Source organism: Dermacentor variabilis, chromosome 1, assembly GCF_050947875.1.
Source record: "Dermacentor variabilis isolate Ectoservices chromosome 1, ASM5094787v1, whole genome shotgun sequence".
Lineage (NCBI taxonomy): Eukaryota > Metazoa > Arthropoda > Arachnida > Ixodida > Ixodidae > Dermacentor > Dermacentor variabilis.
The window spans coordinates 29,975,453-30,552,168 of NC_134568.1; the positions used below are offsets into that span (position 1 = coordinate 29,975,453).

Here is a 576,716-nt window from a genome sequence, read left to right on the forward strand (position 1 = left end):
TATCACAATGACTTACCAAACTTACTTATAAGAAACCCCAAGCAATTCTGGCAAGTTTTAAACCCATCACATCCTCCCGATATTAAACTAACGAATTATTCAAATGAAGCGATGACTGACCATGAATGCGCAGAAATATTTAACCATGCATTCACATCTGTGTTCACTACCGAACTCGACGCACCTTCACAATTACCACCCTTTAACTTAGAAACCCCCATGCCGGCAGTCACGTTCGTCGAAGAAGGCATTTCATCCATAATTCACAATATGAAACTTTCATCATCAGCTGGTATGGACCTGATTAATTCAAAACTATTGAAAAATGTGGAATCAATTTGTGCATCATATTTATGTCTCATTTTCTCACAGTCACTCTCCTCAGGAATTTTGCCTCTTGATTGGAAAACGGGGAAGGTCGTTCCAGTCTACAAATCAGGTAACAGAGACTCGCCCTTGAATTACCGCCCCATTTCATTGACTAGTGTGCCTTGTAAAATCATGGAACATGTCATCTACTCACAAATCGTAAACTTCTTGGACCAAAACCATTTTTTTCACCCTTCACAACATGGGTTTCGTAAGGGCCTCTCTTGCGAAACCCAACTAGCGCTTTTCCTTCACGACTTGCACACTAATCTAGACCGTAATATGCAGACCGACGCCATCTTTCTTGATTTCGCTAAAGCTTTTGACAAGGTTCCCCACCGCCGGCTATTACTAAAACTCTCAAAGCTGAACTTACCCCCTAATATTCTCAAATGGATTGAAGAATTCCTAACTAACCGTTCTCAGTCAGTCTATCTTAACGGCCATCTGTCTACATCTCTCCCGGTTACTTCAGGCGTCCCACAAGGTTCTGTCCTGGGTCCCCTCCTATTCTTAATATATATTAACGACTTGCCCCTGCATGTTTCCTGTAATATTCGAATTTTCGCAGATGATTGTGTTATTTACCGCACCATTAATAACTGTCACGATCAATACACTCTTCAGACAGAGCTTAACAACGTACTAAATTGGTGTAATAACTGGCTAATGTCCCTCAATCCTAGTAAATGTAAACTCATGTCCTTCACTCGTCGTCACAATCCATATCTCTTTCATTATTTAATTTCTAACACACAGATTGAGCAAGTACAATCATAAATATCTAGGAGTCACCCTCTCTTCTAATCTATCATGGCAGGTTCATATCGGTAACATCATTTCAGCATCAAACAAAACACTCGGTTTTCTAAAACGTCACCTTCGTCTTGCCCCACCACGTGTTAAATTGCTCGCGTATAAATCACTTATAAGACCCAAATTAGAATATGCATCCCCCATCTGGAGCCCACATCAAGCATATCTAATCACCGCGTTGGAAGCTGTACAGAATCGTGCTGCCCGATTCATTCATTCCTCATACTCATATGACGTCAGTGTTTCATCCTTGAAAGCTACATCCGGACTGTCACCCCTCTCTTTTCGTCGTCGCATTGCTAGCCTCACCCTTTATCACAAATTCTTTTATTCTCCTCTCAATCAAGCACCGTATATCACCGCCGCATCACGCATATCTCACCGCACCAGTCGTCCCCTTCAAGTTGCCCGCCCACTATCACGTACTACTACGTTTTCAGCTTCGTTATTTCTTCGAGCAGCCACGGACTGGAACGGCCTACCCCATGACATCGTCGCCATCGCTTCAACACCTGCTTTTCAAGAACGCGTAACAGATCACCTTCAATGTTAAATCACCATCGCTGTTTTGTTTTCCTCACTACAAATGTAATCCCACCCCTTATGTAACACCCCCTGAAATGGGGGCCTTTAAGGAATAAAACTGAACTGAACTGAACTGAAGAAATGCGCATGGGCCGGACATGTAATGAGGAGGGAAGATAACCGATGGTCATTAAGGGTTGCGGACTGGATTCTAAGGGAAGGGAAGCGTAGCAGGGGGCGGCAGAAAGTTAGGTGGGCGGATGACATTAAGACGTTTGCAGGGACAACATGGCCACAATTAGTACATGACCGGGGTAGTTAAAGAAGTGTGGGAGAGGCCTTTGCCCTGCAGTGGGCGTAACCATGCTGATGTTGATGAGCTAAATATAAGTACACCGGTGTTTTCGCATTTCGCCCCCATCGAAATGCGGCCGCTGTGGCCGGAATTCCATCCCGCCAACTCGTGCTCAGCAGCCCAACACCATAGCTACTGAGCAACCACGGCGGATTGGGAAAATATCAAAGGAGCACGGCAGGAACACGACAAAGGGAGGACAAGGAAAATTGGTGTTACACTCCCGTGATTGTGGGTGTGCTCCGTCTTTTGACAACACTGCAGTCTTGTTCAGAGAAAAAGATGGTTGCACGCGCGTGAATGTTGAAGCTACGGTAATGAATAATGAGGATTAGTAGTGCGTCAGCTCATCGCTTCTTTTGTTATTTGCGAAATAAACCTTTATTGAAGGCAGCTGGTAACAAGCGCTTAGTAATGCACACGCGTTGGTATGATCAATTTATTCGTTATGTTCTTTTCTTTTTTGTATATTTTTCAGTATATATTCAGAACATCTGGCATTAAGCGTTAGTTGGAAGTTAGTGCCTTGTCGTAAACGCGCGGGGGCCCTCAGCCGCAAAGGCTTCCACGGTGATGCTTCACCGCTAGACTCCAAACACCGCTTCCTGAGAAGGTGCTTCGCCGCCGAGCTGCGGCCATGTCGGAACGCGCAGTGCTCTCTCCCTTGATGGCACCCTTCTTGGACACACTGCACGCGCCCGGTAGTGCAGAGCTGCAACCTCCTCCTCCGGTGTACATAAAAGGCCGGCGCCTCTGGCGTTCCGTGCCTTTTCGTCATCGTACTTCGTCCTCGTTAAGAAGTAAACGCATTATTCCTTGACCTACCTCTTGCCTCGTCACTGTCAGCATCTCCTTCTGCCCATACCTTTGACCTTCGTGTCATGCTGCCCATGGGAGCTTGGTGCATCTCATAACAGCCTGTTTCGTTCGTGTCTCTGTCTGCTGCTTTGCAAGTTCTGCGCTAGAACACCAAGAAGTATCTTTGTATGTTTGTATCTAACGGTTTTCTCGCACACCTGGGTCACTGTGTAATCCATGGCCGAATGATTAGAGCATCGGGCTGATATGCTTAGGGAACTGGTTTCCAAACCAACTGTCTGACAAACTTGACTCAATGAGCATGTGGGAATCTTGTATATATGTATGCGCCGCTCTTCAATGAACCGCTTTACAGCCGACATGGGTCACTGTAGATGCGGGACTGGGTATGAACTGCTTTTCAATGAAACTCTTTGGCGCCAACATAGAGCACTAGGTATGTGCCAGTAAGTGCGTGCCGCTCATCAATGAACGGTATTTGAAGCCAACTTGTGTAAGCTTGGTATGCGCCACTCGTTACGACGGTGGCAATATGTTGTTTTGCTGTATTGATTCAATGCTGAAACCATTACCGTCAATAGTCATCGCGAGGTGGGTTCTGCGGTTTTAAATGCGGTTAGCATTATTAAGATATTTCACGCATTTTGCCGGGGATATCTGTCGGTCTGTACATCTGGCTGCCTGTGTGACTGCGTATCTAACCGTTTTCCCGCCATATTGGGTCACTGGGTAGTTCATGGTCTACTGGTTAGAGCATCGCGCCGTTGTGGTGAGGGAACCGCGTTCGAAAGCAATAGGCGGGCCAACTTGGGTCATGGGTATGTGAGATTTTATATCTGCCGCTCATGAGTTAGCCCGCTTCAGCCAATTTGTGTTATTGCGGATGTGCTACTACTTAAGTGCAGCTCTTCAATGAACCTTGTTCACCTCAACTTGGATTACAGGGGTCGTGAAACTAGCCATGTGCCCCACATCAGTGAACATCATTCATGGCAATTTGGGTAATTGGGTGTGTGCAAGTGGGTACATGCCGCTGTTCAATGAACCTCTTAACCGCAAACTTGGTAATTGGGTGCATATCACTGAATGCGCCAAAAGGTATGTGTCGCTATTCAATAACCGTTTTTCACGGCCAACTTGGGTTACTGAGTACGCTCCGCTCTTCAATGAACGTATTTTACGCCGACTTGGGTCACTAGCTATGTGTAACTGGGTATATGCCGACCTTCAATGAACTTCTGTGACGCCAACATGATTCACTGAGTATTTGCCATGCCACTGCGTATATACGCTGTCATTCAACGACAAAAGTCACAAATTTGACTTTTGGGTGGAGTCAAACTCGTGTCTAGTATTTAGAACATATTGTCTCAATTTTAATGCACACGTGCGTCACACGAGAAATTCGTTGTGGTGGCGCTAGATGGAGCAGTGTGTCCAGAGCGAAGCGCGAGAGAGGAGCCAGGCTGCATACATGCTTCAGACATGACGCATCTCTGCGGTGTCTATACGGTGTATTGCTACACTGCTTCATTGCCAATCGCATTAACGTCGACACTCATCGTGACATGTGTTCTGCGACAATAACTCTAGCCTACACCGCCGGTGCGTCTCAAAAATGAGCAGCTGGCCCACGCTACCGGGGCATATAGTTGGCGTGGTGACCAATGGTACTATTTTCTCAGTGATCAAAGAGTACCGTTAATGTGCAGTAATCTATGCAGTGCACCGCTGCCGTGTCGTGGCCTGCTCCTTACAAAAATGAGGTTGCACTGTCTATAGAAAGTCTATATACTTTTTATAGACGACCTTGCCTTTCTATAGATTTGATCTTTTGTTGATACAAAGTTCATAGACGAAAGTCCATAAGGTTACTATTTCTTTTTGTCTATGTCTCCTCTATAGACTGTCTATAGACGAAAGTCAATAAATTCTGCTTAATTTTGTACATTATTTGCCTATAGACTGTCTATAGGCGAAAGTCGATGAGATTTCTATTTATTTTTGTCTGCGGGCATTCTATAGACCGTCTATAGAAAAAAAGTCGCTAAGACGTTTGTTTCTTTTTATCTATGTCCGCTCTATAGGGTGGCTGTAGACGAAACTCAATACAGCTTCTATTTACTTTTGTCCATTCTATACCTATAGACCATCTATAGATGAGAGTCGATAAAGTTTCTATTCCTTTTTGCGTACTCGAATTCTATAGACTGTCTGTAGATAGAAGTCGATAAGATATTTGTTTCATTTTGTCTACTTTCGCCCTATAGATTACCTGTAGACAAAATTCGATGCAGTCTTCATTTATCCTTATTGCTTCTTTGTCTATAGACTGTCTATAGACTGCCTATAGACGAGAGTCGGTAAGGCATTGATTACTGTTGTCTACTACCGGTTTATAGATTGTCTGTAGACAAAAGTTGATAAGGATAAGGTTTTTTTTTCTATGATGGTGAGCTTGAAATTCGCATCCTCCAGTACACAGCATTTGCATGCTTGGAGTGACGCCAGTCACCGGCAAAAGATGCTGAAAGCGAGTGGGGCTAAACTAATCCAGGTACAACCAAATTAGGAAGGCCCACTAAGCTTCAACACGACACTCCCTCACCAGAACAGGAATTGGCCTCCCTGGTGCAGCATTCGGCGACCCTTTCCAACATGGCTCAGTCAATTACCTAATGACCTTCAGTACCCAGCAGTTGCGGAGCTCTTGACCAAGACGACGGTCAGGCCTGTAACGCAGCAGAGTGTGCTAAGAATCTCTGGGTCCGGACAGGCCGCCAACGGAAACTGACCCTTGCAACGTTTAACACCCGAACCCTCTCGAGTGAGGGTAACTTAGCGGGACTCTTTGAGGAACTATCAGACATTGTTCGGGATATCATCGGTCTTAGTGAGATTCGGAGAACTGGTGAAGCTTATACATTGCTGAATAACGGACATGTCCTCTGTATAGACGTCTCCTAGATAAGAAGCAAGAATCCATAAGGACATAGCGGGCAACATTCACAACTTCTACAGCATTAATGAGAGGGTAGCTGCAATAAGAGGTGTAGATTAAAGGTGGTACAAGCCTACGCTCCAACATCCAGTCTCGATGATCGGGAAGTAGATCAGTTTTATGACGATGTTGAATGAGCGATGAGAAAAGTGCAAACTCAGTATAATGTAGTAATGGGCGACTTCAATCCAAAAGTGGGGGAAAAGCAGGCTGGTGAACAAGCAATTGGCAACTACGGCGTTGATTCTAGGAACGCTAGAGGAGCGATGCTGGTAGAATTCGCAGAAATGAATAAGCTTCGAATAATGAACCTCCTTTTCAGGAAGCGTAGCAACAGAAAGTGGACTTCATTGACTTCATACTTTCTGCTGATCCCAGCATAGTGCAGGATTTATAAGTGATAGGTAGGGTAAAGTGAAGTGATCATAGGTAAGTGAGGGCTAGGATTCACCTCAATTTGAAGACAGAAAGGACAAAATTGGTCAACAAGAAACAGGTCAACCTAGAGGCAGTGAGGGTAAAAGCATACAAGTTCAGCCTGGTACTTGCAAACAAATATGCAGCCTTAGAAAAGAGAGATGATGATATAGAGCTAATGAATGAAACCGTAACTAGGTTGGCTTCAGAGGCAGCCGTTGAAGTGGGAGGCAAGGCATCAAGGCAACCAGTAGGAAAACTCTCCCAAGTAACAAAGGACCTAATAAAGGAACGACGAAAAGTGAGAGTGTTCAACTAAAGAGATAAGATGGAATTCGCGGAACTGCCAAAACTGATCAACAATGCGAAAATAAGCGATACTGGAAACTATAACGTGAGAAAGGCTGAAGAAGCCGTAAAAAATGGACGCAGCCCGAAATAAGTGAGAAAGAAACTTGGCATAGGATAAACCAAGATGTATGCACTAAAAGATAAGCAGGGTAGTAGGAAAGGGATAACATTAATAAAGTGCCGGCAAACGACGGTTTAACGCGTCGTGACGCTAGACAAGCGTCGACCAGGGATTATGCCCTACTCTGCACTACCCCACTTGGGCCCGTTTGTAGTGGGTCTTGGGGCTTGTGCTTTTCGAGCGCACCCTGGACCTTCTGGACGGCCCATAGTTGTCTGTCCTTGTCTGCAGACTGCAGTGCACCTTGCAGTTCGGGCGGGAAAGTCCTGGAGGTAGCTGCTGTCGGGAACCTGGCACAGTTCTACATGATGTGCCATTGGTCCACCGGACCCGCTGCACCAACACCGTACAGCCCACTCGGATAGAGCTCTGGGTGAAGCACGTGCAGCATTGCGGGGGCGAGAAGTGAACGCGGTCTGTTTTTGCCTTAGGATTACGGCCTCCTCCCGACTGAGTGCCAGGTGGGGAGGCGGCATTGCAGGGCAATATCATCAGCAATCTCTAAGATATAGTAAAAGCAGCGGAAGATATCTATACTGGCCTGTGCAGTACCCAGAGCAGTCGGGAACCTCAATTAGAAACAGTAATGAACAGGATGCAGAAATTCCTCCTATACCTAGCGATGAGGTCGGAAGGGCCTTGCAAGACATGAAACGAGGAAGATCGGCTGGAGAAGGTGGAATAACGGTCGATTTATTCAAAGATGGATGGGACATTATACTTGGAAAACTGGCGGCTCTTTATAAGAAGTGTCTATCGACTGCAAGGGTCCCAGAAAACTGGAAGAAAGCAATCATTATACTAATTCACAAAAAGGGAGACGTTAAAGAATTGAAAAATTATAGGCGCATAAGCTTACTACCAGTATTGTATAAAATATTTACCAAAATAATCTCCAATAGAATAAGGCCAACCCTGGACTTTAGTCAACCAAGGGAACAGGCTAGCTTCAGGAAGGGATACTCTACAATGAATCACATCCATGTCATTAATCAGGTAATGGAGAAATCCGCTGAGTACAATCAGCCTCTCGATTGGGGGCGAGCTCCACCACTGGAAAAGCAGGCGCCACCGTCAGCGTGACATGCATGAGGGATCAAGTGGAAACAGCGACCGCGTCGGCTGCTTCGGAAGCGCCGAAGCGAGCTGAAAACGAAAGTTTAAAGTCGCACCTGCGCTGCGATTCTGATTAAGCGTTGAGGCTTTCACGCCTTGGGTGTCTCCTTGACAACATTTGAAATCACTATAATAGGTAGTGGCTGCCTTTGGAAGCGTGCAGCATGGTAGGCTACTGCTCGGTGCCACAGGGCCGGACGTGCGCAATGGAGCCCCGGTGACTGCCTTATTCACACGTAGCCGCAGAACAAGATGCTGCGTGAAGCTTGGCTCGCGAAACTAAGGACCGGCAAACAGCCATCAGCTACAACTCGGGTATGCAGCAAGCACAGTAGCAGAAAACGCGCACTGAGACGTTCGCCCGCGCTCGCTGGCCGACTAATGTCACGACGGTTTGGCCTATGAACTTGTTGATGCTAGACACTGGGAACTTTACGGAAATGGAAAGGGAGTGGTAAGAAACACATTAAACAAAGGCATGGCATATGGTCATGTTTGTTTTATGAATTAACGCACTGGATTACGAAGCAGCAGCGCGAAATTGCCCGCTGAGTGCCTACAGTGGGACGCAACTTTAGAAATAATATTGAAACGTCCAAGAAATTAGAAGAAAAATAATACTGAATCGTCGCGACGGTACATCACAAGTGCCGTAGGCGTCGAAGTATCTTGTTAAAACGAAATTCTTTTTGAACAGCTCTGATAACGTCCACGCAACATTGGTTACTTCTGGACTGTCAAGTGCTCATATTCTGCGGGCTAAATCTCCCGGCAATGTGCGAAAACGCGCTCACAGCGAAAGCAAAACATTGTGCGTGGACGTGCATGCAGATGCGCAGCCGGTCGCTGCGAACACGTGCGATCGCTGCATGCATTGAGGCTTCGTTCTGTTATGCGCCATTTGGTTATACGGACAACCCTCTGTGAGAACATATTTCACATAGTTTGCGCTCAGCGACTGCCGACCTTTCACGCAAGCCGGTTCGGGAGACTCCATCGCGGCGACCGCGCGCAGTTGTTTTCATTGTACGTATTCGGTAAAGAGATGGCGTCTATAAATAATGCTGCGCTTTCAGTTTGCCCAAGACTATTATATCGACAGCAATTTATATTATCAGGTTCCCTCGTTTTGAGAGTACTTCCAGAAATGTGCAGGAGGGCTGCCGCGTAGTGTTTTTATTAAGCACCGTAAGCCAAACCTATGAGGAGCGCGAAGCGTGATCCCTCATACTACGCAAGGGCGGCGCTTCGGACAGATGGCGACTCCGTAAGTCCTACCCTTAAATATGGCTTTCATGGATTACGAAAAGGCATTTGATTTGGCAGAGATACAAACAGTCATAGCGGCATTATGTAATGAAGGAGTAAAAAATGCTTACGTAAATACCTTGGAAAATATCTACAGAAGTTCTACGGGTACCTTAATTCTACACAAGAAAATCAGGAAGATACCCATAAAGAAAGGGGTCAGACAGGGAGACACAATCTCTCCAATGCTATTCACTGCGTGCTTAGAAGAAGCATTCAAGCTATTAAACTGGGAAGGCAGGCTTAGGAGTAAAGATCGACGGCGAATATCTCAGCAACCTTCAGTTTGCCGATGACATTGTTCTATTCAGCAACAATGCAGACGAGTTACAACAAATTTATAACAACAACAACAAATTTACAACAAAGTTACAACAACAGAGAGAGTGTAAGAGTATGATTGCAATATTAATATGCAGAAGATAAAGATAATGATAAATAGCCGGGCAAAGGAACAAGAGTTCAGGATCGCCAGTCGGCCTCTGGAGTTTGTGAAGGATTACGTTCACCTAGGTCAATTAATCACAGGGAACCCTTATCATGAGAAGGAAATTCACAGAAGAATAAAAACGGGTTGGATCGCATACTGCAGACATTGCCAGCTCCCGACTGGAAGCTCACTATTATCATTGAAAAGGAAAGTCCACAATCAGGGCATTTTACCAGTACTGACATATGGGGCAGAGACTTGGGGACTCACAAAGAAGCTTGAGAACAAGGACAGCGCGAAGAGCGATGGAACGAAGATTGCTAGGCATAACGTTAAGAGACAGAAAGAGAGCGGTTTGGATCCGAGAGCAAACAGGTATAGACGATATTCTAATTGACATCAAGAGAAAGAAATGAAGCTAGGCAGGTCATGAAATGCGTAGGTTAGATAACCGTTGGGCCATTAGGGTTACAGAATGGGTACCAAGGGAAAAGAAACGCAATCGAGGACGACAGAAGACTAGGTGGAGCGATGAAATAAGGAAATTCGCGGGTGCTAGTTGGAATCGGTTGGTGCAGGACATGGTTAATTCGAGATCGCAGGGAAAGGCCTTCGTCGTGCACAGGACATAAAACAGGCTGCTGCTGCTGCTGCTGATGATGATGTGTACATTTCTTTTTGTCTATTCCCAGCCTACATAGTTCTACACACACACGCACACACGCACACACACACACACACACACACGCACACACATACACACACACACAGACACACACAGACACACACGCACGCACACGCACACGCACGCGCACGCGCACACGCGCACACACACACACACACACACACACACACACACACACACGCACGCACACACGCACACACGCACGCACACGCACACACACACACACACACACACACACACACGCCGCTCGAGGCACATTGCCTGTAATCGCGGGCGTCTTCATGTTCGGGAAAAACACTTCTATGGAGCACGTCTTGAGCAACAGAAAGCTGTATCGGGAGTTTCTCATGTTGCTCTACAATTTTCCCATTGAGAATTTTATCTAATTATAGTAACTGAGAAATTATAATAACACTAACTATCTAATCAGGGGGAATGTAAAAAAATATCCAAGCGACGACAAACAACATTATCTTGGTTCTCTCCAGCTACGTAGCATTTCCATATTGCAAAGTCCGGCTCAACTTAAGTGAAAATCCCCGTATACTTCTTTACAATTCGAATTATTCTCCACGGTTTTATATATCACCGCCGATGAAGGCCATGGGGTGCGATGTCACCAAAGGTCATGTTAACTTGAGCGAACTGCCCGTATACCGATTGTGGTAAGGTGTCAGATGAAGTAGAAAACAGCATGAAGCCTGCGATAAGCTCAGTCACTCGCTGATCCGTAACTTAGCCGAAAGAATTAGAGAACAATAAATTAGTTGCTCGGGGAAGCACCTTTACACGTTTCAAACTGAAGGCATCGCGTTTGACGATAGTTGGAAGATTTCATTTTTTTTGTCTCTTTTATGGGCAGTTTAGCAGCAGAAGTTATTTTTCGGGTTATTTGAAAAGCGTTAAGCGCCTTTCCATGCTTCGGCGTTGTGCAGTTTACGTGCTGTTAATCACTAGGCAGCTGCTGACGCAGAGTCGCATTTCGACAATCGTGCATGGAATGAAGCCCTTGTCGTGCGTAATAAGTGTTCCTGTTTTCATTAATGTTGCGTTCAGTGCCGTCTTCTACAGACTGCATACTACATGAGCTGTAGAAAAGAAAAAAAAAACAAGCCAGATTATCCATTTGGTGGACTTTTCTTAGTAGATAAGGCACATATTGTTAAAAAAATTTAGCGTACATTGTACTTGTTCTATCCTTATCAACAGACCTAAGAGACCGCAACTTGTTTTAGCAGATAAGTAACCTTATCAATACCCCCCCCCCCCCCCCATTCATGAGCATTCTACTGAAAGTGTGGCAAATGTATTCACCTCGGAGTGTGAGAAAAGAGCCCATGCAGACTGTTCTACGCGGAAATAAATTGGAATTCATAACGTGATTGTTCAAAACTGCAGTCACTATGCTGAGCATGTTCGTTCGGCACGGGCATATTGCATTAACTCCAGAAAAATGTGCACAGTTCAGCCGGGTATCTTTGTTTCAGCAATTATTATTATAGGAATTGTTTGGGATTCTCGCACTTGTTTATTATTTTGATAAATACGCCATGTGTCACATGAACCTGCCTTGAAACGAAACGTACCGTTCATACTGTAACATAAATAATAAAGGGAAAATCCGACATCCACCCGTTCGTAGCAATTGCTGCAAACGAAACCCATACGGTTTCCTCGCAGTTGAAGAAAAATTCGTCGCGGACCAGGGCAAATTTTTTTGTTTATGCAACATATGAGGGTGCGGCTGGTTCAGGAGATTTATTAAGCTATCGATATTAATGCATAAGTACAGATGAGAAGCAACACGTCCACATACATACTACATTATTCAAATTTTTTTTGTGGCGCGATATGTAAACGAAAATGTTAACTAACTTGTAGATAACAGATAGCTAACAGATATCGTTCGATTAAGCGGTTGCATTGGATGCAACCGCTTAATCTCGCACACAAATACGCATGCAGTCTTCCAAAGAGATTCAGGCTACATGCCTTTGATATTTTTCGTCCGCTTCCATCCGCATGCATGATTTTCTATGTACAGTTCCCTGGGTATGTTCCCATATGCATGCTGGATGCAGTACATATTTAGAGACATTTCCAATTAACTGCTTATTAGCAACCCCAGCAGCGAGTGTTTGTACATAATCGAAACATAGTTGGCAAAATGTATGATTTATATAACTAGTATATAGGTTGTAGATCCCGGCTATTTTACCCAATCTGGGAAATGAAAATAAAAGATTTCAAGGAACCCGGTGCAAGGTATACTATAATAAAAAGACCTACAAGCCTTATCTCTGACGGCTGCACACCATAAGCCCTAAATTCGGATCTCACTGCACTGTCTTTTTTTGGGTTATTCTTCGTTGAACAGCTTCACTGAATTTATGTTAGCTCGGACACCCTGTATCGACAACAATCGACAAATAAAGTAAGGCTAAAGTCTATGGATTAGCTATAGACCGATCCGCAGGAATTTTCTACAGACAGTCTATGAACTTATGACCTTACCCTTTTGTAGGCTTGTCTAAAGAATGTGTGAGTCTATAGACACTCTATAAACTGTCTATAGATTAATGAAAATTCATGTTCGTAGACAAATGTCTGCACAATGTCTATAGAGAAAGGTGTATAGGAATATACAGCTCTACTTTTGCAGAATATTATGCTAAGTCTATAGAATGCCTACTGACAAATGTCTATATATAGCCTATAGACAATTGCTTATAGACATCTTACAGACTTCAGTCTGCAAAAGTAAAACTGTATATAGCTCCATTTTTGTAGACTGGAGTTTGTGTAATGTCTATAGACAGATGTCTATAGATAGTATAAAGACATTTGCTTATAGACATTTTATAGATTTGAGTCTACAAAAGTAGAACTGCTGTATAGAATTCTATTTTTTTCTATAATTTCTGTTTTATAATTGTTTAGCTTTTGTTTGGAGAAACCTAGAGAGTGTCTAAGCCTTTGCTTTGTCTCTTGGCTTTCTTTATATGGGGGCGGTGTTTCGGAAGAGATGACCAAATAAATGACAGGCTTGCAGCCTGTCATACGGCCAACTATAACGAATTTTACATGTCTTGGAGTCATTTGTATTAAAATTGCAACACCGGAACATATTTTTCAATCACGTCATTTATTTGCGATTTCAGCCCACACGGCTAAGAATACTGCTGAAACAGCCCTGGTTAAGAGCAGTGTACATATGTTAAAGGGATTGCCGGCAACAACGCACTGCAAGGACAACAGGCCCCATAGCGTGTTTGTTCTCACGGGAAAAATAGTGCGTGACATTACTTGTAACGTTGTGAACAGCTCAAAAATATGTGTTAGTTAATAGGTCCGCAAGAGGGACGGGGTAGGGGGAAAGGTGGCGCAAGTAGTAAGGAATTGTACAGATAGCGTTTTATTTACTGTAATTGGAGAATTGGAATAGATTAGTTCAACCACTCGAGAAGTGAGAATGGTCCACCTGTCAGAATTCCGGCGAGTTAAAAGGAGGGGAACCACATAAACCACAACTCTGCGGAGTGGAGTAGGAATAGAATCGAGCGCCCCCACTCTCTGCACCATGCCATTACATCCAGTCCTTGGACCAATTCGAGCACAGCTCTGCAACCACAAAGACGACCGCGCCACCTGGGCGAAACGCGTCGAAGGCCCGTCAGCTGCCGCACGATCACGCGCCGCCAACCAGCAATCCTGCACAACCTAAATATATAAGCAGTGCGCAGACTGGTACCCTAGGTAGGGGCTAGAGCTCGCGGAAACTATAGTGTTTTCCCCAACTGGGCGGAGTACCAGGCGACCAAACTCCTTGCCCTGAGCACGTTGCCGTACTACGCCGGCTGGCGTCTACCTTCATGAGAACCCGATACAAACAGTGGTGCCACGCTGCTATTTTCAAAGGCCCCCACATGGTGAAGCGACAGGGCCCGCCCAGGTCAGGGGACATCGGCTTGGTCCGATACAAATGACAGTAAACTGAGCGTGTCCAATTAGCAGCAATCAGGTTCCCTAGCTAGTACTAATGACTAAGCACTATATGGTTACTTCCCCGGGAAAGACGTCCGTCCGTCTGTCTGAACGCATGACACGATGCCCTCCATGAGTATACGTGAAATCCTAAGGGAGTATATATTTATTATTTATATAAACATACCTTGCAGGCCTCAAAGTAAGGCATTCAGTAAGGGGGGCAGCACATAGACAATACATAGAATATATGACATGTATAGAACCGTAGCAGTTTACATACTACAACCGTAAGTGCAACCGAGGTAAAAAAGAATTACTTAGTTCACAATTCACTAATAAAAAACGTAATATAATGATCGATACTATCGCCTCGGTGATAGTATTGCCGTAAGGTATGCGCTGATTGGCTGGTTGAGCAAAATCGCATTCGGCAGCTGATACGTTTTTGCCAGAACAATCAATCAGTGCGCGCAGATGGTGAAGGCGTGGCCGAGCCGATAGTATCGCCGAAGTGGATCGTTTCAGGATACGGCCCCAGTTAGCCTCACCTCGTGGGTAGCCTCCAAAGGCAGCTGCTGCTTGGCGTAGCCATCCCGGCCATGTCGCTGTTGCACTCGGCCTTGCAGGAGTTCAGCGTCGACAACCGAAGCGGCAGCGTGTCGCGCAGGTGCGTGTGTGGTTTGCAGCCCAAGACCTCGAACCTGTAATCGGGCCAAGCAACTGCGCTCCAATCCTTGTCGTGGTGATTCCCACTCAGGGCAGCTTCCACTCCACGCGTAATCGGCTTCTCCGAACTGCGTTGACAACACAGGCCGTAACTGAACACAGCGTTTGAAACGCACTTGCCAAGACTGCAGCTGTTTCAATAAAACGTTTCCTTTTTTGTATAGTTGGTGCCTCTCATAACAGCCTGTTTCGTTCGACCTGTGCTGTGCTGTGATGAGCTATGCTGCCAGTGCTTACCCAAGGCTACCAGAGCACTGAAAGACCAATAGCTACTGTTCGCCCTGGTCCGTTACTCCTGCTCCGTGTGAATGCCGCCAGTTTACTGGACAGTTTCTTCATGAGGCATAGGACGCGAAATTTGCTTTTTCGCAAGGAAAAGAAAAGGACATTCTTTCTGCTGCGGCCTTTCTTCCAAGATTCAGTGGAGAAGAGCTGAGCTGTTCATTTTTCGCCGAGCTGTGTTTAGAATTCATGAGGCGGCATCTGCAGGAATTCTCTCTCGCTATGCAAAGATACGAGTGGAGTCGTCATTATCGCACATGCTTTTTCGTTTGTTAAAATGTTAAGCGCGCCTCGATCATTGAAGGAGCCTGAATGGAATCTCTTTCCACCACAACAATATCCCGTCTTCGCTTCTAGAGCATTCTCTTGTAACACCGCGCCGATGAAGTTTTGTGCAACCCTCTTTTGGCAGTTGAAGGGTGCATTCATATTTGTCTGCTAAGTAAATGCCAAGTAAAGAGTGAATGACGAAAGTACGCAATACTCGCTGTGTTCGCGTAAACCGAACGACGACTTCTTTCTAGGTACCAAACTCGAGGGCGGATAAATCGTGCTCGACAGGCGCGTGATTCCCTTGACCCGTGGTTGTTCTTTCTACGAAATTTCGCGTGCATATATAGCGCAGGTCGTGGCGCTCTCCACGAGAAACGAGCGTGCATTACCACTGTTGTGGGTGCCTCCATCGTGCTTCCGCGCAGACAAGGTGGATCGCCAGAATCGGTGATTAGCGGCGGGCACGTCGTCGGCGGTAACCAAGACGCGACATGTCATCTCACTAGTGCGTCCGATGAGCGCTACTTGCATTGTGAGCGAACTGCAGCCCTGTCCTTCTATGTAGACTTCTTGCAGTGCTACATGCACACACCTTGCGTTTCTACCACTCGATCGATTGTATTGACTTCAATGCTCCGTTTTTTTGTAGCTTCCGTAAAATGAAATTTCATTACACGATACAGTCTGATTTGTTGCGCGTCTATTTATGGAAAATACTACAGTCAGTTGTGAAGAAGTTTTACTGCCATGAGCGATTGACCGTATGTGTAAATATATAAATAAAATAACAGTGGGCTTCTGAAGCCTTTGTCAAACCCAGTTCTGGAGATGTATTCTCGGGCGATCACTTTCGGCGGCGGTATAGTGGGCAGGTCAAACGCGAGAAAGGATCCCTCGTTGGCGCGCATGGACTGAGTCTCACGAAATCTCGCGAAAGTGACACTATCCCTGATAGTGGTCGCACGAGAATATCTCCTCCGATTATGACTACCGAAAGGTTTGTGCCTTCAGGTCATCGCCCATGTACATCTCTTAAAGTGCAAAGCCCGCAATATAGCGCCGACGTCCCGGGTGCATTTGGCGCATAAGACCGGTGCAGGAGATTGACCGCGAAAGTGCAAAACTAGCGAAGCAAGTGGCACTACTTGCAAGATGAAAGAAACAGAAGAAACACGAGTGGTTGTCCTCTGACTTCTCTGAAAAAAGTATACATTTCTCGCGAACCGTATTTGCATCCGCAAAGAAAATGACGTCGTGCGCAAGGCTTAAGGAAGGCCGTGCGGTACCGTAATTTGAGCTCGGCGACAAAAAAGGAGGGTTTAGCTCAGTACCAACTCCTATTTCTCTAAACGCAGAAATGTTGGGATTAGACAACAGAGCTCGACCGATTTGCATGAGAGTTGATTCTTTTATGTGCGCCTAAATCCCGATAGGCGCAAGCAGAATTTCGGTTTAGGGCGTATGAGCGTTTACTAGTTTTGCAGAAATTGGTACGTTAAAAATATATATAAGCACTAACCATGAACATTCTTAACTCTGCAACAAAAAAAAGTACCGTTGTTCTGTAAACCTGTGAGAGCATCTCTTACGGGCAAATGTGACACGCGAGTTCAAAGGTTACATGAAATTTATGCAATATTTGCAAGGGTTGTTTAAGCTTCTTACTCACACATTAGTGGTATATTTAGCGCAGTGTTTAATTGATCACTTTTAGTCTTGTTATATGTTTCGAAATGTGCAGTTTACACCATTGCGATGTTACGCCTTTGTGAGGCAGCGTGAGGCTGCGTGAGGCAGCGTGAGGCAGCTGTACATTCTCCGGAAGGTGGTTGAAGACTTCATCTGCCTTCACCGCCTAACGTGAAGCGACCAACGGAAAAGTGTCGACGCCCAAGCGCACATCAAGGTCAGAGCATGGTAAAAGCAGCAACATGGATGCGCCAGCTAATCATGCGTGCGACTGTTTAAAGGGGCATATCAAGAAGGAACCTAACTACCACGCAGGTGTCTCAAGATCACGCTGTGCTAAAATGTGAACGAAACGGTGCATTGTGTACGGTCGGCGAGGGCATTTAGAGCTTTCTTTTTGTTTCACTTCTGTGACTACATTATCATCGCTCTGCGACAACACCCTACTTATTGCAACACGAAATAGTGTTGCTGGCTTAGCGCAATGTGAGGTATATCAGCACGGCAATAAATCGCATTACTATACGCAAATCAATATGTTTTATGCACCCTGGCTGATGCACCTTACTACAGCTATACTTTCCTTATAGGGCACAGTAATAAATAACCTCAATTACGTTTTGTTAGCAGGACCTAGCAAACAGTAAATGTCATTTCACAAACTGAGGATATTCGCAACGGCCCTTAGATATGGCGCACAAAAGACCCAATTATCTTTACCTGTATATCATTCGGTGCACGGTGCCCTGCGATACGTCCTCCACCTGGAGTCCAGCTCCTTGCACGGTGCACGGTGCTTGCACGGAGTTGTACTCAGGCAGGTTGTCCTTGACGTCCGCCTCAACGAACCGGTCGCACTCGGCCCTCGGAACCAGTCTCCGCCGATGTGCGGCGCTGCTGCTGCAAGCCTTTTCCTCAGCCATGTTCACAGTCTTGACCGCAGGGTCGCAGTTCCTCGGGAGGACGTCCTCCATGGCCAAGTAGCCGAACGTGTAGGACGCGTCGGCCTTGGCTTTGTCTGGAAGTAGGTCGTGCAATATGGACGGAGGCATCTTCTGGGGTGACGGCGCTTCTGAGAAGGCGGATGCGCCGCCGTGGAGGAGACGATAAGTTCGGATGCCGCTGGGTACATCGATTCCCATGGCTGACGCTAAGCCAGGCCCGTTCTTCGGAGAGATGCTCGTATACTCGTCCACCACGGCCCCCGGCGCGTTCGAAAGTGCGAGCAGGCTTTTCCTGTGCCACACGAGCCTCTCGCGCCAGCGCACGAGGGCACGACCTCGGTGTCGTTCTTCTTCTTTCTTTACTCCATCTTGAGGTTTGTGTTTCGACTGGTCTCCAATATCTCATCGGTCCTGACTTTTAAACACTTCGACGATGGCAATGACTCTGGAAAATAAAATATCCCATGGATAGAGAGATAGAGACAACAAACACTTTTATTTACCGTGTAGTTCGTTGTATTTCGGCTCCGATTCGGACCAAATGTGGGATAATGGGATTTCCAGGCAGATCAGACAGTTAGCAGGAATTCAGGATAATCTTACCTTGCTAAATTTTGTTTTCTTAATTATCTCTCTATAAATTTTTGTATTCATTTTTTTTAATTCCATTTTTCACAGCATGACATTTTTTGCCGTAAGTGTCAACTTCCAAATCGCCTTTATCCTTTTTTTCTCTTTACCCTTAACTTTTCTTTATTCATTTCACATAAGCTCTCAATTAGTGGACAATCGCCCACTGCACGAATGCGTGACGTTCCTCCGTACAAAAAAGAAGAAAAAAGAAAACAAGAACCAGGCGTGAATTGCCAACAAACCGCTAACGTCAATGTGATTACGGTAATTGTGACATCAGAATAATTATTTCCTTTGGACTTGCTGTAGAAAATTAAGGATTATCACCATCTACTCGCTGTTTTTGATCTGGTATATGGGGTGTCCTGGGTTACGTTAGCCAAGTTTAAGAAAAATCAATCAATCAATCAATTTATCTAACTATAAAATCTTACCAAGGTATTCAGGCACGGAGAAAGCTGGCATACAGTGGCAGCAAGTTGATAAGCGTACAGAGAGAACTTTGGGTAACAAATAACCTCCCGCATTAGTGTAAATAATTATGTAACATATACACAACTAGGCACATCTTATAAACACATCTAATTATACAAGTATGAAATTCGCTCTTCGCAACATATCAATAAGGAAAATAAAGGGTCAATGTGCTGCAGAAGTACTGTGAGGTCGGGACATATGAGGAATACAAATTACTAGGAACAGAACTGTTGATAAAGCTTATACTCAGTTACTGGCAATATTTGTTTAATACCGCGGCTGCTGGGAGGTACATTCTATGTTTATGTCACTCGTTTAACAAGACTGGAATTCTAAACGTATCACTTGTTTTAACGTAATCAGTACGACATTCGTTGAGTTTCTTTTGTTCTAGATTACGTGTGGTAGACCGGTGGAATTGATCTTTAATTGAGCATTTAACTCGTTTAAAATGCGCACAATTATTTGACCTTAGAGTGTCCGATCATAGGTCCTCTACCAGCAGCAATTATTCTGGGATAAATATTCGGCTAAAGAGAATAGATAACTTAAACAAGTTTTTACCTTTTCAATTCTGTGCCTGGCTTCACACCTGAAACCTTGTGGGGTCTTAGGGTTTCACAGGAGTACTGACCCCCGCAGGTTCGAGCTTAGCGAGCCACAGGGCCGCGTCAGTCGTCGCCTCGACCGCCGCTGCCCGACTGCTCAGGCCGCAAGGGCTACCGGGCGACGCACGCAAGAGCACAGTATTGCCCTGAGTTAACTGATACAGTTTATTGTAACCGGCGCCACCCGACACTGCACAAACGCCCGGTCTCAAGGCGGCGGGGAACCAAAGGGGTCCCCCACCAAGGGCGGAAAATGTAGTCAGGGACGCCGATAGCACGTCGCTGCGAGAGCACAGGCTGAAGCTGGGACACGGCACTAGGAAAAGTCCCGGCGGCTATGCTACTTGCTCTCGCGACAACCAATTGGCCAATTCGCGAGAACTCAGGCAATCTCCTTCGAGTTGGGCCTCCGATGAGTGGGGCTCGGTGTGCTACGACCTCGCGCGAGCACTAGGCACCCGTTCTTTGGCTTAGCGTCCGGACAGGATCAACACGAGGTACGCGCTCCCCGCACGGGCAAAGGCACCGTGCGTGAGCTCAGACCTAGTCAGAAAGGTGTCGGCGGACGAGAGGAAGCATGTACGTACCCGGCGCAGCCCCGCGGGAGAACAGGAACGCTAACGCCACGAGAGTAGCCTCTAGGGGCCGTTTCGTGACGTCGAAGCTCCGCCCCATGCTCCGCCCTCACCGCGAACCATCGCTAGTGGAGCGCCACCGCTGACAACTGGTTCGGAGCGAGTGAAGAAGTGAGGCATGTGGATTGCAGAACAGGTGAAATGCCCCTGCGCAATGGTGCGTCGAATTCCCCAAATCCCCACAACCTAAAACAACACATTCAGTCGCTTTCATTGAGCTATGTCCTGCGTCAATAACTTTTTTTTTTACAATAAAGTGTTATATGCCGGGGTGCACCATCAGCTTCCTCTAAGGCACGTGACGTCGGCGCGAACGCGCAAAGTATGTTCTCTTTTAACAGGGATGGCGCCGCCATCCAGGAGTGGTGAAGCGAAGTACGGCATCATGACACTAATGAGCGCCGACAGTAAGCGCTTCGGTCGTCTCTCAGCGCAGTGGAGGCTCCAACGCGGTGTAGCATGGTGTAGGTGGCGTATAGGCTTTCTGCTGAGGTGACGACGCAATTTCCGTACATTAGTTGTCTTTCGCGCCCGATTAGCCAGTGGCACCTCGTCGCCTACGGAGTGTAGCTTCAAGATGCATCAGCAGTGCTTACACGCCGCCTACTGCTTCGCTTGCGATGGCACCGACTAAGAAAAGCGCTCCGCTAAGCGGCGTAGAAAGACAACGACGTCGACGGGCCAAGAGAAATGCCAGCGTGAAGCAGAGCGTCTTCGCACGGCGCACGCTACGAGCTCTGCCACTCGCATTCCTGAAGCAGAGCGTGTCGCAACTCACCTGGCTGCCCAAGGCACTACGGAGCCGAACCAAAATGTTCGTACCTTCACCGAAGCGGTAGCACGATGCTGCTCGCCAACGCTAAGCAAACGCCGCTCGCTAAGCAAACCTGTAACACGGTCGCCAACCCGCAAATCGTGAGCCTTTCGCGGTCGCGAACCGTGAGTTCACGAAGCAAACATGCAGCGCCTTCGGTTAAGACATGTGTCACTTGCGTTTCGTACCGATTCCCATGAAGGATGGATCAACCGCATCTTATTTTTTTTTTATTGAGCGCTGTATGCGTAACGCGCGAAACACAAAAAAGTGTCACGTGATTGCATACCTACGCACCGCGAGACCAGTGGTCCCTAAAGTGTCTTGAAGAAACTGACGCCACTCATTGGTGGCCTACGAGATCGCAATGACGCACCGTTGCCCGTGAGCTCACAGGCGCTGTGACTCACTGCCTGAATCACTGAATCCGCAACCACCTGGTCACTGTTATATATGGGGTATAGGGTAGGATTCTCGCGCGGAACTCGCATTTCGCGATTAGCAGAAGTCAACATCACACGCGCAAGCGCGCAGTGCGCAATATTTATTATTATTTTTTTGTGCGTGCCTTCTTTTTTAATTTTAATTCATTGATATTTCTTTCACTTTTACTACATTTATTTTTTTACATATTGCGCGACCGTTCTGTAGAAGGCGGGAACTAGAGGCCGGTAAATGTGTAACGTTGTGTAAACAACTTCAGTGGATATTTCTGGGCACATTATACAACTTTTACATTTGTGGCGTGTGCCCGTCCGTAGGCGCATCGTCAGCAGCAAATATACGACGACGAAGATTTTGTAGCGTTCAGCGTTTGCCGTTCGCCCTATCTCCATGTTTTGCAGTGAAAGTACACGATGTGCGAATAACAGGAGTGTTTGTGAACGCATTTGGAATAAATTTCTATCCCTGTCTCGTCACCCAGTGCATAGCTCCATTTGCTACACATTCATACTTCTGCCCTAAAACGAACATTTAGGAGAGCGAAAGAGAGAGCGAGAAGAGAGGAAAGGCAGCGAAGTTAACTAGATGCGAGTGTCCGGTTCGGTATCCTGCACTGGGGTGGGAAAAATAGCGGTTGGAAAAAGGGCAAAGAGAGAGAGAGAGAGAGGAAAAAAAAAGAAAGAGCAAGAATGAACATTTACGAATCTTCAAAAGTGGACAGAAATAATTAACGAGCTAATTGCACATAAAAAATACTCTAACTGATGGTGATTACGAAGAATACGTCGTCGGTCTCACTCTCTAAATCGCATAACATGCACTGCTAATTTTTTAAAGATCATTTATTTTACGTGAATAATCCTCCGTGTCGTCATCGTCGTTAACGTGTCGCCGTCGTCAACAATGTCGTTGTCGTCGTCGTCGACATTGCGGACGTGGCTAGCGTCGTGACCGTCGAAGTCGTCGTCGTGTCTTTCATTATAATTAAACCACAAGCAATAGCAAAAATGCAACTATTCAGCTGATGTTCGGCCCCGTAAGTTGTCTTCCCACATGCGCTTGATGAAATGCGGTGCAGCGGAGTGCTGTTCGCAGCAAATGACAACACGCGTGCGAAAGTCGATTGTTCTTTCGAGTCCTGGTCAGTAGCCGCGTTTACATGAATGAGGCAGTGTCGCATCGCATCGCATTTCTAGTGCATCGCATTCATGTAAACAGCGGTAATGCGCTAGGACGGCGCATCGTATTAATGCGCCATGCGAGGGCAGATTTACGGGCGCGAGTCGACTCTCGCGGAGCATGTAAACTCAGGATCGTCGCATTAGAAATTATGGGAAGGAATTAGCTGCGGGACTGCCGCGCTGGTGAGGCTACGAGACAGCAACCCCCGAAGCAGAAGCGAAATGGCGTCCCCCACGGCAACTTCGCTCGTCGAAGTATGCTCTACGCGAAACTATTTCTCGGCACTCAGCCACCAACGTGCACTCGGGCCACTACCGGAAAACAATTACACCGGAAGTCGGATGGATGGATGGATGGATGGATGGAAAACTTTATTTGGTCCTGCAAGTAGTGATAATTAACCACTAAGTGGGCCGCTCCCACGTCGGGACCGGAAGGCCAAGCCTCACGGCCACTCCGTGAGCCTGCTGGACAGTCCAGAATTGTTCATCCAGGTCCGGGCTGCGAAGTGCAGCCTCCCACCTGGACGCATCCTTGATCGCCGAGTCTTCAATTCTTTCGCAAGACCAGAGCATGTGTTCGAGCGTGGCTAAAGCACCACAATCTTGGCAATAAGGCTCTGCATACGTCTCAGGATAAAACATGTTCAGTCTCCGTGGGCAAGGATAAGTACCAGTCTGTAGTAAGCGTAATGTAAGTGCCTGAGCCCTTTTATTTTAGGACGCGGCAAACTGTAAACCCTGCGATTAAGAAGGTAATACTTCGTGATTTCATTGTATGTGGAAGGGGAGTCTCTGTTCTCGGGAAGTACCGGCACGCCGTAGCGCGGGGCAGAGCGGAGGGTAAGATCTCGCGCGGCCTCACGAGCGGACTCATTGAGATTCGGAGGGGCTCCCTCAATCATCCCAGGCTGAGCAGGGAACCAACATAAGTAGTGTTGAGAGATCTCACATGTCTGAATAAATTTAAAAGCAACCTTAGCCACCGAGCCCCTCTGAAAGGCCCTAACGGCCGACTTTGAATCGCTATATACAAAAGGCCTGCGCCTGTCAACCAGGGCGAGCGCAATAGCCGCTTGCTCCGGGACCTCTGGCCTATCAGTCCCAACGGTAGCAGCGTTAACGACACGGCCCTCATTGTCCACAACAACTATGGTAAACACCTTCCTCTCCTCGTTAAAAGAAGCATCGACGAAGCCAACCTTCTGATTCTCATCAGGAATGAGTCTCAGCAGGCAAGCCCCCCTGGCCTTTCTTCTACCCACATTTTGCTATGGATGCATGTTCCTGGGAACAGGCTTGACGTGATACCGATTACGGACCTTCAAGGGAATACCGACATGAAGTTGCGAAATCTTCTCCTGAGGAACACCTAACTCTATCAGAATCTGCCGACCCGTGCTAGTCGTAGAGAGACGCACCATCTGCGTCCTCTCCTGAGCCTCAGCTATCTCATCCACGGTATTATGAATTCCCAGCTGGAGAAGTCGGTCGGTGCTGGTGCACATTGACACTCCCAACACTTTTTTCGTGATCTTCCTAAACTTCGTGTCAAGCTTCTCCTTCTCCGATGGTTTCCATTTGTGCATGGCCGCCACATAAGTAAAGTGACACAATACAAATGCGTGCATAAGTCTAATCAAACTATCCTCCTGGAACCCCGTCTGCCTGTTGGCCACCCTCTTCATTAGGCGAACCACATTTACTGTCCTGGCAATTATCTTCTGGATCGTTAGCGTGTTGGCGCCGTTCGACTCAATCATCATCCCCAGAACCCTGATCTTATCTACCCTAGGTATGAGATTGTCATTTCTTGTACGAAGCTGAATGCTCAGCTGGTCCACGGGGATCCATCCCCTTGGCTTGGGTCCCTTTCTAGTGTGACTGTACAGCAACAGCTCCGGCTTGGAGGGGGAGCAACCCCGTCGGGTCCAAATAATTCTCAATTACATCTACTACCTCCTGCAGAACACTTTCGATATAGCCCTCACTACCACTGGGACACCATATGGTCACGTCATCTGCATACATGGTATGCTTAATCCCCTCAATCTCCAAGAGCTTCTTGGTCAATCCGACCATGGTCAGTTCGAACAATGAGGGCGAGATGACGGCGTCCTGAGGAGTGCCCCTGTCTCCAAAATTTAACGTCTTTGACTCCAGCTCCGCAAGCCTCAAGGTAGCCTTCCTGCCTTGACAGGAAGGACCTGACATAATCATGAAAGCGCGCGCCGAGGCTAAGATCCGAAATGGACTTAAGAATATGAGACCGCCGAACGTTGTCAAAAGCCTTCTCCAGGTCCAGCCCTAGGATGGCCTTAACGGCCCTTCCATCTCCATCAATGACTTGGTGCTTGATGAGCTTCATTGTGTCTTGAGTCGACAGCTCGGCCCGAAAACCAATCAAAGTGTGGAAGTCGGCTGCACTTCCCTTTTACGATATCATGTGGCGCTACGTTCTCGCGAGAGTTAATGCGCTACATGTAAACGGCGTCGCATCGCCTTTCCCAAATGCGCTTGGAAATGCGATGCACCACTGTCGCATTCATGCAAACTGGGCTAGTGAAGAGTAAAGAAAGGCAATGGTTAGGTCCGACAGCTTATACGTACCCGTGAGCAGTTGTTATTTGTCGTTTATCAAAGCGTGATTGTTGTATGCAGTGCGAGGCTCGGCCATGTAAAAACAATGACGCGTAGCGCCCACCTCCGCTCGGATATCAGGTGGCGCTCACATGTGCGAGCCAAACAAAAAGAGGGCAAATTAGGAGCACAGGGCGCGTGCTCAGTGATGTTCTTGTTCTTGTTGCCTCAAACCATGGCTCAGCGATCAGTGCTGCTGTCTATACGTGTGGGCTATTCTTTTCTTTCGCGCTCTAAAATATTATTTAGCTTTAGGGTGTTGCAATCCGCGTAGGTGTTCAATTCGTGCTTTTCATTTGATTTCTGTAAATCCGGTAAATGAATTCGCTTTCAAGATGGTCACGTGTTGGTTTCAATAGAATTCAGCGTCTATCGTGTGTATTTCTCTGTCCTGTGTCGGCTCTATTTGTTGCGCTGTTTTCAGCACGAAGATCAACCAAATCGCCCTGTTTTACACTCTATTGCATTTCAATGGCAAAGGGCAGGCAAGATGACGCTTTATATGCCCATTTCTTATTGCGGCCGTGCACACAGCGCCGACTGTGAGCAGCGCGCAATATTGGGAGGCTATTCACCACGTGCTGTGTGTGCGCCGTCGTACTCGCATTAGAGACACTTGAGTGCACGTATGTTCATAAGGCCATTTTCTGAATTTAGCGTTCTAGCTCCAGTGGAGCCGAAATTCTCTACGCGTCAGTGGACGAAGGTCGTTGTGGAATTTTTGAGAGGGAAAGCTACCCCCGTGAGCAGATATGAGCGTTCCCGCTTTTCTTAGCCAGGAGTTAAGGAAATTTCGTTTAGTTTTCTTTTTTAGTCCACACATGGCGTACCGAGCTTAAAGAATTCGACATTCTCGCTATGAGGTATACCATGACGCACCAACTAAAGAAAACATAAAAAAAGAAGCACGTACCCCGAGACCGTCGATTTACGTCGGTACTTGGAAACGAGTGCGCGCATGTGTCAGTGTTATCTCGAAGACGATCAGCTTTCTTGCTCTGCTGGCAATCAATTCGAGATTTTGCTAGACGCCTGGCCAGATGTCTGGCCGTTATAACGGCTCCCGCGAAGCTTCCGCTGTATATTTTTTTTTCTTGGGCATTTTTTTTTATTTGTGCACCACTCTGGCCACGGGCTTGCGTACACGCTAAAGTTCTGTTTCATGGGTTTCCTTCAGAACCTGCGGGATGCATTGTAGCAGTGGAAGCATTAGCTTGGGCCTATCCGTTGCCGGCTGCTCAAATACATGTAAAATGCAGGAATGCTTTCTTGAGAAAACCGCTGAACCAATTTGAATAAAATTTGTTGCATTTAAAATAGATAGTTAAATTACAATAACTGTAGTAAATAGAATTTTCATTTAGACCGTGAAATTTTTACTAGTATTACGGGAAACTGGTAAATCTGAAAAAAAGAATACAAGCATGAAGTTTACGAATGTGCAACTTAGCCGTCAAAAACAAATATCGCATTTCTATACGCTGCATCCGTTGGAAGATCAAAAGCGAAAAAAATTATTATGCATGAATTTACAACTGATGTAAATTTTTTAGAATGTTTATAGGGGTTTTGAAAATGAAACATTCACAAATAAGTGGTATACTTCAGGGTGGCTTATGTGATATATCTTTGCTGCCGGCTATAGATTTATTATTAGGTGCAGTTCACAGAATAGCGATACCGTTTTTAGTTGCTGAGGTAGAGTTCTATACGTCGTCTTGTTTTTTTTAAATTTTGCAATTCTTTTTAATTTACGTAAAAAAGTAGACAGCCTAAATATAATATCGCTTTCTGCAATCACCGCATTTTAACTTTTTCTTCTAAATTCAACGTAACTCATCAGATTTGGCGCAGTGGTCGCTCTGAAAAACGATTGCCGACTTCCCATGTATTAAGATAGGCTCTCCCAGCTAAAGCTTCACCTTAAGTTTGAGTTAGAATAATATATTTGTTGACGGGATATACAGGGTGTCTTTTTTTTGTGCGTCACATTTCTCAAATTCCTATGGCGGATAGCACCCTTCTAACCCTTGATCTAAATTACTCGATGAGGCGACCATTACTTCCGCCAGAAATGAAAAAGTTTGGATACATGACAACAGATTCCACAAAACACTGCTTCAATTCATACAAAACACAGGCCTCACAGCACACATATAATACGCACATACGCACCAAGAATTATGCCTTAAGGGCAAGTCTTTATCACAATAAAAAAAATTGAATAATTACCGTAATTACGCGGATGGACTTTTTTAATTAATTTCTTTACGCCGCATACTTCAATCTAAGAATTATAGCCGCTGAGTTCGCCCGGCGTGTCCGCTTGGCACGAATTCTCTGGACAGCGCGAGTTCCGAGATGTTAATTTTCAAATCGTCCGTCGAAATGCACTGGTGTTTCCGTTACTTTTGTGCTTCAATGCATGAAACAATGGTTCCTTAAAAACGTAACTGGAACGCCAATTCATTTCGTCGGACACTTCGAAAGTCTCTCGCTTTGAAAGTGTTTAAGTATCTCGGAACTGGTGCTATCCAGAGAGTGCGTTCCTAGTGGTTACGCCGAGTGAACTCAGCGGCTATAATTCGTGGATTGAAATATGTGGCGCAAAGTAATTAATTAAAAAGTCAATTAGCGTAATTATGTTATTTATTCGATTGAACATTTTCATTTCTGGCAGAATTAATGGCCGCCACACCGAGTAATTTTGATCAAGGGTTAGAATTGGGCTGGCTGTCATAGGCTAACTTTAAAAAAATTTGCTGCAGTTAAAGAAAAAAAACACACACCCTGTGTTTGTAAAGCTGCTTGGGAAGGAAGATGAGAAAAGAAAAGAGAAGGCAGTGATGTAATTAAGAAGAGCGCCCGGTAGGCTGAAATGGGTAAATGCCTCGTTCAGTAGTTGTATTGGTTAGATTAAATAATTCAGAAGATGGCTACGTCAGTATGCACAGCAAAAATGCTAAATTGCATGTTTCTATTAGCGTTACAGAGGTTCTGTTCTTTGCTAATTAATCTTAATATACGGATGGAATATTATGAAGGTATACCTTTACAATAGAAGAAACGTACAGCCTCCGTTCACCCTAATAAAATCCAGCCAAATTTCCAACGAAGCTGTTTCTGCCAAGCAGTTGCAGCGGGAATTTTAATTGCGAGTATTGAAAGTAGCTATCAGAGTATTTTAAGTATCTGTCAACAATCTTAGCCGCTTATTTTGTCTGTGCTTGAAAGTCTCCCCCATTTATTACTGAAATGACAAACTAATCAACGGGCTCTTGAAACTTATCGCAATTGCCGGCTTAGCTCTGCAAATAAATTGCATATGTATTTTGCACTCACGCGTTAAAAAAAGCAGAACGAAAAAAATCGCCGCCCAAGCACTCCGTACAGATGGGGCGCTATAACGTAAAACTATTCCAAACTTTTCTATTCCAATTCTCCTATCAGCCCTCCACGATTGGTCAAAAACTTTTTTCGACCACCCCCCCTTCACCTGCCTGCCACGCGACGTCACGAAAACCGCGATTCTTCTCCATCTGATATGACATGTACACACTGATTATGCATGATTTGACAGAAAAAAGAAAAACCGTTATTTCTGATTCGACCCCTTTTCGCCATTAGCCCTCGGCTATTGGTTAAAAGTTTTCAGGCTGCACCCACTTCACCTGCCTGTCACGCGGCGTCACAAAACCGCACAACCTCACCGCGTCAAAGTGACGTGCACGCGATAAAGATGCATTAATATGCCGAACAAAACTGGATTTTCTTCTGAATAGCCGCAGGCTGCCCCGTTCCGAAAGGAATAAAAGATAGATGCCGCCGTTCGCTCACGCACTGGCTACTCGCTCCTGTCGGTGAGCATGGGTTTATTTGCGGGTAATAAGACTTTTTGCGTGGCCGTGCAACGTTTTCGAGCACTTTCGGCACGTTTACGACCTCATTCTGCCAACTCTTTTTTGCTGAGGATCCGTTTTAGCGTCATTCTTAAGTTTCCGTTGCATGCCGCCGCGATTTCCAACCAGCCACCACAAGCTAAGTAAGGGAAAGCCGACCAATCGCAGACGCCGGCACCACCCTCTTTATCCGGTTATCGATTTTCAGTGCACTGGCTATACCCCAGCGACTCCCTCTCCACTTGAGCGTTCTCCTCGCCTCTTGTCAGCCAATTAGATACGACAAGCCGCTCAGTGTAGGCAATGTTATTCGTTTTTCAAGCAAACAAAAGTGACCTCCTATGAACGAGGAGAGCGTTTGATTGGTCTGTTCAGACAACCCTGCGAGTGACCGCCCGGTGCTTGCGTCGGTGGTTACGCAAATTTGACGTCAGGAGATTGGAATAGAAATATATTGGAATAGTTTTACGTTATAGGGCCCATGGTTAACCAGCGAAGCTGCAATGTGCGGCCCCGGTGTTTATCACTGAGTTAATCCAGACGGTTCACTAAACGACGGTTTGGTAGGCTGCCCGATCCTCGGTACGCAGCTGCTGCTTGCGCTCGGCTGCACGAGCCTGTTCTTGTGCTCCTGCTGCAGCATCGGCACGGCGTAGACGGGCGCGTTCCCGGTTCTGCTCGAGGCGTTGCTGATCGAAAGCTGCATGCTCCTCGGGAGTGCGTATGATGCGTGGCCTACCCACTTCGGAACCGGGCAGAAACTGCTGCGCGTGCAGTCGGTTGCACCGGAGAGCAATGACGTCACTATTAGCGCAGCCAATCGCGCGCCTCTCTTTCTATATATTTTTTCGCGCATGCGCATGGGGCTGCACCGGAGGAGTTTCCGGCGCACAAGTGACATACGGACGGATGGACGGATGGATCGGCTAGCCATATGCAGCTTCGCCGCAAAACACACGACGTCGCCGGCGCAAGCGTTCACTATGACCGAGACGCGTACACTACTATGACCGACGTGAGAAGTCAAGGAAAACGGGAACAGCGCGTTTCCGCGGTCATCGAAGGAGATGTGTTATGTTTGCTTGTGCACGCGTGACACCATGCTTGTTCATTTAGTTGTTATGCCTATGTTAACAAGTTTATATGACCAATAAAACTGCTATCCTTACTTCGTATAGCAGTCCTCTAATTTTCTATCGCAATCGATGCTTCGCCTATCTGGCGAAAATTCGGTTTTTCTCAATTTGCCGGAAAAAATACGCAATCTCTACGTTTCTGTAAACATCTAATTTTAACGTCTCTTACGATTCTCTAGAACCGCTTAATTGACATCTTCATAATTAGAGCAAGAATTAAAGACTGATTATTACTTTCAATATAAAATATTAGGTGACCAGGATAAAATTTAGTTGCGGTTTCTCAACAAGACTGAAAGCAACATGCACGTGGTCTTATTTGCGATAAATGATGCGTGTTTCTTTAAAACTCGGTGCATGATACTTGGCGCACTTTGTAAACGCTCGATTCCTGGAGCTTTCATTTGGTCCGCATATAAATTCCTATACATACCGCATGGAAACGTGCAAGGGCGGCACTTTTTTCACAATTTCAACGAGATGCAGCCCTTACGCGGGATCTAAATTTTGGATCAAAATGGTGCGGCGACTTGTCCAAACCCTTGATGTACCATTGCACCAAAGGTCAACGCGCAGCTCTCGCCATCTAGTAGCGCCAGGCAGAAGTACGGCGAACGTGAAAGTTCACCGATGCACGTTCGGTGCCGGCACCGAACATGATTGCTTCTCGGTTGGGATTTCTTTCACAAATTTTGGACTGCCAAGTTGGATGTGCGGCCCTTACACGGGTGCGGCCCTTACTCGAATCTATGCGGTAAGTCCACAAATATATCCGTCAAGATACCGGCCGACACTGCAGCAGACAGTTGCCGCCAAACCAAACCCGGGAGGGTCGGCAAACAAATCCTCGCCTTAAAATTTGTTGCTGCAGAATGCTTCCTAGACGGCATTTAGGAACTTTAATGCATAATCAAATTGCCAACACCTCCACGTGAACAGTCCTTTAAGCTAAAGCTTGTCGTGTTAAGCTTATAGGATAATATAGCAGCGTTTCCAAATAGTCATTTTTGTCAGCAACCCGATAGTGACCGTGCTTTCAATGTCCCGGAGGAATGCCGGGGCCCTCAGTCGACGACGTTCGAGTCAGATGTCACGACATCGGGTGACGCTTTATGCTCCCCCAGTCGTTGCGCGCTGTTATTATGCTAGTTATATTTTTAGCTTTGGAAATTTTGCTGCGCGCCCGTGTTCAATGTCGACGGCGGCTGCTGCTGCTGCTGTGCGCCAGTGTGGGAACATCTTGAAAGCTAAACAGTATTTTGCTTTCCAAATATCTGTCATAAACAACTAGTTAGCTCAAACTTATAACGTGTTAACCACTCACGCCTCTGGTGTATAGGTACTCTCAAAAACAATACTGAAGCATGACGACGTGAAATGTGTGTTTCAGGTTGATGCCCTGGCAGTCCTCTTCGACGACGTTTTATTGGAGCCACCAGACAGCGTTCAAGGTGCATAAGCTTCAAGCCAAGTGCTGTCTCCGAAAGAGTGCATACTGGACTACCCCGCAGGATATGTGACGAAAAAGCTCCTGACCATGAGCTGCTGCCTTAGCTGTGTTGAAAGTCTGAATGGCTCGTCTCGGCAAGCAAACGCCCTAATACTTGCCAAGTCAAGAGGTTTCCTGCAGGTGCCTTCATGCCGACTGCTCAGTCTCCTGCAGATTGTGGAGAGCTACGTCGAAGAACTCACTGTTAATGGAGTGGCTTATGCGGACATCAACATGAACATTGTAGAGAGAGTTCTGTTTGATAACCGCACTTCAGCCGCTGCTGTAGGTTGTGGCTCCCACTACGTAGGCACCACGGCAGAAATTGTGCGTTTTTTTTCTCAGGTGCCGTCTGCACTTCTTCACAAGAGAAAAGAACAAACTTGCACGGGCAAGTAAGCGCGCAGCATACCGAACTGGTGGGGGCAAGAAAGTGATGTGCTGAATTGCTTCCGTAACGGCTTCAGCCATGCAGACAAGCAGCAGTTTTTTTTTTCACTACTTTTTCTCAACGCGATAGATAATTGTAAAAAAAATGCTTTTTCCTCTTTTCATTCACTGATATGTCGATCATGTTCATTTTTCTATTTTTAAACTACTTCATTAGAGCTGCTTCGTAGCTTGCTGTTTTTTGAGGTGCTTTCCATCATATTATGTATTTAGCATTATTGCCTTGTTCATTGCAAATTTTGTTGCGCTACAGTGTCATGTTCACAAACATATGTTTTCAAATGTACCATTATACTGAAGCTTGTGACGCAATGGGCATTAGTGTCTCCTCAGCTTGGCACGTTTTGGGGCATGTTGAACTTGAACTTTATTTTGTATCTATACAACGTACAGATGACAGGGGCACAGACAGAAAGCCATAAAATTGGCTTGACGAGGTCTGTGTCCCTTACTGGTTTCTTTGGAAACACGTAGCAATGCGTTCATAAATACAACATGAAAACATGTATTGTAAAAACAATATAAATATAAACAACGTGTGCATAAACGGGACTACTTATACAAAGTTACTTTCGCACAGCGGCGAAAAATTGACATGAATGCAGGAATTGTAAGTGTCACACAAGTTACGAAGAACAGGAAAACAACAAAATGCGGACAACATAAATCACTTTTCATTTACGGGTAACATTCACAGAAATACAAAACTAAATAAGTCACTGTGCAATTTCAGCGTAGAATGCGTGTTCATCAGAACAAAACACAAAGAAAAGCGCTAAGCATACACGTGAATGACAGTATGAGTGGCAAGATTGAGCACCTAATTGAAATAATAATAAGTATGCCCATTAATGAAGAGAGTTAAGTAGAGATGGCAGTGCATGGCGCAGCATTTGATTCCCGTAGTTAGTTGCTGAGTGCGGAATATGCCAAGTTTCTCTGTAACGTGTACTGAACCTGCTTGTATTTAATGTTAGCCTTGACAAGTGCTCGGTAAAATTAGTGCTACCTGTTCTTTCTGTGAAAAAGCGTTTTAGCAAAATTGTATTGTAGACCGCTTTTATTGGCGCTATACTTAAATGACAAAAAGGAGGATCAGTATGCGCATCGAATGAAGAGTTTGAAATTGCACGCACGGCTTTCTTTTGCAATAAGTGTAGAATGTTGATGTTATTGCTAGTCGTGTGGCACCATACGAGGCGACAATAGTTAACATGAGATAAAAAAAGAGAATTATAAAGTAGGAGCTTCACTCGTAATGGTAAAAGGAAGCGTAATCTTATTAGCATTCCAAGAACTCGTGCAAGTTTGTTAGCAATAATGTTAACATGGTCATTCCATAGCATATTCGCTTGGAATATGACACCTAAGCTTTTAACCCATGGTACTCTGTCTATGAAAGAAGTACCTATTCTTAGATATCTGTCAATGCTATGTTTTTTTTTTGCTGAAAAAGCACGCCTTTTGTTTTGGTAGTATTAATAGTTAACGAGTGTATTATTAGCAACAGATAGCAATTCTTTCACGTCCTTTGAAGTCATAAATAAACTAGTGTCATCGGCATAGATAACAAATTGTGCGCCGCTATTGATATTAGTTATGTCATTTATATACAGGTTAAACAATAGTGGTCCTAGTATGCTTCCTTGATGAACTCCAGTGAATATAGGCAAATTTTTTGAACAGTTGTTACCTACGACAACAGTCTCATACCTGTACTGCAAATAACTTCTAATTAAGTTCAGGAATGTTTCCCTAAAGCCATAAATGTCAAGTTTTATTAGTAGAGTGTTGTGAATAATGGTGTCAAAAGCCTTCGAAAAATCAATAAAGACGCCGAGAGTAACTAAATTGCCTTCAACGCCTCACAAAAATATATCTTTTTGCAGCAGTAAAGCTATTTCTGTTGAACGACTTTTTCTAAACCCATACTGGTAATCTGTAAATACATTGTGCTTTTTTATAAAAAGAGGTTACTCTTGTAATAATAAATTTCTCGAGACATTTAGAAAAAATAGGCAGGATCCATATTGGCCTAAAATTTGCGAGCTCGTTTCTGTCGCCAGATTTGAAAAGTGCTGTTAACTTCGTTATTTGCATGCGCCGAGGAAATATACCATTCGCCAACGAAAGATTGTACACGTCCTCTAAGACAAGGCAGATTAGGTCTAGAATATGCTCAGCTGGGCGAATCTGCAAATCATCAATATCGCAACTTTTGCTATTTCGAAGGCTAAGAAACGTGCTGTAGATTTCATGAGTGTTAGTGGGGCTTAGGAATGCACTTTCTACGACTTTCGATTTTACGTATTCTGTGCAACGAGGATCTTAGGAACTATTCACCAGCGATACAAAATGATCGTTAAAAGCGTCAGCCAATGACGTGCCTGATGTCGGCTGATTATTTATTTCTAACTCTACTGCATTCTCTGGCTGATTGTTTACACGAAGTAATCTGTTTAGTTTTTTCCAGGTGATATGGGTTTGCATTATCGTTTCTTTATTAAATAATTTCCCGAAATATTGAGCTTTTGCTACCCTTAGAGTACCATTAACTTTCTTCCGGAATTTTTTAAACTCTGCTAAATCTGTTGCGTCCCTTGTGCCTGGGAATTGCTTGAAAAGGGCATCTTTTTGTTTGATCAACTTCAACGTACTGTCAGTAATCGAAGGTTTCCTTCTTTTTTGGCTTTTTTGTTTTGCGTTTAAATGACTTTCTGTAAGCGCTCTGAAAAAAGGATAAAAAATTGCCGACGATTACGTTACTTCCTAATGCGAAATTTGAGCGCAGCAAATAAGCTGTTTCACCTTTTCGATAGATTGAGGCAAAGAAATCGAGCAACACATGTATGCGCTATCACAGAATTTTTTTTTTATATTTCCCGTACTCCTGGATCATCTCGACGGCGGCAACGGTAAGCTTCTGTTTCGGCGGCACGCACCTCTGGATTCTGACGGCGACGGCGCTGGGCCTCTGCTCTGGCAGCTCGTTTAGCAGCAGCAGCAGCAGCAGCAGACGGAGGACTTCCATCGGTCGTCTCGCTCATGGCTCAGAAAGAACTGGCAGATAATTTCGCAGTGGCGAACGGCAGCGGCAATTTCGGCTCGGGCGGTGCACATATACAGATCCGCCGCCACCGATCTGGCTCTCTGATTGCCACCGCACAGGGCGAACGGCAGCGGCAATTTCGGCTCGGGCGGTGCACATATGCAGATCCGCCGCCACCGATCTGGCTCTCTGATTGCCACCGCACAGGGGTTGCATTGGAGGAGGAGCGAAGAAAGGAATTAAGTTCGAGCCGGCGCTTTGACAACCGGAGACTCGCAGGAAGAGGGGGGAGGGGGGCGGCGTGTACACCCAGCGGCAAACGATGGGGTAGAAGCGCGCGCAGCAAGCGGACAACACGATAAAGGGAGGAGGGAAGAGATAGCAGCGACTGACTGATGCCGCTGACGCCGATAGTGAGTCAACCCCAGCTGCGGAGTTGGTTTCAGGGACAACGCCGCCGATGCCGACACAAACAATATGATACCCTCGCTTCCGCAGCGCTAAGAACCAGGTCTAGCCGTGGGAAGGTGGTCACGTATTCGTCGACGTGCCGGGGCCTACGTGAAATAACCGGCGCGTCGGCAACTGAAGAGCACCCTATCCGCCACACAAGAACAGGGGGGGGGGGACCCTTTCCTCCTCTTTCTGCATGGCGGCGACGGTGTTCTATGCAGTCGCGTTATCTTGACTCTCTAGCGGCGTCAGCGGCATCCAGCGGTATCAGTCGGTCGCTGCTAGCGCTGGGGGGATGAAAGGGGGGCGGAGCTGGTTACGAGGCCGACGACAACGCCGACGACGACGCGAAACCCAGGAACGGACGCCAAAGAGCTGCGCTCTAAAACAACTCCTACGCTTTGTCACAGTCTTTTTCGTTATACAGGTATTTCCGATTTATGCGCAATATTTCGTTGCGAAATTTCTCAAGTGTGAATGGGTTAATATTCTGACATGTGAAGTGTTGATCTTTAGAAAGACGCGAGGGCAACACAGGTGAATTAATAAATAGAAAAATAGGCAAGTGGTCACTGACGTGAGCAGTGATGACGCCTGATTCAAGGTTTTGTGTGTCACAATTCGTAATGAAAACAACGGGTAAATTTTCGCAGTTACCTTGAATACGAGTAGGAGCAGTAACTGTATTAATGCAAGCATTTGATTCAAGTACCCGCAATGTGTCTCTGTGGAGTGGGCTATCGTGCAACATGTTAATAATAATATCGCCACCCAAAACTAAACTGTAGTCGTTATCGTTAACCCAGGTGTCGATGTATTTAAGAAAATTAACCACATTCCCTCCCGGTGGGCGATATACCACAGAAAAAATGTTGCGACCATGAAGAACAGTGAAAATTTCTAAGCCAGCAGTAATTTGAGTAAAGTCTTTCAACAATTCGCAATGAAAGTTAGTCCTAGTAAGCAAAAAAACACCGCCGCCTTTTTTATTGCACAGATTCAAATAATGAGGGTCTCTTATTTGCAATACTTTTTCGTTGCGATACCATGTTTCGCACAACGTGACAATGTCAAATAAAAAACCAAAAGAAGACAGCAATGCGTTGAGATCATCGTGCTTATTGCGTTTTGCTCACGTTTAACGTTTTGCTCCACGTTATGTCATTCACCTTCTGAATAAATCTGCATGCTCGTGAACACGTGTGCTTATTTTTGTTTACATTAGTGACATGAAACACGCCTTCGTTTCAGTTAATCAAGTCTCCCCAGTGGTGTCTTCATTACGGAATCTCACGGCACGCAAATGTAGTCCGTCCGAGTAACACACACGCTGTCAATGAAGCATGCCAAATTGGAGTGGAGGTGACAGTGAGACTGGTCCCAGAAGGCGAGACATTTGTGAAAGCGCAACCAACGCGAGCGTTGCAGCTGCACGGGCGCCTTTGCGTAGCTGCGCAACGTAAAGTGAGACCCCCTTTCATTCGTACAATGCCTACGTAACTTATCTTGTCAAGGTTACACGTTGGAAATGAAGAAACGGCAGTTGAAAACTCGGGAGTGAGGCTAGGCTAGACATCAGCGTGTATTCACGCGCGACACATGGACGTTGCCTTGCGAAAGCTTCGTCGTTCCCGCTTTGAAATGCTGCCGGCGCTCTGCGATAGCTTGCAGCAGAATGAAGTTAGCTTTTGGAAACTGTAAACACGGGAAATCAAGAGATTTTTTTCTGTTTTGTAATGCAGCAGCGGCAAGCTCCCGCGGCGTAGACGGTCTCATTGCAAATAGCTAGCGCGATCGGCGATGACTCAAGTCTCGCAGCGAGGCTTAAATTGGCGAGTAAGCGAGTTTCTGGGCTTGCACGGTGTCACAAGCCCAAGCAAAACGACCTATTCGTAAATAAATAATCTCATGCTCCCCTGTCTGAGATAAGGAACTGCGTTGTAAGGACACATACAGGCACGTACCCAAGGAGGGCCCGGGGGGGCCCGGGCGCCCCCCCCCCCCTATCCGCCCCCGCCACCACTCCTCACACACATTCATAAAGAGCCGAAAAATCAATCTAGTTGGCGGTCAACATTCTGCTGCCTTGTAAAGCGAAAGCAGTGTATGACTAACTTCCGTAGTTTTTTTCGGCGTCCGTTAACAGAAAAAATCATTATGTGGGCCAATCCTGGTGATTGTGCAAAAGGAGTGTAAGATCAATGGCACATACGCCTGCGGACTCGGTAACCTATAACGCACGCTTCGGAATCTTCGGGATGGGCCACGTAAGAGTAGTTCTTAATGCCTGCTTCACCTCCGCCGCGGGTTGGCCCGATATTACACTATCTTCAGGCCGACCCGCAACAGATGTGAAACACTTTGCTTTTCGTTTGAGAGCTTTGACTGTCGTCAGCTTTCGATGCCATTCCGTATTCACAGAGTCGAATGGTTGTCAAGTTTTTCACACCTTTTGGATGGTGGTAGTTATCGGCATCTCCTGGGGTGTGGAGGCCAGTTTTCTCATCGATTCGGTGCCCGCACGATTAACTTAAGATGAATTCAGCTTTCACCATCTATTGCAGCAGGCAGGGTAAGTTTATTGCTTTAATTATAATAACTTATTTTATTTATAATGCCCAACACAATTTTATGTCACCATGTATTAAACAATCACGCGCATCGCTGTTGCTTCGTTAGTCCAACCTTCTTCGTTTAGACTGATCCAGGGGCCAGGAAGAAACTCGGTTCATACTGAGCTGGTGTGTATGCTCATGGAACGAGTTGCGGCCGGAGAAAACACCAGTTGCATTTAACTTTTCCTTTCGCTTCATTATTTCCTCGACTAATGGCGCTCCGCGACGCTGGCAGATCCTCGGAACCATATATCCGCGATATGGGTTAGATAAGGTGGAAAATAGTATATTGCGAAACAGCGTCCATTATCACACCCTGGAATAAACGTTCAACCCATAAGCAATATGACTGTCACCCCTTACCTCGTTTTGTTTTCCCTAATTGTACAGCACTTTTCGTGCAAAATTGGCAACTGGAAACAAGAGTCGCAAGGAGATGAGAAATTAAGCGATCTACTAAGGGAGAAAGCCAATGCAACAGCTAAACAGGGAGGAAAAGCGAAAATTGTTTGTGAAAATATTTATGGATCAACATCTTTTTATTTAAAAAGGAAGTAGAGAAAACGCTGCCGGAAGTGGAGAATAATTTCGTGTGTTTTGAATGGCTCTTCTACAGTTATCATTCGAGCCGCCTGACGTAGCCCCATCCCTGCTGTGTTAATGGGGGTGTTTTTCTAACCTTCCGTGGTGGGCGCAATACGTCTAGAACCGCAGCGTCCTGCGCTCTACGCGGTTGTACGGGACTCGTGACCACGCATCGTTACGCAACTTCCCAAATAACAACACGAGTCGGTTTTGGCATTTGGTAGAGCAGTAAAGGAGGGATCCAAAAGAATTGTGGTTGTTCCGCAAATATACATTTCGCTATAATTCTTCCAGAGATCATTCACAGAACGCTACCACAAATCTTTATTTTGCACTTTTTCTGGTTAACTTGTACTTGGAAAGGTTCTTCCTGCGCATCCTTCATGCGCGAGTCCATTTGATGTGGTTCTTTGTTTGCCAAGTAAAGAAGAGGTGTATCTTACAGGCGCACCTGTGAGATACACTTTATTTCTATTCTTTTTTGGGGGTTTACGCGTCTTTATGGCGAATGGTGGGCATTATTCACATTTGTACTAGTAAAAGTACCCTCTCCCTCATTTGCATAGAAAAGTTACCTTGGGTTGCTCCCCCCCTCCCCCGAAAAAAAAAATCCTGCGTACGTGCCTGGACACATACATTCAATATCGCGGAGTCGGCACGACTGCCTCCATCGTAGACTTGTTACCTTGCAAAGGTAAGCGAAAGGAACATTTTCACACGCAGGTGCAATTACTACATTGTATGTAAGGCGAAATATGAGTGATAGCTAAATATTATCTGTTTGATGAAAGATGAACGGTTGCCTCGAACCGGTACAGCAGTTTCAGCCGAGTGCGGCGTCCGCGGACATGAAATGCCCCCACGCTAACAGCAGCAACCCTAGTGGCAGCTTCCGTCCCTGTATAAAACTGCAGGCGGAGTTTCGTGACCAGAAAAGCATTGAAGGACTCTGGCTTGGCGAACAGTTTCTGACCCTCGTAAAACCGGTATATATAGGCTGGATAAATTAATAAGGATAATAAAAACTGTTTATATGTGCTGGAAATATTGCGCAGATTCGTAGGGAAATAATCCAATTAGAGCCGCGACGATTACGAGACAGATACGGCGCCATCGCCTGAACGACCGCCCGATATCTCAACGACCACCCGATATCTCGCTCAGCGATCGCCTTTCGAAGCAAGCGCGCAGCATGTTCACGAAGCGGCTCGCCAACCTGAAGCGCTTAAGCTTGGCGAACAGTTTGTGACCCTCGTAAGACAGGTATATATAGGTTGGATAACCTAATAAGGAAGATAAAAACTGTTTACCTGTGCTCGAAATATTGCGCAAATTCGTAGGGAAATAATCGAATTAGAGCCACGACGATGACGAGCCAGATACGGCGCCGTCGCCTGAACGACCACCCGATATCTTGCTCAGTGAGTGCCTTTCGAAGCACGCGCTCAACATGTTCACGAAGTTTTTTGTCTATACATATCGCTCTGTATCTAGTAAGCATAATTTCGTCCGCTATGGTTTCCTGCAGCATAATTAAGTTTTGCCTGGCTTCAGATGACCTGATCACCTGTCGCAGTGTTGCTGTCTTGTGTTGGAACCCGTGACAATTCCATCGCCTGGTATCAGCTCCCACAAACATTCAAGACATCTCAGAATGGGTTCAGCAACTACACTCAGACGCTCAGACGTACACGTCTCTCAGACGCTCTGCCTCCCGAAACCGCTCTCACTACGGTTGATTCCAAGCTTCTACACTTGTGGAAAGTCAAACAATCTCTTCTCAAACAGTGGAAGAGGCGACGGCACAACCGAAGACTAAGACTCAGAATTGCCAAATTAGACCTCCAGATCCAGGAGTATGCCACACAACTTGCCTGCCAGCAGTGGGGCCAGGTATGTGAAAGCATGCATGACAACCTTGATAACAAGCGCGCATGGCAACTCTTGCGACACTTATTAGACCCTACCACATCGCGCACACACCACAACCACAGCATAAACAAACTGCTACATGCACACAAAAACAATCTCAACGGACTCTTCGACGACCTCCGCTATTAACATCTGCCTCCCGCTCAGAAGTATGACATGCCAAAGTACAATGGCGAACCCAGTGAGCTATTAAGCGCCGCTATCACGGAAGCAGAGGTTCGCCATGTCCTCGCCACCCTGCGCACAATGTCAGCACCAGTCCCCGACCTTATTAACAACAAAATACTCCGCAATCTAGATGTCAACTCCGTCACAGCCATCACAGCGTACTTCAATCACTGCTTTCACACTGGCACCCTCCCTAGTTCGTGGAAAGATGCCAGGGTAATTTTTATCCCTAAGCCAAACAAACCACTCAACACTTCTAATCTCAGGCCTATATCACTAACCTCTTGTCTAGGTAAAACTCTCGAACACGTCATCCTCAACCGACTTAGTAAATACATGGAAGACAACAATCTTTATCCATCAGAAATGCTTCGAATGAAGCATGACATCATTACACTCAATAGCAGTCTAGATACGCATGCGATTCTCAGTCTGGACCTCCACGGAGCCTGCAATGACGGGGTTGGCCCAAAGACATATGACTACATACGTACCTTCTTAGCCAACCGTACCACAACCATACACATAGGCACAGAGCAATCCCCTTCGTACTCTTTAGATAGCTACGTAACGTCCCAAGGCTCAGTGATGTCCCTTTTCTTTTTAATCTTTCTATGATGCCGATGGCGCGAGCATTGGGAGCTATTCTTGATCTCAGGTTTTCACTCTACGCCGACGACATCACTCTTTGGACGACTGGCGGCTCCGATGGAGAGATTCAAGACACTCTACAGGTCGCAGCAGACGCCGTCGTGGCTCATGCCGGGGCTATGAATCTCACATGCTCCCCTCAAAAATGGGAGATACTTCTTCTGCCATCCCACCAAGGGGCCGAAAAACACATGTCTAGTATACAGGTCATCTTAAACCACATCCCTGTTACTAGAGTGAACAGGCGCCGGCTGCTCGCTTTACACATTCAAAGCAACTGGCTCAACACATATACCCTACATACAATCCACACCACAGTCGATCACAGGCTTCTAGGGCGAGTCTCCAATAAACATGGCGGACTATAGGAGGCCGAATTTCTGCGCTTGATCCAGGCCTTCGTTATCAGTCAGATTACATTTGCAACACCATATCTACATTTCCCTAAATCAGAATCAGATAAGATCGACACTCTTTTACGCAAAATATATAAATTTGCTCTGGGGGTCCCCATATGTACCTCCACTGAGAGGCTAATACTTACTGGCACCTTCAATACAGTTACTGAACTCACAGAAGCCCACCTCACATCCCAATATAGCAGACTTTCTAACACCACAACAGGTCGACACATTCTACGAACTCTTTCTATCACTCTGGCATCCATCATCAAGACTAAATACACCATTGCACATCACATACACGAGAACCTCTGCATCCCCCCACTTCCTAAAAACATGCACCCTGTGCACCACAAACAGCGCAGGAGGCAGTGAGCAAAGGCTCTCCAAAAACAATTATCCACCTCAAAAGATGGGCTCTATGTTGATGACGCTGAATATGGGAACAGAAATCATTATGCAATATCAGTCATTAACTCTCACGGCCAGGTTGCTGCGGCCGCCTCCATTCCTGGCTCGTCCTCGGAGGAGGCGGAGGAGGCGGCCATAGCCATGGCCCCCACAATCCCAAATTCATCAGTTATCGTTAGCGACTCAAAAAGCAGCCATATAAAATTTCGGAGTGGGCAGTGTCTCTAATCCAGCCCTTTCCCTCCTCTTGGCCCATCCTTCCCGTCAAACTGTGGCATTAATCTGGACTCCAGCGCATGCGGACCTTCCGGAAACGAGGCGGCTCATGCCAGTGCCCGAGGATTTACAGTCCGGGCTCAGGCATCAGATGTGTCGGACCTCGCCACGGAGGTGGCGCCGTTTACATCGCGGGATCGGCTTATTACCTACCACGCCATCTGCACACACTACCGATTAGACCGTTTAACCTTTCCGCCACTCATGGGCGAATCCCCGCGCAGGTGGGAAGTTATGTGGCGACAGCTGCAGACTTGCACCTTTCCCTCTCCTTACCTCCTCCACCGCATTCATCCCTCCATTTACCTTTCTTCCTCTTGTAACTTCTGTGTCTCTCCCAAAGCAGACTTCAACCACATCATGTGGGGATGCCCTAAGCACCCCCTTCCCCCTTTCCTCAAGCAATTAATACCTGGTGAGGAGCAGTGGGAGGCTGCTTTGCGCAGCTCGAGGCCCGACCCGCCCGACCTTCAGGTGGCCATACTAGAGTGGGCTGAGATGATAGAGGAGGCCTACTTCACGTAGTTCCTCCTCCAACCCTCTATTCCATTGCCCCCTTCCCTTTAATGAGGGATAAATAAAGTGTTTCATCAAGATCATCATCACTGCCACACATTAAATCCAGGATTACGGTCCATTGTTATTAGGTGAGGCTGCCTTTTTATTACCCGCTATTTTCATCTTTATGATGGCCCCGGGAAATCCAGGAATGGACTTTGTACTATCCGCCTTCAATGGCAGATAGTCATCGTCGTCATCCCCACTTGCGTCAATCTTCTTAAGTATTTCCTCCGCCGTTAGCCTCCATTTCCACAATTTGGCCACATCAAAGTTAGTCGTTTCCACTGTCTCTGTTATCGCTTTAATTGCCTATTTTATTTCACTGAGGGCTGAGAGGACTGAATCATCCTCAGCGCTCACCGCCTAGAAGTGTTCCATTTATAAGACTGGAAAAGGTTAGGAGTGAAGGCCCATGAAGAATATGTCAGCAAACTGCGGTTCGCACATGGCACTGTCCTGTTTAGCAACGCTAGGGATGAATTTCAATAAATGATTGAGGACGTTAGCTGAGAAAGTGTAAGAGTAGGTTTGATTATTGATATGTAGAATAGAAAGACAATATTCATTCGCATGGCAATAGAACAAGCATTCCTGATCGCAAGTCAGCCTGTAGAATTTCTGCAACAGTACAATTATCTAGGTCCTTTACTCACAAGAGACCCTGATCATGAGAAGGAAATCTATCGAAGAATAAAAGTCGCAGCTTACAGCAAGCCTTTAAGAGTGTACAATCATGTTATCAATCAAATGTTCTAATTACACAACTACTGAATAGATTTGAAGGACATTTCTTGTGTTTAAAGAGAAAGCGAAAATTTTACAAAATATACTACGCAGAATTGTTTAATATAGAGCCTTATAGTTTAAGTCGAGAGCATGGCGGAAGCCCGTCTGGGCGGGATCATGCATACTTAAAGGAAACAGGTCCGGAACAAGTGGCAGCGCTTGCGCCTGCTCTGCCGCTTGTTTCATTGTGAACAAGGCTCCCGTGGGGGAGCCGAAACGTAAATATATATTTTAAACCATTTTTGTCGGTATCCGGACCTCTTCCTTTTAAGTAGCCTCACAGTTTCTATTGAAAACTGCTTAGGTTGATTTTAAAAGCTCACGCACAATGATTAAATATTGATAACTTTGCACCAAAGACCGACATCGCAGTTCTGTAAACTGCGCACTTTAGGCGGTCTGATGTAATGTACGATTTTACAATTTAAGGACTTAAAATTGGTACAATGTTTAAAAGGGCGGTGCAAAAGGTCCAACTAGCAAACTGATAATGGAATAATTGAAAGCGGTATCTAATACCTTCTTCTTGTATAACTAAAAGCAGTGTATAATACCTTCTTTTTGTGTATTTCAAAGCAGTGTATAATACTTTGTTTTTGTATAATTCAAAGCAGCGTACAACACTTTCTTTTTGTCCGTTTTTAGATGTCTCAATACGCTCAGTTTACAGAATTCTGATTTATTTTATTATCGCCGACTTACAGAGGCGTATACTTCATGCGTTAGTTTTCTTGAACTTTGCAAAATTCAATAATTTTTTGTGAAAAAAATTGATGGCCTAAATTAATATTGCTCCCTACATTCCCTACAATTTAACCTTTTCTTTTATATACAACCATCCTTATCTAATTTTCGCAATGGAAGCCGAGATATATACCGAGGAGCTCCTTAGGTAAAGCTTCCAAACAGCCCGAGGGACTAGCAGAACTTCCATCAGATCAAGCAAGTACGCAGCGTAATCAGTGATATTTGTATGCTGTGGTTATAATCGGTACAAGGCAAAGAATATACGCAACCCCCAGTTGTCTCTCAACGTTTTGCCTGACATTATTCATGTTCCATGGATTGTAGCCCGGTCTTTAACTTCTTCTGAAGCTACTTCGTTTACCTTGTTACCAAATTTCTGGTCTATATGTTGGCACCGATATAATCAGAATTTTGTTAAATTGTAGAAAAAAATGTTACGTCATAATAGACAAATCGAAAGGAATGCGATCTCTTGGCAGGGTTACGAAATTTGAAAGCCAACGATTGCGATGCGGTGGCTCGTATAGAATGGAGTTATAATGAGTAATTACGTAATGTATCGATGTATCGATGTATATGTATATGTATCGATGTAATGTATCGATTACGATACAAATGGCGAGTATCGTATCAGATACAATCATTCCTGAAGTATCTTTAATCTGTATCTCGATACAAGGGATGTTTTCCCATCCCTGACATGTTGTTATACTACCTGGACGCAGACAAATCACTGCCAGCCAATGTTAAAAGACAAGAGCCATTTCTAAGAGTTTGTACGTGTTAGACGGATGGCGCCATGTAGAGAAAAAATTGCAGGCGGCAACTCCAACAAAATGTTATGTTTCTCTATAAAAGCCGCGTTCGGTGGGCCGATGACGACGCTGCCTCAGTGGAGTGTCTCCCTGAATAAGTGCGGCTCTCCATTTTCTTGTAAGAAAATTTTTTGTTGTTATTGTGGCCATGATGACATAATTTGATACTTCTGGGCCCAGCTCATGGACGAACCCATTGGTACCGAATAGAACCTGTGAAGACTATCGCTGTGAAGTAAAATGAAAGGAAAGTGACGACGAGACTATTGTGTAATAAAAGACGGCCACAGACGACAGTTAAGAGCATTCATTCCGCTGCAATACAGCCAACAAATCACGGATGGATGTACCCAACACCAAGCGCACACGCTTGCAAGGTATACCAACAGAATATACAACTGCATGTACTAGAAAGAACGAGAGAAAGCATGCCGCGGTTTTCCTGCTTTACGGCGTCGCTATCCGACGGATCTGCCCCTAAGCGCTCCTAAAATATGTAGTCCCACGTTCCCAAACAGTGACGGGCTGGGGCACGTGCTATGGATATTTCAACGTTGTTCGACACCAAAACGTGCACCTCGGTCCCGCGTCCTTCGCTTAAGTGGCACAACATAATAGCGACCCCACATAAACGGTGAGGCCCTGCGCGACACGGTATAGCGTATAGAGGACCGCGTAATAGGATATAGCGTCCAGGAGGAAACAAAGGCCAAAGGCGGTGACTGTGCGGTCATTGAATCATTCATGCCGCAATAAGCCGAGATGCCGCTGCGCTGCTTCTTCGTGATGCGGAGTGTGGAGGAAATTATTTGGCCTTCGGTGAGTGATGGCTTCGCGATCGGTGGGCTTCCTTCCCCGCCGGATGAAAAAAAAAAGCAATTACGAGAGCAGCGACACTTTTCCGTTCCTATGCTTCTTTGCCACGGCGGCGCGGAACAACTTCCGGTAGCGACGACACCGTTTCATTTATTAGCGCGCCAAATACGGATGCCGGCGAGGAGCGCTTGTTTCTGAGTCGATGATGAGGCCATGCGGAGAAAGGAGGAGGCGGGGGCGATGGCGCAGAAGAAAAGAGTTCAAAGAAGCGCCCGCTTCTGGAGTTCCGAGCGCTCCACTCCTGCAGCCATCCGCGAACGCGATGACAGACACCCCGGACAGAAAAAAAGAAAAAAAAGAAGAAAACGGGGAAAGAAATAAAATAAAATAAGAAGCTTAAGGAAGAAGCGCATATGGTTGAGAAGGGTTCTGCGCGCGCTCCCTCATTCTCGCCACGCGTATACGCGCGGCCGATGGAGGAACCGCATTCCCGAGTTTGTCGAACCGGGCATCAAAATAGGGCCGACCCAGTTCTGGCGGCGGCGCAGGGCTGGGCTGGGCTGAACGGTGCTCGAAGGCAGAAGCCGACGCCGAAAGGACAGTCGTCGACGAACGCGCTCTCCGCACCCTCCGACGACCTGGTCGGCGGCGACCCGTGCGCCTTTCTTGGCGCTTTTACGATCTCTTCTTTGCGCAGCACACGCGCGAGAGAGCGACGCCGGGCCCCTCGCGGCGCGTACGCGGCGCGCGTTTGTAGGCCACGCCGGAGGAGAAGCGCGCGCGCGCGCCGGACAAACACGTCTTCTTTTTTTTCCAGACACCGACTTACGCGCGGAGGCCGCTAAGCTCGTTCTCGGCAAGACCACCGCGGAGACCTCCGGCAGTTGCAGCCTCCGCGTGCACGTGGTGAGTACACGACGTGTACGCGTTGTCTCAGAGCAGGCCCCCAGGTGAGGCAGGTCGGGTGCGGGCCCACCTGAGTTTCTCGTATTTGAACGGTCGTTCGAAAGGCTCAACAGGCTGACGAACACAATGCAGTTCGCTGTGAAAGGGAACACTTACATGGGGAGCTCTCGTTTTGTTGGCGCTATAGCTGCGAGTGTCGGATTGAGACATCTCAATGAACGAGACAGGTTTGTGGAAAAGCGCGAAAGTTCTAGCGCCACCAACCACAAGTCATTTGCTGCAAAGCCAGGCGACTATACAATTGCCAGAGGCGAAAAAATAGCAACGTGTTTGATAAGTTCATGTGTGCCCATTTAACAGTGAAACGTACTATGGATTGTTGTGAAGCACTTTACTATGCGAATCTGAGACATAGCGCGCGCGTAAGGGCAACACAATCGCAGAATGACACGCCTAAAGCTAAATACGCAGCGCATAATGTAACGATGACGGCATTTCGTCGGCGTCCCCTTCTCTGTGCTATGTCGCGGTCCTTACGCACCGTGTTCCGGCAAATGCGAAACGAACTTTCCAGAGTATCCATTTCAAGAAAATATTGAACAACCACTTTTGTTTTCGTATCGTCGTGGAAAACTCAAAAGGTGTGCTAATCTTAATTACCACGCCTCTTGAACTATGTTTTAAAGACGCCTACATGTTTCGCAAGTGATAGCGCACATTGTACGCGAGCAACCTGATGAGTCGATGTAGGCCATCTCAGCGCATCTTGCCCCTAGTAGGCTCGTTTTGCTCTAGGTATGTCCTACAGGTTTTCAAACCACTGTATTCTGCACAGCTGACATACTAACATTGGAACAGAAGAGTATTATTTGATATCTACTTCTTCCTATACGTATATGGTGACCTAACGGCATCCGTTCGACCAGTTCTGCAGCATATGCTGAATTGTGTTCTATAGTGTCGGCATCTTTCTTTATTTATTTATTTATTTATTTCCTTAAAGACCCCACACGGGGATATTACATAAGGGGTGGGATTACAACAATGGTTAAAACAATATTAGTTAGGGTGAGAGAATCGATGGCACTTCCTCCGTGAATGCAGATGAACTGCTGATGGCAGCGATGTCGTAAGGAAGGCCGTTCCAGTCTACGATTACACGAGGATGAAAAGAAGACCAAAAAGTGAGAGTGCGCATTTTGGGGCGAGCGACACTTAAGGAAGGACCAGTGCGACATGATGTTCGTGTCGGCGGTGAAATGTATGGTGCGATGGCGAGCAGATTGTAAAAAAAAATTTGCAATAATGATAAGCTGGCAATGCGACGGCGATACGAAAGTGTTGGTTAAGTGGAGTCTGCTTTTAAGGATGATGCGCTGGTGTCCTAAGAATGTGCTAAGTGAATGAACCTAGCAGCTCGATTCTGTACGGCTTCAAGGGTGTTAATCAGGTAAATTTCATGCAGGCACCAAATAGGAGAGGCGTACTCAAGTTTAGGTCGGATGAACGATTTGTATGCTAGGAGTTTTGCGTGGGGAGGAGCTTTTCGTAAGTGGCGCTTAAAAAAACCGAGCTTTTTGTTAGCAGATGTTATAACGTTATTCATATGTGAACACCAGTCAAGGTCGTGAGAAATAGTGATGCCTAATTGTTGGAAAATTTTGACTATTTCCATAGGCTTGTTTTCTATTACATAAGAGAATACGAGAGGATTTCGACGGCAGGTTACTGACATTGCTTTGCATTTAGAAGGACTTAGTAGCATTAGCCAGTCATCACACCAATTCTGAATATTGTTTAGGTCGTTCTGAAGCAATACTTGGTCATTGATATTAGTTATGGTGTGGTAGAAAACACAGTCAACACAATGTTCTGAAGAGAATAGGAAGTTATAACGCTCTTTTTTTCCTTTTTCATCATGACAGTATTTGATAAAGGAAAGCGAGACTTCAGATATTGAAGACGCCACCTGGCTAAATTATATCCCTAAGGTTACGCAACTCGCTTACGCATTATGCTCGCTTTTTGAAGCCTCCTGTTCTTGGAAAACAAAAATGCGTGAGCTTCGCGAAACAAGTTGTTGGTGCTCACCCTGTTAGCTGTTAGACGCCCATGGCAGTTAATGTGAAGTTATGCATATATTTGCTATGGCACCTAACGGCATTTTTCTGCGCTAAGTAGTTGTGAGCTATAGATATCGAGATATCCCGGCAGCATCACGCTCGAAGCCTCAGAAACGAAAAAATTCGAGGACAGCTAAGCACTTCTTACGAGTTGTCAATGCGAAAGCATTAATTTCCAATTGAACGCCGCTGGGCGATCCTTAGAGTTAGGAAGCGAATGCAAGCGAATGCGTAAGAACACTTGGCCAACGCCTCCTAGATAGCACAAGACGGTGCACTTCGATCCGTGACGTCATGCTACCTTGCTAGAATGCCACATAATCTAGTGGGCACGCTCCCGTCCCGAGTCAGCTGCAGAACTCACCGCCCTTCGTGTGCTGCTCTAGAGTTCGCAATTGAAGAACCCGTCACAGACATGGTTAATCTTCTCCGACTCCAAGGCCGCTTTCAGTGCATTATGTCGCTATTTCGTCATGAACGGAATGAACAATTAATCGCTGACATAAGACTTCTTCACCACTACGCAATAGAGAAAAAAAAACACAACATCGTTTATGAGTAGATAATGGGCCATTGCGGTATCTGCAGAAACGACTGTGCAGATGACGCCGCCCGATCTTCTCATGATGGTCCCCACTGTGTATACCTATAGCTATACCGTTATCCGGAGCAGGCGCAGCTACAGGGCTTCGTTCGCTCGCACGTGAATTACACTTGCACAGGGGAACTTGACAAAATTTACCAATGCTCGTCTCCACAACTTGGATGCGTAGCTACGGCTCTGCCTTCCGTCAGGGCTACCTAGAGCTGAGGAGACGCTTTTGTGCCGCTTGTGGCTTGGTGTGGTCTTCACAAATGTGTACTCATTTCTGATCGGAATGGCCAACAGCCCTACATGCGATAACTGTAGCTGCGAGGAAACAATCGCCCACCTTCCCTGTGAGTGTCCCCGCTTCAGTTCGCCCAGGAAAGAACTTTCAAGAATGTTAGATAGTCTTGACAAGCGCACTTTGTCGGAGGAAAGGATCCTGGGACACTGACCCCGACCGTCCTCAGCTCAGAAGCCTTTGAAAGCGTTGTTGAGCTTCTTGCGGATGACTGGTCTTAGAGACAGACCTTAACCAGTGCCGTATTCTCCTTTTCTTTTTCTCTTTTAATTTTGGTCTTCTTTACTTCTTTTTTTTTGTAACATCTCTTTTCTATGACCTTTAATTCCCCCTACTCTCTTTCCCAAGCACAAGGTAGCCAGCTGGTCTGAGAACTGCGAACCTCCCTGTCTTTCCGTCTATTTCTGCTCCTCCTCCTGTCCCGAGTAAGCCGTGGTAATTTTGACGTCACCACTTTCGTCACGCAATGGAAATTTGTCCAAGTAGCATGATGATATAAAGTAGAGCACACAGGCTTGCTATCCAGAAGGCGCTGGCTTAGCCCAAGGAGTAAGACACTCGGCTTCTGAACGTGGGGTCGTTGGTTTGAAAGTAACTACAGCTAACGCTTCTCCTGTCTAATTTAGTGTGTGTTTTTTATAGTTAAATTTCTTTATAGCGATTACCGAGGCGAAATTAGAATGCAGGCGGGAGTTTGAACGGACAAGGAACGCGCGGATAACACAGGCTTGCGTTAGCGACGTGGCGTCTCGGCGATGCCCCTTCCTCTCATGCCACACCTGGCGCGCCAGCGGGGCAGCAGTTGTTCCCATCCGCCCGCTCTGCTCCGTCGACGAGGGCACGTGACTTGGCGTCGCAGCCAATGTTAATTTAGGTGCCGTTTCGCTGCTACAGACGCCGGCTTTTTCGCTCAACGGGCCATTTGATGGTTTCGCATCAAATTAAAGCTTAGAATGAATTCGCCGGCTTCCAGTGCCGCAAAGCGACAACTGCGCGCAATGGTGCTCAAGACCAACCTTAAGCAGTGCTGATGCAAACATTCGTTCGCTTGTACGACTGGGGCCGCTGGGTCATATGAAAGTGTGCATTGAGATGGAGCTGCCTAGCGTATTGAGCTGCCGAGCCATTGAATGGGGCCCCCTGAGTCTATATATTTTGTGCATGGAAGTCTATCTGCTTGCGTGGATCGTTAGTCATGTGTACATAAGCACTAGGATAACTGCACGGTACTGATGATGCATTCGAACAAAGTATAGTCTTGGCGGCGAGTATATATAGCGGTAACCGTCGCAGTGAGATTTAAATAAAAAGGAACTGTGCCGCGTTCGAAATGCATCGGCCTGCTGTGTTATTTTCGGTAAACAGATACGTGACTTCCTGCTTCCGCTCCTGGTAATCAGGGGATATATCTGATATCGCAGTATCTTTTTTCTGCAAACATAACATACAAAAATACTGAACAAAGCACTGCGTGTCTACAGCAATCTTTTCCTGCGCTTTGAGGTCGCAGCCTCGTAAGAAACGGTGGTACTGGGTTTGCTCGGCACGACTTCAAGTTGTCTGGATGGTGAGTAGAGGGGGGCGAGCGAAGAAGAAGAGGATAAGAGCACCATTTTGGTAGGGTCCTAAACGCGTGCTGTTTGGAAAAAAGGTAATTGTTCTACTGACGATGAGGTGCATGATCTAGCCTGTTGGGTAATCAGCAAACGTACTAAAAACAGCGACGAAACACTGTTACGTCAGTCTTGTCCTTTAAGGTCGTCTTTATGTCTTCCGTCCATTGTGTTGCGTCACAATGCCCTCTGTTACGTCACACAGGAAAAAAAAAGAAAGATCATTGGCCGGTTTCCTTGTGTGGGAAAATGGGGCACCTCGTAACAGACCATCAGCGAAAAATAAAGATAGCCGGGAAAGGCGCAGGGTGGTTACGCACGACTTGCCGAGCGTTGCGAGGGCGATGCGCGCGTTGCACAAAGTTCGCGTCTTTGCAATACCCCAAAAACTTGCAGTAACAAATAAATGTTGGAGGGCGAGAGAGAAAGAATGGGTTTGTGTAGGTGTTAAAAAGAGAACTGGATAGCTCCGGGCGCGAACACACTTCGATAAAGCCTCTTTCAGTAAAACTATTGCTAGCGTGGCTTGTTGGCAGGGCTTCTTTCAGTGAATCACGCAGCACATTTTCGCCTTATTTTCGGCGCGTCCTGACCGAGCCGCAGCAGCACTTACTTCGGCGTTCGAGCGTCGTGGCTGGTTGTTTCAAAGGGGGAAGTCTATTGCATCTATCATCTTTAAAACCCGCATACTCTTAATTCTTTCCGACGTTTCATCGCTGTTATACAAAATAACACAATCATATACAGCATTGCTGTTCTTCATGAAGGCCCCCACGCATGATGCATTGGGAGACCACGGCGTCTGATTTCACCGGCGCAACTAAATAAACTCCTGTATGACCTCCAACGGGGAGCCAGCATAACCAACACCACCTTGATAGCACAAGGCTTGTTCATTCGGATCCATGACGTCGTGCTGCCTGGTCCCACTGCCATAGAATCTAATGGAGATGCTCCCGAGTAAGCCATGGTGATTTTGACGTCACCGCTTTCATCACGCCAGCATTCGCAATGGAATTTTCGGCCTAGGTAGCATGCGTCCTGGATCGGAGTGAACAGGCATTGTGCTATCTAGGTGGTGTTGGCCTAATGCGAAGTGAGACAAAAACATTACGGATTACTGAGTTGCATTTACATTTGATATCGACCACGCCGTCACACGCATCGCCGTACGAAAATCATGGCGGAATTCCCTTTAACAGCTTCGCTTAGAAGAAAGAAGAAGAAAAGTAAGAAAAAACAACTTTCCCCAGCTTCTAGCTTTCTTTATGAATATATGTTTTTGTAGGTGTCTCATCGAAGATGGTTCGGTCACTGCTTTTCTAAGGTTATCTGAACCACGAATTTCTCTGTTAGATTCGACTGAGCGTCTATGACCTCCAATGTTTCGGGCTCCTGCAATGAAGTGCGGCATGAAAATTGAGGTCCTCGAATTTTCCGCCTAAGTTGTACGATGTTGCGGAAGCAGGCAAAGAGCAAACTAGGGAATTGATAATAACAAAAATTATTCCTCCTAACTGGTACCGCCAAATTAGATGTGCTGTATCCAAGAAGGAAAGGATGACACGAACAAGCTTAAGGGCACAGGGTAGGTCCTATTCTAGCCATGCATTTTAGGCTATGTTCGTGACCTTTTTTCTCGTGATCTGCTGGGGTTAGAACATTAATCTTGGTGGCACTGTAATCAGCAATGTTAGGTAGTGTTACTGAAGCAGGATTATTTCTTTTTAGAGATTATATTTTTTGTTTTCATTTTTTTACTGGACCCACCAAATTTTAGAGCCAAAATCTGCAGTAAATAGCCTGTAAACAACAATCCCCTACAAGAATATTTAAAATCCTGGTTCAGTAGACTTTCTGTAATGTTTGCTCAATATCTGGAAAATGTTATCGCCCTAGCGCTTGTAGTTTCTGAAAAAAAAGGGTCAAATGCAGCAAAATTTGGTGTTTTAAGATAATTGGCTTTGAAGTGGAAGAAAGAGCTTTATTGCAATATAGGACGATAGAAACAAATTCTGGCGCATTTTTTCAATAGCCACCAGCCTGGTAGTCCCCTCCATCGTCAACACTTCTTTTCTGTGCTAGCTGCCTTGTTTTCCGGGCCTCCTTAGTTACCAGTCGTGTAGCCCTCTCTGCAAAGTACAGTCGCCGCCGGTCAACTTCGCGCAACCACTGGACTAGGAACCGTCCTGGAGAAACTCCGAATGACCCTCAAAATGTCGGCTCGAGCAATTCTGCGGTCATTAAAAGTTAGCACAGCATCCATTGTCGCTATTTTCAGCGTCTTGAGGCCAAGAAAGACATTCTACGGAGCGCGCTCCCATACAACCTTGTTGAACGCCTCATTCGCGTTCTGAGTTTTTCCATGGAGACATTTCTGGAGAAGCTCAGGCTTTGAGAGCTTCTGAAACACCGGCGTTCTGCTTCGAGCGTTCCGCCGAGCGCGAAAGCTTCGATGCAGACGCTCGCGTGGTGGCCGCGGCGCCCACTCCTGGATTGTGTTGCGGAGAATTGGCGTCATTGGAGGTCGACTTATGCCGGTTTCCGTGGAAGAGACGTTTTTTAAAGCACTTCTTTGGCTTCGTCATTGCATTACCGCTAAATAACCAGCACCAAAGTATAAATAAATTCGATTGTCCGCGAAAACACGCCAAAGCACGAGCAAAGCGCCCCGCGTTGCGAGTAATCCAGCTGCGTCTTAGGATTCGTTTTCCTAAGTGAAATATGCTAGCTAGGTTTTCATTCTTGCCAGATGAGTGACAGCCATTCCGCTAAACGTGACAAAAAATAGGCGGTGAAAAAAAAATTTTTTTTTCAGTTTAGGAGAGGCAAGGATCCCGAGCATGTGTCAAAGGGGGCGTGGATGAATGCGGCCTAGGTTCCGAAAAATGTTGATGTTGAGGTAAATATTTCGCGTACGCGCAAATGAAACCCTGGGCCATGTTAAGGAAAGAATAGAGATTTTAAATTACACAAAAACAAAAAATCGATTTTTGTTCGGAAAATTTGCCTACCCTGTTCCCTTAAGAGCTGCAGCATCGAGTGAACATAAGAAGGTACAGGCAGCGAATGTTCATGAAATTGCCCACATATTGAACAAATCAGGACCGTTACAATGAAACGATTGCTGTGAAGAGCTCGAGCTGCCGAGGCAGGTGTGGACATCAGCGGGACATGGGGGGGGCGAATCGGGTGATTATCATTGCTATTTCTGAGATCTTTCACGCCCGTGTGAAATAATATTGTGAGCTATATATGCATAGTCAGGAGCGGGTGTGTTGTGAGGTTTAAAAGCAGTGTGGGAAGTGGGCGGATTTTTTTTCTTGTTACTGTGTTAGGATTTATAGGGACATTCCAGGCGAATATATATATATAATAATTATAATACAAGTGTATAATAATAAAGTATAAAGTACAAGTGCGCTATAGGATTCCATCGTGGCCCGAGCTATGTATGCTGCGTGAGCGAGGGGAAGCGTGTGAGGGTGAGCCGACAAGGACGCTTGCTTGATGTTTGATGCACTCTTCCCACGGGCCCAATGTTGGAGGTTACGCGATCATAGCGCGCTAGGGTGACGGGGCTGGGTGGAGGGGATCGCGCAATAACGTGATCAAGCGCAGCCAGGGGAACGCCGGTGAACTTGCTTCTCCTCATCTATAGCCCGGCCGTGGCTGCGCATAGCTGTCCGCACGGCTGAGCGCATACGAGGCCCCCTACATTGGACGTAATCCACGGCAGGTTCCAATCTGAGGCGAGCCGAGATGGCTGGTAGTTTCGTGCGTACTGTGTTTCCGCGCGCCTAGTGTTGGATATTGTGTACTTTCAAGCTTCCGAGACGCGGTGAAGCGAGAGGCAGCACGAAGCGTACGAGACCCCCTGTGACAGAGGGTGTTCGCTTTTACCGAGGGAGAGCTGTTCATGTTTGTCTATGCAAGCGTAACATCATACTTATTAATTTAATTAGTAAACGAATGTTTACTGCACTTTCTACTTTCTACGGCTGATAAACTACGAGTATCACTTTGTCTAGTTGTATAATACTTTGCTATCGCCGTTAAGGCAATGCCTTCCGGACCAAAGTTGCAATTTTTTTGTAACAGATCATGTGTACCGAGTGTAGCATTGAGACATGCTCAGCTATTCCATTTTACTGATGCAGTAACTCAACGATGAGAGTATTACGATCTGCTACAACGGGACTACGAAGTCGTACTAATCTAATCGTGCTTGTAAACAAACGACGGCAGTAGTTATGCCGATATGACTTCTTGTGCATGTCCCACCAAACCCCAGTGATTATGCGGATGTCGGGCTCGCTTGTTGATTTTTCAAATATCTAGCTCTTATATTTTCGGTCGCATGCTTTTTCAGCATTCATCGTACCTGTTCATTGCAGCTTTTCTCTGTATGAGGCACGGATCCATATATTCACATTACTAAATCGCTGTACCCACATTGCTTCCAGATACACTGCTGCCATGGCTAAGTTTAGCAACCTACTCAAGTTCTGCCTAGTAGCTGCCACTGCGATTGTTGGATCTTGGGCGGGTAAGTGCTCTCACGTTCATCACTTTCAGCTGTCATAATCTTATTCTTTCTCTCGCTCCTTCACTCATATGCAGAGAATTCCCGCAAAGAAGATAAACATTCCCACAAGTACAACATTCGCCTTGCCAACGGGACCAGCTTTGAGATTACCACACATGGTTTCGAAGAGTTTTCAAAGGTACGGAAACTGAATTTGAGGTTAATGCACTATGTGGCATCAAGGATATGCACCTAATAAGTTACCTGCAGATCAGATAACCATCCAGCCTAACGGCCGCACCCATTTCACGCACGACTTACCCAACAATAAGGAGGTCGTGGCCCTTGCGCCACAAAACACTATATTCATCATCATTAGGAGATCATTTTGTTTCTTTGTCGCAACTCTGCTACAGGGACTGCTTCAACCTTTATTTCATTCTACGCGACGTGATCTTCCTAAAGATATTGGTCGCAGTTTATAGTTTATGCGATCGCTTGCTTCTTGAGGAGTGACTCGAATTGTTCATAAAGGGAACGGAACCGTAGACAGCAATGCCAGTTGGAGGTGTTAGCTACTGCGAATCATGAGCTACTAAATTTAGAAATGGCTGCATTGTCTTTACCTCTCTTTCGCTTCTTCCAATTTACAACATGTCAATAATACTTCTTTGAGAAATGCGTCGTGCCTTTCGGGCTGTAATCACTGCTACAGCAATGTTTGTGTGTCTCTTGTCTGACGATCCAAAATTCTGATTACTGCGTCCTGTTTCTTTTTTCTTCTACATTCACAGTGCCTACAGCGTCAAGCAACAAAGGTGAGTCAGGAGGTTTCCATTCACCTGTTTATAATTTAACCATCGCAGGTGCAGGGGTCATGATATTTCAATCAACTTCTTTTTTGCAGGGGAACAACTCCGTCGATATTATCAAGTTTAACAAGGTAAGCTCTTCTAGAAGAATGCCTTCTGCTGATTTCGGCGTTGAAACTGCGAGCAAATTCTCTTAACTGGTGCCTTCTATATCATTTTTGAAACTCTGCTTTCGCAAGTTAAAGTCGGCTGCAGAATAATTCAGTGGAACGTGCTGCATTAACTGTGAAACCTCTCAAGAGTCATTCAGCACATGATTGGCTGGCACTGAACACATCTGCGCTCCTTATTGCAGACATAGACCTCCAGTTCACACTGATAGCAGTCTTTTAAATCTTTCGATGTTTAGAGCTGTGAGTGCATACTAGCATACCCATGCAGCAAGCTGAAACAAGTGGCTCGTAATGATCCAAACAACACAGGCAATGACGAACGAATATACAGAAGCCTACTTTAATACGGTCGCCTGCGAAGTAATTACGCCACCATTATTAGACGATTTCAGTTGACCACTATTTTCTTAGTTTTTTGCACAAAGATGTAATTTTGGGGTGTAATCAATGTAATGCGATTACTTGCATCAGTTTATTGGTCCATCGAGTAGAAATTTCAATATTCAAATTAGCGCCGTAATTGAAAAATTTGCTAATGAAACATCATCAGTTAAGCCATTATTACGTATCTCATACAGCGCGAATAAAGCACAATGTAATCATGTCAGACAGCCTAGCGTTTTAGCATATCCTTATGGAGTTCGGCCAGTGATCGGGCGTCAGCATGGGCCTCCAAAGATCTGCCTGCTCAGAATTAACCAGAGCCCTCTATTAGAGAGACCCTTATACCTACTTTTTTTCATTTCTTTTTCTTTTTTTATCATTTTCTCTCTCACCTATCGCATCCCTTTGCCCTTCCCTCAGTACAGGGTAGCCAACGGGAGCTGATCTCTGGTCTGTCTTTCCTCTTCCTGTCTCTCTCTCTCTCTCTTTTTCTCTCTCTCTCTCTCTCTCTCTCTATATATATATATATATATATATATATATATATATATATATATATATATATATATATATATATATAGCAAAACAAGTAGGCGGGACAAAGAAACTGCCTAGGATGTAGCAAGGAAAGGGAAGCTTTCCGGACGAGTACCTTAACATTAAAACGCCAAGCAAATATCTGTCGAGATTTTTGCACAGATAAAATGGTCAGCGTAAAAAAGTAACGTTGAACCGCGTTGACAAGAAAAGGCTATCGGGTACTACATGTATTGCTTGATTTTCAATATGTTGAACTGAGCATAAGTGAATACCGTAAGTGTTGCCTCATGATGAAATGCAATAGATTATGTGACAATAAAGGAAGCCGTAATGGAGGCACAAACGGGTTTGAAAACTGAAATAAGGAAGAGCTTTTAACAAAATTCCAACACCGTATGCCACTTTGCGTGTAAGCGAGGCTATATGGTTACTGAATTTATTCTCTTTTTCGGGCTCAACTCCTAGGAAGATAGCACCAGCACACGCATAGGTAGAAATTATTCGTTATTGTTAGGCGTAAAATAATGAAAAAAGAAAGCCTCTACCCGCGCCACAAAAATATAGCAGGCGTTGTCAATTCAAATAAATGAACAGGGCATTATCAATAAAATGTTTTTGAGAGCGAGGAATAAATTGATGAGCAAATGAGGAAATAACACATTTCGATTTACTGGCATTGTTAATAGTCACTTCTACCTGCCGTGGTGGCGTAGTGGCTAAGGCGTTGCGCTGCTAAGCCCAACGGTGCGGGATCGAATCTCGGCCGCGCCGGCCGCAATTCGATGGGGGTGAAATGCAAAAAACGCCCATGGTATCTTGCATTGGGTGCACGTCAAAGATCCATAGGTGGTCAAAAATAATCCGGAGTCCCTTACCGCGGCGTGCCTAATAGTCAAATCGTGGTTTTGGCTGGTAAAACCCAGACCTCAATGTTAATGTAATAGTCGCTTCTGGGACAAGTCACTAATCAATCTATATTCGTATACTGGAAGAACCACATAACTGCCCATCCAAATGTTTCAAAATAATGCATACAAAAAATACAACCTTCATGAGAAAATTTAACACTGTCAAAGCAAGTCATAAAGTCGAGACACTTTCTTTTTCTGTTGCATTGTCAAATTCGCAGGTCCCAGCATTCAGATCATCCCCCTGTTCCTTCAGGCCACACCTCACTTGCACTTAACAAAAGATGTTCTAGAGTAGGGCAAGTGTGGAAAGTGCACGCAGCCTTGGTTTCGTGGCCGAATGCTAGTCCCTTAACCACAGGAATGGTGGAATTGTGAAAAGCTACAATAATGTTCATAATACCGTAGCTGTGAATGTTGGTGCAACAGGGCAACGGAAATGATTTCGTCTTAATTCGATCGTGTATTCAATATATGCAAGCGCCGTTGGAATGTAAAATCATGTTTCTAAGCATACGTATCACGGACTGCTTAAGTTTTGTATATATCGGTTGTACGAGTTGCCAAATTGTTTTTTTTTTTTCAAACGCGTTGAAAAAAATCCTACGGCACCTAAGCAATTCTTATGAGTTGTGGATGCGAAAGCATCAATGTCCTAATGAACGCCGCTGAGTGGTCCTTCGAGTCATGAACTAGTCGCGAGCAAGCAAGCGCGTTGAGACGCTAGGCCAACGCCTCCTAGATAGCATAAGTCCGGCGCACAAGTCCGGCGCACTTCGATCCGTAACGTCATGCTACCTTGCCTGACTGCCATAGAATCCAATGAGGACGCTCCCGTCACGAGTAAGCCGCGGTGATTTTGACGTCACCGCTTTCGTCATGCCAGGCTTGGCAATGGAAATTTCAGTCCAATTAGCATTGATGTCGTAAATCAGAGTGCGCAGGCATTCGATCTAGGAGGCGACGGGTCAAGCCGGTGGCTAGGGCGCTTGGCTTTAGAGTGTGGAGCCGTGGGTTCGATGCCCATTACCGCCAACTTGTTTCTTTTCGAATTTTTTTTTTCATGCATTGATTTTTTTCATAGTGGTTGCCAAGCCCCGGAAGGCAGGCGAGAGCTTGCACGGACAAGGAACGCGCGGATAACACATGCTTCCTAAAGCGAGGGTGACGTGGCGTCGGGGCGACGCCCTCTCCCCTGGAGCGCCAGCGCGGGAGCAGGTGTTCCCTCTCGCCCGCTCTTCTCCGTTAAGGCACGCGTGTTAAGTGACGACGCAGCCAATGTGGCATTTAGGTGCCATTTCGCTGCTACAGACCCCGGCTTCTTCGCTCAATGGGCCATTAGATCAAAAAGGAGGAAAAAAAAACCCCGTGAACTATGATGGCAGTTCTTTATCCTGCTGAAAACGGAGCAAACATTGTTTCGTATAGCAAATAAATAAATAAATAAATAAAACGCGCGCGGTCATTTGAGCTACGTAAATCGCAAAAGTGCATAAAGGCGCTACAGCAATTTTGTTTTTTTTTTATTTCTTGTGTATTGGGCGGTAAGAACGAGTGCTGATACCCTTATCATGGGGCAAGCCTCCGTTAACTGTTTGTCACTGTATCTGTCATAACCATCACCCAACATTTGGAGTAACATGCCAGGCGAACGGCCAGGTTAACATCTCCAGCATATCATTAAAGTGTATCTCTCTCTCTCTCTCTCAGTCAAAGTGGCGAGTCCTGTCAAAACCTACATGCATATATTCCACGGCAAGAGCAGAACAGTGGTGAGCATTAACATAACCAGTGGCGTCACTGAGTATCCCGGCACCTAGGGCGGCTGCTTGGTAGGAGTTCAAAAATTAGGAGTTTCAACGCCTGTTCCATAATTGCCAAGATTTGTTGAGCTTATTGTAGAAACAACTAATAAATTATATTCGGTTGGGGATCACGTAGACGTCATTAATTATGGTGAAAACCTTCATTTATACATTAGCATACATTAAATGGCCCGCCGTTCATGCCGGTGGAAGTAGAGTAGCTATTTTCTAGCGTTTTAGTAAAGAACACAACCTCCGAACTTTTTGGCCTTCTAGTCATTTCTGCACACGAAAGCGCAACGTTGAGCATGTATGTGCACATTTTAGCGACAGAATGAGCAAATAAAGAGAGGCGATATATTTGACGGCCAACTTTCCTTTATTCCGAAAGGGGAACATTGTCGAGCATTGGATTTGTAATCTCAATCCCCCCCCCCCCCCTGTTCCCGGATGCTTTTATCAGAAGGAGTCCAACGAAGTGTTTTAAAACGATCACAACATAAAGAACATAAACCTTAATCCACTTGTGCACGTCGCTTATCATATGAGCTGCTGGTGCAAATATGTCTTACGCCACGTATACAAGTGCTTGAAAGTTTACACCAAGCACACTGTAGCGTCAGCTTTTTTCTGCTTCAGCCCATTCTCTTCATAGACCCATTCAGTTGCCCCAAGCGCAGACGTTTACCACATACGGTTACGAGTATCGAATAATATACAAAGGCTCGAGTGGCGACCACAGGCCCTTGTGTTGCATCCGTTCAGAGTGCTGCACCCAGGGCAGTCCTAGTGACGACACTGTGATAACTAAAATGCAATTTCGCACGTTTCCTGCCTTAGGGCAAACTTTAAAATTAATAAGTAAAAAGGAGCCTAACATAACGTGTACGCTATATGCAGTAGCCATTCTGCGCAAGCTATTTAGTTTCCAAGTCGGACCCGCATTGTAAGGATCATTCATGGCTTCGCATGCTAATGTCTCGAACGCAGTGCGCTCGGGACCTCTACGACCGTGTCCAGTCTAATATCACAGATCACCTACGCATCAGGGACGTCGGTGAACTGGGGCCTGCGTTGCGAAACCTGTCCTCCCTTCACCGGCTCAACGGCAACATCGTAAAGAACCTGGAAGCATTGCAGAACAGCTTCCAGAGGCTGTCCCTGCCACCATCCGCTGGCGCACCAGGCATCGAACCGTTGCAGCGAACACTGCAGTCAGCAAGCGAAGCCTTCCGCAACATGTCAAAGTCTGTGACCTCAGGCGCCGCCCTCCAGACGGTGGTGCACAACTTCAACCGCACGCTGCACACATTCAACAGCATCGCAACGGCAGGCGTGAATGCCATGACACCCACGGCCAATCAGCTCATGCACCGCTTCCAGGTTGGCGAATACGAGTGTTGTCTTGTTGATCACAAAGTTCACAAAGGTTTGTGGCCACACGCAAAAAACAATGATTTTGGGTAAGGTGCATCATTATTATCATCATCATGGTCATCGAACTTCTTTCTATACTTTTTTGTGTTGGGGCGAACACTATACATATGCCGTTAGAAGGATCTGCTTGTTCCCGATAAAGCCACTGGTGATGTATAGGGTGCGACATGGCCTTCCATGGAAATGGAACATTTGGTGAACACGTTTTAAGGCACTTTGTTCCGATCTAGTCATCTGCTGCTACATTTATAGTAAGGACCATCTTTGCGTTTACCACTAATCAGCGGTATCACTGCTGTGCAAGCCATTTGGGCATTCATGTGCTTGCTCACGTTTAAGTTGTATTAGCCTACGCAAGCAATAAGAGCTTTGCGTGCTTGCCTACGCACGTGAAGTTTACTGTCTTTAAGACATTTTTATGGCTTTAACATATGTTGCTACAAGCAGCAGCGCACATTAGAGTTGCCAACAACTCTTAAGTGTTCATATAAATATAAAATGTGCGCTATAACGAACGCGAATACCTGCCCATTTGAAGTTCTGCGCGTGGGCTTTTGCCTTTCAAGCGTTTTTCCACGAACAGGACATATATCAACATTTTGTTTGCATCCGAAAGAAACGGAGAGAACTGCCACAGTGACTACGGTTAGAAACATAATGCTACTTTCGAGTTTCTGGCACTGGCGTGACGTGAAACTCATAGACGCTTTGTCGTAAGGGTTAAGGAGGTTAAATAAACAAGGCGGTATCTAAGCATAATGCTCCCATAATCCAGGGACAAGCGAAGTGGCTCCGGAGTCGAAATGCAGTTGAGATCGACTAGCCGGTTCACAGATGCAGCTGGGACTAATGCCGGCAAAGAATCGAGGTTATTGCCTTATAACTTTTATACTGAGGGAGCACTAATTGTATTTCATTTACATTAGCGGAAGAGAGGCTTCTAATATTTTTCATTTTGCAGCTATATATGTACAATACAGCCCCATGCTTGGGTCTCTCTTTCACTCAAACTATTTAATAGAAGGCATGTGGCATTCAGTCTCCTGTTCCTGTCGTACAAGGCATGTTCCTGCAGACAACGTTTCGAAGGCACATGTCTTCGTCAGCGCAGATGACTGCTTTCCTTAGCAGCGGCTATGTACGCGTAGACTACTCTACCCCTCCCTCAATGGGGGGGGGGGGGGGGGGAGGAGGATTAGAATGCGTTGATGCGTACAGCATACGCTGAGCGAAGTCGAAGTGCTAAAAGAAATTAAGGTAAATAAAGAAGTGGCGCACATAAACGCTGCGATGGAAAGCAGTTGCTACACTGACGAAGACAAGTTCGGTTGTCTCTAAGTTTGCTCCAGTGACAAACCTTGTTCTACCACTGTCGATCGCTTCAAGCCTCCATCTTCCTTCGAAGTTCTCTGTTGCTCGGATTCCTGTCGTAAAGTTGATCGAAACAAATGAACGCACGACTTGCCTGTTCACATGCAGGAAGACTTGAAGAACATCCAGAACGTGACCCGGTCTTTGCCCAGGACAGATGTAGCGCGGCTCACGGAGCAGACGAGGGGCAACCTGACCCTGCTGGTGCGCAACCTGACCGGAGCTCTGCCTGTGCTTATGCGAAGGGTCGCCACGCAGGGAGCCGAGAGCACGCGGCCACTGAGGGAGTTTGTGACCGTGCTCTCGCACAATCTCAGGAACGCCTCGGTCGCGCTCTCAAGTAGCGGCCACGCTAGCGGCAACTCGACTGGCAACGCGCTTCCCTCGGCGGGGCACGACCTGCTGCAGGCGTACGACGGTTTCCAGTTGGCAGTGAACAACGGAATGCTCGCGATGTCCGATTTGGTGCGCGGATCGCTGAAACTCGTGAACCCGGCCAACTGGCACGTTGGCCGGGTCGCGCACGGCGCCGGAGAAGGACAAACGCCACAAGCTGGCATCAACAAGTTCATCGGGCAGCTCTTTAGGAGGAGAGGTTAAGCGTGTAGGCGTAGTTGCACACGTGTACATGAGTTTTTCACAAAGCGTTGGTGGGGACCACGAATAGCGAGGTCGAAGCCAGCTGCCATCTCCGGCCTCATCAAGCTCATTGGTCAGCTTTTCTAAACAGAAGCCGAGTGTGTGTTCACAAAGGTATCCATGTAGCCATTTCATCGGAAAGACAGTCGAATACGGATCGCTATACAGGGAAATGTAAAACTTCAACGGTTCGAGCATCCAAGAACTGCTGTTTTCTAGAGCTTGTGTGAATGACTTCTTTGTGGTGCTTTTATGATGGGGCATACAGTGCTCATTCAAGCAGCTTTTAGGACGGAGAGGCAATACGTTGGACTCGCTTGACGGCGCACTTTTCGCAGTTTTGATATCCTAATACGCAATTTTATAAGTGATAGACTGGAAGGATAAAGTTAAACTCATGGGCATGGAAGAAAGCCAGAGTTATTTTTCGACCATCGTAACTTGTCTGCAGGTTGTGACAAGACTATTGAACATGTATTAACAGGTGAGAAAGCCATAATATCGCACAATTATTTGAAGGAAGCGGACTTGTTACCACGGATAACATAATTATATGGGTTGCATTTATTTAGTCGTATGCAATCACTTAATTCCCATCGTTAAAACGTGTTGCCTTCGCGAAAACTCTGTCTAATTTTGAGATTCAAGGGCCCCAAAAATAACTATATAAAAACGTATGTGCACTTCTTACATGTGGCTCACTCGCATACATTTTATCTTGAGAATGTCTGTAAAGACATACTGAAGCAGGTCTTATTTTAAGGCTTATCTTCACGTATGCGTAATTTTTGTACGGGGTAAGTATATTCCTTCGGTGCTTAGTTTACCCTACGGATGAAATCTGGATGTATACCCCTAAACGTGCCGACACGCGTTCCACAAATCGTGGCCACCATAGGGCTTCGTATTCGTAGGATCTTGCAAAAAAAAAAAACAACGAAAAACGGTGCCATGCTGGCATCGCGAAATTGTCTTCACAAAACAATGGCGTTGAACTACATAATATCACTCAATAATTGTGTCGTGAACGCATGTTTAAACCTTAAAGCAGACAGATTGTGTTAAAACCTTCCACGTTGACCTAATGCGGCACGTCGACACTTAGTACCTTGTGAAGGACAAATGCAATCTTTCTAGCCTACCGCAGTGTTTCGAGATATAAAAGAAATACAGGAGAACAGATCTTACGATTACTGTCGACGTTAATGCGATTAGCATGAGAGCAATGTAGCGACACTTCGTATTGCTAAAGACACCTTAATTTAGAATCAGTTGTGGTCATTCTCAGATTTCTATTGCCTTCAGCGATCTGCGACACACACTTTCTCCGGGATCGGGTAACTTAGCTATGACGCTCGCTCGCCAGTGTCGGCCATGAACATGACGACGACTGTATGACGACGACGCAATAATGACGATGGAGCGACGAAGAAGGAAGGACTTTGGTGGAGAGACTAGACCGGTAGGACATTACGTCATGACGACAGTGGTATGACGATTCTGAAATGGTGACGTTAGTAAAACGGCCACGGCATAAGGACAATGGGATGGAAATGAGGGTATGACGACTGTGGCGTGACGATGACTCCATGACGTCGACAGTATGACGAGAATCGGACGATGAAGCTGGAATGTCAATAAACAGAACGGCCATGATGGCTTCACGACAAACGTATGACTATAATTCCATGACGATGACAGTACGACGACGACGCATTGATGACAATGGCATAACAATGGTGGCATAATCACGGTTGAACGCATACAGCATAATTACGATAGAATGACGAAGAAAGATTGACTTCGATGGAACGATGAAGGCGGTATGACGATGACGACACGTCTGCAATGCGATGAATTGCTAACGTAATGACAATGATAAAACGACAGCATTACGACGACGGCATGCCGACAATGGGATGACAGCGAGTGCATGATGATGGCGTGACAACAGCGGCACGATGGGAGTCGAATGACGAAGCTAAAATTACGACGATGGAATGACCACGAAAGCAACACGACCACATACCTACCTGATGATCCAAGCTGGTAATGAACTTGGGTCACTCAGTCGGCTTAAGTGCTCTTCACAGTCAGCTTAAGAGGCTGGACAGTGAGACTCAAAGTACCTGAAGTAGGCAAATAATGCTAATCGCATTAAAAGCTTTTTATACCTAGCCGCATACATGCACACATTAGTACTTTAGGGCTTGGTCTACGTGACCGGTCATTGCCATGGGTCTTCCAGTTTTTAAGATCGAGCAACGTTCTCATGCTTTCCGTCTGAAGAGCTGACTAATTGTCGTGGGGTCCTCGGTGAGCTGAACAAGGCAGCTACATCATACAGAGTGTTTCACGCAACTTGGACCCAGGAATAAAAAAAAGTGGTTAACCGCAACTGAATGAAACCAATGACATATGGTTTGTCGTCCTCGAGTGCTCTTTAGGGTATATTTATAATGCGTTTAATTAGTTACTTACCTAGGGTCAATTATACATTTCTTTAAATATTCACTTGAGGGCCAAGTGCATTTCGTTACGTTGTAGAGGGTATTCGAAAACGACCGACCCAATTTTTTGTGGCGGCGTAGACGCTTCGTGGCGACTTTTTCCTACGTTTAAAAAAAACACCGGAAAATATGAAATAAAATCATGTGACTGCGCTCATGCGCTACCGTATTGCAGCGCTCTCAACAGCGCGTCGCGCGAAAGAATCAACCGTGCGCGCGGACCGTAGGGAAGTGCGCGGCCGCGGTTCTGAGCATCGACTTCACACTGCGTGAGCCATAGAGTTTCTAAATAAATACCCTAGAGGGTAATGTGGCGCTTGTGTCTACGGGGCTCTCCTGAGCATATTAGAGCACCGTACCGACCGATCATCGGCTCAGAAGGCAGTGAAGGCACTTTGTGTTTTCTCACAACTTCTGGTTTGCTCGAGCGACTTTAACTGCAGTGCTGTCCGTACTCGTCTCTACACCGTCCCTCTCCCTTCTTTCTCTTCCCCTTCTCCCTTCCCCCAGTGTAGGGTAGCCAACCAGACTATTGACTGGTTAACATCCCTGCCTTCCTGTATTCTTCTCTCTCTCTCTCTCTCTCTCTCTCTCCTGAGCGTGGCCTCAACCTATATAGGAATTATGGGAAGTACAGGCTTCGGATTGACTTCCATCTTTAGACTAGTGGCGTTTGCTTGCGGCGCACTAAACGAAGCTGTGCTCAAATATTATCGCGTAAAATCTAATTTTATTTCTGCAGTATCTTATATAATGCCCAACACATAATGTAAACTTTGTATGACTTTGAGACTTAAGCACGGTTTACCAGCAGGGCACATCAGCGTATGCATTCTTCTGCAATTCTGTTCCCAATTTAGCGCCAGAGAATAATGATTTATGTTTACAACAGCAATAGTGACCGTGCATGTACTTATGTAAAAATACTCATTAAGTATTTATGGAAATAAAAATTTTGTAGTGGGAGAATGTTTTGCGCCTTTGAGAGGAATGCTACGAGTGTCGTCTGGTTCGACGCCTGCTCGCTGTGAACGCGAGGCTTTTCTTGCAAACGTACCGCTTATGAAGCGTGCGCCAGCAACTGTTATTTCATGGCTTTTAACTTACGCTATTTGTGATAGCAGAATACAGGCAGGAAGCAGCAACCTTTCCTACTACAAGTAAGTTTGTGTTCCGAAATGCGCTGCAACACGCATTTCAATGAGCACATAAACGAGCAATGGGTAATGAAGCCCTCAATCAAATTTGACTGTCAAGCAACTAGAAGTTCAACTGTCGCATGTCTTGTATGAGTAGTTCATCTTTTTGCTCTTCTGAAGATTCATAAAGTACATAACGCTACAGCGCCAAGCTAACACGCTTAGCAAACCAAGGTCAAACCTGTCAAAAGAAGTTCTTTCAACGTTTACGATGCCGTCGCTTTCTCGTCAGGGCTTCGACACCACACCGCGACACAAACATCGGCCCAGCCGCTGGCCCAGCGTGCTATCGCCACTTCGAGCAACCGAACAAAGGCAGAGAGCTTTGCGTCGCACTGTCCCACTGCGGGTTATAGCACTTGCGCTTGGAGCAAAACCAAAAGTGCCAAAAAATACCTGTAGACTAGTTCGCCAGTCAACAGAATACCAATCCATAGCATATGCTTCCCATTATTCCCATGATCGTTGAAAAATCACAGGGCCAGATTTCCCTCTAGTTATAGTAATATGAAACTCTATGGCGTCAGCATCATTGGCGGTGGCACACAAAGGAAACGCCGTCGTCCCAGCTAAGCGATAGGCTCGACGCACGGTTGAGCGCGCTGCAATACGATAGCGCACAAGAGCAGTCACGTGGTTTTATTTAATATTTTGCGGGCTTTCTTAAAGCGCCGGAAAAATACGCCACGCAACATGTACGTTGTCGCAAAAAATTGGATCGGTCGTTTTCGAATGCCCTCTACAACGCAACGTACTTGGCCCTAAAGTGTATATTTAAAAAATGCATAACTGATCTTAGGTAATTAACTAATTAACTAAAATTAACTACTTACTACTTACCTACTAGCTACCTAGTTAACTAATAACTAGATTAATTAGTTAATCTTAGTTAACTAATTAGTGCAGCGGTGGCGTAGAGGTAGAACACCCGCCTCACGTGCAAGAGGTCCGTGGTTCGAATCCCGGTGCCGCGCAATTTTCCACCGGATTAAAAAAAAATCCGCATGTTGATAAAATTGCATAAACAGGCCTGGACTGTGGCCTGATCCCGGTGACCAGAACCGATAACGCACTCCCTCACCAGAGCAGGATTGACCACCCTGGTTTAGTACTTGGCCACAACCTCCTTTATGAACACAACAATCAAACCCCGGCCCTCAGTCCCCAGCAGCTGCGAAGAAACTGACCACGGCGACGGTCAGACCTGCGACGCAGCAGAGGGTGCTAAGAATTCCTGGCTCCGGACAGGCCGCCATTGGGATATGAACCTGGCAACGTGTACCGCTAGAACGTTATCTAGTGAGGCGAGTCTAGCAGTGCTAATGGAGGAATTAGAGGGCAGTGTTGCGTTTCGCCTGCGACACGTGGTTTTGCCGGCGCGACTGCGGCGGGGCGGCAGACATTTTGGCCCGATCGTCGTCGCCGCAACACTCATCGCCAGGTGTTTCCAGGCGCGTCTGCGGCGATGCGACCGCCTAGGGATCCTCCTCGCATTCCAGTCATTGTGCCCGAAACAGGCGATGCCAAAGCAGGGATCTCATTCCAGTTATTGGGCCCGAAACAGGCGATGCCAAAGCAGGGATCTCGTTCCAGTCATTGTGCCCGAAACAGGCGATGCCAAAGCAGGGACCATCCTCTCGTTTCAGTCATTGTGTCCGACCGGCAGCGCCACGACAGGGTGCTACGAGATCGTGCGCAGCGCCACGACAGGGTGCTACGAGATCGTGCGCAGCGCCACGACGGGGTGCTACGAGATCGTGCTCGACATGGTGCTACGGCATCGCTACGACAGTGTGCGTCACCATTAGCCCATTGTACATTCACGTGCTCGTCTTTTGAGGGGTTCCTTCTTGCCCTCAACTGCGAGAGTATAAAAACAGCTGCCCCCGGACGCCAAGAGGAGGGCTCCGATTTCTTCTGTTGAGTGAAGTGCTCTCCCGTCTCTCTACTTCGGTCAAACCTGACCGCCAACTCTTTGCGATGTTAAAATAAACAAGTTGTTTCGTTGTTACCTGTCGACTCATGCTTTGCCGGGACCTTCGGATGCTTGCAGCTGTACCCCAGGCCGCCAGGCCAACGCTACCCTTGGGGCTTGCGACCCAGGTACAACCACGGGCGTCAGCGCCGAGTTCCCAACAGATCGTACCAGCAGTCGGATCCAAACATCTGGTTGCCAGCGGTGAGATCGCCTACGACTTCAAACAACTGTCTGCCAGCGGCGAGATCGCGACAACGGAGGCCAGCAGCAAAGAGATGCAGTTGACAGTATGCTGAGCAGCTCAACGACGATCCGGGAGCAGTGCAACGAGCCCTGTGTGACGACTGGTTGCCTGCAGCGGAACGACTGCGCGGAATTCCTGCCTGCGAGGTTTGGTGAGTGCGGGACTTTCTTCTTCTGAGCGTTGCCAGGCTTTTTGTTAGTGTCAGAAACAGAGCTGGTAATTGTGGTTGTCGTTGCTGCCGGGTTAGTTTGCGGCAAGACAATAGTAAGCAGTAGAGAAAGCAGCATTCAGAGCAGCCATGGATTTGAAGTCGTTGCGCAAACCGAAATTGTTGGAGCTTGCAAGAGAGTTGGGTCTGGATGTCTCAGACAAACTCAGAAAACCAGAACTGATAAAGGCTATTCTTGAGTTAGAGGCTGAGGATGACGAGCTGTCGGAATGCCTTGAGACTATTGAAGAGAGGGAGACTGCAAAAAGAGAAGAGCGCGAACGTAAAGAACAGAAAGAGCGAGAGCAACAAGAGAAAAAAGAAGAGCGTGACCGTCAACACGCTTTGGAAATGAAGCGTCTCGAGATAGAGATGGCACGCGCTCGTAATGGAAGTCAGGCACACGGTGCAGGAGAACGCGTATTGTTCAAAATGACTGACCTGATGCGGCCGTTTAAGCTTGGAGAGGACATTGGTTTGTTCCTGGTTAACTTTGAGCGAACGTGCGAGAAGCAGGGGTTCTCTCGGGAAACGTGGCCACAGCGCTTGCTCACTTTGTTACCCGGCGAGGCGGCCGACGTAGTCGCTCGCTTGGATAGAGAGGAAGCAGAGGATTTCGACAAAGTAAAATCGAGTCTGCTAAAAAAGTACCGGCTGTCTGCGGAAGCGTTCCGTCGGAAGTTTCGGGAAAATGAGAAAGGCAAAAGTGAGTCATATACAGAGTTTGCGTATAGGCTTATGTCGAACATGCAGGAGTGGCTCAAAGAAGAGAAAGCGTTTGGTGACCACGATAAAGTTCTGCAGTGTTTCGGGCTAGAACAGTTTTATAGTCGGTTACCGGAGAACGTGCGATACTGGGTCTTGGATAGGCCAGACGTGAGTACGGTGGCTAGAGCCGCTGAGCTAGCCGAGGAGTTTGTGACGCGTCGAGCTCGCGGAGCTAAGGACGGTCAAAAGGGTGAATTTGGCTCGAAGTTTGAGAGGCCAAAGTTCACACCCATGAGATTAAAGGGGGACACGCGTAGTGCGGATGCGAGCGAAAGCAGTCCGACCAAACGTAAAGAGACGGCGGCAGCCAAACGCAGAAAGCGGTTCGAGATGAGGCGAGCGCGCTTGTGTTATACGTGCCAGAAGCCGGGTCACTTTTCGGCGCAGTGTCCGGAAACAACACCAAAAGTTGTGTTTTTTTCAATAGGCAGCACGGACGAGAACATGAAGCTTCTCGAGCCTTACATGCGAGACCTCCTCGTGAACGGGAAAGAGTGCCGAGTGCTTCGCGATTCCGCAGCTACGATGGATGTAGTTCACCCATCTTACGTAGAACCCCATATGTTCACGGGCGAGTGCGCGTGGATCAAGCAAGCCGTGGAAGCTCATAGCGTGTGTCTGCCGGTAGCAAAAGTGCTTATTGAAGGACCTTTCGGAGCGCTTGAGACGGAGGCGGCAGTGTCATCTAGGCTGCCACCCCAGTACCCGTACCTATTTTCAAACAGGTCCGATCACCTCCTGCGCGAGAAGGGGCTTTTGTTTGGTGAAGCTAGTGTTCAGGCCTTAACCAGATCGAAGGTTCGGGAGCTCGCTGCAAAGGCGGTAGTTGCGGGGCCGACGTTATCAAACAACGAAAAAGGGTCAGAGGCGCAGCAAGCTGATATTCAGAGCACGCCCGAACAGAATAAAATTGAGTCTGTAGCGTTGAAGGCGCCAGATACTGGAGAGGAAAATCCCGACGCGGGAAAGTTAGAAGAGCTATCTACTGATTTGCTCATCGCGCCTACGTCAGACGGACTTGATAGGTTGCTAAAAGTCAGCCGGACGGCTTTGATAGCCGAGCAAAAAAAGGATGGCAGCCTGGAAAACGTGCGCTGCAATGTCAAAGAAGGTATCGCCAGGAAAACTGCGCGTTTTGTGGAAAGAGGTGGAGTCCTGTACCGGAAGTATCTAGACCGCCGAGGAGTGGAGTTCGATCAGCTGGTCGTGCCTCAATGCTATCGTCAGGATCTGTTGCGCTTGTCACATGGGGGTTCGTGGTCCGGACACCTAGGAGTTAAGAAAACTAAGGACCGTCTCTTGCAAGAGTACTATTGGCCAGGGTGTTTTCGGGACGCAGACCATTTCGTGAGGACATGTGACACTTGTCAGCGGGTGGGCAAACCAGGGGACAAATCGAGGGCGCCGTTGAAATTGGTACCTATCATTACGGAGCCTTTTAGACGGCTCGTTATTGATACTGTGGGACCTCTGCCGGTAACAGCCACGGGGTACAGACACATTTTGACTGTGATCTGCCCAGCGACAAAGTTCCCTGAAGCAGTGCCGCTTAAAGAACTCAGCTCAGTTGAGATAGTTAATGCACTACTGTCCATATTTGCGCGAGTTGGTTTTCCTGCAGAAATTCAATCAGATCAGGGCACAGTGTTTACTAGCGCTTTGACGACAACTTTTCTCGAAAGGTGTGGGGTAAAGCTGCTACACAGCTCAGTGTACCACCCACAGTCGAATTCCGTTGAGAAGCTCCACTCCGTCATGAAGCGCGTGTTGAGAGCCTTGTGTTTTGAACATCAAACTGACTGGGAGCTGTGTCTGCCTGGGGTGATGTTTGCTTTAAGGACCGCGCCGCATGCGGCTACGGGGTTTTCGCCAGCTGAACTGGTGTACGGTCGCTCGCTTCGATCTCCGCTTCGCATGCTTCGAGAATCATGGGAAGGTAGGGGCGACGACCCAGTCGTGGTGGAGTACGTGCTTAAGCTCCTCGAACGCTTAAGAAGGGCACAGGAGTTGTCAGGTGAAGCAATGACAAAGGCCCAGCAGAGGGCCAAGGTTTATTATGATCGGACAGCCAGGGCCCGTCGTTTTGAGGTTGGCGATGAGGTCATGATATTGCGCACATCGCTAAACAACAAACTAGACGTGCAGTGGGAGGGCCCAGCACGAATTGTTCAGAAACTGTCGGACGTTAACTACGTGGTAAGTCTGCCAGGAAAGCGGAAAGCACAGCAAGTTTACCACTGTAATCTGCTCAAACCTTATAGACAAAGGGAAGCAGTGGTGTGCATGATGGTAAACGTTCCTGAAGAGCTTCCGATCGAGCTTCCGGGACTAGGCTCAGTGACGAACAGGGAAGACACCGGTCAAGTCATTAGTGACCTTATCAGTAAAGCACCGCTGTCGCCCGAGCAGAAAACCGAACTACACCAGCTATTACAAGAGTTTCAAGGTCTGTTCTCTGAAAGGCCTGGTAGGACTTCTGTACTTACTCATGATATAGAACTTACCTCCACAGAGCCAGTACGATCCAAGGCGTATCGGGTGTCACCCCGCCAGAGCGATATTATGGAGGCTGAGGTAAAGAAAATGCTACAGCTCGGTGTTATTGAGGCAGGTGAGAGTGATTATACCTCCCCTTTGATTTTAGTTGAGGTACCGGGCAAGGAACCTCGTCCTTGCGTCGACTACCGCAGGCTTAATTCCATCACTAAGGATCAAATTTATCCGATCCCTAACATCGAGGAGCGCCTTGAGAAAGTTAGTAGCGCTCAGTTTATTTCCACCCTAGATCTTGTCAGGGGTTATTGGCAGGTTCCACTTACTGAAGAGGCTAGTAGGTATGCGGCGTTCATTTCACCAATGGGAACATTCCGTCCTAAAGTGTTGAGTTTTGGTTTGAAGAACGCGCCATACTGTTTTTCAAGTCTCATGGATAAAGTGTTGCGGGGACAGCAAGAATTCGCTTTACCGTATCTAGACGACGTAGCGATATTCTCCGCATCCTGGTCTGAGCATATGGCACACTTGCGGGCAGTGCTAACCCGCCTGCGCGAAGCGGGCTTGACAGTCAAGGCTCCTAAGTGCCAGTTAGCACAGGCCGAGGTTGTCTACCTCGGTCACATGATTGGTCAGGGTCGTCGCCGCCCCTCTGAAATAAAAGTGGCCGCTGTGCGAGACTTTCCGCAACCGCGCACAAAGACCGATATTCGGTCGTTCTTAGGTGTCGCCGGCTACTATCAGAGGTACATCCCTAGGTACTCTGATATCGCGGCTCCCCTGACGGATGTTCTAAGAAAAACAGAGCCTCAAACAGTCGTCTGGGACGAGACAAAGGAAAGAGCTTTTAGCGCCCTAAAGAGTGCCCTAACAAGCCAGCCTGTGCTACGATCGCCAGACTATACAAAAGGGTTCATTGTTCAGTGCGATGCTAGTGAGCGAGGCATGGGCGTTGTACTGTGCCAACGGGAAAATGGAGAAGTAGAACACCCCGTCCTGTATGCTAGTCGTAAGCTGACCAGTCGTGAGCAGGCGTATAGCGCCACCGAGAAAGAGTGTGCGTGTCTCGTGTGGGCCGTTCAGAAATTGTCATGCTATCTAGCCGGCTCGAGGTTTATCATTGAGACGGATCACTGCCCTCTCCAATGGCTGCAGACCATCTCTCCCAAAAATGGCCGCCTCCTGCGCTGGAGCCTCGCTTTACAACAATATTCCTTTGAGGTGCGTTACAAAAAGGGGAGTCTCAACGGTAACGCCGATGGCTTAAGTCGAAGCCCCTAACGTAGGAATCAGCCTCAAAATTGTTTGTTACTGATGTTTTTCTTCCTGAGGCAGGATTTTTTTTAACATATTGCTTTTGTTTAGTGTTTCAAAGTGATGATATGCTTTCTAGTGCAATTTTTCAATTTGTGGACGCGTTCTGAGTGATGCTAGACTACTGTAAGGAACTAGGCAGTGGTATAAAAAGGGGAAAGAGCCTGGCAGGGCTTAGTGAGGGTTGTGCCGTGCTTGCTGACTGAGCGGTTGAGTTTTCAGCGTAGTTCTAACGCTTGCCGGGAACGAGAACAAAAATGTGAACTCTCCCGAAGTCACTTTGCAGTGTCCCGTGCGAACCTGAACGAGAGAACGAGGCCTTCTCTGTGCGCTGCGCTCAAGAAACGTCAAGGGACGCCCGACTTCGGTTATGAGCATCATCGAGCGACATCCCTCCGGACAGCGGATGCAGTCCCCTGTCCATCGGGATCTCCTTCCCCCGGCGGGGCGGTCTGTTGCGTTTCGCCTGCGACACGTGGTTTTGCCGGCGCGACTGCGGCGGGGCGGCAGACATTTTGGCCCGATCGTCGTCGCCGCAACACTCATCGCCAGGTGTTTCCAGGCGCGTCTGCGGCGATGCGACCGCCTAGGGATCCTCCTCGCATTCCAGTCATTGTGCCCGAAACAGGCGATGCCAAAGCAGGGATCTCATTCCAGTTATTGGGCCCGAAACAGGCGATGCCAAAGCAGGGATCTCGTTCCAGTCATTGTGCCCGAAACAGGCGATGCCAAAGCAGGGATCTCATTCCAGTTATTGGGCCCGAAACAGGCGATGCCAAAGCAGGGATCTCGTTCCAGTCATTGTGCCCGAAACAGGCGATGCCAAAGCAGGGACCATCCTCTCGTTTCAGTCATTGTGTCCGACCGGCAGCGCCACGACAGGGTGCTACGAGATCGTGCGCAGCGCCACGACAGGGTGCTACGAGATCGTGCGCAGCGCCACGACGGGGTGCTACGAGATCGTGCTCGACATGGTGCTACGGCATCGCTACGACAGTGTGCGTCACCATTAGCCCATTGTACATTCACGTGCTCGTCTTTTGAGGGGTTCCTTCTTGCCCTCAACTGCGAGAGTATAAAAACAGCTGCCCCCGGACGCCAAGAGGAGGGCTCCGATTTCTTCTGTTGAGTGAAGTGCTCTCCCGTCTCTCTACTTCGGTCAAACCTGACCGCCAACTCTTTGCGATGTTAAAATAAACAAGTTGTTTCGTTGTTACCTGTCGACTCATGCTTTGCCGGGACCTTCGGATGCTTGCAGCTGTACCCCAGGCCGCCAGGCCAACGCTACCCTTGGGGCTTGCGACCCAGGTACAACCACGGGCGTCAGCGCCGAGTTCCCAACAGATCGTACCAGCAGTCGGATCCAAACAGCAGTAAGTGGGATATAATAGGGCTCAGTGAAGTTAAGAGGCCAAAAGAAGCATATACAGTGCTAAAAAGCGGGCACGTTTTGCGCTACCGGGGCTTAGTGGAGGGACGAGAACTAGGAGTCGGATTCCTAATTAATAAGAATATAGCTGGTAACACACAAGAATTCTATAGCATTAACGAGAGGGTGGCAGGTCTTGTTGTGAAACTTAATAAGAGGTACAAAATGAAGGTTGTACAGGTCTACGCCCCTACATCCAGTCATGATGACCAGGAAGTCGAAAGCTTCTGTGAAGACGTGGAATCGGCGATGGGTAGAGTGAAAACAAAATACACTATACTGATGGGCGACTTCAATGACAAGGTAGTCAAGAAGCAGGCTGGAGACAACGCAGTGGGGGAATATGGCATAGGCACTAGGAATAGCTGGGGAGAGTTATATATAGAGGTTGCGGAGCAGAATAATATGCGGATAATGAATACCTTCTTCCGCAAACGGGATAGCCGACAGTGGGCGTGCAGGAGCCCGAACGGCGAGACTAGAAATGAAATAGACTTCATACTCTGCGCTAACCCTGGCATCATACAAGATGTGGACGTACTTAACAAGGTGCGCTGCAGTGACCATAGGATGGTAAGAACTCGAATTAGCCTAGACCTGAGGAGGGAACGGAAGAAACTGGTACATAAAAAGCCGATCAATGAGTTAGCGGTAAGAGGAAAAATAGAGGAATTCCAGATCAAGCTACAGAACAGGTATTCGTCTTTAACTCAGGAAGAGGACCTTAGTATTCAAGCAATGAACGACAATCTTGTGGGCGTCATTAAGGAGTGTGCAATAGAAGTCGGTGGTAACTCCGTTATACAGGATACCAGTAAGCTATCGCAGGAGACGAAAGATCTGATCAAGAAACGCCAATGTATGAAAGCCTCTAACCATACAACCAGAATAGAACTGGCAGAACGTTCGAAGTTAAACAACAAGCGTAAGAGAGCTGACATAAGGAAGTATAATGTGGATAGAATTGAACATGCTCTCAGGAACGGAGGAAGCCTAAAAGCAGTGAAGAAGAAACTAGGAATAGGCAAGAATCAGATGTATGCGTTAAGAGACAAAGCCGGCAATATCATTACTAATATAGATGAGATAGTTCAAGTGGCTGAGGAGTTCTATAGAGATTTACACAGTACCAGTGGCACCGAAGGCGATAATGGAAGAGAGAACAGTCTAGAGGAATTCGAAATCCCCCAGGTAACGCCGGAAGAAGTAAAGAAAGCCTTGGGAGCTATGCAAAGGGGGAAGGCAGCTGGGGAAGATCAGGTAACAGCAGATTTGTTGCAGGATGGTGGGCAGATTGTTCTAGAGAAACTGGCCACCCTGTATACGCAATGCCTGATGACCTCGAGCGTACCAGTATCTTGGAAGAACGCTAACATAATCCTAATCCATAAAAAAGCCCAGGTAGCACACAAAGTCTTGAAAACGTCGTATTAAGGGATTCAACGTCTGAAACGGATTTTTGACCAAAATCGACGCATCAAAGACGTTCCAAACAAGATAGCTTAAAAACGAGGGGTGAATACGTTTTGATAACGTTGGAAGCCAGACAGCTTAAAAACGAGGGGTGAATACGTTTTGCAAACGACTCAAAACGCCACCGCCACGCCACGGCGCGTCAGCCTCTTTAGCCGCTTCTACAATATTCAACAACCCATCAACGCGATCCAACCTTGCGCAAGGTGGCGATACCGTCGTCAAATCATGTGACCAAGGTGGCCACGTGATTCGTGATGCCGGGCAGCCGGGCGAGCCGGGACATAGTCGCGTCGTCATGGCGTCGTCGCGTCACCGCACTCGCATTGCGCTGTGGTGTGTTTGCGGCTGTTCTGAACGTGCTGCCGCTGCCCTGTGCTATGTAAGTGTTGCAGTGTTTTGCTGTCAAGAAAACGATATTCTGTGATCAGTTTGGGTTGTGCGATATGTTTGTGTGGTTTTAATTTGGAAATCAGTAGTGTTTTCAATTGTTATGTGATCAAGGCGGCCACGTTATTCGTGAAGCCGGGCATAGTTACGTTATCGCACTCGCATGGCACTATGGTTTGTTTTGTTTGCGACTGTTCTGAATGTGCTGCCGCTGCCCTTTGTCATGTAAGTGTTGCAGTGCTTTGCTGTCAAGAAAACGACATTCTGTGTTTAGTTTGGGTTGTGCGATCTGTTTGAGCCGGGCATAATAACGTTATCGCACTTGCATTGCGCTGTGGTATGATAGCGGCTGTTCTGAATGTGCTGCCGCTGCCCTTTGTCATGTAAGTGTTGCAGGGTTTTGCCGTCAAGAAAACGACGTTCTGTGATTAGTTTGGGTTGTGCGATCTGTTTGTGTAGTTTAATTTGGAAATCAGTAGTGTTTTCAATTGGAGGGCGCGGAGTGGAGGGCACTAATCAGCTCTTCAAGTTCATTGTCATGTTATGTGAGGCGCCTTTTCACTGACGCTGTAATTAAGGCGTTAAGGGCAGTATAAGGACGAAAGTTAGAGGGACGAAATCGTGCCTGTGTGTCCCTAGCGTCGGGGTCGGCCGCTATGCGTGATCCTAACAAGAAAGCATTTTGCAGAATGCGAAGAAAGGCGGCAAAATTTCTGTCTGTGCGCACCTTGCCGATCTCCGCAATAGAGCCATCATCGTGGTATTTTAGTCTCCAGTTTAGCAAGAGTGTTGCAGACGAGGGAACTGGTTCAAACAGGCTTTTTTTTAATGATTCACTACTAGTGCGGTATCCCAAAAGGTGAGGTCAAGTGCTCGCCCTATTTTCTTCCCTCGCGCTACAGCGCACTGACAGAATTTTGCGTGCACCATACCGTGCTTTTATCGTTTGCGCTTCAGGTTCTCGATTGTGTTTTCGCCCCCTTTACCCACGTGATGGGTATTTCATGGTATTACCGGGTACCACATGTGTCCATATATTCTGTCCAATATATGAAACGGCCAAATTCGATTTTATTTGACGCCTCAAATGGTAGTAATGTATTCAGTCCCTTGTAGCTTTGTGCTTGTTATCAATTTTACTATTTGGCGAATGGATACAGCATGTACGCTGCATAACTCGCTTGTGCATACTGCATACGTGAGTCGAGTATGCCCTTGGTATAAAATAACTTGTATGCTTTAGGTAGTACGATTGTTTGCAGTTTGGGACATGTGTCGGAATGTACGCTGTGCGCCCTTCGCGCTTTACGGCGGCCTGCCGAGTTCGTGCGGGTGCCATGTGTGCGCATGGAGTTCGCGAAGCGCTCTCGCAGTTTTTTTTTATATATATATATACATGTGTTCTGTTCGCGCGCTTCGCACTACAGGGCATGTCGCAGTTCTTTGTCCTTGTGCAACACATTTTCCTAGCGTACGTTTGTGCATTATTTGATACGGGTTTCACACGGGGCTCTTTTAGCCGCTATCCAGTCCGTTACAAATCGAATTTCTCGGTCGTGATGGCTCCTTGCGCAAGCTACGAGAGTGAGCCAGTCGCATCGATAATTTCGATCCGGATCGGGCTTGATCGCGATCGAGAGTGGTCGTGTGACACCGGTTTTACACATGGCTCCCACATAGGGAACACCTTAAGTTCAATGCTACTGAGTGAAGAGCAAGTGCATATATATGCCATTGGTGGTATGTGGGCAAGTCTCTCTGGGGAAGCCAATACTTGTGCATTCAAAACATTTCAATTACCAGCGTAGTGCATCAATGTGTCTACTTCGACAAAATGGAGCACCAGTGCAGACATCTGAACATAGCTGTCCAGGGCAGCAAGTGTGTCTAGGTTGAAACCACTACCAGCATGTGCGGCAGTTCTATTTCCAGCAGCGGGACTGCACAATAATCAGTAGGGTGCTCTCAAGCTGTTTATCGATGAAGCTCTGCCTGGACTGTGTGCCAAATATTTTTGGACGGGAAAGTGGGGGTGAATTGGTAAACATCAGTGGAACTGTGCCTGGACTTTGTGGCAAATGTTTTTGGATGTGAAAGTGTGAGTGAACTGGCAAAGAATTTGCTCTGGGCTACATGTGTTAAACGTTTTTCTCATTCAGAGTGCTTTTTTTACTTTAGGAGACTGGAGATGTGCGCAAAGTGTGACATGTCAGTGTGCTAATTAATGTATTTGCTGGTTTGCAAATTATTCGTTGCAACTTTATTTTTGCCAGAGAGGTACAACTTTGCCTCTTGTAAAGGGCTTTTTAGATAAAACACTTACTATTTATTATGGCCATTGCTTCCTTTGTTACACAAATGCAGCTTCCAGTGCATTCCATTTTATTTCCATGTTTATGTAAGTTTCTAATATGAGGCTTGCATATTCATTTCTCACGTTCTGGAGTGGCAAGATGCAGCATTACTGTCTCATCGTTCGCTGTACTACAGTAGTGTTCACTTGTTACACTGAATCCCCCGTTTAAGTATTCTGTACTAATTTCACTTTATTGCTTTTTTGTTGTATGGTTATTTTTCTCGCCATTACCTTCTGTGATATATCCTAAAGGCAATATTTCCAATTTTACATTGTTCCCATTTTTTTATTTCTGTCACAGGATTGTTTTATGATGGTATGCGGTGGTATTTCTTTTTGTGCTCTTTTCAAGCTTCTAGATGATTGGTAACATTGCTTGGAGGCAGTTACCATCCAATTCATACTCTTGCATTTTTCAGTCTACTTCTTCCATTCGCTCCGATGTCACTTCTGCGTAACTCTAGTCCATCTAATAGCACGCGCACTTTACTATGATAAATTAGACACTTTAGTACACTCCAGGTTTTTCTGTTCATTTTTGTATGTGTACTTGGAATTTTGTTTATGTGCTAGTGAATGTTCACTTTCGAGTTCATTACGAATCCTTTCTGCGACTTTTGTCATTGTTGATGTACTTTTATTTCTATTTGCATTTCTCACACAGTTTGTTCGAACCTTGCATAAGCATTACATTTTAATAAAGTGTTCTTGCTTTGTCACAATGTTCTCATTTCATGCACTCTTGGCATGAAGGGCTTGGTCTGGCCACCTGCCAAGACGTGGCCATTTGTTCTTTGCAGGATGTCATTCCCATTGTGGTTGTAAGCATCGTAGCTTACTAAAGGCGGTATTAAGGATTTATTATTCCTAACAGGCTCATTTTCGTGCGACTTGGTAGACGATGCGCCGGCCATGCGGGGAACAGTGCTTGGCACTGCGCCATGGCTCTTACAGTCAACACCGACGCTTCTACTCATCTGGGGCGCGATTGGAGATCGTTGTTCGAAACGCCCGATCAGTTTCACCTCACGCGATTGGCCTAGGCCGTGCCAACGGGTGCGGCTGACGACGTCTGCGCGGCATAGGCCAGTCGCGTGAGGCGAAACTAAACGCGTGTTTTGAACAACGATGTCTGATCGCGCCCGTCACCCGCGAAAATTAGCTTCAGATGATCGTAAACCTTTCAAGACCGCTTCTAGACCAGCTTTTTGATAACGTCCTAAAACCGTTTAGAAATTGGTTACGAATAGTTTTGGCAAAGGGATTACTTGTGTCTTTCCCAATCCTATTTCTAGACCAGCTTTTCGAATACGTCTTGCAGACCTGTTCTAGATCGTCTCAAGAAAGTAATTAAGCCGGACATTAGCAGAGATATCCGACGTTTTCCCGCCGAAGTTCTCTCATTCGTGTCTTCTTTAACCCGTTTTTATCGTCTTGGATAAACGCTACGAAAACGTTACGTATCTCTTTTGTGCTACCTGGGAGGGGACGCCAAAGACTTGAAAAATTATAGACCGATCAGCTTACTGTCAGTTGCCTACAAACTATTCACTAAGGTAATGGCAAATAGAATCAGGAACACCTTAGACTTCTGTCAAGCAAAGGACCAGGCAGGATTCCGTAAAGGCTACTCAACAATAGACCATATTCACACTATCAATCAGGTGATAGAGAAATGTGCGGAATATAACCAACCCTTATATATATATAGCTTTCATTGATTACGAGAAAGCGTTTGATTCTGTCGAAACCTCAGCAGTCATGGAGGCATTACGGAATCAGGGTGTAGACGAGCCGTATGTATAAATACTGAAAGAAATCTATAGCGGCTCCACAGCCACCGTAGTCCTCGATAAAGAAAGCAACAAAATCCCATTAAAGAAAGGCGTCAGGCAGGGAGATACGATCTCTTCAATGTTATTCACAGCGTGTTTACAGGAGATATTCAGAGACCTGGATTGGGAAGAACTAGGGATAAAAGTTAGTGGAGAATACCTTAGTAACTTGCGATTTGCTGATGATATTGCCTTGCTTAGTAACTCAGGGGACCAATTGCAATGCATGCTCACCGACCTGGAGAGGCAAAGCAGAAGAGTGGGTCTAAAAATTAATCTGCAGAAACCTAAAGTAATGTTTAACAGTCTCGGAAGAGAACAGCAATTTACAATAGGTAGCGAGACACTGGAAGTGGTAAGGGAATACATCTACTTAGGGCAGGTAGTGACGGCGGATCCAGATCATGAGACGGAAATAATCAGAAGAATAAGAATGGGCTGGGGTGCGTTTGGCAGGCATTCTCAGATCATGAACAGCAGGTTGCCATTATGCCTCAAGAGAAAAGTGTATTATAGCCGTGTCTTACCAGTACTCACCTACGGAGCAGAAACCTGGAGGCTTACGAAAAGGGTTCTACTTAAATTGAGGACGACGCAACGAGCTATGGAAAGAAGAATGGTAGGTGTAACGTTGAGGGATAAGAAAAGAGCAGATTGGGTGAGGGAACATACACGAGCTAATGACATCTTAGTTGAAATCAAGAAAAAGAAAGGGGGGGGGCACGGGCAGGACATGTAATGAGGAGCGAAGATAACCGATGGTGATTAAGGGTTACGGACTGGATTCCAAGGGAAGGGAAGCGTAGCAGGGGGCGGCAGAAAGTTTTGTGGGCGGATGAGATTAAGAAGTTTGCAGGGACGACATGGCCACAATTATTACATGACCGGGGTTCTTGGAGATGTAAGGGAGAGGCCTTTGCCCTGCAGTGGGCGTTGTTGGAGTTGAGGAGCACGTCGGGATGAAACACTTGGAGGTTTATTTACAATATTTACAGTGAGAGACAATTAACAGTCTTAAAGTCATTACGGGCCGGCAGCAACTCGTACGCTGCGGCCCGCGGCAAGAAGCTCGAAAGAGAAGAATCAAGGAATGCTATAGGAATGCTCTCTTGCTGCTCCCTGTCTGTGTCTTTTAAGCCCTTCGGTGCCTCGGAGACACGTCACGTTCGGCCAATGGGAGATCCCGCTCAAGTGACGCCATTTTTGGCCAATCGGCGAGCGCGCTCGGGTGTAGTCATTTTCAGCCAATGGTAGGCGCCCGTGCGATGGTGTCACACCCGGCGAAGAGAGTCGCTACTTGGTCCCACATTGTCCGAGGGTTTACTTTTCCCTGCGGTCTTGCCTTGCTGACTTGCAATGCGCCGTCACAATAGCCAGGTGGGGGCGACGCCGCCAAGTTTTCACGGCGCATTACAGCCGTCTTGCTTCGGGACTCACGTTACCTGGAACAGCGCCAGGCTCTCGCTTCACTTTCGGGAAGAGTCAAGCAGTGAATAGCTCCACCTCCGGCACACGAAGTGGGGGCTGCCAACTTGTTTGCGCCTGCGCACCCCAAGAATGTGGTATCCCTGCTTCTGCGCTCCTTAATTAGCTGTGGTGCGATTCGATGTGGTCTGGTGAACTCGAAGTAGGCTCAGGAAACGGCCCCGTATCTAACAGCGTAAACAGGCTGATCATCATCATCATCATCATCATGATGAACATCATGATGATGATGATGATGATGATGATGATGATGATGATGAATTAACTAATTAGGCGCAATATAAAAAATACCCTAAGGAGCGCCACATGACTGCAAACTATATGTCCTTGGTTTCATTCAGTGGCGGTTAACCACTTTTCTTAAATCCTTGGTTCAAGGAGGAGGAGGAGACAAAGGAGAAAAAAGACAGGGAGGTTAGCCAGTGTAAGTACCGGCTGGCTACCCTGTGCTGGGGAAAGGGGCAAAGGGAATAAAGTTACCTGAAACACCTTGTATATATCGAAATGATGGGCTCGTTATGTCAGATGTGCGTGCAAAGTTTAATTTGTTTCGGTCGATGCGGTGTTATGCAAGTGTTATGTACACATGTTTACCCCGTGTCCTCGAAAAAGGAAAGTGATATTCGAGTTTGTAGGGAATGGCACCTATGTCATGAATTGTATGAGGGCAAAATTTTGAAGTATCTTGTTCATTTACAGGCACTTAAAATTAATAATGCAACTCCTCAATAGAAGCGCCCACCGTGGTATCTACTGGGCTCCAGGTCACGCGTTCGATCCCGTTCGAGGCGGCCGCATTTCGACGAGGACGAAATGCAAAAACGCCCCTCTGCCGTACACCGGGGTGCATGTTAAAGAGCTTCAGGTTGTCAAAATTATACCGGAGTCCCTCACTACGGCGTGCTCATAATTATATCGTGGTTTTGGCACATCAAACCTCTGAATTAAATTTTTTTGCTCGATAGAAGCATATTCGCTGGTAATTTGGCTTATATTTTGTAAGGTTGCACGATGGTTGTTACGTTTCTGAAATTGAGAGGCTATATCCTGACACATAATTTAGGCCATATAAGGAGAATAAGTAGAGAACCGACGTCTGCATTGCACCATGTGAGAGCATTATTGCCATTCCCGTAGCGCTTTGAAATTTTCTGCTACTCACGCCTGTCGTTTAATTGCTCATCAGTGAGATAATCTGTAAATGAAGCAAGCACCTTCGCGATTTTTCACAAGAAGCTTTACAAACGTATCCTACAAATAATACCTTGTTCTAAACCAAACTTTCAAGAATGCATCACAACGGCTCGATAGGAAAGTCATGAAACAGAACGTTGGCGTATACGCAAGCACTCAGCCACTGCAGTGTTCATATAAGAAAGTAAAGAACTCAAGAAGAAATAATTCACCAACGATTACGATACTATTTAATGCGAAATTTGAGCACAGCTCTATACGTGTGTTCATTTCGCGTGTCATTATTTTGCATTATGATTATATAGGTAAATGGATTATGTTTGGAATAGAACGCTCGTGCGGCGCATTGCGAACGGAGCGAAGTGCGGCGCGACCGCCTCGCCAATCGGGAGGTCGCGAGAGGCAGCGCATAGGTGTCATATAGTGGCGCAATTCAGAGCAGCCGCCATTCAGCTCACGCAGCGCTTTGTTTCTATACAGACGACGCGCGCTACTCTGACGCCATATCGTAGCCATCGTCGTCGCGCAGCCCTTCTTGCACGGCACTACGCTTTTCTTCGCATGGTTCCACCAACGCCGAGAGCGGCCCTTCGTCGCGGCGAATTCAGGCCGCCAGTGTCAGCGCCGACAACACCCAAGGGAGCGTCACATGAAGCCTTACTCGTAGCCGCAGGAGCAGTGATTCCCGTCACACACGCCGTTACCCTGAACCACCGTGCCCTGAACTTACCTCAGCGGCTGACGTCGCGGGCGAGCATAGCCCTCCCCACATCACGCCACCCTGCTCCCTTTCCCTCGAAAGCGCAGATGAGATCGCCCACGCGGCTGCAGTTGCTGTGCTGGCCACTAAGCGCACGCGCAGGCCCCCATCTCTCCTCCGCTTCTCCTCCACTTTCCTCCTTGCGTGCTCTTCTTTCATCTAACGCTGCGCTCCGCGTTCACTCGGTGACGAGTTATAACGCCGCCGACGCTCAACGCAGGAACGGGGCGGAGCTGCGCTTTAAAAGTATTAAACGGAAGCTCCATAGGAGCCACTACCTCACCCAAACATCTAGACCAGAATACCAGTGAGCTGGCAGTCTTCGAGACAACGCCGACGCATAAGCGCTTTTCTCCGCGTACCGAGGTGAAGCGACAATCTGAGCGTGTGCTTTCTTTATTCAAGTTTGTTTCGTTGTATGTCACTACATACACCATGACGGGAATTTCGAATCTTTAAGACAGACACACCTCGGTATGGCAGAAAAAGGAAACTGAACTAAATGTTCCTAATTATTTGGCATAAATACGTCAAGCGGCATGCCCTTACAAACTAGTTTGTGTGTCGCGAAGAGATTTATAGAAAACATGGTAGCCAAGCAACGCTTTTGACGCCGGTCTATTTTCAATAAAACGTTAGTTTTGCTTGTCATTACAGTTCATTGCTAATAACTATACAAATTCACAGTCGAGACAAACTTCATGTTGGGAATAATATCAAGGAAGAGCGATGGATCTTCTACTTTATATTTCCGATATGAAAACTAGCACACAAACTGAAGCTAGCAAACACACGCAAATAATGAAGACTGAACACTACCGTCACATATATTCGACCTTCATTATTGTGGGCAAGTGTTTTTGCGTACGGGCCGTGTCTGTCCAGTGGCTTTCATCACGTATCACGCTCTCAGTGTAAAGGACACATCTTCTGTTTAATGGATTTGCCACAGTGAAAAGCCAACACCAAGTTTTTGGATGATGAAAAGTATGTGGCCGACATAGTGCGCATTCCACACAGAGTTGAAAACGTAGGCAACTAAATTCGCCACAGCATTTTACCGGCGTCATTGTTCTGCAGACTTCGCTGCAACAACGACGCAGATCTGCGTTGAGCGGGAGATGCAAATTTCGTTCAGTGCCCGTGGTGCCGTAACTATTGTCAACATCCACCCGCTATGAGCAAGGTTTCTGGCCTACAATCACCCTGTCATCCATATGACAATTTCTTTCCTCCTGAACTATGCGTGTGTTTGCGAGAGGTTGGGGAGAGGGGGCAGGCAGTTAGGAGGGAGGTGCAGGGTCTAAAAGTCAGGAACAACTGAGAATAGTCTAGCCACTTCAGTATTTAGCGAAACTTGGCAATGTGCTAGTCGATAAATGGAGCTTGCGCTAAAATAGTGCCATTTTGTACCACACTGCGCTTGCAGGATGCCGCTACACAATGCAGTCCCCAAAGCAAAGGTAGAAATACGCAGGCGCACTTTGTATATGCCGACTGCCTACGGCTTTCAGCAGCTTTAAAACGAATGGATAAGTAATTCCATCACTTTTCCTGTACGATTCAAGTGGATAAAGATAACTGAAGAATGAGATGAATAGTCTTGCCTGAACTACGACTTTTGCTCTCCTCCTGCTAGAAAATAATAAATGTGCGCAAAAGAAAGAAAGAAAGACAGACAGAAAGAAAGAAAGAAAGTGGACTAGGAAAACAATAATCCAACAAAGCAAGCTATTAAGGTAGTCGATCGCCACTGGTTTCAGCGGTGCCCTGCCACGTTACCAGAATAATTTTCATAACCGGCGTCATGAACGACAACGACAGGAAAGGGTAGCAAGGAGCAAAGCTAACTTTGGGTGATGTGTGGTGAAAACTTTCCTGGCGTGTCATTTTTTTTTTTTCATGGTCATGGCATTCGCTAGGAATTTGTTAGTAAGCCAAACTAACATTAAAAAGCCACGTACGAACCAAATAGAGACCGTAATTTAAATCAAAAAGTTGTTAACTGTCCAGTATGTGGTGTCGTTACTCGGAAACACTGATCCTGGTATGGCTTATTGGGCGGCTAGGGGCACTCATCTTCGTAAACATTATGTACTCGGCATCTGTACGCAGTAGTGCACGCTTACAATTGCGCGCCGCACTCGCACTTAACATACAATTGCAGTACGGTCGCTAGCTGGGCAAGTCGGTACAAGGGCATATTTGCTTACAGCGCGAACGAACCAACAAGGACAAAGAAGAAAGACGTAACACGAGCTCTGCAACAAGGCACACTTCTTTTAATTGCTCACCGTCGCTTCTTCAATGCACGATCCCTGTGTCATTAGAATGCGCTTCTCAGAGATAAGAAAGTTCGCTAACATACTTCTTGAAACAGAAGCTACTAATCGAATTGTCTCGCGATGCTCTCTTGCTTTGTTCCACATCAATTAGCATCAGCAGGCCGGCGTCGTAGACTCTATATGGTCAACATGCCGGTATGATCGGCAATTACTTGCTGGTTCCTACCAAACCAGAATGCGAGCGTCTCCCGTCTATCTTGATACAGCCGCTGTGCTTGTCATCTAAAGTTCTGTACAGTTTTGTATCACTTTACAGGCAACACTTAAAGCTTAGCCGAAGCACCTATTGCAGATGTTGTGCAAGTGCGTGTAAACTAATTGATCTTTATTAATTACCTTCACACGTATCCTTATTATATCAGCCTTCTTTCTTGCTTTTGCTTTTCGTATAATACAAGAAATGATGACATTAGATTGCCTCTAACAGTAATAAAATATTCCCTTTATGGGGGGGGGGGGGTGAATCGCATACTGTACTTTTGTCCGCTCTTCTACAAGTGCAAGACCACGGTCCCTTCGAAATTTTCACGTTTGGTGAGAGCTGCATACGTCATCGCAGCTAAGTCAACGTCATAGCGCTACCATTTTTCGATAGGTTCCAAGCCCACCGCGTGTGCATCGCCACTACTGCTGCTGCTCGACCGTATACTTATGGGACGCTCGCTATTTATCTTGCGTGGAACGAACTGACGTGTTGCGCGGCGAAAGAAGGAATTCTCCTCATCTTCGGAAGGCCCTGAATGCTGGTTGTACAATGTTCTACGCTATTCGACGACATGAGCAAGAGACAGTCACAAGGGCACGGTTCCTAGCGGGAAACATTGGAAATATACAGTGTGTGCGAGCTACGGTACTTTCAAAATTCTGGTACTGGGTACTGAACTTTCTAGCGATAAAACCTTCCTCTTCCGATGCCATGGAATCGCCCCTTCAGCAATGATTTATGACTGTCAATGAAAGTGTCAAAGTTACGTACTTCATTCCGAGACGCCGTTGACTCCGTTGAAAGAAAGCCACGGTGGTAGGATAATACTTCGCGCACTTCCAATTGAACGTCGTAATCAGTGTTTGATTAAATGTCGATTTAGTGCCAGGTAATTAACGTCGGCTTCTTTTTTTTTCGCATAAAAAACAATTAAACTATGGCATCAAAGAAGATGCGCAAAGTAATTGTTGGTTGCGGGAATTACTAGGCATGAAAAACTATTCCGTCGCGACTGATGACGAAACGCGGCGCGTCAAACATGCCCTAAAGAAGTGCCTTCAGTAAAGGGGCTGTGTGCAACAATACTCTGCAAAATGAAGCAAAATGAAGCAACGTTCGGTAAGTCGAGCGTTCTATTGACCCTATGATAAATATTCGGTTTTTTTTTCCTTGTTGCCACATGACACAATTGCCGAAAACAAGTCGGCGCACTAATGTTTGCGCTGGGACGAGAGGTCACAGCGAATCGGGAAGAAACAACAGAAAAACTACACATATATTGCGCCGAGATGATCTTGCAATATATGATATGGGAAGAACTTCCCTAACAAGAGGCCCAAAGAGCGAGCGCAGTTTTCTTGCTTCCTTACAATTTATAGCTCGCTCCTAATAAATTCATATATCGAATATCAATTGAGCATACTTAGTGTTGCAGACATAGTAGGCTTAGTAACCCATGCCTGACGCCGGGCCACCCTTTAGTTTTCCTTTTCCGTTTATTTTAAGGGATTACCAGGCTTGGGCAACAAACCCGAGCGTAGATCATATGGTTACGATCGCGTATAAAAAATATTGCACCTATATGTACGCCGCGATAGCAGCTGAAAATTTAAACGAAAGCCCAAGCGATCCAGCAGTCAGCCTTTCGACAGAAAAGAGGACACTACAGGTCTCACCTACGACATTACCAGGTGCCGCGTGCATAAACCATCACCGGAAGTGCGCCGCGCAGCAAGAAAGTGAGAGAGAGGCAGATGAGACAAGTTCCCTCCCCTCCAACACCGGAGAAGACAGGGTAAGAATATCACTTGAGACCCGCCGTGGTTGCTCAGTGGCTATGGTGTTGGGCTGCTGAGCACAAGGTCGCGGGATCGAATCCCGGCCACGGCGGCCGCATTTCGATGGGGGCGAAATGCGAAAACACCCGTGTGCCTAGATTTAGGTGCACGTTAAAGAACCCCAGGTGGTCAAAATTTCCGGAGTCCTCCACTACGGCGTGCCTCATAATCAGAAAGTGGTTTTGGCACGTAAAACCCCAAATATTATTATTATTATATCACTTGAGGGCACTCTTTGAGACAGTGCAGCGACAAATCTAGGTCTTAGGTATAGCAAAGAGAAATCGGAAATTATGATATTTAAGGAAACGAGTAAGGACGTGGTTTCGATTCAAAATCAAGCCCCATGCCCATAGGGAAGCAATGTAATTCACCTGTGCGTATGTGTAAACGAAGGAAACACCAACTCAAGTGTCTGCCAAAATAATCTAAAAATGAAAGGGAAGCGGAATACAGCAATAATGAAACATAGATCACTTTGGAGAGACAGTAAACATGGACTGGTGGGAGGAATCTAGCAAAGGACGCAGGGGTAATGGTGCCAATGCTAACTTTTGCAAACGCCACTCTGTGCTTAAAATCGGACATATTGTCTGGGTTGGAAGGTAACCAAAGATCCATTGTTAACCAATAAGGCAGTGCAGAGCGACATGGGTGGCGGCTCTTTTGAAGACAGACAATCGCAGCGGAAAATTAGGTTTGGAGAATCAGCAGCATTGATGAAAATAAATGGGTGACAAAAGTGCGCAAATATCTGTACCTCAAAAGCGTGGACGTAGAATTGAGGAAGATGCCAAGAAAGTTGGCAATCAAGTACAGGGTAACTGACAGTGTAAACAGACAACCATGAATCATCAACAAAAATATGAGAGCAATAGAGGCAGCACATTGAATTAAAGGATGGAAACAAAAAAGATAATCGAGATTTACAAGAATGGCCAGAAAGAAAGTACAAGAAAAAACCTGTACGATCGCACCGTGGTAATGCCTTGCTATTTAGGCACGATGTGGTTGCGTAAGGACATTACATTATGAGGTTTTACGTGCCAAAACCCTAATCTGTTTATGAAGCACGCCGTAGTGGGCAAGTCCGGAAACTTGGACCGTCTGGTGTTCTTTAACGTGCACCTAAATGTAAGTACACGAGTCCTTTTGCATTTCGCCGCCATTTAAATGCGGCCGTCGGGGCCTGGATTCGATCCTACGACCTGGTGCATAGCAGTCCAACACCATAGCCACTGAGAAAGCACGGTGGGTACAAAAACGTACTAGAGGAAATGTTTGCAACAGGATGAGACGTGTGTCTGCGGCAGCAAAACACCGGATACAACTCAGCACATCCTAATCGATTGCGAATGAGCATCCACACAGCATGACCCGCAGGAAACGTTTACATTCCACAAGCGAGGTATTGAAAACGGATGGAAGCATGAACTGGTCAGGATCAAGATAAGCAAGAAACGTACGTTTAGAGTATATTTGGGGAAAAAAGCAGCGAAGCGGTTGATAAGACCAGATCCGTTACAGGCAGGCGCAAGCTAGGTATAGATTTTGAGGTTTTTAGCACACGAAAAATGAACGAGAGACAGAGGTATGACGCGGACACAGCGCTGTGTCCGCGTCGTACCTCTGTCTCTCGTCCTTTTTTCGTGCGCTAAATACCTAAACGTTATGGAATACCAACATGCCCAAACCTACGCTCTTTCTAGGTACAGATGTTTTAAGGAAGGCAGGAAATATTAAGGAGACGCAGAAAAAATGCTAGACTGATAAATGTGTACAGATCACCTGATTAGCTGAAGCAGGCTAGGTGACTACTTGTCACAGCCCCGTTCCGAAAGGGTCGCCAATAAATCATCATCATCATTCGAGAAAGAATATCCATCGGGAGTGTATAGCTTGCCTCCTTGCATCATCACCTCGAACGTTTTATTTGCTGCGGTATCCGCTATTACGAAATTATTTTGAAAAGCACTTACAATAAAATGCCACCCACCTTTCACCCTCCTCCTCACTTGCACAGACTAAGCAATTTCCAGCATATAACAAGAAGATTGCGACGAGACGTAGTGAGGAACGCTTAAAGTGAAAATGGTAAGGATACAAAATATTTACGGCCGAAAAAAAAAGAGAGAGAATTCAGCTTGTATGCACGTAGAATGCATAGTTCATCGTCACACTCTACGTCGTCCGAAGTGGAGCACGGGGCTCGGCATTTGCGCACGCGGGCCTTGCACCGCGCGTGTTGCTCAGTATCGGAATCCCGCGCTGGGCAGCTTCACGACGAACGACTCCGGCCCACGCTTGGCAGCGCGGGGCCGGCTAGGCCCTAGTCACTGCGGGAAGACCATTCGTAGCAGGAACAGGGACCGCTGGAGTTGCTGGTTGCTTACGAAGTGCAACACGGGACCAAGCGTGTACTGCGGATAAGAGAGGAGAAGTGCTTGATAAGAGAAACCGATTTAAGGCTCGCAGCACCGTTACACATAGGTGACTAGCACTGATATCGGCGCCGCCATGTGACAAGCAGAAAACAGCTCTTTTTGCCTAATTTCGCTACCACCATTAAAAACGGTGTAGTTAAAAGCTTTGAATGATTTTATGGCATGGGATCTGGGACATAATGAACAAGGCATTTATAGTAAGAGTGACTCGAAAGAAGCACCAACGAGGCGGCTGTCTTCTTTATGCAATTTGCTTTTCTCCAACTACGATGCGTTGGATACAACCGCGCCCCGAGCAATAGCACGCACGCTAGTTACACCAAGCATTGCCTATTTCGAATTAGGCGTGTATTCCCGCCAAAATATTCGTGCGGCCTTGACGACAAGAATGTATACAGCCTACTACTCGACTGTCCCCTACACACTACACATGTATAGCGCATTAAACAAGAACTGCGCTTAATTTACTCACATGGGCTTTCTTTCACTTTCCAAGGTCTTCGGCCTATGGCTATCAAGTGCACAACAAAGCCACGTAAGAACTTCAACGCTTCTTTGGGGACGCCGGCATTTGTGGCGATTATTGGCTCTAATGCGTCCTGTGTAATTACGTCTCATTCGTGCATCTGAAGCCTATGCGCACCTGTCATCCACGGACTTTGTTTCAATTGGAAGTTTTTTCAACATCATCATCATCATCATCATCATCATCATCATCATCATCATCAGCCTGGTTACGCCCACTGCAGGGCAAAGGCCTCTCCCACGCTTCTCCAACAACCCCGCTCATGTACTAATTGTGGCCATGTCGTCCCTGCAAACTTCTTAATCTCATCCGCCCACCTAACTTTCTGCCGCCCCCTGCTACGCTTCCCTTCCCTTGGAATCCAGTCCGTAACCCTTAATGACCATCGGTTATCTTCGCTCCTCATTACATGTCCTGCCCGTGCCCCCCCCCCCTTTCTTTTTCTTGATTTCAACTAAGATGTCATTAGCTCGTGTTTGTTCCCTCACCCAATCTGCTCTTTTCTTATCCCTCAACGTTACACCTACCATTCTTCTTTCCATAGCTCGTTGCGTCGTCCTCAATTTAAGGAGAACCCTTTTCGTAAGCCTCCAGGTTTCTGCCCCGTACGTGAGTGCTGGTAAGAGACAGCTGTTATAAACTTTTCTCTTAGGGGATAATGGCACCTGATAATGATGATAATGATAATGGATAATGATCTGAGAATGCCTGCCAAATGCACCCCAGCCCATTCTTATTCTTCTGATTATTTCACTCTCATGATCCGGATCCGCTGTCACTATCTGTCCTAAGTAGATGTATTCCCTTACCACTCCCAGTGCCTCACTACCTATCGTAAACTGCTGTTCTCTTCCGAGACTGTTAAACATTACTTTAGTTTTCTGCAGATTAATTTTTAGACCCACCCTTCGGCTTTGCCTCACCAGGTCAGTGAGCATGCACTGCAGTTGGTCCCCTGAGTTACTAAGCAAGGCAATATCATCAGCGAATCGCAAGTTACTAAGGTATTCTAAGTTACTAAGTTACTAAAGTTTTTTAATTAGAAGTTATTTCGTTTTAAGCATTACCTTATGCTGAATTCTAACTTTTTGTTTTAGCGGTAAAGGGTAGCCATTGCCGACGGCTACTCCTGTGTTAATTTTTAAAAGGAAAATAAAACATAGCTCAATAAAGCAGAGTAAAACCGGCCGAAACTCATTTTATGTTGCTTTTTAGCGTCTCTCTAAACGCGGTTGGGACACATAATGATAGAAATGTGACGTGAGAACCACAGCCAGTTTGAACGTGTAAAGAGGTTTCGTATAAGCAAGCGGTGCCAAACAGACCCTATTTACTATGTTGCTTCTTCTTATTCATTGCCACTGTCTACTTCGTTGAATGAGAATTGGGATAAATTAGCCCGAATTGTTCTGCCTCATGGTTTGCGCTTCAGTAGTGTACAAGAGCTGTCAAACACAAGGCCAGATGTTGAATGACCCTGAATATGGGCAACACCCTTTTCAGAAACTATGGCGCTCCGACACATGTACCGGCTGACCTAAGAGCATGCCCTCGTTTTTGCATGCACAGCATGATAAAACAACCTGCTCGCTCTATACAGCAAATGTGCATGCTGTTCCCTCATGTGCAGAACACTGTTTACCTGCTCGCTAATTATACGATCGCGGTCGTTATGCCATGCTATCGGGCAGCTCTCTGCGCGCATGCTATATCCCGTACTAACTTGGCAACGCGGGATTTTTTTGTAGTTAACGTGACTTATACCTCATGACCATTAAGCCAGTCGGTCCAGTTTGGAAACCGTCGCGCGGGAATATTGCATTAAGAGACATAGAGAGAATAGCGGAAATGCAGATAGAGAAAGTGCCGTGTGGGTTTGAAACGTCATAAGAACCGCCAGTTTGAACGTGTCAACCGCTTTGCGCGTGCGTCAAATTGATAAAACTGTCTGCTGAATTATGTCATGATGGCGCTTGGAAAGGCACGGTTCGCGCATCGAGTCGTCGACCGTGAGTCAACTGTGATGTCACTGTGCGCGTCGTAGTGACGCCCTCACCGTCAGCGTGGTCAGGTATGCTCACGAATGCTCGTAGCGCAATCAGTGCCGCGTAGGAACGTCGCCTTCGGTTCAGCTGCAACAGCAACAGTTCTCTGTCGTACAGCGGTGGCTCCTCTATTGTTGTTGGTGCTCTTGTTCTAGTGACACTTGGACGCATTATCCCATGTCGCGTGTGATGACATTAGTGCACCAGTGATACCCTGCGCTACTTCTGCGTGGTCCTTAGTCCTATAAAAATTCTTACTTGAAATTGTTTGCAAAGAGTGGCCTCATGTCCAGGCTATAAAAATGCGTGACATGACAGGTGCTGTGCCACGCTTGTGAAAAGCTTGTGAAATGCTGAGCGCTGAACATGTTTCCACGTCGCACCTGTGCATATTTCACTCTATAATACTATTACCGTCATCTGCTCTCTCTCTCTCTCTCTCTATTTCCCCTTCTCCCTTTATCCTTCTGCAGTATCACACCGGAGAAAGAGTTCCTCAGGTTGACCTCTCTGCCTTTCCCACATTAAAAATTCTTTTTTCTCTCTTTCTGACTGTGCCCATACCTGAAAGAGGTAGCTGCGTCGGCGGAAGGATACCAGGACGTGCATGCGGCACTGGGCGTCATCGCTGGGCTCGAAGCGCAGCTCGAGGCGAGGGCGCAGCCACGACTCACTCTCTACGGCTACCTTCCGATGGGGCACGTACTCCACCACATGGTACGACATGTGGAACTCGCCTGGAAAGTGCGACAGAATCGCGATCCCCGTTTTCATTCGGTAGAATTTACAATAATTTTACAAAGTGTTCAACTGGTACACGGCGCCAATTATTGCACAAATCCAAGAATACAGTAAAACGAGAGCCAAGGCTCAGCGCTGACAGCACGGCAACGGCGAGAGAAGGGACCAATTTTGAGTAACATACGCTGAATCTGGTTTGACGATGTCAACGGTCATCACTTGTCTCGAGATTAGAATCGTCTAGCTCCTGTGCCACGCCAGACTGCATGAACTGTGCGTAAGTGTACGGGGCAAGCTTTGACGTATCGAGGCTGCCGTAGTATCGTACAGCCAGCACTGTGAAATGCTGCCAGTTATCGCGATACCCTTATTTCTGTATTGACACTGTGTAATCTGTGAATATGGCAACAACCTGACGCACGTTTCGTCGCATGCGGCCACCTGTGAAACACGGAAGTTTTGGACCTCGAGGTCTGCGGTGATATATTCATTGGAAGGAGATTGGGCAAGCGCCTGACCGAACACCCATATAAATATATTACCAAGATATTAAGGTCACGAAGCACACACGTTTGCCACTGCATTGCAAGAGATGTGTCTGCCAGCGGCAGTTGATGAACGTGCAAGCGTTAGCTTTAGCTGGGCAACTGCTACAGTCCGTTCCACTCGCATTTACCGCACTGAGGAACTACAGAAGACTACTTTGATTTTGCATCTTCAAGCGCGCATCCCAAAGACGCGAATGCTTCGAGGCAGCTTGCTGCAAAGCGACAAAAAGAAAAAAGAAAAGGATATCAAACAAATGGACGCACCACCACACTCTGCCGCTCAATCAACTCTGCCGCAGAGCGAGTTCATTATTCCGCCTTCCGCTGCAGCAGCGGACATTATGAGCGCGCGCGCTATCGTTACCGCTGAGTAGCTGTATGCAAATTGTTAGGATACGCCCGTCCGAGCGGTACGGACCGTAAACGCTAAGCTAATAACTCCTTCTTCTATACCAGCCCTGCTCGCTAAAGTTGCAAAAGATACGAAAACCTTGTTCATAAAAAGAATAAACATAGATTCGAGTGCCAGCCATCCGTTTCCCTCATTGATTGCTACATGGCATTACTGCAGAAGACGAGGGCTTAAACCAGAAGTTTTTGAGAAGCTGGTGGTGTCCGCCATGAGGGCCTTCTACTGTAGCAGCACATGAGTCCAGAGCCAGAATAATTGCTCAAGTCTGCTTATTTTTTTCCCAGGTTCTTGGCTCCAGTAAGTGGCTCTCCGTTAAGTTTTGATCAACAGTGGGCGAACAAAAAGATCCTCAGCCCAGAGGGAACGTTTCGACGAGTAGCCTCGCTCTCCTTTCCTTGATCGCACACTGTTTTTCGACACGCACGTGCGGTCAACATTAATTCAGAGTCCGTCACTACGGCGTGCCTCATAATCACATCATGGTTTTGGTACGTTAAACTTCAGAATTTAAATAAATATAAAGTGTGCGTCATTCTGTCTTGAGGGACAGCTGCCTACAGCTGACCAGTTGCACGAACACCTCCCTGCATATGACTCTCGATGCCCATGGCTTCAACGATTACTCTTCTGTCTTGTTTTCAAATACCATGGACCAGCTTAAGAATACGTGAAACCTAGGCTAAAATATTTGTTACCAATGCTGTTAGACGGACCAGTTGGTTTCTAGTTTCGTGAAACATGTTATCCCCGCAAATTCCGTTTTATTTACCGCTGGTCACTCATGTTTCAGAAATATATCGTCATTTACACGCTTTAAACTCATAACATGGCCCAATGGTTAAGACATTTATTTTCCGATGCAGCTAAAACCTGCCCGTTGGGTGGTTGTTCTCCTCACAGCGGTGCTTAATATTGGTCTTGTAAAGACGTGTAACGCCAGAGTCAGAGTGCCCGTGAAGTGTCTTTTGCAGAGATATCGCTGTAAACATTCTTTCCACGAACTAAGCGTCACACATATCATTCGTTATACCAAGGCAATATAAAAGAACAAATAATACTGCCTATCTCACCTATCAGGGGGAACTCGTAGGTAGCTCGGTAATGTTTTCCAACCGACATCTGCTTGCCATCGGCTTCGAGGACCGAGCTTACGAACGGCAGCCACTGCAAGAAGAGGGAATTAGAGCACCCGATTAAATTAACGTTTGTCAAGCCCTAAGTCTGACGTAGCAGGATAAACAGAATGAAAATGTATAAGGTTGCGCATCACAGTTGTAAGAACGGCATCACAGTGGCGGCAGGTGTGCTAGCATCGTTGTCCGTATGGATGTGTTCTGGCTAATACGTGACAGAAAAAAAAGAAAGACATCAAATAGGGGTGCAGAACTGCCTTGCTCTGTTTTCAATATTCGGCTAAATGCATGGTTTGTCGGTGTTGTGCGCCGTCCACCGTTTTGTGTATCACACATAAGCTATCACTATCATTCGCGCATCGCATGTGTGAAGTCTCATTAGTCATTACACTTCTACTTTCCCTCTACGGAACTACCTCGTTGCAGTCTGCGGCAGCCATCCTAAATTTGTGGAGCACACTCCCTTCAATCTCTCGGCGTCGAATCAGAAATAACTATTTTTGTTTTGTTTTGTCAAGTTATGCATAATCAATGTGTACACGTCATATCAGATGGGGAGCTATCGCGGTTTTCCTGACGTCGCGTGCCGGACAGGTGAAATGGGGGGTGGTCAAAAATGTTTTTGACCAATCATGGTGGGCTGATTGCAGAATTGGAATATAAAAGTTTGGAATAGTTTTACGTTATAGCGCGCCAGGCCACCAAATGTAAAGGTCAAAGGAATATGTAAAGCAAAGCAGGCTTCTCCTCAAAACAGAGCTTAAAGTGGGGAAGCCAGTTTTTACGAGCGTTAGTGTAGGAACTGCGTCGCACGCCTGCGCCCGTGCGAAGCTTTAAAGATATGTCGCAAGCACTTCGCTCAGATCACCGATTGTAAAAGTATAATAGTCAACAATTAAATGCATATAAGGACAAAGTACATCCGCAGCTGCACTTTGGGTCATATCGCGGGCCCCATCCCAACGGCGGCGAAATGCAAAAAGGCTCGAAGGGGAGCGGTACTTGAATGTAGAAGCACGCTAAAAAAGAAAACGATGATTATGGCATGCCAAATAATCAGATCGTGGTTTTGGCGCGTAAAACTTCGGAATTTTTTAATCAACTCAAACTGTATGCCATTCTGTCATAGAGGACAGCTGCTAAGCAAAACCTTAAGGGCGGCAGCGCAACCCGGATGCAGCATAAAAGGAAGAAGACGATACGAGCTTTTGTCTTTCGTCCGGGTTGCGCTACCCACTCCAAGGTTATCTTCAGTTACCAGCTCGCCCAGCTTGCTGTGTTAATTCAGCTGTCAAGCGCCTCCTGCAAATCAGTTGCACGAATATTCGCTTCGTCCAGTATAACATTCAATGCCTAGGGATCTCGACGCCCGTGACGTAAGCGAATATATATTCTGTGGACTTGCGCTAAGTGTGCAAAGTATTGATTGGATGGGACTAATAAAATCATGACGGCATCATCGTCGTTCACTCACATGCATGAAAACACGCCCTGCGTTATTCCGTCGTGTTCACAGGGGTAAATGGAAGCACGGAAAGTTGTCGCCTGTTGATGACGCCCCACACCAATAAAGACAACCGTAATAATGCAAATGATAACACTGGCGCGCCACCATGCTTGGAATGTCAATGTGAGTGCGTCAACAAGATCGCATTATGCTAGCAGTAAAAACATATTTTACTAACGACTTTCCAAAGACATTTATAATGCCCCTGATAGGGACTTGCCTTGCTCATGTACTCGGAGCTGGTGACAAAGCGGTAGGCGTCACCCGTGCTGGCCTTCAGCGTGATGACTTGTGAAGCAACCCAGCGGTCTTGGTCCACTTCGACTTGGTACAGCACGGCGAAGCCCGCTAGGCACACCGCAAGGAATGACAGCCAGCCTTTGGCCTGCGTTCATAGGCGGCGAACAAGGGAAACAAATGCGGAAACAGGCCTGGCAGATATAGTGGCTGCTAGCAACCTGAGTAGGACATTTCATTACGCCATTTTTTAGGACGCATGCGTGTTTGTGCATGTGCGCGCGAAGCAACATTCAATTCAATTCCAGCAACCTGGACATGAGCATCGTGCTTTATTTTTGATTCTCCTCATCGTCAAAGAACTTGAGCAGCGGTTCGACGGTATCATCCCTCACGCAAGACCACTGCAGGTTAGACTAACGCATACTGAGATGAAGCTCGATGGCCGTCTAGATTCAATCGTCCTCTTGAACGCGTGCATGACGGTCGGTGTTGCACATGACAGAATAAATTAGCACTTACAAAACGATGAAATAGCAGTAATCGATGCTATTTTCGCTGTAACCATATTTTAGTACCTGCTTTGCTTCGTATTAGCTATACTTCGCTCCAAGGCTGATCATTTCCAGTTGGAACGTAAATTGCAGCAACAAATTCAGCATACAGAATGTGTGTAGGCGATTGCTGCTGTAGCTGGAAAGTATGAAGCATAGGAATGCTGGCTCAAAACTAATACCCTGTCAGCGCCTTTCTCCACGAGTGCAATTTTCGTAATAAACAGTTGTATAACGCACCTCGCGTTAAATTCCGAAGCGCGCTTATGCAATAAAGCTATCCTTCCTTCCTTCCTTCCTTCCTTCCTTCCTTCCTTCCTTCCTTCCTTCCTTCCTTCCTTCCTTCCTTCCTTCCTTCCTTCCTTCCTTCCTTCCTTTCTTTCTTTCTTTCTTTCTTTCTTTCTTTCTTTCTTTCTTTCTTTCTTTCTTTCCAGGACCCAATTTCCAGGAACAACGAGCTTGACTACCACACGACCAAGTTGTGTGCACAAATTAGCCTGTCACTGCATGGAATGGCAGCAACGGTGGCAAAATAACTCACGGCGCGAACCGGTCGGACGGACGTGCCCGCGGCCCTTGCACGCAACCATTTGGCCCCTCCGGGCTGCGCACCACATTACAGTTGTAAAGTTCGTATTACGCAGTGGGCGGTGGGCCGGCAACGAAGCATGCCCGGGCCAGACACCGTGCGCCCTGCTGTAACCTATAGGTTGGAATGGCCTTTTAGAGGTGAAGTTTGCGAATGAATCAGAGGTCGTTAGAATCGTATTTATGACTTCTTTTCTCTGAAAAGTTCTTTTCGCGTTATATTTATGCCAATAGGGCAATATGTGAAGCACTGTATAAGTGTTGGTGAAAATGTATCTGACAACCCTTTCCTCCCCCCCTCCCCCCATACCAGTGTCAGTAGAACACGCGAGCTTGAACCTAATCGTAACTCAGGTAATGACGATGATTAACAATCTGACCCTTGCAACGTTTAACACCCGAACCCTCCTGAGTGAGGCTAGCTTAGCAGGACTTTTTGAGGAATTATCAGACATCGTTTGGGATATCATACGCCTTAGTGAGATTAGAAGAACTGGTGAGGCTTATACATTGCTGAGTAACGGACATGTCCTCTGCTATAGATGTCTCCTAAATAAGAAGCAATACGGGGTAGGATTTCTAATCCATAAGGACATAGCGGGCAACATTCACGAATTCTACAGCATTAATGAGAAGGTAGCTGTAGTCGTAATCAAGCTTAATAAGAGGTATAGATTAAAGGTAGTAGAAGCCTACGCTCCATCATCCAGTCACGATGATGAGGAAGTAGATCAGTTTTATGAAGGTGTTGAATCAGCGAAGAGAAAAGTGCAAACTCAGTATACTATAGTAATGGGCGACTTCAATGCAAAAGTGGGGGGAAAGCAGGGTCGGGAACAAGCATTTGGCAACCACGGCGTCGATTCTAGGAACGCTAGAGGAGAGATGCTGGTAGAATTCGCAGAAAGGAATAAGCTTCGAATAATGAACACCTTCTTCCAGAAGCGTAACAGCAGTAAGTGGACCTGGAAAAGCCCTCATGGGGCAACAAGAAATGAAATTGACTTCATACTTTCTGGTGATCCCAGCACAGTGCAGGATGTAGAAGTGATAGATAGCGTAAAGTGCAGTGATCATATGTTAGTGAAGCCTAAGATTCACCTCAATTTGAAGAGAGAAAGAGCAAAATTGGTCAAGAAGAAATAGGTCAACCTTGAGGAAGTAAGGGTAAAAGAAGACAAATTTAGGCTGGTACTTGCAAACAAATATGCAGCCTTAGAACAGAGAGATGATGATGACGTAGAGCTAATGAATGAAACCGTAACTAGGTTGACTTCAGAGGCAGCAAGTGAAGTGGAAGGCAAGGCATCAAGGCAACCAGTAGGCAAGCTCTGCCAAGTAACAAAGGACCTAATAAAGAATCGCCAAAAAATGAAGTTGTCCAACTCAAGTACCCAGTCAATTACAAACAGTAATGAACAGGATACAGAAACTCCTCCTATAACTAGCGATGAAGTCAGAAGGGCCCTGCAAGACATGAAATGAGGAAGAGCGGCAGGAGAAGATGGAATAGCGGTCGTTTAATCAAAGATGGAGCAGACATAAGGATTGGAAAACTGGCTGTTCTTTATACGAATTGTCTATCGACTGCAAGGGTCCCAGAAAACGGGAAGAATCCAAAAATTATACTAGTCCACAGAAAGGGAGACGTTAAAGAACTGAAAAATTATAGGCCCATTAGCTTACTCCCAGTATTATATAAATTATTTACCAAAATATTCTCCAATATAATAAGGGCAACACTGGACTTAGTCACCAAAGGGAACAGGCTGGCTTCAGGAAGGGATACTCTACAATGGATCACATCCATGTCATTAATCATGTAATCGAGGAATCCGCAGAGTATAATAAGCCTCTCTATATGGCTTTCATAGATTACGAAAAGGCATTTTATGCAGTAGAGATAACAACAATCATAGCGGCATTACGTAATCAAGGAGTACAGAACGCTTACGTAAATACCTTGGAAAATATCTACAGAAGTTCTACAGCTACCTTAATCCTACATAAGAAAAGCAGGAAGATACCTATACAGAAAAGGGTCAGACAGGGAGACACAATCTCTCCAATGCTATTCACTGCGTGCTTGGAAGAAGTATTCAAGCTATTAAACCGGGAAGGCTTAGGTGTAAAGATTGAGGGCGAATATCTCAGAAACCTTCGGTTTGCCGATGGCATTGTTCTATTCAGCAACAATGCAGACGAGTTATAACAAATGATTGAGGCCCTTAACAGAGAGAGTGTAAGAGTGGGATGGAAGATTAATATGCAGAATACAAAGATTATGATAAAAAGCCGGGCAAACGATCCAGAGTTCAGGATCGTCAGTCGGCCTCTAGAGTCTGTGAAGGAGTACGTTCACCTAGGTCAATTAATCACAGGGAACGCTGATCATGAGAAGGAAATTCATAGAAGAATAAAAATGGGTTAGATCGCATACGGCAGACATTTTCAGCTCCTGACTGGAAGCTTACCATTATTGAAAAGGAAGGTGTACAATCAGTGCATTTTACCGGTGCTGACATATGAGGCAGAGACTTGGAGACAGAAAACGAAGCTTGAGGACAAATTAGGAACCGCGCAAAGAGCGATGGAACGAAGATTTCTAGACATAACGTTATGAGACAGAAAGAGAGCGGTTTGGATCAGACATCAAACGGGTATAGACGATATTCGAATTGATATTCCATAGAAGATATTTTAGCTGGGCAGGTCATGTAATGCGCAGGTTAGATAACCGTTGGACGATTAGGGTTACAGAATGAGTACCAAGAGAAGGGAAACGCAATCGAGGACGACAGAAGACTAGGTCGAGCGATGAAATCAGGAAATTCGCGGGTGCTAGTTGGAATCGGTTGGCGCAGAACAGGGGTAATTCGAGATCGCAGGGAGAGGCCTTCGTCCTGCAGTGGACATAAAACAGGCTGATTATTATTATTATTATTATTATTATTATTATTATTATTATTATTATTATTATTATTATTATTATTATTATTATTATTATTATTATTATTATTATTATTATTATTGGTATCTCCATTAAAACGATACAGTGACAAATACTCCCTTATGCTGCTTGAGCTGATGAGGTTTCACTACATGTATAGCGTTCTAGCATTTTCTATATCTCTAATTTAAATTCTTTCCCTTCATTAAAACCCCTATCTGTATACTGCACAGGTACAGGTTGTAGGGTACTATGTGTGTAACGAAGTTGGCTTCGCCTCTTTCCGGCTTTTTTTTTTATACCACTACTCTAATGTCTCTTGCTTATCTCGACCGCTGACCAGTTAGTGTTCCCATCAGCTGTGAACCCCAGTACTTCTGAAAGGTGAACGTTCCCTACGGTCATGGTTGGGTAAATACACTGACATTGCATTACAATGCGCTGAGTCGTCTGCACACTTTTACTGCAGTAGACAAATGCTTCATCCAGTTGCGACTATATGCTCCTGTATGTTTTTGTCGTGAGGCAGCCAGCTCGGGTCTTGCTTGCCGCAGGACGCGGATAAAAGGACATGAACAGCCACTGCCCCTACCATTCGCGATGCTGAAGCAGGCTCTGGCTGTATGTATGTATGTATGTATGTATGTATGTATGTATGTATGTATGTATGTATGTATGTATGTATGTATGTATGTATGTATGTATGTATGTATGTATGTATGTATGTATGTATGTATGTATGTATGTATGTATGTATGTATGTATGTGTGTTATGAGCGTCCCCTTTGGAATGGGGCGGTGGTTTGCGCCACCAAGCTCTTGCTATTATATTGCCTAATGCCCTACCTAGATTAAACAACAAAAAAGGGGAAAAAAGAAAAAAAGCACTATGGACTATCCCACCCAAATTTTCTGATCCCCTATTGCGAACTGTGCTTTTGTACGTCTCCGTTTTTTGTCGTTTGCCTACTCTTCTTCCACCAATCCTCCAATCGCCTCTTACTAATGCCTATTGCGAACATGTTTATTTTTCCGCTGCTCCCGCTCAACCCACGGGCTTCAAGGAGGCCAGTGGTGCCTAAATCTACCGCTGGGTAGACGTCTTCACATTCTAATAAAACATGCTCCATAGTTTTCCTAGCTTTACCGCAGCAAGCACATGCTTCTTCTTCCTTCTTATATCTCGCTTTATAGGTGCGTGTTCTAAGGCATCCCGATCTCACTTCGAAAAGTAATGAGCTTCCCTTTGAGTTATCATAAATTGTTTCTTTCCTTATTTAGTTTTTCCCATTAGGTAGTTACTCATGGCAGGTTTCTTTTCCATTGCCGCCACCTATGAGATTATTTCAGCCTCTCTGACTTTCCGCTTGACTTTCTTTGTTGCTGTGTTTCCCACCCTACAGGCCGCATACTTGCTGGTAAGCTTCCTAGTTCTTTTCCTCCACTGTGAACCAATGTTTTTCCTGTACATGCCTGAACACTCAGAACACTCTCCCAGCCCTTTTACTTTCTTCCATACTCCTCAGCCGTTCTTCATACTCAATTTTACTGTGAGCTTCCCTCACTTCAAAACTAGCCCAGTCCATATCACCCTGCACAGCTTCATTTGTAGTCTTCCCGTGAGCGCCCAATATGAGGCGACCCACTGTCTTTTGGTTCCCATCGAGTCCTGATTGTACCCCTGATTTAAAGCACACAACCGCATTTCCAAAAGTAAGTCCTTGAACCATTACACCTTTCCACATATCTCGGACGACCTCGTACCTATTGTATCCGCATAGCGCTCTGTGCATCGTTATGGCTGTATTTCTCTTCCCCTTCACTCTTATTGTTTTTTCCTGTGTTTCCATATATCTATTACCTTCGTTTATCCATATAACACGGTATTTATATTCTTAACCCTAGGTATTTCCTGGCCCTGCATCTCCACTGTCTGTTCACTGTTTTCATTGAATGCTATGACACCTGATTTTCGAACAGTAAATTTCAAACCTAAGTTGTTGCCTTCCTGCCGACAGATATTAGCCAGACGTTGCAAATCACTATGCTTGTTAGCTAGCAAAGTGACTCGTCCGCATAAAGTAAACCTGGGAGCTTCTGCTCTGTTTCTGTACCCGCCTGTTTGCATGAGAGATTAAACCCGATATTACATCCTTCTAGCGCCCTCTCCATCCTCACCATGTACATGACATACAGCAGCGGGGATAAAGGGCACCCCTGCTTCAGTTCCTTGTCGATATGAACTTTCTCCTCGCTCCTCATGCCTTCCCATTCAACGCAAACGGTATTTTCTAGGTAAATCTCTCTCAAAAGCTGTAGACAATCGTTACCTAAGCCTTCCCCTTCCAGAATATCCCCCAAAACGTTGCGGTCTACGTTATCATAGCTTCCTGTAACGTCTGAAAAGGCCACATACAACGGTCTGCTTTCTATTTTCGATATTTATACACTGAGTAAGAACAAATAGGTGATCATCTAAACGCCTACCTATTCTGAAGCCATTCTGAAGTTCTCCCAAAATGCCATTATTCAATGCCCATGCTTGAAGCTTTAATTTGATTGCCTGCATTGCTACCCTGTATATTAACGATGTAATTGTCAACGGTCTATAGGAGTGAATTCTATCTTTCTCCCCCTTACCTTTATAAATTAAATTCAATCTACTTTGTCGCCAACTGTCTGGTATTCGTCTATCTTTTAAAGTTTTTTTCCACTGCTTTAACCAGAGCTTCCTTACTTTTTGGTCCTAGTTCATTAATCAGCTTTGCAGGAAACTCGTCTAGCCCCGTGGCTGTGCACTTAGGAATTTTCTCTTCCGCTTTCTTCCCCTTTCCCTCACCCCCAGTGTAGGGTAGCTAACCGGATGTCCTTCTGGTTGGCCTCCCTGCTTTTCCTGTCCTTGCTTTTTTTTTCTCTCTCTCTCTCTTTGTCAGCACCAGCTCCTTTTTCACTTGGGTCTCTTTCATGCTCTTTTTTTCTTCAAATACAACCTCGTCATTGGCTTGGAAAGACTCGGCTGTTATTTTTCGGATGTAATTTATTGCTGCTTCTCTTCCAGTCTGTTTTCATCTTCGTCTAGGAGTTGTTGTTGTATTGTTGTTGACTTCTAGCCTAATAGTTTTATGTGGTGCCAAGATATTCTAGGTGCAGCCTTTTTTTTCTCACGTATTTCTGACAACCAACGTTCACTTTCACCTTTTAATTTTGCTTGCACAGGTATTTGAACCATGGACTTTTTCTCCCGGTATATTTCTCATTTACTGGTTACTTCATCCTGGGGCAACTGCGCCTTCTTTGCCTGCCTGCTCTCGGGATGCTTTCTGTCGTTCGGCGATCGCTTCTCGTACCTCCCTGTTTCACCAGCTTTTCGGTTTCTTTCTTCCTTTCCAACGAACATGTTGTTTCTCTTTCCGTATTTCTGTCGTTATTACACTTAGAAGTCCACCATATTCCCACTCTTTACTTGACCATTTGCCAAGTTCTTCCTGGACTCTAGTGACTATATTTGCTATTTGTTCAGCTTTCGAATTTGGACTGGCCATTTTGCGCTCCTTGCTCTCTTTCCCAACTACATATCCCATTTTGAAAATGATGCGTTCATGGTCACTCCCTATGCTGCTATACCCTTCCTCATCAATGACCACATCTCTCAACTTATCATGAATTCCGTCTGTCATCAGACAATAATCAATGGTCGATTGCCGGTTTCCCACTTCGCACGTGATCTGCCCTTCAGACTTAGGCCCTGTGTTGACGATAACGTGGTTATGTTGCTCACTACGTTTTAGCATTGGCTTCCCGTTGTTGTCGGTATAGCCATCTAAATCCTGTATGGGGGCATTCATGTCCCCTGATAGGATAATTTCTACATCATTCCCGAAACCCTTAATACCAGCATTTAGGCATTTCACTAACTGCTTATTCTTCTCTGCGTAACTATTTTCGGTCCACAAATACGTAACGCCCAACCAAGTTTTTTTTCCACTCATTGTGCCTGATAACCAAAGATGCTCTTGACATTTTGAATTTACTCTTTTCCATTTGGCTCCCTGATGGAACAGCATTGCGACTCCCCCTCCCTTTCTTTCTGACTTAGTTCTGTTGCACCCCCTTCCCAAACATAATTCTCAATAACTGGCGGCTCTTCTGAATCTCCAAGGTTCGTTTCTGTAACCGCATACACCCCTATTTGTTCTATTTGTTACTATTCCTCAATCTCTGCCCACTTTTCCTTTGTTCTGCCGCCCTGCATGTTTATGTAGCCTATTGCATAGGCGAGATCTCTTTCTTGCTTTTATCCTTTTTCTGGTATCGACGGCGATGCTCTCCTGAGGTTCCCCTAGGGGACCTTCTTCATTACTATCTACTTTGGCCTCCTGAGCGCCTGCGGGCCCCCTAAAAAAGCAACAGAGCAACCACCAAGTCGCCAGCCCACTTCTCGTGCCAGCCTGTAATTGAAGTGGATCCCGTATAGTTGAAAACCACCACAACTTCTCACTTCCCTGTTTACTTCGACAACCTCGAAGCCTTTCTCTCGGCTCATTTTCCATATTGCCTCATTAGCAGCCACTACGGCTCTTTGAACGTGACTGTCACGTACAGGCACCTCCGGCACCGTGCACACCACGATCTGCACCTGAGGAGATAGCTCGCGCAAGTCGTCCACCCCCTTCACCAAGCGCTGGGCTAGTCCAGTCCCTTTCCTGTTTAGGACGTCATTTAGCCCACCTGCTACTATGACAAGGTTGCGTACTCGGGCATTTTCTGCGAGCTTTTCTTTTGCTCGCTCCATGAAAGAACTCAAGTGTCCGCCCAGGAAATGTCCCTACCGCCACTTTTTTGTCGCCTTTCACCCTCTCCACAATTGCTTTTGAGCACCCAGCCAGGTTTGAGTCGCCGGCGATAATCACCCTTTCACTCTCTCCTACCTCACCCTGCTTCCCTTTGTCATTTTCCGCGTGATTCGGCGCTATTTACATGTGAAAGCGCCGTCTATCGTAAACACCTCATAACAAACTGCGTAAACTGAAAATGTTCGATGGCTCCAAATGGTTTTCCCGAAACCCCCCATGAGCAGTACTGTTTTTTTCTTCCTCCTTTTCCGGCCGGAAACCAGTTCCAAATGGTGTGCGAAGTTCGAAGTATGGGAGCCTACAGAAAGTGTTGAAATTTGGAGGCATTTTTGCCCTGCGAAAAAAAGAATTTGCGAGAGAACTACAGTGACGATTGGAACTTTCCAGGAGTTTTACAAACTTTATATCGACTCCGTCTTCAGGTCGTCATAACAGCGCATCTCTTAACACCCAAACAGTTGTTGCACTATTTATGTCGCCATGCAACAGTCGCCCAATCGAGCGCAAGATTATGCAAGTCAGCAGGTGCGCCGGAGCGCTAGGTAGGATTGTGGTTTAGCACGTTCGACGTACGGAAATGAAACTGTCTGATAAGTATAAGCTGAGCTAGCTAGTTGAAATCTCGAGTTCAAGCTATGTATGTTTTGTTTCGCTCAGTCCTGAAGTCGGATAAGCTTAGTTATTGGCTACACATGATTTTCTCCGTATGCTTGAGCTAAACTTTGGACCTCCACAAGACGGCAGGGAGCCTGTAATATTGCTCAAGCTACCAGTATCTTTGAATTCTGTCAATGAAAGGCGAGAAAGGGACACCCTCGCCATCTCTTCTGTCAAACATTAACAAAGAGCTATTGAATTTCTGCGCAAATTGAAGAATTGATTCAAATACCGCATAACTTCCACAGATCATCGATACGGAATGTGTCCCATATCTATTGCAACGCTCTTCTCTGCCGCGTGTAAGGTCAAGCAAGGTTTGAATGGCTTTGATATTTGCCGTAGTCGTGCTCAGGTGGAACAAAACATTGATGCTGCGGTGAAGTGAGTTAGAAGAAAACAAAACGGCGCATCACATTTTTGGAGTTATCTTGTGCATTTTTCCAAGCGTCTATAGCAGTTATAGATTACAGACGGGGTTAGCGAAATGCAATATCGGTATCCTAAGAAGTACTACAATTAACAAGTCTTTAAAATGGAAACGTAGGACGTTGAACTTAATGGCACCGGGTGACAAAGTATATCTTCTGGTGCCTCTTTCGAGCAACCTGTAACAATACCTTATGGCGCCATGCCATTGAAGTTCGTTTAAAATATTTCCACAGTAGTAGTTCCCACGGATTAGCATTTTCAATGTACAATACAGCAGCTTAGAAATTCTATATACGCTGATGATATTGAATGGTCAGAGAAAAAGAAAAAACGGGAGTGATTTTTTTTCTCTCATGCAACGGCGGACCTTTCAGGACTAGGCGCTAGTTGATATGTGAAGCGTGATGATTTGAACGGTGTACTTTGAACAAATAATCACGGCATCACATAACGCGCTCATAGGCTAAAGTAGGTGGCTAAACAATGACGTAACGATGAACCAAGAAAGTCCCTCTCAAGATGACGAGAGCACCCTTTTTTGTTGGACGTGGTTCTGTTTATTTAGTTTTTTTTTTTACTTGACTGCTTGCTTTGCATTGCGCTAAAAGCGTGCGAGAAGATTTGAGGTAATAACAGCTTAGGCTACCTCAAACCACGTCGCTACGTCACGCCGATTTCGTTGGCAACGACAGCGGCGTCGCGTATCGTCACGCACCCACCGAGGCGTGTAACTCCTCCGAAACAAATCGGAAGATAACAGTGCCACGTCCGAAGCTGCGCGTCGTCCAAGTAGGCAAAAATTTTTTGACGCAAAGTACCACATTTTGCGCAGCGACCGCTGCAGGACGCAACGCGGTGGGATCGCAAGGTCGAAATAAATTCCCAACCTAACGTACGACCAAGCACGTGGCCTCGCGCAACAGTGCACTTACCATTGCCCTGACCCAAGCGGTGCCGCGAGTCTTCTGGCGCGCAATGTTTTGAGCCGGTTACCATGCTGACCGAGAACACGTGGTTTTCGAGCAGAGCACGGACAACCGGTAAAACGCTCTCTGGATTGATGAGGTCACGCCGGTGCACTGAACCAGGCACGCCTTTTATCGACCGCATGTAGAACGACACGATATTGTGTCTCAACCGGCTTTTTACCCCAAACGGCGCGAAGGAAGCTGCCCATTTTTACTGCCTGTTTGACACGCAAGAGCAAATTCCAACTAGCCGTACTAATCGTAAATGTACCGCCCACAAGCGCCATGTAAAAGGCACTTGCTTAAGACGCGAATACAAATGCGAAGAAGAAGAAAAAGAAAATACTGCGCAGGTGCTTTTCTGGAAAAAAAGAAAACTGATCGTGCTGTGGAAAGAAGACTTGCGAAATATTTTTTGTGGTTTTTTAGACAGCGCCACCCACTATCAGAAATAAGGGTGCAGTGTGCTGTCTAAAAAACGAAAATCTGCATAAGAGAAACATTAGACGATATTTCCTAAGAAGGGACTCAAACGACATAATTTTATATACGCTGTGTACGTTCAGTAGGCGGAAGTTCAGCTTTCAGAGGTGCTTACAACGCGCGGAATCGTATGCCTCTATATATTGTACTCACCCTTCAGTAAAACGCAGCGACCGCCTTTTTCCGCACAACACATCTTCAAGTGAAATACATACCTGGTTTGTTCCGGCTTCTCTATATATTTTAGCTTCGAAATCGTTATGAAAAGTTGCCTATTGCATGTACCACAGTTTTTCCACCTCTCCAGGTGGACTACGTGTAGAAGCGGACAATACTTGGGGTGCGAAAAATCACGATGTTCAATTAGGCAAATACTAAAGTTATAGTGGATCGAATTTACGTTGTAATCGCAGCGCAAGTGAAACCGGGAAGCAATAAGTCCACTCCAGATTCTGAAAAATAAGATATTCGCCCCAAAAATGCACTATGCTTATTTGCATAACACATTACGGCGTTCCGCTCTGCAGTTTACCGGTAGCCTCATTGGCACAAATGGAAGGCAGGTGGGACTCCTAAGATATTTTTGCGACGGATATCTCGAAACTGGGGCCTAGCATCAAGATTTCTTCTAAATCAATTTCACTTCATTGGCACCAAGCTTCAATTCCAGAATCCCCTTTTATCCTTACCCTTAAGTAGGGTAGCAAACTAGAATCCTCTTTTCGAGTTAAGCACAGTGCCTTTCTCTTGTTATTTCTCTTTCTTTCTGTGTTGGATTTAAGTGCCCGTTAAAGAACCTGAGGTGCCAAAAATTAATCCGGGGCGCTCTACTACGCCGTCCCTCACATTTCGCTGCGCAGTTCGGGACGCCAAACAAATCAATTTTAATCTAACCTGCATGGAATGCAGCATGGTACATTCAAAATATGCACGCAGAAACTTGCGAAACCGACGAGTTGACCCTTCATGCCCGCAATGCTGGGCTGAGATACTGTAGTATGCTAAGTGTTAACAGGTTGCGGGTCCAAAGATTACCACGGGATCAGTAGTTACATGGACACTCCAATGACATGGCGAAACTAACAGTGTTAGTTGCTGGTCACGTAACGGCCAATGGCACCTTTTTTAATGGACACGTGATGTAACAAAGCCTTCTTGCGAATGCAGTTGCCTATTGTAGAACGTTAGGCATGTTTCTATGGGTTACCCTCGCCTTTAATTACAAAGGACTGCTTTGGAAGCAATTACAAACGGTCTAAGTTATGGCCCTTTAACTATAGAGAAGGTATTGGACTCTGGATTGATCGACAAGTGCAATTTAAAACCCGGAAAGCCTCAATAAGTTTTAAGGGACAATATCATTGTTTCTGACCATTGATGCCTATTCCTCTTTTTCCTGGTTTTCCCATTTCTTTAAAGGGACACGAAAGCGAAACAATAAATCAGTTTAGACTAATGAAGCATTGCTTGAGAACCCTGCAGGCAGTCATGTCAAAAAAATAGTTTGATTATTAGATGAGAAAATGAAGGTCCAAGTATCAGTATTTGAATTTCGCGCCGAAACCCGAGCGCCGGTATGTCAGCGTGACGTCAGGAATTCCAAAGTATGTTTTCGCATTTTGGCCGCGTTGGCTGTATAAAGGTTCCCGAAACTTGCCATGTTTAATATTTGGTTCCTTTAGAACGCAATGTAGTCAATCTGTACCGCTATATATAATTAGTAGGCCCTAGAAGATGCGATCAAAATCCAAGACGTCACAGCCCCCAAGTGCGGGAACTTAAGTAGGCGTCGCCACCCGTATTTCGTTCTTGCGCTTTTTCTGGCTTACCAAACGTCTTATCGTTATAAGAGTGGTGTTTTTGGTGTTGTAGAACGGTAATTTACTGATGCAGAAGAAATCATTTTTCACTTTAGTGTCCCTTTAAAAGAGACGCTAAACTCCCGGATTGGCCGCCTGACCTCACACAGCCGCTTTTATTGTAGCGCAGCTTGCAGCATTGCCCCAAATAAATATTTTGTTGCGATAGTAACTATACGAACACTCCAGACGCATTTCTGTCGTCGGCGTCGCCGTGATGTTCCGTATAAAGTCCAAGGACGATAAAAGCGTTGCGGTGTCCCGTGTGCTGTATGTGCGTGTGAAAGTTTGCGAGGGTGTGAGGGTGCGAGGGTGCGCCGACGATGGGGTGGCTCAATGTCGCGCGTGCAACGGGGGAAAGGGGGAAGGAAGCGCACCGTCTTCAGTCGCGCGCAGGGAACAGGGCGGAGGGGAGGGAGGGGAGGCGTCCTACTCTGGCAGCGGCTGCTTATGGCGCAACCTATTTTGAAAGAGGTCTGCGATGCATTGTAGAGAGGGCGCCGAGTGCTGATAGCTTCTTGTGCCCTGTGTTGTCAAAGGTTAGTTCGTGTTGAAGTCAGAGGAAGCACGATGGTCGATTCGCTCGCAGCTGCTGCCGCGCTTTCTCACTCCAGCGTTCTGACAGCGAGTGTGCGCGGTTATTGATTGAGATTTGTTCAAGTCTGCTTGTGGGCGCATGACAGCATGGTTGCTACTTTAGTTATGAAGCGAATGTTTGCATGTTTATACGGCCGATAACTCTTCTATCCTTTTTTTTTTATCACAGTACCCACAACGCCAATTTGGCATTACAGGGGGGGGGGGTACATATATCATTGACAAATAAAAGCAGTTAACATAGAACACATGAAGAGAAAAAAATCGCTGACTCAAAAAAAGAAAGATAAGCAGAGCATAATCGTACATGCGCAAAGCGAAACAAAGCGGTTCTGGTGACCCAAGCACAAAGTACAGAAAGGAAATGCAAATCACACTGCTGAAGCAAAGGCATCACTTGAAGATAGTGATACAACATCGCGAGGTAACCTGTTCCATTCACTGACCGTCTTAGGAAAAAAAAAAGACATCTTAAAAAGCACTGTTCTACATCTCTACCCTTTAATCTTAAGTCGGTGATCGCGCCTTGTAGAAGTGTACTCTGGTGCCGTTATGTAGCTATTACGATTGAGGCCAGTTTTAGAATGATATAAGTTGTGCAAAAATTTTAATCTGAATGTCTTTCTACGATTTTGAAGTATATTCCAGCCTAAGTTTTCCTTTGTTTAGGATGCTCTAAAATACTGAGTATAATTTTGAACCAGAAAACGGGCTGGTAAGCTTTGTACTCTTTCTAATTTCATTATGTCTGTCCGAGTCCAGGAGTCCCAGTTGGTGCAAGCATATTCCAGTATTGGCCTCATGTTAGTCTTGTAAAGTGAGTTCCTTACCCGCCGTGGTTGCTCAGTGGCTATGGTGTTGGGCTGCTGAGCACGAGGTCGCGGGATCGAATCCCGGCCACGGCGGCCGTATTTCGATGGGGGCGAATTGCGAAAACACCCGTGTGCTTAGATTTAGGTGCACGTTAAAGAACCCCAGGTAGTCAAAATTTCCGGAGTCCTGCACTACGGCGTGCCTCATAATCAGAAAGTGGTTTTGGCACGTAAAACCCCAAATATTATTATTAAAGTGTAAGTTCCTTGTTTTGTAAAGGAAAGCATTTCGCATTTCTACACAGCATACTGTCGCGTGGTGGTGACGTTGAATAACACAGTAGCAATACTGTGAACGACAAAACTAACTTTTATTGGGCGAACCTGTGCCCACAAAACAGGCTACACTTATAGCACAACGATAGCGGCGAACACGGTCGGCGATCGTCGAAAATCTGATCAGCGGGTCAAGCGCGTCGGCTTTTATACAATAGTCGTCGAACGTTCCAGACTAATTGTTGGGACCCGCGTGCCTTCCACAGAGTTCTACACCATTCGCGCCAGGCGATGAAATCAGATAACACAAGGTTCGGCGACAACAGACAGCTGATAGAAGCATCGATAACTTTCCAGAAACTTCGGACACACGTAGGCGCGTCCCGCGCCGTGCGACAACACCTGTCAGACCGCGAAACGCAGCCGCCCGATGAAGTTAAGTACACGTGTCATTACCAAGTACTCTACACGCCTTAGCAATTATATAGTTAACATGACGGTGCCAGCATAGTTGAGGGGTCAAGTACACACCAAGATATTTATATTCACACATGGATGCAAGATTTGTCCCGCTAATGCTATACGTATATACGTGTGGCGACCTTTGTCTCTTAAAGCACATCTGCACAGTTTTATCAATATTTCTAACCATGCCCCATTGATCACACCACTCCGCAACCTTGTCTAAATTATTCTGTAGTTCATTGTAATCATCGGGACCTTTCATAACACGATACAAAACGCAGTCATCTGCAAACAATCGGATAAAGAATGATATGCCAATGGCAATGTCATGCATGTATAATAAAAACAATAACGGACCCAAAACCGAACTTTCAGGCACCCCCGATGACACATCAACACCATGCGACAATTTACCGCCAACGACTACGCGTTGTGTCCTACAACTTAAGTATTCTTTTATCCATTCAATAACCGTTTGATATATGTTCTACCACGACAATTTTTCAAGCAGCAAAAAGTGGAGAACTACGTCAAAAGCCTTCCTTAAAATCTAAAAAGATGCAATTGACACAACCCCCTTTGTCAAGGGTGGATGCTAAGTCGTGCGTTAATTCTGTAAGCTGAGTAATACAAGAAAAACCACTTCGAAATTCTGTGTTGCTGAGGGATCAATAAGGAAAACAAATTTGAGTGGCTCATGATGTTGCTATAAAGTACATGCTCAAATATCTTGCAAAGTACACTAGTCAAAGACACCGGCCGATAATTGAACACAGATTTTCGAGGTCCTTACTTCAAAATAGGAAGAATATTGGCAATTTTCGAGTCTGCAGGCAATATTCCGCATGTCAAGGACTCCGTAAAGAGCACATAAGTGTATTTAAACAACGGGCCTGCACAAACGGAAAGCAGAAAGTTCGGCAAGTCATCGGGACCGCTGGCACTAGTGGTACATAAACGCTCAAGTTGTAGCTGAATCTCGCTCTTGTCAAAGACGATGTCCTTCATGGGTACCCCTCCGATAAGCCCGTAATGAAACATGGGATCAGTGTTAGTTGCGCGCGCATAAAAAACAGAACTGAAGAAGGAGCTAAAACATTCTCCCTTATCGAGGCTATGATGAACAAGAGAGCCATTGTGTTCCAGCACAGGAATTGACACTTCGTCTTTTCTATTTGTCTTGATAAATTGCCAGAATTCCCTAGGGTTACTTTTTAACCTAGAATGTAAAGAAGCGTAAAAAAAAAAGCTTTGGCGTGTAATATTGCGGACTTCGCGTCATTTGAAGATTGTTGCAATTGTTGTTTTTTCTCGAGTGTCGGTTTCTTTCTGTACGCCGTGTATACTCGATTTCTTTTTCCCAGTGCCCTACGAACTTCCCTCGTGAACCACGGCTTACTTCTACCCCGCCTTGCCGTCATTATCCTCGACGGGACGAATCGGTCACGCAACCTGAAAATCTTATTTTTAACTAAACACCACACTTCGCCTATGTTCAGCGACTCTTACAATGTTTCAAATACGTCGTAATACGAGTCAAGTGCCAAAGAAATTTCATTGACTTGAGCCTTTCGGTAGCTGTATATTCTTCTATCTGCGCTATTATAGCGACATTAACGTACTTAAATTTCAGTTTGCACAAAACAGCGTTATGGTTACTTATGCCTGGCAATATGAGCACAGGTTTCGTATCCACAGGCAAATTAGTAAAAAGTAAGTCTAACACATTACTTCCACGCGCAGGTTGGTTCCACGCGTAGACGTCAGAACCCTCTTCGGAGGATGCGCTCCTTCAGCAGGGCACTGGGCGAGGATCCTGAAAATTATGCGTGCAGAATCGCTGCGGCAAGCGCGACTTCTCAGGGCCCACCTCGGCGCACAAGTGCGCTGCACCTACGAGGCTAGTGTGGCGAACAACCAAGTTCACAGGTACTCGACTCTGACACATAAGATGGCGGAATACTTGGGGCAACATCAACTGAGGCAGCTCCGGGCAGAAGCTTCCAAGGAGCGGCACATCCCATCGAACCACACAAGTTGCAAGGTCCACATTCCCGAAGGCCTTGCCCTGCCAGAAAAGGTGCGTCAGGTCCTGGAGCGAGGTCCTAAGTTCGCCATGGAAGCTAAGAGCATGAAACCGGAGCTACTTTCTCTCGTGCGGCAGATCTCCAGACGTGCACCAGAAGACGAAGGCGTGAGGATGAACTCTGAAGGCGTGGACGTCCTGAACAAATGTAAGCTTCAAAGTTCCAAGTTACCAGTGAAACACGCTGTTACGTACTTAGTTGAAAATTCACTTTTTGTCCTACCTGCTGACAAAGGAGGAGGCTTTGTATTATTTTCACATGGTAGCTACAACGAAAAAGCTAATGAAGCAATAGCAGCCGCGTTCAATGAACCCAAGGAAATTTTACTGGCGAAAGTTAAGAGCAGAGCTGTTGCGATGTGCCGGGACATTAACTTAGATGAAGTATTGAAATCAATAGGAAAAAGCAAGAATGATAATCTCGATGTATTTTTTAGCGCAAGAACTCGCAAGGAAGGTGTCCCGTTCAGAGTAATAGTATCGGAGAAAGGCACGTGGCAGAAATCCATTGCAGTCAATTTATTAGACAAACTTAACCTACTCGAGATTAAAGATCCGTTCAGCACGAAAAATTCCGAGAAAGTTTTAGCCTTTGTAGAGGCCAACTGTAACGCGGGACTAAAGGCGTTCTCAGCAGATGTGAAGGACCTGTATTATTCTTTGCCGCAGAATGAATTGTTAAGTTGTGTTCAATGATGTATAGATGAATTTGGCGCTGTAAGATTTAGTAAGTGAGCACAACCGTTGAATATTTTTTAGAACTTTTAGACTTGTACACGAAGTGAACATTTGTGCAAAGAAACGACATTGCGTACCTTCAAAAACGAGGGGTCTGTATAGGATCCTGCTTAGCGCCTGTCTTAAGCAACCTGTACTTAGCCAAGCTAGACGGAGACCTGTGCTCACGCATCAGTGATACAAAAGTTGTTAAAATATTTACATTCGATGATGATTTTTTAGTGTCTGTCAATGTTAAGCTAAACTACTTTGACACAGAGTGTTCAGCTGTTAGTAATATTGTACGCGAGTGCGTTTGTCCACTGGAAGTTACGTTCGAAGTGTCCATAGAACAAAAGATCAAGTTTCTTGGTGTTAAATTTACGTTCGGTGATGATCTAACATGCTGGTGCTACAGTCCTGGGACAAATAAACCGTTGTTGTCATATCATTCAGCCCATTCTAAACTGGTAAAAAGAGGAATTGCCAAAGTGTGTCTTACTAACGCACTTACTAAACCATGCTATCATTGCACTGACGAAGCGCTCACACAGCAGGCCACGCGGTTACATGAAGCAGGCTATCCCAATCGTGTACTGGCATAAGTTGCAGAGGAAATACTTAGGCAAGTGCAGTAATCAGGGACTGCTGAACGAATCAGGGACTGCTGAAGCAACACGAGCTCTAATCTCTGAGGGCGTTATTATTATTATTTCTTTTTTTTTTGCGTGTGTGTGTGCACGTGTGTGTGGGCGTGTGTGCTGCTAACTGCGCCCCCTAGTACGAAGCAACTACCCCAAAGTAGCAGCTTTTTGCAGTTGCAGCTCACATCGAACACTGCGTAAGAAAATTGATTTCTTAGCTCTATTTGCGTGGCCATGTGGAAGCGCGCGGACACTCTTCTTTCTTTCTTACGTTTTTGCTCAATTACGGTCACCTGTCCCCCCCCCACGTGCCTTTCTTCAACAGGGCACATAGTTTCTTGCTCAAGAAATCAATGCCTTTCAGCGGGTTTGTTTGTTTGTTTGTTTGTTTGTTTGTTTGTTTGGGAGAACTTTTTTATATTGTTTTATTTAGGACGACGTCTCTCACAGCCCCAGAGTTGCTTTGTCAGTAATCGCGGCGTTAATGCAAACCAAAGAACTTATCTAGGAGGGTTTCTTTCATTCACATGTCAATGAAAACAAAATTATTCCGCAAAAAGATAGGGTACCGCCAACAGTTTAGTCTCGCGTGTTCATACGTGCTCTCAAATTGCAGTATCAAGACGGAAGCAGGAAAGTAATCACTAGAAAATCTGGCAAATTAGTTCTCGCTCATTAACATTATGCTGATTGCTTGTCAAAATGGTTGCGAACCCCCTCCCACAATTGGTTTCCTTTGCTTCATCTAATAGAGTGTCTGCACGTTGTTGTTGGGCGAGTTGGTTGGTTAACATCGTCAAAAGCGCGAAACGAACAAAGGACAATAGACTCAAGCAACAAGGACGCTGACTCACAACTAAACGTATTATTATACTGGCGGGGATATAGCATAAAAACAAAGGTGCGTGGTGCATGCAACATATGCAAAGTGAATCAGCATTACCATGCCTCTCATCAATCGTAATTCTTCTTTTTGCATGGCGATAGTCGTTTGGCTAGGAGGTACGTATCCGATTGAGGGATATTTTGCGGTAAATGGCCGCATTACATTCAAAACTGACGCCCAACTTTATGCTCTTAAACATAAGCAGACTTGCTTACCTAACAAAAATGCGCCTCCTGAAAAATGCGTAATAGTGTTTGATCATGAGAGCTGCGGAAATAAAAAATTCATTTGCTTTCATCTTAAAGGGAAGCTTTAGCTCTCGGCCAACTGCCGCCTATTCAAATACATGCGAAATGCAAAAATGCTTGTATTAGCCAACCTCTGGACCGATCTTAAAGAAATTTGTTGCACTTGAGAGAAAATGTAACACTCTAGTGACGGTAGGTAGGTAAAGTACTGATTTAATGTCTGCATTTTTATGAATATCACCGAAAATTGGCAAGAGTAAAGAAAAAAAAAGAAGCAGGAAGTTTTTTAGTCCGTAACTCTGCATGAAAAGCGAATATCACAGTTCTGCAAACTGAATCCGATAGAGCATCTAAAGCGAATAAGTCTGATGTATGAACATATATCTTAGACTAATTTCTTACAATGTTTACGTTATCTTTTTTCAAAAGTCCTACTCACATATTAGTGGTTAATTGGAGAACCATGCACAACACACTAATTTTGTCCATTTTGAATTTTCTTTTAGATTCTGTTTACGCAATTGTGGCATCATTTATTAATGCTGAGTTACGGAGTTGCAAACTTCGTACTTTGGTTCTAAAAAAAACAAATTAGTGATTTTTCCCAATTTTTCAAAATTGGTGGCCTAAAAAAAATTCGCGTCCAACAATGACTATCTATACCCTTTTCTTTTAAATGCAACAAACATCATCAACGTTTCTGCTGTCATTACCAACAAAACCGATTTCTGTGTTTCATGTATTTAGATTGGAGCCGTGGAGCTAAAGCTTGCTCTTTGTTTATTTTTTATTTCAGAACGAAACCGGCCTAGAACCCTAACTCCTATTTTGTCTGATGGCCGAGGCTGAAAATAAGTTGTGCTAGAAACATTGCAGTACTAATTATTTGTGTAGCTAGACTCGCCATGGCCACATTAGATTTGGAAATGTTGTTTGAGAGTACCTTTACTTATTTACTTGTAAAGATTGCACTGTACCTTCACACACTTCATCGGCATGTACATATGTATTGTTAAACGAAACGTGGAGCTCACCTCCTCTATCTGTGTTCGCGTAAGCAATAATTTTATTGAGGTATGTTCACCGCCCACATCACACTATAACACTGTTTTTTCTTTCTCTCTCTCTCTCTCTCTCTCTCTCTCTCTTTCGTGCGTGATGGAGCGCCACTTAGCTAACAGAAATTACTCTGTTGCCGCAACCAGCGCCCTCCTTTTTCAGTGCGCGGTAGTTTGCATCTAATATTGACTTTTCTCCCGCTAGATTACACTAGCCGTCAGGGACCGGTCAATGGCTGGTGAAAAAAAAAAGAGCGCGCAGTTTGTTTTGTTTCGATAGGATAATGTTCACAAGATAAGCTACATGCATCGTTTTCAGGTTTACTTAGGGTGCATCGACTCCAGCGCCACGTGGACGACGATTGACAGTAAATCACAGGTGACGGGGTTAGACATCGTGGGCAAGCAAACGGACGTGGTATTTTGCGCACAGTTGCAAGCTTAGCCCTCCGAATTTCGTCACACAGAATCTGAATGTTCCCTGCTCCGCTTGTGCGCAGCACTGTTCGAGGATTCATAGGTTCATGGCGCGCTCCTTTCAGACAGCCCGTGTGCCTTGGGAAGTTTGAAACTCCAAATTTTGCGTAATATTCCTAGGTGCACTGCTCTGCCTCTCCAGTGATGGCAAGATTGCGAGTGCCTGCGTGGACCCTATCGGCGTTTCATCGCAAGTGCGCACCTCGGAGTGCATAGCTCCGCCTTCATGCAGTTTGCGTCAGGACAGCAACACATGTCAGGGCAGCCTCTTACGTATTTAACTTCTGTAGCCTTTCGCTGCTTTAGCGTCAGCGTCGAGAATTAGTGATGCCACCTCGCGTCTGGCATCAGCTGGGGTTCTTCGCTGCCGCGGGTGCTTCCTAGGTTTTAACGTTGTCTAGCGCGAGCGATTGGCATCCTTGAGTTTCCGAAGCCGAAAGTCGGCAAGTTCGAACTGGAGCTTATACGGTATGTTCTGTCGCGCGGCAGTTGGTGCACTTTCGACAAGGCGAGCCAACAAAAAGCTGCAAGGACTTGCTCCTCGTGTTGTGCACAGGCAACGCGCATTTGCTGTGTAACGGCTGCAATAAAAAGACGAATTTAGATGGCACATGGTTGTGTTTTAACATTTTGCAAGTGTACCATTATCCTTGAAGTTTTTTTTTTCAAGTTTTATATACGAGTGCGTCAGAAGACTTTATACATGAGAGCTAAGCCATCTTGGCGCATATTTGATACGAATGGACCCGTGAATACAATTTCATTTTCTAGAAAAATGCGGGCCGAATACTTCACAAGCTTGAGTTTCTCTCAAAAGTGCTGCTTGCCATTGGAGGGCCGCCTTTGCCAATAATAGGTCTTGCAGACACATGGCTGGCATCTGCTCTGACGAAGAATTTTAGTGTAAGAACTTTCTTGTGAATACGGGCCCAGATTTACGGCGGTTATAAAATGAGTGAAACCTCTAGGAGAAGGTCGGCTAAGATCAGTGGACGAAACACATAAAGTCACGCGCTCACATGCCGTATCTTTGACCTGCAGAGGAAAATTATAACTGATTATTTGCTCCGTTTCAGTGCTTTGTATAGAGTAAGCTTTAGTGAAGTCAGTGCCGATGCAAAGTTTCTTCTCAAGTAGCCTAACGTTGGGTTAGCATTGTTAGTGACATATTCAATATGCATATTTCATAAAAGGTTGCTAGTGATATACAAGCCAAGATAGTTATAGGAGTTAACGACCGACAGGGCTGTACCATTAATAGAATCTGGTAATATACCACAAGCGGTAGAGCTGGAGGAGACGCGCGTGCTTTTGCATTTAGTTGTGTTAAGCTGCATTATCCATTTGTTGCACCAGTTTGATACACTATCCAAATCGTCTTGCAGCTTACCGGAATCACTAAGGTTAGTTATATTGCAGTAGATGACACAATCGTCCGCAAACACCCTAATGGTTGAATTAGAGATACAGTCAGGAAGATCATTGACCTAGATGAGAAAAAGCAAGGGACCGAGTACCGATCCTTGTGGTTACGGAACAAGTTCTGGACGTAAATTCGTTAGTGGTTACATACTCGTTACGTACATATACGACCATCGGCAGTTTGTTCGGCGTCGGTATAGTGTGGCTGAGGTGCCGACACAAAGGAAAAAGCGCTGTCGCCAACATTCGGCAGACCGAAATCGGTGTCGGGTCGGCCTAATATGATTAGCCCTAACCTATCACATGCTTCGGAAAGATAACACTATCTATTAGATAGCTTTAGCGGGACCGTATATGTATAACTCCGTTTAGTACTGCCTGAATTTCAGAGATCTAGACAAGAGAAATGACGTTGGTGGACATGCCTTGTGAAGCGGAGCTAGGCCAAAGCATACACAAATATTATTGCAATCACAGTCTACGTTCTACTTAGCTGCGGCATAACAATTTAACAGTGACACGTGGGGTTGATGAACATAAATTTGGCGTATTTTTATCCTTCGACGTAGTGCATCAACATGAAAATTCCATGACAATAAAGTTATGACTTTTGTGGTGGATAAACATAAACTTTGCATTACATTACATCACACTTTGCATAGGATAAAAGTAAGCAAGACTGCACGCACCGCCGTTAGTTGTAATACCTATAATTAACCACTTTACTAGCTTCGCTTCAGATAAAGTCTAACATGTGCATTGTATCCGCACATCTTTTTTTTTTTCTCTCTGACTGCGAAGCAAAAAAAAAAAAGGGAAGATACAAGATTCTGCAATTAATTAATTTATGCTTCGGTGCTCTCTTGTCCTATTCAGCTTTTCTGGACACGTACCTACTCAGTAGCATTAAAAAAAACCATGGCTGCCTATCGGGAAGCCTCTAAAAAGCCCGGAATCAATCATCGCTTGGTTTCCCTGGTCGCGACAACACGACTAAATGCGGAGTCATTTCCACCCGACCAGCGGCGAATCTTTTATCAAGAACACTGATAACACTGGCGGGACCAGCTTTGTGCTGAAGTTCAGTGCGGAGGGATAGCTTTTAATAGTTTCATTATTGTTTCGTTGACTTCATTACTACGTCTGTGCGGGAAGTTTGGAATTCAATATTCCACGTGGTGGCACTCACGTAAACTAAACCCTGATGTCCAAAAAAAACTGGATATGTTAGCCTTTTCTACACGTAAGACTGCCTCTACTACGTCGCAAGGCACAGCACACCATTGCTAAGGTTGTCAACCACCTGGGAAAAAAATCGGGCGGCTGTACAGACGTGAAATAACGCACAAGACGGGAAACGTTACGTGCGTGCTGCAGACAGTGTATGGGACCTAAGGTACAAAAATGACGCACCCAAATGCACCAGTTACATCTATTCGCGCATTAGCAAAGCTTACATGCCTAAGTGATGTTCTTTCTATCGGGTGTTTCAAAGTCCCATTTTACAATCGTGCTCGCTCCCTATACTTAGTGGGCCCGTTTGTTTTGCAGAGGGTGTGTGGGCACTAGGGTGGAAAAAATTACCCAACTACTGGTGGCACCCGAGACTGTCCTGCAGGCGCTCGAGCCTGCCGCAGTTATAGATGGTTGGGACTCCTACGCTTGAACTCCCTATGGAAAAAAAAAAACCAGTTCCGCCGTGGTCACAGATGTTGGATACCTCCTCTGTCTTGCTGTCCGAGTTTCATCACTCCATTTCTGGGCGGCATGTGTCAAACGCAGGCGAGGGGGCACAATAAAGCAAGCGTGAAATTTGTTCGAAAAATTGCGCACTCGCTGGCCTTATAACTGCTGATGAACACAAATTCGAGTTTGATGGACTATATACCTACTATGGCTGAGTGAGCTCTCTTGAATGTGACCACTCGCGCTCGGATCGACAAACGCACTGCCGACATATATGCCTCTGTGAATGCCGAGCGAGAGGCTAACCTCCGTATTCAAAAACGCACCTCGACTCGACCCTCCACTCGAAATGTTCCGTGGGGGCGGTTTTTCACTTCACAAATTGCCCTCCACTCGAAACGCGTCTTGAGTAAAGAAACCACGAACGTTTTACTTCCGAGCTCTCAAGGCAGCCACACAGCTACCTTGAATCGCTCCTCGAATGCAGTTATTGCGTAAGCAGGGCTGCCTTAGGATCTATCGCTCGACTCGGTCGGATTTTTTCGGATGAATGCCACTTACCTCCGTAGCTTTTCTTTCGTTAACGAGGCTGCACGTTTTCAAGGGCCTCGTCTTACGGAACGGTTCAATCCTCTGGAACGTTTCAGGAACGGAGTAATTCCACTGCGGCGCCTAGACAGATTGGCCGTCTTGTCGAGAAGACTGCCAGTTAGTGCAGCGATCTGTCGTATTCCGTGCATGACCCAGTTGATTAGCTGCATACGGGTATTCTTCGTGCGAGTGCTCCAAAACTATTATCGATGCCAGTGCATTCGCGTGTTTCTCGCGGCTAATCTAACAAAGCCGCATCAGTTCAAGCACGGCGTGATACATTGCCACTGCGGCTGACTTCGAACCACTAACAGAAACTGCGAAATTCCTTTAGTTCGTGTCTTGCCTGTGTGTTCGATTGCTAAAGGCTGATCTGGGTGCGCGAGCCCCGGCATTCGCCCCACCTGAGTGGTTTGTACTCGGGTTGATCGTCGCTTACTATACGCCAATGCAAAGACGGTGAAGCGCACCGCAGCAAGGCAAGATTCTATATGAATGAGCAGGTGTGTTCACTTGAATGCGACCACTCGCGCTCGGATCGACAAGCGTACTGCCGAAACGTGCCTCTCTGAATGCTTCTCTGAATTTTTACAATTTTTTCTTTTATTTCATGCAGCCAGTCCTAGAAAAGACAAAAAGTGCACTGTAATCTTGCGTTGGAAGTGTGTAGTCGGTGGCATTTAAAGTAATAAGCAATCATTACGTGGGCCTTGATTCAAAATACCCAGTTTAATTAGCTTATCATGCCTATGAACATCCGAGCCCAACGAGGAAGTGATCAACCATGATATGACTTTCAGGATTGTACCTGCATGTATGCACAGGTGAATGAAATGTTCTTTTTCAATACAAAAAACAGAATGACAGTACAGCAGAGTATAGTTTTTGTACATCGCTAGATTTTTATTGTGGTAGAAAAGGCTGTAGCAGTGCCACAGCTCCTGACAATGCTAACAAGTGGTAGCTGATATATGTCACACATCTTGGTTGCGACCATTCCAGCCATTAGTGGGTGCATTATTAAGTGGCAGGTCCGAACACGTTGGTCGTGCTGCGCAAGCGCGAGGCCCGCTTAAGCATGTTTCTTTTCAAATATAAATGAAAACAGTCTAAGCTTAATCAAGTAAAAAATCGTGTTCTAGAACACGAAAAACTCCCTAAACGAATATATTTAGTATGAAAAATAAACTAAACCCGCCGTGGTTGCTCAGTGGCTATAGTGTTGGGCTGCTGAGCACGAGGTCGTGGGATCGAATCCCGGCCATGGGGGCCGCATTTCGATGGGGGCGAAATGCGAAAACACCCGTGTGCTTAGATTTAGGTGCACGTTAAAGAACCCCAGGTGGTCGAAATTTCCGGAGTCCTCCACTACGGCGTGCCTCATAATCAGAGAGTGGTTTTGGCACGTAAAACCCCATAATTAAAAAAAAAGTAAACTAAAGAAACCGAATACAGTACTTAAGCTAGTTTTTATCTGCCTTAACGTTATTGTATGTTTATCACCAACCCCTTCTCTGATTCACAAACCAGGCTGCCAACAGAAGCGCGCAGAGCAACTGTCTTTCCATGTGTGGTCTATGCGCTGCGCTTGCATTAGTATGCGAGTGGCGAAAAGCTCCAATTAACGTGCCCTGCTGCGCTGCAGTCGTTGTCGCATTATTCTGGTTAAGACCTCTATCTCTTTTCTGACATCCTACCAGCTCAAACATCTCCACTAAGAGCATTTTGACTGCCCGCGTTTGCCTTCATAGACACCTTGCAGCTGAAGTCCTTGTATGTTTCATTCAGATTTCTGTTCTTCAGTCATACTTAATAAAATAGTACCTACCTCGTAATCATGTTTAGTCACCCCGAGTACCAAACTCTAAAACAATAAATGAAAATAATCCTTGTCTTATATTGTTCTGATAGGATTGCAAAAACAGCGTGAACTCAGATCCTACAAACGCAAGCAGCAGTGCTACTGACAAAGATATTGTAGAATAAAACACAATCCATGTTCTTGACAACAGCATATCGGGTGTAGGCACCCGACAGTATGGAGTAGGTAATCCTTGTTCAACTTATGCTGTTTATGCTCCGGTTCTAGATTCAGCTTAAGATTAATTAAGAATGCCGGAACAATTAATTTATTCCATTGGATGCGGATGACAGTTGGCTTCTATGGGGCTCGCAGAAGTTCAGCAATTGACCGAGAAACAAAATTCACCATAGCACGGTGTCTTGTGGGATTCCACAATATACCAAATGGTGATACAGGCTGTCACAATCGCGATGCTGAAAAATACAGTATAGAGCGTATTACTATCATTACTTCAGAAAAGTTGAGATCAAGCATGAAAAGTATGATATATTTTTTAATGTACACTTGCTCATGCTGAAGTATCTTTAGCATACCACTAAGTACTGAAGTGATGACTACAAATGCTACCAAATGGCTGCATTACAAATTGTGGGCAGTAAAAAAAAAAGTCACGTCTCAACCGTAACACATTACGAGCAGCTGATGACTTCACACATTTTAATCATGACTATGCTCTTCAAAACAAGAATATATCACTGTTGAAGAGGAATACGATATATATTTGATTTCATAATGCCATAGCTGTTTCATGCTTGTGGTTCTAAATAACACGGTGTCCATTTCGCCATTAGTCACTGTGGCGAGACGTAACATAAATATTATTAAACAGTTTAGGAAAATCAGCACAGACTAATAACCGGGAAAATTAGTCAATTACTTCTGCAGCACCAAGGTTCTATCAGGGAAGCGAGATGGTGCAAATACAGCAGGCAGGCACCGTAGCCGTCGATGCTTTCGGGTCTGCCACAAGCCTCACGATGCAGCACAGACGTTTTTTCATCCGTTGGTATTTCCAACGCCCACATACTGCAGCAGAACGCCAAAAATGTTATGTGCACCGGGCGTTCGCGCGCTAAATAAGTTCAGTGTACCTAAACAACTGAAACGAAAAGGCAGCACAACTAAAAAAAGTGTGGCCGTTGCGTGAACTTGAAAGCACAGTTTATGAAAAGTGCATCAAATGCCACCACATCTACCACGTAGCGCATTGAAACTGGTAAGGCTAAAAAACACTAATACTGGTAAATAACTACTTACTGGTAAGTTTCCGGAAAATTAAAATATTGCGTAGCGCATATGTCAAGTGAGGAAGCACCGGAAATGCAGTCATCAGTGCTCATTCATTGACCCTATGGGCTACAATTTGAACAAACTGACTAACCACCAAGGCTTCTAAAACAAAGTACAGGAAACAAAAACGCGTGTTTTCTTCAACCTGCCGGAGCTAAGCATTTAACGATATGCATTCTGCTGCATGTATGCTACAACTGTTTTTCCTCTGCTAAAAGATTGCTTACACAATACTGGAATGATCATTGAGCACTGGCGCCGAATGTTCTGCATTTTCAATATTCTGCAATCTTCTGCATTTTTGTTTTAAGTAGCGAAACCAATAACAGGCTATCGTGCCGAATTTCCCACAAGCTATAATTCTCAAAAAAAAGAAAAGAAAGGACAACGTTTCGCGCAGGCTCATGCTGCCTCGAATAATATGCTTCAGGTGCTAATTCCCTCATCATGAACAATTCAACTGGAGCCAGTCATGCTTGGACATACTGGAATCATTTTATCTACAGCGTGGCGGCAACTTCACGAAAACCTCATGAATTTAATGTGCTTCCACGCAAAAATGGCTCATTCACTCATATTTTCTGTCATGTTGCTGCTTTCAGAAAGCTTTCACCAGCATTCGGTCTTAAAGGTGAACAAAGCGGCCACGCAAAGCGGCCCATCGGCCGTTCCATCCGTAGTCTCCTTCGAAGTCAATCCGGCTCGCTCACAATAGACACACGGACAATATCACCCGTAATAATCACGATTAACAACCGCAACCTGATCCACAAATTAAGAAGGCGGAAGCAGGGCGCAGCAGACAAATGAGGGCGCAAATTTTGTTGTTGTTTCCATGGAGGAAGGTAAAAGGAGTGAGCCTTACGTCAAGCAGCCAACCTTGGCAAGCGAACGCTCCGTGAAGCCCATGCATTTGCTCAGTGGTGGCCCAACCTTTGAGCTCCTGCGTCGAGATCACGGAGCAAGAATCGAGATTTGACGAGACGTTTGGTTCCCTGTATAGCTATGCCAGTAGTTGTTTTTTTTTTCGGTGCGCGCTTGTTCGGCTGCCCTGCCACGGCTCTGCCTGCAGAGCAGAAGCACTCAAACCAAATACGCACTTCGACATGAGACCACGTGTAGGGACACCAGGTTTGGCTTCAATCGCGTTGCGCGCTGCTCTTTCCTAACGTTTTCCTTCCTCCATGGTTCTGTCTCAGCCGTGCACCATGCTCTCGGCTGTTGGGCTGCGTTTGTTATCAGACCTGTCGAACGCCCACAGTGGCACCGTTGCCGAGCTAAAATTGTGCATTTGGCCATGTTGTCGTTTGATAAGGAAGACAAATTAACGGAATGACATATCCGTCTTAAATAATTGGGCTTTTGCTAAGCACATTTAAGAATGGCCTCGATGTCACACGGTTTTCACGGTCGGTGCACTTAACTCGTGTCGAGGGTGCAATTTCAAGGCTTTCCTCGGCAGAGGAAACGTGGAGTAGTGTTCATGAAACGCAACGGCGCCTTGAGCCAAGGAAGGACCGTCGTCTCGACTCGGCTGAGTCGAGGAGAAGCATTGAGTGAAGGTGTGTTTAAGAATATACGGGAGTAAGATTAGCTCCGATTGCGTCATGCCTGGCGCGACAACAGTGCCATCCGTGCGCGGGACACATTCATGATCGGGTAATGGCTTCTTTCCTCTACATAACGATAGCAAAGTAAGGCACGTGGTTGGTACGGTTGCAATGATCTACGTGATAAGGCTATAACACGGTTTTGTTAGAGGCGGTTTTAAAGACGTTTCACGTCAAAAAGCCTTGAGTCCTGCTCGGCACTCATGCAACAGTCGAGTGTCGGAGTTTGAACACTCGTGAATTCCAGATCCGTACTTGTCCTTGCGGTCCGGACATGGAACCCACATTTCGAACAATGTGCGGCTTATAAGGGTGCTACACTTCTTCAACATGCACATTGTGTTGATCCCCTAGTCAGTTACAGTGCAGTAGAGAAAAAAAAATGAAAATTTTCTGCGGTATTTCGGCTGACAACAAGAATATATTCTGACATGTTGTGGCATATCTTAAACTGAATGTGTTCAGCCTGAAATGCATCTTCCAATGACCACACTCTGAAGGATCGTCTATTACCCGCCGTGGTTGCTCAGTGGCTATGGTGTTGGGCTGCTGAGCACGAGGTCGCGGGATCGAATCCCGCCCACGGCGGCCACATTTCGATGGGGGACAAGTGCGGAAACACCCGTGGTGCTTAAATTTAGGTGCACGTTAAAGAACCCCGGGTGGTCGAAATTTCCGGAGTCCCCCACTGCGGCGTGCCTCATAATCAGAAAGTGGTTTTGGCGCGTAAAACCCCATGATTAAATTTTTAAGGATCGTCTTAAGTGCTGCAGGCATCATGTAGCCTAGACAATAAATACTAAGATGATAACGACAAAAACAATAATATTGCAGATTTCATCTACCTTCTCACCCTGCCGACTTCCCGCATAGCAGAGTGGGCAACCCTACCTTTTGCTGGTCCGAAATCGCGCCCCCCGTCTTTTGGTCTTGTCCTGTGCCGTCCTTTTGCGTGTGCCAAGCGTTATGTCTGCTGTGCGGAAAAGCGAAGGATGTGTGGTGGGGCAGGAGTAACAAGGGTCGCCGTCCATGGGACGCAAGTGTCACGCTGACAAGTTAAGCAGTCTAGCAGTCGCTATAGCAAGAGAAATGAAGAAAGCACGAGAAGGTTATGAGCCCTTTGGGAAAAGCACCAATGTATGAGCGGGAACTAGACATATTTTGCATAATTTTTTTTGCATGTGCTCGTTGCTGTTCTCGAAACCTTGTTCAGTAAAAACACCAACACCCTCGATGACCGAAGGAATGCGGCTTCTTTTAATTTTTTTGTTAAACTGTGGGGTTTTACGTGCCAAAACCACTGTCTGATCATGAGGCACGCCGTAGTGGAGGACTCCGGAAATTTCGACCACCTGGGGTTCTTCACCGTGCACCTAAATCTCAGTACACGGGTGTTTTCGCATTTCGCCCCCATCGAAATGCGGCCGCCGTGGCGGCTTCTTTAAATACGGCCGCATGCACTCAGTAGATGTCAACTTTTATCGTACATCCTAGTGTAATGGCGCCACTGAAAGTGAATAAAAACAGATAAAAGCACGCATGACAAAAGCAGTGCTTGTGCCCTGCGTGTATTTATCCGCCTTCGTTTACTTTCTGTGGCGCCATGACACCACAATGAAATCATACCAACTATCCCAGCATCTACTCCTGAAGTTTTCACGGTAATCTCATTTTCTATGATGCGGGCACATGTTCGAAGCTAGCCGCTCTTGGGTAGCCCAGGTCCTATGCTAGAATTCAAAGCCATGACATCAGACGGGTGTCTTGGTAGCTCAGGTAACCGATAGCCTTGCACGCAGAAAGACTGACTATTGGCTCTGCCACTTGAAACAGCTTGAAAAGAGCCATCACTGACTTTGCAGAGTTGTCACTCACGATGACCGATATGTGCTGGACAATATCAACCCTTCGGATGACGTTTGACCACGGACAGTGCTTCCTATGATTATCGCCACATATATGACACCTCACCGTTAGAAGCCATGAACTCTTTTTACCGGTAACACAGAGTGTTATGTCACATTCACAATCATGCCGATATTCAATTCGTTGTGGCTGACGGCTAAGGTGACTAGGGCTTCATGCGTTTTCATCTCGTGTCTCAGAACGCAAACCTCTGCTTTGAAATCAATCTGACATGCAAAGTAGGGGACGGGGGGTTTAAAAGAAGCGTAGTTAAACCTCTCGACAGACATAATAGGCGCGTTTCTGACGCCACCCCAAACTCTGTTCCTCAAATAACTCATCGCGTATCCCTTATAGTCTGCTGAGCCGCGAGGCGCCACAAATGATAGACCAAGACACGCCAAGTGTTTCACAGTGTTTATTTGGGATTTCATAGTTGGTTCTGGGAACGCGCATGCATACAATGAAAAGTATTCAGCCAGCTCTTGCACACAAGTAGGAAATCGGAAGGAAGAACTCGCTGCTGGTAGAGATGCGGAAATGCTTCACAAAGACTACTACACTTTGTGGAGGCTAGAAAAGAATGTACACAATTTTCGGCCGTAGCCGATAAGACGGTGTGCTGGTGAGGTGAAGAAATAGCTGGCTGTGTATAACCGCTGAAATGGATAAGTATGTACACTACGTCAACGTGCAAGATCACGAATGCGAAACTACCTTCAAGATCAGGGAGGGAGTGGGGGTAGCCGCACTAGGACATTTGTTTGGGGGGCGTGGGGCAGGGGGTTTTAAGAAACACTAGCTTCGTACACACTGCGTATAACCATTAATTACGATTTCGTGGTTTCCATGCATAGCTGTACTGCATAACGCAGGGGTTTGAGTCACTTCTCGCGTGTCCTGTATCCATTTTGATAAACGGGATATATAACTGCAGCTAACTACGCTTCATTTAGTTGGAAAAGAACGTGAAACAGAGAACTTAAAGGGGTTGGGACACCAAATTTTGAGGTTGTAGAAAGCATGTTGTAGGCTGCTTCCGTATGCAAGGACACCCAGAACGAGCTACTGGACGCTGCAAACATTTCAAAATTTTAATTCAGCTCCAAAAAGTCATTAAAAACTCCTTCTCGTGGTCGAGACCCATTGCTATCGCGGCAGTTATGACGTCACAGAGGAGGAACGAAAATATTGACGTCATAGTATACTAGCACAAAAATGTGACGTATGATGAGTCGCGATGAAATGCCGATTACGGAGCCTGCTGAGCCGAGCGACCGAGCATAGCCTCCACTATGACCTAGCTACAGGCATATAGAAATCCTTTCTTAATGCAAAGAAGGGGTAAGGCGTGCAGACACGGACACAAGAGGAGAGAAGTGCACAACACGAACGCCGCACGGCGGCCCGCGAACGGCAAACTCACTAGCCGGCCGACTCCGAAAGGGACCAGGATATGCGGCGTTCGTGTTGTCCGCTTCTCGCCTAGCATAGTTGCATAGTTCGGCAGCTCGGAGCGGTCTCTCGTTCGCTTGGCCTTTCTCAATGTGAGGGCCCGGGACCCATTTGTGCGGCAGCCGTACGGCGAAGCGGCCAATCAGCGACCGAGGAGCGGTGACTCTGGCACCGACGGCAGCCTCACCGCCTCTGATCGTTCGGCGCCGCCGATATCGTCGCTAGGCCTTTTCCGGTTCACTTCAAAGCTAAAGCTTACGGCGCTACGGAATGAATCACCGACTCACACAAGGCGCAATATATTCTTACCGTTGTTGTCGCTCTTCGCAATAATTATAATAATCGCGACTTGCACTTCGAATCGCCAGTTGTTTACCTCTGATGGGAGAGCAAGCGTACGCGCGAGCAGACGACGCAGCATTGTTTCACGTCACTATTTTTTGTGACCCACGTGACCAAGCCATGTTGCGTTTCCTCCTCTGTGACGTCACAGCATCCCCCGGAGCCCAGAAACCGAAACCGAAATCGCTCGGTATAATAATGCTATTATTAAATTATTTATCGGATATATATATATATGAATCCCGCTGTGTGTATCGCGCTCCCTGAAGCATGACACAACGTTTGAATCCACAAACGCATGAACGAAAATTTTGGTGTCTCCACCCCTTTAAAGTCTTGAAGGGCTACACCTCATGTACTATGGCGTGTAGCCAACATGTGTCACATTGAAACAAAGAACACCAGGCATAGCGATAATGTTATCTAATGAATAGAACACAAGCTCTTTGAGAGTAGGTAACATTTACAAACTTTAAACATTTCATAGATACGAAGGAGGCAGGAAGATAATAATTTCAGGCGTTTTTATCTTTAAAGAAAAGAACAGCAATAATTTTAGTCTGACTACGAACGCTAAAGAAACCATGGCACGTTGTGACGAAACTTGTTAGATGTATTCTTTTTTTTTTTTAATTTTACGCTGAACCACCCCACGACCGCCAAATCACCCGACCACACTGAACTTGTGCTTCGGCTTCCTGACAGCGCACTTTGACTACACTTCTGATCAAACAGGAAAGTTCAGTACATATGGACAACACGAGTGACATGCTTAATGTATACAGATGAGTCAATAAGAATGGCAAGGCGCAGAAAAAGGAGCAAGGAAAGGTCACTCATTCCTATAAACAATTATCTTCAAGAACGCATACGTACACAAGTCTATCTTACAGCACTCATTCGGTAATAAGAAACGCTCACTAAAACCGGTTTTACACAATTCTTACCGCATCAACGAATGCATGTATTTGCTTTGCTTTGCCAAAAACATGATAGGCGGGATGCCTCGGGACAGACAGATGCCGGAGCAGCAGAAAAAAAAAAGGAAACCAGCAAGGCCCATCTGAGAAGAGTGTGCCATCTTTTAAAACTTCGTGCAGAGAAGAACCTCTGCTTTGGTTTACTTCAGCCTAAGTTTGGAACGGTGCGTATGAAACTGTACCATTTACTTGAGTTCTCGCAGCATCGATTCCACGCAGTGAATTAAGCAAATGTCGGTATCGGCTATGCAGAAAGTTTGAGTGGACGTGAACAACTATGCGGTTTTAGTTGGAGAGTACATCGTTGAGTAAGCAGGGTAATCACGGAACTCGCTATATGCTATACATTGTATATGTAGCCGCGTAACGAAGAACAAATTTTACATTGCCGGGCATTCACACAACATTGTCCTCAAGCATCAACATAAGCGTTAAACGCACAGTCGCTCCACATAAAGAAATAAAGCAGTGCTTTCACCGGAATGAAACAAAGCTTTCAGAGGCAACTGCTGAATCGACACACTGCAAAACTGAGATTCTTGTTTTCTTACAGTTAAGCAGTGCAGTACATAAATAGCTGAAGGCCGTGTACTTTATCACATGACTGACCGAATATGGAACCAAACTCTGGTTATCATGCGAATATTTCTTTCCATATTTAAATTTACGTCATACCAAGTCCTTCGCAGAGCAGAGTTCAATATTACGCAATATCGTGCGTCATAGATCTCTCTCTCTCTCTCTCTCTCTCTCTCTCTCTCTCTCTCTCTCTACGCACAAAGGGAAGACGTCTGTATTACACCGAGGTTTTCCATTAAAATAAACTTTGACAACAGCCTTGTACAAAAACACGCGTATCACTTCTACCGTAGAGGCTGCAATCATTCCTATGCTGCTCCGCTCAGCATAAAGGTGAGTGAGCTCTTGCACCAATTGCAGAGATGTGACCTCTGAGATTTACCTACGCGTCAACAGCTTGAGAACCCACGAGTAGGGTATAGCTTCCGAGATGCATACTTCCCAGTGTCGGAGGCCATGGGAAGGGAACGGTCACGAAGCAACGTTTAACAGATGGTAGCACAGGCTTTCCAGTCACCATGTATAGCTGAACGTTCATGCTAAATTTTTACTGTTGTCACAGCCTTCAAAGTTCGGTGGAGGACTACTGAAGCCACCCTGTCCTGCTTCCGGCGCAAATTCCTGCGTAAGGATATCTTTGGTAAAGTAAATATCTCGAAAGCATCTTTCTTTTTGGTTCTTTTGCTGGTGAACATACGAGGACATTTCATCGTCAGGGGCCTCAAGATAGTCCCAGTAGCCTTATGGGAGGTCGGGGAAAGCGTTGCCATCATTATCATGCTAAATAATTACGTTAATTAAATGTACGATGCGCTTCACTTCGTAGCTACCACATTCGCAACTTTCCAACTTTTCTTTTACATAATAAGAACGGTTGAAAAGCAAGTGTGAGTGGCGGTGTCTATTCTAAAAGGCAGCTTCACAAAAGTACTTATTAATCCATATGAATTTCTAACACCGATATCGATAACATCGAGTCCAGAGAGCGTGCAATAGAGAAACGTTTCCGGGTTGCATGGAGGCTTCACTGCACATAGAACATATTTTCGCTGACTCATCACAAAACACCTCTTCAGATGCAGGTACATGAGGGCAAGTGATGGTCGCATACTGGCATTCACTCGTAGGTATTTTCTATCATATAAGCCAAAAACAAACAAACAACAGTAGCACATCTATACAAGTATACAAAACGTACGTTCTAACAGCTTTATGGCACAAAAACAAGGGCAACAGGTCACATATTTAATTGTGTCCGAGAAGAAATACTAGTTTTTTTAAAAAGGAAATGTCAGAATAACATGCGTCTTTAACAATAGAGTATGGATCCGCGCTTGTGGACAAACATAGAAAAACAAATCCACGAAAAGCAAGGTGCTTGTATATAGCTCGCCCGAACGTGTCTTTTCTGGTACTTCCGTGAGAGCCCGATCTAACCAAATATTGTGTGCGCATATAAATATTGTTGCCAGCCAAATGCTTATATAAAATCACAAGACAGAGACCGAACATGCCCATCTTCTTACCGGCACTCTCATCATACCAATGAAGAAAAAGATAGAAATGTCAAGTTAGCAGACCTCAAATAAAGTTACTTCCAAAAACAAATGAAAATAAAATTAAAGTGCTAACCAAAGAGATACTGAAACAACGCTACAAAGATGTAAAATATGCTACAGAAATTTTGCGAATTGTCAACTAAAGCATAATAATCCTTTGGCTTGGCCACTACTTCGCTTATACTTACTCATTTAGCTTGATTATGCATGCCTACCCATCGTTACCGATCATCTGCGATTACACTATTATAACGATTACATGTGTTAACTTGACCAATTATGCATTTATTTCGCAGATATACCCTATCAACTGAGCCGAAACGACGTCACAACCGCGTTTTTTTTTTCTTTTGCCACACCGCAGCTTTTCTTTTTTGCGACCTTAGTGAGGCGACGGTGACGTCACAAATTCTTCTTTAGGGCTACCCATTATCTACTATTAAACAATTGTCCCACCTACCAACCAGTTATTCTATAATTTTTTATACACCACAATGACAAAGCAAGCTTCCTTGCATGTACATTAATGATGCAGAAAAGTAAGCTTTCAAGGTGAGCAACGTTTCAAGGGGGCATGACGAGAACATCTACAACTTATCTTTTCCTTTTCCATTCATTCATTATCGATTGTAAAGATAACAATCACCTCGATTTACACTACTATAACAATTAAATCTCGTAACTTCACCAATTATGCCATAATTTTTCAGATAAAGGTTGGGACACTTTTCGCGTTACGAACAGATTTTGCTGGGGTTCTCGCCAAAGAATGCTTACGCATTAAAATTGGTTCTTATGTAGAGGCCCACATTACTGAAATAAATAACTCAAGTACCTGCGTTTCCATTCGCGTAGCCCACTCGGCTTAGTCACGCTCAGGAGAGTACTTAGTTCTGATTTTCTACAACTTGTCGCCCTCGCGAGAAGAATGCACGCTGATATATATGACATCCCGCATGGACGCGATCCGGTTGTTATTGTGTTCTTGTCACCCTAGACAAATAATTTCCACAGTCATCCTCGCTCTGCTCAAGACTTTTAAACTTATTCCTTCTCTCACTTCAGATTATGCCTAGCGAAATTTTGTGTTCTAGTCTCTTCAGTTACAATAAGAAGTATTGAATCAACCTGTGAGATGTTACACAATGTGTTACAGCGTGCGGGTAAGAGAAAAAAACCCAAAGAAGAAGCATAACAGTTCTTCCCATTTTCGCTACTCGCCACACGCTATGTAGCGTGGCATCTTTCAGAGTTCCACGGCTTCTAAGTAACACCCCCAAGATGTAACAGTTTCCGTTCTATACACAGGATCGACGTCAGTAATCGATTGCTCGCAAGAGCTGTGCATGACAAAAAATGCTCAAGCTCTTACATGTGCAAGCTAAGCTAACACTACAGCCCTTCATCCTTGCAGGTAGACAGACCGACGCTCCTCAACGCGAAGGATAACCGTCTTTGGGCAGATCACACATCGCATTGACATCAAGTGGCGTGCCAGCTTAAATCATTACCAGTCGGCTACAGCTGGTAACCTTCAAGGTACATGATATCTTTACGAGTGCCAATTCTGTCAACGTTTTCAACATCAAGACAGTTTTTGTATAGTCTGCAGGCCGAATACTGCAAGCATAACAAACGAGTGCTGACGGGTTACAGAGTAAGACAGCTGTCTACACGATAAGTTTCCAAAGAGACAGCCAAGACGTTAGACATCCAGATAGCCTCTCGTACACATATCATGCAGCTAATTTCACATCTTTTACGGCACCAGACATCGTAGTGCTTGCGTCACGCACACAGTCCAAGTAGAGATTCCGACAAGTCCCATCGTCATAAATACCGCAACGACGCTAGATGTCCATGCCACTCGTCCCGCGCAAGGACCCGAGCAGGAAACATGCAGCTAAGTTCAAGCGTCTTTGCACCATCACTCACTTAAAATGCGTTCATCTTAACCTCCACTCCTTAGCGTCCAGCTAGGTACGATTTCGGCGTCCACGGAAGCCATCCGGCGATGACACGGGGTGTCGTCAATCAAAGAGCATGCGCGCTTGGCCGCCCGCTCATTGCGCTGCGCTGTGGGGACGTTTCAGTGGCACCCGCAGCTGGCGGCCACCATGTCGTCGTACTGCTTGAGCACCACGTTCTCGTTCTCGTCGAAGTATAGCAGGCTGATGGAGTACAGCTTGTTGGGCACGCAGCAGGGTGCGCCCACTCCGGCCGTCAAGCTGAGCTCGTTGACGATGCTCTGCACGGTCGCGTGGTTGGTGGGCCACTGGTTCTGGCCCAACGGGAAGTAGCACTGACCCTTGCAGTGGTACGCGTTGTAGCCCTTCGGCGAGATGATCCAGCTGGACCAACCAATCTTCTCAAAGTCCACGTACATCTCGTGCCGCGTGCAACCGAACGGCTCGTCGTGCACCTTGCCCGTCGGTGAAGACTTGGCCCCGGAGGACGAGGTCTGCGGAGCCGCCCGCACGCTCCTGGGATTTGGAGCCGGTGTGAAGCCGTCGCCACTTGGCACGGCGACCGGCAGGCTCGCACCAGTCGCCTGTCCCGGAAGCAATCCTCCAGTGACGTCTGCACATAATGAGCACAATAAGACAGGGCGCGGCACTAGAGCACCGAACAACTCGTCCAGAGAACTCTGAATTGCGATGCTTCCGTTTAGGCAGGCATGACTTTGATTTTTGTCACTGTATGTTTTAAAAAAATAGAAGCGAAGGATTGGGTTGACTCCTCATAAGAACAGGCCCATAGAGCATGCATAAACCGCTTTCGTAAGACGCCATCTTACGACTGAACCGTTCAACCTCTCTCTGGCATGAAGCCTTTACGTCACCCGTCTGCAAACGCAAAAACCCACTAGTAAGCGAAACAGAGTACACAAAAGCATATTCCGTTTACATTTCAGGATGAAGTAGCGACAAACTCGATTATTTTTTTCAGGTACTTATTGCCACTTGTCGTAAAGCACTCAAACACAGATGACTTTAACATGAGCAATGACTTGTGCGTAGCGTGTCAGAAAAGCTGTAAAGTAAGGGACACAACACACCACGTCCTTCGGAAAGAAACTTTCTCGCTCAAGACTTCGTTCTCCGCGTACAATAAAAGCGAAATCAAGCATGTCTTAATACAACAAAGAGAGCCGCCAACGAGTTAAAAAAGAAAAGAAAAGAAAAAGCGCCAGTACTCCCACTACCCCTGATGCGCCTCTCTTCTGCAGGCCGCTTCAAAACCGCCTTCGAGCCAAATGGACCATCGCCGGATGTGTTTTTGAACGCAACAGAAAAGGTACTCATTGATAAAAAGAAAACCAATTCCTCTTTTTTTTTCTCCCTCTACCATTCTACCCACGCTGTCTATCTAGCGAAGAGCAAATAGACGGCGTCGGCAACGTGCGCTCAAATTTGGCACAAACGCAGATACACACGGCCTGGCGTGCGCCGCCCTCAGCAGGTGGCGTAACAGAGGGAGTAAAACGAGAAGAAAGCAACGATCTCGAAGAGTACAGGGAACGCTGGCACAAAGCCTGGATGCGCTTCTTCAATTCCACGGTATAGCGCACAATGGAAGTTCAGAAGCGAAAAGACCCACCACAAGAATCCGAAAATCGAAAGTAGGCGTGACGACAGGCCATGCGAGGACAGCTATCGCTGCCGCAGCCGCTGCGACGATCGATGTGTTCAGCGGTGCTTCCTTTACTTGCTCTTGCTTTCTTTTTCTTTTTGTATCATTTCGCCCGACTAATCCTTTTGTGAGATGCAGCTTGCCACATTTTCATAGGCATGTAATAATAAACAGCAAAGGAAAAGTAACCTCAAAATTTTTGTCTCGAAGGCAACAGCAAGTAATTGATCTTCGCGCAGAGGAAGTGTCCATTCAAAGAAGTCTCTAACCAGTAATTAATTAGGTCGTATTCATTAACTTGCGTCAATACGGCAACAAAAATTTTCCAACACAGTGTTTTGTATGCTACGCTATAGGGGGACGCAATGTGTTTACCACATTCAAAGAAACCTCTAACCAGTAATTAACTGGGTAATATTAATAAATTGGTGTCTATACGGCGGTAAAAACTTCTTCCGCGCACTATTCATTTCCCCCGCTACAGGAACACGCTATGGGTTTATCGCATCCAAAGAAGTATCTATCTATCCAATAATTAACAGGGTCATATTCATAAGTTTGTGCCAGTATGACCACAATAATTTTACCAGAGTGTTTGGTATGCCACGACACACGAGGACGCGACGAAATTGTTGTATATCACACACAACATCTGCTTGGCATTAGGCGACGCTGGTCACCTTTTAGCCACTTAGACTACAGTCCGTTCTCGGAAGGTAAGACCCTGGGACTTTGGTCAAAGAACACAAGTAGGCACAAGGCCACCACAACGCTAATGCGCCTGCCTCCTCAAGGCAAACGGCATGGCGCTTCTAAAACCGTCGCGTTCCGATGGGGGCGAAATGCAAGAACGCCCGTGTACCGTGCATTAGGTGCGCGTTAAAGAAACCAAGGTGGCCAAAATTAATCAGGAGTGCCCTATTACTGCGTGCCTCATAATCGGGTCGAGATTTTGGCACGTAAAATTATAGAATTTATTATTTTTTTTAAAAGCAAATAGGCTATATATGCGAGCGCTTCGCGACTACATATACGTGAGTGAACATTCATCTGCGGGTGCATGTGCGCGCCATGACTCTCTCTCTCCCTCTCTTCCTTTTATCTTGCCCTCTTGTAATAGAGCCAATCAGGCGTGACTATATATAACCTACGAGAAGAAAGGAGGTTAACCGAGGGGCCCGATTTTTATTAGTCATATTATAAGAAGCCAACAAACACTGACACCAAGGACAACATAGGGGAAGTTACTTGTGCTTAATAAATGAAATAAAGAAACGATAAATTAATGGAAATTAAAGTGGATGAAAAAGCAACTTGCCACAGGTGGGAACCGAACCCACAACCTTCGCATTTCGCGTGCGATGCTCTACCAATTCAGCTACAGCGGCGTCGTTTCTCCATCCACTTTTTGGGGTATTTATGTTTCCTAGTAGAACCCTGGGAGTGTTAGCCAGTGCCACCACTCGCAGACCTTGGCGGCGAACGTGGAACGTCCTTTTTGCCGCAGGCGTCACGAGCACGTGATCTTTTTGGCTGAAGGCAACTGGTCAATAAACTCACATATGCTACCTGAAGGCATCAATGTTGCCGGATTCGAGACCCTCGTTATGTAATCAACGAGAAGAAAGGAGGTTAACCGAGGGGCCCGATTTTTATTACTCATATTATAAGAAGCCAACAAACACTGACACCAAGGACAACATAGGGGAAGTTACTTGTGCTTAATAAATGAAATAAAGAAACGATAAATTAATGGAAATTAAAGTGGATGACAAAGCAACTTGCCACAGGTGGGAACCGAACCCACAACCTTCGCATTTCGCGTGCGATGCTCTACCAATTCAGCTACCGCGGCGTCGTTTCTCCATCCACTTTTTGGGGTATTTATGTTTCCTAGTAGAACCCTGGGAGTGTTAGCCAGTGCCACCACTCGCAGACCTTGGCGGCGAATGTGGAACGTCCTTTTTGCCGCAGGCGTCACGAGCACGTGATCTTTTTGGGTGAAGGCAACTGGTCAATAAACTCACATATGCTACCTGAAGGCATCAATGTTGCCGGATTCGAGACCCTCGTTATGTAATCAACGAGAAGAAAGGAGGTTAACCGAGGGGCCCGATTTTTATTAGTCATATTATAAGAAGCCAACAAATACTGACACCAAGGACAACATAGGGGAAGTTACTTGTGCTTAATAAATGAAATAAAGAAACGATAAATTAATGGAAATTAAAGTGGATGAAAAAACAACTTGCCGCAGGTGGGAACCGAACCCACAACCTTCGCATTTCGTGAAGGTCTGCGAGTGATGGCACTGGCTAACACTCCCAGTGTTCTACTAGGACACATAAATACCCCAAAAAGTGGATGGAGAAACAACGCCGCGGTAGCTCAATTAGTAGAGCATCGCACGCGAAATGCGAAGGTTGTGGGTTCGGTTCCCACTGCGGCAAGTTGTTTTATCATCCACTTTAATTTCCATTACTTTATCGTTTCTTTATTTCATTTATTAAGCACAAGTAACTTTCCCTATGTTGTCCTTGGGGTCAGTGTTTGTTGGCTTCTTATAATATATATAACCTACCTTTTTTACCTTCTCTACCTCACTCTGGTCCCCTTGACCACTTCTCTGAACCTGTAGGTGTTCTACGTTGAAGTGATTTTTGTTATCGTTCAAATCCTCGCCACTCACCTAAGTATAGCTCTCTGTTTCTCCCTGTTCTTTTTATTTGTGGGCAGTGTTAAGCTCCCGTTCGTATCATTGCCAATTTAACAAAGGTACTATAAACATGAGCGAATAGGGAAACGCGCAGGATAATAGTAATGTCATTAACAAAACACTACGCCGACATATGCACTGTATCCTTATTATCTGAATCTGTTTACATAGAGTATTACGTCTGTGAACGTTGATAGGAAAGTAACTCGACTCGCTACCACTTGATTCAGCCAGCTTCTGAAAGGAGAAAAATGGAGTCACCGAACCATATTTTTTGTAAACGTACGGACTCTTCGGGCTCCATACAGAATCCCCGTTAAAATGGAATTGGCAATGGAGAAAATTTGCAGAATCACTGTGATTGCCGGTTGTTCATGCTGACCACAGAAATGGTACATATTGTGCGCAGAATTGTGGTTCATTTGGTTCAGTTTATGCTGGCAAAGTTTACCGCATCGAAGTCAGAAGCTAACTCTCCGGCCTTATATCGTCGTCGCCGGCGTACGATCGGTCCTGTATGCGTGTATAAGCTATCTAGGGAACTTGAAGTTATGAAATGAAGACGCAATTAAAACAGAACGCAAAAATCAGAAACAAGAACAGCAGTGGCCTAGCACGGCAGAGATGCCCCCGAAACACGACTCAAGAAACAGGTGATCTGTCATAAAGAGCGCCAACAAGAAGTAGAAAAGAAACAAAGAGGGCTCATGGATGGCGAATAGGGCAAGTTGTAAATTAACCATAGTAGCAGCGCATGGCAAACTGAGTGCACAGAAAGGTGCCGTCTATTCATTTTCTGTGTCCTCGCTTTGCCATGTAGTGCTACCATAAATCAAAAGGGACCACAACAGCCCTGTTTCATGTCTTGTGTGTGTTGTCTCTCATTCACTAGTACATTAGATCAACGAAATAGTCGAAAAGTGGTTCAGTTGTAACAGTCTTAATGACTGTAGTCACACCACAACCGGCCTATATGGCGCAGCTGATCTAAAGCAAGAAACGTCATTAGGAGCAGAAAGTAAGCTGGATTTGGCCTTGACTAGTTGACCTGACACGTTTAAGGGAGAATATCATCCAAGTCTGCACAATAATATAAGTGCAAATCCATGTGAAAGGCCTCCGAAAAGGCGGACTGTATAGACTTAATAAATTCGAGATGACCTTATTTTCTTTTTTTTCTTTCTTTAGTCACAGGGACTGATCGAAGCAGAAATTATCGCTGTAGAATCCTCCATATACCCTCACTTCCTTTTAGAGAGTAGTAAGAAGATGATTGAAATAACTTCAACAAAGCTGAGCGCAGCTGTTCTTACATGGAGCTGTAAGTCTGCAAATACTGCTGCTAATAAATAAGTGGCTGCAATTATAAGACCGAAGGACAATAAATACTCTTCAAGATAATTTCTTTCTGTGCTGCTTGTCCAATCTTGCAGTAAAGCTTCAAACAGAAATTTCAATTCGAGGTCACTTCCAATTGACCTAGGACCACTCTTCGGCCCGTCTTGCGCGTGCTATGCCGACTGAATCTTCGGCCTTTCTACAAACGAAAACATGAACATGGCTGCTGTCGAAAATAAAACAAAATGAGAGTATACCGATCATTCGTCTAAGTTGGTTACCTGCCGGCGTTGGCACAACCAGCGTGGTATATTCAAGGCAAGCCCGGTAGCCAATGCTGCTTACCTCGTCTTAATCAGGCACAAAGCAAACAGACAACAACTGTTCAGGAGTGCAGATAAGGGCAGAGTGCGAGCGCGTAGTGAATTATCGATGGTAACCACGGACTGGCTGCTCCAACCGTGCCTATCCAGCTGGAAGTTTTAAAAAAAAGTTCGATCGTAGCACTCTACAGAGACGTGCGACAGAAGCCGCCGTCACTGCCACGATTCGAGAAAAAACGACATAGTTTCACTCGGCCCGATATAGCATCAAATAACTCGACCGTACGGGGTAGCGATTCAAAGAATGCAGCTTGTGGGAAACCTGCCCGGAAAGTGAGTGAAAAAATAGGAAAGAAGATTCAACAGGAAAGACGTCCACTGGCACGCAGCGCTTCACGCAATTGCCATCCTGACAGCGACGTCACGCTATCGAACGGCGCCTGCGTTTGCAGTCGCGTGCGCGGGAGAATGGCCTGCGTGAACCTTTCAGCATACCTCTTGCACAATGAGTCGGCAATATTTTACTTCTATTTTAGTTCTTCCTATAATGACGAAGCTCATGCCTTTTGGTATAACACACGAAGCGCAGCCCAGGGATGACAATGGATGGTGAACATTCACACCCGATTCTTACTTTATGTACCACCGTCGTCGCCATGCTAGCTGGTCCTTCTAACGGCACCACCGAAGCATACAGACCCCTCTATATCTGTTTTTACTTTCGATAAATGATGAAGAGAAAGGTTTAGACCGTTCTCTGGAATGCTGCGCATTGACAAATGATGACGAGAAAGATGCCAAATAGTGATACACGAAGCGAACATAAAAAGGAATTAGGGTGGTTGCTTGGGCTAGTTGGTTGTTCCTGATAAAAACGACGCACAGCGCGAAGGACAACGACTGCGAGAGAGAGAGAGAGAGAGAGAGGCAAAGGAAAGACAGGGAGGTTAACCCGAGATTATCTCCGGTTGGCTACCCTGTACTGGGGAAGGGGCTAGGGGATACAATAAGTGAGAGAGAGAAGAGACGACATACACACGGATGGCGTCTCTCGCAGCCCTTGTCATTCGCGCTCTACGCCGTTTTTATCATAAAAAAGGAGAAGAGCGTTACCCGTCGTTGTTAGTGCCTTAGTGGTTATTGTGAGTGGCGTCTCCGGTATCCAAGTATATTTTTTTTTTACTTCAAACTTCGCTATGTTAGTCCACGCTGCCGAGTTCACGGCATGCATGGACTGAACAAAAGTTAATTTGGAACTTCGCGAACCTATAAACGTTAACGTAAGCTATACTGGTAGAGTATACCACGAACACAGAGGATAGCGAATGGATAGGTTGCTGCTGCGGTTCGTGTGTTCTGCTTCTGAGCACGAGGGCGCGAGTTCGACTCCCGGCCGCCGCGGCAGCGCTCTCCTGGGATTCTAATACAGAAATGATAGTGCATATGTTATTCACCACACATGAGACAACCCGAGGTAGTTAAAATGAGTCCGACGCCCTCCAACACTGCGTGTTAATGGCTGCTTCGGAACTTTAAAACTCTTCGATACAGGGGCAGTGGCTCCGTGCCCATGAAGTTGTGTGACCTAGCAGCTTCGAAGAGCAGATTGTTTCAACATCGCATGCGTGAAACTATAAATGCTAGTGATATGGTCAGGCTTAAGGCCGCAAACCTCCAGAAAACCACTAGTTGTGCTTAGTTTGCAGTCGTAACGAGCATCATGCGCAAATGATGTAACGAACACCGATTCCTGACTTTCTTCGCAATTTAAATTTTACTAAAGACTTTTAGAGTCATTCGCAGCAAAGGTCACAGTGCGGCATGTGAGAGCTGAACGAGCAAAGCAAAATACATGCCCACAGTTTCTGAGTATAACTGTAGCATCTGGCTTCCAAGTTCTTACAGGCGTAAGGAGAACAAACATGTTTTCCGATGTTTAGGAGTCCCGTATACCGGTACAAATATCTGCCTAACATCCAGGAGTGTCAGTGACTCGGCGTTGGTTGCCTTTTACGGGAAAAAAGAACTTTGCGACTTCAGCAAAACAAGGTTCCGACAAGTGCGCCGCGTTGTGCGCACAGTTTTAATCAGAATTCTGGCAGCACGCTCGTTCAAACGTCGCACAAACGATTCGAGTACAAACGCTTGCGCGCGAATTGTATTTCCCGCTGCTCGCGGCGATTTCTAATATGTCCAAGGTCGCACTCGCAGCGCATACTGGGCACTGCGGGCCGACGGCACTATACGGCTCCCTGCGCCACAGGGAGCGACCCTGGGTTCAGCCTCGCCGTTTTCTTCTAATTGCGCGAGAACTCGGCGAGCAAAACGGCGCCATCACCAGACGGGTGACCGCCCGGAACGAACGTTAACGTTCGGCTCCCTTTCCTCGCCGGGCCGTTGAGCTTTTACGGCCGTCCGGTTTAACGGCGCGGATGCGTTCGCGCGAAACGGCAGAGGACTGTCGTTGCGGGCGCAAGTATATAAAAATACTTCGTTCGGCATTGGATACCGGTACAGCGGGGCGCATGGCCGACGAAAGCAGCCTGCAGACTCGGCGCGATCGTCCGATCGAAATCAGTCGTATAGTTAGCCATATACGTCTGCGTGAAACTGAAATCAACAAAGCGAAAACAAGCTGAAATCAAAAAGGACGGGACGGAGAGTTAAGCGACAGGGGCGATCGAGCCGAATTCCACCGAATCGACGGCGGCATGCGACGTGGACACGAAGGGAGGGCAAAGCGAACCCGTGGCTCGTAGAGCTCCGGCAAAGGTTCAGGCAGGGGTTCAAGGAGGGGGAGGGGGGGGGGAAGCAGGAAGGTGGTATTCGTGGCTCTAATGAGAAGCGCCTAGCTAACGGCAGGCACGAATTCCCTTGCGCTCGACGCCCGCGCTGTTAGGCGAACGCGCTTCAGCGCTGGGGGACCGTCGACGACAGGATGCCCTTCGAGGTCGGGTTGGAAGCGCGACAGCTGGCAGCAATTAGGCACCAACTCCAGCGATTCGTCTATCACGGCCCGCCGTGGAATCGGTCGCCCTCTGCCGCGCAGCGGGCCGTACTGCGCTCACGCCCACACCACGCACCTTCGTAATTGGGCAATCCCCGACTACTTTTAGCTGTATACGAAGAGAGAGAAACAAAACAAAGGGATCGAATAATATTTAGAAAACCTCGCGCGAATAAAGTGTCCTTGGCGTATCCTTTAGGGAGCACTGAAACGGCTATCCAAAAAGCTTGAAAACGGCGACCGAATTTTTGCGCGGTGTTTCCGATCGGAGATTCTCCCCAGCTTTCCCCCTCCAACCACCACAAGGCATATCAGGAGCAACACCCTCATTCCGCATATACGTCCCTTTGTTGCAGTGTTTTTCCCACTGCTTTTCGCAGGTTATCCGTTATGCAGTTTAACTTGTCTATCTCATGCAAACCGAGCAGCATCGTGCTGCTTCCTGCGGCCTGCGTGTGCTTTCCAGCGTCTCAATTACTCAATTGATAGTTTATTTCGGCGTTATCCATGAAACGCCTCATGCACTCACGGGCGGTCGGTGATATATTCTCGCTCAAGAACAGTTTTTCATAAGGGTTCTTGCGCTTCTAGAGCGCGTTAATGCACCCAAAATTTGAGAAAGCCGTAGTGTTGCAGCTCGTGATGAAGGACTTGTGCGATCTGAAAATAAAGTCTTTCCTAAGAACGCGCCACTTTCCAAACACAGGGTCCACCACCGCGCAGCGCCAACTGTGTACACACACGTTCGTGTCACCAGCTCAATGCTCTTCGTTCACACGGTACCGGCGGCATATTCCCGGCGCGCACTTCTTCGCCGCCTCTGATCACCGAGGCAATGGTTCTACTCGCCGTGTGTAAGCATTCTGGAGCGAATTTCTCTTGAGTCCACGCCTTAGCCCTCATAATCTGTACGTTCATTGTCGTGTTTGTTGCTTACAGCACCTATACACAGCGCAAGGGAACCGTTTTCTTTTTCTTAGATATAATAATAAGGAATTTGTGAAGAGAAGGCCTCGCCACCCTTTTGTGCCGACAGTCGGCTCGAGCATTTTTGACTTGACACTGACTATATATTCACTATATAGAGACATTCAACACTTACTTAGACTGACGTGAAATCGCTACCTTGTGCCAGTAATATGCAGCCTTGGAGCCGCACTGCCGGTAACATCACGTTTTACCCGCCCGGACAAAACATTATATTATGTTCCCGGTTATACGTTTAAAACGTTTTGAAGCAGTACGCTTCTGCGTTGACGTACTATGTCGCAAACTGTACGGCACTGGTTTCACACAAGAACACTGGACACGATTATTTTCAGATTCTCAGACCAAAGGTATTTTCAATTTCTCAGACGAAATAAATCGAGGCTGGCTGCCATGATCGGAGCTTTAGCTTACTTGCTAAATGGTAAGCGCTATTGTTTTGATTTTGGCTATTCGCTGAATCGTAAGTAACAACTGAAACACAACTAAGCGTTTCTGTTCATTTGTACTCATTTTACGCGACGCAAGCCAATGCCGGAACTACAGCACCGAACAAGGGCAAAGTTATGCGTGCTTGAGTAAGGAGAGTTACAGCACCGCGAGCCAACGCGCCAGCGGGCCCAGAGGGCCCAGCGGGCCAGCGTAGGCGCCAGTGCGCATGCGCGGTATAACATGCGCCATGGCGTCTACGCTGGCCCGGTGGCTCGCTGAGCTATAGCTCCCTTATATATTAACGCAGAGTAATGTCCCAAGCCACAGGACACGATGTGAGCGATGCCTGACTGAAGCTGAAGGCTCGGCTAATTTAGACTAGACGGCCGCTGCGAAAGCTCGGGTCGACATCTCCGTATCCGGGTCATTCGCCCACTTCAACGTGGATGCAGATTTGGAAGCAACGGCCTGCGATCGAGCGCTGCGCCGTGTGCATCGAGACAACAAATGCCACACGCTAAATCATTATTTGTTTCACAACATGCGTGAAGTCCTTTTGAACGTGAAAACAATGAAGATCTCAACAGTGCATTCCTCACTGCACAGGTGGCAGTCCAGAGTGCAGGAAGGGCATCGACTACGCCGAACACACGTTCAGGAAATTCGGTGCGCGCACACACACGCACGCACGGACACACACAAAAGAAAGAGAGCGACAGAGAGACAGAAGAAAAGAATGAGGCAAGAAAACACTAAAGACTATGTAAATTTCTTTTTAGAGAAGTCTGCAGCATTCGAAATAGCATCTATCAGGCCTCCTGGCCACCCCTACTTTTTCTGTGCCCCTTCTTTGTACCTTATTCTCTTTCTTTGTTTTTGTTTTTTGCCTTACTTTTGGTCGTCAAACCTTTCAAGCATGCTGGCCTCAGTCACCCTAACCGTCTCTTGTTTGCACTTCACAGTCATTGCTCGCGGCCTGCAGTCGTCTTTCATCATCAGTGCGTGAGCTTTTCTTATTTCTTATTTCCTTCTTCCGGTTCCCCGATACTTCGCCGCTGTCCCAACTGACCGACAGTATTGATGAGGCCTGCGGTTCGCGTCTCAACCAGCTCGGCATCCAACAGTCTGCTATGCCAAGGAGACGGCGACGAAGCAAAATGAAAGGGGCAGAAGAAATGCTGAACGAGGAGGAAAAAGAAAAAGGCTCCCTTATGTAAAACTATACATACACACACAAACCTCGGCAGAGATGAATAGCGGCCGGTTTCTTCAGCACCTGGCCGCATTGCGATCCTCCCGAGACGAGTGAAAGCATGCTCATTGCGGGGCCAAAGGAAAGTCAGGTAGGCGGCGAAAAAGAACGCAGAGATAAGGGAAGCGCTGACAGGGGACAAAGAAAAAAAGAGGAAGCCAACTCGCGCTGCCCGTGTATTCAACTGATATCGGGTCATCGATCTTACCTAATGGGAAACGAGACTTCCTTCCTTTCTTACTCGGGTTTTTCTCCGATTTTTTTTATGGCTGCTTTTCTTTCCGTTTCTTTTTTCCGGTGTGGGTCATCATCGAGGCCGATGCGTGCGCCCACATCATATCTGTTCTCATTCTTGTTTGCCCATCACGCAATACCGGTTCCCTTCGCGTGCGGGAAAAAAAAGATTCCCTCTTGCACCATTGCCTCGGTTTATGCCGATCCCGCTTTCTTCAACTCGTCGAATAGGTCCCTATACCTGAACCGAAATATGACGTTTTGATGGAGTTCGCGCGGATTTCCACGAATTACGTATGGTGTCTAGCTGAAGGAATCGGTAAACCGATCAATAGAGTATTTATACCAAGCGATACCAATCAGCCGTTACCGTCACCGTTACCCTTCCTCCGCTACTGCTGACTGGGCATAAGCGGTCAGCGCTAGTAGATATCTGTAGCGGTGAAGCGGCAACGCTATGCCAAAATACCGTCACCTGCGTTTTGTGAGACAAAACAAAATACGCGCCATCGCACTTATGTCACCGCGCGAGATGCCTTCGCAATGTCGCAGCATTGGCGCATTTAGAATCTTGTAGCCACATGCAGCAAGAGGAGCCTATGCTATCAGAATGCATACTCATGAAAACCAGGAACTGTAGCACGTTTTCGATCTTGCTCCCTTAGCTCATTTCTCAAGGCAATATAGCATGTACAAGACGGCGCCCCTTTAAGTAAGGGAACGTATATAGCCGCACCCTTCGAATCGACAGCCGACAAATGTGGTGGCGGCTAACGCTGCTGCAGAAGTGTATTTTTTGACGGTGGAAGTTGGCCAGACACAGTTTACTTCCAAGTACGTCGTCGTCTGCTTGCCTGCCAACCAGCGCCCGTCACTAACACGTAGCAATGCTGTAATTGTTTTACGGAAATCTTCACGTGCTGCTCAGAAAAACAAGGCGGAGAGCATATTATTTTTCTTCCTCCAGCTAATCTGCTCGGAAAATATTGAACCTGAGTTCCCTTGTATTAAACGTTCGCAGCGCGTACTGTCAGCCTAAACGTTCCTACGCGCGACGAAGTGCGCAATTAACGGCACCAGGTTGGCACTTTTCGATGCTGAGCTGTACTTGCTGCGAAGCCAAGGAGGACTTTGTCTTCGGAAAATAGTAAGCAAGGCTTACGAAGTTGAATAAGGTCGTACCCTAGGCAACTCTATTAAGTTTGCATCATGCGTCGAGGACGTCACACGTGTTTCCCGACGAGTCAGTAGACTACGCATCCAGTAGATGATACACGTTGCTTAGTGCTTAAAGAGCATAGGCTTAAAGCTTTAGATCTAAGTTTCAGCTGTACCGGTTTAAAGATTTCAAAGCATATGTGACTGTCATAACAGAAGGCCCAAAAGAACGATGTGTTAAAAGAAAGAAAGAAAAAGCTGAATTTTATGAAATTATTATTTTAAATTATGTAGGCTGTTTGTTGCAGCGTCGTCATGCGTTTTATTTAGTTTCCCGTACTCGCTGCACCAATGTCAAACGTTGTTTAGCGTGAGCCATTAATATTTGGGGTTTTACGTGCCAAAACCACTTTCTGATTATGAGGCACGCCGTAGTGGAGGACTCCGGAAATTTTGACCACCTGGGGTTCTTTAACGTGCACCTAAATCTAAGCACACGGGTGTTTTCGCATTTCGCCCCCATCGAAATGCGGCCGCCGTGGCCGGGATTCGATCCCGCGACCTCGTGCTCAGCAGCCCAACACCATAGCCACTGAGCAACCACGGCGGGTAGCGTGAGCCATTGTACGCTACACTTGATTTATGCACAATACGACTATCGCTATTTTTTTAACACCACAAGCATTGTAATTTCTAAACGCTACCATACCGCTAACAAGTAAAACAAGATGTAATAAACCAAGTTCAAACGCTGTCCCCGGTCGCAGTTCATTATTCTTTACTCTTACCAAGAAGTCATGAAGAGTGCGCCTAATGAAACAACTTTTGCCGTTATCTCTCAAATGAAAAACAAAATGTTGGAGTCCACGCCCAATGTCCACACCTCAGTGATCAGCTCACCCTGCAAGCCGCGAAAAAAAAAACATCCAAGAAAAACAGCAACAAAGATATTCTGGAAGCCAGGGAACGTTTCTCCGAGCAAGCAAAGACCATTAACTTCTCACTTCCGAAAGGAAACTGCGCGCCCACAGACGTTCTCCCTGTCGCGCTGGCGATCACGAAGCACACTGTAGCTCTAGCACTGTCATCTGTAGCCTCGGAGACGACAACGAGCGACCCTACAAGAAAGAAAACAAGAAGGAAAAACGGTAACACAGCGCCAAGTCGAGGAGCAAGTCGGGGCAGCCTTTTTTCTTAACCATGGGGTCGTATCGAACCACCAATCATTCGAAAGCCCCCAGGGGAATCTGTTCCTAAGTGGTCATTTACAGCGGCGCGCGCGATTTCGCCCTCCCCCGCCTAACTCTTCGCTCGTATATTTTTCAGCGCCATAAAACACACTCGCACACGCACACATACACATGGCGGTACAAATGTAAAAAAAAAAATGAACTCAACGACAGAGGAAAGTGCCAAAGACTCCCGGAGTCGATGAGCGTGCTATAAAGGGCGGTCCAGGCAGGACGGCAAAGAAATGTCAGGCAGAGCGCTGCTCGGAATAGCACACCGACGCTACACCAGCTCCTCCGAGTTCCTTCATTTGCGCGTTCGCGCCGCTTTTTCTTGCCATCCGTTTTTTGTTCTTCTTGCGCCTTGCAAAACGACAACTATACAGCCAGTTCGACGTCCTCACTTGCGGGCTGAGGGACAGTTTCCACGGGTGAGTGTTTTAAGGTAACCACGCAGGGTATAATCGCTGGAGTGCGCAACTTTAGAAAAGTAAAGCGTTATGAGGTTGATCCTATGTCTTGGATACAGTACAAGAACTTACAAAACGCAATACCCGGCAAAGAAAAAAATCAAGCAATCCTTATTACAATTTTTTTTTTACAGGAGATCAAGATCTGCGTTAAGCGGGCGTATTTTAGCTTGATCCCACCAATATAAGACCTATTTTGTGATCATGATGGCGATGTAATATTGCTAAGGTTCACGCGGTAAGATGCACAGGGACACGTAAGCTATATAGCATGTCGCAATCAAATGATCAGCCAATGACGTCATTGCAATGCGACGCGCTTAGCGGTCTACTCCATGCTTTCGTACCTCGGCTCTCGCACTTCTTTACTTTCATTCACTCTTTCATACACAATGTCATAACGTCGGTTTTCTGCGGCTGCCCGTGCTAACACTATGCGACCCTTTCATAAAGCAAAGAAATAAAGCGCGATTTAGCCGACACAGGAGCTATGCTGCAAAGCCACTGCAGAACGCCGAAAGTCGTTTCTCCATCCTCTCTGCATGGTTTGCGCAACTTATCTGAACGTCACTGCGATGTCCATCTTCTCCTTGCTAGCATTGTACGCACTGCTCTTGCCGTCTACCGTGCGCAGTGGCTTCTTTATTGAGTATATTACCAGCGTTGTGCTCATTCGGCCTTGGCGATTAGCCACGTCGAATAAGGAAAATGCCTAAAACATGCATCCACAAGTCGTCTGTGCGCCTTGCTCCACCAAAGCAATTCGCTTTTCCAAGGACGGGCATAGACAGCATTCTCTATTCTATGTATCTTTAGAGCATGTAACGTAAAAACAGAAACGGAAGTCGTGGAGGAGGTTGCTCTCCAAAGGATGCGCATGGTTTTTGCTCCCACAGAAGCTGCGACGTTTTAATCGCTCATATCATCGAACAGCTTTCGGCACCACTGGGCCTTCATGCCTCTATCGAGCTGAGCTGACAGAGATAGGGAGACAGAAAGCAAAGAGAAGAATGGCAGGGAGGTCAACCAGACGAGGGTACAGTTTGCTACCCTACACTATGGGAAGGGAAAGGGGCAATAGAAAGAGGGGAGCGGGAGAGTGAACACTCTGTGTGCACGTAGAAAAGCTCCTGCTAGTAGCCTTGCCCCAGACTATGCCCATCCAGAAGTCCCTACTAATCCAGGGTGAGGCTGTAACTAAGCTAACCCAACCGAATATCATCGCTGGATTTGGGAAATCGTATCTTCGCGCTAGCTTCGTAGCTTCGTGCTACATTTGGATGGATCGCAATTTTCCCTTTCATCGATAGATTTATGCGTCACCGCAGGTCTTTACTAGGTAATATTGCCCAAACAAAATCCGTATGAGCTATCGTCGCCAAATCGGCGGGAAAAATCAGATCGACACAACGAAATCTGAAGGCTGTGCTTGTGGCGGGGTACATGCTAGTGTACTTCCATTACAATTTTAATGTGCTATACCAGCAGGCGCAGATTAGATCTTAGATTTCCGCTTAACGAGAGAACCACTTATAACTACATAATGTTTGAAAAATTACTGCGCAAGAAATCTCTATGACAAACTTCTTTATGCTGTATATGACCTACTTCTTATCAAACTTTTTATCGCCAGAGAAGGGATGAAATTCATTGACCTATGTGACCTCACGAACCAAGGGCCTCGCTTTACGATGACATTTCTCCCTGGAAAGCAAGGTCAGGGAAATATATTTTTGACGCTATACATGAACTGCATCGGGGGACAATTACTTTTCTTGGGCAATAGTGAAAAGAAGTACATCCTATTTCGGGCATGTCATTTCAACACCAAAGGTGAAGAACACCCTTCGAGGCCTGTGGGATTGGTCACTCAGAAGAACGCCGATTGGGGTTGCGAAATGCTTTTGCGAAAGAGAAAGATATTGGCGAAATGCGCAGACGAGACCCTGTACTTATCATGCAGACATTCGGGCCCTATTCCGACTAATGCAACCGATAAGAGCACTCTATAGACAGCTGTGTCCCCACGTGCTTGAGCTTTCATAAGAAGCATGAACGCATGCCAACTTCTCAAATTCTTCTTCGGCATTAATTACGTTGAATCCGCTTTTATTCATCATTAGGAAGAGGAGCAGGTTGGTGGGAGGTAGGCTGGTAGATTGTTATTTTAAGGCTATGTCCAGGACAAAGAGCAGCGAAATGAGTGATGGAGCTAAATTGGTCCCTAAGAAAAGAATCGCAAAATTCAAATGACGAGGCATGACTTGATGGATGATGGTGTTTCCAGTCGTGGATGTTCGTGAATGATCTATAACTGGGCTGATTGGTTTTGGCACGACGTTACTAACACGCGTGGCAAAGGCGACATGAAATCTGATCAAGAAGTGTGGGGAAAAGTTTGTGGAAAAGGTAGCTGTCTCGCTCCACATTATCTCTAAACATGAAGCTTTCATTACACTGCAAAAGCGATTGAATAATCAACTCTGAAGTGTACCGATATATACATTGCAAAGTAGATTTATAAAGTTCATGGCCCGTATTCTCAAAACGTTTTTACGCTAAAAGCGTTCGTGCCAGCCAAAGGTGATGTAGGACATATTATTAGCGAATGCGATCCGCCAATGAAAAATAGCAATTACGAACGAAAAGCTTTATGAATTCCGCCCCAGGGCCGGTATTCGCAAGAAACTTCTTGCTGAAATTTTTCGTAAAAGCAAGTCCCAACGAATCATTATGCTGGACATAAAATTATTGACAGTGTCCAACCAATGATGAGCGGCGCTTACGACCGAACAGCTTTGCCCATGCTTTGTGCTCAAGGATCCAATTCACAAAACTTTGTCTAAACTGCTCTTTCCGATTGGCCAGCCGCCTTCGCTAATAATATTTCCAGCAGCGAGATTGCCTGAAATTTGCTCTTGCGAGCAATTATAGCTTAAAAACATTTTGTGAACACGGGCCATAAGTAATATCAAGGACCCGTTCTTTCTTGCTTTTGTTTTCATGGGTATATGACACTATTTAGAAAACTAGCAGTTTCAAGCTCGAACTTTTTTTTTCTAGGAGGGTCTAAAGATGCATCACTAGTTTCCCACTGGTACTCTTCTTAAACAAGAATGTACTTACTCGAAACCAAAACAATGGTCGTCTTTCCTGTCAGATTGGTTGGTTGTTTGTTCCATAGTGAAATGGCGCAACCCACTCCGAGGCATCGGTCATAATTGGGAGGTACGAAGGTTCAAGAAATTTAAACAATAATTCGGGAAAATAAATTGATACGAGCAATGTAGACGGAACAGGAGCCCCAATGCGCGGACCAGAGTCAGGGTTGGTATTGGCAAAAAAGAAAAAGAAAGAGAAAAAAGTGCAGATCCAACGAACATGTTGGAATCTATGGAAGCAAAACTTTAGAGAAGTGGTTAATTAAATGATATCCGACTAAAGGCGATGCGTGCAATTGTGTTTAAATTCATCCTTTGGAGCGAGTAATCTCGTGCAAGTTTCATATTTACGCACTAGATCGCTCGCAAGCTATACCCAAATATTACAAAAAAATTTAATTTTGAGTTTTCCAAAAGTGCCAGAACCACAATCTTATTACGATACACGCCGCATCGTGAGGGACTCCGAATAATTTTGATCACCTCGGGTTCTTTGACGTGCGCCCAACTCCAACTACACGAGCGTTCCTGCATTTCGCCCCCATCAAATTGCGGCAACCGCGGCCGTGGTCGAACCGGCGACCTGGAGCCCAACAGCACAACGCTATAGCCACTGGGACAGAGCGGCTGGCAGACCGAAATGCAAACACCAAATCAGCCGGATGCGCAGTTTGAGACGTCTACGCAGCAATGTCACGAGGACGAAGGCGATGTATGACGCTTGTCGAACAAAATATGTCGATGAACGGCGTGTATGCGCAGTTCAGTATTCGGGACATATATAGCTACATTTAAGGACTCTGTATATTTTCGTCATAGCGGCACACCCCCATTCTAGAAGATTGACAAAATTTGGCCAAACACCCAGTAACACATACCGAATGGCTAGACGAGAGAAAAATCTAGCCTTTAAAGAAATCCGCAGAGCATAATGCACTATGCCATTAGCAGGTCGGTGCGCATGCTTGAGACATGCCTCTGAGCCGAGGTTAGGATAGATAGCTGGGCGTGTTGATTGAGCACGATCTGATGTGAAAGGCGCGAAGACGATGACGGAAAACGAGTGAAACACACACACACACAGGGCCCCGACATTACGTGTTAAGGTTTTATGCAGGAATCTTTTCTTTTTCATTGCGCACGCACGTCAGGGGCCCTATAACATAAAACTATTCTAATATGTTTTTATCCGAATCTCCTGACGTCAAATTTGCGTAACCGCCGACGCAAGCATCGAGTGGTGATCCGTAGGGGAGTCTAAACAGACGAATCAAACGCTCTTCTCGTTTATAGGAGGTCACTTTTGTTTGCTTTGAAAACGAATAACATTGCCTACACTGAGCGGCTTGTATTATCTAATTGGCTGATAAGAGGCGACGAGCACGCTCAAGTGCAAAGGGATTCGATGGGGCCTAGCCAGTGCACTGAAAACCGACAACCGGATGACGAGGGTGGTGCCGTCGTCTGTGATTGGTCCGTTTTCCCTTACTTAGCTTGCGGTGGCTTGTCGAAATTCGCGGTGGTATGCAACGGAAGCTTAAGAATGCCGCTAAAAAGGATCCTCAGCAAAGAAAAGTTGGCTGAACGAGGTCGTAAACGTGCCGAAAGTGCTCGGAAACGTTACATGGTCAGGCAGAAAGCTTTATTATACGAAAATAGACCCATGCGTTCCGGCAGGTGCGAGTAGCCAGCGCCTGAGCGATCGGCAGCAGTAACCTTTTATTCCTTTCGGAACGGGCAGCCTGCAGCTATTCAGAGAAAAATTGCTTCCTAGTTCTTCCCAATTTTTGTTCACAATATCACTCAAGCTATAACTTCTAGTACGCTGAAGTTTTATTTGACATTTCCAATATCGGCGTTCAAAAGGCAGATACAGGCACCATACACTTCATTTTAATCTTTTGGCGCTCAGACAGGATTGCCTTCCTGTGCTCTTTTGAGCGCCAGCGGTCCGTGAGTTCCACGGTGAGAGTTTTGCGTTGCCTGCTTTGCTTCAGGCGCTTCAACCAGCCGCGGTGGCTTAGTGGTTATGCTATTACGATGCTCAGCACGAGGTCGCGGGATCAAATCCCGGCCGCGACGGGCACATTTCGGTGGAGGCGAGACGCAAAAGCGCCCATATCCCATGCATTGGACGGACGTTGGCACGTTGGTCAAAATTAATCTGCAGTCCCCCCCTACGGCGTGCCTCATAATTCGTGGTTTTGGCGCGTAAAACCCCAGAATTCAATTCATTCTTCTTCTAGCTAGGCAGTGCGCTTTGCTGCCGTCTTTCGCTGCCTGTCGTGCCGCCTTCAGCCGGTTTTCTTCTAGCTAGGCAGCGTTCATACGAAGCAGTATCATCTCCACCCAATCTGCTTTGCCGGTTGCCATTTCATCCTTACATCTACTCTCGATTACGGGAGAGCCAGCAATTTTCTTGTGGTACCTTATATGGGGGATGCTGCATCTGTGTGCTCTTTTCTGATTAAACCTGAACCCCTCTTTGATGTAACATTATATGATGTAGCAGTGGCGCCATGTACAGCAACCATTCCAACTTGATGGGTAATCTGCTTTTGTCGCTATGCCATCATCGTAGAAGACATTTATTTATGATTGAATTTTGAAGGTACATATATCTCACTGACAGTGGGTACCTACCCGAATAGAGAACCTCCAACACTCGGTATGTGAAACTGGGTATGTGCCACTGAATATGTGTCCATATAGACATCTTGGGTCATTGGGAATTTGCGAATGGGCATGTGCAACTGGGTATGTATTCGAATGGACAACTTGCGACATTGGGTATGCGCAACAGGGCACGTGTCACTGGATATGTGAAAATTCTTAGCCAATCCACCATAATGGACAAGTGGCACTGGGTAGGTGCCCGAATAGGCAAGTAGAACAATTAGCAACAAAGCAAGACGTCTACAGCAAAAGCATCTGAGTACGGAGAAGGAAGCAAAGAGAACAAAATGTGACCAGAGCGTACATTGAAGCGTGGAACGTTGAGATACCGAGCAGTGAAGAAATCGGCAAAAAGAATTGAAGTCCGCTACAGAGAAGTGAAAAAGTAGTCGGCAACAGAAGCAGCTCAGTGCGAAGAAAAAAGTTAACCGAAGAAACTGGAACCAGACCTTGCATTGAGTGAGAAGCGTTGATGTACATGAAAGTGAAGAAGGAGAAGCAAAGTGAAAACATTTCAGTAACCATTAAAAGAAGCCTTGCTTATCAGCGATTCCCACATACACGTAAAAACAACAATGTTTTTTTTTTATCTGAGCCAAGTAGAAGCAAGCGGAAAAGAAGCACGTTCTGGCGGGTGACTATATGCAGCGCTCCGTGCGCAGCATATGTGACTTGGACGTCGTCATCTTGGGTTGGAAATAGAAACACTGAATCGCACGTCTCACTCAAGAGGCTGATGTCGATCGCTTAAGCAGCAGAGAAACAGTGTGGGCACGCCATTCGCGCTGCCTTTTGCCGCTCCTTTTCCTCAACACTTTAACCCCTGCGTACTCGAACGTATCTATGAGTGCTCGCACCCGATTCCCCACAAAAGTGCCACAGGACACACTTATGCGCCGGAAGATTGAACAGTGAAGGAGAATATTACAAAAACCTTTTTTCTTAAGATTTTCTTACTCTCTCCTACTAGAAATGCATATCTGATATCTGCGAAGAATAATTAAGAAGGAAACATGGGGGAAATGGGAGAGAAGGCAGGTGTGTACACGCAGGTATATGGTAGATGCCACTTGTTTTGCGACCCTTTCTCCCATTCGCTCGTAAATACGTTCGTGTGCCTTTGTTGCATACCACAGCACTTCGAGAGAAGTGAGAAGGGGAGAAAAGGCAACTCGGCAGCGATTCTGCGTCCTGCCTTAAGGCTCCCTCTCTTTTTTCTGGCATCCAAGAAGACCCCTGCAGCAGCAGACCCGGAGATCCACTGCAGATGGGATATGGAGAGAGAGGGCGTTTTCTTCCCGACACTATTTTACCGGTGGGGAGCCCCTTTCGCAACGGCGGAAACAGCACACACAAAACGAACATCGAAAGACCGCGGCGCACCAAACCGCAGAAGCCACGGACGCGACCGACCGCTGACCAACGACAGCCGAGCGAAGGCCAACTGAAGGAAGAGAAGACGATCGTCCTTCTTCGGAGAGGTGGAGGAGGTTAAGAGACGCCGGATAAAAATGTCGGGCGGAGGGAAAAAAAAGCAGAGCCGAGAAAAATACACCGGCGGACGCAGAAGCTATGCGGAAGCAATATCCAGCCCCCTCCCCCCCCCCCTCCCCACCTATCTTTGTTTTTCTTTCGTGCGCCCACAGCCCCACTGGAAGAACTCTCTTTCTGCTCGCAAACGGTCTGTGCGCCGGACGTGGCCATCTTTTACCCGTTAGGGAACGTGAAAGGGACGAGGGAGAAGGGAAAGGGAAGAGTAGTATCAAGATGTGGAACTACCGGGGAACGGTAGGGAGAAAGTGCAAGAAGCTTGAGAAAACGAGGAAGAAGTTCGGGTACGGGAGGACATGTGGGGATGGGGTGGCTGCTGAAGGAGTTCGTCCCTGCCGCGCCGCAGCACAGGGCTTCTGCCGGTCATAGCTGTCTCTTCGGGCTGGCTGCACAATCTGTGGCAAGCTTTAGTGTGTCTATATAAGCGCTATTTACGGAGAGGGTGCGCAGGACACATCAGGAGAGACCTCGATGTAGGTTGCGACGCTCCGGTTCGCCATTTCCCGGACGTTTTCCCCGCATGGTTTCTTCTATCGGAAAGAGCAGAAGCTGACTGGATCCTTATAGCGCCTTTTTTTCAGTAGGTACAATACCTTATTCGTCTGTCAGACTTTAAAAAAATTCAATCTTTAGTTAAAATGACACTGTTATTATTTATTTTGGAGAGGGAAGGATTCAACGAGCATAACACCTCAGCATTCGAATGCAAGTATTCAAAAGTATATCACCACCTAGAACGCTCAAATTGTAGCTTCCCATACAGTGAAGAATAACTTTAGCTTTAACATGAACAGCACCAACAATAGTTATACTATCTTTATCTCTAACGAGAGTTAGAGAGGAAATCGGTGCCAATGAGCGGGGCGCCGCTGTGAGCGCTGGGGCTAATAAAGGTCGTATACTGATTTTTTGCGACTGGCGATACAATTTTTTCGCAAGCTTTAGTCATGTTATAACATTTGATATCTTTGATATTGCAAGAGCGATAAGAAAGACATACATCGTTGACGTGCTGGAGAGAAAGACAGATCAGTTTTCCCTGTATTTTATATTATTAACTCAGTACCGATGAAGATCTGGGTTTTAATCATAGCATGGACCTTACATATATGGTTATTTTTTTATACGTACACGGTGAGCAGAAGGACTATTTCTATCTATGTTCTTTACTTAGAACGTGAGAAACAAACCCCTCTTCGTACGCGTTTAGCCGCAAGGAAAAACATTGCTTACGATCATTTGCTTATCTAACTAGTCACTCACACTTGGCTTTCCCCTAACTCTTTCCGTAGGTTTCGTTAATTTATAGAGTAACCCGCCGTGGTTGCTTAGTGGCTATGCTGTTGGGATGCTATGCACGAGGTCGTGGGATCGAATCCCGGCCACGGCGGCCGCGTTTCGATGGGGGCGAAATGCGAAAACTCCCGTTTACTTAGATTTAGGTGCCCGTTAAAGAACCCCAGGTGGTCGAAATTTCCGGAGTCCCCCACTACGGCGTGCCATAATCAGAAAGTGGCTTTGGCACGTAAAACCCCATAATTTTTTTTATTAATAGAGTACTAACCGTGAGAAGCTTGACATTCTCGTTTTACACCATGAACGGTAAACATAGCGCCTGGCGAAAGACGTACGCCACCGCTTTCTGGCCCTTGCCACAGGCACATTCGGTCATTAGCTCGAACAGCAACCTTCAGTTACGCGGACACTCAGTCGCCACGGAACATAAAGAAAACGACCCAGTAACCCGAAAGGCAATCTTTCCTTTGGCCTAACCTCACTGGTTCCGGCGCAACCAGTGAATAATCCAAAATCCGGCCTCTGTGACATTAATGGATACAGTTCATCAGAGTAACGCAGACGCAGAAAATAAAGAGAGATAAAGAGAGAGACAACCAGCTTGCCACATTTGAAATTTCCAGCTAACCTCGTCTCACATCATGAAAAAAGAAAAAAGAGGCTGATGGCGTTGACGGCGAAACCTGATGGCTTCCGGAACGACTCTGCGGCAGAGCCGCCTCGTTTGGCACTGAAACTGGGCATGCCGCAGACTTACCACGGTTAGGGAGACCGATGGCCGTCGGCCGGCGAGCGTATAGAGACGCATGCCAAGCCGGACATGGGCACTCGTACGCACAAGACTGAAGCGCCACGGTCGAGGCGGTCATTTCCGGCGCAATTTGCGAGCGGAAGCACTTCATGCCAGTGAGGAAACACGTCGGCTGGTCAGCACTGCCGACTGGCCGGATAAGAACGGGACGCTAATGGAGAAGCCCTTTGGGGGACGAGTGTGTGTGCGTGTGTAAACACTCGGGCGGTTTCAGTCTTCCGCTTGTGGGCTGGAAACAACGCGGATTTTGGACGTAATGCGCTCGCACTCACGCCGCCGTGGCAGCCACACCCTCGTCTGTTTTCGTGGATTGAGAGAGAGACACACACAAACAAACACAAGGAAAAAATTCTTTTATCAAAGAGTGGTTAGTGAGTGCAACGCGGAAGCGGTCATCTGCCGGAAGGCTTCACGTGACACGTGTCAAATTGCAATCGCTCGCTGGACGTTGCACAGACACTCGTCGTAGGACGTCCGAATCTACGGGACAATCACGCCCGCTAAAATTGTCATCGTGCACAGTTCGTCCTATTACAGCCACAGTAATTCACCGCGGTAGAGCCAGGAAGAACAGCCCTCGGGAAAGTGCGAATGCCGGTTAAACGATACCGTCCGCCAAAGCTTTTATTCTTCTTCCTGCATAGAGTTTTTTTGCCATGTTGCGCTGACAGTAGTAATTTGCGATTTTCGGAATTACTTGCCAACTTTGTAGCGCTAACATTTAGTTTACATCTCGTTTACACGAGGCTGTTCAAATCCTTAAGGAGGTGACTGAAGAATTTCTGAATAAATCAACCGAAAACGATAGAATTATGTGCGGGTAGTTCTAAAGGGCGACGAAGACAAGTGGCGAGGGTTTCGGAACGTTGAGAGAAATGACAAAAATGTTTTCAAGCAATGTTGTGGGGCTCCCAGCTGCGCATGCATGCGTATTATTGTGCTCAGATTCTCACTATATATATACGGTATTCACTTGCGACGACGCAAATACCATGTTAAAAACAGTGTTGCAGGGCTTCGGCTTCGTTGGAGATTGCGTCAAGAGCGACATGCAAGCCTTTTACTTGTCGGCCTGCAATAGTATTACTCTACAGTATGCCTCTGTAGTGCCAGAGGAAGCAGCAAACTGCGCTGACACGCCAGTATGTGGACGCATAAAAAACGCTAGCGCACAGATAACGTGCAGACCTAATTGCCAGTACAACGCTAAACTATACTGTGGTTTCGCTCAGCTTACTTAAATAATGCAGATCGCATTTGCACTGTATAGAACATCAGACTTCCCCCTCGGTTGGTGCTACACAGTCCAGCATTACTATACGTGCTGCTTTCTCATCCACGCCCTAGGATGCCATTAGCATTATGACGACCCAGTTTAAATCAAAATTTTAGCACTACTTAAAAGATGGACTGTCAAAGGGCAGCTCATATACAGTCACTAATGAATCTGACTTCTAGTATTTATTTTTACACTGCCCGTTTTATCGCATGGGATGAATGGTGACATTATTTACGACCCTTGCTGGCAATTCTGGGCACACTGCATTAGTTGCATCTACGCCTAAAAAAATATAACAAACATGTATTCCCCATTGATCTTACGATCCCTGAAATACACAAGAAGTCTGGCATGCCTGTTTCGGCAATATTCAGTTGGCGTAGTAACACACGTTCAAAATATTTGCAGATTAATTTGAAGTATTCACAGATGCCTCTGTACACTACGAACGTCAAGGCGACTCTGCAGATTTTTCTGCCCTTCGACTGAGGTACGACGCATATATCATATACTCCATCCTGCGTCGTCAACAACTGCAGAGCTAGCACCGGTTGATGTTGCACTCAAATACGTGCAAGATGAGTTAACCGCATCGAAGATCGCCAAGGGACACTGATTGTCCAGTTGCGCGCAGCATTACTGCAATTAAGTTAACTTTGTCAACAAAATTGCATCACGTGGGGTACCTCATTTTGTCCAGCGAATATCTTCGCACATAGGGATCGCTGGAAATGAAGAGGATTTTCAACTAGCTTCATTTTGCGCTCGGGCAGCCACGACTGTGGCTGCCCGGAACTCTCATGCAAGCTTCATGGCACTCGTCTGCTGATTCAGCGCTACCTCCTATAGCAGCACCCAGACCAGCGTGTCGCAAATGCAACGTTTCAGCATCGTTTTCGAGGTCGAGTTAAGAGCTGGCTGTGTTGTGTACATCGTGCACATCTTAGCGCTTGCTGGGGCACACTTCAGCACCTGATATGGCAGTGCCCCGCTTTCAGTGCACAGCGCAAGTCGCTGGTGAGGCACTATAATATCCTGGGCCTTCTGTGCACGACACTCGACGAATGTTTGTACCTCGGTGGTTGTCTGCTCAACGCGATCAAGCTCATCGCGCTCTCCTTACTTTTATAGAAGGAACTAAAGGTTGCTTCTTGTAGCCTATTGGTGTTTTCAAATGACAAGACCTCAGACATTATAACATTCTTGCGGGAGCGCGACCTGGTGTGACCCTCTGCACTGTACGTGATCTGTAATGTGTGTTTGTGTTCTGCTTTATTCGTTGAGTTTTGTCATCTTGTTCTTTCTTTCCTCTTTCCTTCCCTGCTTCTTATCTTCCATTTCTATGTTCCTGTCTCCTCCGCCGTTCTGAAGAGTAGGGAAGCGCTGTGCCCCTTCCGGTGGCAGTTGCCAGACTGCTCCTCACTTGCCCTTTCCTCTCAAGTATATACTCATATATGTGGTTAAAAGAAATAATAATAAGAATAATAGTTAATAATAATAATTTATTTATACACATCCAAAAGCAAAACAGGGAAACGGACCTGTCTAAGTACACGAGGACTTGTGCGGCTAGTCCGGCAAAGTCGATACAGCGATGTGGTTACAATTTACGTAATAACATTTTTTTTGCAAATTTTCAGAAGAATAGTTCGTAGTATTACCTGTTAACAGACACTGACATAGCAAACAAAGACAAAAGCATAAATAACTAAAGTAAAGAATCATAACTAGAATTCAACATTTCAGCATTAATTCCTTCAACTGTTTATATTTTGGAGCTGCAGAAAAGAATTCATCAGCCAAATCCTTAAATATTTTTGGGGTGTATAGACTTCTCGCTTCTTCATACTTAGTAGCAGAATATGATACATTAATACGTTTTTTTTTGTTTCTTAACAATCCAGGTGCACCGTATGCCTCTTTGAATTCATCACTCCAATTATGCCGCACAATGACCGGTCTAATAAATAAATCCTCGAAAGTGCAAAATCCCTATTCATGAAAAATATTGTTATAATGTAGAGTAGTACCATAAGCAACATTTTTAAATATATTTTTTAGTAATTTATAAGTCCAATTCTTCCAGCGCTCTGAACAAAAGGCGAAAATCGTTATGCCATACCTCAGCACACTGTACGCGAGTGCGTGAACTATCCTTTTCTTGACTGGTAGAGGTACTAAACCCTTTATGTTGAAAAGTAGATATGCAAAACTCCGTAGTTTGCCACATAAAAATGACATGTGATGCTGCCAAGACCTGCCGCTATGAAACGTTATGCCCAGGTATTTGAATGTCTCCACATATTCTATAGCAGTACATTTACATGAAATACAATTGTTCATCGTGTAAAAATATTGGCAAGTTTCTTTTTTGAGTTTTTAATGGACTACGAGAGCACATGATTTTGCTTTTCTTATCATTGATACATATACACAATTTACTTGAAACCATTGCATGGCCTTGTGAACTGCATTCTGTAGAGTGTTAATAGAGAGTTTTAGAATAGGGGCCCCAAACGCTTTGGGGCCCCAAAGAAATAGCGTCGAAGCCACTGCGCATGCGCGAGACGCAAACTGCGTTTGGGTTTTGCGTTGGGAACGCTATTTCACCGATTTAGCGGGAGCTCAAATAGCGTTCCCAAAAGCTTTGCGTCAACAAACATGGCGGCACCCATCGAAGCGACGGCTCTAACCTAGCACCAAACTGGGTTCGATTCGCGGTAATGCGTGAAGTTCGCAAGCTAGGAGTAGTGACTGCAGTTATCGCTTTCTCTCAACTAGCGTGTGTTATGAAGATTGATTCATTAGACGCCGCTAATTCCGAATTCGAGTGTGGATTTTATGGCTCGTAGGCCTAACACGGCTAAGCTTGGCTGGTGAAGGCACGTAGAGTTGGTTTTGTTGCTCCAAACTAAGCACAACTAATTGTTTGCTGCTTGAAGAATAACCTCTAAATTGTAATTAAACGCGAATACACGCAAGTCAAAATTACTATTCATATCATAAGATGGTATATTTTATTTAATTATTTTTAATCGTTTTTCTTAGACGCCGTAGTGGCGCTGTCAGCGCAAGACGCTATTTGCAAACGCAAAGCCCTATTCTAAAGCTCTTCACTCCTGCGTGCCCCAACGCTAACACCCGCAAAGCTCTTTGGGGCCCCAAAATATTGGGGCCCCTATTCTAAAACTCTCTAATAGCTTCCTCATAACGCATGTGGCGTATGAGTAGAACCATATCATCTGCATATTGATACACCGTAGCTTCTGTAATTATCGTGAGAAAGTCGTTCATAAACAAATTGAATAACAGGGGTGACAATACGGACACCTGTGGAACCCCAACTGTAATATACTTGCCAGTGCTAACAATTTCTTCACTACCCATGACTACCTGTGACCTGTCATGCATATAATTGCAGAGAAGGTAAAAAAATGGTCCCCTGAAACACAAACGAAATAACTTTTCCAATAAAATGTCATGGTTTAGTTTCAAACGCTTTTGCTAAACCCAAAAACAGAGCACAACTATACGGGCTCTTATCTAGAGTAGAATATAATTCATCGGCGAACACTGGTAACCATCATCGTAATAGTACATTGCCGAGCAACAAATCCAAACTGTCTTGGTGTTAGCACTGAAAATTTCTTTAAGACGGAAGTCATCCAATCAACCAGAAACTATTCCAGTATTCGGGAGAGTTTAGCAAAACAGAGGTAGGTCTATAATTTTCAAAATAGTCATTTTTTCCTGCTTTATACAGCGGCTTAACAATCACTGTTTTTAATCCCTCCGGAATTGATGCGTTGCTTATAGAACCATTAATCATAAAAAGCAGTATGTCTGCTAATGTGTCAAAATTTTTTATTAGTGTGGCAACAGCCAGTCCGTCTATACCTGGTTGTTTATTAGGTCGGAAACTGAAAACTATTCTCCTCCGGTCTTCCTTCCACAACGTTGGCGAAAAAGCGGATGCTTGAACAGTTTGTCTGAAAAAAAAATGATCGAACTTATCTACGACTATATCTGTTTTCTGAAAAAGTTTCAAAAAAATTCGTAGGTGCCGCACTATTGTCTCGGAGCTTGCATATTTAGGCCCAAGTTTTTGTTGAATTTTTGTGAACTTGATTAAATCTATCTAAATAATAGCGCCATATTGTTGATCTCAAGAGAGCAACGACCCTATTTCTCGCAATCTTACATCCAGTTTTCAGGTCTTGATTTTTCGGCGCACGCCTGCTGCTTTTTTCCACTACCAGTATCTGCAGGAAATAGCTCTCGTTATGTGCACCGAAGATGGGAGGTGGCCGGTTCAAACACCTGTGGTGTATATGGTGAACCGACTACCGGTGAAACGGTGATTACGTGCAGCTGTACTTGGCGTCTCATCGTGGAGAACACGATTAGCCGCATAGCGAACTAGCCATGGATGTGGTTGATAATTGTGGAGGCTGTTCGACGCGGCGTCACTTTAATTCCGGCTGCAGAGTTTTACTTTAGTCTTTAGATTTGTCCTGTTTCTCCCTTTCCTCTTTCCTTTTTCCTCCCCTCCTTCCTATCTTCCATTTCTGTGTTGCTGTCACCTCCCTTCAGAAGAGTAGGCAGGCGTTGTGCCCCTTCCGGTGGCAGTTGCCAGCCTGCTCCTCGCTTTCCCTTTCCTGTTAACTGTGTATTTGTCTATATGTGTTCAAAACAAATAATAATAATATGTGCACCGAAAACCAGGGGTAACTTTTGCTTTGTTTTTAGTCATTGTGTACATACTGGAAAGCTCAAGCTTCTTTAGCTGCTCACAAAATTTTTCATAAACTTTAGCATAATTCGAATTCTCAATCATGTGCGCCCAGTCAAACTGCACAATCAAAAGAGCAGATGTTTTTCTATTAAAAATCTGCACTTCTAGTTGATTATTATCATCTTTTTCTTCTGACTTGTCCTTTCCGGGAAGGGCTAAATGTGCATTAAGGCTACATGCGACAAAATATTGATCCGCTGTCCTTTGCCTAATGATACACGGCACTAATGAATAAATCGGTGTTCTTATTGCTATATTGTCTACAAAGGATCCTAGTCTATTTTGTAAGGGTTCTTCTTTCGTAGATTTATTTATGGTCACTTGTAAGCCATATGTTGATAAAATGGAGAGGTATCCGACACAGTAGTTGAACTAGTGTTGAATATATTAATGTTTAGGTCACCCGCCAAACAAATCTGATCCGCTGCTATTTGGCCTTCTAAAGTTTCTTTGGCCTTCTAAAGTTTGGCCTTCTAAAGTTTCGTGTGATATTATTAGGAGGACGATAAATAGCTAGCAGCAATAATTATCTGATAGTAAGCGCGATTTTTGCTGTCAGGTTTTCGGCTTGGTTTAAACAAATGTCCGTAACCACAATGTCATATCTTGTCTTAACAAACAACGCTAAGCCACCTTCTCGTCTTTTCTTCCATGACATAGAATGGGCTTTGTAACCACACAATTTATATATATTATTGAAATCATCTGGTAAGTTTATTTCCACTATTATAAATGCATCCACTAAATCTGCGACTGATTCCGCTTCTTCCCTAAATTCCTCCCAATATTTTCGTGGGCTTCAGATATCTACTGTGAAATCGTGTTCACGGTTGGTAACAAATAAACGTTTGAATTCATTGAAATTTTAAACAGAGGAAAAATTCGTTGCCATGTTGCATATGAAATTTTAAGAATATCGGCTAGATTCTTAACTCGGATCAGGGGTGCATTTTCGTCCTTCTTCACAAAATATTTCCGCCCTTAACCCATGCAAATTTGGAGCTCTTCTCTTTTGCTATAGTTCTAGCTCTCCAGAACAGATTTCGGTTAATAATAATAATAATAATAATAATAATAATAATAATAATAATAATAATAATAATAATAATAATAATAATAATAATAATAATAATAATAATAATAATAATAATAATAATAATAATAATAATAATTTATGTTATAGCACAGCTTTTTGGCCTCTCCCGCCCACTTTGGCTACTATTTCTAATCGTTTTTAAGTGCTATCGACTTTCTGCGAGCGCACTCCATTTGGACCCCACATCCTGCATCCTAGCCGCATCCTTAATTCTTTTAAATATAGGATTAGCCCTGGTCGGCTGGGGCGTTCGACCAAAGTTTCTACGCGACGTGTGTTCCTAGTTCGCTCACGTGATTTATATACCGCATGCACATAGTATCCACCGATTCAAATGCGCTTAAATCGTCATCACCGCGTCTTTCGGCAACAGAAAGAACAGTTGCGCTTCGCAAATAACTGGGAAAAGGTACTCTGAACTACTAACCAATAAGAAACAGGCAATTGATATCATCAGATCTATACGAAAAAGCTACAGAAATTTTGATAATTGTCTACTAATGCGCAAGCAACGTTTGATTCGGCTGTCACTTCGTTTAGTTTTGCTTCCTTGCTTTTAGAAGCTTATGCGCGTCTACCCATTGCATTTCCGGTGGCAAAGAATGCTTAGGCCCAAGTTGGGAATTGTCAGATTTTCTCGCCGCATCCGGCCCCCTTCAATGCAATCGCACCAATTGAGCCGGAACGCCGGGCACGAGCCCGCCTCGATGGAGCAGAGCGGTCGAAAGGGAACGCCAGCTGCCGCAGTATAGCGCGCGAGGCGTTGCGTCAGGGGAGAGTGCGTCGCCGCGATGTCGCTGTCGTCGTTGTCGCTCTCGCGAGCCTACGTTGTGCACGCATTCCGTGCCCTCGCAAGCTCTCGCCTGCCTTGTCAGTGCGCCTCGATAAGGCCCAATGAAAACGCGCCAAGCGTGTCAACGCGTTCGCTGGCGCGCGAAGTGCTCATAACTGGAAGGACGCTCAGCAGCGTTCAACTGGATATTGAGCGACCGGAAAATCTCATGTAGGCCCACACGCAAACTTCAAGTTGTCCCACGCCCAAATTTCAACTTGGCCGATCCCCAAATTTGAGTAGGCCCACCCCTAAATTTAACTTGGCTTACCCCCAAATTCAAGTTGACCCACCCCAAAATTTAACTTGTCCCACGCCTACTACAAGCTTCCCCGTGAACTTTCTGAAGAGCCCTATATATCTCTACGGGAATTCTCTTTTCATTATTTTCTTATCGCGTTACATTGTTCCTCATCGCTTGAAAGCTACGAATAATCTGCACTTACACTATCATAACGATTAAATGCATTAACTTTGCATATTACGCATATTTTTACAGCTGCAAGGCATTACACTTTTCGAGTGATATGGCTGGGGAGCTCGCCAAAGAATGCTTACGCATTTAAAAGACTGCAGAAAGACCCTTTCTCTGAGTTGCGAATGAGGCCCTCTCGAAAGATCTAGACAGCTGCGAAACAAGAAGAAGCCATCGGGAACCACGGGCACGTCGTAATCTGTAAGTAAAAGAGACCTGCACATTGGGCATCCCGTGAGTTATGTGTCGGTGCACCGTTCTCCAAAACGAAGAAAGATTCACTTGCACGGACAGACTTGCATGGAGAGCCTATCGGTGAGGCCTACTTTCCGATGCAAAATTTGGCCTACAGCGTGGTTCTTTCTTTGTATATTCCCCGAAAGCGATTTCCCCGTATATTATTTGTTCTGCCGCTCAAGCCCTTTGTAGTTTTTTTTTTTTTCTTTGTGAGCGCCCCAGAGAGCCGACGCCCCGACACTTTCGTCATCGCCGCAGAAAGCCGAAGCCAGCGCGCATGTCCCACGCGTCTATACTGCCGGCAGAGACACGTACGTGATACCCGCAGTTGTGGGACAGAGGTTTCGTTATGTCCTTTCGTCAGTTCGCTGCCTCTCTGCGCGCTACTGCCGCGGGCGAAAACCGTGAGTGCTTTCGCCACAGCCACGCACGAAACTCGGGCGACGTCTGGCCATTTCGATAGAGGTCTCCGTCGGGGGCCATCACGCCTTTCCCTCCAAACTCGGGCGGTCGCTAGTGGCGCGCGGACGTGAACCGCACTGAAAACAACCGCTGCATCGCCACTCGACGGTGGCCCTCACTCGTCTCGCTTTCGTCCACGCCCACGGCGGCCGCCGCCATCTCCGCGGGCCTGCGCCCGAGAAGCGGCGCAATTTAATCTGCGCCCGTAGCTGCGCGTCTCTCCCAGCGCGAGCAACGTGCTGCTGCACTTGGAATTCCGCAGCCTTTCCTTCACCGTTCCATTCTACATTTCATCTCGTGCTCCCAGCATATCGTCGGTCCTCCCTTTCTTTTGGCCATCACTTCCCAGTAAGAGATAACTCGTGCAGACTTCGATCGTCCTTTGCTCGCAGCCTTATAATTTCGATCGGTTATTTTTTTTTTGTTGCCACACTCTGCCAGTCGGTCGGCAACTGGTCGGTATCTCCGTTTTGCGCCTCCGCATTCTCCCTGCTACCAGGGATCCGACACAGTACTCGCTTGCCCATATCGCCGAGGGCTTGTCGTTGGGCGTGGATATTCGTTAGTTCGCGCAGGGAAATCAACCACCCCGAAACACCACCCCTACTTATAACCGCGGCGTGCCGCGCAAACAGACCGATTCTCGGTGTTATTGGCTCTGCCGTTCTCGCCGCAGCTATACGGGCCCTCTTCGCCGCGCGAAGCTTCCCGCATGCTCCGCGCTGCCGCCCTAGAAGCAAGGCAGCTCAGTTCGTTCCATCCTTCGTTTGCGTGTGTAGACGCTAACTGGAGCTACCCGATAACTTTGAACGTCAGCGAGCTAATTTCCTGCAGCAACAGGGAGGTAACCGGCGTAATGTGAGCGCCTCGTGTACATGCTGAAATATATTGCCCATGTACGGTCGCTGAAAGTACTATTAATGTACTATCAAGTGCTAGACACAGAGCCGGTAAACAGATTCCGCAAAAATAATTAAGCTGCTTGGAACAATTTTTCGCCGATAGCTTACGCGAAAGGAATAGACGTTGAATACGTGCATTTACCTGCTATGAGCATTTCGGCGCCTAAGAAGATTCGCGTGCATTACATGCGAATACTAAGCAAGCCTTTCACGCAGCTCTTCGACTACGGAACGATGATTATAAATGCAGTGCTTCTCGATGCGCCAAACTTAGCCCCAAGACGAGTTCTACACGCACAGCTAAATTGTCATCGGTTAGATGGAAGTGACAGCATGGAAGGCGGTACAAGTCATGAACGGTGCCCATGCGCGAGCGCCTGCTTCCGTCCCTCTTTGTGTACGAGACCCACCACCTTACTGGCGCTGCTCAAGCTATTTAGGGAAACCAGCTTGCGAGTTTTGCGCACTCCGTTACTTCCAAAGTAAGCACATGCAATAGATAGCTTAATTTCAACGCCAGCCACCTCAACTCCAGCAGTTGCCATAAGAACCCATTCTGCTCGCTAATAATCACCCGCAGAGTGCTTTTAATGTATACTAAGTAAGCTGTTTGGCGCAGAATTCTTTTTTTTTTTTTTGCATAATCCCACCTTGTCGATTAACACGTGCTTCTCCCACAAGAACGTTCGCAATGTCGTTAAGTGCTAAGTGACCATAAAATGCACATAGTGTCTTGTTCCGAAATAACTAACTTCGATTCCGTTTGCATTAAAATGAGAGGAATGCACACGGAGGCTCTGAGAATACAGTACTTTCCTTCCTGGTGCGAGTACTGGCGCAGAGTGTGGTTAACTTCGTTCCCATTGAATTAACGACTGGAGAAGGACAATTTTATAATGAATTAATTTGCGGTTCTCGGTCTCTACCAGTAGACTGTGTGCCCCTGTGAATCCTCACAAAAAAAATAGAGCAACGATATAACGTGTACCATTTCGAAAATCTGGACATGGTATTGTTTTGTTGCGCATCATTTAGTGCAAGGACGTTGAAGCCTTGCGCACCCTCAGTTATTGCGGACTTCAGGGGCAACAAGTAACGAAAAGGATACGAAACAAAAGTATGCGATGACTAGAGACGTATCGCTGTCCTTAATGTGAGATGAATTTCAAGAAGCGATAACCAGCACTTTAGCCAGCTTAGCTAAGGCATCGGCGAACAAATGGCATCAAGTATGTCCTTGACGTCCTGAAACTCTCACTAAACTCTCGCGGCACTCTGACGACAGAATGCCGCAGGAAGAGCAGTGCAGTCTAAACACAAGGGGAACGTTTCTCTTGCTTCAGGAAACGGAAGACACGAGGCTGGCTACACTTGTTAGAAACCCACCCGTGCCTCGAAGTGGTACTCGAACGCCAGGCCGGAAGAGGGCGATAAAGGCGAAGACAAAGTTCGGCCGATGGAAGGTCCAGTCTTCTTCCAGCCATTCGCCAGAGCGTTTACAACCACTACCAGCGCTGAGAGACGACGCTGTTCCCCGTGCGCCGAAGACGAGTAAGTGAAAGAAAGCAAAAAAAAAAGCGAGTGTGGAATAAGAAGAAATTAAACCTGGAGGAAGTAGTAAACAGGCGAAGCTCGAGCGACGGAAGCAGGATGTAAGATTTTCTTTTTTTTTTCTGCGGCGCCAGTGTTGTAGTATAGTCATCGTGGTCGGCATGCAGTCCATTACAACGAGAAGCGCCGGCCAGGGTATCGCGCCGCGTGGGGTTGTTTCTGTGTGTGAGTGTTTGAGTTCACCGTTTTTCTTCGTTTTTATTTATTCTATTTTTTTACCGAACCGCAGCGTCTGGGCTTCCCTCAGCGGACGTCGGCCACCACTAAACTGCCGACGTTTTCCTCCTCATCCCCATTTCGCTCTTTCCCTCCCGCGCGCTTTTCAGACTCACATTTGCAGCTGAGAATTGAAGGCGCGATGGGCTCCTCTGGAAACAATACATTGCAAGCGGAGACCAAGAAGCAAAAATATGATGATGGACACGAAACAACAACACCAGTAAAGCGAAGCCAACCCCAACAACAACGATGCAGTCTCTCAGCGCGACTTGCTTACGTCGTAAAGGCGCCTCCACGATAAACATTCCTGCCTTTGGTCTCTCGCTACGCAGTAGTACGGCTAAGTGTAACGCGAACGTAAAGTGCGCGAAGTAAAGTACTCGAACGTAAAGAAAAGAAAATAAAAAAAAAACTATTGGACGAAGAGAACGGCGCCGTTGCCGAAAAATATATATAACTCCCCTACTGCGAGCCTTTGCGCACGAAGGCTTAGCTGCTCCTGCAGAGAGAGTATTTCGGCAGGATGCGCGACTTTCTCCTCCGCGCGACGAGCGATGTAACCAGACTCGTGACCCACATGGTGTTCTGTTCAGAATTGTGCGTGTGTCCACAGCGGTGGCTGCGCGTGTTTGTGTTCGCGTATGTGCGTGCGTTAGGTTGCGCTCTGCGCTAACTGCCAATGCTCGCATTTCTCAGTGCGCAGTGAACACGGAGCGTTTCTCGCATTTTTCGCGTTCCTGGCGCACTCCGCGCGCGTACTTGCTTGAGCACGCAGCGTCGTTGTCTACGTTGGCGAAGCTTACAAAGAGTAGCGTTCGCCACTTTTGCTGCGCGACATTTTCGGTTTGCGCTCGGCGCACAAAGCAACGCGAACCGAGGCCGTACGAAGGAAACGCGAAACGACGCTCTTTTCCAGCAGTCGTTAGCTCACCCACGCATAGCCATAGAAAAGGAAAAAAAAAATGGGGAAGAAATAAAGTTTTTACAAGCCCTTGGGATCCTGCCAGTGGGCCATAATGGTTCGCGCCAACAATGCGGCGGCAATGCGCCACATTGTTCTTTGTTTGGTGCCCTTGTCGGGCTATTATACTTGTCCAACGTCTTCGTTTCCTGAATGGAGCAACATAGAAAGCATAGGTTGGCACGAGCGAACGTGTCTTCTGCAACGTTGTTTTTCCCACGTTCCGTTATACGCACATTGTCGTTACTCTCCCACGAACCTACATTGTCAGTCCACGCGTTAGCGCTGCCGCGCGTAATAAATCAGAAATATCATAACGACTGCGCCTGTAAAAGGCACCCAACTTTTTTTTTCGTGTTTACTTGCATGCACAGGCGTGTCAACCATTTCTGGTGAAGCTTCATTCGCCGTATTGATGTTAACTCATCGCAATATAAAATGACAGTGTTGTTGTTAAGTCGTCGTCATTACCACAGGAGAAGGGCCCTTGTTTCTGTGACAAGTGTGCAGATGCAGTCTCTTTAGTTTTGGTTGTGCTTCTGCCAGATGATTTTTGTCAGGCATGGGAGCGGGTGAGCAATACAACGGGCATTTAGGTGACGCCTTTCTTTTTTATTAAAGTGCTTTTAGCGAATAACTGGAAAAAGAAGAGCCATAGATTCGTGAATTGATTGCATATCTCTTACAATGTCGCATTCTTACGCCACGAGCTTCAACTAAACAATCGATGAACACTGCGGGGAAGTAGCACCGTTGTCTCTTTACCTGTACAATGACGTCAACAACCTACCAGATTGGAGCATTCCTGATCGATGAGTAGAGCGACGAAGTGCAGAGAGAAAGCTTGCTAAACTCCAGAAACAAACAAAAAACCCACAATGTGGAGACTGTTGCGTGGTATGTTATGCTGTAATCTGAATAAAGCTGTTAGTAAAGTTGTTATAAGTATTTTCTGCGGCCGTAGTTGGTGACGATTATTTTTCGCCTTTTTTTTTCATTCTTCTTGTCTATCGTCATTGGCCCGCTCAAGAAGCCTGGCTTCCACTGTCCCCTGGATGGATCACTCGGCGGAACAAATGATAAGATATGAGTACAATCGGAGGGGAAATAATCTTTACAGAGTGATGCACCTGGGCCGGGTGTGATCTAAAAATTGATTTCGCTCTATTCTATTCCCTTCTTTTAATCCACCATTAACGGCCACCCTATCCCGGTGGTAACGTAGACGGAGTGCCACTCGGACCACTGACGAAGCGCGAAAGAGAATAGCCATTGGAATACAATCGCTGCATTACCCGGCCCTGGGGCCCTATAACGTAAAACTATTCCAATATGTTTCTATTCCAATCTCCTGACGTCAAATTTACGTAACCGCCAACGCAATCATCGGGCGGTGACCCGCAGGCGAATTCGTCCCCAGAGTAGCAGTAGAGATTGCCATCGACGCAGCGCGCAAAACAGCAAGCTGGCTTCACTGCTCACGTTAGCTGCGTCCGCGGCGGTACCTCAAATAATGAAGCTTGAATGGAGCACGGAATTTTTGGCGGCAGTAGTCGGGAGGGCGATGGCAAGGAGGGCGACCCACTTGCGTGTCTCTCACGAAAACGCGGCAACGTGTCCGTCCGCATGTGGGCTACATCGTCCTGCCGAGGACCTCGAAGGGCCTCACCATGGGTAGAAGCGAACTTGGGCATTTGCGCAAATGGCGCATGACATTTGACACAGTCGGACTGAAGAACAGCGCCTATTTGCACAAGAGAGGCCAAAACGTGCCCAAAGAAAAGCGTAAGCGGGAAGTGTCATTGTATTAGCTGAGTTTAGTGATGTCTGTTCGTCCCCTTAGCTCCGGTTCTTCAAAAAGCACAAAGTCAAAAGGCTAGAGAGAACAAAAGAAATTCAGCGACCAAGTAAAATTCTACGCGCAACTGGGGTTATATATTAAACTGATGTGGTCAGCAGTAAGTGGCCGCGTCAAAGAGAGAGAGAGAGAAAAAGAGAGAGAACAAGGATAGGAAAGGCAGGGAGGTCAACCAGAAGAGCACCCGGTTTGCTACTCTACACTGGCGGGGGGGGGGGAAGGGGAATAGAAAGAGGAAAAAAGGGGGAGAGTAGGCACTGAGTGCATGTGGGAGGGACACTATACACAGGGACACTATAAACGGTCTCTTAATCCGGTGCACTTTGTGGGGTCTTCGTGTCTCACAGGAGTACCGACCACCGCGGGTTCGAGCTTAGCGAGCCACACGGCCGCGTCAGCCGTCAGCCCCTAGCGCCGCTGCGCGCGAGCTCAAGCCACAAGGGGGCTACCGAGCGACGCACGCAAAAACACAGTATTGCCCTAAGTTGACGGAAACCGTTTATTGTCTCCAACGGCACCCAACACTGCACGAACACCCGGTCGCGGGACGGCGGGGAACCAAAGGGGTCCCACACCAAGGGCGAAAAATACAGTTAGGGGCGCCTGTAGCACGTCGCTGCGAGAGCACAGGCTCCAGCTGGGACGCGCCGCTAGGAAAAGTCCCGGCGGCTATGCTACTTGCTCTCGCGATAACCGATGGGCCAACTCGCGAGAGCTCGGGCAATCTCCTTCGGCTTGGGCCTCCGATGAGTGCGGCTCGGCGTGGTACGACCTAGCGCGAGCACTAGGCACCCGTTCTTCGGCTTAGCGTCGGTATAGGAACAACATGAGGTACGCGCTCCCCGCACGGGCAAAGGCACCGTGCGTGAGCTCAGTCCTAGTCACAAAGGTGTCGGCGGACGAGAGGAAGCATGTACATACGTACCGGGCGCCGTCCCAAGGAGCAAGAGAGTCGCTACCGTCACGGCAGTAGCCACCAGGGGCCGCTCCGTGACGTCACTAGCTCCGCCCTCACCGCGAACCACCGCGAGTGGAGCGCCACCGCTAAAAACTGGTTCGGAGGGAAGACGATGTGGCTTACGGATTGCAGAGCAAGGTGAAATGCGCCCGCGCAATGGCGCGTCGAATTCCCCAATTCCCCACAACTTCAAGCAGTGCACTAGAGCACGAATCGCGTTTCGTGCTCGTGACTGGTGTGGCCACAGTCCGAGTATCGTTGACTCGGTGAACTGTCTTGAGTCCAGTTGGTGTAAAGTTGCCCGCAGAGAGAGGCGTTGCACATAGTAGCGAGGGCAGGCACACAATAAGCGCTCGAAGGTTTCTTCGCACCCACAGGAGTCGCACATCGGGCTCTCGGCCATTCCCAAACGATAGGAGTAGGCATTCGTGAACGCCACTCCCAGCCACAAGGGACAGAGCAAGGTTGTTTCGCCGCGGGAAAGGCTAGATGGCAGTTGTAGCCGTAGCGTGGGGTCTAGTTTATGTAATCGGCAATTGAAGGCACTTGAACTCCAGAGATCTTGTGACTTTTTGCGTACAAGTAGGCGAAGTTCGCTGGCAGCGTCCCACCTCACCAAAGGCATTGGACGCGTCTGGGTTTCTTCGTGGGCAGACCGGGCAGCCTTGTCAGCAAGGCTGTTGCCGACGATGCCACAGTGAGCAGGAATCCATTGAAAGATTATGTTGTGCCCTCTTTCGAGAGCATGGTGGTGCACTTACCTGATGTCAGATATCATCTGATCGTAAGTTCTGTGATGTAATGCAGACTCTTGTTACTGTGAAAAGCTGGCTTAGAATCACAAAATGCGAACAATTTATCTGTTGTCTCTTCGGTGACGTACATCATAGCTCCATGGAGAGCTGCAAGTTCTGCCGACGTAGATGTAGTCGTGTGTGACAATTTGAATCCAACTGTAACCTGCTTAGCTGGAACGACGAAATCGCCAGTTGAGCTGGTAGGTGAGGTCGAACCATCGGTAAATATATGTATGTGGTCATGATACGTCTGGTGCAGTAATAGGAGCGTAGGTTGCTTCACAGCCGGCGATCGATTATTGGCCTTCTTTGCGATTCCAGGAATAGCAATATTCACTTGAGGCTGTCACAGGCACCACAGGGGAAATGAAGGCTTCACCGCCGGTGTAAAAGATGACGGTATGCACTCTTGATGAGCGCTAATCACACTTGAAAAGGTCGCTTGAGGTATGTTCGCTGGTAGAGAGGCTAAATGATGGTTGGGGATCCTGGACAGATGGCGAATGTGCGCTCTGAGAGAGTCGACAGCTACATCTGTGTGGATCATATGGTCTCCAGCGATGGCAATCGTTGCTGCTATTCAGGTGCACAGAGGCAGCCCTAAAGCGCCTTATAGGGTTCTGCGGGCCCAACGATATGGCTGAGTAACGCGTTAACACAAGTTCCCTGCGAAACGCACTCTACAGCGTGTCGGCTCATACTGGCTTTCATTTTCTCGTGTTCAGCCAAGCGACAATAAGGAAAAAAAAGGAAACAGCGAATCATCTATTAAGCGCTAACCACATTGCAAATTACTTCTCCACTGCGCGATCTGAGAGAGAGAGAGAGAGAGAGGAATAGAAGACAGGAAAGGCCATCTGCATTTCTCCATAAGGTAAGGCGGCACGCGGTAAAATAAGACGAAAACGGGCGACGCTAAAGATCCACCGGGAGCTGAACGCACAGCTGCGCTCACCGATTGACAACACTGGGTCGGCCGCCGAAACTGGACACATGCATAATACATCACCAGGGAGACTGTATTTATCTTTCCTGCCTAATGCTGTCCCGCTCGAAGGAGCCGTTTACATTACGCCTCCTCCCGCTTCTCCTCCCACGCGATCCCCACGCGCCTGCTCGCTTCCTTGGGGCCATTAATTTGTGCCGGGTCCCGACACCTTCTCAATTTTCGCGGCGTACAATTCCCCCCCAGAAGATGAAGGGTATCGGAGGGGGCTGCTGATGGTGCGCGTGTATGCACATGCGAGGGAAGAGCCACTCGCTCTCGTTCGTCGTCATCTCTTGTTCGTTTTCTAATTAGCGCGAACGACTCTCCCTTCCGCTGGCGTTGTTCCTTCCTTCGTCTTCTTTCTCGACAGTCTGTCTTTCCTCGCCTGTCGGGGGCCAGCCTAGCTTTATGTCCCTTAATATATATATATATATATATATATATATATATATATATATATATATATATATATATGTGTGTGTGTGTGTGTGTGTGTGTGTGTGTGTGTGTGTGTGTGTGTGTGTGTGTGTGTGTGTGTGTGTGTGTGTGTGTGTGTCTTAGGAGCCCGCTCTCCCCCCTTTTCCTCAACGACGTAATCCCTCGGTGATCTCGGCGCGCGCGGCACGCGCCTGTCGCCCAGAGGTCGCCGCGCGCTGTGGATGCGCTGGGCTTAAGCTGCGGAGAAAAAAAGAAAAAAACTAGGAAACCCCAAAGAAATAATTTAAAAAAAAAAGGAAACGGGCCCCGGCGGCGTGCCGTATATTTGCTCGAAAATGCCCCGAGATTAATTGGGTTCACGGTGAGCTTGCGCGCGCGACCGACAGGACGGGTGCGCCCGCGCATACGGTAGCGGAGGCGGCGGCGCCGACGGTCAGAGTGATTCTGCGCTTTTCTCGTGTGAAGCGCTTTGGCTGCGTACGTGGTTTTTTTCTTTGTCGTTGCTACTGTTGCTTCTCGTTTATTTTTCTGTGGATGCGCTTACTTCAACGGAAGGAAGAAAGGAAGGAAAAAGTGGAGAATGAAAGGCAGGGAGGTTATAACCAGATTAGCTTAACCGGTTTGCTACCCCAAACATGGGAGCGGGATGGGGGGGGATGAAAGATGGGGAGAAGAGATAGGGAGAGCACATAACACGGCACACACATCGTTACAACGGCATCCACGCAGAGTCCAATGCGGGGAACGGGATAAAAGTTTACTGGATATACTCCATGAAGAATAATCGATAGACGAAACTGCGTGTGTGGGTCTAATTGTATGCGCAAAACGTGTGCAGAGGATCATAAAAAAAAGCACGGCGATTATGAACGAAAGAATAAGCGTGTGTAGTCTATTATTTTATTTTTTATTTATTTATTTATAGAATACTGTCAATCCCCCATGGGGATTTTTACAGGTGTGAGCAACAAGTCGCATCAATGAACACTACTAAAACATTCTATAGAAGAAGAGCACATAATGATTGGAGACCATTCAAGAATAGCAGTAGTACATTCATACTATATAATAATACACACAACGAAACCAATGTGCATCAACCAGCAGGAAAACCAGAAAAATAATGCAGGGTAGAAGGCATCATTGAAATACAAAATGCACAGAACAAGAAGTGTAGGCAAGTGCTTTCCTATCACAAACTGAATCGGGATGGATTGCATGGCGAAAGCAATTTAGTTACTTATATTGACAACCTTAAACTCATGCAGCATGCTCAATTAAATCCATAAACTTTGCTAGTGTTGGCTGCTCTTTTGCGACTACATCCAGTGCATTCCATTCACGAATTGAGCGTGGGAAGAAAGAATAGCGAAACGTATTATTAATAAACGGATATTCTACAAGTTCCCATGCATGCCGTCTTCTGGTCGGTCTGGTAACACGAAATTTAAAGTAAGAGTCGGGGTTTATACGGAATGATCTATGCAATAGCTGGTACACAAATTTGAGCCGAAAAAGCTGTGCGCGACTTTCAAGGGTAGCTAGACCAGCACGCTGTAACAAAGCAGTGGGCGAGTCAAGGCATCCGTATCTGTTAAAGATAAAACGCACCGCTTTCCGCTGCACCCTTTCCAAAATGGCGATATCGTTCGCAGTGTGAGGGAACCACACAGTATTGGCGTATTCTAAGACTGGGCGGACAAAAGTGACGTATGCAAGAAGCTTTGTTTCATGTGTAGAATATGACCAGGCCCGTTTAATGAAGAACAGTTTGTTTAATGCTTTATTTGACACTTGACGCACGTGCTCTGTCCAGCTGAGACTAGACGATATTATGAGACCTATAGATATTTATACTGGTTTACACTTCGAAGTGGCACATCGTTAAAGTGGTATGGAAAATCAAGCTTAGACGCCTTATTTGTAATGGACATGAATACGGTTTTATCAATGTTTATTGTCATTTGCCAATCTACACACCACTGAGCTATTTTATTCAAGGCATTACTTAATTTCACCTGGTCATCGCGGTGTCGTACTTCATTATAGAGCATGCAGTCATCAGCAAAGAGCCTGAGTTTCACGTCAGCATAGTTAGTTATGTCATTTGTAAATATTAAAAACAAAGCTGGAGCTAATACAGATCCCTGGGGAACGCCTGATAACACTGGAGCAAGGTCGGGGGAGTAAGAGCCGTACTGTACAAGTTGATAGCGGCCAGTTAAGTAATTAGTAATTCATTGGTAAATTGGGCCATCACCTAATATGTAACTAAGTTTAAGGAGTAGTTTAGTGTGCGAGACGCGGTCAAAAGCCTTCGAGAAGTCGAGAAAAATGACGTCAGTTTGAATGCGCTCGTTAATGCCGAAGGCTAGCTCATGCAGTGTTTCGACAAGCTGTGTAACAGTGGATAATCCAGATCTAAAGCCATGCTGATTCATGTGGAGGATATTATTCGACTCAATAACATTTATTAATATTCATGAAGTGCCTGCTGGGATTTATCGCTCACGGCCAACGCCGCCGACGCCGACGCCGACGACACCGGCTTTTCTGTGACACGAGCTCCTTAACGCTGTCGCGTTAAAAATTTTAATACAATGGTGCTCTAGAAAATGTGCTTCACTGTGCGGATTTCTATGCACTCACTGAAAAGCTCAAATGACATTGAAGTAAACTATAGGCACATTTTACTCGGGGGCGCGGGGAGAAGCGACTTTCAATGTGTTTTATATTATTTCCCCGCGTCGTCCCAAATACGATTCTTTGGTTCTTCCTTATGTGTGCCAATGTCAGGAAAATTGAACAAGAAGAACACACTGAAATCTTATTCAGATTGTTTTAGGCAGGAAATCGAGGGGAAAAAATGAGTTTCGCGAATAAACTCACAACTATAGCAGCCGCAATAGGTAGTGTGGAGTTACGCGTAGTTAAAGCTAACCTAAACCTAAACCAGCTAAGTGCCACCGAATCACGCCGCACGCAAGGACGCCGTCGTACGAGCTGCTAGAGGTGAGATTCGCTGAAACTCAGCCACCTCCCTGCCGTCTGCAGACCGAATGAACAATGCACCCCGTCGTCTGAATCCAGCTTAGGACTCGAGACGTCTCGTGCAGTATCGCTTGCATTAAGCGCTCACATTTGTGCGCGAACCATATGCGCACCAATCTCGTACTAAAGTCGGGCTTCGATCGGCCCGTGCGATACGAACAGTATTAACGCGATAGCGTCAAGGGCCCTGTGTCGCAGAAAACCCGGCATCGGCGTCCGGTGTCCCGCGCACGGCGTCTCTAACCAAATTCCGAACCCTGAATACCCAACCACTCTTCTACCACCAAAGTTACTCAGATGTCTTTCATTCTTTACAAAATTATTGCTCGGAATTTGGGAACGGCAGCATGCAAACAAACGTAATGGGAGAAAAAACACCGACAGCGCATATATTTTATGTTAGCTCTTCTCAAAGTGCAATATTAAATGTCGTTAACATAATGTCGTTAACGTTGGTCGCGAAGTTCGCGACACCGGAAGAAGGAGCAGCTGCAGGCGCCATCATCCACCGAAGCGCTGAATGTGGAGGCGACCACAAATGTTTACGGGAGAGAGTTTTTGCGGCAAATGTGATCTTATGCTATGTTAATGGTGCTGTTATGGCAATGCTGTAATCGTGCGCATGGTGCTGTTAATTTAGTGGATCACTGCGCAGGTCACAAAGGCTATACTACACAGTCAAACTTTGGATTGAAGGGCGGCTCTAGCAAGGCATGTACAGGTCTCATATACATAAGTACTCACCACTTCTCTTATCATCATCACCTCATCCGAGTACTTTCACTCCCCTTCCCTCTTCCCCAGTGCAGAGTAGTAGACTTGAGCGCACTAGCTCAGGCCGACCTCTCTGCCTTTGCTGTCAATAAATTCTATTCTATTCTCTATTTTGGATTGAAGGCTACTTGCCCGAGCTTCTCGCCAAATCCGCGTCTCGTCAACTGTGTCGCCGGCTGTACGTGGCGCACTAGGGCTGCATTACGAAGCTCTTCGCTCGTTAAGTGCTCTTTTCCACCGGCCGGTCGAGGGCGAGGATGTGGTTGGGTGCAGGCGGATTTAGCCTTGCAAGGCACGCCGGCAACTGCTCCGACCGAGCACCTCCTTCCAGGAAACGTCGTCAACATTCAGAAGCGCAGCGCCAGACGGGTGAACAAGACGACTACGCGCACAACGAGGCGGAACAGGACAGGAGCCCACAGCCTGCGAGCCATCGCGCGCGGTGCCGCGACGCGCCGTCCAAACCCCGCCACAACGCCGTGAAATGAAGCTGCATTCGCTTACAATATGCGCAGTAACAGGACTAGCAAAAATTCTTTTTGTTAGGAACAATTCTAGCGTGGAGTGCTTTTGTGAATACGGGCCCTGCTCTGTTAAGGCATGACACTTCTAATTTAACGGAACACCGTGGAGGTCAAGCACGCTGCCAAACACTGCAACTTTGAATTCGATGCAATTTTTTTTGACAATTTACTCTGTCCCGAAAACGTTTGTGGTCGACTGTACGTGGCGTATCGGAGCCGCACTTACGAAACATTTCGTTCGCAAATGCTGTTCGCCATTCGCGAGGTGCCTTCGCTAGGCACTCCGATTGGCTGGAGTTTGCTCTTACGAAAAATCTTTGCGTATGGGCTTTTCGTGAACACGGTTCCAAAAGTCAACTGTAAGGTTTGACGCAAATGACGCCATACAGAAAAAGGAAAGGTGGACTGTATGCTGGTATGCCGTATTCCTGGTCAGGTAACGAACCTTGGCGTTCAACCGAAGCCCCTGAACTTTTCTTAGCATTCCCGCTGAAGTTCTCAATAATTGAAAGAGATATTCACTCAGGGACGTCAACACGGCAGTGAAAAACTAAGCTACCTCCCGCCACCGTTCATGGTGTCGAGAACTAAACTATCGTATACTATGACATATTGACATCATGCATATCCAACACACGGTGGACAAGGGCCGTCCAAGTAAACATTTTAGCTCGTTCCTCGATCACCTGCATATCGTTCTTTTATTTCGTGCAGTGACATCCCTGAGCCTACGTCCACGTACTGCACTAGTGTTGCGCAGGCTAGCTTAGAGTTGCGCAGCACCTGCATCGCTTGCCAATTTGGGCAAGTAGCACGAGATGGAACGGCGCTTAAGAGCCTTCACGTGAGCGCCGTCCGCTGTAGAGAATTACATTACTCGCATCGAAACGAATCGACGAGTCGTATATGCATATGCTGCGCCCGCTATTCGGTGCCCACTCCAGCTGTGCGCTTCTTGCGTGCAGAACTCAAGTAAGCGAAGCGAACACTGATCTGCGCTCGGGTTTTTCACAGTGCGCGCGTGCCTGAGCGTGTGTGCGCATGCTTATCTGCGCACACACGCGCAAAATGTATGACGCATTAGCGCCCTCTGAACCGAAATTTCAGTGCACCCATAAAAAGTGCGGAGAAAGAACCATGAGAGACGGATGAAGTGAACTGGGCGGTGAAAAAGATCTGCCGGGGGGTAAACACGAAGAAAGGGGGAAAATAAAAATGAGAGACGATGAAAGCAGAGCGAAAGGGAAGAAGAAAAATGTAAACATTCCTCGGCCGTGCGCGCGCGCGATCGAGTGAGTTAATTAATCGAGCGGGAAGTTATCGCCAGACGGTGCTGTCACCTGAAGCAATTTGCCCTTGGCGAGGTATCGCGGCGCGCGGAGGGAGAGAGCGCGAGCGCGTTGCGCCCCTTCGCAGAGGCGCTCCGCCCTTTAATATCAAATTTAAAAATAGTGGTTTTATTACGGGAATGGTCATAGCTCGGGCCACCCAAACGTATACCTCCATAGGCACGCTTCCATTGCCGGTTTTGATTGGAAATACGGCAATACAGCCCGAAAAGTGGGTGCGTTTCGTGCGATATACTCCAGTGCTTCTGTCACCCCTTGAACTTGCTTATATTCAGCGAGCAACGTGGCATAAGTACTCCACAGCGACATTTGTTTATAGATTACCACTGCGATGTGAAGGTTGCGTCAAGTAGTACTACGTTTGTGCCGCCTAAGCTACAACAGCCGCGTTCCATATATCACCATTGCAGCATACGACATCCGCATCTGCTCGAGCTGGTACGCTGTAAAAATTGTTGCGGCAAGTCACATCAGTATAGAAAGAGCGTTTCGTTGGCCCCTCGCCCCTTCCCCTCTTCAGAACTTATCACCTTTAAGGCTTCACCAGCACACCGCGCTAAAATTTCCCGTGACTCACGAAAATTTTCGCAGGGACCGATGTGGGCTGGCCTGACAGGTTCGCGCCAATAGCAAATTTACAAACGCTACAAATGCTCTTCCGCATGACACTTGGAGGTAAACTGCGTCTGAAAGATACTGCCGACAAATGGGTGCGTCCTGAGAACTGTGGGTTTCGTACGAGACCCCACTTTATACAAACGCACAGTAAGGCCGTACGCGGACGCGTGTCAAAAGGGCCACCGCAAGCTCTACACAATATAGACTTGCAGTACACTGTACAACACATCGAGTCGTGCGTAGAGCGTAAATATGCCCGTCCTGCACGTCGTGAGATGCACCGATCGAAGGAATGCCGCGCCCTTCGTCTACCGGTGCGTATTGAACACTGAGGACTCGGCCTGAGCCTGTACGAGCCTCTAGCGACGGATGCTATAGGTACCCGGTTGAATCGATGTGCATATAAACTTCAGCTGCATTTTGGAGCCCGCGTTGGCTGGCGCAAATTTCTCGTTTGCAGCACGGCGCTCATTTGCTAGTCTCGATGAAAACGCCAAATAAAGCAGCAGAGATTGCAGAGAGAGCAAGCAGAGATTGGCCAAAAAAGAATGAAACTGCTGAAGAGATAATAAGGGATATCAAGGACCAAATGCTCATGTCTGAAGAGGGCATGGAGGGGCTCACTGCAGCCATCTTCCCTGATATGCAGCAACTGCGCAACAGGGCAAAGAAACGACCAGAAAGGCACGTACCAATCCGAGCTGCGCGCATTTGCGTTAACGCAGCACTTCCATTCTCCGTCAGCGTATGAGTATGTACACTCGAAGTTTAATGGAGCCTTCCCAGCAGACCGCACTATACCTTTTTTTTTTATTCAGATACCCTAAAGGCCCTTGAGGGCATTACATAGGGGGGGGGGGGGGGGATAACAACAAGATATTTCAAACACAATTGGAGTGGAAAGGCAATATAGAACACCGTAGTATAGGTTACCGAACACAACAAAAAATAAGGAAGAAAGAAAAAGAATGAAATGCATACAAGATGAAAATAAAGCGGTACAAAGCATATAAATGCACTTACAATGGGTCAAAAGCAAAAATTTTTGTTTTTACTCGACATGCGTATTTAACCTGCGTTTCAAATGGCTTACAAACAAGACATGATCATGTATAGAAGCAATTTCGTTTGTCAGCTTGTTCCAGTGATAAACAGCAAGATAGAGCGGTGATTGACGAAGGAGATTCGTACGCGCAAACATGGGACGCACTTTGAAGGGATGGTCGAGGCGGGGAAAAATTTGTTGCGGGGGTTTTATATGGGATGGAGTAAAGGATCGCGAGGTATTATATAATCTGTGGAAGTGGGAAGAGAACGGTACAGTTCCATCAACGGGTATCCTGGCTTCACAGCGGATTCACTGTCTTTCTTGAAAAAGCCTGCCCACTGGCACACGCAGAATCTGTATTGTACTTTGATTTTCGATGACACGTCAATCAGGAAACCCGTTGAGCTTGTGGGCTAATAAGTGGTTGGATATGGGGACTTTGGGACTGGAATGCATGATGAGAGTCTGCCTGAAGCCAAGAATGGATGTGTGTATACGCTTGTTGGCTTGAACTTGCGACTTAAGTTGCCAGTTGGCTATATTTTAATTGATTCATTGAAGGAAGCAGAGAGGAGGGGGGGGGGGCGAGCTAACAAAATCGTGTATTGAAAAGCTAATGCCAATAGGTGTTGAGGTTGATTCACTGACATTTGATGGCGCGGTATCAAACATCACCAGGGCAAAGTTTCTAGGTGCAGACCTCCGACCATACTCTGAGCACTTTTCAACATGCTTTGAGAACGCGTGCAAACGTAAAAAAAAAAAGGTGTACATAATCGTTGATGCGTGTCACACAGTCAAGATCATCCGTAATTCCTCGGCAAACATCAGTCACTTGTTTGATGGTGACGGCAATTACGTGAAGTGGGCACACATAAAAGCACTTGAAGCACTGCAAAAGAAGGGCTGCGGCTAGGCGATAAGCTGGTGAATGCCCATGTGAAATGGGAAAAGCATAAAATGAAGGCTAGGCTCGCAGTCCAGTTACTAAGTGTGTCAGTTGCTGATGAACTCGAGTTTTGTGAAACTGAACTAAAGTTGCCCGAACTGAAAGGTGCAAGTGGTACTGTAACAGTTATAAGAATTTTTGACCGGCTCTTCGATATGGTCAACACCAGAAATCGTTTCGCCAAGTGGTTCACCGCTTCACCGCTGAGTAAGCCAAATGAACCTTGCTAGAGGTTGTTCTTTTGCAAAGCCAAAACCTACATAATGGGTGTGAAAGACGCGAAAGGGAAACCCATCTTAGAAAGTGCAAAGAAGACTGGTTTTGCTGGCTTCCTCGTGAACACAGAAAGCGCTGAAAAAATATTTGACAAGCTGGTCAGTCAAGGCGATCTCAAGTACATCCTGGCTCACAAAATGAGTCAAGACGACGAATAAACGTCCTTTGGGTGTATTATAGAACGAGGTGGGTACAATAATAACCCGACAGCAGTTCATGGCCTCGTACGAGCGACTTCTGGCGCAAACTGAAGCAAAATCTTCAAGCAGAGGAAACGGCGCCCGAGATATCGCGTCCATTCTGCGTGGCGCAGCAACTCTTCAAGAAAGTATAGGCACAGCTGCGACTGCGGCAAGGTGGTCGCCAGTTTTACAACCAGAGGACCATGATTACACACCGCGTAGGCTATCCTGAGAGCCTGTAATCTTTTATCTGTAGTGCCTTATATGGCAGGCTTTGTTGCCAGAAAGGTGGCCGCGACAAACAGTTGTGACGAATGCCTTGTGGCTCTGCAAGCAGACCAGCAACCACCTCTAGTGAGTCAAAAGTGCCGAGGTGGGCTTGTGTTCCCTTCGCAGGACGTGATCGAGATTTGCCCTGCTGCTGAGAAAGGGTTACGACGACTGCAAGCTGAATGCCCAAATTTGAAATACGTTCATTCAAACTCAAAACACTTGGTTTTGGAGGTTCTGAGCTTGTCTTAAGAAAAGAAATGGTTTTTCAAGCCTCGATGAGCATATCCTTGACTGTGATGCTTTGGACAACAACTTTTATATTCTGTGCAAGAAAGCGGCCGAACTATAAATAAGCATCAGACTCGATCACATGACGAAAGAAACATACAGGGAATTGAGTGCCGGAAAAGTGAGTTCTGCTCTTACGAGGCTGGTTACTTTTAAAAACCAACGATACAGACTTCTCATCGGCGTTCATGGTTGCAAGGAGAACGCCAAAAGAAACCGAATGAAGTTGGTTGCATTGTTATCTGCCATTTAATTTCTTATTATTGACTACTTCCACCTTAGTGCTCGCCATAACCGTTAAAAACCACGGCGGGGAGACGCAGTCAACGTGGCGGGCGCGCTGCGGCTCCCGTTTCCTACCTATGGCAAGATGGCCGCCGCGCCGCGCACGGCCGCCATCTGCCATACCGATGGGTGGTGCGGCTTCACCGCCACCCATTGGTAAATATAAGCGACCTCCACTCCAGCAGTTTTCTTTAAAACTCCTTGGATAGAAAGAGGCCTTGAAAGCTTCGCTTTGAGAACATATTTATTCGAATAAGTCAAACGAAGATGAATTGTGGTAAGCCCGCTGCATGTACGAATACCAAGAACTACTTTAGCTGTTCTCCCCCTCGCCTCACCAATTGTTCTTCGCAAACCGTTTCACCTAGCTAACAGTTTCGTCTGTCGGTATTTTATTGCAGCCCACCATATCACAAAATTGACTAAATCTATTGACTGCATGCGGTAGTAGTCCAATAGTGCTCATGTTAAAGAGACGCATAAGTTGTTGGTATCCAAATTCTGAGGACAGCAGGACATGAAGAATACGACAGCTACTCGAATGCATTGAGAATATTGCCCAATTAAACCTGAGCTAAGAATTATAAAAGTTTATGTAACTGTACCGGCAACAATACTAAGCAACAACGAGAAATATCGAACAGGGCCCGTGCTCCACAAGCAGCATCACTACACTAAAATTGTTCTTGATAACAAAGGCTAACCAAATGTCACGTTGAACACATTGCTATACCGAAGGAGCTCAGCCAATGGCAAATCGAACTAACGAACTAAAAGCTTTTGGAATTCTGCCCTCCGTTTTGAGATAAGTTCTGTTGTAATAGCTACTTAACCACGATACTTTTCAGCCAACATGTATGCGATAACCCCCTTTGAGATTGCGAACGCTTTCGTTCATTCATCCCGCGTGGATAAACCACCATCGTGGGACCCACTAGATCATATACTTACCATCGTGTTGGTAGCTAAAATTATGCTCACGGGGAATTGGTTTCTTGTAGCTTACAAATGGGAATTCCCTAAACTGAGATAAGAAGGGCTGTCGACACAAACAGTGAAATGTCCACGACCCATAAGTGCACCGGCTGCATAGGACACAGAGCCAGCCACGTCACGCGAGCTGCCATTATTAGTTAACAGGACGCGCAAGCTCGCCTCGTTTCATCTTACTGAGATGTGTCCTGCTCGCCAGAAAATGAAACGAAGCACGGTAATCATAACGGGCAAGAGAGGGCCAGCAGCAGCGTCTGCATGAACGTAACAAGGGAGACAGGGCCCAGTTGCGAGAGACCGCGTTACTTCCAGGCAATTAACTTCTCCTGTCTGCAGCAGGCGGCGTTGCACCGTACGTCGTCCAGGGGCGAAGAAAACATCCTCGCGCGCGTTAATAAAGCGCGCGGCATGGGACCATGCTGTGAGCACGTGCGCGAGCAAGCAACAGCATACAAGCAGGCAAGCAAGTAAGCGCGGAAAAGCAAGCAAAGGGAGGAGGCCGGCCGCTGGCTTCTGTGGCATACGAAGCAGCAAATAAGCCGCAAACGCTTGCTCGAGGCACTTTCTCCGCTCCCTGCCAAAGGAAGGGTCGGCTGGACAAACTCAATTAGGACTGGCTTCTTCGCGCCCGCGTGTACTGAGCGCGGAGATCGCAGAGTTCGAAGCGGGCCTGGTGGCCCCCTACGGGGCTCGTGTGTGCGCCCCCCTCACTTTTTTTAAACACTTTGTGCGGTATTCCGTCTTTTTTTTTTCCGTACAGCATTACGACGTTTTTCTTCCTCTTATAACGTTGAATAATAAGTGAAAGCTTGAAGAAAGCTGCCCACAGGCACAGGAAAAGCAGCTGCGTTTAGCTTCGCCAGCGATAGAAAGGTGGCGAGTTGAGAAGAAAAGTTAACGGTCTGCGCACCTATTTTCAGTACCTTTGTATACATCGAACATAAACGTGCATATAGAAGACAGATCACTATTCTGCGCACGGCCCGTCGAAGATTCATTTTTGTTGACTGTAGCAATGCCTAAGCCCAAGAGGCAAGTTTTTTTCTCTTTCTTTCTTTTTTTCTTCTTTTAGGGGAGTGCACTATGCCTTACATTGCTCAACTACTCGGAGCTGGTGCTTGTGGGCACACTCACTTGGGGCTTGAATATACAAACCCACCTGACGTACGCACGCAATAGCGGTTCATAATAACTGGCGCTTGCCAATCGCAGCAGCGAACGGAATGACGAGGAAGGCAACCAAAAAGCTTTCTCAGTTATTCTGTACAACCGCGGATGACAGCGCAGCAGACGTTGTGTACTTGGCCGGCAGTGTACGCAGGTATCGGGGCGTATTAGAGGTATCAGAGTACTATAAGAGCATGCATCAGAGGTATCAAGCACTTATGAACGAAAGTCTTTGTGAATTCGGCCACATGTTCTGGCATATTCCGCTTTGCTTTCAATCGCTCGAAAACCCTATCCTAATGCCTACCGAGCTACTACCTAATTGGCACGTCGGCGCGCGATAACCATTCGTTTGTGAGGAATGATTTCTGATTAGGGTTCCCTGGGCCCGCATTCACATGGCAGTTCATATAGTAAAGCAGTTTGTAAATGTAGGCGCCGGCCAATTATGATTGGGAACCCGTTGTTAGAAAAGGCGGCCTGCCACTTACAAACGGTTCTTAGGAACGAGGAGATACGTGAATTTGTCCCTACGACGGATCGCGCTTTGGGGCATTACGCCAGTGCCTGATGGAACTCGAGACAAGTACTCACCACCGGAGGCGCCAGTCGGATACAGCGTCTCCCTGCTGGGCCTGCCGTCGTCGCTGAACACCACCAGAATGGGCTGCTTGTTCACGTGGCCTTGGTGTCGCTTGGCGAAACGAAGCACGCCGTCCTCCAACCGGCGGCCATGGGCCGTGCGAACCGTCATCAACAGCCCTGCGTAGGCAACGTATATGCACGTCATTCGTTGCCGCTTCGGTGCCGCAGTGTGCTTAACAAAAAGGAAGTGCTGGCTTTTCTTTCTTTCTTCATTTTTTTTGCAAGTGACGCACTGCAGTCTACTTGGTAGTCAGACCTTAAGACAGAATTTCGTAAGGACTTCTTGTTGGGCAAGTTGCTACATAACACCTATGAATGTAGCAAGTAGCAAGTTCAGCTTGCTAGACAACGATGATGCCTAGCTTGCTGGCTTTTGTGTTCATAAATAAAAATGAAAGCGGTAAAACAGTTAAACCTATGTCGCCACTTTGAAAGTGAGGGTTTTAATACGGAACACAAGCAAACCATCACCGCATAAGAAGTCAGTTTCAGAAAGAAACCGCGCTTAAAACGGGACACAGACCAAGAGGGCGCAACACGCCGTGGTTGCTCAGTGGCTATGGTATTAGGCTGCTGAGCACGAGGTTGCGGGATCAAATCCCGGCCACGGCGACCGCGTTTCGATGGGGGCGAAAACACCCGTGTACTTAGATTTAGGTGCATGTTAAAGAACCCCAGGTGGTCGAAATTTTCGGAGTCCTCCACTACCGCGTGCCTCATACTCAGAAAGTGGTTTGGATACATTAAACCCCATAATTTATTTTTTTGACATGACGACGCAGGTCTGTGGCGACTGTATTGCGCCTGTTCGCTCCTGATATATGCACTAGCTCACCTGGTTGTGTTACTACAAGAAATATTGCATGTCCCTTTCTTTTGGAATAAAATGCACGCTGGTAGTGCGTAACCAATGCGAGAGTTGCCTTACAACGCAGCGAACGGCTTGTGTGGACAAATGAACAAATTGTGACACGAGCGGACACGCCCATTTCGCTCGCTTAGCTTACACTTACATGCAGACGTAAATTTAAGCGGCGGTTTCGCAACCAGATTATAGCACCTCTCCCTACTTGAAATTGACGAATTCATATATGAAAGCGCACAACGTCCAGTTCCTTTTCGATTTAATGACAGTCAATTCTTCAGCTATTCATTATTTCCGCGCACTAAACTCAGGCTTAGGGCCAACGCTTTACTCTCGGTCAAGCCCACCGACTTCAACGATGAATAAACGAAAAATTCGAGCGAGCGCGTTCGAGCCAGCTCTTTCACGGAGCCAGACCTCACCTCAAAGCTAATTAAATCATAACAAAGATAAATAAATCCACGCTCGCCAGCTGTTCCACCGCAGCTCGCTCTTCTCTGAAATGAGTCAGCAGCAACAACAAAGAAACAGTGATTAAAAATGCCCAAATTTATTTTCTGCCGAGCAAAGGGTATACTGCAGGCACTACTGTGTTTAATCAAGTGCAAATTGGCTTCAACTATAGAGCTGCTTTCACTACGGAGCTAACAATCACGCCAGCTGCTCCCGCTACATTAATTCTTGCAGAAGAACAACAAAGACGAAAATTATATCGGAGCCCGAATGGCGCCCTATGATTCTTGTGTGGCTCCGCGCATTTCCGGCTTTTTGAGACGTCAGGGCCGAATTAAACAAGGAACACGTCACTTTCCAAACCTTTTCACTGTTCCCATTCCACTAAACGATAACCAGAACTTACGATTTCGACAGCTCTAATGAGGGATTTGTATTTACTTGTAAAAGCATTGATATGTGTTCATGAAAGAGAGAGAGAGAGGGCAGGGATGTTGACCACTCAAGAGTCCGGTTGGCTACCCTACGCTGGGGGAAGGGAGAAAGGGAAGAGAGGGAAGGGGGAGTGAGAGAAGGGGTATAAAGACGAGCAGGGTCGAAGGCGCTCGCACAAGCGAGACCTTCTTAGCAAGCACAAAAGTGTCTTCACTGCCTTCTGAGCCGGTCATCGATGGGACGGTTTTCTAGTATTGTCCTTTCACGCAGAGGACGATTATCTAGTTTCCTGAATGCGTTGGACATAGATTGTTTGTGTGTTTCAAGTTGAGGAGAGCGACACAACAAGTGGTCAGTGTTCTCCAGGCTCCAGGTGTTCTCCATTCCACTTAGTGCAGAATAAGCTTTCGTGTAGGCAGCTCCCGACCACAACCAACACAGAAGAGACGCTTCGCGTCGGTGCAGTCGGACCGGCGGTCCGAGTTGCAGCGAAGGGTTTAGTCTGTGCAGTCTGGTACATGCTGTACTTCACTCAGCTAACGAGAGTGTGCGTGTTAGAATGCGAAGCTGTCTCGCAACGTCGTCCTTGAGAGAGGAATGTGGACTCAGTGGTCTTCCTGGTTTGACGTCCGAGCTGCCTTATCAGCGTCCTCATTTCTAATGGTACTGCAATGGTATCCCCTGAAGAGAGATATACCATGGCCTTTTTCTCTCAAGTGGTGGATAAGTTCCACAATTTCGCACGTCAGCTGATCGTCAGTTCCATATTGCAGAAACAACTGTACACATTGTAAGGCCAGCCTTGAATCGCAGAAGAGTGCCCATTTTCGAGTACTTTCAGCATTTATCACATGAAGTGCAACGCGGAGAGCCGCGAGCTCTGTAGCTCTAGACATGATATTGGAAGCCTTGAACCACTGGATTATTCCCATTATTAGTAAAACTACAACGCCACCGGAGCTGGTTGTTGTAGTTGAGCCATCAGTATAGACGTGTGTGCAGTCGCTGTATTTCTCGTACAAGAGGAGTAAACTAAGTTGCTTGAGTGAAGATGGCGGTAAGTCCAACTTTTTCCGAATCCCTGAGATTGTTAGGTGTACTTGAGTACGGCTCACACTTCATGGAGGAATCGAATGTCTTGCCGAAGGTGCGTAACCTGACCTGAGAGAGGCGCGGTGCGCGAAGACAGTGCACTGAATGTCATGTGGGGCATTCCTACTGGGAAACTTGCGAGCAGGTGGGTAGGGGTCCGGGCGATGTGTTTTACTTGCCCAGTCATTGTGTCAATGGTAATGTGCGTTCTAATAGTGTAATCTTGAGCTATTGCAATCACTTCTTTCGTTGGCGCGCTCCGCGGTAGGCCAAGGCTTATCTTGAGGGCTTGGGCTTCGTTGCCTTGGGTTGCATTAAGAGTTAGTTTTGCAGGTGTTGGAGATGACCGGTAGGCTGTACCACAGGAATCCAATAAAGAGGACCCTGTACAGTTGAAGCATAGATTGTATTGACACTCCCCAGGTCTCTCCTGCTAGGAAGTGAAACACATGGCAAATTCCCTTAAGACGCTTTCTCGTATAATTCACATGAGTGGCCCAGGAAAGATTTTTGTCCATGACCACCCCCAAAAATCTGGGACTAGCGCCCGCTTAGTTTCTGCCGTTTTCGACTGCGTTTCCCTGCTCTTGGAACCCATTCTGTAACCCTAATGGTCCAACGGTTATCTAACCGGCGCATTACATGACCTGCCCAGCTCCACCTTTTTTCTTGATGTCAATCAGAATATCGTCTATACCCGTTTGCTCGCTGATCCAAACCACTCTCTGTCTCTTAACGTTCTCGAAGGTAGGATGATGTTAAAGTGCCTGCCTCCTGAAGCCGCGCGCGAAGCTGCAGTCGCGTAACACCCGACGTCCAAATACAAATGTCGTCGGCACAGATGCATGCGGTGCATGGAAGGATATCGACGAGTCCAATGAGTGTGACACTGAAGGGCGTTGGGCTCAGTACTGCAGCTTGAGGTACCCCACGGTTACTGTAATGCTGGGAGGTTGGGCCATCCTCGGTAAGTATGAAAAAATCTCAGTTCCCTTCCATTCTGTGAAAAAGGATGACCAGCGAAGATGTGTATGTGGGCTCCTTAATGGCGAACTGCATCTCCGCAGCGGACCCATACGTGGGCCGATCCCGAAGATAGTGCAATACCGGGTCGGCCCGCGGCGGAGGTGAAGCAGGCGTTAAGCATTCCCCATACGTCGGCCGATCCCGAAGATAGTGCAATGCCGGGCCGACCCGCGGCGCAGGTGCAGTTCGTCATTAAGGGGCCCACCTACACAGCTTCGCTGGTCATTCTTCTTCACAGAGTGGAAGGGCACTGAGTTTTTTGCTTACCACTCCAACGACACGAAAATTTTCTTGGGCGGTAGAGGCATACAGCTTCGCTGTAAACGGATCTCTTATGCAGATAGCTACTAATATATAAATAGATCTTGCCACCAAGTCCTACTGCTTATAGCGTGCTGAAAATTGCTTCGTGTGTTACGTTATCGTATACTCGTTTAACATCCAGAAACCGGGCAGCATATAATCGTTTGCAGGAATTCTGGTGCTCGACGTACGTCACTAAGTCGATAATGTTTCTATGCAAGAGCGGCCGCGCCTGAAACCGGCCATTGAGTCTGGATATACCTGGAAATGTTCGAGGTACCATTCTAGCCGTGTTAGAACCGTCCTTTTCATTGGTTTTCCAATGCAATTGGCAAGCTCAATCGGTCGGTATGATGTAATGTCTGCAGGCGACTTGCCAGGCTTGAGCAGTGGAATTAGACGACTCGTCGTCCATTCCTGGGGAACTGTACCTGTCTGCCAGGAGCTGTTGAGCAAGAGCGGGAGCACTTTGTGAGCCTCATCGTCAAGATTACACAGGGCACGGTAAGTTATACCGTCGGGTCCTAGCGATAAAGAATGCTTACACAAGGCAAGTGCACCTTTAAGTTCGTACATAGGGAAAGGACTGTCCATGCGGGAGTGGCGTGAAATCACTGAGTGGTCGAGCGTCGACGTTCCAGCGGATCTAGTTTCGCCAGCAATCCTCCTGCAGAAATCGTCAGCGACGTCTATCTCTCTGCATTGTTGGTGAAGAGCCAAAGACTTCAATGGATGGCGCTACTGAGGGGTTCCACGGAGACCACGAACAGTTCTCCATATGTGAGACAAAAGTTTTCTTGAAACCAAAGACTCGAAGAACGATGTCTATCTTTGCGATGCAAGTTTGTCCATGCGACGCTGAATTTTCTTTTGAGTTCTTCTGGCCAACCTCAAGTCATATAGAGACTCTGTAAGCCTGTATCTTCTCTCTGCACGGTGACGAATTGCACGAAGGTTCTCCAGCTCATTGTCGTATTCGGTGCGTGTAGACGTTTTCGGAAGGGAATGCGTAGTAGCCTCTAGGGCACCCTTCATAGTGTTGTCTAGGCTAGAGGACAAGCCATCACGAGAGCCGTCTTCAACAATTTATTTGAACATCTGCCTGTTGATACATTGGGTGACGTCAGCTAACTTGGAGTCCGACATCCCTTCAATCCTAGGATAAGTGTGTAACTGGTCGCTTCCTCATGTTTCTATATCCGAAAACCACCTGACTTTTCAAGTGAAGGAGCGTGAAACAAAGGTGAGGTCCAGGCAGCTACTGTATACGGTTCCACGAGGAAAGGTGGGGCGGCTTCGATCATTTATCAAACACAGTTCTTGTTCAGAGGTAAATGACCCTAATTTGCTGCACCTAGAGTTTATCTTAGATATTTTCCAGAGATAGTGGCGGGCATTAAAATTTCTAGCCATCACGCATGGCCGCGGAGTCGCTGTCATGATTCACCATAACCACTCGCAGTCCAGCCGACTTGAGGGCGATATGTGGGCTCTACTACTGTGAAAGTAAGCTTGCCTTTCTTCACTGTCAGACATACGTATTGGTTTTCTTGGTCAGGTGACACTGGATCATGGCCATACGTAAGATCACATCGCATGAAAACGATATCTTGTGCATTCTCCGTGTGTGGTGCACATGACGCGCTCATACCCGGACAGTCTGACGTGAGCTGATAAGGGGCCGCAGATGACGATGGTGGGAAACTGGTTCATGAACCCAAACTGTCGAAAGTCCGACATGCGTGACTTAAGTCCTCTGACGTTCCACTGAAATATCGACGCATTCCGGACTTCGTCCCGAAACGACGGTTGCTGGCAAGCCATGATTTCAATCAAAGGCTGCAAGTACTGGACTCAAAGTGTCCAGCACCTGTAGCGCGCTTTGCGCAACGAAGGTTTAACGTTTTTAAGTATAACGCGAATGGCATTCATGAGAGACAGCGAAATGTTGATGACCTGGAGATCATCAGCCAACATCGCATCAACAGTTGCCAAAGCCGTAGAGGTCGGTGCGTTTTGAGGTAACTCCGCAGCGCGTTGTGCCCTCGGTAGCTCAGGCCATTCTTCAGGACGGGCGAGTCTTTGTTTGTTTGCAAAGTATTAGTCTTGGTGATGCAATGCGCTGATGCGGCAACCCTTCTGACGGAAGATTGCGTGTCGCTATCTGCAGCTGCGGTTTTTCGTGAACATTTTAGTTGTCGATGCCGACGTCACGGAAGAGTAGCAGTATCCTCCCGATGCGTTGAATTGTCCCGAACCATTTGTATGAAGATCATGAATTCCTTCCGCACCCGCGGGCTACCCTTTCATGAGGCCTTGTAAGCAATACTGCACTTAGGGTACTTTAGAGCATCTGTAAGGCAGGCGACTTCTGAATGGGACTTAAGAGCACCGCGGGCACACAACGTTCTTCACGCAGACACACTTTATGTTGCCAATCTTGTAACACTTGAAGCGATGGAGGGGCTTCGACACGAAGGGTCATACTGGATGACGGACATGTCCTACCTTGACGTGGGAAGGAAGACTGTCTCCTTTAGACGAAACCTTCACGTACAATGTTTCCCAGTATGGAAATATCCGTAATGAACGTGCCTTCTGTCGTTGGTTTGATCAGTATTGGCAACTCGCCATTCGCGATGGCAACGTCAACGCCATAAATGGCGCCCGCAGTACCATCGCCACTTGTAGGGATTACTACTGATCGCACCTTCACCATGCCAATCTCAGTTACAATACGTAGGCCTTTAGGGCGCTTCAGTGCAACACGTCAACTGCCAGGACATTTTTGTGCGAGTTTATTCTCACGTCTTAATTATCATTTAGCGCAATTTTCTCGAGCATCCGAAGAGAGGATATGCATGTTTAGGAACCGCAAATTGGTCGCCGGGTCAAGGGACATGAACAGCACAGTGTGCAGCCAGCGCTGCGGTGCACTCTTCCTGGTAGAAGCACTTGCCGACGAAGATGCTTGCAGTAGTGTTCTATTTGCTGCTTTACTCATGACGACTTTGAACTCATCATCCGACGAGTCGTAGCTGTCCGAGCATAACTCAGTGGCCGCGCTGTCTGTATCACTTGATGCGCTTCCACGTTTCCTGGACGTTATCCGACCTGACGGCTGCGCACCAGGACGGTCCTCGAAGTTCTCTTCATCCATTGCCGCAAGATCGGGCAGCTCCAAGAAGTGTAGAGAAAGAAAGCGAAAAAGCAGACAGACAATTACAGGCGTTCTATCAAAGAACCCCTTCGTCTTCCTCATCATGTGTTCATGAAAACACGCCTATGGCTGGCAGCTCACATAAACCAACAATAAAATTAGGAAACAAAGAGCAATGCAGTTTCTCTTAACCGGCGGAAGGCATAAGTACTCGTGATTTTGCCCCGCATGAAAAAGGGCGGGAGAAAAATAAATAGCAGAACTCCCCTTTATTGATTGCTTCCAAGCGGCGAAGATGGAAATAGAACAAATAAAAGAAACAGTAATTGATTGCCTTGAGCACCATAAAAGGCAAATAAACAACGCAATAAAAAGAAAGATCCTCAGCACGGGAGCCCACCCACTGGCAGCCGCGCGTACCTCGAGGAGAGAATATACGCGGCCTGGCAAGACGCGCCTGCCTTAATGTTCTCAATTTGTCGGAGCGCACAACACGCAGTACAGTTCGATCGGGCTTCCGGACGTTCCCTGGAGCGCCATCCGCAGGAAGGAGGGCTGGTGCTACTGCTGCTGCTGAGGTGAACAGCTTCGCGCATTAATTGTGCCTCGCGCACAAGGAGACGCCGGAGGTAGGTACGCGGCTGAATCGAGAGAAGGAGGAGGAAGAAGGGCGAACAACTGCGAGGACCGTACATGAAGTGCACGAAGAACGAACACCCACGTACACGCGCACACACGCGCGCACGCGCGCACACAGATAAGCAAACGAACGAAAGAAATCAAACACCTAATGCTGCAAGAAACACTGACGTCCAGCGGAGACCATCTTTAAAGAAAAAAAGAGCAAATATGCGCTTCCAACACACATGTTGCAATCTGTGAAGCGAAGCACTCGTAAAACGGTTAAATAAATGTATTACAACTAAAGGCGATGCGTTCAATGTTATTTACTTTCATCCTATGCATCGAGTAATTTAACGGAATGTTTATGTTTATCCACTAGAAAGATCACAACCTTATTGGCATGCAATTTTTATATTTATGCACTGCCTCGTCCACAAGAGATGCCAAAATGCAAACTTGCAGATGCAACAATTAAGGCGGCCGCAGTTTGAAATGTATACGCAACGATGAACGATGTCACAAGCACGAAGGCGATCTATGATGCTTGTCGAGGAAAGAATGGGGATGACAGGGGTATGCACAGAAAAGTAGGAAACGTATCAAGCAACATATAGGGATACTGTACCTCTTATGTCGTAGTGGACACTCCTATTGTGGAGGATTGACGAAGAACGACAAACACGCGTTGAGGGGGGGGGGGGGGGCACATATTGAATCGCAAAAAAAGTTAGTGAATCGGTGAAATCTAATTGACTATTTCATTACAAGAACGGTGTGTTTCGAGATGCGTGTGAGCCAGTATTATATGTTCAAGTTTATGCAGGAAGCTAATATGATAATTAATATAACTATTATCCACATACTTGGTCAGCATAAAATTGTTTTATAAGGCATCTCGCTTGTAGTTTCATATAGCCTTCGTATCATCATCATGGTCATGGTCAGCCTATGTTTATGTGCACAGCCAGACGAAGGCCTCTATAAGCGATATTTACTTACCCTATGTTTTATGCTAAATGATTCCATGTTGTGTCTAAACATTTCGTAACTTCATCCCACCACCTATTTCTCTGCCGTCGTCCACTGCATTTCACTTTCCTTGGCTCCCATTTGGTAACTCCAATAGACCATCCATTATCTGACCTATGCACTACGTGGACTGCCCAGCTCCAATCTAGAATATCGGCTACCCACGCTCGCTCTCTAGTCCCACCGCCGTCTTCCTGTCTCTTAACTTTGCGCATAACATTTTTCTTTCCTGAATTCTTCCTGGTTCTTAACCTGGTTCTTTCCTGGTTTCTTCATTGGTTCTTAACTTCCTCTAAAGCTTCTTTGTTGACCGCCAAGTTTCTGCCCCATATGTTATGGTACCGGTAGAATGCAATCATTGCACACTTTTTCTTTCGAGGATAGCGGAGCTGCCCGTCATGATTTCGTAATGCCTGCCGTACGTTCTACAACCTGTTTTTATTCTTCTGCAAATTTTCTACTCATGATAGATGTTACCTGTGAGCAACTGACCTAGCCAAGAGAAGTCTTGTACATATTCTAGCGGTTGACTGCAAATCACGAGATCTTGTTTTTTTAGTGAGGTTCTCTAGCACGACCTTTGTCTTTTGCATTTTAACCTTCGACCACACTCTTACACTTCCTAGGCTAAGGTCCTTAATCATTTAGTGGAATTTTGTTGTATCTGGTGCAACCTTCGCATGTATATCCACAAATATATCCGCCAAGGTAGCGATCGACCGAACATCGCACCGCAGCCAGGGAGCCATGTGGAACCCCGGGAAAGTAGGCGATCAGAGCTTTGCTTCAAAAATCTGAGAGTGCTGTTGCGTGCTCATAAATCGGGTGAGCGAATTCCCATAAATTATATAGATATCAACGTCCCGTCATTTCAAGTACGCTAAAGGTGGGCATGCATGCCCACGAACAATTAAAAAAAATATGCTATATATACTGTGTGTCCCAGCTAACGTTAGTTAAGCTGTGAAAAGAAAGAAAGAACAAGAAAAACATGGTGGCAAGATACTGTTATAAGAAATATGGTGTTCGGTCGTCAGATCTTTGACGATCGAACACCGTAAGTCTTCTAAGCGTATCCTGCACAATTTTTTTTATAGCTGGGATAACGTTAGCTGGGAACATACAGTATATTTTTACTTATAGATATCCTATATGGCCCCACCGCGGCCGAACAACTCCGAACACGGAGGATCGAGACGACTTCGCGGGAGGAGCAAGAGCGGGTGTATCGTGCGCACTAATTAGGCGGGTAATTAGCTCGAAGGCAATGCGCTGAGTTTCCTTTATTGATTACGCGTTCAATCCTCGATACGCCAAAGTCAAGCCCCCTCCCCGTTTGGCAGCGAGCTCACGGAAATCGGATGCTTCCGCAGCGATGACCTGCGTCGGGAGACGACACGGGCGGGTGCTTAAATTGGGTACTCGGCAAAGCTGAGGATAGAAACGGCGAACGGGGCTCCGGTAAGTTTTGAACATAATCTGGTATCGATCGACCGAAATGGGCCGTCTTCTAATGTGCCCGGTTGCCCATTCGAGAGATAGAAGGGATGAACGGCAATGATATACATCGGCAGTATAGTATGTCTAATAGTGAATGATGCGTCCTTTGTTTATTTACTTACTCCTTCATTTGTAATGAATCTCGTCATTTCTCCTGCTCGTGCCATTGAAATATGGCCACCGGAAACGTAAACGATCGCTCGATCACGCGCTTGGCAGAAAAACATAGCTACTAGTTGCGTGTTTGCCCTTTGTTGTTCCTTTCACGCGAGGCGCATAGAAGACAAAAATATCTACCCATGCCTTAGCCCATGGTGCGGACTGGCTGTTTTATATAGTTTTCAAAAGGAAACTCGCGATGAAAATCGAATCTCACGATGTCAATGGGCATTGAAAATTACTTAAAATTCTTTAAATGTGTTCAGAGAGCTTGGGACAGGAAAAATTTCTCGTGAAAAAGAAAGGAAATACGGCTTTTATTTTTGCCCATATGAAGTGAATGATTACTTATGTAATCATTTATCGTAGACTGTAGGCTCATTTGACACATTCATTGCTCCTTCATTGTCAAACCCAAGTCGCATTAGGCGTCTGACGACATACAGCCCCGGACTTCAGCATAGGACGTACAGCGGCGTCCTCATGCTGAAAATCTCCCAGTTACTTGCCGGCACCGGTAGCAAACTTTTTAGAGCGCATCTCTTACGCGCCCATTCCTGCGGCGAGCGTCAGCATCGGACTCGGCGCTGGCGTAACCGAGTAACGAGCACAACAGCGAAGGATGAAAGAGCGAACGCGGACCATGAGATGAAAGACGCGACCCGTGAACGGTGAAGACCAATGAGAGCGGCCCCTTCAGTGACGTTCGCGCGGGAAACTGGTGTCATACGGACCCGTCTGACCGTTCGATGCTTACAGCAGGAGCGTTCTGGTCTCAGCCAGACCACTAGTTTCGTACTATCGTCTGCTTGCGTCAGCTCTCGCTCGCACTTGTTTGATTTGCTTGGTTTGGTCTCGTTCGCGGTTGGTTCGGTTGTTATGGTTTGAGACTGTTTTTTTTTTTACAATGATAAGTCTACACCGAGACGTCTTGATGGAAAAGTTTTGTGAGACAAAGCGCCATATCCAATTCTGTATGACAGGACCGACCGTGACTAAAAGGACGCTAAGGCGACACCCAGTGTCTCATCCTCCTTGACTTTGGAACGCGGCGACGCCACAACAGAAGAGAGCACACCAACATGATTATAATCAGTGGCAACAACGTCGTCATCCTCGTAAGAAATGACTCGCGTCAGGAACAACGGACGAAGAACGTAAACACAGTGCTGACCTGGTCAACAGACGAGGGAAGAAGCACGCGCCATTTCTCACCTACAGAGAGGAGGCGAGATTTTCATGCTGTCAAGTGTCTGCCGCAGTGGCTAGCCGCCAGTTGGTGTGGCCGCTCGGCCGCAGCTGCAGTTTAACGGCGGCAGCGCGCCGCGCACGTTTTGCCGATAGTGTGCATGGGGCTTTCTGCGGCGACGATCGCTCCGGGATAGCGCCTGACTATCGCGCGTCATCTGTTCACCGATGACGCCATTGATAAGGCATGCGGCGAGTGCATCAAAACAAAGCACTGCATGAGTGGAGGTCAGTCTGCGGCGGCTGCTCTAAATCGCGCCCACCTGCCACCCACGAACTGCCTCTCGCATTCTCCCGATTAGCGAGGCAGTCGCGCCACAGTTCCCTCGTTAGCAACGTGCCGCACGAGACAGATTGTCCGTGCCAGCCAATATATCGCGAAATTAAAACGTACACAGCTGCGCTCAATTTCGCATTAGGGAGTATCGTAATCGTCGGCGAAATATTTTGAACTCCTATTGGCTGAAAACCTGCGTCACTTCCAAGCAGGGTGTCAGCGGCAAGAAAGTCATGTACACATGTAGCGGAACTGTCCCGCAGGAGCTGGGATTGCCCTCTTTTTGTGCTCGTACGCCGGGATCACGCAGTCGAATGCAGGTTAGCCGTGCCACGCACCGATTCATCGCCTTTGAAACCGTTTACTATCACCGAATGCTTTGAGCCTGCCGCCGCTAAAGCCTCTAAGGGTCCCCCTTATAAGATATAAGGCGCCCTCTGTACCTGCTGAAGGCTGCCTATAAGGGCTCTTGGCAAACTTCCGCTTACGAACATAGCCGCTCGTGATGCTTGGAACAGGATGTAACCGACCCGAGTGCGCCCGGCCGCTCTTTGAAGGCTACTGTAAAACTTGTTACGTAATCAGGGGCTTCGGGATTTTACGAGGTTTGAACGGCTTACCATTATCTACTCATGCACTACTCAATATGTGCAAAGTTTCAACTTGCAACCTCTGTTCTACTGCCACTGCGTGTTCTTTGAAATTTGCCCCTGCACGCACCAAACCCGGCGCAAATGGGTGGGGTCGACGGACGTGAGTAAAGCATGGATGCGCTCCTAACAGCTAACGCTGCGAGAAAGGCCCTTACAAAACGTTTAGAATGGTGCCCTTAAGGGGCAGTCTCATCAAACACTTGTTGCACGCTCATGGGTGATAGCTGGCAGAAGCATTTGAATGATGGGTGTTTACGGAACGAGCCAATGCAATGAAGACTATTGGGCGGGTGGAAGCTGGAGTATTAGCGACATTTCTTGCGAGACAGCACTAGGTTCGGCAAACACATTTTCGCGAAAGGTGCTCGCGTAGAAGCTGCTTTATCAGTTCAGGCCCTTGTGATTCAACCACATTTTAAACCAAGTAGGGACTTTCATCCACGTATCGTTCCAGCAGCACTTACAAGGCATCGAATTCATGCGAATGCGCTTACAGATGTACATGTAACAAATTATGATTCCGAAATCAGCTTTTAGTGTCCCGTTCTTTAACGCATTCACTGAGGTAAAATAACGTCGGCTTGGCCCCACCCGCGCAGACGCACGCTTAATATTAGGGGCGACCTCCACCACTGCAAAAGCTGGCACCGCCGTCGGCATGACGTGGTATAATGGATCACGTGGACACGGCGGCCGCGTCGGCTGCTTCGGAAGCGCCGAAGCGAGATGAAAACGCAAGTTTAAATTCCCGCCTGCGCTGCGGTTCTGATTAAGTGGGGAGGTTTTCCCGCTTCGACTGTGTGCTTCATAACATTGGAACGCACTACAGGGTGTTCAAAATTAAGCTTTATGGTTTTCTTAAAATGAGGCACTGGGAGGTACGCGAAGACCATCTGTACAAATAAGTTATGTGGCCACGGAGACACAAAGTGAGGTGGCAATTATCACTGTCAGCAGCCCAATTAACTAAAATTGTATAATTGACTTTTTGTTGACTGCAGTAAGTAGGTATGTTTGCATTGAGGCAGTCGTGTTTCTACAGAGTATCAGTTGGAAGAATGTTTCTAGCGTGTCCCTGCTCCGCGATATCCGACTCCAAATTTTAGTTGTCGTTTGCATGATTACGCACGCAAGAGAATTAGGATGGGCGTAAAGCTCCTCCCTGATATGACGCGGCTGTTCCGTGCGGCGTGGTCGTCGCGTGCCTCCCAGTGCCTAACATTAAGAAAACCATAAAGCTTAATTTTGAACACCCGGTATAATAGGTTCTTATTTTGACCGCATATCCATTTACACGGACGGCTCCACCAATTCCAACAGCTCTATCGGAGCAGTAATTGTTCTATCAGTTGTTCCGTCTCTTTACAGTTTAAATATTCACACAATACAACATCGACAGTAGCGGAACATTCGGCTCGACAAGGTGCACTCAAGTGCGTGCTCAAGCAGCCAGCAAATCGTTGGGTCACTTTCTGCGATTCCAAAGCAGCCCTACAGACTCTGCAGTTTGCACTACGTCATGGTTTACACAAGCAGCTAATGTACGAAATAAGGCGCGCTCCTAATCACGCGCTCCAGAAAGACCATGACATTTGCATTTCAATGGTTGCCGAAACATTGCGGAATTGTCGGCAACGGCAGCACAGATGAAGCTGCGCGTTCGACTCACCAAAAACATCAGCCACTTTCAAGAACTGATGCTGCGCGACAACCTCAATCACTTTCTTGCGACATCACACTTCTACGATGGAATTCACCGAGTTTCCCCAACTCACGCTTGCACTCTCTGGGCCCTAACTGGCGACTTCGCCTACCACCTGCGCTCGCGCGTCGCTAAACAACATTACTGTGTCGCATGTGGTTGGGCGTCACATTTACGAATTCCTATTCATTTCTGATAGGAAAGGCCAACAGTGCGGCGTGCAATTTGTGCGGGTGCGACGAGACTCTAGAGCACCTTCTGTGTCATTGCCCGTCCTTTGACGCTTAACGACGTAATTTACAAGCGAAACTCAACCTGCTAGACAATAGAGCGCTCTCAGAAGAAAAGATCCATGTACGATGGCCTATGTGCTTTTGCGTGCAAAAGGACACTGGACTGTATGGACACTGGACTGCCAGTGGAGATTCCTATGCGACTGACTGTGCATGACTGACTATTATTTTTCTTTTCTCTCCTTACCTGTTCTTCCCTTTTCCCCCTCCCCAAGTGTAGGGTAGCTATGTTATGATTTGATTTGCTTAGGTTAATGTGTGGTTGTTTGCCCGGCAGTGTAGTCACACTTGCACGATTCGAATTGTTCTGACCACCACTGAGACGAATCCTCAGTGGGAAAGAGAAAGAACGAAGCCGAATGTTAACGAAACATGTATATAATTAAAACAAAGCATAGCACAGACAGCCAACTAAACGAGATGCCACGACTAGCAAAAATGTTCATGCAGCTCAGGATGTTCTCATACAACTAAACAATTATTTAAAATAGTAAGGTCCGTGAGCGGTCGCAATTACTTGACTTGCGGTGCAGATGAAGGACGTCGGTCGCATGAGCATCAGTCGCTGTTTGCTTCTTTAGGATTAATCGCAGCTCGGGAGAGGAGTCACAGAAGGGGAGTGGTAGAAAGTTCTTTCCTTCCGCACCATGTCACCAGGATCCGAGAACACCGCAGGCTGGAGGCAGGACCGAGTCCGGACCGTCGCTGAAGTCTTGAAGCTCGGGCCCGCAGTCCGCCAGCTTCGCTTCTCCGCCCGGCGCTCTTGGCGTCTTGAGGTTCGGACCCGCAGCCCGACAGCCTCGCTTCGTCAGACCGGTGATCCTGAAGTCTTGAGCTTCGGAACCGCGGCCCGACAGCCTTGCTTCTTCCACGCCGCACACCGGGCTTCTTCTTCTCCACAGAAAAAAAAAATTGCTTTTTCTCTTCTTTTTCTCCCTCTTCCAGAACCCGCGTGTCTTCGTGATTGGCTGTTGGCCGAGGTGCCGCGTCCTGCGAGCTCACGCCGAATCCCGCTATTCTTTCTCTTCTTTTAGAGTAACTAGCCGTCTGCCGCATCAAACACGCGCACATTAGTCTTTATGCATGACAAGCCAACCGAGCACGTCCTTGGTTAACCTCCCTATCTTTCCCTCTTTGTTTCTTTATCTCTCTCTCTAAACATAACAGGTAGTGGCTGCCTATGAAGAAGTCCAACATGGTAGGCTACTTCTCGCTGACGTACGCAACGGAGCCCGTTGTCATCCTTCACACGTACCCACAGGACAAGAGTCTGCGTGAAGCTTGGATCGCGAACTTCAGAACTGGCAAGGTGCCATCGGCTACAACGCGGGTGCGCAGCAGGCACTTTCGCCAGGAAGATTTCTGATACAGCGTCGGAGTTGCGCTGTTCGGTGACTAGCAGAATCGCGCACTGAGACGTTCGCCCATGCGCGCTGCCCGGCTAATGCCATGAATCTATGGTCTATGAACTTGTTGATGCTAGATAATGGCAATGTCATTGGAATGGAAAGCGAACAGTAAAAAGCACATTAAAAAAGGCATGCCCAATGCTCATGCTTGTGTAGCACCAAACGACGAATAATGTACTGGATTAAGAAAAAGAAGCGGCGGTAATTGCTCTCTGAGAAGACCGATAAACATGCAGTGCGATGCAACTTCAGAAATAATGGCACTGAAACGTGCAACACTTCAGAAGAAAAAAGAAAAGATTCAATCGTCCCGACGGCACATCACAAGTCACCGTAGGCCTTGAAGTGCCTAGCTATAACAAGCTTATTTTTGAACAGCTCTGATAGTGTCCACGCAACAATAGTTGCTTGTGTATACTGTAAAATGTTCATACGCTGCGGCCTAAAGTACACGGTGCGAGAACGCGCTCGCAGTGAAAGCGAAACATTGTCTGCGGACATGCATGCACTGAGGCTTCGTTCTGTTAGGCTCCATTCGGTAATACAGACAGCCTACTACCAGAACATATTTCACATAGTTTGCGTTCGGCGGTTGCCTACCTTTCGCGCAAGAAGCCGGTTCGGGGGACTCGACAACGGCGACCACGCGCAGTGGGCGTTCACTGTACGTATTCGGTAAAGAGGTAGCGTCTGTAAACCGTTCTGTGCTTTCTGTTTCTCCGAGATTATTATTCTGACACAAATGAACTTCTGTCGTTTCGAGAGTACTTACACAAATGTCCAGGAGGGCCCTCGCGTGATGTTCTTATTGAGCGCCGACAGCCAAACCTATGAGCAGCGCGCCGCGTTATCCCTCATACTACGCAAGCGTGGCACTTCCCACGGATGGCTACTCCGTAAGTCCTCGCCCCCAATATTGAGAAACCTGCAACGATCTGGCACTCGTCTTGCAGCGGCAGCTCGGACCAGTACGCGCTCGTACCTCCTTCGGGCAGACCACAACAGCCAAGGAGGTACTTGTGTGGAAAAAAAAAACATATGACAAAGAAAGAAAGAAAGAAAGAAAGAAAGAAAGAAAGAAAGAAAGAAAGAAAGAAATAAAGAAAGAAAGAAAGAAGCACGCATCACAACTGGGCCAGTTCGGGGAAGCCGCGTTTAATTACTCCGCCTGCCGACGTGGACGATTCCCAGATGCGGCGCAACATTAAACCGCGAGTACGGCGGGGAAGGGAAAACAAAAAGCGCGGTAAGCAGGAATAAGAGTCCCGCACCGCCAATTCGACAGGCACCCGCCCGCACCTATCTAAAACGCACATATGGCGGCGATCTTGGCGTACGTAGCAAAGCCTCCCACCGTGGGTGGCCTATACAGAAACGTCAACGGGCCGCGCGGAACGTCCCCACATACGCACACGCACGCACACCGGGCGCAGAGCAAGCGCTGTACGCCGCCGCTGAAACGTGTAGAGGGAGGGACAGATAGAGACAAAGAGACCGCGCTAAGCGAACGCGCAACGAAACAAGATCCTCGCTCGTCGGCCGTTACGGTAATTGCGCTCATCCGAACCCTGTCTCGCGGAACAAGCCAGCGAGAGAATTCTGTCGTTCTGGCCTCGCTTCCAGTCTCGCGTCTCGGCGCCCTTCTTTCTCTGCGCGTTTGATTGCGTTATGTCCTCTTGTTGGCAATCGCGCACAGTCAGCTAGGTTACAAGAACAAGAAATCGTGGCCCCCCATGGTCGTTATTTTTTCTCTTCTTCCGCGTGCACCTTTGTTTTCGCTCTACTTCGCCTTTTTTTTTTTTTCCTTTCCTTCTTTTCTTCCTTCCGCCTGCCTACACAATTTGTGCTTCGCTAAAGACAGCAGTTGTGCTTAATGTTCCGGAGTCGACTGGTGTTGGACGAGTAAAAAAAAAATTAAAGAAGGATCCAGAAACTACGCGACAGCTTCTTTCCACAGGAACGAGATTAACAAGAGACAGCAAATAGGCGACAATGACGTGCGCTAACGAAGCGAGAGCAAGCTAAATACGGTGATACGAGACCAGCCACGGGATGAAGATGTGTTGAAGCACAGTATACATTAAGGAAATAATGCTTTTGGGAAATCTGCGCTTAAGAACAGTTTATGTTAAACGCAGCAATTATTTTCCGAATGAACAGTTAAGTCGCAATAGGTTGCGTGGGAGCGTCGGCACTTTCTGATAGACAAAATGGTACGCTACTGGATGTAATATTTTATGCGACTAAGCCAAATTTTCGCTGGCGTCAAGGGGAGATTTCTGGCTGCATGTTTTGCCACATTCTAGGCGCCAGTATAAATCGTCGCGGTATAGTAGTGGGAAATGACATCTGTCAGCGCATTATATATCGAGCCGATCACCATGTACGTGTGCTCATTTAGCTGTAGTTACTTATATATTCCGTTTGAAATGATATACCGTTCTCAAGATCCTTTAGATGGGAAATTGCAAGATCCAAGAAGCAAACTCACTCACCCTCACACGCCTTGCCTTGTTGCGTCATCAGATAGTGTTATATAGGTGTCACTCGACAAATCGACAATTGCGTACCAAGAAAAAATGTAACACGGGTGACAAAAATAACAAAAATCTATTTGCTCGGAGCTAGCACGTTTAAGCTGAAATTAAGGAAAACAAATAAATTTTGAGGTTTTACGTGATGATTTTTACGATTATGAAGCACGCAGTAGGGGGCGACTAAGGGTTAATTTTGACCACCTGCGGTTCTGTAACGTGCAACCAATCCGCGGTGCCCACGGGTGTTTTTGCATTTCGCCTCCATCGAAATGCTGTCGGCGCGGCCGCAAGTCCATCCCGCAATCTCGTGCTCAGCAGCGCAGCACCAAAGCCACTACGCCACCGCGGCGGGCTTGGAAATTAAGTGTTGGGGCACTGGCCCTACACGTGTGTCCCTAAGTTTCGCGTCCACACGGCTAGAAAAAACAATTCCCCGTTTGGAATTCTTTGCTCCAAAGATTAATTTCATGGGATCAGCAAGTTTAGTAACGATGAAACGCACCACTTCCCCAGATGCACGCTCCTTCAACTCTGTACGATCACTTAGCAAACATAAACGCAGGATATCATTCGTCTAAACTGATCCAGGTCGTTCAGGAACCGTCTGGCACGTACGTGTGCCGATAGTAGGCCACTACGCGAAACCGGTAATCTCGATCGAGCGCCATTTTCTCCCCACGCTGATTGTGTATACGCCGTGCGCTAGCCCAGCGGCCTCGGGATTCCGCGCTTTGTTTACCCATTAAAGTCGCTAGCGCAGTTCAATTCATCAGACTGAACTAATGACTGCAGCCATAACTTCTACCCGGATTTTGAGAAAGAACACACTGGGCGCCGTGCGCGGCGCAGTCGTTAATCTCTCTCTCTCTCTCTCTCTCTCTCTCTCTCTCTCTCTCTCTCTCTCTCTCTCTCTCTCTCTCTCTCTCTCTCTCTCTCTCTATCTATCTATCTATCTATCTATCTATCTATCTATCTATCTCTCTATCTATCTATCTATCTATCTATATATATATCTCTCTCTCTCTCATTTTCTTTACTAACCCCCTTTTCTGCAACCGGTATACGGCTCCGGAGAATTAGGTTAACGCCCAGACTCATTAAAGTTGTTCGCTTCTTTAAGATGCGGCTCGAGTTTTTCAATGTTCCCGTTTGTTTAAAAGGATAACTTCTACTTAACGAAGCACATCATAATGGCCATTTTGAGACAGGGGCAAAGGAATTAAAAAAAAAGAAAAAGAGAGAAACGAAACACAAAGTGGAAAGAAGAGAGGGCTGGATGGGGAGGCATAGCGCGAAAAAAAAAATGCCGCCAAGCTGAAAGTGAAACAGTAGTGCGCGCAGTGGACGCACGGACAGAGAGGTAGAGAGCGATAGGGAAAGAGTGAGAGAGATACAACAACGGCAAGCGTAATACACAACAAACAAATGCAGGCTTCTTTCTTGTGGCGGGGCGGTCATGATTTTAACAAGCCCGCGCGTATAGCCGCCGTTGGGTATACACCGCCAGCGGAGCGTGAAGCGGTTGACTCGGATATAAGTACAAATGGCCACGGGGACAAAAACGCCCGGGCCCGACTACACCGGCAGCGAGCGCCGGCTTAGTCTCGCTTCAGCTGACATGAGTCGAAATTTCTTTGCGATGTCATTAAAAAAAAAAAGATCTTTTTTTTATTTATGCTTTTCGCCTTCGCCGAACATGTCCAAAACATGATTTCTTTCTGGCGGATTGAACTGAACTCGCCCTGGAAGTTTACTCCGTGCCAGCGGAAGCGTTGTAAATCCTGCTTACAGGGAAGTAACGAAGCGAACAGCGGTGATCGGTCCGGTAAAAAGAGAGCGTTTGCCGAACGGAAGCAAGAAAGCGCCGACTAGGAAAAAGAGCAGCGAAGCGGAAACGTTGCTGCTGGTGTGTTCTGACTTGTCACTACCAGTCAAATTGCGCGTCGAAAAGAAATAACGATGGTTGCGCATGAACGTTGTTGCGCCTGTAATGCGACAGTGAGAGAGACAAATAACAGAAATAAGAATTTTCCGCTACAGCGTTTAGAGCAGGAGGATGCGATGCGCAAGAAGAGGCTTTAATTTCGCTAATTGCTCCTGTCACCGGCTAGCAAAACCGATAATACACCGCCTCCTAAGAGGCGCTGCTCTTAGTGTCACGGTTGGGTCGCTTTTTCAGATTACGTAAAACTGAAATAGCATGAGGCATAGACTACGATTTTAAAGAGCGGCTTTCCTGAATGGCGTAATTTTTAAAGTCGCCTTTATTAGAAAAGAACCCAATAAATTCAAGAATCCATCACTTAATTTATATATTTGTCTTTTCTTCCAGCCCTATGTGGACTTCCTTTAAACGAAACTCGCATAATGAAATTCAGCAAATATTTCTTTGTCCTCCAACAGGCCCAGCAATTACGGATGTGAATGTCTGTCTTCTCTCTGTCTTTCACTCTCCTACCACCCTCTCTTGTGTAGGTTTTTTTTTTTTTGTAGGTTTGCAGCTGGATGGCCTTTTTAAAATGATCATTTTCTATCTATTAGTAAACTGTATGGCCGTCTAGTAAACCTCCCTGCGTTTTCTTGATCTATCTATCTATCTATCTATCTATCTATCTATCTATCTATCTATCTATCTATCTATCTATCTATCTATCTATCTATCTAACACCTATCTATCTATCTATCTATCTATCTATCTATCTATCTATCTATCTATCTATCTATCTATCTATCTATCTATCTATCTATCTATCTATCTATCTATCTATCTATCTATCTATGTTACACATAATAGGTACAAGCCCTGCATCGCCTTGTATCAAAGCGGTTGTCACTCGCTGTGGCAGTGCAAACATTAAACCAGCACTTCCGCAACAGTGAGATTAGATAACGCTAAAGAGCCAAGAAAATCTACTGCGCCGGGCTATCCCCGTTGCTTGGTGTCAACGACTCCTGTACGGTGCTCCCTTTCCTGAGAGTGTTCTTGCATGCCCTATGTAGTCCGTCCGGATGGAAACAATAGAAGGACGACAGTAAACTCTTAAGTTCGCTAAAATATGGGTGGTCATCAAAGCTATTGATCGCGTTGAAGTAGTGAGAAAAAGTGCGACCGTGAGAAGCGGTAATCTCGTGACGATAACTTGCTCATGTGCGGTCCCGTGTGTAGACCGAGCGGGAAGTTTTGTCCGCATACTGTAATGCATTTTCAAATGTACCCGCCCCCCCTCTTTTTTTTTAACACCATGGTAGTGCAGAGTTCCGGGACAGCTTTTCACACTGGCGCTTTTACCAGGTAATTGCTTTCGTTTTCATTTTAGTGGAAATAGACTTGCTATCAATAGTGTGCAGCAGGTAGCGCCATTCTTGGTAGCGCCATTCTTTGCACGAGAATCGAAGTGTGATGTTGGCTATAATTAATGAATCTACACCGAAAGCGTTGTGGTTACGCAACCTAGGGTATATTTCCCAAATGTGTAATCGAATTAGGGTGGTAATGAAACGAGATGCATTCAGCAGAGGTTCTGTGAATTGCGTCAGTTTCAAGGAATGCATGCTGAAACATTGTGGCGAAGTGCACTGATGTTCCAATTTAGCCTTTATCAGTACTGCAATGAAAAAAAAATCACTAACCAGAACTGCACAGTGTGCTATGAGGAACCATGTAGCGGGGTATTCCGGGTGAATTATAACCTGGGCTTTCTTAAAGCACACCTAGTTCATGGTGCCCAAGAGTTTCGCAGCTTGCTGCCATTGAAACGTGGTCGCCGTGGTTGGGAATCGAATGCGCGCCCTCAGGAGTAGAGCCAATGAGCCACCGCGGCAGGTACAGTGCATTTTCTACAGTGCTCGCGCGTTAACGTTAGGTTCAGTATTCATTTGTCTAATAAAAAAAATAGTAATGAAATGAGCAGTTCTGTGTCACTATCATCCAAAGGCTCATTTGCACTTAAATTGAAGCTAAACAGGCTTGGCCAAGCAAACTCGGTTAGGCGTAACGGCGACTGTACAGAATGCGTGTCCCCGATACAGCTCGCGTTCTTCGTAAACAAGCTCCCTCGACCTAATTCTTCGACGCATTCACATAACGGCGCACACAATTTCTATGAGCCCAATGTACGATTAACACCTGCTATACATTCCACATGCTTTGGCCAAGCTGCAGAGACATCACCGAACATTCATTGTTGACATCCCCGTACGCGTTCGCAGCAGTGAATACAGCAATGTAGCTCCACCGCAAAACGACTGTATGTGCAACGAAGCCATCTTTCAGTATGCTGCCTCTTCATTTTTTTTGTGTGTCCCTGCTGCTCCTGGCTGCTGTCTAATAATCTATCTATATCTCGGCAGATATATTTCGGCAGATATATTTGTAGATACATATACGAAGCTTTTATGTGCGCTGAATACAAGTATCAGCAAACGGACGCATATAACATCTGTATGCTGACTGACAAAGTAGTGCCAGTAAGCGCACCTGTGTTCTGCCATTTCTGCGTAATAAAAAATAGATTCCTACATAAAACCTGAACTCGTAATGTCCTCTCATAGGTATCTATAAAGCACACCAACCTTTTAGTAAAGTAGCGCAATATATTCAAATATTCAACAGGATTCTTCGATTTGCGTTACCTTCTTTGGTTTATGCGTTAGGTATGTGCCCTGGACATTTGCCTATTCTTGTAGCATCCTCCAGAAATGGTATGTGCTACGGTGACATAATAGGTAGAGCGTCCTTTAAGGTAGAAATGCCTGTGTTCTACTCTTTGTATACTCTTTTCATCGCCATTCTTACCTGCACAGGCATCCCACATCCCCTTCGTACCCTCGTGATATTGCTACGTAGTCTTTTCACAATGCGTATCCGCTTGATTTGGCATTTGCATTTCGCCATAGCTTGTGCGCAGTGTAATACATAGGCCTAAAAACTGCATCAGATAAAATTGTAATATTTGTGGTCGACAAACCTCTACATTGTAGGATATTACACGCTGCGTAGTATGAACGTAAGTACAATTCTAGGAATCGCCGATATTTCTATAGAATTTAATTGACCGCTTCACTCAAGCTTCGCTTCACATCAATTTTAAACAATTATGTAGGATGGGCTAGACTTTTTTTTAGTGTACGCTTTTAGTGAAGACATGATTACGGCCCATAATAGGCTAATTGTGCATACCCGTTCATTCAGAGGAGCGCATTGGTTGAGCTGCGTAAATAACGGAATTGATAAGGGCTAGGCGATGCTTCAATATATTCGCAAAACACTTTCGGCAGCGCTATCCTTACAAACATCACGTCCCGCTATCTTTTCGTGCTTGGTGAAGCCAGGCACCAATGTCGTTGCGGAATTTGACAAACGAAAAGAAAAATAGAATATTGTCAGCAGCGCGCTTTTCAAGGGCTTCTAGTGTCTTCTTTTCATATCTTTCACAGAAGATACCACTGTTATTTGTTAATTTTAGTCTACTTCATTCTTTCCTGAACTAAATAAAAGGAGAGATTTCATGATAGAAGACCACCATCTAATTTTCTCTTTTCTTCGAACGTGCGTGTGCCCAAGAAAAGCGTTTTTATTTTTTTTTTCTCGACGCATGCTCTAAGAAAGGCCAACGACCGAGTCCTAACCGCTTCTTAAGTCAATTGCTACATCAGTTGCTGCGAGCACCTACGAAAATATGGTCGATTTTGTACGAACTATCCGCGTTATTCTGTCAAACAGAGGTGAAAATTGTGCCTACCGTATAGACTGAGAAGCAAAACAATCGCGTGAGATTTCATACTTCAACGAGACAAATAATAAGACCGCTTCGACAAATAATAAAACCGCTTCTTCTGATTTCATTGCCCCCCTTGGTGCTATTTAAATAGCTCTCCAGGTTCCTCTAAGTATCTAAGCCTTCTTTACGTTCTTGGGAGATTGACTACTTTGTATGCTCAAATTTAAATATAAAGAGGAGAATTTCAAAGGTAGTGCCCATCTTTTTCGTCACTTCTTCTTCGTGATTTTTCTCCGTCGGTTAGCTTTGTCTTTATGCGCCCTAAACGCGACAAAAAAAGAAAAAAGAAGTGCAATAAACAAAGCAGTCGGTAACGGCGCGGCGCAGTCCCTGCGGAATTACCTTCCCTTATTTTGTAGCCCTCTAACACTTTTCTTTTTCGGTGATGATCGCCATTTCCCCCCATTTTTTTTTTTTTTCGGAAACACGCCGAAACTCAACCATTTTTGAAAGGAAATTAAAAAGTCAGATAAGTTCACCGCTTTGTGTGGGAAGTCGCATCGGAAAATCGCACGCCCAACTATCGGGTAGCCCTGCAGCATTTTCGGTTTTCTGGTAAAGGCTGCTTCCAGAAAGCGTCCATGGCCATGCGCTCGCCGTCTTCGTCTTCACCTACTGACTTGGTCCTCTTCGCCTTTAACATATTCAACCCTACACGCCGTTCTAGACGGACGATGTGTGTCAAAAAAGAAAAAGAAAGAATAAAAGAAACAAAGAAACAAAAATAGTGGGCAGTTTGCACTAGTGGTACAAGGCTCGGTTACAGCGGATCTAGTTCTGGCTTTCGATAAGTGTTGCTAGGTTTTGCTAAGTTTTGCGATCTTATGCATGGCTTGGCTAGGCTCATACCAAGCGTTGCTAGGTTTTGCTAAGTTATACGAGGTTATGCATGGCTTAACTATGCTCATACTAAGTGTCGCCAAGATTTGCCAACTTTCGTCAAGTTTTTGCGAGGTTCATACACGGCCAGGCCAGTAAGTCACACAAGCCCCAGCAAAGTCACACGCATACAAGCCACAGTACGGGCATCACAATTTATTATGTACAGTGCTTTGGTACCAGTCGTCATCATCGTCGATCCGGTCCTCGTCCTTGACGTCCAACCGTCCTCGTGGTCGTCGTCGTGGTTCGCGGCGGCGGGGAAGGCTTCGCGAAGCACTTGCAAGGCAGAGCTCTTCTGTTCAAAGTTCCGCACCGAGCTCACCGTGGAGAGATTCTCGTCGAACGAGAGCTGGTCACAGACGCGGCCGCTGTGACCGAACTCTGTGCCGAGGAATTCGCGCTGGAAGCGGCCGTTCGCACCTCCCATGGATTTGCGGGCTTGGCGTTAGATGTTCTCGGTGACGCGCAGGCCCGGAACCGACTCCCGGCGGCGCCGAGCATTCAGTCGGCAGCGTTTGTTGTTTCTGGCGCGAAACTCGGAATCCTCGGCTCGGCGACGGCGTTTGTCGACGGCGGCCTCGGCGCGATGGGCAGGATCGGCTCTCCTTCGTCGATCGCAGTCCCACTGAACCACGCGCCGAGCTTCCTTGTATAGGTCACAGACGAAACAGTTGTGGCCAAACCCTATGCCCAGAAATTCGCGCTGGAATCGGCCGTTCGCATTCCCGTGTCTCGGTGGAACACGTTTTCAAGCAGTCACAGCCCGTAATCGCTTTCTCGGCGATGTCGAGCGTTCAGACGCCGGCTCTCGCGTTCCCTCGACTGAAACTCGGAATCCTCGACTCGGCGTCACCTCTTCTCGGCTGCCGCTTCGGCGCTGTGTTCCGCATCAGCTCGGCGGCGACGTATCGTTTCTCGCTTAGCAGTACGGCGCTCTTCCTGGTAAGCTGGTTCTTCTTCAGGCGTCTGGACTTCCTTCTGTCTTCCCATGGCAGCAGCACGTACGCACGGAGTAGAAGAGGCGAGAGGTGTGCCGCCGCGCCGGCCCGAGCTTTTACTCGCATGTGACGTCACGACTCCGCCCTACGCGCGTGGGGTGCGAGGAGGTTACGTAGCTCGGTGCTCTCGCAGGTGGTTGCTAGGCAGCGCGAGGCGGCGCACAGCTGGGCTGAGTTTTCTGGTAACGCTCCACGGCGGAACGAAAGCTTAAATAGCTCCACTGTTAAAAGTGCGTGCGTATATTTTCTTTCTTTGCGCTTTCCTGACTGTGCCCACAAATATTTACTCTAGCCCAACGCTATTTTCTAAGCCTTCTTTATGTTATGTACAACTTGACTCACTTTTGAGAACGAGGCATTCAGCTGTAAGGTCACAATGTGTCTGAGTTCCTGCGCAAGTTAGCACGATTGGCAATACGGCTTGTACAATGTGAGCATCGTGCTGCGGGCAGCATAACAACTTACAACGTTAATAAAAAATCGCAACAAATCAAGTTTGAGTACGCTTAGCATCGTGACGGGTTGCAGCCGAGACGCCTGAGCATCCAGGAAGTGCTTTAAAGGAAAAGCGATCACGAAGTCATCGTTCTAAAAGATTTCAAGAACAGAGCATCTCCTCTTGTAATTTCACGATATCTCCACGGCTCTTTGCCTACGCGAAGAGCAAGGAACGCACTAAGCATTCACTGATGGTGTGCGTCTGCACGAAGGTAAGAGGTCAATATATTGTTCGCGTAGGGCACAACTGGCTAGGGATTCCAGTAAACGTCCCCTAGTTAAAGCTGAGAGAAATGCTACACAGCTGCGCTCAAGATTCTCTCCAACCGAGGCATCACAAACGCCGGCCTGTTGCCACAGTTACCCAAGCGTTTCTGAATCGTTAGCTGCTGCGCCTTTGAAAGAAAGACGAAGGCTAAACCCGGCTGCGTTAAAATTGGGCAGACGGAAGGACTCTGCAGAATTCGTGTTTGCAGGCATACAAGATTAGGTCCACTACTCAGTGAGGAACATCGACAAACAATGTCAAAGTCAGCGGGAAACTATAACAAGCGCTGTGTCTAAGGGAAAGCGTCTTTGTTCGCAAATACCTAAAGACAGACGCGGCAAGCCGGTAATGTGCAGAGGAATTAAATTTTACGCCCCTAGCCGCAAAAGAAACGTGAATGCTATACCGTCCTGTTTTTATTTTGTTTTGTTTTTTTCGCGGACAGACACCAGTTCTGCCATCGATTAGGGTTTGCGTTGGGGCTAGTTGGAATATAATACGTGTGTTTAAAAAGCAGCGCTCCAAAGTTGAACCACAGAGACGAGAATAGCACATACGAATCACATCTATCAACTGTTTATTAAATCAAATATGGGGTGTACATTGCGGGCAACAGCGCTATGCACAAAGAGTAATGCGGGAAGTGAACTTGACACGTACAGCCCATCTGTTAGTACGTCTCTTAAGGAACTGATTAAGCCAAATTTCGAGTTATGCGCACGTTCCGGATTTTTTCTTGGTTGCCTAGGATAGAAAATTGCCTGTCTGGGAGCGCGATCGACGGTGAACTTAGGCATGTACCGTACTTTCCCGAAAGCATGCTATACGCTTCTATAGCTGTCCTTCTAAGCTTTTTTTGCTGCTTGCTAAAACTGCTGTGTCCCTGAAATACGGGGTACATCTGCACCTAGAGTAGCGGAATGCAAATGTCTGGTATGTGTAAAAAAGTGAACATATGGAACAGTGACAGAGCCCTCTAAGCAGCAGAACGTGGTGTCCAATATGTAAAGAAAAAATTGACTGACTGCAAAGTAGGGGTGGTATACAGAGTCCCTCTGTCTTGTGGAGCACTCTACATTGAACAGCTTCCACGACGCGACTGCACCCTTCTAGTTCGTCTATGGCTTGGAGTAGCATATTCAAATGCGTACTCTTTTCTTATTGGAATATCTAACAGGCCACATTGTGACTTCTGCGGGTGCAAGGTTTCGTTTGACGCCCAACACCAGACGCCTACCGGAGCACAAAAAGGTTTCAAGCGTCCGGTCGCCCGAAAGAAGACAGCCAGTTGCCAGGAACCCGGCTGTGCTCGCCCAGAAGAGGATTCACTGGCTCCGCTGCCCCATTCTGGGGATTTGTTTCGAACAAGGACGACGACGACGAAGTGTCCTGTGTGGAACGCTGCCTTTTTGTCTCTGAGAATTTAAAGCTACTTTGTGGGAGACGCCACTCCCTTAACTACGGCGATGGACGTGGAGTCGCCTGGAGAGGTTCATGGTCCCTCTACGTCAACAGCGACCGCACCGAGAAAGCGGTCTAGTCGCCCGAGTGACACCTACAGCGAGGACACTGTGATCTACTCAGGGACCAGTGATGAAACCTCGGATGACAGCGACTTCGTGCCCGTAGCGAAGCACAAAGCAAAGAGAAGGCTCGTCAGGACGTCTCCTTCCACAAGTAAGGCAACTGTGATCCCGACGCGAAAGCCATCAGACCTCACCATTTTATATGTGCCTGTGGCTGCTAGCGACAATCTGAACCGGATCAACCGCCAAGCCACATCTATATCGCTCGAGGCACTTGTTCCGGGTCAGATCAAAGATATAAGGATCAACGGCCGTAAGAACATCCTCGCTATAGATGTCACAAACCGCAGCGCGCTAGACATTCTGAGCAACGTTAAGGTGCTGGATAGCATCAACGTACGCTGCTATAAACAAGACCATCATGACTCTACGGCCGGCGTTGTGTATGACGTAGATAATTCCATAAGCGATGCTGACCTGCATATACTCATCAAGCCGGCGACAGAGGGAATTGCCATATTGCAAGCCCGCCGCCTGGGAAACTCGCAGTGTGTCAAGTTAACTTTCAAAGGAGACAGCCTACCGTCCCACGTCAAGGTCGGTCACTTCCGACACATTGTACGGCCTTTTGTGCCAAAGCCGCTTCAGTGCAGGAAGTGTCAAAGGATAGGGCACGTTAGTGCGGTTTGCACAAACGCTGCCGTATGCTCACGGTGCTCTGGTTCGCACAGCTCCGACGCCTGTCGTGCAGAAAACCAAAAGTGCGCAAATTGTCAGGGGTCTCACGATGCAACTTCGAAGAATTGCCCACATGTGAAAAATGAGGCGAAAGTCTTGAGGCAAATGGTCAGAGATGGTTCCTCGCACAGGGAGGCTGCCGCTAAGGTGCGACGTCGACGTTCACGTCGCCGGAGATCTAGGAAACCCACTGCTATTGCTAAGGATGCACCGCGTCCACTGACAGTCCAGCAACTTCTGCATACAACTAGCAATAGCAGCAATGAGATTCCTCAGCAGGATGTCTCCCATATCATTGCCTCAAGCGAGGAGTGGCCGCCATTGCCACGGCTAGATCCACCAGCGGAGCGACAAGATGTAGCACGCTCGCCGAATCATGCTTCACCTTCTGGCAGCAACCAAGACAACGACAAACAAGTTGTCACCATGATAAGGGCCCTTATGAACACGCTACGAGCACTACTGACCGCCATACACACTCCGGCGGCTCGAGGCGCACTTCAAATACTGGATGCCCTGTATCCGGTACTGTCCGGTCTTGAGAAGCACCATGGCTGCTCCTCTACATTCGTTCCTTAAAGAGGTCAAGGAAGCGTCTATCTTCCAATGGAATGTCAGAGGCATTAAATCGCGTATTTCGGACTTTCGTCCGTTTGTTTTTAAGAACAAATTTCCAATCATCGTCATTTGTGAACCCAACGTTGAGAGCGCCATCCGCCTATCAGGATATGAAGCTTTCATGTCTGCCACCTGTACCGACCGCAGCAAAGTCATTGTTTATATCAGATGCGATTTCACATATGTTTTACACCCAGTGGCACCTGATGACGACAATCAGTATGTGTGTTTGACTATAAAATGCAAGAACGTCGCACTCACGCTCATAGGTGCCTACATTTCACCTAATAGTCGATTTGACAACGCACGACTGGGTGCAATTTTAACAGCGACACCTGGACCATGGGTTATTACCGGCGACTTCAATGCGCATCATCCGCTATGGGGAAGCTTAAAGATGGACTGTCGAGGCAGACGTGTACTATCCTTCGCGTCGGACCATGAGCTCTGCTGCCTAAATGATGGCAGTCCCACTTTTCTGCGGGGATTGACATACAGCAGCTGCCTGGACTTGACATTTGTTTCAAGATGCCTCAGTGCCAGTGTGAAATGGTTCACGGACAACGAAACGCATGGTACTGACCACGTTCCAACATATGTCAAAATCGACGGCATACGCAAGTCACACTCTACTACAGTTCTTCATCACATCGACTGGCCTAAATACACATTGCTCATGGAGAAGAATTGCCAAGAGATCCAGGACTGTCTGCCTGGCAACATCGAGAAGCTAATTAACGCTGCTGCTCAAGAAGCCACAAGATCTTTCAGGCCTATTCCTAAATTTTCTGAATTCGAAGCAGAATTGGAGCGGCTTCGAGCAATCCGCCGTCGCGCGGAAAGAAGGTACAGGCGCACCAAGTCCATCTACGACCTACGGGAGGCGAGACGCATACAGAAGAAGATCCAGCGTCGGATCAACTCCCTGCAGTCTCTAAGATGGAAGACCTTCTGTGATACCCTTGATCCACGTAAACCCCTGTCACATATATGGAGAACAGTGCGTGGTCTTCGAACATCACCGCAACAACGCCACCCCTTCAAATGCCTGGCTCTCTACCAAGGTCGCAGAGAGATCGACGTAGCGGAGGACTTCTGTTTCAAAGTTGCTGGTTTACCGCCATCGTTCGCTATACGTGATCCCCGTGATGTTCCAATCTCGCGGGATTCTCGTATGGACAATCTGTTTTCCATCGAGGAGTTGCAGGCGGCGTTGGCAGCGTGCAGACGTTCCTCATCGCCTGGGCCTGACGGGGTGACATACGCAGCTCTTGGAAACCTCGGTCACACAGCCCGGCATGCACTTCTAGACGTGTACAATAATTCATGGCGTGATGGAGAAGTTCCAGCTGCATGGAAGTCCAGCCGCCTTGTGCCTTTGCTCAAGCCAGGTAAATCACCCCTAGATGTGGCGTCTTATCGTCCCATTGCTCTGGCCAGTTGTCTAGGAAAGGTGATGGAGAGGATGGTGCTGACGCGTCTAGAGTGGTATCTAGAACACTACCGGTTATATCCTGACGCTATGGCAGGCTTTCGACGCGGACGCTCTTCTATAGACAACGTTATAGATCTTGTCTCGTCTGTTCAGCACGAAAAAAGCCTCAGGAGACTGTCAGCGGCGATGTTCCTGGATGTCAAAGGCGCATATGACAACGTAACCCATCAAGCCATCCTGGACGCCTTGGGTGAGGTCGGCCTAGGCGGCCTTGTTTTTCGGTGGATATCCAGCTTCTTGAAGGACAGGTCATTCTTTGTGCAAACAGAGGACGGTGCGTCATCACAACGCAACACGTACCGAGGCGTACCACAAGGCGGAGTTTTGAGCCCCACTCTATTTAACCTGGTGCTCATCGACCTGGTCCATACCCTTCCGGAATCCGTCCATGTGTCGATCTATGCAGACGATATATGCATTTGGTCATCAGGAGCGACGCGTCCTCAGGTGCGCGCCAGACTTCAAAAAGCGGCCACACTAACATCAGGTTATCTTCGAGCACGAGGTCTGGAGCTGTCCTGCGAGAAGTGCTCTATAGTCGCTTTCACGCGTAAAGCAATGAAACCGTACGTTATCAGAATTAATGGACAGCCAATTGCCTACGAGAAGACGCACCGGTTTCTAGGAGTGATAATAGATCGCGACCTTTCCTGGAGTCCTCAAATATCCTACCTAAAAAGGAAATTAGTGATGATAACCCACGTGCTCAGATTTCTTGCGGGCAAGTCATGGGGTGCGTCTGTGAGTGCGATGCTCCAACTCTATAACGCACTGTTCCTCGGTCTCCTGCGCTATAGCTTACCTGTACTGGGTGGGACCGGCAAGACCAACCTCCGTGCCCTCCAATCTGTACAAGCGCAAGCTCTGCGAATTTGCCTTGGTCTTCCCAGATGTGCGTCCACGGCTGCAACAATAGCCATCGCGCATGACCACCCCATCAACACGTATCTTCAAGTCGACACTTTAAGGATGCATATCAGGCACTTCGCCCGCCTTCCATCGCATCATCTCGCCTCCCTTCCTGCCGCTCGACCTCGTTCAGCGTTTAGCAAGATTATTGCCGCCAACCATGGAATTTTACCGTCAAACTTCACGCCTGCAGCACGACCACCTCAACCGCTGTGGTGCCTCCATCCACTCCAGGCTCTTCTTGCTATTCCCGGTATCAAAAGGAAAACGGAGATGTCCACTTTCGCCCTCAAACAAACCGTGCTTTCAGTGCTACATGAACAGCACAGAGGACGCATCCATGTTTACACAGACGGTTCTGTATGCTCTAATAGTTCAGCTGGAGCAGTGGTGATTCCCGCAGAGTGCGTCACCCTCAAGTTCAAGACATCTCACATTACGTCATCGACGGCTGCAGAACTCGCAGCTATCCGTGCTGCTCTGGAGTTTATAGTTCACAAATCATCACATTCATGGTCCATCTTATGTGACTCAAAGGCAGCTCTTCAGTGTCTGATGTCTCCTTTCAACCATGGACCAAATGAGCACCTAGTCGCAGACATCCGACTGCTCCACCATCACGCAATCAACAAGGGACACAACATCATCTACCAGTGGATACCGGGACACTGTGGAATTTCAGGAAATGACAGTGCGGATGACGCTGCCCGGTCGGCTCATGATGGTGCCCAGATTATACCCATACCGCTGTCAAGAACAGACGCAGCCACAAGTCTTCGCTCCCTCGCCCGCGAGCTTACGCAGAATCTGTGGAACACCAGTGATTTCACGAACGCACGTCTCCACAAATTGGATCCACGTCTGCAACTCCGCCTACCACCAGGGTTGCCACGAGCGGAAGCAACACTTCTGTGCCGCCTGTGGCTCGGCGTGGCATTCACGAACTCATATTCATTCCGCATTGGCATGGCCGACAGCCCTACTTGTGACACCTGCGGCTGCGAGGAGACGATTCAACACCTCCTATGTGACTGTCCCCGTTACGCAGTGCGAAGAAAAGTGCTCGTGACCGCTCTCGCAAAACTGGACAATCGCCCCTTTACAGAGGAAAAAGCTCTAGGACATTGGTCCAGACGGGCTTCGGCACTCAAGGCCTTAAGGGCTTTGTTGAAGTTTTTAGGGAACTGCGAATTGTGCGACCGTCTTTGAACGTTGTGGCGCGTAGTTTCGCGTTACTGTGTGAATTTTCTCTTTTTTTTCCATTTTTTTCCCTCTTCTTCTTTCTCCTTTTATTCCCTTTACCCCTTTCCCCAGCACAGGGTAGCCAGCCGGTACTTACACTGGCTAACCTCCCTGTCTTTCCTCTCCTTTGTCTCCTCCTCCTCCTCCTGCGGGTGCAATGAAACAATCGCGCACCTTCTTTGTCAGTGCTCTCGTTTCAACCCGCAAAGAGCAGTCCTCTCAGCCACCCTAGATAAACTGGACAAGCGCCCAATGACAGAAAACAAGATCCTTGGAAACTGGCCTACGCGAACATCAGCGAGATCGGCTATGAAGGCGCTGCTGCAGTATTTAAAAGACACTGGACTTTCAGACAGACTGTGACTTCACTGTGTGACGCAGGATTGTACGGTGACACTGCATAACACTATCAACGCCTCTGCGGGCTGCGTGACAGTGCCCACAGAAACAGTTTGTGTGTACGTGCATATGTGTGTAGGTTTTTTTTTTCTAATCCTTCTCTCTCTCACCTATCGCATCCCCTTGCCCCTCCCCCAGTACAGGGTAGCCAACCGGAGATAATCTCTGGTTAACCTCCCTGTCTTTCCTTTGCCTTTCTCTCTCTCTACATTGGACCGACGGGCAGGTGCCTCAATAAGATGCACCAAGAGTACAAAAACTTGTGTAGTAGAGTGAAAATAGAGGGGAACCTTGCTCTCTGTTGCTGTAGGTGGAAATCTACCCCGTATTTCCGGGACACAACAGCTGTAGCAAGCAGCAAAAACAGGCTTAGAAGGACAGTTATAGAAGCGTATGATATGCTTTCAGGAAAGTGCGGAACATGCGTAAGTTCAGCGTCGATCGCGCTCACAGACAGGCAACTGCTTACCCTAAGGAACAACAACGAAAAAATCGAGACCATGGGCACAACTCGAAATTTGGCTTAATCAGTTTTTTTAGCAAAGATACTAACGGAAAAGTTGCGCGTGTCAAGCTCAGTTTGTACATTACTCTTTGCGTATGGGGTTGTTGCTCACAATGTACACCTATATTTGTTTTAATAAAGAGATTATGTATGCGCTTCGTATGTGCTGTTCTAGTCTATGTGGTTCAACTTTTCAGCGCTATTTTTTAAACGCAACCAGTTCTAAATTGCATGCGGAGTATCAACCATACGAACGTATGGAAACCAGCTATATTTTCATGAATTTCTGAGCAGAGAAAAAGAAGTTGCCGACTACGGTGTTGACTAGAATGTTCCATGGGCTTATACAAAGTCACAACATTCTGCTTCAAGCTCGTTGCGAGAAAGCGTCTCGAAACTACAAAAGAAAGTTGTACTCCAAAACCGAATTTTTGAAAACGCAGTCGCAAGATCAAACGCATATAGTGACTTGCTCGTCAGCCTTAAGGCTCATTCAAACCGGTGACTGACAGTGGTCGCGCGACCAAGTTGGTCGCAAAGCGACCAGTCGCAAATGGTCGCAAATGGTCGCTTTCCTCGAAAAGCGACCATTTGGGATAGTCGCTCGCTGCTCGATTTTTCATTCAAGCGACTGTGGTCGCAAAGCTGATAAACCAACCAGCGGCTCACCGCGAGTTATCTTTCATGTGTCTAGTTCCGGCCTGCTCCCGCGTCGCGGCAAATTCCGCGTAGATTCCGAGAGTTCTCGCTGAGAACGATAATCTCCGGGATTGCGACTTGCGGGTCGCGCTCAGCCGGGCTTGTCGGTGTGACCATCAGTCGCCTTCGGTCGCTTTTTGGTCGCGAGTCGCAAATGGTCGCGCGACCTCCTCAAGTCGCCGGTGTGAATGAGCCATTACACTTTACACTTACCGTGGATGAGAGGTTTCCCGAGTAGCGATGAAACTCGCTGATAAGGTGGATGTCATTTCGTTTGTATGCCCCCGACACGAGGCATAAATTTTGTTTCTTTTTATTGCGATAGCAATTATATGGACACTCCAGGCACATTTCCGCCGTCGCCGTCACCGTGAGGTTCCGTATAAATTCCAAAAGTGATGAAATCTTCGCCGCGCGCCGTGTGCTCTATGTGCGAGTGAAAGCGTGCGAGTGTGAGCCGGCGATCGCGGAAATCTCGCGCCCGCAACAATGTAAAGCGGGGAGCAAGCGCGCCGTCTTGCGTCGCGCGCAAGGCTCCGAGGCGAGAGTAGGGATGAGGGGGGCGTGTTTTATTCCGGGCTACCCGGGCGAGCGAGCGTGGTCGCCCAGGCCACTGTATCTTGAATGCCATCTGCGACGGGTACAGAGTCCGCGCTGCGCTCTGTTTTCGTGGCTTAGTTCGCGTTGGGGGGGGGGGGGGATGTGAGCGGCAGCGCGACGGCCGATTCGCTCGCTGCTGCTGCCACGCTTCCTCACTGCAGCGTTTTGACAGCGAGTTTACGCAGCCGTCGAGTGAAATGGGCATGCTTGCTTGTGGGGCATGACACCATGCTTGTTAATTTAGTTAGTATGGCTATGTTTACAAGTTTATATGGCCGATAAAACTATTATCCTTACTTCCTATAGCTGTCCACTAAATTGCTATCGCAATCGATGCTTCGCCTGTTGGGCGAAACTGCGACTTTATTTATTTATTTATTTTCTGTTGTGGCTCGACTCCGTTTACCTGATGGCCAGGTGACTATATGCCTCACCACCGGATCATCAAATATTAATGCTAACTGGTGCATGGCATTGTAGAGCAGCGACCAAATTCCTATATAATGTCCCTAATTCCCTTGTACAATTGCTACAATACATTTCACATTCACAGCAACATACATTCGGCCTCGTTCGGCGTTCACTGTAGCGCAACATCAAGGAGCTCACCGAGGTTCGAAGACGGGTCCTTGATCCAGTCGACGGCGGCAGCCTTAACGTAGAACACCTCCCAGCCAACTGAGGTGTACGTCATGCGCCGCACGTCTAGCAGTCGGTGGCCCTCCTCGCGCAGTGGAGAAACACCTGGCATCGCCTGGTAGACGCGCACCTGCAGAAGGCACACATCACCACGTTCACGTCTCGAAATTTAGGTGTACGTTACATAACCCCCAGTGGTAAAAATTAATCTGGAGCTCTCCACTACGGGATCCTCTGATGGTGCACTGTACAGTTTCGGAATGTCAAACGCCGCAGCCCTTTTCTTATGTCTCGGAGGAACACTTCAAGAGTACAAAAACGACACATTGCGGCAGCCATAACGCCAAGAAAGGCCGTGTAACGAACGCATGCACTTCCGCATGAAGAAACGACTCAAACCGGAGAGGACTTTCATTTGGCAGTGTCTTCTCTGCATCGCCGCACTAATTGCGCCGCATCCTCTCCATACCCCCTAATTAAAGCTGCCGGAGGAGTTTTCATGCCATTCATATCTGGCATCTATAAGTTCCATTATTCTTACTATCCATGTCCCATGTCCCTCTCACAATCCTCCCGAAACCTTCCGCCACGTCTTCCTGAGAATGCGCGTGGCTTGGCAAAAACATTCACATTCCTTTTTGTGACTGATAAACGTCATGAACGATAGTAGCTGCGAAACTACTCTCGGTCGCCCCCCCAGTGTTCGAAGTTAGAAAAATGAAGAATTGAGCATGTGAGAGGCTAGGCCAGGTATGACGGCTGGCCAGCGATCGATAACGTGAAGGACAACTAGGAAGGGGTTCAGCAAAATGATTTTATTTTTTCACGGATCCCCGTCCAGAGCCCTTCGCTTCAATCTCGTTCACTGTCGCACTTACCAGTTCTCATGAATGCGTTTTCCGTATGAACGACTATGCGAGTCCTGGTCGACGTGTGATTTACCAAGAGATAGCAGTCATAACGTCAAGCATTGACGTACTGTTCTCAGAAGCGCAGAAAAAGACAACTACGTGAACCTGGAGCCGCATTCAACAAGCTCTTCACTCGTAGTAATGGTCTGTGATTGTCCAGTTTTTTCGCCATCAACGAATTTTTTGTTTGTTCTCACGAGCCAGTGTTATAAAAGCGCATTCGGCGTTATGTTATAAAGGCAGTGTTTGCTAAGGCGAGTGGTGGTCCTTCAAGATTGCAAACCACATTAAGTTACGATCTTGCCCCTCGCCACACACACACACACATGCACCGCCCTCTCAGTCTTTCTCGCAGGCAAAAATTGTCCTATGCTTATTCATTTGCCGCGATCAAAGTTCATACCCTCCTCATCATAGACGTTTCATGTATGAAACAAGGAGCACAAAACCATTAAACGCAACACACACACTTTTTCTGTACTACTGCGCTAGTGACCGATGACAAATTTCTGCTGTCGCAAGCACGTGCGAGTTCAACCTTGAGGCTAGCATGGTCTTGCTTAATTCTTCGCAGCGGGATCGCTGAAGCGAGTGCTTTGTAAATGTTTGAATGATCCTCCGCACACGGTTGCCACAGAGGTCTCGTTTCGCCGCGCTTTTCAAGAGGGCGGTCGAAATCCGCCTTGCTCCATTTGTGATAGCCAGCTCAATGGAGGAACCACAAAGAAAAAGTAAAACGAGCGCCCACTTTTTCTTACGGTCGGGTCATGCAGATAAATTGCCTCTCGTAACGCTCAGCGCTCCGCATAAACCATCCAATGTTCCTACGTACACTGCTCTCTGCGCGCACGAGCTAAATATGAATCAAGGAGAGTAACGGTTAGGCAAGAGATACAGCTGCGATAAAAATTATCCACTCTTACCATGGCCTTAAGATGGCAAGACATGACGTAAGTACCTCGAGGACGCGGCTTTTTTTTTTCTTTTTAATAACAGTGAACAACTCTGTACTTGTGTAGCCCTTTAGAAAGCGTTACGTGTTACCGACAGTAAGTGACCCGCCGCGGTGGCTGAGTGGTTATGGCGTTGCGCTGTTGAGCGTGGGTTCGATCCCGGCAACGGCGGGCGCATTCCGATCAGGGCGGAATACAAAAACATTCTTGCATCGTGCTTCTGGTGCATGTTAAAGAACCCCAGGCGGTCAAGCTGATTCTGGATCCCTCCGCTACGGCGCCCTCCATAACCCACTGTGCACAGCTAGGACGTTAAACCCCGCACTTTCTTCAACTTATAGTACTTGAAGTGAGACTATGTACACTGGCGCTGCGTGCACTGGAAGGTCGAAGGCTAAAAGTAACTTATCAAAACTGAATGCAACGCGAATTTATAGTTCTTGCACACATTACTGATTATTAGTGCCATGCGTTTCGTACAGCGGGCCCCTAATGCAAAACGACCCGTCTTCAACGAAACGCGCTCAAACGCACTCGCAGTGAGGTGAAATGTGACGCATTTCGCTATCTGCATGACTGCCACCGGCAAAGTGGGAAGCTGATTATGAAGTTTCGACGTCCGCGCCACCAAGGGGAACGCGGGCGTGCTGCCTCTCTTCCATCTTCGCTGCGTCAGCTGTGCAGAGCCACTATTTTGCAGGCTGAAGACCCGGAATATTTATAGCGTTAAAGGAGATACTAAGGCCGTGGAACCCGCCGAATTTTCCTCGGCATAATTGCGCTAGCTGCGGAGCGCAGCCCGCTATATAAGCCAGCTTCCTTGGCGATGTGGTCTACGCATCGATCCACGTCTACGCTCGCGGGCGTTCAGCAGCATTAGCATTAGCATAAGAGGAAGCCGCGAAGGGATGGAGTCGCAAGCGGCAGCCACTCTATTCGGCTCGTCCTTTATTTTGTTCGTCCCCTCTTCCCCCCAGGTTCCTCGCTACCACGCCCGCAGGCAAGAGCTTGTCGGCCACCACGCCATGTCCCGAAAGGCTTCGCCTGATTAATGGTCTCCCATCGAGTATCGGATGCCGCGTGGGGAGACCCTGTCCCAGGCTCGGAACAGCGCGCTTCTCCCCTTTTTCTTCGCTCGTCTCTATCGCTGTTGGCGCGCTGTCTGCGCAGGGCGAGTAGTCTTTTTTTAATCCACTTCAAGACGAGCTTCAAGAAACCGCAACACAGGATACCTACGGATACGCGGTCGCATGAGGCGAACGCTCCAGAGCCGCACCGGTTGGAGCAGTGTGAAACTGCCAAGTGTGTTTGTTTATTCTTTCTTTCCTCTGATTTCTTTTGCGCAAGATGCAAAGAGCGTGCACTGCCGTTTAAAGTGGTAGTCGCAGCCGGAGAAATCCGGCGGTTTGCTCCGCTGAATGCGAGCATCGATCACGTGACACGCACGTCACGTCGTTGGGAAGCACCCGCATTCACGCACTGCATCGGCACGAAGGTCGGATGTTTTGTTCAGTCGCTACAAACCATCCGTTCCATCCGAGCGGAGTGCATTGGAGAAGACGGATTCAGCGGTTCGTTCGCATGCCCAGCAACTTTGGATGCAATTACCTTCGGGGAGAGGCTCATTACAGTACGTTGCAGTAGGCCCCTCTCTGCGTCTGTTTGGTCAGGCGATGAGCATGAACGCATAACTTCCCAATGGTTATGCTACAATATAACAAATTGGCCATAACAACGTGTCATTATTCATTGGTCCTGCAGTCGCTAAAGCGGCATCTACCTGAACGCCGTCCCCCCAACCACCTGCGTTGCGTGCCGGGTCACTCCCTCCATGCCAGGCCTTGTGGTGAAGCGCAGAAAAAAAAAGAACATGCACTGAAGAAGCCCAAGAGGGCGAATGATATTCAGATATGCAGCAGAGGCACGTCTCCGTTGCTACGAGACCACCTGGCTGGGAGACCATGCGCAGAGCAGGCCCTTCTTAGACAGCACTGTAAATAAGCTTTCCCTTGTCTTCGTTCGGCACCCCGTAGCCCACGGCGGCGTGCTGAAGCGGGAAGAGATCACGGCACACCTTGATCACGGCACACCATCGACATGCTGCACGTGTTGACTGATAAGCCGGCGGCAGGCTCAATATCGAGGGCCGCGTGACTGAAAAAAGTGCCTGTTCACGAACGTAATGCTCGTTTTAATTCGAATAGCATTCTTGGCATTGTCAGACCAGTTTTTGCTCCGGCGATCTAGCTATCTAGCTACCCTACCAAGAATATTGGCCGATCCCGAAGACAGTGCAGTCTAAAAATGTGGACCAATTCCGAAGGTAGTCTATAGTCTAAAATGTGAACCGTTCGCGTGGTATGTCCCACTGGATACTTGTCATTCTTCAATGAACCTCTTTGACGTCAACTTGGGTCATTCTATATGTGCCACGGAGTATTCACGGCGGCGGCCCCAGGAGGAGGAGCGTGTCCAGAGGGCAGCGCGACAGAGGAGCCAGGGCTGCAGTACACTCCCCATACATGACGCGTTTCAGCTATTCGCATACTCGAATAGTCGTCATAGATGAGTCCGGCCCAATTTTTGCTTTTGCATTTTGTTCTCGTTTACAATGGCATTGCTGGTTTCGCTCGTGCGGCAGTGGTCCCGCGTATGGGCCAGCTGAATTCGTCTGGTAACACTGACGTTCCTCCGATGCAACAGCGCTGCCTGTCTGAATTAAGGAGCGGCGGAGGGACGTCCGCCGCTGCGTGACGTCACACAGAGCTGGGAGCTGATAACATGCGGGTGAGTTTACCATTCACAGACGGTCGCAAATGATCCGCCACGCGCGAAAATTTATGCACCGCGCAGGTGGAAAGCGTAGTCGCTACGTTGCAGAGATTAGACCGTTTTAGAATAACGTTTGTCGCCTTACGCACTGGGCTGCTGAGCACGAGGTCGCGGGATCGAATCCCGGCCACGGCGGCCGCATTTCGATGGGGGCGAAATGCGAAAACACCCGTGTGCTTAGATTTAGGTGCACGTTAAAGAACCCCAGGTGGTCAAAATTTCCGGAGTCCTCCACTACGGCGTGCCTCATAATCAGAAAGTGGTTTTGGCACGTAAAACGCCAAATATTATTATTATTATTATTGTCGCCTTACGCACGTTAAACGTAAGCACCTTTGCGGGACGTTGCGACGCGCGCCCTTTCAAGTATTTTAGTTTGCCGTACGGAAATGTAAACGCAAAGACGACGTTATAAAACAGGGCGCCGTCTGGTGCCTCGTGTCATACGTATCCAAGCCAAGACGATCCATTAGCAACGACCCTGCTGTTGCTATGTGAACGCGTCTCGTCAGGCCTACGGGCGCCTGAATCGCCGAACGATCTCAGAAAATGGACGCGCTATGCGCTCATAACTAAGGTTTCAGGTGAGTTTAGAGAAAGCTAAAGCTCATTACAATAGTTACTGGCGGCCAACGCGAGTGAGAGCGTAGCCATCACGAGAATTCACGCTGAAGCGGGAGCCATGGGCGCCGCCATGTTCGACAACGCTATTTTTCAGCGTCCGTAAACATTACCAACGTTAAACTCGCAAAATAACCTACGTTATCGTAGCACACGTAAACCACAGAAACCCAATAACGTTCGGAGCATGCGCAGTGAGGACGACTCTATTTCTTTACGTACCTAATGCGCTCACATTTGGTTGCAAACGCTGTTCTAAAGCTGGCTAATGAAACACGACGTGCACGCAGTGCTATAGAACAAGTTTGGATCGCGCGTGGCACCGAAATGTCGCGCATAAGCGTCCTAGCGACTGTTATTACACCTGACATCGTGTGCGCTGTATAGCCCAGTGCTTTCGACGAATTCCGCATGGCATTCATCTTGGCGTCAACTCCTGTGTACTTCTCATTGTCACAACGACTATTAACACGTTAGAGAGACGAAAACATTATATGATACTGCAGACTAGGCAAACTGGTGCCACTTGCTAAGAGGAGAGAGACCGATAGAACGCACGTGCCAGTGGTGATGGTTTGTCTAAAAGGTGGGATTGTGTGCTTCGGAAAGCGTCTGAGCGATATGCAGGAGGCTGATTATTCTAGAATGTCTGCTATCAGGCGGCAATGTCGCAGATACGGCCGGTACTCAAGTTTGTCAAGACGCGACGAACAAGGCGATAGTAGGATAGTTAAAAAATTTTAAGTATGGGGTTTTACGTGCCAAAACCACTTTCTGATTATGAGGCACGCCGTAGTGGAGGACTCTGGAAATTTCGACCAACTGGGGTTCTTTAACGTGCACCTAAATCTAAGTACACGGGTGTTTTCGCCCCCATCGAAATGCGGCCGCCATAGCCCGGATTCGATCCCGCGACCTTCTGCTCAGCAGCCTAACACCATAGCCACCAAGCAACCATAGCCACTACAACCAATAGTTTGTAGCAGTCGACTTTGTGCGTTATTGCAATAAGAAGTGCCAGTCGTTTGTCGGCTGGCTCGCGGTAAGTGCGACAGGACCTGGTGGAAAGCGGATGTCGTGGTAGGGAAGAATAAATAAATAAATAAATAAATAAACGGAACAGAGATAAGCTGCTACGCATAATTATAAAGCGATGGCCAAGACAGAATGCTTCAAAAAACCCGTATAAATAAAGTGGCATGCAGCCGCAAAACAAAGGATCGACTGGTACTCGTACAAGTGAGATCACTTGAGAGGAGCGCAATTTGCTGCCGTGTGTGAAACGACGCGGTTGTTTTTCATGTCATCTCTACATTCTGTTTACATTAACCTATAATACGCGCCAGATTGTCTGATAATTGTTGCATGATGCACTCTACGTTATCAAGCAAGTAGGATGGACTGGTTGATTGCAAGTGCCATGAGACATTATCTTGCGGCTCAAATTTAGATGGGAGAGAACTCACAATCCCGGGCGTAAATCGGGACCGAGCTGTATGTCTCGCACTGTCTTATCTCAGTTTTCACCGTAAGATCCTGTTCCACAATACCATTTGGTCTTGTTCTGGCAACCGCACGAAGTGCTGAAATCCATGATCCCCACTATCGAAATGGACGTCGCTGCTCCACGATAGCATGTGGTTGAGTGCGGAAATGTTTCGTATAGTAGGTGCAAGGTCGGTAGGTGCGCGAAAGTTAGTCGTGAGTCAAAGGTTATGACGTTCAAGGAGAGGCTAACGACGCTGCTCGATGTGCTGACAGATATAATGGTCTTTGGATGCAGTAAAACAAAAAAAAAAGAAAATGCAAGCACTAAATGTGACAACCGAACCGGCCTACTCGTTTATTCGGGGTTGCCGACCCAGCACGCAAAGCTGTGTCCAAGCTTCGGTCTAAACACGGGTTAGGTTATACTCTTTCGGCAGCAACGCCTGACCCGGAGCGAGGGTCGCGCGGAAGTCGTCCTGTGGTTCCCGAAGCCACGCTCGTTGGCTGCCATCGTGCGCATCATCACGGTCGAGTTGCCCGCTGTTTCTCGTTCTCCGCAGCCCTACTCCTTCTCCGCCACCTCGCCGATTATTTTCATGGCAATAAAGAAACGCGAACGAGGCGCCAAAATACAGCGACACGAGCGAGGCAATGAAGATAAACCGCGTCGTGTCCGCCTCCCCATCCGTGGTTGGCTTACCATACTTTCTTTAGGCGTCAGTTGTCTTTTTTTTTCTCCTTCTCGTGAAACGTTTCGCTTCCTTCCCGCGGCCTCTTCTCGCGCAGCGATGATGGAGTGGTCTCATACCCGTGTAGCGCGCGTCCCACACGCAGCGGCTCGTTTATCGGGTCCTGCATCGACGCTGGCTCCGCCTGGTTGCCTCCTGTCGCTGCGGCTGCTACCGCGGCAGAGGCAGCGCCGCGGCGCTGGACTGGTTGGTCCCGCGTACCGTGGCAGTGAGACGAGTCCGATGCCGCGTTCGTCCGACGTCGCGTAGTGTGTACGTCTTTGCACCGCGCGGAAGTTCCTCCTAACGTGTGCGGCACTCGCGGCACTGCGAGATTATTCCGCTGAATAAGAAAATACACTCGTTCCCCAACAAAAAAAAAGTAACGCTCCCGCGTTTGACAACGAGTGTATTTAATTGAAGAAAGAAGCGTATTCAATTACAGGCCTACATTGGGTTCCCGAGCTAGACGTACAATATGGATACTCACGGCAAAGCACGAAAAAAAAAAAAAAAAGCGTGACTGGAAGACTAGGCGATCCGAATGTGACTGGCTGCTTTCGGCACTGCTCGGGAAGAAAAGCAGTACTTTTAAGTTTATGACCTAGGCCTAGCCACATGTGACAACGAATTTTTCGCCGAGCTGCACGATAACAGAAAGAACCATTAAATTGGGAGCGTACACAGTTAAAACGGCGGCTGGAGATGAACGATCCGAATCCGTACGGACACAGCAACGGTATGATGTAATGATTCCTTTCGCTCGGTTGTATTCCTCTCTTATCGTCCAGCGCTAACGATAGGCCGACCATGGTGATAACGTAAGCGAAGCGGTGCTTTGACCACCGGTGAATAGTGTGAAGGAAAAGAAGTGACATAGAATAGTTGCAACATTCCGGACGAACTCGCCGCACGTTCACTTGGCTTGTTACTATCGGCGTTACAAGCTTTGGGCTTGTCGCTCACACCAAGCGTAGCGAAGCCCTTATCGGAGAGCGTGCACCTTATCTACCCAAAACTCCCGACTCACCTTCAAAAAAAAAAAAGAAAAAAGAAAAAAATTCCCATCCTATAGAGCTGATCGTAAGAGCAGGTGCGAGTTAATCGCGATATTCGCCACGTCAGACTACCAATGGCAAACACCTCTACGACCGAAAGGCTTCTGAATTCTGCCGCTGTAATGCTGTGAAACATCCGCTGCGATTAATTAAATTGTGAGGTTTTATGTGACAAAACCACTTTCTCATTATGAGGCACGCCGTAGTGGGGCACTCCGGAAATTTGGACCACCTGGGGTTCTTTAACGTGCACCTAAATCTAAGTACACGGGTGCTTTCGCATTTCGCCCCCATCGAAATGCGGCCGCCGTGGCAGGGATTCGATCCCGCGATCCCGTGCTTAGCAGCCCAACACCATAGCCACTAAGCACATCCGCTGCGGTGAGCTAACTCAACGTCTAACAGGCAACCGCCGATCTACGCAGTTGGTACCGTAGCATCACCCATCGCTTACCGTCGTCTCCGATGCCGATCGACTACGGCGTGAGAAAAGCATAAGCGCGTGAACTGTGGCTACTAGCTAGCGGACGTCTACATATTCATTGCATGACCATCAGTCCAACTATAGCATGACGTTACAGTACAGAGGCATTTTGTCATTCTCTATGAGAGCGTGCCCAAGGAAAGGCGCACCATCTATTCGCGGTGCTGCCTTGCCGGTGTCCTTGATATATCCGCGTATTTGTCTATCTCGATTGGTTAGCGTACGGGCGTCTTACACGTTTGAAGCATTTTTGTGTGCGGAAATATTTACGAATGCACCTCCAAATGAGCTGACGCTAAAGGTCGAACTGCAACATTTTAGCCAGAATGAGCACAGGTTGTTTAAGAGAAGCATAGATTGAAATACCTTGGCCGTGTACGGAGCGACCAGAATAATATGGCAATAGAGTATTTCAGACCGCCGTAATCCGCGTACCTTTCATTGTTACATCATCGCAGCAATATTGAGTCGCAGCAAGGAATCTCGGTCGTAATACAAACTTACGGTCAGTATTAGGAGTGATCGATTGTCTACTACTACTACCCTGTTGGCTATAGTGGCTTCGGTAGTGGCGAAATCTTAAAGCGGAAAATATTTAAAATCTTAAAGCCAAACAGTGGTGCAAAACAACCACGCATGTAGACCGCTCCGGATGAACATGACCTCACGAGATGTAGCCACTAGTAGTTATGCTGTTCCCCGCTACGTCTCGGCCTCACGGTAAAATGATAACGGTAACATGTGCCAGTCAGGCTAAAGCTAACGATCCTCTCCGCCACTTCTCAAGTGCGGAGACATGAGCTCCCTTGCAGTATAATGAGGAGCGAAGCATATTTATTTGTTTATTTTTGTGTATCTTACAAACCCTCAAGCACCTAGACATTGTAGAGAGGAGTGAGGTACATCTGTACAACAATACCAAAATTAATTATCAATTTATATTTTACTAGCGACCTTTGCGCTGAACGTAATTGCTAAAGCAACGAGGTTGACAAAAGAGAGATAAGGAAAGAAAGAAAGAAAGAAAGAAAGAAAGAAAGAAAGAAAGAAAGAAAGAAAGAAAGAAAGAAAGAAAGAAAGGGAAAAAGTTATCTTTAGTTCACGAATACGGAGAACAATATTTGAAGTCATGTAGTATTGTCACAATTCAATAAACGCTACCAAAGTTTGGCGGAAATGTGCACAGTCTTCTTGCTATTCACGCAACATCAGCGGGAAAGTGATTGAAGTCGTTGGTTGCATGAGGAATGAATGAGCATGAAAACCGATTAGTGCGACAAAAAAAAATTCCTTTTACTTTATGACGGACTGATAAATATTTATTAGCATAAGTTCACTGCGAAGAATATGGTGACGATACACTTTCTGAAAAAAAAAAAAAGCATAAGCGAAAAACCTTTCTGCGCAGGTATAACAATGGAAGACACAAGCTGTTTTTCATAAAAGTAGTTCTGCTCCCCGTACGTACGTAGTTGGAAAGAATCAAGCGTGTGGAATTTTTTTGAAACATTACAAGAGAGTTAAACAGCGTAGCATTTTTAGCGTCCCAAATGGCAGCAGCGTATTCCAACTTGGAACGTCCGAGTGTTTCATGTAAGACAAAAATTTTAGTGATGCAGGGGATTTGCGAAACTTTCGCCGCAGGTACTCCAACATGCGATTGGCGTTGTTATTTACAGAATCAATGTCGAATTTCCAGGATAAGTCGGGCGATATAGTTATAGCCAAATAACAGTAGGTCGAAACGTATTCTACCCGGACATTGTTTAGTACACATGCAGAAACGCGAAGGTTGCGTCTAGTAAGAGTCCTCAGCGTGCATTTCTTGGGGTTTAAAATTCCACTAGCCAATATTTACGCAAAGCGTAACAAATGAGTCTGCAGAATTTTCTGGTCACTATCATTACGAACCTTGCGACGACAGCACACAGTCATCGCCGTATATAGGTGAGCAGGGGGCGAGACACAATCGGGTAATTTTGTTAATGTATATCAGCAGTAGTACTGTATGGGCCTAAAACGGTGCGTTGAGACACTCCTGATGCTACGTTAGTCAAGGTCGAGTCATGGCCGCTTGCAGAAAAGTACTGTCGGCGATTGATCAGAGAGTATTTAAGACAAGTGAGTATATTGCGGCCAAGGTTTAAAGAAGAATGTTTGAGCATAATTAGGACGTGATTAACTTTATCGGAGGCCATTTGAGGGATCTCAACAGGCTCATTCGATTCTGGAATTATTGTCAAGTACTGAACGCAAGTGATCAGTGAGAATAAGTAGTTGAGTCGAGTAAAAAAACGAACACCTAATACAGTTTTAAGATGGCGTAAGAAAAGATTTCGAGTCTAAAGAACTAAAGATATGAGTGCACAAGATATTGTGCAGTCATATCAGTCAGTGACGATATGCCTCATTAATATACAAGAGATGCTTGTTAGTGAAATGAGTCGGTAATTTAGTAGAGAATGCTTGCTACCTAATTGGTTAACGGGAACCACCTTCCTAACTTTCCAGTCTAGAGGAAGGATGCCATGACCGAGCGACTGCGCGGAAAGTATAGCCAAAAACACAAACAAGTAATGTTTTCTAGCTTTTAGAAATAAGAGTTAATAGCTCCACAAGAGGACCAAAGTTTTTTTTGCGAGTAAATTAATTTTACTATTTCAGAGGGCTCGATCATGAGAGGAGACATCAAAGAATAATCGTTGTATGATACGTTATTAACTCTATCAACTCTGCGCGAACAATATTTGTATGAAAAAACACTGGCAGGCACCGAAGCACATTGACCAGGTGATATAGGTTCGCCAGAATTATAGAGAAATAAGACTGTTTTCACTGATGTTTACGCTTCTCTAGAATAATTTAGTATTATCCAATAAAAGGGTTGGAAGTGTGTTATTGAGGTAACAATATGTTGCGCTAGAAAGTGCCACGGTGTGTTCAGCTTCAACAGAGTGATATGCTTCCCAGAGTTCATCTGTTCTTCGTAACTTTGCTGAACGTAATAATTGCTTTTTTTTATTCAAAAAGCGCTGTAGCCCTTTGTGATGCCATGACGCTGCGGTATTGCATTGAACGCGTCGCAGCAGCACGTATTTAATAATAAGCTGCGCAACTTTATTCCGCAATAGAACCCAGTTGTCTTCTACACTTCGCTTATCGAAGTCAGTGACGTATGCATAGGAATGTGCGCACAATTCCTGATAATTAGGATGAAAAGTTGCTTTTCGGTAGTCGTGGATGAACTCCTTGTGTTTGGTATTTTGGGGATGTACACCTGTGAGCAAAAGTATACGGACCACAGGATCTCAAAAAAAAAAAGCTAAATTTTTTTGCAATTAGCATGCATAAACTGGAACAGACGAGTAGACTGGAAAGTTCAAATGCCAAGTTTTGGCTGCAGTCCTCAATCTCAAGTTGCATTCACAGGCTAAGGAAAAAAAAATCGGCTTTACCGCGCAATCCCTGGTCCGTACAGACACGCACGCCCGCATACGCACACGCTATGCTCGCTAGCGACTCTTCTGCGTTGCGATGCTCTAGTATAATGTGCCTGTTTGATACACTGGTAAACTCTAGTTTAGTCCCTCTAAGGGCATGCGATTTGACGGCAGCCAGATGAGCCCATCTGAGGTCCCTTTTAGAAAACCAGTATGACCCAGGTTCAAAGGGAGCCCAGGCACGTTCTTTCATTGCAAAATTGTTTTATAATTTAAATTTTTGCAGATTACGACACGATTACTTTGTATATATATCCTGACGCGTCAACCAAGCCGCCAGTGCACCATTAGGCGTATTTCGTCAAACCAGTATATCAACCGAAACTTCATTCCAGTTTATTTAGAATTAATAGTGCTCGCATTAAAATATGCAGCGACTGAACAGCGGTGATCATCAATGGCTGTGACCGAACTGGGTTCTAAGTAGGATTTAGCCAGTGTAAAGAAAAGCTAGCAACGAATCAGAATGCACGCGCATGTATACCGTTCCTGCAGAAGCTGTACAAAAGGATGACAGCTGATCGCGTTTAACATCGTTCTGCGCGAATGTTCAGCGAGTACGTTTGGCGTGTTTCGGTGAATGGTACGCCCTTTATTAACTCCCTATGTGTGTAAGATAAAATGTGCTTTACAAGACCGCGTTTGCTACTTTCCTCAGATGAGCACATGCCAAAAGCTTTCTCTGATTGCGTTGCGATTTCTGCGGCTGTGGGTTTTAAAACAGTATCATGTCGATTCTTAAAGTACACCGCACATTTTTTCGCAGAACGTGCATATGTAAAAAAAAAAAGGTTTCTTAAGCTAGTTTCGAAATGCGCATTTCTATTTACAGCGCACCGAGGGTTCGTGCGCATGGTATGATGACGCATATGACATATGTCTATCTCTGCCTCATCAGGACAACACCGTAATCAGTAAGCATGTAATTTCATATGGTTTAACATATGAAATAAAGAAGATGTTCCTATATTGGTGTTCTGTGTATATACCATTTGCCTAGGTGTAGCGTAGTTTATTCAAGAAAAAAGCGCATAATACCCGCCGTGGTTGCTCAGTGGCTATGGTGTTGGGCTGCTGAGCACAAGGTCGCGGGATCGAATCACGGCGGCCGCAATTTAACTTTTCTTTTAAATCGCATAATGTACACATTTTTCTAGCCGATCTATATAAAGCCACGTTAACTCATTTATTTTATTCATCTTTTCTCTTTTTTTTTTTATTGCTCACGCCTCGACTCTCTCACTCCTTGATTTTTATACAGCTCAGAAGAAAACGAGTACGCAAGCGGGTACGCCGGTACGACTAAACAAACTAATTAGCGCTCCTATAGCTTTGGCAAGCTCTATTTGTTTGCGCAATACGTTGATGCATAAATCAGAAATTATATCAGTATGTTAAGGATTTACAGATCGGTTCCTTGTCATGGTGTAGTCTAGTCCAGTGAGCAGCTCAGGCGCTGTCATGAATTGTGCGAATCGGTTTCACCCTGAAGAGAAAGAAAGAAACAAGAAAAGGCGAGGCACGGCCGGTCTCGAGGGGTGCGCGCGCTCGCTCCCCTAGAGACCGGCCGTGGGCGGAGGAACTTCGAAAGGATTGTAAAACTCAACAAGAACGAAGCAGGGTAACACTCGCAGTATTTGCACGGGCAAACCGGAGTAGCCACTAGCAAGCTCAGCCGTGCTGAAGGACGGTTCTCAGTGAGTTGTGTGGGCCAAAAGTTATTCATGCACCACTGATATTAGTACTACAGCGTCCACGACAAAAATGGATAACGAAGAACCCAATACACGGTCGGTGCGAGATAAAGACGGCCTGAAAACTGAAAGAACCGACAAGTGCAGAGTCAGCGCGTACAAAAGAAATCGAAGACAACAAAGGAAACTACGTCGTTTCCACGAACATCGCTGCCCACAGCGCGAGCGAGAATTCCCGGCGCGCAAGAGGCACGAGAGACCGCGGTGGCCCGGCGGCAGGAACGAGAAAGACGAAAGGGAGAAAAAAGGAGAGCGAGTTGGAACGCGCAAAGCGACGAGCGCTGCTCTAAATGGCGCGCGAACGTTCCACTCGATTAGCTACGCCGCTTCGACGCAAGGGATGAAACATGAATGCGCACTCGGCGGGCGAAGGGGCCTCGCGCCGACTGCGGCACGTTACATTTGCGCCGTGCGTCACGTTCCGATGCAAATATTCATTTCACGACGTTAGCGCTTCTAGTTGCTCGCGTTTCCTGTTCTATTTTCTTTCTTTATTTTTTTTCTCTGTAGCCACTCTCGTTCTTTCTGCGTGCCAAGCTCGACAAAGTACACAACTATCTCATTTCGCAATTCACTTACAGCCTCTTTCTACTCCGTCGCTCTTATGCTTGCGTACACACGCACGTACACACAGACACGCAGGAGCACACGACGCTATGCTTCGAATTTTCAGTCTGTATTTAGCAATAATAATAAAAAAAAAACAATATGAGAAGGAGACGAGATGCTAGCCAACAAAAACGCCACGGCGCAAAAAAAAAAATGGACACGGACGGCTGGTCGTCCTTTGTGCTGTGGACAAGCTAGGCATGAGATTGAAGCCTGTCTTGCTTTCGCTTTCTTTTCTCCCTCAGCGGTCTTCTTAATTTTTATTCTTTTTTTGAGAGAGAGTGTGTATTCTCCTTCCATTCCTTTCAGCGCTTTAAACGTCTAAAGGTTTTTTTTTACATATGACCGGGGATCCACACGATATTTATTATTCTCTTTTTTTACATGTCGGGTCGCTGAGCAGCATACTTTCGGAAAAGGTTTCGCGTGTCGCACCGTCCCCTTTCCATTGAACCGTTCGGATCACGGCGGGAAATGGCAATAAGAATATACATCGGTATAGCTGCATCCCCACGTCTTCTCCATTTGCTCGATTTGACTGCGCTTTCGCGCCGGCACCTGCGCGCACTCCGAGACCTTTCCGTGCTCGGGTTATGATCGTCATAACCGCAGCGTTGTTGAAGGCTACGACAGCTGCAACTCGGAGAACCCTGTGGAGCGTTAATCTCTGCATCGGTTTGCGAGGGCTGCTTTTGACCCGGACGAGAAAGTCAGCTTCGTAGAATAGAATGCGCGAGATTAATTTGAACGGAGGGTAAACTCGCATTTAATGCCATCTCTGCGCGCCAGTCCGACACACCAGTTTTCTATATATATATATATATATATATATATATATATATATATATATATATATATATATATATATATATATATATATATATATATATATATATATATATATATCTATATATATATATGTTGCAATCACCATAGGTGATTTCAGCAGGGTAGAACAACAAGATCACGCATCAATGGCAAGCATTCTGTTAAAAAAAAAAGTAAGAGCTCATGCATCCCCACGTCTTCTCCATTTGCCCATTTGCTCGATGTTTTCAAAGTTGCTAATAGCGTTTGTTCTCTTTGGTCATGCGAAGTGGCGCGTAGATTCATGAAGTGAAGCGTCGAAATGGAAGTATTACAAGACGACCTAAGTTGACAAAAGTTGAAAGCGAAAGTTTGCTCGTATATTCCACGTAGCATCGGACGGTATGAATAACGAGGAGCAGAGGAAAAGAAGGAAAGATAGGGAGGTTAGCCAGTGGATATACCGACTGGCTACCTCCGCTGGGGTTAGGGGGTCATAGGAATTACAGGTGATAGAAGGAAGCGCGATAACCTTACGCGCCCAAATGTGCGTTTGCTCGACTTTTTCACTTGAAGCAACTGTCATCGACGTAAATGGCGGTGCATAATGCGAGTTTATCAGCCGGCTATTCATAGCTGACCCACTATACTTTCAAATCCAAGGCTTCACAAATTAGATCTGCTCTTTGGTGCGATAGGATTAAAGTCCGGGGTACCGTGGTGAGCGCCGATGGACGCGCCACTTGTGGCGGCCTTGCGCAGAACACGCGGGAGAGGAGCCTGGCGCGCGCCGTAGTTTGTTGTGTCGTTGATCGTGCTTCTCTGTCTTATTCACGTTTTCAGAGCAAGATAGGCAACACCTTTCGCACGTGTGGGGTGGCCAAAGCTTCAGGGAATGTCGAAAAAGAATTCTTGCAGGGTGGGGGGCTCAGATACCGGTGAAAACGTGCCGGCGATACGGTTCTAATCATTCCCGGCAAAGCCTCATCAGCGGGAGCAATGGTAGCAAAAATGGATCGTCGCTTCAAAGGGAAATTTCTTGTTCTCATCCTTTCCTTTGTCTCGTCGGTGTTTTTTTCCCCTCGATCATAGACGCGTGATCAACGAAGTTCGTCTGCAGTGCAGCATGAGGTTTAAAGGCATTTCGCTAAAGTTCGGAATGCTGTTTGCCGCTTATATTGGTTTCCGTTTCTTTACCGCGTTGCGCTAGCTAGGCAGCACTACTGCACGAGCGCATTGTGTTCTATGTTAAAGCTACTGAAGTTTGCAAGAACTGAAATTGTTGGTTTCATGTGGCGCGGTAAATCTTCGCATCAGCTGTCGCGCACTTCATGTTTTTACATCTATTTTATGCGTGGCTTCGCACATGTTTAACTGTTGCTAGTTGCTCCATGCATAACGCTTGTCGACTCTTTTGAGCTGCGAAGTTTTCAGCCTGCCTTCTTCGTAAAGGGTATAAATCACGCATACCAAGGAAGTGCTTCTTTAACGGCTTTATTATTTCCGCCCGAGAGCATCTTAGATATTGTTTGCGTTTTTGGAAATGTGTTTAGAAAATAGGTAGTTCAAGGCGAGAATTGCTAATAGCTGCTGCATATGGTATTTTTGTTCCATTTCTCGCTGAAAAGTTCGCGTCCCGTTTGGAAAGTCATCACACCTCGATGCTGCCTGAGCAAACTTAACGCGCCGAGTGACTTGTGTGTTTCCCAACGTAGTCCCTTCTTGCATGTGAGTTTTGTACCCAACTGAATTTTTTCTTATACTTACGCTGCAGACGACTAAACCGGGCCTTGCCGCCAGCGCTCATCTACCTTGACTGGCGCTGCTCTGCCTTTAAATATATCATGTGGCACTAGCTCTCTCTAGTAATATAAAAAAGTACTGAAAAGTTAGTCAGTCTTTAGCTTTTTACGTTTCCAAGCAGCTCCCTTGGGGAATTTAATAATGCACAAACTGCAGTGGGAACGGTAGTTTATCGGCGTATGCAGCAGAATTGCATCGGCGGTACAGCACTAACACGCGCTTTTATTAACCTGTGTGTTTGGTGACTTCGTTGGCTAGTGTACGCGTTTCCATCAATAAATTGGCAATTACTCTTCTTGAGGCGACTTCGACTGCACTTATTCGGCGGTGTCACATGTATTCATCGGCAGAAAAATCACAACGGCATATGCAGAGATTGCACCGTGCGGATTTGTTTGATATAAGTCTGCACTAACGACGGGTGCTTATTATTCAGGTACAGAAGCAGCATTGCGGCAAGGGTAGAATAAAAAAAAAAACATCGAGAGATCGCATCACTCAACAAAATTTATCGACTAATCAACATGAGCTCCACGTCATGTAAATGGGGTTCATGGCGTTTGTCTGCGGGACACACCTTGCACGTATGTGGACCATGTTGTCCCAAACACCGGTAACATCATGTTCATACCCGCTTGCACAGAGGTCAGCATCTTCCCTACAACTGTCACCGCAGAAGGAGCAGCCTGCACCCGAACAAAGGAGAAATCGCAGCCGCGAACTTCAGCCATCCTTGCTGCAAAGGGTTGTCGTCTGCTACTGCTCCCGCGTGTATTCTTGGAAGCGGCCGCTAGGTGGCTTTCAGTGGCGCCTCTATAGGCGGTGCACGAGGCGTTATATACCTTGCATGCGACGACGAATAGCGCCGACGCGAAATGTGCCTGGACTGCATCATGGAATTTTCTGAAAAAGGCGTTATTATTCAAGTTGATGGCACACTGGCCTGTGTTATTGGAAATGGGGAATCGACAACTGGGGTAAAAACTATATCCTTACGAGGGTTTCTGCTTCATGAGCGAAGACAGAGAGCGTTCGCATGACCTCAGTAGCGGTCGCGAAGGTGAAATTCAATACTCGTAAGGTGGCACATTAGCACGGTATACAAAGAGCGCCTGAGTAGCCACTAGACCGGGTCAATCCCGCACGAGATGCTTCATTGTAGGGATGTATAATAGCATCGACGCTGTTAAAATTTGCAGAGGCAAGATGCGCTAAAACTGAGCGCCAGGCGTCGAATGATACAGGCTGTATAGCGTGACACCCGGCATCACAGCTATACATAATTTTGGTCCCTGGAGATTTTGATCGCCCTAATGTAAATGAAGGCATCACATTACGTTAGGCCTCGTATTACCATTATTTAGGAGAAATTATCATCGTTTTGACCAAAGAACGCTGGTTACCTATAAATGCAAAAATAATCAACGCTTCATCACTTAGTGCACTTCGGCGGTGCCTGCAGGGCACGAAAGGAGCAATGAGGGCGGTCCGTGGGCTGGTGGTCGCCGAGGCCAGGGCGTGTTGTACAAGACAACGTTAGCCTACACAAGGATCCACAATAGCGGACAGCCGATCTTACACTCCTCCGACACCGGAGGACATCAGCGAAGCCCTAACCCACGGACCAGTCCAGAATTCAGCTTTGGTGCCCTCGTTGCTCCTTTGGTGTCGCGGAGGCACGGCCGAGATGCACTAAGTGATGACGCGGTGATTACACATGGCGCTTGCGCAAATGCCAATAGTTGTATACTTTAGGGCGTACCTCTAGACGAAGCCTGATCCCCAAGACGGAGATACAGGGTGGCGGTGTGTTCCCTCCCCTTCCGTGCGGCGGCGCTGCAGTCGCCAGCTGCACTGGCTGATAAATGCGCTCTCACTTGCTACTTTCTCTCCCCCAGAACACGTTTTCTTTCTCATTGAATTGCGCTATGCTCGGTCTGTATCAGCAGTTTGTTTTCCATTAGCGAGGCATATAAATACGACGTGAGAACATCAAGACGAATCGACATGCGTTCGCGTATTAGAAAGTGTGGCAACAACAAAAAATAGAATTATAAACCTGATGCCGTACAGTAGAGCTTTTCGACGGCCAACGAAGGTTCATAATGAATCTAAACTACCTACGGTAGAATGTACAAAGAAATTGTACTATCAGCGTGGTGCACGTAAAAAAAAAAATATTATTTCTATGCTTGGCGCAAGATGTCGATAATCACGCCCACAATCTTAGCTTTTATTCCACGATTCACATCACGAACAGGGGCGCGGCCTGAATAGTGGCTGTCATGTTTTCGTGCACTTGAGTTCACGTTGTGTGCAGCGCACATCCCGGCTTTTTGTTTGTTTGTTTGTTTGTTTGTTTGTTTGTTTGTTTGTTTGTTTGTTTGTTTACACGGATAGAGATGCTAAAGTTACTTCATCTAGCTTTGGGATTCTCTACAAGATATACATAGTCATCACATTTCTTTGGTTGGAAGGGTAACGAGACGAGAAAAAGCCGACTGGTTTAGCCAACTCCGAATTGTATTCTAAGTCCTTGACGTGCGAGACGTCGTCCCATCGTCGTCATGATCATTGCCACTGTCTTTGTCGTAGAGCCTGATATCGCCGATTCAGTGCCACTTAAGGATAACTCCTTGGGCGAGTTGGTATTTACTCAACATGATGCTTTCTGGCACAAAAATTCAAAAAAAGAAAAGAAAAGAGAGGGGCGAAAGGAAAGACGAGCGCTACATTTACAAATTTTTGTTCCGAAAACAGAGCATTCTATATATACACAAACATACACATACGCAAACGCATAACACACGCAAAAGACGCCAGTCATTAGAAGGCATTGTTATCTTTCTTTCGTTGTTTTTTTTAGTGCATAGCAATCTTGATTCGAAATCATAAAGCGCAACAGTAGTTTGACTCACGCAGGCTAGACCAGTGGTTTGGATATGGTAGGCCTCTAACAGTTCACGTGCCATTTTGTTCTTGCTTCTGCCCAGGATCCTGACATTAAAGAAAACAGTGGTTCACAGTCGGGACAAGACCTGCAATGCGCAGACAAGGGCGCAGTCGCATCCTTCTTTAAGATATTTGCGTGCTCTCTCATTCATTACTTGACGCAGCGCCCAGTTTTCCCATTGTATCACTTGCCACAGCTCAGCGGAATCAGATTAACCACTCCAGTGGAGCAATGCACGTGACGCTTCACGTGATGTACTGTACACCCGTTCGTAGCGCCACCCCTGAAAAAAGAAAGAAAAGTGATAACAATGCCTTCTGCTCACTAGCGTCTTTTGCGTGCTTTATGCATTTGCAAGTGCGTATGTTTGTGTATATATAGGATGCTCTGTTTTCGGAATAAACAGTTGCAAGTGTAGCGCTTGCCTTTCCTCTTCTTTCGCCTCTCTCAGTGTTCTTTCTTTCTTTTAAGTTTTTGCGCTAGAAAGCATCGTGTTAGGTGCCACTTAAGACATTCCTTTCAGTGGCTGCTGCATTCTTTACCCACTCGACTACAAGTCGTTTCGTGTCCTTCATGTGCAGCGATTTATGGCCTGCCCATGAAACCCAGAAATACTTTCTTTCAGATGTTAACGTTTCAGTTTCTGCGGAAATGTAGCTTCACTGCGCAGTTATTCTTTGTGTGACAAAGGAAACTTTCAAAGAGAAGTAATGTTCACTTCTCGGCGAGGGGATCAAGCGGTCCGGAAAAACGAAGAAGAGGATGCCATCGAGTAAGACGGAAGCACAATGAATGCGAATCATCGTAGTAAGACGAAGCTAAATTGCTTAGAAAGAAAGAAAAAAACAGTGGCAGCGAAGTAACCAGGCGCAACACATTAAGCCCGAAAGTAACGGCCTTACGATAACGTACGACGACATTAACGACGACGAAAGCTCGGCAGATCACTAACTCTCACACAAGAGAAGTTAATTATGAGATTATAGCAATTAGTGGAATTCGTGGAACGTATCTGCTCGAACCAAATAAAAGGTGCAGCAGTAAACGGGAAAACGTCGAGACAGAAACACAGAGGAACAAAAACTCGAATAAAAAAAATGCACGTTTAGCGATTCCTGAAGGCGATAAATATTGATCGTCCTATTTTTCCTTCTTGAAAACACCACAGAAAAAGGGAGTCATAAAAGTGGACTTTCTATTGTTTTACTTTAACCTTAAGTCTTGTTTTTACACTCTCTTCTTGACGTAATCCCATATAGTTTAGCTCTATTTGAAGCTGGCAGATCTTATGTTTACATTCGTACGTCGGGAAGCAAGCCTCGACACATAAAGCAGCTTAAAAGGTGCCATCTCTTCTATCTAACTATCAAAGGTAACTTTACATCAGATAAAAGGTGTACGAAAAGAGAATAGACAAGGAGGAAACTTAAAATAGTCAAGGAACCGATACAGCGTTGTGGGACAATGCAGAAATTGACTTTCCCTAAACCGCGGTTGCACAGCTCAGTAATGTGAGCAGGAGCGTTCGTGAGTGCTCAATTAGTTTAGAAAATGTCGTAGCGTTGTCCACACCATGGGCCCTATAACGTAAAATTATTGTTCCAGTCTGTTTTTATACAAATGTCCTGACATCAAATTTACGTAAACGCTGACGCAAGCAACGGGCGGTGTTGCGTTTCGCCTACGACACGTGGTTTTGCCGGCGCGACTGCGGCAGGGCGGCAGACATTTTGGCCCGATCGTCGTCGCCGCAACACTCATCGCCAGGTGTTTCCAGGCGCGACTGCGGCGATGCGACCGCAAAGGATCACCCTCGCATTCCAGTCATTGTGCCCGAAACAGGCGATGCCAAAGCAGGGATCGTCCCCTCATTACAGCCATTGTGCCCGAAACAGGCGATGCCAAAGCAGGGATCATCCTCTCATTCCAGTCATTGTGCCCGAAACAGGCGATGCCAAAGCAGGGATCGTCCCCTCATTACAGCCATTGTGCCCGAAACAGGCGATGCCAAAGCAGGGATCATCCTCTCATTACAGTCATTGTGCCCGACCGGCAGCGCTACAACAGGGTGCTACGAGATCGTGCTCGACAGGGTGCTACGAGATCGTGCTCGACATGGTGCTACGGCATCGCTACGACAGTGTGCGTCACCATTAGCCCATTGTACATTCACGTGCTCGTCTTTTGAGGGGTTCCTTCTTGCCCTCAACTGCGAGAGTATAAAAACAGCTGCCCCCGGACGCCAAAAGGAGGGCTCCGATTTCTTCTGTTGAGTGAAGTGCTCTCCCGTCTCTCTACTTCGGTCAAACCTGACCGCCAACTCTTTGCGATGTTAAAATAAACAAGTTGTTTCGTTGTTACCAGTCGACTCATGCTTTGCCGGGACCTTCGGATGCTTCCAGTTGTACCCCAGGCCGCCAGGCCAACGCTACCCTTGGGGCTTGCGACCCAGGTACAACCACGGGCGTCAGCGCCGAGTTCCCAACAGATCGTACCAGCAGTCCGATCAAAACATCTGGTTGGCAGCGGTGAGATCGCCTACGACTTCAAACAACTGTCTGCCAGCGGTGAGATCGCGACAACGGAGGCCAGCAGCGAAGAGATGCAGTTGACTGTATGCTGAGCAGCTCATCGACGATCCGGGAGCAGTGCAACGAGCCCTGTGTGACGACTGGTTGCCTGCAGCGGAACGACTGCGCGGAATTCCTGCCTGCGAGGTTTGGTGAGTGCGGGACTTTCTTCTTCTGAGCTTTGCCAGGCTTTTGTTAGTGTCAGAAACAGAGCTGGTAATTGTGGTTGTCGTTGCTGACGGGTTAGTTTGCGGCAAGACAATAGTAAGCAGTAGAGAAAGCAGCATTCAGAGCAGCCATGGATTTGAAGTCGTTGCGCAAACCGAAATTGTTGGAGCTTGCAAGAGAGTTGGGTCTGGATGTCTCAGACAAACTAAGAAAACCTGAACTGCTAAAGGCTATTCTTGAGTTAGAGGCTGAGGATGACGAGCTGTCGGAATGCCTTGAGACTATTGAGGAGAGGTCAAAAAGACAGGAGCGCGAACTTAAAGAACAGAAAGAAAAAGAAGAGCGTGAACTTAAAGAACAGAAAGAAAAAGAAGAGCGCGAACACGCTTTGGAAATGAAGCGTCTCGAGGTAGAGATGGAACGCGCTAGTAATGGAAGTCAGGCACACGGTGCAGGAGAACGAGTATTGTTCAAAATGACTGACCTGATGCGGCCGTTTAAGCTTGGAGAGGACATTGGTTTGTTCCTGGTTAACTTTGAGCGAACGTGCGAGAAGCAGGGGTTCTCTCGGGAAACGTGGCCACAGCGCTTGCTCACTTTGTTACCCGGCGAGGCGGCCGACGTAGTCGCTCGCTTGGATAGAGAGGAAGCAGAGGATTTCGACAAAGTAAAATCGAGTCTGCTAAAAAAGTACCGGCTGTCTGCGGAGGCGTTCCGTCGGAAGTTTCGGGAAAATGAGAAAGGCAGAAGTGAGTCATATACAGAGTTTGCGTATAGGCTTATGTCGAACATGCAGGAGTGGCTCAAAGAAGAGAAAGCGTTTGGTGACCACGATAAAGTTCTGCAGTGTTTCGGGCTAGAACAGTTTTATAGTCGGTTACCGGAGAACGTGCGATACTGGGTCTTGGATAGGCCAGACGTTTGTACGGTGGCTAAAGCCGCTGAGCTAGCCGAGGAGTTTGTGACGCGTCGGGCTCGCGGAGCTAAGGATGGTCAAAAGGGTGAATTTGGCTCGAAGTTCGAGAGGCCGAAGTTCACACCCATGAGAGCAAAGGGGAACACGCGTAGTGCGGATGCGAGTGGAAGCAGTGCGACCGAACCTAAGGAGACGGCGGCAGCCGAAGCCGAACGCAGAAAGCGGTTCGAGATGAGGCGAGCGGGCGTTTGTTATACGTGCCAGAAGCCGGGTCACTTTTCGGCGCAGTGTCCGGAAACAACACCAAAAGTTGTGTTTTTTTCAATAGGCAGCACTGACGAGAACATGAAGCTTCTCGAGCCTTACATGCGAGACCTCCTCGTGAACGGGAAAGAGTGCCGAGTGCTTCGCGATTCCGCAGCTACGATGGATGTAGTTCACCCATCTTACGTAGAACCCCATATGTTCACGGGCGAGTGCGCATGGATCAAGCAAGCCGTGGAAGCTCATAGCGTGTGTCTGCCGGTAGCAAAAGTGCTTATTGAAGGACCTTTCGGAGCGCTTGAGACGGAGGCGGCAGTGTCATCTATGCTGCCCCCCCAGTACCCGTACCTATTTTCAAACAGGTCCGATCACCTCCTGCGCGAGAAGGGGCTTTTGTTTGGTGAAGCTAGTGTTCAGGCCTTAACCAGATCGAAGGTTCGGGAGCTCGCTGCAAAGGCGGTAGTTGCGGGGCCGACGTTATCAAACAACGAAAAAGGGTCAGAGGCGCAGCAAGCTGATATGCCGAGCACGCCCGAACTGAATAAACTAGAGTCTGTAACGTTAAAGGCGCCAGATACTGGAGAGGAAACGCCCGACGCGGGAAAGTTAGAAGAGCTATCTACTGATTTGCTCATCGCGCCTACGTCAGACGGACTTGATAGGTTGCTAAAAGTCAGCCGGACGGCTTTGATAGCCGAGCAAAAAAAGGATGGCAGCCTGGAAAACGTGCGCTGCAATGTCAAAGAAGGTATCGCCAGGAAAACTGCGCGTTTTGTGGAAAGGGGTGGAGTCCTGTACCGGAAGTATCTAGACCGCCGAGGAGTGGAGTTCGATCAGCTGGTCGTGCCTCAATGCTATCGTCAGGATCTGTTGCGCTTGTCACACGGGGGTTCGTGGTCCGGACACCTAGGAGTTAAGAAAACTAAGGACCGTCTCTTGCAAGAGTACTATTGGCCAGGGTGTTTTCGGGACGCAGACCATTTCGTGAGGACATGTGACACTTGTCAGCGGGTGGGCAAACCAGGGGACAAATCGAGGGCGCCGTTGAAATTGGTACCTATCATTACGGAGCCTTTTAGACGGCTCGTTATTGATACTGTGGGACCTCTGCCGGTAACAGCCACGGGGTACAGACACATTTTGACTGTGATCTGCCCAGCGACAAAGTTCCCTGAAGCAGTGCCGCTTAAAGAACTCAGCTCAGTTGAGATAGTTAATGCACTACTGTCCATATTTGCGCGAGTTGGTTTCCCTGCGGAAATCCAATCAGATCAGGGCACAGTGTTTACTAGCGCTTTGACGACAACTTTTCTCGAAAGGTGTGGGGTAAAGCTGTTACACAGCTCAGTGTACCACCCACAGTCGAATTCCGTTGAGAAGCTCCACTCCGTCATGAAGCGCGTGTTGAGAGCGTTGTGTTTTGAACATCGAACTGACTGGGAGCTGTGTCTGCCTGGGGTGATGTTTGCTTTAAGGACCGCGCCGCATGCGGCTACGGGGTTTTCGCCAGCTGAACTGGTGTACGGTCGCTCGCTTCGATCTCCGCTTCGCATGCTTCGAGAATCGTGGGAAGGTAGGGGCGACGACCCAGTCGTGGTGGAGTACGTGCTTAAGCTCCTCGAACGCTTAAGAAGGGCACAGGAGTTGTCAGGTGAAGCAATGACAAAGGCCCAGCAGAGGGCCAAGGTTTATTATGATCGGACAGCCAGGGCCCGTCGTTTTGAGGTTGGCGATGAGGTCATGATATTGCGCACATCGCTAAACAACAAACTAGACGTGCAGTGGGAGGGCCCAGCACGAATTGTTCAGAAACTGTCGGACGTTAACTACGTGGTAAGTCTGCCAGGAAAGCGGAAAGCACAGCAAGTTTACCACTGTAATCTGCTCAAACCTTATAGACAAAGGGAAGCAGTGGTGTGCATGATGATAAACGTTCCTGAAGAGCTTCCGGTCGAGCTTCCAGGACTAGGCTCAGTGACGAACAGGGAAGACACCGGTCAAGTCATTAGTGACCTTATCAGTAAAGCACCGCTGTCGCCCGAGCAGGAAACCGAACTACACCAGCTATTACAAGAGTTTCAAGGTCTGTTCTCTGAGAGGCCTGGTAGGACTTCTGTACTTACTCATGATATAGAACTTACCTCCACAGAGCCAGTACGATCCAAGGCGTATCGGGTGTCACCCCGCCAGAGCGATATTATGGAGGCGGAGGTAAAGAAAATGCTACGGCTCGGTGTTATTGAGGCAGGTGAGAGTGATTATACCTCCCCTTTGATTTTAGTTGAGGTACCGGGCAAGGAACCTCGTCCTTGCGTCGACTACCGCAGGCTTAATTCCATCACTAAGGATCAAATTTATCCGATCCCTAACATCGAGGAGCGCCTTGAGAAAGTTAGTAGCGCTCAGTTTATTTCCACCCTAGATCTTGTCAGGGGTTATTGGCAGGTTCCACTTACAGAAGAGGCTAGTAGGTATGCGGCGTTCATTTCACCAATGGGAACATTCCGTCCTAAAGTGTTGAGTTTTGGTTTGAAGAACGCGCCATACTGTTTTTCAAGCCTCATGGATAAAGTGTTGCGGGGACAGCAAGAATTCGCTTTACCGTATCTAGACGACGTAGCGATATTCTCCGCATCCTGGTCTGAGCATATGGCACACTTGCGGGCAGTGCTAACCCGCCTGCGCGAAGCAGGCTTGACAGTAAAGGCTCCTAAGTGCCAGTTAGCACAGGCCGAGGTTGTCTACCTCGGTCACGTGATTGGTCAGGGTCGTCGCCGCCCCTCTGAAATAAAAGTGGCCGCTGTGCGAGACTTTCCGCAACCGCGCACCAAGACCGATATTCGGTCGTTCTTGGGTGTCGCCGGCTACTATCAGAGGTACATTCCTAGGTACTCTGATATCGCGGCTCCCCTGACGGATGCTCTAAGAAAAACAGAGCCTCAAACAGTCGTCTGGGACGAGACAAAGGAAAGAGCTTTTAGCGCCCTAAAGAGTGCCCTAACAAGCCAGCCTGTGCTACGATCGCCAGACTATACAAAAGGGTTCATTGTTCAGTGCGATGCTAGTGAGCGAGGCATGGGCGTTGTACTGTGCCAACGGGAAAATGGAGAAGTAGAACACCCCGTCCTGTATGCTAGTCGTAAGCTGTCCAGTCGTGAGCAGGCGTATAGCGCCACCGAGAAAGAGTGTGCGTGTCTCGTGTGGGCCGTTCAGAAATTGTCATGCTATCTAGCCGGCTCGAGGTTTATCATTGAGACGGATCACTGCCCTCTCCAATGGCTGCAGACCATCTCTCCCAAAAATGGCCGCCTCCTGCGCTGGAGCCTCGCTTTACAACAATATTCCTTTGAGGTGCGTTACAAAAAGGGGAGTCTCAACGGTAACGCCGATGGCTTAAGTCGAAGCCCCTAACGTAGGAATCAGCCTCAAAATTGTTGGTTACTGATGTTTTTCTTCCTGAGGCAGGATTTTTTTTAACATATTGCTTTTGTTTAGTGTTTCAAAGTGATGATATGCTTTCTAGTGCAATTTTTCAATTTGTGGACGCGTTCTGAGTGATGCTAGACTACTGTAAGGAACTAGGCAGTGGTATAAAAAGGGGAAAGAGCCTGGCAGGGCTTAGTGAGGGTTGTGCCGTGCTTGCGGACTGAGCGGTTGAGTTTCAGCGTATAGTTCTAACGCTTGCCGGGAACGAGAACAAAAATGTGAACTCTCCCGAAGTCACTTTGCAGTGTCCCGTGCGAACCTGAACGAGAGAACGAGGCCTTCTCTGTGCGCTGCGCTCAAGAAACGTCGAGGGACGCCCGACTTCGGTTATGAGCATCATCGAGCGACATCCCTCCGGCCAGCGGATGCAGTCCCCTGTCCATCGGGATCTCCTTCCCCCGGCGGGGCGGTCTGTTGCGTTTCGCCTACGACACGTGGTTTTGCCGGCGCGACTGCGGCAGGGCGGCAGACATTTTGGCCCGATCGTCGTCGCCGCAACACTCATCGCCAGGTGTTTCCAGGCGCGACTGCGGCGATGCGACCGCAAAGGATCACCCTCGCATTCCAGTCATTGTGCCCGAAACAGGCGATGCCAAAGCAGGGATCGTCCCCTCATTACAGCCATTGTGCCCGAAACAGGCGATGCCAAAGCAGGGATCATCCTCTCATTCCAGTCATTGTGCCCGAAACAGGCGATGCCAAAGCAGGGATCGTCCCCTCATTACAGCCATTGTGCCCGAAACAGGCGATGCCAAAGCAGGGATCATCCTCTCATTACAGTCATTGTGCCCGACCGGCAGCGCTACAACAGGGTGCTACGAGATCGTGCTCGACAGGGTGCTACGAGATCGTGCTCGACATGGTGCTACGGCATCGCTACGACAGTGTGCGTCACCATTAGCCCATTGTACATTCACGTGCTCGTCTTTTGAGGGGTTCCTTCTTGCCCTCAACTGCGAGAGTATAAAAACAGCTGCCCCCGGACGCCAAAAGGAGGGCTCCGATTTCTTCTGTTGAGTGAAGTGCTCTCCCGTCTCTCTACTTCGGTCAAACCTGACCGCCAACTCTTTGCGATGTTAAAATAAACAAGTTGTTTCGTTGTTACCAGTCGACTCATGCTTTGCCGGGACCTTCGGATGCTTCCAGTTGTACCCCAGGCCGCCAGGCCAACGCTACCCTTGGGGCTTGCGACCCAGGTACAACCACGGGCGTCAGCGCCGAGTTCCCAACAGATCGTACCAGCAGTCCGATCAAAACAGCGGTAACCCGTAGCGTTGTTTGAAAAACCCAATAAAGACGTTCCTTGTTTATAGGAGGTTAGATTTTTTGCTTTCAAAGCGAATAGCATTGCCTACATTAACCAGCTTTTCTTATCGAATTGGCTGGCAAGAGGCGAGGAGCACGCTTAATTGGAGAGGATTTCGATGGGGCCGAACCAGCAGAGTGAAAGAACATAACGGGATAAAGAGCGTGGTGCTGGCATCTGTGATTGGTCCGCTTCCCCATATACATAGCTTGCGGTGGCTGGTCTGAAATCGGGGCGGCATGCAACAAAACGTTATTATTGCCACCAGAACGTATCCTCAGCCGGGAAGAGCTGGCAAAACGATGTCGTATACGTGCCGAAAGGGCTTTATAGCGTTATACTACCAAGCAAAAATTTTTATAATACGGAAATAAATACTTTCTCCCCGGCAGCTCAGAGTAACCAGTGCCACAGCTGTCGGCAGTCAGCCATCTTCTATTCCTTTCGGAACAGGACAGTCTACGCCTATTCAGAAAAAAAGAGGCAGTTTTGTTGGGCATACTTACGCGTTTTTAACGCGTACACATCACTTTGACGCGGTGAGTTTTCTAGGTTTTGCGACGTCGCGTGATAGGCGAAGTGGGCGCAGCCCGAAAACGCTTGACGAATAGCAAAGGCCAACGGCTAAAAAGGCGTCGAATCGGAAAGAAAGAGATTTCTTTCGTTTCGTCTAACCAAGCATAATCAGTGTGCCCACATCATATCAGATAGGGCGTATTCGCAGTTTTTGTGACGCCGCGCGATAGACGGGCGAAGTTGGGGTGGTGCGAAAATTTTTTGACCAATCGTTGAAGGTTGATGGCAGAATTGGAATAGAAAAGTATGGAATAGCTTTACGTTATAGCGCTCCATATCTGCACTTTCAGAGTGTGGTTGACTCAGTTATGCTGCTGTGTGTTTGTGTGTGTGCGTGTGTGTGGGGGGGGGGGGGGGGGTGCCTGGGTGTGTGTGTGTGTGTGCGTGCACGCGTGCGTGCGTGCCTGTGCGCTCGTGTCCCACCGCTATTCCTTTCCCCCACGTGAACCATCGGCTCCACCCTATCCATGTAGGTACGTCTGTGCAGTGGAGCATGATCAAAATTGATCGTTGTAAAGCCGAGTACACAGGAAATACGTGTCACTTTTACTGACTGAAACTTTTATCTTTCTTTTATATTCTCCTCCACTTTATATGAGCTGCCCTGCAGAATAGCAGAGTGAATTTTGACACGCGCGGCGCTGTGCTAGTGCATCGACGCGATGTTTTGTATGCCAGTACTGGAAAAAATAACGGTCCCGGGTACTGGTAAAGTCGGGGGCGACGGGTGAGCGGACGCTATCGGAGGTCTAAGGGCCCACGCTTGTGTGCCCGCCCCTCAGCGCAGGACGTCGTCGATTCAGCGAGCGCTGTCGACAGTGACAAATCTGCCGACGTGCGAAGCATCAACAGCAGTAGAGTGTCGCGCCTAGGCCCTAGTCTCGAGAAGCGCTCGCCTCGCAACGATCGCGAATGCGTGAGCGCGATCTTGCCGTGTCTTTGCAGTGCCTTCTTTGCTAGCTACGCCAGGCGCTGCTGCAGCATGCACACGAAACCAGCGGACTACGCAGGGGATGGGTACGCAGAAGTAAAGAAAATGTTTTCTAATATCAGCTGTAGATGTCGCCTCCTTGTAAGAGATCTCTAATTTTTTTTTCCTTATTTGCTTTCATTTCACTGTTTCATAGGAGCTACACGAGTCTTAAAGCGCGCTCCTGCACGGGAGCCGAAAAAAAAAAAAATACTCGCGTGTCAGTTTGAAGTGCAACGCATGCGGCTACAGGTGCGTACAAAAAATAGTAGTGCAACACACCTCGCAAATGCGACTTCTTGCGAGCGAGATGAGGTGTTTTGTTATTGCCTGAGACGTACTGGGGCGTCGTTTTCTGACCACGTTCCAAGGCATTCCTAAGATTGAAATCTCGCGGATAAATTCTACTCATAAATGTATTACGCTGATCGTTCTCGCTTGAGAAAAAAATAAACAACATTTATTTCGCTGCGTCTACATTTCGGCGCTTCCCATGGTCCCTATCTATTTCATAACAACACAAAAAAGAAGAAAACAGTTTGTCTAACGTCGTGTCCTGCGTCCCTCTAATTCTAATCCTGCGTATACTTAAGCGCCGTACTTATATAGAATGTCTCAATTTCGCAGTCTGCAATCCAATAGGGTTCCTAAGACGCTACAATATGCAGACATGGAGGGCAAACTGCAAACACAGGAGCGAAGATGCGACACGACACGGCGCTGACACAAATTAATTATCTTATCCGTAAGCTAGCGTCAACGCTGTTAAAGCGATTCGGCGAGCACGTCGATTGTCTTTTACCCATCAGCAGATTTAAATCACGCACCAGAGCTATAGTATTATAATGTTACTGTATTTAATAATATGCGTACTGCGACTTCTCGTTCACGAAATTTCACTTGCGTAACAGTGCTTTCTGGCTGACCGGCGTTAGGGCGCTCGTTATTTATGACAACTATTGGCGCGATGACCGGACAATCGCCACGGCTGCGGTCAATCGCGAACGGCACTTCCGTTTGGAAAGTTTCCTGAATGGGGTGGGCCCACAGGGGAAACAAATTCACTGATGCATTCACCAGTGAGCGCCGTTTGGTATTGGCAGGAAAAGGAACTATTAGACAGCATTAATTTCAAAGTCGAAAACTGGAAGTAAACAATTTAGGTCACGGCTCTCATCAGCTGTAGTTCGTCCTCCCCCTCCCCCCCTCCCCCCCCACTTTTACTTTTTTTTTGGGGGGGGGGGAGGCTGTCTGTTTTTTTTTTTTACCCTTATAACATGAACCACCTGCAAGCGTTGGCACGGACGCGGATGTGATTCATCCAAAGTACGACGAAGCAGTGCACGATCTGAGTTGTTTGGTCCAGAAGGCGCAGCATGAGCTGGAGCTATGGCGCGTATTATGGTACAGTGCGCGCATGCACCTACACCCTGCATGCATCAGCACTATACTGCTCGAAAGGAAACGCTTTGCGGACACGATTAGGCATTTCTAAAATCAGCACTTGATAGAACAGTTAATACATAGCACGCGTCTACTTTTGGGGCCGAATCCATACTGCTTCTTCTAGCTCGTAAGTGTCATTTGCTAGTTGACCAACAGCCTTCATTAATATGTCCAACCTCACGATTGAGTGGCATCTCCTTTTACGAACACTTCTAGCGTCAGAACTCTTTTTCTTTTCTTTCTCTTCTTTTTTCGTTCTTTTTTGTGTGTGTGTGTGTGATCACGAAGCTCTGGTATTCTGCGACAGAATAATTTACGCAGCTGTCCCTACTGTCGTACCCAAGATTTATCGGCGCTCGTATTTTTATGCGATTTCAGTCAATTATATTTTTATCGCTGGTACGTCTAGAGCAAGCGACTTGAGAAAAAAAAAAGGGTAAATCCTCTTACAGCTATAAGTTAAAGAGAATGTAAAAGCAAGAAGCGTGCGATTTCGCTTCGATAGGTGCCATCTTGTTTGCTGGCGCTGTTTACTTTGTATCGGTGAGTTGATTATCGACTTTTGCACTTGCCTCAAAAGTAATAGCAGAATTCAAAACGCAGCTTGCGTTATGGTGCGGAATAATGTAAGAATTTTTTGCCGATACTATACCTTTTTCGCGCTTCGCCAATTGTCCCAGCGGCGCTCCTCATGCGAAATCACGGAGATTGGGCGTTCATGAATTGTGAATTATAATGAAGGAACAGAATCGACAGAAAGGAAACTTTTACATTATAGCGGCCCATCCCACGCGCGTGACGGCCCATTATTTCTTTGAGTACACAGCGGCACAGCAAGCCCTATTACACAGCAACCTTTTAGCGCCACCGTGCCGACAAATGCTCACGTTCGCTCAAAAAACTCGCACGAGGGACGAAACGAACGCGTCCGAAACCATCACACGAAGGCGTACGTAGGAACGCCATCCGAAAATAGGACACTTGCACAGCGCAAAGCGACGCGACCAAAGTTCAGGCCTAATGGTGAAGAACCCCGACATGGACAAGTAAGGCGTGCGAGCACGATGCGAGCAACCGTAGTTCGGACCCGACGTGGCAGGCCAAACAGCGGGGCGCCAACAACGCAGCCAAAGAAGGCAAGGGTGGCTACAGCGGCGCAACGTCTACGCTACTTCTCAAGGACGGGCACCAAAAGCGTGCACGGCTGTCACAAAGGCAGCTTTCGCATCGCGAGAGCACTGCGCACGGAAACAGGAGTCCGTTTATCGCGGTCCCGACAAAAGTCTCGCACGCAATGTGCAGTTGTCTCTGTCGGCCGCTACCCCGTTCTCGCCACCTTCTTCCGGATGCAATTGCGGCGTTCCGCTTCTTCACTCCTTGGCGTACGCTTTCTTGCGAAGACATCCTTTCTTTTATTTTTACTTTTTGCTCCTCGGTAAGAACAGAATAAAAGAACAGACAGCAGCTATTAATCCAACTCTGAACTCATTTACTACAAAAGCAGCAGGCTCTCACAGCGGACATCGCTATCTTCTCAAAAACAACTTCTTGGCAAACGTGCGTAACGTTGTTCTCGTCAACCACAGGACTGTCTGTTGTGGACACCTAAATTCACGCAATGACGCCCTCACTCCAGAGTCTGTGTGGGGCGAAAGCTTCGTCCTTGCGATGCACACATGTTCGTCCTTATCCGCTACAAGATGGCCTGTTGCGTCATCCCAGCATCTCAGGCCAATCGGTTCGACCAGACGTTCTGCTCCTTTGAACTTTCTCCCAGTCGGCTGGCGGTCACGCATTCATAAACCCACACGCCAGCCCAGCGGGCAAACATTCACTCTCCAGTTCGCAGGCCTTCGCGCGTGTCTTCATTCACTTCAACAACAGCGGGACGCGGCTGACAGCGCCAAGCAGAATGTTCACATTCCTAAATGTCCGCTCGGTTATGTCCTCGCCGCTGCGCAGGGTCGCTGCTGTGCCATGGAGGCGATTGCAAACCCCAACACATTCAAGTCTGCATTGCACCGAGACGCCGGCGCCCGCTAGACTTGCAATTTCTAGTTTTCTCTTCTCTTTCTTACTTCATTTTTTTAAAATTCCAATTGGTATTTCTTCTCCTAGTTTCACGGTCCTTCCAGTCCATTCATTCCGACATTGCCCGTTTCGCTCGCTCGTTCGTTCGCTCGCGGCGTTTTCGGGTGCGGTTGCGTGACGAAAGCGATGGCTACGACGCAGCTACGAGCAGACAATTGCTCCGCCCGCAATGCCACCACGCGTCTGGGGAGGCAGGCGGAGGCACTTTTCTTCTTCTTCTTTAATCCTAGCGTGCCCCCTCTCCGCTTCCTTTTGTTCTGGACATTTGCGGCGGCCGAACGGCAGACTTCTTTGTTGCCGCAACCGACGCCGCGGCGCTTTTGTGGACGCTTGGTCGACGACGACAGCCACGAAAGGAGAAGCGAGGACAAATCGCCGGCCGTTTTGCGCGGCTAAACAAGGCCGACCAAAACGCATGGACGCCGGCGCGCGATACAAACGCGGAATGCAGCGGGCAGCCCCCCCCCCCCACTCCGCGCTACTTCACCCCCCCCCACTCCGCGCTACTTCACCCCCCCCCCCCCCACAGTGCCGTCCCACCCGCCACATTCGGTTGCTCATTGTAGCGCCACGGCTTCGCCCCCTGCCGCACGCACGCCACGAAGCACTGTCTGAGCGCCGTTTGTTCTCTACGCGGCGACGACGCATCCCGCGAGCAGCACCGCTTCTCCACTGGACGGAACGGTCGTGCGGTGAAGCTCGCATTGTTAGATCAGACGACATTCGCAGTGCGAACAATGGGGGACACGCGCCGCTTCTCTCGTGTGCCCTTTTTTTTTACTTTCCTTTTTTTTTGCGCCATGTGTCAGAGAGCGCGCGCTTTCAGACAACCGGGGTTTGGACGCTCGTTTGGAGACGGGAGCGCATGGTGCCATCGCCGCCACAGAAATGCAGCGCACATGTTCTAAACTACAGATTTGCGGCCACAGCAGCACTCCATCTTCCTGCCCGCCTTTGCGAGAATTTATCTGATGGTCGAGCGCCTTCCAAGCGCTTTTCTAACGGCATCAGGGACAGAAGAGTTTGCGCGACGTGCGCGAGCGACAAAAGATGCCTGTCACTTCCAGGACATTATAGTCGGCCGAGGGTGTTCTCCCGCTTCCTCAGTCGCGTCTCATATTGCTTGTCATCTTTATTCTGTTATTATTGCTCGTTATCTTGCGAGCGACACGAATTTCGAAGCATTGCTGGAAAGACTCCAGAAATACCAGACATTTGGGCTAGTCGGTAGCAACGCAACTACGAGCGCCACGTAAAACTCTCCATAGTATGGTATGCCGGTGCTCGGGCTTTCGCTCCGAATCTTCAAGAGACAATTGACACTTCGCTGATGACCATTCGATATGAATGCGCTACGCTCGTCACCTTTTTTGTAACACTTACTATTCGACTGCGGAGCAGCAACCAGATTGCTGAAGAAGCGCAAAATGAACACTTTCCAAAGTAATTTGCCGCCTCTGATATTCGATCGAATATTCGATTGGTAGAATCGTTGAAAACTTTGTCACGTAGCCTGCAGTACTGCCATGTTTCGTGACAGTGGTATATTCCTGAGTACAAAGTCATTGTAATCCCTCTGAACGAATAAGAGCGTTTAATATTATTTTTGCTATTTTTCTATTATCTTTATTTTATTATTATTTTAATATCTTGCTATTATTCTTACAGGATACTTCCGTGCGATGTACATCACTGCACTGCAGGAACCGTTCAACAGTCGTCACTGCATGCGCTATAGTTTTAATTGTACGCGCTGTATACGGTTCATCTGTGTGCCCTAGGTACCTCACAAACGCAGGTTATGTGAGCTATCCATTCCTTTTCCGGCGGATAATCCTCTCCATAAACACCCGCCCGAAAAGCAAATCGTTGCCGTCGCCAACCAATCGGCTCGCGCCGCATCTCTGATTGGACGCCGTTCGCCTTGGGTCGCAGCTCGAGGTAGCGCGCGGTCTTTTGTTTCCCGTTAGCCTTCTAGGCCAAAGACGCTTGCTTGCTAGCCGTCCCTATCCGCTGGCCCAGCTTCCCACGCCTTTCTTTCTGACTGCATCTTTCCCATAGGCGGTACTGTTTCTTCTGCCGCCGCGAGTGTTTGTCTGGCTCCAGTGTTTGTTCAACTCCGGCCGCAGCGGCGCTGACTTCGTTCTTTTGTTAGCCTGCTTGCGGGCGAGTGTCCTTTCGCGCGCTGACGCCGCCTTAGGCTTAGGCGAATCTCGGCGGTTGTTTGTTTTCCGTCCGTTCGCCCCGCGTCTCTCTCTCCCTCTATCAGTCTGCGCCAGTCCCCACCCGCCTGCATTCCGCGCTCCGCGGAGCTGTGAATTAAAGAACGAAACAAAACTCGAAGCTAAAACCGAGCGCGACGAATTCACGCATTCGCCTCCCCTCCACCCCCCCCCCCCCCCCCCGCCCCTCACTCTATATACCAAACTTCATCTGGCGCGAGTGGTTTACTTTCCTCCTCTTCGGCGCACTTCTCCCTTCTTCATGCCCTTCTCCTATTCGCAGCGCGAGCCGCTTGGTTCCGTGTTTGTCGCCGAGCGAAACTTTTACGCCGCCGCTCGGAGTCCCCCACTTGCATACTCGAGCCACGCAGTGATGCAGATTACGCTTCGGTTCGTCGACGCCCGGCGGCGGCGGCAGTTTGTCTTTCTCACCGCGCGTGCATTGTCTCGCGTGCGTGCGTGCCTTTAAGCGCTCAACTCTGCCGCTTCCGCGAGCCTTCTTGCTGCTTCGTACGAATCTTTATGCTTGTATTAAAGCGCGAGAACAAAGCGTACAGCCATCTATAGTCTCGCCCCCTGCGTCCTATTTTCCGCAGAAACACTTCTCAGCACGAATCGGAAGGGAGAAGGGTGGGATGAGAAGGAGGAGGACGAGACACGCACGACAAACACTCTTCGACTTCGCCGCCGAGAGAAAACGATGCACGTCTTCTATAGAAATGAGTTTTTCAGCGTCGCATATTTTTAAAATATTTTTTTATATATATTTCTTCCGCTCATACAACTTGTCGTTCGCAGATATGCTTCGGGCGCCACGCGGTTAGAGCAAACTCACGCTTCAGCTAGCTCTTTGTTGTTACTTTTGTTTTCTTTCGTTTCTTTTTGCTCTCTCTCTCTCTCTCTCTCTCTCTCTCTCTATTTCTTTGTCACCACTGATCAAACAGTGGCGGTATATTTACGAAGACAACTATTCAATGCGAAGAAAGGAAAAAAAAACGCGAACGACCGAAAAGGGATACGCGCACGTGGGATCAAAAAGTCAAACTCGCATAGAAGTCTGCCCCCTTCAGAGTCGAGGCATGCCGCAAGTTCAACAAACAATAGTCTGTGCTCGAGCATGTGGCGCGCCCTGATCCAACGCGTGCCTATGGTTGTGCGTGTAAAGCTCTCCTATAATCGCCATTTTCGTTCCCTTTCGTCTTCTTCTTTTTCTTTTTTTTTCTTCTTTTTTTCTCTAGCGGAGCTGAGCGGAGTTGAGCGGTTCAAGCAAGCAATTTGTGTCGGTCGACAGGGCTGTAAAAATGTGACCGCTGAAAGGCGAAAGAGCTTCAACGCAGCTAGATTACGACATCGTCTCGAGCTTCTTTTTCGCGGCTGAAGAGCAATGTTGCCGCGAGTCATGCTCGAGTGCGACGGAAAAGGAACAGGCACGCTTCTTTCACAAGTACCGCTGTCGTCGCGAGCCGCTGTTTGGTTGGAGGGGAGAAAATGAAAACAAACCGCACGGGTATCCACCATGTACGCAAGCGTAAACCGACAGTACGACGAACCGAAATACTGCGTTGTAAGTTTTGCCTTTCATTACGAAGCTTCTCGCCAGGCAAGGGTTCTCGAGGGAAGCTAACGCAACACCACTTTCCAAGTCCGGCACCATCAGGAGCTCTATATATATATATATATATATATATATATATATATATATATATATATATATATTTTTTTTCTAACGGTGCCTTTCATTTCCCATTCTCTTAGCTCTTCGTCATTGGCTGGAACGAGGCTCGGAGGGCACCGCACCGCCGCGTTATCGCCAAGATCAGTCGCTTGGCGCGAACGAGGATAAGAAGAGGATAGAAGACGAAATGCAACGATACAAAATAGGGACTCGGAGAAAAAGCAAGGAGTCGCATTCGGAAAAATTTAGTGCCCTTCCACTCTGGCCGGCCGCGTTCGCTAATATTATGTCTATAGCATCAGGAGTGGCTGGAACTCGCACTTACGAACGATTTTGGTGGAATAGCTTTTTTCTGAATACGGGGCCAGATTAGTCGCTGATGCGCTCGCGTAACGTTCGAGAACGTACAACAATGTTACCACGTGCGCGCAGTCTGATCAGGAACGCCTCCTTCTCGGTAGAATTGGCGACAACACTCAAGAAGCTTCGGATACAGTAGACACGCTGAGCGATAACTTGAAAACAGTGATAATCCGGGTCCGTATTCGCAAAGATTTTCATTCGTAAGAGCTTTTGGCCATTGGACGGCAAATTTCGCTAATGATATGTCCCCCATCCGGATTGGCTGGAATTTGCTCCCACGAACAAACATAGCGCGACAGAATTTTGTGAATACGAGCCTCGGCGAAAAACGGTCACCGCGAAATACGAAACAATGTGCGTTAAACAATACTCCTCCGAGATTTTGATTTTATTATCTGTTCACATAATTACACTCGAACCTTAGACGTGTACTCAGAAGCGTATCGCAAAATATGTAGTTTGCCAATATTCACTTGATATTGTAAGAGATAAACCGCATATGTAACATATAATTTGCTGGAATTAAAAAAAAAAAACATATTGCTGAGTTGAGCGAACTTTTTTTTTTTTTTTAAACGAGAGAACTTGGGAGTTACGTTGTTAGTGCGTGAAATGTGAGCTAATTGGACCTCACCTCGAGCAGGTGCGACTTGGCGTCCCCAAGCCTGTCCGGAGGCCTGTGCTTGGGCCGCAGCTTGTACAGGTGAAACTCGGCTTGCAGCACTTCCTCCTTGGCCGACTCGCTGGGCGTCACGTTGAAGAAGAAGCGCAGTGGACTGTCTGCACGACAGGGAACGGAAAGATTCTCACCACGAGAGGCCATCGTAGAAGAGAGAGATGTACTCTATTCTTTCTACAACGCAAACGACAAACTCGGAAGAAAAAGGGGGCATCAAGGCGGTTAGGCGGACTAATTGGCGTGAAGTGTTACCATATTTATTTTTTTCGTAACATTTCTTTAGGAGATCGCTATCTTATCTATTTAGATACTGGTTACTACTGGAGTTTGCACTCTTAATGTATGCCTTGCCCCCGTGCACATAGACAACAATTGATGTTCAGCGCGTGTTCCGTTTAATTCCTATTCAATGCCATTGGCGTAGCGCATTCAGACGGGACGAAAAGACACAGAAACACGCACACACACAGCGCCAAATTTGAACGATGTGTTTATTTCCTAGACAGGCAGTACGTATACCCTTCACTAGGTCCGTCACTGTGGACACGTGCGCCGAAAATGTAAACAAAGTAAACAAAAAAAAGAAAACACGCCTGAAAACAGAAGGCTCGTGGTATGCATTTATGACATGCTCAAAAATTCTAATTCTTTTGTTGATAATGCGATGGAAAGTCTGCTGACGCATGCGTCACCATGCATGGCTATGTATTCTTCTCGAAAGTTCGCCGTAGAGGCTACATGGACCAAGCACGAGCTTCTATCAGTTGTGCTTGAAGTTTCTCACTAGCGCCGCACGACGAAGCAACAAGAATGAACTTTGGGGGCGTAGATGTACTGACACGACGTAAGCCTCAGCTGTTAAACGCGTAACCTCGTTTCTACGTGAAAATTCGATTTGTTTTGTACCCGCGGATAGAGAAGGCGCATTGACCGAACCCACCGAAGCTTTAGAAAAAAGGCATGCGTTGCCATTCCAGAACTATTTAATGAACCCAAAGCGGCTGCCTTGAATAAGGTCCGAGCTAGGGCCACTGATTTATGTATTACGGAAAAACTTAACGTCTTGGATATCAATGACCCGTTTCTCGTCAGAAATTCCGAGCAGCTTCTTGAGTACGTTAGCGTCAATGCCAAAAAAGGACTGAAAGATTTTTTCTACGGACATTAAAGGCCTTTATTACTCACTGCCGCATACCAACTGATGACTTTGTATTGAAAGCAACATTGATGAAGTAGGCGCCGTTCGATTTCAGAACGAAGCAAGGGTTTCTGTAAAATATTTTTTAGAGCTTCTTGGTTTTTATTTATCGTCAACATTTGTGACATAAAAAGGATCCGCGTATCTGCAAAAAAAGTTGGCTATGCATCGGGTTCTGCCGAGCTGCTATCCTAAGTAATTTGTTCTTTCGCTATGATAGACGGATCGCTTGAAGAAAGGTTGAAAGATTCTAATGTTGTTAAAATATTTCGCTATAAGAGAGTTTAATGTTGGGCTATAGTATAGTTCTCATAGTTCGCTGTGTTGACGATTTTCTAATATTTATTGGCAGTACCTCCGGACATTTCGACCAGAGTGTTGCAGAGTTGAACCTGTCTACGTGAGTGTCTAAATCCTCTCGAAACTATTGAAATTCTATTTGATGGTGTAAAGCGGTTTTTAGACTTAGGATTTGTTTCAACTGATTTTCACACGTGCTCGTTCTATCATCCTCGTGCTAACAAGCCTTTGCTCCCATTTAATTCGCCGCATTCTAAACGTGTTAAAGAGGCATAGCAAAAAATGTGGCTTAGTAACCCATTGAAAAAAGTTCACCGACGATTACGATACTCCCTAATGCGAAATTTGAGCGCAGCTCTATACATGTTGCCTTTCGTGATATATTGGCTGGCGCGAACAATGTCTCGTGCGGCACATTGCAAATGGACCGAATCGTTGCAAAACAAGTGACACTTGAGCACGATAGCGGCGAGCATGGTCGGCGACCATCAGAAACCTGATCTGCGGGTCAAGCGCGTCGGCTCTTATACATTACTCGTGGAAGGTTCCAGTGTAATCGCTGATGCTCGCGTTGTTTCCAGAAAGTACTGTCCAATTCGCGTTGCGCATACATTCAGATTACAAATACTATGGCGCTATCTTGTAGTCTCGCGCTGCACTCTGCTTTCCTCCTCACTCTCTCGCCATACTCTCCTCCTCCGCTTTCCTCCCTGCGCTCTCTGCTTTCATCTCCGGCTGCGCTGGGTGTTCGCTTTCATCTTTCGCTGGTAATCTCGTAGTCTCGTGCTGCACTCTGCTTTCCTCCTCACTCTTTCGCCACACACTCTCCTCCTCCTCCGCTTTCCACCTCATGCTTTCACTGTAGCCTCCTCCTACGCTTTCCTCCTCGCGCTCTATGCTTTCATCTCCAGCTGCGCTCCGCGTTCGCTTTCGTCTTTCGCTGTGCTCGTTCACTCGGTTACGAAAGACAACGCCGACGCTCACCGCAGGAACGGGCGCCTAAGCGCTGCACTCTGAACGTTGCGCCTTTTTTTGTCCACCTTTCTTGTGTCTGTGGCTTTTATTGCGCTAAGTTACTTGTTATTTCATGTGATCATCTGGTACACTTAAGCTTCTGACAATGAGAGAAACGTCTATGTCACTCTGGATGCCCATATCAGATCATTATCTCAGTAGCAGAAGCACTGCTTAAGCAGATTCAGGCAAAAGAAAGCATGTAAGCGTGCTCTACTTCTCACAAGAGACGGGTAGCTGTTATCCCTTATATTCATCGCTTGTCACACCACTTGGAGAAACTCGCATAACGTGACAAAGTTAAGGTTGTATCCTCTGGCACAAATGGGTTGAGCGGTCATTGCCGAAAAACGAGGCCAGAGCATAGAGATAAAGCAGACTGTGAGAAGAAACGCAGAATGATACGTAAGGTGCAGCACAGGTGATATCCATATACCGTAACCCAATGACATGCTCAGCAAGCTATGTTGGCAAAACTAGTAGATGCCTTAATGAGAGGCTACGTGAACACAGGAGTAAAGGAAACAGGGACACACCCGATGGTTTTCTTGTACTTCATTGCAATAAGTACGCCTGCCGGCCCATCCTTAGCGAAACTTATTCTGGGTAAGAGCGCGAACGAAATGACTAGGGTAATCATCGAAGCACAATATATAGACATGTATGGTGACGCATGCGTCAGCAAACCTTCCATCGCATTATCAACGAAATAATTAGAATTTTAGCGCATGTCATAAAAGCATACCACGAGCTTTCTGTTGTCGCCCTTGTCCAATAACGCACCTAGTGAATATCACAAGAAGCCAACAAACAAAGGCACCAAGGATAGTATAGGGGAAAAACATGTACTTATTAATTCAACTGAAGAAATGATATATTAATAAAGTGAAAGTGCATGAAAAAAAAAAACCTGCCGCATGTGGGCACGAACCCACGTCTTCGCATTATGCGTGTGATACTCTACGGAAATTGAGCTACCGCGGCTCCGTTTTCCCTTCCACTTTCTGGGGTACGGCGAAATGCGAAAACACCCGTGTGCTTGGATTTAGGTGCACGTTAAAGAACCCCAGGTGGTCAAAATTTCCGGAGTCCTCCACTACGGCGTGCCTCATAATCAGAAAGTGGTTTTGGCACGTAAAACCCCAAATATTATTATTATTCTGGGGTATTTATGTTTATCTACTATAACTATACCCGGGAGTGTTAGCCGGCGCCACACTTCACGGCCTTCACAGCGGAAGTGGAACATCCTTTTCTGTCGCAGGAGTCACGTGTACGCGATCTTTCTGGGTGAAGGCAACTGGTTAATAAACCCGCACATGCTATTTGAAGGCATGAATGCTGCCGGTGGTGCCGAGGTGTGGCGCTTCCTAACACTCCCAGGTTCATTTCTAGTAGATAAACATAAATACCAAAGAAAGTGGATGAGAAAACGGCGCCGCGGTCGCTTAATTGGTAAGAGCATCGCTCACATAATGCGAAGACGTGGGTTCGTGCCCCAACTGCGGTAAGTTGTTTTTTGATCCACTTTAATTTGCATTAATTTAGCATTTGTTTATTTCAATTAAGAAGTACGTGTAATTTCCTCTATGTTGTCTTTGGTCTGTTTGTTGGCTTTTTTTATATGACTAATAAAATTCGGGCCCTTGGTTTCCTTTCTTCTCGCACCTAGTGAATGAGATATGTAATGCACGGGTGCTGTAACGTAAAGCTATTCCAAACTTTTCTATTCTACATCTGCAATGAGCTATCTACGATTGGTCAACAAATTTTCGGACCACTCCCACTTCACCTGTCTGCCATGCGACGCCATGAAAACCGCGAAAACGGCCCATATCATATGATATGCGCACATTGACTATGTAGGATTAGGCCAAACGAAAGAAAAATAATTGTTTCTGATTCGATGTCTTTTTCTCAATTAGTCATTTGCTATTCGTCAAACGTTTTTGGGCTGCGCCCATTTTGCCTCTCCGTCACGCGATGTCACGAAACCGCGAAAACTCACCGCGTCAAAGTGACGTGTACGCATTAAGGACGCATTAATATGCCGAACAAAACTAAACTTTTTCCTTAATAGCCGGAGACTAGAGCACTGCACGGGCCCGGCAAGCCCGAAACCCGTGCCCGGCCCGGTCCACGGGCCGGGGCCGAATAAGCTATCTCTATTGCGGGCCCGGGCCCGGCTCGGGCCAAGGAGCCTCGGGCTCGGGTCTAGCCCCGGCCTCGGTCAGGCCCGTAATAGGCCCGACTATCCGTCAGGCCCATAGCAGGCCGGGTATGCTGTTGGCGACTTTTGAAATCTGCCTACCATAAGTAGGAAAATCTTTATTTCGTCAGCGTTACGTGGGGTGATTAGGCGTGGTTTCTTCAGGTGGGCCAGAAGGCTGTCAATCGATGTTTCATGGCGACCTCTTGAGCTCGTTCTATGGCCTGGAGTTGGGTGTCCATGCTAGAACTGCACAGCAACGCCTCCCATGCTTCTAGTGAGGGGGAGGCCATTAGGTTAGGAGGAAGTTTGTCTTCCTCGCAGTCCCATATATTGTGATTCAGTGTTGCTAGTTCCCCGCAGAATCTACACAGTGGGCTCAGCCGCGTGGACAGTGATGCATAGCCTGTGCTACGGCCGAGGATGAGAAATGCCCTTGCCTCTTCCTCCCTCTCCCCATCATCAACAACGCCAGACGAAGTACTGGCACAGTCAAATCTACAGAAAATGTCCTGTGCCGCGGATGGTATCTTCACAATCACCGAGAATCGGGCCATGCTTCGCTTACGCTCAAGGGCTAACGGGCCGAACCGGTCCAGGCCGGGTCGGGCCGGACCCAAAGCTTTCGGGCCCGCGCCGAGTACGGGTCAGGTTTGAAACTACTGAGTCGGGTTCGGGCGAGCCGCCGCATAGCACTTTCGGGCTCGGGCCGGGCCCGGGCCTGAAAACATAGCTCCCGCAGTGCTCCACCGCAGACTGCCCCCTTCCGAAAGGAAAAGAAGATGGCTGCTCACTGGCTCCTCGGAGCTGCCGGAGAGCATGGATTTATTTGCGTATTATAAGAGTTATTGTGCGGCAGTATAATGTTATCGAGCCGTTTCGGCACGTATACGACATCACTCCGTCAACTCTTCTTTGCTGAGGATCCGTTCTGGCGGCATTTTTTAGCCTTCCGTTGCACATCGCCGCGATTTTAGACCAGCCGCCGCAAGCGAAGAAAGGGGAAGCGGACTAATCGCAAACTCCGGCACTACCCTCCTCATTCTCTTATCTACTTACGCTGTGCCCGCTCGGCCCTTCGAAAGCTTCCCGACTTGAGCGTGCTCCTCGCCTCTTGTCAGCTAATTAAACAAACAAAACTGCTCAATGTAGGCAATATACTCTTCGCTTTGAAAGCGCAAAATGTGACCTCCTACAAATGAGGAGCGCGTTTGACTGGGCTTTTCAAACAACGCTGCGGGTTACTGCCCGATGCTTGCGTCGGTGGTAGCGTAAATTTGACGTTAGGAGGCTGGAATAAAAATAGGCTGTAATAGTTCTACGTTATAGGGCCCCACATCTCGTAAATAAATCTATTGCTGTAACAGCGCTGTGTGCGTGTTTCTGTGTCTCCTCGTCCCATGTTAGCTGCGCTACGCCAATGGAATTTAATATGACGCACCAACCAGACCACATGCAACCTTAACCATTTCCTTAGTTTCTTTCTGTGTTTGCGTGTTTTATTTAAATCTCTGTAACCAATGTGAATGCAATCAGAAAGAGAAAAAAACTAAAAGAAAACAATGTGACGAAATCTCCTAATCTGCGTTCGTCTTAATTTCTTCGTTTCTTTTTTTGTGCTTTAGATACAACGAAGTAATAAGAAAAACTTCCGCAATTTACTGTACTGCAGAAACATGTCTATGTCTATAACATGTCTATGTCACTTCGAGCTGCAAGTCAAGATCATGTAAAAAGCTATGCTATAAAATAACAAACCCGCCTGTGAATTCCTGAAGCGCTTGCGCACACTCTACGTACACATAGAACAAGGGTATACGACACCACCTTTAATTATGTCAAGATTGAGAAAGGAAAAGCAATAATATATATATATATATATATATATATATATATATATATATATATATATATATATATATATATATATATATATGGTACTGTGCGGACGCAAGGACGGAATTGTCGAGCAAGCGACAAGACATCGTGCAAAAGTAGACTGTCGAGTGAGAACTTTATTTGTTACCATCAACGATCAGGTCTGAATTTTGAGAGTGACGGTTTTAGTCATGGAATAAATCCGCACCACCACTATGGGTGAAACATTTTTTTTTTCCTGTGGGCTTCTTGCGGAATGGACGTAATAAAATGGTGAGAATATTTTGTAGTCAGAAAGACGAATGCAGCGACGAAATTCACCACGCACCAGACTCGTGTAAGAAGCGCTCGCAGGCACACAGCTGACGCCGGATAGACGCAGGCTACTCCTGCATCAGGAAGTACGCGAGAAATGGCATACAAGATAAGGTCAGATGACGATGTGTTGTTATGACGTGTTCCAGCCACCTCACTTCTTTCAGAGGACATTATCCTCGAGTCGCGGGCTAAGCACCCACTATAGGCATAGCGTGCACGAGGACAGTGTCGGAAAAGGCAGCGCATACGCCATATTATGTCCCACCCACACACTATGCAAGTGTGCGAGGGAGAGGTAGAATCTCGCTATTACCTAAACACGATAGGCCTGAATCACAAGCAATTCGCACGTTACGGCGTGTGTTAAGGAACCGGTATACCGGCTTATTGTGATATTGAATACAACGTTATAGCGTAGGTGGCAGGGAAATGAAACACATCTAGCTGACGAATACCTTTGTGAATTCGGTGTGGGAGCGTGTTTACTCTTTTACGAGTCCGTCGCCATGCTCCAAACCTTTGAAATAGTACGGCCATCGACGATTTGTTCAGTTACGCCTGTGCTGTCTCTGACACAAACTGTGTCAGACAGGATAATGTCTGAGCAATGCAAAGGCGCGGGTGTTTTAGGAAGAGAGGGCCTAAGTCACATAGATTTTTTGATCGTAAGGAAAAAAAAAAATCTATGTGAATTGTTCGTAAGACAAACCGGAAACTCGCTTCTGGTTAACCTCCCTGCCCCACACCCCACCTCTCTCTCTCTCTCTCTCTCTCTCTCTCTCTCTAACCTCGAACAGTTTCCTGATATGGGCCCAGTTTTGTATTAAAAAATGAAACAGTCTTCCATTGTTCGGTAATTTTTCACCATAAGGGGAACCACTCCACGCTACATAATAGTTTAGCAAAATTTGTCTTGATAATTTCTCCCAGCAATTTATAACTCCTTTTACGTATAATATTCATCAAGCCAAAGAAGCGCGTAGGTGGTCGATCGCTTCGCGTGAACGACGAAGCCATAACGTGCACATTAGCCTGAACATAACCCATCTCGTTACTTTCTACGTAACTTTGCGCGGTGAAGGATATTGCATATATTAACCGTACGTTCACAATTAATGCCCCACTCAGCTAACTCAACCTGCATACTTTCACTGAGAGAGATTTGTAAACCGTTACCAAGGAAATAGACCGTCTTCGCCAAAAGCGGCTTTGAAAAATAAACTGCGCTCGGATACGGGGCAGCCCCTGCGGTGTAACGACTGTTTCGCGTGTTCTGAAGGCGTTCTGCTGCCTGGCCAGTAGCTCAATACCGCACGCACGCCATGCCGCACGCCATGATTCGCCGGGTAGGATGTCACGAAATGGTAGCGAGCCGGCTATAAGCGCTTGCTACAAAGCTGTAGACGCATGCGTTAAGCCTCCACGCGAGTTCGCACGGACAGGTTGTTACGGAACGCGGCGGTAAACTGCCGTTACGTTCGCCATATCTCACTTCGCCTATCTTGTTTTGCTGTGTTGCACGCTTTCGGATCTCCCTTAAGAGGTCCTCAGCCAGGCACCGGCAGAAAGTTTGCTTATACACTAGGCGTTTTAAAACTCGGGGCGTTCTACAGGAAGCATTAAAAGAAAATTTTTGTTTTAGCCAAGAGGAAAACAAATGACAGGCTTAGAATCAATAGTGAGGGCAGCTATTCAGCATGCAGGGGCTCTTTCTCACTGACTTGACCAGTAGCTGCAAGCAACATTTCTCCCCTGTCTTCCCTCGTTTCGGAGATGGGGGTCCACGTGAATTTTTACGTAAGGAACACCGCCATTTGCATTTACAAAGCCAGTTTCGCGATCTCTTCATTTGACGAGAATCCCCGAGATGTTCGTGCTGCTGGTGCTTATTTGTACGTTGCAGAGTGTCTGACACAGAGACGTAGGGCCTGTGACGTTACCTCTGCTGATGAAGACAGTCGCCTCTCACAGAGAGACGGTGCGGGTGATTTTGGCTGAATTTCGAGCAGCATTCGGAACGTACACTGGTGTAATATTTTGTAGACGTGATCCTCATTGCGGTATCTAGACACCGCGCTTGCTGGATTACAATGCCCAATTCTGATTAGGGGTCATTTAACGCGTGACGTTGTAGCCTCGCTCCTGCTAGAACCTCAGGCAACGCCCTAGGTTAGCACACTCACCCACGAGCGCACTTATCAACTCATTCCACATGCGTGACTGCAAGCCAATGGCGACGACTATGAGTGGACATGTGGACGAATGTCAGTGTGTGCCGGTTAGTGCGAATGGTAGTGATTGTTAGTTAGTGCCGAGTCGATCTCGGTGGTCTGCAAGAAAACAAAATAAAAGCACCGGTACGACATTTAAAGAGCAGAAACATTGTTAATCAATCCTTAGATGACGTGAAACATTTCTTTCATTTTTTGTGAGTGCGTTAAGGACATCAATGTAATAGAAAAATATTGGTATTCTCAAAACCACTTAAAAAATACCTGATTTTTACCACTTTAGAATCACCAGGAAAGGCTGTTCGCATATACTCCATATCTGTTTGTGTTGCGGAGTTACATAGTTGCAAGCTACAGGACTAAAATTTTCCTTGGTTATCGAATTTTCTCAATTCCTTAATACCCAGCTGAAAGATTAACTAAAAAAAAATATGTAGCCAACTGCCACTCGCGTTTACAGAGTTTGCATTAAAGTGTAAAAAGTATATAAAGATGGTTTAGCAGTTCTCAAGAAAGAACGCTCCTGCGTATCACTAGCGCATTCGTATTTATATTTATTTTCTTCAGTATGGAGTATAATGGCCAAATATTTTGACCGGAAGTGAGTACCTGAACAACGTTGCCTTCGCTAGTCCAGGCACAAGAGGGCGATTGAGTCGCCTCAAAGCCGTATCATGAAATATTAAATATTATTATTATTTTACCACCGGATCACGATAGATCTACACCCTCTCCTATATACCTCAATACGGACATGGAACGCTATCCTTGTTACAGGCACTTCAGTCATCTTCCGTTCGCACAGCACTCCCCGCGTAGTCGTACACAGCTGAAGAGTAAGGTGGACTAATAAGTGCCAATCAAAGGCGGTGCCTCGATACCGCGTCTATCAGTACGGCGGCGCTGCATTCCGGACGCCCCACATGGGCTAAAAGCCGGACCGAGGTTCTCTCTGAATTTGAGCCGGCCGAGTGCGCGAGAGGCAGACAACGAGAGAGGAATAGTCGAGAGAGAAAAGAAAACAAAAGACACGCGACGCGTCGGGAGAACTACGAAGGCGCCCTGACGCGGAAGTGGCGTGGCGTGCGCCCCGATCGCGCCGCGCCAGCGCGCGAGTGCGGCCCGCAGCGACGGCGGCAAACTTTTGCAGCGACACGCTCGCACGCGTGCGCGCAACGCGGCGCCCTGAGCGCCACCTTCTCTCATTCCCCGCACTTCTCTGTCCCAGGCGAACGCTCACCTCCGCGGGCCCCCGAGCTCTCACGAGAGACGCTTTCAATCAACGGCGAGCCACCTCTGCGCCTTCCTTGCACGGCGGGCACGCCATGCAGGAAAGCAGCAGGAGCGGAGGCGTGTGCGCGTCTGTGTGCGTGCGTGCGTGTGTGCGCGTGTGCGGCCTCGCGCTCGCCAACCGCTCTCGTTTCGAAATTGCCTATCGATCTCGTCGGTTTCGCACGCGGAGTCGTTCAGGTGATTCTTTACTTTTTCTGTCATCTTTTTGTTCCCGCCCTACGCAGTATACCGCGCGGCTCCGGCGCGGTTCGCCCCAGACTGAAAGTTTCGGAAGGAGGTCGGCCCCTGCGGGACCGGCGCAGCGGTTCCTCGCCCTCCGGTGCGCGGCCCTTCCCAACCCCTTTCTCTTTCTGGCGCTTTTCTCTCACCTTCGTTCAATTTTCTTTTTAAACTTCTCGCCTGTCTTGGCCTTCTTCCCCGCTCTGTCGGTTTCTACTGTGTCGCTTAATTCTCCCTTCTCGCTTCATGCTGCGCCAGACTGAAGAAGGAGGGTGTCGAAGGCAATTAGCCCGCCACTCGCTTGTTGGTTAGCAAAATCACTTCTGTGCGCTCGTTTATTCAGCGGAGTTCCCTCGGGCAGGCTAGCTCAGGTGTACGCCACGAGGCTTAATTTGTCGTCGAGGGGATATACTTCTCCACTCCCCAGTCCTTACCCTCCGGCAAGCATTCTTCGTTTTAGCCATGCTTCTATCCAAACTGCTGTTTTAGTATGTCGGCACTTTCTTCCTTTTAGTACCATAACTTTCTTCGTGGAGGGGCACCTTAGAGCCGTAGTAACTTAGCATCAATTTCTTCATTGAGGGACAACATACGTGTGGCAACTTAGCACATGTGTAAAGAAACATCTGCGCCGACCAGTTGCTCTTTCTGCGACCGTTTATCTCAAGCTATGTTCTATGACGTGTGAACATCCGATTTTTACTTCACTTTTAATTAGCATTTTCCATGACGTCGAGTTTCTACGTCCTACAGTGGGTAATGTGAATATGTGATTCCTTCATGAGAGGTCCTGTTATCCTTACATTCCTCAGTTTTTTTTTGTTTGTTTTATTATCTATGTTTCCTTTTTAGTCCTGTGCCTCTCCATGCGTGAAGTACACTAAGTTACACTCATCTGGGACACTTCATCGCAGACAAAGTGGATCAAGGCGGTGCTCATTGACATTTGGTTTGCCTGCAGGGAAACTCTTCCGTTCGGCAGTCCTTTGTTTGGCTCGCTTGTTACTTACTAGTCACTGTACCGTACCGCAGCTTTTCAATGCCCGTGTACCTCTCTTTAAATTGTCCATTGCACTTCATTTTTACGCTTTACTTCTGTTTTTCATCCTTTTCTCTCCCTTTCCTTCTATTCCCAACGGAGTCCCATTTTCCGACTCTTGGGCCCCCAGGCGGCTGCCGACTTTTGACCGAGTTCTTTTCAGGCGCGGACCGCGTTGGCGACTGTCACGAAGCAGTCATAGGTGCGGGAGGTGATGGGGTGCTGGCTGACACCGTGCTTCAAATGTAGGAACCTAGAGCCGAGGGGGTGACGTCAGGGAGTCGTCACTGACTGTTACCGCGGGCGGAAATTGGCAGCGGACGAGCCTGGAGACAGCACACCATATACGCAACGCCGCGAGGTACAGGTGTGCGCCGTGGTGATGCTCATGCTCGCAAAGTTACTGCGTTCGCGACAACGGCCGCGGTAAATATAGAATACCGCGTTCCACTACTGATGTATAGTGCAAAGGAGTCTGGTCCCTCTGCTACTCCTGGTAAGGCCTTAAGGGGACAAAAAGAGAAAAATGGGTTCAGCTGCAGCAGTCAATTAGCCTTCTGCAACACCAAAGGAAACAGCGCTCTTGCCACAACAGCTTTGTCAAGTTCCCGCACTAGCCCACCGTGACGTCATAGATTTTGACAGCATCCACTCGAACCTAGTGAATTCTTATTCGGTAAAGATGGACTGCACGGAACTTTATATCAATAAAAAATAGAACTTAACAAGTTTTCAGAATACTTGCTGTGCCACAACGGCGCAAATTAAAAAATATATATAAAAAATCGAGCACGTTGACGTCACATTGACGTATCGGCGCTGTGATTTCGCCGCGAAATTCAAAACGTGGAAGTTGGGCTTTCACTTCCCTCTTGTTAATAAACGTCTTACCGCGATATCAATTAAAATAAAGTGTTCAAAGAAGGCCTTATAGCTCTAAACTAGCTTTCTTTTTCTATTTAGTGTCTATTTAAGCGCAACTGCATGAATACGGAAAGTGGCTCATATATCGAACCGTTGGCTATACTGCAGTAAAGTTGTTTACGTCGCTACATATCCCCGTACACAATTACGGCATGAACGCCACGCCCAGTAGACGTGTGAACACGTTACACCTCCTAGCGCTGCCAAACGCGTACGCTAAAGCCCCTCCATACTACTGCCGCTGTCAGCGTAAGCTGATGGAGGAGCTTTAGCGTATGCGTGTCGGCTTTCAGATAATGCGATATGTGTCAGGCTTAACCTCGGGGGATCCATAGTGGCGTGCCCGCCGAGGTGGCCAGGCGGCCATGGTGTTACGCGGCTAAGCACGAGGTCGCGGGATCGAATCCCGGCCTAGGCGTTCGCATTTCGATGGGGCCCAAATGTAAAAACGCCCGTGTACCGTGCATTGGTGGCACGTTAAAGATCCCCTGGTGGTCAAAATTAATCCGGAGTCCCCCCACTACGGCGTACCTCATAATCAACTCGTGCTTTTGGCACGCGATACCTCTGAGTTGATTCACTCGTTCCGTAGTGGTGTGCGCCACATTTTTCTGCTTTCTTCAGCAGTGTAGGAGCAGACCTGCTGCTGCGTTGTTGCTATGCAGGTGGTGCTTGCGCCAACCGAGCCAAGTTGTCGTGGGACGCGCTCGTTAGTATGCGCCACGTGCTGAAGCATTACAGGCGCAGTTGGTGTGCCGCTTCGGAGATCGTCCGCACCCGAATTTCAAGGTCAGGCTGACAGGTGTTTCATTCGTATGTACGGGTTGTCCTCGAGAGCTGGCAAATAAAGCTGCAGTTTTCATTCGGACTGGCACCACCGTCCTACGGAAAAGCAGCTCTTCTTAAACTTCTATTTATTTTTACAGCGGAGCTGTTATACGCTAGGCGATGGCGGTTTGTGTGTGTAGGCAATAAAGATGGCGGCCACCCCAGAGTTAGAAGAGCTAAAGCATAAATCAAATCGTATCGCCTTGTATGCCCCAGCTGCGTTTAATCGCGAGAAGTGTCATGACGTTTTCTGGTTAAAAAAAATACCGTAATAAAAAAGTAAAACCGGAATAGGCACTGTTCAGTATGGATTGCGGGTTGACGTCACGGGCTCTGTAACTTCCATCTGTTCCGACGACTCAAGGAAGCGACTGGATGCTAGCATTTACGAAGAAGCGAAGATGCGAAAACCGTGCACGGTGCACGAGTCGCTACATGCACAACGATAATAATTATCGGAAACGAAGGAAACGATGCACTTCGGAAGTGTTGAAGTACGTAGATTGCAGGGCAATGGTACTACTCCGAAACCTGATAAACTGATACTTATATAGTTACTGCAGCGAAGCTATTTACCTCAAGCTCCCGTATGCATCCCCCGCGCGCGTTTCAGGGGAAGGTATTATGAACGGCGTACGTCCGTATCACGGCACGTGCACAGGAATGCGTGGGCCGATCCCGGAGATAGTGCAATACTGGGCCGACCCGCGGCGGAGGTGAAGCAAGCTTCAAACACTTCGCCAACTTCAAGAAAATAAGTTTAATGTATTGGGTCCAAATAGAACCCCATAAATTCGGCGTTGTAAGAGAAGCACTATACACATGTAAGAAAGTGCACTTGATGTAGCAAGTTAGACTGCATGCGCTTTACTTGGTTTAAGTTCTCTTTCACGAATAATGAGAGGGGGAAACACTGTGACGGCGGCACCTGTGCACGTGACCTGCGCTTCTGTGTTCATAATTAACTTCACGCGCGTCGGAGGCGCCGGTGAGGCTGCAGCAGCGGTTGCGGCAGATCCACGGGGCGTGCGGCGACCGCGGCGGCGCTTGCGTCGGCGCAGTGTGGTGCCGTATAAGAAAAAAAAATGTATGATTTCATAATGTGTGCAGCCCATGTATGCAGCCTAAGCAGTTTCGCTGGTAATATCCGTCCCCACATGAATGCTGCGACCGCACGACTTGTCTGTATTTCCTCCTTTGCTTCATAATAAAGAATTAAGCTTTTTATTAATTTCAATCAGCCTCTATAGAGGGTGATTCGACAAAGGCCCACAATGATTCCCACAGACCACTGCAACAGGTGTAAGCAATGTACCGCCACACGGCGCAGCTCTCTTTTGCTCAACCAGGCTAAAGACGTCATGGCGCTTTGCTCGCGCACTTCAAGTTAACATAGTCCCAAAGAACAAAGTTTTAACCCCATTCTATAGCTTTAATAGCGGATGAGCTAATAAATCCCCATCGTCATGATAAACACCCCCATTTCGTGTAAAGTCACGAAAAAACGAAAGAATGCAGGGTAAACGATTTAGGATATAAATGGCCAAAGCCAGGGTGAGGAAGTCAGCCCTTCTGCACATATAAAAGTTGCAACAAGCGGAGCTGTCGTTCTTAAGCCAATTCAATGCGCATTCACTTGGCGATGCACTGCATGGCGCACTCGCCGGGACCCTCGCCCGAATCCGTCGGAAATTATTTTTTTCTATATGCACTGCAAATTGCAAGGAGTCATCCAGGGAGCGTTTTACCACAAGTTAAAAAAAAATGGCTTCGTAATACTGGAGATGAAAGCAAATGGAACACTGAGAGGCAGGAAGAAGCGAGCTACCCTCCCTGCATGCGCCAAGAGACTCTCATTCGTTGCCTGGGCCAGCGTCCGCATGTATACGACGCCGAAAGCTTACGTCACGTGCACCACCTAATTCACTTTTTCGCCTTCATCGATTTTTTTTTCTCTTTTTTTTAAGTGACGCCGCTTTAGTAACCGTTTTGCGCGCTATTCGTTTAGATTTCACCACACGACGATCAACTCAACAGCAACAGGAATCGCCGCTTCGGGCGCTTCGGACGGGGCCCGTGACGTGGTTTGGCAAGATCTGTGACGTCGTCTCTGGTATCGAGGAGACTCGCTGCTCCGAGAAAAAAGGCACCCGAGGGTCTTTTGTTTGAATTTTTAACTGTTTGCAGGTGGGCGTACATAGAGGTAACGTTTTTCACACTGTAACGTCGACGCGTGAGCTACGCAGCGAGTTTGTTTGTTTGCAGTGCTAAAACTTGATAAAAGGGGGTGAAGGCGGCAAATTATTGCGCCTCGAGCCCCGAGTGGATGAGGCACGTTACGCAACTTTGTTGCTCGACCGCTCTACTGAGTCTGCGGCCCGCCTCCAAACGCGTCGGAGTCTTGCACGCACGAGCTTTAAGCAGTAAGAGTAGGCGCAAACAAATGAGCAAAAGAAAAAAAGTAAGAAAGAAAGAAGGAAGGAAGGAACTGTAATTGCGGTCCACGAACTCTCATCGCTCTGTGCGCGAACACATGCGCACTGTTCCTTTTATTTCCTCCCATCTGACGCTTTCCATTCGAGCCGAAATTGGAGATGAGACACGGATTGATAAAGGCGGTTAGGGCGGGAAAGAAAAAGACAGTGAGCACGAGCGAAGTGGAGACGGCGTGTGAAACAACCGCTCGACGAAGCCCGCAACAAATTGACGAGCCCGGCGCCGGCCGCAGCTGTATATAGAGCACTTCGCTTTTCATCCCAGTTTCGCGGCTGGCGCCTGGTTCAGCGAAGAAACTCGCATCCCATTCCACGCCGTCCCTCCTCCCTCCGAATAACCGAACTAACTCCGAGTGTAATAGAAGGAAATAAAATTTCGTTTCCCCTCCTGTCTTTCTCAATTTCTCTGCATAATGTCCCAGATCTCGAACGCTCTCCGCCTCCCTCCTTTCCTGTATAGGAACTCTCGGGGGAGAGACGGCAGGAATTCGTAGATTGCCGAAAGCCAAGATGAAAAGAAAAAAAAACAAGAATGTAATGAAAGGTGTACGAAGAGAAATCGCGTCCAGAAGCAATGAAATGCGGGAGAACAAAAGAAACGCCGAGAAAAAAGAAAATTCCGAGAGAAACGGCACACACACACACACACACACACACACACACACACACACACACACACACACACACACACACACACACTGGGAGAATGAGGAGGTGCCGGCACGCGACCGACTGGCGCGCGCGCGTGTTTCTAATTTGCATATCGATTCGGAGCTCTGTAATTACGTCCGCGTGAGCCGGTGGGAGTGGGTGGTTGGAGGTTCGTGGGTGTGTGGGGAGGGAAGGCGTCAAGCGCCGCTTACTTGAGGCGGGGCTGGGGAGGGGGGGGGGGGGGGGGTGCTCGTGCGTGGGGGCGAAGGAAAGGCGGCCTAAAACAGACGGGAAGGGATTTGGGCAAACGAGCCGCGCAGCGGCAGCCAAGTCGGGAACAACGAGCAAGGGGCAGTGCATACAAGCAGCTGTACAACGCGTAGGAGAAGAAAAAGAAACAGTAAAGAAGGAACGAGGAGGAGTCTGCTAGTAAATTGCTGGTGATAAAAGGGAAACATCTTGGGAAGGAGACGAAAGGAAATTGTGCCGTCGGGACTTGCCCTCACTTTATTCTTCGTTATTTCCTTCTCTCTCTCTCTCTCTCTCTCTCTCTCTCTCTCTCTCTCTCTCTCTCTCTCTCTCTCTCTTTTTTTTTTTTTCTTTTTTCCGTTTGCAGCTTAGGAAAGTAAAGGGACAGTGTTCTTTGCCGTGAAATGGGGTACAGAGGATTGGGGTAAGGAAAAAAAAAAATCAAGCGGAGCAAATGACCGGGGTCATGAATTTAGCGCACGTGCGGGACTAATGAAAACAACAATGAGCAAGACTGCACCTCTACTGAACACCCATTCAAAAGCGTGAATATCACGGGAGAAAACAAATGCTGCGAGCATGGAAACTTGGCTCGCAGAAAATCGGATCAAAACGAGTGGGATAACAAAGCGGCCGCATCGGCGGAGCCTATTACGACGAAGAGATTTTGAGATTTGCGGTGATGGCGTGGCTCTCCGTACACCGAAACTCGATCAGAACGACGGGGCAGGAGAGCATTGTTCGGGTATTAAACAAAGCCTGGAGAGTCAGGTATTGGAGTGAGTGAGTGAGTGAGTGAGTGAGTGAGTGAGTGAGTGAGTGAGTGAGTGAGTGAGTGAGTGAGTGAGTGAGTGAGTGAGTGAGTGAGTGAGTGAGTGAGTGAGTGAGTGAGTGAGTGAGTGAGTGAGTGAGTGAGTGAGTGAGTGAGTTTGTCTGTCCGGTTGTTTCTATTTGCGTGAAACACGTACCCGGCGTTCTATTAGAGTAAAGGGGGGCGTGTATTTAGATTTAGGTGCACGTTAAAGAACCTCAGGTGACCCGCCGAGGTTGCTTAGTGGCTATGGTATTGGGCTGCTAAGCTCGAGGTCGCGGGATTGAATCCCAGCCACGGCGGCCGCATTTCGACGGGGGCGAAAACATCCGTATACTTAGACTCAGGCCCAAACAATGAAACTTTCCTTCGACCGGTTCCTAACCTTACGTGAGGCCTCCTTATAGCGAAAGACCGATGGCGAAAGCAAGCGTACTCTGAAAGCTCCCCTTCGCCCGTCCTCACGTAAGGAACGGTTGCCGCAAGCCTGGGTTCGAGAGCATCTCTTAAAAGCTTTATGCGAATGTCATTATTCAATAAAAAGATGTTGTATCGTCGCCTAATTTTTAAATTGAAGTACTAATATAAAGACGCGTGCACGCCTTCTTCTAGTTTTGTTTACTAAACGTAAAGAAGTACCACGTTATAACGCAAAAATTGATGTGCTCCAGCAACGCTGGCACCGCCGGCATCGTGCAGCGCCTAGGAACGCTACTCATGCCGAGCATGCGATTTAAACGAACATGCCTGGCAAGCCGTACCGTGCTCGCGCTTCGCCGCAAGCGGCCGACAGCGCGCATGCGCTAGGAAACGTCCCGTGGCTAAGCAGTGAGGTAAAGCGCTCGTTCCGGGCCAGGAGTTGCGTAAGGAAGCATGAAGGTAGGTTCAGAGCTACCTTACGCTGATGATGCACCAAGGAAGGCTTCACTGAGGACCCCTCAGTAAGGAAGCTTTCAGAGTGAGATAATGTAGCCTCACCACAATGAAGGCTTCCTTACTGAGGTAAGGAGGGTTTCATTGTTTGGCCCTTAGGTGCACGTTAAAGATACCGAGGTGGTCCAAATTTCCGGAGTCCCGCACGACGGCGTGCCTGCCTCATAATCAGATCGTGGTTTTAGCACGTAAAACCCCATGATTTAATTTTTAAAGAAACTCAGGTGGTCAGAATTTATTAGCGGTGTGTTCAGCGTCGTAATAACGTTTTCATCGAATTCCATCCCGTGTGACTTATGATGTGACATGAGAGAGAAAGCAGGCGAAAAGAAAAGACATATAAGCTTCGTTTAATTGAACTCGATGTGAGCGAGTAGAGCTGATTTTTTTGCATGGTATCATACGAAAGTGCGTCGCGTCCGAATAGTAAAGTAGGCGTGCGTGCGTGCGTCCGCGCGTGCGTGTGCGCGTGTGTTTTGCACGCAAGGCGAAGCTTGCGTTGGATTCCTCGCGTTATCGCGAGCATGCGTTTCCAATATAGCCACTGCATGACGGCCTAACTCTCACAAAACCGGCTCGCAAAATACGACTCCAGTTGCTTGCTCAACCGAGCCTGCAGTCGTCTATCGGCGCCTGTGCATGCCTACATCAGCGGGGCGTGAAAGACGCTGGCGTTGCTCGCAGCACAGAGAACGAGCCGGCGAATCACGGCCGCGCGGGCCTCATTTTCGAGGGGAAATTATCACGCGTCCTAGGAACCACGGTCGACGACGATCAGGCTGCAAGATAAGCAGACGTACACACGCATGCTCATACATACATACATACATACATACATACATACATACATACATACATACATACATACATACATACATACATACATACATACATACATACGTACGTACGTACGTACGTACGTACGTACGTACATACATACATACACCTGTCGCTATATGCTACTATTATGTCGTCGCTCTTCCAAATAACTGCGCGTTATAAGCACAATCCGCGTACTACAAAAGGCTTAATGATGTCGTCGGCTAGTACACCGGGGCGCCGCAGTCAGTTCTGACAGCAGCTGAACACTATCGCGCCGCGCGGGCCGCAGTTGCAAAGGGCCTCACGAATGCAATCCTCGGAGTTAGAGCTAAGGGGGTTGCTGCAAATGACGGGAGCGCCGGCGCAGAGTGCCGTGCGCTTAGGACGACAAAATGTCGAGCTGATTGCAGAGGCGCTTTAGAAGCGGCAGTTGGCGGTATGGCACGGAGCTTTCCGGATACCGGCGAAAACGAGATGGCGATCTCTCCCCAGCACTAGTGAATTTGTGCCCGAATGCGCGCCACGTTTAACGACCCACGCCGCCTTTAAACAAACCCCATTTTAGGGCAGACACGGACCCATGTTGGAGACCGAACTAAAGAAGTTGCTTGGCGTCTCTTGCCTGAACGTGTGCCCGCGTTCGTTTCCTCGTCACCGCTTAATAAATCTGCTGATTTGTTAAGCTTGGTGCACAGCGATTTGCAAATCAGCAGATTTGCAAATCTGCTGTGTATACGCGCAGCTTCTTTCGTATACACAGCAAGCAGCGTTACTTCTTTTGTGGGAGTTCATTTTCCTTTCTCACGAATAGTGAGAAGTGCGCTAATGTTTGATGTCAATGATGCAAAGATCGCTTTCCAGAGGAAATAAAAAATTTAAAGATATTGAGCCATTCCACTACGTGAAGGTGGATGACCATTGAAACTGTTTAGCACACGACCCAGAGGTGACACAGAATTTTAAAGAAATGAGCGAAATCATTTATTGTCTTGATCGGTGGTCATTATTATTCGGACGTGATGGTGGTGACAATGGCCTTATGGTCGCTATGGTACACGCTGATCGGCTCGGGTACAGCCTTCGACACGTTCTTAGCCAGAGTCAAATGTATGCACGACATATGGTGAGTGGTGGGGTTTCCGCAATTTGTGCGGCACATGAAACCAAAGCACTGCAACACAAATTTCAAAAACCACTTCTTGTCCGGTCTAGAGGTGTTACCGTTGAAATCACCAACGGCGATGATGAGCGTGGTGTTGTCATCACTGACCTAACCAAAGTGCGTTGACATGAGCATCTCGATCTGGCTCTTGGGTGCACCCGGAGATATGTACAGGGTGGTCTTTTGTGAAAAAGAACAGGCGAGCGCGGTGGCCCGTGCTCTGCGGAGGTAATGCGGAGGTGCCGCCTTTGGTAGCATATACAGTAACTCTATACGGAGGCTGCTTAGAGCGCCAGCAAGTGGCAGCAAGGAGAAGCAAGTCTGCTTGTGGCGTCATCTGATGGCGGCCAGAATAACCAGGCACGGCCGATAGGCAAGCGCCTGCTAGACTTGGCTGGAACGCCCCCCCCCCCCCCCCCATCCCCCTTCCTCACATGCGCAAGGAGCGGGGCCTGCAGCGCAACGCCAGCTGCTAGCAAACGGCGTTGTACACGCAAGCGCACTGGAAACGTGGGAGCATCAACATACGCCCTGTAATTAGGTTCTCCTGGCGTGCGTATATTAATGCGTAAGCTAAAATGCTTACTCATTGATATACGTTATACGCATTAATATAGGGCTTCTTCCCTCGGAACTTAGTCCGTCCGTTCGTCCGTTTTTTTGTCTTTAAAGCTTGAAACGGTGCACTGCGTGCATAGGTGTAAAATAGGTCCTGCGGATGTGTATGTGAGAATGCCTTATGACTACTTATGACTAATGAGACTTGTGATTTTGACTATACATATTGGGTACTGAGAGGTATCAGTGAGTAAGGTTAATAAAGACTAATAAGATTTGTGAAGATAAAATTAGTCATGTGTAACGGCGATTAATTGAATGTAAATTATATTAAATTAATTAAACTAATAATTTATGTTAAATTATCAGACTAATAAAAAGTTACTAAGGTTCAATCAACGGAGCCTAATCAAGAATTAAGGGTACTTTGAGATTAGTTAGACCCAATTAATTAATCTGAATTAGTAATTAGAGATATAAACGCCTTCGTCATAACCTTAGCCAAGGTTAATTAAGCAATTAAGCACACGTCGTCATTATAGAAATTAGTAAGCCTGAATAATAAATAACAAGATTACGTTTATTTACCTAAGCTAAAAGTTCACTTGAGTGCACATCTCTCCTAAACCGCTCCGAATCAGGGGAGTTACTAGTTCCCTCCCTCCGCTTTGGGGGGGGGGGGGGGTGAGGAGTGGGTAGCCAGGGCTGCGCACAGCAAAAAAGTACGCAGAAACTCTACTGGAGTTGTCAAAGTTTGCATAAGCCTACCCCCAAATTTAAGTTGGCCCGACCCCAAATTTCAACTTGACCCACTTCCAAATTTGAGTTGGCCCACGCTCAAACTTCAAGTTCGCCCATCTCCAAATATCTCCAAATCGCAAGTCGTCCCAGCCCCCAAATTTTAAGCTGGCCCAGCCCCAAATTTATGTTGGCCTACACCCAAATTTCAATTTAGCCCCCCCCCCAGATTTCAACTTGGCCCACTACCAGATTTAAGTTGGTCGACCCACAAAATTCAAGTTGGCCCACCTCCAAATTTCTACAAGTTACCAGTTGGCCCACACCCAAATTTTAAGTTGGCCCATGGCGCATGCCGAAATTTAAATTGGCCCACTCCCAAGTTTATGTTGGCCTAGATCCAAATTTCAAGTTGGCCCACTCCTACTATAGGTTTCCCCATGAATTTTCTGTGGATCCTCTGTATCTCTATTGTCATTCTCTCTAATCAATATTTTTTTTTTCAATTGCTCGTCATCGCTTATAAAGCTACCAGTCACCTACATTTACACTATTATAATGATTAAATGTCGTAAAGTCGCACATTACGCATTTTTGGGCAGAGACAAGGCATTACACTTTTCGCGTGGCGGACTAATCTTGCTGCGGTACTCGCCAAAGAATGCTTACGCATTAAAATACGCTGGGAGTACCTATTAACTAGCGGGCAAATGTTGACCCTTCCAGGTTTCCAATGTGCTAGAATACCAAGCAGCGTCAACATAACAAGTCTGTTGGGCATCCACCTGGCGTGGGAGGCAGTCCACAGCCGTTTCCCTATCAGCCGTGTCTGCTTAGTATGGCCGCCAATAGATGGCGCTACAAGCGGACGTGCTTCCCCTTGCTGCCCACAGAAGGTAAGAAGGCTGGCGCTCTACGCAGCCTCCGCAGAGCACAGGCCACGCGCTTGCGTGTTGCCTTTCATAAAGGACCACTCTGTACACAGTGTATACCACAATTCCGTCCGTTGTGCGATGTTGCCGAGGCCGGTCGCACACAGGCAAGTTGTAAAAGAATGGATTGGCTCAAGATTTTTTGTCTAACTATACGTGACCTTCCCCATAGAAACTGCAGAACACAAAAGAAATGCTCTGCTCAGCTTTATCCATTGCTTACGGTGGTATGAGCCATCGATGATCAACGTGTTAGACACGCTGTGCTGCATGTTGTATGCGTCGTTAAAAAGACTCCAAGCACTGTTCGCTTCACTTTGCCGAGTGTTTGTAGCGTCAACCTTACGGGGCTAGAGCCATTGCATTTTTTTATTGCTTACGGGGGTATGAATGCTTACGAGGGTATGAGCCATTGATGATGATAGTTTTTGTTGATGCACACGAAAATTACACGGAACCTTAGCCATATACAGCTTCGCAGTAAAAATAAAGGAACAGTGATGAGATTTGTAAACGTGCTGTGAAAGAGAGAAACTTCAATGGTAGATTGGTGAAGGGGTCATTGACGAAATTGACGAATGACGTAATTTGACGCAGTGCAGTCCACAGAAGGAATCCCTTCGCCACGAACTCGACCAGCTGGACGACCGACCACTATCGGAAGAAGGTAATCTACACCAGCGATAGGATCTAATGTCACAAAAGAAGGCCGTGCAAGCGCTACTGCGCTTCTTGCGATCTACCGGCTTTTGTGAACATCTCTAACTGGAACGCCCTTTGTGTGCGTGTCTCTCTGTGTGTATTTTTTTTAACCCTTACCTCTCTGTTTTCATTCTAACACCTATCTCCCAACCCCAGTGTAGGGTAGCAAACCGGAGACTAATGTCTGGTTAACCTCCCTGCCTTTCCTCTTCATCTCTCTCTCTTGACGCATTGTTTCATTTTGAAGGTATGGGAACGGGAGAACAATAGGAACAGAGGAGTTAGATGGTGGTAAAGGCTGGAGACAATTAAGCAAATCCATCTTGTCATGCACATGCGCTTCTTATGTTATTTAAAGGAGTTTTGTAAGTCCTTTTTCTGCCACCATAGTGTGCGCGGATCCTCGGAAAATGATGCGGAAATACAAAGGTGCGGGGCGAAGTTTCATATAGAGGATGTCACGGATGCCGTATCTGTTGAGTGGTAGGTCGCCCGTCCCACTCGTGCCAAGAAGTCCAGAAACAATCATCCAATGCCACTCAACGAAAGCCACGTGGCGACGACGTTCCGGCAGTGGCTTTGCACACCGACTGCCGAGAGATGAACTTTGCCTGAACGTGACTTATGGAGCCGACGCTTGTATAAACCCGAGACTACCGGAAACACGGCATCTGGTCCAACTTCAAGACGCGATTCCTTGCTTAATATGCTAAACCAGGCGGGCTCACGAAGAAGTGGCACTTCCTGTGACAGGTGGATATATGAGTCGCTCGCGCAAGTCGACTCGCAGGTTTCGAGCTACGCTCCTGTAGAATATCGCCCACATCCTCTCCGCTGGACTGAACGCACAGGCTTGAGTCGTCTCTCCGAAATGGCAGCGCAGCCAGACCTGTCCTCCTTGTCGGTTTACCGTCGCTCGCCGTGAGTGACGTGCGTGCGGCGCGGAAAGATCGTCTTTCGCCAGATTGGGTCAAACGAATTTCTCCTCCCACGGAGGAACGACTGTTTATCATGCTTGAGCCGTTTACTTTTCTTGTCGCATTGGCGCGTGCCTGCTGTAACCCGTTCTTACGTGTGAACCCGACTCTGCTTCGAAGCCGGGCGTGTTCCCGAGCGATGCAGTCAACTGCGGAACGAGCCTCCGCGTATGGAACGCCGACGTGTGAGCTCCGACTGTCGCTGCCGGCTTTATAGATATCGTGGTGCGTGAGCTGCCGCACGTCCGTCGATCGAAGCGGCTCTGACAGGGCTGGAGCGAAAGATCAGCGTAATAAATAGAAAACTGGGAGAACAAACCGGAAGTCCTTCTAAAGGTCGGGGGAAAACCGAAGGAGGCGAAAAGAAGAGCAAAGGATAGAGGGTATCAAGCAACCTTTCCGCAATAGCTTAAGAACAGCAACAATGATAATAAAACAAAGTTTGAGACAGGGCGGGAGGGTGGGGGAGGGGCGGGGAGCGGCGAAATTGTTATGGAAACCGCGCGGTGGCGCCTTGTCTTATCGCCACAGCAACAGCGTTTGCAGGTGACAGACGGTTTCCATGCGCACCGAGGCGCTCGCGTGTTTTCCCTCCACGTGCTCCGGGTTTGAGCGGCGATAAAACTGTTGGCACGAGGCGTTGCCGGCCTGGGAGAACTCGATGTTGGGGGCCCCTGGCCGGCTGAAGCGGAGCAGGAATTATTACTACGAGTGCGCAAGGGCACCTCTGTCTGGAACTGCGGATGCGAGCCAGCACTTTTTGCGCCAACGCCGCAATACTTGTGAACGGCGAGGAGTCGCTGCTTATAACGCAGGGAGGATCAGCGTCTGCGCGTACGTGATCCGGCATACATCAAACCGCCGCTCGCCACGGGTGGGGTGAATGTGTCCCGTCGACACGAGGAGTCCCACCCTCCCATTCGTGTAGAGCTTGAGACGAATGCTCGCACGTGCGCGACATAGAAATAAGGGCTTATATGATCTTGTGCTGTCTACACATTCACCCGTGGATGTGAGTCAAGTGGACGAGATGACGGTTGCGAGCGCTGAGCCATGCTTAGGCTACCTGATTTTGCCTCGATCGAAAATTAATGAATAATCGCAAAGAATGACCTTCGAAAAATACCTCGGTGCAGTAAGGGTGGCCTGTTACGATTTCATCATCTGACGTTACTGACACAACATCCCTACAACTTGCACATTGAGTTACAGCGACTTAGCAACATGCGGGAGACCTCGAGACATGAAACAGTGTTTGATAGTGTTGTGAAAACGGGCAAGCTTTTTCTTCAAGGTGGGTGATCGTATTCGATGATACGGCAATCGTAGGCTCGGAGTGAATTTCTGAGCGGCTCGAAGCAAAGTGGACACAAGTGTTCCACGCCCATTGGAACAAAACAAGTGGTGGCGGAAAAAAAAGATAATGTAAAGACTGCTGATAACTGAATCAATTAGGCCATAAAATTTAATGTAACGTACAGAAGTATTAGACGTCCTAGTAAGAGAGGAGGAGGGCATTGGATTTCTTTTCAGCCGCCTGGGGGTTATTTAACGCTCACATAAATCTAAAGCGCCTTTTTTTTGCGCTTTCCACCCTCACCAAAAAGCATGCAGCCGCAGCGGCCTGGTATCAAACCGACCACCTGATGCACAGTAGCAGGATTGTGATTTTTGTCAGTATGCCATCTGGAAAGCGGTCAGCGTAGCGTAAGTGGTGCATGGACACACGGAGGAACAACAGTAGTTGGACCTTGGCGCTGTCTTTCCCCAGTTCATGCAGCAGTCGCGCTACACTGAACGCATACGGCAAGCAGCCGAACGCCGCAGCTACGGAGACATCACGCAGGTTACATAGCGGAGTCGAAGAGGAGAACGGACACAACGCAGACATTGCTACATTTGTCACATGAACAAGCTGGCTTTGCGACAATGGGCATCCTTTTGCGAGTCCCTGGATCCGTGAAAACCTTTGTCGCTTATATGGAGGACTGTTCGTGGCCTTCGCACAACATTTGGTCAGCGCCACCCGTTTAAATCTCTGGCACTTTATCTACAATGTAGAGATATTGACGTCGCTGAAGCTTTCTGCAGAAAGATTGCTGGCGAGGCAAATTCCGATGGAACGGGTACGGGAACGCTCGACCACCCACTGTTCTCACGCGATCCCCGCATGGAATGCCCTTTTTCTATGGAAGAACTAGAAGCTGCGCTGGCTTTGTGCAGGCGTTCTTCAGCGCCAGGACCTGACGGTATTACATACCGTGCCCTGTGTAACCTAGGAGACCAAGCTCGGAAGGCACTCTTGCTCTTGTACAACGACTCCTGGCAGAGGGGTACGGTTCCGCAAGAGTGGAAGTCAACTCGCCTCATTCCACTTCTCAAAGCTGGCAAGTCGCCTTTGGACATTTCCTCATACCGTCCGATCGCACTTGCCAGCTGTGTCGGAAAAACAATGGAAATAATGATTTTCACATGTCTGGAATGGTACTTAGAGTACTATGAAATCTATTCAGATGCTATGGCCGGATTCAGGCGGGGCCGTTTGTCAACAGACAGCGTTCTTGACTTGATAACATTTGTGCAACACCAAAAGGCCTGTAAGCGACTATCTGCTGCTCTGTTTCTAGACGTTAAAGGAGCTTATGATAATGTCACCCATGAAGCCATCCTTAGCACGTTAGAAGCCGTCGGACTTGGTGGTAAGATGTATATGTGGGTGTGCAACTACTTACCGAGGAGACCAATTCTACGTGCACACAGGAAATGGCCCGACATCCGAGAATTACGGTATCCGAGGAGTCCCTCAAGGCGGAGTGCTTAGCCCGACTCTTTTCAATCTCACCTTCAGTGGATTAGTTTACAACCTGCCAAGCACCGTACGACTTTCCATCTATGCGGACGACATCTGCATTTGGGCATCAGGTGTGACACGACTTCAGCTTCGCGCTCAGCTTCAGAAGGCAGTCACAATGACATCTTGCTACCTTCGTGACCAAGGACTTGAAATTTCATGCGGAAAGTGCGCAATGGTGGCATTCACGAGGAAGCCAATGTCTGGTTACGGCGTATCTATTAACGGACAACTTATACCATACAGCCGAAGTCACAGGTTCTTGGGAGTCGTAATTGACAGAGACCTGCCTTGGACTCCGCACGTCAATTACGTGAAAAAGCGGCTGACTGCTATCTGTCACCTGTTCAGGTTCCTTGCAGGAAAAAGTTGGGGAGTATCTATGCACGCTATGTTACAGTTGTACATGGCGTTGTTCGTTGGATTCCTGCGATACAGCCTGCCTGCAATATCTAACACCTGCAAGACTAACCTGCGTACGATTCAGAGTATTCAAGCCCAAGCCCTTAAGATATGTCTTGGCTTACCACGCAGTGCATCAACGGCTGAAACCATTGCCATTGCGCAGGATTACCCGATCACGACGCACATTACCGTTGAGACAATGCGTATGCATCTCAGGCATTATGCTAGGACCCCTTCCCCCCACTTGACGAGCCTCACTGCTGCAAGGCCCTGCTCGACATTTAGCGGTATTGTCAGTGCACATCGTGTGTCGTTTACTTCAGGGTACGCACCTGCGGCCAAGCCAGCGTTTCCTCCGTGGTGTTTGAGCCGTCCACAAGTACATATAATGATTCCAGGACTACAGAAGAAGACAGATCTACCGGCCCCTGCTCTAAAACAGCTGAGCTTTCTTCTTCTCCATGAAAAGTACAGCAACCACGTGCACATCTATACCGATGGATCGACTACGTCATGCAGTTCTTCTGGTGCCGTGGTTATAGCAACGCGAGGAATGACACTACGGTTCAATACATCGCATGTCACGACCTAAACGGCGGCAGAACTAACGGCCCTGCGTCGAGCACTGGAATCGGCCGCTTTCTGTGCAGGTGCTGCTGGAACACCGCCCCCATCGCCCGTCGGCCCATAAAGCGGTGGATGCGCTTTTTTGTTTCTCAAGGACGACGGGTTTGTGCAACCACCTGTGACTATTAATGCAATTTCTGTAAAACCACACGCGTCAGCGAACTTGCCGCAATTTCCTTCTTTCCTTCCCTCCTCTCTCTCCCTGTGATCTTTGCTTTCCCCTTTCCCATTCCCCCGGTGTAGGGTAGCCAACCGGACGTTATTCTGGTTAACCTCCCTGCCTTCTACTTTTCTCTTTCCTCCTCCCTACATTTGTACCCACGCTGTCGTCGAGCAACTGCATGCACGCAGCTAGGGCGAAAGGAGGAGAAAACTGTAAAACCAAGAAGGTGTTCACTCGTCACGTTCGTGAAGCGTCGGCCAGTCGCGCGCAACTCGACCAATGCGCGTGCCGTTCCTTAGCAGCGAAGTACGCTGCCGCCCGGCCGCCATACTGTCAGCAGGCGGCCCGAAGGAAGGCGAAACTGAAAGCTAACCCAACCTGTTCTAAAAATGCGGAACATGAGACTTCCCCAGATTTCTGTATTTCTTTTTCTTATATAGCTGTTTCCGTTTGTTTCATTTCGGTCAGAGCAAGTTCCACAGAAGTCACTTTCCTCGCTTCCGGAAACTTGTAGAGTCCAGGGACTCAGTCCTCGCGGGAGCTTGCGCAAGCATTTCTTTCTTTTTTTTTGTCTTCAGGGCGCTAGTCGCTGAATTGTTTTTTGTTTGATTGTTTGTTTGTTTCTAACTTCGCTTCGACAAACTTTCGCTGGTAGCTTCTTGCAGGAAGTTGCTCGCGGGTTTCCGTGCGCTATCTAAAAAGCGAAGCAAATCAACTAACCGACAGCCATCGTCCTAACACTGTTTAGTCTTCTTCGGTGCCTCCCCCCCCCCCAACCCCCTTGACTCTCTTTGCAGAGTCTCGTGCGTACAGCTAGCATCTCGGCAAGGGGCTTACGCCCATCTTTCATTTTGTTTTGTTACTAAGCAATGAAACACCCAGTAGCGAAAACAGGGGTGGGGAGGAAGACGACGACGTTTCCACGCAGACGTGGTTTCCTTGGGTTCCTTGGAAATTGCTCGACAGCAAAGAAAACCTCGCCCTTATCCGGATATGAAGCTCATCGGAAGCCTATGGGGACCTGTGGACTCTGGTGAGGACTCTTCTTTGCCTTGTCCTACTGATCCTGCTCGTCTGATAGACTCAAAACAAGCACGGCTGGCGCTGAGGCCTAGTGCGGCCGCGCCGCCGCGCTCGCCCGACGAAGAAGAAGTGTTTGTGCCAGATGTGAGCTCCTCATCTGTACCTTCCACTGGACTGCTGCGCGTGACAACATCTATGCCAACTATGCAGCCGACGTGTGCAACCGATAGCTCGAATACCCAAGATGCAACACCGAAGGACAGTCCACTTCGTGATGTGAATGTGAACCTATCCGCTGTTACGTTTCGCCTACGACGCGCGGTTTAGCCGGCGCGACTGCAACAAAGCGGCAGACATTTTGGCCCGTTCGGCGTCGCCGCTACGCTCCCCGCCAAGCGCGTCCAGGCATGTTCCGATGCCACGTGTCTTCATGTGCGTGTGTGAGTGTATGTGCCATTGTGCCCGACCGGAGGCGATACGACAGTAGGAGTTACCTTCTCCTCCCAGCCATTGTGCCCGACCGGAGGCGCTACGACAGTAGGAGTTACCTTCTCCTCCCAGTCTTTGTGCCCGACCGACGGCGCTACGACAGTATGCGTCACCTTATCCCATTGAACAATCACGTGCTCGTCTATTGAGGGGTTCCTTCTTGCCCTCAACTGCGAGAGTATAAAAACAGCTGCCCCCGGACGCCAAAAAGAAGGGCTCCGATTTCTTCTGTTGAGTAAAGTGCACTCCCGTCTCTCTACTTCGGTCAACCTGACCGCCAACTCTTTGCGATGTTAAAATAAACAAGTTGTTTTGTTGTTACCAGTCGACTCATGCTTTGCCGGGACCTTCGGATGCTTCCAGTTGTACCCCAGGCCGCCAGGCCAACGCTACCCTTGGGGCTTGCGACCCAGGTGCAACAACGGGCGTCAGCGCCGAGTTCCCAACAGGTCGTACCATCGGTGCGACCACAACAACCGTTGCCATCGGTGGGATTCAAACACCGCAATCGTGCCGACGGACACTGGTGACCCTATGGACGTGCAGCCCTCTGGCGGTTCAACGAATGCAGCCAAGCGAGGTCCCCCTATCAACGTGCTTCAACAAAACGGCATCGCATCGGAGCAACCGGCAAAAAAGGTAAGGGCCACCCCAGACAATTCCTCCACGGCCTCCCCTAAGCCCGCTCCCTCTCAGTCTTACCCAACGCCCACCCCTTCTCAATCCTATCGAGTTCATATACGCCCCCTTTCATGCTACGACATAACTTCAGTAGCCACAAAATATGTCCAAAGGGTCATCGACCAATCTCTTGAAACCACTGGATACAAAGGGTTCGCAGCATATAAATCGACCAACTCGATCACTGTGCACTTGGCATCTCTCAGTGATGTGGAGAAAATGTGCACTTTAACATCTATCCCGCTGTCAGAAGATCAACACCTGCCTGTGCAGTGCTACTTTGCATCGGGCCCTAATATACAGAGGTGTGTTGTCTATGGCATTGACCCGGAAGACACCCCTGAGATAACATGTCGTGAATTGACCTCCACGACAAACAGGGTGCTTGCAGCTAGATTCATGGGCAAAAGCCGTACACGCTTAGTGACGTTACAGGGCCCTCAATGTATCCCAGAACGGTTATATTACTATGGTTGCATATTGCGACCTAAACCCTACCTCCCTCGGGCAATATTCTGCTACCGCTGCTTTCAACGTAGACACATGCAGGCATTTTGCCCACAGCGTACTATTGATCCAGAAAAGCTCACACCAGAAGGCCAACCACGATATCGATATGGCTTATGTAAATCTGATGAGCACGATATGACAAGCACAAATTGTCTGACTAAACAGAAGGCCACAATACGGATACGAAAGGCTATACCAAAAACGACTATAGTAACAACACACAATCGTTATGAGGTTCTTGCAGAAGAGCCAGAGATGCTCTTGGTAGAAGAAGAAAAAGCCCCAGAAACACAACTGTATTCTTCTGTTCTTAAAAGTGGCAAGCAGTCGCAGACAAAAAAAAACAAATTACCGGAACCTCTGTATCAGTCGGATGATGACCATGATGACATTGACGCTCGGATAGACGCACTGGCCAGAGAGATTGAGTGACTGCGCAAACATAAAGAATTGGTAATTTTGCGTCGTGAGAAAATAGGACCAACACATGACGCATCAACCGCTGCGAATGCCACCGTTACGCCTGGATCCCGTCCGGCACCACAGGTCAACCAAGCTGTTTGGACAGCAGTTTTAGATCAACTTGCTCAACTAACGTTGCTCATTCAGAATTGCCTGCATCATGGCTAATTCTCTGCAGCAGCTGTCACAGGATGGAATTCTACAGTGGAATTGTCGGGGCCTACGCTCCAAGTTAGGAGAAATGAAAACCAAGCTTCAATACAATAAGCTACATGTATGGGCTCTGCTTATTCAAGAGCATAATAAGCTATGCTCCCTGTCCAATTTTAATGGGTATCATAACCCATCTATTAGAGATAGACGTGCTACTACAATGCCTTCGGCTCCGGGAAAAGCTGCAGTTTATATATCATCGCATATTTCTCACACAGTGATTGATCTGGAGCCATGGTGTAGTGGTAATCAAGAAACTGTCGGGGTCCTGACAGGACCAGTGAAGACTCCTGTCATTCTAGCGTCATTCTACGCCAGACCGCAGCGCATGCGTTTGAACTTGGGGTGGATAGCCCATCTCCGGTCTACGTACCCGGGAATTCCTATTCTCGTGGGTGGAGACCTCAATGCCCCACATAGAGAATGGGGGTACAAGTACAACTTTCGAAGAGGATACCAAGTTAAAAACATCATGATCGATGCCACTTTTACACTGCTGAACCATCACGCTGTGGCTACCTGTGCTGTACCCGCAGTATCTAGAACAAACGCTCCAGACCTCACGTGGTAGTTGGGTCCTGGAATGCCGCAGTGGCGGGTGGAACCAGATACATGGGGCAGTGATCATATGCCAATAATAATTGGTTTGCACAGAACGTGCATAAAGAAAATTCGACGACGAGTAACAGTCACGCATTGGGATAAGTTTCGGGAATCATCGATTGATCAGGTACCCTCAGAGACCTCAGAAATTCTTCCCGCTTTGCAAGAACTGCTACGGAGGAACACCACTGTAACCACAGTTGACGAGGAACAATCTCAACCGGACCTCGCCCTTTTGCAACTTTGGGCAAAGCGAAGTCAGGCAGAATTGTATGCGTCGAGGAATCCCGATGCACCAGGTAGCCGTGCACGTGCTAGCCATATAGCGGCGAAGGCGCGTCGGCACGAAAAGCAACTTTCTCGACGACGATGGTATGAGTGGTGCGAGAATCTTGGATCGGGCATTGGAAACAGAGCGCTTTGGCGTACGTTCCGGTCAATGGAACGCGGTCATAAACAACCTGACCCTGCAGCGAGCGTTAGGTTAGCGACGCAGAGTTCGCCACATCAATTTGCAGAACACGCTGCTAGAGCGTTTTTTCCGAAATGTTATCAAGCGTCACCTATAAACTGCCCCGAAAATGATGAGTCTGACACAACTTTCAAATCCGAAATATCCAGCCCTTTCAGCATGGCCGAACTAATAGCGGCGATTGAAACTTCGAAGCAACGAACAACACCTGGTCCCGACGGTATTCCTTATGAGGTTTTCAAGAACATGGAAGGAGCAGCTCTCGACGCACTTCTTCAAGCTATTAATAAAATATGGGAGACTGGAAACGTTCCACCTGATTGGAAGCATTCAATTGTTGTCGCGATTCCGAAACCAGGAAAGTCTCCAAATAGCCTGCAGTCTTTACGCCCAATTTCACTAACCTCAACTGTCTGCAAGCTCGCTGAAAAGATGCTGGCCACACGAGTGTCCTGGTGGCTTGAACGCCACGATAAATATCATCCTGCTCAAATTGGATTCCGTTCTTACTTGGGAACTGAAGACGGACTTTCTATCTTATCAGACGATGTTTTACAGGTTTCACCACACAGTCACGCTGTACGCACGGTAGTAGCGACAGACATAACGAAAGCTTATGACAATATAGACCATGAAATCATTATAGCCAACCTCATCGACCTGGGACTTCCACCGCGGGTGATGAGATTCATCTACTCATTCCTTCAGAATCGCACATTTGCGATTAGAGTAGATGGAAGGCAAGAAGGATACTTCACATCGAACAGAGGAGTCCCACAAGGTTCGGTTTTGGCTCCTCTTCTCTTCAACGTTGCTCTAATACCTCTAGCCTGGCAACTACATCGAATTCCAGACGTGAGGTTCTTAATCTATGCGGATGACGTCACTTTGTGGTCCGTGCATAACGATATATCTAGACAAACTCAACAGCTTCAAGAAGCCCTTGATGTTCTGAACAACTACGCTCGGAAAGCAGGGTTGGGCATTTCCGCCCAAAAATCAAGCTATGTTGTGGTGGCCAACAAGAAAGGACGCACAAGAATCACGCAGCACCCCTTTACATTTAGACTCGGCGCAGTGACAATCCCTGAGGGTTCTGAGGTCCGCATACTGGGTCTCGATATTCACCACACCAGCAGTGGTGCACACTGGCTCCGTAAAACCAGACAGAGTTCGACACAAACCCTTCACCTTATTCGTCGCATTACAGCAAAAGCAGCCGGAGCTCGTACTGACGTAGCTCGACGGTTGGTGCGTGCAGTCTTGCAGCCACGAATTTTATATCAGGCACAATTTCAACGGCTGACTTTGGCACAGCTGGCACAGTTGAAGACAATTATTCGCGATGCTATGCGCACAATCACAGCACTGCCCCACATCACTCCGATACCAACCTTACAGGAACATGCCCAGCTCAACACAATTGCAGAGCTGATTTTGCAACGTGAAAAAGCACGTGAAATAAAAAAGCAACTTATTCCGGCTGTCGCTGCGTTGCATGCTCATTTTCACCGCGGCTCTTGGATTGACAATCAGCCCTATCCAATGCCTCCCTGGGAATTCACCAGCATCACAACTAATAAGCCAACGAAGTTACGACGCAGCAATACAACAGGTATTATTGACGAACACTATATCGTCGATGCATCATGTGCTAACACATGCAAAGTCTATACGGATGCTGCCATTCTCCCAGACGGCGGAAGGACATCATTCCTGAGTACTACGCATAATTTCATCAGCGGCCACCAGTGCTATTTATCTACGGAAGCCTGCGCTCTAGTTATGGAACTTCAAGCCATCCACGGCGCTGTGCAAGATGCGACATCTAAGCTGCCTACCATCAAGCAACTAGATATCTTCACTGATTCTTTAGCGGCTATTCAGGAACTCAAGAAGGTTGATAAGGCGATGGAAATCTGCGAGACAATACACACTATAAATAGTAAGACAGCTACTTGCGTCAAGGTACACTGGATTCAAGGCCATTCAGCGAACCCTCACAACATTGCTGCTGACAAGCAGGCACACTGACCTCCTAATCCTGATCTTCCGCCTATTCCCCTCCCACCTCAACCCCTTAACTCGCTCCGAGCCCGTAAAAACTTTCTCCGGCAGGATACACGCGCTCTTATCCCACCGTGTGTCTGCTCCCTCCCCCTTCACCTTACTAGGGCGGAGGAAGTTGTGCTTAGGAGGCTTCGGGCCGGGGTGGCCCTTACACCGGCTGCTATCTCAAGGTGGAACTGGTCGCATTTACCACTGGGTGCTACGTGTCCATACTGCTCCGTTCCTGTGATGGAAGCAGATGCATACCACCTAATATGGCCATGTAGTGGTTTAAAATCGGAACGCTCGCGTCTCCTACTGCAAGCCGGCCTCTGCTACAGTGTGACAACCAGCTATGACCGCTGGATACATGACAACAGATTCCACAAAACACTGCTTCAATTCATACACAACACAGGCCTCACAGCACACATATAATACACATATACGCACCAAGAATTATGCCTTAAGGGCAATGCCGTCTTTATCGCAATAAAGAAAAAGAAAAGAAAAGAAAACAGGGGTATACAAAAGGAAAGGTCAACTGGTAAACGAGAGCTGTTCCTAGTTGGCTACACGAGAAATACCAATGTTGAAGAACAAGAAATTTGAGCGGAAAATCACCATTTACGTTCTAAAACCAAAACATGAGAGCATAGTGACGCACGAGTTGGAATGCAGTATAGAATGCAGAATGCTAGTATATAGCCTAGGTATTGGGCATTTATTGACTTCAAACGAGGAACCTCCAATAAGCACAGAAAAAAAAATTCCCGAATCATCATCGAAGCCTACAGCTACAAAGTCTAGCAAAAGCTCACATTTACCCGCCGTGGTTGCTCAGTGGCTATGGTGTTGGGCTGCTGAGCACGAGGTCGCGGGATCGTATCCCGGCCTCGGCGGCCGCATTCCGATGGGGGCGAAATGCGAAAACACACGTGTACTTAGATTTAGGTGCACGTTAAAGAACCCCAGGTGGTCGAAATTTCCGGAGTCCTCCACTACGGCGTGCCTCATGATCAGAAAGAGGTTTTGGCACGTTAAGCCCCATAATTTAATTTTTTTTAAAAGCTCGCATTTAAACCTGCCCACAGCAAGAAACGGATTTATACGCGGTAGTCGATTAGATTTGCACCGAAAGTCAGATGCACTACACTGCAACGAGACGAACCCGGTTTCGCTGGTTACCTATTCCAGGGCACGAATTCACAAATCATTGCTTTCTTAAGTGTTCTTCGATATTGACTGGTCACCCTCGCAATTTACATATCGAGAATAAGCAATGGCTGAAATTTCCTCTTAAGAAAAATTCAAGTGTAAGACATTTTTGTGAATAAGGGCATAAGATCTGGACTTATATTAAGCAAAAAAAATCATTTTTACGCTAGGAATGTTCATAAGGGAAGGTTTGAGCCACTTGAAATGTTGGGCATGTTATTAGCCTAGGCGACCGATCAATGGTAAGCAGCTCTTACGTAAGAAAACCATTTTGAATTTGGCCCCAGATCAATTGTTTTTGGCTAATTAAGTTATCCTTCGGTAAAACACAGTGAACTATGTCACTCTTCGGTCACCGCAGCAATTTAGAGTTTAGCCTTCCAAAACAGTTACCAAATGATTTTAAATGACTTATTTTAAGAAGTCATGGGGCGCCGCGGTGTGGCAGAGCGAGAAAACTGAATCAGATTTCCAAAATTTTATACCTGTGCATAATTATATCGTAGCCGTGGAAAGTAAAACACCAGAAGTTGTTTTAACTTTAGTTCGTTTTCTGCTACAATTTCAATGGACACTGTACACTGAAGCAGGCGATTATTGCTTCTGTTATTCTACAGAAACGATAATCTAGAAGGGCTGCTTGATTTCTGCTTAAGACCTCTTTAGCTAGAGTTCACGACACGTATTCATAAACCTTTTCCTTCGTAAAAGTTCTTTGCTATTGGGCGGTCGCATTCGCAAATTATGTGCGCAACTTCAGGATTGTGTAGAATTTTCTCTTGTGAAAAAATTACAGCGTCAGAGCTTTTTGTGAACAGGCGCCTAGCTTTCTGCGGAACTTAATTCGGTCGCAAGCTTGCCTTTAGCTTTTACTTTTGGATCAAATTCCTCTTCGGTGCTTTATTCCGACGCCGTTCACGACACCGCTGCGCAAAAGTCGGTACGTACAACTAGAAACAACGATGAAGTCACCGAGCAAATGGTGCCGAACTAAGGTCATCCATAGTGAAGAACAACATATTCGAAAGCAGGCACCGCTCGCACGTCATTAGGCGGTTTGCTCAGCCCGAAATATCGCGTGCCAAACACACACGCGCGCACGTGGGCATCTGGCAGCGGGAAAGAGAACAGCCAAAGCATGACCAACGGCTGTTTTTCCGCGAAACCTAACAATCACCCGCTCTCTTTCTTGCTCTTTTCATGCCACGCCCCTTCCGCGTGTTCACCTGCTGCGCAGAGGAAGCCATCATCTAATGTCGCAGCCTCCCGAGTTTGCTCCCGCAGCGATCGACAGCGACTTCGTGCGTCTCCCCTTTTTTATCCCGCGCCACATTCAGCGGGCTCGCCTTTCAGTTTACGTCCCGCTGGCGCGATCCCATCCTTTCTTCGCGCGTCGCTGAACCTTCTCAACAGAAGGGAAATGTCCTCCTCCTCTGCGTGCCCTCCCTTTCCCTTCCCCCCCCCCGCCCTCCGAAAAGCCCGCGCCCGTTTCTTGTGGCATACGCAGTTTGTCCGTTCCTTACACGTTTCTCCCTTATTTTGCCGTTATCCCTGCCGCGGCTGTCTTGTCCTTTTTCACCCTTTCTTCGCGCACCCTCCGTCGACACACGCGCAGTTCGTCTTCCGTCATTACTACGCAAGCCGCGGGGCGCAGGTGCTCGTGACACGCGTGTCAGAAAAGCGGCCGCGATCTCTCTCTTTCTCTCTCTCTCTCTCTCTCTCTCTCTCTCTCTCTCTCTGTCACCCGCGTCTCCCGTGCCTGTCTCTTTACCTCCCCCCCTCTTTTTTCCATTGTGTCCGCGTGGCCCTTTTGTTCCCGCGTTCCAGTCCTCTTCCCTTTCCAGAACCGTGCACAGCTACTCCCTCTCTTGAGCTGCTCCCTTTTATCTCTCCGTTTCGACACGTACAACCATGTCTCCCGTGTCTACGCGGTGTCAGTGCCGGAAGGAGAACGCCGCCGGCATAGAAAGGGAAAAGTGCGGTACAGCGGGAGAGTGTGATTGGGAAGAGATGCGGGAGGATGGAGAGGACGGGACGGTGAGGCGGCGTACAGCGGGTCGCCCAGCATCGTGCAAACGTGGTTGTTGTTGCCTGTAGCCTCGACTCAGCTGCCGGGTAATAATTCTTTTCCTATTATTTTGTCTGCCTCGCTTCTTTCGTTCGCGGATCATAGACGGCGACAGCCGGGAGGCCATACCAAGGAGAAACAGGGGCGGCCGGGCGGTCTCTGTGCAAGCCGCTAATAAGCAGGTCAAGGTGGCAGCTATAAGGAACGGCGACGGTGACGACGTGCACAAAATGTCAACAGAGATAACCCTGCAGGGTTCGTTGCATTTTCTCGGAGATAACGGATGCAGGAGAATGAGCACCATAACGCGCGTATTGGCGGGTCGAATTGAGAAAGCTTTTCGTTCGTGAGAGCCCTTTGCCCCGTCGCTAGGGACCGCCATGGCTGACCACCGTCAATTTACGGAACGCTATGCTACCGAATCACTTTGTGACTTTCAGCATTGAGGAATGCGTAGGTGTAAAAGGCTACCGATTTTCTTCGGTTACATGCACTCTAAAGTTCCCATAAACCTGGCAGGGGTATAAGCATCCTGAGCTTCTTTTTTTTTTTCTTTTCTTCTTTTTCTTCCGACACATGGTTTCCAGCATTCGAAATCCTGAACGTCGATGAGATCCGACAGCGTCGCCTGACAGGCACCGCACATTCATATTTCACTCGTCACCTGCCGCGGTGGCTGAGTGAATATTAGCGTTGGGCTGCTGAGCGCGTGGTCAGCCCCGTTCAATTCCCGGCGTTCGAATTTTCGTTGGAGGTGGAATGCAGAAACGCCCACGTATGGTGCTTTGGATGCACGTCAAAAGAAACCCATGAGGTCAAAATTCAACCGGAGTGCTCCACCATGGCGTCCGTCATGATCCACCTGTGCTCAGTTCAGACTCGAAGGGATCGCTGAAGTGGGTTGATTTTATTTTTTATTACTTGCGATTGCTTTTAGGTAACGTTTGCAAATTTCTGTATTTGGTCTCCTGTGATAAAAGCTCTTTTGGTTTTCTTGATGAGCTCGAGACTCACCAATACAGCGACGGCTTCGCGTAATCAGGAACTCAGTGGTTCTGCTAGTGTTTCGGCCAGACACGCAAAATTTTCTTCGTATAGGTTAAATATATCTTGCCTGATTATCAGCGCAAAACGATGTGTGACGTTATTACTAGATCGATTAGACAGCCAATCACACGCACTGGTCGCTCATCACAGCGACAGTGATAAGCGAACGACGGGCGTACGAAGCTGCATCGTGGTTCGGGGCGCGCGATGCGACTTCATGCGCTGAGATCGCGATAATTCCCAAAGATAGATTGATATTATTACCAGAATAAACACAATCGCATGCCCTAAAAGCTTTGAAACATAAAATCATGTTCCCTGGACGGCCGCATCGGTTTTTTTTTTTTTTGTATAAAAAAAACGGTTACACGACAACGGACAGATCGGCCTCCGCGATGGCCAAACTTGTGGCTGTCTCTGCGTTTACGTGAACGAAATCACGTAAACGCAGATGACGCACTGTTCTTTAGTAGTTTTTACGCAACCGATGACTGCGAGTTGTCGCTGTGGTCCCAGTGTTGTGGAGTCCACACGAAACCCAGAAGTCGTTCAGACGCGTTCGAACAGATTCCCAGGAAGCCGGCCGTTGATTAATATTATCGCACCCATAACAAAGCTGAGTGGATTCGTGCGCTTGCACTTTCCCTAGTATACTAAAAATAACAGATAAAAGGATCTGAGGCTCAAATACACGCATTTTGGCAATCTCCCGGTACCCGTGCCAAGATTGTTCCCTTCCACCGAACCTTAGGCCTAGTGTACCCGCCGAGTCCGTCTGCACGCTATCGGCCCGTCTGGGCTCAGGAATTAACATGTATAACAAGGATAAATCACTCTATATTTCAGCTTTCGCATCGGTGTTCCTAAATAAGCCATTTTTTTCTTGTCTACAGTGTCAGCACAAGAACCGATGAGCGTCGATATAACGCGTTATAAATATACGTATATGTGCTGTCGCCGAAAGCTGCCAGCACCAGCCTACGCTTCTCTGACGAAGACATGTGACTAGACAGGCGTGTCGACTGAAACGGATCGGTGAATCAGGAAAATGTTCGACATCTCTTGCACGAAAAACAAGAAACGGCTATCAAAATCGGCAGTAACAGCCCAAAAACCTTCCCGGGCCGGCGGTTCACTTAGGACTTTTTTCGAAGACAAAATACCAATCGCAAAAGAAAATCAGTGTTGTGGCACTTCCAAGCATGCTATTGAATACGGACAACTTTTCCTTTCTGATACAAGCGTAAGTTCTGGTTGCCGGGCGATAGCTCGTATGCCATGTCTGTGCGAGACGCGTCTGCGAAACTGAAAGTGCGCCTGTATCGTGATATGGCAAATTATTCAGCCTTTGCCATGTGCTGGCCTAGTGGTAAGGTATCCGGCTTGGGATTCGTAGGTCAGACGATACAGAGAAAGAAAGCACTTTATTTGCACGCGTCAGGGAGTATGGGTGATCGGGGTGAGACGCAGCTCCCCCTTTCACAGTCTACCTCCCCCCTAGACGTCGGCCGGAATTAGTCGGCTTCTGGCGGCGGCGATCGAATCCTAGTAGTAACGGTTTTTCTTTTCCTGTGCCTGTTATTGCAAACTGTATCTTTCTGTATCAAATAAGATATATATATATATATATATATATATATATATATATATATATATATATATATATATATATATATATATATATATATATATATATATATATATATATATATATATATATATATATATATATATATATATACGATGTCCAGGCACCACGTATTTCACGTGCTTTTTCGCACCAGTATCCAGTGCGCGACAATGGGCCCATAATCCGACATGGCACTGAATACTGGGTTTCGCAATAGGCCCTGCAATCGCTCATTCTGCCGCTAGCTTTCTACGGAGTGCGAGGGCGCTACATTTAAGATATTACCTCGTGAAGTATTTCGAAAGCAAGATAAAGACACACAATAGCCGTTGTTGGTTGAACACGTGTGATGCCTCCAGACTATGAAATGGGGAAGATAATTGTCAAAATTCCCAAAATTAGAACGCTAGAACAAAAAAAAAATTCACATCTCTAAGCTAAAGCGATCGTGGAAGGCTGTAGGATCCTTCACAAGACTGAGTGTGCAAAATGATCACCGTTAAACTCGCTTTTTATTTGTTTTAATGACACAAAAAACGACTAATGCCACTTATGTCCCTCCAAAGAGCCGCTAATGGCGGCACTGGTCACCGCGCTAAGCACTGGACGCTGGCGTACCGTTAAGCTTGAATACCCGGATTGTCGTTCACACTGTAGCATTTCATCGTGCGGCGCGTAAAAACGCACATAAAAAGCGGGCACACGTAGACAAATAATGTTTGCGTGTTTGCGTGTTTGTGTGTGTGTGTCCCCTTGAGTTTTGCGTTTCTACGCACTGCTCTAGAAAACACATCGGCATGCTACCTTGCGGGAAAATGTGGTCAAGCAAACTGAAAAAGGGCCACTTTCTCTACGAGAAGCTTGCTTTGTTCCTCGCACCAAAGCCGCGCGACAAAGCCACCTACGTAGGAGGAAAGAAGCGCCACGTTTTCTTTCTTTCTTTCACTTTTGTTGCGTTTTTTTCTTCTTGTCATTTTCTACGCCTTCGTCTCTATTGCGATGTACGTGGCCCCTTAGGAGCAGCAGCATCAGTTTTGCTGGGGCGCAGCTGGTCGAGCCTTCGAGTGGCCGCCGCGGTCCGCAAGGATCTTCACCGAGCAGCGCTGGAACCCGTCGCCTCTAATTACTGGCCTCGCAATCTGGCCTCGGGATCTTCGAGGAAAGCCTCTCTCCCTCCTTCACCATGTTCACCTCATGACTTTGTGTTCGCGCTTTTTTTTTTCCCCCTTCTCGGACACAAGGAGGGCGCGCCCTGCCCCTTCGATATTTATCGCGGCCTTCCTTTTCTTCGGGTTCCGGTTCCTATATGCACCCACTGAAAGAACGCAATTGTGGACGGTAATGATAACGAGAACACCAGGTTGTCTACGAGGACCCGGCGGCGTGCAGCTGCAGAAACACTCGTCGGGAAACGAAGCCGGTGCGTTGCCGCATAGAGGTGGACTAGGGGGCAGTGTATGACCGCTGCACGTGTTCGTACCCGATATTTTCACTGCGTCCCTAACTCTCTTTCTCTCTCTCCCTCTCTGTCTGGTGTGTGGAGGCTTATATGAGACAGGCCAGGTGGGCACATTTCGCTATTCCATGTTCCAAATACGAGCTTTTCTTCTTTTTTACGGGGTCATGTAAGCACCCTGTAAGTGTCACGTCAATATGAACGAAATCATTCGAATTGCTACAACTTGTAATTGATCGATTACCCTGATAAATGAAGCTGAAACCTGACCTGATGCTCCGATGAGGCGGCGCTTTGTGATCCACGATACCGCGACTACAGCTTCGCACCCGCTGAAAAATTGGAGTTTCAACATCTTTGGGAAGGAAACGCTTATCCTGCCGGTTGCGGACAGTGGGCGCATGCATGAAATTATTCGTTTTTATTTATTTATTTACAATTCTGTAAGCACATACGGTCCGTTACCAGTCAGATACAACAAAATACAGTCAACCATTAGTCAACATACATATACAATCATAACAAGATAACAGAAAATACAACTAAGCAAAAATAAAATTCGAAATTTATTTTAAAAAATGCGAAGCTGTCAGCGTCAGTGACAACCCAGGCCAATGTTACTCCATTCTTTTTTAGTGCTTGCAAGGAATGAACGTGAAACGCATCCACTCGTGAGCTATGCGCTAAAGATACATGGCAATAATTGGTGCGAGGAGAAATTCTTCCAGGTGTGAACAGATATGACGATCAGTGCAAATTAAATTTACCGTTTGACAACTGTCAAGGAAATTAAGGCGGGCAATATTTCTTCGCACACTAAGCGGTTGTATGTCTGCCCATGTAATGAGGACAAGCAGAGCTGGACTTTCAGAACAAGAAAACAATGAAAATTAATGTAAGGAATAAAAGTTGGGGACCTTAAATTAAAAGCGTTCATTTCCTCAAAGTATTATTTATCCCTTACCATCCTTGACGCCTAGTGGCTAAGGCGGGCGAGAGGGGCTGCTGCGGCTTTACGCCAGCCAAAGATTAGAAGAAAAAGGAAAGCTAAACCTAAGAAAAAGCATTGACGACATCAGGTCTTTTCTTGCTCTTTTAAAGCTCAGAAAGCAAGCGCAAGTGCTGCTTTTTTTTTTTTTTTGTCGATTTACGAAACTTGCAGCATGAGACTTATTGCATATTTTTTTTTACAGCGCGACAACAAGTTCCTACACACGTGGAACGCAATTTTGTTCATTTAATTATGTCACAAACGAAAGGAAACAGACGAAAGTGTGCCGCGTCAAACCTTGATCGTTACTTTTATTTTCGGTTACTCATAAGTGCCGCAGTGTCAACTGTCGCAAGCGTCATCGCCGACTAACTCGATCTCGCTCAATCCCCCGCCCCCTACCCACCCACTCATACCCCTCGCCGTATTATCTGTAGTTTCAGAGAACATGACAATAACAATTTCAAAAGTCCACCATGACTGGGCAGAAAACAAATGACACGTTTCGTCGTCTCGTGTTTTGGTATACCGTGAAACGTTGAAATGCATGCAAAGATAAAACGTTGGAGACAGAGCGCTTAGAAGAAGCGGGACTACGTGCTTGACGGCCGGAAAAAATTTATAGCGGCAAGCATACCGCGACGCAACTAAGCTTGGCACGCGCGAGCACAAAGACAAATCCTAGAACCTGACAGTTTAATGAAAAATTCGGATGCCGCATCAGGGGCAAACGGAAATTAACTCACCGAATCTTCTCGCACGGCACGTCTCCGAGAGACCTGGAAAATGAAATGCGCGAAAGTGCGTGCAGTCCACGTCCGATGTACACACTGACGTGGCCTTCTCTATCTCTCTTTCTTTTTCTCACGTCTGACATTCGCCGACCAAATTTTTCGAGGTAGTCTTCGGCGATGCCGCGTCATTTAGTGCAGTATTTTCATTCTCAGATTCGCGGTGACAGATGCCAGCCCGATTTACTAATAGTGTGTATGTGCGCCGCGAACGAGAATATAGGAACCGCTCGCGGTTGAGTCAAGGTTTCTGCACGTTCAACGTGCAAAGAAAAAAAGAAAGGAATACGAAAGTATGGTGCTGCCCTAAATGAAGTTACGCGCTCCATCACAACACGATGCATGCAAGTTTCCGGCCTTTTTAATTTTTGCGATTATTTTGAAGTGTTTATTTATCTTCCGATGTCTAAGAAGCTCGGGACGATTGCCACTAGCGAGTTGTCATGCTCAAAAAAGAAATTGTGATTACTGGAGAAACATAAACGCTGTATTATAGGATTAAGACAACGCATAATGAAAAAAAAAATAAGCTCGAGGAAATTCCTAGGTGAATTGAGACGTAAGGGTCCGGAATACGTCGAGTAGTTTCCGTTGTTGTGTGTCACCTCTCTGTTAATCAGATTCGTTTGTATAAGGAAATTCTATACTAAAGCTTAATATTAACGACAGATAAGATCCGAACAACGATATTGCCACGACCACTCGAGAAGAGAGTGTTGTACACCGCGACGATAGGTCAGTACCGCTAGGTCTACAACGGCATATCCTCCCATTGGACAAAGTAAGCCTGTCCGCACGTAATAGAATGGCGCGCAGGATTTATCTCGTGCGCATGACATACTTGAAAATGTTTTTGAAGAATTACCTAGAAGTGTAAGCAAAGTATTGACAACCCGCTCCAGGTGTCCGAGGTCGCCCCCGCTGTACGCAAGGACAGAGACAGTTTGTCCTTGTGTTCTTCGGTGTACCAAACCCAAGTGGCGCAAGTTTAGTAGGCGACAGAGCACTGGGGGGAGCTGCATCAGAAAAAGCACGTGGTAACGCCCTGGTATCAAAAGAAAAAAGAAGGAAAGCCTCACTTCCGCTGGCCCAGTGGACAAATTCAATAGGATTAAAATTTGCACAATGGTACACCATCTCGCACAAAAAAAAAAAGAATAGTTTCAATTCTGGAAGGCTATAGGGCTCAGACGAAGTACACACAAAGAAGCGACACACATTCAGCGCAATGCGTGTCTCTTTTTTGTGTACTTGGTCTGAGTGTGGGCATTGCCGAATCTGAACTATATGCTACACGAGCCGTAGCCTAAGTTTCTACCCTACTGAACCGCAAGAACAGAAGCAAAGGCCACCCGCAATCAACCGACAACGTCAGACTGTTGTTCGCGTTCCTGCGATAATACGAGTACGTATACAAAGTACGTCCCTTGGAAAAACGCTTTCTTTATAATGGACTTACTCCTGCTGTAGTTTAACGCAGCGTATCAAAGCGATATCTGTCACGAGAGAAGAATGAGAGGAACTGACACACCCTCGTTTTCATAAGCAACTTATTTATATAAGTCATGTGACGCAAGCTAAATGCAATGGCAAGGTTGACTATTATTCGAGCGTTTCATTCTTGGAGTGTGCGGTCGACTAGAGGCTGGGGCAAGCAAGCATGCCCTCGCTGCTGCCGGGCGACGTGACGCAGGCATTGATGGCCACAAAGAAACAGACGGCGTTAGCTCGAGAGGAGCATGCATGTAAGTGTGGCCTAATGGTAAGCGCATCGGGCTGCTATGCCGGGAGACCGAGGATTGATCCCACCATCGGACACTTGAATGTCTTTTTACAACGAATGTCTTTAATGGCTAGGTTCTGGCGGATGTCGTCTCCGTGGGCATAGACCAACGAGTTATAATCCTCTCCACCACCGACGCCTCTTTGCCAATTTGTGTATGCTCCTCGCCACGAACGCCGTCTCTCTATCGACCGCGCAATACCGCCGCGTGCGCTTTTCGGCGGCCACCTGTGCGGCGCACCACCAGAGCGCGCGCTGTGATTGGCGAAGCCGCGCTATAATGAAACGTAATTGTCTCTATCAACCAATCGTTGCGTATCATTTCCTTTTGACGTAGAGATCGTGCCACCACCTTTATCGGTTGCACTTTGGACTCGGCATGGGCAGGACACGTGTTGTTCGATCGGAAGAACAGCGGGAATACAAAGAGCGTCGGCGCGCACCGAAGCGCGAATGGGCGCGCCGATAACGTGAGGCCGCCGTTGCCGCTTCACCCAGTGCGACAACATCGAGTGCCCCGGCGAAGCTCTTCCCGATGAAGAGCACCTCGCACGCGTCCAGCACCCGCGTGAGCAAAAGCGTCGGTGCGAGCGCCGCCGTCGAGCGAATACACCACCGACGATGATCGCGCCAGGGAGACGAAACGCAAGCGCGACGCATACCAAGACCCTGCATATCGCGCAGTGCAAGACGCACGTCGTGAGGTCCCACCATCAGAACGTTTCCTGGGTGCGACGTCGAGGTTCCGGAGAGTGCTAATCGAAAACCTGTTTGGCGCCAGCTGTGTCGTGTGTGTTGCACAGAGACTCAACATAGCAAAACCAACCATAGCGCCAGCTTCGATCGAGTTCCCGTTTCACGGAGTGGAAGAGCACTGAATTATTTTATTGTTTTTAAAGAAGCCCGCAACGATGTGAGACAGGAACCCACCTACTGCAAGATGCCTAGCGTGCGGCAAAAAATAATTCGGATTAATGTGACCAGAGATGAGCAATAATATTTGAGCGCGCTAGAGCCATTGAGCCCCGTGCGGCAGCGAACGTGCTCTTTGGCCCGCCACAGTGCACCTCGTATAACAACGCTACAGTGATCGCCGGACCTACGTTTGGCTGACTTAATGTAATTCATCATAAGCAGACCGCAATCTTTTACTTAGGCTGCGAAGTGGTAAAGCTTGTAAGTACTCGCTTAGACGGTTAACGAGGGACCCTCGATGTGGCTGCCAGGCGAAGGCTTCGGGGCAAGAGCACACCGTCCGCGTTGCCAATCGCTTGAACGCAGAAATGCGCGGTATCCAGAAGCTTGGAGCACCGCCAGGCCGCAAGCGCTTCATATCGTTGAGGTCACGGCCGATGGGTGCCATTGCCGTTCAGCGTTTGTTGTATCGCCTCATTAGGGGGTCGCTAAAGTGAAGCCCGCTCGTTCCTTTCGCGCAGTTGTTGGTTCTGTACGCGAACGAGGAGCATTTGTAGCCATAGGAAAGCGGTGACGCAAAGCGTACGACACGTGCAGGCACGAAAGGAGGCGAGGTGGCGGCGATTCACGCTGCCGTAGCAGTGCACGCCGGCGAGCGCGGCAGCGATCGTCGTCGGCGACAGGGCAGCTAGGGACACTCGGCGGGGACGAGACTTCTCGGGCGCATGCATTAGCTGTAGCCGCCGCTCTTATGCGAAGCCATGCGCGAGACTGCCTCTCCTTAGCCCGATCTCGCAGCGTGGGACGACGCGCATCTTCACGGAGCCCATTTCAGCGCCCATTAATTTCGCGGAACAAGAGCGCGCGCACCCACGCTCAAGGGCGGCTCGGCGCGCGATGAAAGGGGGGGCACATGCACACATAATGCGCGCGCGCGCTAGACAAAATTATGGCGACCCTTCGCACCGGCGCGCCACACCGGGCAAAGTACGCGCGCATGTGCACGCATTGCACGCAGGCGCGCGCGTTATACGCGCACGCGAGCATACACACGGGCGCCCAGGCTTCCAGCGGGGAGCCGTCGGCGTGCCGTCTTCGGCGAGCGTACGTGTGCGAAACGGGAGTGGCCACCGTCTGCGCACCGGCACGCACTCTTGCCAGAGCAGCTGCAGTCTGGGCAGCGCGCACGGACTCGGCAATGAGCTAGGGAAATATGCAAAGTGTGATGATTGATAGGAGACGCAGTGCTGGTGAAGACGAGACCACACGGCGCTGCCCCCCCCCCCCCCCCTCTTGAAGAAAGGAAGTTGGCGAGAGCATGAAGAAGAGGCGTAACAAAGACGGAGGGGAGGAGGGATGGCGGTTTAGGTCGATGGCCGTATAAGTGAAGCAGTCGTTTTGTTTTGAAACGACGGCTTCTGCACGTCTGTTCATCAGTGGAAGCTACAGTAAACGCGTGATCTTAGAAGGAACGAATAGCGGGCAACGCAGTGCCACCACCAGACGCTGCGTATAGTTACCCGACCAACAGTGCACGGTGGGGATTTTTTTTTAATACTTTCTTGGCAGAAAGCGGATAAATACTCATTTATTATTTTTTTATTTTCTTGCCTGCGCGGCGGATGGAACGACTGTGCCATTTTGTATGCGCTAAGCAGTGAAATGGCCTCTGACGCGACCGCCAAATCACACGACGCTGTGCTATGACTCAACTGCCAGGCGCGCGCCCTACGTGACAAAACTCAGTAAATATTACGAGAAGAGTGAGTGAACATTATACTGGCCGACAGGAGCAAGATGATGTACTGAATAAACAAATGTTTTAGAGACGTCGTAAGTGCTGAAATGACCCATCAGTTGCGTTGGCGCTCTTGGATACTAACTCTGGGGAACACCAGTGAATTCACGAACACACGTCTTCACAGATTCGATCCAAGTTTGCAACTCCGTCTTCCACCAGGGTTGCCACGAGCGGAAGCAACACTTCTGTGCCGCCTATGGCTCGGCGTGGCATTCACGAACTCCTATTCCTTCCGCATTGGAATGGCCGACAGCCCTGCTTGCGACACCTGCGGCTGCGTAGAGACGATCGCGCACCTCCTCTTTGACTGTCCACGTTACAATGCGCCAAGAAAAGTGCTCGTGACCGGGCTCGAAAAACTGGACATTCGCCCCTCCACAGAATAGAAAGTTCTAGGACACTGGTCCAGACGGGTTTCGGCACTCAAGGCCTTAAGGGCTTTGCTCAAGTTCTTAAGGACATGTGAATTGTGCGAACGCTTTTGACTATTGTTGCGCGTAACATCGCGTTACTGTGTGCATTTTTCTTGTTCTTTTTTTTCGCTCTTCCTTCTCCTTTTATTCCCTTTACCTCTTTCCCCAGCACAGGGTAGCCAGCCGGTATTTACACTGGCTAACCTCCCTGTTTTTCCTTCCCTTTTGTCTCTCTCTCTCTCTCTTGGAGACGGAAAAAATCTGTCTTTCATTTCTTCCTGGCACCCCTTAACCTCTCAACTAATAATAATAATAATAATAATAATAATAATAATAATAACAATAATGCCGATGATGAAAGTTTATAAGGAAGGAGGTGATGCGGCAACGGCAATGAGGATGAAAAAAGATGAACGTGAATAAGCAGCTTAATAAAAGCAGGCGCACTTAAACGAATTAATTGCCACTCTTACAAGGAGAGCTGTAAAAGGTGATGCTGACGCGTTTGCGGTCTTGTGCAAAGCCTCCTCCGCTGCATAAACTTTCGGTTCTTCCTCTATGGGTGTGCAAGGGGCGGCCGCCACATAGTGCTCATGTCACCTGAGGGGCGTAGATCTGCCAGCATAGCAAGTCCGTATAAGCGCTGCATAGTTCGATGAACGAAAATGGCAGCTCGAAGTGGAGATTATGGTCTCAGTGAGGTTGTTGACACAGGGAAAGCAGCAGTGCGAGTTGTCGCTCAAGACAATCCTGCTTGGCAGAGATTCGAACGCGCCCTAAGAGGAGGGGTACCGGACGAGGTGGGATAGGTCGTGAGAACTAGTTGCATGCATGCGATCACGGTGACTGTGCGCGTGTACGTACGTGTGCGCACGGGTCTGTCTGTATGTGCGCGCGCGTGTGTGCGTGTGTGTGTGTGTATGTGTGGAACCAACGAAAAAGTCCAAGTCCCAAATGCTTCAAACAGTTTCGGTAGCGGAGCATTCAGGCGAATGGAAACCGGATGCCAGTGAGCGCCTCGTCTCTTCAGGCAGCTCAACATTAGGTGCTTGAGAGGCTTCTTTACAGCGGCTTCCATGGGAAGCAGGCGTGACGGCCACGTCGCAAACACCGGAGAGAGCGAAAGAAGCATCCGTGCCGAGAGTAATTGTCGCGCGTATGGCAAAGAAATGAGCGCACCGAGGATGGACACACGCGGACGGAAGGCCGCCGGCGCATAGAACGGCGGCGATGCGAAGGCAGAGATTCGGAGCCCCCAGAGGCGCGAAGGCACAATGATACTAGAGATGAGCGCCAGACGATGATCCCGTGGAGAGCGAACCGGACATTATGGAAATGAAGAGTGAAATGAAGAGAATGCTATTCCAAGAGCGGGGCGAGGCGGCTTGATGACGCCGCACCGTCCTCGGAACAACGACCAGGCGATAAGGTTACGTGCGAACATCGCGCAAGGAGGGCAGGCCATGAACGGGCGCCGAAAGTAAGTAGCCGCCGGAGCATCTAATCTGGCGCTGGGCACAGAGGCGAAACCCGTGGACGAGGCACGCCGCGGCAAGTGAGGAGGGCAAGCAGTGAGATCCGGGTTGGGATTGGGAAAAAACGTTTTCCACTGGCGGTGAGAGACCCTTCTCACTACTTCTCGCTCCTACGCGCAGTGCGTTGTCTCTCGTTTTCCTTTTTTTCTTTCTTTCTTTTTTCTCGTTATTTTGGTAGCACACTATAACCGAGTGTCAGAGCCACTTACTTCTACTCTGCCGACGGCGGACAGACGAGATAGTTCGTCTGTAAGAAGCTCGACTGCCTGTAGCTGCTGAGCACGACGAAAGAAAGCAAAGAAAGGAACATAGGCGCAGTACACACACGGCGCGTTTATACACGCGCATAGCCGGCGCGCCCCACCTCTGGCAGCGAACGGCTGGCGCGTCTGTTGCTGCCCCTGCGAACCCCCCCTCCCTACGTCTCCGACAGACCGCCGGTATATGGAACGGCAGGCCTCGCGAAGACGCGCACAAGAAGAGAAGGGCTGGGCCCGTTCCGCGAGGGCGGCGTCTTCAATTACAGAGCCGCCGCCGCTGCTGCCGCCGGCTCCGCGCGGGCCAGCGGCACAGGAATCGTCTCGGCCCCCGCTGCTGCTGCTCGAGTTCTTTTTTCGAGGCGGCGGCCACCCTCGAGACCCGGGTACGACGAGGGGCGGCCGACGACGACGACGAGGGAGGCCCCGGGGTCACCCGCGCACGTGCGCCATGTGTGCGCGCGATGCTCGGCGTCGCTGCCGACGGCGGTGACGTCGACGGTCGCGATGATGATGATCGCCTTAAGCAGTGATTCCTAACCGAAGCTTATCGGCGCCCCTTTGAGAATTTTCGCGTCGCAATCTGGGCATCCTTTAGAGGCCACAATTTTGGCTCGCGCATTTCGTGCCGCAAAATCCGCTAATCCTAAGCTTTCGTAAGCGCGCGCCGGTCTTCAGTGAATGAGTTCTGGGGCTTGACGTGCAAAAAGACACGATTTGATTAAGAGGCACGCCGTAGTGGAGGACTCCATATTAATTTTTTTTACCACCAGGAGATCTTTAACGCGCACCCCATGCACGGAACATGGGTGTTCTCTTTTTTTTTTTTTTTTTTTTCATTTCGCTCTCATCGAAATGAGGCTGCCCCAGCCGGGATTTCACCCCGCGACCCCTGCTTAGCAGCTAAACACCGTAGCCGCTAAGCCACCGTGGTGGTTCTGACGGCCTTCTGGCCAAATATTGACGGCTCGAGTTCTTGACGTTGTAACGGTAGGCACTTGTTCTAACTTATGCAGCAGGCCTCGCAGTCGGCAGTTTGACCTGCGAACTGCGGTCTCGATTGGCTGAGGGCTGGTGTTGCAGTTGCCGTATAGGGGATCTGCATGGTGCATGGTACTACACTGATACCGAGCCCACCCATCAATTTAACAACATTCTCACGTAGTCGGACGAGAAAATGCATACTCTTCAATCAAGCCGCTCAGGATGTCCTGGCGAAGGCGCGCGTCACCGCGCCGCCGGAGCAACGGTCCTCAACTGACTCTTCTTCTATGCGCCATCTATTGACACTAGGAGTTAAAATTCTCAGAGTCTGATTATTTTGTTTTACAAACTAATAAAAGGCTGCAGGTCGGCAGCGCTGCAGAACGCGTCACATGAGGGCGCTCATCTGTATTCAGATCGTAAAGCTACAGGGAAACTATGGAGCATGTTTTATTAGAATGTGAAGACGTCTACCCAGCGGTCGATTTAGGCACCACTGGCCTCCTTGAAGCCCTTGGGTTCAGCGAGAGCAGTGGAAAAGCAAATATGTCCGCAATAGGGATTAGTAAGAGGCCCCGACTGGAGGTTTGGTGGAAGAAAAGAAGGGAAACGACAAAAAACGGAGACGTGCAAAAGCACAGTTTGCAATAGGGGATTAGAAAATTTGGTTGTGCGAGTTCATAGTTTTTTTTTTATATATTTAACCTAGGGAGGACATTAGGCAGTATAATAGCAGGAGCTTGGTGGCGCAACCCACCGCCCCGTTCCAAAGGGGACGCTCATAACATCCATCCATCCATCGTTGTAGTGCTTCGTAAGCTCGTATAGCCAGCTTTTAGGACACAGAAAAACCTTGCGAAGCTCGGAATGCCCATGACCGCGCAACAAAGTTCAAAAATACAGGAAACCACAGCTACAAAGGTTAGAAATTTTGTCCAAGGCATCGCGGCTAACTTTCTTCTCATAAAGTTAGTTGTCATTCGTCTAGTATTGAGTAATCCGTACGTTTTCATCAGCGAATAGTTTATACGTTGTCATCTTCAAGTTTCTTGCGTTTCATTCCTTCTCAGCCCGCACCTATGAGCTGCTCCAGTAATTTGCACCCGAAGAACATATCTACGAGCCATCTTGTAGCGCAACTCAACTTCAACATTTTCTTTCTTTCTTTATCTATATATATATGTAATATATGGTAACCAGGTTTCGCTTTTCATTTTTTTAGGGAGAGCCATAGAACGACACGTGACATGCAGCTTACAGTGAAGCGAGTAAGATGATGGCGTAAGCTAGAAGTAGATCTAGCCGCCAACAGACATGATCATGGTAATTGCATCGGCCGAACGTCTGATTCTGAAGTGTCTGAGGCTAAACATATCAGAATGTTCAAAGTAGCGCGAATATGTTGCGCATCACTATAACGCTACCAAGATAAATAAGCATTTTCAGGCGCAGCGAAATAACAGGATGCCTCTACCATACCACTTGTGCAGACAAAATCCACTGAACAGTCCCGCTAGATTGAGATGTTGGTGACGTGTCAACACTCGCCGAATAAATCGACGTCACTAGAAAACTTACGGAGGAAGCGAGAGTCCCCTCTGAATGTCACAAATGCTCTTTTTTCCCCTTTTCTTTCCTTTTTTTTTCTTTCGAGAACAGCAGCCTTACGGCACAGTAAATAAACTAAGTACGAATGTAACTTCGCATCGTGCATGAAGTTTAGTAATGCTCTTTAATGACAGTGAGCTTGACCTTCCTTGCTGGAGTCAGGAAGCCGGTCATGGCGGAGTACAGACCGTCTGAGCAAGGGCTCCCGAATGTGTCGTGTGCCTCGGCAAGTCCATAACATGCGATACGTATTAGCGGCTTGTACCAGGGTCGTACAGTTGGGCCAGGCAACGTCATCCTTGATGAAGCCCTTTCACGTACAGATGACAGCAGGGATGAGGGCCACCCCAGACCATATGCGCCTCACGGAAGGAGAGAGCGGGCACACGGGAAGGATAAGAGCACGTGCATTGTGTGCTATGGAATTCTTCCGGGCTGGGAAAATAGGTAATCAGAGGTCCATGTGTGGACAAGGAACCCAAAAATTAGAGAGAGAGTTTTTCGGCGATTGTGGTTCTTCTCAATAGGCCGGCACTTGCGTCGACACAAAGAGTGCCATTGTGGCGAAACAACAAAAAAAAGACACCCTTGTATGTGCGCTAAAACTGTCACCGCCTTTCTCCAACGAGTAATCGGCACGAGCTGCGCTAACTCGGCTTCAAAGCACAGCGCAGGAAAATCCGCCTTACGTCTGCTGGCTTCTATGAGCTGCAGGCACTACCACGTCCTCTGAACTTATAACGCGCATGTTGTCTTATACGTCACGGTTCGCCATCACTCGGACGAAATTCGAGCACTTTCAGAGAGATGTAATTAGAGGGGTAACGCTGAAGCCTGAGCTGCTTCCGCGCACTTGCGATCGAGTACGCTATGTTTTTGTCGTCCCAGATGAGGACCAACAAAGCACCGAGCTTACAGAGCTGGTGTCTCTCTTTCAGTTTCATCGAAATCACCTGCCTGACCTTCGTTATTTTTTCTTCCACCTCTAAGTAGACAGCCGACGCATAACTTAACCCTTTCAGTGTCGGGTTTCTCAGATATTATAAAACAAATACAATGGTTTATTTTTGGTTTTGAATAAATGAAAAAAACAATGACACAGATAATAACGAACAGTCTCCTGGTGTACTCCTCACATTCTCATTTCACAACAGGAATGTCAAAAGGAACATGGCAGGCAGTAACATGGAAACATACTGGTACGTCAGTGACGCTAGAAGGGTTAAACCACACGCGACATAAATAGCACTGAAGCTCCAACGCGCGATCATGTACGGCGGTCTTATACAGATAGAAATGTAAGTGACGTTTCACAGCCATCAAATGGTGGCGACCTTAGAGAAACAAGGTCCAAGACGAGAGCACGCGGAAAGCATACGCTGTTCTCACCTTGTGCGTTCGAATAAAATATAGATTGTCAGTCCGTGGCGGAGCCCTCTCTTGGAGATTTATAAAAACGTTTTGTCGCACATTTTGCGCCAGTTTCGCTTCGGAACCGAACTTAAAGAGGGAGCTTCACGAAGCATTTTTTCCGATCATTGCAAGGTAAGGGCTCGCTGCCGACAGGCAGGTGAAAGAGTCACCACAATAAATCATTAACGAAGTTAATTGTGGGATTAAATTAACTTACGCATATTGTTCTGTTCATTAATGCATTGTCGAGCGCTACTTGGCTCAGTGTTCATTCAAAACATCTAACAAAGCCGTAGGCTTCTTCCTATCTTGCATCTTCCTAAATTAGCGTCCTCGCAATCATTGACTTAGTGTGCGCACAATGTGGATACGCAATTCGCTGCATACGAAATCACGAACTTAATATATATATATATATATATATATATATATATATATATATATATATATATATATATATATATATATATATATATATATATATATATATATATATATATATATATCGGTCAAACCGATATTGTGTGGGGAACCGGCATGGCTGAAATAGGCGCACATTGCAATGATCACCACCTGCAACGGCTATGCGACATCTGCCAACACGCGAAGACGATGGCTCCAGATCGCAGGGCTGAGCACCCAATGAGCCAATTGTTTCTAGCTTGGCTGATGAAGCCTATTGGCCTCGAGCTCCACCACTGGAAATGCTGGCGCCACCGTCGGCGTCACGTGTTATTAGGGATCACATGGACATAGCGGCCGCGTCGGCTGCTTCGGGAGCGCCGAAGCGAGCTGAAAACGACAGTTTAAATTCCCTCGTACGCTGCGGTCCTCATTTAGTGGCGAGATTTTCCCGCTTCGAGTGTCTCCTTTACAACGCTTGAAAACACTACAATAGGTAGTAGCTGCCTTTGAAGGCGCGCAACATGGTAGGCTACTGCTCGGTGCCGCAGTGCCGGACGTACGCAACGGAGCCCAGTGTCAGCCTTATTCACACGTAGCGGCAGGACAAGAAGCTGCGTGAAGCTTGGCTCGCGAAACGTAAAACCAGCAAACAGTCATCGGCTACAACTCGGGTATGCAGCAAGCACAGACGCGAGGAAGATTTCCCTTACGGCGCCGGGTCTGCGAAGTTCGGAAAACGCACACTGAGACGCTCGCCCGAGTCCACTGCCCGACTAATGTCATGACGGTTTGGTCTATGAAATTGTCGATGCTATAGGTACTGGCAAGTTCACTGGAATGGAAAGGGAGCGGTAAGAAGCACATTAAAACAGAAGCATGGCATATGGTCATGTTTGTGTTATGAATTAATGCACTGGATTACAAAAGAGAAGCAGCGGGACATCGCACGCTGAGAACACCGACAAACATACAGCGCGACGCAACTCGAGAAATAATATTGAAGCATCCAAGAATTTAGAAAGAGATTGAGCCGTCGCGACGGCACATCACAGTCCCCGAAGGTGTCGAAGTCTCTACAATGAAATTATTTTTGAACAGCTCCGATAGCGCCCACGCAACAATGGTTGCTTGTATACTGTCAAATGCTCATATTCTGCGGCCTAAAGCTCATGGCACGGTGCGAAAACACGCATGCGGCGAAAGCGAAACACTGCGTGGACAAGCATGCAGACGCGCAGTCGGTCGCTGCGAATCTGTGCGATCGCTGCATTGAGGCTTCATTCTACTACGCTCCATTTAGTTATACAAACACTATGAGAACTTATTTCACATAGTTTGCTCTTAGCCTTTACCTACCTTTCACGCAAGAAGCCGGTTCGGGAGACCCCATCGCGGCGACCGCGCGCAGTGGCGTTCACTGTACGTATGCGGTAAAGAGATAGCGTCTGTAAACGATTCTGTGCTTTCAGTTTGCCCCAGATTATTATTTAGACAGTAAAAAACTTCTCTCGTTCCGAAAGTACTTACAGAAATGTTCGGGAGAGCTCGCGCATGGTGTTTTCAGTGAGCTCTGACAGCAAAACCTATGAGGAGCGCGCCGCGTGATCCCTCATACTACGCCAGCGAGGCGCTTCCGATAGATGGCGACTCCGTAACTCCTCGCCGCCAATAGTGCATTGACCCCAGATAAGACGCATATTTCGCACTTGCGGTATTCAACGATTTTGACGCCACGATAAAGCCCTGGCTCCCAGAAACTGAAATCAACGGCGGAATGCATTCATAAGTTTTTCTTTAGCAGCTTATGGGGGGTACGCTTATCTACCGTGTGTCCCAGCCAACGCTAGCCATGCTGTTCAACGAAAATACAGATATGCGAGTTACAATTATAAATTTTACGGCGTTTGGTCATCAGAGGTCTGACTACCAAACACCGTAAGTCTTAAGAGTGTAGCTTGCACTATGTTTTTTTCTTTTTCAGCTTTCTTTTATCTTTGAAAGGCTTAATTAGCGCCAGATGGAACACCCTATATAGTGTCTATTTAGACTTCTGTGGGAACTTATGCAGGTTTGTCATTTTTTATAAATCCGATATGCTTAATGCTTGTCATTCTCGGCCACGTATGCGCAATTTCTTTTCCAAAGTTCGTTTTGAATCAACGAAAACGGCAATATAATCCAAAACACACACATACACATAATAAGGTGGCCGAGATTCAAACTCCAAAATTTTTTTCACCTTATGGCAGTAGTACAGATTCGGCTGAAATTGGCCGTCATTTAGATTTAGATGACAAGCACAGAACTTCATCTAAATTGGTTTGGATAAAAATAAATATGAAGTATGCTTATTTGTTTCTTTTTTTTTTTTTGGACATGGGCTTAATGAGGTGGCGATAATGATCGCCTTAGCCGTTTACGCCGTTTAATGAACTTCTAAATGGGTTTCTCACTTTAGTTATCACGTCGGCATACTTAGCAGTGCTCTCGTACAGTACTTTAAAGAATGCTTACTGAATTGCACGTCCGTGGTACGTATACGGAGGTTGAATATAGCTTGACGACGGTGGCACTGCCAGCGAATTATTCTGACTTATATTGTAATTAATATGCTGATGCTACACTAATAAACAACGTTCATATCCACTCGTTCACAGTGAAACACTCACCCTTGGCGGCCCCGCTTCCCCTCGTGGCCTTCTTGTCCTTGCTCTTCTTCTTACCACGCTTGTTGTGTCGTCGCACTACGGCAAACAAGAGAAGAGGCGACGGAAGTCAGCACAGAACTACACGGCAACAATCAAGAAACTTTCTAGCGCGTTCTTCACAGCGTCGCAAGATGTCACCACCGACACTAACCAAAACAAGGAAGCTGACACGTTCACATCGTCCAACATGTAATTTTTCCCTAATGCGCTCGCTTTGTTTCTATTACGACTCTTTTTTTACAATGAAAAAGCTATCTATAGCTAGGATCCTGGGAGTTCTTCGTGGCAGAGGACTACAAGCACTCCAACCCCGCAAGGCAGAGGCTACAAGCACTCAGCAATGTCAATCGAACAGTGCATACATTCTTTCGAATCATGCATACTACATGCAGAACAGCCTACATTTCAATCAATAAGAAGCTCAAAACAAGCGCCCGAACCACATAACTGATGATAAGGCACTTTTGCGCCTACATACAATTCGAAGCACGTATAGTGCTCTCCGCATAGGCTTCCCGTTAACGCTTGGTCTTGCGCAAGCTGCCGCGGCGACGGCAGCTTGACTGTAGCATACGAAGCAGGGAGTGGCATAACTACACTTTCGTACGTAAGAGAAGAAGCCACCTAGCAAATGATTTGTCTTGTGATAGTGCTTTGGGAGGTCATGTATAGAAGGGAATCCTGAAGAGATGCGTGCACCGTAGGCGCGGCGAACTTCTCTCTGGTCCATTCTGTGCAGGTGCGCGAAGCAGCGGTGCAAGCCAAGTCCCAGGCCGTCGAAACGTCTTGGGCTAAGAATTAAGTACATGTGAATGTCGCCACGTGAATAATCTCAACCTACGTCGCAATGGGTAATCATTCCAGTTGTCGTTCACAGCTGCGCTGTCTAACCGCCTTCACAGCGTGGTTTAGAGACCATTTTCTGCATTCTTGTACTACTGGAATGAGAGCGCAAGGACCTTAGACAAAAGGGGGGGGGGGGAATTAAGCGAGGAACATAGAGAGCGAGCTTGAGAAAAGCAGTTGAACCGATTTAGCTCGTCAGCATTACTTCTTACCTTCTTTTTCTTTTTCTTTTTTTGCTATATATATATATACGTTTCATGAAAACGAAAACGTGGTACAAGCTCACCTGGAACTGAATGTGCCTGCATGCATGGATTGTGCGCGAAATTGAAAATAGCGAGCAGATAACAGACAGCACTTAGCAATGACCGACGTAACAAGTCCCGCATAAGTATACCAAAACACGCCCGTTTCTTCCATGCTTTCCAGACCTTTAACAGAGACACGTCGTGCCACGTCCCAGCATGACACATCCCTCAAAAAAAAAATAGAAGAAATAGAAAGAGACGCCCCAGTCCACGGTGCAAGCACCTCCTAAGGGCGCCCACCAGTACATATCCGCCTACAGGGCCGAAATTAAATCGCTCAAAAAAAAAAAAAGACGAGTCCGACTGCGAATCGGAAATACCAGTCTAAATTAAATTTGCGGCCGCGAAGCGCGCGACCCAACCAGCCTCATGAGAATTCCGCTTCGACAGTGCACACAAGCGCGCTACTATCGGCAGCGCGCGTCAAAAGTGGCCAGCATGGTACTTTGTTGACCTGATGCGGAGGCCACGGGTCTCGCAGTCGCTCAGCCCGCGTGCAGCACTTGCCGCATCTGGCGCCGACCGCTCTCGTCTGTCAGCGCGCGCGAATCCTCCGACGGCGGGTGTGAGCGGCGAGCAAGGACGCGCAGGGACTGTTTGCTTCGCCAGTTGAGAGAGCAGTGCATGGGCGGGGAGAGCTGCAGGGGCATGCGACCGTCACTCGGTCCGGTCCCCTGGAGACCTCGCGTCGCCGACGCGATTCTCGAGCTGGCGCACCATGTCTGGCCGCTCCTTGACAGCCGGCCTCCCGGTCGCCTCCTCCAGCACTACTTCCCCGCCGCGTCACCGGTTCTTCCCAACTCATTTACCCAGGACGCGCTCACGTAGCGACTGTTTGCGTGCAGCTCGTTTCTCGATACTGAAGCGACGTATACGCACGGATGTGTGCCTGACGGCACCTCGACTGGGAATAGTAAGACCTTCGGAACTTATACTCGAGTGCGAACAAATGGTTCTCCATGCCACCGTTGTCGATTTACATCTTTGAACACATGGACTTACTCTGAGAAACAGATGCAGCAGTCAAGCGCCCTAAAGTATCGATCGACGATCAGCATCCAAATCGGAAATATTCGTGGGAGAGAAACCGCTGCTCAGCATTAAATCTTTATGTTCTTCTTGGTTCTAGGACGTTGTGAAACCGTTTCTCGTATCATCACTATCATCAGCATCACCGCATGCATGCGCGCATGTGTGTGTGTGAGGGGGTAAGCGAGCAAGTAAAGGAGTGAGATTACACCGGTTACACTATAGGCGACGAAATACGCTGCGTTTTCGAACAGAACTGCACAGAATTAAAGCACTAGTTCAAGTGCAAAAGAGAGGAGAGGCGGAGAGGGCCCCCAACCTCCTTTTTCTGCTCGAGTCCAAAGCACACGCCACGAAGGAGTGCAGCCTCTTTCCAGTCCCCAAAACCCGCTGCTTCAATCCCTCTGCGGCGCTATCTGCCTCACTCAAAAAGTCTCCGCAAGGAAGTGCGCTTCCTTCCTTCCGTCGCCGCTGGGCCACACCGGGCAGCACAGAGCGACATCGAAATATTAAACAAACAAGCATCAGCGTCCTGCGAAAATGACGAAGGTAATATTAAATAAGAAAGAAGCCTCGTTGCAAGTTGCGCCTATAAGTCGAGAAGTCGGCGGTAGAGAGACTTGAAAGTTTGGCCGCTGGGGGCGCCGATGCGGAGCAGAAATAGGAAACAGGCGGGGAAATAATCTCATTTATTGCTACAAACTTCACAACGCGAGGTCAAGGTGCGCCAGCTGAACTGGCGGCGCGGAGGGACGGCTACCACAGGGAGTATATTGTATCAGGCACAACGCTGTGGCTCGCTCCTGCAGCTTGGCGCTCGGAGTTGCGGGCGATTGCACTCACTGTCTCCGCTTTCTTTTGGTGAACTGCTTGCGTCGCACAAAGTGAAGAAATATATATATATATATATATATATATATATATATATATATATATATATATATATATATATATATATATATATATATATATATATATATAAGAGAGGAGTGGGGACGCTTGCGGAACTTCCGCCATACATTTGGAGTATATACCATCTAGCAAGAGAAATAATTCGAACAGGCTAAGGGCCGGGCCCTAAGTCATTCTTTCTCCTCATTCCTTGCGCTTGATGCTTTGTATTCTTTCGTAGCGTCTCGGTCCAAAAAGCCAAAGAGTCATTAGTAGGAACCGTCCTCAAGTCGGTGGCCGCGTTCATTAATACCAGGCAAACAAACAAACAAATAAACAAATAAGCAAACACACAAGAGAAAGTGAAACTGCAACGTTGTGGGAAAGCGCGTCAGCGTCCTCTTCAGAAGGCATAGGAAACAGTCTGCCGGCGTAGCTTACTGGGCAATTAAGGCCGTCACCAGTGGGCACACTTGGTGTCTCGGTGGCTGAGTGCCCTGAGACCATAGCCCGCGCACCCTGACACTGGGTGCGCAATGACAGAAAGAAATGCGCAATGACAATGACGGAAAGAAAGCTGACGTCAGCGGCGGCAGACATGCTCTCTACCACTTTAAAAGCATGGTTTCGAGTGGCAGCACTGCGATGTCTTCCCACGGCTCACAACGTGACAGAGGCAAAGCGGTAGTCGTACACGCTCCTCCTTGATTTTCTGTATTGTGCATTCACTTGGATTATAACGATGCATCGGTACCTGAGCTTCGATTCGGTGAAATGTACTTTCGTTGGTTCCTGTGCACCTATATACCATCGCCAATCAGCGTACTCCACGGCCATCCCCCTGATTCACGTTCGAGCGAGCGTATATGCGTCGATATGTGGGGCCTCCGCCCCCTCCCCCTCTCCCCCATGCACCTTTGCTGAAGGGAACTTGTGCCTGCACGAGCCATTTCCCTCTTTACGTGTCGTGACTGCGCAACGCCCGAGACCTTTACAGTTATATGTGCCATCCCCGTTAAAAGCTCTGGGTACTACCACCGCTCCTTTCAGACCCCCCACCCGGGCGCCCGCGCTGCTAGCATCTCGCGAAGTCGAATACTGCGCCTTCCACAAAGGCTGTTTGCATGGATCGAGCCGCATACAAAGGCCATGTTTTCAGGCCATCCGCGCCACCAGTGGCTCATCACGCAGAGTGGGAGCTCCACAGCGGCACGCGAGAGCGAGGCGTGCCTGCGGTGGCGTGGCATGCCTACGCATCGACCGAGGCCAAGTGTCGTCTCCAGCATTCATCATGCTTCGATGAAAGGCTGCGACGAAATTCATCGCTATTCCTTTGCGCCTCCTTTTTTTTTCTTTTGGCTATTTGTTCTTTTGCGCTAGTCCCAGAAGGTTACCCAGAAAGTGCACGCGCTGCTTTGTGCGCGTTTTAGGGAAAACGGGGTGCTGTGCCGCTTCTCGAGACTCTCTTCTCTGCACGAGCAGAGCAGAGAGGCACTAAAGCCCCTCTGAAAACAATATGGCCCATTCAGCGCGCCCGTCGCGATCTTCAAGCTTTTAGCGGAGTGCGGAACGAGTGTAGTCTGCGTCATTGCAAGGCGCGCGCTGAAGATGATGTTCCTGCTCGGTGCGCTTTAAGTGACGCGCGACAGCACCGAGACTCGAGCTGCCGAAACATTTTACCTCGTACTCTAAGTATTTGCTGTTATATTACGGAGGCCACCTTTGTGTCTACCAGCGCAGAGTTCGAGCCCACGCCGCGTTGAATCGATTTATTTCTCCTTTCTTTTTCATTTTTGGAAAGGCTGCGAGCCCGACGCGAATATATGTCCTCTAAAGCGTGCAATAATCCGCGCACGAAAGAGGAACGAAAATCGGCGACGATAGTGATGACGGTGGTCAGCAAGAAGACACGCCTATTTAGGAATACGTAACATTGCGCTTTTCTCCAATCCGTGAGTTGAGTGCAACGTTAAGCAAACGGTGAAGCACAGCCGCAGGCAGCAATTAAAGAGCTTTAGATTGCGAAGCAATACAGGCTTGCCGCTTTATCATTTAAAGAACGCCATTCTTGCTCCTGTGCAACTGCACGAGAGTCGTAAAAGCATGAGTGTGTGACAGTGCGACTACCGACGGGTGCCTCTTCAGCGCCGCAGGTTACGCGCGCGTTTTCAAAAAGCAGATCGCACACGGGAGCTGTTCATAAAAGCAGGGGCGGCTTGCACGAACATTTAATAACGAATTTAAAAACGCGTTCTTGTACGGACTACAGGCGTTGTCTATGGAACATTTAAGAACGTGTTCTTAAATTTGTCAATATTTTCGTTATTAAATGTTCGTGAAAGCAGCCCCTGGGGCGGCTAAATTTCCTCTAACCAATCGCAGTAGTGGACGTGTTCTTTGCTAGGGTGGCTGGCCAATTACAAGCAGTACAGGTAAACCAAAATGCTTGTCAATTTGGACCTCGAGGCGTAAACGTAGCTTGAATGAGACATGAGGAGAAAGACATTTCGCGTCGTGCCACATGGCGTTGTTGCCGACGGTGACAAAGGGAAAATAAAAGGTCGAGCAAAATGAGGGAAAGTGCCAGTTTGCACTTGACGCGCGCGTTTGTTGTACGGTGATGGGATTGAACTTGCTTCGATTGTTCCTGATGTTCCAGCTGAAGTAAAGCAATCGGTCCCCTTCCTCGATATATTTCCTAGCCTCGGAGCGTCGACCCATGCTAGAGCGGATGATTTTTTTGGTCTTCCTTTCCTCTTTTGGCGAGCTTGAATTCGTGGTCCTAACCACACTCACGTACACACACATGCACACACACGCACACACACACGCACATGCACACGTGCACACACACACACACACAGAGAGAGAGAGAAAGAGAGAGAGAGAGTTGGGTTCAGTTGCTTCGGGTGTACGGTGTTATTTTGCGAAGCTGTGCAAGTAAGGAGCCCCAATCCAACCGATTCAGCAGTTTGAAAAGTAAAAGTACAACAAGAAACTAGCAGGAACATGGAAGAGCACTGAAAAAGAAAGAAACTGAAAGTATCAACGTTTAGCAGCTTGATGTTTCGGAAAGAACTGCGCGGGAGCAGCACAAATTCTTTTTGCACGACACTGCAGGAAAAAAGTAAGAAGGCTGCGTGGTGAAGAAATGCGGAAGGGTGGATGAGGAAATCGAAGGATGAATTTAAAATACAACTGAGAGACAAAAACAGAAAGAAGAAAGACAAGAAAGGAAAGGTCCAAGGCACATAGACATGCAAGATTTTGCCGACTACATCGAGAAGGATTAAACGATAAATGCAAAAACAGAAAGAAGCAAGACTATAGCTATATAACGGTTGTCTCACTATAGATGTAAAAGCAGAATGCGGGAATGAAAAATGGGAACAGTCTCCTCACGCGCTATTATTATCATTTCGGTGTCACCCTTACTTATGATGGTTTTTAGTATTCGCGACGCCAGCGAAATATTTCTTATATATGTCCAAAAAAGGAGACACGCGGAAAATGATTGAGGGAAACAAGCAAATACGGTTGCCCCGCGTCGTGGCATAAAAGTTCAGGATATTCTGAGGGATGAAAACGGGCGCTCTGTCGAGCGATTCTCGCCAAAAGTTCGCCTCTTCAATCTCTTTGAGCGTAACTTGTGCTAGTGTTAGCAATAATATCGCTCGCGATATTGGTTCGAATTGCGCGGCAATATCACCGGATCATTTATTTCTCCCAAGATACGTATGCCACCAGAAAAATATTTCCAGTTCTTCTTCCTCATTTCGTCCTTCCTTTCCTTCTTTCTTTTTCTTTAGAACCCCCAAGACCTGTCCACAAATCCTGAAAGCAAAGCACGGTGCAGTTTTGCAACACGCGCAAACCCAGCGAGGCCTCTGCTTTTCTGATGCTCGCCGGAACCAAGCATCCATACACAACCGCAGCAACCGTAGCAATACTAGCGCCTCAGAACACGCCTTATTATTACCGCGTATGCTCCGTCCCATCGGTCTACCGACCCTCGCCGGTCAGCGAAAACGCGAGCGCGATAAAGGATTTCGCTTCGCGAAGCGACTCGGAAGCACCAAACTGCCGCCAATAAATAAATACCGCCCCCTCGGGTCGAACCCCGATGTTTGTCTGTGTTTGTTTTGTGACGCAAAATGTATTGAATTATCTTCTGGGGTTTTACGTGCCAAAACCACGACGCGATTCTGAGGCGCGCCGAAGTGGGGGACTCTGGATTAATTTCGACCACCTGGAGTTCTTTAACGCGCGCCCAGTGCACGGTACGTGGCCGTTTTTTACATTTAGCCCCCATCGAAATGAGGCCGCCGCGGCCGCGGGATTCGATCACACGCCTTCGGGCTTAGCAGCGCAACGCCTTAGCCACTAAGCAACCACGGCGGGTCTCGTAACATAAAAAAAAAAAGGGTGTACGGAGCCGCAGCTCGAGGAAGGATGTGGGTGGAGTCCTTTGTTCTCTGACCTACTCGCAGCAGGCAGTGTTCCCCCAAGTTGGCACGCAAACTACGTGACGCGGATAAGATGCGAGCGGATGAATAAAAATATTGCCCCCGGCGCCCTCATACGAATTCTTTTCTCCCGTTGTTTCTTGTATCGTGTGCTTAGGAACACGCGCCTGGCCTTATGTATGTATAGATAGTGGCTTCTGGGTTGTAAACTGAAAAAAGAAATATGAAGCGAGAAGAAATAGATCAGGAACAAGAAAAGAAAGCCACGGCACGTTGGGCGTGATCTCCCGCGAGCGCAAATCCCCAAATGGAGGAAGCCTGTCACCCACCGCCGTCGCGTTCTGGCAGCCAAAGCGTGCGCTTACCGGGCAGAAGCTCCGGATCCGCACGTTTTTCCAAACACACCTCCGCGCAACAATGCACCTCACCATTCTGCACAAAGCTTCTTGCAGCGGGATCGCTTCCATCTGGGCACTTTTTTGTTTCTTTGCCAAGCAACGCGTTTCCTTATGCCGCAAGATGTTAGACAGCGAGCCGGCGGAAGGTATGGGGGGTTCGCCTCTTGAGGCACTATATATATCCTCCCACGGCAACGTGTCTTACTGAGATTCTCCGAATGTATACGTCGACACCGTCGTTGCGTCACACCTCTGTAAGTGACAGAAAGACAGACAGATATATATATATATATATATATATATATATATATATATATATATATATCCCATATACCCCCCAAACGTATGCAGCGAAGATAGCATGAGGTCAGACACGACAACGGGCGGCATGACGGAGGCAACGGCACTACGCGAAGATGGAGCACACCGCGGTTCGAGCTCTTAACTGCTCTCGCCGCAATGTGTTACACATGGTCGTCCTCTCCTCAGGCGCTATTAAACAAAGCAATGAATGATGGCATGACGACGCACGCCGCCTCGTAACGGAACGAAGGGGCGAATGGAGCGACCGGGCGAGCAAACCGTGTTTCGGAGTCTTCACTGTGGTCGCAGTAGAAAAGATGAGTTCGTTAAAACTTTTTTTTTTGCGCCGACTGATACAGAACGTGTGTATAGTTGCAGTCCCCTACCAAAACACGTAACGTATATGAAGGCACCGAAACGTCACTCAATCGAGTTAGCATATATATACATGAGAAAGAAAAGAGAAAAGAGCCCCTCCTCCCCCTCCCCCAACCTCTCCCGCCACTTTCCTTGCTGAACGCGAGGCATGCAGAGCAGTTACTCTGTCTACACGTTCGGAGGGAAAAGCGATGGGTTTGAGATACCACATAATATTCCTCCATGCCGCCATCCATGAAATAGATAAGGAAAATAAGACGATAGCAGAGTAGCACACGCGCAAAAGAGGGCCGAAATGAACAATAACAAAGACAAAAAAAAAAGACCAGCGCTGAAGACGTTCCACAGCGCGGCAGGCCGCCATTGTCTCGCGCTCACGCTGTTCGCCACCCCACCCCCCCCTCGCGCAGCGCCACGGCTTTGTTTACATAACCACGTGTTCGGCCGCCACCGCAACCGGAGCCGACGGCGGCGTTTATCTCGCTAACGCGATTAGTGCGCCAGCGCAGTCGCTCCTCCTATACGCCCCCGTTCCTCTCCTGCCCGCACTTCTCCAGAGGAGAGCAGTAGCAGCATCGCTGGTGCAACGAGTTTTTCGGCTGCGGGAGAGGGCCGCGAAATGAGGCGGACGAGATACAAGGCGATACGGGAGAGAGATCTGAACAAGGCCCGGAAGGGGGTCGCTGCTCGGCGCCGTCTGTCGTGTATAAACACGCGTCTGCGTTGCCGCCCACTGGGAGAACAAGCGATATCGAGCGAAGCGCGGCAGCGCGCTTTTCCGTCATTGCACGCCGATGCGCGTGCCACGCGCTGGAAGCCGAAACGAGACGACGCCTGTGAGCTTTTCCGTTGCGCGATCAAAAATACTCAAAGCTGAACCAAAAGCACATCAGCGAAGGTGTACAACTTTCATCTTATCTTTCTTCTTACCCCTTCGACAAACACACGGTCGTATACGGAAGACACAGAAAGCTTGGAGCTGGGCAGGGTCAGAAGACGCCGACGCTGACTGTTCTTCCAGATATCTTTCGTAAACATTTAACGGAGGCTGCAGTCTATCGAGAAAATAGGACTCGCCCGAGGCGTCTCGAATTCTCCCGATAAAATATGCCGTTGAGACCTACGCAGTGAAACGCATTCGAGATTTACAGCGACTGCAGAGGTAATTGATCGTCAGCCCCTTTCGTTCTCAATTGGCCTATACGCCACAACCAGACATATATGCGCGATTGATAGCGTCGGTAAGACGGAGGCCGTCCGTCCTGCTGCACCGTACTCGTGCGGGGTAAGCTGCAACTACCGCGTCGCGGTGCAAGATAGGGCAAGTCCGCGCCACCGTGGCGTGCGCCTCCGCCAGAGCTGTGGCATTGCGCAACGTTCTTTGTTAAATTAATACAGCGTTGGCTGGAGAGCGAAGGAACAGAACGAAGCCTTCGGCCTCGAACTCCACAACCTACACGACGCAGTCTTGCATCGAGGCCATCGATCCTTGAAGATGGAGGTACTTCAGCTTTTCCTGAAGTTTCTGAGTGACGGCGTGCTCATCGTTGAATGGTGACGCTGACCATTTTTATTATAGGACGCTCTGAGGAAGCCATCGAAGAACAGCGAATAGCTTGATAGAACCGGAGTCATTGCAAGTGTAGGTAATTGTACCGTGAAGTTAGTGGCAGAGGTTTAAGTACGAAAACTAAAATCGAGTTCAGATAGACAAAATGCTAGATAGCGATAGGCAAAACCTGATTAAATCAAGCAGGCTAGGGAACTATTTGTCCCTGGCATGTTTCAGAGGGCATGTCAATCATCATAATCATAATAATAATCATCATCATCATCATCACCGCCACCACCACTAGCACCACCATCATCATCATGCCGACAATGCTTGAAAGACCATAGGACTAGCCGACAGCCGGGTTCTTCTTCGCGATTGTACACTCCATGCTGTTAGCGCAGACGTCAGCATACGGAATCGAATCAAAGGTCACCGCAGTGAACCTTCAATTGAACGCGAGAATTCACATATCAGTTCGCACTAGTCATTCATCTGGCTTTTGGTCGTGTGTTTTATTTATTTTATTTCCTGTTCATTTCATATTATTTTACTCGCTTCCACATGAAGACATGAAGTAGCAAATCGAGTTTGTAGCAGGACTGACAACACCGAACTAACTTGCACTCCCCCCTCCCCCCCCCCAAAAAAAAAGAAGGCAAAACAAAAAAAATACGACGTCCAGTTCCCTCGTCAAGTATCTGTCCTGTCTCCGTAAGTCTGCAGTTGCCGAACATCTATTTTATTGCCTTTACTTTTATTTTATCTCTGCTTCGTCTTCTTCTTCTTTTTTTTTTTTTTTCAAATGTGGTCGCGCAAAGGAAGCTGAAAAAGCGCGATATATTTTGCGACTTGGGATGTCTGCCAGTATTGTACACATCCATTTGAAACCATGCAGCGTGCTGCGCTTCATCAAAAATGTGCCTACAGGAGCAGGTAACGAATGCCACCCATGCTGTCTTATTTTTTTATTTTTTCTTGGCTCGTCTACTCATTTTTGCGGCAGCGGTTATGTATTGCCATTGCAAGGGCGCCACAATATATGTCACAGACATGATATATGCCACGGACAGTATACTATGTCACAGCCACAGGGTTCCTACACGACAGCATATGGCTCTAAGTATTTAGAAGGCTAGAACGCATGTACACCGGTGACTAAGATTGCGACAAATACACGATGCCCGTTTCTTCTCGACGACGCGACACCTGCAGTACGTACGCAGCCATCGCAGAGACACCACCGAAAGGAGACCGTTTTTTCTTCCTGCGGTTTCTTAAGGAGGCTGCCTCGTACACAATTTGTCTTTGCTTTCTCGTACATAGGTATAGATCGTGCCCAGGCCTATCCCAAGCATTCTCCCTGCTATACCCTCCACGTACGAGCCGTTTTGCAGCAAACGATCGCCGCCGTACCGGCTTCCGTTATTTCCTTTCTTTTTCTCTTTTTTCTTTTTTCGTCAGCAATCGCTCCGCCCTCCTCCACCACCTGTTTTCATTCCGAGGTTGTGTACACAGAAAACGAAAAAAAAAAACAAAAAAAAAACTTGCGTGGTAGATCTCAGAAGCGATTTGTCACTGCAAGAGTGGTGGCGGTCTTGGCAGCGCTAGCGACTCGTGGCAAGTCTCTGTTTTCTTTCATCTCCTCTCTCCCTACCTCCGTTTCATTTCTCCCAGAGTCCAAATATTTCTCCGCCTCCGGCGCAGCGGTCGCCTGCCTGTACGTCTGCTGCGTACGCGCGCGCGCACTCGTGTAGTGTTCCGCGCTGTTCACTGCAACATCGGCTCGCAAACGCACACAAACACATAAACGGGCATGTACGGCCCGCACGCGCGCACGAACGTACGAACAGACTCGGCCCCGGGAGCGGCACGAGAAGCTTCACGAGAGTGAGTGCTGCCTCGGTGCGCTGGCAGCCATATGTCTCTGTCAATGGCGGCTGTCGTTTGGCGTGAGGTCTCCATAACGTTCGCTCTGGGCTCGCGTAGTTCACCCCTCCCCCCCGCTGCCCTAAAAAAAAAAAAAAAAAAAATGCCGCCTCTCACTATTTCTTTGCGGCAGCAGCGAAACCTAATGTTTTCTCCGATTTAGGTTTGTCCGACGCTCGAGATCGTGCGGCGAGGAGTTTTCGGCGCAGCACCGCGTCGGGAGCATTAAGTTCGAGAACTGGGCAAACGGGGGAAAAAAAAGGAAAAATGCTGCGATTGAGGCGAGCCGAAATGGTTGGGTGAAACAAAAGATTTGGGCGAAAGTGATTTGAAACAAAAATATTCGGTGCTCTATAGTTTACGGGGCGTCGCTGCTGTAGGTTGTAGCTGGTTGTTGTAGCACAGTAGGCAGGCGGTAGTGGGTCCCTCTTGGTTACTCGGACCTGGTTGTAAGTGGCCCGCGTGTACCGCCAGGTCCCATGCGCAGCATAGTGAAAAACAAATAAGTAAATAACTCTCATTCTTCCCTCTCCGCAGCCTCCGCCGTCTTCGAACCAGAACTCTAATGCGCGAGCAGCGATACTTTCTGTGGCCGACTCGGCCTCTCTGACCAAGTAAGGGAATTTTGCAAGCACTTACAGAATTCTAGCCACTTGCTACACGCCGCCGGGTCAGAGGCACCGCGGCGGCGGAAACGTACGTCTCTGGCGTTTCCTGAGCGGCGTAATCTGGTTAGAAGTGCTTTTGTTTTTCTTGTTCCTTTGTTGCTTCTCTATTTCCTTCTCCGTTGCAGTTCAAGAGAGATCATTTCGAGGGCAAGCAAGCAACCAACCTTCCCTTCGCGAGAATAAGACAGAACGAACAAAAGAGTGTACATGCGCCGCTGTTGACTTCTTTTTACTTTTGCATACTTTTTTTTTCATTACACGTACACGGCTTCCTCGATATCCTACTTACCGCATTACCCCCAAACCTCTTCTTTCTTTATTTTTTTCATATTCGCTCCTTCCCGATTGAAAGTACTCATTCATTCCAACAAGACGCCAGTAACAACAGAAACTACTGTTGTGTTTTTTTTTTCTTTTTTAATTTGCGTCAAGCCTCACATTAACAGCAACATAAGGATGCAAGGTACAATGCCAAGCGTAGGCGCCGCATAGAAAGCACAGTAAACGTGCTGCTACGAGACGAGACAATATACAAATAACCTAACTAGTTTTGCGGAAGCACGATGAATTTTCTCGCAACAAAAAAGTCGCCATCGACTAAATTTCAGCAAGAAGAGCTGTTGGACGTATTTACAGCGCTGGACAAACGGAAGCACGCAACACAAACACAGACAGGACATGTTGTGCGCTCCCGTTTTTCTAGTGCTGTACATATGTCCCACTACTAAAACCAACTAGCCTGCAGTCTTCCAAAGTAGCAAAACGACATCTTCGCGCACCACTCTCCTCCGCCGTCTATACCTATCATCATAGGGTGGCCTCTCAATCTTTAGCTGTCCAGGACGCAGTGCCAGACGTGTGTCTCGTAATTGAATTATTGTTGTGCCTCTCTCCTTCACCTTATAGCATTGTTATATAAGAAGATGGACGCCACTTACTCACAGAGAGGCAAATCTACTCTAAAATGCTTTGACCGTGCCTACCGCTCATTTGTCCCTGTATGCTAATTTTGCCGCCATTTTCACTTGCGCCACTTAGCCTATAAGGTCGCCCTACCATGGCGGCTTCATTTCCGCGCAAAGTAACGAGGGAAGAATCGCCGACCCGAGTCACCTTGGAACGAGACGTCTAATTCAATTGGCGCGCGCGCTAACGCACACGCACGCACACACACACACACACACACACACACACACACACACACACACACACACACACACACACACACACACACACGCACACACACGCACGCACACACGCACACGCACGCACGCACACACACACACGCACACACACGCACACACAGGCACACACACGCACACACACGCACGCACGCACGTACTACAAGACATGTCACGCTGGACGCGTCGAAGCGAGCGCGGTTCACTCAGGCGTTGAAGCTCGCGAGCGTGAAGCGCAGCCATGAGGAGCGCTCAAGCACGTCGCGTCGCGACTCGAGAGTTTTCCACTACAGCGCGTGCGCTGAGGTATACGCTCCGAAGGCCAGATTTAGCGAAGCGTTGAGCTTGTAAAAATATGTTTGCGATTGACCAGTACTTTCACTTACCTACCTCCCTTGCAGCTAACGTGAATGGCCAACTTGATCCTATTACGTACTTATGTACTCTTGCGTACTCTTACGTACTTCCCACAAGAACGTGCGCCGACCAATCGCGAACGGAAATATTTTCGCATGCCACCCATGCCGTCATGTTCAGCGAGGGCTTCTTTCTCCCTAAGAATACTTTGCCTATGGTCAACTCCTTTTGATGTGATGTCGCTGCTATTGTTGCGACTGTGCTATGCGTGGGTTTATGCGAAGTGGTCTCGGCGTACAAAGAGGCTTCTTGAATCGGGGTGCCAGGCAATATGTTGCGTTTGTCTGTCCCGTAATGAGATCTCAAAGTTTCTCATTCGTAAGAACTGATTCTCATCAACCACTTTATATAGTACAGTTGGCAGGCTCTTGTTCTTAAGGACTACTCCATGGCATATATATATATATATATATATATATATATATATATATATATATATATATATATATATATATATATATATAGGGCGCTATAACCAACAGCAGCGGGAGGGGAATCTACGCTGAATGCCCTCGAACTCGAGGCACCACGGACGGTGTCATACTTAAGACACTAAATTCTGACAGCGTATGTTCGTTATCTTTCGCACTAGTCACGTCGAGCGAAACGTTCTAGTAGGACCTGCCAGATTATATATCATGAATGCAAAGAGTGAAGCCATGAGCTTATTCCAACAGCAAAGAGATAGAAAGAGATGCCCTTTAATGAATCCTGAAGAGATTTGCCTGGCGGCATGCCTTCTAACACGCTGCTCCAGATTGGTATGATGAAAAATGAAATGATGCGCACAGTTCACAACATAGATACACCAACGGCAAAGATCTGGGGAATAAACCAACCGGTTGTAATCGACCTTTTTTTCTTGGCTAACCAACAAGTTCGATTCCGGACTATTTCTTTTAAGGAGTGGAGTAAGAGGGCGTAATAGTAAACAGGAAAAGTTATAGATTCATAACAAAAAATTTTCTTAGCGTTCCCGCTGAAAAAAAAAAAAATGTACCAAGCTGTAGGCCGCCCACCAATGCGGCTCTTCGACATTTGTTTTAGGAAAAAAAAAAACTGCACCTCGTAAATCTGAGAATGCCACGACGGTTGGGAGTGGGTTGTGCGCACATGTCGTCGTCGCCAGTCGATCAAAACTGCAGAGGCTGCCCTCCCCTCCGCCCCCCCCCCCCCCGCCATCAAGCGCGCCGCACATTCCGGCCACTGCTCTAAATTTCTTATTGCACAGCAAGTGAGAAATTGACAAGAAAAAAAAAGCTAACGACATAAAGCGGCGCGAGGGTGCCGCGCGCTCGCGACGCTCAAAGCCAGCGTGTCCTCCTCACAGCTCAGCTCTGGATCGACCACATAACGTCACAGAGAGGCAGAGAGACAGCTCAAAGAACGGGGAACTAAACGGAAGTTCGGGCCAGTAAACACGAAAATTTCGAGAGCGGAAGGTGGGTAACAAAAAAGGTCCGATGCGCTCGCAGTTGAGGATCGAAGACCGACCGGACGGGTTCCGAAAGCCAAGCCAAAAGTGTTCGAGGGAGGGAAGGGAGAGTACAGGGTGGAAATGAAGGAGTTGTAGGAAGAGAGAGAGCGAGAAAAAAAATGGGGGAGGGTGTCCTTTCGAACACGCCACGTATAATTACTATTCATAGCCGTTCCGCACAGTCGCCTGTCCTAGCTGTCGGTCCGTCCACGCTGAGCTTCCCTTTTGTGTCTATAGTTCAATTTTTAGGCGCCCTCGCGCGGGGCGGCCGTGCCTTCTTCATAATTGTCGTTATCACCATCATTATCACCCTGCAGCCTCCTTCGTGTCTATCGCCCGCTGTCCACCCCCCCCCCCCCACCGCCCCCCGCCTCGTCGACGTCTTTCTCTCTCTTTGGTTTTAACCGCATCACGCCGCCGCGGCAAAAAAAATTAAAAAATAATAAACAAGAAACAAATTTTGGCAGCAAGCAGTGCTTCGCGTGTTCATTTTGATGGAATTATCGGGAGTCCGGCCGTATTAATTAGAGGGCGCCTTATCGCTTCTCGCGTACCCATTCCCCGCGTGTCTTTACTTTGTTTCATTTTACGTCCCGCTGTGCTTTTTCGCGCTACCCCATTGCAATGCAGTGAAGACAAGGGCGTTCCCCTTTGAAGTCTTTTTCACTCGGACATAGGTTTCTTTCGTGGAAGTAGCGCGTTGACCTTCTTTACCTTTTACTACATCTCATTTTCTGTTAATTACTTAGCCCAAGCTAGCATTCAGAGGCTGCCTCGTATAGGTGCGAAGCCATACCTTCGCTGCAAGCTTTTGCTCCCGAGGTGAAGATTGAATGAGTGGAAAATTTTCTTTTCGGTTCTTTAGCTGGTAATGACGGAAACTTCATTGCTAATCACCATGGCAACGACAAAATTCTCGATGGCAACTCGTGCACACACACACACACACACAATATATATATATATATATATATATATATATATATATATATATATATATATATATATATATATATATATATATATATATATTAGCCCCCGCATAAGGTCGGAACAATGACATCCTCCCGTCACATTCTTCGTTTCAAGGCAGCATAGTGCTAATTGATCAAGCTTGATTGGAGTGATTTCTGCCAGCAAAGAGTTCAGAAAAGCTCGCAGTTTCGCACAATTGCGCCGCGTAATTTTGTGCAACACAATAACAACAACACCAAGTTGAGCTACTTGGTAGGGAATCATCGTGAAAGCAGGTAACGCGTGCAGACACGTACACAAGATAAGTGAACCAGACAACGCCAACGCTATCAACTTTATAGTCGGCGTTTGTGCTGTTTGGTTCACTTCTCTTGCGTCCGTGTCTGCACGTCCCACCTTCTTTCACAAAAAGAACCTTCGAAGCGATTAGTGAGAAGTCTGTGAATCCCCTGTTGAGATAAAGTCTGGCTTTGCATGCAGGTTATTTCACTTGATACGAAGGTACTTGAACTGGGTTTTACTCGAGCCCGAAATATGAGTCCGACCTGGGTTCAGAGGCCACGTGGAGCCCGACATCGGCGTATCACACCGAACCACAGCCGTAGAGCTATCGTCAGGCGGCCCGCTTTCCAAGTTTCTATACATTACCTTGCTAAAAAAAAATGAGATTGGGTAAGTTGTTCTTTTACAGAAATAGGCCTTCGTTCGAAGTGTAAAGCCAGGATGTCCCGCTTTTACAAAGCGTTTGCTGTCCGGCGTGTGCCTCTAAGCATAAATTTGCCAAATCAAAAAAGCTGAAACTGCAAGGCAAACTTTTCGTAAATTGAAATAAACAAGGAGACCTCAAAGCCGTTGATACGCCGTGGCATCATACCTTACGCCACGAGTGCAGCTCTGTCAGTTATCGCAATATATATATATATATATATATATATATATATATATATATATATATATATATATATATATATATATATATATATATATATATATATATATATAGAATTCCTAACATTGCTCCTCACTTGAACTTCACTGCATAACACAGTGCAATGCAGCGAAGATACAGTACGGAGCGATGGTGGGGATGAACATTGATGTTTTGCGGGACAAAACACGATCGTTGAGAAATAAGAGAAGAGACAAGATAAGCGCTTCTCACTTCTCTTGTCCTGTCGCTTATGTGAGCTGCTATGTTTTGTGGCACAACAACATTGACGTCACTGTAGTGCACAAGCTTTCCCGGAAAGCAAGGGATGAAGCATGAGACCCACCGTCTTTCTCCGTGATTATATTTTGCTGAAAGCTTCTCTTTTAGTGAGGTAATGCGACCTATAAATGCTAGTTTGCTCCAACAAACACGAATGCTAATTTACCCTGCACAGCATAGATTCTCGTCGTAGACAGAAAAGCACTAACACTGCAACTCCTATTGCGCATACTTGTACGCGTTAAAGAGAGAAATCTAACCGATTGCTATAGCATTTATTCTTCAAAAATGTAATTGGTTGCGATTAATAATTATTGCCCCACCAAAGTATCTAAGCAATCACTGAAAAGTAATTGATAATTTTAATGTTACTTTTATCCCTACTTCAATTAAGATTAGATAAATAAAGCATTGGAACGAGTTAGCCTGGCTCTTTCCATGCGTCCTCTCGTACGTTGTTCATCTTCACAAAGTATTATTTATCAAAATTTTATCAAGCAATCTTCCCCCGTTTTCGTGTGAACGCATCTGCAGCAACTCAGCCCTTCTAAACAGCGCTCAATAGGCACGCTGGTTGGAAAGGCTGAGTAGTAACGTACCTTCCTCAAACGATTGTGATTACTCAATGCCGCGATGGTCGGGTCTGGGTTCTCTATGAAGCGCAGCGTTTCATTGTTGCTGGGGCTCTGGAAAGGCGTTCGCCACAAGGCCAGCGAAAAGCTGAAAAATCGTATCAGGTGATTTCCTGGCATCAACGTTTGAAGCGGCCATCGCTATCCAGCCGTCTGCATTTCTCGGTCAACATATGGTGCGACTCCCCTCGCTGCCCTTCGCTCGTTAGCCATTTAGACTTAAACCACTATAGTTGTAATGAACGCCAGCAAGCCTTCACTTTCCTTGGAAAGCTATAGCCAAGTTATTGCCAAATCTGTGATGTAACTTAATATAAGGCTGGACATTGTAAGGCCTGCAGTGAAGACGACGAACGCTGGCCTATCGTCATCACCAGCGCGGGGTTCGCCGCTCGTGCTGGAACTCTTGCTGCTGCTTGACCACCGCGTTGGCCCATTCTCAGTCCGCAGACAATAAACCTCTTCGCAAGCCCTACAAATATTGTTCATGTGTTAAATCACAAAAATAGGCGTGCGTGAGTCACTTAATATCAAACAGGTAGAAATATACGAGTTTACCTGCCGAAACAACTTCCCCTTTTTATCAGGTATCTCATATACTGCACTCCGCGAAGAATCCAGCAGCAGTTCTTATCACCTATGAAGGCCGCCTTTAAACGCTTCCAGGAGAGAAGGAAAGAAATTCTTTATATGAGAAAAGCTCGCAGGTCGGACCTCCGAGAGAAACGTGCAAATCTGCAAGCCAGCCATGTTGAGGTGATCCAGACGTAGCTGCAGGACGCTGATTGTGGGAAGAAGGTAACCCATGCACTTGTTTTCATTCCCTTTGGACTCCGCAGTTCCCGCCAAATTTAAGTTCTCAAAAGCTGCGTGGCCTGTCAGAGCTTGTTTCATCAAAAAATGTGACAGGTTAGATGTAATCGGTTACTGAAAAAAAATGCTTAAATTACGGGGAGCGTTACCGAGTAAACAAACTAATCGTTAGATTGCAAGATTGCCAAAAAAACGTAATTTATTACTAATAATTAATTACATGTAATCCGTTACGTATAAGTCTGACATTGCCGTTGGCTTGGCTAGTGATCTACGATTTAGAACATTTAAAAACGAAAGTCGTGTTAAAGCGAATCTTTCTTTCGGGAGTGGGCGGGGGGAGGGGGTTCTTCAAGGCCAAAGACGCAGGAATGAAGTGGGCAGATTTATAGGATTTGAGTGACCGCTTTACGAAAGCTTCGCATAGATTATTCCAAGATGTGCGTTGGATCTGCATAATTTTTTTTATCTAGTCTGTTTGCTGTCTTGGGGCAAGTTATAAGATTAGTGTGTTCAGACACTGGTTACGTTTGACGAAAACATGCCGCGACGTGCTTGTAGCCGTAGCTGTACCTTGTTAACGACTGACCGTAACCATAATTCTCCAAAATGTTAGGTTAGTGTCCTACTACAAAAGACAACACATTGATATTAGTGTTGCTACTGTTCGCTCTTCGCTGTGAAGCCCTTCGCAATTCGCGAAGGAATTTATCAAGTGACTACGCTCTGCAACACCATAATCCGAAGTCCCTCCACGCGGCAAGCCGTCGCCTTACAAGGGTAGTTTCGGAGAAACTCTATGAGTGGAGAGGTCAAGTATGAGGCCACAGAGACAGGATGGATGGAAAGGATGGATGGTACCTTCTGATGGCACTTCTAGAGAGTCTGATCGAAACATAAAAAAGAAACCACGAGCCCTCAGTGACGTGAAAATTAATGCGTGAGCAACGTATAACCCTCTATTATAAACTAGCAATAAAGCACTAACCCGGCCCATAAACAAGACCAAACAAGCTCGTTGCATCGCCCTAAACCACAACCAAGGTGTGTGCCTTCAATTGAGACGTGACCGAGAAACTTTTAATGAAATTGACCTATGCGGTGGCGTTATTTCGGAGTATTTATCGCCATAAACACGCATGCAGTGCTCCGTCGTTCCAGTTCTGCATACGCTGACGAATCGGGCGGAAGCAAAGTCCGACCAGTTCGCGTCTCAATTCATGCTTGTACATTTTTTGAACAAGATCGACTAGATTCTTGTCTCCCCTCTCCCTCCCATCCCCTTTCCTTTTTCTATCGGAAGTTATTTAAGGTCGCATTGAGCAGGGTGCGAGTGATTGAGATCAATGCAGCGTTGAATTCCGCGGGAAAGTCTGCAAATCACGTTGTGGCAGCTAGCGGCAAGGGACTGACTCCCTGCTACCAATTCGCGCGGCGCGCACGCTGAGACTTAGGGTAACGCCCGTGCATAGGGTTGACGGAAGCACGCCGCGCCTGGTAAGCACCTGCATGCCCCACGCGAGACGGACATGTTGCAACAACACAACAGGCGCTGCTGAAGCCGCCGTGCATCCATCTCGTCCGACGCAGGGAAGCGCTATATGGGCATCGGTGGGCGCGCCCGCCGACCAGGGGCTCCCTCCTCCACTGGCGGTGACAGATGGGACTGGTTCGTGGCGGGACTGGCCGGCGTGCGATCGTGCCGCGAAGTCGCACACCAGCGGGACGCCATCGCTTCGCGCGCCGCAGGCGGCTGCGTCAGTCGCCGAGAGGAGCGGGCGAGTTTCTGTGCGAACGCTGGCTGCACCACGCGGCGCAGCCGCGGTACGCCGCCGCCAGGCGCGTAGCAGCCACCTAGAAGATAAAGTATAAACCCCATGCAAGCGATCTTGCGCGCCACAGCGACAAGCGACGCGATGGAGACGGCTGTCGCGTTCGCTCTTCGCCTACAAGTCGTACCCCATGCGAGCGATGACTTCGAGCGACGTCTCCCCAGTGTTGCCGGTATGAGCGCAGCAATATAGGCGCCGAAACTAGCGTGACGCGTGCTATATTAACTTAAGTTGGTGTGTTTTTCTGTAAAAAGCAGCATAAAATATTTCTGAAGGTCTTCCAGTAGGTTCTTATTCTTGCACTACCAAAATTAAATCGTTTGCTCGTTCCGTGCCACAATCGGTAGTGCTTGAGTGATGTACATCCAGTTCCGGCTTCGGGCTATTGGCTAGTCGCTCATGGCCCTTCCGGGCGACAAGCGACAAATTCTACATTTGCAGAATCGAACGATCGCGCGACGAGAACGAGCGATCTGTTCAAGCATCGGCCCGATCCGTCGCTCGAAGCCGTCGCTCGTTGCTGTCACGCACAAAATCGCCGCTCATGGGGTTTAGCCTTAAAGCAAGTAGTCGGGAGGCTGCGACGCCAAGGGGCTATCGCATACGTGCAGCTGGCTTTCTCCCACGCTTTCGACTTCCGTCATTGAAGAACCACTCGACACTGCGAAGTTTCGCGACCATGCGGATACGTGGATAGCGTATAGCGCGCAAGCCGAAGCACATATAGATCGTATATGTGCACGGTTGCCCTGCCACAGTGTGTCCCTACGCTTCGTCTAAACTTGGCACCAGTCCTCGATAGAAACTTAAAAAAAGGTCGTAGCCTTAAACGTCGAAACCTGTCCGAAACGTCACGAGTCAAATAGTGCACCTCTTGTTTTGTTCTTGTGGGAATGTGTATTTGTGATTAAAATAAATCGAAGAGTCGTAGATCACCAAGCATGCTCAACTAATAAGCGGCAGAACTGCAGAGTTCTTTAGCTGTCAGAAACGCAGCCTTCCTTCTTTCTTTCTTTCTTTCTTTCTTTCTTTCTTTCTTGTAGCAAGAGACAGCTAGACACAAAAAGGCGGAAACAAAAAAGTTTGAACACTTTCTACATTAAAGACAATGTATCAGTACGGTATGGTATTATATGATTTGATATGTGGGGCATGGGATGCGACATGGAAGACGCCGGTGGTACTTTTATATAGCTAAACCATGTGGTTGAACAGCTAGCCACGGCCACGAACCTCCATTTGATCAGCCGATACTAAGTACATTGACAGACTCGCCTGTGAATACCGCTATAAAGGGTCCGGAGCTGCACGGCCGAGCATCGCCTAATTGTCAAGACTACCGCGCGCAGCGTCAGCCACAGCATGGTCATTACTATAATGTCCTTGCGTCACCAAAATACGTGCCCTGAGCTTGCGCCCTGAGCTTTTTAGGTAACGTCGTTACATTACGTGCTTTATTCAGGAGCAAATAGGCTAAGCCTCTTGCATGACATGTATAGCACTGACATAAACTCAGCCTTTCGCGAACGAGGTCGCTGATAAGTGCTGCCAGCATTAAATGCAGCAATGAGCGGGGAGGAGTAGGAGGAAAGAACGTGTATTGTAAGAAACAGCGAGAAAGTGTTCTTTCTTCGCCCTAGGTGGGCGGCTCTCTTAGTCCAGAAAGCCGTTGGCTAATTCCGCAGCCCGGGCCCGGTCCACCAGACTTCACTGATCTTCCAGGCTCTGTGCCTTTAACATGAGCGGGGGAAAAAAGAATAAGTGAACTTCTTACGCGCGGTTACTGGCGGGTGCGAAGCATAGCCTTCAAAAGAACGCAGCAAGTCGCTTAACGTGATGCATATTCGCAAAAGAGCTTTTACGCTAGAGTTGTTTGTAAGGGTCGAATTCAAGCTAATCCTGATGCTGGACTTATTACTAGTGCAGGCTGTCGGCCAATGACAAAAGTCTCTTACGGACGAAAAGTTTTGCAAATTCGGCCCCGGCCAAATCTGTATAGCCGCTTCGATCAGGCACTGCGTGTACAATTACGCACGCCAAGAGTGCAACAAAATCAGAAGCCCTGATGAGAAGAATGATATTTAAAACGTTGCGCAAACATGAAGAAACAATTATATGTGGAGCTCTATGCGTAAGCTGTATGTAAAACGTTTTAAAACGAGTTTGGAGGTACACACGGCTACAGGTGTTTACTCTCGGTGTCAGTATGTCATCGCGTAGCGGCTTCGCTTCTTTCATTGTTTTTCACAACGTTTTACATCAGGCGCATCACTCAAGAGGCTGGGTAGGTGCTTCTCAAGCATCCTAGACATGAAATAGTTGATGTTGTCATAACTGACGTTCCCGCGTATAGAGAGTTCTCGCACGGCCGGAATCTACGTTCTGTGGACTCGACAAAACTCAACGAAGAATATAAAATTCTGAATCCGTTTTTGCAGCTGCACGCTTTTGGTTATTCTCCAGACGCAATGACCGGGGTGAAACTAAGCAGAATTAGTTGGCACCTCAAGGGGATGGGATCCGTATACGATTACTGCAGGGCGCACCAAGACACACCTATATGCGAATGGTCTGCTTCTGCGCGGCGTCTTTATGTCTGTGAGAAGTGAGCATAAAGACTTGTCTATTCCTGCAGCGGGAAGAACTTCTACTGCGCACAGGCATTGATTGTTGAGCAGAGCACATGAACTAGTTAATCTTTTCCAGAATAAGTTCCTGCCAACGGAGTATAAGAGACGGGGGTGGCCGTCGTTTTCACAGTCTCACTCTCGCACACACGCGCGCATGCATACCAACGAGGGGCGAAGGACAGACGGCAAAGAAGAGAAAGTCATCAATATTCCCCTCCCGCATCACAAACACGCTGAAAGCGGCGGAGCGACGTCTTCACTTGCACAAACTTTGCTTCCACATGAGGGAGCGCTCTTCGTCTTCTCACGCACGGTCATGTCAAGTGACAGTGGCTCTTCTTGGGCTGCAAGTTGTCTCGTTTTACTTTCTCCGACCCTTTCCTTAGTTAGATTTTTTTTTACCGCCGAAAAGTCGAGAGCAGGCAGACGCGTTTGAGTAGAAAACCAAAGAGGAAGACAAAAGACACACACAAAAAAAGAAGGAAAGAAAAGGAGAGGAGGAGAAGGGGGGGTTGCCAAAACAACAAACGAGTCTCATAAATTGATATTTGCTCACTTAGGCAAGCGAGGCGGACGCAAGAGTGACACGGACGAGGCAAAGTTCAGCAACAAAAAACGACGCCCAGGGAGGGAGTAAACAAGAGGTGAGAATCAGACGTGAGCTGCGCTGTGTCCGACGGCGCAAAGAGTGCGCTACGAATTTTGTTTTTGTTTCCCTCATCACGTCTCCTCCAGGGGTACGCATGAGACGCGATAGAGGGATGGCGGTATACCTTCGACTGTTTCTCGCTTTTTTTGCGTGTTGTGTGTTTGTGTTTGTTTACTTACTTGCTTGTTATGTTGTTTCAATTGACGCTGCGCTGTTGACTTAACCCACGCAGCAATCGGCCAGGATCAACACACTCGACACAAGCAGGGTGATCAACGCCGCCCGCGAAGCGTGCGACGCGGCTGATATTGCGTGGAAGCGCGCCCAATAGATATTGCGGGAGGTCTACGGGCTTGCACGCACGCGCAGGAAATGCCGGTAGAATTCAACGTCAGATGGGTGCTCTGCTGGACCCTTCCGTTGTCAGCTTGAGCTGGGCATACGCGTTAAGCCCAAGCCCCCCGCCCCCCTCCTCCGCCTTTTTTTTTTCATATGTTTTAGTTGGGCAGTTGTTAGAAGGAAATAGCACTGTTGCTCTGTGGCGGTCCTTTCAAGGCCAGTTGCAAACGGCGCTTTTGCCAACGAGCGCTGGGCGCATCGGCTCGCTTGACCAATGGTAAACTTGTTCTGCCCCTTTTCACACTCTTTCTGATGTTCCGGATGTCCCATCACCGTGGTATAGTCCAGGTGTCCGCTCTGAGTGAAAGTGTCAAGATCTGAAAACCTGGAGATGTTTCTACGCAATTTATAAAACAACACTAATTCTAGTGTGAAAACCATGCCACTGCAGCAGTATACTCCTACTGCAAGAGCTGACAGTGCTACTAAAATATTGACTTGATGACGCCTCACGCACCTCATGAATGAACGCACAAAATAGAAGGGCTGCGAGGCGTTTTGCACACTGGCGAGATCACTGCGAGCACCGAAAGGGCGGCATCGCGAGGTGTACCTCAGGGAAGTGTTCTTTCCCCAACGCTCTTTAACGTTGCAATGGCTGGTCTTCCCGCTGAAGTGCAAAAGCATTGCAGGCATGTCCATATGTCGATATACGCGGACGACATTTGTCTTTGGTTAACCAGATATCAACACAAGCGTTTAGCTCTGATAGCTCGACAGGCATTACTTTCAGTTCAAAATTACCTTCAAGGTGTTGGGTTGACTCTCTCGGTAGAAAAATCTGGCTTCATCATGTTTCCAGGTAGAGGAAGAAGGTATGCGCGGCTGAAGATAGACCTTAATCAATCTTGTCTTCGACAATTGAAACACAAGCGCTTTTTGGACGTCATTATTGACTACCGCCTACAGTGGCGACGAGCTGTAGACTCGATTGTGCCATCAATATCTTCGCGTCTCAATGTGATCCGTAGAGTTGCAAGTGAGCAATGAGGAAATCACCCTTCTTCAAGATCAGGTTGCACGATGCACTAGTGACGAGTCGAATAATGTATCAGCTCCCTTTAATTTCCCCATCGATATCACAGCTGGAACGACTTGAGGTTCTGCACAGAAAGGGCCTAAGAAGGGCTCTTGGCGTTCCGCAGACTGCTCCTAACAATGCAGTACTTTATGAATCTCTATCGAGACCTCTTACCTTAGTCGCTTCACAAAGGTTATTGATGCAAATTGGCCGCCTCAAACAGACGGCAGCCGGCCGAGCCCTTCTACAGCTCCTTCGAAAGAGATCCGAGTCCCGAGCGTACTTGGCCCTTAATACTCTTGGTTACCTGGGTCTTGACGCTAGAGGTCGAACTAAGAGGTTGAAACCACCTTGGTCTTTTGCGAGCCTCGATTGTTCGTTGGCAGTTCCTCACGTTCGTGCTAAGCGGAGTTCTCCTTTGGCGGCAACGCGTTCGCTCGTACTGGAACATCTTGAAACTGAATATGCACGTCATCTTCAAATTTTTACTGATGGCTCTGTGGACAAGGTCAGAGGATCTAGTGCAGCTGCTTTTCACATTCCCTCTTTGAAGTATGATTGGTCCGTTCGCTTCACTACAGTCGTGTCCTCCACAACGGCAGAAAGCGTTGCCATTGAGGCAGCTCTCAAAAAGCTATGGTTTTGTACGCCTCAACCTGTTGTCATTCTTACAGATTCGAAATCCGCCCTTCAAAGGTTAGAGCACGGGTTCCCTACTGATGTCTTATCTCTAAGCTCCCTACGTTCGGTGCAAAATCTCCGTGTCAAAGGCTTCTCCATACGATTCCAATGGGTGCCATCACACATAGGTATCATAGGCAACGAGATGGCGGACAGCCTCGCCCATAGCGCGCTGTCTGGGAATCCTTTGAGAAAAGTGCCTCAAGAAGACAAGAGACTCTTCAGAGAAGCGGTGTCGTGCCACTTCAGTTCTTTGTGGAGCTCACCTCACAAGCCATGTGTGATCAAGGGTCTCAAAAGAAACAAAGCCACCTTACTGCTCCGCATTCGCACGGGCTCTGCTCGTACCCCTGCGTGAAAGTATAAGACTGGCCTGGCGTTATCACCATTATGTTCAACGTGTGGTGTGTGCGGTGACATAGAACCTTACCTAATGTGCTGTATTGTGCATAACGCGGAAAGGAGGGTGTTATTCGGGTCCCTCAAGAACACAGGACTTCCTCACAGCTCTCTTCAGGACATTGTTTTCCCGCGCGGGAACCGATTGTGTAGGAAGGAGGTCTCTCGCCTTCTGTTAAATTACCTACAGGACACGGATTTGGCTTCCACATGGTGAACTGAGGAGTGACCATTTGTAATTGGGAGGTCTGTGTCTGATTATTTGATTTATTTATTTATTTTAAGTGTCGCTACGGTGGAGCAATTGCCGGCAGCAACTCCAAGGCTAATCCCACCAGTAGCCTACAACAACTCAACTCAACTCAACTCAACTCACTGCGTTTACGCTATAAGAGATCCGTAAGTGATCCTTGCCGGTATAGCATATAGTTAAATCGTTGAATAGCGAGCAAAGGCCAATTGGTGCCACGTGCAGCCCCGGGAACGGATGGCTACGCTACAGGAGACAGACTACGCAAGTCGTGCAAACGGAACAGCTCGCGCTTCCCGCAAAATCTCAGCTCGGTAGTCATTCCTCGTTTTCGTCCCGGCGAGCACAGGTCTCTCGTGGCCGGAAATTAATCGAACCCGCGACCGGCACCGTCGCTAAGCCAATTCCAGTCCCCGACGATCTCCCACCGAAAGCGGCGCTCTCCTAATTCGGGTCCTCCATAATCGATAGCGAGGCCCGCGGAACTTTCTTGGGGCTCGGTCCATTCGCACCCCCTACGTCGCTGCATTGGGCCCGCAGTGAACAGAGAATGCCAGCCTCTATATATAGAGCGCACGAAGAACTAAATCAAGCACGAGCGGGTCGTTGACGGGCAGATATCAATAATCGCTCGCGCACGCAACAATCACGCCGCACGAAGGAGCACACAGCGACGCGGAAGCCAGGCGAACCCGCAGGGTCGCAATAAAGGGGTGCCGAATAACGAGCAACGCCGGCGTGTAGACAAACGCAGGCGTGAACTTGACGAAGTTGTCGCTCAGCAGGACGCGCGCCACGCGATACTCCGTCATGCAGTAATTGAAATGTCGTCACCCCCGTCGGACATGTATGGAAGCATCAAAGTAGACGAAGAAAGACGGCAAAGAGGGCGCCGACCGGCAGTGGGGTGGGGGGGGGGGGGTGCATTTAGGCTGGGCGGCAAACTGGGAGGATGAGTACGCTGTCGACCCCGTCGCCGAGACGTCAATCGCCGCCTGAGATACGGCGCAGTGGTCGTTATCCCGCCTCGTGTAACGTGGCGTATATGCACGGAGCACCGCGCCGCGCGTATCCCCGCGAGAGTGGTGCGCGGTAAGGTGGGCCCGCTAATTACAAGCGGCGCCCCGGCATGAGTACGCGCATAGCCATCGGGCTAACACAACAACAACAGCAGCACAAGAAAAAACAAAAATGTAAGAGACGACAAGCGCCCGCCGCCGCCGCTGCCGGTATGCTAAAACACGACGTTAGATCGGTCGCGCTGTTTCCATTCGCCGCCGGTCGTGACAGCGAGGCGCGAACGCGATAATTGGTTTCGCACGCCGTCACACCCGTCCAGCTCAAGTGGGTGGGGAGGGTAAACCGGAGGGGAGGGCGCGATAAGGCGACGTCGAGAAAAAGAGGGGCGCAAGGAAGGCGTCGGAAAAAGGAACCGCAGCAGTCAACGATCGAAGAAGCGTTGGGCTGGTTGAGGAAGAGAAGGGGCCAAGAAGAAGTTCACAGAATAAGAAGCCGGGCGCTTGTCAAGCGCCGAGTTTGTCACCCGTCCACGCTCGTGCACCTTAGCTATTCAGTTCATCCGGCCACCAAAACACTTTTGTCTGCCAGAGGCGGAGAGCGAACACGATGAGGGAACTGTTGCATTAATAGCGCAGGCGCAATCGCAAGGGTGCGACGGCACGGAGACAAGCGGCCTACCCAGTGGTGAACGAACGCTCTGGTCGCGCCAACACCGCAATCTGCAATTTGTCGCACGGCGAGCGCTGCCGGAGAGCGGGCTCAACTGTTCGGTTTCCCAGTGGCGAGAAGAATTTCCGGCCTAGCGGCCCGCAAAGAGGGACCACTTATTCCGATGCTAGTTCCGTCCCGCGCGGTGCGTCTCTGTGTTGAAAGCTTGCGCGTGCACATTCGCGGCTTGCTATATTTCCGACGTGCATCTACCTGTCGTGCTCTACGAGATGTCTTTAAGTGTAGGTTGGCTCAGCTGTTGTGCGACTTATTATTACCGCGTCACACTCCCTCGGCTGATCATAAAGCGAATGTCTACATGGGATCAGAGGGGCGTGCTAACTGAATAGCGCAAATTAATCTGAAATCGCGACAGAACGAGCGATCTGGTTAGGTGATAAAACACGTCTTTGAATCATCATCATCATGATGATGATGATGATGATGATCATGATGATGAATGAGTGAAACGTAGAAGATGCTTGTGAGCACAAAAATATTATAAATATAATTGCATCGAAGCGTAAAAAAGAGGAAGCGTTGAGCACGCCGACGGCAGAAGCTTTATAGCTCTGAAAAAGAAAACTACACTGTTGTATGTATCTAGATAAATCTTGGTAGCCCTTTGTCACGAAACAAACAACTGAGGTGGGAATGTATATTGCCATGCTGTCGACCTCTAAGGCTTCTCCGGGCAATCGATGGAAGCTTATTATCAAAGATGCGCGTGCGTCACATGCTTTCAGTTGCGTCGGATCTTTATGGGGCGAAGAGTTAGCGATTCGCGTTTCTTTTCTTCGTTATCTTGTCCTCATATCTTTCAATAATTTATATTTTTCTCTCCCTTGTGCAAAAGAAACGGCGAGGGATCAAAAAAGAGCAGAGCTCTGTCCAGATACTTCCCACAGATACTTCCCCTGCAGCCCTGTAGGCTTAATTACAAAGGGAGTGCTGCTTCGAATCGGGTCATGACAAAGGCACTTCGACGCCGCGGTTGGCTCGCGTTGGCGTTTTGCGTCGCCGCTTTTTTCGTATTTGGAACTTTATTGCTGGCATCTGCACTACAGACACTTGAAATATAGCCATTTTCTTACCAGAATCGCAACGAGTTGTAGCAGTCCAGGAACAATTGACTGCATACTTTGTCAGCGGCAAGCGTTGCGATGCCATATGCTAATTTCACAGTGTGGCGCCGGCACCTTGCAGGAGCTGCTGGAAGCTAACGGGGCCCATGTGATGAAAGCACGGTTGCGTTCGTCGGTGGTTCCCTGATAAATGTGCTATCGTCAAACTTCAAGGAGTTGGGCCCTAACACGCGGTGAGCTGAATGTCAAAAGAAACATTGCACGCTCATGTTCGGCCAGCAGAGTGTCGGCCTGCACGTGTCGAGGCAACCAACCTATTTGCTGACGCGGTCAATTGACCAGCAAGTATGCCTGTCATTAGGAGACAATGATGCAGATGCATACAGTCCATTGTTGGGGCGGAAGCGCGGCGTGATGAGGGCGGCTATGACTAAGGCAACGCATCCTGGCATTCTTCATTGAGGGCTTGCCGCATCCGCGCCTAAGGCCGCATCCATCCATCGCGCTTTATATGCGCAACTTGCCCGCGCAGCGCGTGGGTGCTTAAGACTTCCTCTATACACGAAAACCATGCAGCCTTATAGGGGCTAGACCTATAGCGTCAGCTAACTATGAACCACAAGGCAGTTCCCATGTGGGACAACAGCAACAACAACAAAAAGAACACGCTCCGTGGACAGTCGGCGATAGTGCCACCGGCCCAACCGGGTACATTGAATGTGTTTCGGTAATCGTCGACGCCACTTCCCTATAGCGTCCGTATAGCTCTGCTGCGGTTTCCGCGGAGCCCAAAACACGGACCGCTTCTTGTCCCTAGACGGCTCACGGTCACTGAAGCGCCTCCTCTGCACGCAACTGCTGCGCGCGAATGGAGTATTCATCCAGGCACTCTCGTTTGTCGCGCTGCCGGCCCTTGCACCTGTAGACATGAGAAGTGGCGTAGGTGGGCGGCCCATCAGCACTGATGAGCTCCGCTTCTAGAGTCGTCTGCACCCTTGCCGACCTGCTTACTCCGCCCGAGAACACAGCACCACACCCGTGCTGCGTGTCTGCCGCATATGCCGTCGAGGTCGTTGACGTGAATACACTCTTCACGGCCACCACGCCTGCTGCCAGCGCTATCGCGAGCAACAGGCGCAAGCCGGCGTGGCCCACGCATCCCGAACGGGAACGCAGTAAGCTTATGACAAACGTGTGTTTTGATACATTCTCCGGAATACTTGCGTCGCACTTGTATACGACCATGGCTTCCGCATCACGGCGCAGTGGTCGTCATTGACACAGTCGCTGGCAACTCAACTAGATAAAAGGATGTATTCGCAAAGGATGTTGTACTCTAAAGGTGTTGCACAAGAACTGACACCAGTCAATCCTGATGGGGAGCGTAATATTAGCGAAGGAAGTCGGCGAATGCTAGACAGTACGAACGAAAATCATTGCCATTAAATTCGTCCCCTGAATGCGCTGGTGCTGATGAAAGTTTTCCCTGCATCATCTGACTAGAATCACCAGCTATATATACACTCCCCTTAGTGACGTTTTTCATATGAGAGTGTTAGAGGACTGATTATGGGGCTAGAGAGATAGTGAATGAGGAATAAAGAGCGTCCCTGCTCCACTACTATGGGCTAGACGGTAGTTCGGGCTATTTGCAGTCTGCGCAGCTCACATAATGAAATGCAGCTTTTTTTGCCCCGCTTTTTAGAGAGATATGGACCCGTATATACAAAAAAAAAAACGTTCTTACGTAAGAACTGTTCCTGAGAGCCGACGCCAGCCAATCCTGATAGCGGACTGTTTGGATCCGACCTGCTGGTACGATCTGTTGGGAACTCGGCGCTGACGCCCGTGGTTGTACCTGGGTCGCAAGCCCCAAGGGTAGCGTTGGCCTGGCGGCCTGGGGTACAACTGGCAGCATCCGAAGGTCCCGGCAAAGCATGAGTCGACTGGTAACAACGAAACAACTTGTTTATTTTAACATCGCAAAGAGTTGGCGGTCAGGTTTGACCGTAGTAGAGAGACGGGAGAGCACTTCACTCAACAGAAGAAATCGGAGCCCTCCTTTTGGCGTCCGGGGGCAGCTGTTTTTATACTCTCGCAGTTGAGGGCAAGAAGGAACCCCTCAAAAGACGAGCACGTGAATGTACAATGGGCTAATGGTGACGCACACTGTCGTAGCGATGCCGTAGCACCATGTCGAGCACGATCTCGTAGCACCCTGTCGTGGCGCTGCCGGTCGGACACAATGACTGTAATGAGAGGATGGTCCCTGCTTTGGCATCGCCTGTTTCGGGCACAATGACTGGAACGAGATCCCTGCTTTGGCATCGCCTGTTTCGGGCACAATGACTGGAATGAGATCCCTGCTTTGGCATCGCCTGTTTCGGGCACAATGACTGGAATGCGAGGATGATCCCTAGACGGTCGCATCGCCGCAGCCGCGCCTGGAAACACCTGGCGATGAGTGTTGCGGCGACGACGATCGGGCCAAAATGTCTGCCGCCCCGCCGCAGTCGCGCCGGCAAAACCACGTGTCGCAGGCGAAACGCAACAGACCGCCCCGCCGGGGGAAGGAGATCCCGATGGACAGGGGACTGCATCCGCTGTCCGGAGGGATGTCGCTCGATGATGCTCATAACCGAAGTCGGGCGTCCCTCGACGTTTCTTGAGCGCAGCGCACAGAGAAGGCCTCGTTCTCTTGTTCAGGTTCGCACGGGACACTGCAAAGTGACTTCGGGAGAGTTCACATTTTTGTTCTCGTTCCCGGCAAGCGTTAGAACTACGCTGAAACTCAACCGCTCAGTCAGCAAGCACGGCACAACCCTCACTAAGCCCTGCCAGGCTCTTTCCCCTTTTTATACCACTGCCTAGTTCCTTACAGTAGTCTAGCATCACTCAGAACGCGTCCACAAATTGAAAAATTGCACTAGAAAGCATATCATCACTTTGAAACACTAAACAAAAGCAATATGTTAAAAAAAAAATCCTGCCTCAGGAAGAAAACATCAGTAACAAACAATTTTGAGGCTGATTCCTACGTTAGGGGCTTCGACTTAAGCCATCGGCGTTACCGTTGAGACTCCCCTTTTTGTAACGCACCTCAAAGGAATATTGTTGTAAAGCGAGGCTCCAGCGCAGGAGGCGGCCATTTTTGGGAGAGATGGTCTGCAGCCATTGGAGAGGGCAGTGATCCCTCTCAATGATAAACCTCGAGCCGGCTAGATAGCATGACAATTTCTGAACGGCCCACACGAGACATGCACACTCTTTCTCGGTGGCGCTATACGCCTGCTCACGACTGGTCAGCTTACGACTAGCATACAGGACGGGGTGTTCTACTTCTCCATTTTCCCGTTGGCACAGTACAACGCCCATGCCTCGCTCACTAGCATCGCACTGAACAATGAACCCTTTTGTATAGTCTGGCGATCGTAGCACAGGCTGGCTTGTTAGGGCACTCTTTAGGGCGCTAAAAGCTCTTTCCTTTGTCTCGTCCCAGACGACTGTTTGAGGCTCTGTCTTTCTTAGAGCATCCGTCAGGGGAGCCGCGATATCAGAGTACCTAGGGATGTACCTCTGATAGTAGCCGGCGACACCCAAGAACGACCGAATATCGGTCTTGGTGCGCGGTTGCGGAAAGTCTCGCACAGCGGCCACTTTTATTTCAGAGGGGCGGCGACGACCCTGACCAATCACGTGACCGAGGTAGACAACCTCGGCCTGTGCTAACTGGCACTTAGGAGCCTTGACTGTCAAGCCCGCTTCGCGCAGGCGGGTTAGCACTGCCCGCAAGTGTGCCATATGCTCAGACCAGGATGCGGAGAATATCGCTACGTCGTCTAGATACGGTAAAGCGAATTCTTGCTGTCCCCGCAACACTTTATCCATGAGACTTGAAAAACAGTATGGCGCGTTCTTCAAACCAAAACTCAACACTTTAGGACGGAATGTTCCCATTGGTGAAATGAACGCCGCATACCTACTAGCCTCTTCTGTAAGTGGAACCTGCCAATAACCCCTGACAAGATCTAGGGTGGAAATAAACTGAGCGCTACTAACTTTCTCAAGGCGCTCCTCGATGTTAGGGATCGGATAAATTTGATCCTTAGTGATGGAATTAAGCCTGCGGTAGTCGACGCAAGGACGAGGTTCCTTGCCCGGTACCTCAACTAAAATCAAAGGGGAGGTATAATCACTCTCACCTGCCTCAATAACACCGAGCTGTAGCATTTTCTTTACCTCAGCCTCCATAATATCGCTCTGGCGGGGTGACACCCGATACGCCTTGGATCGTACTGGCTCTGTGGAGGTAAGTTCTATATCATGAGTAAGTACAGAAGTCCTACCAGGCCTCTCAGAGAACAGACCTTGAAACTCTTGTAATAGCTGGTGTAGTTCGGTTTTCTGCTCGGGCGACAGCGGTGCTTTACTGATAAGGTCACTAATGACTTGACCGGTGTCTTCCCTGTTCGTCACTGAGCCTAGTCCCGGAAGCTCGACTGGAAGCTCTTCAGGAACGTTTATCATCATGCACACCACTGCTTCCCGTTGTCTATAAGGTTTGAGCAGATTACAGTGGTAAACTTGCTGTGCTTTCCGCTTTCCTGGCAGACTTACCACGTAGTTAACGTCCGACAGTTTCTGAACAATTCGTGCTGGGCCCTCCCACTGCACGTCTAGTTTGTTGTTTAGCGATGTGCGCAATATCATGACCTCATCGCCAACCTCAAAACGACGGGCCCTGGCTGTCCGATCATAATAAACCTTGGCCCTCTGCTGGGCCTTTGTCATTGCTTCACCTGACAACTCCTGTGCCCTTCTTAAGCGTTCGAGGAGCTTAAGCACGTACTCCACCACGACTGGGTCGTCGCCCCTACCTTCCCATGATTCTCGAAGCATGCGAAGCGGAGATCGAAGCGAGCGACCGTACACCAGTTCAGCTGGCGAAAACCCCGTAGCCGCATGCGGCGCGGTCCTTAAAGCAAACATCACCCCAGGCAGACACAGCTCCCAGTCAGTTTGATGTTCAAAACACAAGGCTCTCAACACGCGCTTCATGACGGAGTGGAGCTTCTCAACGGAATTCGACTGTGGGTGGTACACTGAGCTGTGTAGCAGCTTTACCCCACACCTTTCGAGAAAAGTTGTCGTCAAAGCGCTAGTAAACACTGTGCCCTGATCTGATTGGATTTCCGCAGGAAAACCAACTCGCGCAAATATGGACAGTAGTGCATTGACTATCTCAACTGAGCTGAGTTCTTTAAGCGGCACTGCTTCAGGGAACTTTGTCGCTGGGCAGATCACAGTCAAAATGTGTCTGTACCCCGTGGCTGTTACCGGCAGAGGTCCCACAGTATCAATAACGAGCCGTCTAAAAGGCTCCGTAATGATAGGTACCAATTTCAACGGCGCCCTCGATTTGTCCCCTGGTTTGCCCACCCGCTGACAAGTGTCACATGTCCTCACGAAATGGTCTGCGTCCCGAAAACACCCTGGCCAATAGTACTCTTGCAAGAGACGGTCCTTAGTTTTCTTAACTCCAAGGTGTCCGGACCACGAACCCCCGTGTGACAAGCGCAACAGATCCTGACGATAGCATTGAGGCACGATCAGCTGATCGAACTCCACTCCTCTTCGGTCTAGATACTTCCGGTACAGGACTCCACCTCTTTCCACAAAACGCGCAGTTTTCCTGGCGATACCTTCTTTGACATTGCAGCGCACGTTTTCCAGGCTGCCATCCTTTTTTTGCTCGGCTATCAAAGCCGTCCGGCTGACTTTTAGCAACCTATCAAGTCCGTCTGACGTAGGCGCGATGAGCAAATCAGTAGATAGCTCTTCTAACTTTCCCGTGTCGGGCGTTTCCTCTCCAGTATCTGGCGCCTTTAACGTTACAGACTCAAGTTTATTCAGTTCGGGCGTGCTCGGAATATCAGCCTGCTGCGCCTCTGACCCTTTTTCGTTGTTTGATAACGTCGGCCCCGCAACTACCGCCTTTGCAGCGAGCTCCCGAACCTTCGATCTGGTTAAGGCCTGAACACTAGCTTCACCAAACAAAAGCCCCTTCTCGCGCAGGAGGTGATCGGACCTGTTTGAAAATAGGTACGGGTACTGGGGTGGCAGCATAGATGACACTGCCGCCTCCGTCTCAAGCGCTCCGAAAGGTCCTTCAATAAGCACCTTTGCTACTGGCAGACACACGCTATGAGCTTCCACGGCTTGCTTGATCCACGCGCACTCGCCCGTGAACATATGGGGTTCTACGTAAGACGGGTGAACTACATCCATCGTAGCTGCGGAATCGCGAAGCACTCGGCACTCTTTCCCGTTCACGAGGAGGTCTCGCATGTAAGGCTCGAGAAGCTTCATGTTCTCGTCAGTGCTGCCTATTGAAAAAAACACAACTTTTGGTGTTGTTTCCGGACACTGCGCCGAAAAGTGACCCGGCTTCTGGCACGTATAACAAACGCCCGCTCGCCTCATCTCGAACCGCTTTCTGCGTTCGGCTTCGGCTGCCGCCGTCTCCTTAGGTTCGGTCGCACTGCTTCCACTCGCATCCGCACTACGCGTGTTCCCCTTTGCTCTCATGGGTGTGAACTTCGGCCTCTCAAACTTCGAGCCAAATTCACCCTTTTGACCGTCCTTAGCTCCGCGAGCTCGACGCGTCACAAACTCCTCGGCTAGCTCAGCGGCTCTAGCCACCGTACTCCCGTCTGGCCTATCCAAGACCCAGTATCGCACGTTCTCCGGTAACCGACTATAAAACTGTTCTAGCCCGAAGCACTGCAGAACTTTATCGTGGTCACCGAACGCTTTCTCTTCTTTGAGCCACTCCTGCATGTTTGACATAAGTTTGTAGGCAAATTCTGTATATGACTCACTCTTGCCTTTCTCACTCTCCCGAAACTTCCGACGGAACGCCTCCGCAGACAGCCGGTACTTTTTTAGCAGACTCGATTTTACTTTGTCGAAATCCTCTGCCTCCTCTCTATCCAAGCGAGCGACTACGTCGGCCGCCTCGCCGGGTAACAAAGTGAGCAAGCGCTGTGGCCACGTTTCCCGAGAGAACCCCTGCTTCTCGCACGTTCGCTCAAAGTTAACCAGGAACAAACCAATGTCCTCTCCAAGCTTAAACGGCCGCATCAGGTCAGTCATTTTGAACAATACGCGTTCTCCTGCACCGTGTGCCTGACTTCCATTACGAGCGCGTTCCATTTCTACCTCAAGACGCTTCATTTCCAAAGCGTGTTGACGGTCACGCTCTTGTTGCTCACGCTCTTTCTGTTCTTTAAGTTCGCGCTCCTGTCTCTCTTTTTGCTCTTTAAGTTCGCGCTCCTGTTTCTCTTTTTGCTCTTTAAGTTCGCGCTCCTGTCTTTTTGACCTCTCCTCAATAGTCTCAAGGCATTCCGACAGCTCGTCATCCTCAGCCTCTAACTCAAGAATAGTCCTTAGCAGTTCAGGTTTTCTGAGTTTGTCTGAGACATCCAGACCCAACTCTCTTGCAAGCTCCAACAATTTCGGTTTGCGCAACGACTTCAAATCCATGGCTGCTCTGAATGCTGCTTTCTCTACTGCTTACTATTGTCTTGCCGCAAACTAACCCGGCAGCAACGACAACCACAATTACCAGCTCTGTTTCTGACACTAACAAAAGCCTGGCAAAGCTCAGAAGAAGAAAGTCCCGCACTCACCAAACCTCGCAGGCAGGAATTCCACGCAGTCGTTCCGCTGCAGGCAACCAGTCGTCACACAGGGCTCGTTGCACTGCTCCCGGATCGTCGTTGAGCTGCTCAGCATACAGTCAACTGCATCTCTTCGCTGCTGGCCTCCGTTGTCGCGATCTCACCGCTGGCAGACAGTTGTTTGACGTCGGAGGCGATCTCACCGCTGCCAACCAGATGTTTGGATCCGACCTGCTGGTACGATCTGTTGGGAACTCGGCGCTGACGCCCGTGGTTGTACCTGGGTCGCAAGCCCCAAGGGTAGCGTTGGCCTGGCGGCCTGGGGTACAACTGGCAGCATCCGAAGGTCCCGGCAAAGCATGAGTCGACTGGTAACAACGAAACAACTTGTTTATTTTAACATCGCAAAGAGTTGGCGGTCAGGTTTGACCGTAGTAGAGAGACGGGAGAGCACTTCACTCAACAGAAGAAATCGGAGCCCTCCTTTTGGCGTCCGGGGGCAGCTGTTTTTATACTCTCGCAGTTGAGGGCAAGAAGGAACCCCTCAAAAGACGAGCACGTGAATGTACAATGGGCTAATGGTGACGCACACTGTCGTAGCGATGCCGTAGCACCATGTCGAGCACGATCTCGTAGCACCCTGTCGTGGCGCTGCCGGTCGGACACAATGACTGTAATGAGAGGATGGTCCCTGCTTTGGCATCGCCTGTTTCGGGCACAATGACTGGAACGAGATCCCTGCTTTGGCATCGCCTGTTTCGGGCACAATGACTGGAATGAGATCCCTGCTTTGGCATCGCCTGTTTCGGGCACAATGACTGGAATGCGAGGATGATCCCTAGGCGGTCGCATCGCCGCAGTCGCGCCTGGAAACACCTGGCGATGAGTGTTGCGGCGACGACGATCGGGCCAAAATGTCTGCCGCCCCGCCGCAGTCGCGCCGGCAAAACCACGTGTCGCAGGCGAAACGCAACAGGACATATTATTGACGATCGCGACTGGTCAATGGCAAACGGTACTTACGAACGAAATGCTTTGTGAATGCGGCCCCTGATTTCCTTCGCGTGTCCGCCAAAAACGGATCTATAGAAATAACGCTGGAATGTGAAGCTCCTACGATAAAGACATCAAAAATGAAGTACACCTTTTACCTGGTATATCGGAAATCTGGCGTACACAAATGTTTAAACGCTTCTTGTTGCGTCATCAACGTGCGTTCGTTATGCTTATCGCAATCAACGCAGCCTTACTCACTACGACTGCATGTTCAATCGCCATACGCAACCGCCGTCATCGCTTTCTTTTTCGACATTTTGCGGAACACACTTCGTTCTACCTTCTTCAAGTTAATAACCATCGTCGTTCTCGTTATTTTATGTTATCGAGATATTATGTCTGATGAACGACGACAAATGGTGTTATGCGAAACTTCGAGAAAACGCGGAGAAATTGGCGCGAACTTCACAAATACGGTAAAAGCCAGTGAGATGCTTGCTGAATACTGCGGGTGATCTTTATGCTCGAAGATTTTAAAAAATACAAAAAAACCATAAAAGCGGCACCACGACGTCACCTTAGTCTCGGCAGTGGAGTGCCTGTGGCCGCACAAACTCTGCCGACACGTTACGCAGTTGTCTGACATCTTTGACAAAAGAATGCGAGCGTGTGAACTTTTGATCCCTTCAGATGCGACAAGCGCGCCGCCACAAGCATCAGGCATATAGACCTCTGTACAATTTCCAGGGCACTTAACGACAACACTGATTTTTACAACTGCGACTCACTATACGGGGAAAATGTGCCGGGGCATCCTATATTACTGAGCAGCTTCCATTTCCTTTCTATGCCCAGCGCACGATTTCAGATGGCAACCCTGTAAGTCTTGACGGGCCTGTGTGTGTAGCGCAAACAGCAAGAGTGGCTATGTGTCACGAAAGAAGGAATAAAAATAAAATTTGGCTTATGTTGTGGATTCGACACGGTGGCTCAGTGGATATATCCTGTGCTCTGCTGCTGAGTATGAGGCCGGGCGTTCGAATCTCAGCTTCGGCAACCACGTCTCATGGGTGCGTAATACTTCAAAAAATAATACTAAATTAAATTCTGTGGTTTTACGTGCCAAAACCTGGATATGCTTATGAGGCACGCCGTAGTGGGGAACTACGAATCAATTTCGACCACCTCGACTTAACTTGCACCCAAATCTAAGTACACAAGCGCTTTTGCATGTTCATCCCATCGAAATGCGGCCGCTGTAGCCACAATCGAATCCTCGGCATCGGGCTGAGCAGTGCAACACCATGTATAGCTGCTGCTTTAACGCGGTGGTTAGGGTGCGTAATGCTATATATCTTTCTGTACCAACCATTTGGGTTCACGTTCACCCCAGGTGACTCCAGATACGAGGTCTCTCAATGAGATCGGGATTGAGCTCAGGACAACGCCGGAATATGACTCAGTCGTCCAATTAGACCTCGGACCTGCAGCAACACGGGGAAACAGCGCTGGTGAACGACTGCCTCGATTCGCAGGGCGCAGCGTTAACCTATAATGGGACCGTCTAATCGTCCGACAGCCTTACGCAACTACGAGCAGATGACATGCTCGCGTTAATTGGGGCCATCTAAATTGCCAGCTCGTACCCACGCCGTCGCAGCAGGGAAACAAAAGGCAACAGACGGGGAAAATGCTGAGGCATCCTCCCTGCCGTATATTCGGTGCCACTAGCCCATTCCACGACTCCTCCCCCCCCCAACCCCCCGCCATAGCCAAGCCGCGAAGCACATGTGCGCCAACGGCCGCCATTTTATTGCCTCTGGCGCCCGGATCGACGACATGACGTACGACAGGGAGCAGCGAGCAGCGCTGGTCGTAAACGCACGGCCATCCATGGGCGCTGCACTTTGTTGCTCTCGTTTTTTTTTTCCTTGCACGCTTCTTTCTGATTCCTTTTTTTTTAATTCCTTTTCCTTAGCGACTGCACCAGCACTACACCTTTGTAGCCTGAGATCGAAAGAGATAAAAACTGGGCCAAGGAACACACCTTGAAGAAACGTTCGCCGGGTTTCCCACTTGCGAGCAAATAGACGCGGGTGGGCATAAAAGCGTGCGCACGCGTGCGAACGCAAGAACGTGGACGGTGAGGGAACTTCCGACACGCTCGTGCGACCGACACCACAAGGGCACAGCGACAAGAGACTTTGAGAACAAGTGGTGTGATCCTGTCCCGCGAAGCGGTGTCAGCCAGCTCGAGATCAGTCCACTAGAGGTGCACTTGTTCGTCTTCTTGTTATTTTTTTTTTCTTCCTTAACGTGCGCCTAATGTTCGCAGCGAGTAGCTGGCGGTATAGCTTACATCCTTGGTGTATAGGCGGGCGCGCCAGCAGTCGAGTACATAAACCTGTAACGCGCTTTGTACATCAGTGGCTGGTGTGGGATTATTGGGGAGAAATTCAGAGGCGGGGCGCTTAAACGCACCACCTTCTATGCTGAACCGGGCATCTTCGCTTATCATTTCCCCACTTCGGAGAGCCTAACAGAGACAACAGTTAATGCAGGTCGCCCTCGTATCGGCGATGTGAACAACGGCACTCTATGTAAACAGCGGAAATGCTAACAGAGCCATTCGAACGACTCCGGAGCATTTATGCGAGCTGGGTTTTGTTCCCAGACTAGGACAGCTTTGCTTTTAACCTCGGGGCCTTCTGAGAAGCCCGTATGGATTTCGTACCTATCTTCGCGCAACTTTCGGGTGAAAGCCAACCTAGCCTTTCAGGAGTAAACGCGCGATTAGGGAAATGAAGACATGATTGATGCTCATGCAAACGTTTCCCTCCGTCTCTCGAAATGAAAACTCAAGGACACTATTATAAGCTTCTTCACAACAAAACAGTCGCAATAAACAGCTGCAGTTTTCCGGTATAATGTTGATACGGTTCGCGGCGCGTTTATACGTTGATTGCGTCGGAGGAGATTCGCACACAGAGATCACACGAGGTGCACGGTTCGTCGTGCTGCGTTCCAGCTCACGCATGTATGTACAGACATGCACTCGCTGCAGCGGGATCCTCGCTTGTCTCGCAACAGGACAGCATTCCCTGGTCATTCAGTGAACGGGGCCATAAGCGCCTGTCTTTATGCCCGCGCCGCACCAAGCGGAGCGTGCAGGGTGCATTCGCGCGCGAGGGCGCCACACGCATGCACGGCGATAGAAGCAATAACAATAAATAAAAATTCAAGAACGTGCGCGCGCCAAAGCGAGCAGGAATGCCAGATGGAGATAAGCTTCCATGTGTCGGTCGCGTGGCGCCGGTTCCGCGATACGGCGGGAGTATATACGCGAATGTCTAGCCCTCGCGGCGCCACGGACTGCAGTGATCACTGCTTGCCGAGGTGAAGCGAACTACTACCACACGGGTGCACGTATGCAGGTACAAAAGCACACTCTATACGCGCGGCGAGCATAAAAAATGAAACATTCGAGAGCGGCAGCGCGGGTTGCCTGCATATCTAAGCAGCCAGGCGATACCGCGGCCACCCGCGGGACGACTCGAGACGCGCGGCTGTAAACAACGCGGCGCGGTCCTTGTCGGCTCAGGTCGACACACGGCCGTGCGGTATACACATTTTAAACGCGCTCGCTGACGCGCGTTTTGGATCGTGGATGCGTGCCGGTAACGGGCGCTATTAGTGGCGCCCGCACTAAACCCGCGCGTAGTCCTGATTAAGGACGGCGCTGAAAGCGCCGACGGAAGAACTGGGTCGGCGCTCACTATACAGCCACGCGCACGTCTCCAGCGCGGGATGCACTTGCACACCGATCTGGTCATTGTTTACGACGCGCACAAAAACATCGGATGTTGCAGCTTTGTCATTATGTTCTTGCGTTTTACGGAGGACGAAGACGAAGTGACTGCGAGCCAGGACGCTATTATTTTAGCTCAGCTCTTTTCACCTGATTTCTCTGTATCTTACGGGGGAGCCGCCATGGGTTGTTGCACTGATGCAACTTGACGTCTCCGCGCCTCTGCCGAGAATGGCGTCTTCAGTGGTGGCTGCGTCTAGGAAGCGCACTGGCCTCCAGGGCGACACCAACCGCGAGGATACCAGTGTCTACTCGCTCAGCAGTGAGGACTTCTCCGATAAGGACTTTCAGATTGTGAGGAGCCGCAAGGCGGAACGAAGAAACACCAGGGCCCACCTGCCTTCAAGCACGTCGACTGTAGGATCAACTCGGGATACTTCAGTCAGTACGATTCTATTTGTACCAGAACTCGCTACCGACAACCTGAGGCTTCTCAACAGACAGTCTCTCTCGGTGCTTCTTGAAGCCGTGGCGCCAAATCAAGTCGCGTACGTCAGAGTCAACGCACACAAAAATGTCTTGGCTAGTGACGTTGTACGTGAGGCTGCGCTGCGAATTTTGAGCAAACTTACGGAACTTGGCGGCATAAAGGTCCGCTCGTATGTTCCTCTGGACAGCGACACCACTACTGGTGTCGTCTACAACGTGGACGTCTCCATCTCCAGCTCTGATTTGCTTATTCCAGTTAAGCGAGCCGTTGACGGCTTCGCCATAACTCACGTGTCTCGATGGGCGAATGCCGCTGTGTGAAGGTAATTTTCAAGGGCCAATCTCTTCCCTCACACGTCAAGGTGGACCACTTTAGACACCCCGTACGACCATTCACCCGAAGGTCACTCCAATGCCGCAATTGCATGAGGCTGGGGCACGTAAGTGCTGTATGCGAGAACACGAGAATTTGCTCACGCTGCGCAGCTGCCCCCCCCCCCCGCTGCAGTTTCCTGTGTAGCTACTGTTCACAAATGCCCCATTTGCATAGGGTCCCATGATGGTACGTCAAAGGACTGTCCCAAAATGAAGAAGGAACGGGAGGTCTTGAAGGAGATGGCGAGAGACCGTTCGTCTCGTCGGGAAGCTGTTGCGGCCGTTAGAAAGCGACGCTCCCGACGCCGTCGGACTTCAAAGAACACAAATGCCTCCTTCAAGAGCGTGCCACAACCAATAACTTCTCCTCCTGTGCCCCCTAGGCTCGGCGGAGTCGAGTCTAAGGTCGTGCCGCACAACACCAATACTGAAGCTTGGCCCGCGCTACCAAAGCGGCAGCCCCCGCCAGAGCCGAAGAAACCGCCGGGGCCACAGCCGATGGCACAGCTGAAGCCACATTTGAAGCCACAGCCGAAGCCACAACCGGAGCCACGAGCGATGCCACAGCCGGAGCGACGACCGATGCCACAGCCCACGCCAGAGCCGACGCCACAGCCGGTGCCACAGCCGGAGCCAGAGTCGCATCAAAGGATACAGCGCACCGCGGGAGAGTCCACAGCGCCGACTCCCGATAAATTATCCGAAGACTAGCGAGTGGTTGTGATGCTTCGGTCCCTCATAAATATCCTTCGTGCACTTTTCAGCAAGTTGCATACTCCGTCAGCGCGAAGTGCAGTGTAAGTACTGGATGCTCTTAATCCAGTGCTTTCAACTCTCGCGTAAACCCCATAGCTCACCCGCAGCCTCCTATTCGCGCAACGACCACTGACCCTTTTGTCGTCCCAGATGTGATCAACGCAGATCACCACCTATGGAACTCCACTGTGGTGTCACGGTGCTTCACTGCACACAGTCATCACTTCCTTCCTTATTTAGTCTTTCTATTCCCCTTTCCCTCCCCCAGTCTAGGGCAGCAAACCGGACGCTCGTCTGGTTGATCTCCCTGCTTTTCCTCTTTTTGCTATCTCTCTATCTTTCTCTCTCTCTTGCGTTTTACGAGCACATATGTAGAGTGTGCTTACCGTACTGTACACATGCGAAGCTACATATCAAAGATGGTGACCTGAATGTATGGTGCTTAGCATCTATACTGTCCATGGCAGTGTTTGAAGGAGAGCTTCTAACAGGGGGAACGTACTATGTATAGCAGCCACCCAGCCAATAACGAAGAACTTGCGCATCCGCAAAAACAAAAAAAGAAGAAAGAACAACGTTTCCGGCACTCGGGCGAAGCAAGAAGTGCGAGCTGTTAATTTCCTAAATCCTCGTTTGGTCGCCTAACACGGGTTCGTCTAGGGCACATTAACGAAATAATGGTGGAAGCAACATTGTGTGCTGGTTGATGAAGGCGCTGCCAAGCACTTGTACCACCTATCAGTGAATTCTCCTGCACAGAAGTGTCACGATGTACAGAAATGATTGAAACAATGCGAAATGATTGTGCAATAAACGCTTGTTATCTCCAGCTTATCTAATGCCCTTCGGGCGCTTAAGCATCAATAAATGAAATTAAATTTTTAATGAAGTATGCCAGAAATGTGTCAGAATAAACTTTGGAGAACGCTTAAGCTTCGCCTTTAAGAGTGGAAGGCGATAGCATTCAGTGATCCCTGAATGCTTCCCAAGCTGCCCGGCAACTGCAGCTTATGCAACCGTAATGTTTACTGGGAAATGCTGGTGACGAACGCTATGTACGAAGGCGAGCTTTGCGGTTCTCTTTTTATGGTGTGCAAGGAACCAAGGGTCCCGCCCCGCTCCTACTAAACATGACCTCAAATGGCAGCTGGAAAACGCCATCGCGTTAAAACGGGTTTGTGTTTGAGTTTTCGCGCAACAGAATTATGTTTTCTCGTATATTCGAATTGCAATCCGCCGCTATCATGTTTGTATTGCGTGCAAGTCGCACTTTACGATTTTTCGACGTGTCTTGCCTTGAGAAATTCACTTTGTTCAGCAACTTCCTAGCGCCACATGGAGGGCCTGCGTGGTTCGAAATTCCTTTTGCCGGACGCCGACGCCGCATTTCCCGCGACACGGGGCCCTTAACGCAATCGCGTTAACATGTCGTTGATGCAGCGTTCTCTCACTAAGGATCTTTGGTGGGCTGTCGTGAAATGCCGCTAACCTAGGTGTCACCTGGCTGCCTTGGGAATGGAGCCGAATTCAGAAAGCTTCTCTTTCGTAAGTGCTCTTTGCCATTTGCCGGCCGCCTTCGCTAATAATGTGCCCAGCAACAGGATTGGCTGGAATTTTCTCGCACGAACCAATCTAGCTTGAGAGCTTTTTGCGAATACAGACCCAGAAATGGAAACTTAAACTTCAAAGTTTTCTCTACACCCCACGTGACCAGGGGGGAGGGCTTTCGAAACGAGCAAGGAACAGTGCGACCGAGCTAGCGGCGCAGAATGGAGCCATTCTCGACCACGTACTTCTTGCAAACCTTTCTGTGAGTAGTTTCATTGTTCCTAGAACTCCGCAGCCTCAGCTTCCGTGGTCGCCCTTTTTTTTTTTTTTTTTTGCTTCATAAGTGGAATATCCTACACTCCGCCTCTTTTTTTCGTTCAGTTTCGCTCTCGCTACATATCCTGGCCGTGTACACGATGTGTAGAATAATTTCAGGAACCAGTCCCAACTTATCCCGACCACAGGAAGCGTGGTTAATTAGCTGACGGTCGCTCTTCGAATTCTTTTAACGCTTTAATGTGCTTTAAGGTTGTATTAGGCCGCAATCGCACAAAGTTCAGCGCTTCAATCTTGCAATGGAGGTTTTATTATTTCTTTTTCTTTGCAGTAGTAAGCCTAGAGTATTTTTATAGCTTCCAAATGCCGCTTCGTTTTGTTCTGCATTTGTTCTAAAGTGAATTCTTTCACCCCTCGTTTCATCGTTTCAAGAATCGAGCAGTCAAATAATATATGAGGACAGTTAAGGAGTCAGCGACTGGTATAGAGCACCTATAGACATCACGAAAACGAAATTTTCCAGTTTTACGCCGGTCGACCACCGCATCTCCATCGCAATACCTTTCATATTTTTTTAGAATAGCTGTCAAATTGGTGTGTCGGCAAACGTTCACGATGGAAAAAGTGCTACTGAAACGGTGACTTGGCGGGGGGCGGTAGTGGCATCGTGGTGACGCGCATTCATTCTGTATATAACAACACATTTCCTAAAAACTTTTCCAGTTGCTAGTCGCGCTTTGTCCTGTGTCCTTGCTAATTCTCCGTTTTAGTAGCGCTTTTCCCATCGTGGACCAGGTGTCGCTTTAGCGCCGTTTCGTCCATACTATAAGGCGCAGAGTGGGAAATGTATAGATGGGCTCCTTCGCAGAGTCACACGTTGGTATCGAGTTTTCCTTTCCACGGTGGGCCGTACGCAGAAGCAGCGTAGCGGCCCACCTGGCTCGCATGTTCTCGCCACGCAAGCGCCTCCAACGCTATTTTCGGGCGAATACCGCGGCGTCTCGCAAACAAACCCCCGCGCTCTGGAGGCCACGCGCCTATTGAACTGCGCATTCCAGCCGCCGCACTCACCGCGGCAACGAGACGCTGTAATTCCCTCGGATGCGCGGTTCTTTCTCGCTCCGCAACCGCGCGCAGTTAATCCCATCGGCACCGCGCGCGGTATTGCAGGGCGCGGTTGTTTGCCGCCGGTGCAAGCGCCCGCATCTTCCGCCGCAGCGAAACTAAATACGGCAATTAACGGAGGCGGCTTCGCGGTGGCACGGCTTCCGGCATAGCAGAGCGCTACCGCCCCCCGAGGGGGGAGGGGGCCGAATTCCAGTGAGCGCGACTTTGCGGGAGAAAGAAAAAGAAGAGAAAGAGAGGGAGAAAAAAAACATGAAAAACCTACTCTCTTACTTCACAAGCCTTTGACGCTGTTGCGTCGCATGCCATTGCGCGCTCAGCGGCGAGGTCGATGTATCGAACCTGCCTGGAAAATAGGGGAGGAAAGTATTTTTTATCTTTAATTTAAAGCCGTGGACACGTGAACGAGGTCAAAGTTGGCGAGGGCAGCCCATCAGAGGGCGAACGTCCAAAGTCCCCTAATAGATGACAGGTAAACTGTGCGCAACAAAGAGGAGGGCAGGAGTAAAGGCGCATTTAAACACACGCACGGGCGCCAAGCTTAGTTTGCCTTTACTCCTGTCCTGGTCGTAGTTCCGCGCAGTTTACGTATCTGTTAGAGAAATTAACCAACTAGACCAAACTAAGTTTGCATCAACGGTAAAGCCATTAATATTTTCAATTCGTAATTTACAGTAATATACACAATTCATAATTGGTGTATAGACGCCCTTCCGTTCCCAGTCGCTCTAGTTATGTGCGTAACAGGCGAAGACGTCGGCTATCGAGCACAGTTCTCCTTAAAAAAAAAAAAAGAAAATCGTAGGCAACCCTAATCCTTGACTTAGTTGTCTCTTAGTGGCACTCGCACCTACGCGTTGATATTCTTTATAGGCTAAGAGAGCGAACGTCTATTTTCAATGTTTTAGAGAGAGATGCAAATGAGAAAAAGGCAGGGAGGTTAACCAGAGTTAAAACCTCCGGTTTGCTACCCTGCACTAGGGGAAGGGAAACGGGAAGTAAAGACGGAAAGAAGAGCGTGGCAAAAATAAAAGCGTGAGAAAGAAACCTTGAAAAGGGACGGAATGGGATCATTATAGTCTTTCTAATAGGTCACTGTCACGTAAAAAGGTCAACAAAGCCTTGACCGACTTTCGCTGCGATGACAGTTCATGTCGGCATTCCAAGACTGACTGTTCTGAAAGTGGCGTGTCGTCAAGGCGTGCCAACACGGTCGCTAGTGACAGCCGGTGCGCGCTGTATTGAGGACTGTGGCAAAGTACGTGTTCGATAGTCCCCTCGCTGCCGCAGTGACTGCAAGCCGCGCTGTTGTCCATACCGACTCGGAAGGCGAAAGATCTTGTGTAGGCGACACCAAGCCACAGTAGGCAAAGTACTGCTGTTTCGAGTCGAGAGAGTCCAGATGGGGGTCGAAGTCGAAGGGATGGGTCCAATTCATTTTTTCAACATATTGACACATGAATATTGCGTGTTTCTTGTGGACGATTCCCACGGGCGCCCCGACGAAGACGACGAACGGTCTCTGGCTCTCGAGCTATCGACTGAACTGGCCAGCGCTGCAGTTATCCTTTGTAAATATACTTTGCAAATAGACTCCAGTTCCTAATTCTTCGTTCGCGTGACATTGTGGTGGACGGTGCCGTTCCCCGTTCTCGCCACAGAGCTCCGCAGCGGCCGCACCGTCCTGCTTTCCGCCATGGTTCCTGGTGACGACACCTCGCTGCTTCTACTTCTGACGCGTCGGTAAAGACTTCGCAGCGATTGCTCGACCACTTACTGATCTTCTGAAGAAGGACGTGCCGTTTACGTGGGGCCCCGCTAACACTGCCGCGTTTGCCCACCTCACCACGCCACCTATACTGGCCCCACTTTGACCCGTCCTCTCCTACAGAGGTGCTTACCGATGCCAGTGGTCACGGTATCGGATCCGTCTTAGCCCAGCGCATGGCCCAGAGCCAACAGCGTCAAGATCGTGTTATCGCATACGCTAGCCGCCTCCTCACAGCAGCGGAGCGCAACTATTCGATTACAGGTCGTGAATGCCTGGCTCTCGTCTGGGCGGTTTCGAAATTCCGCCCGTACTTGTATGGCACGCAGTTCTCTGTAATCACGGACCACCGCGCGCACTACCGGATCCTACCGGCCGGCTTGGTCGCTGGGCTCTGCGGCTGCAAAAATATTTCTATGCAGTAGTGTACAAGTCGGGCCGATTACATCAAGACGCAGACTGTTTATCACGCTATCTAGTGGACGAACCACACGCCGACCCCGACCCCGATACCGACGCTTGCGTTTTCTCCGTTTTTGAGCTGCTACACGTTGCCGACGAGCAACGCCGTGACTCCACTTTGCGCGCCGTCATTGATGGCTTGGAATCTTCGCCTTCTGATTCGTCCCTTCACCTGTTTGTTCTCCGGGATGGTGTATTATACCGCCACAATGTACGCCCCGACGGTCCTGCCCTACTCCTCGTCATTCCTAAGCACCTCCGGTCATCTGTTCTCCAAGAACTTCACGATTTACCAACGGCAGGTCACCTTGGCGTCTCCCGCACCTACGACCGGATTCGCCGACGCTTTTTTTTTTTTTTTGGCCAGACCTTGCCCGCTCCATCCGGAAATACGTTGCAGCGTGTGAAAAATGTCAGCGTCGAAAAACACCATCGACGCTCCCTGCCGGGTGCCTTCAACCACTCGACATTCCTTCGGAGCCGTTCTTTCGCGTTGGCTTGGACTTACTTGGCCATTTCCCTCTATCCACGTCTGGCAACAAGTGGATCGCTGTGGCGACATGTTACGCCACGTGCTACGCCATCACAAGAGCGCTTCCAACAAGCTGCGCCACAGATGTCGCCGATTTTATTTTACGCGACGTGATTCTGCAGCATGGTGCTCCCCACCGACCACAGAGCGTGGTCGGACTTTTTTTTTCTAATGTCATCGGAGACGCCCTGCAGTCCTGTTCAAGCAAGCACAAGCTGACTACGTCTTACCATCTACAGACTAATGGTATCAGGGAGCATCTGAATCGCACCCTAACAGACATGCTTGCAAAGTACGTCTCGTCCGACCGTACTGATTCGGACCTTGCCCTACCCTATGTCACTTTTGCATACAATTCCTCGCGTCCACTACACTGCCGGATATTCCCCGTTCTTTCTGTTGTTCGGCCGAGAACCCGTATTGCCAGTAGACGCATCCCTTCGATCCGCCGCAGCCGAGACCAGCGAGTATGCACTTGACGCCATCCCCAGGGCAGCCCAAGCACGTGAAATTGCCCGCGCTCGCAAGAGAAGCGACGGCGTTTGTACGATTGCCAACACAGAGACATCCACTTTTCGCCTGGATCTCTGGTACACCTGTGGTCCCATATTCGTCACGTTGGCTTGAAAGAAAAACTTCTGTCTCGTTACACAGGCCCATATCGAGTGCTGCGTGCCGTGACTCCAGTTACGTACGAAATCGCCCCAGTCAGTACCAGTGCCTCATCTGCCCCAAATTCCACTGACGTTGTGCATGTCGCACGCCTCAACCCATATTATCCTCCTGTTATCACCGATATTTAGACGCCCCAGCACATGCATCTGCCGCCGGGGATAATGATGCAAGCATATTGCGTGTTTCTTGTGGACGATGCACGCGGGCGCCCCGATGTAGACGACGAACGCTCTCCGGCTCTCGAGCTGTCGGCTGAACTGGCCAGCGCTGCAGTTATCCTTTGTAAATATACTTTGGAAATAGTCTCCAGTTCTCAATCCTTCGTTCGCGTAACAATATTTTCAATGTTTGGCTAAAGCTAGGTGAGACACCCTGTATACTGGCACGCTTCAAGAGCTACGTCTCCTTGCAGTTTCAGAATAACTTTTTCATCATATTCTCAGCATATACGAATACAACTGAGACGACGAGACGTCCGGGTAGACATGGTGAGCCCAGGTGCAGCAATTCATTGGGGTAACGTAGGGAGGATCGCCGAGGTGTTTGCACTTCGCGGACTCAGCTCAGCGACGTCACGTTCCAGCATTTTCTATTCAGCTCGTTACGTTTGTGGCTATGTAGGAAAGAAACAAAACTAGGAAGCAGCGTCCCGCCACAATCAAGGAGTCAAGTCATAAGAAAATAAATGAAAGGGAGGAATCGTGGGAGAAGCACCCAAGCCCGTGATGGCAAGCGGTCGTTTCTGGTCATCTCGCGCGGCGGCACTGGGTTCATCGTCCGCTTGCCTGCTGCGCTGCTGGAAAGTTGTAACGCGCAGCTTGCGGACGCTCCAGTGTAAGTGTTGCCGTGGCAACGTCGGCGATATTTCCATCTACCGAGGTCGAAAACTAACGGCATCAAATGCGGCGAGCAGAAGCGAGCGGCACAGGTTGAGGAGAGCGGCGGAAACATCGACGACCTAGCTGCGCTTTAACCTGTACCTGGAATCAAGCCAGGCAACTATGTGCTGTTCCCACGATTCAATACGCGATGTGCGCATTTGTCGAGTGAACTCGGTGAGAGAACGGCGTCAGAGGAGGCTGCTTTGTGAAAGCTGAGTACCTAAGGTTATGCTCCCTCCGTCCGCCCCCCCCCCCTTTTTTTTTCGGTTTCATGCTTGTGGTTTTCAAAATCGCAGCGCTACGGTTATCATTTGCTATGTTTTCGCCGAAGCCCCTAAAAACTCAAGAGCAATGCATTCAGGAGAAAGAAAGAGAGCGAACGCTGCTGTTTTGTCGCGTTTACAAAATTCTGGATTCCCTAAAGCGATGGTCATGCATGGTTTCCGCAGGCGTGATCTACGAATGCAAATAATATAGTTGTACACCTGTGAGCAAAAGTATACGGAACACAGAGTCGCGGGAAAAACAGAATTTCTTAGTAATTAACACGTGTAAACGGAAACTGACGAGTGCACTAGCAAATTGGTAATGCCAATTTAGGACTGCAGTCTTTAATTTCAAGTTGAATTCACAGACAGATGAGAAACTTAGTTTTATCGCACAATCCCTGGTCCGTATACTTTTGCTCACAGGTGTACATACGTCAACTTCTTTCCTCGAGCTGTATCAGCCGACGAAGTACGGCCTACAGTTCGCGTTGCATTTAATGTCAGCAACACAACGCGATCAATTCCTATGGGCTACCTTCACTAGTCAGGCGGCGCAGCGATCGGCTCAGCCGCCAGCGCCACCGTGTCAGTTCCGCGAAACAACGAGGCGGCCACTGCTACGGAGGCATGCTTTTGCGGCGCTCGTTTGAAACGTGTCGGTCGCTCTAAATTGCGGTTTTAAGGCATTCGAAAACATCGAGGCCCATTTTGGACCACCGACGCTTGAGAAAGGAGATCAGATTTACGACTACAACCATGTAGATCGTGTCAAAGAAGTGAACAGTACGTACATCGCAGCGACGTGCTTAAATTAAATTATGGGGCTTTAGGTGCAAAAACCACGATCTGATTATGAGGTACGCCGTAGTGGGGGATTCCGGAATAATTTGGGCCACCTGGGGTCCTTTAACGTGGGCCTAAATCTAAGTACACGGGTGTTTTCGCATTTCGCCCCCATCGAAATTCGGTCGCCGTGGCCGGGTTTCGATCCCGTGACCTCGTGCTTAGCAGCCCAACACCAGCCACTAAGCAACCACCGCAGGTCGCGAAGTGCTTGTCAGAACAAAGCAAGCATGCTTACGACGTCGAACTCAAAGTAAGTTAATCAATGATTATTTTATTCTACTTAAGCGAGCAAATACGGCCGTGGACGTTTTTCAGCTCTCATTTGTAGTTTCATAACTTGGAGCGCACCTTGCACCTCAAAATTGTAGAGGTTTTGGCGAAGTGGCAGGTAAGCGCTTTTTTCTCCGTTGACAAAGTGCCTCGAGCATATTCAAGTATTCTCGTTCGCGTTCGATTATGAGAGGGCATTACCGCTGAAGCATAATAGACAGCAATCAGCTGGCGACTAAACAACGTGAAGACTGAACAAATGTGCGTTAGCGTGCGCGAGAGAAATTATAATTTTCGAATACTCGACATGTGCTGGGGTGTACTCCAACCTTAGTTCTGTTGTCCTAAGCGCGAGAAAACATCGGCACAGATGAGCCCGGCTCCAGCAGTCGCATCGTGATCTTGGCGCAGGAAGAAGCACAGTGCGCACAAAGCTCCAGCACGGAGCGCTTACGAAGCTAGATTTGACACGCGCGTTTGTTTTGGAGCAAGACGAGCTAAACAACTAACTAAACTAATTTACAACAGCGGGAATCAGTTCATGCGTTTTTATGCAGTTGACACTTTATCGTGTCTTTTTACGGATGCCGCTGCTGATTCTTCTTTTTTTTCTAGTTTTTGTATTTACGTCTTAGTTCGTTTAAAGGATCCCTCACCAGGCCCCATAGCAAATTTTGGTTGTACGCTCGAAGTTGTTACGTGGCCTCTAGGGAGCGTTCTGCCGCAAAAATTTTCTAAATCGGCTCATTGATATCCGAGAGAGGAATATTTCAGTGCGCGAACGCGCGATTTCAGCAGGCGAGCTTCACCGCAATCAAAGACGCTCTCTCCACTTGCCCTGTCTAGCCTTCGCAAGTGTTCGTCCCTGCTTTCTCCCATACCGGAACTCGAGGATCGCGTGACGCATACGTCACGGGCCCCGCCTTCATTTTTTTTTTCTCTCCTCGCACTTCTTTTTTTTTTTCGGCGATGCGCCGTTGACGGCGTTGCCGCGTTGATTTTCGTTGACGGCGTTGCGCGCGAGCTGTTGTGACCGTCTCGTTTCGTGCAGCGCACGAGTCTGCGCGCTGTGCGTAAGGGCACATCACTAGCTGGATAGTTCAGTGCTACACAAATACTGAGGCAGAAGAATCGGATCGCAGGGCATGATCACGCGCTGGAACACGGTAGAAAGTGGCATAGTTTCGGTACCTGCGCACGTGACTGCATGACCATGGGAACAAGCAGACGAAGCGGAGGTACATCCCTCTTGCTTCGGCCCGAAGTAAAACAAAAAACACGCAGACATTCTGTTTGTGTGTTTTATTATTTCTCTAAACTTCAATTCGTCAATTCAAGCAACAGACAACAAAAATAACAGATGTTGCCTTGAATAATTCTCGAAGTCACGCGTCACCACGAGACACGTCCCACTGCGGACGCGAGAACGTAGCCGCAGGGACACAAGTACGCCACCGTCCGGCTTGGAGCGCGGTCGCCGCGAGCGAAAGGGGAAACGGCGTTCGGATTGAACTTTCAGACCTTTCTGCGGTGCGTAGCGATGTCATTCTTCGCGAACATGACTGCTAGCGCGCATTGTATGCTCTGCGCTTGCCAGCTCAAAATGGCCAGACTTGGTGAAGGGCCCTTTAACAGAAATACGCAGGACCGACACGAACCGCGACATCCACTTGAGCCACCGGGTTGCTTCCCCCGGTTTTGAAGGGAAGTGGTACAATTTGATGTCGACATCATCTTCGCGGTTGTGACAATCCTTAACGCAGCAGTATCTGCGCTTGTTCTTTTTGTTCACACTTCTCACGGAGGAGCTGCCAAGAGGCCGCGGTGAATCCATTGGAAAATTGCAAAAGCAGGCCTTCAGGCGGGTCTGAGCGCACCACGGACAATGGTGAAATGACGGTGAGGGTCTACTCACGGGTGCTCACAGCCGCTGCTAGGTGGCGCGACATTACAGGCGAACTTCATTGCAGGGTTCCCACAGGCGATATGGTTTATCATTGTCTGCCAGGATCTGCCTTATAGAAACCAAATGTGGCTTCAGCATGACTGTTGATGCACTCTAATCATCCACCCTCCACCCTTTGCTTTCACACGTGAATGGAATATAGTAAATCTTCTGCAAAGAAGAAGTGAAACTTCGAATTTCTTTTCATTATTTTGTTTTTTGTTTTTGTTTTGCGTGCTAGGAAGGTGTCTCCTTCGCGGGCTGCCAGCTCGCGAGCAATGTGTGCGGTTGACTTGATATGCGCGATGGTGTAGAGACTCTTTTTCGGTGCCAACGTCCAGAGAGGGTTCGTTCGTTCTTTCGTTCGTTTGTTTTGAAAACAGGCGGAGCCTCGGATTTGATGAAATACAGCTGAATGTTTGTGAGAACGTTGGCACGTTCGTCCACGTTTTGTGCCCGCGAACATTAATCTAGCGGGGGACCCGTTTGTTTTGTCACGAGCGGCCAATTGTCGTTCTGAATGGCCGGACGCCAATGAAGTACGAGGACAGGGGACCCTCAACTGTCTGTGCCACATGCAAATGCACCTCGCAGAGAACGAACTTTTATTTGTGTTTTTGGTTTCAGCCTCACTGCCTCCCTTGGCTAGCTTGTACTATTCATTGATTATAAATTAAGGAAAGTACAGAGTAGAAAAAAAAAAGAAAGACCGCGGGCAGTGCAGCTGTCTCACTGCACTGCAGTCAAAATGGGAAGGAGAAAGAAAAAGGAGAAAGAGAAACAGTCAATTAATTAACTCTAATTGAAGAACTCAAAGAACGGGTTCTCTATCGTTTCTTTCCAGCTGTCATTTATTTTCGTAGCAAAATATCGAGCTGAGAAAAGTTTTCCTCGTTTAAACGCGCCAGCATTTTCTCCTATTATTTCGTTAATACGGATCGATGCAAACGTGTCTCGTGCTCGGAAGATCATTGAACGAAGTCGACATTCTTCAGTGAACGAGCCCTTAACTTGGAGCTTGTGTTAGCCATACGGAAGGCCGATTGACTTCTGAACCGGCACGAAAAGCTGACCTTAAGCAAAACTTCGTCACCGCCTTTCTGCTACTCTAACGAAAGCGAAGGTAGACTGCGAGAAGTGAATATGCAGAAAATAAATGCTACAACGTTTATACAGCTCGCGGGCGTCATCAGACACCGGCTAAAGCAAATCAAACCCCGACACTGAAGAAAGTTGATCCGCAGGAAAAAGAGCCCACTACACTCAGATTATCTACGACTTTAAACGTCAAAATTCAGACACGAAGATCTAAGAAAGGTCTTGGACTAGAAAAAGCAATATTATAAAGAAGGGGGGAAAAAGGACTTTCAATTGCCTTTCTTTCTGCTCACATTTTTTTCACGAGTAAATTTACTTCTAAGAAAAATTCGCTAAAGATCAATGCAGACACTCGAAAGTGCTGTTCTCCGCAGCCTTCTCGATATCTATTGAGCAGCATTTTTCACAGCGAAAACGAAAAAAAAAAAGTGACGGTGAAGTAAAAAAAAGAACAGGGAAAACAAATTCGCGAAAGTTTAAGTTACCTAAGCACAGAGACTCCAGAAAAAAAAAGAAATGCTTTACTCGGTACTTGGCGATAGCGCTACATGCTCGGTAAGCGGATACCCCGAAGGCACTAACTTAGGCCTAGAGATTCAGGCTTGTATTCTCCACCCCCCTCCCCCCTCCCAGCGGAGGGCCCTGAAGGCTGAGAACGTGTGGGAGGCGCGAGGAAGCGCCCGTCTTTACAGGGCCGAGAAGTTCGCGCTATGTATGCACGGGCGTCGCGCATGTGTTCTGCCTGGAAGCGCTGACTCCGTGACGAAGCGATGGGGACTCTATTAGCGGGCATCGGAAGGGGAAGAAGCGAATTTTCAGAAAGGTCGACGATGCGGCGAAACGCCCTTATTGTTTCGTGCTCGCTGCAAAGCCGTGGCGTGGCGAATCGCAAATTGACGCGGCGGTTTGCCGACCGACCCCTTCCGACGAGTCGAGCACGCCCGACTATCAATGGAAGCGGCAGAAAAGTAACCGATGTACTACAGGCTGAGTCGACACCGCTTTGTATAAAGGTCATCAAACCGCGCCGTCTAGCTGCTGAAATACCTCACTTCGCGGAGCGGCCCTTTATTGCCGTGTCGGGCGAAAAAGCAGAGCGGTACCTGCTCACGCTCGTCGCTTGCTCACGCTCAATCCCTGTTGGACCGGCACTATACGTATACCGTCTATAACGAACAGGAACAGAAAAGCGTTGGGGCCTGGAATGACCCGTCTTATTTGAGCTTAAAGGGCCCCTCACGAGTCCCCATAGCAAATTTTGGTTAGAAGCTGGAAGTTGTTACGTGTCCTCTAGGGAGCGTTCTGACGCAACGATTTTTCAAATTGGCTCCATTAATTGTCGAGATAGAAATATTTCAGTGCCGCGAACCCATGATTTCCGCAGGCTGGCTCCGCGGCCAAGCAAGACGCTCTCTCCACTAGCCCCGTCTAGCCTACGCAAGCGAAATTCCTTCCCTGCGTTCTCCCAAACCGGACCTCGAGGATGGCGTGCCGCATACGTCATAGGCCCCGCCTTCATACTTTTTTTCTCCTCGCTTTTTTTTTCCGGCGCTACGCACTTCCGCTGACGGCGTCGCGCGCGAGTTGTCTTGTTCGCGCAGCGCAAGATTTTGCGCGCTGTGCACAAGAAAACATGACTAGCGGTATAATTCAGTGCCACACGAATACTGAGGCAGAGCAAGCGCGCGGATCGCAGAGCATGATCACGCGCTGGAACACGGTAGAAAATGGCGTAGTTTCGGTACCTGCGCACGTGACCGCACGACCGTGGGAACAAGCAGACGATGCGGAAGTACATCTCTTTTGCTTCGGTGCGAGTACATTTCTCTTACTTCGGTGCGAAGTAAAACAAGAAAGGAGCAGACATTCCGTTTGTGTGTTTTATTATTTCTCTAAACTTCAATTCGCCAATTCAAGCAACAGATCGCACAGTTAACAGATGTTGTTTTGAATAATTCTCGAAGTCACGTGTCACCACGAGCGACGTCACACTGCGGACATGATTACGTAGGCGCAGGGGCACGATTACGTCACCATACGGCTTGGAGCGCGGCGGCCGCGAGGAGAAGGAGAAACGGCGTTCGGTTTGAAATTGCATATCTTTCCGCGGTGCGTAGCGACGTAAGACCTTGCAGACACGATCGTTATCGCGCAATGTATGCTCTGCGCTTGTCCGCTCAAAATGACCAGACCTGGTGAGGGACCCTTCAAAGGTACACTATTAAAGAAAGAGTTATATAAGATGAGCACCATTAGTACGTTACGCTTCTAGAATAATGAAAAAGCCCCATCTCACCTTGGAGGAGGCTTCTTTTTTCAGTAAAGATCAGCGGCATCATATTCTAAAAGAAGCGAGAAGACTGAACTTGGTAAGGTTCAAAAACATCAATAAGCCACAGTGGCCCAAATATGAAAATAAAAAAGAATACTTTAGAATCCGCGACGTCGTATTGACGTATCGAAGCTGCAGTTGCAGTTCGAAATTCAAAAAAGAAAAATTGACCTACATGTTTTTGTCTAGTAATCAACCTGTAACCCCAAAACTGACGAAAATAGAGTTTCGAAAGGATACTTTATCAGCACATACAGATTTAAGGTTCCTCTGTTTTATCCGTTTATGGTGGCAGCAATATCCATCCGATCAAGAGTGTTCGCATAATGCAACATCGCATGCAGCGCACTGGGAGTGTACGTTGAAGCGCCAGCCGCACTGGTGTTCTAAACACCATGAGTGTCACGGTTCGATATCATGCCACAGTCAAAATTTCTCGCACGCGTTTGTCTATAGTGAACACAAGAAAAACAAATTAATGCAGGAACCATCTTTGATGTTTTTCTGGCATGCGAAGCATATCGTAAAGGTATAGACGACGCAAATGTATACAAAGAGTGGCGACGATGGTTTGTGACCACGATGCTGGGACGACAACGACATGACAACCAAGGAATGGCGACGATGATATCGTGACGATGGTGTGACGATGATGGTGCCACGACGACGGGTCGATGAGGACGTGATGCCGATGCTGGAGTCAAGTTGATAGGGTGACGTCGTTATAATGACTGCAATGGTATGTCGACAACTGTATGACGACGACGGTGTGTCGACAAAGGAATGGCGAAAGTGGAATCACGAAAACGGCGTGAAGACACAGGTATGACGACAACGGGTTGGACGACAGTGCTGGAATCGCTACGACCAAATAACGAGGATGTAAGGACCACGATGGCATGAAGGCGACTTTGTGATGCTGACGCCATGTTGACAATGGCACGACGACGATGGAATGAGAACGACATGACTACGACGGCTCGAAGACGGCGTGATGACGAGGATATATACGACAACGCAGTGCCAGCTACAGAGCAAAATCCGCGGATAGATGGCGATGACATGAAACGAAAGAATTATCTCAATGTCATGAGGGCAATGTAATGACGACAACGGAAGGACGAAGTTAGCATAACAACAACTGCATGTTGGTGTTGGAGCTGGTATCTGCGCTTGCCTGTATTACTTGCCACTGCGGGCCGCCTCAATTCGCGCTATATACAGGGTGTTCAAAATTAAGTTTTATGGTTTTCTTAAAATTAGGCACAGCGAGGCACTCGAAGAGCACCTGTGCAAATAACTAATGTGGCCAGGGGGACACAAAGTGAGATGATAATTGTCGTTGTCAGCAGCCCAGTCACCTAAAATTGAATAATTACCTTTTTGTTGACTGTAGTAAGTGGGTATGTTTGTATTGAAAAGTTAGAGGCAGTCGTGTTTCTACACAGTATCGGTTGGAAGAATTCTTCTAGCGTGTCTGTGAACCGAGATATCCGACTCCGAATTTCAATTGTCGTTCGCATGATTACGCATGCAAGAGAGTTAGGATCGGCTCAAAGCTCCTCCCTGATGTGACGCGGCTGTTGCGTGCGGCGTTTAGTCTAACAACGGAGCGGAGGCGTTGGCAAACATGATAACCTTCCCCCTCTCGGCTGGCGAAATAAAAAATCGAGGAACTGAGAACCGCTGTCGTAACACGCGACCGCGCAGCCCGTAACGGTGGCGGCAGCTGCCACGCCGAGATAAAATGACGCGAGCGGAGAAGCCGGAGGGCAGCGTGCGTGCGTAATGGTGACTAGACGAGCGGGCATGGTGCTTGCCTGGGCTACCCAAATAATCTGACGGCTGATTTCCAAGTATTGTAGCGTTTACTGAAATCAAGAGCAACAACTGCATGGCACACCGCGCTGTCATATCTTGATTTCGCCAGCCGAGAAGGGAACGGGAACAGTTATCATCTTTGCCTGTGCCTCCACCCTGTTGTCAGACTAAACGCCGCGCGCAAAAGCCGCGTCACGTCAGGGAGGAGCTTAGCGCCGATCCTCACTCACTCGCATGCGTAAGCATGCGAACGACAATAAAAATTGGAGTCGGATATCTCGGAGCACAGCCACGCCAGAAGAATTCTTCCAACTGATACTGTGTAGAAACACGACTACCTCTAACTTTTGAATACAAACATACCCACTTACTACAGTCAACAAAAAGGTAATTATTCAATTTTAGGTAATTGGGCTGCTGACAGCGACAATTATCATTGTGTCCCCCTGGCCACGTAACTTGTTTGTCGAGGTACTCCTCGCGCGCCTTCCAGGGCCTAATTTTAAGAAAACCATACAGCTTAATTTTGAACACCCGGTATATCCGACGTTTATTTGCACCATTTTCGGTGGCTTATTTGAGCTGCAGTGTCTCCGGGATCGTCCTAGATTTTTCGGAGACAAAAACTGGCGTGTCCTTGCGCGGTACCTTGCTTCTCATTTAAAAATACCACAAGACGAGTGTTCGTTCTTGTCTTGAATATCTTTCGTAGTATTCTCTCTATCCATGAACATGAGGGAACTAGTCGAACAACTTAGTTTGCTTGAATGAAAGTGAAAGAGATCCTTTGGCACAAGTGCTGCATATTCGGGATGCGGCGCGGCATGTGTGAATATTGAGATGGCACGATGATGGTGGATTGTGGCAAATCGACGGTGGCGTCCTCTGTCCTAGGTTAGATATTCGCAACTAAATTTGTGGAAATTGGAGCAGTTATATTTTTCGAAGTTGGCAAACTTCATGGAGGTGGACCGCTAAGAGTCGCCATGACAAAAACAACGAACCACTTTTTATAGCTTGGAAGCGGCAGTAAAAGAACATCACACCGGATTTTCATTACTTAGTAGCCGTGCGACTTTCACTGCGTTTAATTTTGTTGTAGCGTTTCGCCAGTGACCTTCACTCTTAAATATTTTTTTTTTGCAACGAAGGAAGAAGTTGGGTCACGATCGTGTAACTTCATTTAAAATATTCCCATCTGTATACGTCCTCCAAAAGAAAATCTGCGTGAGTGCTCTCTATAATTTATATTGTTGTACGTGTGCTTGACACATTCTCTGGAATGTACGAACGGATACTCAAAACATGTTTACATGTACGCTCATGCAAACGCGCGATGACTGCTACAAACTAACGCATAATAATAAAAAAAATAAGATAACAAACAAAAGACGTTACGAGGAGCTTCACGATCGAGCGAGCGCAGTCGAAAAGCTCCGGACAGCGTTGCGGTGGAAGCAGGAACCTTCAATGCATGCCGCCGGCTGCCTTCAACCTTCGCGTTTATTTGTGACCAGAAACGGGTGCCTCTTCGCCTTTGAGGAAACCAGCCGGGCATTCTTTACGACGAGGAAGCTATGGCCGCCCGCAGACAGCGTCGCTTAAGGACCGGTGAATGTGTTCGCTTCCTGTCTTACGTTCCACTAGCCGCGAACGTGCGCAGCACGCCGTACACGATGACTTTGGCCATGACCTGCACAGTCCTCCGCCTTAAGCGTCAACGGCGGTGGCGAATTTAAAGGAGTTTTTATTTTCTTTTCTTCTTTTTTTTTCTTTTCGCGGTGCACCTATGTTGGATCGCGCTGGCTGCACTGCATGCTTAAACATACAGTGCAGGCAGTTTGTCCTTGAACGCGACATGTTACTCCATCGTCCTGCGTAAAAGAAAGAACATAAGAAACGAACGAACGAACCATCCCTGCAAGTTTTAATGCTTTAAGAGAGAAAGCGTACTGCCCGCTTGAACATTCCACGGCGAAGATTTCGGCAAGTGTCCCGTGAATGGAGTGTAAGCGGTGCTCCAACGCTCCCTCTTAAGTTCCGACGCCAGAGTGAAATAAAGATATCGATATGGTGATACTATAGGTTACGTTAGGATAGCTTCCTGAAGGGGATAACTGTCATCCACCCTACATATAGCACGAGAGGGAGAGAGGCAAAACATTAATGAGCCGAAATAGCCCAGGTCCGAGTCATCGTAGTGAGAAGCTACAATTTCATATGCACAGCAGGCCCATCGTCGGCATCGTCCTCCTTCACAACGTGACGAAACAGGTAACCGCCGTTGTCGCCCATCATGCGGAAGGCTCTTCATTCTTTTCGAGTATCGTCATCACTTCGTTCGGTGAACAACCCATCACCATCTGAAAGTTCCTCCTCGATGTCCCCGCCACCCTATCCGGCTGCCGGCTTGCAAGTATACAATAGAGAGTTTTCACTTGCCCGCATATAAACGTAGTAGCGTTTACGGAATATCGGACTACGGGAGAGGTGCACGGCACCAACAACGCTGGTAGCGACACCTGGTGGCGCAGTGTCTAACCAGAGAGAACCTACAGTGACTCCAGCAACCTACCATATCCTGCTTCACTGCTGTCGTGAAGCGTTGGTATGAACATAATCGTTAATGTGCAGTCCTATGATTTTCCTTCGACGAGAGCACTCACACAACGCAATTTCTTTAAACGCATTGTTGTTGGACAAAGCGTTGCAGGATTTCGTTACCAGGGGCGCTATAACGTAAAGATATTTGAAACTGTTTCTATTCTAATTCTGCAATTCTCCATGATTGGTGAAACATTTTTCGGGCCACCCCCACTTCGCGTGTCTGTCACGCGACGTCACGAAAACAGCGAGAACACCCCCCCCCCCCTATCTGATATGATGTGTACACAATAATTATGTACGATTAGACCGAACGAAAGAAAAATAATTATTGTCGAGTCTACGCTTCTTTTGTCATTAACCCTCGGCTAATGGTCAACAGTTTTCGGGCTCCACCCATTTCGGCTGTCTGTCATGTGACGTCACTCACGATGTGAAAGTAACGTGTACGCATTAAGTATGCATTCATATGCCGAACAAAACTGATTTTCTTTTTTTCGGCATTGTTTGAGACTGCCACCTCCCGAAAGGAATAGAAGACGTCTGCCAACCGATAATTCGAAAACTTGGTACTCGAAGGTTCCGGGAATCATGAATTTATTTCCGTATAATAAACACTCTTGCATTGCAGTACAAGGTTGGCAAGCCCTTACGGCACCTTTACGAAATTGTTGTGCAAAATCATTCGCTGAGGATCTGTTTTAGCGGCATATTGGACCTTCCGTTTCACGCCGCCGAGATTTTTGACAGGCCACCACAAGCTAAGAAAGGGGAAGCGGGTCAATCGCAGGCGCCGGGAACACCCTCCTCATCCGTTTATATACTTTCACTGCTCTAACTCAGCCTTACCGAAATCCTCGCTACTTCAGCGCCCCGCCTCTTGTCAGCCAGTTAGAAACGAAAAACAAAACTGTTTAAATAGGCAATGCAATTCGTTTTGAAAGCAAACAAAAGTGACCTCCTATAAACGAGAAGACCGCTTGATTGGTTGGTCCAAATAACGATGCTTGTGTCGGTGGTTAGGTAAATTTGACGTCAGTTGTTTGGAATAGATTGACGCTACAGGGCCCCAAATTGTGCCGTTGATGGCCCCGTTAACCGGGTAATCCGCAAATGGTAAGAAGTTTATACGAACCAGCTAAAGCTCTCTAATGCAGCTGTTCACGGAATAAAGAGGTCCAGGTTCCGTGTAATGGTCTGCTCTAGGCAGGTAAGGCACATTCTGCAACCTTCACGTCAACCGCAGTTATATGTTTCGGTCTTCCACCGAGACAAGGAAACAATGGAAGACCAGCACTTAATAGCTAGACATCACTTAATAGGACACCGAACTTGGGCTCACAGTTCCTAAACAGAAAAAAAGGAAAAGAAAAGCAGATGAACGTATATTTTTATCTTTCCAAGCACGGCTTCCGCCGTCCAGTATTTTGTTTGCTCTGAGTTTTGCAGATTGCGATGGGAACGAGCGGCCCTTTGGCTATACACTGTTCGTGTTTGTTTTGCGCTTAAAGATGTAAAAAATGTAGCCTCGAAGGCGAGGCTACGAAGTTGAACAGCTTTCAGTGCTCCTCATTGACACTTTGGAGCTTTCAATATACAGTGCTGTCCACGTTTACCAGATAAAAAAAAAACTACGCCCAAGCCGACTTCCTTAACAACGGCGAGCGGTTGCGGGAACTTCAAGGTAGCGTCGCCACCGTCTTTCGCTTTAACGTCTTCCTTACCAAGCCGCCTATTTTTCTTTGGCATTTGAGAAGGGTAACTTACTTATACAGTCCGAAGTGGGGCTTTTCTCTTTAGCGTCTCTTTAAATACGCGCCCGAAGCTAACTGCGCGCTTTGCGTGAGCGGTCGCATATTTCACAAAATGCAACGCCAGTCAGTCGCACGGACCACGACAGCGGTGACCTTCGTTGCGGACGAGGCGCGCGCATGCAGGCGCAAGCTGCTTGCTCTCGCCGCGCGACACGACGCCGTGAAAGGGCAGGGGTGGTGCCGCACGAAGGCATGGCACCCCGGCCGTGATTTGTAGCCCCGCCGAGGTTCCCCCGACTGCTGCGCTATGCTGGGCGGTTGGGCGTTTGTGGCGCTCAGCTGGTGGTGGCGGCAATGGACCGCACCTATAGCAGCTGGCGCGAGAGCCTGCACACCGTTCGAGTACGTGCGCCGGTCGTGACTCTATCGGCTACCAAGTTCGTCTTCTCGATGAACCGATATCGAAGAAGAAAAAGGAAAGGTGGTCGCGAAAACCACATTGCCGCCAAATTTGGCCGCGAGGTATTATGTAGTCGATATAGAGAAGGAAGAATGACGTCTAGATGAAACCGGGCACGGTTGCGGTAGCTAGAGCTGGTATGCATCAGGCAGGGAGCATAAATGCGCCTAGAAAAAGAGCTGTTCGTGATTGGCGCCGGCCCGGGCTGATGTATGGTTGGTCCAAGCGGCCAATGCACGGATGTTGAGCGATCGCAGTAGGCGAGTTTACACACATTAACTATGTCGCGCTAGCCCGTCGTATGCACACGTTACACGGAAAAAACACAGTGTGAATCCAGAGCCAAACAAAGGTTTCCGTTCATGCGAGCAGTTTGCCATTCGTCAGCAAAATTCGCTAATAATAAATGTCTAACATCACGATTGCCTGGCACTTGCTCTTACGAACAGTTCTAGAGTAAATAAGTTTTCGCGAACCCGGGCACCGGTTCTCTATTACGTGCAGCTTTGTGTAAGCCACAGAGGCCGAATTATTTATTTTCTTAAGAGCTATCTACAATTGGGGCAGCCACCTTGAGTAACCGCTCGTTATCACGATTGGCCGGATCCGGTTCTTATGTCAACCGTCCTAGTGCATGGACTGCTTTGTGGACTCGATCAATCCCTGATCCTGGACATTAGGTCATTTTATTGAGAAAAGAAAAACATTGTTCTTCGACGCCTGCAAGTTCCTCATATGTGCTAGAATCACGTGCAGGAGGTCCTCCAGCGTCTTTCGCGGAGCACGTCATCTTGCGATTTGCATGACGTGCCGCCCGTCTTCAAAACACTGGCGATGAACGAGAAAATCCATTCTTCGGGAACGATGGAAGGCTCGCTGCCCTATAGGTTGGAGGAGGGCTGAAGGGTGGGCGTGGGGTAAAACGATGGGGAGAGAGGGGCGAGCATAGCGTTGCGTGTGGTCTTCAAACGCTTGAGACATCACACGAACTGACAGCGGCGTCACGCTGAATGCATCCGTGTGCAACACAGTTGATTAGTGGCGGTACCCCCCTTTAAGCAGCCGTCGCAGGGTCTTTGCAGATTACCTGAGATAGCTCACTCGGTCTTGCACTCTACACATGATCAATGTTCGCATTGAGAGATATCCTTATGTGTGTGTGCGTGTGTGTTTTCTTTTGTGTGCGTGGGTATAGCCTTAGTTTTCCGTCTTTCTGAGACAGTTTTTACCTTTTGTGTAGTATTCGCCTTTCATATTTGTCGTATCTTTGTTCAGCTTTCCTGCCTAACATCAATGCCCACATTGACAAAAAATGATTACGCTAGAACTGTTCGTGAGAGCAGATGTAAGCCAGTCGTAATGTTTATCATACAATTAGCGAAGACGTCCTGCCAATGGCAAGCAGCACACTTACGAACGAAAATATTTCTGAAAGCGGACCTACAAATGGCTTGGCCCACACCTTCCACACTTTTAACTCTTATTAAAGTATATATATATATATATATATATATATATATATATATATATATATATATATATATATATATATATATATATCTGGTGGACGAAATTTCGCGCATACTAAGTAAATGAGGACCTTTGGGAGTGCAGAGACCTTCTCCATCGACTCACTTGTCCCAACGCCAAGATTGAAGCGGTTCCAGTTAATTTTTGCAGCGACTATCAAGAGGGACGAAAAGCACACTCTGTTTTTACCGAGCGTGATTCACAAAGCAGTTCGTACGAGCACGAGCCGGCAAATCATGACCGAGAAGTATTCACGACGAAGGCACACAGTCAGTGACAAACAGTCGTTACCAGCCAAGACCTACGCGAATTCGTCCCGCGCTTTTGCATGGGCAAGGCATGAGAGCGAATCAATATTTCCCACCTTTAGATCTCGCTCAGCGTGGCGAAATGTGACACGTTGAGAAATAATGCGTGAGCGCTAGATACTTTTTTTTTCGCTGCCAATAAAGCAGAAGCGCCAACGTGGAACTAGAAAACTTGTGGTATACTTTAACTAGCTCCGTCGTGTTACAGAAACATACCTATAACGATTGTTTGTCCAGGACCGTCGTCCCATTTACTTTACTGGATGATCGTAACAAGTTAATTGACTGCACGTTTAAACTGTTTACGTCGTCGACAAGGGAACGTCTGTAGGAAGACAATGCGTTCAGGAGAAGCACCGTGGGAGCGAACAAAAGAACGCCGTGGATAGATGCAAGCCCTTCGGCATATGTGCGTTAACATATTCTACGCTTTCGCGGATAAGGGAGCGCAGCAACTACATATTACCCTACGTCCTGAATCGGCTCATCGAGCCGCACGCGAGTGCAAACGACAATGCGGCCGCTCCGTCTGTTGACGTATGGCCCCATCTTGGCGGTAGGCTCACTCTACGCTGAAACAACGAGACGCGACAAGCTCTTGTACGTGAGACAGGCTGCCGAGGCAGCGCGACGCTCGGTGGAGTGAGTTAAGGGAAGGGAGAGATATTTCAATGGCGAACACAAGGCTGCGGTGGGTAGTACACGACAGCTAAAGAAAAAGAAGAGAAAGAGGGAGAGCAGCTGTTTCGTGCTTTGTATGGACAGTGGGAGCTTGTACACGGTTGGCTGCCAAGGGAGAGTACGGAGGTGAAAAATGAAGCCCCTTGGAACGCGGCCCCACCCCCTTTTGCACATGACCGGTATGCCACTGGCACCAGCGCCGCGACGATGCTTATACGGAGGAAGCAGAGGAGCAGCAGGATGCGCGAGCGCCGGCCGAGAGGAGCGAGAGGCAGCAGCAGCCTAGCGGCGAGAGAGAGAGAGAAAAGAGCGAGGCAGTGGCTGGCGGCACGCATACCTGTTGCTGCCACCGCCGCACCGTCTTGACCCGCCTGTCTAGAATGCCGGCGGGGGGTTCTCCCTCGCGCGCCGCTTTGCAAAAGCTTCGCGCGCTCTCTTTCGCCCGTGGCCTCCGCGACGCGCACTTTTTCCTCCCTTGTGTCTTGTTGTGATGGTGCCGCGAGGCGTGTGTGTACAGATCTGTCGTGGGTGGCCGCCGCGCGAAGAGCGATCTTCTTCTCCGGCACCCCGCGTGGTGAACCAATTTGGATGGCCGGAGGAGGAAAGGAATGTCTCTCTCTCTCTCTCTCACCTGGAGCCGGTGAGGGTCGCACACCTGGCCCGTATGGTGCCCTGCTCCAGAGAAGACTCTCGCTGGCAGAGAGAGTCGGCCGGCGCACGGAGGGGAGAAGGCTGCTAACTACGGCGCTCGGAAGATTACGAGCCAACGCTGGGGGTTTGATGTCGCCCTTGCTTGCTCGGGCACTAAAACAGCGCGAGGCACAACAGACACGCTTTAGTACCTTCATTTTGCACCTTCAGACACACGTGGCGTTAGGCTCGGTAGAGACAACGTTGTCTCTACTCGCATTAAAGGACGGTCCAACTTTTGAGTTCTTCCATACTTATCTAACATTTTCCAAGAAACGGTTTGCTACCGTCGCCTTTGGTGCACATTTGGTGATTGTCCAATTCGTCTCCATTCTGCGTAGGACAATAAAGCACGACGTATGTGTCAATAGCTATGCATCGCCTCAGCGATCGCCCGTATACTTTCACCCGTCAACGCTCCAAACAAAGTGATATACTGCTTTCTTTTGCTGGTATCAACTAAGTGAAGTTGTCATAGTGTGTGTGCAACTGTAGCTTATGTGCAGATGGCGCGCTAGATTAACGAGCGGCTAATGGTGGTGTGACTTGCATGTGATTAAAAAAAAAAAACATCGATGAGCGAGATGAATACAACCGAATGCGCAAAGGTCATGACTACCTCAACAACTGGCTTTATTTTGTTTCTGTTTATCGAATGATGAGACTGTATGAAAATATTATGCAAATACAACTCACGTTTTGGAATCTATCTGAAGCTAAGCGTTCGTGAAAGCGCTAAATTTAATGGCATAAAACTCATTTTCCGCAGTGCGTTTTGCAACACATGTATTGGGCAGGACAGAAGCAGTACCCAGCAGCTCGGTCAGCAATGTACGGGAGTGTTCTCTTAGAAAAGTGAGAGAAAAAAGAAGGTTGTATAGAGAGTAAGGAAGGTTAACCAGAGGTCGTTCCGGTTGGCTACCCTGTACGGGGGAAGGAACAGGGAGATGAAAGAGAAAGGAAGGAAGAGAGAGAGAGAAAGAGGGACCAGTACAAACAAACTGTGTACGCTATAGAGCTGTGGGGAGCGGCATTCTCAAAGTCTATCTTGAAGGCCCGTAGACCGCAGGAATCTTACTAGCGCGAATAAGGCCTTCTGCGCGGGTGTTCTTTGGGAGAACTGGTCTAGAGCTTTTAGTCCTGATAGTGGACGATTCTCAAATGTCCATTACTCTGCACATAACTTTCCTCTCGGCACTATAGCGCGGACAGACACAGATAATGTGTGCCAGCGTCTCTTCACAGGTGCATGTGTCGCACGTGAGGCTGTTGGCCATTCCAATAAGGAAGGTATAAGAGTTGGTAAATCCAACACCTAGCCACAGACGGTACAGCATGGTCTGTTCACGTCGCGGCAGCCCAGGCGGCAGATGCATCCGTATATCCGGAGACAACGAACGCAAACGACACATGGTGAAAGCGTTCGAGTCCCACAGGGGCAAACAACATTCACGAGATATCATCGCAGCCCAGCCGCAGCGGCTGTTCGCGAAAGCGGAACCAAAACACGTTGACCACTTTCATGCGCAGATCGGGCGGCTTCGTCGGCCTGTTCATACCCGCTGAAGTTGCAATGTCCTGGAAGCCATTGAAATATCATGTTGTGTTCCTTTCTGAGGCCTTGTTCAATGGGTCCGTGACGCATTGGGCTTTGTATGCGTTGAAGGGCTGCCTTGTAATCACAAAACCTGTCCATTGTTGCGGTGGTTCCTGATTAATGAAATCAAGTGCAGCACGGAGTGCCACAAGTTATGCACACGTCAAAGTGGTAAAACATGAAGTCTGTAACTTGATTTGTGCAGATCTTGACGAGATGATGACTGCAGCAGCACAGCTGTTGAGTTTTTTCGAACCATCTGTGTAGACAGGGCAACGCCTCTCGCACGATAGCGAACGCTTCTCGAGCAGAACTGGACAGGCTCACCAGATACGACATAACCAGTGCATATTTGAACGCCAGAAGGATATACCCACTGCCGAGTCCCAAATTGAACAGAAGGCAGGCCGTCGCCTGGCGACAACTCCAGACGAACACCTTCCCTAATCCATTCCGTCTGAAACGTATCTTCCCAGATAAGCATCAGGACGACACGTGCAAATTGTGCCAGGAAGGACCAGCAACACTCAAACACATGCTGTGGGAGTGCAATGTAGTTATAGGAGGGATGGCTGTTACTCTGGAGACCCTGTCGTCGAGGTGGGCCGCTGCTCTGCGCAGCTCAGACCTCGGAATCCAGACGTGGGCAGTCCAGCAAGCCCGTGAGGCGGCGTTGAGGCAGGGCCTTGACGTTCCCCCATGGGAGACCTGAGCACGGGTCGCGTTAAACCTTGCCGGGCGTACAAGAAAGTTGTATCCATCCATTCATCCATCTGTGTAGACATGTTGCCGGAATTTGTGGACGTTGTAAATGTCTTCCAAAGTTCCTTGCTTCAAAGCTTGCAACGGCGCTCCAGCTTTTTTTTTTTTTTTGTTCTTTTGTTTTTTATACCTAGAATTGTGAATTGTAATTGCAGTCAGTGCAGACACCACAATGGGGCTGATAATTGCGCAGCCGGCGTGAAATGTGATGGCAAGTAGGACTGATGTCTTACAATAGTTTTGGAAAAAGTTGAATGTGGCCTCTTTGCTGGCAGGCAAGCAAAATGGTGTGAGGGAATCCGAGTCAGGTGTCGGATGTGCACTCACAGGACATCTGTACAACTGTAGACTATCAAAGGAGAATATCTGGCAATGGCCACTGTCACAATCAATGACGTAGTTTTTGGGAGACCGAGACAAGTTCTGAGTGCTTGGGCTTGCACACTCTGGCGTCTGCGGATATTTGTAGTGCAAGTAGTTCGTAGTACAGCTACGCTGTACCGCAGCAAGCCCAAAAACAGGGCTTTATATAATTGCTTTCTCTTAGAAAGATTTGCTTTAACATATGATTCGAATAATCAAAAGTGAACTTCCGCGACTTAAGCATATATATCGTCGCCAGTCTGTTTTGGACTGCGCAGGACAGATGCCTCTCTCAGCGATCGCTAATTACCCTTGTTTTGCGCTAGCTCATTGTAAATTGTGCCTGCAATCTTTTTATTATTATTAGTTCAACACTCCACCTAATTTTGTTCTGCCCTCGACTGTGTTTCCCTTCCCTTGGCACACATTCTGTAACTCTAATAGTACACTGGTTATCTGCCCTACGCATTACATTACCTGCCCAGCTCAATTTTCCCCCTCTTGATGTGACACAGAAAATGGGCTGCCCTCGTTCGCTCTCTGATCCCCACCGCCCTCTTCTTTCATCTAAAAGTTACACCTAACATTTTTCGCCCATCGCTTGTTGCGTGGTCCTTAAGTTTCTCTCAAATTCATTTGCACACATTCTTGTCCTTTTGCTAGGAACACGATATATATGACAGAGGAATGAACTATCAAAACGTAAGCATTGCTTGGTATAATAGCGCATGAATAGTGAGAGAGCGATATATCGGCAACACGCGAACATTCAGTCGCAGCTCTGTTTATCGGAACCGCCTATATTAGAGTGTTTTAGTTGAGCGTCTTTACGGTACGCTCCGCTCCGAGCTGCCCCGCTAAGCCACAGCGGAGCGGCGGGTGATTTTCACGTTTTAGTTGTACGTTTAGCGTAGCGGAGCGAACCTTTCGTAGTTGCAGCGCCCCCTGGCCAAATTCAGGGTAATAAAAGAAAATACTCTTATACAGTAAAACGTATATATGTGTATATATATATAACTGTTTCTCCATGAAGTATCTAGACGTGCACTTGTAATGCGCTACCGGTCCATTATATCCAATGGAAAATAAAGCGCCGTCTTGGGGAACGCCACGTGTTAGCCAGCGCGCTTACGTTTTGCATCCAATCCAATCCGTTCTGACGCCAACGCTAGCCAAAGCGCTGCGCGGCACGCTCCGCTCAGGCAGCTTCTAAGCGGACCGTGTTCCTCGCTCCGCTATCCCGCTTACGGCTAAGCGGACGGCGCATGCGCATTCGCGCTTCCGCTCCGCTTAACTGCTTAGCGGAGCGTAAACACGCTCAACTAAAACTCTCTATTTACTGCGACTACACGAAAAACGGAAGAAAAAGAGAGTTCTCTCGAACAGCGCGTTGGTAGTCTAGCACTTTGATGGTTATTCTTTTGTTGCCGTAGATTTAGTTAGTTTGATTTCTCTAATTAATGAGCTGGATGAAATTAATCCCTGTCCCACGTTCTTAACGATCAGAAATAAGCTTTTGAGGCCGCAGGCATATAAAACAAACACACACTTTTCTTCCAAATTTATTACCTACGTCAATGAAACAAAACCGATAATTATAATGAAAACGCATATCTTACTCTGAATACGCGTGAAAATTTCAAGTTGCCACCATAGCATAAACGTGAGCACAGTGTGCATCAATTAAACGTGCTTGGAGGTGTTACACGCTGGAACTGTTCGTAAGAGCAGATTCCGGCCAATCGTGTAGTTCTACATACTATTAGCGAAGAGGGTCAGCCAATACCAAACAGCTCTTTCGAAAGAATAGCTTTGTGAATATACAGCTCTTTATGTATCTCCCCATTCTTTCTCTCTTACTATTTGTCCCTCTCCCAATCAGCACAGCGCTGTTCAGATGTCCTCGCACGAGAGGCAGTAACGGTGCTGTACTTCTCTCTTCTCATTTGCCATTAAGGTCCAGTTTGCCATTAATATTCTTAGTATAAGAAGTTTTGGCTATAATTTGCCAGCGGCTTCGAAATCATGCTGTCCGCTGTTACGATTGACCGGAGCTCGTTCTGACGAATGGTTCTTACGGAGAATTTTGTGCATCCAGGCACCATGGGTAGAATTCACAGCGTATTTCGTTGGTATAAGATTGTTCGTTATTGACCGGCCTTTATTAGCCAGTGTCAGGATTGCTATCGCGACTGGCTGATGTGGACATTCTCACTGCCACCGGCGACGGGCAGACAGGCACCTTGCCAAAGAAAAATATTGCGAATTCATTTAGAAGATACTGTGAATCCGCATGCATCGCGCGTATAATGTACGATGCCTGCGGTTTCGCGAATGCTCAACTCTGGCGGCGGCTGCATACGGCGCGGTCGCGCGGGCCATACCTTGTAAGCGATCTGCGATGGGGACAGAGCGCGCCAAGTGCTGATGGCTTCGTGTGCGCTGTGTTCTGGCCGATTAGTTCGCATTGAAGCGAGAGGCAGCACGAAGGTCGAGTCGCTCGCTGCTGCTGCCACGCTTTCTCGCTCCTGCGTTTTCAGAGCCAGTGTGCGCGGTCATCGAGTGAGATGTGTGCATGTTCGCTAGTGCGCGCGTGACACCATGCTTGTTAATTTAGTTAGTAAACGAGTGTTTACAAGTTTGTACGGCCGATAAAACTACTATACTTACTTCGAATTGCCGTCTACTAATTTGCTATCACAACCTATGCTTCGCCTTTCGGGCGAAAGTGCGACTTTTTACTTGCCCCTTTCCTTACTAGGAATAGGAAACTTATCGGAAACTGAACTCCCGCGCCGTTCAATAAAAAAAAGTACTAATCGCTCATCCTTTTTATGGCTTCATTGCCTGTTGTCTTCACATGGTCGTTACTAAATATCGAGATCTTGCCACGACGTCAATAACCGGCTTATAGTACATGGGTAAATGCATACGCGACCTGGTCAACAATACGACAACAAGATGAAAACCAAATGATAGCTTTTCTTCTATCTTATTTTTTTAATGCGCTGCCAAAGTACTTATTTTTTTCTTTCACATTCTGGCACGACTTACATATCAGTAAGAAGCATTCCTTAATTACTGGATGCTGTCATTTCACTTCGACGAGTCTACGCCACCAGCGAAAATTTTATAACGCCTCTCAGGGAGATATTTTACCTCGAACGCGCACGCTTCACTTCCGCAGGCATGTTCGGCTCCTCACGAAGCGCTAGCTGGACAGTCGATACATGGGGGGATGGCTGACCGGTTAGTTTGTCCGGTGATGTTACACTTGCAGAGCACCATGTCTGAGGTTGATGAGGATATGGATCCAGCAGAGCGAGATAATGAGCCGGTGTTCTTGTTTATTGAGGCTAACGAGTGGCCTGCGCGAGCTGCTGCGTCTTATGGAGCAGCTTCTGGCATATGCATGCACTTGCTACCCACTGCCAACGGAAAAGACGGGCGAAATTTCATCCAAGAGCTAGCATACTTACATCGTTTCCCTTTGCGCGCAGCCATCGTTACAAGTATGCGATAGCACCACCTTCCTTCACTATGCCAAAACCGATATCGATGTGTACTACACGTACCAGCATGTACCAGCCCTTAGAACGCTTGTCTAAGTGTCCAAACGCACCATCGCGACGCTCAAGAGTGCGTCTACCGCACACGGCACTTGTGGTTATCTTTGAGCATACGTGCATGGAATCATGGCAAGGTCGCCGCGCTTCTCGTGCTTCTCGTTTTGTTATTGGCATCCGCAGTTGCCCTTTATCAACTACTCCGCCCTACGCCTGACAATCTAATCGAGTCCCAGCGCAGTCGTTAAGCTGCAAAGGTAAGGCCAAGACAAGCCTTATCGCCTGGCAGTGGCTATACCGATCACTGCAGCGGCCGTCTTCGCTGCATACTGATGACAGTGTGACAAGCGATGACGTTCCAGTCATTCCAGTCAAGCCGCGGCGGCCTCCTGCAGAAGCAAATCGTCTCGACCCAGCGATCTCCGGTGGATTGCACAAACCGAGAATGCATCCTTCTCGTGTGCTTTACACAAGTGTGCCGGGGACAGCGCATTATAGAGGCGCTGGTCAGAAAGCTGTGTCCGATTCCCGATTTTAAATGTGTAAACGCGTAGCAGACACGGACATGAGTACAACGAAAAGTACAGCACAGATAACGGTTGTGTTTAGTTTTGATTCCTCTTGGTGCGCTTGACATCGACGTACCTGACAATTTAAAATCGTGCATTAAGCAATCATTAACAACTCGCTCAGGTTACTATCATTCTGTGCCCTAAATATTGTGGCATGCCATGTTTTGGTATCTTCATGGCACTGCAATACGCTAAACACAAAAAAAGAAGAAAAAAGAAAGTGTCTAAATCTTCATGTCGTAGTGAACAAAATTTGTAGGTAAGGATTGTTGAAGTAGGTGGACAGATATCGGCCCAATGACCGGCATATAGACAGCCTCAAAGAAGGGCTCCGCTTCTCCAGCTTATGAAAAGCAGAGTGACCACTCTGTATACGATCTATGCTCGTTACAGCGAACACGAATGAGGTCTATTGTACGCCGTTGTAGTGACAATGAAGGGAATTTGCTTTCGAAAAGCTGTGTTCCCAGAAATTAAGCCACGGCTCTTGTAAAGAGAGCAGTAGTATACAACTCGCCACGCTGCACGTCATAGAATAGTTTTCAAATAAATAAAACGCGAGGGTAACCATTCCTATGGTTGTAGAAGCGTTGGAAAACTAAGTGCAAAATAAGACAGAAGAACTAGGACAGTTTCTTTTGACGCGGTGTGGAATTTTCGTAAAAGGAAAGCGACTATGAAAAAGAAAATATTTCCAAAAATCAACAAGCCGGACGAACTGAGCAAACTTATCGCGTATATAGGAGAAAACATCACATGTTCTGGCCCTCGGACTTGAGGCTTGCAACAAACACTGCGGCCATACACCAGGAAAAAAAAAAAAGCAGATGCAACGAATTCGAATCACTATACGAAACGCTATCACCGGAGAAAGAATGTCATAAAGATCAAATTGAAGCCGCGCGTTGATTTATAACCTGGTTTTGCGGTAGGCCATGTAGGCTACCACACGCGCGCCGACTTGGGTCAAAGACGCCACAACAGGCAACGCGGGCTACTGTAAAAAAAAAAAAAAAGAAAGAAAAAAAAGAAAGAAAGCGAAGGAAACCCAACCGTCAGAAAGAACAAGAAATTCGGCGGCTCTGAGGGCCCACCTACCGGAATTCATTGCATACATGCCCGAAAGCGACCGTGCGCGGACTCTTCGCATGACCGATGTCGTGAAAAGTGACTACAGCTATATGGCCGGATAAGGCGAGAACCACAAAAACCCATAAAAAATAAAAATAAATAAATAAACAGGCTCGTTGAAGAAAAAGAAATCAAAAGAAAAGAAAACGCGCCCGCGAATTAGAGCAAGGGAGAGAGATAGCTATAGAGAGAGAACATTTAAGGAGAGAAGAGCGCGCCGCCATTGAGAGGAAAATAAAAGAGCCGGGAGCCGCGGCGAGAGATCTTGTTCAATGGAAGACGAGGCGTTATCGTCGCGGACACGCCGGCCAAAGTGGTCCCCGCGATTAGACGGGAAGCGCGCGGCCACAGGGAGCCGCCGCGCATGCGACGCGAGCGCGTAAACGAGCGCGACATACGCGGCTCCCGTGGCGCGCGCGCGCGGGCTGCACTCAGGGACACCGATAAGCGGGGGGGGCCTGCCGTGGCCGACACGCCTTCACCGACTGTCCCATACCTGGTCGCCGGGTTCTGCAGCGCTCGCAGCCTGTCTGCCGTGTACTGCCTTGAGTGTGTGCGCGTACACGTATCCAGGTGGTGGTGGTGTTGATGCAGCCGGCAGTGCCGGCTTGGCGTGCTTGGCCGGTTAATTGCTCCGCCTGCGCATGCGCGCTCGCTACGTCTGTTCAGAGACACTGATTCAGAGACACACTGAATCACCCCAGGATACGCAACCAACGTTCGCGTAGAGCTATTTTCCCGCTGCGACGCGTTCTGTCCGCCATGTCTGTCCCCCACGTGATTTCTACATACGAGCCTCCGTGCGCGTCCTCGTGTCCGCCATTTTGTCCCTCCGCGGATGAGCATGTTCTTGCGCGCCGCGTGTCTATTTGTTGACCTCTCACAGTTGTCCCAGTGCGGCTCGAGCGGGAGGACGCGTGGGCATGCCCTTGTTGACCCACTGTATAGCGTGGCGAACAATGTAGAGCGGAACGCGACTCGATTCGGCTCTTGACAGGTCACACCTACGAGTCCGTGTATGTCCACGTCAACGAGCAAAAAAATTCACTGTCGTGCGCTGCCAGCAATACTAACCGCAAAAGCCGGTTGAACCTGTGGCGCATGGCGCTTCAACGACGTCTTTATGTCGCACCTTCAGGTGTTTTCTCCCCATACATCCGTCAATGCGTCCATTCATCCCCTTTCGTCGTTCGCCTGTCCTCCACAATCCGTATATTCTGTATATATGTATGTGTGCGCCCGCGCCTAGGTAACCATGCCCGTAGTGGACGTATACATACCATTTATATCCAGAACGCGTACTGTGGAGTACAGCGGTAAAATACACGCATGGTTTCGCAATGGAAGAAACTTTCTAAAAAACACCGCGAACAGTTGTCTTCTTGTCGCGTCCATTGCATCAATCACCCACGTAATACTCAAACAACCCTGAAAGGCGGGGATGCCCTTCTACGAAGCGTTTAGAGAGAGCCCGTAACGGCCGATCATGTTGCAACGGAAACGCGTTTTCGCCAGCAGGTTCCCGGTGGAAGCTCTGTATACTCTACGTCCCTTATATGAGTGGTGGAAGCTCCGCGTGTGGTTGGAAAGGGGGCGCTCAGAGACCAACGGCGCTGACGCGTCTATACAGCCCTCGTCCGAGATGCCGACTTCTCACGAGTAGCCGAGCACCACTGCCAGAAGACATCTTTGTCCTTTACAAAAACTTACGGATTCCCGGCGGCACCGGCAATCGAAGTTTGGAAAGGTGGGGCCGTAAGGCTCATCCATCAGGCTCTTCTTCTCTCGCATTTCTATCTTTTCCTCAGACCTCTCATTCATGAATCTACGCCCAACTGAACCCCAGAACTTCTCTAGTACTACTTCTTATTCTATATCGTTACTCTGGTTCACTAGAATGAATGAATGAATGAATGAATGAATGAATGAATGAATGAATGAATGAATGAAGTCTATGCCACTATACATGGTGTTTTCTTTTAGACCATACATATTTTTTATAACAGGCTATAAGCTCTGTGAACTTGGTGTTTTCTCTGAAGAGTTCCTATAGGCTAAGTGGACATATTTTGCTGCTAATAATGTGAGCTTTAGAAGACTAATCAAGCAGAATTCATTAATGAAGTCTTTATTAGTGCCTTAGGGCAGTTATTTAAGTGTCAGACTTGTAGCCAGTCATATTTTGATACAGCCGCATTATTTTTAATCACCATAGCACCATATCACCAAGCACCAATCACCATAGCGGCTATAGTGGTATAAATTACGTTGATATAGAGTTTCTTTGGTATGTAACTATGCATATAATTGTTTATATGTCATTTATCCGAAATACAAAGAAATGCACAAGCAGCTGTTGTCTATTTTCTCTTTATTTTGTCTCTATCTTGTCGCGCAAGTGACGATGGCCTTGTGGCCGCTGTAATACACCGCCAATGGCTCTGTAACGACGCCGGTTAGGTTCCTGGCTATAGCGTCAAATCTATACACGACCGTTGACGCGCCGTCCTGGGCACTTTGAGGTCACTGCAACACTGTAGACCGAACTATTCGAGCACAAAGGACAGCAGCCACTTGCCACCGGGCCGCGACACGTCGACGTTGAAATCGCCCACCACGATGACGGGCGTGTCGTTGACGGAAGAGAGCCACCAGAATGTCGACGGTCCGCCTCCCTCCGCTGCTCTCGACGTCGTACATCGTATGGACGCTGCTCTTCAGACGTACGGATCACGCGTGGCCTTCCCATAGCGAACGGTGGAGCGAAATGGTACCGAAATTCCCCTTGGTTGCCGTATCAGGCACGCACTGCGTCACGCACTGCGTCATACATACGCAGAGCTACCGCCGAAGGCCTCTTCCGACGCCCCTGTAAAGACGCTGCTGTTGTCGAGGCAACTGCAGACGGAGCGCCGTTTAGACACAGGTGGCCGTTCAACCGAGCCTCATCGCGAGCGACGATATGCGTTGACTGGAGCGTAGTCCAATGGAGTGCATTTAACAAAACACATTTGTTTATAATTTACGATTGAGCTTACTTCCTAGTTAATTAGCTGAATGAAACTTAGAAGGATTAGAGTTTTATTCGAGCGGACAGAAATGGTGGTGTCCGTTTCCCTCCCGTAGAAGCCCATGTATTGGCAGCGGACGGAAATTCCACAATATTTACAACTTCATCGTGAACTACGTAATTACGAAAAGTAAATGAAACTCGGCGTAATGTTAGAGTCGTCTTTGCGGCTAATTGCCATATAATTTGTTTCGGAATAGTTTCGATAAAACAAGAGTTACAGCGGTTTTCTGTAACTACACTCCCTCCGTAGATGCCCTTGTATTGACAGCAGAGAGGAATTCTGTAACGTTTACAACTTCACTGTGAACTAACTAAATACGGCAAGTAAACGAAACTCGGCGTAATGATAGAGTCGTCTTATCGGCCCATTTCAGTATAATTTTTTCCCAAGATACATACCTTTGATTGAGAGCTACAGAGCATGCACTAAAAAATTGGCTTTGCCGAAAGGCGTTTTCTGTTCGCCGCCACGATTTTCCCGGAGGGTGTAGCCCCCATAGACAGCTTCGCAATAAAAAAAATTAAAAAAAAAAGACGCACCCTGTAGATTATTGTCGCTGGCCCCGCAGGCAACCCTATATTCTCGGCGCTCTGGGGCGTCGCTGCTGCTGTTGCTCAGACAGAATGCACAGTACCCAGATCTCAGCACAAATTCTGTGATGAGAGCACCGACAACACGACGCTTGAAAACAGCAGCCGTGTATGAAAAGTTTTGATAGCGCTGTAGCTAAGCAATAGGATACCTTTCACCTTTCCGCTATAGCAAGTTATCGGTGCAAAATCAGCAATAGGATCGTGACAACAACGAACAGCGTGAAGCGAACTGGAAACAAAAACCGATAACTCAGATCAACGAAAACACGCTTCGGTGGTTAAAAACGTTTTCTAGAGTCCTCGATTCAATACGCAGCATTACTGTGATAAACAACAAATTGGAGAACTGCGAATTGTAAACAGCAGACCGAAAGTGACTAGCGCGTTAATACCGTGACAAATTCTTGATCTCGAGACGTTGCTTTGGCACATCTGAAAGCACAAATCAATAAAAAAAATGCGCACGCATTTATCTTTTTATTGCGACAGCAACTATATGGACACTCCAGGCGCATTTCCGCCGTCGTCGGCGACGACGGTGGAAATGCGACGGTGGAACGACGACGGCGGAACCGCAGCCACAAATAAGCGAAATCGTAAATCACTATCCGTATCGGAGTCATCATCGAACTCCGCCGTGGACGCACTTTGCAGCAGAGCTGCGACAACCCAAGTTGACTACTTTGAACCGCTTTCAAGGCATAGCTATAAATTAGGGCTGCCCCTAACCGGACAGACACGGTTAGGCCTTGCTGTGACGCAAACACACAGAGCAGTCGGCATTCACTAATACCGCAGCAAGATTAGCGTTTTCCCAAGCCCTGAGAAATCAATTAGACGCGCATCACTGAAGCTTGGTACGCATCGTGGAAATCGCAAAGCACCGACTTGTCAGCAGTTGCGTCCTTCGGCAAGCGCGATTGAGCAGACACGCGGGTTTTTATCGGCGTATTAGTATAAGAGACGTAGAATAATGGGGGGGGGGGGGCAGAGGCGTAAATACTGCCTCCATGCAGGAAATCATTTTTCAATCGTATTCTGGTTGCGTTTTCATATTGGTACCCTCGCAAAAGAAAATGTAAAGATAACCGGGCGCTCTGATATCCCTCGACTAAGCGCTAAAAATGGAGAAGAAATACAACGTTGCTCATGCCCCAAGTGATATTGCAACGACATGCGCACGTGCCCTTACAACATGCCTGTATTGACTTCCAACATGACGCACGTCAACAGCCGCCGCGCTGGTTGCGCGGCCATGCTGTTCAGCACGATGTCGGCCGGATCGCCCCGCCAAGGCAGCCATACTCTGATGAAGGCTGAATCCAGGAAACGACAGTGCATTGGTTGTGCCGTTAATGGAGTCCAGGTTTCATTTCTAAGAGCACCATGCTCCGGCTCCCTCTGCCATAACTGCACTATTTCCCTGACATATTTCCCTGACACCAGGGAAATATGCCAACGTTCTATAAGGAAACAGAGACATGAGCTCGTATTATCGCCTATAGCTGCGTCATTGCGCAAATGTCAGAAATCATACCACTCGATCTGCCCTTGACAGTGACAGGTCGATAGTTAGCGCATCATACGATGCAAGTCAGCTTCGCGTCACTCAAGACTCTTCTTCAAACAGTCCTGAAAGTTCCAATCGTTTCTTGCCCACTACGGCTACAGATACCACCAGGTCTCGCCTTCGGCGATTTAACTGTGCTCTTTCTAGGCTGGGAATAACCTAAGCGAATGTATATTCGTTCCTACTTGAAATAGTTGGCTTCCTCTCGAGCAATTATTTCTTATGCGGAAGGACTATCGAGCACCTATACTATAGATACTATAGAACTATACATACGGCAGACGTTAACCGACCCCCCCCCCCCCCCCCCCCCCCCCCCCCCCCCCCCCGATGTTCGCTCGTTCGTACCCACTAGCGGTTACATGGACCTTACGTTCCTTTTCCGGCCCTGAAAGAATACCCGACCCGAGTTTGTCGGATTCACGTAAATGAATAAATAGGCAGGCTCGATAGCCTTACCAGAAAACTCTACAGGTAGGGTCAAGTCGACTTGTCGCACGAGAAATGTCGTCCTCTCTTTCATATATAAACGGCCAAATCAGCGCCCGGGAGCCCGTCTGCAAAGAGCTGGTTCATTCTCTCGACACAATCGGCAAAATGCCTGAAAATGGGGTCATGTAGGTTTACGTCAACCTGGCTTCTGACTAGAGCCGCTACCGTCTAGTTCATGTCAGTGAAGCTACCGCGCTTCTTAGCTGAGCGTGTGAACTATGCATTTGTTTAAGCTGGCTAGCCCCTCTTTGTTTCATCTTCCCCATCTGTTTTACCCGGTTAGGGTAGCGAAACGAACGGTCGTCTAGTCAGCCCTCACGTGTTTCCTTCCTTTCCTACACATGTATGTATGTATGTATGTATGTATGTATGTATGTATGTATGTATGTATGTATGTATGTATGTATGTATGTGTATGTGTGTGTGTATGAATGTATGTATGTATGTATGTATGTATGTATGTATGTATGTATGTATGTATGTATGTATGTATGTATGTATGTATGTATGTATGTATGTATGTATGTATGTATGTATGTATGTATGTATGTATGTATGTATGTATGTATGTATGTATGTATGTATGTATGTATGTACTACGTACGTACGTACGTAGGTGTTCTATCGCATGGAAATGCAACACTCGCTCACACACTGGTAGAAGACACCCTCGTGAGCTATTCTCGAACTGCTCGCTTTCCTCGCACTTCACTTTACCGGTCGTAAGTTCCTCGCACTTTACCGGTCGTAAGAACTCCCGAGCGATCGAGCGATCCTATACAGTGCTGATGGACGAGCAGAGACAAGAAAGAAAGAAAACATTCCGTGCGGCTCAGGCTTTATTTAGTTCAGCGAGGTTATTCTAGAGTCGAATGAAAATAATATACAGCACGAACCAAGGGCGGAGAGGTACAGGACATCAATACGTTCACTCGGCATAGATTAAACTCCAGTCCAAGGAAACGCGTAAAGCACTATTATCCGGTACTGATGTTATCACAAACAGAAGCACGCCTTCAAAATCAATGCCATCTATTGTGACACCTCTGTATCGAACTCTATATGCCTAAATATCAAGTCTGTGGTCCCAATTAGTATGCGTGCTTTCCGTCATCTAAAAGCGTGCCGTGAAGGTCTCTGGAGTTTTTGAAGCCTGGCTACCTGCCACATCGGAGTCATCATTTTTTTTTCTATTTTGTCGCAACAAGACCATAGATTCAGACGTAACCAACGTTTAAGCGCACAAACCGGTGACTCCCAATGTGCGGAGTTGCTACGAATCACTCCCCTGTTGTGTTCTATAATATCTAAAGCCTATAGCTCACGTTCGCATATGGCGCGCTCTTGCAGCCCACCAGGTCTTAGCATTGCCGGGAGCTGAAGTAGAGAAGAGAAAGCAAGGAGATGAAAGACAGGGAGGTCAACCAGACGAGCATCCGGTTTGCTACCCTGCTAAGGAAAAGGGAATAGGACGAGGAAAATGAATAGAGCTTTTGCTATCGCCTTAATATCACTTTGTGTGACCGAAGCGCCTCTTTCCGATCAACACCCCCGATATACTGAAACTTAGACCATCCAGGTTCTTGCACGGACAGTCAGACAGAAAACGAAAAAAAAAAAACAATATGCACGCAGCGCCCCAGTTTAATTCGTAGCGGTTCATTTGCAGCCTATCCGGCCGATTATCGAGTGTTTCGTCGCAAACGGCTGAGATGAAAGCGTTATACACTTGGCCCGGGGTAATGAAGTAGAATGAGAGGCGAGTGTTTAAAGAAACAAGGGTAGTCTTATCTGTACGCCCGGAGGCACGAGCGGCGATTTCAAACACTGAGCCCGTGACAGGATCGGCACAGTTGGCCCGTCAGCACACGACGCACCACGCAAAGTGCCGGAGATGTCCTCCTAAGATTCGAAAGTATTTTTTACGACTGACTACAGCTCAAGGTGGCGGGGAGCAATAAACGCTCCGCGATATCGTGTATGCTACCGCACCTCGCAACAACGCGTGCACAAGGAGCGAACGAAACACTCGCCACCCTGTGTAACGGCTGCCTCGCCTAAAGGAATTGAGAGAGAGCGCGCGCACGGCGGTGGTGGAGGAGGAGGAGGGAACGAAAATCGAGCGCGTAACGCCCAGTGGGCCTTTCTGCTCGAGCGCAGGTCGGCTCGAGCCCCGGCAAAAACTTCCGCGATCCAATGCAGAGATATACACAGTCGATGCTTTTGAGCCAGGTGCTGTTCTACTTCGTTATATTTTGTTCGTCTTCCCGACAGCATTGCATGCCAAGCCGCGCTAACGCAACGGCAGCAAGTGGTCAATGAATATTCAATACTGTGATTGGCATCTATTAAAGCAGGGCTGCGGTATTGTTTCCGTCTGGTCATTTAAAGTTTAAACGTGAAGGGCTGCTTCACAGCCGCGGGCAGAGCTCTCAGGAAACGGCTGCTCACGTGGCTCAGCGCAAGCGGTGTCGAGCTGAAACTCTGCATGTTTCTCCAAGATCTTGGGCCGCGAGCGCAAAAAGCTTTTCATGCGTAAGTGGTCTTTCCCATTGGCTGGTCGCCTTCAGTTTCAGTTTCAGTTTATTGATGCGATTGAAATTTTGTACAGAAAAAGTAACTCTGGGAGGTCTCATAGTCAAAGACTGGGGAGGGACCTCCAAGAATAAATACATAAAAAAGTACACTTAATGCGGTTAACAGCAGCAGCAATCCTATGAAACAAAAAGTATTAACAACAAAAAGTCAAGTCATGGTAGTAACAATAACGTATAAACACAAAAGGCAGATCCTGGGAATAATATTCCACGTAGACAAGCGTAAAATAAACACAACAATCACTTTCCCGACAAGTGGTGACGAAGTTTTCTCTTAAATAAATGAATAGAAGGAGGGGATTTAATGGAGGGCGGTAGTGAATTCCATAGTGATACTCCCAAAAAGTTCGCAGTAAGTTTGCCTTAGTTAGTCTTGGTTTCGGTGGCAGGTAGTTATTATGGTGTGAAAATCGAGTGCCCGTGAAATTTGGGGTTTGATCTTTTTTATCAACGAAATTGGTAATTCTCTTCGACAAAATTTATACAACAGGACACCAAGAGAACATTTATTTAAATCCATTGCTGACAAAATATTATATGTGCGGACTAATGGCAAGGCACTAGGTGAAAAATGTCTGTAATTGATTATTCTCAAAGCTTTGTTTTGCGTGTGCTGCAGGGGCGCCAAGTGAGTTACGTAGGTATTGCCCCAAGAAGAAATGCAGTAAGAGATGTGGCTGTGAAGAAATGCGTAGTAGAGTGAAATTAATATACGTACAGGAAAATAGGGGAGGACTCTGATTAAGTATTCTGATACCACATGCCGCTTTACGGGTTAATAAAGATATGCAAGTTGTCAATTTCAAATGATTGTCGAGTTCTCTACTCCAAGAAATTTTGCATGGTCAACAGCCTGAAGCGAAGTCGGACCAATGTTAATGCATGACTTCTCCTGTACACTTTTTTGTGGGGATTAAAAAATTACAAATTTCGATTTAGTAGCATTAATATTGAGCATATTATCTCTGCACCAATTAACGATTTTAGCCGCGTCAAGACTGATAAGAAGCCATTTACTATAATAAGACCAGCATGAGTATTGACTCATACTAACTCTCACACGAGTAAGGTTAGCGCAAGAAAGTTTTTTTTGTAAATGGGGGCCATGATCCTTTTGAATGTATTCAAGACGAGCCTTCGCCGGATCTGTGGGGAATGGTGACGTAATGCAACGAAGGTGTACTTTGTATGAGTCCGCGGCACCTCAACGAAGCGACGATGTAACTGATCGGACGTGCTGCGTCGATGACGTGTGTACAGTGCAGCCCTATCTTCAGCACGTCCACCAACAGGTCCGCACGCACGCATAGCGAGCGGGCTCGTCGCTTGCAGGCATTGCCAAACACAGCCTATGCATGTCAAGCTGTACTCGGGCCAAGCAACCCTTTCGAGGCACCGTTCTTCTGCCTTTTCTCCAATTCTGGCACCCCACATAGATTCAGAAGTAAACCAACAAAGGGCACGTGATGTCGGGGTCAAAATCTTTTAAGGACCGTGGCCACCGTGGCAATAAAAAGTAAAACTGGTTTGGTCGAGGCGTATTGGACGTCTGCAAAATAGTACACGTTTAGGGGTGCAACGCGATGGTCGCGCTCAGACGTGCAGGCATCCTTACATAGGCCTCCCAGCACGCGTAGCTTAGTGGTGCGGCCACCATCGAGGATGGACTGCGTGCCGTACGTTGTCTCCCGTGACAGTACGTAAGCGCACGCTGTTCATCTGCTCTACAAAGCGCGCGCTCCGGGAAAGATAGCCAAAGCGAGTGTGTGTATCGCTCTCACATGCTGCAGAAATGCGGCCCTCTCACTCAACATTCCCCTCTTCCCCCCGCCCCCCTTGCGGCCATCATGTGCTGCTCCTTAACTCCGTGCCCCATCCGCCGCAGTTGCTCATTTGCTCCGTACCGTGTTGGCCTACCAAAGTGTTGTCCCGGCGAAGCTGGACGCGTAGGACAGTCGTAAACAGCTCGGCCAACGAGCGACGCCCTGAGGTGCCTCGGACGTCAGTCTGGGGGGCTCGGTCCGTTTGGGTTTGTGTTCGCCGGCTTCCTTGTCTTTTTACGAGGTCCCCGGGGCGCTGCTATCCGCGCACGACCGAGAGCCGGCCAGCCAGCCACCACCAGCCGCGGGGCCGCCGATATTTACGAGCGCTGCGGGCGCGGGCTCGCGCAGCTTGCTCTCCCTCCGGCGAACGTCAGGCGGCGCGCTCGACCACGTGCAGCCATTTCTCTTCGTCTCGGCCACCGCGAACACTTGCGGAATTCCTGTCAAAAGAGCGAGGCCCGCAAAGAGAGAAAAAAAAGAAGAAGAAAGAAAAAGCACCTGGAAACCGTCATTCTCAGAACGCGGGGGGGGGGGGGAAGAAGGAAGAAAATGCAGTCAATATATCCTGTCTGCGGACTCCTCCGATGTTTCGTGGTAGTTGCGTTGATTGCGCGATCTGTCTCTTGATCTCTCGACCGTACGCGCGCCGCCTCAGGCGCCCATCTCAGAAGCGACGAAAATTTACGCCATCAAACCTCTGCGCATTGATATTGAAATGCAATCAAAGGTCTCACGATTTGCCTTTGTACTTCGCCAGTTTTTGCTTACTCGAGTCATCGTCGACCTCTGTTCCCTAATAACAGAGGGCTTAGTGCTTGTGTGCGGCTGACTGTTTTATAATTGTCAGGCTCTTCATTTGAAGTAGCAGGCTAGAGCTGTGACGAGGGTGACATATAACTCTGGACAGCTGGTACGGTTAAGAGAGAGAGAGAGAGAATGAAACCTTTATTTGAAGCAGTGACTTGTCAGTCGAGGTGGGAGGGTCCCTTATTCCAGGAACCCTCTGGCTTGGATCGCCCTCCGGGCTCGGGCGACGAGTTCGCGCTGGTCGACCAGGTCCGGCTTGGAGATCGCAGCCTCCCACGTTTCAGCGAGGAGGTTTGAGTCTGCGGCTGCTGCTACTAGTTGTGTCGCTGTGATGGTTTCTCTGGTTTTCTTGCATTGCAGTAGGAGGTGCGCGGGGCTGTCTGGCACGTTGCAGTGTGGGCAGGTGTAGCTGTATAGCGTCGGGTGGAAATGATGTAGTAAGCTTCCATGGGTAAACGTATTGCTCTGGGGTCGCCTGTAGTCGGTGCCATCGTTTCTCGTTAGTTTTGGGTGTGGTGGTAGTTTTGGTGTAGTGTGGTATACCCTGCGTTCAAGCCGATAGTGCTGCAGTAGTGCTTGATAAGTTAGCGGTATTGTTTCCGTTTCCTCCGCTGATTTGGGTGGGTGGGACATGCCTAGAATCTCGTGCGGAGAGGCCCGGTTGACGCTTGCGCGGGCCGCGGTGTGTGCCGCTTCATTCCCCTCGAGTCCCTCGTGTCCTGGAACCCACATGATGCAGGTGTAGGGGAGAGGAGTGTCGCCACGTTTCAGTATGTTGATCGCTTTTATGGAGATCCTGCCCTTCATGTAGTTGCGTGCCGCTGTTTGAGAGTCGGTGAAGACCACTATGGCATCTTCGCTTGTTTGGGCGGCGAGTGCTATAGCGGCCTCCTCAGCTGTGTCGGCGCGTTTGGCGAGAATGGTCGCCAACGCCAGTGTCGTACCCTTGTGGTCTGTGACACTGATGGCGAAGGCATTTCGGCCCGGATACTTGGCTGCGTCCACGTAGCGCGCCTGCGGGTCGTTACGGTGCTTTTGTCTGATGGCGTTTACCCTGGCGAGCCGTCTGCCTCGACGGTGTTTTGGATGCATGTTTCGAGGTATCTGAAGAACTTGTAGACATTCTCGGAGCTTCGACGTGATCTTTTCCTTACGTTCGCCATCGTGTTCTAGATTGGTTACGTATTCTGTGCGTCGGAGGACTGCTCGGCCTGTGGTTGTGAGTTTGAGTCTCTCGATCTGGTTGATGAGGTGCGCTTCCGCGAGTTCTTCCCAGGAGTTGTGAACTCCCATGCGAAGCAATCGGTCAGTCGAGGCGGTTGTCGGCAGTCCTAGGGCGAGCTTCGTGGCCTTTCGTATTAGTAGGTTTAGCTTTTGTTTCTCGGCTGTCTTCAGGTTGAGGCAAGGAGTTCCGTATGTAATGCGGCTGTAAAGGAGGGCTTGTACCATATGCAAGGTGTCGTGCTCTTTAAGGCCATTGCGGCGACTTTTTTTCTTTAGCTGCGGATGACCTGTAAGTTACCCTCGCTTACTATTCGGTTACGAAATAGCCACGACTCAAGGCCTTTGTGCAATGTTTCTCTGGTTGCTTCTGCGTGCGTGGCCCGATTTCACCGCGCAGCCAAGTAAAAAATTAAATCATGGGATTTTACGTGCCAAAACCACCTCCTGATTATGCGGCACGCCGTAGTAGGGGACTCCGGAAATTTCGATCCCCTGGGGTTCTTTAACGAGCACCTAAATCTAAGTACACGGGTGTTTTCGCATTTCGCCCCCATCGAAATGCGGCCGCCGTGGCCGGGATTCGATCCCGCGACTTCGTGCTCAGCAGCCCAACACCATACCCACTGCGCAACCACGGCGGACACAGCCAAGCATGGATCCCTACAGTATAACATTCACTTTTACAAAACCACGGATATCGGGAGAGAACTAAAACTCGTCATTTATCTGCGCTTCGAAGCGTCATGCCTCCTATAGAATTGAGTCCTGACATTCGATAGAACCTGGCAACTGATCAATTATTACTATCTGAGACCTGCTCCTAAGCTTTCGACAAAGGCCTGCAGCCCGTCACCTAAAATCTACGGAACTCCAGAGCGGCGAGAGACCTCCGACTGCACGCGCTCGTGAGCCGGGAATGAAGTGAGTTCCCTGCTTCAGGGCGCACCGACACATCCCCTGATACCCCATGGCAACACGCCTCCGCAAGAAACGGAGAGCCCTATTTTTGACCCGCGGGGCAGCTGGATAGCTTCAAGATGATTCCCTTTCACATGAAGGTGATAGATACCGGGGCAAAAGCGCAGGCCCGGAGGTGTGGATGGTGGGGGACGAAGACGGAGAGGATGCCAAGTGTCAGTATAGTTTGCGTGTTGGATCTGAGCGAAATACGGCCGCAGCACCGAAAGACGCCGGACGGCCAGAAATGCAAACACGGCGGGTGTTTCAGGAATCGCAAGCAAATATTGGCATAAGATAAACAGAGCCGACGCAAACACGCAACGAAGAGCAAGCCGAGTTGACAAGGAGGCCATGCTTTGTAGGAGCCGATACGCACAGAGAAAGCTGACAAAGGTTCTCGTTCCTGTTTTCATTTTCACTCTGTCCAAACTTTGATTTATATATTTGTGCGCCTCAACTGTATCACAGTTCGCAAGCTCGTGTTAGATCAGGCGGCGACTTTCGGGTTTGGATGTTTTTGCTTTCATGCATATGTGGAAATACAACAGCGAAATCACAAAATTAATGTAAAACAACGGAAAGAGCTGAGCAAGCAGCAACCAGCATGTAAATCAACACTTCCGTGGACGTCTTAAAGCAACTCCCAAACCGACCACATTGGGAGACGTCGAAATAAGGTATAAATCATGCCAGATTGGCCGACAGCGCTTCTGGGAAATGCGCGCAGACCCCTGCGCCATAATGCGGGAGCTGTAATTGAATATAAAGCAAAAATACGAGGTAAAAGTGAACGGCAACTGGCGGCAGTGCCCCTTTCGTTTTTGAGAAATAGCACCCTTTGACGTCACGGCCTGGAAGTGGTGTACCGAGGCTAGTACAATTGTTCAATATTAACAAATGTTTACGATACATTACAAAGATTTAACAGAAAATTAAAAATAGAAACTTTGGGAGCATCCCAAGGAGAAGCATCGGGATCAGCGAAAAGTTCACAAAATTTAAGACGTTCCCGATTTGCTCCATAGGTGCCGCCATTTTGGCAACGGAGATATCCAGAAAGGGAAGTTCGGTATCAGATAACTTTCCATTCTGGGAATAAGCGGTCTCTTTCACTAGTACAGTTCCTAAAATGGGAAGGTTAGCTCTGGCTGAGACTACACACAGCGAAAAGACGATAATTAAAGTTCTAGAAGTGCGATGTACTATTATGAGTATCCTATAGCCCATTTAGAATTCCCTTTATATCCTGTATGTTTCCTCGTGTGGCCTGCCTGTTACTGCCTGTGTGGTTAATGTGAAACATACGTATACACATAGCACGTTGATCTTTCGCGTTAGAAACGGGACGCTTTAGGGAATAGCGCGGAGATAAACAAAACCGACAAAACATAATTGGCGCGTGAATGTCGCTTCCAACCACATGCATAAGTGACGGAGAAGAAAGAAAAACTTTCATACAGCGATCCAATTCGACAATACGCTATGCACCATAGTGGGTATGAGCCACATATATAACGCAAGCCCCACCCTTAAATCGTCGCATAGCCACTGTCATGCGACTGCCATGCCACCCCTTATCCCCTTCCTTCAGTGCAGGGTAGCAAACCGGATGTGCGTCCGGTTAACCTCCCGGCCTTTCCTCTCTCTCTCTCTCTCTCTCTCTCTCTCTGCCATGCGACGCTTTAAGTGTGGTGATTGCGTTAGCTTGCTCAGAAACAACTTTTGTTTCTTTCCATGTGATACACACATGTTCGGTGCCTCAGTAGTCTGTCGCAACCATTTTTAAGGTCGCTTTGGGTGCTTATTGGTTTTTGCGCTGCTTTTCGGGTGCACACGCGCGTCTGATCTATGAAAGCTTGGCGTTCGTTTAATCATCAGTTGTGAGTACCGCTTCGTGTTGTGCCTTTCTTCAAGTCTCGTGTTTTGCTTGCGGTTACTTCCCAAAATCATGGATCACCGACTGGCCTGCACCAACGCTCTGCTATATATATAGAGGGGTACCAACCTACCAGACCAACTAAAACCTTCCATGGATAAGATGTTTACGACATGACTTGGTCAGAGCGTCGTGACCACATGCGAAATCTACAGGAGACACACCGAGCATGAAATATAGCTAAACAAGTTCTCTCACTGCTCTTATTTAGCTACATTTGGAGTTGGAATTCTAAGTATACATCAGATTTCCTTTCTCGGGTACTTAACGCAGTAGCAACCAATTTGCTATAAAGTCCAAAAGCAACGTCATGTCATGCGCTATATTGGTGACGCCATAGTTATGGCCAAGAATCAGCATTACCCAGTTATGTTTATCTATAGACGCAGCGACTTCCCCCCCACCCCACCCACCCCTCTTTTTCCCCTCAACAACTAAAATATCAGCCCATCGGCGTTACCGCATTTCGGATCAATATATAAGGGCAGTCACCAAGACCTGAAACTGAGCTTATGACCTAAGGTTCGGCGGCAGGCCTCTTGCGAGAAACGAGACGCTCGGCATAAACCCCACCTCGATCCAAATGACGACTGAGAAAACTGTAATGAACCGAAACTGAAATGAAGAAATCAGCAGTACACCAAGGCAACTGGCCATTGCACTTAACGCGCCTGACACTCCGCCGCGAATGAAGTGCATTCATCTTATATTATTCGCTCCCTTTCTCCCAATCCCCAGTGCAGGACAGCCAACCAAGCTCGGCCTAATTAAGCTCCCTGCTTTGCCCCTTGTGATTTCGCTCTCTCCCATGTACACGCATCCGCAGCACGTCCCAGATGCAGGAAGCGGCGTCCGGGTGTCGTGTTGCGCCTCTCGCCTGTCTCAGCGCCGCGCGTTTCCATCGCGGCCCGCCGGTCAAACGCCGGGCAAGAAAGGGGGGCAGCGCCGTCCTTATTGATTGATTATGCAAATGGACCTCGTCAACAAAGGCGGCGAACTGGAAGCCACCCATGAGAGTCCATTGCACGAGCACGGCGACGCGTTCCTGTGCGTATAGCTCCAGCCCGCCCCACTCAGCCGGCGAAAACGACCGTCCCATCACGGGGGGTCCGCCGCCGGCGCTCGGTGCAAGCACGCGCGGCCAAGTCTATCCAAGTTAGGTGCACGACAACTGCGGGCGCAGTGGGTCTGCATGCAAATTTGCGCGTGTAACTGCGCAAAAAAAAAGAAACAAAAAACAAAAAATAAAGTAGTGCTGGTCTCAGCGAGTACAGATGGTTCGTCGACATATCGATACATTGAAATAGGCTACCAAACTTGAACCAAGAGTCCACGAGCCTCGGCGTATAAGCATAGAGCGTTTGCAGTGTTCAAAAATCCGTTTTACTTCGACTGCGGCTATGGTCGCCGTCTTGCACGCAACTGCTGTTCCCGAATACGAGCTGCAGTGGGCCGGCCCGCTCCCGGAATGACCAGGCCAGTGAGAGGACGGGCTGCCGCTGTTAGAATGAAAGCTTCGCTATGCGCATACGTAGGCAGGTTGTATAACGCACTGGCGAACGGGAGCTCTGCGTAGTATACGCTACCGCCACGCACAGTCTTTATAAAGTTGCCCATCACTGACGCTATTCCTACCAGCGGTGAAACCATGCAGCTGTTGCAGCGCTGCATTTTCTGCTGACTTCGTATGGCCCAGTCATTCCCACGGCTTCAACTTTCCGTCTTTGTCCAGTTTTGGTGCAGGTGACTCGCACGCGTGATTAGGCTGCATATACGAGGGTTGATCCAGAAATAAGGTTCCCATCAATTTTAGAAATAGACAACATTGTTTATTCTCGTAGCAATTTACATCATTGGAAAGATGAAACTTGTGCTGTATTTTTCTACATAATCGCCATATTTTTCTACGTATTTTTGTAGACGGCGCTCCAATTTCTGTATCCCAATGTCGTATAACTCCGCCGCCAACCCGTTCAGGAAGCGTTTCACCTCTTCTTTGACTTCACCGTCACTCCAGAAGCATTGGCCGCTCAAATCTTCCCTTAACTTTGGGAAAAGTGATAATCACAATGCGTGAGGTCTGGACTGTGCGGTGGGTGGGGCATGAGAGTCCACCCAAAGTTCGTCAAAAGTTCCTGGGTTTGACGGGAGATGTGAGGTTGGGCGTCGTCGTGAATCAGCGTTACACCGGCTGCCAGTCGTCCTCGCCGGCGGTTCTGGACAGCTCACCTGAGTTTTCTTAGTGTTGCAATAACTGTCTCAGTTTATTGTTGTCCCACGGTCCATGAAATTGATCAGCAGTATCCCCTTACGATTCCAAAAAACACTGGCCATGACTTTGCCAGCAAAAGGAGTTTCTTTGAACTTGTTTGTGACTGGTGACTGCGGGTGACGCCACTGTTAGGATTTTTGTTTCGTTTCGGGAGTGAAATGAAACACCCACGCTTCCTATCCCCTAACAATGGAGTCCAACAATCCTTCCTTATCTTCTTGACACTTTTGAAGAAACTGGCGAGCACAGTCAAGGCATTTCTCCTTGTGGTCTAGTGTCAATAGCCGCGGTACCCATCGAACACAATACTTGTGATACCCAAATTTTTCAGTCAAAGCTCTTTCCACTGCACTTGAAGAAATCTCAGGAATCTGAGCAACAAGTTCACGGACGGTGATCCTCCTGTTTTGAAGCACTTCGCGTTGCACCGTCTCGATAACCGTCTCCGAAACCGGCGGTCTTCCAGTCCGTTCTTCGTCGTGGACTTCCTTCCAGCCGGCACTACACTCCCTGCACCACTTTCGGACGTGTTGAACGGACATACATGGGTAGCCATACACCTCTGTCAACTGACGATGAATATCCACGGGTGGATTCCCTTTGGCCTGCAAAAAGCCAATCACGGAACGAATCTCGCACTTGGCGGGATCAATAATGGGAACTTTCATATCGGACGGCTGCTGGGCGAAGAAAGAGCGGCGCAGCGAAGCGCGGCCGGGGTGAGTCGAGAGTGGGGGAACAGCTGCGCGCAGCAGTGTTGCCGCATTTCGCCTCGCACCTCCTGTGTGGCTGGAGCTCTTTGAGAAACCTTATTTCTGGATCAACCCTCGTATAATATCAGTGTTGTGATCATGGTAGATGCGAATTCTTGGACGCCTACATTGTATAACTGCAAAAAAAATTAAGTAAGACTGTATTGCAATCACTTGCGTCTTTACTCTTACAGGCAAAAGGAGGTTAAAGGGCACATACGTCGACGCAGTGTATTGACAATGTCGTATGTGTAGAAGGCCTTCGTAAGTTCGTTATAGCTTCCGGAAGGTTGCGTTACTAACGGTGATTTTCTTTCTTCTTTGTGCACTATTCTAGATCAAGTTCTATTGTCATTGCGTCACCTATTCTTTTCTTCTTGAATTTTTGTTTCTTTCGTTCTCTCTTGGTGACTAGTTCTTATCTTCCGTGCGGCTAATTCCTTCGGTAAGTCTGAGCCATGCTTTTCGATCACAACAACTGCTGCACGCTTCCCAGATTGGTTCAACATGCACATTTGGACAAATAAAAAAAAAGACAGCAGAAAAGGCTGGACAGAGATCGGATGTTGTTGAAGACAGCAACTCAGAACCATGCAGAAGCAGGTTAACTGCACTGCCATCGACAGCGTTACATTAGCTGTCGAAGGCGGAACGAACAGCCATCTTAAACTAGTGTCATAAGTATATTAATAGACTATATTAGTATATTAATGCCAAAGAAAAAAAAGAAAGAAAGGAAAGGTCGCCAAAAAAAAAAAGAAATAATAAAATCGTGCCGACTGGTAGCACTCTCGGTTAGCTGAAAAAGCTTCAGAACATTAGTCGATATTCACCCGTTAAACATAATTCTGGATGTTCGGGCTTTTCACTATAGGCGGCAATATAAATCCTGCAGGTGTAATGATACTGAGTATACATGGTCGACAGTAGTAGATTATTATCAGATAAGCCTCTCATTAAAAAGAAATCGACATCTACATCTTTTTTCTGTGCAATCACATGCTTTGTGCAACAAGAGGGAGAAAGCAAGGAGAAGAAAGACAGGGAGGTCAAGCACACGAGCGTCCGGTTAGCTGCCCTACACTGGGGGGTAAGCGAAAGCGAGAATAGAAAAATAAAGGAGGGAGACAGGGAACACCGTGTGTGCTCGCTGCACTGAATGCAAGGAAGCGCCGTAACACCAAAGTCGAGTCCCATAGCTGGTGATGTGCGTTGAAGTCATATAGAAAGAGCGTAAGTTAGGCGCAAGGGAGCAAAGATTTTGTGGCATTATAGGTTATATTAACGCGTCCCAGATACGGGTCAAACATTCTGTAGCCATTTATAGTCCTTTAATATCCTGCAGGGCAGACAATGCTGAAAGGAAAATCTCATGTGCAAATTAACGAACACTGATGAGGACAAGAGGTGCCGATATTGACGAATGCTCTCACATCAATAGCCATTCTGCAAACGAGGACAGCGATAGCAGGAGCCCACAAACGGCAATTTGTTTCACATAATATCTGTGATCTTCAACACACATTTCAAGATCGCAAAGAGAGAGAGAGAGAGAGAGAGAGAGAGAGAGAGAGAGAGAGAGAGAGATGGAAAGGATTGATTTCAGACGGCAGGTCACTCAAATGTATTGCCCTGTCACAACGCTACATGCAGAAGAAGAAATCCTTATGCTCCATATGACTGTGAGCAACTGTTTATGAAGCACCAAGAGCAGAAGAGAGACTTGCTGCGTAAAAAATTTATGCGCATACAAGCAGAGGGCGCTCAAAGCTGCGGTTGAGGGCGAAAAATAAACGCACGAGGGACTCGAAAGCTTACGCCTTCACGTGAGCGCTAACATATTTAAGTGCGGTCCATCGTGAGGGACGAGACAGCATCCGCCCACTAACATGGCGTATACACATGCACTATACGGGGCCGAGACAGCGCGCGCCTGTACTCTGTTCGGCCGCTCCTGACCTGCCACAAATAAACGGCGCCGCCGAGCAGTATTTACTTCCCGCGGGCTATCGCTCGGTGTCTGCTGTACTATACAACCCTGTATATTCTGCGCATCGCACGGCTAAATAGCCACCGAGATCTGCGTAAAACCCCGCAGTGACAGTGGCGCGCAATGCATGACGAGGAGATATAGGCTTTTGCTAGTCAACGTTCGTGATGCCCCCGAGTTCTCCTATAGTGGGACGGTCTTAATTTGGGACTGTCCGGCACATGCATCGGTACGAGCCAAACACGTGGACACAGCCAGGACCAAAGACTACGAGAGCTGGATCCGACCAGCGGCTCACAGCTGGCGCTCAATGCTAGACTTTCTCCTGGGTCGGGGAGAGCTGCCTGGCGCACGACTGTAGCCCGCTGTCTCGGAGCGTGCATTCGTGCTAGCGCTGTTTAGATCAAGCTCCCTATATGGGACTGCGGCCCAGCGCCAGCGGCCCGTTTTATTCCTTCCCCCTCAACCTCTTCCCCAAATCAGGCGAATGAGCACTACCCTATACCTGAATAAACATAGATTTTATTCTACATTCAGGAGTGCATCGCGCCGCGCGCACGCCCCACTTGGGTCACTGCGGTGCTTTGTCTTGGTGATGTATTATCGGAGAGACATTTCCGGAGATACCACTTTCACTGCCCGTTGATTGGCTCATTGAGCCAGACCGCTCGAATCATGCAGCGCGCCGTGTACTTCGTCGCGCCAAACTGAAAGCACCGCTGCAAGTGATCCTCACAGAATACGTCCCCTGGAAGCGGGCGTTCACCGAGAAATTCGACTCGTCCCTCCATTTCACCCATTTCACGAAATCAATCGACGGAGCCAGTCCTTCAAATAAATGTTATCAATACATTTTCAGTTCGTGGGCGCAACCATATTGGGCTGCAATGCAAACACTAGCCCGTATTCGCAAAAAAGTTCTTGGGCCAGTACTGTTCGTGGGAGCATGGTATCAGCCTATCATGGTGTTAGACACACTATACTATAGCGAAGGCGACCGCGGCTAATGGCCGACACCTCTTCCAAGAGAAAAGTTTTGTGAAATTGGCCCATTGTTCTCACATTGTCAGTAAGGTATCACGTACGCAAGATAAACAAAAAAGAATTGAATTAAAAATGAAATGTCGCGTGGGGAGAGTAGGCAGAGAGGGGAGAGGGCATGTAGGGGCGAGAGACGTTTTCTGTTGCGTGGAGTCAGCATGACGGACAGACTAGGCGCCGAATGCGGCATTTACGGCTGTTCGCCGCGAAACACGTAACGTCCTTCGTGCACCAGAGTACTAATGAGGTGTTGCCGCTAACTATACTAATGATTTCACTGTTATACATGTATGTGCAGGGATGCTCATTAGCGCGAGGACTTTCTTTGTCTTCTTTAAGAAAAATTTTGGATCTAGTGATCCGTACACTTCCTAACGTACCTCTATCTTCATCTCCTTCCACTAGGTATGCAAGGAGTAGATACGAAACAATACAAATGCGAAAACACTGTCCCGCTGAGACAGGCACGCCAGATGAGGTGCATCGGTTCGCTGGCCTTGTTCAGGGTACATAGCGTCTTTTCTCCTTGTGCTAGCTCAATGAGGTGAAACCCGCTATTGTCCGAATCGCAAACAATTTGCCGGTCCTCAGATGTCGAAAGGCGCGTGCCAGAACGGAAATGAAAATGGCGGAAACAATACCTTAGACAATACATTTACTGTACCGTATGTGCAGTGGCGTAAGCGAAACATTGACTTATCGCGGCAGCCGCGAACAATAAAAAAAAAAAAAGGGGGGGGGGGGATCCCGCACTTGCGTGTGGCTTGCACTAATAAGTGCAGAAAATAAGTTCTTGCGCGCGACCACTTCAGTGCGCTTCCCACAACTTATAGACATCACGCACAGAACACGAAGAACGTAATGTTTCCGTAGCTTGCCTGGTCTTTAAAAAGTAGTAGGAAGTGGTCCATTTATTTATGATATGTGAAGAAAAGGAAGGAAAAGAAATTAGTGCTGAACGCACGTTGTAACTGTATAGCTAATTCTGCTGACACCTGAACGACGGTCAGCAGCGTGTAGTAAAAGGAGAGGGAAAGAGGATAGAGTAATATATATATATATATATATATATATATATATATATATATATATATATATATATATATATATATATATATATATATATATATATATATATATATATATGCGTAGGAAAAATAAGAGGACTGTTTTACCGACGTCCGGCCTTCATCGAAATGACGGCTGGAACTTGGCCGAAACGCCAGTGAACACCTTTTATTTTTCCTACGTATTTCTATTGTTTAAACTATTTGTGTGACGGATCCTGTGATTGTATGCTCCCCTGATTTACATATATATAGGCAATAACGCGACTATGTCAAGAGTCTATCCATAGTTCGCTGGTTATGTGACCTCGTCGAAAGTGTTTGTCAACCTGCTGTCACACCCCGGTGCTGTTCAGCACGTTAAGCAGCCGCGTTGCGAGGTACCGCTCGAAGTAGTCTCGAAGTCAACTGCGAGCTGCCTTGCGAGCTGCTCAGATATATATCATAGAAAGAAAAGCCGTCATGTTTTCGTGTGGGATTCAAGCTACCACAACCGCTTGAGTGCTCACAGGGTTTTTCCCCTGGGGAGTGGACATGTCGAGCATACGAAGGCTGTAACTTGTGTTGATCGAGTAGCGTTTACATTCTGCGGCAGCTGTGGCATACAAAAGACGCCCAACGACGTTGCCTTGCTATTTATAGCGTCACAATGAAAACCATCCTGTAATTAGAGGAACCAATTACGGAAACTTTGTTTTCAAGCGCACGATAAGAAAGGAAAAACACCGGTGGAGTGGAAAGGGATAGGGGTACGGTTAAATTAGCGAACTAGATATGTGTTACAAAGGATCAGTACGCACAGGGAACACGCCTTGAAAGAGTAAGAGGCAGTACCGATCGGAGGGTGAAACAAGAGCGCAGATAACTTAAGTGAACAACAACAAGAAAGTTCCCCTCCGCTTAAGAAAACATGATATTAAGATGGCTTATTTATTCATCGCTCCGCTATGCGGCCACGCTGAAAGCTTAATTCAGCGTGTGAGCGAAACGTCCTTTTCGCGGGGCCCCCTCCGCTTTCGTCGTATCCGCTTGCTTTTCGCGCCACGCTCTCTCGCCACCTATAATCTCGCGCTCTCCGGTCGCACTCGGGAATCCAATGAGCTCGAGAGTCACCATAACGAGAGAGATGAATTGCCTAAATACGCAGGGCTGCCGAGGAATAAGCCGCGTGCGTCTCGGCGTGCGGCGCCGCCATTAGCATACACCAGGCCGCGTTGCCCGCTCTCGACATAAATGACCCCCTTATTTGCCGAGCGAGCAGCGCCAGCGCCGAAACATGTAGTATACGGTTCTCGGCGCAAAGCGGGCGGTTGCGCTGGGCTCTCCGAGCGTCGTGTATACACATACATAAATGTCCGCGTGCCCGCGTTGAGTTATGCGCACGCCGAATGCGCCGATGCGCGACCGCGCATTTCGACGCTTTTGTTTGGTTTTAGCTTCATTTTTTCTCTCTCTCTCTCTCTCTCTCTCTCTCTCTCTCTCTCTCTCTCTCTCTCTCTCTCTCTCTCTCTCTCTCCCTCTCTCTCTCTCTCTCTCTCTCTCTCTCTCTCTCTCTCGTTTTTCATTTATCTTTTTTTCTTCCCGCCTTCCGCCGCGTGACCTCGTGAGTATCTACAAGTTGCGCTTTCCTCGCGACGCCCCGTCACGGCTTTAAGCTGGCAGCGTTTTAAGCGGCCGACGACACACTCGTGTTGCAGTGCGCGTGCTGCTTTGCGAACTGGTGCGCGAGGAGCGTGGAGAGAGCGCGCGGGCATTGTGAACGCCGTTATCTCTGCGTACAAGTGCGCCAGAACGATGGTGAGGCGATAGAAAGGCAGTATCGAAATTCCAATAGCCTCAGGCGGTCGATCCTGCGCAAGAGAGATATGCAGCAGAAAAGCAGCGCCAGATTATCTATCTATCTATCTATCTATCTATCTATCTATCTATCTATCTATCTATCTATCTATCTATCTATCTATCTATCTATCTATCTATCTATCTATCTATCTATCTATCTATCTCACAAAGTGTGGATACAAAGACGCATTGAAACACAGATGAATACAGAAATACATACCATTTAATAACGTGCTCAAATGGATGCGAAGGATTGCAGTAACTAGCGCCATACGTAAAGAAAAAATTAAAAAAAAAAACACTCGAGCTCTGTATGTGCGAAATGTGGTGCCAGGTCTTGCTGTTGGTGTCAAGTGCGTGTGCTAAGCGGGAACGCCGTAAGACAGTGAAGGTTGAATATATTTATATTGTTAATCATAATGTGCTCCAATCTGTGGATGTCTTGTGTACTGCATACTTGATGCACTTAGCTGTCTTCCTAGAGCCGCTAGCTCGACGCATATGCGACTTTCCAGGCGGCTACAATGTCACGAGTGAGAGTACAAGCTAACAGCGAATTTTCCCCTCACGTGGATCAGCGGCAAAACAAGAAAGAAAGAAAGAAAGAAGGAAAGAAAGGAAGGAAGAAAGAGAGTGCGTACCGTATGGGAAACGAAAACAAATACATACATCAAAACATTACGGCATTCAAAGTAACTAGCTCCAAACGTTATATTCGTGATCTGTGACGAAATCACCAGACGGAAGGCGCCGAAAACTTGAACAACTTCGCGAAATTCTCGAAGTGGTGCATTTTGATGGCCACACTGTTTTCAGGGTGCCAACTATAATGCGTAAGAAACGGAGCAACTCTGCCGGTAGCAGACACATCCAACCGGACAGCGTCAACCTCTTAGCGCTCTTAGCTATGTATAGATGAAAGCACCACCGACTAAGTTCAGTGAGATGAACATAAACGGTCGTGTATTGAACCGGTAGTGCATCAGTTCAATACAGTTGGTCGAAGTAGATCGTGCAAAACAAAGCCCGGGTATGCAGTCCATTTTCACGCTATATCATTTGTGCATGATAGCTTCGAAGGCACCGAATGGAGTCGGGATAAATCGCAGGCGGCGAATTCGCGCTGAGTAATTCTTGGTCAATCCCTATCCCCGCCCGATCCCTGGGATAGCTTTAGCGATGCATTTTCTAACGCCTGCCCACGCACATGCACTCTTAACGACCATTTGAAAGCGATCGCCTTTCGAACGTGTCTAGCTCGTCAGCGAAGATGGAAGGCCACCCCTGCTAAACGACGTTGGCTACGTGCCCTGGGAGCAACTCAGTGACAAGTTATTTCACATTGAGGTGCGGCTGCGGGGCTATTAATAAGCACGACCGGGCCTCCGGAAGGTAAACGGCGACAGCACTCGATGATAGAGGAGACCTCGCGTGTGACAAAACATGGACGCCAGCCTAACTATATGTAGAATGCGCTAAGTGGCTAAGAAATAAAATATTCCTGACATTTCTCCTAACTGCATTGGATTACCGGATCTTGTCTCGTAATAACTGCGAGCTCACCTGCAGCCCGAGAGCATTAGAGAAAAAAGTAACCAATTACAATTACTTCATTCAAAAATATAATTGATTACAGTGACCAATTACAGGCCCTACGAAAGTCATTGAGGATTTACTAAAAAGTAAACCATTACTTTTAGGCTATTTTATCTCCTACTATTATTATCATTGCATAAATACACCGAATGGAACGGAGCTGGCCTGGCTCTTTCAGTGCGTCCTCTGCAGCTCTTCTCCCGTCTATTCCAACAATTACGTTCCAAAAATTTCGAAGGCCATCTTCCATCGCGTTCTTGTGAAAACATGAGCAGCGACACTGAAAAACCAGCCATGTCTTGAACAGCACAGGTTCAATTCGTCGACCAGCAAAGAGGGGAAAAAAAGCAATAACGGTGTGGCTTCGTCCGGAGGCTCAGATTGGAACTACAGTTGTTCCCTGAGGTCTGTCGACGCCAGGAACTGCAATAATGCACGTATCGCTTTATGCGCTTGTGAGGCATGAGGCCAGGGTCGAATTACGTTTGTCACCATGAATGACCTTGAATCCAGGTGATCTAACGTGGTGTGGAGTCGGCAGCTCTGGTCGTCTTGGTGGGGACAGATGCAGAGGAGACAGACGTTCGGTAGACCCGTCGTGCACGGGAACTATATATAGCAGGAAAGTGTACCGTTCATCCTAATGAGGGACCAATAGCTCTTTGTGAATCTAATAATCAAACAAAGACGCATTTAATGCTTACACCAACTTGCTTTCACGACATAGAATGTCCATTTCTTTCGGCTGCAATCAACTGCCACCCATTAAGCGTTCTGTTATTTGGTTATTAGTGGAAGATCGTTGTACGATAACTCCTTATCAATACGGCCGCACTCTTCTCGTTTCTGTGTTCCTGTTAATTATTGCACTTCCAGCCTTTCCGTCTGCAAGCAAAAGTTACATTGAAAGTGAAAGTAACAAAATAACTCCCTGCGATGCCTATTTATTATTTCACGACGACAAAAAAAAAAAAAAAAGAAGAAGTACCGTTCTTTTTGTAGTAGCTACCACTACCCTCACTTCTCATCAGCAAAAAAGAAAAGTAACTTGTAAAAAAACTAAATTTAAGTGTATGCTGCCCTGCGCACGGTCCCCTTCAACTGGCTTTGCTTGCTTTGTATGCCTGCTTTTCCTGCCTGTTTTTCACCTATTCACCTATCTCGTTTGAAATGTAATCATTGATTGATTGATTGATTGATTGATTGATTGATTGATTGATTGATTGATTGATTGATTGATTGATTGATTGATTGATTGATTGATTGATTCGAAGGAACGATCCCACATAATGCACGATGGGTTCTCTTCAGAAGTGCATTACAGCGGCAAAGGTTCATCATCCACTCCGTTCAATGTACTCGCACGCCTCATACGCCGCTGCCTGCGCTTGCACGGCACGACGCTCTCGGCGAGACGCAAACGTTGTCGCCGTGCCCATATCAGCTTTAAAAGTAACCGGCAAGTTTCTCTATTTCTCTCGATCACGCTTGGAGCCACTTTGCGAGTGAGTGTCGCCGAGTAAATGCCAAACGACAAGGATAAACACGAGCGAACACACACGCACACACGTGTTGCAAGAAGCAACATGCGTAGAGACACGTGCGCGATGCGGAGGTCTCTCCTGACGACGAAGACGCGCTGTGGAATACGTCCGACGCGCCGCCTGACGCAACGCACGCGCAGACGCGGAAAGACGCGTAGCGAACGTAACAGCATCGGCGGCACTGCCGATAAGCGAGCACCAACGGCACGAGCGAGTTGGTGAGCGAGGAAATGAAATTCTTGCGAAACTTCGCTGCCTGCCATTCGTCTCTGATGTACCACCCACCCACCGGCTTCGCCACCCTGCCGACCCCCAGACGACAGGAGCCAGCTTTGGGAGAAAGATTGTGTAATAGTACGTATTGGTTTGGCACTCCGAACATTAGTAGACAAAAAATAAAAAAAAAGAAGAAAAGAAAATAAGTGTCTCACTACCAAGTCAGGCGTTTCGCGCTAACGAAGGCAAGGCGCGCCGAAAACCTCCAGACTTTCGCCGCGCCTCTACACCACTCTCCTATTTCGGTTCTAACCAGCCGAGGAACAAGACGTGTGCGGGCGTACACGATTCGACCGCGAGCAAGCTGTATGACGAGCGTCGTTTACGACACATCCCAGTCTAGCTTCTCTCTCTCTCTCTCTCTCTCTCTCTCTCTCTCTCTCTCTCTCTCTCTCTCTATTATCGTGAACCTTAAGGGGACACATTACGCAGGATGGCGGTCGTATTCGCGATCAGTTCGTGCTCTAGGGCAGTTCGTGCTCTAGTGCGGTTCTTAAGAAGAAGCCCTATCGCGTTCGTGAATGGCCACACAAGGCACCGACCCATGCTCGCAGAGGAATCCCTACGTCATAGCGGTTCGTAAGTATAGGGGCTAAAATTTTACTTCAGGCTTCCCGCCAATGACAAATACCCTTATTGAAAAACAAAAAAAGCTTCGAAAATTCGTTCCAGTCTGTCTTTTCCTTTTTTTTTTTTTCCACGATGAACTTACGAGCTTACACCTGCCAACATAAGTCTGGAACACGGAATCCAATTAAAAGGCGGTCGGCATCACTCGGGCGGCTAAACACCCCCAGGTCAAGAATTCCACCGCCACTTGCATTGTTTTCAGTGCATAAGCCCCGCAATAAACGAGAGAAGCGAGATCTATTGTGAAATGAAAAACTCGCATCAACCCGAAGGTAGCACGGATCTATACAATGGCAATCCGTACAAACCTCTTCAGTTCACGAAAAAAAGAAAAGAAAATGTCCTGGTTCAGCGCCCAAACTCGGCACCATAACCTCTCAGAGATTGAGATATATCCCACTGAGATATATCCCGCTGTCGACAGCAGATGACAGGAAGAGGCGGAACTTACCGTGAAGTCAGTGCGTCGTAAGGAAACCCAAAGGCTAGGTGTGAATGAATGATACATGGAGTGTTCACACTGTGCTCCGCCAGATTTCCTTGGCCTTTTTTCAAAGGGGTATGTGCTGGGATTGCCCTTTCATGTCTCACGCGCCACGCCACTTGAGAGATGCGGCGAGCGGTGACAGCTACGTCTGTCACTGATCATGCCACGTTGTGCTTGTACGTGCATACAAGACGAGTCATGAGATGCTCATGTGATGTTGCGTGTGTGTATAGCATATATATATATATATATATATATATATATATATATACATATATATATATATATACACACTGGAAAGATGACGCGAGAGTAAAACGTGGGTTCTTCTTCCGTCACCTGAGTTCACGGCGTTTGGACTTCATCCACGCCTGACGTGCGCTACACCGCGGCCCTTCACAACAAGCGTTCCGCAAATTTCCTTGGGCTCGTTTACTTACAGACACTCGGCATGGCAAAAAAAAAAAAAACACACACAATCGGCACAAATTGCCCTTCACCCTCCTTTTAATGATTAGGGAATGCCCTGAACCGATAGAATGTAGGAAACATTGACGGAATTGAAATTACGTCACGGACGGGAAGTTGCGCTGCTTAGTTCTACACGACACACACGAAGAAAACGTTATCCCACACGCAAGATAACGCGCGAGTGTGTGATCATGTTTTATTCCTGTACGAGTGTGGAGTTAGAATATGCAGCGCGACTTTGAATTATGATCAATAAGAAGCAACTAGCGCGCACGGAAACGCTCATTAAAAAATACAAAATTTTGGTAGTATAGAGTAGGGACACCGTTTAAACGATCCGGCTTTAGCAGCGCCTCGAGCATGTCCGTGCAGGCAGGCATGGATGCCGCCTTTTGCGAAACGAGTAACGAGCAATCAGTCCGCAGCAGCTGTAATCTTCTACGAGCCATGTTCTTTCCGACGCAGTCGTTATATAGTCACCTGCCAAATGTCGCATAAGTATATGGGCGTGGCGAACGCGGGCTCAATCACTGCCCGTCTCCTCTACAGTCCCCTTTGAAATGTGACCTATACCTACCTCAGAAAGTTATTGACTTCGCCTCACCTTACTCGCTCCTATATTTGTTGGACACACCTCCACCTCTAAGCTTCTATCTCTCCCCTAACAGCTCCACTCCCCCCTCCTTCTCCCCCTCCCCTTTCGAGGTAAAAAAATTTCTGTGTATACGTCATTGTCTGCCACAATGATACAAATAGCAACCTAAAGCGCATCCGCACCACCACCCAGTATACCATGTGAAGTCCGAGCTCTGTGCGCTGCAGGCAACAGCCGTGCCAAAGTTCGCAATGTGAGGTGGTGATGAGACTTCGAGACCAACGGGAATATGAGACACGAATGAATGAATGAATGAATGAATGAATGAATGAATGAATGAATGAATGAATGAATGAATGATGCAGAGAGCCCGCCGTCTACTTGCTTCTACAAGGTGGTACAAGCGGCACCCGCACGAGGCGCGCAGCGCGCGTTCACGAATGCTGCGGACTTCAGAGGCGGTTTCGTGTGGCATTAAGCTTGTGCACACGAGAAACTACTAGCACTTACTCCAGCTGCCATTGCAGAATTGTATACCGTTTTAAGAAAAAGAAATAAAAGGAATAAAGCAACTGATACGTCAGAATTTTGGCAAACTCGGCACACACGGTGCGCGTGCGGGCGCTCAAACTGTTTCGCTCTCCGAGACGTCGCATCTATCTCGCAGGCGTCCTTGAGCCTACAGGTACCGGCTTACGCAGACAACCCCGACGCGTACCTATCTCTGCAGGCGTAGCGCATACTAAGGTTTTTGGCACGCATGCGGTGCCTAACACAAATTGAGTTCGATCTCTGCTCGTCGTATCGAATCGTATCGAGTCGATGTGGCAGGCAGCCTGTTGACTGCCAAGACGCCACCGACATGACTGCATCGCAGAGTCGGAGAAAGCTCGCTTGGCGGGTATACACAGCAACCCACGAGTGCAAGGGAGATTGGCGCGGCGAATGGAATGCGAACACGTTTTCTCTTTCTTGTTTTTTCTTGCGCTATGGTATCCTCTAATTACCGGCAGCGCAATGAATGGCGTGCACAAAATGCTGACGCGCGTGCGTCAACGGCCTTGCTCGAGACTCCTCCTCCGTTTGCGACGGGCGCAGAGCGGTAGTAAGGGTCGCCTTCAGGCCCAAAGTATAACCGTGCGGACAAGAAACGGAAACGCTGCCAGCGCGACGCACACGCGGCACACACGCGCACAGAGCGCACGGCGGCTGCGGCCAAACGGAGGGTTACGAAAGTTCTGCAGCCCCACGGATCTGGCGCAAAACAGCCGCACGGGTATAGATAAAACGGCTCTCGGCACGACAAAACGCTATAGGGGTAAACGATCAGGGTCGGCACCATTAAAGCGACCCAAGTACGCTATATACATGCATAGCGTCGTCGCGCTGCAGCAAGCGCATTTCCAACTCGCGAGGCCCGCTTATAAAGCGCGGAGCTCCCGCGCTGCGTGAGCCGCCCTGTCCGGGCGCTGCTGCTGCCCATGCGTATACGTAATTGGGCAATCGATTTCGGCTAATCGTTCCGGCAGGCCCCCGCTAATCTGTCGCGCCGAGTGATTTTTTCCCTTCGCCTCTCCTGTCGTCTTCGAGTAGTCATTATCGTTGGCGGCGTCTTAATCGTCGTTTCTCTCTCTCTCTCTCTCTTGAAGCCGAGTCTGGCTCTCTCTCGCGGTCTGCTTCCGCATGTGTGCATGCCTGTGCGTGCGTGCGCGTTCAGCTGGCCTCCGCCGTCCGGTGCGCGCTCTCCGAGCGGGCACACACGTCGACGCTCTCGGCGGTCGATCTGTCATCGACACCTGCTGCGCAGCGGCAGAGTCGCGCCGCGAGAGCGAGCGTATATAGTATATCGCTTTCCTCAGGCCGCCGCTCCGCGCCGGCACTCTCAAATTAATGAGCCGCGAAAATGAGGCGTGGTCAGATACTCTTTAGCGCGATTGAAAGATAGCTCCCGGCTGGTGGACCAAAAGGCATACGCGCCCGACTCGTTGGGCCGGGGTGGGGTGTGTATATGGGGCGCCGCTCGTCTCTCGCTCGTCTCAGCGAGCCACGCGTCCCTTTGCCGCCAGCTAAACTATATATGCAGCGGCCGGCCCCTACGCGATACCAGCTTTCTAATCGTCTCTGTGAGACCCGCATTCGGAGCCTAATTAACGAAACAAATGAAATGCGCGGCCGCCACGTTGCCCGTTCGAAACGAGCAGCTCAGCAGCAGCAGCAGCCGCCGCTGGCACGCGACCAAATAAGCGGGCGAGAGAAGAGGTCGTTCGATGACGTATTTCATTTTGGCAGCACAAGAGATGATTTCGGCTAGGGCGACCATAGGTTACACATAGCAATGAGTAGACCGACCGTGGGAAGAACGGCAGGAGGTGAAGTCACGAGGCTTCGTATACTGGGCACTGCCGCATAAGAGCAAAACGATTCCGCAGAGTGATCGACTGGCTGGCATTACAGCGCAAGCTCGTTGCCTCATTCCTACAGCAGTTTCGGTTGGAGATATGTTGTCCGCCACCGGTGTCCGTAGCAGCTGCCGCCGGGAAGTAGAAAAGCAATACCCAGTTCCCGCCGGTATCGAACCCGGGCCCGCTGCGCGGGGTCAGCTTATATCCCACTAAGCCACACCAGCGCTTGCTAGCATGAAGCGGGAAAATGCACCATAAACGCGCCCTAGCGCGCGAGGAGACACGCGATGTGACACGCGCGCCGCGTAGCGTCGATAAGGGCCCATTTGCATTGGAGTTGCATATTATTACACCAGGTAGCAGATGTAGCCATGTAGGTGTTGCACATGTTCCGTGTGGATAAGAAAGTTAAAGGCAGTTAAAAGAGGTTTTGAGGAAGAGAAAGAAGGAGAGGTATACGAGAATGACAGAACAAATGTGTATTGTGTACCTGACTAAATCAAGCTGGCTAGGTGACTGTGTCACCGCCGCGTTTCAAAGCGGATGACAATAAATCATCATCATCACCATCATTAGGATCATATCGTGCCACTTGTCTTGCGTGAACCATTCGCGCCGCGTAGCGTCGATACGTGCGCCCTTTGCATTGCAGTTGCATAATATAGCACCAGGTGGCACGCCGTGTAGCAGTTGTATAGGTAGCGCTACAAGATAGATAGCTAAGTCTTAAGGAAGAAAAATAATATTGTGGAGATGTATAAATGCTTATGTAATGGAAGATGCGTATGGAATGCCTGATTATTTCAAGCAGGCCCTTTCGGTCACCGTCCCGTTTCAAAGCGAATGCCAAGAAATTATCATCATCATCATTAGCATCGCATCGTGCCATTTGACACGCGAAGCGACTATTTGTCACCACACCGCTTCGAAGCGGATGCCAATAAACCATCATTATCATCAACAACAACAACCTCATCAACAGAAACGTGCTGTGCCGCAGGTCAAGGGATGTGACATGTGCGCCACGTAGTCTGAATACCTGTATTTCCTCTTCGGTGCACCTTATGGCGTCTCCTTACAAGGTACGAACCACTGCTGAAGAAGCGATTCGTAGAGACACGGGCGCGGCTGCAACTAGGCGACATCGGGCTCAGTAGACCACTATACATAGAGCAGGACAAGCCGCAGCTCGCCGTCGACGCCGGCCGGGCACTTCTGATCGTTCTCGTGAAAATGACGCGAAGACCCTGTAGTACGTGGTGCCGAAAATGAAGCTCCTATGGAGCAGCTCTTCCAGCTTGCGCTGTGACTGTGCTGCGCGAGCCACGCAGGACTGTGACAAGTTTTTCAATTGCCAGGCGATTCTACGCAATACTGTGAGTGACTTCGGCAGGCAGCCGATACCTCAACAAAGGGAAATGGTAACCAGGACAGCGGGAACCAAGTAAAAGTCAATGAAAATGCGATGAAAATAAAGTGGACTCGGAATAGAATGCGAATCTGACACAGTTAATTTCCGCATTGCCTGGCCGCTAGGCTTGGCTAAGCGAAGATCTAGAGAGCCAGAGCGCTCTGTTCGATCAAACCCAGCGTACCGCAGAGACCAGTGGAGCCCGGGTCTGAGGGACCCACCTATCACCCAAAGGCCCTAACATAAATAAAGTTTAGCCTTTTACTAATCCCCTCACAAGCAACCACATCTAAGCACGCGCCATCGTGTCTCGGGTGTTTACACTTAAAGCGATCGCCATGCCCTTCTCGAGTGCGAGGGTAACACTGAGACGACTACAGCACAGACAGTGAGCGATCAAGTTGCCAAGTTCGAGGCTTGCGGTGAACTATGCCGCCAGATGTGCGCAGCATCGCGGCGTTGGCTGTTGCCACCGAAAACCACTAACACTGCGACGGCGTCTTGCTACTCTCAGCAGTGGCCCTATTGAAGCCGACGGCGAATGAATATGTACGTCCAGACGGTAATTAAGTTATGGACCCCTCCACACTTCCAACTATATTTCCGGGTACAAGGTAAATAATCATGTCTTTCTGTACTCATTTTGCCGCCTTGGATGCTTTACAATGCACCTAAATGTAAATACATTGGTATTTTTCTGTCCTTCTGTCTTTCTTGTTGTTTTTTCTTGCTTATTTTGCATCTTACCTTGGTGTTACCTTGGGATGATAAATCCAGCAAATCAAACAATAAATAAGAATTAGTTGGTCTTACACAGGGCTTGCCCTGCTCTCCTTGATACTCAACATTTCTGTCTTTACTTTATACCTTTGAAACAAACTATAAATTCAGAGCGTAACTTTGTTTCCTGCGAAATGCGGCGGCGAGTGTCAATTTGTGGCCACTCGATTAACTTCGGCATTAGGTATTGTGCCGGTAGAACCGCTCAAAAAGCGTGTTTTAGATAAAAGCGCGAGTGCCTTGACTGCAATTTCTTGTCGACTGCTGTCAAGCGTTGTACCTCGTTCTAATACGCGATTTATACTCTGTCTTGTTAGTTCTGTACAAAACGCTTCGTTACATGGTGTACAACGGCTTTGAGGACGTCTTTTACCAAAAACTAAACAGCCGCATTTTCTCCGTTCTACCGGAATTTTAGCCAGAACCGACACACACACACACACACACACACACACACACACACACACACACACACACACACACACACACACACACACACACACACACACACACACACACACACACACACACACACACACACACACACACACACACACACACGAAGAGCGAGAGTGGAAGCGGTATACGTTTAAAATGGAAGCCGCGAGCCGAGCAGCCATTTGCTGACCCCCAGAACTTCTTGAACATAACCTGTGTTTAAAGGGCACTAAAGTAGCTCGTGAACTCCGGCGACAAACGTGCACAAACTCTTGGCTCCTGCTTCGCACCCCTTTTTCCATACCGACGCTCTCCGAACATATTTTATTTGTTTTTTGTTTTGTTTTTCTCTCCCTCTTCCGTGGATGGTCGGTTTTCCTTAGCAAGTTGACTCCCGTCAAGCGACTGCTCGATAAGCGGTAAACTGACACGTTTTTGACGTAAGGAAAGAAAGAAACCAAGCGTCTGCGTACACTGTCCAACGATACGCGGGAGAACGAAAACAAAAAGAAAAGATCTGTAAAGTACATCAGGGAGATACACAGAGAGGAGGAGGAGAAGAATAAAGGAGGGGTCGGCGTCGCTCACGTGCGACAAGGCTGAGAGAGTGAGAGAGAGCGCGCAGCTGCAGGAGACGACGGCCGACTGCTCCATGTCTCTCTCGTTCAGCGGTAAGGCATCGTGATAGCGATCAGTCGGCGGCAGGCGCCGCCGATGACTCGCTCGAAGAAAAACGATAATTATAAGCGGACGGCGAGGACAAGGCGAAGACAGTGGGGAAAGAAGCGAGCACAACCAAATAAAATTGCGAGCAGAGGCGAGCGCACTTCTTTCGCGAGCATCTGCTGCCGCGCAAGCGACGATGCGGTGGACGGCGACTGCCACCGAAGAAGCACTGCCCGCGCTTTCTCCAGACACGTATTATACCGACCCGAGGCGAGACGTGTCCAGACACTGCGAGAGGAGTGAAAAAAAAAATATCTTTTTTCCAGCAGCCTAGACGTGCAGAATGAACTCAATAGAACTTGTTGATCCCTAGTTGGTTCGTACGTGCAGGTTTATCGAGTGCACACACTGTAGACGGCGACAAAAGAAGGCGGTCACAGAACAAGCGCTGAAAATGGCGCTTCTTCTGTGCCCTCTTTTTCTTTGTCCCGTCTCAGGTGTGCGCTTGGTAAAGGGCCCCTAAACCACCTCCGATATTTTTTGAACATTTCAAGCAAACACGCGCATAGAGTTCTGAATGCCGTCACGATCGACGATGCCGAACGCTGCAACGCTGCGCGCTGCGGGTGTGCCACAAGCGCAAAAACAATCCCGCGCTCCTCTACGGGCCTTTACGGTGTAACCACAGTATAACCAGCGCTCGTCGTGACGTCACCAGAGTGCATCTGCTGATATCACCAGCAGTAGACGCAGTCCATTGGTCGAACAATAACCTACGACTTCCGGTTGGTCTGCTAGTAGGTACGCGCGCTCCCTGCTCTTCCTCGTGGTGTTACTCGCTTGTGCATGCGCACTTGCGAACCGGTAACTACGGCCCGCAAGGCAAGTGCCAAATCACTCACGTTCCAACACAGTCTTGCTTAGAGATCTGATTAGCTGCGTGAACAGAGTCCGACAGTGCTTTGCGATAGATAGACGGCATCCGTGCGCGGTGTTTGGCTGCAAGAACGCCGACTGGAAAAAGGAAACGACGCGACACCGGGTGCCTCATGATTACGCCCTGCACAATGTCTTGCTTGAGCGCATTGGAGCTGTTTCAGTGAGTTAACCTAGTATTCTTGTAACGAACGCATATTTTGCTCGCTTGATTAACTCTCGTTCTGTTTCCATGCCGAGCTCCCGGAAAGCGTAGTACGCCGCCGCCTCTAGAATACCAGGATTCAGACATATGCCGGGGAAATATGGGTGCAATGGGCTTCTGTCACCTCCCTGCAGCAAATTTCCGCTCGGCACTTGTACTCGCCACGCATAGACCGCACGCGCATCTGCATTGGTGATGTCATTAACGCGGAACGGGCTAACAGCCAGTGGCGAAAACAGCAGGACACACCAGACCATATCGTCGCCACGATCTGGGAAAGGCGGCGACAGCAGCCGTTCATCTCCAGTGGAAGTGCTTCGGCACGGCGTGTCACCGTGCGGATCCATTATATTGGCGAGCCTTTTCAGACGTGCGCGCAACACAGGGTCCATAGCGGCACGCTTTGCAGGAACACGTGCCTGCAAGGCGGGATCGCGGTAACCGGAAGTGGACAGTGTTTTGAAAAGCGTGTAGGCGATGACGTGTGCCACGTGACATTTGGAGGAGCACTCGGCGAGGAGGAGGTCAGCCGACGAACGGAGAGTAGTGAAGAGCGAAACGAGCGAGGGCCGCGTATTGATCATCAAAAGCGTGTGACTCCTCTATTACGGCACTATTTCGAAAGATTCTCGTGGCTACGTGTTCGTTGCAGACTCGTGCACAACTGCGACGCTACAACTAAATTTTGAGCTCTGTGTGGTTTAGGGGCCCTTTAAACCTGCAAGAGTGAACTCATAATATGGTCGATGTGCGTGCGTCTGCGTACAAGGAGGCGAACTCGCGACGCTTTTCTTTCGTAATTGCTCTTGGCCATTGACCGACCGCTTTCGCTAATAATAGGTCCAACGTCCCCATTGGCTCGCATTTGCTCATACGGGCACTTCTAGAGTAAAAGCTTTATTGTGAACATGAGCCAATGGCTCATATTTAACGAAAAGCTCTCACGTTATAGAACTGTTCCCAAGAACCGATTCCGGCCAATCGCAGTGCTAGACGTGCTAATATAGGGAAGGCGGCCGACCAAATGGCAAGCAGTTCTTACAGACACAAGGCTTCGTGAATTCGACCCGGGCTGTTTTTATTTTATTTTTTGCCTCTGTGTATGTGCGATTATTGCGGGTAGCCACCCAACTGCGCGGCCGCAAGCACAAGCAGTGGGGAAATGCCGCTATCAAGCGCCCCTTTGTGGTGCGCCCTTATGCTAGTGACAGCTCTGAGTGTTTAATTTAGAATAGTTAGCGGGAACGTACGTAGTCTCAACCGGCTGCAGCTCGGCTCTAATGATGGACAGTCTTTCTTCCTCAGTTTTAATACATGCTACTGACCAGTTTCTCTTCCAATGAACCAAAAGGAACGTTAAGGTTATGTTCATTTATATACTGATTCGGTGGTATCGCTCAAAACACACCCCTGTATAGCTCAGTGAGTATAGGCGCAGCGCTTTATCGCAAGTTCGAAATCATGGGTTCAATCTCGCATTCCGATGCGGGCGCAATGCAGAAACTCTAGCGCACCGTCCATTGGGTGCACGTTAGGAACCCCGGCTGAACAAAATTAATCCGCGGAGTCCCTCCTGTTGCGTTTCGCCTGCGACACGCGGTTTTGCCGGCGCGACTGCGGCGGGGCGGCAGACATTTTGGCCCGTTCGGCGTCGCCGCAACGCTCCCCGCCAGGCGTTTCCAGGCGTTTCCAGGCATGTTCCGATGCCACGTGTCTTCATGTGCGTGTGTGAGTGTATGTGCCATTGTGCCCGAACCAGGCGATGCGACAGCAGGGGTCACCCTCTCCTTCCAGTCATTGTGCCCGAACCAGGCGATGCGACAGCAGGGGTCACCCTCTCCTTCCAGTCATTGTGCCCGAACCAGGCGATGCGACAGCAGGGGGTCACCCTCTCCTTCCAGTCTTTGTGCCCGACCGGCGGCAGTGTGCGTCACCTTAGCCCATTGTACAAACACGTGCTCGTCTATTGAGGGGTTCCTTCTTGCCCTCAACTGCGAGAGTATAAAAACAGCTGCCCCCGGACGCCAAAGAGGAGGGCTCCGATTTCTTCTGTTGAGTAAAGTGCTCTCCCGTCTCTCTACTTCGGTCAACCTGACCGCCAACTCTTTGCGATGTTAAAATAAACAAGTTGTTTTGTTGTTACCAGTCGACTCATGCTTTGCCGGGACCTTCGGATGCTTCCAGTTGTACCCCAGGCCGCCAGGCCAACGCTACCCTTGGGGCTTGCGACCCAGGTACAACCACGGGCGTCAGCGCCGAGTTCCCAACCGATCGCACCAGCGGTGCGACCACAACAACCGATGCCATCGGTGGGATCCAAACACTCCCTACGGCGTGCGCCTCATGATCAGATCGGGGTTAGGGGTATGCAAAGCACCAGAACTTAATTTTAATTTCTAATGCTTCATACTTTTGGTCGTGCTACGCAATAGCTTTTGAGCGAAGACGTTTCCATCATCATAAGAAGTGTTGGGTCTTTTTTTTTCGTATCTTTTTTTCTCTCGCCCATTCAGTGATGTCATCAGCTAACAGATGTGCATCGCAGGCGTATACGTTCCGACCGGAGAGCCGAATCGGGTGCCTTTTTAAAGGCTCACCGAAAGTGGGAAGAACGCCAACGGCAGTTTCCACAAAACAGCGCTGCCCACTCTTCACTCTCAGCCCTCACGGCGCGCGTCCGAGCACCCTTTAGAAACAACGGCCGTTGTGAACCGCTTCTCGCTCGTGGTGCGCGGCGCTCCGCGAATATTTGCCAGACAGAAGGCCTGCTGAGATTTTTGTTGATGGCCACTTTAGCTACACGTAGGGTGAAGTTTACCTCGCTTGCCTGGCGTCCTAACCATTCGAAATAGAGCAAGTGCTCTTTATGGATTGAGTGCGCAGCAGTTACCAGTTTCGCGTATTTTCGAGTTTATTTGCTGTCATTTCTTTTACTGTGACCGCCTTGTATAGGATTGTTGCGTCGTTTGTCGCGATTCTTTCTTCGTTTCGATCGGGAAACATCGGGACAAGGAGCCTTCGGCCTCGCTGTGCACGTTTGTTGTTTTAAATAAAGGCAACGAAGTATATATTAAGATTGGTGACTCCTCTAGTTGACTTACTCATCCAGGTGGCCCCGGATGGCCATGCTCATTGAAATGCATACCTCACGTGGGAACAGCGAACAGTTGTTCGCTGTTCAGCGAACAGTGGGAACACGTGGGAACCTCACGTGGGAACAGAACAGCTCACAGTGCACATGCGCCGTAGAGAAGATGCACGGCGCGTGTCAAAGCACCTTCACACAATGGAGCCTGCTCAGTTACGCAATTAGAGTATTCTCAAGCAAGCAATAGCTCTTACCAGGACGCATACCCCACAAAGAAAGTACTGGCGGAGAATTTTTGCTGCGATGACCAACCAACCAGAGTTGTTTCTTTGTTTTTTTTTTTCTTTTCTCGTGATCGTGCAATGCTGCATTGATTGCTTTGGATGTTTACCAAATCAATCAATCAGTCAGTCAGTCAGTCAGTCAGTCAGTCAGTCAGTCAGTCAGTCAGTCAGTCAGTCAATCAATCAATCAATCAATCAATCAATCAATCAATCAATCAATCAATCAATCAATCAATCGTTCCCAGGAGCCGAGGTTTGCGCGTTCTTTTATTGTATTCTCATCAGCGAAGTGCGATACGACGGTGCATGGCTGACCGGTACGTGCCACAAGTGATAAATACAGAGAGCACACGTCGTAACACTCGAAAGTATTAGTAAATCAGTGGTATCACAGGGACGTAGAGGCGCCGTAGTCTAGGCACAAAATATAAAAAAAGGGAGTAATAGAACAATTTGGCTTAACCTCCCAAAAGTGCACGCTACTAGGGGTGCCCTAGTGGAGGCCTCCGGATAAAATCCGACATATTACATTCCACCCCCTCATCTTCAGAATGTAGCAGCCACGGCCGAGTATCGTACCGGCGCCTTCGTGCTCAGCTGCTCAAAGCCACATCCACTGAGCCGCCGAGGCACCACTTTGGCCTTCATTTTCTCCTGCGGTAACGTAACCATCCCTTTACTAAATAAACAAATCCAGATTTTCCGGAGGAATGCTCCTCTAAAAGAAACTGACTAAGCGTTACTTTTTTATTGTTCCTTTAAGTCCCCTCGCACTGGCGTTAATTTCAATATATATGCATCCCCAAACTGCCGCGACACAACACGCTGGCGCTGCGCGCGCATCACTTATTTCCCACGAGGCCTGCCGTCCCCAGCTGCAACGTCAAACCACTATGCGTGCAACAGTATAACTGATCGCGCAAGTTTTACTACGCGGCATTCTCCGATCTCTACGACGCAGCTGTGGGGAATGCTCAAGGGGAAAAAAAAAAAAACGTACTACTGGCGTTTCATTGCAACAATCGGTCTCACGGCCCATTCGAAGCACCTTGCGGGTCGTATAAAAATGTATTGGTGTTTACGTTAAGATGTTTCTGCGTTGTGGGAAAGTGCTGTACAAGAAAACGCTAACTGGAACGATGCATTTAAGGGCATATACTTTTTTTTTCAGCCCGTATTCCTCGAAATTGGAGCTAAGCAGAAATTTACTAGCCATATATCATGCTTTAAGCACTGATTGACTTCACTTCTTCCCTTTAAATATGTTCCGTGCACGCATCGAAATAAAACTTAATTATTTTTTTAATCATCGTACTGGCGATTCATCGCACCAGCTCTGATGCTCGCCACTGCTATAACATAGTTGCTGTGCAAGTCGTTTCCTCTCAAATGCTCTATAATAATCAGTATGTACTGATTATTATAGAGCATTTGAGAGGAAATGCGGCAGCCCGGCCACGGCGGCCGCATTTCGATGGGGGCCAAATGCGAGAACACCCGTGTGCTTAGATTTAGGTGCACGTTAAAGAACCCCAGGTGGTCGAAATTTCCGGAGTCCTCCACTATGGCCTGCCTCATAATCAGAAAGTGGTTTTGGCACGTAAAACCACATAATTTAATTTTAATCGCTGAAACACGTGGTATGCAGAGGCCCTTACATGCACCGTAATTTCGAGTCCGGCACCGTTACTGCAGCTTTTCTTTCCGCTTTCACCCGCTATATAAGGGAACGCCAAGAGAAAGCGATAGAAGAAAAGAAAGTAAGGCGGCCAGATCAGACATTATTATTGCAAAGACAGCGCACCAGCTGACACATGGAGGAAACCCGAAAGGAGACTGGCGCTCAAGTGCAACTGAACCGAGTTGCAATTCATCGCTCGCGTTTGCCTGCGTTTGTGCTCGTCCATGTGCCCGCAAGTGCGCTGCTTCTGCATCAGGAATCAGTAATCAGTAAGAAGGAGAATGAATAGGAGACAAAGAGCCCAATTTAACGAATAACAGCGCGAAAACGACGATGTCGAGAAGGCGACACACACACGTCGCCTTTTCGTCCTCGTCATCTTCGCGCTGTTATTCCTTCACTGTGAATCAGAACCAACTAGCCCACGGACGAGCCTTAACAAAGGGCATTAGTGGCGTCAACTGCACTATAGAACATGCTCTAGGTGGAGTTGGCTGCACATCGAGGTGCACATCGAGTCATTAAACGGTCAACGAGACCTGTCGACTCGAGTTACTGTAGCAACGCCCTCGCTGCAATCTGAGCCAGTAACGACGCGCGCGGTCCATGGTCCAAGGATCTTCGTTTCTTAAAACAGTCTCGAGTCCTGTCGGTGTCAACGGAGGCCAAAGTGAAACTCGACCTCTACGCATGTCCAAAGTTGTCCAGGTGTCTCCCATCTACAGGCAGGGCACGTGCCGATTTTTACGGGCGTGGTCCCCACATCGCTGTGCTTTGCCTCGCTTTCGTGTGCTTGACAGCCACCCGGTTACATTCCAGCCTGAACCACACGGAAAGTGACTTTCCGACGTATTTTCTTCTTTCTTTTTTTTTTTCGCTTTACTTCGTCCAGCGTTGGCGCGGCCATTTCACGAACCAATGTCATAGAGTTGTTTTATGTTATATACCACTGCTTGTTCATGAAATGTTTCCTAAGCGCGCGTTCCGGCATTCTGAAACGATGAAGCCTACAGTAATCGCATCGAGTATTAGACTTGCATGTAGTCCTTAGCTGGCGAGCGCCATGCGCCGGGTTTGGCACAGCGCCAATAGCCCTGCTTTAAACCCCTGCCTAAGCCGGCGCCATCTGTTTGGCTAGAATAACGTGGCAGGAGATTAAGTGGGAGAACGTACCGTTTGTTATCATGGTGTGTCCCAAGTTTTCAAGCCATCGAATCAAAAATAGTCACCGACTTCGGCGGTGCCGAGCAGTTAAAGCGACATGTTGGCTCCTAAGAAAACGGGCACCGCTTCGAAGGTGCGTCAAGAATTGTTTTTCTTACGTCACTTTTGCCGGCATGACCTCAACCGATCGACTTCCAGAATCGTCGCGTTGTTCTGTTTCCTCTGAACAGCAAAATTGTTGCAATACTGTCCGCACGACTCTGGAAAAATTCTCACGGGACGTCACAGACGCTGAATTGGAATGTTATTTACAGCGTTGCTGGGGATGAGGAGATGATCGCGGTTACGTGCAGCTCTTCACAGTGCCTGCAGCTCTACAACAGCATGGCGTCAGCGACGCCATCTATCAATGGGTCTCGGTAAAATCTAATGATTCATTCGTCCGGTTTCGCGTCCCAAAACAACAAGCGGCTACCAATGGCGCCGTATAGTGGAAGGCTCCGGATTAATTTCGACCACAATGGACTGTCCAACGGGCACACGCGAGATTTTGCTATTCGCGCGTAAGGAAACGCGGCTGCCACGACCAGAAATCAAACCCGCGACCTCGTGCACAGCAGCACCTCTTATAGAAGGAGCGGGACAGGGAGGGAGAGAGAAAAAAATTGACTCGCCATCCCAGCCATGCGAAAGTGGATGTCTCCAGCGAAGCTATTGGAAACCACCACTGTACAACTGATGCAATGATCCACTGTGCAATGCTTTATGGCTTGAGAGTAGTAGTGCTATGTTAGAGTAATTGTAGTAATTGGAGTAATAGCACTTTTGAGAGCACGTAACCGCCCATAGCGGTGCTCTAACAGCATTGAAATAAGTTGGTAAGGCTGGTAATTTTATATACGAAAGGCTAGCGGACCTCACTCCTTACGTCGCAAGCTGCGGTCGCCGCGGCAGCTTGTGTAACAGTAATTTTTTTTACCGGGAAACGTATGCGGCGAGCGTTACGTGCTTCGCATTGCATGTAGGCCCAGGAGTGCCTTATCATAAATTATGTGGCTTGGACGCTTGTTTTGAGCTTGGTTTTATGGAAACGCATGCTGTTCTGTATGATGTATGCATATTTCCAAAGAATACATGCACTGTTCGCTTCACTTGAGTGCGTGTAGCCTCTGCCTTACGGGAGGGTATGAGCCATTGCTTTTGGGGGTACGAGCCATTAATGATGATAGTTTTTTGTCGACGTTGCGCCACGAAGAAATCCCGGGATACTAGCCATAGACAGCTTCGCTGTAATGAACTTTACTGTTGCCCTAGGAGGGCTTCTCATTGTGAGAAATGTGCGTCGCTGCGGACTTCCTTCCTCTAGTCCAGGGCCTCCATGCAAACAACCACCGCGTAGGCTCAGCGTATGAAGGCGAGCTGGTCCTCCAGGATCGGGCTGGTCAAGGCCGCCTCCCGCTGCTGCAATGCGGGAATTTTGTGTGCCGGGTTAGGTTGGCAGGCCCACGTGCGTGGTGTGGTGTAATGCCTTATCCCCGCAATGTGGACGTTTCTCTTCGTACGTGGTAGAATGCATTTTCTTTAAGCGGATATACCACGGAAAGGTGCCTGTCTGAAGCTCGTACTCAGAAATTTTGGACATTGCCCCTTTGAAAATCTGTTGAACTTCACCGCCCCACACCAGCGTAACTCAACGGGCAGCACTTTCATAAATTATATTTCAAATGATCGACCCAATTTTAACAACTTTTCGCTAGCAAGGTCGAGAGGGTACTTCCTTCTAATAACATGCGCATTTAGGTCACTTAGCTCTTAGTGGTGCGTTAGAACAGCGTTTTGCTCCTGACTAAAACACTGCTACAAAGCAGCAGCGAAGTCAAGTGCTGTGAATGCGCGTGGAATTAGAAGGAACTACCCTATAGGCGTTCCTACTTGAAGGTTGTTGAAACTCGGCCAATCTTTTGCAATATAGTGCTTTTTTTTTTTTAATTGTCCTCTGAGTTACGCTGGTGTATTGCAGCGAAGTTGGTGTTTTGCGACAAAGGGGCAATATCCCAAATTTCTGCACATGGACGCCAGCGTGTCGCTTGCTCTTTGCTTAGCTTAGGGTCAGGCGTAGGACATCGCCTCCTGCTGCCCTTTACGAGCTCCAGTATTTCGCCGCATCGTTGGCATACGGGCTCCGGTAGCCACGCCTCAGCCCCCGCTCGGTTAAGTGCGGCCTCGAGCGATGGCGTCAGCCGTGTGGTTTCCGCCTGCACGTCCTAGAGCCCATAGTATATGAAGTTTGGCCCCGGGACTTGCGCCCTGAATGAATCTCATGACCATCTTGCCCAGCCTTCTGTTCAAACGATTCGTGCAGGCTTGCTGCGAGTCGACGTTTATGATCGAAGATTCTCCCCGCGCGTTGCCGATGGCTATTGCTAGAGTAACAGTGACCTCTCCAGCCTCGGAGGGTGTGCAGCCTCTGACGTTGACGCTGCCGATGTCTGTGCACGTGGAGTCCACTGCCATAGCAGCAACCGCTGATTTTCCAGCATGACAAGCGGCGTCCGCTATATACCGGGTCCGCGCTGCCCGCCAGTCGTTCCTCTAGAATCTTGGCTCTCGCTTCCCTTCTACCTCGATGCAGTTCCGGGTGCGTGTGCCGTGGAATCTGGAAGACCGAGTAGGTTGCCCTACTTTCGTCCAGGACTTGTACGATCTCTCTGATGTTTTCGAGGCAATCTCGGTAGCCGATTGATTCTTTTTGGTAGAGATCTGCCGGTCTTCGTTAAGACGAGCCGTTCAACTTGAAAGTTGAGCAGCGCGTCCTGATGAGAGTGAGCCACGGTACTGGCACTCGTTGTGCGGATTTCTTCTCAAGACCAATGTTGCCGTTCATACATTTATTATATAATGCGTCATCATTAGGATCGCAAAAGTGAAAAACAAAAGTGCGTGAAGCCGGTCACGTGGCAGAGGTAAAGAGGGGATGGGGGAGCTTAGATAGCCTGGCTTGTATGTGTACTATGGTTACCGATTTCTTGACAATATGTCACCAAGGCGTTTCGTCAAGCAAGCCACCACACAACACCTATCATTGGGCATTACCACAAAGGCGCGCGCCTTCATAGCCGGCTGAAGGCCGTTACGGATTGAGTTATCCGGTGTGTCAGCGTCGCATCCGCTACGTGTATACCAGATGGCGCACGTGCCACTGGTCTTATCACTCCTTAAGGCTCAGCGCGTCTTGCATCAAACAGGAGCGTGTTGTCGGCTGCAGGCGGGATCTAACCTTGGGAGACTTGGCGGCGAGATTCGAAGCAACGTCTGCTACTGTCACAATAAAAGGGTACACCTCGTGCATGTATCGTGCCAGCGCGGTGGCGCGCCCGTGACATCCGAAATTCGCAAAGTTTTTTTTTTTTTTTTTTTGCATTGCCCCTGTTGACTCGTGTGATTCCTCGCGTGATCGAAGGCAATACCAAAATAAAAAAAATTACAACAGAAAAATATTTTTTGCGCTCTTTTGTTTTTTTAAGCACGACGCTCAAAGGACCCGGTTGTATTAAACGAGAGACGGGGAAGCGGGGCAGAGGGGGGGGGGGGAGGAGTAAGCTTGCATATATAGCAGCTTGTTAAACTCTCTCGCATACTAAGGGAGGGAGGACGACGAATATAAGAACAAAAATGGCCTCGACATTTTTTTTTTTTTTTTTTTCGTGGCACAGCATTTCCAATCACCGCGAAATCGCTGCTTCTTTTTTGACCGCATAATTCGTCGTCGGCTGGAAGCGACGCGTTGCCCAACGGAGTGCACGCTCCACTACGCCTCAGCACGGTTGTATACACACGGCACCACGTCGTCGCGTCCCGCCCGCGAGCGCCCAGGAAACGAACGTCGCCTGCCAGCGTGGAACGAACGGGCTTGTATATAGGAACGGCGCCAGAAATCCTTTCATAGAAACGCATCGCCGCGACGCCAAGGGCGTCGGACGTCACACGTGTATACACGGCCTGACAAAAGGAGAATCCCTGCGTCTCCTGCTCGCCGGTGCATGAGGGAAAATCCGCCTGGTGCGCACGAAATAAAAGAAAGAAATCAACTTCTGCCCACATACAGTTATCGCGCGAAAAGCTTGCTTAACCACAAACCCCCACCAGGGCCAGTATTCGCACAAAAAGAAATGGTTCTTAAGAATTTTTCGCAAGAGTCGGTGCCAACCGTCAATCTTAGAGTTCGACACAATACTGGCGAGGGCGGTCGGCCAATGGCAAACCGTGCTTACGAACGAAAAGCCTCGGGGAAATTGGGCCGGCTGGTGTCTGTGTTGAAGTGAACGCTCCTGGACTTCACCTGTCCCCGCCTCCGGAACACATAGCGTGTAGTGTGCACGTATTAGTTTTGACGACATGCCGGAAGGCCGATTGCAAAAGCTGCGGAAATGGCCTAGCTTTGCGGTTAATTTTGGCGTATACATTTGAGTAGGCGTGCTCGAATGACACTCGCTCAGAACATTTGTCACGCGTCCAATTAAAACAAAGCGAAGAGAGAGAAAGCCACAGAAAGAGCACGGCTAGATCTTCCCTCAAACAGATCGAATGTTTTCCCGGGCTCTCGGTCTTCCCTTCTTGCCTTAATAGCAACCTAAAGAGATGAATTATTTGAGCTGCATTAGCAAATTACCCTGCTACAATAACAAAATAATTCGTAGGGTGAGCATCTTTGGTAAGCCAAAATAGAAGCAAAAAGGAAAAAACGGGTGGCGATGGCCGTTGTGAAGTTCGCCCACCGTCTCGCCTTGACGTCATAGATTTTTGAAGCTTTTTCTCGTTCCCAGTTAATTTTTCATCGGTAGAGAGGTACTGTATTCCAAAGGGGCCGAAAACTCAACTTAGCACTTCCTGAGAAATTATAATGCGCCACAATGGCCCAAGTACGAGAACATGCGCCCAAATGAATGATGTCACACAGACGTACACAGAGAGCTGAAATTTCGGAGCGAAATTAAAAAAAAAAGGAAGTTCTGCCTTAATTTTCCAATCAAGCTTTTACTCCGTAACCCAAGAAAATAGGGCTTTGAGCAAACACTTTATCAGTCTAAAGTGATTTAATTGTCTGCTTAGAATGCCTTTAAAGCTGACCGGTGACGTCATTGAGTGAAAACCACTCGCACTACGCGTTGTCAGAACAGTATGGAGCACCTGGCCCTGCCAGAAAATTCCTGGGGGAGCAAAGTCTTCCACCATACGCAAAAAAAAAAAAAAAAAAAGTCTCACGGCATCGAAACAACGTCGATCGGTGCGCTCCCCCTTTTCCTCGGGCGGTGGTGCAGCAGCAGCAGCAGCAGCTCAACTCTCCGGGTCCGGTCCCGCATAATGTATGTATATCTGCCGCGAGCGAGCAAGAAGAAAAGAGGAGGGCCGAGACTGGTTTCTTCCGCGGCGGATTTCGACATGGCAGCGCGCCACCTTCGGCACCGCACGCGAACACAAGAGACCAACACGCGCACACACCAGCGTGCGTCGCCCGCGACCGTCGCGCAGGCATCGGCGGGAAGGCACCTATGCAACGCGGCCGACGTCTGGCGGTGCCGGGATGGAAGAGGTGCCGCCGAACCACGGGAGAGGGGCTTCCTCGTCCTTATCTGCGCCCAGCGAGCGATGTGCCGCGCTACAGGCCGCTACGCATGGCGCCGGGCTGGTGCCGCGCAGCGCGCCGGTATGTCATGTTGCCGCGGCATGTCTTTTTTGCATCCCCCGACGCGCCCGAGAGCGGCGGAACGAGACGCGCTGCTAAGCGCACGACTCGGCGAAACTTCGCTGTCTGTTGAGTCACGGGCCGAATTCACAAAGCCTTCTCAGCCCGTATTCACAAAAGCGAAAAAAAAAGAATATTACGCTAGAATGGTTCTTGAGAACAAATTCCAGTCAGTTGTGATGCTGGACGCATCACCAGCGAGGACGGCCGGCCAGTGTCGAACAGCAATTACGAATGAAAAGCTTTGAGAATTCCACCATCCCCCCGTTCGAAGGCGCCGTGCTTGCCATTGGCGAGCCGGCTTGATTGATGATATGTGCATGTCCAACGTCACAGTTGACCGGAATTTGCTCTTACGAAATATTCTAGGGTTTAAAAACTTCTTTTTGTGCGTGTGTGTAAATGAACGAGGGTTCAATTCTTTCCCATCTTCGTCACTGGCCTGGGCAACGTCTCTTGAGCTAACGGGTGCAAGAACGGCTAAAATAAGAACTCAGATATCCTACTGATGATAACAAAGTTCATAATCAGCACTACACAGATGTTATAAAGGCGTAAGGTGTTATTACATGTACCTACTACAAAGAACCTCGCCGTCTGGCGGCGCAATTTAGTAACTGAAATTGAAGACTCATTACGACTTTTGAAGGTTTCCTTGCCTCTTCCCCCGCTTTTCAGGTGTTAACTGTTCGCTGCTGCCTTGCACAATTGACCGGTACCGGATATGCTCATTCAAACCAGAATTGGATATCCTACGAAGAGAGGCGGCCGCTGGTGCGGCAAATCATGTGTCTAAGCAAGGACATGCGCTCCAACACAAACTCGTTCTCATTGTCAAACCGTTGGCGTCGTTCCACCGTCATCATTTCATCCCCTTCATTCCACTGCGATCATTCCTTCCTAGTCATACCGTCTTTCATCATTCTACACTCTTCTCTCTGCCGTCGCCAATGCGTTCTCATCTCGTCATCCCGCCGCTGTCATAATGCCGCCATCACTCCATCATCATTATTACATCGTCGTCAATACATCGTCATCATGCCGTCGTTGTCACGACGTCGTAATCATGCAGTCGTCGCCATTGCAGGGTCGTCGTACCGTCGCCGTCATGCGTATAGGATGCGCACGTTCGAGCACCGCAAGTTTATGGCCAGCGAGGTGTTTTCCGGTGACAATATGCCCAAGTTGGTCGTGAGCCATATGCTTGCAAGTGGTCTAGACAAGAATGGCGTTTTTCGCGCGCACCATCGAAAGCTTCACTTAAACTGATCCCCACAGCGCGTGGGTTCTGCATACTCTGTCTTTCTTATTTTTCTTTTTTCTTTTTTTACAGCGCTATCTATATAGTACAAAAGCCCTATAGGGCCCTGCAAATCTGGGCGAGATCTCCTTTTCGCTCGCCTCACACGTTCCTGGAGCTCCTGCTTTCCCCGAACGTACACGAAGCGACCACTCAATGCGCATCACGTCTCCCGTTCCTCTTTTGTGTGCGCGCGCGCTCACATGCGCTATATATCCAACCGGCCGGTACGTCGCGCGCATTGGCACACTTTTAGTTTGACATCGGCGAGTGCGGTATTTATTTCGACGCCGCACTCGCTGCGGCTCTCCCACGGTGTTCGCGACGTGTGTGCGCACACGCCGCGACGCGCACACCACGCCGTGCAGCGCCGGCCGCGCTGCTCGCGCGCTGCGGCTTGGCGCCGCCCCTCGTCCCCGCCGCCGTAGCGCGTCCTTGCGATCCCATCTCGGCGGGCGAATTAGTCGACGGCCTTCGGAGGTATACTTCCCAAAACATCTGTTCGCCTCGGCCGCTGCTTCTGTATCGCTGGCGGGCACGAGCCGCCGGCGAGGAGCGCGCGCGCGCGCGCGCCCCTCGGCTTATTACGCGACGCGCCGCTGGGCTTCTATATACGCACTGATGTAGCATGCAGCCGATGCGCTCGCGGCAAAGGCAGATTGCCGTGCGCGGCTTGGAGCGCGCGGCCGCTCCATTATAGTAAAAAAGAAAGAAAAAAAAAGCGCCGCATGCACGCGGTTGGACGCGTGAACCGCGCACGTGTCCTTTCCCAGGTGGTCCTCGCTTCGGACGCAGCAGGCGACCCCGCGGGGCCTTGCCCGGAAGCGGTGAATTATATGCCACTAGGAAACGTCGGCTAGATTAAGATTTGATTTGCGAGGCTTTCTGTTTCGCGGGTACAATTAAACTGGAGAAAACCGCGAATAACAAACTGCATGAAAGAACTCCTCGGCTGCACGCCACGATGAGGGCTCTCCTGCTCCTTCATTGAAGGGGCCGCGTCTTCTCTGTTATCCTCAGCCTTCACCCTACGTTACATTTTTTTTTCTGGTAAGCGTGCAGAGTACATGCTACCCCTCCCAGCTCGCGAGAGGAAGGGAGGTTTGTGGCGACGTCCCAATATCACGGCGCGAGTATTGGAAAGACGCCGAAATTAAACGCGGGATTCGCTAGAAATCCTCATGCGGTTTGTCACTTCAACATTTTTTTTTTTTTGCCGCATAGTATATACGTAATCAGCGGACAAAGATGCACCGAAGGCTTTTACAAACTGCGTTCGGCTAATTTTTGTCGAAGCCCTCCCTGCAGATAACTTTAAACAGTCTCTGCTCTTGACTCGTAAAGTCACCTCGCGCTACTGTTACCCACAGCTATCGAATGAACTGTGTGATTGGGCATCATCATCGTCGTCGTTGTCGTCGTCATCATCATCATCATCATTACCATCCCACTTTTATGTCCCCTGCAGGACGAAGGCATCGCCCAGTAATGTCCAATTACCGTCTGCGCTAGCTAATTCCAACTTGCGTCTGCAAATTTCCTAATTTCATCCCCTCACCTAATTTGCTGCCTTCTTCGACTGCGCTTCCTTTCCCTTGGCACCTATTCTGTAACTCTACTTTTCCAACGGTTATCTGCCCTGCGAATTACATGGGTTTCCCAGCTCCGTTTCTCTCTCTCTCTATATATATATATATATATATGTGTATATATATATATATATATATATATATATATATGTGTGTGTGTGTGTGTGTGTGTGTGTGTGTGTGTGTGTGTGTGTGTAAAGAGAGATAAATATATATAACATATATATGTGCCTATTTTTTTTTCTTGCTCTCGTCAAGTGTCGTAAACAAAAGGACAGCACAAAAAAATCTGCAGATCGCATGCGCTGTGGGAAACGGTTTAAGCGAACCTTTCATAGGTATGTACTTGCGAGGAATGCTCTTCCTGTTTAGCCATCATTTGCAAGTAGAGACGACACGCACCTGTTGGACACATTTCCACTGGTAACCTCCTCGCCCAACATAAACTTGCGCTCCTTCGTGCACATGCCACTCGTGATAAACGACGACGACAATGGCATGACAACACCGGAATCACTACGACAATATGAAAACGATGAAATGACCACGACTGCATGACTACGATGTAATGATGACAACGGCATGACGACGAGGTAACGACGGCGACGACGATGGCATGACGACAATGGGATTACGAGGCTGGAATGACAATGATGGTATGATGGCGACGACAACGTGAGGCCGATGCCGGAATGATGGTATAACGACGGCATGACTACGTTGGTATGACCATGCTGATATGGCGACTGTATGACGACGACGGCATGACGACAGAATGGCGACGACGGCGGGATGATAAAGCAAAAGCGTTACCACATAGGAATGACGATAGTGGAATCACTAGGCCAAAATGACGACTATGGAACGACCATGACAGCATGACGGCGACGCTGTGACGACAACGGATTGCCGACAATGACGTGGCGACAATGGGAAGACAATGACGGCGTGACAACGACGGTACGTAAGGGCAGACGGCTCACGCCCGTCCGCGCGTACGTGCATCGCCTGCCGCTGCGGGCCGCCTCGATTCGTACTATATTCGGAGTTTGTTCGGACTATGTTCGGCACCGGCCAATCATCTAAGACTGTAGCCATGATCCAACAGGGGTGATAACAGCCCGACAACGACGGCGTGATTAAGACATTACATTCAGCATGACCTATGCATTCGGCAAGATATATATATATATATAATGTAATGTAATATATATGTAATGTAATAGCGGTTAGCGCTGATGTTCTTGTGGGCCAGTTTCCAAGAATGTTGTTTTCCGTTAGGAGGCGCTTGTCCAGTTGGTCTAGAGTGGCTGAGACGGCTGTTATTTGCGGGTTGAAACGAGGGCACTCGCAAAGAAGGTGCGCGATCGTTTCCCTGCACCCGCAGAAGTCACAAAGTGGACTATCGGCCATTCATATGAGAAAGGAGTACGCATTTGAAAATGGTATTCCAAGCCATAGACGGATTAGAAGGGTTCCGTCAGGTCGTGGAAGGTCGAACGGAATACGGAGCTGAGAATTAGGATCCAGGGTATGAAGGCGTGCACTTGTGAAGTCGGATGGTTTCTACTGAACCAATGTTAGGTTAAGCACAAGCGGCGGAAAGATGTTTCGCTGCGTCGCCTCTCGGAAGAGGAATGGTAACGCAGTTGACGCCGTCATGCGCAGATCGGGCAGCTGCGTCCGCTTGATCATTGCCATGTGTGTGTGCCACAGTGTCTATGCAAGCACTGATATATTATATCGTGCCCATCGTCAACTACTCGATGGTGAACTTGTCTGGTCTCTGCGACGAGCTCTTCATGTGATCCATGGTGCAGTGCCGAGAGTAAACTGGAGGGCTGCCTTCGAATCACAGAAGATTGACCATTGATGTTGTGGTTCCTCCTGAATCAAATGAAGATCCGCACGGAGGGCTACCACTTCAGCTGCTGTCATTGATGATACATGCGACGTTTTAGCTGTATTTTGACAGATGTTGCTGGAATCCCCACCGCGACAGCTGAACTTGTAGGTGTGACTGAGCCATCGATGTAAACGTGTACGCGGCCACTGTGCACCTCATGCAAAAGTCTAATATGGCATGTTTCAGGGCAAACGACGGCATGTTAGTTTTCTTCGCGATTCCTGGGACGGTGAGGCATATTTCAATATTGTTCAGGCACCATAAATGTGAGGATGGTCTTGCTGCAGGCGTGTAGTTCGATGGCAACGAGGCATGATTGGCAGCAATTATACGACTCAAAGTTGTGTGTGGCCTTTCTGCTGGTAAAGAAGCAAGATGGTGAGAAGGTAATCGGGAAACGTGCTGAATATGCGCCTTGAGAGCGTCGGGAGCTATGTACGTTGATATTGGGTGATCTCGCCCTATCACAATCGTTGCCGCTGTAGATGCACACTTCGGAAGGGCGAGACACGTCCTAAGGGTTTGAGCTTGTATATTCCATGGAGTACACGCAGGTTTGTTTCGCAGGTGTCACCCAGCACAGGGAGGCTGTATCTTGCGAAACCAAGGAACAAGGCATCATAAAGCTGCAGCATTCAATAGCACCGATATGCCCCATGACTTCCCGCCGAGAAAATTGAGAAGGTGTGTTATTGTCGTTAACCTCCTCTTCAGGTATACGAAACGTGCGGGCTCCATGGGTCGCGATCGATAATTACTACTAAAAAGCGGAGCTTCCGTGCGATTGCAATTGCTCGCCCATTGACGCTTATAGAGTACTGCCTCATTGCCCTCCGAGTGAATGTAACAAGGCAGCATTTCTCTGAAGGTAGCTCTAAATTTTGTTTTAGCAAATACGTTAGCGTACCTGCCTTTCGTAGCCTTGCTCGTACCTGCGGTCGTGTTACAGCAGACGCCCAGATGCAGATGTCGTCAGCATAGATTGATACCGAACTGTGTTGGGCAAGCATCGCGCAAATCCAACGAGCACTAGGTTGAATAGTACCGGGCTCAACACCCCGCCTCACGGTACTCCTCGGAATGTTTGATGGCGAATTGTGGCGCCGTCCTCGGACATCACGGAGAAATGTATGCCGGTCAAATAACTGCATAGCCACTGAAAAGTGCGGCACACAGATTCCAGCTTCAATCAGAGTCTCTATAATGGAATTATGTGCTACATTATCGTAGGCATCTTTAAGTGTCAAGGAGCACTGCCGCAGTGAGTCGTTTCAGGTTCAAAAAAAAAAAAAAGAATTAAATTATGGGGTTTTACGTGCCAAAACCACTTTCTGATTATGAGGCACGCCGTAGTGGGGGACTCCAGAAATTTCGACCACCTGGGGTTCTTTAACGTGCACCTAAATCTAGAGTCGTTTCAGGTCTTTTTGATGTTGAACACACGTGACCAAATCGATGACATTATCTGTGGATGAACGCCCATGCCGGGAGCTATAGCCATATATCATCGGGATGCACGTTGTAATTTTCCAGGAACAATTTAGCACATCGGCGCCGCCTAGAAGTGCGTGTAATCTCGGGTACACTTGGCACGCGGTCTCGCATGGCCGTCTTTACGATGCCGGACCGCACGCAGCACAACATCTGTGCACACTTGTACACGTTACCCTGTGATGGCCAGGCACTTCGTCGGTAAATTCATATCAAAGGTCATCCACATGGCAACCCAGTGCCACTCGCGAGGGCGAGTAAGACGTGCGCACGATCAAAACAGAAGGAGAAATAAAAATAAATTGATCATCCACTGCCGCTTTCGTACAGCACATGATAACTGCTTATAAAGGAAAGAAAAAGTTGGCTTTGACCTAGCTGAACGCCGCACCAAGCTATAACGAAGTTCTCGGGGACACACACATATATATATATATATATATATATATATATATATATATATATATATATATATATATATATATATATATATATATATATATATATGTGTGTGTGTGTGTGTGTGTGTGTGTGTGTGTGTGTGTGTGTGTGTGTGTGTTTGTGTGTGTGTGTGTGTACTATGACCACGGTGCTTTTAAATGTTCTACAGAACAATAGCATGCGCCATGCAGACAGATACTGTGATTTAACTTTGGCCGTGAGTACTTGTCGATGTTGCACGACACGATTGCGGTATGCATTGTGTGTCATTTATTTGATACGTCATTGTTTTCATATCGAGAAAATCGCATGTTAGAGGGAAGCTATGGGAGAGAACCTCTCCATCTTTCATTAAAACACCACCCCTCTTTCACAACCCTCCCTCTCTCTTAGGATCACTTCGATTGCATTCATTCATTAATTCCATTAATTTTTGTTTTCCGGTTAACCACCTTGCCGCATCTCATTCCTCTCTGATCTATTATTTTTCGTAGCTTGGAGCTAACATCACGCGATTCTAACTTGTTTTCCAAGCACGTATTTTCCTTCACTTTGCGGGTTTATTTCGAACTCATTTAATTATTCAGTGTTCAAACGCTTTGAGTTGTCAACTAGTTGCCATTCGGTGGGAACACTGCCACGGGAAGGCTGTGGTCCAGGGGTTTCTTTAATAAAGCGAAACGTTAGTTGTGGAACCATCTCTAGTTTTCTTGGGAAGGTGATCTGGCCTCGCCACGATATGGGACGGTGTCAGCACGTACATTGCCATAACCGAAGCAGCGGGAGACGGGAGGTGTGAACAAAGGGGAGAAGACAAGAAGCTACGCCGTTACGCCGTCATTCCGTTGCCGTCACTTTGTCGTCGTTTTTCAAAAGTCGTCGCGCCGTTGTGATTTCGATTGTCACCGCCCTCTTCTTGTCGTTCTCGCCACGCGGGCTCGCATTTATACACGCAGTAGAATACTACACAATTGGACATATCGGCAAGTCTGCACCATTCCGCTGTCGCTAGACTTGGGCAATCATCCCCCGATGGTTGCTGCCGAAAATCTCGAGCTGACAAGCAGTCGCGTGGAGACGACTACAAACTTATACGTATCCGCACACATGGCGAACCACATGTTCCCCGAGGCCAGGAGCGATAGGTGTAATCTTTGTGGGGCGAGAGGGACCCTCGACCACATAATATGGGAATACCCGTGCTTTCCAGGAGTAACGCACAATATTGGTAGTAGAGACACCTGCGAGACCCTGCTGTGCAGCTCGGACTCTGAACTCCAGCTCCGGCTCGTCCAACTGGCTGAAGAGGCTGCTGGGACCGAAGACCTTTCTGCCTGCATCTGTGTTTGAAAATGATTCTATCTATCTCCCGTGTTTTTTTCACGAGCATGCCAGCGTTTCCGTTCATGCATCGTATTCTACCTTGAGGCTTTCCGCTGAACTGAGTCGGTTGAAACTATAGGAGGTAGTGTGAGAGAGCGTAAGAAAGCACGTATGTGGAAAACGCGCGCGTACTCGCATCGCAAAGTTTCCAAGTGCAGCCTCAACTCACGTTGTATTCCTTATTACACTGAAGTATACGAAGAAAGCTCAACGATTTCTTATAGGCCGAAGTGAGGATGCCGAGAGTGACGTATAAGGAGCGGCGAGAAATACTATGCTATATAGAAATCTGGAAAGACCACCCCGCGATGCAAAGCCATTGTTGAGGAATGTGATTGGTTGAAGAAAGCTGAGGTAGTCTTGCTACGTAATCAGCTCAAAGAAGAACTACGACGGCTAGGAGGCGATGTAGTCAGGGGTCAGTGTTGAAGGAATATGAGATCGGCCTATGTAGCAAAGACGGTGACCAGACACCATCGACGGACAATTTCGGAGCAAAACAAAATAGAATATGTTATACGGCGAAGTGGAAAAGCACAGCCGAAAAAGCGCCCGAGTTAAAGAACCCCAGGTGACCAAAACTAATCCGGACCCTTCCGCTACATGGTTAACAGCCTTCCGCATTAGCCAAACATCATCTTTGCTGTCCTCAGCATTTAAAATCGACGAAACTCTTCTAACACACGTATCCATCAGCACACGCAAAAAAGCACTATTAAGCCAGTGGAAGTCATGATAGGGATATAGCCATGCATGAGGTCGCGGGTTCATTTCCACTCTGCGAAGACCACGTTTCGATGAGGGCGGATTTTGACAACACGCGGTTATGCCATTTTCGCTCACACTCGTTAAAGAACATCAAGCCGTCGGTATTAAACCCGAGTTCTCCACTACACCGTCCTTCGTAATGCAGGCGTATCAGACGTGGCACATTAAAAAAAAAATGCAAGGAACTATCTAAATCTAGACAGTTACCGACATACTGAGTTACACGCTCGGCATCCACTAATATACGAATCTCTTGAACACAGAGTCTGTGCCACAGTAACGAACTAACCCTCGCGAAAAATTATCATTGAGTGTTTCGGTCCGTCAATCGTTCTGGCCTCCGTTCTTCGATTTCGATCCCAGCGGCTTCGATCACGTCTATCGAGAAGCACCTCGTCCACTTTTCGCGAGCCCCTATACTCATCCCTCCCCCGACCTCTGCGTTAGCATGCCATAGATCCCCGACTGACATTTGAATGCGAAAACGGCGGGAGCACGTTTCGCGGACCATCTGCGTTTTCCGGCCGGCAATTAGTCGCGGCACTCAATGGTATGGGCTCGCGCGAGCGGAGACCGAGAGCTCAGCTCGCGCGGGTGCCGTCTCTCTGTCCGCAGCGCTTCGTGGCACAGCGCCGCTGCAACGGCGGGGGGGGGGGGGGGGGGGGGGGGCACGTCGCGAGCATGCAGGGGAGCACACCTGCTGACCAAATGAGACGGCCTATTGTTTCATTTGCATCGCAGACGAGACCTGCTCTCCCTCGCCGCCCCGTCCTAATACTTATGCCCCCGTCGTATATGTGCGTCCTGGTGCCGGTGGGTTGCGTGACGCGTCATCTACTTCAGGAAGGCCAGAGGGAGGGGAAGAAACCCAAAATTAAGAAAAGCAATGTAGCGCGATATTCGTGCTCGGGAGACACACGGTCCCCACCCTTCCCCAGCTCGACTCGTGCCTTCCCCAGCCTGTGCACAAGCGTGAGAGATGCAGAGATGACGGCGAGTAATGCGCACGGACAATGCGTGCGGTCCGCGTGTGTACGGCGAGATCTTTCGAGACGCGCCCACGCCAGCCTTACACGCTTTCTTTTGTTCTCCGTGCTTAAACTTTTACCAGAGTCCTTCCAAACATGGAAGGACTCTGCTTTTACTAACCGGCGAACCGTTGTCCTAATACTCGAAAGAACACCTCTCTTCAATCGGGTTGGTGCAACAAGAAACAATGTTTAAATGCATTTTCTTAAAAAAAAAAAGCGGGCCACGCACAAAAATCAGAAGACTACCGCGATTCCTCTGGCGCCGAACCCACTTACATTGAAAGAAACCATGATTCCCACAACTGACACTGCCATGTTCTGCCTAACGGAGACAGCGAGTCGACTCTCAAAATCTGAACTGAGCTATATTGCACCCCGTACAAACATTCTTGTAAATTTTCAGAAGCATTCCCACTGTGTTTCTAAAGAGTCCAAAAACTTTCTTCAGAGAAAAAACGAAGGTATTTAACGTCAATCTAAACTTTTCCAAGGGGCAACGCGACGGTTCCATCTCAATCACTGTGCGACGTGACTCTGCATTAGTCAACGCGGTTCCAATTACCTCCGCGGCGCTAAACTATAATCCCGAGCCATCGCTGATGGTTGCGACACGCACGTTCGTTCACCGTCTATGGCTCGCAGCAGTGCAGCATCACAGATAAAACCACTTCCAATTTGGCCGGCTTAGCCATATATAACGCGTGCTCCACATCGACGTTATCAGAGTCCAGTCATCCGGCACGCTGTTATAAAAGCTGCGCGTGGAAGCTCGCGCCGTGAGAGTGCACACGTCATTAGCAGCGAAACGCGCGTAACTCATCCTGGAACACCAGTCGCATAGAGAAATGCTGTAAGCAGAAAAACCCGTTGCCAGCTGGCGCCCGAACGCCCTCGCCTTTCGTCGAAGGCGACCAGCGAATGCGGTTCCTCTCGCGATGCTGCGCAAACGTAATTTCTCCGTGTATCGAAGTGGCTCGCTTGCGTGCACCCTCCTATACACAGTTGTATTACGAGACCCACCAAAACAGGCGACGCATAACGGTGCGGCGCCAACTTCCATTCAGCAAACCGACACAGAATGACGTGACGAAGTACTTTCATAAGAGTGAGAACGACTCTACCAGGCGCTATTTTAAACGTCGCGCCCTTTTTCTAGCCCACATCGGCAGGACGGGCCGTTACAAAAGTGTCATGACGTCCAGGGACGCCCTTATACACAGGGTGACCCAGCTAACTTTAGCCAGAGTTTAAATATACGCGAATGCCACGCAGCTGGACAGAACCAAGGTAATTTTGTTTGCCGTCGCTTGGACATACTCAAAATGTTCTTTTTATTCCGCCTAATTACATAATTAGCCCTGATTGATTAATCAATTTCTCAAATATTATATTTAGATGAAAAGTGTCAATGAGAAAATTGTAAAGCGACATCAAAACTCCCGAAACAGCTTTTTGGTGCTCAATACGTGCTACATAAAAGTGTTTTTCCGAGCGTGAAAGAAGCCCGCAAATGCACGCAATATTGCCGCCCGACTTTTTATCTGTTCTCTTTTATGTATTTTCCTGTGTATTCTTTTTATATTCATTTATGTATTCTTTTTATGAATTCTCTTGCTTTTTATGTCTGTTGAAATTCTTTCCATCTATATTTTTAGCACACTGATATTTTTACTTTATGTTCATTTGGATCTGCAGATTATATTTTTCTCTATTTCATTCTGTTCCTTCTTTAGATAACTGTTAAGTTTCTGTTGTACGCCGATTTTGTCTTTATTTGTTCATAGTAATACTGTACATTGTAGTCCTAATCACGTTTCTGTTGTTGCACTTCACTTCTTTGTTTCTCTCAATGTACATTTTGTAAATTTTATTTCTGTCCTGCCACCTATGTAATTATTTCCTTATAATTTCCCACCTAGGGTCCCGGTTACAGTCTTCGACTTTGGGACCTTCGTCCGTAAAACAGAAATGTAACCGTTTCCTTTTTTGTAATGAATAAACTTGATTTGGTTTGATTTGATTTGACTGGCTGCTCGAGGCACTCTGCGTGTATTCGCACTTTTCCAATACGAGATTCTGGAGGCTCCGTCTGACCGTAGCAGGCGCGCCACAGAGTCAGCGTATAACACAGAGCCAGCGTATAACGCGCTCACAGCACTCCAGGTCAGTAACATTGCATACAGCGGGGATGAAAACCAGGGTGCGTTTATTCCCAAAAATCTTCTAAGCTAGAATTGCTGGCAAGGACAAGCAAATTCCAACCAGTCTTGATGCTGGACATACATTTTTAGCGATGACGCCCACCTAATGACAAAGAGCACTCGAACTAAAATGAAGGAGCTTTTTATCCGAGTGCTGTTGGCCATTGGCCGCCCGCCGTCGCTAATATGTCCAGCATCAGGATTATTGGCTGAAATTTTTTTCTTACGACCAAGACTAACGTAAGAGCTTTCTTGTGAATACGGACCCTCACTTTTCGATCAATAACCGGTACGCACGTTCGATATAGCGGTACACGCATATTGTGGAAAGGGCTCTTTAGGAAGCGCATCCAACGTGAATGGCCAAAGCTCCCTAAAAGGAGAATACCGCAAAGACATGAAAACGCTAAATAACTAAACTCCGTGATCGCTATTGTATGGCTGGTTCAAGCAGTGTGCGAGACGTGTCCGCATCAACGCACTCTATTTCTCTAGCGCTTGTGTACACTGGTTATCAAAGAAAATAATAATAATAAAACAAAACAAAAAGAGGAGCCCGCATGCTTTCTTATACGAGCATAACACTAGTACAGCAGCAGTCCATTTCCGAATACTGATTTCGCGACCATTCGGTTTGCGAACGACGCACCTTTCTTTGCAGTGCTTTCGCTTTGGCGCAGGAGGTGGCCACGCCCGCCAGGGTGAACGCGTTAGCGGCAGAGCAGCACGTGTGCACAATACCCTCGCGCTTCGGCTTCAATCCGCAAGCCCCTTTAAACGTATCGGGTACAACTCGAGCCTTGAGAACTCTTGCGGGACCGCGTAGTCGCATTCGGCATGGTATCAACCACAAGCGCACGTACCTCCAGCAGGCATATGCTATATACAAAGCGCTCTTGCGATAAGTTGTGGGCACCAATACGTTAAGTCATGAGCATTCGCTTGATCCACTGTGTCTTTCAGGTCCAGATTCCGAAACACGTTCTCGTTGCTCGTGGTAAGTATAGCGTGACTTAGCTCACTGAATTGCGCGCCTGATGAAACTTATAGGGGTGCAGTTCCGGCCATTAAGTACGCCTCGATTCAAAGCAAATGACCGACGGACCGCATGCGGAAATGTGAGCGGACGCTACTGGGTCGGCGTCGTTTTATTGTTAGCGTGTTCCTCAGCCATCATTGAAACGTTGCTCCTTTCGTTCTCATGCGCAGCAAAACAGAGAGAAGCAGGCCGGTATATATATATACACACTGCCAAAATGAGGCACGCGTGTGCAGCGACAAACGCCACACAGCCCATTCGCGAGAAATCCCCCTGGACGGACTGAATGCCCACAGCCGCGCGCTGTGCGAGTGAAAACCAAGGCCATTATACGAGGCGGTCCCGCAATTCTGGAAGGGGGGGGGGGGTCAGAGACAGGGGTGGTGGTCCGGAGCACGCGTGCACGACCCCCAGAGAGTTCAAAGGGGCCATTTCTCGGTCCATTCCGGTGCGCCACATCCATGCACGGTCGCGGGGATCTTCACCGACGCTCGCGTGCGTCATGGGAGCTAAGGAGCGCGGCCCAGAACGGCCGCGGCGCCCACCCTACGCCAGCTCGGTGCACCACATAAAGACGACAACGACCCCAAGTCTTAGGCATGCATGGCAGCGCACATATAACGCTAGACTCGAACGAAGCGCGAGTGAAATGGCAACGACGACGCCAGGAAAGCAGCAGTGTTTTTTCTCGCCTTAGAAGAAGACAGGGCTTCATTTTACTAACTACCATCCGCGGCGCACGCATGGGCAATAGCCACCACAGCCACAGGCATGTGTATATATATATATATTAACTGAATTGTTCAGTGCACCAAGCCCATTCAGAAAGTTGAGAAGCACAACTTCGCGGTTATCTTCGGTTTATTTGCCCAACAGTTTAGGTTCGTGGACCCTCTTCTTTCAGGGGCTTTATACATCCAAAAAGGAGAGTACTGCAAAGACAAGCAAACGCTAAATAACTAAACTCCGTGATCGCTATTATATGGCTGGTGCAAGGAATGTGCCAGACAGACACATACATACATACATACATACATACATACATACATACATACATACATACATACATACATACATACATACATACATACATACATACATACATACATACATACATACATACATACATACATACATACATACATACATACATACATACATACATACAAAGACACTGAGGACTTCTCACTCTCTGTCTGTTTTTTAAATTGTTGTGCCTGTATCTACAAGCCTAGATTCGGCATCACGAATTACACTAAATATATGATGTCACTCGATATACACATTCTTAGACGTATTTGCTCAGTTGCGAGTTCTTGTGGGCATATCTTGCGCGTAAGGCCGTGGTTCCTTGGAGCTTCCTTGTGAGGAACGAAATTACTTGCGTATACGCTAATATAGCGTCCTTGAAATAATCTGCTAGGCACACAGCGTTATCGAAATGAAATTTGCCTTCGAAGATTATGCACTGTACGCACCAAATGCGCTTATATTTCTAATTTTTGTTTCTTGTGACTATTATTTCAACGCTGCCTATTTAGCCATATATAGCCGTTTCTTTTATCGCAGGTAAGTGAGGTGAGTTCTGCTGCAACCGAAGCCTTCGCTGCTGCTTAACAGCACTCAATCTAGATCCCATGAATCTTTGCACAAATACAGATACGGCAGAGTTTCGGCGTGTAACTTATCGTTTTGCTAACTTCCCTCCGCACAAAAAAAAATATCACTTCAGAACAGTCATATTACTGCGAGTTGTATGACAAACATGGGGTAAATAAATTTGAAGCAATAATTTGCATGGCCGAGGCATAGACGATGGTTATGATAATGATGAATACGGTTTCATTCGGGGTTGGTTGAAGGACTTATCAGGTGGAATGACAAAGGGAAATAAAGCGGACATTGCTTAGCAATATCTACAACATGGCGTGACCTTTAAAAGCCACCTGTTTGATGGGTTGAATGAAGAATTCCTGCGTACGGAGATCACGGGCCAAAAGAATCTAACGATTCTATTTCAATTCCTTTTTTTCCCCTTTCCGCGCTTAGAAAGAAATAGAATCGAGCGACATGATTGGCTCCGTTACATGCCGGCACACAACAACGTCTGGTATCATTGGAGCACAGCGCTCCAGGGCACGTATATCCACACACAGACAATAATAATAATAATAATAATAATAATAATAATAATAATAATAATAATAATAATAATAATAATAATAATAATAATAATAATAATAATAATAATAATAAATTAAAACGTCCTAGCGCAGAGACTTCATATTCCAGCCAATCGTGATGCTGTACACATTATTAGCGAAGGCGGCTTGCCAAAAGCGGAGCGCACTTACGAACAAAAAGCATTGCTAATACCGGCCGTTTCCTAAAGCTCGGAAGTGTCGTGTCTGTCCGTCCATCCGTTCTGTTACGCTGTCATCTTGGCGTGCCTCCGTCGTCGTTAGTGTGTCGTCGTCAGGTCAGGGCTCGTATTCATAAAAAGAAGAAAAGAACTCTCACGATCGAATGGTACGTAAGAGAAAAATTCCAGCCAATGCGGATGCTAACGATTAACGAAGGCGCCTGGCCAATAGCAAAGAACGCTCACGAACGAAACGTTTTGTGCATTCGGCGCTAGATCTTCGCCCTGACCATATGGCGAACTTTGATAACTACCGCCACTGGTGACCGAACTCTTGCTCCTGCCAAAGTGTCCCACTTGGAACCGGACGTGCTAATTATACTGAGCTATATCCCACACGTTCCTTTTTCTGTCCTGCATTCAACGTTCGCGATTGGCGATTTGTAAGGATTGTGCTCCCACGCCGCTTCAGCGTGGTGGAACCTATACACATGCAGCAAGGGCTGCTGTAGCTGATTATGCCTGTAGTGCGCGCCGATGGACGCGCCACTGGTGGCGGCCTTGCGCAGAACCCACGGGAAAGGAGCCAGCCGCGCGTCGTTATTTTCTGCGTCGTTAATCGTGCTGCTCTGTCTTATTTACGTTTTCAAAGCAAAGTAAGCAACAACCCTCACACGTGTGGGGTGGCCAAAGCTTCAAGGAATGTCGAAGATGAATTGTTGCGCGGTGGGTGGCTCAAATACCGGCAAAAACGTGCCTTCGATACTGTTCCAATCGTTCCCCGCAAAGCCTCATCAGCGGGAGCAACGGTAGCATTGGATCGTCGCTTCGGTGGGAAATTTCTTGTTCTCGTCCTTTCCTTTGTCGTGTCGGTGTTTTTTTCGTTCGACCATATTTGGACAGGTAAGCGACGAAGTTCGTCTGCAGTGCAGCATACGGGTTAAAGGCATTTCGCTAGAGTTCTGAACGCCGTTTGTCGCTTATACTGCATGTTCGCCGCTTCTTTACCGCGTTGCGCTAACTAGGCAGCACGACTGCACGAGCGCATTGTGTGTCTTAAAGCTACTAAAGCTTGCAAGAACTGAAATTGTCGGTTTTATGCGGCCCGGTAAATCCTCGCACCAGCTGTCACGCACTTCATGTTTTTGCATCTATTTTATGCGTGGCTTCGAGCACGATGAACTGCTGCTAGTTGCTTCAAGCATAACTGTTGTTGATTTTTTGATGTGCGAAGTTTTCCCCCCCGCCTCGTTTGTAAAGGGTCTAAATCCCGCTGTGTCTTATCGGAGTGATACCATGGCAAGTCCTTCTTTAACAGCTTTATTATTTTCGCCCGAGGGCATCTTAGATATTGTGGTTTTTTGGGAAATGGGTTTAGAATATAGGTAGTTCAAGGCGAGAATTGTTAATAGTTCCTGAATATGGTATTTTCCTTCCATTTTCGCTGAAAAGTTCGCGTCACGTTTGGGAAGTCATCAGACCTCGATGCTGTCTGAGCATACTTACCACGCCGAGTGATTTGTTTGGTTCGCCACGTAGTCCATTTTTGCATGTGAATTTCGTGCTCAACTGAATTCTTTCTTATTATGCTGACGCCGCAGAGGACTAAACCTGGCATTGCCGCCAACGCGCATCTACTTTCACTGGCGCTGCTCTGCCTTTCAATATATCGTGTGGCATCTCTCTCTAGGAATATTTAAAAAAAAATACTGAAAAATTGGTCAGACTTTAGCTTTGTACGTTTCCAAGCAGCTCCCTTTGGGAAGTTAAAACTGCAAAAACTGCAGCGGGAACGGCGGTTCATCGGCACATGCAGCAGAATTGCATCGGCGGTTCAGCGCTAACACGCACTCTTACTAACCCGTGCATTTGCTGATTTCGTTTACTAGTGAACGCGTTTCCATCAATAAAATTCCAATTACTCTTCTTGAGGCGACTTAGACTGCACTTATTCGGCGATGCCACATGTATTCATCGAAAGAAAGATCAGAACGGCATGTGCAGACTTCGCACCGTGCGGATTTTTTTTTTAGATATATAAGTCTGCACTAACGACGGGTGCTTACTATTGAGGTACAGAAGCAGCATTACGGCAAGGGTAGAACTTAAAAAATAAACGATCGAGACATCGCATTACTCAACAAAATTTAGCGGCTAGTTAACATGAGCTCCACTTCGTGTAAATGGGATTCATGGCGTTTGTCTGCGCAACGCACCCGGCACGTATGTGGACCGGGTTGTCCCAAACACCGCTAAAGCCGCGTTCATGCCCACTCCCAGAGTCAACGCAGAAGAAGCAGTATGGCATCGGAACAAAGGAGAAATCGTAGCTGCGAACTTAAGCCATCCTTGCTGGAAATGGTTGTCGTCTGCTACTGCACCCGGGCGTACTGTTGGAAGCGCCTGCTAGGCGGCTATCAGTGGCGCCTCCGGTGCACTACGCGTATACTACAACGTTTCGTGCATCGCAAAGCTGTTCTTTTCTCCTTTTTTTTTTTTTTTGGAAAAGAGCGCCATTGTTCCAGAAGCAAGCTAGAAAGCATGATGGCGGCGTCCGCAGAGAGAGCTTGCAGCTGTCACAGTAAATGAGTTGACAGCCACAGGAATCACTGGTAGTCTTGGTTGATCCTCTTTTTGAAACGCTTGCTCCAAATTCAGTCACCCCGCTGCAACTGAAATAAATCTAGGCAGTTTCACGCAGGAATGAGCTTTATTCTTGAGATGCTGGCTTCACGAAATTCAGGGAGACTATGACATACATTTCAGACGGTCATATTTTTATAGGAGGAAGCGTGACTCCTGCTCAACACATATTTTTCCTTTAAATACATGGTTATGCCAAACAAAGCCGTGCTTCGGCAATAGCTCGCCAGGAGAAAATCGCTATGTATTATAGCGAAATGAAAGCGTGTATTACGTTATGTCAGGTGCAGTGATGTTGATTGTCGTCGATTGTGGTAAAATACGGGCGATACCATGAACTTGACGTTCCGCATGAATTAGCTCCGCCCGAACAAAGTATTCTTCCTTTATCCCGCTTACCTTCAACCGAGAAGGCCATCGCCATCTGAGAGCATTAAAGTCACGCAAGCAACGTTCGGCGATGGGACACGCAACGCAAGGCTAGGAATCGCCAGGGAATCTATACGTGTATTCTCATAGTTTTGCAGCCAAACAAGAGGCGAACTAAGTATCTGACATGCGCGTAAAACCGCATTCCTACATTCCCCTCCTTCTCTCTCTCTCTCTCTTGAACGATTTTTGTAACCAGCAACCACCTTTCACGCGTTTGCCCGCTACGTTCAGGACTGTGCGCGCTGCCTTCAATAGTCAACGAAAAACCAAAGTTGGGAGTGTATTTCAGCTATGTCTGCGTAAGAAAGAAGAAAACAACAGCAGTCGCCAACGCAGTCAGCTTGCGAAGGCGTTTACAAACTGCGCACCGGCCGGTCATTTTTGGTGCGCATACACAAGGCACCCTCTCTCCAGAGTTACGGTGCTGCCAGAACTGTGAGTGCGCAAAGAAAAGAAAAAAAAAAACACGAAGACGCGGCAGACAGACACGACGCGGCAATGAGCGCGCTATGTGAAGCCGGTCAGATTCCCGCGCGGGCATAACCGAGTCGCGACAAGAGCGATGCCGCAGCTTTGCCTACGCCTCTCGTTTCTCTCTCGTGAGCCGCCCGTACTCGGTCGGATTCACTCTTGTGCGGCGGCCTCACTGCTCGGGTCGTCGACGCAGACAGCGTCTCAGATGGCGACCCCTCACCGGCCCGCCCCGCAACAACGCATGCCACAGGCGCTGCGCGAGACGTTCAGTCGACGTGGAAAGCACACGTTGTAGACGATGAGTGTCTGGCGCAAAAGCCTTCTGTACAGGACTCTTGTCACTTATGGATGGATTGATTAGTTCACTCAGCACGGGTGGCTGCTAGTCGAGATACAAGTTTCTGTGCAAGTGTTGAGACACAGCAGCGCGGGACGCGGGAAAGTCTGCCATTTTATGTTGCCCCTGCGACCGTCATAGTCTTTCACTATGGCTCACGAAGAAGAAGACGGGAAACGGGAGAGGGGGGGGGGGGTTGAGGCACAAAACTGCGTTCTGTTCGTCGCCTCACTACAGGAGACTTCCTGCGGTTCACGGCCCGTAACCTAACTTTATCCTGCACTTAATCAGTCGTGGTCACTATACTGCACTAAACATCCAAGAGTGCGTCGCATGGTCGTAAGCACGCTCAGTAATAAGGCAAACTGCGACCGCATGGATGACATACGGGGAACGTATTAGGTGAATACGCGTAACTGTCCCGGTGAAAACATCGAAACCGATCCTCAGTTGGTCTTTCGAGAAGTGGAGACGGAATTGCATACGCCGTGGCGTAACGTGTGTCCCAAAGATCAATATCAAACCAACGTATGAATGTGTTTGGTTATAGTCGACCGAGAGGTTATATCAGCACGCATCGCGCTCTCCGCAGAAGAGCATACAGTAAGACTCCTAGGGATAGCAGAGTTCCTGGCGTCAGCACAGCTGTAACGCTGCAAATAGCGATTTGTTTCAGCAGTTCCGACACTTACTCTACCTCGAATCCGTGGGAGTGAAAGTGGTCTTGGGGTGGAAAAACATTGTCATAGATGCAAATGCTGCAAAGCCCCATGCATCAAGTCGATCGACTACAATATTCCTGTGTATATATATATACCTTTGGATTGTTCGTTTTACTTACGCACTAATGCTTCGAACCTAGTGCAAACAGTTACCACTGCTCGACCGATAGAATTAGCTCCATTTAGTAAATTCCAGAGGTCGAGCAGGGCCACATCAGTAGACTCTCTGTGCCACTCTCAGTGACACACGGGTCTTTCAGGTAAAAGCGTGTGACCAGGCAGCCGAAAGAGCGTGCTCCGGGAGGCGTTCCGCGGCCAGACGCATACCGCGCTTTCGTCACCGATGTGTCCGCTCGCAGCGACACGTAACGCACCAGGGACCATGCGACGAAACCGCGGTAGGGAAAAGAAAGAAGAAGAAAAAGCGAAAACGGCACTCCCATCGCTCGCCACCGGCATCCTGGGCACGCAGCCATGCACCTTGCTCGTGACGAGACGCGCATTTGAGCGAGCCAGCAAAAACAAGCAGCTTCCGAAGGCGTCGTCAATGCGTGGGCACCACGCCGCACCTACCTCGGTCGGGAAAGCTGCGCACCAGGTTGGCGTTGTACTTGTTCGCCGATCGCGTAATCCCTCCGGAGCCCGCGGTGGCGTTGTACAGCTCGAGCATGTAGACGGGCGGCTGCTGGTGTCGCTCGCGGCGCCGAGGTTCGCGCAGCCCGAACACCTGCAGCAACCGGGAGACGGCGGCCCCGTCCTTGAGCCGCTGGTGCTGCTGGCCGTGGTGACGGCGGGGAGACGTCTGCTCCTCGGCGAGCGCGCCGCCGGCAGTCGAAGACAACGAAGCTGAAGATACGTCCTCGATGGCGTTGGACAGCTCGTGTCGCTGCGGCACTGCCATCACGATGAGCGCCTTGAGAGCGAGCAGCCACGGAAGACGCATTGCGTGATGCTGAGTTTCTTGTCGTTCAAAGTTCACTGCACAAGGGCCGCGGCGGGCGATTCGAAATCGCGCTTCTGCTGCTGCTTCTGGGTGCCAGCTCTCACGAGGTCGTTGGTGTGTCTGTCCGGCTGCCGGCAGGAGAGAGACGCGCGTGCGCGCCTTTTGTATGGAGTCCGGCCTCAGCTGTCTCTCACACGACGGAAGCGCGTGACAAGAACGCACGTAGTGGTGGAGGCAGACGACGACGCAGACGAAAAACGTGCCGCCACGCGCACAATTATGTTTCGCAACGACTCGGGGGAGGAGCGGGCAAACGAAACACGTGGTCCACCAAGTCACAACAGCCCGATCGCTCAGTCAGTCACTTCGCATGCCGCCAGCACGACGCCAAAACAAGTCGGCATCGGTGCCGCGGGACCGCACGGGGAACTGAGAAAAAGTCGCGTCGCTCACGCGCGCGCGCGCAGAGCAATGTTTTGCGTTTGACGTCACTGATGGGTGATCAACGCCGGCGCCCGACCGAAACTTCCGCACGAACTTTTCAGCGTATGACTGTCGTCGTCTCAGAAGTCACGGCAAACTCGTACGAGTCCGGAACGCCGTCGCTGTTCCAGCAGAAAATTGCAAGGACAAGATCTGAGACCGGTCGTGACGACGACGCGCACGCGCGTCCAGCAACTGCTGCTCGGCCGGCGAACTCCGAAACCGCCGCACGGCCGACCGCAGTCGACAAACACTTTCAAATAGGCAATCACCTGGGGAGCAGAAATCGGACGCCGAGACGACCGATCGGCAACTGTTCGTGTCCAGTCTGGTTTACTCAACTAAAGAGAGAAAATAAATATATAGAGAGAGGTGGAGCAGGAGGGGCGGTGCTCACGGGAGCGCACCCGAGCGCCAACGACCAACTTCTTGCTTGCCAGAAGCGCGCGTGGTGAAAACTCGCAAAGCGAGCGAGCGGTCGGCGAGTCCCGAAGCGAGCGCGGCGTTCGTGGGACAACCTCACCGGCGGCGATCAGAGGGGCGACTGACTTGAAACGCGCCGGCCGCCGCCACCACCAAGCAGCACAGCATCGACTCGCGCGGGCCGCCCCGCTCCGCGAGCCCCTCTCGTCAAGCGGCGGAAGCAGCCGGCCGCTCTGTCTCTCGCTCTCTTGCTTGCCACCCCGGCTCTCCCGCTCTCCTTCACTTCGCTGCTCCTTGGGGCAAGCGACGCGCGTAGTGAAGCCAAGTCTGAGCAAACAAGAAGGGGCGGCTGTGTTGCTTCGTTCGCAAAACGAGTCGCGCGCTCCTCTTTCACCCCGGTCTATCGTTTCTCGTCGACCGAGAGGACTTCGAAGGCAAGCGGGAGAACACACTAACACAAGCACGCACGCACACTCACACACACAAATACGTGTATTCTTCTCGCCGTCGACGAGCACGCCCCACCACCAGGGCAGTTGTTCGCGGCCTTTGCTTTGGCTTCCTCCTTCGCTGGTCCCGCGCGCGTTTAGGTCTGTCAGCTCGCCGTCGCAGCGTGTCCGAGCGCGCGGTGGCTTGCTTGAACGGGAGCCGCGGGCTCGTCGCACGGCGGTTCCCTCAGTGTGCCGCATAGCTGTTGTCCCAACCCTCACTGTTCTCGTTCTCCCCTCCACCTCTCGTTGCCCCGACAGGTGACCCTCAACGTCCCCCCAAGGGCTTCCTTCCACTCGAAATTCGTGGGGGGGGGGGGGGGGGGGACCATACACCCCTGACTCACTTCAACGTTCTCACAACTTGCCGCCACCGCTGCCTCCCCGTTGTCCATAACCCCCTACCCGCTACACGTCCCCCCCCCCCCCCTCCACTCGATAGCCGTTCTTCGCAGAGACATCTTCACCTCAGTGGCTTTCGTGCCTTCTCCATTGTGAATCCAAGCGTCCAAGACCGTGCCTCTCTCTCTCTCTTCCCTTAAATTCCTCGGCCTCTCATATTTTGTTTAACCGCTTGTTTGTGCTTATATCGGTTCCGGTCTCGTTCTCTACAGCACAGTACGAGTTTACAGGGGCCGCTCGGGGACGCTTGGCGCAGTGACACCGCGTTTCTGCCGCCTTGTAAACTGGTTCGGCAAAGCGGTTTTTATGCTTGCTTTAACAGATCGCGATGCTCGCTCGACCCGCCTGTTTCATTCCCCATTGGTTCCCCATGCCACTCCTTTCTTTCTCTATTTCTCTTTTTCTTCATTCGTCGAAAAAAAGAATGCATGAAAACCATGAAAAGACTGGCAGAGCTAGCCGTGTACACCTTTTAATGTCTGGCCGAATCACCTCAGGTTAATTTTTGCCAGCTATACCAGCGAGTCCCAAGTCACAGAAGGGGAAAACATAAATAATAATGATAAAGCAAATAATAAAACATTGGGGGGAACCGTGCTACAGACGTGGGTGGGCTGCCTGCAACAAATAGGGCGATGTTATCTTCCAGACAGTGATAAGGTTGTGCTCGATTTCGGCCGATATATTTGTCGCGGTGGCCCCCCGAAAGAGTGCGCAGTCGCGACATCGAAGGCAGCATTGTAAAATAAGTGTCGCGCTGGGTGTTCCGAGCTTAAGGTGCCGCTAAGTATGCGGAAGCACATTTTGTTGGCTCTATCGTTGAAGGCAAGCCGCACGCAGCCTCTCAGCGCCGCCAAATCGTCGATGTTTGCATTTTATAAGGCTTCCAGCGTGTTTTTCGCCATTCCGCACACTTAATTTGAAAATCGCGTTTCCTTCACCGTCCGGCTGACCGGTAATGCATTCGTGTGTAATTGGGTAGCGATTTTGGAGGCTTTTCGTCGACGGTTGGAGGCTTTTCGTCCAGCACATCATTCGCGCAGAATGATGTGCTGGCTGATTAAGCGAGGTTAATACAAGATAAATCGGCGCTGTCACAGTGGGAGTTTATTGTCTGCTCAGGGGGACACACCCGGATACAAACGGAAGACAAAGTACTTGCCGAAGGTTCTCCTCGACGGATTACGCCAGAGTTAGAAGCACGCACCAAGCTGCAACAGCAATTTCGTATAAGACGATCATAAATGGAAGAGAAAGCTAAACAAAGTGTTATTTTACAAAGCGCAAAAAAGTAATGATGCTTGGAACATGATGTCATCATCATCATCAGTCCATTCTATGTCCACTGCAGCACGAAGGCCTCTCTCTGCAATCTCCATTTACCCCTGCCCTGCGCCAACCGATTCCAACCAGCACTCGCGAATTTCCTAATTTCATCGCCTCACCTTGTCTTCTGCCATCCTCGACTGGGCTTCCCTTCTCTTGGAACCCATTCGGTAACCCTAATGGTCCAACGGTTATCTATATCCTGCGCATTACATGACCTGCCCAGCTCCATTTTTTTTCTCTTAATGTCAATTAGAATATCGGCTATACACGTTTGCTCTGTGATTCAAACCGCTATCTTTCTGTCTCTTAACGTTATGCCTAACATTCTTTGTTCCATCGCTCTTTGTGCGGTCCTTAACTTGTTCTCAAGCTTATTTGTCAGTCTCGAAGTCTCTGCCCAATATGTCAGCACCGGCAAAATGCACTGATTGTACACCTTACATTTCAATGACAATGGTAAGGTTCCAGTGAGGAGGTGACAATGTCTGCCGTATGCGATCCCAACCCGTTTTTATTCTTCTATAAATTTCCTTCTCATGATCGGGGTTACCTATGATTAATTGACCTAGGTAAACTCATTCCTTCACAGACTCTAGAGGCTGACTGGTAATCCTGGAGCCAACAAACACTGACACTAAGGACACCATAGTGGAAATTACTTGTGCTTCATAAATAAAATTAAAAAAAAAACGATAAACTAATAGAACCTAAAGTGGATGAAAAAATACCTTGCCGCGGGTGGGCACCGAAGCCACAACCTTCGCATTTCGCGTGCGATGCTCTACCAATTGAGCTACCGCTGCGCCGTTTCCCCATCCACTTTCTTGGGTTTTTATGTGTCGTAGTAGAACCCTGGGAGTGTTAGCCAGCGCCACCACTCACTGACCTTGCGGCGGACGTGGAACGTCCTTTTTGCTGCAGGCGTCACGACAACGTGACAACGCTAAATGCGAAGGTTGTTGTTCGGTTCCCACCTGCGGCAAGTTGTTTTTTCATCCACTTTAATTTCCATTAATTTATCGTTTCTTTATTTCAGTTATTAAGCACAAGTAATTTCCCCTATGTTGTCCTTGGTGTCAATGTTTGTTGGTGTCAACAAAAATCGGGCCCCTCGGTTAACCCCCTTTCTTCTCGTTTATTACATAACGAGGGTCTCGAATCCGGCAACATTCATGCCTTCAGGTAGCATATGTGGGTTTATTGACCAGTTGCCTTCACCCAAAAAGAACACGTTGTCGTGACGCCTGCGGCAAAAGGGACGTTCCACGTCCGCCGCCAAGGTCTGTGAGTGGTGGCGCTGGCTAACACTCCCAGGGTTCTACTAGGACACATAAATACTCAAGAAAGTGGATGGGGAAACGGCGCCGTGGTAGCTCAATTGGTAAAGCATCACACGCGAAATGCGAAGTTTGTGGGTTCGGTTCCCACCTGCGGCAAGTTGTTTTTTCATCCACTTTAATTTCCATTAATTTATCGTTTCTTTATTTCAGTTATTAAGCACAAGTAATTTCCCCTATGTTGTTCTTGGTGTCAGTGTTTGTTGGCGTCTTATGATATGACTAATAAAAATCGGGCTCCATGGTTAACCCCCTTTCTTCTCGTTTAAGGCTTAGCTAAGTGACATATACGATAGAATAAGCTACTGGTATATGGCAGTGCCAACCTGATACGATGAATGAGAGAGTCTACGTCGCGGCTAGTGCCAGCAGAGATTAGGGCCAGTATTCACAAAAACATTCGTAAACGCTAATTCGCAGCAAATCCGGTTGCTGGACATATTATTAGCGATGGCGGCCGTCCAATGGTAAGGCGTACTTACGACTGAAGTTGCACGCTGGGCTTGTTGGTATATCATGATGGAGGCAAACGGCGTAGCGCATCAGAAACCCGGTGACTGCATTATCTTCCAAAGCATTCATTCTGTATCCGATCAACTTGTCCTAAATTCGAACTCGCTGATTCTTGCAGACTGGTGTAACAAGTGGGATATGACAGTTGTGACAAAACCGTTTATTTGTGTGCTACGAATACGATCAACAAAATGAAATTTACGTATGGCATTGGGGACAACATAATTAGTCAAGTGGAAGAATACAGATACCTGGGCGTGACTTTAACATCTGATCTTAAATGGTCATCCCATATCTCCAACATCTGCTCCTCTGCAAGGAAAAAGCTAGGTTTCTTAAACCATAAATTAGGCAATTCTTCAAGACTTCAAGCAAGACTTCAAGCGTACAAATCATTTGTTAGACCTACTCTTGAATACGCCAGCATAGTATGGGACCCACACACCACAGTCAACATAGATAAATTAGAAAAAATCCGGAGATTAGCAGTGTGGTTCATATATAACCGGTATAAGCGAAGGGACTCTCCGTCCGCCGTGTTACACCAGGCAGCCCTTGAGCCATTGGCTGGAAGAAGAAAGGCTGCCCGGCTGCGCTTTTTTCACTCCGTGTATTTTCAAAAACTAGGCATTCAGCCACAGGACTACTTCGAAAGCGACACTACCAGACCCTCACGACATAAACATAGTCATAGCATCAAGCCAATATTTGCTCACACGAATTTCTTAAAACAATCATTTTTCCCGAAAACAATATCCGACTGGAATTCCCTGCCTCATGACTCACCTCGCTTTTCTTCAACTTTTTGAGAGTCTGTATATATGTATGTATATGTATGGTTAGAAATGAGGATTACTTATTAACTGTGCATAGTGTGCTTCTTTGTCTATGCATCTGTGTTTGGGGCATGTACTCTCACAACGTGTATTTGCTTTGTAACCTTGTTTAGTTTTGTTATTATATTTTCTGGTTGTAAATTGCAACTTCACCACTGTTGCTGATCCTAAGGCATAGTGCTTACTAACAAATGTATGTACCCTCTCCTGCTTGGACCGATTCGGTCTGCAGTATTCCGTAAATAAATAAATAAATAAATAAATAAATAAATAAATAAATAAATAAAACAGGACAAAAGAAGAACACAGACGATGCACATTTCTGGCGCCAAACGTGTGTGTCATTTGTGTTCTTGGACTGTTTCTGATGCTCTACGCCTTTTGACTTCACCATCGCACTTACGAACGTAAGGTCTTGTGAATTCGGCCCAAGAAATGGCCCGGTAGAGTTAACATTGCACAAAAGACTTCACAGACCTTTTGGGCTGTTTTGAAAAATTTTTTATAAGTTTTCACGAAGCCCTTCCTTTCTCCCCTCCCTTTCTAGCCCGTGTTAGCAGCCCCCTTGTGTGATGATGTGGTGCTTTCAGCTGTTCTAACTAGTGTCGTTTTTGTTCCGCTCATTTCCTTTTCGAAAGCTGTTCGTCATGGAGTTTGTCATGTGCATTTTCTAGTTGGAAAAATGACTAACGAATAATACGGCACAACACATAAACGCTGAAGTAAAGTATAATTTCCTTTATGTCACTTTTACGCCTAAAGTTTTGGATGATCATTTGTAGGTGTCGCTAACATGGTGATCGGAACTTCAACTGCTGTAAAATATGTATGCTCGATGAGTTCTACAACTTGAACTAAATTTTGAGCGAGAGCAATGTATTGTTAGGTTCAAATGTACTTTTTGATCGAAAAAGTTGTACTTGCGTGCCTTTGTTGATGACGATGTATTGCTTTTTCCTGCATAACTGCTAATTTCTCTGATAGTCTAGCTGCATGCTTCCCTGATGTAGTTCATTCTGCTAAATAGAGTTTCAAGTTTTAGCTATTCCTACGCTTTTTTTTCTAAATAAATACTCGCGAAAGTTGATGCAGTTTTGCGTTAAAAAAAATTTTTTTTCAGGCGTCGCAGAAGAGCAGAAGCTAGCGCCTCCTACAGGAAGGTAAACATTATTAAACGCATATAAAGAGTGTCCGAGGAAAATCGCATCTTCAGGCGGGCTGTTTGCGATTTCGCAGATAAGATGCAAGCAGGCTATACGCAATATCCTTCGCATCATGACATCGCAGATGTGTTAAGCAAAATTTAACGCTACAGTGAATAAAGGAATTAACACGGCAAGAACAGGACGCACGTGCCCTTATCTCACTGTGTGTCTGGCTCTATGGCCTCGTCATCCTTACTAGGGCGGATGACCTTGTCCATAGAAGGCTGCAGAGGGCCGATATTATTTGTGCACTTCTGTTAAATCATGTTTTGAAAAAATCCAGATGTTCAACAGGGCGCCGCACCATGTCTCATATGACTGCCCCCCCCCCTCCTCTTTCTCTTCATGTTTTCTTTTTCAGTCCTAGCTTTTGCGCCCTCCCCCCCCCCCCCTGCGCCTGACCGATGTGGACATTCGCTTCCTAACCTTGATTTGTCTGCGGTATTGCGATCGCAGCGCTACCGTGCTGGTCAAGGCGGAAAGTAGGGTTTTAGTTGTTTGTTTCAGCTTGCATTCATACAGGCAGATCGAAATTGAAGAAAACACGCTCGAAAAGCCAAGAACGATACAGACGGTTCCTCAGTGGTCTTCACCTGCATTTCATTTCTTCCTTCTTCCCGCTGCCAGTATGAATGTAACCAATGCCGGTCTTCGTTACAATGTTGCATCCAGTTAAGGCTGTGGTTAGGCTAATGATATACACCGGAAAACATTATGGGAATTTAATTCACAGCACAGACCTTACGCGTACGATATGCCGTATGTGGCAAATTAACCTTTATAGAAAACTGAAAATAAACTTACCAGAGGGACACAAAGAAAAATCATGTAAGTTCCCATTTTACTAACTACCGACATGAAGCCTTCCTCGGAGAAAACAATGTTTCTCCTCGTAGGCGACCATGCCAGTGAACGGGCGAAGATCTCGCCCAGCCTGCCCGCCATTTTTCTTGGGCGTCCAGCTGAACGGTGGGTGCGTATTCTAGGTGACCCTTTGAGAGACACCAGTGGACCGAAGGCACGGCTGCGGCGACGTAGGCCAGCCTGGTTCAAACAGCTTCACTAGACCCGACACACATGTAGCCATTTTGACGGTGCTGTATCACGCACTATTCGTACGCTGTGCCTGACCACGTTGACCTACAGGGCCCGCTACCAAGCTGCGTATTCCCATCTCGACGGTATACACTCGACGCGACTTGAAGTCCCCCCCCTCGGGTCTCTACGGGCCATCGCGGGTGTGCCACGGCACACGCAGGGCACCACTCTCTACAGGTAAGCAGGCCCACCATCGTTCAAGGCAATCACCGAGTCGCGCAACGAGGGCCATGACGTGAGGAGGCGAAACAGGGAGGCCGGCCGCTTTGCGTCCCCGTACCAATCAGCGTCGACCACGACAGTCCCCCAGACACAGACCACCCATTGAGCAGCCAATCCCGAGACTTCTTGTGCCGTGGAAGGATGTCTTGGTAAGAATGCCAAAGCCCCTGACGTGCTAGTGTCACACGCAAGAACACGTGGATGATCGCAGAACGACGGATTCCCGTATACGGAGCGCACTGAGAACGCGGTATTCACTGATGTGGCATGGTACCCTACCACAAGACGAGCTAAGTTAGCGGTGGTGACGCAGCTCGGTAACGGGAACATCACGCGCCAGTGAAAGGCCGCGGCCACATGCACAGCTCCAGTGAACGCGAAGTGTGCGCTGTTCTTTCCGCTTTCCACAATATTCGCTAAGAGGGCCTATGGGAACCCGGATGCCAAGTGACCATTTTCACGGAGAGTAGGGATGCCTTGATCTGACCCCCCCCCCCCCCCCCCCTTGAGTCGTAACCGGGCTCGGGGTCATAAGTGTGGGATGGATTGGGTACCTGCTACACGCGAGCCGGGGGCATAGGTAACTAAGTCGCGCACGCGCTGGCGACCGATAACGAGATAGCAGACTCCAGCTCCGTCCCGGCCATCCCTATTGTACTCGCACGGAACGACCCCGATCCGGCCCAACGCGTTAGCGTGGCCAAATAAACGAGCACGAGTGTTCGGGCTGCTCAAACTCCGACAAATGACCCCCGCTACCACCAAAACCTACCACGCGGCGCCCGAGTGCTAGTTAGTAAGGCGCACACTAGCTACGCCCTGACAGAGAACATGGTCGCCGAATGGCAACTTTATAAGAAGAGCCTGCACCGAAACACCTTGGGCAGCAAGGAACCGCAGAACTCCCGCATGGATGTCTACGAAACCGAGGGTTCACTGGACAATGATACTGCTGACCATACAGCACCGGTCACCTACTCGACGTGCCGCACAGGTAGTCGACCGATGAAGAAACACATGTTTGGGAGTGCCCCGGCTGCAAGGACACCCGGCAGAAGTACATGAAGCGGCACATTAGGATTTTTAAACATTGGATTTTGACCAAAAGCGACATATCGAACCTGCGCAACGCTGCCGTCGCTCTAGGACTTTGCGCGCGGGGCGGTGATCAAGCATCGTCTTGGATCTCCTCCTTTCCCTTCTATTTACTCCACTCTCGTTATAGGCCTTCGAGGTACTCCTTTTTAATATAGATAATTATCAATCAATCAACCTCGCTTTCAGTCAGCGTCAAAAGTTTAAGGACCGCAAGCTGTGAGAAAATGAAAGGATACAACAAAATGTTATTCGCATAGACGCTATATACACTGTAAATCCGAATACCAGTCTGCGGGAGGAGGCTGCAAAAATATGCAGCTTTTTCTAGTATCCTGCGGTCCATCAACTATTCGCGCCGACTGTACATTGTTAGTGCTACATTGTGACGTCTTTCTCTCCAAACACACACACTCGCTCGCATCCATCCATCCATCCATCCATCCATCCATCCATCCATCCATCCATCCATCCATCCGTCCGTCCGTCCGTCCGTCCGTCCATCCATCCATCCATCCATCCATCCATCCATCCATCCATCCATACACGTACGTACGTACGTACGTACGTACATACATACATACATACATACATACATACATACATACATACATACATACATACATACATACATACATACATGCATACATACATACAATTCCCAACCCCACTGATTGCTCATTAAGAAGTGGAAATTCTGCAACAATGCCCTCATTTAATTTAATCCGGCTGCGACTGTTCCTAAACTGGCTCTCGATTAGCATGTCTGACGAACAGCAACGAGCAGTGATTAGCTCTGACGCACTGCAACGCGGCCGACGCTACGAAGGTGACATACGACACCCTCCCATGGCTTAATTCTCCGTCGCTGAACCACGAAGTTCACGCTTGGATAGTCGAGCGCTACCAAATCGGTACCAAAGATTTGGTTTCTCATATTTTCTTTCTCCATCCCTCACATTGCAGCTATCACGCAGCATCATCGAAACGCCCAGTGCAAATGAGCAATCATCCAATCCACGGGACCGCGGTACTATGAGCGTCGGTGGACCTGGGCCCGTTATTCACAAGAAATGTTGTTTCCCTTCAATTGTTCGTATCGGAGCTACTTCCAGCCAGTCTAGGTGGTGGACATATTAGCGAAGGCCGCTGGCCAATGGCAAAGAGCACTTACAAACGAAAAGCTTTGTCAATTCGGCTCCTGTGAAGCGTGGGTGCCGAGGAACGCATAGCCTTGTTGTGTGTAGGGCAGAGCAGCCAGCTGCTTCACAAAAGGTGTTGTCGCCGCCACTGGCTTCGCACTGTTGCGTTTCGCCTGCGACACGCGGTTTTGCCGGCGCGACTGCGGCGGGGCGGCAGACATTTTGGCCCGTTCGGCGTCGCCGCAACGCTCCCCGCCAGGTGTTTCCAGGCGTTTCCAGGCATGTTCCGATGCCACGTGTCTTCATGTGCGTGTGTGAGTGTATGTGCCATTGTGCCCAAACCAGGCGATGCGACAGCAGGGGTCACCCTCTCCTTCCAGTCATTGTGCCCGAACCAGGCGATGCGACAGCAGGGGTCACCCTCTCCTCCCAGTCTTTGTGCCCGACCGGCGGCGCTACGACAGTGTGCGTCACCATTAGCCCATTGTACAATCACGTGCTCGTCTATTGAGGGGTTCCTTCTTGCCCTCAACTGCGAGAGTAAAAACAGCTGCCCCCGGACGCCAAAAGGAGGGCTCCGATTTCTTCTGTTGAGTAAAGTGCTCTCCCGTCTCTCTACTTCGGTCAACCTGACCGCCAACTCTTTGCGATGTTAAAATAAACAAGTTGTTTTGTTGTTACCAGTCGACTCATGCTTTGCCGGGACCTTCGGATGCTTCCAGTTGTACCCCAGGCCGCCAGGCCAACGCTACCCTTGGGGCTTGCGACCCAGGTACAACCACGGGCGTCAGCGCCGAGTTCCCAACAACCGATGCCATCGGTGGGATCCAAACATCTGGTGGCAGCGGTGGGATCGCCTCCGACTTCAAACAACTGTCTGCCAGCGGTGAGATCGCGACAACGGAGGCCAGCAGCGAAGAGATGCAGTTGACTGTATGCTGAGCAGCTCAACAACGATCCGGGAGCAGTGCAACGAGCCCTGTGTGATGACTGGTTGCCTGCAGCGGAACGACTGCGCGGAACTCTTGGCTGCGAGGTTTGGTGAGTGCGGGACTTTCTTCTTCTGAGCTTTGCCAGGCTTTTGTTAGTGTCAGAAACAGAGCTGGTAATTGTGGTTGTCGTTGCTGCCGGGTTAGTTTGCGGCAAGACAATAATAGGCAGTAGAGAAAGCAGCATTCAGAGCAGCCATGGATTTGAAGTCGTTGCGCAAACCGAAATTGCTGGAGCTTGCAAGAGAGTTGGGTCTGGATGTCTCAGACAAACTCAGAAAACCTGAACTGCTAAGGGCTATTCTTGAGTTAGAAGCTGAGGATGACGAGCTGTCGGAATGCCTTGAGACCATTGAGGAGAGGGAGACTGCAAAAAGACAGGAGCGCGAACTTAAAGAGCAAAAAGAGAAACAGGAGCGCGAACTTAAAGAGCAGAAAGAAAAAGAAGAGCGCGAACATGCTTTGGAAATGAAGCGTCTCGAGGTAGAGATGGAACGCGCTCGTAATGGAAGTCAGGCACACGGTGCAGGAGAACGCGTATTGTTCAAAATGACTGACCTGATGCGGCCGTTTAAGCTTGGAGAGGACATTGGTTTGTTCCTGGTTAACTTTGAGCGAACGTGCGAGAAGCAGGGGTTCTCTCGGGAAACGTGGCCACAGCGCTTGCTCACTTTGTTACCCGGCGAGGCGGCCGACGTAGTCGCTCGCTTGGATAGAGAGGAGGCAGAGGATTTCGACACAGTGAAATCGAGTCTTCTAAAAAAGTACCGGCTGTCTGCGGAGGCGTTCCGTCGGAAGTTTCGGGAAAATGAGAAAGGCAGAAGTGAGTCATATACAGAGTTTGCGTATAGGCTTATGTCAAACATGCAGGAGTGGCTCAAAGAAGAGAAAGCGTTTGGTGACCACGATAAAGTTCTGCAGTGCTTCGGGCTAGAACAGTTTTATAGTCGGTTACCGGAGAACGTGCGATACTGGGTCTTGGATAGGCCAGACGTTTGTACGGTGGCTAAAGCCGCTGAGCTAGCCGAGGAGTTTGTGACGCGTCGGGCTCGCGGAGCTAAGGACGGTCAAAAGGGTGAATTTGGCTCGAAGTTCGAGAGGCCGAAGTTCACACCCATGAGAGCAAAGGGGAACACGCGTAGTGCGGATGCGAGTGGAAGCAGTGCGACCGAACCTAAGGAGACGGCGGCAGCCGAAGCCGAACGCAGAAAGCGGTTCGAGATGAGGCAAGCGCGCGTTTGTTATACGTGCCAGAAGCCGGGTCACTTTTCGGCGCAGTGTCCGGAAACAACACCAAAAGTTGTGTTTTTTTCAATAGGCAGCACTGACGAGAACATGAAGCTTCTCGAGCCTTACATGCGAGACCTCCTCGTGAACGGGAAAGAGTGCCGAGTACTTCGCGATTCCGCAGCTACGATGGATGTAGTTCACCCGTCTTACGTAGAACCCCATATGTTCACGGGCGAGTGCGCATGGATCAAGCAAGCCGTGGAAGCTCATAGCGTGTGTCTGCCAGTAGCAAAGGTGCTTATTGAAGGACCTTTCGGAGCGCTTGAGACGGAGGCGGCAGTGTCATCTATGCTGCCACCCCAGTACCCGTACCTATTTTCAAACAGGTCCGATCACCTCCTGCGCGAGAAGGGGCTTTTGTTTGGTGAAGCTAGTGTTCAGGCCTTAACCAGATCGAAGGTTCGGGAGCTCGCTGCAAAGGCGGTAGTTGCGGGGCCGACGTTATCAAACAACGAAAAAGGGTCAGAGGCGCAGCAAGCTGATATTCAGAGCACGCCCGAACTGAATAAAATTGAGTCTGTAGCGTTGAAGGCGCCAGATACTGGAGAGGAAACGCCCGACACGGGAAAGTTAGAAGAGCTATCTACTGATTTGCTCATCGCGCCTACGTCAGACGGACTTAATAGGTTGCTAAAAGTCAGCCGGTCGGCTTTGATAGCCGAGCAAAAAAAGGATGGCAGCCTGGAAAACGTGCGCTGCAATGTCAAAGAAGGTATCGCCAGGAAAACTGCGCGTTTTGTGGAAAGAGGTGGAGTCCTGTACCGGAAGTATCTAGACCGCCGAGGAGTGGAGTTCGATCAGCTGATCGTGCCTCAATGCTATCGTCAGGATCTGTTGCGCTTGTCACACGGGGGTTCGTGGTCCGGACACCTAGGAGTTAAGAAAACTAAGGACCGTCTCTTGCAAGAGTACTATTGGCCAGGGTGTTTTCGGGACGCAGACCACTTCGTGAGGTCATGTGACACCTGTCAGCGGGTGGGCAAACCAGGGGACAAATCGAGGGCGCCGTTGAAATTGGTACCTATCATTACGGAGCCTTTTAGACGGCTCGTTATTGATACAGTGGGACCTCTGCCGGTAACAGCCACGGGGTACAGACACATTTTGACTGTGATCTGCCCAGCGACAAAGTTCCCTGAAGCAGTGCCGCTTAAAGAACTCAGCTCAGTTGAGACAGTCAATGCACTACTGTCCATATTTGCGCGAGTTGGTTTTCCTGCGGAAATCCAATCAGATCAGGGCACAGTGTTTACTAGCGCTTTGACGACAACTTTTCTCGAAAGGTGTGGGGTAAAGCTGCTACACAGCTCAGTGTACCACCCACAGTCGAATTCCGTTGAGAAGCTCCACTCCGTCATGAAGCGCGTGTTGAGAGCGTTGTGTTTTGAACATCGAACTGACTGGGAGCTGTGTCTGCCTGGGGTGATGTTTGCTTTAAGGACCGCGCCGCATGCGGCTACGGGGTTTTCGCCAGCTGAACTGGTGTACGGTCGCTCGCTTCGATCTCCGCTTCGCATGCTTCGAGAATCGTGGGAAGGTAGGGGCGACGACCCAGTCGTGGTGGAGTACGTACTTAAGCTCCTCGAACGCTTAAGAAGGGCACAGGAGTTGTCAGGTGAAGCAATGACAAAGGCCCAGCAGAGGGCCAAGGTTTATTATGATCGGACAGCCAGGGCCCGTCGTTTTGAGGTGGGCGATGAGGTCATGATATTGCGCACATCGCTAAACAACAAACTAGACGTGCAGTGGGAGGGCCCAGCACGAATTGTTCAGAAACTGTCGGACGTTAACTACGTGGTAAGTCTGCCAGGAAAGCGGAAAGCACAGCAAGTTTACCACTGTAATCTGCTCAAACCTTATAGACAAAGGGAAGCAGTGGTGTGCATGATGGTAAACGTTCCTGAAGAGCTTCCGGTCGAGCTTCCAGGACTAGGCTCAGTGACGAACAGGGAAGACACCGGTCAAGTCATTAGTGACCTTATCAGTAAAGCACCGCTGTCGCCCGAGCAGAAAACCGAACTACACCGGCTATTACAAGAGTTTCAAGGTCTGTTCTCTGAGAGGCCTGGTAGGACTTCTGTACTTACTCATGATATAGAACTTACCTCCCCAGAGCCAGTACGATCCAAGGCGTATCGGGTGTCACCCCGCCAGAGCGATATTATGGAGGCTGAGGTAAAGAAAATGCTACAGCTCGGTGTTATTGAGGCAGGTGAGAGTGATTATACCTCCCCTTTGATTTTAGTTGAGGTACCGGGCAAGGAACCTCGTCCTTGCGTCGACTACCGCAGGCTTAATTCCATCACTAAGGATCAAATTTATCCGATCCCTAACATCGAGGAGCGCCTTGAGAAAGTTAGTAGCGCTCAGTTTATTTCCACCCTAGATCTTGTCAGGGGTTATTGGCAGGTTCCACTTACAGAAGAGGCTAGTAGGTATGCGGCGTTCATTTCACCAATGGGAACATTCCGTCCTAAAGTGTTGAGTTTTGGTTTGAGGAACGCGCCATACTGTTTTTCAAGCCTCATGGATAAAGTGTTGCGGGGACAGCAAGAATTCGCTTTACCGTATCTAGACGACGTAGCGATATTCTCCGCATCCTGGTCTGAGCATATGGCACACTTGCGGGCAGTGCTAACCCGCCTGCGCGAAGCGGGCTTGACAGTCAAGGCTCCTAAGTGCCAGTTAGCACAGGCCGAGGTTGTCTACCTCGGTCACGTGATTGGTCAGGGTCGTCGCCGCCCCTCTGAAATAAAAGTGGCCGCTGTGCGAGACTTTCCGCAACCGCGCACCAAGACCGATATTCGGTCGTTCTTGGGTGTCGCCGGCTACTATCAGAGGTACATCCCTAGGTACTCTGATATCGCGGCTCCCCTGACGGATGCTCTAAGAAAGACAGAGCCTCAAACAGTCGTCTGGGACGAGACAAAGGAAAGAGCTTTTAGCGCCCTAAAGAGTGCCCTAACAAACCAGCCTGTGCTACGATCGCCAGACTATACAAAAGGGTTCGTTGTTCAGTGCGATGCTAGTGAGCGAGGCATGGGCGTTGTACTGTGCCAACGGGAAAATGGAGAAGTAGAACACCCCGTCCTGTATGCTAGTCGTAAGCTGACCAGTCGTGAGCAGGCGTATAGCGCCACCGAGAAAGAGTGTGCGTGTCTCGTGTGGGCCGTTCAGAAATTGTCATGCTATCTAGCCGGCTCGAGGTTTATCATTGAGACGGATCACTGCCCTCTCCAATGGCTGCAGACCATCTCTCCCAAAAATGGCCGCCTCCTGCGCTGGAGCCTCGCTTTACAACAATATTCCTTTGAGGTGCGTTACAAAAAGGGGAGTCTCAACGGTAACGCCGATGGCTTAAGTCGAAGCCCCTAACGTAGGAATCAGCCTCAAAATTGTTGGTTACTGATGTTTTTCTTCCTGAGGCAGGATTTTTTTTTAACATATTGCTTTTGTTTAGTGTTTCAAAGTGATGATATGCTTTCTAGTGCAATTTTCCAATTTGTGGACGCGTTCTGAGTGATGCTAGACTACTGTAAGGAACTAGGCAGTGGTATAAAAAGGGGAAAGAGCCTGGCAGGGCTTAGTGAGGGTTGTGCCGTGCTTGCTGACTGAGCGGTTGAGTTTCAGCGTAGTTCTAACGCTTGCCGGGAACGAGAACACAAATGTGAACTCTCCCGAAGTCACTTTGCAGTGTCCCGTGCGAACCTGAACGAGAGAACAAGGCCTTCTCTGTGCGCTGCGCTCAAGAAACGTCGAGGGACGCCCGACTTCGGTTATGAGCATCATCGAGCGACATCCCTCCGGACAGCGGATGCAGTCCCCTGTCCATCGGGATCTCCTTCCCCCGGCGGGGCGGTCTGTTGCGTTTCGCCTGCGACACGCGGTTTTGCCGGCGCGACTGCGGCGGGGCGGCAGACATTTTGGCCCGTTCGGCGTCGCCGCAACGCTCCCCGCCAGGTGTTTCCAGGCGTTTCCAGGCATGTTCCGATGCCACGTGTCTTCATGTGCGTGTGTGAGTGTATGTGCCATTGTGCCCAAACCAGGCGATGCGACAGCAGGGGTCACCCTCTCCTTCCAGTCATTGTGCCCGAACCAGGCGATGCGACAGCAGGGGTCACCCTCTCCTCCCAGTCTTTGTGCCCGACCGGCGGCGCTACGACAGTGTGCGTCACCATTAGCCCATTGTACAATCACGTGCTCGTCTATTGAGGGGTTCCTTCTTGCCCTCAACTGCGAGAGTATAAAAACAGCTGCCCCCGGACGCCAAAAGGAGGGCTGCGATTTCTTCTGTTGAGTAAAGTGCTCTCCCGTCTCTCTACTTCGGTCAACCTGACCGCCAACTCTTTGCGATGTTAAAATAAACAAGTTGTTTTGTTGTTACCAGTCGACTCATGCTTTGCCGGGACCTTCGGATGCTTCCAGTTGTACCCCAGGCCGCCAGGCCAACGCTACCCTTGGGGCTTGCGACCCAGGTACAACCACGGGCGTCAGCGCCGAGCTCCCAACAACCGATGCCATCGGTGGGATCCAAACAGCACTCTGGCGTCCGAAAGCGAACCGCCACCGCTTCCTGGCGTCGACGCGTGTGCGCGGCGACTGCCGTATATGGCGCGAGGCTTCTTTTCGAGAAAAAAGATCATTCATCTATAAAACATGTGCGAGGAGGAACAAGAGCGTTATAGAATCTCGTCCTCTTGCTTTTGTTTTCATTATTATTTATCTCTCGCTCAGCCACCGTGCTGCCTAGCATGCAAACGAGGCCGCACGCGATAGCGTGAAGAGATGGTCAAGGATGAAACCTTAATGGGGCGCTAAACGCATTCGTCGTCGTCTGTATTCTGTTCGCATTGAAAAAGGAAAGTTGCGATGCGCACCTCCGACGCCGAGTTCGCGAGCTGGCTGGCCGAGACAGCTGGCGCATTGGTATGCTGAAGCTGGCGTCGAACGGGAAGGTGAGGGAGAAGAAGCTGCTAACACGCGCCTCTGCATTCAGGAGTGTGGTTATATTATACACGGCGTACACAGGCTATGGCGAGTATGGCGAACGCGGGGGACTTCGCTTTGCGTGGTGCGCGCCATACAATGTGAAGACTTGTTCTGGCGTTCCGAGGATGTAAAGGGGGGGGGGGGGGGATCTTGAGAAACTCGTGGATGGCGCGTCGATGAAATCGCGTAGCTGAGTAAATCCAATGGTAACTAATAAAGCGACGCTCGAAGCCTGTCTGCCGGGTGATTAGGTCGCTATAGTGCAACATGCCTGGATAATAGCCGATAAAACCTATAAACACCCGTGTGGGCGCTGCGCGAAGGCACAAGAATGACCTTACTTGGGATGCAGAAAGTCAAGTGAACTCGTATTCGTTGCGCCAGGCGTTGACTCTCCTAAATTTTTATGGGACCTGTCGTGTCGTAATTGTTTTCGGGGCCACGCGCGCGTGACTGTTTCCGCTAATATATGCGGTAAGCCCATCGAACGAGATCGATCATCGCAATCGAAGTCACGTTTTGAGAAACTACTGCGCGTCACCCAAAGATGTAATTGAGGGTAAAGTTTTTGCGGGTGGCGTTAACGAGGTGTCGTTAACGGATACGAAAGCAAAGAGCGTCCTAAACAATTTACCATTCTCGTTTCCACGCACCATGTTTTTTTTTTTTTTTTTTTTTTGTCTCGATACCCTGGTGATGTAATGCGTTGTGCCGTCGTGGTACACTGTCTCGCAGTGCACTTGTGATCGTTGCGACTGACACGCGAGTGCGCAGGCAGAAGAAACGAGTGCAGCCGTCTTTTCTTTTCTTCCTTTTTTTATTTTTTGTGGTCAACGTCATCATAGGTAGTCTTATCGACGTACAACGTAAATAAATATTCCTCTATGCATGTCAAGGCGCCACGACATGGTCAATGAAGGCCAGTGACTTTAATATCAAATTAATACGTGTCGAATATGTCGCAACCTTCTGGCGTCTCAAGTGTGATCATTTTACATGCGAGGAGCATGTGGTATAGTTGCGACAACATCAAAAAAAAAAAAAAAGATGGGCCAACACTGCTTTCGCAAAGCGTGTGACAATCGGGAGCCGACGACAAAGACGCGTTCCCATGGCGGAGAGAAAAAAGATGGCAGGGACAGTAGCCAAAACGGAAGGGGGAAGAAAGATTCTGTCCGGTCGTCACAATTGCGACGGAATCAATGGGTCAAGGAGAATGAGAAAGAAAAATTGTGCTAGCGATTTCTAAGCTACTGCCTTGTACTATGTGTGCGGGTTCGACCCTGTCTCGGGCAGTGCAGAGGTTTGGAAGAGTATACGACGCGCTCTAAGCTGGGCCACCGCTTCGTGCTTGTCACCCGCTCACAATTTTGGACGTACAGCACGGGCAGGAACTGCCGTGACAAATTTTGGGAAACCCAGCTAAACCATTGTTGTCCTTGTTAGCCTAGGAAACTGGCTCATATGGACTGCGGATGAGTGCCTAAGAATCTGGGTGACCAATGGAAATAACGCCAACAATAAAAAATTCCACGACTGATACGAAATCCAAGCCACGTGAAAAAAGGTGAAATCGCATGTTAACGCGCAGAAACAGCGACAAGAATAACGTGAATCGGGGCACACCAGTTCAGAAATACGTTAAAAAAGTGCGCAAGTTTACATGTACAGTAGTGAGGAAAATAAGTTGGGCTGTATTAGTAACATAAGCTTCTAGAAAGCAGGCGTGCGACGTATTGCGCGATTTTATATAATAGCGTGCAACTTGTTTAATAAACTCTCGCGTATTGCCTTAATGCACCAAGGCTACCAACAGTCAAGAAAGTCCTGACTCTGGCAGACTTGAGGTCCTATACGCTCCTACCATAGCCTCAATCTTGTTGTCTGTCACGAACGAGCACACTGAGTTTTTTTTCTTTTTCTCTGTGAGCCAATCAAAACGTTTCGATCTCCCATTTGAATTGCGCGTTGGTGGCTTTCGTGTTTGAAAACACACCAGCGTAAGACCCGCAATTGAATCGATAAAAGGTGCCGCTGTTTTTTTTTTTTTGACGACCTATTCCTGCGTTTCAGCAGGAAAGGCTGCACAACGGCGTTACCCTTCATTGTTGAGTTAAAATTAATGTTAGGGATTAGTAACTTCAGTGCATACTCCTGTATGCAATGGCTGGCGGATAAGGCGTTCTGTTGCTGACCAAAGAGTCGCTGGTTCTACTGCCGACTGAGACGTCTATATTCTGATGCGACCGATTTGCAAAACTCGCTGGTTCATTCAGAATTACGTTCATTTAAAGTACTTCCTCACCTGGTTAGAATGAATCCGAAGTCTTTCCTACGGAGCCATTCATCGATCTAGTATAGTTTTGGTTGTACAAAACGCTACCAACATTTATCCCTAATGAGCATACGCTTCAGCGTGAACCTAATAACCTTAAGCGGGAACCTGAAAGTGACATGCAAAGGAAGCAATAATATTTAAAAACCCGCATTTTTTTTAGGTTCATGAAAACATTTGCGACTGGGACGTCCAAATAAACTAATTGTGTGTGAAACAGGAAACCGTTGGTTAGAAACAGAGCCCCATTAGCTAATAATATTAGGAACCCTCTAGGAGTCATATCTACTGAATATTTATTTATTTCATAATAGCCCTAAAGGGCCCCCGAAGGGGTATTGCATAGGGGGAACGGATACATGAAAAAATGCGAGCTTCGCGCGTTACCGGAAAAAACAAAAGTACTCAAAAAATGTTATACAAAAGTACGACGTCTAACAAAATACACAAGTAAAACAATGTGCAAAATACATTAGTCAAGTGAAAATCAGAGAGAAAATATAAAACTGACTGAGAAAACAAATTAAGAGCACTAATACGTACAATGTAAAAGAACTAAAACGAGGGTTTGCTCGAAACTGCGTCAGTTGTCACCTTAACAAAGTAGTAAGATATGATTACACTTATACAATATACACGCAGAACGGTAAAACAAATTATCAAAACAACATATACACTGAACAACGTATGAATAAACGTTAAAATAGTACATGATGGATATATACACGTAACTGTTGCGCAAATGTTGCTGGAAGGTTGCGAAATCGGTTTGAGTAGCAATGTGTGATGGCAGGTTATTCCATGCAACAATTGTTCGGGGAACAAAGGAGTTAGCATAATTAGCTGAGCGACAACTTATGCGTTTTATCTTGAAGATTTGGTCTGTGCGTGGAAAGAAGGCCGTCGCTGGTTCGAAGATACGGTGAAGCTGCGGATGATGATACAGTTTGTACAGCAGCGAAAGGCGGGTAATTCTGCGGCGATGAGATAAGTCGTCAAGCTGAGCGCGAGCTTTTAGTGCTGAAATGCTAGTATAGGGTGAACAATCAGAAAAAATGAAATGGACCGCGCGGTACTGCAGTGATTCGATTTCTTGGGTGATATGTTTGACAAGGATCCCCGATAGCTGATGCATGCTCGATTTTGGGGCGTATTAATGCGAAGTATGCTAGTCTACGTAGTTTAGCTGGAGCATGCTTAAGGTTGCGTTTGAGGAGGCCTAATGAGCGGTTAGCTCATGCCAACGTCAGGCGGATGTGATGATGCCACGTTAGATCAGATTGTAAGTGAACACCAAGGTAGTTTTATGAAGTTGTAAGTTCAATTATGTTGTTATTTATTACGTACGATGTTGGAATACGGTGGTTGCACCTAGTAAATGATAATAACTTCGTTTCAGCTGTATTAAGAGTCATCAACCATGTTGAGCACCACGTGTTAATAGCGTTAAGATCGGTTTGAAGAATATCTGTATCATTGTCACATGAAATTAATCGATATATTAGGCAGTCATCGGCGAAAAGTTTGATGTGGGAAGACACACATAAAGATGTTCCACAGGACAAAATGTCGCGCGCGGGAAAGCTGCTTGGAACAATATAGACATATGGTATCAGCTTGGATTTCTTGTGTCACGAGTAATACTTTCTGGAAAACTGGTCGATCTCGAAGATAGATAGATAGATAGATAGATAGATAGATAGATAGATAGATAGATAGATAGATAGATAGATAGATAGATAGATAGATAGATAGATAGATAGATAGATAGATAGATAGATAGATAGATAGATAGATAGCCCCTGGAAAGTGCGCTAAGTGCCCTAAGAATGCTAAATACTAATTTTATTAAAACGCAGCTGTGGCGTAGAAGCCACGTATTCGACTTCGGCGTCGTCTCCAAGCAGGGTGCCAAGTGAGTCTCGCCTAAACTATGTTACCTGCGCGATCAGTTCTGTGGGCGCTACTTCGGCGTCTGGAATCTCGGGCACGACAATAGAGAGTTTCGGTTTAGGGAACGCATGCTGCTTGCGTACACAAGAACTAGGGGCGACGGTACTGCGCAAGCGGAGACCGCTACGTCTACTTGCGTGCCTGGGTTGTTGGGGCGGCCGAAAACATCGCTGCCCCTAAGAGGTCGCGTTACCCACATGACTCTCGCGGTGTAAGAGAACTTACGAGAAGCGAGACCAGCCGAGACAAGCCGCCCATCCCGCCACACAGACGGAGAACATGGCTGCGCCGGCGAGGACGTGTGCCCGTGTGCATTACACGGCCGACGTGGTAAAGAAGCTGGCCGCAGAGCACACCCGGCACGCTGTCGCCGCAACGGCGGCATGTCGAAATTTGCAGGAGGCTCTAAATAAACAAAACACGGACCAACCACAACGGATTATGTTGCGCGAGACGCCTAACTACAGTTTACCAAAGGTATGTTTGGATTGCTTCGGCTCGGCCTCAGTCGTAACATAGGCGCGTAAATGATTTGATAAATCTTTTGCCTAGTGTCGACACACATCGCTTTTATATATATTAACTGCTTTTAATAGAAATGGTTTAATCTACTTTACTTCATACACTTGATTTCATGTTTTAAAAAATGATAACGCAGCAAAGATCAGACACTGATGGCGCTGCGAGCGCATGCGACCTCGGTGAGGCTTGCGTTTGGGGCCGCTAACATATAACGTGTTTCTGGTTGCGTACCCAAACGCAAACGCCCCCAAGCGCTAGGGACCCCAACGCCTTACGTCCCCTAAACTAAACCTCTAATTTCTCAAGGCTTCTGCGGGGGCGGGCAGTACCCGCTGATGGGGAATATCTTCGGCGTCTTGTCTGACCGCCCATAGCCCGTGCTCTCCTGCTAGATCCTGGCGACGCAGCCGTTGCGTCTGCACCAGCTCGTAGTAAAGGTAATATAATGTACCACTCACGTTGCTCGCAAGGGGAGGCCTGCTGGCTATACTTTGCTGCTTGGGTGCCTAAGCTTACGACAGTGGGCGCGCTCGGTCCTGCGTCTGCCGATGTATAGTTCCGAGCTTGAATAAATGGTAACATTTAACTCTGCAAAAAGCATATGCGCAGAAGGCATGTCCTTAATCGCCGATGCAGTTATTCTCGCGGCTTGTTTCTAAATTTTGACAAATTTGTGTAGTTCTAGGTGTGCTACTCTCGTCTGAATGTTCATGGAAACCTCAGGTAGACTGTATCATAGCCAAAGCTGGTAAAGCTTTGAATTTCATTAAGATAAATTTGCGATGTTCACATGCGAATTTAAAACGTATGGCATATACAACTTGTGTTCGACCACTCTTAGAATATGGCTGTGTTGCGTGGGATCCCCACGAGGTAACCTTCATTGCCGCTCTAGAAAAAAATATAAAACCGTGCTGCCAGGTTCGTCTTGGGGCGGTACGGAAGGAGGGAGAGATGCACTGCAATGAAGGCTGAGTTAGGATGGGAATCTCTTTCTGTCCTCCGCAATAAACTGAGATTAAAATTTCTATATTCGGTTTATTATAATAAAACTGGAATTAACAGGGAAATTTACTATACAGAAACCTCATTACATTTCAGAACGAACTGATCATAGTTGCAAAATCCTCGAGTACCCTGCCAAGACGAACATGTATGCCAATTCATTTTTTGTTCGAACAATTAAACAGTGGAATAGGCTGACTGAAAAGCAAATGCATTGTGTGAATGAAGATGTATTTTATTGCATGTTGTAACCCCCCTGCTGTAACGCCTTTGGGCGCTGCGAGGTAATTGATGAATAAAGAATAAAGAATAGTTTTAGGCCCGCCGAACGTTAATTCTCGCACGCTGACTCCTCGATTTTTTTCCTTCTTTCAATTAACTTGGATACGAACTAACCAAAGCTAAATACGTACATATGCAGGTCAGTTATTCTGCATCAGAACTTTTAGTTTTCATTCGCAAATATATCTTGGAAAAGGGTAAAGCTCATGATTCTAAAGACCAAGCGATATGTCATTGCTTTGCAGACAGCAAAACTTGAATCCTGAAGCTGTACGTGACGGCATTATTTCAACGTAGATCAAAATTAAAAAAAAAAGAAAGCTGTTTCAGCTCTGTGCAATACCTGGCCAGTCACACTGGACTAGGGCAAATATTTATTTCGTACATTGAATTTTGGCCAAATAATGCCGAGAAGCATTCCAGGAGTATATACACGGGCGCGCGCATAAGGCGTAAATCCGCAGTATTACGTCAGCGCCTCTGCAGTACGGAGCACCTTCCAACCTTCGCATCACCTTCGCTGGGCTGTTTGTATGGCTGTACGCTTGTACATATAAGCCGGCAGTCCGATGGATCGGGGCTTGGCTTTTGTCTTATCGTAATAAAATAACTGCGTAAGCCAAGGAAATGTTGCGGAAGAAGTGGCTAGGACATTCTGTAGCGCAGCTATGCAGGACAAATATATATATATATATATATATATATATATATATATATATATATATATATATATATATATATATATATATATATATATCTATAGTAGCAATAAACTCTGCCGCAAAGAACAACCTCAAAAAGAAAGCGAATTCACTATTTCGTAAGCAACAAGGTTCTGCATGGTGGACCCAGTGCCAGGAGTCCGGGCCGTTGACGGATGAAGACTATCGACGCACACTGAAATCCTGTCTCCAGAGGTATATGAGGCACACCCGCGTCGAAGCTTAGTTCTCCATTCGCTGGCCCTACGAACACGGTTCGTTTACCACGCGCTCGTAGCGCATGCAGTGCGCATCCTGCCCTCGGCGACAATGGCCTTCCAACGGGCTTGTCCTTTCGCGACTCGCGCTCCGTTCATCCCACCAGACACCGGAACCCCCGGTGGGGGGAAACAATAAAAAAAAAAAAAAAAGAAGGGAAGGAAACGCAACGTGTCTCGCAGTATATTCTATGTGCCTTATGTGGGCGCAACGCTGGATTCCGCGAGTCTTAACCACGCTTTCTTGGCGCACTCCCCATCCTTTCGGCAATATTGTCTCTTTTTTTTTTGTTTGACAACTTTTTTTCTTCTTTTGTTGTTTTTTACTGCTTGAGCGCATGCCCGTTCCCCTCCTTGGTAAAAAAAATACCAGAAGAATAAGAAAGTATATAAACAATTCAGGTCTCGATGCCCACTTGGCAAGAGAAGTCACCGTCGCCAATACCACACATACAAAAAATATACCGTCGAGGTCCTACGACAGTATTTTTTTTTTTTGTGTATGGTATTGGCGACTTCTCTTGGCAAGTAGGCGTCAGACCTGAACTGTTTGTACACTTTATTATTATTTTAGTATCTTTTTTTGTGTGTTTTACGAGCGGAACGAGACACCGTGCTGAGACACCGGCATCGCTGTAAGGAAGTGGTGGCAGATGAACACGCACAGCAGTCATTTTTTTAAAATTTTCTCTGTCTATATTACTATGCTTTATTATTATTTTTTGTTGTTAGGTAGGAGCTCAGAAAAAAAAGGTGCTAATTACGAGCGCAGTGCAATACGCTATCCTGAAGAACAAGGTGGAGACAGCACGGCACAGTTATGTAGTAGCATCCAGCTAGGGCAATTGATAACGCAGTCCGCGCGGACCTACCTTCTTCCGTCATAATCAACGCTCCCCTAGACGTCTTGAGCTCATTGTCTTCGAAGAGAAGTACCTCCGCGTTGTCATCCCTTGAGCACACAAACCTTTTTCCCACGCATGCCCGTGCACTAACCGATCAAACATCCTGACACGGTTCCTGACAGTCTTCTCCGTCTCGAAGCGAGCGGAAGCAAAATTAATCCGGGCGGGCATTGTTTCACTCCATTCTCAGCGCTTACCACACGGGAGCATTGTCTTTCGCAGTGACATCCACACAGGAACAAGGGGCAGGCGCTGGTCGTCCTTTAATCTCCGTAGTGTCTTGCTAGTTTTTTTTTCTTCTTTTCACTACATCAGTTGAGCTTGCGGGAAGGCACAAAGCCAATGACAGAACGAAAAAAAAAAACGGCAAAAAAAAAAGAACAGAACAACAACAACGCGCATGCGCACAAATAAAGCTAACGCGCAGGCTCCGGCCAGGAGCCGAGATGGCTCCGCTCCAACGTCCAACTATATATATATACGCATTTTAGGCGACCAACTCTGGGCTTCGCTCACACGACAATAGGACTCAGTGATGTGCGTTCTCTATCACGGCCTGTCGGTTTCACTGAGCGGTGTCAGGTAGGCACTTGGACACAGAAAGCGCGCGCGTTCCAGCAACCCCAGAATGCCACATGTAACGTCGTTTTCCTATACACCTCTTTTCCTTTTGCATCCGGAGCCGTGCAGCGGCTCTTGGCACGGCGATTCAGAGTGACAAACACGCACCGTGAGAGGGCGTTAATGGTTACGTCTTTAACGACCGCACTGCTCGCCGCCGAGGCGGCAGACGGTTCCCGACACCGAAGAAAGAGAGGAGAAAATTAATTATTCAACACGGCCTGGCGCTGCCGACGCTGCAACACGCATGTATATACGGGCCTGCATTGCGCAATAGTGGAAACATGCTTGCGGGGGTTAAAAATGGGCGCCAGTGTACAGGACATGTCGCAAAGCGGTTAAAGGGAGGAACTACTTGGCGAATGTTACGTAAAACGAGCAGGAACCGCACGGATAACAGAAACGAGCGAGTTGGAGGCCGCACGTGGGTGCTTGCGTCTGGAAGTTCATGCACGACACGCTCTTCCTTTTCCTGCTCGTACTTCACTTCGACATAACGCTTTGCATTTCGCGCGAGTGACTATTGAGCCCGTACCTATATTCAAGCAGCTATTCGCTACTAGTTGTGCATAAAACGGCAACGAGGTGTAATGCGGGGAGCCACGAGGGGCACGTAATCCGCTGGCGCAACGACAGTGCGAAATTTGACTGTGTGAGTAACTTGCGAAATCAGGTTGCACTACGAGAAAGCGTGAAACGTGGTTCAAAGTTAATATGTCCGGCTCCGTCTTACCCTTACGGCAAAGTTGCAGCTTCAGCTGCAATCTTTAAGCAAGGTTTTTTTTTTTTCAAGCCCTGCGTCGTGCGGCGTTTACGCCTCTCTTTCGCGGTCTGATGCCGTTGTTGAGCCGTGATGTACATTCAGGTTCCTCCACCTTAAAACTCTTTACGCTTAATAAGGCTTTCACACCGTTCATATAATAAAACCATCATTCAACCGCCTTGGTGTTTTTGGTGTAGCGAATTAGATGTAGTTAAGCTTGTTATAATGAAATATAAGTTATACGTATCTTACATTTCATGCACTATATTCTATCTTTCGATGTACCTAGTAGTTTAAATTAGATCCTGCACGTGTAAAGAATTTTCGCTACCTGTGCACGGCAAAATTCGTTATAGTGGAACCTTTGTAAAACAAAGGCAAGAAAAAAACGAAACTGAGAAGAGAAGCGTCACACCTACTGTGCCAGTACGATTACTTCTTAGTTCCATTAGTCTCGTCTTGCGCTCAACTGCCATCTTTTCTTACTCAAAACATGTATTGCGCAACATGTGAGCATGACAAGCATATTTTTAGGAATGCTGCGTAAGAAATCGCCTCGTGAAAAATTAATCTAAGGCAAAGTGCTCTCTAACAAATTCAGATGGCATTGAATATTGCGAATTCAATGCGCGCATTAAAATACGAATCGCTTTCTTCAGCCTGCGCAAACGATATCGGCACATAGAGAAGCGATGCCGACATCACACAGACCTGAAGACAAATCACTGCATAAAAAGTCTTGCCGTAACACCATAAAGCAGGAATATCGACGCCGTTAATAAAAGCAGGGATATATATATATATATGCCAATGAGAGAAAGGCAGGGAGGTTAACCAGAGTTAAAACCTCCAGTTTGCTACCCTGCACTAGGGGAAGGGAAAGGGGAAGTAAAGACGGAAAGAAGGAAAGAAGAGCGTGGCAAAAATAAAAGCGTGATAAAAAAATATGAAAAGGAAGGGAATGGGGTCATTATAGTCTTTTTAATAGGCCACTGTCACGTAAAAAGGTCAACAAAGCCTTGACCGACCTTCCCTGCGACGACAGTTCATGTCGGCATTACAAAACTGACTGTTCTGAAAGTGGCCTGTCGTCAAGGCGTGCCAACGCGGTCGCTAGTGGCAGCCGGTGCACGCTGTATTGAGGACAGTGGCAAAGTACATGTTCAATAGTCTCTTCGCCACCGCAGTGACTACAAGCCGCGCTGTCGTCCATACCGACTCGGAAGGCGAAAGATCTTGTGTAGGCGACACCAAGCCACAACCGGCAAAGCACTGATGTTTCGAGTGGAGAGAGTCCAGATGGGGGGTCGAAGTGGAAGGGATGGGTCCAGTCGCTGTAGACGTGTATGCTTCAAGCTTGGTGTGTTTCATAAAGTTTTGATGGCTTTATTTGCAAGCACACGGATTTTCATTGCAGCGTCTGTTCTTGAGAATGGAATGGAGTCTTGCGAGCCCTCCTCATGTGCAGATCGTGCTACTGCGTCGGCATGTTCATTGCCCATTATGCCACAGTGGCTTGGAATCCACTGTAACGTGATGTCGTGTCCTTGCTCGACGAGGTGGTGAAGCAGCAGTCTGGTTTTTAGAACTATTTGTTCGTGGGGTCCTCGGCGTAAGGCAGATACCAAACAATGAAGAGCAACCTTGGATTCAGTGAACACGCTCCATTTCTTGGGTAGTTCTTCAGAAATTACACGAAGTGCACAACGAATAGCAGCAAGCTCCGCGGCAGTCGATGTAGTCTGGTGCGATAGTCGAATTTTTATGGTGGAAGGTTTTGCAGGAAAGATCACCGATCCTGCAGACCCATTCACCGTGGTTGAAGCGTCAGTATATAGATGATGATGCTCGTTGTACGTCTCGTACAGCAAGAGCAGTGAAAGCTGCTTGAGTGCTGGAGACGAGAGTTGGGCTTTTGTTCGTATTCCTGGTACCATTAGTCGAATCTTTGCTTGAGCCAAGCACCATGGTGGAAACGGAACTTTTGCTGGTGCTGTATAACCTGATGGAAGGTATGCACGATAGGGCAGGACTGTTTCACAAAAGGAAGCACGTGGTCGATCTTCTGGCAGTGAGGTTAGATGATGGGCAGAGGCTCGAGCAAGGTGCCTTATGTGTGCTCTGAGCGCTTCCATGACTATATGGGTCTTGGCTGGAAATCGTGTGCAATGGCAATTGTTTCAGCCGTTGACGAGCACCGCGGCAATCCAATACACACTCTAAGTGTCTAGGCCTGGACGCTTTCGAGTGTGCGGACTATGCTTCTACATGTGCTGGTCAGCACAGGCAAGCTGTATCGCAAATACCCAAGAAAGAGTGTCCTGTACAGTTGCACCATTGCATGTACTGAAGTACCCCAGACTTTTCCTCCAAGAAACTTAAACACATTAGATATATCCATGAGACGCTTCTTTAGGTAGGCCACATGAGGACTCCAGCAGAGGTCACGATCAATGTTTACGCCTAAGAATCGGTGCGTCCTGACATAAGGTATGCTTTGACCGTCGATAGAGACAATAGAGACAACGTATGATCTCGTTGGCTTTCGCCTAAACGCGACCAATGCGCATTTTTCTGGCGATCTTGAGGCCTTGTTCATTTAAGTATGCCGATGTTGACGTGGCAGCTTTTTGAAGCCTGGCGCGTACCTGCGGCCGTGTCATACCAGATGCCCAGAAGCAGATGTCGTCGGCATACATTGATATTTTAACTGTGTTCGGAAGTCGTTCCACGATACCAATGAGTACAAGGTTGAAAAGCGTGGGACTCAAGACACCGCCTTGTGGAACTCCATGGTGCGTATAACACTGCGAGGTTGGGCCAGCTTCAGTGTTAAGAAATAGAGACCACCTATGTAAATAACTGCATGTTCAACGATATAATGGACCGCCTAGGCCCACTGATTCCGATGCCTCAAGTATGGCGTCATGAAGAACGTTGTCGTAGGCTCCCTTTATATCTAAGAACATTGCGACAGATAACCTCTTACACGTCTTTTGGGGTTGAACATAGGTTACCAGATCGATAACGTTGTCGATAGAATATCGGTGACGTCAAAAACCAGCCATGGCGTCCGGGTAGATTTCGTAATGTTCAAGGTACCACTCAAGTCTGGCGAGGATCATTCGTTCCATTACCTTCCCAACGCGACTTGCCAGCGCAGTTGGTCGGTATGAAGTAATCTCTAAGGGAGACATGCCAGGCTTAAGAAGCGGTACCAGGCGGCTGATCTTCCAATCTTGAGGAACTTTGCCCTCCTGCCAGGACTCGTTATAGATATTAAGGAGCGCACTTCATGCCCGTTCACCAAGGTCACATAGCATACGGTAAGATATGCCATCCGGACCAGGCGACGATAACCGATTACATAGGGCGAGCGCCGCGTCAAGCTCTTGCGTCATGAAAGGCAGATCCATGGGTGAATCTCGTGAATCTGGAATACAGTTTAATGTAAGCGAACCTGTGCGAGTTGGCTGGCCCGCACTCATAGCACAGAAGTCTTCCGCCACATCAATGTCTTGTCGGCGCTGGAATAGTGCTAGGGCCTTAAACGGGAAACGCTGTTCCGGAACAGAACGTAGACCTCGCACAGTTCTCCATATTTGAGATAGCGGTTTGCGGGTATCTAGCGACGCACAAAATTTTGACCACCGCTGAGCCTCTAGTTTATCCATGCGACGTTGTATCTTCTTTTGCATTCGCCGGGCTGTTCTTAGATCTTGAATTGACTTAGTGCGTCGATATCTTCTTTCAGCACGATGGCGAATCGCACGAAGCTGCTCCAATTCCAGGTCGAATTCAGTATACCTTGGAGAACAGGTGAGTGTGCGCGTGGCTGTCCGTGCCGTTTTCTTGATAGCATGTTGAAGTACACAAGAGAGGCCTTTGTGACAAGCGTCCTCAATCTGGGATTTAAAGACAGTCCAATCTATTCTTCGAATCGTAGTGGACGTATACGTGTTAGACATTCCCTTGATCTTGAGGTAGTGAGGATGTGCTCACTTCCGTGCGTTTCAGTGTCCAAAAACCACTTAACATGTGTGGCGAGGCGGTGGGAGACGAAAGTCAAATCGAGGCAGCTGCTGTACGTTATTCCCCGCAGAAATGTTAGACTCGCGTCATTCAGCAGGTAGAGACCATTGTTGGAAACTAATGAAGCTAGTCGTCGTCCCGTCGCGTTAACATTTAAGCTTCCCCAAATGGTATGGTGTGCGTTGAAGTCCCCGGTGATAATCCATGGACCAGGTTGTGTTTTTAAGATGTCTTCTAGTCTTTTGGTGTCAAATCAACTTGATGGAGACAGATACACCCCCAAGAGTGCAAAGGTGACTTTCCTATTTTTAACAGTCATGCACACATACTGATTGTCGTCATGAGGTTGCACCGGTTGGACGACGTGAGTGAGTTCACGGCGAATAACCACGACGACCTTGCTACGTTTGATGTCGCTTGATGAGAATATTGTCTCGTAGCCGGATAGTCTTATTGGATGGGATAATCTTGGTTCACAGATGACAATGATTGGAAATCGGTTAGTGAGAACAAATTAACGAAAATCGGCGATGCGAGATCTTAGACCTCTCGCGTTCCACTGAAGGATTGACGCTTCTCTGACCTCCTTACGAAATGACTGGTGATTGTCAGTCATGGCTTCACTCAAGGCTTGCTAGGACGGGGCTCAGGGCGTCGAGCACTTGTAGCCCACTTCGAGCAGATGGAGTGTCAATGCTTGTCAGCATGGCCTTGATGACATTCACGATGGATCGCAGCACCGGAATCATTTGGCAGTCGACTGCTGAAGCCTCACCAACAGAAGCGGGCTTCGGTGGGAGCATCAAGCGTGGAGGCTCTTTAGAAGACTGAGAGCTTGCAAGCGCCGGCCACTCTTCCACGGGGGCAACCTTTTCCGTCTGAGGCCTCCTTGTGCTCTCGGGCGTTCTATTTGAAGGTGATGGCGTTGGCGCAAGCGGTGCACGAACTCCACCCTGTCTTGAGCGTTTCTGTCGATGACGACGTCGACGCCGAATATTTTCTGAGGCTTCTCTATGGGTTGAGTTATCCCTGACCATTTGCTTCAGAACTACGAACTCTTTTTTTCATGCTAGGGCATTCTTTAGATGTGGCTTCATGGGTGCCTTCACAGTTGCCACACCTAAAGTTTGTTGCACGGCAGACATCTACCGTGTGTGACTCCGCGCACCGGAGGCACATTGTGGAGTTTGCGCAGGCACCCTTAACATGCCCGACCTTGAAGCACTTGTGGCATTGAAACGGCTTTGGGACAAACCGTCGTACGACATGTCGGAAGTGACCGACCTTTACGTGCGAAGGGATGGAATCCCCCTTGAACACAAGCTTCACACAACGGCTGTTGCCGAGTCGGCATACGTGCGTGATGACCACTCCTTCGCATGCCGGTTTGATCAGAATTGGCAGGTCCGAGTTCGAAATTGTCAAGTCAACATCGTAGATCACACCTGCAGTGCAAGCCCCATCGATATGTATGACCGGTCGTACTTTTGTGTTGCCCCAACCTGTTATCTGTCGTAGCGTCTCCAGCGTGGTTCCACGGGTTGTGCCGACAGCTAGAACATTCTTTCGTGTGTTCAGCCGGACTTCCTTGATTTCGTTTGGCGCCTTTCCCTCAAGAAAAAACAGAGAGAGCTTGCCTGTTCAATACTCGAAGGTTGACGGAAGAATCCACTGGCATGAAGAGGATGGTGTGCGACCAGCGTTCACTGCCTGCCTGCATGGTTGACGTACTCGCTGGTGACGACGCCTTGATAAGCCTCCTTTTAGCCCTTCGACTCCTCACCGACACGAAGCTGTCATCGGATGAGTGGTCACCTGTGATTGAGTAGACATCTCTTTTTCGCTGGTGCTGGACCAGGTGCCTCGTTTCCTTGAGGAGCTTGTCAATGTAGTGCTCTGGCCAGACGGGCCGGCAATAGGCTCTGCATCCATGGCCACAGGAGTAGGAGTCTCTCTTGAGCGTTCACTGGTGGTTGACCAGGCACCTTGACTCATGGAAGAGCATGCGGTTGCAGACGTCTAAAAGCAGGGATTCTCAAAGCGACATCCAGATAGTTCATCTATGTAACGCACGTGTTTAATTTACCTGTATAAATTGCTTATTACATCCCCGTTGAATGTTCTCACTTTGGGACCACGTTTAGTAGAACATATTCAGTCTTGTTACTACGGTTGTGATGACAATAAAGACCGACCGACTCGCTGACAAACATCCCAAAACTACATTGCGAAAGCGTCACTTACACAAAGAACAGTAAAATGAACAGAAGTGATGACGTGAATGCAGCAACATGTACAAATCATGTATGACGGACCTCATACCACATGAACAATAAATATGCGACGTACAGTTATAGGTATACAGTATGTGTGCGCCTTAGATGCAAACTCAAAATCTTGAGAGCCAGCAAAGAGCGTGGTCGGTCGGCGAGAACATCAAATCTTCGACTATAAATATTACGCGCCTGCAAGCCTATTGATCGCCTGCCTGTCGTGAGAGCCGTCTGTTCCCGTCCCGTCATTAACCGTCACCCCGACGTCACTCACTCTGTCCAATGAGGCGTCGCTGGCCCTCCAATGACGGGAACTAAGTGCTGCGGTTCCGGAGGCAAGAAGTGCGAAGCCTTTCGATATGTCCAAAGTTTCCAACTTCACCAAACAATGTTATTTAGCAGAATGCGTTGTTGGGCAAGTTGGTTCATTGTAATTGGAAACGTTGGTTGCGCTTTTTAGACAATCACAAGGAAGGGAGACAGGACAGGCGCCTGTCCTGTTTCCCTTCCTTGTGATTGTCTAAAAAGCGCAACCAACGTTTCCAAAGACAATGTTATTGATGTACACGCCGAAGGATTCGCCGCAGTAGCGCTTGTCGACACCGGCGATGCTGTTTCCGTCATGCGCGAGAGCAACAGAAGCTTTGGCGACGACTCAAGAAGGCTGCGGCGTCGATTTCTGGTGTGATCTTTCCCACCGCGAGCGCGCGAGACCTCGTCCCTTCCGCTGGCTGCGCTGCCAGAGTTTTCATTGAGAACGTACCGATCGTACCCGGTGGGTCTTTGTCATGATCACAACCGTAGTAAAGGTTGAAAACGTTCTACTAAATGGGGTACCCAAGTTTTTACACTCAACGGTGACGTCACACGCAGTTCAGCTATATAACGTGCCTGCTTAAGCAGGCACGTTAGATAGCTGAACTATACCTGGCTTTCATTCGGAGGTAACCTGGTTATACTACTGCCATAAGCATGGGTGGCCTCTGGACTCTGCATCTAGCGATTTGTCGTCGAATCAGTGGTGTCTGTATCATTACTAGCTATGCGCAGATGTCGATTTCCTAGCCTCTTTCTATTTTGTACATTTACCCGTTATGCTTCCTGGTGTTGTTCCAGTGGATGCACAGCCAGCTGTCACAAGTTCTATTAAATATCGTCAATTTTACGTCGACCTCTTTTTCTTTTTCGTGAGCCCTACAATATAAATTACTGTGTAGTAAACCTAAATTAATTGATTCTCAAGCTCCTATTTTACCTCAGGCATTGCCTGATTTCAATTCTCCTGCGGATTCATCCCGACATTTAACTTTTTTCAGCAAGTTGCGTTTGTCCACACACAGCTTCGGCCAAGGAAATGTGTTAGTTTGCTATGCCATTATTCTAAGTATCAGTATACCACAGACTTACGACCACATTGCTTTCCTCACATAAACACGTCACACGTGAAGACTGCGCTGTTTACAAGACTCTTCAAGTGATCGCCGCTCCTGCGGCATCATTTCGCTAAATGCACGAGTATAGGTGTTTTTGTGTAAAAGAAGACACAAGGGAAAACAAGTTAGGTCACGAAAAAAATAAAAAATACAGAAATACAAGTTCTCTATGTTCCAAGTATGGAGAAGATAGAAAGTTTACGAGAAATCGTGAGCCATATATACTTCGCATACACGCACTTATATAGCCCGCGCACGGCCGTTTACTTGTTTATTTGTCAGTTCGCTTATACAAGCTCTCGTTTCAGATTGCTGCTTTGTTCGTGGGTCGGCTATTCCTTCTTGTCAAACTATGCACAGCAATGCCCTTTGATAATGAATACAACACTTTAACCTCATGTCGAGTGTCTAGAAACGGATATTAACCATTCACTGATGGAAAATATATCGCTTATATCCAACTCGGCCTCGCATATATCGAATTCTGAGCAGCCAGCGCCCCCTCCCAAAACGTGCCTACTTTCTCTGATCCCGCGCCAGCGTTCACATTTGCCGTAACCGTTCGAGTAGAACTCAGAAGTCCTTCTCTGCGTCGGCCAACAAGGAGCTCGGTGTTGTCCTCCTTTCGAAGGCAGAGCCCGCGGCCCAGGAGAAATGCAGACACCATATGGAAATCTCGGACGCACCGTTTTCGTTGAAGGCTGAAGAAAGCGATTCGCGTTTTCGATGCGCGCGTTAACTTTAAAAGCATACAATGCCACCCAAATTTGTTGGAAAGCACATTGCCCCTGATCGTTTTTCGCACGAGGCGATTCCTTTCGGAATGTTCCTAAATGTACTTGTCATGTTCGCATGTTGCGTGTCCTGAGCTCAAAAAAGACGGGGGTGATTCTAAGACAACATAAATAAGAACTCGGAAATATTCGTGCTGGCGGAGTAGATGGGACGCTTGTTTTCCGGTTGTGTGTTCTTCGTTTTACAAAGACTCCGCGTAATTATGTGGTTTTACGTGCCAAAATCCCAATTGGATTATGGGGCACGCCACAGTTGGGGGCTCCGAATTGATTTTAACCCCTATAGGGAACCTTTAACGTGCCCCCAATGTACAGGACGCGGGCGTTTTTGCATGTCGCCTCCACCGAAATGCGGCAGCCGCGGCTGGGATTTGATCCCGCGACCTCGTGCTTTGCAGCGCCGCACCACAGCCGCTAAGCCACCGCATCGGGTCACTCCACGCTACGTAAGACGAAACTTACAGTGCACAACTGCCGAAAATTCTTTACAAGCGCAGGATCGCACTTTAGCTACCATAGTCACGTTGAAACATAGAATTTTGTGCATCTTACATTTTGTAGTAACCAGGCTTCCTTACACCATATTCTCAGGAGGTCCAATGAAATTGTTGTATTTGAAAGATGAGTCTCTTTCTTTTTTTTTAAAGCCGTTTCATGGCGGCAGAATCAGAAGGTATACGTCACTGCTGAAAGGCAGCGTCGGATGGCGGAAAAACGCCGCAGGTCCCCGAAAAGCGTCAGATTTGCTTAAAGAGCGCGGACGAAGCTGAACCTTTGCGTTACAGGCAAATTTCAAATCTGATATCTTAATGTACTTAGGTCGAGGAGGTTGTCCAGCACACGCGAGCGGCATTGGGCGCATGCATTGTGCACTGCATTGTGCATTGGGCACTGCGCTGGCGACATCGAGCGATGGCACCTTGCGCAAAACTGGCTACACGTGAGCGTGCGCAGCCAAATTTCCCAGATGCCCGGTCTTATTTTGCCCTACTAGTTGCCTCTGCTCTGACAGCTGCTTTGGCCGGCAGGAGCGCGTTCTATAGTGTCTTGGCTTCTGTGCAACCACACGTCGCGCGCGGTCTCACAGAAGTTTATGGAACGCCGTCGCCACCTATCATTGGCCCAGCTGACAGAGTATAGGAACTTTCGTGCTTTTCGAAGAACACTCGCCTGTGCGAGCGCCTTTAACTGCTTTACGCTGTCCGCGCACGTGCATGAATTCACCGCCTACCTCTCTCTTTCTCGACCCTCTGTTCCCCCATTTCCTTCCCCCTCCGTACGGTAACCAACCAGACCCGGTTCTGGTTAACATCCATCATTTTTCTCTTTCTTTCTTTCTTTCATCTCACTATCTCGTGGTGCAACCTGATTTCGCAGTGTAGACTCAAATTTCGCATTCTCGTTGTGCGACTGGATGACTGGATTGCATGCCCTCTGGACTCTCGGCATATTACACGCCATCGGCGTTTTATGCCGCAAAGAGCAGCGTATACTGTTTCTTTTTGTTTTTCTATTTTATCTTCTCTCCACGTCGCGTCGTTTCCCCACTATGCCGTGTGAACACTTGGGTCATTTGCACGCCAAATCAACCAGTGTTCTTTTTTTTTTTTTTTTGGACCGTCAAAAATAGAGTTGAAAAAATTTCCACGTGTTTGTTGAAGCTCAAAACTAATTTTCCCCGTTTAGTTTTCTTCTCAAAAATGTTCTAGCATTCTGGCGAAAATTGTTCTTGCCTAGCTGACCTTGAAGGAGTCAATCAACATTTTTTTAAACACATATTGTAGGATCCAGTCGTTGAAATGGCGTGTATGGCAAGACAATGAAGTGATGCGACTGCCAAAATAACCAATATTTCAAGTATTTGAATACTTTGCGTGCTTTAGGCACTGACAAAAGCCGCTAAGGTTGCAAAGTTTGAATTTTTTCTAGGAATGCGGGAAATTCGAGAAGCGACCAATTAAATATAGAGTGGTAGGCCGGTTGTCATAGCACAACCGAAAAATATTTGAAGCTTTGGCGGTTCAGCCGATCTCCTGAAATATAACTGTAAAGTTATAATTCTCTTGCAAAAAAATTTCGTGTTCAAGGTAAAAAAAAGCACCTTTGGTGTTCGGCTAAAAAGTATATGTAATATATCATTAGATAGCTCTACATGTCTGCTATGCACTTGAGAAGTTACAAAAAGGTATTGTTTTCTTAAACGCGAAAAATTAGTTTTTTAAATGTTCGTGCGTGAATCGCGCAGACAGCATAAATACAACAAGTCTTGCCGCCTAGCAAGGAGAGATTGTCAATAAAATGAGTCCGATAAACTGTTCAACAAGCTGTGACTGGCTTTTTTTTTTTATTATAATGAAGACAAGCAATGTCAAGCGCTGCAACTTGATTTTTTTTCTTTCCATGAATGCGAAAAGCGGACGTGAACCACGTTTGAGCACATCATCCATGGTCACACAGAAATTTTATACGCATGCATGTTCAGGCTGTCGAACGGCGGTAACGCGCCTCACTAGAAGACTTTGTTCACGCTCTTGTAGGATTTCAGTTGTAATTACGAAGGCGTTTTCTACTTGCAATCTGTATGTCGCACAGCATTGCATGTGGCAAAGCATGTTGATACGTTTTCCTCTATCGCAGTGCGACATATCTTTTCAAATGCTTTACGTGGACGATATCAGCGTTCTTTCTGAATTTACTGGCTACTAAGGAGCAAATATTTCTTTTTGGCGGCGCTAGCTTCGAGTGACACTCTTGTATCTTGCGCAGCACTACCGATTCGCCTCCTCAGACCACCGGGGAGGAACTTCAAAATAAATAAGGATAAAATAGCAAGGAAATAGTACAGTACAAAATTCATGTGTTTCATTATAGATATGATATCACAACAGAAGTTTGTTTACAAGTTGAGTTTCTGAAGTGTCTGGAATAATAAGAATTAATTAGAAATCACTGATTACCGCGCACCAAAGCACAGAATCGTAGACTTTAGAGACCCACCAAGTGAGCAGGACTTTGTCAAAATTCCTGGAAACCCGGAATTAGAAAGCCGTCGCAATGACGTCACTAATGACGTCACACACAAGAAGGTGGGAAGATATTTAACCGGCTAGTTAATGGAAAACAGTTGCCTCCGAGTTGGGTTCGTGCGTTGCGTTCGCCCAAAGTTAACCTGAAGAACACCAACGCCGAGGTGCGAGTGCCACCAAGAGACACGTAAGTCAAAGATTAGGGTCACCTACTGTAAGGTCACTCTGATTGTTCGTGTTCCTAAGTGTCACGAATCGGCCACGTGCTTTGTGTATAGAGAGGGGGTTCACTTCCCCCCATGTCAGCCGGGCGACAGTTGCTGTGTTATGTGGAGTCACAGGCACCGCGCGGTGTTGGGTGACGCGTCGCGGCAGGTGCCAGGAGGGCGAGTGCCGATTCCGGGAAGTCGGCATTGTGCGCACGGTGTTGGCAGTCCGCCGACGGTCACACGAGTAGACACAGACCAGCCTTGAAAGGGACCGCTGTACAAGGTATTGTGGGTGTGGCTCCCGAGTGCCTGACTAATTGGAGGCGCCGCCGAGGTTAAGAAGGGCTTAGCAACTCTGACCCCGTTCCGCATGCAGTGAGCATGGACCTAATCTTCTACACGTCCGGAACGCAATCGCCAGCCTTGTTGTTGGGTGCGACTGCCTGTGTGGTGTCGAAGGCCAGCTTACAGTGCACGCTGTAGGAATGCGGTGCACATGTAAAGAGTGCATTCGGACGACGGCGTCTTGGAAACACGCACTCGGAGAACTTTGTCTTGTAGACAATAAGTTTGAAGGACAAGGAGGGCCATCAGTCTCCCACGCGGACAAAGTTTGAGTACGGCCGCACTACGTGGTATCGATGCTCCTGCTTCCGAGACAGTTGCGGCCCAGAGACGCCCTTGGGATTTGAGGCGGTCTAGCGATAACTTGTTCGGGCCTGGCGTGTTTTGCTGAGCCCGTCACTAACTACGAAGAGATGAGAGGGCATCGGAGTTTTAGGGAAGAAGGAAAAGAGCTTTGTTTTCCAATATGCTTATTTTTCAGAGTAAGCCCATCCTTGTGGGTTGTGGCTTAACAAACGGTTGACTCTGATTGGCAACTGAACCTGTGGGACGGGCCAACAGCCCTACCGCCTTTTTTTTCTTTGTATATTTGGGCTATAAAAATCGGGACGACATGCTGTCCCTCAGTCTTGGCTGAAATCAGAATTGCTGATAGATCAGTGAGCCTCCGTACTATGTGCGTTAAAACGAGTCTGGGCTCTAACAGTCATTGAGACAGTCGAAGAGTGAGACTTTGTTTCTCAATTGTTCAAGTTTGTAATGTATTTGTTTTACCTGCCATGTATATAGAAAAGTTTACCTATAAATATTTCTTGTACATCTGATCTCATCGCTTCCTACCTGCGTTTGGTCAACAACTGCCGATCATCGTCCTAGAAGCTTCAAGTTCCAGCGGTGAAGCGAGGACAGAGAACGAACGAAACTTTACTCCTACCATTTTTATAGATTGCATGAAACGTAAATTTCAACTCTGCAGGACTGGCTGACGAATTTTACACATCGTGATAATCCGTGGGCATTGGCTGTATGGTTCACCTGGCGTGCACACACCAAGCACAAGCCGCATTGCGTTAGAGCGTGCGTTTCTTGGCATATACCGCAGACCATGGGCGGTATTCTGAAAAGATCCACTGCCCGGCTTCTGCCACTAAGCTGCTTCCTAGTTTTAACAACTTTGCGATTTGCCTCACATATCGCGCGCACTACTGCCCATGCAATCATGTTTCGACTGTTACCCAATGTAGACCCTTATCATACGTGTTGCGCAGCCGTCAGGACAGGCCGTATCGAATAATTGATTTTCTTCTGTCTTTCTCCGGCGTCGAGAAACAGATGCCGCTTGGCGGCGAATAGCCTGGTCTTTAAAGACGTACCCATGAAATCCCCCTCAAGTTGCGCGTTTGTCACTCTGCATCGCAGTTCCAATAGCCGAGAGAGAGAGAGAGAGAGGAAAGAACAAAGAAATATATAGAAGGAAAAAAGAGTGTGTTTTACATGTGGGTATTCCAGGTTGGGAAAGCTCGCACCTTCTGCGTCGAAATATGTGGCATTGCTTTGCGAAGAAGATCTGTGATACTACACACATGACTGAGTCCTAGTTCAGTCGCCCAGACACTGCCTGGTCTTATCTGCATATACGTAATATTGTACACACATGCGTAATACTTTTGCCCAACTAGAGGTAAGTTTAACGAACTTGGGCATCTGCGTATTCTAGAAATCTAGACGACCATTCCTTGTCACGAAGGAAAAGTAGTCAAAGTGGAGCATGCAACTGAGACTCTCGTGTCCTTGTGCAGTTTCTCAGTGAACACTGCGAGCGTTCTTCTTTTTTTTTTTTTTTTTTGCTGTTTAAGTATGTGTGCTGAGCCGTCTACTGGTGTATACGACACCTCCTTGCGCCCTACCGGCTGCGCTGTATACGCTATACCGAGATTCCCTAATAATGCGTGTGCTTCAGGTGAGTCAACTGCACCGCGCAGAGCGTCCGCGTCTGTTGCTCCCATACGTTGTGTCAGCTCCGTGCTAGCGGCGGCGGCCACACCACCGGGGGCCCGCATCGCCGAGCCGTGCTTGCCTGGTTCATTCTGTATAACCCTGCGACTTCTCCTCCGCCGCGAGGCGATAAGGCAGGGGTGTGGGAACGGCTGGCGGGGGAGCGAGAAGGCAGGGGGGGAGTCGAAAACGCGCGTTCAGTCATTCGGAGGGCAGACGCCGCGCCTGGCTGCGCGCCGTAATGATGGATGGATCGAGGCGGAGGCATTCCGAACCGTTTACTGCCCGCCCTGGCGTGTAACGCCCGCGGATTATACACGTTAACTCCGAGCCTCCTCCTCTGCCACCCCGCTCCTTCGCGCCGCCTTTCCTGCAACGATAAAGAGAGAAGTCAAGCCCGAGCTAAAGAAGACAAGGTGGCGGTTACCTTGGCGAACAGTGCGCGGGGAAAAAAAGGACGCCGCGTGTGGCGCTGTCTCTTTTAGAGAAAGGCGCCTCTGCTGCGCTTTCTCTGCTTGAAGTTTGAAAGGCTCCGGTTGTGCCGAAAGCGGAGAAAGGGTGCGCTTCCCTGCGGTGGCCACGACGACGACGATAGTGATCGCTTAAAACTCGACTGCTCGCGGTTATAGTTTCGTTCGTTTTGTTTGTTTTCACACATGCGGTTCACGGCACCTTTGAGGCTCTCGTACAAATCGAAGATTTGCCTGGCTTTGTGAAGACGAAGAGCATTTCTTTCTTTCCTTCTTTTTTTTCTTTTCTTTTTCTTTTGGGTGCGGCGTGTCGAGTCGGGCCGACCAATTTGCTCCCTCTTGTGCGGAGTAGTTCGAGCGTGGCGCCGGAATAAGCCAGCTCAGTCTCCTCCGCCTCCAGAGCGTAGTGATTCGCATGCATCCCATTCAGAAAGTGAAACTGGTCGAGAATCGGCGGCGGAAAAGAGAGTGGTGGCGGAAGGAGAGCAGCGAAATAAATGGAAATGTCTGTGGCGCGCGAACTAATTTAGGTTCCCGCCTATACAACGGCGAGAATTGTGGCTGTACGACAAGCAGCAAAACGAAAACATCTGACAGCCTGGTGGTGAACATTCAGCAGAAGTTGCAGTCGCTAAGCTGGCTAGAACTCGAGTTTGCCTCTCGTTTCATGTTACAGTCTATAAGGCGGCTTAAATGTTGCCTGCATCAACAAAGGCGAGTTATGCACCTTGTAACATTCTCAGCGTTCCTGCACTGACAACTTTTTAGTTGAAATCATTTGATTCCTCCCCGTTGCGATGGAGTTCAAAGCGAGTCATCAAAATCATAACCTTTGGGCAGGTAGTACTAAGTGCAACGAGTCGAAAAAAAAAAAACGTAAACTATGGAAAATAAAAGCCGCTTGACACGACTGCATCGGATTGGCACTGTGAAATAAAAAAATCGCGATAAAGAAATTTCGCCACAAGAATTGACATCTAGAATACATTTGGAAGCGTTTACACGAACCAGCACGGTAATTACTGCAAACACGTGGCGTACGCACCGCAATGCTTGAAACCAAGAGAACTATGATTAAACAGCAATACAGGAGCACAGCAGATTATGTTAAATGAAGTATCAAAGCAAACCGTATGGGTACGTGTTATGCACACTGCAAGATGCGCAAAGATACTAGGATTAAAGAGAGAAGCAAAAAAGCAAGGACAGGAAAGGCAGGGAGGTCAACCAGACGAGCGTCCGGCTTGCTACCCTACACTTTGGCTAAGGGAAATGGGGAATAGAAAGAGGGAGAGAGGGAGCAATGAGTGCACGTGGGCACAGGGACACTATGAGCCGTCTCTCAAGCCGGTGAACCAGTCAAACTAAGGTCGCTACACAGAAAAAGAAACAATAACAATATTAGAGAAACGCGGAGTGGTTCACCGACAAAACAAGAAGTGAAATTTAACGACGTTTCGGCTCGCCTACGAGAGCCTTGTTCAACATAATAACTGGTGACAGAGACACAGAGTATTTAAGTACGCCTTCATTACGTGATGCAAGCAGCGAGTATGCATCGCCGAAAGTGTCCCGTCATATATATATTAAGCGTGTGCGTCATGTTCTGAACGTGCAGAGATTGTGTATGCAGGCAGGACACGAGTTCGTTTTTTTCTTGGCTAAAGCACGTGCCCTTGCCCAGTCAGCATTGTGGCTTGCATAGTGTCAGCGTGTTGAGCACGGGCACTCGACGACGCGTGCCGTTTTCGGACGCTGTATACTCGCGCTGTTTCAGTAGTTTCTTGAGATCACCTGTCTCGCCGATATAACTTGTATTCACAGTCGCCACAAGATCTGACGTAGACTAGGCGGGGGACATTTTTATACGGCAGCTTATCGTTTATGTCGACTAGAACGTTCCTTAGTTTGCGTGTTTCATGGCACACGCGCAGTTTCGACGTTTAACTGCGCATATTACGAGCAGTGGTCTCACTTGTGCCTGGCACATATGGAACGACAATTCGCTTCCTCGGATACGATGTTAGGTGGGACAGTTTCTTCTAAACTGAGGACCAAAAAAAAGAAAAAAGATGTGGGGTAGCCACATGTTTTCAAATTTTCACAAATGTTCACAGCATCACACGTGCAGTGTTCCTGTCTTGTGGAAACGTTTTTTTCTCTCGATGTAACAGTGTAGCAGCAACCCACCTCTTCTGTGCTTGTGGACGCACAGAGCTAAAAATTCGGGTATGGGCCTTATGTGTAGGCTTTGTGTACACTTTGAATGACCGGCCATCGCTACCGCGCTTCACAAGGAGGTCAATAAACGGTAGACAACCGCTTGCCTCTTGCTCCATGATCAATTGCATCACTTTTTTCACACTGTCTAGATAAGCAGTTAAACCAGAGAGAGCGTCCTTTTTAATCAAGCAGAAGCAATCATATCAGCGTTTATTTTTAGCATGTACTTTCTCGGCCAGACGGGTTTACGTCAAACCTTGGATTTCATCAATAGCAACAATCCTTGACACACGACCACGGCAAGTGCAACCTTAGAAAAGTAAAAAAAAGAAAGAGAAAGAAAAGGAAACTAAGCACCATTACACGGTTAACGTTGCTGCGCAGAAAGAAGGGCAACATTTTCCACGCTTTCGTTTATGCCAGAATGGAGAGTGCCGAACTTCTTTATCCGAAACGATGCACTAACTTCTCCGCCATGATGAGTTTCAGAACCAGTTTCAGAACCAGAACCAGGACGTTAATACGTCCCGTATAGGCTGTGTGATTGGTGATAAAACCCTCTTTGCGGTTCCCTTAAAATACCCTTCAGGCGGTCGCTTTTCGTCAACTTGTTGGGTTGTTTATTTAGAATGGGGATCGCATTGGGGGGGGGGGGGGAACCAATGCTGAGCAAGTATAAATTTTAGATTACTGCGCGAAGAGCTCGCTTGTTGCCACCTTGCGGTCGAGGTCGTCAGTCTCCTTGAGGGCGTCGTCAATGATTTGCGGCCAGTGCACATCGATCATCTTCGAAGTAGATGCATCTAAATCGAATGGCCTGACTATACGGAATATTAGTTTTTCAGTGTCTTGTACGAGTGTTGTCAATACATGTATGTATGTATGTATGTATGTATGTATGTATGTATGTATGTATGTATGTATGTATGTATGTATGTATGTATGTATGTATGTATGTATGTATGTATGTATGTATGTATGTACTATCGGCGTCAAATGAAAGTTGAACAGCGGAGCGCGTGGACCAAGCATAAGTGAAGATATAGTGCGCGCCGTCCAGTCATCACCATTGACAGGCGCACACATCCGGTTTGGCCGCACTGCGCGAGGTTTGGGAGTGAAACCACGTCAAACGGTCAAACGCGCTCGGCATGCCGGCCGCCGTCGCGGCTGCCAGCGATACCGCGCAGCGCAAGTTTGCCGATCGAAAGAACGAATGTGGCGCGCAAGCTGCAAACCGCGCGGGCGAATCTACCTTGCGATGACGGTGCAAACTGCACAACGCGCACCGCTGTTCGCGCCGACAGCGCTTGTTGTTTCGGCGATCTGTGCGATAAGACTCGCCGTAAACTGCAATATTCTAGCTTCATTTTTAATTTTCATTTTCTCCCTTTCAAATGTAAGAAACAGAACAGAAGCGACATTATCTCACTAGAGGGGGATCGCGCAGTGCGGCCAAACCGGATGTGCGCGCCTGTCAATGGTGATGACTGGACGGCGCGCACTATATCTTCACTTATGCTTGGTCCACGCGCTCCGCTGTTCAACTTTCATTTGACGCCGATAGTACGTACGTACGTACGTACGTATATATGTATGTCAGAGTGCACATAGTAATGAGGAGACTCTATTGACCCTATAAGTATTGACACCATTCGTTATGAGCTAATCTTCGGCTATTTAACATCATGAAAGCAAACAATAGTCCTAAGAATAAACGTTTAACGTATATGGTTGTTGCTTCGTTCGAAGCATGCAAAGGGTGCGTTTCCTCTACTGTTTCGTACATGTATCAACGATATTTCACGAGCTGTCTAGTGGCATGTGCGATTGTTTGCCGACAAAGGGCGGAATACTTGACAAAAATACATGGTAATATTTAATTGATTAGCAGGCTGCACTGCATACCGCATAACTAAAATTTCCCACAGCCTGCATCGCACGCTACGCTTAGCGAATATCAGCCTGCACAGGTAACACCTAATTAAACTGTAAGTATTTTGAGATAAAGAAGTGGACGGTATTTCCGCAGAGAAAGACCCTTTGTCGAGAGATCTTTATTTTATTTATATGATATAAGGAGATGTTGACGCACAATTTATAGCGCCGGCTACTCCTTAGCTCTTGAATGGGTCTAGCCTACAACATACAGGGTTCAAGATTACATATCAAATAACCTTTTCATACAAGCACCAGAACTTGTCAAGCAACGTTTTCACAGCAGCACTAGGACATAAGAAATACAAGGTACATACAATATACAAGTTAAATGACTCCACAGTTCTGTAGAAGAAAGTTTCAAAAATACAAATGATAATGTCGCCTAATGATACAATCTCTAGTCAGCGGGTGGTATATACATACCGTAAATAAAATGCATTATCACATATGAAGAAGACAGAAGAAGAAGACAGAAGACAGAACAAGAAGGCCTTGAAGAAGACAAGTCCACTTGTCGAAACGTTGGCTTGTTCACGTTTTGCTCATTATCGCATATAGTCACAACAGAACAGTCAACATAACATAATCCACAAGTACATACATATATACAGCGACATTGAAATGAAAGGAACATTAAAAGCGTTAATAACGGCCAACAATGCCTCTGTCTTCGAGAAGGGTTTTTAGAGCTTTTAAAGCGCTCTTATGCCAGGCAGTTGTTGGCGAAGGACCCAAAAATTTCTTTTAACTGAAAGGTCTGCAGCCTAACGTATAGGGGTTGATTTAAGTCGGCGTCTTGGTGTGTCGTGATCTGAGCAATCTAGAAAGAAATTATGTATATTTTCATCTACAAATCCACAATCACATTCGGAGGTTTCCGCATGGCCAATTCTATGTAAAAAATATTTTGTGTAGGCAGTGCCTAGCCTTAATCGATGAATAAGGGTTTCCAGATTTCTGTCTAATGGCTATGGAAATTTGAATTTAGTAAACGGATCAATATGATACAAAACCGAGCTCTTAGAATTCTGGTCAAACCACGTATTTCTACACATTTTAAAAGACGTTGTCCTTATAATGCAGCGTAATTTATTCTTTGATATTGGGAGCGGAACAACATCATCTATGACGTATGCTTGTCGTGCTCATCGGCTGCTGTGTTGCCAGGAACGTTACAATGCCCTGGTATTCACTGGAATGATATTTAATGCTTCGTTTGGCTTGCCTTTGTGAGGTCTTTAAGTGCTTCGTATATTATACTATCACTGACTGTTTTTCCTTTTGTGCTGCAGAGTGATGTTAGAGCCGTCTGTGAAACGCTGAAAGTTACCCATTTTTGCGCATCTCTTACTGACGTTATAAATTTTTATCGCACATAGGATTGCATATAGTTCAGCTGTTGTGTACTATGTCGCACGAGATAACTTAAGTGAGTTTTGTTTATTCAGGTGCGGTGTAATGAATGCTGAAGTTGAAGAAGTTGCTGAACTGGAGCGCTGCTTACCTAGTCGGGCACTGAAGTCGCTAATTCATCGCCTTCGCCTTGGCACTTTTAACCTCTCACTGCTGTTGGAGGGTTCTGTCGCTTGTACACTTTGATTGCCGAACGCTTTGCATAGTTAACTTTATTTTACGTCAGGAAGCAGCGCTATCGGCGGCGAGGAATGCTGTGGTGACGCGCTCCGTCTTGTTATTTCACTTCCAAGATCCCTTAATGCTCACCAACATCCCGCCCACTAGCAGTCTTTTTTTTCCCCTTTTGTTCGCATTACTTTGCATCAGAATATGGCCGCAGCGACCGATCATCGAACCAGCCAGCTCGTGTTCAGCGGTGGAACGCTGGAAGCATTGCTTATCGCGCTTTCTCGCTAGCGGCGTGGCTCCATGTGGGCTCTTTCTCCCCCGCTTCTCGGCGTTGTCGAAGAGCTTCTCGTTCAGCCGTTACGCGCCCGGCAGTACCTGGGCGATTTTAATGCTCCGGCGCACTTGTCAAATGTCTGATCTGCTACAAAAAACTTACTCGGTGAGGAAACAGTTTATGTATGAAATCAAAGTGTCTGTGGGGAATTTCCATTGGTAATGAATGGTCCATACACGGTGTGTAAGCAACCTGTGATCACTTAACCGGTGAGAACCTCACAGTGTCCAAAGAAAACGCTGTTTAAAGAATTTCATCACTATATGACGGCGAGTTTATATTCGGGCGCATGGTAGCAATCAACTGGAAGCCTAAGTATGAGCAATCTGTATAGACACAATATAACGCATTAATCTGTCAATTTTCTTGAAATATAGCAGATTGACAATATCCGAAACCTTATGTTGACGCCGAAAACTATGCGCCACAGCGTAGTAACGATAGAAACCAGTATTTTTATCAGAATCATGAGAACCTAGTTTTTTATAAATAATTCGGCGTCAAGGTCATGGTTGGAAATAAAACAGTAAAGCTGCAAGAGAGAGAGAGAGAGATAGAAAAGAGAAGGAAAGACACAGACGTTAGCCAGTGTAAGTACCGGCAGGCTAACCTGTGCTGGGGAAAGGGCCAAAGGAAACAAAACGTGATAGAATGAAAGAAATAAAAAAAAATTCACCGGCGATTACGATACTCCCTAATGCGAAATATGAGCGCAGCTCTATACGTCTTTTCATTTCGCGATATATACAGTCAAAGAATTTAGTATAGCAGAGTCGGAGATCGTCCAATATCTGATCTGCGGGTCAAGCATGCCGGCTTTTATACATGACTCGTCAAAGGTTCCAGTGTAATCGCTGGTGCCACGTGGCTTCCAGAAAGTACTACACGATTCGCGTCACGCATACAATCAGATTACAAATACTATGGCGCCAATTGTAGCCTCGTGCGGCATTCTGCTTTCCTCCTCACTCTTTCGCCATACTCTTCTCCGCTTTCCGCCTCATGCTTTCACCGTAGCCTCCTCCTCCACTTTCCTCCTCGGGTTCTCTTCTTTCATCTGCGCTCCGCGTTCGCTTTCATCTTTCGCTGTGCTCGTTTGCTCAGTTACAAGGGACAACGCCGACGCTCGCCGCAGGATCGGGCGCCTAAGAGCTATGTTGGCAAAAATAATAAAGTAAGAAAAATTCACACAATAATGCGATGCTACTCGCTACAACTTTCAAAGTTGGTCGCACCGCTCACAAGCAGCACTTAACAAATTGAGCAGAGCCTTAAGGCCTTGAGTGCCGAAATTCACCTCGACTAGTGTCCTAGAACTTTTTCCTCTGTGAAGAGGCGATCGTACGGTTTTTCGAGCGCAGTCGCGAGCACTTTTCTTGACATATTGTAACGGGGACAGTCACAGAGGATGTACTTGCTTGTCTCCTCGCAGCCACAGGTGTCGCAAGTAGGGCTGCCGGTCATTACAATGCGGAAGGAACAGGCGTTGGTGAATGCCACGCCGAGCCACAGGCGGAACAGAAGGGCGTTGGTTCATTCCGCTCGTGGTAACCCTGGTCGAAGACAGAGTTGCAGATGTGGATCCAATCTGTGGAGACGTGCGTTGGTGAATTTACTGGTGTCCCACAGAGTCTGTGTAAGCTTGCGTGCGAGGGAGCGAAGCCTTGTGGGTGGTTGCCATGTGTTCTCGACAGTGGCCTTGATATAATTTGGGCAAGGTCGTGGGCCGATCGGGCAGCGTCATCCGCACTGTGATTTTCAGAAATTCCGCAGTGACCCGGTAACCACTGGTAGGTGATGTTGCGCCCCTTGTCGATTGCGTGATGGTGAAGTAGTCGGATGTCTGCGACTAACTTCACGTTAGGTTCATGGTTGAAAGGGGACATCAGACACTGGAGAGCTGCCTTCGAGTGACAAAAGCGAGGCTATGACTGTGATGATACGTGATCAATTAACTACGGAGCAGCTGCGAGTTCTGCAGCCGTCGATGATGTAATGTGAGACGTCTTGAATTGGATTATGATAGCTTTCGCGGGAATTACCACTGTTCCAGGTAACTTTTGGAGGAGAGAGAACCTCCCGCGTAAACGTGGATGCGTTTGTTCTCTGTGATTCTGATGCAGGAATGAAAGTACGCTTTATTTGAGAGCGGTAGGTGACCCCTCGGTTTTTGTTTTTGATGCCGGGAAGGAGGAGCAGAGCGTGGAGTGGGTGCAGGCGCCACAGCGGAAGAGATGGCAAGTTGCGTGGTTGGCGGCGATAATCCTGCTAAACGCTGAACGAGGTCGAGCGACAGGAAGGGAGGAGAGATGATGTGATGGAAGTCGGGCGAAGGGCTTGATACGCATCCTTAAAGCGCCGACTTGAATGCACATATTGATGGGGTGGTCATACGTGATGGCTGTTGTTGCTGCCGCGGATGCACACCTGGGAAAGCCAAGACTTATTCACAGAGCTTGGCCTTGCACAGACTAGAGGGCACGCAGATTGGTCCTACCAGCCCCACCCAGTGCAGCTGAGGTATAGCGTAGGAGACCCAGGAACAGTACTTAAAGGGTTGGAGCATCATCCTCACAGACGCACCCCATGACTTTTCTGCGAAAACTCTGAGGACATGGGACGAAGCTACGAGAGTCTGCAGCATCGCCTACGAGAAGGAAACGGCTGAAGAGGTGCGATCAATATCAATATGGCGTCATATCGCCAAACTAAATGGCAACTATGTATAAAAATCGCTTCAAATGTTGTATTGTGCTCGTGCACATTCACGCTTTCAATAGAAAGGTTTTGCAAGCGTCCAGCGAATGAGGCGCCTGGCGAGGTTGTGATTACTAGTGTTCCTTTTATAGTATTGTTCCAGGTGACCAGCGAAAGCTAGTCCCACTTCGAGCCACACTATGCATTTATACATATTTGGAAAATCCACCACTACAGAAGTGACCGCGCCCTGTATGAACGTTTTCTGGGGGAACGTAAAACCCCGTGTTGTTTTTTGTCCAACTCAACGCGGTGTTCTCCGATAAAGCGGGGCCGTCGATTCTGGGAACGGGGGCGTATGACCTCTATAGTTCCTCTCATGCACGCACTCGCACACATGCGGAGCGATGAGGACGGCGCCACCAGATCCTTAGCTTTTGTTTCGTATTTTCCAGAGCGGCGGGCGATTCAACGAAAATTGGCGCGCCGTGCAGTGACATCATAGAGCACCTGCGCGCCGCATGCCAACCCTGTATTTCTCGTGGCAGGTCGCTACAATTTATGTTGGTTGATGTCGAGCCTGGTCGATAGTGTATATGTTGAAAGCAAAAGGATGCGTGCACGTTCGCGTACGTTCGCTTTCATGCATGTGCGTGTTGCTGTCTACGCGTGCGTGGGCTTGATAGTGCCCTATAAGCGCGACTTTGTAGCGATGCCTTTTCCAACGCTCCACCTTTTCGCGCTCCGTCAGCGGCCAGAGCGACGTTGTCAACGGGTTAAATGAGAACGGTGGATAAGAGCGGCATAGAACCGAGCGGAAGGCATCGTTACAAAGTCGCGGCCCCATCATAGTGGCCTGAAGATCCAATAAACTTTCGCAATATGGGGACATTGTCGCACCCTCCCCCATCTTCCATTGTATTGTATTAAAATAAATGTGTACAAATGGTCGCTCGAAGCGAATGGTCTTTTGCGCACTCGCGATAACCCGCGCAATTTTGTGACCGCCCGCTCCGAAGATCATGCATGACCCTATTATTACATTTATATTACTGCGTATATCATTAAAGAGAACTTTAGGGCAGAATGAGGCCGCAAGATTGTACAACAACCTGAGTACAATATAGCCAGCTGGATCTTACATTGGCTAGCCTCCTTGTTTTTAAAACAAAGGATTATTTGTCTTGAGTGAGTGAGTGAGTGAATAAACTTTTCTTGGGTCTAGCAAAACGCGACAAAACGCGCAACCGGCTAATCCCACGACGCGACTGACAGGTCTAGCCTGCCGGCCCCATCGCGCTGGACGGCCAGGATTTGGTCCTCAAAGACGGGACTTGGCAGGAGCGCGTTCCACTCTCCCTTGGTGAACTTCGGGCACAGCGACCCGCACTCCCAGAGCATATGAGGCAAAGTAGCAACCTCACCACAGGCCACGCAAGAACAATTCGGATAAATCTCGGGATATGTGCTGCTAAGGGACGCCGGATTTGGATAGGAGTTTGTTTGCTCTGAGCGTGACCTGTGAGCGTTCTGAGCGTGACAGCCTGCCGCCTGCTTAGCTTGGAGTGAGGCGGCGGGAAAACCCTTCTCTCTAAGTAAAATAATTATTTGCCTTCGCCCGCCCCCCCCCCCCCTTTCATTTTACAGCGAAGCTGTATATGGCTAGGTTCTGGAAAAATTGCGTGAGTCTATCGAGCTGCTTAGATCGAGAATTTTTCCTTATACGCGGGCCAGTCCCGAAGATAATGAAATACCGGGCCGACTCGCGGTGGAGGTGAAGCCGGCTTTAAGCACTATCCGCCAACTTGCAAAAATAAGTTTAATATCTTAGGTCCAAATACAACCCGTATCAGATATGAAAGGCCAACTGCAACGAAATTTCACTTAGGCTAAATTGACTATAAATGCCTAGCGCATACTCTCAAACTAATCTTGACCAAGCCGCACGGCTGGTAATCGCCTAATTTTGTTATTAGGAGCTATTAAATAGCGCCTATGCAGACGACGCAAGGGCCTGGCTGCAAAGCGGTAGCGATGTGGATATGGCACATATTGAAGAACAGTACGCAACTGTTGATCTCTCAGTTTATTTATTTATTTATTTATTTATTTATTTATTTAAAATACCTTACAGGCCTCAAAGTGGGGCATTGAGTAAGGGGGGCAGTACATAGAAAATAGATAGAATATATGACAGCTATGAACCGTATCAGTTTACAAACTACAACCACAAGTGCAACCGAGATGAAAAAGAATTGTTTAGTTCACGATTAACTAGGGAAAAAAAGAAAACATAATATAATAACAAGGAATAAATCACACAGATTGTTTTCAGTGAAGTCGTGTAATTAACAAGACCAGAGTGTTAAACAGTATTAATAATTAAAAAGAAAGCGAGAAACGTTACTAACGCGACGTTCCAACGGAACTGTAAACATAACGACATAACGGTAATAATGTGACAATAAGCTGTAAAAGATAGTGCAAGTACAAGAGAACATTGTGCGACAAACGTAAAACTTCACATTTCTTTAGTCATGTATTCAGTCAAGGCATCACGAAATGAATCGTAGTTGGACAGGCATGCAATGCTGTCCGGGAGCGAATCCTGTGGGAGCTCGCAGGAGCTCCCACAGGAGGAGCTCCCACAGGATCATGCGATCCGGTTTTTGGACCTGCTTCTAGCTTGTTCGGATATTCATACGTGTTGGTACTATGAACCTCGTGCTAACAAACCACTTCTTCCGTTTCATTCTGCCCATTCTAAGTTAGTCAAGAGAGGCATTGCTAACCTTTGCCTTAATAATGCTTTGAAAAAGTTGTGCCACCATAGTGTTTCGTCTAGCTTTGCCTCTCAGTGCGAACGGCTTTCGCAGGCTGGTTATCCCGTGCCCCTACAAGTGTCAATAGCAGAACGAATTCTAAGAGAGTGTAGAAAAGACAACCAGCACGCAGATAATCCTGCTACTACTCGGGGTAGGACAAGCATCATCCCTTATATTCACACCATCTCGCATAATCTTAAGAAAATCGCCCAGCGAGCGAATGTTCGTGTAGTGTTTTCTGCCCCTAACAAGCTCATGAGGATTTGCAAGCTCACTAATCCGAATAAGGTAGCTCCTCTTTCCTGTGATAAGAACCACAAAAACAAGTTCGTTAATTGCGCACATTGTGTTGTTTATTGTTTTCCACTCAAGTGTGGAAAACGTTACGTTGGTCAAACTGGCCGATGTCTAAATGACAGGCCGCGCGAACATGGTTACAATGCCAGGAATTGTATTACAGCTGGGGGGTTTCTTGCGCAGCACTGTGCGAACCTGTCTTAGAGGAATGCGTCATTCTAGGTCATAGTCGTAATCAGCTCACAAGAGAAATCATCGAAGCGAAGGCTATCACTGGTCTGGGCCATGCATGTGTAAGCTCACCCTCATTATCATTATCAAGCAATGAATTGGCGTATCTCCGACTGCAGCCACAGGCTGTCTGAATATGTTGCCACTTGGTTACTATCGGTTTTGTTGCTTGGTTCTTTGTAATCTCTTGATGTCACACGATTTGCCGAGTGTAAAAGTAGTCTTGTGTCACGAAATAAACCATCAGTTGGAAGTTAGCGCTCACTCTGTTTTCCATTCCCTTTGATAACCCCTACCTCCTTCCTTTTTTGCTCTTTCTGAGCTGCACTACAAGCCTAAAACAAGAAACGAGCAATCAATTTGTAAGTTGTAATTTAAGTTAGTGTGTAGGTCTGTCGTAAATTCAAATAACTGTGTCTCGCACGAGAGGCCTTTCCTAAAGCCATGCTGATATTGAAAAAGGAAATTGTTAGTCTCAAGATGTCTGTAAATCTGCGAAGCGATAATGTGTTCAAGCAACTTGCAGGGAATGCATGTCAAGAAAATGGGACGATAATTCTCGCAGGAGTTCCTGTTGCCATTTTTGCCATCTTCCAATCTGCGGGAAGGTGGCCAGTCGCAAGTGACTGCCTGAATATGTGAAAGAGAATTTTGCTTGATATTTCTACCATATTCTTTAAAATCTTTGAGTTTATACCATCTATGCCACATGAAGAAGACATCTTAAGGTTATTTATGAGAGAAGAGGGGCCCTCCAAAATGACTTCAATAGGTTCCATGTATTGGTAGCTTAATTCTGAAACAAAAGGTGTATTTGAAATGTTCTCCTCTGTAAATACAGAGCTGAAGAATGGATCAAAGACCGCCGAACATTCGCTGTCTGGAATAGGAATATTGCTACTGTGTTGTAATGACAATTCATTGGATTTGTTGTTAGGCTTTATTATTTTCCAAAACTTGGCAGGGTTGTTCTTAAGCAACTCAAGAAGATCATTAGAAAAATATTTATCTTTAGCTTCACCTAAAGCTGAGCAGTACGATTTAAGGTACGTTTTGTAATTCTGCCACGCTGCTGATGTGCGATCTCGCTTAGCGATATTATACAAGCGTTGTTTTTTCTTGTTCCTCATGCGCTGAAGCTTTTTAGTAAACCAAGGCTGCAACTTATCGTTCGTTATATTAACGAGCGGAACATATTTCTCTACTAATGCCCACAGTGTATTTATAAACATGAGCCAGTTTTCTTCAACGGATCTATCGTAAAATGATGGCCACATTGTGTTTTCGAAGAAAGTTTCAAATTCTGAGAATATTGTTTTATGATTGCCCTTATCGTAATCACCAATTTGCTTTGTAGTTTTACCCGTAACCGGTGACGTTGTGTTTGTTGTTATTTGGAGCAAATAGTGGTCGCTGGAACCATCGAAGTATTCTATGTGACCTATTGTTTCAGGTGCAGTACTAAGAATGAGATCTAGAACATTGACACCAAGTGTGGGTTTCATGACAGCTTGAAAGAGATTGAAATCTAAAGACAAGTTGATGAATTCAGACGATATGTGACAGGGAGATGATAAATTCGTCCAATCGATTAGCGGATAATCGAAATCCCCAAGAAGATAAATTAAGTCAGGCGGGAAGAGTTCCATGAATTTGTTGATTGTGTCGCGCAGAGCATTGATGAAATAATTGTTAGAATCTGGTGCACGGTAACAATTACCTATTAGTATCCTAGACGATCAGATCGTGCAGGCCCCCCAAACAATCTCGAGATCAGAATTAGTGTTGACCAAAAATGGCGTAATGTTTTTCTTCACATCAATCAAGACACCACCCCATCTATGAAGAGAGCGGTCACACCTATATATGTCATACTTGTTTGAAGATGAGAAGATTTCATCATTATTTATTGCAGAATGAAGCCATGTCTCCGTAAAAGCGATAATGTCGGATTTAATGTCTTCCAAGAAGGAAGAGACTAGATCGCGCTTTGATAATATGCTTCGTATCTTGGCATACGATAGAGATAGCGAGGGTGAAGCCGGGGATAGTTTTAGTACTTGGTGACTCTGTGCGCATGCTCCCAACCGTAGCTATCTATTCAGTGGGACAACTGCACTTGCGAAACCATCGTAGATATAAATTCTTGAATCAATACGCAGCTTGTTCACTGAAAGCTTAAAAGCTTTATTCTTGGTTTTCGCAAATTCAATTAGCTTTTGTCTAGCACGTCGAGTTTACGGTGAAAAATCTTCGCGAGTGGAATATGACGTTCCCTTCAGTTTGCGTGCCGAAGAGAGAGTGCGATATTTGGCCTTACAGACGGTCACCTTGGCTATGATCGGTCTCCGTTTGTCCTCGCTATATCTTCCCAACCGATGCACCCGCTTAAATTGTTCATTTATTTTGATACCAAGCTTATCCGCACAGAAGTCGATTATTTTGTTCTCAGACTTTGTCCAGTCTTCTCTAGCGCTATCTTCCCAACCGCAGAAAAGCAGATTCGAACGCCGCAGTCTATTCTCGGAGTCGTTACAGCGTGCCTTAATAACCGCCACCTACTCAGACACAACGCGTACAGCATCGGAATCTGTCCTAGCTTTAAATGGGCAATTTAACTACATTGCTTTTTCCAAAGACACAATCTTGTCACTTAAAGTTTTAATTTTTTTGTTAACTTCCGCTTGCTTCTCCCTGGCAGACTTCAAATCAGCTATCAGGGAAGCTTGACCCTCTTCAAGCGGCGGATATCATCTATAGCCTGGGCAAGTGAATCTGCTTCATGTTTTGTCGTAGGGCCAGGATTAGATTCTATATCTCCCGAAAGCAATAGTAAAATAGCAGACAAGGTACGAAATTCACAAGTAAACAAAACCATCAAAAACTTCAATTTTGCAATAGACTGTGGGGGGCACGACACCGCCAATAAAGAGCAATTACTACTTCTTAATTAATGCGAACCTTTAAGGTCACTAACCTGTAATAATAGGCAGCGTGAGTGCGGCATCTTAGATGCGATGTCCTGCCCGAAGTGGGAGCCAGCCAGCTGTCCTTTATATCCTACATCGGCCGCCATGAACGTACTTGATGTGATCCTAGGTTGCCAGGTGGACCAGTTGGAGTCATCTGTAACTGGCGGGTGATGAGCTGGAGTAAGCAATCGTCGATGCGGATTGGCAGGCGGCCGCAGCAGGTTGGCAGGCGGTTGTCGATCCGGGCGAGGACGCACGGACGATACTATCAGCGTTATCATAGATTGTAATAACAGCCAGCGTGAGTGCGACATCTCACATGCGATGTGTGCGCCATGTTGCTGCTAGGCTAACCGGCGAATTGCTCGCTCTTCATTTGCGAGTTGACGGGCGTCTTTATCGGCGTGCGCTGTCACTGTTGCGATTTGAGCTGTTGCAACAATGCCGATGCGTTGCGCGGCCATCCGGTGCTCTAAATACGTGCTCGAGCACGAGCAATCGTTGTGCAGTACACAACGCTGAGTAGAGGAAGGCCGAAGATATCTTTCCTGTACCAGCTTCCCGAGCGCGAGCGTGCACCGCGGCGCGGCAGGCAAGTGCGACGCGGACCGGCCAACGCAAATAAAGCATGTAAACTGCAGTTGACGAAGCTGCTTGAACAGCGCAGTCACTTACCCATCAAGATCTGCTTGGCAAACGCTTTCTCGAGTTCACGATATGCCGCAATGGCGCACGAAAACCAAAGGTAACGTTCGAAGGTAAGTTCTATTCAAGGGCGATATTCTCGAGCGACCAATTCCGGTAGTGCATCGGCTTCAAGATGTTTAGCGCGTCTCTAGCCTAGGGGCCCCTAGTCCAGAGCTCCACTGGCTCAAGAATAAATCACTTGAGTGTAATCGGCGGAAGGATTTGCTCCTCGTAGTGCTGTCAGTATATAGATCGACTGCCCCCGGAAGAAGGCAGTACAGTCTCCTTCCGCATAAACAAATTCAGCTTCCTACCCTTCTTTTTTTCTTTTGCATCACAGAACATTGCGAGTATAGCTTACTGATGCCCGCCAAGAATGGCCAGTGGCTTTGGTTAGGAGGTTGCGAGTTTGATTCCCAGGAGACGCGACTGCATTTGAGGCGTAAAATATTGCACGAAATTTCATGTACTGAGATTTTAGGCACATGTCAAAGCAAGCCAAGGTTGTCGAAATGATTCCAATGTTGCCCACAGCGGCGACTCTTAAAACCGAGTTTCTTCTTTCTTTTACTGTGAGACGTTACAATTAACGAGTTATTAATTAATAAATCGATTACCCATATTCTGTTATTACTCTTCCGGCAAGTCTGAAGTACACGAATAAGCGCACGGTGGGCAGAGAATACCCGCGGAAGGTTCATATAGCTGCGAGCAGCGACGAACGTAAGCAATTAGTCCAGTATCAAACAGTGTTCCTGCCCGCTTGCAGGCGTCCGGTGAGAGATGATTGACCATCCGAACGCACCTTTACGAGCGGGCGCGCACTCTCCCTACGACGCGGCTGCACTGACTCACCCCGTCCATTAGCGCATGGACGTTGTTCGGTCATTAGCAGGATGGGCACGCACGCGCGTTCTGGGAATGGCGGCGCCAATGACGGGAGAATCGGGTGGAGCGGGCACGTTGGTGGCGCAGCGCGTCGCGCCGGTGGTTGTCGCCAGGTTCGTTACTTATTTAAGCCCAAATGACTGCTCTGGAACTGGATATTCCGAGACTGGTTCTTGTGAAATGTGTGGGTGTACCGGGAATCGAGCGCTGCAGAAAGGCGCAGTGAGAGTGGTGTCGCGTTACGGAAGGGCAATGGTCCCTTTCAGCGTGAACGCTGTCATTTTTTTTTTTGCGCGTCTGTGTTGCGGTAGGGACTTAATTTCTATGAACCACGGTACACTGCAGTTGTGCGCCACTCGGGGCTATTGTGCATGTGTCACCGTGTGTGCTGCAGGTGTCACGTAGAATGTCGTCTCTGGTGTCCCATGCTTAAAGGCGATTCCAGGTATTTTGGAGGACACAACTCATGCCGGTCGATCGTTTTACTGCTTATCGAAGCTCCCAACTAGGTTTGCACACTGTGTACGCACATTATAACACTCCGCATGTGTTTCCGTTGCCACATTGTGAGCATCAAAATGAGTACGGTTGTCCTTCAGAAGATGGCGGCGTCAGCTAATTTATTTATAAATGCTGCAGTACGTTAGGGCTATATTGCAGGAGTTGGTGTACCAAAAATGACAGCGGTGTGTACAGACAGGAACACAAAAATACAACAAAAATGTGAAAAAAGAAGGCTATACATCAGCTATGTCATCCAAAAACTGAGAGATAGGTAATAGTCAGACTTCAGCAGGCAATGTTCAATCATGCGGGGGAGAAAGCTGTTGTTGAAAGTGTTACAGCATGGATAGAATCACTTTCGATCGTACGTCGACTCTGGTCCACCGTGTGAATTTAGCTTTAAAGCGCTCATGTTATTCTTTCTGGCTGTCCTCAGGCGTTGAACGACTGAAGTGTAGCGGCATTCGTGCGATCAGCCCTTTTCCTGGATGCAGATACAGTTGGAGCGGAGCCTCCTGCGGGAGGCACGTGTTGGCCTCACAAGGAGACAGAACCAGGTAAACCATATGGCGCACGGGCTCCAATATGTGGAAACAAAACACGTGTGATTGAATTGGTGCGGCACATTGCCCCTTATTTTCCGGGGTTCGCCAGCACCAACATTTACTATCTCAACCTGGCAAAGATTATCGCACCTCATTGGAGACCTTAGAGGCAAATGAAATGCCCATGCCTGTGCATTACCATTCCGCTGAATTCAAGGTGTCGAACAGAAATAGCGGTCTAGTTTGGTTTCGGATTCGATGCACTACGAAGTCGTTCCGGTTCAGTTTCGGTTCTGAGAAATAAAAATTTATAACGGTTGGCAAACCGGTTCGGAATAACGAATTCGGCGCAATCCCATTTATCCTGCCACATGGTGATGTGCTGCATAGTACTATCGACTTGTCCGCATGACGCATGTTTCATCCAGAGGAGGCACAAATTTACGAGTGAAGCACACAGACACGGGGCAATATTCATGCACGTAATAAAAACACAGGTAATTACTGAGAATCGCTGCGTCAGCTCAATGACTGCGTAGGTTCCACACCCGCTACTTTGACAGCAGTAGATTTGGTTATTTTCAGTTTGCTTTAGGTTTTTTACTACAAGACTATAGTGGGGAGCGAATTGTGGCATGTGATCTGTGGTGTTGAAGACATTGCGAATTCACATTGTATTACATAAATTACAACTTCAAATGTTTGGTCTGCAGCACAGAAAGAAGCCAGCATTTGACATTTCACTCAGTTTGGTGCTTTTTTAGAAGCAGGAGAGGACACTGATGCTTCTGAACGATGAACAAGGACGGTATGTGCTGCATCCTACTTAAAGCTTTCTTGAGCATCTGCACGTGACACGTAGTCTCGTGCTGGTTAACGGCGGACATAGAAGTTCAAAAGCACACATATTGTACCCCACGAATGATCGTTTTTTTTTTTTTGCCACAACTGCAGGAGTGTGAGCTTTCACAACAAAGGTTGATAATGTCCTAGCACAGTATACCATCACTACACTTAGCAGGGGTAGTAAAGGTAAGCGCCGTACAGCAATCACGCGCGCCGGCAGGTACCGGGCAGTAAATATAATGGTTAAGGGGCGACGCTTTGCCAGGAGTTGTATAACAGAGTTTTAGCATGCTGCTGCCGTTACAATATTGGGAAGTTCTAGCAAATGTTCGCGGCTCGCCGTTAGCGAAAATGGCAGGTTTAACCTCAACGCGGTTGCTAGCTTATGCGCACCGCGCATGCGCAGGTGCCACCATGGTAGCACTAACGGCAAAACAGCAATGGCCTGCGAAAATGCCCTGCCAGAGACAGAAAGAGAGAGCGAGAAATAGAAGAGAGGAAATACAGCGCAGTGTAGCAAGCGCACGTCTGGTTTGCTGCACTGCACTGGGAGAAAGGGTATAGAGATGAAAAGAGAGAGAGAGGAGATAGAGAGAGCACAGTTTCGCGCACACTCGAATATTTGCACCGAGTCTACACTCGGTCACCAAGACCTGTCGACTTGAGGTACTACAACAACCCTTTCGTGTCTTTCTGTGCTGTCGACGGGTAGGGCCATGGTCCAAGGACCTTCGTTTCCGAAAACGGTCTAGAATCCAGCCGGCTCAATGCGGTCCGAAGGGCTTCACGCTCGACGTCGTAGTCGTATACTGGGGACAGAGACACGGATATGTTCAATCGTTTCTATAGTCCCGCAAGAGTCGCATGTGGTCGTGTCTGTCATTCCAATACGAAACGAGTAGATCTTTGTAAGCGCCACTCCGAGCCAGAGGCGGCACAATAATGTCGCCTCAGAGCGGGAAACCTTTTATGGCACTTGCAGCTTTAGGAATGGAGCAAGTCTGTGAAGTAGATGACATTTCGGGAGCTTGGGAGAAGACCAGTATTTGTGTGTCGTAGGTTTAGCCACGATATGAAGCCTTCTTGCAGCCCTACCGGAGAGTTTTAGTGATACGTGTATATATATATATACCCGATGTCGTTTCCAGGAGCAGAGCGACGCTATAGTCGCGGCATATCATGATGCCGTGTTGAACCACATAACGCGCTTGAGATGTTCTGACATTACAAAACTACTATATTCGAAAAAGAAAAGGCCTATATCCTGATATACGCTACATCTCTCTGTTATAGTCAATGATGACGATACCTTCAAGCGACGCGCGTGATAGCGACACCGAGCCGTGCGCAGCAAGAGAACAGTAATAACGGTACGCTAAAACATTGGCATGCATTTTTTTTGGTGGCCCCATCGCAGAGCTTCACGTTATTTCTGCAGAGAAGAATTGAATGGGTTTTCCGGGCGCCATGAAGAGTCAAACTATATACTGCAAGAGCTGCACACACAGCGAGGTAGTACATACTATAAAGAGGTGATGCAAAAAACAACAGGGGACTGAGCTCGCGCGAAGGCCCCGAAGGGACGTTTAAGAAAGGAAAACAATTTCGTTTCGCTCTCTTTGCGCACTACATCGCGCTGATTTTCGTCGAACGATGACTAGGAGGAGGAAAAAAGAAGACAAAGAAAAACCGGCGCGGAATAAGAGGTGACAGGAAAATTCGCAGCGAATGTATACAGGACGCCAAACAAGAGAAACGACAGAGACGCCAAGAAGGCAAGAGACAGTGCTTGCCGACCACCCCCTCTCTGGGGCCCCACAAGGATGCATTGTGTCAACAAATTGCTTTTATACCGGACGGAGCGAGAGAGAGAGAGAGAGAGAGAGAGAGAGAGAGAGAGAGGGTTGGTGGAGGACTGGCGGCAAGAAAGCTTGTTTGTATTCGCGCACTCGGCTGCCGAGCCCGCGAGCTGGTGGTCCGCGTCGCGTCTTATACTCAATGCGGCCATTTTTCGAGGGGTCGACCCCTCTCTTTTACTTTTTTATCGCAGAGTCCCCCGCAGCGCCTTATTTCCGGAAGAATATAGATTGAATCGTCAACATGGTTTCCGCCCCGCGCTTACCTCTGCCCCGTGGCTGCGTGCCTGCGGCCGCTTGCGTGTTCCGTCTGCAATTCTGTTTGAGCTGCCAGAGAGAAGGGGACATATATATATATATATATATATATATATATATATATATATATATATATATATATATATATATATATATATATATATATATATATATTGACACAAGATGATTTCAAATTACGCGCGCCAGCCGCCTTCTGCGTCCTTCCAGCTGTTTACTGCTACCTGCGAAAGATAGCGGCAGTGAACCGGGCAACACGGGCTCGCAAGGCACGCGCAATCGGAGCAGTATATATATATATATATATATATATATATATATATATATATATATATATATATATATATATATATATATATATATATATATATATATATATATATATATATATATTTGTGAGACAAGGTTTAGGTAGCCAGTCTCTTCTTTATTCTCCCGAGTGAGAGCCCCACCACCAGGCCCCAAAACGGTGATAATCAGTATGTATAGCGCGCAAGCGCTCAGCCATGCCGCGGCTTAGCCAGGAGTGAAACGCCGAACGAATCGTTTGAGACGCGAAATGTGAACGACCTCCGAACCACGATAACGATGACCCGAATAAGGGTCTACGGGAGTAACGCGATAGTTCACAGGGGATGTTTGTTCGTTAATAATGTAGGGTCCAAGTAAGCGGGACTCAAACTTCTCACACAAACCGGGTGTACGAATGGGCCTCCAAAGGAGCACTTTCTCTCCAGGACGAAAGGAGACGTCGCGTCGAGAGATGTCGTAACTTTGCTTGCGATCTAGCTGACTGACTTCTGTGTTGAAGTGAGCACGTTGACGGCATTCCTCAAGTCTCGAGACGAACTGTTCGGGTATACTGGCCGAGGTGTTAGTTGAGGCATTGAAGAAAGTGGTGTCGATAGTGAATGTCGGTGAACGGCCATAAACTAGGTAGAAAGGTGAGTACCCTGTAATTCGTTGGATAGCGGTGTTGTGAGCAAACGTCAAAAAGTGTAAAAGTTTGTCCCAGTTGTCATGGTTTCGCCCGATATACATTTATATCATATCTGTTAGTGTGAGATGAAATCGCTCGGTTAAGCCACTTGTTTGAGGGTGATATGCGGATGTCGTCTTATGAACTGTGCCACAAGCTCCGAGTATTTCTTCGATCATTGTTGACATGAAAGTCTTGCCGCGGTACACGAGGTGCACCATGACGCAGCCCAGTGACATACAGAAAGAAGGTGGCAACGTCTCAGGCCGAACTAGAGCGTATAGGGGCGGTCTCTGCGTAACGTGTGAGCTGGTCAACAGCTGTCACGATCCATCGATGACCTGCCGGCGTTATGGGCAGAGGGCTAACTAGGTCTTTCTCGACAATGGCAAAGGGTGTCTCGGGACATGGGATGGGCTGTAAAAGGCCAGAAGGAGGCGAAGTCAGTCGTTTCCGCCGTTGACACTGGACGCAAGAAGCGACGTACTTGGCCACAAAAGTAGACATGCCTGGCCAAAAGTAACGGCTCCTAACGCGGTGGTATGTTTTGTGGAAACCCAAATGGCCAGCAGATTGGTCGTCCTGAAAGGCTTCAAGGACTTGTGTGCGCAGCGAACGTGGAAGAACAGGTACCCAGCGGTGTCCGTCGGAGTTGTAAATGTAGCGGTGCAGCACATCGTTGTCGAGCTTAAATAATTACAACGAAGGCTCCAAATAGAACAATAGACGAAGGAAGGAGACACGAGACAACCACGTAGGCGCCTACGCCTACGTGGTTGTCTCGTGTCTCCTTGCTTCGTCCTTTGTTTTATTTGACGCCTTCGTTGTAATCATGCATAACCAACTCGCCCCCCAGCATGTGCTCAGTGAGCTTAAATAGTCGCAGTTGTCGACGTAACCTGGTATTTGGTGCAGAACTACGTCCGCACAGGTGTTGGATAATGCTGGTGCAGTAGGGATCAGAACGTTGACACGAGGTGAGCTGAGGGGCGCGATTTGAAGATAACGTGCCAGTAACCGCTAGAGGGGTGTATACTTAGTCTCATCATCAAGTGGCGAGTAATCGAGAGATGTACTCGAAGATAATAGCGGCAGGGGAAAGCGAGAGAGAGAGCGTCGACATCTTGATGCTTTTCCCCAGATTTGTAGACAACGTCAAAATCATAATCTTGTAAGCGGACCACCCAGCGACCAAGGCGTCCAGACAAATTTTTCCTTGACGACAACCAGCATAAGGCGTGGTGGTAGGTTATGACCGTGAAGTGGCGTCCATAAAGATATGGTCAAAATTTTTGTATGGCCCAAACTACTGCGAGGCATTCCTGCTCTGTGATCGAGTAGTTCTTTTCGGCAGCCGTTAATACACGACTGGCATAGGCAACAACTCTCTCTTGTGTGGTGGTATCACGCTGTAGAAGGACCGCACTGACCCCATGGCCACTAGCGTCGGTGTGTCGGTGTGCAAACAAGTTGGTGCGTTCTCATCGAAGTGACAGAGCACAGGGTCGGTGGTTAATGCTTGCTTGAGGGCTTGGAAAGAAAGTTCGCAGTCACCTGTCCAAGGGAAAGCAGTGCCCGACGTGAGAAATTTGTGCAGCGGCGACGCCATGGCAGCAAAATGACTGATGAAGCGGCGGAAGTAGGGTGCCAGGCCCAAGAAACTTCTTAATTGTTTTTTTTTATTTTCAGGGCGAGGGAGGCGAAGCATGGCGGCAACCTTGTCGGGATCCGGTCGAACGCCATATTTACTGATAAGGTGGCCCGACACTTTGATGTTCTTTCTGGCAAAATGGCATTTCTTTGTGTTGAGTCGGAGTCCAGCGTTGGAAATGCATGTGAAAACTTCGTCCAAACGCTCAAGGTGCTGATGAAAAGTTGTAGAAAAAATAACGATGTCATATAAATACCACAGATAGGTCTTCCACTTAAGGCCGCGTAACACTGTGTCCATCATGCGGTCAAATGTTGCAGGAGCATAAACTGAAGGGCATGACGTTGAACTCGTGAAGTCCATCTGGTGTTGCAAAGGCTGTCTTGTCCTTGTCCACTTCGTGCATGGGGATTCGCCAGTACCCGGATCGGAGGTCTAGACTTGAGAAATATTGTGCACCCTGGAAGGAGTCAATGGCAACGTCGATTCTTGGCATCGGATATACGTCTTTGCGCGTGATCTTATGGGCTCGACAATCGACGCAAAATCGTACAGAGCCGTCTTTCTTGCGAACCAATACAACAGAAGACGACCAAGGGCTGGACGATGGCCGAATGATGTCTCGTTTGAGCATGTCATCAACGTTATCCGCAATGATTTTCCGTTCTGAGGAAGACACGCGATACGGGCGGCGGCGTACAATCAAACTGCCTTCGGTTTCGATGCGATGTACTGCGGCGGAAGTGCGCCCCAGAAGCTTGGAGTGAACGTCAAATAAGGTGCTGCGTTTTTGCAGTAGCGTGCCAAAAGGTCTTCTTTCTGCGAAGCAGTGATAACGTGATTTATCGCGGCCGTTAAAGCAGCGGCAGCAGTACGATCATAAGTTGTGGTAGACAAAGGTGGTGATTCGGTGTGAAACTGTACCAGCGAAAGAGGTTCGATGTCAGTAAAGCAAGTCACAGTGGCGCCCTGGGAGAGCACAATGGGTGAAGAAGTAGGGTTATGAACAGAGACGAATGGTCTACCCCCCTGTAACCACACCAGGCTACGAGTGAGGCTAAGCCCACCAGAAATGCAGCGACCACTCGGCACAAGTAACACATCACCATTAACAACAGTGTCGGAAGTCAGTGTGAGAATAAGCTCATTGCCCACGAGAATGAAACAGTCGGTAGACGTGACGAAACGTAGGTTGTGAGCATCGACAGCGGACGAAGTTTCAGTGTCCGTCCGATGAATAGTTCGCTGACGGCAAGAAATGAAAGCTGAGGCGGAGGACAGGAAGTCCTATCCCAAGATCATCGCGTAGGTACACGAAGATAGCACGACAAATTGAATGTGGTGAAGGATGCCATCAATGAAAACAGGCGCAGTGCAAACACCGGAGGGCTGAACAAAAACTGCATTACACAGCGAAGGGGAGGGCCATTAACGGTGTCTTCACTTTTCGCAATCGAGAACACAAGTCAGTACTAATAACGGAAAGCGATGCACCTGTGTCAACCAAGGCTTCAGTTCGGACACCTTCAACACACATCGAAAGCACATTTGACGGGCACTCCGGAGGAGTTTTAGGTTGTCGAAAACATGCAGCTTTTCCTCCTGAAGCTGCACCATTTAGTTTTCCGGGCGGTGATCCGAGGACGAACTAGCCGGTCGAAGGGGGGAAGAGGAGCGCCGCATCGGTGATGGAGAGCGACGACGCAAGAAACACAATGAACCGGCAGCATTGAATTCCTGCGGAGATGGAGAACGTCGTGGATAATAATCGTAGTAAGAACGCAGACGTTGTGGTGCCGGGCCAGAAAACTCATCTTTTTCAAACTCGTCATAGTCACGCCTTTCATCTTGCTGACGGCATCGGCAAAACCTTGAAATGTGGCCACGGATCTCGCAATAGTAGCAAACCGGTCGAGGTGGGCTCCATGCGTTGTAAGACGGAAGAGGTGGTGGTCTGGTAGTGATATGATTCTGGGACTCGTGCGGTGCAGGTGCCTGTTGTGGTGGCTGCTGGGAGGGTGGCACTATAGAGGCAATCTGAGCATAAGTTGGCGTAGGGATAGGGTGCGGGCTCGGGACTTGCGGGCAGGTCACGGCAACTATCCCTTCGCTCACGATATGGCGTAGGCCGCCACCAGGAGGCGTCATATGGATCTCAGGAGGGGTTGATGAAGCTTGGGCGTGCAGTTCCTCACGGATGATGGACGAATCAAGGCACGTAGCTCGCTGTCATTGCACGCCTTGAAATCAGATGTGTCAGGGTGTAAGCGGAGCATATGAAGCTCATCGAGACGCTGACACGTACTGATGATGTCTGCGACGGTAGCGGGGTTCAGCCCTACACGAGCATTGAATGCCACAGTCCCAATACCCTTGAGCAGGTGGCGTACACTGTCACTCTCTGCCATCGACGTGTTCACGATGCGGCAGAGTGTGAGGACGTCCTCTATGTACGAAGTGCACGACTCGCCCGAGTACTGAATACGCTCAGCAAGGTTCTTCTTGGCGATATCGGAGCGGACAGACGAGTTCGCGAATATCTGGCGTAGGGGGCGTTTAAAGGTGCTCCAGTTGACGAAATCGAGCTCATGATTCTAAAACCAAGTTTCAGCGACGCCGGTTAGGTAGAAGGCGACGTCAGCAAGTTTTGCAGATTCGTTCCAGTGGTTAAAGTCCCTCACGCGCTTGTATAGCTCCAACCAGTTTTCAACGTCGTCACCTGGAAGTCCAACAAACACCGGTGCATCCTTCTGAGGAGTGGTGACCGTCCAAAAAGGGGTTCCCGCAGGAGTAGGCAAAGTGGATGTAGTGGTATTGGCCTGCTGGTCTTGGGACATGGTCGAGTGCAGTTGGTAGAGGCGGCGACCCGAGCGGAGCTCCAGGAATGTAGCGTAGGTGAAGCTGCAGAGAGACCGAGAGCGAGAGGACGAAGGAACCGGACAGCACACTCCACCACTTGTGAGACAAGGTAGCCAGTCTCTTCCTTAATCTCCCGAGTGAGAGCGACCGGGTCGGTGGGCTGGGCCTGCCGGTCCCGACGTGGGACTAGCTGGGTGCGCGACGAGTTCGCGTCTTCGCCGGACCTCCAATAAAGTTTCTTCACTCACTCACTCACTCACTCACTCACTCACTCACTCACTCACTCACTCACTCACTCACTCACTCACTCACTCACTCACTCACTCACTCACTCACTCACTCACTCACTCACTCACTCACCATGCCCCAAAATGGTGATGATGAGTATGTATAGATGAGAATAGGAAGCATACCAATAATGCTCACAATATATCTATCCACAGGTGACACGCACATATATAGCGTGTCACCTGTGGCGGGTGCTTTCCTCATCGGTCGGCATTTGCGCGCACTTGAAATGGTGAAAAAAAAGCGGGAAGAATTAAATGAAAGAAAAGAACGAAACACCGGTGTAGAGCGTTATTAAAAGCTCTTATAGCCCTCCGCCTCATGGTTTCCGTTTCCATAAAAGCTCACACTGGATAAATTTCCCGACTGAAAGCGACTTATTGTCCATTTATGAGATGCATTTGCTATATATATGTAGCCATATCACGAGAAGCCAAGAAACACTGACACCAAGGACGACATAGGAGAAATTACTTGTGCTTAATAAATGAAATAAAGAAACGATAAATTAATGGAAATTAAAGTGGATGAAAAAACAACTGGCCGCAGGTGGGAACCGAACCCACAACCTTCGCATATCGCGTGCGATGCTCTACCAATTGAGCTACCGCGGCGCCCTTTCCCCATCCACTTTCTTGAGTATTTATGTGTCCTAGTAGAACCCTGGGAGTGTTAGCCAGCGCCACCACTCACAGACCTTGGCAGCGGACGTGGAACGTCCTTCTTGCCGCAGGCGTCACGAGAGCGTGATCTTTTTACGGTGAAGGCGACTGGTCGCCTTCACCCTAAAAAGTTATTGACCAGTTGCCTTCACCCTAAAACGGATGTAAATGAGCGTACTAGTCGGCAGCACTCTTCAGCACATTGAGCGTGTTCTGACGCCGGGTGGTATTCAGATGCATTCGGGCGGTATGGAAGTATAGTATCCAGTGTGGAAGAGTGGTCACGTCGGTATAGTGGAAAGAAAGGGGGAAATCCAGTGGTGGGGCTTGTGTGGCTGTATTATAGGCATGTGTCACGAAAGGTCGCACCAAGTCCCAATTAGAATACTCGGAGGATTATGCACATGGAGAGCATATCACCGATTGTTCGGTTAAAGCGCTGCATCAAGCCAGTAGTCTGCGAATGATAGTTTGCAGTGGTGCGATAAATAATATTGCACTGATTAAGAAGCTCTTGGACGATTTGCGAAACACATGGCCTCGGTCGCTAAGCAGCTCGCGGGGTGCGCCGTGGCGAAGAGCGAAGCTGTGCAAGATGAACAAGGCAACATCACGAGCTGAAGCTGCTGGAAAACCGGCGGCTTGCGCATATCGAGGGATATGGTCGATGGATGATGGATGAAAAAACTTTATTAGGGTCCTTCAGGGCGCGCCCTAGCGCGCAGCGGGCCGCTCCCACGTCGGGACAGAGAGGCCGAGTCTCTCCGCCGCGTCGCGGGCCCGTTGGACAGCCCATAACTGTTCTTCGAGGTTGGGGCTGTGTAGGACCGCATCCCAACGTGAAGAAGTGTTGTTTTTATCGCTGTGTAACGCGGGACATCGCCAGAGCATGTGAGGTAAATTCGCTAAATCATTGCATAGTGCACATGCATTTGTTGTCTGAATTTCGGGGTACACCTTGTGAAGAAGTAGGGGGTTTGGGTAAGCCCCCGTCTGTGGAAGCCTTAGTGTCAAAGCTTGAGGTCTATTGAGTTTGCAATGTGGGAGGGGGTAGATCCTCCGAGCCAAATAAAAGTGCTTAGTAATTTCCGTGTAGGAGGAAGGAGAGTCCCGATTGTCAGTAGCCCCAGCGTCACGCTGCCCGGTAGCTACGCGGTTGATGATCCCTCGCGCAGCACCGTGTGCCGACTCGTTGAGGTTGGGCGGGGCACCCTCGATCTGTCCCATGTGGGCTGGAAACCATATCAATGTGTGTGGCTTGATCTCCTTGCTTCCTAGTATCCTTAGGGCCAGCTCGGATATGGTTCCTTTGGCAAACGCCCTAACAGCTGATATGGAGTCACTGTAGATTGATGTCCTCTTGTCGTCCAATAAGGCCATCGCTATTGCAGCCTGCTCTGCGATCTCAGAGGACGTCGTCCGAATCGAGATTGCGTTTGTTATTTGCCTTTCATGATCTACGCTAACTACAGGGAAGGCCTGTCCGTCGACGTAGCGCGCTGCGTCTACGAAACTGTTCTCCGAAGCCCGTTCACGAGCCTTTTCCAGGAGAGCCTTCGCGCGTGCCCGACGTCTTCCCACGTTGTGCTCTGGATGGACGTTTCGTGGGATCGGGGCGACAATGATGCGGTCCCGCTGCTCTCGAGGGATGCTACAGAATTTTGTTTTGATTACTGTGGGGGAAACGCCCAGCTCCTGTAAGATGTGTCTTCCAGCTTGTGTGGTAGATAGCCTGACGAACTGGGCCCTCTCCTGTGCTTCCGCTATTTCCTCTAGCGTGTTATGCATGCCAAGTTGAAGTAAGCGTTCCGTGTGAGTGTATATGGGGAGGCCAAGAGCTCTCTTTATTCCTTTTCTGATTAATGCGTTGAGCTTATCCCGCTCCGATCTTTGCCAGTTGTGCATAGCCGCGACGTAAGTGAAATGACACATTACGAACGCATGTACCAATCTCACGAGGTTATCTTCTCCGAGGCCTTGCTGCCGGTTGGCCACTCTTCTGATTAGTCTGATGGCATTGTCCGTCTTCTTAGTGAGTCGCAGCACTGTCTGGTTGTTTGAACCATTCGACTCTACCATCATGCCGAGAATCCGGATAGCATCCACCCTCGGAATATATCCTCCGTCGTTTGTGCGCAGGTTTATGTCGCAATCGGCGAGTGGTTTCCACCCCTTTGGTTTCGGGCCTCTTCGCTTGGGTCGATAAAGTAGCAGTTCCGACTTGTGCGGTGAGCACCGAAGGCCCGTGGACTCAAGGTATCTCTGGGTAGCATCAATCGCCTCTTGCAGGGCCGTCTCTACCTGTCCGTCACTACCTCCCGTACACCAGATGGTAACGTCGTCTGCGTATATGGTATGACTGATACCGTCGATAGCAGAGAGTGTCCTGGATAGCCCAATCATGACGAGGTTAAAGAGAGTTGGGGATATGACTGCCCCTTGTGGCGTTCCCTTAGACCCCAGCTTGATCATGTCTGAAGTCAGGTCCCCGATCTTAAGGGTGGCTTCTCTGTTTGACAGGAAAGATCTCGTGTAGGAATGAAAGTGCTTCCCCAGGTTAAGACTCGAGATTGTGTTCAAAACGAACGAGTGAAGAACGTTATCGAAGGCCTTTTCCAGATCTAGACCTAGTATGGCTCTCGTGTCCCGCGTATTACAGTCAATAATGTGATGCTTGATGAGCTTCATCGCGTCCTGCGTTGACAGTCCGACCCTGAAGCCGATCATGTTGTGCGGGTAAATGTCGTGGTCCTCCAGGTAGCGTGAAAGCCTGTTTAGGATTGCGTGCTCAGCAACCTTCCCTACGCACGATGTGAGCGAAATTGGGCGGAGGTTATCGAGGCTGGGCGGCTTGCCTGGCTTGGGGATAAGAATGGTGTTGGCCGATTTCCACATTTCCGGGACTTTACCGCTGCTCCATGTTTGGTTAATGATGTCCGTTAGGTATTCGATGGACTTTTCGTCCAGGTTCCGTAGAGCTTTGTTTGTGATCTTGTCCGGACCCGGAGCCGATCTGCCGTTGAGGGCATGGAGCGCCTGCCTGATCTCCTCAATCCCGAATTCTGCGTCGAGCTCAGGGTTGTCGGAGCCTTCGTAGTCAGGGGAAGGTGGTGTAGGGCCCGATGCGACTGATAGGTACTTCTTCACTAGTTTGGATAAAATTTCATTGTTCGAATATTTTCGCTTTGCTGTGTGTAGGGTGCGCGCCAGTGTGTTGCGTTGGTTGGTTTTAGTGTTTGTCTCGTCGAGGAGATGCTTTAGGAGGTTCCAGGTCGATGGCCACAATAATCCACCGATTGCCCGCAGGGGTTGAGGGAAGGGACCCATACAGGCCTATGTCGATTCTACCAGATTGTCTAGCTGGACACAGCAAAGGTTGTAATGGGCCAGGCGTGTGACAAGTTATTTTCCGGCATTTATAGTCAGTGTAGGAACGAATGTACTTGCGGACGTATGTGCACATTCCACGCCAGTAGAATAGCTGGCGAGGTCCATCATAAGTTTTCAAAGCACTAGCGTGCGCGTTTTGTGGGTCTGCGTGGAAGTGCGTGCGCAAATCGGAGCGCAAATGGCGAGGTATAACAAGAAGCCATTTGCGACCATCGGGCTGATAGTTGCGGCGGTACAACACGGCGTCGCTGAGCCCAATGAGGTACTCGGCGATGAAGAGTGCGAGAGAGCCGTGGGGATGGTGTCGCCGAAGGCATAGAGCAGATCCTTTAATGAAGCCAGCCAACAGAGCGAACCGTGATCGGTGACGACATCAAACGAATGGCCGTACAAGTAAAGGCGAAATATCTGCAAAGCACAAAGCCCACCAAACATTCCTTTTCGGTAACCGAGTACTAGCACTCTGCCATAGTGAGAGCACGACTCGCATATGCAACTACGCACTCAGAGAAGCCCGACTTTCGTTGAGCAAGTACAGCGCTAAGTCCGATCCCACTGGCATCCATGTGTACCTTGCTTGGAGCGGTAGGGTCGAAGTGACGTAGAATGGGCGGTGAGGACATCAGCCGACGTAATGTTGCGAAAGCCTCATCGCACCTCGGCGACCTACCAGACAGATAGCCATCGCCGGTGAGCAGCTTTGTCAGCGGTGCTATTATGGAAGCGAAGTTCCTCACAAAGAGGCGAAAGTATGAGCACAGATCAAGGAAGAAGCGCTTTCACGGTGGTAGGTTTCGGGAATTCAGCAACAGCACGAAGCTTCTACGGATCGGGCAGGACGCCGCCCTTTGAGACTACACGGCCCAGTATGATAAGTTGGCGAGCTCCGAAGCGGCACTTCGCGATGTTTAGCTGAAGTCCTGCAGTCAAGAGAGAAAGAGAGAGAGAATAATGCAGAGAAAACAGCTCAATATTTCGTAATGACGACAGAGGTGACTGTCGAAATCAGGGGACAAAACGACGACGTCATCCAGGTAGCACAGGCATGTCTTCCATTTAAACCCACGTAAGACACTGTCCACCAGCCTTTCGAATGTTACTGGGGCAATACATAGGCCGAAGGGCATAACATTGAATTCTGATCGGGAGTTACGAAGGCAGGTTTCGAGCAATCGAAAGAGGTCATAGGGACGTGCCAATAACCGGACCTTAAGGCTAGTGATGAAAAGAATTCGGCTCCTTGGAAGCAGTCCAGGGCATCATCGATGCGTGGCAGAGAATATACCTCTTTGCGCATAACTTTGCTTAATCGGCGGTAATCGACGCAGAAGCGGATCGAGCCGTCTTTTTTCTTGACAAGAACAACAGGCGAAGACCACGGACTGCAGGACGGCTGAATGATGCCGGGTTAAAGCATTTCGTCGACTTGTTCGGAGATAACAGAGTACACGCGGTAAGGGCGCTGTCGCAGAGGTGTTGGGGAGCCGGCATCAATCTGAGGGAGAACGGTGTGCGTTCGGCTGCGCCTCTGCAAATTCGTCGTCAATGGCAGAGCCAAACATACTTAAAGGTGAGCGATCAAGCGTACCAGTAGTAGGTGTCAGGGCACTAAGTTGCAAGTTGTCCGCGTCGTCAAAGCAGAAGATGGAGGATACGTCGAATGCCTGAGTAGTGCCAATACACTCAGGCATTCAGAGTATTCAGAGTAAGGTTGAGAGAACTGGCAATGGATTCGTAACGCACAAAGATGTAGCGCCTTTGGGCATGTCGAGAACGGCAAATGGAAACGCGAAATTCCTGCGATGTTGAACGGTCTCGGAGGGTGTAAACAGAACTATGGAATCACCAACACCGGCACAGGACACGGGGACAAGGGCTGTGCTACTGGGTGGTATGTCCGTATCGTCGGCAACAAACAACTTTGCCAACGTAGATTCAGACGACGCGGAACACAACGCAGAGAACGCTACCTTGGCACAAGCACAGTCAACAACAGCATGATGGCGAGAGAGAAAATCCCAACCGAAGATAACACCATGCGAACAGGCTTGTAGCACAAGAAACTCAATGGGATACAGTTGCGACTGGGGGTTCGAAGATGTAGAATTCACTTTGGTCGTGGAGGAGGAGTAAGTGAACCTGAGGCTGGGCCCCATATTCAGGACATTTTACAAACACGTTTATATTTACATATTTACAAGAAAATTCCAAGTAGTACAGAAAAAGTTCACGAAGAAGTTGTAGGAGCCGATCACTCCCGCCGTCCGTTGCTCCTTTTATGCCCTGCGTGATCATTGTTCAGTCACTTCCCCCAATCCGGTGTCAGGAGACCGATGACATCAGGGCCCACCAATCCGGAGGTCTCTTGCCCTTTCCCTCCGAAAGGAGCTTTGTCGGAAACGCACGCACATCCCTGGCCACAAACAGAGGAAGGGGGGAAGGTACGCTGACTCCGATCGTACACTGACTCCGTCCCCGGCGTGGACATGCCAAATCACCTGCTGGCTGCAGTGAGGTGGTGGCCGTATTATCATTGCTATTTTCCCAAACCTCTCCTGACCGAGGTACTCCCGCGTTGGCCATAAATCATCCGTTTTGATAATCATTTTGACGAGGCCGTCAGCCCGTTCCCCATAATCGCGTTAGCCGTGACCGGAGGTTGTCACGAGGTGAACGGCCGATCACAACAATACACAACATCTTGAATGGCGACGCGGGCTGTGCAGGCGGCTGACGGCTGAATATGATTTGCGCTGGCGGTATGGAGGGACAATCCCTTTGACGTCGTTGCCTTACTGATCGCTAACAAGGGGTCGAATTCACAAAGCTTTTCATTCGTAAGTGCTGTTTGCCATAGGCCAGCCGCATCCGTGAATTTGCATCCGTGAATCACGATTGACTAGAATTTGTTCTTGCGAAAGGTTTTGCTGTAAGAACGTTCTTTATGAATACGGGTCAAGGCATTTGGATATATCATGAGGAATTAACGTAGAACTAACTGTTAGCCCGAGAAATAGCAAAAATCAGAATGTGAGCGAAGCTGTAAAAAGTTCGTAAAAAAAATTGTCGGTTGTAGATTGTTCTATAATCGGAAATGTCACCGCGTTCATCGCAGCAGTGACGCCTAGCCATACTTTTTCCCATTCTGTCTGTATCTCTTTCTGTATGTCTTGTTCTCTTTTTTGTTTTTTTTTTCTTCAGCCTCAGTGACTATAAGGGGTAGAAATCATGTCACTGAACATCGTGTGAAGCGTTTATTTATGTCAGCAGTTGTATATGCAACTCACTTCTTCGTTTAGTTATTCTAGCAGAAGCCCTCTCTACACTTTATGCCTTCGAAGCAGACGCGTGCAATAAACGAGAAGCAGCGAACAGCAGCACTACACTCCTACTGTAGCGACACCGCGAATGCAATACGCACTGTGTTGGGGTGAAGCAGTGGCGGCGAGCGCGCCTTCTCCGTTATTAAACTGAAGGGGTCCTCAAGAATGGCACGCTGGCGACACCCCGTGGGGTAATCTCGAAACATATCACGCTCAGGGATCGCGGAGAAAGAATCCTTCCTCCATGCAACAAAGGTCACCGCTTGGCTTACGTTTTCGCCAAAAACGCCAAGCATCCCGCTGACCACCGCTGCGGCAGTGTCGTATATTGTCGTAAGCGGACTGTATTTCCATCAGCTAGGGTAGGAAACTTATTACAATGTAAGTATCCTGCGATGCGCGAGGCAGAGGTGTAAGTACAATGTGGTACCTGGAAATACACTAGACGTAAATAATTCGTATATGATGAATGGTTTGTTTCTCCTTTTCTTATCTTTTTATAAAATATCGGAAAAAAGAGGAAAAATAAATTTCACCACCGATTACGATACTCCCTAATTCGAAATTTGAGCGCAGCATTACACGTGTTTTCATTTAGCGATATACTGGCTGGCGCGGACAGCCTGTCTCGTGCAGCACGTTGCAAACGGAGCGATGTGTGGCGCGACTGCCTCGCTAATCGGGAGATCGCGAGAGCCGGCGCGTGGGTGACGCGTGGGCGCGATTCACAGCAGCCGCCGCAGACAGACCTCCGCTCATGTTGCGCTCTGTTTCCATACAAACGACACACGCTACTCTGGCGCCCTCTCGCGTCGTCGGAGCAAAGCCCGTCCTGCCGTCTTGCGCGGAACTGCGCTTTTCTTCTCGCGCTTTTGCCATACCCTCCTCCTCCGCTTTCCGCCTCACGGTTCCGCTACACTCTAATCCTTCGCTTTCCTCCTCACTCTCTTCGCTATCACTGTCTTCCATCTCCCACTGCGCTCCTCGTTCGCTTTCATCTTTCGCTGTGTTCGTTCGGTCGGCTGCGAGGGACAACTCCGACGCTCGCTACAGGAACAGGCGCCTAAGAGCTGCGCGTTTGAAAAAGGCCCTTCAGACGAACGGCTAATTAAGTTATGCCGGACTTTCGCGGCCGCCACTGACGCGTGCTATTCGGTGCAAAGGTAGGTCCGGATCAGCATATTCGGAGGAGGCGACTCTGCTACCTACACAAAAAGCAAATGGTGTTTTTGTGACCATAAACAGGCTGAGGAGGTCCCTGATGTGCCTCTGTAGACTGTTAATTAGGAGGTGACACAGTCTAGGAGCTGCAAGAACCAGCTTCGTGCCTGATACCGCTCATAATGCCCAGAATACTTTGCTGCACTAATAATTTTATAGCAACAATTAAGCGTGAGGGCATCACTTCTTATAATTTACATCATATACTTTTTTAAGGACAAATTCTTGCTTTCAATGCTGTCTAATTTATTATTTCGGCTTGTGGATCTTTGGTCGGACCAGGAATATCAGATTGTGCGTTTTGGAGATCGCGTTTGTTACGACGAATTTCTGATGATACGAACAGATCCTCATGTTCCCTTCGAGCTTTCCTTAACGGGAGTCTAGTGTAAAGATCGCTGTTGGAGGTTAGCAGCGTGTCTGTGTGATCATGTGCTTTTATCGTGTCCATGTCTTGCCTGCGCTACACTATGGTTTTCCAGTGCGTATTTTCGAGGCCAACTTACTGTGTCGTCCATCTGCAGAGCTGTTCGTTTCGTCGATATGGAAATTGCGACTTCAACAGCGTGATTTCGCTGCATTGTGCTGCTGAGAATAGCTTACTAACACAAAGAGCAATGAACGTAGACTTTGCAAGCAAACTTCACGAGAACATGCATGAGCAAAATACTGCAAGAACTCGCAAATCAAACTGTCGCAAAATAAGATTGATGGCGGCCGGAACAGAGCAAATTTAAGGCCGTTAAATTTCTTCAACACACTGCTTCTCGAACATAATGAAGTTAAAGTAGTGAGAAAGAAAAGGTGGGGGGTTAGCCAGTGTACGATTGAGTTCGCTGCCCTCTTCTGTGGTAAAAGTGTAAGTGCATTGAACGAGGAGATGAGGAAATTAAAATAACAGAAAAAGCTCGCATAAACGTGAGGAAGCGCGCAGCAACGCTTAAAGGGCCCCTGAAACGGTTCGGAAAAATTTTGTAGACGCGTAGGGTACAGCTTAAGTAGAACATTCACACCACAATTTAAGTGAAGCGTTACGTATTAATGGAGTTACAAGCGATTACAAGTTACCCTCCTCCCTAGCCATGCTTTTCCTCCTCAACTCGTTCGCCGAGCGATCGGGGATAAGCTCCGCCTTCACTGGTTCTACGTCAAGATGCGACGTCACATCGTCCACTTCCGGTTGTTTTGGAGCCCGCCCCCGCCCGCGCGATATGTCTCCGCTAGCGGCTTGGCCGTCAACCCCAAGCGAGAGCTATCGAAGCAGCGTGCGTTGCGAGCATTCTGTCGTAGCACCGAACGTGTCTGGTATTCCGGTAATCACACACTAGCAGAACGTTTCGACGGAACGGGGAAGGCATAAACTCAAGCTGGTGAAGGAACTTTAGCGTAGACGTACGGGAGCTCCCCAATCGGTCTCCACGGTCCAGCCGCCCGTTGGCGCAGAGCTTAACCTGTCAAAGAAAGAGCTAATATTGCTCTAACCAAGTGTAAAACATTTTAAACATTTACAAAAACAACGTGTTAACGATTACACTCCTGCGAAAAATTTACCCAGCAGCAAAGAAGAATACATTTTGTTAATGCTACTTTGTGAGCTCTATGCCACCAGGTGGCTGCACCGTGCAGACCATGCATTTACGCTTCTGTTCATCCCCTGAAACTACACGCAAGGGGACACGGCCAAGCACTGTCCCCTTGCGCTTGCGTTTACCCTAATACCGAACTCGTGAAACGCTATTGCGTTAGTAATCTTCCGGTGTAAACTGACAAATCCTGGCGCCCATCGGATAGCGGTTGTCCAATGCGCTGCAGCCAGTCCGCTCGTATACTGGCTTGCAGAAGGACACGATGTCGCAGCTTGACATATTGCCAGTCGCTACGTTTGCAGTCCACGACGCAACAAAGTCGAATCATAGCGCTCGCGAAAAGACAGACCGACACTGACTGCGGAGCTCTCGTCAAAGACGGAGCACGTTGTAACACAAGCAGACGACACTTGCTGTGTGCCGGAAGTGCTTAAAGGAGTACTGACACAAAACTTTGAAGTCGAGATAACTTGTGAGATCGATTTCGTTGGTCACACACACATCGTCTATAAAATATCAGCGGAGAATATCGCGTAGAACATATTTAAAATGAATTTTAAAGTACGTGCGCGCAGCCAACCGCAAAACAGAGCACCTCGCGACATTGACATCAAGCGGGATTGTAAATAGCCAAGAAAGCGCTACGTCATGTGGCTACGTCACGAATTTTTGTTGGCTGCCATGCGACTTACACGTGCTCTTCTCCTCTGTTGTTGCTTGTTCTAGCTGTCGTACTTCTAATGGGTCGCTCTCCGTGTCGCTGCAACTGCAGTTTTTGTCGTGTCCATCGGGATATTAGAGCGCAGCTCTTTGGCGTCCGTTCCTGGGTTTCGCGTCGTCGTCGGCGTTGTCGTCGGCCTCGTAACCAGCTCCGCCCCCCTTTCATCCCCCCAGCGCTAGCAGCGACCGACTGATACCGCTGGATGCCGCTGACGCCGCTAGAGAGTCAAGATAACGTGACTGCATAGAACACCGTCGCCGCCATGCAGAAAGAGGAGGAAAGGGCCCCCCCCCCTGTTCTTGTGTGGCGGATAGGGTGCTCTTCAGTTGCCGACGCGCCGGTTATTTCACGTAGGCCCCGGCACGTCGACGAATACGTGACCACCTTCCCACGGCTAGAACTGGTTCTTAGCGCTGCGGAAGCGAGGGTATCATATTGTTTGTGTCGGCATCGGCGGCGTTGTCCCTGAAACCAACTCCGCAGCTGGGGTTGACTCACTATCGGCGTCAGCGGCATCAGTCAGTCGCTGCTATCTCTTCCCTCCTCCCTTTATCGTATTGTCCGCTTGCTGCGCGCGCTTCTGCCCCCATCGTTTGCCGCTGGGTGTACACGCCGCCCCCCTCCCCCCTCTTCCTGCGAGTCTCCGGTTGTCAAAGCGCCGGCTCGAACTTAATTCCTTTCTTCGCTCCTCCTCCAATGCAACCCCTGTGCGGTGGCAATCAGAGAGCCAGATCGGTGGCGGCGGATCTGTATATGTGCACCGCCCGAGCCGAAATTGCCGCTGCCGTTCGCCCTGTGCGGTGGCAATCAGAGAGCCAGATCGGTGGCGGCGGATCTGTATATGTGCACCGCCCGAGCCGAAATTGCCGCTGCCGTTCGCCACTGCGAAATTATCTGCCAGTTCTTTCTGAGCCATGAGCGAGACGACCGATGGAAGTCCTCCGTCTGCTGCTGCTGCTGCTGCTGCTAATCGAGCTGCCAGAGCAGAGGCCCAGCGCCGTCGCCGTCAGAATCCAGAGGTGCGTGCCGCCGAAGCAGAAGCTTACCGTCGCCGCCGTCGAGATGATCCAGGAGTACGGGAAATATAAAACAAAAATTCTGTGATAGCGCATACATGTGTTGCTCGATTTCTTTGCCTCAATCTATCGAAAAGGTGAAACAGCTTATTTGCTGCGCTCAAATTTCGCATTAGGAAGTAACGTAATCGTCGGTAATTTTTTCCCACACGGTCAGCTTGACTGCTCTGCCACAACGTTCAACGCCGATTTGCTGTACCTTGGCCGATGCGAGGGTTTTGTTGAGGTTCGTCCTCGCCATCGCCGGCCGCAATATCTGAGTCGCTAAGTGATTGGCCACGTATAAAGAGCGATACACATGGTGCGATTTTCCGTGCGATCTGTCGTACGGCGCGTCGTGTGCGACTTGCCGCATGCGGCGATTCGGGACACATGGTACGAATGAGCGAGCGGCGGGTAGCTCCGCCCACAATCGGCGGCCCTGCGTGGAAGTTCGGAATGCTGCGTAACTTCGAACAGAAAGTGAAAGCAACCATATTTGCACAGCTATCTTGTTTGAAACAAACAATGACAATATAAACACGTCTATGTGAGCAATGTAGACGTCTTTCCGCAAGGCCGCGTTAGCAGTATCGAATCCGTTGACAGCCGCCGACGGTCAGGAGCCGGCAGGCATTGCTCGCTGGGCCATCGAATCCGACACCGGTTGCGCTTGTGAAACGATCGCTTGCAGCTCGTATAACGAAGCGCCTATGTTAGTCGGTACAACGTGTACACAGTTATGTCACGCTTAAATTGCAGCACATTTGATTTCATTGGCGCCGACAGAATTGAACGAGCATGCCAGGCGAGCTTGCGATGGCTGGGAGACGATGTAGGCCTAGCTCGCCGGCCGTCTATCCGGGGCCACTCCGTCTGCGGGGCCGAGGGTCCTTGCGACGCCTCCGCAGCTCGTAATAAAGCGCCTAAATTCGTCAGCATAATCAATGCCTGAACATTTACGTTCCTCTTAAGTGAAAATACGGTTAGTTTTCTCGGTGCCGTTAGCAGCGATGTGTAAATACGCCAGTCAGGCGAACCGCTTCGTATACAGACGATTGCTGGTGCGTCTGCGCTTACCGCGTCCGAGTAGAAATCACGCTAACGACTTACTATTTCGCACCACGTTTTATAACTCGCACTTTTTCGAGGTCACTTTATTCTAGAAGTTATCGTGTCAGAAAAAAACTGTAGCCGATTTATGTGCCGCTGTCAGCCGCGTAAGAGGCGCGCGTTTCGCCAGGGAGAGAAAAAAAAAACAGATATGATCGGAGCTGCGAGGCGCCCGCTCGTCGGCCCCGCCCCGCCGGGTCTACCACGTGGCCATCACGTTCACGCTACCGGCGCTGTCATTGGCTGCGGTCGTCCGGCCGATGCGGCAGTCGCACGACCATATTGAGCAACTTGGTCGCGCACGCTGGCTGCGCGTCAGAGCAACGTCATGGCTTTTTGCGAACACGTAACCACTTTGTTTACATTCCCGTTTCTCCCGTATCGTTGCTCTCTGGTCGCTACAAAAAAGACTGCAAATAATTACCCGTCGCGCTCTGAAGTAAATGAGGTTTCCTGCCGTGATTACTGGGTCATTAACTACTTATTAAAGCAGAAAAAACAACGTGGATTTTTTTTTGTGTTTGTCAGTACTCCTTTAAGTGTACTGAAAAATTGTTCTTGTGCATTCTCTTTGTGTTACTTTCTTTTTATAAAAACAAATTATCTAACATTCCAACTATTAGAAACATCATTTGTTTACCATAAAGTTGGAAAAATTATCGATCACGCGCCCTGGTCAGCCAATCGGATAGCTCGCCCCACTGACGTCATATGGGCGATTTCGGTCATATCGGTAGGGGCGGCTTAAAATTCCGCCGAGCAGTGTGCTGCGATCGGCAGTGATGTGCATTTTTAACACCTTATAATAAATTACACGCTTTACGCGGAGCACTTAGATGTGTCAATTAATGATCAGAAGGACCTACTCTAACGAATCAGTACGTTTGTAGAAAATCGTCAAAATCGTTTCAGGGTCCCTTTATAGCCTGTCACGCACGGTTCGCAGGCCTTAAGATGCGGAGCAAACCTGTTTAAAGTCCTGTTCGGAGATGTCGGCCTGGACGAGTGACCCAGGATTATTCCAGCCGTCAAGGGCACATTGTGCAGCACGTCTAGTGCGACCGAGATCTCTTTCATTTGCACAGAGAAGCTAGTGCAATCATAAAAGAGATGCCCGGTGATTGTTTTCTCGCAGAAGGCACAAGTACGGCACTCGGCAATTCTAAAGATAAGGGCAATGCGGTTCGGCCATACGCCTAGAATCTTGCTCCAAATCCCAATGACAGTACACGAAATAACCAATTCCTACACAGAACACATCCACCTGATGTCCACGAGTATACTCAGTGACAAGTGTCCGGTTGAGGCCAGTGTCTCGGAGGAAGAAGCGGCTTCGATACTCGCGAATGACGGCCAGGGCTTCTCCAAGCTTCATGTGAATACCACGACGTGCCAGAGGCGACAGAGAAGTGATGCTTCAGCTCACGGTATCCAGGTCGAAAGACGGCATTCTTCAAATTTGCATAGTGGGGTCCCCTAATTCAGTCTTCTTGGTCGCGGAAAACATTTTTAACTGAATAAAGCATATATATATATATATATATATATATATATATATATATATATATATATATATATATATATATATATAGACGAGAACAAAGGGGTTTCACCTAGGGGCACGGGTTTTATTAATCATATCATAAGAAGCCTATGTGTTTTCGTTGGGTTCTTATGATATATATCTATACATCTCTGCATGTAGAGTGAGCATGTGCACTCCATTCGGAGATGGCGATTATGCGTACTACCGGGCTACGACCTGTCACGGCTCTGGAACGGCAGTCTGTGCTTCTATACGGTTCTATACGGTCTGCCTGGCAAAGTGTCGTTCACAAGGAAACAGAAGAAAAGCCTTATTTCGTTGGTAGAGACGGATGCGTGGGCCGTTATGTGCGGTCGTGTTCATGCCATTGTAGCAACTCTGCCGCTATACCGGTATGTCATCCTAAACGTATGCAGCTAGGCCTCAGCTGCGTAGAGGTCCTCTTGCATCCACCGCCGCGTTCTCGGCAACGGGAACCTCGTTGCACTTGCCTGACGTATAGCTCGCCCGGCAGGCCTTGTCTTATCTATAGGTGACGTTCGGCACTGTAATAGTTCCATAGGTAAAATAAGATAAACACGAGTGCAGAATCGGCTGATCAGGCGGCCCAGCTTCTGTGCTACCAATCCTAGTTTGGTGGAGCAATATACATAGATAGGTGGCGTCGTAATTCAGCACTTCTAAGGACAGCAGGCAGAACGTAAAGGCACGTGGCGGTGGAGACTAGAAAAAGGTGGCTGGAAGATCGGTGGCGTAAAGGAAGGAAAAAAGTACAATGAAGCGAAGTTTATATTTAAAAAATATCTAGCTTAGTTTTTATAAGCGCTAAATATTTAAATACGCCAGGAAAGTTGAAGAAACGAGTTTGATGGCATCCACCCCGTTTCAGAAGAGCATGTTCGCATTCTCCTCTTCCTCATCATCATCATCATCATCATCATCATATTTGTCATCGTCATCGTCGTCGTCGTCGTCGTAAGTAACCAGTCAGAGAGGCGCCTGTGAGCTCTCTAAACACCAGCAGCACGTCGAGCCCTCTACATATAGAATGCGGTAAATTGCCTATTTTTTTTTTCATTTTCCACCTGCGCATCACGTTATACACAATAAGATTACACACTTTTCAAGCGCAGGTCTTGCGCTGAGCCGTAATGTAGTGACATGGTGCGACTGGCCAATGGAGAGCGCGAGTTGTTTAAACGCTACAATAGGCAGGGACACAGAGACAGCGACGGAACGGGCGCTTAGCCTGTGGCTGTCTTTGAGTTCCTGTCTGTTGTTGCGGTTTCAAGTATACCAGTGATGAATTTCAACCAACTAGCCCGACTTCCTATTTTGCTTCGATGAGCTTGCCATATTTACTTTCATATTTACTTACATATTTACCAGCTAACGAAAGACGGATGAGGAGGGTGCGTTTTAAACGCAAGATAAAAAAAAAAGCAAGTAGAACGAAGGGAGAGAAAGTCGTATAAAACGATGGGCATGGCGCATCCCCAGTAGTCTAGATGGATGCACCAAATGCATTACAAGATTTTCAAATTGGCGCTAGTCCATATAGTCCTTCCTCGTTCCACACTGCCTTTGCTAAAGGAGAATCGGGCATTGAAACCGTTAAACCGCTCCGGTAATCATGTTTAGCTCACGGATTCTTCCTACGACTTGTCACGGCTTCATTCAGAGACGTCCACTGCGGCTTCTTTGTTGTACTTGCCAGGTTCAGTCGGGTTGTGTGCGCTTTCCTCACAACGTTTCAGAACACAGTGACAGCTATTACGCAAATACACGCCTTCACAGCTGTAGCGGTAGAAGGTATAGAGCAACTGTGGCTGTGCGTTGCCCTACGCGTCGAAGAACGATGCGGACGGAAAGCAACCCGCACGCTCGTACGCACGCACCGTTTGGTGCGATGTTCGCCTCCACAAGGCGCCTGGCTCTTCGGATTATGGCCGCATGCGTATCAAGGGTTCAAGGAACGCTCACACCTGCCGTATATATACAGCAAACGGCCAGCCGGCTGTTGCAACACGCGGATGCGGAACTTGCTTTGCGCGCTCCAATCTGGTGAAGCTGCAAGAAAGATGTACACAAAGTAGGCGTATAAGCGACAGGGAGAGATAGAGAGAGAGAGAAAAAAAGCACACACACGAGGAGATGGGCCACTCCGTGTGAGAAAGAGATCTCGGCGCGCCGCAAAGAAACGCGGCGGCAGGTCCCCGAGTTGCACTCAATAAAAGAGCCCGTAAATACTCCGCCGCGGTCATATCCAGAAATCTGCGAAGAATAATGACTGTCGCGTGTGCGTGCTAGCGCGGAGGAGCAAATAAAATTCTTGGCCACTTCACGGAGAGGCGAGAGAGAAGCAGACGGTACAGGTAAGAGGGAGGGCGGAGGGCGATGCGGACGAAATGGCGAAGCGGCTATAGTACGTCCTCCCGCGCGGCGGTGTTGTACGTATCAAACAAAGGCGAGACGGAACCGTTTTTCATTTTCGCAATCGCGCGCGCACTCCGATGATGAGCGATTCCCACGCAGCCCCGACTTCCTATATACGTACGGATACAACTGTTCGGGCTTTTCGTGTTTGTCTGGCTGGCCAAAACTGCACGCGCGTGCACACGCGTTGAATACGAAATAATGCCGCGGCTGCCGCCGCACCGCTGCGCTGGTCCCCGCTCTGCGTGGCGGTAGTATACACAGGGAAGCGTCGAAGCCGACGAAATGCCGTTCACTCGAAGCCACGTCGAGCGCAGCCATCACGAGAGAGAGCCACGGGAATATGGAGGCGATAAAGAAAAGCGAAACGCTCACCTGACCGCATGCATGAGGCGCGTCGCGCCTGAGCCAAGTTGGCGTTTCTGCTGCCATGGCTCATTTCCTTGTTTCGCGCACGTTCGTGCTGATTAATCTTATCCGGAAGTGCTTTTTTTTTAAAGAGTCATCTCACGTCTGATATACGTCGCTTTATAGCGGTGTTGTCTCGAAGTACGATCGAGAAAACTCCGCTTCTCAGAGCCTTCCAAGACCGATGTTTATAGACTCGAGTTCTTTCGCTCCGGAATTTCCCGTACCTCTTCTTTGCTTAATGATCGCGTGTGACAGAGACGTTGCCCATACGTCTAAGCGTTCCTGGCGATTTTGTCTGGTCGGCGTTCTTCCCTGTTAAGCACGAGAGCTGAATACGAGTTGTAATAAAATTAGAGACCTGTACACGAATGTGTGCGCGTGTGTGTGAGTGAACTCATGTTCGGATCTATTAGCTGTTAGTCTTGAAAATAGCGATGCCAGATGAAGGGTGGTCTTATGGTTCAGTGCAATGAGGGTGGCAGGAACTTCTTTGTTTGTCTTTTTTGTTGTTTAGTTTATGCGCCTGTACGGCTAGTATTGATATATCCTATTGATACTCTTTAGCTTTACCATAATCGGGAAGCTTTATTTATTTTGGTATATATATCCGGCGTTATGAAAACGACTTTTTTATTATTATTACCAGCCTTACAAAACCAAGGCCAAGAAATTCTTCCAACACACTGCAGTTATCATTCGTCAAATCACACGTTTCTTAAACCAAATTTGTAAAGTACACAACAGTAAAATAATTGAAACTGGAATTGTTTACGCAACAACAAACGATTACGACAAACACGCTTAAATAACGATAAAGGTTGCACAACGTACAAACGTATGAGCGGTCGAAAATAATGGTTCGCGTTAAAAAATACACCACACATATTTGAGAAAAAAATGTTACTCGTTGCGTAATTATGGAAAGCCATACGAAAAATTGCGCTAATCACTCGCAATTCCACCTCTTGACATTAAGACAGGTACAAAAAAGCGCGACAGCAGTCTGCCAGTGGAAGATTGACGCAGGTACGATTTTCAGAACAGCGCATTTATTAAGGCACGATTATAGCAGGGTCGAATAAATAAACCGTCCATTTTATCCTCTAACAATGTCAGGAGGCGTGCCTTCACACAGGGTTCGGTCATTCGCGATGAGCTCAATTCTCGCGTGAAGTTCACGAGAACGAAAGGCTCCTTAGCATAGGCTGTGGGATCTCGTACATGCCTTGGTTGCTGTCGTCATGTGCTGTCGCGGTTGGAGACTGTGGCCGCATCTTTCGCGAGGTTACGGTCGCGTCTCCGTCCTTAGCGCGTGGTTCGTCTGCTTCTTTGGTCCTCTTCGGTCTTCCACTGAAGGCCGGAACAATGCCTCTTTTGTCTCTCTTTCTCTCTGTTGTAAGTGTTGCTCTCTCACGAATGGTGCTCAATGCTCAGGCATTTCTGATTTTTCTTCGACAAGAGGGGTCGTAGTACGTGGCAGTCGAAACCTCACGGTGGCGCCGCCGCCGCCGCCTATTCGTTATTGACAATTGGCATATTGGCAATTGGCAATATTGGCATATTCGTTATTGACACCAGCGTCTCCCCAGCGTCTCCCCAGCGGAGGCAGCTCGGTTTGACACAATCCATGCGGGGCATCAGTGCTCTTTGAACTCTGCTGACTACGGTAATTTGGAAGTGGCCACAGGTCCAAAAAAGTGGCCAAAAAAGCGTTTGGGGATACAGGCAATACAAGCGCGGGCGGTAAAGCGGCCGAGGAGTTCTTTTTTTTTTTTTTTGCGTTGAACTGGGGGACGGGAGCGTCCAGTGCTCGCCAGCGAAACGAAGAAAATAACGAGGTGAACAAATCTTTTTCAACGAAAAGAACGTACGCTCATCTAACGCACGTCTCGGAATACATGTGACTCGAAGCTTTTGCTAAGCTGCGGTAAGTCAAATGCAACGAGTTTGCCCATTTTTATTCCTGCGTCGTTGGCGTTGAAGAAACTGGCGCGCGCGCATGTGCTCCTGCGCACCCATGCTACGCAGCGCGACACGCGCGGCGATCATCTCAACTACCTACATGGCGTTTCTGTGGTTGGAGCACCAGGCTGCTGTGCTGGGGAGCCGAGGTTCGAAACAACCATCGGCCACATAATGCAATTTTTTTTTAAGTGTGAGCTATTCGGCGAGGCGGCAGCATGGATCCAACAGCCAGGGTCGAAAAGTCCGGAAGGATTCCCCAAAAAAAGTTTCGCTTTAAAACTGCTGGAACTTGTATGTGGAGCGACTGATTTCGTTTTGTATATCTTCCGTGGCGTCTATTGGGGCCGTCAGAAGAAAGAAGAGCGATCCCTTTACAGATCGCGTAAATCGTGACCCGGGCACTACTTCTTTATAACACCGACACTATCACGGGACGCAGCGAGGAGCTCATCCTGTGGTCGCGAAATTGATGTTATGCAGGTCGCCGCGGTTAGGGTTGGCGTCTGACACCACGTGGCGACAGGAATTTCACCCGACCTTCTACCAGGGTTCGTCGAAATGAGGCTTGACTCCTCCTGCGATGGTTAACGTCACGCACCTTGCGCACAAAGGGCCTTCTACCACCCGACCTTCTACCACCCGGCCTTCTATCACCCGGCCTTCTATCACCCGACCTTCTACCACCCGGCCTTCTACCAGGCTTCGTCGAAATGAGGCGTGACTTTTCCTTTCCTTGCTCGGTAATGCCAGAGGAGGAGGGGCCCTCTCTCTGTGCCTGTCACGTGACATGGACGGAAGCAAGATCCCGCCCACACTTGTAGAGAGCCTATTTAAGGGGCTCCGAAATGTACTTTAGATATACTTCGTGCTCTTCTTATTTTCTTTCAACTACCTTTGAATAAACAGTGCAAGTTTCGCACTAGCAAATCGTCTCGCCCTTGCTCGGTCGCCATGGTCTACCAGATGCCTGCAGCCCGCCGACAACGCCACGCTACCCAATAAGTAATGTCGGTCGAGCTTCGATAGGCAGGCGCCGCTACTTCTCGGCAGCAGTACGGTACGCTACCCTGGAGTACGCAACACCGCGGCGCTATCGTCGCGGCAGTTGTAACCAAGCGACCGGAGGCTCGACTGTGGCCCAAAGCGAAGTTCGCGTCTCGGGTGTCGCGAGACTGGCCGCAGGAACCTTAACAGCAAATGCCGACATACCAGGAACAAAATTACATTATCCAGGTGCTGAGAGGTGTTAGGTCGACTGCCTAAAATTGTAAAAAAAAAGAAGAAATTGCGGGGCTTAACGTCCCGAAACTCTTAGTGGGTTGTAAGGGCCGGCCTATACATATAGTGAAGAGAGAGGGCGGCTCCAGAATAATTTTGACCACCTGGGGTGCGATCGGAGATCGTTGTTCGGCGCGTTCGTTCGGTTACTGGCGCGCGCGATTGACCTACTCCGCGCCGACGTCGCCAGCCGCGGGGCGCGGCCACGTTTTTGGTATTGTATTTGAACATTGTATTTGACACTGCCATTGCTTTTGTAGGGTACTTCTGTAAGGCACTTGCTATACTTAAACGTAAATGAGTAAGGACGTGAAAGATATTGCCAAGGCGCTTGAGGACCTGAGGCGAGAACTAAGGACAGATCTCAGATCATTGAAAGAAAGTGTGAAAAACTGCAACGATACCTGTGATGGTGTCAATGAAATCATTAGTGAAATGAAAGAACTTAGAAAGGAAGTCCAAAGTCTTTCAAAGAAAAACAAAGAACTGGAAGCTGAAAACTGCAGATTGAGTAAAAGGATAGATCAATTAGAACAGTATCAAAGGATGAACAACTTGGAAATAAAAGGAGTGCCTGAGGAAGGTGACGTTGTCGATGTTGTGAGGAGGATCGGGAGTACTCTGAATGAACCGATTGCTGATTCGGACATTGACATCTGCCATCGTGTGCCCACATCAAACTCCTCCGAAAAAAACATTGTTGTCCGTTTTGTACAACGCACAAAACGGGACAAAATTCTGCAAAAAGCAAGAAAGCAGAGGATGACTACAAAAGATCTTGATTATGGTGGAGACGGCACACCCATCTATGTGAACGAACACCTGACCCGCTCAAACAAGATAATTCTGGGTGCTGCGATCGCTCAGAAAAAAGTAGCAGGATGGAAGTTTGTGTGGGTGACTGGCGGGAAAATTTTTGCCCGTAAGGACGAGCGAACCCCAAGCCACAGAATTAGCAGCGTTGCTGACATAGAGCAGATAATTGTATAGAAAAACTGTACAAGCTGTACAGTGCACAACAGCTCAAATGGAAGACATACCACAGGAATGCCACTATTATGAATGTGATCATTTCAATGAAAAATACAAAAAAGGCGAAAGAAAGTTTTCAGCAATTCATCTAAATATGAGAAGCCTTAAAAATAAGGTTCAAGATCTTGAAATGTTTCTGCAGTCATTTAGCTTAAAATTTACCGTTATAGTACTCACGGAAACTTGGCTGTCAGATGAAATCGAACCCCCTTACCTTCAGGGTTACAAATGGGAAAGCATAAGTAGAAAAAACAAAAGAGGTGGTGGGATAGCCATTTACTTAAAACATAATTTACCGCATAAGGTATTAGACAGCATGTGCAGAATGGATGAAAATGTCGAGAGCTTATCGGTGAAAGTGCTTAACACCATTGTCTGCGCCGTGTACAGGCCACCTTCTGGCTGCGTATCTGAATTCATGTCATTTTTTGAAAATTCACTTAGCTCTTTTAGCTCGGCGAATGCGCCGTTTATGATCCTTGGAGATATAAATATTGACACAATCTCCGATAACTTACATGCTAACACATTTCGAGACGCTGTTCACCAGTACGCGTGCAACAATGTGATAACACTGCCCACTAGGGTGACCGTTGACACGGCCACATCCCTTGACATCTGCGTCACAAACATAGATAGCGATGGTCTTTCCGCTGGTGTAATCTTGAATGACATCAGCGATCACCTGCCCGTGTTTTGCCTAACAAATGCATCCTACAAGAAACAACATAAGGATGAAGGAAACCTCTTGCTCCGCACGGTAAACGAAACTACGCTAAACATGTTCAGCTGCCTTATCAACCAAGAAAGCTGGCAGGCCGTTTATGATCAGCATAACCCCAGAACTGCGTACAAGATCTTCTTGGATAAATTCAACCAGTGCTACAATACAGCCTTCCCTCTACGAAAGCAGAAAAAAAGAAATAAAAAAGTTAGAAAACCATGGATAACTGCGGACTTATACAAACGAATACGTAAAAAAAATAATTTGTACCACAGTTTCCTTAGCTCTCGTAATTGTGACATATTGACTGAGTTTAAAAAATTCAGAAATAAATTAAACTTCGATTTGAAAAAGGCAAGGGATGATTATTACGAAAGAAAATTTTACAAAATTCAAAACGATCAACGTAGACTGTGGAATACAGTGAACGATTTAACTGGACGAGGGCGAAAAACGCATATCGTGAATGAAATTGTAATCGATAATGCCTGTGTAGTTGGGCAACAGCTTGTTGATGAAATGAATCGACACTTTGTAAGCACAGGGGTATATAGTGGAGAAGACTTGCAAGCGGATATTTTCATGACTACAGGGCAGGTTGATTCCATTATGCTTACACCAGCGACTCCTACTGAAATTGAAGCAATTATCACGACCCTAGAAAACAAAGCTACAGGCGAAGACGAAATAAAGGCCTTACCTGTCAAGTATGTCGCTCATCTTATGAGTCCTGTATTAACCCATATAATAAATGAGATGCTTACACGCGGCGAGTTCCCAGATGAATTAAAAATAGCTAAGATCACCCCTGTCTACAAGGGTGGCGATGAGAAAAAGCTTACCAACTACAGGCCGATATCTGTTTTGCCGGTGTTTTCCAAGATATTTGAGCGCGTTATTAATGATAGGCTTACGTCTTTTTTTCATAAACACAAAATAATTACGAAGTCGCAGTATGGCTTTCAAAAGGGTAAGTCTGCAGAACTAGCTTTAACAAACATAAAGGACAAAATAATTGAAAATATTGAGAACAAACTGCTCACTCTGGGGATTTTCTTGGATTTAAAAAAAGCATTTGACACTGTGCAGCACGATATTCTTCTAAAGAAGCTTGCTGCGTATGGTGTTCGAGGAGTAGCACAGAATTTAATTACATCATATCTCTCAAATCGGTATCAGTATGTATGCGTCGACAATCTGGTATCACAAAAATTGAAAGTCGAATGTGGCGTCCCTCAAGGATCAATCTTAGGACCCCTCTTATTTCTTGTATACATAAATGATATAACGTCCATACCAAACTCCCCTGAAATAATAATGTATGCTGACGACACTAATATCTTCTTTACTGGCACTACTAAAGAGGTCATAGAATCATCAGCTAACAGTTACCTCTTACACCTGTCCAGGTGGCTTAAAAGCAACCGGCTAAGTTTAAACACAAGCAAAACCAAATATATAATTTTTAAGCCAGCAAATAAAAGAGACCCCTATTGTGTTCATCTGCACTTTGAGGACACGTTACTGGAACAAGTTACAGAGCAAAAGTTCTTGGGCGTATGGTTTACAGAGGACCTTACTTGGAATACTCATGTTGACAAATTAAAAAGTGAGCTATCTCGAGTTACTGGCTGCATGTATAAAATACAAGATATACTACCCACCTGGTTGAAACAAACATTATATTACTCACTTTTCTATTGGAAACTCAGTTATGGCATTTTAGTCTGGGGAACTACGACAGCTTCAAACTACAACAAACTAATCATTGTACAAAAGAAAATATTGAGAATGTGTGAAAACTATGTGGGTGACAAACGAGGACTCCGAACAAAACCGCTCTTCATTAAATATAGCATGCTTAAAGCAGATCAAGTTTATTATTTCAAACTACTCCAGTGGATATATAAATATAGGCTGCACACAATACCTGTCGACAGTTGCACCTCATACCCAATACGTAAACCACACTATGTAAAGCCCGCCACAAGAACTAATTACGGAAAGCAAACATTGAATTATCAAACGATTAATATATTAAACAGTGATCACTTTAACGTACAATACACACAATCCTTCCACAGTTTCAAAAATGACTGTAAAAACCTATTAGTGGGCAGTGACATTGCATTTTAATTTTGAGTAACTTGTGCTCATCCCTGATAACACATGTGACCTCAGTTATGTTAGATTTTTCTCAGCGCTTGTAAATCATGTTTGCCATTGTTTCGGCATTTACATTGTGTATCAGTCTAAACCTTCGTTTATTTTTTTCTGAAATGTTTCAATGTACTGATCTACTTACTGTATGTGCTATTTATTTTCGAGCAAGTGATTCTATGTTTTTTTTTCTTTGTTGACTTCTGGTGTAAGGCAATTTTATTGTTATATGATACTTATTGCATATGTATCTTCTGCTTTTTCGAAATCTATCCCGCTGAAGCAAAAGTAATGCTTTGGACACATGTATCCTGAATAATTTAATTTTTCGTTGCTGTGTCATCATCATCATCATCATCATCAGCCTGGTTACGCCCACTGCAGGGCAAAGGCCTCTCCCATACTTCTCCAACAACCCCGGTCATGTACTAATTGTGGCCATGCCGTCCCTGCAAACTTCTTAATCTCATCCGCCCACCTAACTTTCTGCCGCCCCCTGCTACGCTTCCCTTCCCTTGGGATCCAGTCCGTAACCCTTAATGACCATCGGTTATCTTCCCTCCTCATTACATGTCCTGCCCATGCCCATTTCTTTTTCTTGATTTCAACTAAGATGTCATTAACTCGCGTTTGTTCCCTCACCCAATCTGCTCTTTTCTTATCCCTTAACGTTACACCTATCATTCTTCTTTCCATAGCTCGTTGTGTCGTCCTCAATTTGAGTAGAACCCTTTGCGTAAGCCTCCAGGTTTCTGCCCCGTAGGTGAGTACTGGTAAGACACAGCTATTATATACTTTTCTCTTGAGGGATAACGGCAACCTGCTGTTCATGATTTGGGAATGCCTGCCAAACGCACTCCAGCCCATTCTTATTCTTCTGATTATTTCCGTCTCATGATCCGGATCCGCCGTCACTACCTGCCCTAAGTAGATGTATTCCCTTACGACTTCAAGTGCCTCGCTGCCTATTGTAAATTGCTGTTCTCTCCCGAGACTGTTACGCATTACTTTAGTTTTCTGCATATTAATTTTTAGACCCACTCTTGTGCTGTGTGTTAAAGATAGGTTCGACAAATATGTGTGTGAATGATATGTCATGCTGCCTTGAACTGTAGGGGCGCAGAGGCTCTGTCAGGCATGTTGCCTTTACCTCTGCCCCCTACACGGAGAGAATCCGTGAAACAATAAAGAAAGAAAAAAAAATGACGGCACGCTCCTGTCAATCATCTTGCCACCGAGCCCGTCGTCTACTAGGCGCCTAACGCGACGGGAATTGGAAATTTTGGAGCGATCATCGCTCCAAACTTCCCAATACTTCCCAAACTGGTACGGCTTCGCATGGCGCGTCTGGTAGATTGGATTGGATCCAAACGGCGGCTTCGGCAGCTGAATAGCACGTTCGGATCCAATCCATAGTTTATTTCGAGAAAAATGGCGCTTGCCTTGGGAACTTAGGTTGTTGCGCTGGCGTTGCTCGAGGAGGAAGGAGAGCGGGTGGCAGTGCGAACCACGTTTGAAGAAATGGCCGAAAACGAATTCCGGCGTTGCTTTCGTTTCTCGAAACAAATAGTGCGTTGGTTGTACAGTGAAATGGCCCCCATCATTGGTGCCAGCGAGCCACGGAAATGTTGTTGCTGCCTCTTGAAAAGTGCGCCATTGTTCCAGTCGTTTCTTTTTTTCTTTTTACTACTTGATGTGCGCGACACCACCTAGGAACGACGCAGAGAAACTAATAGTTATAAATTGCAGTAGTCACACCTACTACTATTTGAAAACGTGTTCGACCTTGAGAATGAAAAATACATTTTTTAGATAAAGATTTCATTTGTTTTAAGACGAGAAACATTTAGTTTTGTAGTATACTGTCTGCAAGCAGACGACAAACGATGGGAAGTAAACTTCCGGGGAGTTCACCGCTTGCCGATTGGTTGCTCTCTCCGCCCCGTTCTCAGAAATTTTGCATACTGCCACTTCGTGACGTTGCACAACCGAGCAGAACACGTATCGAACAAAGATCTCCGATCGCGCCCCGGGAATCGAAAACACGGTACCTGGTCGTTTTTGCATTAATTCCAATCTCACCGGAATTCGGCCACCTCGGCCGGGATCCAACCCTCGACCTAGCTCGTGCTCAGCAGCCCAACCGGCCATAGCCACTGAACTACCTGCAGTGGGCGACTTAACATCGATATATACGCCTGGAGCTTTCAGCTGAGAAATGTGCACTCGTTGCTTTTACTCGCAAAGCGATGACGCCGTATGCTTTGCGTATTAATGACCAAACTATCCGATATAGACGAAAGCATCGATTTATTGACGTCATCATTGATAGAGGCTTGTCTTGGAGCCCTCACATGTCGTACATGACAAAGCGTTTGGCCGCGATTGTGGACCTTCTTGCCTTTCTCGGCGGGAAGTCCTGGGGCGCAACAGTACCATCAATGTTGCAACTATATAAAGCACTGCTTTTGGGCGTCCTGCGGTACCAGCTTACCTGTACTAGGAAATACTTGCACCACAGATATCCGCAAACTCCAGAGTGTGCTAGCGCAAGCACTCGTCTCAGTCTCCCAAAAACTACGTCATCGATTGCGACAGTGGCCATTGCCAGAGGCGCTCCTTTGACAATCTACATTGATACAGATGTCCTGACAGCACACATCCGACCCCTTACTCGGATTCCCTCCCACCATCTTGCTTGCTTGCCAGCCCAAAAGCCACATTCAACCTTTGCCAAAAGTATTGTAAGACATCAGTCCTACTTGCCATCACAATTTACGCCTGCTACACGATTATCAGACCCATTGTGGTGTCTGGACCGGCCGTAAGTGCAGTTGACAATTCCGGGCATCAGAAACAAAGCTGGAGCGCCGTTGCAAGCTTTGAAACAAGCAACTTTGGAACACATTCACAACGTGCACAGATTCCGACAACATGTCTACACAGGTGGCTACACATCCGCGGGAATGACCACGCCGACGAAGCCGCCCGATCTGCGCATGAAAGTGGTCGACGGGTCTTCAGTCCGCTTTCGCGAACAGATGCTGCGGCTGGGCTGCGATTGATGTCCCTTGATTGTACTTTATCTCTGTGGGACTCGAACGCTTTCACCATGTGTCGTTTGCGTTCGTTGTCTCCGGACATACGGATGCACCTCCCGCCTGGGTTACCACGACGTGAACAGACCATGCTGTACCGTCTGTGGCTAGGCGTTGCGGTTACGAACTCATATGCTTTCCTTATTGGAATGGCCAACAGCCCCACGTGCGACACATGCAACATCGATGAGACGCTCGCACATATTATCTGTGTCTGCCCGCGATATAATGCCCAGAGACAAGTGAAGTGCAGAGTACTGGACCAGTTGTACAATCGTCACTATCAGAATTCAAAGCTTTAATTCAGTGCTTCGAAAGAACATCCACGTTGAAGGCTTTACTCGCGTTATTAAGTTTCCTGCGGTCTACGGGGCTTCACGATAGACTTTAAGAACGCCGCCTCCTACCGCTCTATAGTGTACGCGCTTTGTTCGTGCTCGTCTCTCTTTCTCTCTATCTCCCCCTTCCAGTCTTTTTCTCTTTTTATCCCCCTTAACCCTTCCCCCCGTACAGGGTAGCCAACCGGAACTACCTCTGGTTAACCTCCCTGCCTTTCTCTGTACTATTTTCTCTCTCTTTCTCTTAACATCGATAATATTTGAAGTAGTAAATATTGATTGGTGAATGCTATAGTGAGGTCAGGACTGACTCAACCAGCAGAGTAAAGCGCACCAAGAACAATCATAGACAGGCTGCACTGCGCCGGGAAGAATAGGCGCACTGCCATGCTTTCGGTTGGCGCGCTTTGGCCTCACGCTAACTCTATAGAAAAGGAGAGGGTGTCACCGCAGGAAGGAAGAAAACCGGCTCTGCTTTAACACAGCTTAGCAGAGAGGACAGGCTCAGCGCAGCTCACTTGGGTTTGCATACGCTGCAGCCATGGTGGCCACTTCTCCGTCGGTGACAGTGAAGAAAGTCTGTACCATCGGGAGGACTGCAAGGCAACATCTCACCGTTTTTATTTAATGACGCTTCACACAGTGGCATAGTATTCAGTGGCTGCAGTGGCTACCTGGCCACCCATGAACGGCCCGGCAAGTCCTGGCGCAAGAAACGCCGCATACCGCTGCTGTCTCATTTATAAATCGTTCGAGGCGTAATACAGTTGGAAGGTTATAACACGAACGTCCACAGACGTAGAGAAGGCGCCCGTAAAAGGCGCTTTCAGCGTGGTTGAAGCATATTTTATTCCTTTCCATCCTCGTCTGCCGCTATTACACCAGCGATGAACCTCTATCTGAATAAGCAAACGCGGAAGAGTAAGAAATTAAGCGTATCCCAAGCACTGCGGGAATCAGTGGACGCGAACCTTCTCGACGGCTTCCGTGACACTTCAAATACTGAGTCGCTGTTGGGCTCACAACGAAGTTATAGAATAGCAAGTAGGGCATGTATGCACTAAGAAGTTCGAAACGTAACCTTTGGCGTTTAACACATTGTTTGGGATCTGACTGCTGGTACGATCTGTTAGGAACTCGGCGCTGACGCCCGTGGTTGTACCTGGGTCGCAAGCCCCAAGGGTAGCGTTGGCCTGGCGGCCTGGGGTACAACTGGAAGCATCCGAAGGTCCCGGCAAAGCATGAGTCGACTGGTAACAACGAAACAACTTGTTTATTTTAACATCGCAAAGAGTTGGTGGTCAGGTTTGACCGAAGTAGAGAGACGGGAGAGCACTTCACTCAACAGAAGAAATCGGAGCCCCCCTTTTGGCGTCCGGGGGCAGCTGTTTTTATACTCTCGCAGTTGAGGGCAAGAAGGAACCCCTCAAAAGACGAGCACGTGAATGTACAATGGGCTAATGGTGACGCACACTGTCGTAGCGATGCCGTAGCACCATGTCGAGCACGATCTCGTAGCACCCTGTCGTGGCGCTGCCGGTCGGACACAATGACTGTAATGAGAGGATGGTCCCTGCTTTGGCATCGCCTGTTTCGGGCACAATGACTGGAACGAGATCCCTGCTTTGGCATCGCCTGTTTCGGGCACAATGACTGGAATGAGATCCCTGCTTTGGCATCGCCTGTTTCGGGCACAATGACTGGAATGCGAGGATGATCCCTAGGCGGTCGCATCGCCGCAGTCGCGCCTGGAAACACCTGGCGATGAGTGTTGCGGCGACGACGATCGGGCCAAAATGTCTGCCGCCCCGCCGCAGTCGCGCCGGCAAAACCACGTGTCGCAGGCGAAACGCAACAGACCGCCCCGCCGGGGGAAGGAGATCCCGATGGACAGGGGACTGCATCCGCTGTCCGGAGGGATGTCGCTCGATGATGCTCATAACCGAAGTCGGGCGTCCCCCGACGTTTCTTGAGCGCAGCGCACAGAGAAGGCCTCGTTCTCTCGTTCAGGTTCGCACGGGACACTGCAAAGTGACTTCGGGAGAGTTCACATTTTTGTTCTCGTTCCCGGCAAGTGTTAGAACTACGCTGAAACTCAACCGCTCAGTCAGCAAGCACGGCACAACCCTCACTAAGCCCTGCCAGGCTCTTTCCCCTTTTTATACCACTGCCTAGTTCCTTACAGTAGTCTAGCATCACTCAGAACGCGTCCACAAATTGAAAAATTGCACTAGAAAGCATATCATCACTTTGAAACACTAAACAAAAGCAATATGTTAAAAAAAAAATCCTGCCTCAGGAAGAAAACATCAGTAACAAACAATTTTGAGGCTGATTCCTACGTTAGGGGCTTCGACTTAAGCCATCGGCGTTACCGTTGAGACTCCCCTTTTTGTAACGCACCTCAAAGGAATATTGTTGTAAAGCGAGGCTCCAGCGCAGGAGGCGGCCATTTTTGGGAGAGATGGTCTGCAGCCATTGGAGAGGGCAGTGATCCGTCTCAATGATAAACCTCGAGCCGGCTAGATAGCATGACAATTTCTGAACGGCCCACACGAGACATGCACACTCTTTCTCGGTGGCGCTATACGCCTGCTCACGACTGGTCAGCTTACGACTAGCATACAGGACGGGGTGTTCTACTTCTCCATTTTCCCGTTGGCACAGTACAACGCCCATGCCTCGCTCACTAGCATCGCACTGAACAATGAACCCTTTTGTATAGTCTGGCGATCGTAGCACAGGCTGGCTTGTTAGGGCACTCTTTAGGGCGCTAAAAGCTCTTTCCTTGGTCTCGTCCCAGACGACTGTTTGAGGCTCTGTCTTTCTTAGAGCATCCGTCAGGGGAGCCGCGATATCAGAGTACCTAGGGATGTACCTCTGATAGTAGCCGGCGACACCCAAGAACGACCGAACATCGGTCTTGGTGCGCGGTTGCGGAAAGTCTCGCACAGCGGCCACTTTTATTTCAGAGGGGCGGCGACGACCCTGACCAATCACGTGACCGAGGTAGACAACCTCGGCCTGTGCTATCTGGCACTTAGGAGCCTTGACTGTCAAGCCCGCTTCGCGCAGGCGGGTTAGCACTGCCCGCAAGTGTGCCATATGCTCAGACCAGGATGCGGAGAATATCGCTACGTCGTCTAGATACGGTAAAGCGAATTCTTGCTGTCCCCGCAACACTTTATCCATGAGACTTGAAAAACAGTATGGCGCGTTCTTCAAACCAAAACTCAACACTTTAGGACGGAATGTTCCCATTGGTGAAATGAACGCCGCATACCTACTAGCCTCTTCTGTAAGTGGAACCTGCCAATAACCCCTGACAAGATCTAGGGTGGAAATAAACTGAGCGCTACTAACTTTCTCAAGGCGCTCCTCGATGTTAGGGATCGGATAAATTTGATCCTTAGTGATGGAATTAAGCCTGCGGTAGTCGACGCAAGGACGAGGTTCCTAGCCCGGTACCTCAACTAAAATCAAAGGGGAGGTATAATCACTCTCACCTGCCTCAATAACACCGAGCTGTAGCATTTTCTTTACCTCAGCCTCCATAATATCGCTCTGGCGGGGTGACACCCGATACGCCTTGGATCGTACTGGCTCTGTGGAGGTAAGTTCTATATCATGAGTAAGTACAGAAGTCCTACCAGGCCTCTCAGAGAACAGACCTTGAAACTCTTGTAATAGCTGGTGTAGTTCGGTTTTCTGCTCGGGCGACAGCGGTGCTTTACTGATAAGGTCACTAATGACTTGACCGGTGTCTTCCCTGTTCGTCACTGAGCCTAGTCCTGGAAGCTCGACCGGAAGCTCTTCAGGAACGTTTACCATCATGCACACCACTGCTTCCCTTTGTCTATAAGGTTTGAGCAGATTACAGTGGTAAACTTGCTGTGCTTTCCGCTTTCCTGGCAGACTTACCACGTAGTTAACGTCCGACAGTTTCTGAACAATTCGTGCTGGGCCCTCCCACTGCACGTCTAGTTTGTTGTTTAGCGATGTGCGCAATATCATGACCTCATCGCCAACCTCAAAACGACGGGCCCTGGCTGTCCGATCATAATAAACCTTGGCCCTCTGCTGGGCCTTTGTCATTGCTTCACCTGACAACTCCTGTGCCCTTCTTAAGCGTTCGAGGAGCTTAAGCACGTACTCCACCACGACTGGGTCGTCGCCCCTACCTTCCCATGATTCTCGAAGCATGCGAAGCGGAGATCGAAGCGAGCGACCGTACACCAGTTCAGCTGGCGAAAACCCCGTAGCCGCATGCGGCGCGGTCCTTAAAGCAAACATCACCCCAGGCAGACACAGCTCCCAGTCAGTTTGATGTTCAAAACACAAGGCTCTCAACACGCGCTTCATGACGGAGTGGAGCTTCTCAACGGAATTCGACTGTGGGTGGTACACTGAGCTGTGTAACAGCTTTACCCCACACCTTTCGAGAAAAGTTGTCGTCAAAGCGCTAGTAAACACTGTGCCCTGATCTGATTGGATTTCCGCAGGAAAACCAACTCGCGCAAATATGGACAGTAGTGCATTAACTATCTCAACTGAGCTGAGTTCTTTAAGCGGCACTGCTTCAGGGAACTTTGTCGCTGGGCAGATCACAGTCAAAATGTGTCTGTACCCCGTGGCTGTTACCGGCAGAGGTCCCACAGTATCAATAACGAGCCGTCTAAAAGGCTCCGTAATGATAGGTACCAATTTCAACGGCGCCCTCGATTTGTCCCCTGGTTTGCCCACCCGCTGACAAGTGTCACATGTCCTCACGAAATGGTCTGCGTCCCGAAAACACCCTGGCCAATAGTACTCTTGCAAGAGACGGTCGTTAGTTTTCTTAACTCCTAGGTGTCCGGACCACGAACCCCCATGCGACAAGCGCAACAGATCCTGACGATAGCATTGAGGCACGACCAGCTGATCGAACTCCACTCCTCTGCGGTCTAGATACTTCCGGTACAGGACTCCACCCCTTTCCACAAAACGCGCAGTTTTCCTGGCGATACCTTCTTTGACATTGCAGCGCACGTTTTCCAGGCTGCCATCCTTTTTTTGCTCGGCTATCAAAGCCGTCCGGCTGACTTTTAGCAACCTATCAAGTCCGTCTGACGTAGGCGCGATGAGCAAATCAGTAGATAGCTCTTCTAACTTTCCCGAATCGGGATTTTCCTCTCCAGTATCTGGCGCCTTCAACGCTACAGACTCAATTTTATTCAGTTCGGGCGTGCTCTGAATATCAGCTTGCTGCGCCTCTGACCCTTTTTCGTTGTTTGATAACGTCGGCCCCGCAACTACCGCCTTTGCAGCGAGCTCCCGAACCTTCGATCTGGTTAAGGCCTGAACACTAGCTTCACCAAACAAAAGCCCCTTCTCGCGCAGGAGGTGATCGGACCTGTTTGAAAATAGGTACGGGTACTGGGGTGGCAGCATAGATGACACTGCCGCCTCTGTCTCAAGCGCTCCGAAAGGTCCTTCAATAAGCACCTTGGCTACTGGCAGACACACGCTATGAGCTTCCACGGCTTGCTTGATCCATGCGCACTCGCCCGTGAACATATGGGGTTCTACGTAAGACGGGTGAACTACATCCATCGTAGCTGCGGAATCGCGAAGCACTCGGCACTCTTTCCCGTTCACGAGGAGGTCTCGCATGTAAGGCTCGAGAAGCTTCATGTTCTCGTCAGTGCTGCCTATTGAAAAAAACACAACTTTTGGTGTTGTTTCCGGACACTGCGCCGAAAAGTGACCCGGCTTCTGGCACGTATAACACAAGCGCGCTCGCCTCATCTCGAACCGCTTTCTGCGTTTGGCTGCCGCCGTCTCTTTACGTTTGGTCGGACTGCTTTCACTCGCATCCTCACTACGCGTGTCCCCCTTTAATCTCATGGGCGTGAACTTCGGCCTCTCAAACTTCGAGCCAAATTCACCCTTTTGACCGTCCTTAGCTCCGCGAGCCCGACGCGTCACAAACTCCTCGGCTAGCTCAGCGGCTTTAGCCACCGTACAAACGTCTGGCCTATCCAAGACCCAGTATCGCACGTTCTCCGGTAACCGACTATAAAACTGTTCTAGCCCGAAACACTGCAGAACTTTATCGTGGTCACCAAACGCTTTCTCTTCTTTGAGCCACTCCTGCATGTTCGACATAAGCCTATACGCAAACTCTGTATATGACTCACTTTTGCCTTTCTCATTTTCCCGAAACTTCCGACGGAACGCCTCCGCAGACAGCCGGTACTTTTTTAGAAGACTCGATTTTACTTTGTCGAAATCCTCTGCTTCCTCTCTATCCAAGCGAGCGACTACGTCGGCCGCCTCGCCGGGTAACAAAGTGAGCAAGCGCTGTGGCCACGTTTCCCGAGAGAACCCCTGCTTCTCGCACGTTCGCTCAAAGTTAACCAGGAACAAACCAATGTCCTCTCCAAGCTTAAACGGCCGCATCAGGTCAGTCATTTTGAACAATACGCGTTCTCCTGCACCGTGTGCCTGACTTCCATTACGAGCGCGTTCCATCTCTACCTCAAGACGCTTCATTTCCAAAGCGTGTTGACGGTCACGCTCTTGTTGCTCTCGCTCTTTCTGTTCTTTACGTTCACGCTCTTCTTTTTCTTTCTGTTCTTTACGTTCACGCTCTTCTTTTTCTTTCTGTTCTTTAAGTTCGCGCTCTTCTTTTTCTTTTTGCTCTTTAAGTTCGCGCTCCTGTCTTTTTGACCTCTCCTCAATAGTCTCAAGGCATTCCGACAGCTCGTCATCCTCAGCCTCTAACTCAAGAATAGCCTTTAGCAGTTCAGGTTTTCTTAGTTT

At 48.0% G+C, this 576,716-nt stretch overlaps 4 protein-coding genes and 1 non-coding gene across 5 annotated transcripts; 1 reads left to right on the forward strand and 4 right to left on the reverse strand.

Annotated features, from left to right (window-relative positions):
* Positions 1 to 14,844: 14,844 nt before the first annotated feature.
* On the reverse strand, positions 14,845 to 18,427 carry LOC142570758 (uncharacterized). The gene is made up of 2 exons (XM_075679114.1): positions 17,991 to 18,427; positions 14,845 to 15,094 (listed from the first exon to the last, which is right to left on the reverse strand). The coding sequence occupies exons 1-2, from the start codon at positions 18,410 to 18,412 to the stop codon at positions 14,845 to 14,847; spliced, it is 672 nt and encodes a 223-aa protein (XP_075535229.1). The 5' UTR covers positions 18,413 to 18,427.
* A 13,791-nt stretch (positions 18,428 to 32,218) lies between these two features.
* On the forward strand, positions 32,219 to 65,286 carry LOC142570833 (uncharacterized). The gene is made up of 5 exons (XM_075679179.1): positions 32,219 to 32,413; positions 41,111 to 41,215; positions 57,851 to 57,886; positions 62,556 to 62,948; positions 64,482 to 65,286. The coding sequence occupies exons 1-5, from the start codon at positions 32,219 to 32,221 to the stop codon at positions 64,971 to 64,973; spliced, it is 1,221 nt and encodes a 406-aa protein (XP_075535294.1). The 3' UTR covers positions 64,974 to 65,286.
* A 27,662-nt stretch (positions 65,287 to 92,948) lies between these two features.
* LOC142570704 (uncharacterized) lies at positions 92,949 to 111,618 on the reverse strand. Its single transcript, XM_075679055.1, has 5 exons — positions 111,596 to 111,618; positions 100,613 to 100,777; positions 98,823 to 98,916; positions 96,616 to 96,788; positions 92,949 to 93,456 (listed from the first exon to the last, which is right to left on the reverse strand). Exons 1-5 carry the CDS (start codon positions 111,596 to 111,598, stop codon positions 93,370 to 93,372), a joined length of 522 nt encoding a protein of 173 aa, XP_075535170.1. The 5' UTR covers positions 111,599 to 111,618; the 3' UTR covers positions 92,949 to 93,369.
* Positions 111,619 to 133,017: 21,399 nt separating this feature from the next.
* Positions 133,018 to 474,603, reverse strand: LOC142576192 (bone morphogenetic protein 4-like). The gene is made up of 6 exons (XM_075686206.1): positions 473,218 to 474,603; positions 327,934 to 328,008; positions 269,876 to 270,021; positions 230,658 to 230,817; positions 194,076 to 194,243; positions 133,018 to 140,102 (listed from the first exon to the last, which is right to left on the reverse strand). The coding sequence occupies exons 1-6, from the start codon at positions 473,585 to 473,587 to the stop codon at positions 139,612 to 139,614; spliced, it is 1,410 nt and encodes a 469-aa protein (XP_075542321.1). The 5' UTR covers positions 473,588 to 474,603; the 3' UTR covers positions 133,018 to 139,611.
* LOC142568031 (U2 spliceosomal RNA) lies at positions 284,034 to 284,226 on the reverse strand. The gene has a single exon (XR_012825352.1). It is a non-coding gene; the product is annotated as a U2 spliceosomal RNA (small nuclear RNA).
* Positions 474,604 to 576,716: the final 102,113 nt, after the last annotated feature.

Bases quoted from the DNA above. Each gene is read 5' to 3' on its own strand.
- LOC142570833 (XM_075679179.1), top strand. From the start codon at position 32,219: ATGAGCTGCTGCCTTAGCTGTGTTGAAAGTCTGAATGGCTCGTCTCGG. The intron at 57,887-62,555 runs GTAAGCTCTTCT...TCTCGAACGCAG, and splicing joins ATATTATCAAGTTTAACAAG to TGCGCTCGGGACCTCTACGA. The intron at 62,949-64,481 runs GTTGGCGAATAC...GTTCACATGCAG, and splicing joins AGCTCATGCACCGCTTCCAG to GAAGACTTGAAGAACATCCA.
- LOC142570758 (XM_075679114.1), bottom strand. From the start codon at position 18,412: ATGGGAATCGATGTACCCAGCGGCATCCGAACTTATCGTCTCCTCCAC. The intron at 15,095-17,990 runs GTAAAGATAATT...TTGTCAACGCAG, and splicing joins GTGCACCGAATGATATACAG to TTCGGAGAAGCCGATTACGC.
- LOC142576192 (XM_075686206.1), bottom strand. From the start codon at position 473,587: ATGCGTCTTCCGTGGCTGCTCGCTCTCAAGGCGCTCATCGTGATGGCA. The intron at 270,022-327,933 runs GTGAGTGTTTCA...CCTGTCGTGCAG, and splicing joins GGGAAGCGGGGCCGCCAAGG to ACAGTCCACTGCGCTTCTTC. The intron at 194,244-230,657 runs GTGAGCTCCTTG...TTGCCTACGCAG, and splicing joins GGACCCGTCTTCGAACCTCG to GGCTGTTGATGACGGTTCGC.
- LOC142570704 (XM_075679055.1), bottom strand. The intron at 98,917-100,612 runs GCAAGTCCCTAT...CTCTTCTTGCAG, and splicing joins GCTCCGAGTACATGAGCAAG to TGGCTGCCGTTCGTAAGCTC. The intron at 96,789-98,822 runs GTGAGATAGGCA...CGCACTTTCCAG, and splicing joins CTACGAGTTCCCCCTGATAG to GCGAGTTCCACATGTCGTAC.